This window comes from Channa argus, chromosome 16 (assembly GCF_033026475.1).
Source record: "Channa argus isolate prfri chromosome 16, Channa argus male v1.0, whole genome shotgun sequence".
Lineage (NCBI taxonomy): Eukaryota > Metazoa > Chordata > Actinopteri > Anabantiformes > Channidae > Channa > Channa argus.
In genome coordinates, this window is record NC_090212.1 from 7,228,567 (window position 1) to 7,743,915 (window position 515,349).

General features: G+C 39.8%; 17 protein-coding genes and 2 long non-coding RNA genes across 47 annotated transcripts; 11 read left to right on the forward strand and 8 right to left on the reverse strand.

The window, feature by feature from the left end:
- Positions 1 to 11,105: 11,105 nt before the first annotated feature.
- LOC137101763 (uncharacterized) lies at positions 11,106 to 27,165 on the reverse strand. The gene is made up of 3 exons (XR_010911105.1): positions 26,845 to 27,165; positions 15,095 to 15,286; positions 11,106 to 13,521 (listed from the first exon to the last, which is right to left on the reverse strand). It is a non-coding gene; the product is annotated as an uncharacterized lncRNA (long non-coding RNA).
- A 1,499-nt stretch (positions 27,166 to 28,664) lies between these two features.
- On the reverse strand, positions 28,665 to 31,189 carry foxa2 (forkhead box A2). The gene is made up of 2 exons (XM_067480645.1): positions 30,827 to 31,189; positions 28,665 to 30,290 (listed from the first exon to the last, which is right to left on the reverse strand). Exons 1-2 carry the CDS (start codon positions 30,896 to 30,898, stop codon positions 29,115 to 29,117), a joined length of 1,248 nt encoding a protein of 415 aa, XP_067336746.1. The 5' UTR covers positions 30,899 to 31,189; the 3' UTR covers positions 28,665 to 29,114.
- Positions 31,190 to 41,187: 9,998 nt separating this feature from the next.
- prkd3 (protein kinase D3) lies at positions 41,188 to 76,150 on the reverse strand. Of its 2 annotated transcripts, none has more exons than XM_067479112.1 (19): positions 75,671 to 76,150; positions 74,259 to 74,928; positions 57,654 to 57,792; positions 54,119 to 54,250; positions 53,624 to 53,781; positions 52,529 to 52,718; positions 52,350 to 52,427; positions 52,076 to 52,262; positions 51,414 to 51,537; positions 51,147 to 51,224; positions 48,160 to 48,436; positions 46,836 to 46,888; positions 46,335 to 46,407; positions 46,091 to 46,197; positions 45,785 to 45,946; positions 44,867 to 44,965; positions 44,516 to 44,783; positions 44,049 to 44,134; positions 41,188 to 42,803 (listed from the first exon to the last, which is right to left on the reverse strand). In XM_067479112.1, the coding sequence occupies exons 2-19, from the start codon at positions 74,550 to 74,552 to the stop codon at positions 42,630 to 42,632; spliced, it is 2,679 nt and encodes an 892-aa protein (XP_067335213.1). In that variant the 5' UTR covers positions 74,553 to 74,928; positions 75,671 to 76,150; the 3' UTR covers positions 41,188 to 42,629. The 2 variants fall into 2 exon arrangements, with proteins under 2 accessions (XP_067335213.1, XP_067335212.1); XM_067479111.1 differs by having other exon boundaries at positions 52,529 to 52,721.
- Positions 76,151 to 76,707: 557 nt separating this feature from the next.
- Positions 76,708 to 82,569, reverse strand: mocs3 (molybdenum cofactor synthesis 3). 3 transcript variants are annotated; one of them, XM_067479113.1, is made up of 13 exons: positions 82,329 to 82,569; positions 80,935 to 81,067; positions 80,762 to 80,854; positions 80,474 to 80,594; positions 79,750 to 79,824; positions 79,433 to 79,550; positions 79,239 to 79,347; positions 79,090 to 79,152; positions 78,478 to 78,641; positions 78,285 to 78,332; positions 77,637 to 77,733; positions 77,412 to 77,519; positions 76,708 to 76,909 (listed from the first exon to the last, which is right to left on the reverse strand). In XM_067479113.1, the coding sequence occupies exons 1-13, from the start codon at positions 82,419 to 82,421 to the stop codon at positions 76,752 to 76,754; spliced, it is 1,380 nt and encodes a 459-aa protein (XP_067335214.1). In that variant the 5' UTR covers positions 82,422 to 82,569; the 3' UTR covers positions 76,708 to 76,751. The 3 variants fall into 3 exon arrangements, with proteins under 3 accessions (XP_067335214.1, XP_067335217.1, XP_067335216.1); XM_067479116.1 differs by having other exon boundaries at positions 82,241 to 82,374; XM_067479115.1 differs by lacking the exon at positions 80,762 to 80,854.
- Positions 82,570 to 82,974: 405 nt separating this feature from the next.
- qpct (glutaminyl-peptide cyclotransferase) lies at positions 82,975 to 89,255 on the forward strand. Its single transcript, XM_067479117.1, has 7 exons — positions 82,975 to 83,255; positions 85,165 to 85,311; positions 85,717 to 85,998; positions 86,923 to 87,090; positions 87,508 to 87,607; positions 88,228 to 88,344; positions 88,438 to 89,255. The coding sequence occupies exons 1-7, from the start codon at positions 83,082 to 83,084 to the stop codon at positions 88,617 to 88,619; spliced, it is 1,170 nt and encodes a 389-aa protein (XP_067335218.1). The 5' UTR covers positions 82,975 to 83,081; the 3' UTR covers positions 88,620 to 89,255.
- Positions 89,256 to 91,626: 2,371 nt separating this feature from the next.
- Positions 91,627 to 122,008, forward strand: cnksr3 (cnksr family member 3). Its single transcript, XM_067479447.1, has 13 exons — positions 91,627 to 91,879; positions 105,956 to 106,119; positions 109,605 to 109,807; positions 111,016 to 111,103; positions 115,822 to 115,863; positions 116,650 to 116,769; positions 116,982 to 117,041; positions 117,736 to 117,804; positions 117,920 to 118,066; positions 119,331 to 119,455; positions 119,868 to 120,055; positions 120,148 to 120,234; positions 120,671 to 122,008. The coding sequence occupies exons 1-13, from the start codon at positions 91,828 to 91,830 to the stop codon at positions 120,958 to 120,960; spliced, it is 1,635 nt and encodes a 544-aa protein (XP_067335548.1). The 5' UTR covers positions 91,627 to 91,827; the 3' UTR covers positions 120,961 to 122,008.
- Positions 122,009 to 129,257: 7,249 nt separating this feature from the next.
- Positions 129,258 to 138,925, forward strand: ipcef1 (interaction protein for cytohesin exchange factors 1). 2 transcript variants are annotated; one of them, XM_067479448.1, is made up of 11 exons: positions 129,258 to 129,700; positions 130,567 to 130,620; positions 131,113 to 131,152; positions 131,692 to 131,861; positions 134,883 to 134,956; positions 135,284 to 135,355; positions 135,442 to 135,506; positions 136,040 to 136,164; positions 136,340 to 136,697; positions 137,063 to 137,253; positions 137,467 to 138,925. In XM_067479448.1, exons 2-11 carry the CDS (start codon positions 130,597 to 130,599, stop codon positions 137,665 to 137,667), a joined length of 1,320 nt encoding a protein of 439 aa, XP_067335549.1. In that variant the 5' UTR covers positions 129,258 to 129,700; positions 130,567 to 130,596; the 3' UTR covers positions 137,668 to 138,925. The 2 variants fall into 2 exon arrangements, with proteins under 2 accessions (XP_067335549.1, XP_067335550.1); XM_067479449.1 differs by lacking the exons at positions 129,258 to 129,700; positions 130,567 to 130,620; positions 131,113 to 131,152 and adding an exon at positions 131,289 to 131,407.
- Positions 138,926 to 140,492: 1,567 nt separating this feature from the next.
- On the forward strand, positions 140,493 to 165,609 carry scaf8 (SR-related CTD-associated factor 8). Of its 3 annotated transcripts, XM_067479472.1 has the most exons (21): positions 140,526 to 140,652; positions 141,521 to 141,604; positions 145,775 to 145,868; positions 155,128 to 155,172; positions 155,435 to 155,596; positions 155,954 to 156,110; positions 156,252 to 156,379; positions 156,574 to 156,750; positions 156,831 to 156,910; positions 157,056 to 157,176; positions 160,009 to 160,140; positions 160,340 to 160,449; positions 160,766 to 160,959; positions 161,067 to 161,167; positions 161,472 to 161,585; positions 161,772 to 161,928; positions 162,296 to 162,426; positions 162,684 to 162,825; positions 162,913 to 162,960; positions 163,099 to 163,329; positions 163,454 to 165,609. In XM_067479472.1, the coding sequence occupies exons 6-21, from the start codon at positions 156,032 to 156,034 to the stop codon at positions 165,349 to 165,351; spliced, it is 3,843 nt and encodes a 1,280-aa protein (XP_067335573.1). In that variant the 5' UTR covers positions 140,526 to 140,652; positions 141,521 to 141,604; positions 145,775 to 145,868; positions 155,128 to 155,172; positions 155,435 to 155,596; positions 155,954 to 156,031; the 3' UTR covers positions 165,352 to 165,609. The 3 variants fall into 3 exon arrangements, with proteins under 3 accessions (XP_067335572.1, XP_067335573.1, XP_067335574.1); XM_067479471.1 differs by lacking the exon at positions 145,775 to 145,868 and having other exon boundaries at positions 140,493 to 140,652; XM_067479473.1 differs by lacking the exon at positions 140,526 to 140,652 and having other exon boundaries at positions 141,533 to 141,604; positions 145,778 to 145,868.
- tiam2a (TIAM Rac1 associated GEF 2a) lies at positions 165,319 to 271,890 on the forward strand. 5 transcript variants are annotated; one of them, XM_067479467.1, is made up of 27 exons: positions 165,319 to 165,365; positions 205,961 to 206,055; positions 206,854 to 208,035; positions 211,058 to 211,514; positions 211,837 to 212,009; positions 212,942 to 213,166; positions 216,114 to 216,299; positions 216,585 to 216,728; positions 219,558 to 219,614; positions 224,071 to 224,247; positions 224,856 to 224,960; positions 225,062 to 225,140; positions 225,291 to 225,380; positions 225,473 to 225,691; positions 228,281 to 228,375; positions 260,734 to 260,964; positions 262,035 to 262,103; positions 262,868 to 262,993; positions 263,481 to 263,589; positions 265,708 to 265,887; positions 265,969 to 266,087; positions 267,191 to 267,299; positions 267,717 to 267,775; positions 267,868 to 267,970; positions 268,222 to 268,315; positions 269,237 to 269,391; positions 269,838 to 271,890. In XM_067479467.1, exons 3-27 carry the CDS (start codon positions 206,860 to 206,862, stop codon positions 270,527 to 270,529), a joined length of 5,229 nt encoding a protein of 1,742 aa, XP_067335568.1. In that variant the 5' UTR covers positions 165,319 to 165,365; positions 205,961 to 206,055; positions 206,854 to 206,859; the 3' UTR covers positions 270,530 to 271,890. The 5 variants fall into 5 exon arrangements, with proteins under 5 accessions (XP_067335568.1, XP_067335567.1, XP_067335570.1 ...); XM_067479466.1 differs by lacking the exon at positions 165,319 to 165,365 and adding an exon at positions 185,932 to 186,104; XM_067479468.1 differs by lacking the exon at positions 165,319 to 165,365 and adding an exon at positions 202,522 to 202,600.
- Positions 231,767 to 252,877, forward strand: LOC137101277 (uncharacterized). 13 transcript variants are annotated; one of them, XM_067479486.1, is made up of 23 exons: positions 231,767 to 232,421; positions 233,535 to 233,645; positions 234,458 to 234,599; positions 236,285 to 236,477; positions 237,010 to 237,078; positions 237,323 to 237,394; positions 237,768 to 237,836; positions 239,521 to 239,589; positions 241,824 to 241,892; positions 242,129 to 242,200; positions 242,574 to 242,642; positions 242,879 to 242,950; positions 245,551 to 245,653; positions 245,872 to 245,924; positions 246,030 to 248,103; positions 248,847 to 248,915; positions 249,990 to 250,046; positions 250,201 to 250,242; positions 250,695 to 250,736; positions 250,996 to 251,024; positions 251,178 to 251,219; positions 251,481 to 251,522; positions 251,897 to 252,096. In XM_067479486.1, the coding sequence occupies exons 2-23, from the start codon at positions 233,540 to 233,542 to the stop codon at positions 251,957 to 251,959; spliced, it is 3,618 nt and encodes a 1,205-aa protein (XP_067335587.1). In that variant the 5' UTR covers positions 231,767 to 232,421; positions 233,535 to 233,539; the 3' UTR covers positions 251,960 to 252,096. The 13 variants fall into 13 exon arrangements, with proteins under 13 accessions (XP_067335587.1, XP_067335576.1, XP_067335580.1 ...); XM_067479475.1 differs by having other exon boundaries at positions 231,831 to 232,421; positions 250,996 to 251,037; positions 251,897 to 252,877; XM_067479482.1 differs by lacking the exon at positions 231,767 to 232,421 and adding an exon at positions 234,277 to 234,320 and having other exon boundaries at positions 233,416 to 233,645; positions 250,996 to 251,037; positions 251,897 to 252,877.
- A 3,061-nt stretch (positions 271,891 to 274,951) lies between the features above and the next one.
- tfb1m (transcription factor B1, mitochondrial) lies at positions 274,952 to 298,498 on the reverse strand. The gene is made up of 8 exons (XM_067479489.1): positions 298,421 to 298,498; positions 297,396 to 297,542; positions 296,714 to 296,865; positions 296,390 to 296,498; positions 296,143 to 296,294; positions 295,834 to 295,953; positions 276,960 to 277,087; positions 274,952 to 276,016 (listed from the first exon to the last, which is right to left on the reverse strand). Exons 2-8 carry the CDS (start codon positions 297,526 to 297,528, stop codon positions 275,749 to 275,751), a joined length of 1,062 nt encoding a protein of 353 aa, XP_067335590.1. The 5' UTR covers positions 297,529 to 297,542; positions 298,421 to 298,498; the 3' UTR covers positions 274,952 to 275,748.
- On the forward strand, positions 283,933 to 286,088 carry cldn20 (claudin 20). 3 transcript variants are annotated; one of them, XM_067479491.1, is made up of 2 exons: positions 283,933 to 284,193; positions 284,826 to 286,088. In XM_067479491.1, exon 2 carries the CDS (start codon positions 285,008 to 285,010, stop codon positions 285,734 to 285,736), a length of 729 nt encoding a protein of 242 aa, XP_067335592.1. In that variant the 5' UTR covers positions 283,933 to 284,193; positions 284,826 to 285,007; the 3' UTR covers positions 285,737 to 286,088. The 3 variants fall into 3 exon arrangements, with proteins under 3 accessions (XP_067335592.1, XP_067335594.1, XP_067335593.1); XM_067479493.1 differs by having other exon boundaries at positions 284,831 to 286,088; XM_067479492.1 differs by lacking the exon at positions 283,933 to 284,193 and adding an exon at positions 284,200 to 284,371.
- A 5,314-nt stretch (positions 298,499 to 303,812) lies between the features above and the next one.
- LOC137101398 (filamin-A-interacting protein 1-like) lies at positions 303,813 to 325,271 on the forward strand. Its single transcript, XM_067479796.1, has 6 exons — positions 303,813 to 304,439; positions 314,033 to 314,327; positions 315,036 to 315,209; positions 315,326 to 315,504; positions 320,848 to 323,656; positions 324,636 to 325,271. The coding sequence occupies exons 2-6, from the start codon at positions 314,040 to 314,042 to the stop codon at positions 324,840 to 324,842; spliced, it is 3,657 nt and encodes a 1,218-aa protein (XP_067335897.1). The 5' UTR covers positions 303,813 to 304,439; positions 314,033 to 314,039; the 3' UTR covers positions 324,843 to 325,271.
- Positions 325,272 to 326,348: 1,077 nt separating this feature from the next.
- LOC137101399 (cell cycle control protein 50A-like) lies at positions 326,349 to 331,831 on the forward strand. Its single transcript, XM_067479797.1, has 7 exons — positions 326,349 to 326,827; positions 327,537 to 327,656; positions 327,862 to 327,969; positions 328,067 to 328,154; positions 328,300 to 328,440; positions 328,554 to 328,763; positions 330,452 to 331,831. The coding sequence occupies exons 1-7, from the start codon at positions 326,579 to 326,581 to the stop codon at positions 330,643 to 330,645; spliced, it is 1,110 nt and encodes a 369-aa protein (XP_067335898.1). The 5' UTR covers positions 326,349 to 326,578; the 3' UTR covers positions 330,646 to 331,831.
- A 2,335-nt stretch (positions 331,832 to 334,166) lies between these two features.
- Positions 334,167 to 385,896, forward strand: col12a1a (collagen, type XII, alpha 1a). Of its 3 annotated transcripts, none has more exons than XM_067479358.1 (66): positions 334,167 to 334,373; positions 335,612 to 335,717; positions 339,223 to 339,339; positions 339,431 to 339,574; positions 339,973 to 340,026; positions 340,777 to 341,040; positions 341,243 to 341,407; positions 341,611 to 341,784; positions 342,506 to 342,796; positions 342,943 to 343,545; positions 344,267 to 344,545; positions 344,637 to 344,909; positions 345,025 to 345,297; positions 350,374 to 350,643; positions 352,093 to 352,359; positions 352,583 to 352,775; positions 352,883 to 353,007; positions 354,600 to 354,749; positions 354,832 to 354,951; positions 355,098 to 355,262; positions 355,363 to 355,509; positions 355,698 to 355,837; positions 356,557 to 356,686; positions 356,970 to 357,115; positions 357,630 to 357,759; positions 357,921 to 358,057; positions 358,767 to 358,896; positions 359,010 to 359,149; positions 359,414 to 359,546; positions 359,745 to 359,768; positions 360,535 to 360,674; positions 362,945 to 363,074; positions 363,228 to 363,367; positions 363,493 to 363,622; positions 364,946 to 365,088; positions 366,120 to 366,249; positions 366,421 to 366,563; positions 366,703 to 366,832; positions 367,335 to 367,454; positions 367,549 to 367,695; positions 367,843 to 367,959; positions 368,089 to 368,241; positions 368,341 to 368,415; positions 368,521 to 368,660; positions 368,777 to 368,900; positions 369,065 to 369,208; positions 369,465 to 369,629; positions 369,884 to 369,922; positions 370,049 to 370,187; positions 370,912 to 371,054; positions 371,486 to 371,595; positions 375,734 to 375,889; positions 376,114 to 376,191; positions 376,965 to 377,051; positions 377,537 to 377,590; positions 378,006 to 378,101; positions 378,458 to 378,511; positions 379,439 to 379,492; positions 379,793 to 379,846; positions 380,391 to 380,462; positions 380,572 to 380,607; positions 380,722 to 380,788; positions 380,880 to 381,062; positions 381,407 to 381,484; positions 382,429 to 382,599; positions 384,184 to 384,368. In XM_067479358.1, the coding sequence occupies exons 2-66, from the start codon at positions 335,648 to 335,650 to the stop codon at positions 384,192 to 384,194; spliced, it is 9,207 nt and encodes a 3,068-aa protein (XP_067335459.1). In that variant the 5' UTR covers positions 334,167 to 334,373; positions 335,612 to 335,647; the 3' UTR covers positions 384,195 to 384,368. The 3 variants fall into 3 exon arrangements, with proteins under 3 accessions (XP_067335459.1, XP_067335457.1, XP_067335458.1); XM_067479356.1 differs by lacking the exon at positions 384,184 to 384,368 and adding an exon at positions 385,048 to 385,896 and having other exon boundaries at positions 334,169 to 334,373; XM_067479357.1 differs by lacking the exons at positions 359,745 to 359,768; positions 384,184 to 384,368 and adding an exon at positions 385,048 to 385,896 and having other exon boundaries at positions 334,169 to 334,373.
- A 58,408-nt stretch (positions 385,897 to 444,304) lies between these two features.
- cd109 (CD109 molecule) lies at positions 444,305 to 457,739 on the reverse strand. The gene is made up of 32 exons (XM_067480081.1): positions 456,778 to 457,739; positions 456,487 to 456,638; positions 456,366 to 456,394; positions 455,984 to 456,217; positions 455,785 to 455,907; positions 455,558 to 455,597; positions 455,031 to 455,112; positions 454,209 to 454,314; positions 453,972 to 454,092; positions 453,746 to 453,855; positions 453,466 to 453,654; positions 453,063 to 453,167; positions 452,862 to 452,924; positions 451,933 to 452,103; positions 451,688 to 451,840; positions 450,707 to 450,776; positions 450,440 to 450,527; positions 450,229 to 450,346; positions 449,987 to 450,100; positions 449,569 to 449,787; positions 449,223 to 449,364; positions 448,196 to 448,372; positions 447,933 to 448,014; positions 447,393 to 447,624; positions 447,067 to 447,238; positions 446,727 to 446,917; positions 446,417 to 446,572; positions 446,225 to 446,290; positions 445,768 to 445,901; positions 445,509 to 445,665; positions 444,799 to 444,901; positions 444,305 to 444,645 (listed from the first exon to the last, which is right to left on the reverse strand). Exons 1-32 carry the CDS (start codon positions 456,852 to 456,854, stop codon positions 444,458 to 444,460), a joined length of 4,164 nt encoding a protein of 1,387 aa, XP_067336182.1. The 5' UTR covers positions 456,855 to 457,739; the 3' UTR covers positions 444,305 to 444,457.
- A 1,234-nt stretch (positions 457,740 to 458,973) lies between these two features.
- Positions 458,974 to 471,333, reverse strand: si:ch211-195o20.7 (cytospin-A). 3 transcript variants are annotated; one of them, XM_067480083.1, is made up of 12 exons: positions 471,098 to 471,333; positions 470,419 to 470,547; positions 468,276 to 468,818; positions 467,880 to 467,932; positions 461,340 to 461,884; positions 460,900 to 460,996; positions 460,742 to 460,808; positions 460,483 to 460,546; positions 460,095 to 460,191; positions 459,658 to 459,774; positions 459,510 to 459,569; positions 458,974 to 459,383 (listed from the first exon to the last, which is right to left on the reverse strand). In XM_067480083.1, exons 2-12 carry the CDS (start codon positions 470,456 to 470,458, stop codon positions 459,294 to 459,296), a joined length of 1,773 nt encoding a protein of 590 aa, XP_067336184.1. In that variant the 5' UTR covers positions 470,459 to 470,547; positions 471,098 to 471,333; the 3' UTR covers positions 458,974 to 459,293. The 3 variants fall into 3 exon arrangements, with proteins under 3 accessions (XP_067336184.1, XP_067336185.1, XP_067336183.1); XM_067480084.1 differs by having other exon boundaries at positions 460,502 to 460,546; positions 468,192 to 468,818; XM_067480082.1 differs by having other exon boundaries at positions 468,192 to 468,818; positions 471,098 to 471,332.
- Positions 471,334 to 479,703: 8,370 nt separating this feature from the next.
- erich1 (glutamate rich 1) lies at positions 479,704 to 485,928 on the reverse strand. Its single transcript, XM_067479851.1, has 6 exons — positions 485,600 to 485,928; positions 484,943 to 485,083; positions 484,663 to 484,767; positions 482,159 to 482,551; positions 481,306 to 481,500; positions 479,704 to 479,943 (listed from the first exon to the last, which is right to left on the reverse strand). Exons 1-6 carry the CDS (start codon positions 485,616 to 485,618, stop codon positions 479,843 to 479,845), a joined length of 954 nt encoding a protein of 317 aa, XP_067335952.1. The 5' UTR covers positions 485,619 to 485,928; the 3' UTR covers positions 479,704 to 479,842.
- A 134-nt stretch (positions 485,929 to 486,062) lies between these two features.
- On the forward strand, positions 486,063 to 496,855 carry LOC137101425 (uncharacterized). The gene is made up of 3 exons (XR_010911054.1): positions 486,063 to 486,561; positions 495,671 to 495,725; positions 496,189 to 496,855. It is a non-coding gene; the product is annotated as an uncharacterized lncRNA (long non-coding RNA).
- Positions 496,856 to 515,349: the final 18,494 nt, after the last annotated feature.

The following is a 515,349-nucleotide window of genomic DNA, read 5'->3' on the forward strand; positions in this document are numbered from 1 at the left end:
AGAGGCCTAGTTATAGTAGACATAGTTTATCCAAATGCATGAGCTGTATTGAACTGTTTTGAAAGAACCATGGCCACCCAGATTTCTGAAGTTGCATGGGATGGCGCTGCAGGCAAGGCGTGGCTGATGCGCCTCACAGAGGAGTCCAACTACTTCCGAAATGCAAGTGGGTAATTGATTTGGTGCTTTGTTAATAGCTCATGACTAATTGGGCATACCATGAGCAGCAAAATCAACAAAAGTCAAAAAGGGGTTTGTGTCAATTAAAACTATCAAGAGGGCTATGTGAACATCCCTTTGCTAATTAGTAAAGTGTTCTTCATCTTATTGTGGTTAAAAATACAGCATGTTATACTACTATTCTGGATTCTTCATACGTCTATGTTGGCCTCTGAGGGAAAACAAAAGTAAAACATACAGTAGAACCTGTGAAAGGGGGCTCATCAAGTCAGTCAGTCAGCCACTTTATTTTTTAGTGATGAGTTTAAAGAAAATCCTGTATGCCTGAAATTTTTAGATCCTGAATAAATCAACTCTGTCTCATCTCATTTGCTGTTATTTGGCAGTATAGGCTTGAGCTAGGATTATGCCACAGTATTACATTCAGCCTTTTGTTCTTCTTCAGCATTTCAATGCCATCCTCTACTGTTTACAATGCTCTGGCATTTCACTTCAGTGGTACATAGGGTGTTCCTAATTAGACCATAATACTGATCTGTTGTCCTGATTAGCATTGAATAGACATTGATCAGCATGTATTATCAGATTACTGTGATAGACCACCTTTGGATTAAGACGAGGTCCACGCTCATTGTACTCTCTTGCTGGGAAGAAAGAAGGGGGTGTGGGTTGGCTGAGGATTAAGTCCAATGCCTCCTTTGTATGCGGGAAATACCACTTTATCAGGGAGGGCTGTGTCGAGCCGTGGGGTACAGCAATGAGCAGAGGGGAGTGAGCTGCTCTTTCAGGGGAAGCAGTCTTCTGTACCCTGGTCTCTCTTCCATGCACCAGCCTCCTTTGTGGAGGCCCAGTGAGCGGGGAAGGGCACACACCCGTCTTGCCTGTTTACCCAGGGAAATAATCACTAATTTTGGAATAATCATGCCTCCCGCTGACCAAGACTAATTGAATGGTGGCATGCCATGAAGGCGTTGGACCAGCTTTGCATTGCCTCCACTTGTCAATGTTGTTTGGTCAGGCAGCTCAAAGTGATTGATCCCCAGGGCCAGAACACACCATGGAGCTCTGAACACAGAAAGGCGGAGCAGAACGATATAGAAACATAGTTAGTCATGAATATGCCTCCAAACCCCTGGTGTGATGAGCCTGAGATTTTGGGATTGAGGAATGTGGGATTACCTATCAGTGTTATTTGGACAAGTTGGCTGAATTGTTGCTCACAGGGATAACTTGAAGAAATATGTGATCCAGCCTAACCCTGTCTAGAGATCCAAATTTCATATATAGAGATTGCCTATTCATAACCACTGAGAGCATTTGCATTTCATCATTATGACATGATGCTTCAACCTTATTGCCAGCTTTGGAAATGAAAGAACCATCTATTTCCAATAAATGGGTCATTCCTGTTGACATATTTCCCAGCATGAGGTATTTTGATCACCCAAGATATTTACGAGTTGAGGCTCCAAGAAAGAGGATTTAAGAACTTCATTCCTTAATTCTGCTGATAGCCCGGGCATCGTTTCATCTCCCCCTCAGTTATTTTACCATCTAGTTAATTCACTGAAACTGAAAAGGAAGCTTTGGGTGAAGTAATGGAAATTTTCAATCCACCTTTTCAAAATTCTTCCCTTTTTAAGATGAAGCTTAATGCAACAAAGGAAGCTGATGCATGCATTGCATGCTTTGTTTGGTGGGAAAAATACCCTTATGATTGGGTGTTTAAAGCAAGAGCATAGATTAATAAAAAAACTAAAAGCTGTCATATAAAATGAGAATGTAGGGTCTTCATTAGATGAGGTGAGGGCTGAAAAAATCTAAACATATTTAAGCGATGAACAGAGCAAATGTAAATCATATACTTTATTAGCCCATATGCATGGATATATTATTAATAGTACAACAAAACATTATATATTGAAACTGAATATAAATCAAAATATTCTAAATTATTTTCATGCAAAACTAACTTATAGGAGCTTTAAATGTTTTCCAAATTTTCCAAAACATACACACACACACAAAAGAATACACAGACAGAGGAAAACTGAATGGCTGATATCAAGGTTCTCATCTGTTCTTAGATCAATATTTTGTGCGAGCCTTGTAGGCCTGTCTGTTTACCCTAAGCATCTGTGCCTAGCATACCAACCCAGTGCAATGTTTGAGCATGTGACTGTGTAATAATGGCAGATAGGGGAACTAATAGCCACTGCAATATCTGTAGCTTGACCCAGTGTGCCTCTCCCTAATTGATCTATAGATTAACATCAGACACATCAGTCAGGGGTTAACCTTTTCTGTTAGCTGTACTGTCTTTGCTGTGGATTATGAAGCAATTGGATAGCTGACAGCAACTGGCAAGAAGGATGCTGCCTACAGTCTAATTTTAATGATTTTAAAAGAAGTGAACAAGATCAACAACTGCAGAAGCAAAATAACAATTTAAAATATTTCACCAAAAATAAAATAAATACATTTTGTCGGTTTTCCGATAGTTGGGCCACTTTCTTTCTGTTATTTCACCATGTGCAGACAGAAACTTCATCTTCAGTCAGTCTTCCTTCTTTTCCTATATCTTTGAGCAATGTTCCTCCTCTGTGGCTTCTCTCACAAAGTATCTGTTTCACCGGCGCAGACTCACTGAGGTCAGGCCAGTTCAGCCCCACTCGGCCCCACAGTTCCCCTGTCCTATATGTACACTTGGTCCGGCTATGTAAACTTTGACATGTGGGTGTCAATCTCTCCCATATTTACCATAGGCTTTATCAGACCATGATTAGTTTTCCGAGCAAATTTGGAGGAAAAAGAAAAACACCACTAGCAGTATGTAAGCCAACACTGCGTGTGCCACTGTTGGGCACTGCATATTTACAAGGGTCCTGCTTGTTTTGTTAAGGCTTTCTCTGTAGGTACATGTCAACTGAGGCACTTTTGGTGGAAGCAGGGGTTTATCAACAAGCAAGAAAAGCTGTGATCACGCATGCCGTCGACCCCTGCAGGTTCACTTGTACTGTAAATACTTCAAGCATGGTGGATGTCAACAGCTGGACTCCAGTGAAACCATCATAATAACGTCAACCATTTCTGTGCAGACCCACTCAAACAAACAGTAGAGGGACTTGAGGAAGTTCATAATTTACTCAAAAGAGGAGATAGTTCTATGTTAAAACAAGACAGATGGGATTATTTTGAGTCATTGCATTAGGGAAACAATGACATAGGACATCCTAAGATTGAACTTGATAGGATTATATTTGTGGACACTGGTCAATGACATATGAGGGCCCTAAGTGTTTGCCTCAAACAAATGGTCCCCACTAAACGTGTACTCAAGCCAGAGTAAATTTGATTGTGGTGAATAGAGAGAGGAGGGGTGGCTCGGCCATTCCTGTAAACACTGGAGAAAGTGAAACATTTGCTATGACACGGATAAAGCAAAGATGATAATAGCATGCAAATGTTGGCAGATGCAACAAAGTAGTTTGCTTTTACAGACCTTGAAGGGTCCTTATACAATAATGACACTGACATCAGTTTGTGCACTTCAATAGTATTGCTGTCTTCTGGCAATTACATCGGGAATTATATTTTTTACTTTTTGACAGCAAGGTCAGTCACATTGACCAAGAAGGAAGCAGGTGTGTTTGCAGCCCTTAAAAATGACATCTGATCATAGTATTTAGTAGTCTACATGTGATTTCTTAACCCAACTAATCCAGGGTCAGCTCTCCTTATCCATGTACAATCTCATAACAGTTGACACAGATCTTCTCCAAAGTTATTATTGTTGATGTTGATGTTTAACTTTCTCACCCACCATCTTCCCGTCTATCCTGGACCGAGTCTGTACCGAGCTGCGTGGTGCCATGGTAACCGAGGGAACGCTTGGCCTCTGTTTAATAAATGTGGTCAGACCAGAGTGTGGGTCCCATATTGACCACTCAGGAAGAGATTAAATGCTGGTGACATTTCCGAGGTGGAATTTGCAATTTCCACAAATATGAGGGCGTCCTCGAGCCCGGCATGACAGCACATAAAATCAATACAAATAACCTGAATCCCTAATACCTTGATCCCTGTTAGTGGAGGGATGCATTACAACTAAGACACTGGGAAGTGGGAGACACAGCCCTCTATAACCCCCCCACCGCCACCACCAGGCTCACTGTTGATTCCTATCGACTGTCTCCAGGCCAAACACAGACGCAATAACAATTAGGTGGGACACTGGCCCAATTCTCTCCGTCTCATACATACACAAACACACACATATTTTGGAAACACTCACACACCCATACAATAGGCATGGTCTAAAAAATGGGACAAACCTGTCAAATATGTTTGACTAATTTTTCTATAAAACACAAAGAGGTGGTCAGCAGCCATGTAGAAACTATTAAATGCCACACAACATGATTCACAAAGCCAACATAAACATTCTTATTGATATACAGACTGGGGAAAAGATATCTTTGCGAGCACATTGGCCACACCCGTTGTGAGTCATCACACCGAGCAGGATTAGCAGGCTTACCCCAGACTTAACCGAGGGGAGACACTGAAAAGAAACAGCTCTCTTTCTTTATATCCTCTTTTCTGTTCTGTTGCAAGAGCCAAAATTGGGGGGATTTTGAAGGTGTGCTGCACTTTACAGTAGCTACTGGGCAGGGTCTAGCTGACACTGGAACCTGGGAGTTTTTATTCTCTAAGCCTGCACAGAAGGGCAGGTGAGGCAAGGCAGGTGGCTTTTTTTACTACATGGAGAGCAGTTGGCTCCGCTTCAAAGCAGGCACCTGTAAATGTCACACTATTTTGAGTCTACATGGAGTGCTCATAAACAAAAGGCATACAACTGCAAGTCACACAAGCTGGGCAATATTCCCCTCTCAAGACTGTTAATGTAAGTCTTCTGTGATTGCTTCAAAGCACATCATCAGCTACAGTTACTGTGTTTTACTATCATTCAGGGTCCCGTATAGAAGATTAAAATGTTGCTCACTGTTGTATGTTATCAGACTCAGCTGTGCTGCTTCATTACCTTTCTGGGGAGGTGATAACTGTGCACCTGCTGTCTCTGCTTCCTGTGTCTGATCACAGCTAGTCGAGCCCCTCCCAGTCAGCACGGCCGTCAGCCTACAGGTGGTGGTCATGCTACTGACCCTGCTGCAGTGCCAGACACACACGCTTGTGGATGATAGCTCTCATATTGCCTGTGCTTTCAAGAATAAGAAGAAATACTGCAGTATTGCATGCATCAGCTTTACAAACAAAGTTCAGTTTATGTGTCATGGAAACTTCTCAGATTATGAAAGAGATGTGCCACAGTCTGAAAACTGATTACATCACATTAAAGACATGTATTTATTTGCATCATGGCAAATCTAAGAAATGGCATTTTTGGAGCTGAACTGTATACTGGAAATTCTTTGTTTTAACAAATTCTGAGTAATATAAACAGTACAGAAGAAGACATTTCTGGCCAGCTTGAGCTTGTCTTGCCCTCTACGCATAATTAGCTTGCTTGTTAATGCATGCCTTTGCATTAACAGGCAAGATGTAATTTTCCTGGTTGTTTTTATTTAATCTTTAATGGTCAACTTGGTTTAAATTATTAACTTGAGGTGAAAATTTGTAGAAAATTAACATACAGAGACATAGTAAAATAAAATAATAATAACAATAATAATAATCATCATAAACATCATAATGTAAAGGAACTTTCCTTTTTATTCAGTTAGGGCCTAGTTAATGTCTGAAACATGTCGTGTGTGTGTATTTATGTGAGTTGTTTCTTTTTCCAATTCACTGAGATGAGGAATCACTGACGGATGTGAGAATCTGAAGCCTGCCTCTTAAAGCTCACCTGTCAGGAGGCATTACTACTCTGCATTGTGCAGGAGGACAGTCGGAATCTATCAGCACCAATACGTTAATCTGCATCTTCTAGGAGTGTGACTTCTGATGAAGTGGTCACTAGAGAGGCGGGGAGGGGGTGGCAAGCAATCCAGGTGACCCATGACGTTCACCCGCAGGTAAATCTGAAGGAAATGACATGCCTGGGCACAGATACTCCTCACTCCTCCTTCAGCTTTTACCCCACCCCAGCCTATCACAGCAGAGTGTTTGCAGGAGAGGGGTTTTAAAAGGTGTGCCCCAGTTAAAGCTGCCATCATCATTACACTAAGAGGTTGAACTGTGGCGGCGTAATGTGTGTGCTGAGCAACTTCGTCTGTTTGAAGGGCCCTCAGTAGAAGTGTGTCTGCTGTTGACACTCCCCATTTAATATTGTTTGAATTTTTCATCAAGATCCCAAGCCCTGTTACAAGAGCCCTTTGTTTTCCGACTTGTTTGTACATTCTTTGTGTGTGTGTACCGGTGTGTGTTTGCAGAGACATTATAGACATTTATTTTGCTCGAAGTGCAGCAAATTCGGTGTGGCTTTACGCATTTCTGTACACATCCTTAAGTCAATTATCACAATAGTCAATACTGCACAGTTTTTTTAATGCATTGCCCATTTTGGCAGTTGAGGTGGTCTGTGGTGGTCTAAAGAACCCAGGGTCTAGGCTGGACATCCATCTGTAGACATCCCTTTACCCCTCTCCTCCAGCATCTTTTGTGCAGGGGACCCTGACACAGCCTTGAATGCAGGTCACCGCAGGTTACTGACAAAGCTCGGTGAAAGGGAGGTTTTGTGTGTGTGCCTGAAAGAAGTGCAGACGATTAAAAATAGCCTGCCCTCCTGTCAATACATTGCCATTAAAAACAGCTGGGCCTGGCTACTGCCTGCATTCAGCCACGTGAAAGTTGATTCTCTCTTTGTGCCGCTATCTTGTCACAACTCCCCCTTTACTGCCGCCCTTTGTTGGTTGCTTTGTGTGAGCGCCATCACAGAGGCAAAGTCAGCCTCATAAAAAGAGTTCATTTTGGATTCACTGGCCTCCGATGAACACTGGGAACTTTCTTTTTTGTGCCTTCATCGATAAATTGGTGCTCACTCACTGGGGCCTGTCAAGCTGTCTCAAAAGATTCTTTATGGAGCATTTCCTACTTCTTCCCTTAGACACGTTTTGTCAATTCACCCATGTAGGTAATCACCCTAACCACACTCGGCTGATTTGACAATCCCGCCACAATGCAGCATAGATGTGCCATAATTTAATTCATGCAAATGAGGGCGGGGGCGTCAATATCTTTCTTTCTCTCTGTGCTGACAGCAATAGATTTAGATTAATCAACTTCAATCTCACCAGGTTGTCAAATGCTCTGTGGGTCCATGAGAGTGTTTTCATTTTGCTGTCAGTTATGACACATTGGAGCTTTCATTAGCTTTGGGATGAGTCCTCTGAGTCTACAGGTAAAAGTAAACACACACTATCCCACCCATGGAGCAGCTGTGAGTGGCCTCAATGAATCAGCTCTAACTGGGCATCCAGGGGTTAATGGAAGAGGAGGATGATCTATTCTGTGTGGCACAGCCTCCTGTGTTAGATGTGGTGCTTTCAGGAAACCCTCCTTTACGAGGCTTGTCATTTTCCACCACCCCTTATTGTTCCACCCCCTCTCTCTTTTTCTTCGTCTTTCCTTCTCCCCTGGGCCCTCTCTTGACTCTGTCCAAGGCCTTTTCTGATGCCAAAGGAACACGCACAGGCAAGCAGAAACATGCACCCTCACACTGACACACACTCATAAAGACAGACAGAAGCAGACCAAAACACATACACACACAATCAGAAAGTCTCTTAAGAGCTTTCTTATCTTATCAGTATTGTCATCGCCCTATCAACCACAGCCAATCCTCTTGTCTGATTGCCCAGCGAGTGCACTATTAAAGAGTACAACTTATACTTAGAAGATTTTGAACAAGCCAATGCTTAGAAATCACATTTAAATCAAACATTGCCACACACAAATTGTAATTCTTTAGAAGACAATATTCCTTGTGTTCTTTAGTGCCTAGATATAAAAGCATTCCTAAAAATAGCATTTATCTGTAAAAGAAACATTAGTTTTGTGCTTCCTGTACATTGACCAGGGCTGTTACCTATTTAACAAAAATCTGTTAAAATTTAGTTTTCAATGGGGACATTTTTGTTTTAGTAAGACTAAAAATGTATATCTGTAACCTACTTTCAAAATGATCTCTTTTTGAATTTGTGTAACTGATTTGTCATTGACAATATTTTTTCACAATGTCAGCTACTTTGAATTTTACCTTTTGTTATTTATTGTTTTTAAAATATGATGTTTTAAAACACATTTTTTGAGAACTATCAGACACATTTTTAATTACATTTAGGCCCATATCATGCCTTACATTGATCTTTAACAAGTACTATAATTAATATTACGAATTAAAGCATTAAAGCATTGGAAAAATATTAGATTTTTTCAAAATAGACTGTGATATGTTTAAGTTCCCTTCAGATCTAAGGCCTTGTAAGTGCGGTTTTAGTAATAGGTATTAATAATAATAATAAATATCACAATTTCTTATAATAATTTTAACATTTTTGCATGACGGTTTTACATTTTGTACATTTTGTAAACGTATTTAGAAGATAATATCACAGAAGATATTATGACAACTGGGATTTAAATTTTGGTTTATTGAAATGAAAAGAAAAGTGAGCATAATTCAGTTGTCTTGTCTTGGTGCTATTACAAAGTCGCTTTTCATAATTTTTTATACACTACTCCTCATGATAATGCATTTTAAGGCTTACAGCAGCTGTTGTTTGGCGTGTATCTTTGCTGTAATATGGATATGGGTTTCATAGAAAGTGTAACTAACTCCTCCTTTCATCCTGCTCATTTTCTCCCTTACGTCTCTCCGCTCTTTTGTTCTGTTTTTCTGTCTGCTTTGGTCTGTGCTGCTGCGGTGCTGCTGATGGAAGGGATTGTCTGGTTTTATTAATATGACAGGTGAACCTGTCCCAGCTGCTACCTGAGTGTCTGCGTGTGCTATATGTGTGGGTGCATGTGTGAGCCAAAAAGCAGCAGCTGTCTCATACACGCAATGTACACATGGTCTCATATGAACCCATTCACACAGGCATTATTGTGGCATATAGGCTTTTATTTTACTGCATTATTTAAATTGTCTGTTTACAGGATGCTGGGATGATGTCAAGTACATCAACTTGGCTTCTTGTCAAACTGGTGGAAAGCAGCAACTGGCCAGACACTTTCCATACTGGAACCATATTTGCGTGTTATATCCCTCATATATTACCACTTTGATTACTTCCTGGACTGTGAATCACCAGTGTAATTTTCACTGCCCCTCTGAGATGGCCATAACAACCCTGCTCTTGTATATACACTTTATTATTTGACTCATATGTCGGGGTTCAATACATCCATATTGACTCTGGTAATTGAACACAAGGGACACAGGCTGTATTCATAAAAGAGAGACAATTCATTGAATAGAGGGTTATTAGAACAGCAGCTCCTGGCAGTTTGGTTGACATGGTTTGTGCTTTGACAGAGGCGTATATCTGTCTTTTTGACTGCAGTTCAGGCATGACGATGGCAGCACAGAGAGGTCTTCTACCAGACTGTGTTCCGAGGCGCTCCATTACTTGAGTCGACCACCCTTGCCGTACAACTCCATGTGGAAAATGAACACACACTACAACAGACCAAACCAGCGGGTGTTTGTATTGTGCTTTTGTGGAGGGGGAGTCGAGGCAAGGGTAGGGGATGGGGGGGTTGAGAATGTTGTTGAATGTGTCTAAAAAAGTTAAAGGCAAGTAACACCTCCTGTTTGGTTTCTTAAACATGATCATATCGCCCTGCTAACGTGAATTTTGATTGAGGGCGCTGCAAGCCGGCTATGCAAAACCTTTTTTTTTTAAAACCGTCATGACATTATTGAGTCAACCTAATGAAGTTAATAGATTAAATAAATCAGCCTCTCAAAATAGGAGACAGAGTATTTTTATTAGACTTTTCCAGACCCTTACAGATGGGTCTGGAAAGGGAGTGGTCTGAGTTTGCTGCTGGACAGTTTATCTGAAGCAGCATTCTCTTAAATCACTTAATGGGACAAATGTTAAAACCTTGACACATGCAGCATCTTAGTGTCCCACTACTTAAATAAGTATCAATTCCTTTACACTTGTATTATAGTAAGAAATAAATAAATATTGGAAAGAACGTGTAAACGCTTAGAATAGAGAGCAGGTCTGTTTCTTGATTCTCTAGAGTCATGTAGCACAAAGGTCCTCTGCCTTCAAGGAGGCCATTACTCATGAACTACATTTTCCATAGATCGGAATATTTCTTCTTTCTAGGTGTGGGCCTGTCAAAAGACAGGGGGTTAATGCAGTGCATTGCTGCTTAAAGCACACTTTGCTCTTTTCAAATTTTTACCATTGTGCCTGGCAACATCAAAAGGGCCCTTTCAACATGTCGCTGCGTTCAATGAGCTTTCATGTATTACCTCATTACTGGAAAACTTTTCTTTGATTGAGCCGAGGTCTGAGCAGAGTTTGGTCAGACAATGGGGCTGGACGACTTTCACCGTAACACAATGAGGAGGAAACAAAGATGTTGTCTCAAATCCCTCTTGAGATGCTGGGCCCCCACGCTTTACTGCGGCCAACAAGGCTGTGAATTACAGTAAGACCCCGAAAAGTGAGGATTTGTAACTCCTCTGATCAGACTCAGCTCACGACCAGTGGAGGCTAAATCCCTGCAGGGAACCAGCGGCAGAACAGGGGATGAGATGAGCTTTTCCGAATACATCTCTGCCCATTTTTAACCCTGACACTGGAAGAATGGTCAGATTTGTTTCAACTTTAAAATATGCAGATTTTGCAAAAAAACATAACTGTACATTCAAAGTGTTTTTAAATTGAAGTCGGTTTGGAAAGAAGTCTATTTTAAATAAAAGACAACACTTTTTTCTTTTTTAAAAAACAGATTATTTTATTTTATACATGCATGTTCAACACAGTTGCAAATATTATTTTTGTTATGACAGAGTTCTAACATTTCATGTGAGGGCACCAATATTTTTTCCAATCAATTTTTGGGAATAGAGCAAACAAAGCCTTGAGTGAATCCTTGAGCATACACACCCCTCTGACTCTGAGAATTGGGCTGCAAAAATCTGAAAACCCAGACAGAGGTGGCTTTTACTGATCAGTAGCAGGTCTCTGTGGAAACTACTTTTGACCTTCGTCTTTCTCCATCTTTCCACTTCTTTTTCTCACATACGCGCTATTTTTCTAACTGTCAATTTCCCTCTGTATTATATGTTTTACTAACTCCCTGTTAGCCACTTGTTTTATGTCTCTCCCACTTTTACAACTTCATTTCCTCTCCTGTTGATTTAAATTGTTTGTTTTAAAACATTTTTATCATCTTTCCAGTGATAACCGCTTTATAGGCTCAGGTAATTGCAGACTGTGAAACCAAAATGCCAACAAGAGACAATATAAATATTTGAGTGATTAAAAGAAACTGCTTCTGTGACCTGGGCTAAGTAGAAAATTGAAAATGAAATAAACTGCACCTATTGAGAATTTTCCACCCTGATAAATAATCCTTTCTTTGGAGGAGCCAGCCAATAAGAGCCAACCTTTTGTTCCTGTTATCACACATTCTTCATTTGTCTCCCAGCCGGAAAGCCATGTTAAGATAACGCCATCCTATCATCTGATTGTCTTATCAAAGTTGAGCGACACAGCGCCCCTAGTCTTTCAGAACAATCAGTCAGACTGGCTGAAAAGGTTAAGTGCTCAGCAGAAATAAACCATGTGTAGTGTTTATTACAGTTTAGGTAGCACTTTACTTTACAGCTTGGTACGCAAGGGTAATATGAAGGTAACATTTCACTAACACACTTAACCCGGCCATATAATACCGATCCAAAATTCATTAACATGGAGGGAGCGGGTTTATACCCTACACTGTAAATAGGGTTTTGGCTGGCTTCACTTCAGTGGAGCTGTTAATTTGTCCAACTTTAAACTACAAATATTACCATGTTGCATAGTTTATACTCAGAAACTATAAAAATCGTTTCTCTCGGCTCCGCACAGCCTTTCCTGTCCCTGCTCTGCTCTGCTCTTCTACTACCTTTTACACTCTGCCACACTCATTATTAAATTACAATAAATAATGTTGCAAGACTTACTAATTAGGCAGATATTATTAAAATTCTCTGTTTGCAAGAGTACAGCTAACATGCCTACTAAAACCATATCTTTAATAAGTTACATCCTGCAGCTTTAAGTAGACGCAGGCAAATTGGCTTTTTCAAGCTCTGTTTCAGGTGTGCTTCCAGGTAGCATAACATATATAATTTTAAATACCAAACTTCCTGGTTCTCATTTCAGTAATTGCCATGACATTACATAGCTATTACTATATTATCATGCTTCTATTTTCATAATACTACACTCCTGTTACCCTGTTATTACTTAGCTGAAGTGCCACCACAAGTTTTTTTGGCACATGCCACTTTGAGGTGTCCGTCCAGACCAGGTTCATATAGGCCAATCCTCAAGTCCTGTTTAATTTCTTACGACCTCCTCTCGGCATTTCAAGAGCAAGAGTGTGCAACCCTTATACAGCATTTGACACTAGGGTCAGTGGAATTGCCCCACTTGAACTAAAAGACATTTAGTTTGGTTTGGAAAGTGAAAACTCGAACACCATTAACTTGTTTGCTCACCCACTAGTCATGACCACAGCAAATGCCACCACCTCAAAGAAGTGGTCGGCCGTCCTCACTTTTATTTGTTTGTTTCCTTGGAGGGTGTGAGAAGTTGTAGAGCATGGCTGTAGCGGACATTGGACTTGTAGGGGGGAAGTGGGGACACTCCAGAAGACAGCCTTTGCTGGGGAAAATGCTATAGGGAGCTAGCAAACAAGTTAGCTAGTGACAGAGAATGGGGGGGGGGGTGAAGGTAGTGACGGTGTTGGGAGGGGTGGGGATTCATTTAGCCAGGCATAGCTGCTCTTGTTTGTGGTTGTCCCTGACAGCGTCGGCAACGCTGCTCCAAAGCACCTGTGTTTGCTCACTAGCTTTCCCCCAATCTGCTCGAAAAATGCTGTGAGCATGTCACATGGTGGCCAGATAGCCTGGGCACCATGGGAATACAAAAGCCGGGGCTTTTAGAACAGTTAATCATTAATGGAGGCCTCTCTTTTGTTCCCATTCAGAGCCACACTGACAGAGGCTTTGATATTACATATGGCAGACAGGTCAGACAGAAATATAACCAAATACATCGACAGGAAAGTGCTTTTCATGTCGTTTGATGCAGGCTGTTGAAAGTAGAGCGTGAGCAGCAAGAGAAAAGTGTCCTGGTACATCTGTAGAAAACAAGAAAAACACACAGGTCGGACTTGCATTTGTCCATTTCATTTTATGATTTTTTAATTTATGTTGTAAAAAACTGTAATGCTGCTATTGGCTAGTGGAATTGAGTTGTTAAGTAGCATCAGTACATACTGTTTATACAAAAAGCTGAATTGGCACACTGAATTACACAGAAACCAAATAAAATTTAGTCTAAAAAAGGAACAACAAATGATCACTGATTGGCAGGAAAGCAACCGACAAGATGAGTCTTTAATAGGTTTGGGGGCCACTTTACCAACCCCACAATTAATTAACATTCCCTAATCTCAGTTTGCTCTCCATCTTGAACTGTCAATGAAAAGTCCAGGATTCATTTCATGCCTGTCAAACTGGGCTTTGAACCAAGTGAAAAAAGCAATGCATAAACTTGCTTTCACAAAGCAGGGCCAAATCTATCTTGAGGGGAGATTACGTTTACACAGCCACATTCTTATAAAGCACTAAAAGGGTCACAGACAAACTCTTATCTTCCATTTACCACAGAATGCCAGTGGTTCTTTATTGAAAGTTAGTCTCGACCCCACCCTAACCCCCCAGTGCTAATAATACTGTATGGGACTTGGAGAGGATAGTGGGACCACAAACATTTACAGCTGAAAATGCAAGACAAGAGCAGGCAAAGTGGCCACTCAGCGCAGGATGCTTGGTGTGCCGAGAGTCAATCATTAATGTTTTAGTGATAACTGCTCTCTCACTCAGAGTAGAAGTCAAAAGATAAATGAAGGTTGTGTTTCAGGGAATGAAGAAAGGCTCCAACTTAGGTGCTTTGGCAAACATACCAGCCCACACATAGGTTTCTTTTGAGAGGTTTTTGGATGAGAGCCCCAGTCAGACAATATATTCTCAAGCCAACAATAATGAAATGACTCAGTTTGTGTTAACGTCAATACGAAACTTCCTGAAACCTAAACTACTTTGCCCCAAAGTCCTTCCAACTTTGAGTGGCACTTTTCCTTTATTGAGTAACTGGTGTGTGACTACAATCGTTTCTTTATGATAACATAAATAAATACAAAAATAACATAAACACAAAGCAATAATGTTAGCAAAAAAAATCACAATTATAAGCCCTATAAAAATGAAAGAATTATTTTTATATTAACACAACAAAACAAAGAAAATATAAACATTTCATATCCTCGTTGTCATGTGTGACTGCCATGCAGCCATAACTCTTTTCTTTCTTTATGTGGAGCTTGACTTTACTGCACTGTGTTTATTTGCTAACTCTGGTCACCAATGATAAGGACCATTGGTGTCCCTAAACTGCAGCTCACAATCTTTCATAGTGACAACATGCTCATGGTTTTACCAACATGTTTGCACTGCGCAGCCCACAATAAGAGGAAAATGAAGAACATGGCATAGGTGCTAATAAATCCTCTCTCTCAGCTACAGAGAAATAAATTAGGTTGAGCTGAGTCAAAGGATGGGCTTAACAAGTGCATGCTTCAAACAAAAGTTCCTGTTTCAGGAGGGAAGGTGCATGGGTGATGGATGGCTTGGCAAACATAGTTGACATACCTGGCCAATGCCATGGGCCGGTCACAACCCAGGACTGAGAGGGACATTGTGTTAGTGTTTGAGCGTGTGTGTGTGTGTGTGTGTGTGTGTGTGCATCAGGGCTCTTCTGCAGCCATCCCTCTTCCCGCTGAAGGCTTTCTCTCCCTCCTCTCCTCCACTCGGGCCGTGGGGATCACTTCAGTCAGCAGAGCCCTGTTTGACAGAGACACAGCCTCCATATAAATCCCATCCTCCTATTTATTTGATGTGCAGTTCTACTAGGACGCCTTCGATCCGTCCTCAGGGAGCCTGCATCTCAAAACACTCAAATAGTCTGGGTGCGGCGATAAGCACGGGGCTAGAATTATACTCCCAAATCATTATAGCACGTTTCTATTGCATTTTAAAACACACGAAGAAAAGTGTCAGATTGCAATTCCTGGTGGCTTACTGCAATTTCTGTTTGGTTAGGTTTTATGTGTAATTTATTTAAAATAAATAAATACACTACAATAATATGAAGGGGAAAATCCATCCAAGATGCTCTTTTTTCCATGAGTGCAGTTTGGAGCGTGGGAGATGGGTCAGTGCAGTCTGGTGGATGAGTGGTAGACCTTTATGGGGAACACCCAGGAATGTTTAGTTAACTCGCCCGTCGCATTCAAGCATGTGTGTCAAAGGTGTTTACAGGGTGTTGACATTCACACATTGGCAGAGAGGTAATGTGAATGGTATAGCCATGTCTGGCTGTTCACAGGCCTGGAAATGTTCAACACAACTAAAGCAAGCAAAGAAAATCTAAAGCAAAGAAATGTACCACAAATGGGGCCATTTCAACAAAGAAATTAAATAGGAATTCACACTTCTGCAATTCACCTCACCAATTAATTTTTATGCAATCCAATATAAGTACGAGAGCATTTCTATCTAAATAGCAATTCAATAAATATGTTCTTTTAATATTTATTATATTTACTAAATTATAAAAAATTTTTTCAAATCGAATCAAATTTTTAGTGTGTTTATTTAACTGTTTCTTTTGGATTATATTTTGTCAACAACTTATTTGATCTTTTCTTTTTTCAGATATATATTACACTTGAAATGTGGCTGTATAAACATATTTTAGTGCTTTTATTTTGTGGTTATTTAGTAAAATGTAATTGAATCATTATTGGTTATTTGTTTTACATGTATTTTGCATTTACTTCAAACCTTTCATGTAACTTGAATTTCAGTCTAAGATAATTGTTTTCAATTTTATAGAATAAAAAAATTATAATTTGTTGGATTACAAATATTAATAAAAAATAGTTTTGCTTAATTTTGTGACTGTATTATATTTCACAATTTAATTATACTACTTTTATACATATAATAGACTTTTATTTTAATAAATTTTTTAAATTCTATTTAATCGTCATGACTTTGTTTTTGTTTGGTTGTTTATTTTTCTGTGTTTTGTTTTGTTGGTTTTTTGTTTGTTTGTTTTGTTCCATGTTTGTGTTAGTGGTTTTAATCTATATAAGCATAATTACTCTGATTATAAATTTCATGATGCGGTAACATGTGGTACCACTGATAAAACCAACCTGATAATACGGACTTTAATTTCCCTTGCGATTTCCTATGCAATGGTTTGGCAATAAAGCACAATTATCCAATCATATATTCACTCGTTGTAACAAAGAGCAAACACAAGATATGCAAACATATATAGTAATAGTAATGTAGTAAACAATTTGTCCCAGCAAAACAGTGTCATTACAATTTACAACCATATTTTTTACAACACTATGTTTTTTGATTTGCTGTTGAAGTCCCTACATCTCACTGTAAGTACAACATAATTTCTACGTATTCTTTATTAATGCATAATTGCTACTGATTGGATTTGTTTTATTAAGTATGAAGGGAAAATTAATTTACAATGATTGTTTTAATGTAAGTGTGACATTGAAATATTACACAAGCTCATATCATGTAATACTTTTGTAACTATCTAAACAATGTGTATATTTACAACACATCAGTCAGATTTATTCCAACCTTACAGTATGGCAATATTTTAATTATATATGTTACTTCGTGTTACAAATGCCAAGAACCTCATTACAGTAATCCTCTGAGGATCTTTTCTTCTGCAGTGTGTTGCTTCAGAGGCATCTGGATCCAGAAAGCACAAGTCAGCACGTCTGTCTGTCTTTCTATGTATATGACCACCCACTGAGAGCTACAAGGCCTAAAGTATATGGATCCAACTGTGTCCTACCAACTTTTTACTGACCTGCAGGTGACAAAATACCAAACTGTTAATGTGCCTGTAAATCCAATTACTCTAGATCGCATCATATCCACATTTAGTAACTGAACTCGACCACACGCCGCAGCGCTACAGGTATTACTCAGACTGCCATTTTTTAAGGTAATTGGAGGAGTGTTGTAAGTTTCCTATGACTCACACAACTCTTTTCTCCACCCATGACTGCTGGAAGATTGTAGGTCGTAGTGAACTTAAAAATGAAGTCCTCTTAACTCATAAATTACACGGCCATGGACAACCTTAAGCGGTGTTGAAATGCCTCGAACAGAGCTTTATTTCAGCGTTGGTGGAGCGTGAAGCTGAGAGCACCACCCCACAAGGAGCCTAGCTCTCACAGGCACAAATAAGACAGCGATTTATCTTTCCATACCTGAGGTCTGACATGCTGGCAAAACGTTGGTGGCGCACCAAAGGTGGATGTGAAAACAAGCACTTACTGTTTCCTAATGATGTTGCTCTTTCAGGTATTGCTTCTGTAACAGGTCATATACCCTTTTTTATGCTCAGGGCCCCTGCGAATAAAGTCTGGTCTTAAATTTAAAATTTTCTGCCCTAAACAAACAGGTTTTCCTTCCTGGGACCTGTCTTGGCACGGCTACTGGCACTTTGAAATCTGATCTGACAGATTAAGAGCTTAGCCATTAGAATAAACCATTGTGGGATCATCATAGGTTGTGTTTTCACTGTGGAGCAAAAAGAACAGTTTTAATGCAGTGTCTGTGACTGTAAAAGGTGCTTGTAACACAAGACTGTCACTGTCTTCCAGCACAATACAGGCCTGAAGATAAAGTTTTCTTAATATAAAAATATATGGATAGAAATAGATATAAATATATAGATATATCCGTGTGACAGAGAAACAAATCCAGTTAATCACTTTCCTAAAAGGTTTTTCCTCACAGCATCATATTATGTAGAAATCATCCTCAGTCTGACCACCCAGGGGGTCTGTGACACCACAACCTTTACAGAGGGGGATGGGTGTGTGTCTGCACATGTGTGTGTGTGTGTGTGTGTGTGTGTGTGTGTGTGTGTGTGTGTGTGTGTGTGTGTGTGTGTGTGTGTGTGTGTGTGTGTGTGTGTGTGTGTGAGTATCCTGTCACATCCCACAATTTTTTTTTAGTTAGCTTTTATGTTTGTTTGTTTTTTTCAGGACACATTTCCTATTGTTATTTTATTCCCAGCAGACTTGTTCGTACTACTCCCATATCCTGCCACGAAGACAACGTCACATGAAATGAGTGTGAATACACATTTGGCAGAGAACTGGTCAATGTAAATGCAAACACAAACCAACAAACCAAAACAAAAGAGCACAATATGGATCTTTCTCTCAGCCAGAGCCACTACACTTGCTCTATTTGCCCTCTCTTCTGGCTGGAGTTGCTGTTAGGTCACGTAATGACCACATCTCATTTCTCCCTCAAGAGTCCTCGGTAGCTTTCTGCCTTTGTCGCGGTCTTGAAATGGGACTCCTCACCATTTATCCCTTTTATACACTTTGATCGTTTCCACTTTCCAAACCCAACTCTATCTCATTTCCTACCTGAGTGACAAAGCTGAAAACTGCCTGAAAACTAAAATTCTGCATCAGCTTATGCTTTGGCCACTTGGAGATCGTTATCTCACTCTGTGCTTGACTTGTGCTGCCTCCTCTAAGATGAGAAAAGGGGTCAGCAGTTTCCCCCCTACTCCCCATCCGCCACCCTGCCTTTTATGGCAAAGTGAGAGCATTCAACCCCTAAACGAGTACACATGCTAAGGTGAACAGAGATACACACGCGATAACCCATTCAATTAGACAACACCATCATGGCAGGCAGAATGTGGACAGATAAATGACCATACAGTATGGTGTACAATGGGAATTAAAAGTATAGGGCAGCTGGGCTCTTATCTGGCCAGAGAAGAAGAAACCAGGCAACAAAGGGAGGCCTAAGACTAAGAGGCTTGATGCATGGGAAAGCCATGGGCCGGCCATTGTGGCTGCCCTTCTGCTGAGCAAATAGTCCAAACTGTTCATTCCCCATCTCCCATTCTCTCGCCGGTACATTGTTTGTGTCCTTGCATTTCATTCTGACTGGGGAAGATTGCTCTCAGGGCCAGTGAGCAAACAGTCCAGAAAAGAGCCAGCTATCTCCTGCCGTTCCCAGGAGAACTAGCATTTTTATTTCAGCTCCAAGCTGTCAAAGGATTGGAGAGTTTATGTCAGGATCCTGAATTAATTGCTTTAAGCCTCAGGGCCGACGCCGGCGTTTTTATCACCAAATGTTCGGTAAAATGTTTCCTAGCAAATTATGCAGCGCCCCCACCCACTATAGCCACTTTCAGTAGCCAAACATTTGGTATTGGATACATACAAGATGAGTTTCTGCAACTCAAATGATGTGTTTAGTTGTTGTGACAGCACAATGGTGTGAATAGTGATGGGCTATAGCACGGCTGTCAAGGATTTGGTGGAATGAAGGCAAATAGCAAACTTTTTTGTGTGTGTGTGTGTCTGTGTGTGTGTGTGTGTGTGTGTGTGTGTTTTCCCCCTCTTCATGACGGTGGAAACATGAGCCAAGCTTGGCAATAAAATGAGTATGCTTACAGATGCCTCAATAAACCATAGCTGTTCAGACATTTGGTGGACCTAGCGTGAAAGGCTCCAAACTGTCCTCTGAACTGCCAAAGTGACTTCAGAACCGTCTGTCATCCTCATATACTGCCCATGCCACTACTTACTTAATAACTATACACAGTATATCATACTTTTGGATCAGAAGCAGTCCCATATATGGCTGAAAACCATATATCCATCAACAACTTCATAACCTGAAATGGCTACTTTTAAAACAAACTTTTCACCACATTTCCTTGCAGTGTGCACATTCATAGGCAATCTGTTGTTAATAATTAACATCATGCAATTGATACAGTTAATAACTTTTTTGGATCCTCGCACATCAATCCCAAATATCCCATTTATCCTACAAAGAGTTTGAAGAGTGCTTGTTTTTCTTTTGGAGCAAGAACATTGCTGCAGTCTTTGTAAAAAAAAAAAAAAATCATCATGTTGGCATTTCTGCATGTTGTGTTTTCATTCTCTGTTGGTTCTGATGTGAATGGGCCAAAAACAACACAGAGACTGGCGGTCCAACGGTTCCAGTCTTCAGTGCCACACATCGGTAAGTGAACCTGAAGCCACCATCTGGACTTTACTTGTCTTTACAAAAATACACGTAAAACCATCATATTTGCATGTAAAAAGCATTAGCAATATATCACCTGACCACACGAAGTCATTCTATTTGTATAAATAAGCCCTTAAACAATCTACGTGTCATTCAGGTGGCCCTAGAAAGGTGTTGTTCCTCAAAAAATGAAACTTCTCTTCACATAAAACATTTGCATATTAAGGGAAGTCAATATAAAATTTGCATCAATACATAAATGCAACTGTCACTGACACTTTGACCTCCAACAGTGGTTGGTTGTAACAAGCCTAAGGCCACAGCTAATACAACTGTAACCGAGACCCTCACAAACGCTTTATGACATGCAGTTCACCTTTTCATGCTTTATTTTCTTTTGGGCACTTTAAGATAAGGAAATCCCAGCTCTCACCAATAAATCTGCCAATTGACTTCTGAACCTGAGAGGATATTAAGTGACAAACACTGTGACGTCTGTCAGCGTCAAGCAGACGTGGGTTAAATTGTGTGTATCAGGGGACTACTCTGCAGTGGAAAAAGCATACAGGCCTCATCCTTCACCATAATCTGCTCAACAACCCTATAGACAACTCCCAGCTTTTCCTCAATCCTTCAGCTGAGCATCTGCCTTTTCCTCATAAATAACACAGCCATTTATATGTGATTAAATTGGGGATTAATTTGATTCAAGTCAGGGTATGGGAATTCATTAGTGGGCTGACAGTGGCACTATACATGGAGGGAATTTAATTTGAATCCCCCTAGGGAAGCCCTAAGGGGCACGGGGGCCGCGTTGAAATGGAGGTCTTAAAGACAATGGGGGATATTGTTTCACACTTTAGATCGGGACACTTGTAAGGTGGCACTTTATTGCTGTTGATGGGTTGTCATCAAATTGAGAGTGGGAATGGTATTAGGTGAGATTATCACAGACCACAGTGGACAGAGAGAGAGAGAGCGAGAGAGAGAGAGAGAGAGAGAGAGAAGGGTTTATCTGAGAAGAAAGAAGGCTAAGATTGGGTGTCGTCTATCTGCATGGATCAAGAATAGTTCTTGACACTTGCATGACCGCGAGGAATTAAACACAGGTTTTTTTACACAGATTTGGCCCTCACTCATACCGTATTAAAATCAGCACATTATTTGAATGTCAGTGATTCTCATGAATGTTGAAATGGCACATCTATCACGACCATTCCCAACAAGCTCTGTGGTGTAAAGTAAAGGCATTACATTCAAGCTGGATGCAGATTACAGAATTCACCCCTGCAGAACACCATTCTGGCATTCACTAAATTGGACAAGTCCCATTGTAAGATGGCCTATCACAGTGCACATGTCCGCATAGGAGAACATATGCAGGACAAAATATTCCGTACTTTGTTATTCTGAAGACGGCACTGGGGGCACATGGGCTTGTTTGCCTTTGCTGGAAGAGGAGATTGGATTGGGGGTTTAAATGAATCGCTGGCGCGCCACGTTTATAGGTTTCATTAACTTTTAATGAGTTGGGTGTCCTTCGCTGTGATTGGCTGGCAAAGCTCTGTCTTTACTTCCTGCAACTGGAGCTTAGGGTGAAGTGAGGAGATATTGCAGAGTGTTGGCTTCCATGATATAGCCATGTGCTCCTGAATGTGCCACAGCGGGTAGAAATTGGTTTAAAAAGGGGATATAATGTGGTACTGTTCCAAAAGCAGAAGCACTAGATATTCATCACCACTGGCAACTGCTGAATCTAAAACCTGGAGGTACTGAGCTTCAAGGTGAATAAAGAAACCTTGGCAGCTCAAACACAGCCAAGCAGGCGTCCCTTTGCCACAGCTGACTGACATATCGTTTTGTGGCAGCTTTGCTGCCAGGCATGAGACCCACTGGGAAATGCCTGTGGAATTACCAAAGAGGAGCTAGAAGCATGAGGGGCTGCATGCACACATATGTTTTCAGTAGTGAACCTAAGGAATAGCTAACTTCATGTTTCCAGCATCTATAATCTCCAGCCAATATAATATCTTTCTGCCCGGTTGATCACACGTCTATTATCTTTCATGGAGAGGGTTTTTCTGTACACTTTATGCTTCTCCTTCAGAAGCTAATCTCCGCTTCCACCACACAGCAGAGATTCACTTCAGCACTCCTGAGAAACAAAAGCTTTGACATTCATTTCCATTTTATCACCATCTTCTTCAGACATTTACATTATCTCCACCACTCTTCATTTTCAGTTATTGTATATAGAAACCTTAGTTTGCTCGGTAAGCTGCTATTTTTCATCCATTTGCATGATGACAGATCTGTGTTGCAATGCTTTACAAGGATAAACACTGACCATCCATCCACTTCCAGGCATATAAAAGCAGTAGGGTAGTGAGAGGCACCCTGTCCTGACCTGAATAGCTCGCCTTTAGGTCACTGCACGTCCCACCAGCTGCTGCCTCACAGCACTCAATGGGTATTGTTGATGGACCTCTCTCTCTTTCTCTCTCTCTCTCAGGACATGAAGGAGTCCTACACTGGAATGTCACATAGTCCTGTCAGAAGAGTCCGGACACATCACAGCCAATGGCTGCATTCTTACCCTGTCCGTCCTGCCATCCTCATTACTCTCTTTCTTAGTCTTTCTTTTTCGCAGAGACGCACACAGACACACACCCTCTCCTTTCCATCATAACAGAAACCCCAAGTTGACCTTCACACGTCTAGAGTCACAAAATAACGGCTGTAACTGTAGGTTATCTTAACCATGAAACTTTCCATCATTAAAAGCTCTAAGATTTGTTTTTAAAGTGATCTGTTAATGAGTCTAATGATCTGCTTGTTCTACTGAAATATACTTTTACTGTCAGAAAAAGGGGCCAATGCAAAAAAGGGTGAAAGAGTTGCATTCTTAGATAAACAGTATGAGGAGAAAAAAAAGATTTGATATCAGTGGATGTACGGTTTTAGTACACATTTATAAATACATACAAATATCCACACTGAAAAAAACAACATCCTTTGATAGTAACTGAAGGATATGCATGCTACCATATAAATGTTTTACATCTTTAATTTATGTTAAAAATTTCAAATTAAATAAATGCAGACAGAGTCAGACATTTCATTTAACATCAAAATCTCCATGAGAGCAAAACTCTTTATGTAGTGATTGTAGCTATTTTCCTTTTTAACTATTTTCTTTTTTAGAAATAGATGTCTCATTGAGAAGATTAGATAACTAAACATATGCACAAGAGGTATTTTAACCCATTGAAAACACAATACAACAATCTGACGTTCTAATACCGTTAGTATTTCTGTTTCTTTATAATGCCATTATGTGTTGGGCAAATTTACTTTGTTTCATATATTCAAATTAGTTTTTGGATGAAAATACTGAAATAATCTGTAAGTGGAGTGCAGAAATATGTGTGTATTTATGTACAGGTCAATTTATAATTATGGTTAGAGTTTAACTAAAATAATCAATGATGGGTTTTCATTTAGAAATTTGCAAGACTGTTTAATTAAATTCATTTTCATATAATATAATAATTGCATTTTTATATTGTGGAGCTTTGAATTCAAATTGACTTTGCGCGCATCATTAATTGCAAATTACCAACAAAAGAAAATGCAGACAGAATATAAAAATAAACTGCAATAGCTATATGGGTGCAAGATACAATTCAACAAATTAAGCTTAATATTTTATTAAAATAAACAGAATTTTAGTTTTTAATATTTAATTTTTATTGTTTTTCCCAATTTAGTTTTCAGAATATAACAATAATAAGAACCAATTGCAAAGATGAAAAAAAAATTAATCGGCAGTGAAAAAGAAGAAAGCAGCGGCACTGAAAAGTGGAGGCACATACGGTCGATGAAGGGCCGGGGCGACAGAGCATCACACCGGGACAGGCCGCCTGCTGAGAGACCATGGGTGGCTTTGAGTTTTGACATTGTGGTCCCTTTAATATACTGAGGGACGGCGGTATGCCTTGCTAAGATATGGGATTAGGAGTATTTCTGGTGAAAGAGGAGTTAAGTCGGGCTACTGTGGACGGTCCCTCCCCTGCAAAAGGCTGAGACAGAATTACAGCTTGTTGGACCGGTGTCCCGCCGTCGCCATGGAGACAGATCTACTTGGGTGTTCCAGTCCGCGGGCTGCAGTGCACGCAGAGCCTATGGCTAGGTGCAGCAGACTCCCTGCTGTATATAAGACCATCTGACTCCCTGAAATAAGGCCAGGCCTGATTTAATATGCAGATACACAACCTGATGAGCCGACAAAGTCTTGTTATTAAGCCAAGTGGAGGATTGATGCTTTGATGTTGCTGCTACTACTGTGGAAATTCTTTACATATCTTTTCCCTAATATTTTTATTTTAAATTTTTCTCTATCTTGTTTACAGAAGTGCTGCCCTGATCCTGCCATATTACGTTGACGCCCATGGGTGGATGCGCATATGGCTTACAGGCACTGAGTCACTCCTTGAAAATAAAGGCCCAAACTCGCCTGAGCATTAAAACACATCGCTGTGGGGAAATGTCTCACTTTGGAGGTCTGGTACAATTAGGCATGAAAGGGAAAATAACCTATTGTTCATTATATTACAATACACTTATTATTTTAAGGCTTATGTATAAAGAGCAGATATTTTCTGTTACGTTTTTTTTATATGTATGTCTTAACATAACTTCCTCAAAAAGTTAATCCATTTGTTATTAACTTCCTTCATTTGTCACCGGCCTGTAGCAATAGTCAGCTGCCAGCCAAAGATGCGTCGGAACGCTTTGTGTCTTTGTGAGAAAGTCGAACTGATTTCCAAGCCTTAATCGAGAATCATGCATATTTAACCACATAGAAATGCGAAGAAATCATGTTAGCGGCATTATAAAGGGATCAACAGGCTGGACCAGTCTTTATTCAGTTGCTATAACAACAGATGTGCTTGTCTGTGATGGTGCGGCCAAAAGCCGCAGAGGTGTCCTCCATGATGGAAGAGCCGGTCCAAAGTTAGGAGATGGGGAAGGTGCAGCGACGTGGCCTCGGTGCACTTTTTCCCATCTGTACAGATTGAGGTTCATTACCTCTGAAAAGCCAAAGCTCCGAGAGGCCATTCCCATCTCAGTGTAAGACAGAGAGGGCTTGACTGGGGTTGGAGGAGAGAGTATCGGTATACAGCTGTTTGATACTGGCTGATGAACATTTTGGAGGGTTCTCATCTGGTTAGGATTAAACTGACAGGCCTCTGACGTTATTCTGTAAAGGCGTTTAGAACAGACATATTTATGCACCGTTAGTGTCGTGGTAATATTGTAATGTTATTATTATTATTATTATTATTATTATTATTATTATTATTATTATTATTATTATTATTATTATTATTGTTGTTGTTGTTGTTGTTGTTGTTGTTGTTGTTGTTGTTGTTTTATAAATTAGTGATACATTACAACCAAATAAAAACTTTGATATAATGAAGAATGAATAGCCCACGTTGTAAAGAGCCCCGGTGTGACAAAAACAAAAACAGACAAAAAAACATGTATGAACATTAACTTCATGCATTAAAAGCTTGACATCACGGACCGTTTGTGACAATATTAATTAAAATGCGATCTAACTCGATTTGGATAGTGGTATAAAAGCAGCAGGAGGGTCAGTGTTGCATCAGTGATGTCAATCAATCGTACAGTGCAAGAAAAATCCAGCTCAGGAAGTCATTAGGTCCTTATCGAATCTGTGAGCAATTGATCAGATCCACTAGTTTCACCCGTTAGCTGTAAAAATTCAGCGGGGTTTTTTCTCATATCAGATTAGATTTCCATGACACTGATGGAGAGTCACTGCGTAGAGAGGCTGATTTCTTTCTTACAAAATCACTAGTAGCCTGAAAACAAACGAAATTAGCTTAATTATTGTAACAGTACTTTGATCCTTCTTTTATGTAAAATTACATTTTGTAAACGGATCAACCACTAAACAAAATCACTAGTCAGTTGTTGTTTTTTTGCAGTGCATCCCTCTCCACCACGCAGCTCAAAGACACAGAAACATGAAGCAACCTCTATCACACAACCTCCAGATCCTCACAGCGTTGCGTCGTCCAATGCAACGCGTCTCCTGTTCTCATGAATTTAGGAAAACATGGCCCTGGCCTCCCTCATTTATGTCCTGAAACGGCCATCAAACCACCTGAACCTCTGAGGACAAAATACATATTTTATTTTAAAAACGCCAGCGTTGTAGAAAAATAAAAGCTTCATACCTGTGTAAAATAGCCGGTGCCTGTTGTTGGCAAGCCACACAGAAGCCCATTGTAGAAGCTCGCCTTCTGCCTTCTGCAAAGGGCTCCAGACATCACGGCATTTATTTGAGCTCAAACTCTGTCACTGTTGACTTTAGCACAAAGCAAAGATTTCACTGCCCCGCTAGTTAAAAAAATGATTATTTTACAGAGATATCGATCAGTGTGCTATAAAAAATCAGCTTAGCATTATATGTCTAAAATGAATAGAACCGAATTTAATGTCTGTGTAAATTTACAGAGCTGCAGCGTCCTATTCAAAGTTTACACTTGTGCAATTTGGTTTGTGTGTGTACTCTTTCTATATGTGGGCATAGCCTCCACTCTATTGTTTACTGGCTTTGTTTATTCGCAGATCACGCTGTTTAAAGTACGATCTGTAAAGAGGGTCTGGAGAGTAGAAGCACACTTTAGGCCCTACGTGTTTAGAAGCCGAAGGGTGTCGTTCGGGTATAAGGGGAACAGAAATGTCCCTAAACTCCTCTGGCCTTGGATTTGAGCTCAGCAGGGAAGAACAGACAGGAGGAAGAGGGTGGGTGGGTAGGTGGGGGTGGGGGTCCCGATTCATTTGGACGACAAGGAGCCTATCTTATATAACAAGAGGGGAGGTTCCAACTACTTTAAAAATAGGGAGTAGACAATGGACCCCCAGATTGTAGGGAGAGAAGTTAGAGCAGCACATTCAGGCGTCTCTGTTCCCAAATCATCCCCATTTTCCAGCAACTATTCTCCTGCGCCACGGGACGCGGTTTTATGTGACAATGACACTTAATCTTATTCACTGATCTAAACTTTGCAGTGTGTATGTGAGAGAGGGAGACAGAAAGAGAGAAACGCTGTGTGTGTGCGCGCGCGCGCGTGTGTGTGTGTGTGTGTGTTTGTTGGGATCAACCTGGGTGACTGGCAGGCAGGCATGGTGTTTGAGTGGCAGTTTGAATCATAAGTGTCTCGGTGTATGTGTGGGAATTTTAATGGCTGATTTATTGTTATTTGAGCACGTCTTCCTGTGCGTGCAAGCTTTCAGCAGCAGAATCTTCATTCTCTGGTTTGAGAACGTGATGACAGTCTCAGCAGAAAAGCCTCTTTTTCTTTTGGTGTAGAATGTGCATTTTGTTCAGTGTGCCTTCTTATACTGCTTCCCAGCAGGGTTGTCTTCTTCATCACTGCAAGTCTAAAAAAAATTACAAAGTGGTTGAAGCGCTGGATAAACGTTTCCCCCATAAATATCCCAGTTTGTGTTTGGGATTAATAAGCGTGTGTTTGTTTTGTTTACATTTTCTGAATGACAAATTGAAAGCATTGTGCTCAGCGTTGTCCTGCAAAGCTAATAATCCCTGCCCCAAAAAATATGTGCCTTTTTGTATTTGCACATGAGCGAATTATTTACTAAAAAAAACGTAATATTTTTAAATATGTGTTATACATTAACATGGATTGTTAGTAAAATAGGTTAACAATAACCTTCTGCTCCTATTTAAAATGTTTTCGGTATTTGTATGTGTAAATAATGTCAACCAAATAAAAATAATAATATTAATGTGAATTCACAGAATAATCTGAAAGGACGAAAAAAATATTTGCCTACAACAAATGTATGTATGTGTTACAAATGTAATGTCCATGTATATTTCTTATTTAATTTTAATTTTTCTCATTTATTTTAAAGTCCACCTTCTGTAGAACAATACTGCTGTTAACATTTATACTATAGATGACATTAATCTAATCATAATAATAATAATAATAATTATAATAGTAATAATAATAATCAAACGCTGCCATTTTCAGAAAACGAAACCAATAACACTTTAATATAGATTCTGTTCTTGTCACTACAAGAATACACATATACAAGCCATAAATAGGAATTACACAAATGATTGAAGAAATCCTGCGAGGCATTTAAATTCATTTAGGAATCCAGTTACGCAGACAGGCTATTTTACAGCAGGTTGTTGTATGTCTTTGGGGTCCATTCCTGAAGCCGACTTCTGAACAGATCTCGTGTCACATTATCTTTACTTCTAATTATTATTATCATTATTATTATCAACATCCTTTCTCAAAATAATTAGGCTACTAACAAACTAGACAACTAAAACGGTGGGAAACGTCAAAAATATCTGAAATACATATTGTACACAAACTCTATATTTATTTATTTATTTTTTTTTACAAATGTACAAATTGAAGGGGAACAAAGTCCACGTCGGATGGAGGGGGGTAAGAATTTATGATGAGTTCATAATTGGCCTGGAATAGACGCCTTGGTAGTAACTTGTGTCGGGTATGGTTGAAGAATCCAGACCGGCTTTCCCCGCCATGGAGCCCATGGAAAGAGCCCCTGTCATGGGGGAGCCATAGCCGGAGTAATGCATCACCTGCTCGTAAGTCTTTAGGTCCATTTTGTGATGCTGCTGCTCCGACGACATGAGGTTATTGATGGAGAACGGGTGGTTGAAGGAGTAGTGGTGCTCCGGCTTCAAGTGAGCCTCGTGCGCCAGGACCGAGTGATGCTGAGACATGAGGTGCTGCCCCTGTGACACCGGAGAAGCTGCGGCGTGCTCCGGGCTCAGGGCCTGGCTCGTCTTCATGTCCGACAGAGACCTTTTGTGCTCGCCCGAGGAGGAGTTGGAGTGCGGGGACTCGTTGCCGTTGCAGCTCTCAGAGCTGCTGTTGGAGGAGCCGCCGTCTCCCGATTTGCGACCAGTGTCCTTCATGGTCATCTTCTTGTCGCACTTGAAGCGCTTCTGCCTCCTCAGGTAGCAGCCGTTCTCAAACATGTTCCCAGAGTCTGGATGGAGAGTCCAAAAGGAGCCTTTTCCGGGTTTATCCGGCGATCTGGGCACTTTGATGAAACAATCATTGAACGACAAAGAGTGGCGAATGGAGTTCTGCCAGCGCTGCTGGTTCTGTCGGTAAAAAGGGAAGAGGTCCATTATCCACTGGTAGATCTCGGCCAGTGTCAGCATCTTACTGGGAGACTGCTGGATGGCCATGGTGATGAGAGAAATGTAGGAATACGGAGGTTTGGCGTGCGTGTAGCTCCTGCGGTAAGTCTTAGGGTCCCTGGACCTGTTGATGTTAGACTGTCCGTAAATGGGGCTCATGGCGTTCATGTTGGTGTAAGATGTCAGTGCGTTCATAGACGCAGGCTGTGCGGTCATGGGACTCATGCTGGGGCTCAGGGCGGCGCTCATTGCCGTCATGCCCGCGCCCATTCCGTTCATGGCTCCGGTGCCTGGCGACATGCCGGTCATAGAGGGACTCATGCCCGTGTTGACGTATGACATGTTCATGGAGTTGGCCGTCATGTTGGCGGTGGTGCTCATGCCGGACATGCTCATGTAGGTATTCATAGAGTTCATTCCCAGGCCCGTGTTCATGTTGCCAACCGAGGTGTAACACTGTCAGAGAGGGAAAGAGGCACTCATCAGGTTCATCTGGCACAAACATTACAGCGGAAGAAATTCAGTCTAACTGTACCACATAGAGCTAGTTTTTCTTAAGCCCAATTAAAGCACAAAATTGTCTATTCAAAATCATATCAAACTAAAAGCTTCTTTTAAATGAGAGGCGGCTCGTAAAGCTTGAAATGTGTGTGTGTGAAATTTTGAAGTCAAAATCACAGCTTCATATGTGGAAGTCTACATGGCAGGTAAATTGAGTTGGATCATCAAAAAATTGTTGACACCTAATAGGACTGTGATCACACACAAAATAGCGATTGCAACACAAATATTTGAGTCAATCTCACCAAAATCAAACCCTACATGTCAAGCAACTTTGTTGGGATAGTGCGCTGCGTGGAGATGGGGGAGGATTTGGAGGCGCCTCAAGTCAATATTTGATCACAAAGTTAATATTATCTCAGGGCTAATATTGAGTTGTATAAAATGGGATCGGCTTTAGACGGAAAAAAATATATATTTAAGGTACCCACCTCAGGCTCTCCGTAGTAGGTGCTCCAGTCGGTGTGTTCGTGTCCTTCCATTTTAACTGCTCCAAGCATCATGGAGGACTTTAACAAAGCGTCTCCCAGTAGAGGAAAAGCCAAAAGTCTCTCTAATAGCAGGTAACTGGGGACCACTGAGTGTATTTGGGTCGTCGGTGTGTCCCTTCGTCAAGAGCTGGTGCATGTGTGTGTTATGGAGCCAGCCGTGAAATGCGTCTGTCAGTGAGTGGAGTTCAAATGACGCTCCGTGCTGCCTGTAAACGCTGTGATATAGCTCTGTGCGCTAGGCAAGCCTCCAATCCCTACTTCTATGGGCCCTATTTGAATAATCTCCTCGCACCTAGGCGTGAGACTCCTCAAGCTTCCAACCCCCACCCCAATTGTACACCTGCGCCGAATGAAAAGAACAGTTTCATATGAAAAGCTTCATTATAAACTAATCTTATTGTATTATGGCTGGAAAAAAAGAGCTATAAAAGGGATGTTTGGCGCTCTTCCTTGGTGTGCTTTTCATTGCGCACATCCTCCAACGTGCTCATCCCACTTCAACTAAGCTAAAATCATAATTCATTTTATTGCGTTGTGTTCAATGGATTTATAGCTTAAGACCATATATTACTGTTCACTTTTCCCCCCAATAACAACAACACAGTTTTATAACGTTAAACTGGTATATATAGAAATGCATCTGACAGATGAATCTATTAAATAATAACTGTGTTATACAGCCGGTGCTAGATCAAGACATATTCCACGCAAAAGGGTACTCAAAGAGCTGCTCTTAAAAAATATTAGGGCTCTAATATTATTTTTTTAAACGCCTGGAGTATTAACCTGCAGAGAATATTGATCTAATGGCTTATGTTTGCCTACAAGACTGCTTGTGGCTGTGCACACCACTACTGTGGTCGACCCAGATGTTCCAGAGGAGAATTACTAATATTCAAAAAAACCCTCTTAATATCATTACATTTTCCCAGATGTATTATCAAGTCGGATAGAAATAGCTGCTGCTTTCCAATACCACCATCAAAGTGTACTCAAGTGATTTAAACAATTTCACAAGTATTTTTAAATGGGGGGATTTTGTTCTGTTTCACCAACCTGGATTGATGGTCGAATTACAGTTTCTAAATGTATTAATTAGTGTTGAATATGCCAGGCATAGCTTCACAGCGCCATCTCTCGGTTACTCTCACCTACTAGTGTCGTTGTTTGGGGCACATGGAGCCGCAGTTCTGGGAAATCAAATGTCCGTGAAATGTTTCACAATCAGTGTAATGTGCGTAAAATGTTTTTTGATAATAAATTGATACGAATCAACTGAAGCCACGATGAATAATTAAGGTTTAGAAACAAACCTAATTACGCTCAAGTTTATTTGCTGAATAATAACGAATAAACAGTTTATATTGCTTGTGTCAATGTTTAGTGCGCACAGCACTACAGGTAGACAGATTTTTGCTCACTGTGGTTTTTGAAACGCCCTGACTTCGTTTAATGGTATGTTTTAATCCACCGTCACATATCACACTAGAAAGGTATGTTTCGTGGAGGGTCCTTAATTCTCTGTACAGTATTTGTATGACACAAACATCAAGGTGAGGCTGTAAGTCCGGTGCCAGCCACGTGTCAGTAGTTGTACATCTATTTGACTGCATATTTACGCAAGAGCATAACTATCAGTATAGAGCCCCATTAGTAAAGGCGAGTAAACCTGTCGTGTTGACGAGGGACTAACAGAGACTGCTTAACTTGGAAATGAGATCATGAGAAAAAGCTGTGTGTGTGTGTTTGAGGACTAGGGATTGCACCGGCGGGGCGCTGGAGATGGTCAAATCTGTGCTTCCCCGGCTCGACGCCGGCAATTTAGGACTTTTTCTTTCTAATAATTTAAAAACGACTGTATTCACATAATGATGACAAATATAAGCACAATTATCGTTTTGTGTTCACAGTTACTGAGATCATTTAAATGTTTTTATAGGCCTTTCAGTTGTGTAGGGCTGCACACTAGTTAACCTGATAAACTATTCATTTCTACATATGTGTGTAGCACATTCATGAATAATGACAGAAACTTTATATTTTTAATGCAAATCTTAAAAAGATATTAGGTTTTTGTGGTGCACAGAATTGTTTACACCTATATGTACATATCACAAAAACTTTGGTTGGTTACAGTGACCAAAATCTCTATTGACTGAAAATGTTTTAACTGCCTCTAAGCTATAACGTATAAATTTAGTTTATATGGCTTGAAATATTAAACATTTTATGTTAAAGGTACAGACAAAACCCCCAATTTTCTAAAATGTTCCCTGACCTGCATGACATTATGTTCCTCAATGAGACACATTGCTAAATCCAGAGTTAATAATCAACCTGCCAGAGTCGTCTCACATGGGTGAAGGTCACATTTTGGATTTAGTCAAAAACAAAATCTTCATCTGGCTCCATTTCCAATTGTTCTATCACACTGTTTTGCATGTTTTACGTATTTAAGCACTGGTGTAATGAGTGTGCACTACTACACTGAGTGTCCTCTTATCACAGGTACATCCAAAAACAACATTTGGCCTCACTGCCGTTTTACATTGGGTACAAGAAAGTTGGAATGTACTCTAAAGTACTGTTACTCAGCCCATTTCTGTTGGACTTGTCAATTTGATAAATTGTCATAGCAGAGTTGTTAGAGTGTTGTTCTTTTCACTATTTCATGTTCCAACTGAAATTGTTTTACACAATGCAACAGAACGTCACCTAATGAAACAGCCGAGTGTTAGCAGAGTACACACAAGATGGTGAAGCTATCAGTAGTGTGGCCTTCAAGAGACGATATTTAAATTTCCTTCATCTGTATTTGCAATTACAACATTCACATAAATTGTATAAACAATTGACCCACTAAGCCACAAATGTTCTGAAACAGTGATGATGGCATTGAAGTGAGAGTTGCTGAAATATTCAACTTTATTGTATTATACCCAAATCTACTGTAGCTGGGCTGATCAGTTGTTGGTGTATGATAAAATATTAAATTAGCATTTCTGCAACTGATACAAAGTTACAATAATAAAAAAAAATAAAAAAAACACATCTACAAACATGCCATTTTATTTTTTGCACTGGTGGTATATAGGTGATATTTTTTATATATATAAAACCTCTTATGAATTAGAATGAGTCCTCTTATGAATTTATTATGGTCATGTTATATGGAAAAAATGTTATTCCGCTTCTGGAAAGTTGTGTACAGGTGATGAATACAGTCCATTCTAATTAAAAATATTTAATTTGATTTGATTTTGTTAATCAGCATTTGAATACTAGCTTATCATGTTGTTTGGAGATCTGTGATTCTTACAGCTTTACAATCATTACATGTTCAACATTAACTTCCGTTTCACTTAGTTCTCAGTTCAGTTCTGTATTTTTCTGCTCCAATTTCATGTGATCATGACTCCGTGCAGACACTGGCAATGACAAAAGGATTCAATTTGCTTGCTCTTATGAGAACCATTCAAAAACAATAAATAGTACACAGAACACATTGTTCTTATTCAGTGTCTTGCCTTCCATCTTTTCTCACTCAAGGGTAATTTTGCCACTTTGTTGATCAATTAGCCTCCTTGGTGATCAGTGTTACATTTCACACATTCAGGCATCACTGCTTTATTGGTTATGACCAGGGCAAATACAAAGTGATAAATGTTTCATGAGCCAGTTAAAGAAGTGAAAGCACAGCACCTTCAAATGCCACCACAAAGTCTAGTTTTCTGGTAAAGATGTTGTTGAGTGGCTGGGACGTTGTGTCCGAGTGTAGTGCAGGTGGATGGAAAGAGGGAGCTCCCTTAGTCTTGAGAGGAAGGCGGAACCCTTGGGGCATTCCTTTAAACTCCAAGGAGTTATTGGCAGGAATGTGTTAACTTAAGTTTCACCTTTCAACGTAAGGATTTTTTTTTCCAAATTAAAAGATTCACTTAAGAATGTGCCGTTGTTTCCTTCTGAGCCCAGCGGGTCACACCAAACAGCGCTGTGCAAAGGGTTAAGCATGTAATTCATCAAAATAAAATTAATACCAAGGGAGAATTCTTCTTAGAAAGTGATGGAAAAAAATGTTTGCTGCCAACTTGCATGTGGTGACAATAAACATTCCAGAGCCGGGCTGACGTTTGGACTTGCCATTATCTGCCACAGCTGTGACAACGCCTGTTGGCTGCAGGTTTGTGGCTGGCCACACTGTGTTTACCTGGAAATGAATCTGAAAAGCGGCTGGACTGGGAAGGCACACAACCCAGCTAAATAAAAACTGAGAGTGGTCATTGCAGCGAGATGCAGTGGGAGGGAGTCCAACGTTATTGCACTGGCCCCAGTGGGTCAGGGCGCAAACACAGGCGTAAACGCACTAAGGATATCCTCAAATAAGCACCTTTTGATACTGACAGGAATGTGGGGTGGAATGCCATTCGATATGTTTTATGTTGACTGTATCCAGGGCATTGCAGATTCAATACTTGTCTCTTGTCATGTTAAAGCTCTAAATGTTGACCACTGCCCTTCATTTATCAAACAAGGTGACAGTTTATCTATTAGACCACAGGAGTAGAAAAGAGGAAGCTGGGATCCCAAGAGATGCACAGATCAGATGACACTAAAGAAGGTTTGTGCACTAACTCAGCAGCTTTAAGAGCTCATGTGATAATATTAAGCTTTGAATTCCTCCAATAAAGGTACCAATTTATATGTTTTTTTAAAATTAAAACTAATGGCTTTATTAATCACAAATAAATTATTTAATAATGCTTTATTGATTAGTCTTGCCCCATTAATGAGACCAACATTTGTATTGCCAGGTTGAGTAAATCCCTTGACTAGTCATTTTTAACTATTTATTGACATTAATAACAATAGTCATGGTGGGTCATTTAAAAATGAGACACACTAATAAGCACTTATTAATGAAATATGCACAATAGTAACTGCTCTGTTGCCAACAGAACCCATTAACCCATCTGTCAAAGTAGCAGGCAATCAAACATGTTGTTTTTTAACGGCTAAGATTTCTCTTTATTGATTTTTAAATTAGTCATTATCATTTTAATTATTACAAATATTCAAATATATATTTGAAATAAAATCATGCAGATGATTAATAAGATTTAAAACGAGATATATAAAAATGACATAAAAAAGACAAAGAAACTCAATAGTTCACATAGATTATTTATGTCCCATAGTGTATTTGCCCTCATTTTGACATGAAGCTGGTTACATAGTATGGGTTCTTGTATTATCTAACTGAAAGTTTTAGGAACCATGGATGTGTATTAGCAGCAAAAGATTTAATATCAGCAAATCAGCACATTGTTATTCATTAGTGGACCAACTGCAGAGTCAATACACATTTAATCACAGACTCAAGGCAATTAAAAGAGGAGGGGGGCCAGTAGTGCTATGTTAATTAAAGTGCCAGGCTCCCATGGGAAGCTCTGTGTCTAAATATCACTACAATCAAGCCCATGCCATAATCCATTATGAGCTGGTACTTTCCACAGTCAGCCACCACGCTGTCAGCTCCCTGTCAGCGTGGACAAGAGGGCAAACCTGAACGGATGATTAAAAAGTTGTGTAAATGTAATGGTCTTTCTAATTCTAACTGACTCGAGGGACATTGGCATAAAATGACAGCTAAATTAATAACTGACTATTTTGATCTAGTTTAGAATTGCTGCAGAGGTATAAAATATGGGCAGAATCAAGAGTTTTCCCACTCAGTATCTACTGATGATCACAATGCTCAATTTGTTCAAATCTGCTGGGTTCAACTCATCTCTGAGGCACCTCTTGCAAAACACACACACACACACACACACACACACACACACACACACACACACACACACACACACACACAGACAACCTTTCTCACACATCTCTACTCCACATCTGAGAGAGGCTTTTGGGCTATTTCCTTTTTCCATCAGTCCTTCACTCAGTCACTGAGTGAGGTTCATATCTGCTGCTGTCTTATCTGTATTCCAGGCTGATAGAGAAATTCAAGTTTGGGATTACCTCTGACTACTGACCCATCTCAGACAACTGGACAGCTCTGTGCTTTCATTATTATCATCACTTCGGTCCTTCGCTTTAAAGCACCATTCAACAAAATCTCACACTCTCTTGAGCAGAGACGTGCTGCTGGCATATCTAAAATCCCTGTGCCTGAATGTGCTGCCTTTGTTTCATATGCATGAGGACAGAAATTAAAAGGTGATGGTGGAGAATTTATATCAGGTCTAGTACAGCCTATATCTCCTTCACTCTACCAGGGAGTTGTCTCCTTCCTGTATGGACTGAGAGCCCATCCATATGCAGATGGCTAATTTGTAGTGTTTGCAGAGGAGCACAGAGGGGGCTGACATGAAGAGGGCTGAAAAAGGGCTGCCTACGTGTCACCCCAGGAGCCTGGTGGTAAAGCCTGTCCTACCAGAGCAACAACATAAGTGTCCAATCTGTGTTTGCTTACCCGTGGACACCAACGGCTGAGTCCTGGCCTGAGGCCCGTAAATTCTGCCTTTTTTACAGGCACTGACAGCTAACAGGCTATTGGGAACAGGGCCCCAATGACACGGCCACTCAACAGATTAGCACCTCATCAGCCTCCTGCAGTTTTGAACAAATACAGTCCCTGCCTCCTTTAAGACACAATAGTGTAGTCACCGCGAAACAGCCCCCCACCAAGACAGCCCCCACCCTTCTCCAGCCACAAAACTTCCTGGTCTGGTCTTTCTCCAGGCCACAGCTGCATCAAGGGGTCCTTCCCCAGACCCTGAGCCCACCCCAAACCCAATTGGCAACATGTGTGTATTTCAGGTGAGCAAATATTGCCACTTGCCTGAGAGTTCAATGGCCAGGCCTTTCGGGGGGAGAGGGGCTTGTGTATTGCACCCGCCTGCTTTGCAACAGGAGAACATGTGGCCTCACACAGCAACTGGTCCTCAGGATAGGCCAGGGGAATTCTCCGGGCACAGCTGGAGTCAGCTAATCAAACATACCTATATAGCTCATCTGCATTTTCCCAGACTAGAAACCCATCTCTAGCTTTCATTTCTTCTCTGCATGATGGCTTTTACAAGAAAATAATGAGTTGATATGCCAACCAGCAACCACACATGTCCGCCTTTTCTCTGCAATACACAATATTTTCACAAACAAATCCATTTTCAGATCACTTAAAATTCCCAGGAAAGGACTCACTTGGTTTATGCCACTGGGCAATTGGTTTACACGCAGGGCAACTGAAAGCTGATCCTGTCCAGCACTTCTTATGTTTTGAGACACTTCTGTCTGCAATACATATACGATTAAGGCATAAATGCCCTCTAATGTTGCATTCAGTTGTCACCCAGGTCTTAATCTGGAAAAACAGATAGGTAAAATATATTGTTTGCTATTAGAGATTGGTGATAGAGTGCTTCAGGGGATTAGTGCCCTTCTTCAAGGACACAGAAAGTGTAGTCACTTACACAGAGGGGGAAAAGCCCAAGTATACAATAACTGTAAATGTTTAGGTTTTTGTAGGACAGAAATTTGTGTTTTACATTCTTTGTCACAGTCAATATTTACTGACAGTGTAGTGTAGTATCATATATATATATATATATATATATATATATATATATATATGAGATGACTGCTTTAAGTAATTCAATGAATCGCTATTTACTGGTCATGACTGAAAGACAGCTATGTGAGGAGAAAAAGCCACCAGCTGAATGGCACAACACTACAAGTCCCTCACATAAAGGCCAGGACCGCAACTAACGGGTACAGGGTCGGCTTAGGTAAAGGCTACAGGCCCATGGATGCAGCCAGCTGTGTATTGGGTTGGAAGGTGACGTGTCAGTGCAGAATGAGGACCACCTTGGTCTCCCCCTGGAAGTCAAACAGAAGTGTGGGTAGTCGTGTCCTTGGAGGCCTTCTCTGCCATCACAGTGAAATAGAACTGGGCCAGAAAGCAAACAAGATCTCTCCCCATCTCTCCCCCAAGCCCAGGCCAACATTGTCTGGATGATGGGTTTTTCTGTTGTTCTGTTTGTTTGCTTGTTTGGTCTAGAGCCCATGGATACCCAGCATGGAGTAGAGAGGAGAAACGAAGGAATGGAGGATGCTGAGAAGAGGTGGTAGTCGTGCATGGGGAGTGGGGGGTAGACAAGGAAGCGTGACACACAGACTTCCCCTTGGAGTGATGAGAGACCTGTGGAGAAGCTACCAGGCAAAGCTGCTCGACTAATATACACAGACCCAAAGATCGGGGCAACAAGGATGGATCACTGTCTCTGATCCTTCAGCAGTTGTTATTTCTGACACACAACTGATAGCACAGCCTTTATTCATATAAATCCTACATGGACCTTAGAAATTGTTACTACAGTTGATTCAAAAGTCTTTGACAGTATCAGCTCATAATGCGTAAAACAGTCTTGAATTCAAGTATGTACATTTAAAAAAACATTGCAAAGTGCAACAAATGCACCGTGATGAAAGGGTAAACATTAACATTTAACCACCTTAGGATAACTTGATCCACCAAACATATTGTTTCATCTCCCACAGACTGTGACTTTTCCATTACAGTTTAAGTGGATTAACCTGCATATAGCGACACCTTCTGGCAGCAAAAATAATTTTTTTCAGCACATAAAGGTCAAGAACAGAGTGATACAGTAGGTACACTGCGCCTACATGACATTATGTAAATATATATTGTATAGACTTTTGCACGTGACACTTATCTACTTGCATTCTGACAGTGTAAGGTCATGGTATTATACGATTTTTCTCGTCATTATGAAGCTTCCATTGAAAGAGCACCAGTTGTGGCAGTAGTTGGAAAGTTTACTGTACACTAACCAGGTGTATTCACTAGTGAATAAAAACTATAGCAATAGCTTTAAAAATGCATTTAGAAATGTACTAAAATGCTTAGAAAAATGTCCTGTGTCCAAGTTTAAATAATCTAGCTAGGATCTTATAAAAGCATATCTAAGAAAATAATTGAATTTATTTTAAGTTTAACAACCGGACACAAGGGTGTCTTTTACTCCAATCGGAATGTATATTGGACCACAATTGCCTTCCAAATACATAACCTTACCTTGACAGTGATGACAAACTTTCTTCCTTTAGCACATTAATGTGAAAATTACCTTGTAGTTCTGCACATATATCAAGCTAAAAAAATTGTATTTATATTTATATTTATATTTTAGTATAGATATATTATGAATGTCCCTACTAAAGTAAAATGTTGTTAATATTAAATGATAAAGCACAAAACCTGTTTATCTGTTCTATTTTTTAATAAAGGCATCATTTTCTAAAACATTTACACTTGCATCCTACCAGAGGAGGGAGACATTGCACCTTATGTCTGTGATAGTTTTGCTTGTCCTTTCTTCTAAGGCACTGCAGATGAAGTTTGTTCCAAAATGATTCTTAAATCTGTCAATCACAAGTGGGAATAGCAACTCAGTGAACTCTAAACAGTACTGTTAAATTTGTCTCTGTTAGGTCTAAAAATCCTCCCACTCACCAAGAGGTTAATGGAATCATCTGGCCTGCAAACAGAGGCCACATCTTGAAATCATTCTAAGCAACAGATAGAGGACAGCCCTATTGAATATTTTGAAGGTAAAATGAGGGTTATCCTCAACTTCTCATTAGGGGCTATTAAAAGATGGTGCTGCAACAACGCAACCCTTGATTGCTATCAGTGGTCAGTCAGTTGCTGTAAAAGTCCATTGAATGCTGGTATAGGAATTAAGAAGGGTACACTATAAACACTGTGCTAAATTAATGACAGCTGCCTGTTCTCTGTATTGTACTTTATGGTAAACTGTGCTTTCAAACAATAGGCCCATTCAAAATTACAGTCCAGAAATAAGACATTTTATTCATATGGCTGGGGTTGAATGCACATTTGATATTTAAAGAGCTTCTGTGATAGCATATATCAAGAGCAATTTCAAAGTCTTCCACAAACCCCCACTTCCCCACCACCCTGTTTAACTATGTCAGTACTCCCTTGTGGTGAGCGAATGGCTGGCCAAACTGCTCAGTGTGGCGCAACAATCACATCCAGCTGCATGTCAGCTGGGATCTGACATGTAAAACCACAACACACATCCACACACAATGATGCAACATACACAAACTTCTAAGTGAGGGTTGCTTTTGCATAAGTACATGCTGGGGCACGCAAATACAAAATCTATTGTTTAAAGTCAGGAGCATGCCACAGAAAGACTTTCACAGCTTAAATAAAACTTGCTCAGGTGAGAAGCTGAGTTTTTATTCCATTTTATTCCAAGCTGGGGTTTTATTCCATTGGTACGTACTGAAATATACACAACACTGACACCTGCCAATCCAGCGGCAACAAAGACAGGAAAAGGACAACAGGAAACAGAAACATACTCCCGTAACACACCAACAGAACAACCAACAGAACTGTAATAAAATTAGCTCCCATGTGAACCAAATTGTATTTATACCTACTTACTACTTTTTCTGGGGGCTGTTCAAAGGTCCAGACAACAAAATAAACAAGGTAACTGACACAAATGTTTTGTTCTATATAAAACTTAATTTTGACACTGGCATTGCATGGCCTCAGATACCTACAGAGCATCAAAAACACATTTTTGAATTGGAGTGCTTTTAAAGTCACATTCAAAATTCTGTGAGTACATGACCCTCTGAAATAGAGTCCACTGCTGATTAAAACCTCATGCTGAACAGAAGTTTTGGCTCCATTATTGTATTTACCAAGAATTGAGGGTGATTGTCTCATAGGACTGAAGAAATCAACAATGCTAATTAGAAAAAACAGTTTGGAAACAGTAAAATAAACAGTTTTTGGTAACATATTTGGTCAGGTTCTGTTGGTCACTTTTTCCAGGGGAAAGTTGATCAAACATACACAACATTAGCTGCCACTCTAATGACATGTTGGATGAAAACACCTGGTGAGCCAATACTGTATAGGAGAATCAACTTTCAAATCTTTGCTCCTAGACTTGACGCTCAAAAGCTGTTTGCTCTCCGTAGCAGCGAATAGTCTTTCTATTCAATTGCTATGTTCAACGGAATTATAGTGCAAAAATATAACACAATTACTGAATACATTAAAACAAACATACAAATACATGATATACTGCAGTTTCCAGTTGCGTGCCAAAGGACAGTCTCACAAACAGTTCAGGAATGAGAACAAACTGAAGCGTGTTTAATTCTCAGACTGTAAATCCCTTGTGAAAAGTGCCCTTTACTCCTGGGGTAAGCTTCTTTTCTCTCTCTGCTCTCTTCTCTCACATGAGGAACACAGCCATATTATTATGCCAAATTAACCAAAATTGTGTTTACATTAACTAAAGTATTAAGTTGACTTTGCTTGCAATTGTTCTTGAGCAAATCCATGGAATGTTTTCACATCGTGCAAAAAGAAAGACTCTTCTCTCCTGACTTAAAATTTCTTAATGCATTTCAGTGGCACACATCTATGCCTGCCTGTTGCTTGCAGGAGTGCATCAAGCTACAAATTCTGTAGGGTTTTTCCCACTTTTAAAGTCTTCAGAGAGTAGTTCCCCATCTGATTGGCTTCTCTGTTTCCACAACAAACTTTTCTGGAGGGAAAATCCAATGGTCCCAAAGCCTCATGGGACAAAAAGCCCCTGCAACAATCCTTGTCCTTTCCCTTAACACTTGTAAGGGAGAAATGTTATCACTAGGGGTCCTCTTCCATGTCATCAAGGTTAGGAGCCATTATGAAGTGTTTGGGGTAAACGAGACTGTGCTCATCTGCGTATTCCTCCCATCGTGCATCATCACTCTCATGGGTGATGTAGCGCTCACCTCGCCGCGTTTCAAACTCCCTGAGGTCCAGCCATGTTTGATAGTCCTGAGGAAAACAGACATAAACTTTAAAATGAAGGCGGTAATTTTTGCTTCTTTGTAGGAGAGGTGTTTCCGACATCAAGTGATCCAGAATGAATGCTTTAGTTTAAATCCTTGGCTTTATCCTGCTCTCAGCCACTACATATAAGACAGCCAAGTATGCCATTTAAATTTGTACAAGACTACACTTTTTCAACACAAACCAAATATCTGTAGAAGAATGTTGAGGATGGAGTTGCCAGACAGGGGGGGGAAAGACAGAGAAGGCAATCTGTCCAGTGTGTACCACCCGTCTCGCCCTATGACAGCTAGAACAGGATCCAGCCCCCCTGTGACCCTAAATCATAGATTTTGGATAGAGGGATATAGATAAAGATATACTATGTTTAAAATATATTATACTATATTTATACTTTAAATGTTCTTGTGTGACTTCTTTGTAACTTTTTGCTGAGATACTTTGAGTATTGTCTCCATAGTGTAATTCTTGGTAGGGATACTGATTCACTAGTAACTGGACCTTCCAGATACTACAATTCACTGCTGTCCAGTGATCTCCATTTAACTGATTGTATGACTTTTAAAACCAGCTGGCTGCACTAGTGATGATTAGTGCAAGTTGCTTTAAAAGGGGTGATTACTTATGTAATCACTTTATGTTGTGAATTTATTGATTTATTGAATTTTAATTGAATTTAGTTTTTACTTGAAAATGGGGGTCTTTTTTATATTTTTAGTTAAAAAAGCCAAATGAATAAAAAAAAGAATGGTGAGAACCAGGGAGATGAATAATTTTTATAGGCACCATAAGAATCGTGTCAGAGTTTTAAATCTTAGTAGTGTCTTAAAATGAAGTCTGCCTTCTGTTGTTATTCTCTGTCTTATATTTGGGATACTTACTCTTTAAATCTGCATAATGCTGTGGGAGGTGCAAACGTGAAGTACAGTTTTGTTGTGGAGTAAGTTGATGGGGGAGGTCTACACCCCACCATGGTTTCTATTTGCTAATCTATATTTTTTAACATGTGTTGACAAATTGCACCGTGAAATGTCTTGCAGAATTAGCTATTAGCAGTTCCTGTTAGCAATTATGTCTGTGACCACATTACAAACAGGAACTAAAAGAGTTGCTCTGAATGTGACAGCACAATGTGTGTTCAGAGATATCACCGGGACAAAAAGTAATGCGAACGTTTGATTCAATTTGTATGAATTTGTTTAAAAATGTAAAGAAAATAAGATGTGTCACCTGTAACCATGGATGGCTGAGACACTTGTCCACACTGTACCTCTTCCTCATCTTGACTTGAAGAAGATTGTTGATCAGATCTGTGGCTGTGAGGGCAATAGACAAAATGCAGAATGTAGAGACAAGATTCTCTTAGTCCTTCAAAGCAAAAGATAAAGATCAGCAAAACTGCACCTGTGGTTTGTAGTTAGCTTACTAAACATTAGCATGAACACCTGCATTGGTTGTTTAACCTTTCAACATATTTCACACTATATGTGGGAGAAGCCACAATTCGAGCAGTAGGGGAGATATGAAAGTGATTCATTAAAGTAAAGTTCAGCCACCCAGACATGTAGGTGGGGAGGACATTGCAACAAAACAGCCACCAGACCATCGAGAGCTTATAAGGCCACACTAGCTGCCAGATTAAATCAAAAATTAGTGAATATTTGGATGTTTAAGGGAAAAAGCAAACAAACAAATACCCTCTGTAGAGATGTCCTTCCAGGGAGTAGGAGGGTACATGAAGGCAGCATTCTGGATCTGGTCATTAATGTCCTCATCTTCATTAAAAGGGAAGGTTCCACTCAGGCTGACGTACACAATGACTCCCACTGACCACATGTCTAAAGAACGGTTGTATCCTTTACTGCGCAGCACCTCTGGAGCCAGGTAAGCAGGGGTGCCCACCACTGAACGCCGAAATGACTTCTCACCGATGATACGGGCAAAGCCAAAATCACACAGCTTTACCTGTAGAAGATAGAAATAAATCCAATGTGGACACACTTTGGAGAAAGAAAAACATAGATGCACATATATTTACAAATGTATACCTGAGGAAAGGGTTCTGCAGAGGCCAGTAGTACATTCTCAGGCTTCAAGTCACAGTGAACAATGTTCTTGAAGTGCAGATGTCTCAAGGCCACCAGGATCTGTTGCAAAGCAAATTTCAAAGGCACGGATTTAGCTCCAGAAATGGAAATAACAATAGTCTAAACTCCAATCTCTAAATGTTTTAACATATGTATAATGTATAAGCTATGCTGTTGACATACAGAAAACTAACAGGCCTATGAGGATAATAATGCCCTTAAAGACTTCCATCTTGACCAGTACCTTCACATAAAGACATGATCTCATCTCGTCAGACCATCTATATTCACGAGGCTTGGCGTAAGCTAAGGCTGCACGCATGTCTGCCTATGGCTCTCTCCCAAAACCACAGAGCGCCTGGCTCCCCTGTCCTGACCCTGGCTTTGACAGAAGTCTTCCCGGCCACATTAAAGCCAGGCCTGCCACAGCTAATGGGGCTGTTGTTAATGGACCTGCTCCTGTTTGGGACCCGGGATTCACGGAGGCCCAAGGGTCTGCTGCTCTTCTAATCAGGCCACAAAGCCACTAGCACACTGCAGGCTGTAATCCACGGCCAGGGAGGAGGCTGTGATGCCATGCAGACCAATCCTGTAAACAATTCCCTCCTAATCAACTCACCACAAGAATAAACAGGCCATAGAGTTGGAACAAAGACTCATCCATAGTGGGCTAACGTGCCCCAAAAACAGAAGGGAGGCTATAGAGAGAGGGGAAGAATGCTATAATGGAAAATAAATGGAAAAGACACCAACATTGCTAGTGAAAAGTGAAGAAAGATGCTATTTAAAAGTAAGAACTCTGCAAAGGCAATGACACACGACACAAGCTGCTGCTTTCATACGGCAACCTTAGACTAAGGAGCACAAGAATACACTGACCTGAGTGACAAGGAATTTGGTGATGCGTTCGGGCAATTTGCTCTTTTCGCTGGACAGGATCATCTCCAGCATGTCCCCGTGCAACTTCTCCATGACAACAAAGACCCGCTCTGGAGTTTCAAACATACACTCCAAGTTCACGATACCTGGATGATGCAGGTTCTGAAGAAAAGCAGATAATGGCATAAATTCTTTACCGTTTGATGACTGATAGCACAGAAGTGAAAGTGCTGCACTTGGTGTTATTATTTGCTTTAGTTTCATGCAATAAATCATTTCAATTGTTTAGTAGATTTTGGTCATTACCTGTAATATGGCAACTTCGTTTCTTAACTGACTCTCTTGCTTGGTAGGAAATCTCATCTTGTCAATAACTTTAATAGCCACATCTCTGCCACTCTTTCTGTGTTTGCCTAAAATCATTTGGATTGGTAAAATAGAAATAAATAAAATACTAAACTTCATTAAGTCCATAAATTTAATACAATTCTCAGTGGAAATACAGCGTATATAAAATGTAAGCAGTAACATGTGAAAAAAAGAAACATACCTCCATACACAATGCCGAACTGGCCTGACCCCAGCACCTCATCAGAGAATATTTGGTACACCGAAGCAATGTCCTACACAGAAATAATTTACACTTTACTAATGTACTGTACTTTCCTTTTACTTGTGGAAACAATCAGTTAACTTTCCATGCTGACACTGGCAATCACTAAAAGGTTACATCATCTAAAGCTAGGCTAAACTCCCTTCCTCTTCAAAAATGTTTTCTGGTATTACCAAATATTTAACTTTCACTGAAAGCAGAAGTAAAACTGAGACAAAAATCCCTTGATTAAAAAAAAACCTGAGGCCGCAGCTTCCCCATTCGTGCAGCATTAAAGCCTCCATTGGAGGTTTCAGTAAAAGAAACAGTAGGATACAGTTTCTGATGTTACCACAACAGCTACTTAAATAGCACACGAATGCATGCATATGCGAGCAGGCTGTGTTGGGAAATTGTGCAATAGTGTGTCAAAGGAACGAGAAAAGAAGCCTCACTGACCACATTCTCCTGGATCTGGCAGTTGGACACAGATATGCTGATGGACAGCTCTTCTGGAAGAGAAAACACAGAATGTGTCCACCTCCAACAAGTGAAAAACATGACCTTATGCATAAACTGATTCTAGACAAAGGCACATTGCTCACATACTAGTATTTTTTTTAAAGTTTCCTTCTTATCACAGCTGCATGCAATAAGTCACAGCCCCAGATAATGAGGCATTTTATTACAAAATAAATTGGCTATAAATTTTATCTGGGAAGTTGTGTGTGACTGAATAGCTCAAGTATGCAATGCATTTCATAACTGGGAAATTAGCAGGCACAGGCGCTCATTCTAAATACTGGCCGATGAATAAAAGTATGTACAAAACATGATGTTGTGAACATTTATCTAATATTATACACAAAAATGTATTTTAATCTCAAAAAAAAATGCACAAATAACCACATACTGTATGTAAAATATCTGTAGATTAAATATTATTAATGCTTCTAATAAGCATGAGTTACATGTGGCTCTGTAATCAACAAATCAGTGTATAACTACAGAACTTCAAATGAATATGCACAGGCTTACATATAATACCTGTGTTTGTTGTCAAGGCTCAAGCATATGTTTGTTTTCTTTCAAAACCTGAGAAAATAACACATCTGACCCAGCTGTGAGTAAAGCTTAGACATGTCAGTTCATTTACTACTGTGAAGCACAGCGACAGGTCCTTTGGGGTAAAGACATTAGCACAGGGTTTTCCCTGCCTATTGAAACTTTAGTTGGGCCACCTTGTGGCTAGACTGACCACATTAGCCGAGGTGGTGCAAAGAACGCTCTCCTTTTTACTTGGGCAAACCTCAGACTTTCAAAACACATAATTGAGGTAAGCAACACATTTCAGCTGTTGTGGCTCTGTTAGCAACCAATTTATCTTTATGCTGAGACAGGAAAAACCCTCCTCCAGTAAAGGCCATCACTTAAAGGGCAAATGCAAACTCAACTACACAGTCATAAACTGACTCAGCTACTAACTGTTGTATATTAACAAATATGAGTCATAATAATCACTTTCTTCATTTTAGCCTGATCATCGAGGAGTTTTGTAGCCTTTAGGTGATAACCTGAAAATATCCATTAAATATGTGAAACTCTAAACTACTCTATTGGAAAGTCTAAAGCTAAACAGAAATATTCCATCAACTATGGGCTCCTAATGTGACAGGTAATGCACCATTTGTTGTCTTATTCACAGTTAAAAGAGCAACATGTTACTATATACTTTATCCACACCATTGCTTTTAAAACAAGAGAGCTTTCATGTTATACTTACTGTGATCCTTGCCCTGACATGCAGCACTGGCCACACTGGGCTGAGGGGTAACGGGCATCAGGGCCTGTCTGATGGCCTTCTCCCACCCCTGAGCCACCTCCATGCCAACTCCCGAAGCAGCCAGAGCAGGGCTGTGGTAGTGACTGCCGTTGTTTTCCCCTACATAGTAGACCATGGTGGCTGTGATGATCTCAAAGCAGTGAGGGTTGCTGCCCTGGGCCAGATTACTGTAATCTCTGGACTGTTCAACCTGCAGGATCTCAGACAAAGGGATTTCCTGTGGGAAGAGTGAAAGACATAAATCAAAAATAAAATGGTTGTGTAATGGTGTACTGGTTGTCTGCAACCATCACACCTGATACATACATAGTTTTCTGGTGTTTGGGACCAAAGCACCACTCACTTTACATATGTGCATACGTGTATTACACAGGCAGTATGGTAAGAGGGTGGCAATTCAAGAATACTGGGAAGATATCCGAATTCCTCAATGGATAATAGACATCAAGATACATCGAGTTTGTTGTAGCCTTCAAAAACAAGGTTAGCAATTTTCTATAATGTATAAGAGATTATTAACAGAGATTTTCTCATTTACAAACAAATAATAATCAAAGGAGAAAGCCAAAGCATGTAATGTTCCACTTATAAAATACCATCAAAGAAACAATGCTGATACAGGTAGTAAGACTCACTCACTCTAAAAGTCTTCACATTCACTCTTGTTTGGGAGTCGATTATATCATTCCAGCTCTAACTTTGTCCTTTTCCTCTTCTCTCTCTGATGAGCACATACAGAAAGCACAGCTGGAGCACACTTTAAAAGTTTCCCCTTCCCCTTCAAACTTATTGTCAAATCAAAGAGAGGAGGGAGGGTCAAAAATTAAAAAACACAGAATTTCCAGCCAATGGGGGCTCACACAGGCACACGCTGTCCCCTCCGCATGGCTCACCACAGAGTATCAGATGAAGTGGTTGTGGTTACCGGGGCCAGGTCACGTGAGTGGGGCCCTGTGGTGGCTGAAAGGCTCTGGTTCCCTGATTACAAGGCAGAGTCGGCCAAAGACTCCATCTGAGCACGAGCCGCTGGCGCTACCGCTAGCCACTGAGACGAAAGACACTGCAACTACCGTTCTTCTGCAAGCTAGTGTGTGAGTGGGTGGGTTTGTGTGTGTGGGGGTGCGACATTTCAGTGTGACAGGACTCAATCCGCCAGAGACAGAGAGAAGCCCCCTCACCCCATAAAAGGTTTTTTAGAGAAAGCCACAAGTACAGGGGTCTCATCTTCAAACGGGAAGCATGGCTTATGGATTCCAAATGGTGAAAATGGCTGCCATGCCTAGCAAGCAGACTACCACACGACCACCAATAATTAGATTGGAGGACAAAGAAAGGGGAAGGACATTGGCCACACTGATGAGCAGCAGGACTAGAAACCTGAGGGAAATTAAAGGGAAATGCCCAAAGCAGACAGTTACTCAGATACAAGCTAAACATATGGAGAGTTTGTGGCTTCTGAAATGAAATCCCTGAAGCAATGTTTTCTAATGTATGTATAGCAAAGGATCTCATGTTGTCTATCATTGATAAAAATCTGCTACGCTGAAGCACTAGGCATGGGACAGACCGAACTTTGAAAGCATTTACAGCTAGCCTTCAATTAGTCTCTTGAATGTCTTAAACAGAGCTCGGTGCCAAGTTGATAATAAAGAGCCACATAAAGCTGCCAGTAAACACACCCGTAGGAGTCAGTCCCCACTGAGGTTTCCTTTCCAAGGATATAGTGGCAAGGCATGCAGGGTGTGACAGAATAACTGGGAGAGAATTGTGAGGGAATTAAGCTTTTTTTTCAGGCCTGTATCAGAACCAGTGCAAAATGGAGATGTTAAAGAAAAAAAAATAAAAGCAGGACTATAGATCCAGCTGTGTGTAAAACCACCTGTTTGATACACACATACACAAGATGTGAATTTGCTTGCTCTCACCCTGGAAACTGCATCCTACACTTCATCCCACTGCAACACAGCTCTGACCACAACTTGAGGAGGCGTCACGATCTCAAAACACACAAAGCAACATGAACAATAAAATGATCACATCCCCCACTCTACATACACACACACAACCACCAACACACATGTGGAAGTCTTTACCTTGCAGGGTGTAGTACCCTCTCTCGGTCCTCAGTGTGTAATTACTATCCTATTAAGCCCCTGCGGCAGTGTAATGACTGACTAGGGTTCTGGCAATGAGCACAAGTGTCACACACTCACTACAACTGATTTGACACATCAAAATTCACTCACAGACCCACTGAATTGTAGAGTGGGTTGTGCGAAGTGAATTGTGAATAATTTAAAAAGCTTACATCAGGTAATTTTAACAATTGTGCATCAAGTACTTTTTTTTTAAATCCAATTCTTTTATTAACTGGGGATCCCTTTTGTCAAAACTTTTATTCTTTCTTCAAAACTCCTTCAAATGTCCCATCTGATCTGCTACATAATACCAAAACACAATGGCAACTGTTAGCAATTCCACCCTTTCACTTCATACAGGGAAGAAACCAGACTGCAGAGTGAAAAACCACAGGAGATATTTCAGTGGGCTGAACTGACATTAGGGTAGTTTACAGTTGCAACACGACAGCCCTTCAAACTGAGTCACACAGCTGTCACTGGTTAGATGTTATTTACATAGCTCTCAAAATTGTGACAGACAATAATCAAACATGGATATAAAGATGTAGCCTCTCCAAAATTACCTTAGTATCACTATTTTACAATTCACAATTCAGAATTCAGAGCAGTGGTAAATGTTCAATGCTGTGAAGCTTTTATGAGGAATTTCTAGAAATAAATCCCCAAGGATTCAACACAACTTATGAAGCTGCTTGATTTGTTTACATTTTAATACATTTTTGTTTAAATGTGGAGTACAAAACATTGTTTCTAAGAACGAGGCACAGATGATAGCTTTAAGCTTACTTTGTAGAACTTGGCTCCGGTGTCGTTCTGGAATAGACTCAGACTCTTGCTGTCCAGTCTCCAATAATGTCTCTTCCGCTGTGAAGGGGAAAATGAAAACCAACTTAGTCCAAAAGACAAAACATACATTACCTACCAATACTGTAGTAGTCTAAATATTTGTTTCTAGCGCAAAACACCTTCTTTTCTGGATTCAACACATTTTCCTCAGCATACAGGTGAAGCACAGGCCACTTCCCCCTAGGATTTTGAGGTTATCAGTCTTACCAGGTTGTCCCTGCTTGTATAATGAACCATCCAGCCCTCCTTCACCACAGTGGAGCTCCTCCTCTTGGTGTGTTTGATGGACTGGACCACCCGCATCAAAGGGATGTTGCTGCTAGTTGAGGGGCTAGACACACACACAGACACACACACACAAAAGATTTCTGTTATTGAAATCAGCAATACTTATTTAGAACTCAATATAATAAAACAGTAAATGGTTGCATTTTGATTCCCATGCAGCCAGTTCAGAATTCTTTTATATTTACTTTTTTAAGCAGCCAATGTCTGGTAGATCTTTGCTATAAAAATGTTGTACACATATTTTATGTTGTCAGCAGTGGTTACACTGGCAGAACTATAAAATTCTGCTGTTTGTGTAGAATAAACACCGGAATTAAGCAGTTAGATGATGTGGTTTAAAAAAGAATCGAATCAGTAAATTGAATCAGTGTGATGACCTTTACTGCAAGTGTTTACTTTTACCTTGTTTCTTCTCTCTCTTTACTTAACTGCCCTACAAAGGCAAAATGCCATTAAGTCAAAATCAGTCCTTCAGCTTTAGCCACCATAGCTGAAGTAACAAAGTAAACAGTAAACAGGCTCAGATCTACAGAAACACCATCAGAAAAGGGTGTAAGATGTCAAAATCACTGTCTTCATACCTAATAGTCTTGATGGGCTCTTCATCCTTTTCTCTGTCCAAGAAGGGAGAATCTAGGTCAAATATCCTCTCCTCTGGTGTGGAGGGCTCTTCTGGATCATCCAGTCCCCTGCCACCATCCATATCACTGCTGTCCACCTCCATTGTATCCATGGTAGTATCAGAATCTGGCCCGGGGCTGGCTGGCTCTGCACAGGCACATGAAACATTTAAATATTTAAAAAACTAAATGTTAGATATACAATTGTCACATTGAAACATTATATAAAACTTACCACCATTGAAGTCCACCTCGCCCAAACAGTCTCTTGGTACCTTTGAAGCACAACGCTTATGGCAATTGAATTTGCAATCTGCAAATAAAATTTATAGTAAAACAGTGTTACCGCACTGCTAAATTCTTCTAAAATCAATCACAGTGTGTTTGAAACACACTCTATTTATGCAGTCTTACCTTTACACTGCATGCCCTGGCGGAAGAGACCCTTCAGCAGACGCTTGCAGTACTGACAGATAGTGGGACGAGTGTAAGTGTGAATGGCAAAGGTGTGTGGCACCTTAACCCGCCCTAACACCATCTTCTCCATCCAGATAGGCCTGCCGCTCCAGGACAGGATCCGCTTCCCTGCCTCCTGATGGGACCTCTGCTGCAGAAGTTGGACGGACAGATGCAAGAGGAAAATGAAGGAAGGTTGGGAAGAATTACAAACCATATGTAGGAAGAAATAAGAACGGAAAGAAAAAGATGTAAGAACAGCAAGCTCAAAGGAAATATTTGAGCGATAGGGAAAGACAGAGTGAATAATGATATTGCAGCGACAGGAGAGACAGAAATCAAGGGAAAAAAGAAAAGAGACATATTTCATACTAGGATAGCATGAAGATAATAGTGATTGAAAAAAGGTTATTATATTTGTCATGTTTTACCACATATGAGCATTTACTTCAGATTTTTTATGAAACAAATTGAGCCATCTGGAAGCTCCTGAAAGAACTAGGGAAGGAAGCCGTCTTTGGTTTTGCCAACAAGTGATGAGATGCATAAACTTGGATTTCAATGGACTTTTAATGTCATTAGCATAATTACATTTCCTGATGACCTTTCATGGGGACAGAGACAAGAGGAGAATATTTCAAGGCTTATGCAAAAACTGTTTCATAAGACCTCACTAAGGATCTCTCCACGGTGCTCCATGGAGCTCAATTCAATTTTCTGCATCAGTGGTGTTCTACAACAGGGCCCAGGAGATTCAACCAGGGAAAAAGTGCCAAATTTGATGAGTTTAGAAACATTTAACAGCATGCAGAGTGACTGCCTCACATTCTTGGCCAACTCACCTGGCTTCCAGTCTGATTTAGGATTATGTCAAAACTCCAGCCATCTTATGTTATGCACGAGGATAAAAAAATATCACCCTCCTTCATTAAGAGAAAAAGCACATAATGATCCTTCTACCTTTTCTGCTGTGCCATTTGCATAATTTTTTGGCTTGTTCCACTATATCCAAGCAAATGTATACAAGTCAAACTTCCACCAATAAGAACTCACCTCATCCTGGAGAACCACAGGATGTTCAGGAGGCACCGGGCGGGGGACAGAGATAGAAGGTGCAGGCAGTGAGACATTGGACAATCGCCTCTTCCTGACACCAGTACAATTATTTGGGATTTTAAAGGCGCAGCGCTTGTGGTAGTTTAGCCCACATCCTAAAACATGAAAACACAGAGGAACTTAGTCACCAAAACTAGATAAAAGGTACATCAATCTGTGAAATTAAAACACATTCTTGTGCAATCAGTTACGTGTGGCCCCAATAATGAGTAGATTCATATATGAGAATTTGTCACTATCAATGTAGATACATCACTGGCAGATAATCCAGGTGAACACAGGTGAAAAAAGTGATGTTTTTGTGTGGATACAGCAATAGACAAGCTGAAGTTCTAAGAGTTATCCCTGTGATACAACAGATGGCCATGAAGCAGTCAAAGCCTTGTTCCGTCATATTTTGCCAAGTGTAAGTGTTGTGTTTGTGCTTCCAACCTTCACATTTGAGCCCCTGTCGGACCAGACCCCACAGCATCTCCCCACAGTAGTCGCAGAAGGTGGGGGCCTTGTAGGAGTGGACAAAAAGGGCATGGGGTCGAATCTGGAAGTCTTCAACTGTGGCTTGAGCTGGAAAAATACACAAGATGAAGAACTAAAACTAAATTATGAAATTCAATTCAGTGTAAAAAAATAAATGAAACTGACAAAGTGAGGGGAGCCAATTATCACATCTATTTGGTAACTGTATTTCTGAATTGCTAATTAACTCAAATGAGTGCCATATCCACACTGCTGCAGTAGAGGGCGTCACATCTGCAGTAAAGCAACTACAATTCCTTTTATCAAAGTTACAGGGCACACCCATAACACACCAGTGAAGTGATCCTCTAGATGTGATCGTGTAAGGCCAGATCTGATCTGTGTTAACATACTTCAGTCTCAAATCGTGCCGAGCTGTGGGTATGTCTCTCCTTCTGTTTTGCCCTGATTCTCTCTAAATTTTTGGTGTTCTGTGTCAAACAGACACACCGTGTTCATTGTTAGAAACAAGACGTTGGTTCATCATGAATCATCAAATACGTGAAGATGAATAAGATGGAGGTCTGCCTGACCTGCAGCTCAACCTGTATTTGTGTGTGAGTGAAGTCTCTGCTTTCAAAGCCTGCATTAACAACCTGGTTATATGCAATCAATTTATGTGGGTGCAGTGACAGACAAGGTAATGGTCAATCTTTACACTTGGTTTAAGCAGCTTACCCTATGCGGTGGCAATGCTGATGTCATCTAGTGTGTGTGTGTGTGTGTGTGTGTGTCAGTTAATTCCTTTGGTTGGGATTCAACCAAACACATTTTTTTCTTTGGACAATTGAGGAAATTTTCAGCTGTTGTTGCTGTGATGACATGCAGACTTTAACAACAAATACTACATGTGGCCAGTAAAAAAATACTTCTGCACTTGCTCCATACAAAGAGAAGAGAACACATGCCTGAGTTAAAAAAAAACTACCAAAGACGTAACAGAAAGTCATATTCAATCACTCTTGTCTGTTAATTTGACAAAAGAATGCAGCATTTCATCAGGCAAGTCAGATCAAAGTTCAAATGTAGGGTCAACAAAAAATAACCAAAATAAAGAAACAGTCACAGGCTTGGCTCACTGCAGTGAAAATTGTCTGAGAAATGTATTAACACTTAAAATTGAAAAGGTCATCTGCAACAATGTACAACACATAATTTTCTCCATTTCAGAGAAACAACAGCTGGTGGGGAGATGTTCACTGTTTTTGTTTGATTTGAAACAGAAGAAAGAGCTCAGTCAGGTCACATGTCATGAGGCGAACACAGCTCCAGTGCACACACACGAAAAGCAGCATTCATGAGTTATTTCACACACATCCACAAAACAATTGGCTGCTTCTTAGCAGTCACAGTGTAAGTGTATTGCATGTCATGCTAATTAATATCAAACAACACCAAACATAAACTCAACACATTGATTTTTCAGCTCTTGTAGGCACACATGAATGCACCATCAGTTTTCTTTGAGTCACACAGTTTCCATTTGGATGCCACAAGGTTCCCTCTGACAAAAACAAGTTTGCCATATTTATGGCAAACAGTAGGTACTGTAGAATATCAATTTCACACGGCCAGTGGTGGGGAATAAGCTTGACAAAGTGGGTGGGAATTTAAGTGAGTGAAAAGCAGTACAAAGGGACAATCGGTCAGGCCAAACCTCAAATCTCATGGGCCGAGACGGCCTGTGCAGTGTCTGCTGTGACTAGGACCGCCCCGCACATCAGAGCATGTTTACACTCAGCGGGTCTACTACAATCACTTACTGCAGGAAAAACAAGCTCTCTTCTTTGAGCCCACAGCCAAGAAAAAGTCAGTTCTGCCTCCTCCTCGCAGCAAGACAGATATTCAGACCATCTCCCTCCCACAGCCACAGAATTCAACAACAGGTTGGTTAAGAAAAAGTGAACAGAAGATGAGAGGAGACAAATTGTGGGGCGGGAAAGGTTCATATTTTCTCTGAGCCAAATGAAAGGTCTGGGAATGTGGATCTCTCAGCTCATGTTTCTCAAACAAAAATGAAGCATCTGACATAGCAAAGCCCCTCTCATGAGGAAGGCCAAGATTGTTGAGTGCTAGATTAAATTTAAAAAAAGCATTTATTGCTTATGTAGCAAATCCAAGATCCTCTCTGATGGTTTTCATCAAGTGTATCTCAGTCTATAAACTGCATTGTTGCACTGGAGCTTACACCTGCAGATGGATTTGTTGAGGTAGAAGGGATTAAAATGAGAGAAAGCTGAGTAAGAAAAGAGAGCAACAGACACTGACACAAAAGAGAGCATAAGACAAACACAGACAGTCAGAAACAAAAAGAAAGGAAGTTCTCCAGTCCTTAGTCTACATTCCTCAGCCCTAATGCTTCAAGTATCTTCACATCCTAAACCTATACAATCATCCCCTGTCTAAATCCCTGCAAACAATAGTCTCAGTCCAAGAGCGAGGGAGAGATAATCAGCACAGGTGGTGTCAGGTGCTTCCCAGTGGAGACAGATGGGACAGGAGAACAGATTAGAGGAGAACAGATACTCTAAGCCATTTGGTGGTCTCAGCACTGCACAGGAAGCTGATTCATTCATCACAGGAAATGACAAAGAAAAACCAAACACCTGTGCAGCTGCTACAAAGGTGTAGGAAGAAAGAATACAACATGCAAATGTATCAAAGAATAAAAAAACAAAAACAAAAACTGGTGGTGACGAATTAACTTGAATAAACAAAAATGAACAGGAATAATATCTGGGATGTTTAACTGACAATAGGAGGCTCTTACAACAAGTATCTTACCCACTAAAGTGCCCCTAAGCAAGACACAACAGGTGTATTTACTGGAAGGTGTGTCAAGTATCAAGTGGGCCTTCTTGCAGTTGCAGACACCATTGTTTGGACTTTAAGACATGTGGTTTTTGCCTGCTGCTTGGTAGAATTCTCTGTTCATTTCTCCCGTTTTGGAAGTCGAAAGAAGCATGACCTTAAGTCTGTTTGTTCTATACTTAAAGAGAGTCAAACAAAGCTGTGTGACAAACTCACCGCTTTGCGATTTGTACACAGTCTTTATTGGTATTTCAGCTGACATCAGTGAGTAATCATTGCAATACCATTCCCTTTCCCCTTTTCTAAATAAATGGGTCAAATATGCTGAAGGTCTGCTGCTGGTTTTCTCTCACATAGATCAATATTCTTGCTTTATGTTTGGATATCGTCTTTGGATATTAAATTTGAAAGTAAAAACACCAAAGACACCCAAAGCCATGAGGTATAAACTCTGTGACAGAATGATTAAAACTTTGTTCATTCTGTTCCTTTGGATCTGCCAACAGCAACAGTTTATGAAGGCCTGTTGAGTCAATGTTTTTTTTCCCTTCACAAAGATGTTAGTTAGTAATTCATTATAAAACTGCTTTATTCATAAAATGATCAACACATTTAAGGTAAGACACTGCAGTATACATACCAGAGAGCACCACCTCAATAAGGTCTCCTTCGTGGATTTCTTCTGCCGAGGTAAGCCTCTGTAGGATGTTCTCATCATTTAGGTTGTGGCGGAACAGTAGGATCTTGTCATACATGCCAAAGAAGCCACACTCAGGGAACTGCAGAGAGGTTGAAATGAAAATGTAAGTATAGTAAAGAAGGAAACAATACAAAATATAATAATAATAGAGTTCCACGACAGTCAGAAAATATACACATGGAATAAGAACGAAGTAATGATCAACCTCATTTGTCTGACTCACAATCTGTTCTATAGTAAAACCTGTGTAAATGCACACAAGCACGTACTTGCTCATATTACATCATTTCCAATGGCTTACATCACCATGGCTATCAAGGAGTATTTTGAACACAGTGGCTCAGGAAGAGGGCACCTGCTCAGGTCTCTTTTCCTGTCATCACAGGACTCAAAGTAATGAGCTCAGAGAAAATACCATAAAAAAGACCTGTGAGTGAGTGAGAAACTGACTGCAATCAAAATTTTTCGTTTGCATATATTTTACCGTGCATGCTTTATAACCACACCTTAAGTCTTTTTTTCCCCACACAGTTTCCAACTGATATGTTCATGTAAATCCGAATTAATTATGAAACATTACTCAAAAAATGCTGTAGCAGTAGTAACTGTACAAAAGCAACCAACTTAGAACAAACAACTTAGAAGTCACTAGCAATTCCTGGACAAAACATTACCAAGCCAGGTCATGAACTGCAGCTGAAGGCACCGTTGTGAAGTCACATAATGAGGGGACAGGGGGACAGAGAGGAGGGTGCGAGAGGGAGATGTGGTGGAGGAGGACGACTAGGAGGTAAACATCCTGAGAGCAGGAGAGGAGAATCAGCGCACAGGAAGTGCAGCGCCAGTCAAAACTGAGTCACTTCCTGTACTCAGGGTAACTCAGAGCCTCTTGGTGAGCAATGTTCTTGACACAAGGAAAGGGCTACAATGAAATAATATGCACACATACACAAAAAGCTACTGTCCACGGATCATAAGTACAAAATAAACCTTGCACAAGAAAGAATCTTACACTGTCCCTGCAACATCACTTTTGCAAACGCAACACAGTCAATGGATGGTCAGAGCTGTCGTCCATAGTTTGTATCAAAGTGGGAATCAGGGCAGTCTGTATGCCAAGAAGGCTGGTACTGGAAGATCCACCAGCTGCTTCCCCTTCAACCAGGGTCACACACAATAGGCCACACAGAACAATGCCACTATGCCCCAGGAGCACTAGAGTTGGCACAATGTCTGGGCACGGGACACATAAGGCACCTGGAGACTTCTAACTGCCAAGAAACACAGATACAGAGACAGCGAGACAGATTGATGGCTCAAAAAAACATGAGTGCATCAGATGACTCATGTCAACAAAGCCAGGAGGACGAACTGTCAGAACGCAAAAAAGCAATTCTGCACAGAAAATGACTACTATGGAGCCCAGCACAGTTTACTACAAATTGGACAGAGAGACAACTCCAACAACTCCCAACCTGCAGTCTGATCCCCCTTTCTAAGCCAATCCCCTCTCAGTGTTTATTGAAACATAACATCATAAAACAACAAAAAACATTCGTTTTGTCCATGAAAAGCACCAGGCACTTCGTGCTTAAAATGGTATTAGTTTCACTTTATGGCATATCATATCTGTGTGTGTGTGTACATATTTAAGTCACACTGGACCAGTCATAACAGTAGGGAGGACACTGCCTCTGGATACATAACATACATACATAAGATACACAGCTGCAGATTTTTTTTTCAACCTGATTTCTAAATATCTGCAAGAGTTGATACTTTGTACTTGTAAATGAAGGTACTGAAGCAAAATGAGGTTATAACCTGAATATATACATAAGGTGAAATTCTATACCCGTTTTGTTTCAGTTTAATTACAAGATATACGTGCTGCTTGCTTCTTTTAATTTTTCCCTGATTTCAAAAAGGACCTGGGTTTAAATCCTTTGCTTTCCTTTCCATGAGGACTTTGAATGTTTTATTAATGCTGCAGATTGTTTTAGGTGTTTCAGTTTGTTCTCTCAGTGAATGGTCATACCGTTCCAAGTTTAGCTGACCTCTTGCCATTTGATTGTTGGAAAAATCTGTAGTATCTATCAGGATAAGTTAATTGAATGCTTATTCTGCCACTGGTAAAACAAAAGCCAACTTTCCATCATAAAGGAGGGACTAAAAAAAAGCTTGTGCAAAATGTATTTGGTCTTTAACCAGATTTACATTTACATTCACATTTACATTTAGTCATTTAGCAGACGTTTTTATCCAAAGCGTCTGTGTCTGCTGCTAACCAGATAATAGAGGAACCGGTGGTCTGACACAAAAATTTTAATCACACCTACACAGACACTTTACCATGCATGCACAATACTGATGACTTCATAAAACTGTGGTGCAAAATCGAGGTAAGCCTTCACAAATACAGGTACTCGATTCGTTAAATTACAATAAGTTTTGATAATAATTCACCAAAAAGAGACAGTCAGACTTTTCCTTATGGTATTAAAACTTCCACTGGAGCCTACTAGCATCAATGTGGTAATGAAATTGTATTTCCACTACATCACGCAGTTGCGAACACAACTATGAGAAGCTAGTAGTTAGGGAGACAGTTGAGAGGCAAAAGTTTTGTTCAGCTTTAAGTGTACACAAGGCATGTGCCTGTGTACTGGAACATTTCCAACTCGCCCCCACCTTCTAACATAACTACATCCGAACCGTGTCATCCCCTGAGGTGATTAATGCTATGTGGCCCAAACCATGTGGGGGGAGGCATCCTTCCTGAGCCAGCTGTAGTGTCACAGTGGGGTTTCCCTCCACTCGCCTGATGTACCTGCTCTGAAACACACATACACAGGTTGTGGTGGATGCCCACATCTAGCCAGCTGGATTCACCTCCTCTGCTTGTGCAACACTTTCCACTGCACAAAAAGGGATCCATTCCAGAGCAGGAGCATCTGCACAGAACGACTGAAAGGGCAGAGGACACTACTTTTTTCCAAGCTCCATTAAGGCAAGAGGAAGCCAGAGGTACAAGAACAATAGATTGGCAGGTTAGGGCACATTTTGACATTGTGCTGTTCTGATCATACAGATAAAGTGATAATTAATGGCTAACCTGTGCGGGCATGCATGCATAAAATCACTGTCTTCATATATGTTGCCTCTACCCAGCAAACATGCATGTGTTTAAAAAAAACAACACACACTATAAACCACACACCCTACTGCACAGATTTCCAAAGCCTGCATGTAGTGACTAAACATGTCTTTTGTCATCTTCAAACACAAATCCATTCAGCCGAGCAGCAACGACCACACACGCACACCAAAGACCCCGGTGCAAAGGAGCTGTGTGTGAGGTCCACAAAGTCATGCTGGAAAGACGAGTGGAAAGGGGCTTTGCAGTAGTAAGCTTTTGTTAAACGAATTAATCCGCTATTGATATGCTAAATCCTGTTATAAGGAAAGAGAATGAGAACCAGCAAAGATGAGGAAAGAAGGGAGATGACCGGGTGGAAGAGGGCCAAGAAGCGGGACAGATCTGAAATATGGTTGTATTTCATTGGTAACCAATAACAGAAGTATCTCCACACAAGCACCATAAAATAACCAATTGTGCCATTCTGGCACTGTAGGATCATTGTGTAAAGATGAAAATGATTGATTATACAAATAATGAACAACTCATCCGTGTACAGCTAACTGTAAATGTGACATTAAAGTTGAGGGGAAATGTAGCATGTGTTGAATGTTGTGCATAAACTTATTCGCTGTCACCGTAAATAAAACAAAAACCCAACATGTGAAGTCACATTTGACAATGAGAGCTCTTGTCAAAACAGGATCGTTTGCAAATGATTATGCGGTTAGACAGTTTCTGTGCATGTGTTATGTGTGCCAGAGGTGGGTTGCAAAAAGGGAAGCAGTGTGGAGAGTGGCGCAAAAGCTCTGACAGATGACCATGTGATTACAGTAAGGAAAAGTATGCTGCTTGACCTCAGGCTGTCTCATACCTTTATTAGTCTGGCACAAGTCCAGGCTAAACGTCCTGCTCCAGATCAGTCTGCATGAGCGAAAAGGGATGTGTAGCTTAGGAAAGAGCCAGCTGTAGTACTGCCCTATAAGATATTATAGCTAGCAGGCCATCAAAATGGCTGATACATATCACACACATCAAGTCCACACAAATGTTGAACTAATGACTAATGACTTTAGTTATTAGTAATAGTTATTTTCGTTCCCCAAACCTAGAGAAATTCTATGTATTCTGTGTATGCATTCTCACATTTGAGAAATAGGGAATACTAAGAAGCACTGAATAGTGTTGCTTAAAAATAAATTACTCAACAGATTGCCATAACTGTTGCAGATTGTTTTTCAGCTTTGACTACTTGGTTAGTCAGTGAATCATTTCAATGCTCTTTAAAATGCATCTTTTTCATCTTAGTTTTCCTGGCATAGTTAAAGCCTTCCACTCACATTAGCACAGTGTTTCACCAACAATGGATCTTTTCAAAAACACTCCTCCAAGAAGATGCATTTGAAAATGCCAGTTTTGTAAACCGGGCACGGAAAGAGAGTTTTTATTTAAAATTTTGCATGATTGTCATGTGATTTGTTTTTCATAATCTTACTGTAAGTGACTAATCTGACACAGCCAGAACTTGAATAAACTTAAGGTGCTCTAGAGAAATTGTTGCACAAAAGCTTGTACAGAAAACGGAAGAAACACAACAAGTTGTCACTTTATGTATAAACATTAGGAGGAAATTTACAGCTTGTCACCATCTGTGGCTGTGTGAGGTTAAACTTTATCCTAGTGCCCAATATAACAGATTTTAGCATTTTTATATTGTGTTGGCATTTCAATAAAGACAATACACAAGGTAAAACAAACCCCAAATTTAAAAAATGGAAAACTTTTGATAAGTTCAGTTTAGCTTGGAAAATGTGGTTCTCAGTTTAATTGCATGATTACTTTGTGCTGCCCATGAGCAGACACCCCAGGCTAAAGAAGAATAAGCAGCTACTCATTGCTAACGGATTATCTAACCTCCCTGAAGAGGACAAAACCTAAATATTTTCATCAAGGTACTGGCTTCTTGTAAAACATTTAACCAGAGTCAGGAGGTAGGGGGACTTTCTTCATTTAGCTTGAGGTGGCAAGATAAAGACTGTCACAAGATCAGTATCGTACAAGGTGCTTTTATTCACCAGATACATTCATTGACTAACAGCACTATTAAATAATTGCTGAGTTAAGCAAAATGACACTGCCTCAAAAATCCTACACCACACAGAAAATGCTAGTTTCTATTTGTTTGTCTGTTATATTTTTAAGAGTGACTTCAACAATACTTTAAAATCAGACTAATAAAAATGCAGTCGGACAAAGTGGAATATATTTAAAAATTTGGTTAATAACTCCAAGTTACATAAGGTCTGATGCAATGATTTAATTGTAAATACATGCATCAACATGCTCCACAGCAAGTAATGAAACCATAAGTTCCACTGAGCCGTAGTGAGGGTTTCACAAATAGAAAAACAGTTTGTCAGAACAATGAGGAAACCATTGTTTGACTTTGAGGTGCATGTTAATGGCCACAACAGAGGAAAATATACTTCAATAACTTGTCAACCGAATGCACTGGAAAATCCAATTATGGGCTCATACAAACCTTGGGGGAAAGCTGTGTAATTACTTTGTTCAAGTCCCATCAAACACTGTGTGGAAAACTGTGTTAATTTATTAAAGTCAACAGCGGAATTGTATTTGTTTTCATTATATATTATTAATGTAATACCAAGCAAAAGTTTTCCACGCAGGGTGGTACAAGAAACACATGCGCAGCAAATTCCATGATCACTAGATGTGGGCATCAACAGCAGCCAAATAATTCATTTGTCACTTGGAGTGAGGTATCAAAAGGGGCACACTGGAAACAGTTTGGCTTTCCACTGTCTTGTTCTTGTGAATGGTTTTTGGTACTCACTTAATAGTTTCCATATAATTTGGTTGCATGACTTCCAAGTAATTCACTTTGATGATGTGCATGTCCTCATCTGCACTGTAGGAATTCAGCAAATTCAACATTAAAATACATAGAATTAGTTGTAACATATCATTGGTTATGGGCAAAAATACCCAGTTTAATTAAAAGAAAAAAGCATTCTTATGATTAAAAGTAATATGATTTTTTTTAACTACCCAGATGCTGCCTGGACTCAGTAATGATAAGGAAATGTTAGATGTTGTCTTGTTATCAATTACTACAACAGTAGCAATTATATGTTCAGCACACCACAACAAATAAATATATTTCTGCTTAACCCAGAAATATTTTATCTACAGTGTCCTGTAGATAATGTATCAAGAATGTTGCTCTCTACCCACTGTGCAATTAAGAAATGACAAATAATTAAATGAAGTTAAAGCTTTAAATGCACATCGAAAGCACACAATAACTGTGGTGTTTTAATTAAAACACACTAGAGAAAGATTTAAGATTGAAAAGCACGTCACGACTACAAGAAAGGGGGCAAGAAACTTTTCAAAATATGGATTCAAAATATTAGGAATCATTTGACATCCTGGAAAAAGCACTTGTTTTACAGCACATAAAGTATTGATACCACTCTAATGTCTGTGGGTTCAATATCAAGTTACAGAGAGGAGCCAGGTCGCTGGTTACTCAACTGCAGTTGGTTCCTAAAGTCCAGAAAATGAATAAGTGTGTTTCACCAAATCCTAAACTATTTCTTTAATATTTCTCTCAGATCTAGTACACTTCAGTGAAAGCCAAACCAGTACTGACTTAATATTTAATATTCTTCCCTACAAAATGGATTTTTAAAAGAATCCTTTAAATGTAGTTATTACAGGGTTGGGACCAAAATATGTACTGATGGTTTTGGCCTCAGAGATTAGTGGCTACCAAAAGCAAATAATTGCCATGTATGTACTTTAACTTCTTGTTACATTTGTATCTTTATAAATACAGTATATTAGGATCAATTGGTGTGGCAGAGTTTTTTTTTGTCAAGCTCCAATAATAATGAAGCCACTCTTGGAAAACCTAAAGAAAATATCTCAGCTTTACTGAAGTGCAACTAGTAAAACTTGCATCATATTCCTTTATATTAAAATGTTTTAAGATGAAAGGTTACAGCATCAACTAAGGCAGTTGGCACTTTTTATTTAGCAAGGCACTAAAGATCATTTTGTCAGAATTTACAATATACTGAGAATCTGCTGGCTACAGTTCATAATGAACAACTCTATAGACCATGCTTCCTTTCTGCCCTGCAGAAATTGGATGGAACGAGGCTGGGAAGCATGCTTCATTTTATTGGTGCATTACATAAAAACTATATGCTCTTTCATTTGCAGACAAAGGCCAAGACAAACATGCTGCAGCTGGAGGGAAAAACAGTTAGAGAGGGGCCACAGTACTTTCCTCATATGGTTTACATTCAAGCAAGCATCTTTGTAGGATCAAACAAACACATCCCATCACTCTTCACAACACATTCATGTCCTTGTCCTGATGTCAAGTCAGCTTCTTTTCCACTGCAAAAGCAAGACTCCACTCAGGTTAAACCACCTAGTGGAGCAGCATAAAGCGGAAAGGAAACTTGTGTGGTGGGAGAGCCACAAGAGAAGCTGTGACTTTCTCACTTGTAGGCTGACTAACTTGTTTCCTGCCATGTGGCAGATTAGGGCTCACAGTCCATTCATGGGTTTTACTGTATAGAGGTGTATCTCCAAATCCAGTGTTAATGATAACACTATACAGCCCGGAAGGAACCAAAGTTTTATTTAAAACAAATGTTTTGGTGCATATCATCATAGCAATCCACCTTTAACATAAACTGCTCAAGCTGCAAATCTTTACCGACTACTGTAACTCTCCCCACTTTATACAGCCATCGATTTTCTGCTTTTTGACATACTGACAAAGCAACTTTTTATTTATTTGATCCACATCTTAACCCTCGCACTTTTCATCTTGCATGTTTCAAAGAAGCGTGAGCAGTGCAGCCTGGGTGAGGCATGTAACTGACTGGTGAGATGAGAAAGGCGGAAAATTTGACATAGCTCCAATCCTTTCTTGTTTAATTTATTCATGTCTTACTGTGAGCTATGAGCTGTATATGTATGTGTGATTGCAGCCAATGACCATGTGTGCCTCTCTAAATTTCTGAGGCAGACAAGGTGGAAACAACTCTAACCACTGAGCTCAGGCCCACGGCCTTGTCCAGACCACAGCATACAGTAGGAGACTCTACACCTGTCATCCTAGACCACTTTTAATAACAATGCTATATCGCTTGCACAATTTGCATCAACCACAACAGCTGATTCCTTCAAACCAGTATTTCTCTTTTTTTACAAACCGTTGTGCTAAAGCTCTGAAGAAAAGCCCTCAATTATTTCACCAGGCTTGTGATTATTTGGATCCAGAAAAACAATACTCTTCTGTGGTAATTTGGCCTCAAGTAAAAACGCACTGAAGTGGATCAGAGATAATGATGGTGAGGTCACTGTTTGGTTATTAGCCAATGTAGCGCCAATAAGAGCCAGGTGGCTCGATCTAAGAGCCCCAGTGTTTTTTTTTTACATGCATGGCATAAACTGTCAATGATGGTGTCCTGATCATAAGTAGGATTGCTTGCATGAATGTGAGTATAAATGAGTGTGCATGACTTGTATGTATTAACAGTGTCCAGAGGCCAGCAGAGAAGAGGAAGGTTGAGTCACAGGGTGTTAAGGCTTCTCAGGAAGAGAGCAGTGTGATCTAAGACATGCTTGGCCAGGCCCCCGCAAACTGCTGATGAGTTATAGCCACACTGCAATCCGCTGCCAGCACCTCAAACTCAGAGATATATTGCAATACAAACTCCAGCTCCCCCCTACTCCAGCCTGGAGTAGCAGCCAGATTAACCACCACAGGGGGCACATAAACAGGTGAAGCTGGGATGAATTTATGTGAGATTAATGGTGACAGTGCTTTCGCTTGTTCTGGTAAAGCAGGAGGTCAGAAGGTGTGCAGTAATATCAGAATGTAGGAACATGCTGCTGTTGCTCAACAGAAACATTATTAATTGCCATTGCTTCTATGTTGCAGAATGTGGACAGCTGCTTGGAGTTTTCTCTTTCTATAAGATTAACAATGAGGAATTACTTTTACAGGCATTCTTCTGTTGATTTTGCAGTTTCACAGAAATACAAATCTTACCTCAAGTATGTACAAGAACAAAACATTCAGCTCAGCCGAATTCCAAAGCCCAAGCTGTCAACTTGTTCAAAACAGACACCAAGAGGCAATTTCTTTGAACGTTTACACACACGGACATGAGTAATAGCAAGTGCACTGTAGAGGGAAGCCATTTGAACACAGGCACAGATACTGAGCAGGCTGTGCTGCTCCGTCGACCACAGCAGATTGCAAAGCAGGAGCAGAGAGAATGTGGAAACAGGGAGCGGCTCTGAGGGTAACTAACTGAGTATGGTTGATCACAAACACAGTGACAAAAGGAATCAAAACTGGAGTTGTAGTACAACTTATTTTTCTTTCTTTACATTTAGCTTATTATTAATTATTACACTAAATCATTTCTTAAGATCTCTTCCCTTCTCATCGTGAAGGGGTTCTTTTGGTATCAACTTGTAATTGCACTTCCCCTGCCACCTTCCTATCACTCTGTCACATCACTCTTTTGGCTGAAAGACAGGAAAAGCAAACTGAGCTGAGAAAACAACACAAGAGTCAGACATTCTGCAGCCTGCTAGTTGTGCAGGGATCAATATTGCCACGCTGATGTGACAGTGCGGCTACACCTCAGATCATGTGGTCTTCATTGTAGGACAGCGTAAACATTTTTGGTATGCTAGATCAGCTAAGGGTATTAGTAGAACATCTGTTGGTACTGGAAGGTTCTACAGGTCAGAAAAGCAACATTAGTGATTAACTCGGTCAAATAAGCAAGTGTTAATATCCTGAAAAGAGCAGTGTCTTTGTCATTGTGCCAAGTTTAACCCCCTTTCATTCAGCATTTGTCACGGTTGAGACCCTGTAATTGTGCTGAGTTTGTCAGCAAATGCAGTCAATGTGGAACTTCTGTCTCAGGAGAGGACAACTCAGGCCGTTAATGATTAAATTAATAAAGGAAATAAGATATCCTCTTTCAGTGGACCATGATATGCTAAAGTTAAAAATTTATGAATGGAAATTTGTAGAGCCTCTCAAGCAGGACTTGCCACACCCATGGCTGGCTTCACAAGGACAAAGTCACCAGGATTCCTCACTATTAAATGGTTCTAAATTGCTGCTGCTCACCACTTCCATATAATCACAATCAAAGCCCAGTCAGCCAGCATTAGCAGAGATTGGAGTGACGCGAGATTATCAACCATCGCTGGCTAAAGTCAAATATGGTGAAGGGCATTTGGGCAAAGTGGAGGGGCAGGAGCAGCCCTGTACTGATGGTTTTGGCATCAGACATCAGTTGCACATTGGTCACAGCCTCTTTTCTGTCCCAGTGTGAGGCCTGCCAACCAGGCCGTCCCAGCGTCCCCTGCTTCCAGTGCTTGGACAGGACCACTCTTCGCCACTCTGTCATTCTCTGACTCTTGTGGCTGGGCCCTGTGTTCTGTCTTGCCACTTTACATTTTAAGCAGAGTGAGGCGGCAGAAATGTGCACTGCAGATGGTAGAAATTACCTAGCTCACTTAACTTCAGAGATTTTTTTCCCTTTTCCTTCTCTCTCTCCCTTTTCCACAAATTACTCCAAGACTGGGGAAATTGATAGATTCCTTGTGCAACTCAAATAGGCTTTTGAATTGTACGTGAAAGACATTTTTTTTTTCTGTGGTCCCAATTGTGATATCAATTTAGGCAACTCAGTGCCTTTGGAAAACATCGACGTGCATGCAAATGAACACCGAAAACCATCTAAGTTGGGAGAAGGCTAACGCCATAACTGTTGTGTATTCAGAACCAATACCAACGGTGAATATTTTGAGTTAAGTTTGACCTGTGTCCTTTCCAGGAAATGCCCGGCCCTATGTATATCACACATAAAACACTAATTTTTGGGACAACATTTGGAGTGAATACCGGCTGCTAGATCCATTGGAACATGCAGATGCAGGCTTACACTGTTGACAAGCACAGAGGACGGAGATGGATGTGACTTCTTTTACACGTGTTTCATTTAGTTTTGGACAATATGAAATGTACGCATCTAACCATTTTCTCTCTTTTAATTTTGAATTTCTTTGCACCTTTATAGAGGTACTTTTCAGACCAGGTCTTAAAGGCAAACCTTAACAATCAAGATCTTGGATGGGGAGTCTTTCTGAGATCACAGTCACATATTAATTATTTATTCTCAAGCTTAATAAACTAAGTTGAATCTTCTGATCAGAACTGGACAGTTACTTTCAGCTGAAACAGATACAGCATCATCACAAAAGTATGAAAATGCAAACCAAAGAAATCTTTCTCTACTGTTGCAATTTAGTGAAATTAATCTTGGAAAGGAATGTTGAGCCAATCTTGTTTTCTCTGCCAATTTTTACCTTGCATCATGCAAGGGATAATGTTCAAAGTTTTAGAGCAATCAAAGCCTTCTGTTTTTAAAATACTCTACCATTTTACTGTATGTTATCCAACGTGGCCTGTTTCTAACTCAAAAAGGTCTTTGTCTCTCTAATTACAGCCCTCAACCAGAGACTGGGAGTTACAGTACTGACAAAACCAGTTGGGAAATCTGTGGCTAGGGCAGCTGCCCGTCACAGCATTTCCAGCTGTAGTGAAAATGCAACAACATCCTAAGGACAAGTGCTAAAATTAAAGTATTCATAAAACGAAAGTGTAATGATTTTTCCATTACCTGTGCCAAAAGAACTTCAAATCCCCCCTCCCCCCCCGCTAACCTTTATCATCCCCTCTGATACCAAAAGAAACTTTTAACTGAATCCAAGCTAAACTGTAAATTCATACTAAACATGTTTGATGCCTACATTCACAAGAAAGCATTTCAATTGAAAACGTATTTTCATTTGCTTGAATACACAACTAGGTTTTCAGCTTTCAACAACTATGTCAGATGTTTAGTAGACTACCTGTGGCAACCTTTGCTTTCAGCCATTGAGTGCTAAAAGCTTATGACCTGGTTGCCTGTTTGATAAAATGTTTTAAAACCAATTATTTGCCCCTTGGCCCAGTGTTTCAGCATATTATATCAGGAAGATCTCTGCCTCTTGCAAGACCCCACGTGTTAGGTTTCTGCTTTAGACCTTTGCAATTGGTTTCACTTTATTTCATGGGTCATACAACAAATGTTTAGCCCCACACACACCTTACTATACTGGTCCAATACTGCAATACTGGTCCTACTGATTGTCACGCCTGATGAGATCATTTTTATTGTATTGACCTATCTATTTTTAAAATACATTAATTTATTTAATTAATCAAATAGTGTATCTCACGTTTTGTCACAGCCTTTTGAGCCAGGTTGTGATATACCAAAGATAGTGTTTAGCTTCAAACGTTTCAGTTTCCTAGCAGTCTGATTCCACCCATCCCCAGCAACATCACATCATCCTCCAAAAATGTCTTGGTGAAGAGGAATGTTCTGTAGCTGGCTGTCTGTCCAAGCTGACCAGCTGGCTAACTAGGAGTCATTCTCAGGGAGTCGTGAACTTTTGTCCAGCCAATGCTCCCTCACTGACTGCACGAGAAAACTTGGGCGACACCAAACAGGAAGCGCTCAACAAGTGGAAGCTATGGATGTTTATCTCACACCATGCTCACATCATGCTCTGAAAACTAGACAAGAGGAGTCAGGACCTGGCTAGTGAAACAAGTCTGTTCTGACTTTGAGTTGCATGTAGCCACTGGGAGTGCCCTGAATCGGCCATCGTGGGTTAGATCAGGGCTGGATGGTACCCAACTGGGAGGGACTCAAGCACCCACTGGTTGGCTCCTTTTATCCTTTCTCACAGCCTTCAATGGGCAAAGCTACACTTTAACAGGCCTATTTTAAAATATTCAGTAGAAATCAGAAGTTTTCACCACAATAGCTTCTTTAAAAGACTCAGAATGGATCATGATCGGGTTGCCCCAGACTAAGGTTGACCTTAACCACAAAAGTTAGTGAATATGGATCAAACCACTACTGTCAAAACCAATTTCAGATCAGTACAGGGAAGGGCAAAAAAGAATTCTGTGGAATCTTGCCAAGTTATGTGGTAAAGTCTTTAACAGGAAGAGGAATGAGCCGTACAAAATCTATACAATACACAGATATTATAACAGGCTGCATTACTCTATGTCAAACAATAAGAGTGATTCAAAACTAAAGGGTTCAGGAAAACTATGAAATGAGGCCATGACAAACTATACATAGTAAATGAGAGCAGATGCAGATCTTGATATTTTACAGCTTCACAGTTGCCTCCAGAGTGCCTCTGTTATAGCATAAATACTTGTATGTCTATTTTGTAAAGTGACTTTGCTCTCACTGACAATTGGACATGTGGTAGTTTGTCATGATGTCTAGAAAAAAAGAACTCACACATCTACGAAGTAGAAGACAATGTACCAAATAAGGCAACAGTGCAACAAAGTAAAGCACTCACTTCACCCATAAATAAATAAATACATAAATAAAACACATCTTTCCGCATTTAATGTATTGTCAAAAGTTTAAAGATGATACTGAGAGATTAGCAGCTCAATATAATCTGCATACTGTATAAACAAAAAAATGGAACTGTAAGTACATGCACGAATTCTCCTATTCAGTAATGAGACAATGCTAAATAACATAACAAGTGACTTGATCTGTGTCTGCGGTGTTTGTGTAGCCCAATGTCTCTGTGAATCAGAAACCTATTTACTGTGCGGAATACAGGCTACTCTCTTGTATGTCCTGAACATGTACAATACACAGTACTCACATTGCAGTGGTGTATATGACTATAAATCCATACCATCACCATGGTTATGTATAGAGGGACTCCTGTTAACCCATTGGGTCAACTTTAATCCTGCTTTACTAATTCAGTAATGACAAGTTGAAACAGTTTAGATCTCTTGGAAAAGACCTAGATTGGAGACACAGTGGAGAGATTACGTCTTCCAGTAGAGCTGAAAGTATGAAAAGACTTACATCTGGGCTGCTTCTCACCCCGCTGGAAAAGTGACCCGGACAATCAAAATTACCATAGAAAACTTGCTCAGTCGCTGTAATACAAGATTGAAGGCTACCAAGGTATACACATGATAAATATCATAGTTCAGATACAACTAAATCCCACTCTGAATGTTCACAACAGCTGAAACAGCAGAAAACTCATCACTGAATGGACAGATTTAAGTCGGTCTAAGCATCCATGTTTGTTGCATGGCTGAGTGGTGAGTCATTTAGTGAAGCAGGCCAGCTCTCAGCGGAGGAAATAGCACCATGAAGGGGGGAATATACTTCCATCCAGGGTCTATCTCCATGCAGTTATTACCAGATGAAAACTAATGCTTTTTCCTGTCTTGCCTACAACAGACACCTGAGGTTCTACTGAGAGGAGGCATCGTCAGATGTCAACGGATAAACTGGGGTCAGACATCCACAGCTGCAAAAGTTGGCCAGGATGAGCAGACTTTGTAAAAGGCTCACCACTGTCATGCATATTTTAGAGCAAGAAGTGAGGCAGAGATGGACTGGGGAGTGCAGAAGGCCTACAGTCATATTTTCCATTGATATCAAAGCCACATGCCTGGATTTCATAAAATACTGTAGTTGCAGCAGTACACTGCACTAGAAGCTCAGAAATGTATCCACATCACCACAGATGTACAATAAGTTGTTGTACATTACATTACCTTATAAAACTTTCTCATGATATTTGGCCATAGATTAATTACTTTTCTAGAATTAATTAATATTAGACTCCAAGTCAGATGAATTAGATGACTGCATGTAATACAAAGCAGTAAATAGTGATTAATACCTATTAACATTGATAGGTTTTATTATGAATGGACTACACTGATTTTCATTTTCAAGAGTTGTCTCCAAAGCACCATATTTACCTGTTACGTTTTGTTGCAACTATGCCAATATGTTACAGGATCCATGTAAATATGCACAGTGCTGAGATTTTCTGCTCTGCAGACCAGAACTGTTCATAACTAGCTAGTGAGAATCAGCAGACCTCGTAAAGAACAACAACATTACCCTGCTCCTCTGGAATTTCAACTTGGAACAACATGGAACTTAAGGACACAGGCTCAATACAGATAGCTTCTTCACTATCTTCCTCTTGTTGTTTAACATGAGCTTGTCCTTCATTCATTTTTCCTTATTTCCATTATCATAAATATAGCTCTGACCTACCTAAATGTTCAGATGCTAGTGGCTGATGAAAGTGCCTTGCTTAATCACTCGCTTTTTGATTCAGTAAATGATAATTACAGACACAAAAGGAGTAATCAACATTATTCATAGAAGGTTAAAAACCAGTATGTGTGGATGCACAAAGGAGCCATTTCATTATTTTGACAGGCTTTGCACAACATTAATCCCACACATTTATGAAGGACAGGACACATTGATGGGCTCAAAGAAAATAATAAACAGTGAGGTCTGGAGCACCTACACTGCCTGTGTTGAGAAACACTGTGCATTTAGTGGCTTCATAATAACAGGTGTAATTGACTTTCTAATTTGCTTTGCAATAATGTGCAAATTTACTGTTAGTTTAATGCTCGACAAAAGGAGCATTAAACTAGCATTTTGTGACATCTGGCATTTTGCAGTGATGAAATAGTGAACATCTGTGGTGTTACTTTAATATAATAATGTGTATTTTTACATGGGTCACTTCGTATTAAACAGAAATTATTTTTTTTTTTGCATATTTTAAAGTCACACAGACGTGACAAAGACTTCTTTTCTATTCAGACAAAAAAAAACAAGTAAAAACAGGCAAATTAAAGCTGGCACCACTGATTTACACTTTGGATATTCTCACACAACCAAATGTAAGACTTGTTATGCTGAGTCTACCCTCCAGCATCATTACAACACACGACCGCTGTCATGGAAGATAAAGTAGGTCCGACATCACACAGGGAGGGCAAAACCACAGAGTAGATCTGTATATATGTGTGCATATGAGCTTGTATGTGTGCACCCGTGTCATGTAAGTCCAGTAACATTAGACCACAATGTGAATAACTGAGGCTACTAGACTGTGTCCTGTAACTGGAGGAGCATCGGTACTGTTGTGTGCATGCTTCTGCGGTGCTTGACTCATTTTGGGGCACGAGGCCCAGATGTCTGCTTTGGAAACAAAACTTAAACAGATGAATATGGTAGAAGAAGGCAAAACACATGTCAGTGCATGATCATGTCAGTACTCTACTGCCTTGAGTTTACTCTACTGCTAAAGTTTAAAATGAGTTAATTTTAATGGGTATGTAGGGGTATGTAGTGTAAAACCTTTGACTCCAGAGGAGACAAGATCTTTACCTTCTGGTCCACTATGGAGCACACCAGGTCCTTGACAGCAGACAGTGAAAGGTCACTAGCCTCCAGATTCACTGTTTCTCTGGTCAGTCCGATCTGCAGCAGGAAGGACACTCCATGGAAAGAGCTGCGAGAGTTTGTGGGGCTGGGGGCGCTGTGACTGCCGTTGGATAGCCGCATGTAAAGCACTCCGGGCGGGCTCGGTGATGGAGACGGGGCGGACAGCAAGGACGGGTGTTGTGGATGGAGAAGGTGGAGGTAGGTTCGAGGTAAGGATTGGGGAGAGGAGGTAGACATTGGGTTTTTTCCGATGGCGACGTGAAGTGCTGAAGAGTGGAGGATTCAGAGAGGGGTGATAGACAAAAGCACAGCTGGATCCCTGTGGACAGACTCGTCATAGGGGGAATCTCTGGTCCTCATCAGCTGTAGTGACTCATCACTGTATGTTTTTATCAAAGTGGCATTGCTTTTCAGAATTCAGGAGAGTAATAATCTATCCACCCACCTGAGCTCACACACCACACACTCATTTACTAAAAGGGCAGGTGGTAGAGAAAATTACTTTGAACAATCCACGGACCTCTGCAGTAAAATCACTGCAACGAACTTCATATCCTGGAGTGGCTTTCCTTCTCCTTACTGAAGTCAGTAATCCATTCTGACCACAGGAAGCCTGTTACCACAAAGATACACATAAACAAACACAGTGATATTTTTTTTAATAATGAAAAAAGTATTGATCTATCTTAGTAACATAGAGAAAGCATAGTACTGGTGCATATTAACCACCACCACTGTGTTGTCGGATGGGGCAAAGCAGAATCATTAAACTAGTTTTCAAAACAAGTTGTTTTGGATTATGCTTTCTCACCCAACATGCTCAGAAATGGGTTTCACCATATCACTGCCAGATTCATCATTTTGTAAGTAATGACCGCAAATCTTACTTAATGTTTTGTTTGTGTGCTACTTCCCAGAGTTAGCTTTAAGCTAAGTGGCGTTGCCTTTTTGCTAGTGGACCGAGCTGAAGAAACCGCATCTCAAAGTTTAAGGTAGAATGTCATTAGAGTTACCATTGCTCTCGCCCTCTCCTTTAACAAAATGACTACCTATACCAGCACAGCAATATCCCACAAGTCACGCTAAAGTTGGCATTCTGCTATTTGTTCTGCTTTTACAAGAAGTCAAACACTTGAAACATCTGGAACCAAGACGTTTGAACATCTGCACCCCTCCCACTTTCGATTGGCTTGCTGGCAAAAGACAACCCGGGTCGAGAATGCCAGCAAAACAAGTTATACAAGCCCTGAATTTGCACATTCTGAGGACACTTTGTTGCACTTGAATTAACTGTCCCCCTGAGGTGCGTTCAACAAGCGAACGTCGAACTAAGTCCATCTGTGGTCATACTTTACCTTCACAGTCAGCGAACGGCGCTTTCCTTTCCATTCTGAGTGGACTGAAGGAACTTTGTAACTCCATCAACTGAGGACAGCGGAGCCTCAACCTTATTATTCTGCACTTTTTGGAGGCCGGACAAAAACGGGCGGCGTCGTAGCTCACATACTTCAAAGTCCAACTTTAGTTTGACATAGTTCGCGCACGCTGAGACAAACCGAGATGTCCATTTATTATCTCTTATCTTTTATTCCTGATTGTGAATTCATGCGCATCTTATTATCCTTCCAGCTGTGACTACTCCCCCTGCTTGACGAAACAAGAGCAGCGGCCGTCGCTGGGGCTTGGAGTCCTTTTATTCTCTCCTCGTAACTGACTTTCCATGTGTGGAGTGGAAAAGGCGAACTACAGTCGCGGTGAGGCGATGGCGCCTCCGATGGAGCTGAAAGCAACGCGCATGTGCCTTTCTTTTCCGTTATTTCAACTTAAGACCATGCCAAGAAGAAACTTTATGTTGCACGAACCGGATCAGTTCAGCGTGCCGGTGGGGGCCACTAGGAGTCCTCATGGACTTTAGGAAGGGGCGCGTATGTGCCCAGCATAGATAAATGAGTCATTTTCTTTATCAAATAAACAAAAAACTACTTTTAGTTTTCATTCTGTAACGTACGGTGTTGTTCCTCAATTTGTGAACTGGTAAACTGTGGTTTCAAAATCCATCTTGTATCTTATTGGCCATTAACTGAACTTACAGACTAACATAAAAAAGCATACATCTAATTTATTAGACATGGGAAGGATATCTATTCAATTAACTGCACTTCTAAAGGTTTACCAAAAAAATGCAAAAAAAAAAAAACAGGAAGAGGGACTTGATTTTGCAAGGATGCTTACTTGTTATCTGACTGCCAGCTCATATTTTTGCAAAGTGATACACAACTGAGTAGATTACACAACAAAGTTTCAGAAAGCCTTCGCTCTAGGTTTGTGACATTTTGCAGTTGACTAAAAATATTTAAGATATCTTACCTAAAATAAGAAACCAACAAACATGGCACATGCAATGCATAGTTTATTTACAGAGGACCCTAAAATGCATTAATACTGTGGAAATGTGGGGTCTACTCTCTTTGCCCACGCCAGGAGGCCTCCACAGATGTCTTTTACTGTGATACTATCTATGTCCGATTCACTCATCTTCTCCAGGAGCTGCACAGCCTTCTGCGAGTCATTACCCAACTTACAGATCACATACACTGGAAGAAACCACAGAAAGGAAAAAGGCTGATAAATACATTGACACAAGCAGACTAAGGTTCCCTGAAGATCAAATCATAGATTTTAACACACCTGACTACTACTACAATGTAAAGTTTACATAAAAAATATTTTTTTAAAAAGTATATGAATATAAGTAAATTAATAATCAATAGGTAAGAGTGTACAAAGTGTTAAGATAAAATTCTAAACGCTAAATTTAGCTCATTGACAAAGAAAGTGAATACCCAGAGCACCACCAAAATAACATTTTGAATATTAAATTCTCTAAAGCAGGCCAGCTGCTCACATTGACCATACTTGTTTTGGAAAAGGGGTCACCTAGCAACTCCATTGCAACCTGTTACTAACTAAAATACGCCTTCGGTCCAGCAGTATGGGACTACACAATGGACTGTGAATATGTATAAGTAGCTCTACTTTGGTTCTGTTCATCTCAAATAAAAGGTACAGACCCTACAAGGTGTTTTGACATGTTACCTGGAGGTCGGCAGTCACCTGCCATCTGCTGTTTCAATTGGCTGATTCTTTCCCGAAGTAACTGGAGATGTTCGCTCTTCTTCTCCTCTAAGCTTGAGAGAGGAATGTCTTGGAGCAATATAAGGAGTATAATCACACAGGAAAGGGGAAAAGAACAAACAGAACAGAGACAGAGAGATTTATGACACAGTTAAGATGGTGTTGCATCTCCATCTTCAAGGATACTGAGAGAAAATGGTAAGTGGCATATATCCACCTCCACAAGAGGGCGGACATCCAACAAAAGATGTGGCTCTGCATTATCCAGTACCGATTTATATTCCTGGAATGACAATGAAACAGAACAGAAACATCATGGTCATACTTGGAGAGAAGTGTTGCTTTATTTTTTGGTAAAAAAAAAAAAAACAGATTCTGAAACCAAACTTACTCACAGCAAATAGTCAAATGCTGCTTCGATTTGTATTTGTGGCGTAATAAATATTTTAGCTTCTTTTCTTTAAATCACAGGAAACAAAGCTGTTTCTAATTGGAGCCCCTTACACAATGTCAAGTACAGCCCTCTGTACTCGACAGACATAATCTCTGTGCTTAATGAATCAGTGGCCTTAAAAGCACCAATTCTTCAGAAATATAAACAGATGCAATCCACTACAACTGCTTTCAGTGCCAAATACCACATTATTGTTTTCCATAGAAAATCTACAGGCACATTTTAAAGTCATTTCCCATTTGGGGCTGGTTCAGCATTGAGATGTAATCAGTTTATGAATGCACATGAAACTGAGAAAATTGCGAGTAATCATACAATAAACAGTACTAAATGCACAGAGGCACGCAATGCCCAACTGTTCTGGACTATACATTCCCTACCTGTACCGTGATCCTCTGATCCTTGGAGAGGAGGTTGAGTTTGCGGCACTGAAACAGACGTAAAAACCAGGCAATAAAACAACTTTCCTATGATAAGGACATAATAATAATTATGATCACTTCAAAAAGCAACAATGTGTATGAACTGGTAATTGAGTTAGAACATCTTTTTTTTTTTTTTTTAATTTCCAACCTTATCTGTGGCAGCAGAGCCACAGAAGCTTTCATAGTCCACCAGTTGGGTCACGCTGGGGTTCTCTCCACACACTGCACAGCCAGCCTGCTTGGGCCTCAACTTAATGGACCGGAATCTGGCATCTTGAGCATCAAACATCACCAGCTGCTGGCCACAGGAAGCTACAGCAGCAGGTCAAGGAACAGCTATTTTCTTAAAAGTGTTGCCGGGAGCATGATTCAGAGGATGAGAAGTAATTTGTATATGAACAACGTGCCAACATTGAGGCCTTTTGTTAGGACATTACTCCACCATGCATCAGGTCCAGGTGTTATCATGTGTACCACAATCCATAACGGTATTAGTGGAAGCCATTGAGCATGAGAACACTGTAACCCCGACATCTTCACAGGATAATATCAATTGTTACACCATCCAAATACAGTAAATGAAGAAAAAAAAGTATGTTTTTGCTTTCTCTTTCACCAGAAAGGCACATGACATCCTTCCCATTCCCGTATTTGCTACAATGAAATTCCTTTGCACAATGAAAATGATGCAAGCAACAAGGCCAATGTAGATACCATAAGTATGTAAATAGTGAGTCAAGAATGGAAAACCAAAGGATACAGCCGTGTCCTGAGGCAATCTTGAGAACTTCCAAAGCTTGGTAGCACCCCATTATCCCTGGAACTTAGAAAAAAGTGAAAAATGTCATTAAGAGCTATCATTTACACAGACTGTACTCTGTAAAATGTTAATGGCTTTTCAAGACTTACCAACTCCTAACACCCCTCCATCGGAACAGTTAGTCACGGTCTCTGGTGGAGGGGGTACTGGGTACAGACATCTATAGCACGGTCCGCCACAGTAGTTATAAACTGTCAACTACAGACACACAGAAAAATAAAATCACAAATGTTGAAGTGCCTGGCGTCACTAAGGGCATACAAAGAGCTGCTCTCTTCAGTACCTGTCCTTCCATTCTTAAGGCACTTGCTGACACGAGTGGCTTGCCACTGAGGACACAGGCATCATTCACCAGATAACGAGTAGGTACGTTGTCTGAACAATCCGCTACAATGTCATATTTGAGGTTAGCAAAGTTAAGGAGTGATCAAAGGCAGACATGATCAAAAGCAGACATTGTTTTCTAACGCATTTCAAAATGCTTTTTGTGCATTATAATAAGCAATCATAAGCTTGAATAAGACTTTGTGGAAGGCAGCTTTAAGATGTTTCGTCATAAAGGATCAGCCAGTTGCAGGTCTGTGTAACAAAAGAGGATACTGTTGAATGAGTTGCAAGGCATTCTCAGAAGAGAGCTGAAGGTGGTAGGGAATACACTCCACTGTTGAGTTTAACCTGCAGACAAGAAGTCGGGCTCAAAATAAAACTCTTATTTTTCCTAGTTGCCTGGATTAGTCTTCCATAATTAGCAGCTTCATCACAAACAGACTAGTATTTAGACTAGTAAGTGTCTTTAAAAAAAACATCAGGGTGTAATGTTGGTGGTTTTAGTAACGTGAGTTCTCCTTATCTCTGCTGTCTATCGCTTGACTATCAAAAAGGTTTAAAACAAGCAGTAAACAATTTTAAATTATGCATGCAGTAAATATCATTAATGCAAATAAGTAAAGTAAATTACAATTAATAAAAGAGAAAAAGAGAGAGGCAGTGTGGCACAGCATCAAAACATTGTATCTGTTATTTGCTTTTCATAGAAATGACGCCCCCATGTGGCAACAGATATACAATGTGAGAGCTAACCACAGCAGGCCCAGTGTGAGGGAGAAAGACACAAAATCCAGCTGTCTCCAAAATAAAATGTTTACACAACACTTGGAAACCGGGCAGAAATACAAAACCAAATAGAACTTGCGGTGAAATCGGAGAGTACCTGCATAGTTTTCACAGCAACCACTGAGTTACAAAAAGCATCAAAAACACACCACTTAGCAAAATGTCCTGAACATTTACTATTAATATCACGTGTACACAGGTCAGTCAGTACCTCCTGACTGCATAGGCAGCAGACAGAGCCTTGGCCTGGCCCTGGTTCTCCTCCCCATGCAGCACTTGTCTGTGTAGGTTACTGAGCTCAACTTCATCATAGTCCAATAGGCCCAGGCGCCCTGAGAAGACACAAAGTCAGAAAGGGTTTGGAATAAATGTCAACCTTCAAAAGAGACACAAACACATATATCTCATTTATTATTATGGAAGAGTTTAATTATGGAGGAGTTAAAGACATGATTAATCTGGTACAGTACAAATCCCTGCCATGCATCAGATTACCCACCGATGCCTGCTGCTCCAAGGTACTGAGCCACGGGGCATCCCAGTCCTCCACAGCCCACAATCAACACAGAGGTCTTGGATAAGTTTAGCTGACCTGTGGACAATCAAGACTCATTCTGTTTTGAAGAATGCCTACTGCACTGTACATCAAAATAAGACTGCTGCCATCTGTACCTTGTACACCAAGCTGAGCCAGAAGAAGCTGCCTGCTGTACCGCATGATGTCCTCATTGCTGAGGGCTGGTTTGGCTTTCAGTGGGGTTAGGGGAGTCACTTTGTCGTGCAGCTGCTGTGTTAAATCATGACTCTAATAAGACACCAAGATGAAAATTATTATTTCCCAGAATAAAAAAAAAGCTTGTTTGTACAGGGACAGCCGTGTGACATTACAGCCTTCGACAATCTGCCTCCTTATTTTATAATAAGCTAGGATTAACTTATCTCTCTGTCATAACTCTCTCACAGATCTACAGCCAATATGATTGACATAAGGATATGTTCAATTTTAAAGATTTCCTTTATACTTTAGGACATAATGAGTTAAATGAGTTCTACTGCTTTTGAAGTCTCCAGATTCATATGGGGGAACTCTAAAATCCCTGTTTGTATATGAATTTAATGCTGCACATTCAGTATTTCACAAAATATTGATACTCTTGATGAATCTAAAAATTGCCTTTAGGTGTGAATGTGAGTGCAAATGGTTGTCTGTCTTTGCATGTCTCTTTGTGTTGGCCTTTAGATAGACTGGTGATCTTTGCAGGGTGTACCCCACCTTTCGCACTGTGACAGCTGGGATAGTTTCCCCCCCACCCGCGACCCAAAAAGGATAAGATGTTACAGATATTTGGTGGATGTATGATACTCTTGATATTCATATATCAAGTGTTAAGTGTTCAAGCCTCAGAGGTTTTCCCAGTTCAGAGGTGATCATGTCTTACAGGTGTACTTACCATGAACATTAACTGAAACAAACACTTGACAGAGACACTGGGGATCAGTATGTCCTTTTGAGCCATTTATTGACTCACACTCACACACTCAGTGTGTCTTTTTGAGCTGACTTTATGGATGTGTGAGTGCTTTCCACAGACTACGGCCAATTATGATGACTGATTAAGGGCTACAGTTATGTCTATGGACCCTTTCCAAGGCAGGCCAATGCAGTTTAATGCCATTCAATACAATGGTTATGCCATAAACTCTACAAATATAAAATGTCATTTAAATATGTCCCTTAAAAGTGTTCCTTAGGATAATAAATATTTAACAATTCTATAACTATGTTTTGTTAATTATTTACAGTCTTTTAAAAATCTGGTTTGACAAGTCTGGGTGTTGTGGGATGGACATGGACCTGCTCTAAAGAGGTCTAAGTGCGACAACAGCAACTGCAAAACCCCTTTTTTACATTTCAAAGTAAAATAACTCCTATTCTCAATAATAACAGTTAATGGTCTCGCTGTAGCGTTAGACTTGCCTTAATTTTCCCCTTAACCGCCGAATAGAGAGCTGTGAATCGTATTCTAACTTCATTCGTCAAAGGCTGTACAAAGAACTGTTCATACCCTTTCAAGCTGACTCAATTTATTCTTCAGAGCAGCAATTTCTTTTTCTTTCTCCTTGAGCTGCTTCTTTAAGCTGCACACTTCCTGAGACATCGCCGCTGATACGCGCAACGAAGAATAAAATAAAACCAAAAATGTTTGTCACAAAACAAGAAATAAGAAGTTTGCTTAAGCTCCTATGTAACCGTGTGACAAAAATGTTGACATGTGAGGTCCGCGGCGCATTCTTCCGGGTTGAACACGTGGTACGTGACGTTCAAGGCGCCGGTTATGTTTTTCTTGCGAAATAAAAAACTAAATAATAAAGAAAAATAATTAAATACAATTTAACGTGATTTTTTTGTTTCATATTTTTCTCTTATTAAATGGCAAAACAATGGGCTACTATCATTCTAATGTTCAAAAGAAACCACACAATTATTGAAGTACGGTCATAATATGGTTTACACCGAGAACTTTTACGTCTCAGGATTTGTTTTTTTATGAACATGTGGGAAGAGCAACAGTTAAGCAGGTCAAATATTCAGTCTTATGATTTACAATAATAAAAACCATTAGGTTAATGTTGAACATCGACCCCTTTCTTGACTACATCCCTGTTGTCCAATATAATGCTTACCATTATAATCTTTAACCATCACAAGACTAGACTCTGTGGGTCATAAGTCACCCATTCACCCCGTCACAGGAAGCTCCGGCGCGCGCGTAACAGCGGTGCGGTACGAGCCTCTGGTTCTGCCTCCTGCCTTTCACATGATCTGTGAGAGCTTTCACAGTGGACGGATAGAGACACGAATCCGCACAGGAGAGAAAACAGCGATGGCTGAGCGCAGCAACAGTGTCTGTTTGTTGCGTTTATTTTACACTGTAGCCATCTGCGTAACATTTTTCCACAACTCCAATGGAATCCGCTGGACACAAGAAAAGGTAAATATCTTCACGTAATCTCGTCATATAATCTGTCAGAATATTGAGATATGTTTAGAAAACCGCCATTCAAAGTAAAAAAAAAACTGTTATTATTTTCACGTAACTGACATTTGACCAGGCTCAAAAGATACCTTCCAATAGCCTCTTATATATTAGCCATATATGCTTTATCTGTTGAATGGGTTGGAGAAATGTTTGAATTGCAGGAAAATAATTGGACTAATTTCTGCATTTTAATATTTACATCAGTGCTTTTATTTTGGTTTGGATTAGCAGTACTTATTCGTTAAGTGAAGCCCCTTAATTAAGCTTTATACTTATGATATATATTCAGAATAATTGTTTATAATTTTGCAGCAATCCTTTGCACTATGTAATTCTCCTGAGGTTTACCAAGGTGTGCCCAACTATTCACGTTCCCCATCAAGGTTCTTCTTCTCTTTCCTTTGCCCAGTTGCTATGGTAGCACAGTCATCATCACTGATCCTCCAATTGCACGTCTTGGTATTTATAGGCCTTAAGTGGACCCCTATTTAACCCTCTCTGAGCACAGTGTGCCCCAGCTCTTTAGATCACTATGTTCAGTCTGTGTGACCACATAATTATATCTTCTGTACTGCAAATATGCCACTCTGTACTTACAGCAAGGATAGTATGTGAGTTAAGAGTTCAACCCATATTGTGAACAGGTTTGGTGAGTAAATCCGCTCTAATGAACCAACTTAAGGAATGTGCCCTCCCTTATTGTCTGAGACAAGGAGAAAGAACAACATACATAGAAACTTTGTAAATAAGAATTTAATTGGCTTACATATTCTCAGCAGTGGTGAGAATATGTGGTAATTAATATATGGTAATTAAACCGTCAGTCAGTTTTTAGCAATTTTTAGCAGTATAAAGGTTTTTGAATGTGATCATTTGCTGTTTATCTCCGCTTAATTACTGTAAATAAATCATCTTTGTTGGACTGCAGAGACAAGCCTGACAAACATGTTTCAATTATACTACGATTTCTACCATCAGCCCTACTCTCTGTTCGCATTGTCAGTTCAGCTTGTTACCAGGACGACCGCAGTTCTCTGCAGGTGAACTTTGAGACCAAATCAAAAAGAGCCATGGGATCAGAGAATCAATACCACACAGTAAATTGACACTTGCAGCCTGAAAACTGAAACTAAATCCATATTATGTTTCCTCAATTGCACAAACCAGCTGATTAACAGTTTTTACATGTTTGTGAAAGTCCTAGAGCAAGACAAGAGACAGTGATGGCATGATTACAAGAGCCATTCACTGTACTGGCCCTTTATTCAGGAGATCCCTGCCGTTGTTCAGTTAATCTTTGCGTGTATTTGAAGCCGTTCAGTAAACCTCTATTCACACATATGTACAGTTTAGGTGATTGTGTCTGAAATGGGGTTAGAGTGAACTTCATAGCTGGTGTTAAATATGTTTGATGCAACCAACTCACAAATCAAATTGTTGCTTTTTATGTTAACATGCTTTAGACTTATTTAGAAGTTGTTATGTTGCCAATGTAAACAAATATTCATGTTTAAGATGGAAACTGTTGAAATAGGAAAAAAAATCTACAGTTGTTGGATTGTTTACAGTAATACAATAGTAACATGAATGTTGTGATTCATCAGCGTTTTTGTTTTTTATGTGTCATCCATCTTATTGCTCAAATTAAATGGATCATAGTGACATGTCACTGACACCAACTGAAAGTTGTGGTATAAATTGCCTAATATATCCAACCATCTATTATCTTAACCAACTACCCTGTTAAGTGTTGTTGACCTGATTGCATTACTGATTTTTTACATTTATGATTTCCTTGTCCCTCTTACACTTTTCATTTCCTGTGTAACTATAAATTGTCCTTTTTTCTGCTTCTGTTTAGCTGAATCACAGAGCTCTTACACTAACGCAAAATGAGATTGAAGCTGCCTTGAATCAGACTGATCTGGAGCAGATGTGGCAGAGAGACTTGAGGCCACTGCTGGTTATCAGGTACCCGGGCTCTGCAGGAAGCCAGGCTGCAAAGGAGGTGAGTTTATCATTTGCAGGACAACATATCATTGCTAAACTACTTAAAATGAAGTGATACACAGAAAATGCATAGCTTCCCCATTACCACGCGTGAAACGTTGTACCATGATACAACAAGCTCTATGATAAAGAATGGTTAAAAAAAAGGCCTAAATCTTCTTCTTTTAGCTGCAGAAAAAAGTACTTTATTATTGACATCATGGCATCTAATACAAAGACAACTGCTTAGATATCAAACTAGTACACACTTGTATGTCTTCTACATTTTATGTCTTGCCACAGCATTTTGTTTTAGTAGTAAATGCATCCAATCCATCACAAAATGCAGTTTAATTCTTGAAACCCAGAAAGCAACCCATCTAAAAGATGGTAATAAAGTGTGTTTGTGTGTGTGTGTGTGTAGCATATCAAAACAACCCTCAGTTCACTCGGAGCAGGCTGGGAGGTGACAGAGGATTCGTTTATGTCACAAACACCCTATGGCCCTCTTCCCTTCACCAACCTAATCTTCACCCTCGACCCATCAGCCAAGCGTCGCTTGGTTCTAGCCTGTCACTACGACTCCAAGTATTATCCACCACAGTGGCATGGGAGGGAGTTCCAAGGTGCCACTGATTCTGCTGTTCCCTGTGCCATGATGTTGGAGCTGGCACGAGCACTGGATGAAGAACTAAAAGCTCAGAAGGTAGAGGAATGACATGTGAATTCAACTCACAGGAAGTTATGTTTACATACAGAATGTGGAGATACCTAAATCCATCCCCTGTGCATTGTAGTCTATTCAGTGCTGCTATTCACTGCTGAGACCAGTGGATATTTATGCATCCGGATGGCTACACGAGTAATAGTAACATCTGGTACTTTTAATGGCATTTTAACAACAAAATTTTAACATTTAGGCATCAATATGAGTTGGGATATTGGTTTCACATATAAAATCTATCATCGTTGGTTTTTGCTTTACGTGAAGTAACACAACTTTAATTTTGCACCCACAAGTGATGCATAAAGAATTAAGTTAGTATGCATGTAGCCCGCTCCTCTTCCCTTTTCCTCTTGATCACAGACCCTTCTTTACTGGGTGGAATGACAGAGAGGGACAGGGAGGGATCAGCCTTTGACAGGGATGGATCAGTCATGCAGCAAGTTTATCAGACTCAGCTGTCTGTCACGTCACTGCAGGATTTAGGAACCACGATGAATACAAACATAGTCGCTGCCAGGAAGAGGGGACATATGACCAGTATTGTAACTGATAAATCGCATAAAAGAAAATTTACATGTCTTGTGAGGGAAACATCTTTTTTGGCAATGTGTGACAAAATATTTAGTATGAAAGCGGAGTTGCACTAATTGCCGAGTCATTGGTTCACTCCTTTAGTCTACTTGTCTTGGGTAAGACACTGAAACCCAAGTTGCTCCTGCTGTGTGTGTTTGTGTGTTACTCATTTCTTTAAGTCAGTTTGGACAAAAGCGTCTTTATTTGAAAGCTTTGGGCTGTTTTTGTGTCACTGTGATCTCATAAGCACTAGAGGGCAGCAAAGCTCTTAGGATAAAATCTAAAGCAGCATATTAATTTAGAATCTGTTTTTTTTTACCTCTCATATAGAGCTCCAGTCCTGACTTGACCCTGCAGTTAATTTTCTTTGATGGAGAGGAGGCTTTTTTCCAATGGACCTCTACAGATTCATTGTACGGGTCTCGACACCTGGCCAAAAAGATGGAGAGCACCCCACATCCTGCTGGGGCCACAGACACCAACCAACTACATGGCATAGTAAATATAATTCTGCTCATCCTTCTTCTAAACCACCTGTGACTGGCATAATCACTTAATCAGACTCAAAATCATCCATTTGTTAGTGCACACATCAATTTCAATACAATGTGCTCAGACCTGATCTCCTCACACAGCCCACACAGTAACCCGAATAAGACACAGACAAAGATAAGGAAGACAGTGGTGTGTGAATGCATGTGCACAGAGAGGTGTGTTCTGTGTGTCAGATTGTGTGATGTCAGTGTGAGGCACAGTGGAACATGTGATGTCATAAAGGCACAGAGCCTCTGCTTTGAGGTGTGATTATCATGAATATGGGCTTCTTGACAGGGACTTATCTTCAGGATTTTCAGAGAAAGTTTCTCACGAGAACTCATCACCACCATTTCCTCCTCGTTGTCTCTTTCCCTTTAGGATCTGTTTGTGCTGTTAGACCTGATCGGTGCACCCAGCCCACACTTTGGGAGCCAGTTCCCCAACACAGTGCACTGGCTCTCCAGACTACAGAACATTGGTGAATCATCCATTATTATAATGTTCCTGCGTGTCTTTTATACACGCAATAAGTTTGATCTCTGAGAACTCACAACAGATTACAAAGTAGGGGGATGTTCTGAAACAAGTAAAGGCAAAGGTGTGTGTGTGTGTGTGTGTGTGTGTGTGTGTGTGTATATATATATATATATATATATATATATATGTGTTTGTGTGTGTGTGTGTGTGTGTGTGTTAGACTTACATAAATCGATTTTTGTCTGGAATAATTTAACTTCAAATTCAGGTAAATTTCTCTCAGTCTGATCATTTTCCCAAACTTTCTAGTCGAACAATAAAGGCCCATAAATGGAAGTCTCTCAATTATCTTCTATCTGTGTGTAAATCTGTGCTACATTTATGCACTATTTGAGTTTTAGTTCAATGTTGGCTGGAATCACTTTGAATAGGGTGTTGCCATGTAACGTATACACCAATCAGAATTTAGCAACATTTTGAGATATAAGATGGTGTTGCGTTAGTTGAGAACATTGTCTGTGAAACAAGTCAAATGACACCAACACGGTCCTTATAAATCAGCTAGCTTTTAAAATAATCAAGAATAATACCCATGTGTGATTTTCCCTCATGTTTCCTCAGAAAAGCGTCTGCACTCTATGAACCTGCTTGTGGATCATCCAAACAATGTAGAATATTTCTGGCCTGATCAACCTGTTGGCCGCATAGAAGATGATCATATACCGTTCCTAGACAGAGGTATTCTAACCAACCAACACAGGTCTTGCCCAAACTGACAACATGCACTGTGTAGGTCTGTTGTGTGATCCACATCCTGTCTTTCTCTATCAGGTGTCCGTGTCCTCCACATGATCCCCTCCCCGTTCCCATCTGTGTGGCACACGTTTGATGACAATGAAGAGAACCTGGATCGCTCAACCATTCAGAACCTCAACAAGATCCTGCAGGTCTTTGTTCTTGAGTACCTCAACGCCAGACCCGCCGTCCCTTCGAACCCACAGAATGCTCCATAAAACTTCCAACAAATCCTTCAGCAACTCAGTTTCTTTTAATGTTTCATCATAGTAAAGATCTTTAGCTGCTATTTCACAGACTGAAAGAATCCAATGCATTAGCTACAGGATCTTCTCTGTGGTTTTGTGTTTCACTGCTCTTTTTATATCAGCCTAAGCCCCTCATTTAAACTGTGGGGACATGTGTCACATGTACTCCACTTGAATCAAGAAGAGAAGAAAAAAATCATGTGGCAAATGAACCCTTAAAACATTCAAATGTATGAATACACTGCATTTATGCATAAATTGCTACAGGAACAACCTGACAGCACTTGTTAATGACTTTCACAGCCCCTGATCTGTCTCACTTTAGACTTTTATAAATCTGTGTGTCATTTCCTTTCTACAAAAATGTGCTCTTAGAGAGCAGACCTGCTGGAAGTGGGTTTATTTTTATCACAACAGTATATCTCATCATCTCCGATACTGAAGTAGACAACTTGTGCTGATGTTTCACACGCCTGCCTTTGTTTTTAGAACATTACTAGCAAATTGTAATGTAGACAGCAGAATTATATACAGTGTCAAAAGTACACTTGGCTGAAATAAATGTTGACTCTGAATATAACAGAGAACATGTGAGAACATGCTTAACTTTATGAGTCTTTGTTTTATTGCTAATCTTTTGGGAGAAGTTGATCCTCTTCAGACCCTAGGTAATTACAAAGAAGAAAGGTCACCGTTTGTATCATAAACATTTCCTGTACAATTCTGAACTAATAGCCAATAGTGTCTTTTCAGTTGTGCATCTACTCCACAGTTTTTTCCTCCTTTCTTCTTCCCAGACAGACCAAAAACTCCTCTATTCTTCACCTCACCTCAGCAACAATTCCCTTGATTCACTTAACCCTATCAGGGAGGACCTCCCCTGAATTTCACACCAACCAAATCAATTTCAATCCAGCCCACTCCCATGGGAACTAAACATGGGTCTGACTCCCCCATTTGTGCTGTTTACAATGCCTGGCAACTGTATACCAAAATACAGCGTATAGAAGAAGATTGAAAGTATAACGGCTCCAAAGAGCATTAGTTGGGCAAGACTCCAACATGTTCAGAGAAAGACTAAACTCATATTTTTTCCTTTTTTCACTTGTAAACAGCAGTACGAATTTCAGTTACTTGACTTATAGGAGCACCTTTGCCTGATTTCTACAGTGAATACTCTGCTGATCCCATTCATCCTCAGGCATTGTGTTTTCTTTAAAAGATCTACATTCGTCAGTCATCAAGAAAATTACTCAGCTCAGAGCGAGTGAAGAAAATATCAGTTTGTCTAATTTCAGTCATTAAAAAAATAGTGCAATTAACCTTAATCCAAAGAAAGGATTCATATTCAAAATACATATAAGATCAGACCCACCAAACCAGCATGTTTAAACACAGAAAAAAGAGGAAAGGCAGAACAAACTGTTGAATAACACTGTACTGTGGCTTTCAGTCCTTTTTTGCCTGACAGCAAATTGATGCATGCCCACGTTTAATAACAGCTAAGCTTTAATCTGCAGCTGAAATGGAGTGATGGGTAAGCTTTTCTCATGAAAGGTGTAATTCAGACTGCTTGAAAACACTAAGCCAAGAAAGGTTAATCTATAATGTGGCATATACATTAGTTAAAAGGTTCAGGAGTTCCGAGTATACTGCCCATGTGTTAAGTTTATAAGAACTTTAACTTTTCCAAGCAAAGTCTTTTAAACTTTTATTATCATTTGAATACCTCTTTAGTACAGATTTGACCTTATGTGCTTTCTCATGTTTTGCATTGACCACTTGTTGCCACTCAGTGATTCCGCTGTACACTAGATTCTCTGTCCAATTCCAGCATCATCTCACCTACAGTTTAGGCTAAATATATCACTGTATTAGCCCAGAGAAAAGAAATAATATTTCGTTATGTCCATTGAATAATAAGCATCTATGTATATGTTTTTCACCACTGTACATTTCATATTATTGCTGTAAAGAAAAATTCACTACGCAATTCACAAAATTCCCAAAAATGAAAAAACTAACTGTAAGCCGTGAGTTCTTGTGAATTAATTTGTCACTGTATGAAACAGATGTTCATTAAAGTCCAATTTCATTATGCTGTTGAGTTTGGGAGATGGGTTTAAACAATGTGACTCTTTGAGGGAACCCTACCAACAGATGGCAGCGGTGAGTCACATTCAGCGTCGTAGATACTTACTATGGCAGCTGTTTTTGTTCTTAGATTATGGGAGCCCCCCTTACATTGATTGTTACAAATATGACTGAGTAAAACCTAATAAAAACTAATATCAAACTACAACTTTAGTGTTTTATCAGTTTGAAGGAACCAGTTACTTGATCAACGAAGCTCGGAAACTAAATGTATAATAACTTGCATAAAAATGCTTTCATTTATTTTTAGCTGTGAACTTAATTTATGTTGTCATAATTACACTAAAATGTGTGTGTGTGTGTGTGTGTGTGTGTGTGTGTGTGTGTGTGTGTGTGTATGTATGTGTGTGTGTGTGTGTGTTCCCGCAGCCTATTTTCAGGGGAGCCCCGCCTCCACTTTCAGAGCTACATTCGAGTGATGCCCGAAACTGAAGTGTCAGTTTGGATTAGGAGGTAAATCCCACTGAGCGTGTTTGTTAACTGGATTCGATTTTTTTTAGAGCAAAATATAGAACAAACATACTAAGATAATTAGAGATTGTGCCTTAATAAATCGTTTGAAAAAGAGTTGTGGAGAAATGCAAAAATATCACACATTAGTTTCGAAACGCATACACAAGAGCGGAAACATTCTAACGATATTAGTTTAGTTCAAATGTTAATCATTGGCGAAAACAATATGAAATGTTGGGAGATGCTGAATTATCCCTGATAATCTATACGTGAAAATAACCATTGTTTTGCAATAACACTGTGATCTTTCCCGGTGTTCCCGGCAGGACGTGAATGTAGCACAGTTCCCAGGCCGGTGTCCGGGCGATGAGGCGCCGTGGGGGAGTTCACTCCCGCCTCTGCTGAAGTGTGGACGGAGTTGTTCAGTGCGTGAACACAAACAGGCAGGGAGCACCGAGCTCATATAAAGAATGTGGCAGATTTTTTTCCCATTTAAACTCTAGACTCTCGTCGCCAAAGTTTGGCCGAGTTTTTCTTAAATCTCTTAAGTTATACTGCGTTGAGAGACGCTATGGAGCCGATAACGAAGTGGACGCCGATGCAGGTTGTCGACTGGATGAAAGGTAAGTTTGGGATACTTTGTGTGAGGCGGTAATTATATTATTAGCATTGAATTTGTTTGTTTCTTTTGACAGAAACAGTAGCTGGTTAACAACAAGACTACTGTTCATAGACTTCAGTGTGCCAGGGCTTTAGCTGCGCCTCACTTATCTCCGCTTAGTTTCGTAGAAACCGCTCCTGTGTGACAACATACCTCCACCGAGCCGTTTAACAATGGCCCCGCATTTTCATCCCACTCTCACTCACTGATGCTAATTAGTGGAGTATTGCCACACAGTTGCGATACATTAAATTTAGTAATGTTTCTAAAATCGTGCTCATTTCTACGATTGACGTATTCATGCGTTGCTCTGTTTTTTTTATTCTCCAAGTGACTTGTAGCAGTAAAGAGGTAAGTTAGGCTCGAAAAATGTTTCCAAACCTTTTATCAGAAATTACGTACAACTTGAGACCAGTTTCTTATAGGGCAAAGGTTTGCCCCCAGGGTCTCCGTTTCAAATGCGTTTTTCTTCTGACAGTATACACAGCCTGCACACTCACTTATTGCAATCCTAGTTTTCAGTTACTAAAATATTGATGGGAACCAGTATTCATTTTAATGTTGGCCTTACTTGTAATATCAGTGTCCTGGTGTTTCAAACTTGCTCCCTGTAAAGAAGTCAAAATGATGAAATGTCAATCAATCATTTGTCCCTCTTTAAATGCTTTAAATCATAACACAATATAAAGCCCATACAAGTTTCAGGGGCTGACAGGAATGCTTGCTATGTTAATCGCACAATCATTCATTAAGTCTGACTTCAGTGACATCACAGTTATGTCCAGTGAGGAACACCAAATGCTATGTGAAGTATGAATAAGTGGGTGCTTTCCTTATAAACACATAAACACTGAAGTAAGTTTATATTACATTGCAAAGGAGTGATGGACTGTTTCTGTGACCACTGTTGGATGAAGCTGTCTTTGCTCTAGTATCAGGGATGTTTGGCAACTTCCCAAATCAAATCACAGGTGATTTCCTTTCAAATGTTATCATTTAGATTGTTCGCTCTTTTGTCATTATTTGGTAAGCACAAACTATAGCCGATTAAGGCATCCCTGGCAATGCTCAAATGTGTTTAGGAGCTGAAGGGGATTGTGTAGGGGTTAGTTTGTGTCCAATGAATGGAGCCTGGACAGAGCATGCATGAATGGAGGATTAGTTGTCTACACAGGCCCCATTGGTGTCAAACTCCTGAAACTTAGACTCAGCAGTTGTCTCTGCAGGTATTAACCACTGGATTTTCAGATGCATGCAAGCATAGAAGTGAACTAACTGAAATGACAGCAGCCCATTCATGGGAACATTTCATATGTCCCATTAGCCCATAGACCTAATGCACGACCACAGGGCTGTTGAACACAGGGTTAACTTCCATTTGGCCATTCACATGAAAGGATGGGTCATAGGGAAACTCCAGGTCATCTTGAGAAGTGTTGTTTTACATTGGTGATTTTAAAAAGTGGATGATGAAGCCTTGTACAGTCTTCCCTGAAATTTAACTTTTCTCGTTGTGGTCTATCAAGCCTGAACAGTCATTTGCTCGGGTTAGAGGCGTCGTCTATGGGTGTACACTACAATTACGTTGCAAGCATTTGGATGTGCTTCAATTCAAAGCTGCATTCAGAGTAACAATAGAAATGCAGCTCTGAAGAGAAATTGTGGAACTTATGCAGCTTGAATAGTATCTTAACTTGGCAACTGACATACCTAAATCTCCTTTATTTTTTTATTGTACTTTCTTGTAGGAGGTTAAAGGGGACTTCACAGATTTTAACTTGCTTCATATGGTAGACCTTAAGTTGTCTTTAGAAATTGCTGTATAATACACACCCACACCATAGCACATAACCACTTAATGTTGTTTGACTGAGTAGACATTTGTATAATAATTTTCATGTCGAAGGCAAGCGGCATTAAACTAAAGTAAAACCCTTGAAAGCATGGTCATGGCCCTGTGTTGACCTGTGCACACCAATGAAAAACATGAGTGTTTCCGTTGATGTGATTGTGTGAAAGAAGTTGAAATAAACTCCAATAAAGCACCATATGTAGACCATCGCTCTAACTTGCCTTAGGTTATTTTCCCTGAGTAGGACAGGAACTGTTTTGTGTATCGAGTCACTTGTTAATCACTTGCATTGTTTGAAGGCATAAAGTGGTGGTAGGAAGATGTTTGTTGCCAGTGAAAGGGTGTTTGGCTCATTCAATTGAAACACTGTTGTTTTTTGTTTGGGTAGTGGAGATGCCCTGAAGTGCTTCTTCTTCACCACAAGCTCTGATCTGCCACCTGGAGCTGTGGTGTTGTGTGATTGGTTTGCCATATGTCATGTGTAGGACTACATGCCCTGGGGGCACTTTTCTAATGACATTATAATTGAAATAAGAGAATATGTTTTAGTTAAGGAATTAATGTTTGTGATACTTGAAAATCAATTAATGCTACAATATATAACTTAAGTTATCACTCTGCTGTGCTCTTTTTCTGTGTGGCACACTGTCACACTATGCACTTCCCCTTGGGTTTTATTCATTATCATATATATTTTAAGGAATAAGAATGCTGCAGACTTATAATCGAGCAGAAATTCTCTAAAGGGTTAGAAAAGTGAGCCTGGCTCAAAAATCACTCGCATCACTTTTTGAACAAAGTAACATTCTGTAGGTTTAAGTGCAGCTTCTGGCTTTGTATTCGAAGAGCTGTATCTAGTGACCTTATTTGCTCACCGACATGCCCATGCCCAAGTCAATAGTTTAAGTCATATGCTGCCTGTCATTTTCTAAATATAGTTCTGAATACAAATGGTCCTCAGCTAAGAATGGCTTGCACTGCACAAGCAGTGTTTAGCTTTAACTCAGCTGAATAGTTTGTTATTTACCAAACCTCCCCAGTTGTCCACCTTGTAGTTGCTGGGAGTTGGACTACCAAGTTGTAACAAGGCATCCCAGACATGCAAACCTGCACAACTACTGTCTGACTGTGTGGCTTTTATCCAGTTTTTTTAACAAGTCCAGACTTTGCAGTTGTGTACGCACTGGATGTCCTCCAGCAATTCTATACTTAAATATAGGCTAATCAAATTGCAAAGCCCTGTGACTGAAAATGGATTAGGCATGTGATTTGTTTGTGCATGTGATGAGTTTATTTTAAGGATGAAGTCATAAAGTCCTATCTAGCGACCAGTGTGTATCTGCTATCCTTATCCTACCTATGTATCTGACTATCTCTTTACAGGGCCTGGCTCTGTTAGTCTGTCACATGTTTGTGGAATTACAGTTGCTGATGTGTGTGAACTGTCCCCATAATTAACAATCTGAGTCTAAAATGCATTTAATCCTATGTCAGCTAGTGGGTTTATTTCATATGGATGGAAACTACAAGTAGTAGCTTGTGTGTTTGTGTCTGGCTGCATCCTGCTTCTCAAGTAGCACCAAGGTGCTAAGAAGGTAATTAGCTTGTCAGAGACGTGTCAAACGTGCTGAATGTGCTTTTGTCTTTGACCAAGTGTGTTGTACTTGGAAAAATAACAGGATTGTGTCTCAGTCTGCACATAGTAGATGATCCCACTGATAGGTGCCTTCAGCAGCCTTATCTTTAGAGATGATAGGGAGGTGTGGGCAATGATGGCACATGATCCTTATCTGGCTAAAGGACAGGCTGCCTAAACTGGGGTGTGAGCAGACATTCTGCACTGCCTCTGTTTTAGTGCTGGCTCTATCAGAAGAGATCCATCTTTGGATACCCTCCACAGGCAGCATTAGTCCATTTTAGCTGCCCTTTCTCTGTATGCTGCATATATACACAACATGGAGGAGTAATGCATGATGTTTAGGAACAGTGGAAATCTGTATACCCTTTCTAATGGGCTCATGCATAAGAGGAAGTAACATGGGGAAATAAATAATTCCGCTGAAATTTATATTTTCCTCAAAGTTAAAACCTGTATCATTTTACAGTTTAGTTCTCCATCCACTCAGCTTTAAAATAATCCTCAGTGTGTTACATTGATGGTCACGTAATCATGTTACCTTTCCATAGATAAAACTTTAGCGTTCAGGGTTCAGAGAAAGGGTTGTAAGAGAATTCCCCTTTGGGAGAGGGCACTGAAAGAGATTGCTGTAGTTTTGTTTCTGTTGGCACCTCCATGGTCTGTTTCTCATGCGGCCTGGTGCCCCCGCCCAACCCCTCAGGAGCTCCACCTTATGGGGACCTATAGAGAAATCATCAATAGTTAATGTCACTTTGTAATCTAGTGATGAGACAAAGACAAACAAAAGACAGTCTTGTTTTAATCAGAAAAGCTGATTTCTAAACTGGTTTCCCCAGTTAGATTTCTGTCGGAGAATGACGATTTCTTTGGCATGTATTCTTACAACCACGTTTCTAATTGGCTTTCACCAACTGTGCATGTGCATATCAAAAAGCTGCATACAGGAACACGCTGCCGAATGAAGGAATTGAAGAAAGAAGACATAATTTACGGGGTTATGTTGCCAATTTTTACAACAGTGTCTGCTTAAGGTCTGACAGAAAATCTAAGAGACACAAAGTGCCTCAGACAAATCAAAATACACCACTTTCACCTGTAGATTAAAAAAAATAAATAAAAAAGTCAGTTTCCATTGTGGATAAGCTATGTGTGTCTCCCCTATTTTACTTAGTTTCACCCTGTGCTTTCATTCTGCTGTGACACTAACACAAAGAAAAGTCAGAAAGTGGAATTTTCACTATACAGTTAAAATCAGTGAACCAGGCTTTTGAAATAAAGCCCCTTTCAGACATGCAATGGAATTCTGACATTATCCTGACTTTTTTAGGAGGGGATGTATATGTAAACGCAAATGTGTGAGTTAAACATTGCTGACATTATCCGGACTTTATCCTTTGAGCCCGCTAGTGCAATGTCCACATTATGTCAGAAATGGAGGAGAAATCAGGTTACTCTTCTGCTGCATGTATAGGCAGATTTCCAGTAACCAGTTTTTTTTTTAAGTACATTCAGAATAAGGCTCCCAATTGTCAGTAGCTCTGTTGGTCGAGTGGCTACCTACCGACCACAGGGTCAGAGGTTCGTGTCCCACTCCTCCCGACCACATTCCTAAGTGGCCCTGAGCAAGACACTGACCCCCCAACAGCCCATCCCCAGCCGTACAGCAGCGGTCTCAAGCCCGGTAGAAATCAGGGAGAGTTGCGTCAAGAAGAGCATCCGGCGTTAAAAAAGACTAGTCCCGATTCCCAGAGAGAGGAGATTTCTGTGCCCTGGTTACTTAAATTCATGTAAACTCAGTCTATTTGAACTTTAAGGAAGTGTGTTTAGCTTTGATCTTGTGTTTGAACATTACACAGTAATGATCCTCCATGTTTACAACACTTTATAGGGGTTGAGATTTTTATCAGTAAAGCATCTGTTTGCATTTGCATCTAAATCCAACGGTTCATACCTCAGTGCCAGGAGGAGAGGGAAAGTGTCACCTTGTGTTCCTGCCAATCCAGTTCACTTTTCATTCAAATCGGAAATGTGCATTGCAAATCTCCCAGATGATCTCAGCTTAGCGCGACCTGCAGGCTCTTTAGCTTCTATCTGCCCTAAGAGCATTGGCCTGTGAAGTGGCATACTCGAGCCATGGAAATAAAAGCTCCGGCCTGAGGTGGCACAGTGGGTGTAAGTGGAAATAACGGGTTACATGCTGACTGACCTCTTGTGTAGAGAGGTCAAGTGCATCTACATGCTCACCCGCCTGTGTGGGGTTTTCTGTCTCGAAATACAAGATTGGATTATTAATTTATCTATTTTTCAAATTAAATAAGGCCGCTTTAGTTTGTGGTCATAGATCTGATTTGTATCTGATTTGTATCAGATACAAAGATACAAAGATATGTCACAAACCTTCAGAATGGTCAGCTTCTCACTCTTTTGTCTTTAGTCAGTGTCTGTATCTCCCGCCAAGTAAAAATAAAGCCTCAATAACATATAACATAACAAAACACTTGTTAAGGAAAACTGTGCACATATGATGTTATTGGTCATGCGTAGATCACATTTTATTTATTTGTGCACATATCTGTCAGTCTGTCAGCCATCGGTCTTGTCATCAGAGCTGGATACATATCACTTATAAATCATCAATAAGGCAGTGGTAATGCACCAAATCTGTGCTGAGAATCAGGTAAACTGGAAAAAAAGAATCAAATGGCTGTGTTGGTATCGCTGTAAAAGCACGCTAATGCGTTTATGCTCAAATAAGCACAGAACATGGTAGGAATGCATTCAACTGCTCTGTTCTTTTTTCTTTTATCAAACCAGGAGCACTGTGAACGAACAGTCAAAACAGGTCACACATTTCTGTTGTGTTTGGGGCCACCAGTTGCTTATAATGGATTTGCACCCGGTCCAGTTGATGGTCCCCCCGCTTGGTGACCAAATATACATAGTCTGTTCATCCTGGCACCAGCCTACACTGTTATGCAGTGTAATGTCATTAAGATTAGGAAGTCATGTGTAGTTTTGTGATGTGTAGAACTGTTACCTACTTTTTGGTTTAGCTGACTGGTTGGATGGATGCCAAATCAAAGCTTGTCTAGAACATGTCCAGACTAGTCCATATTTTCCTAGTCCTTCACAGGCTGACTGAATTCCTGTCTAGCTATTCCCAGAATTCAGAATAGGTTTCCTTATAGGGCATAATCATGTGGTGAAACTTTAAAACAGTCCACTGACTTACATTGTGCAATCCATTGTTTTTATATTTATGAATGAACATGTTGTTATCAAATTAAGGCTCCATGAAGGGTATTGTTTGTGGATCTACATGCTTGTGTTTTGGCTTGCTGTGACATGTCATTTTAGTCTTTACAATCTATTGTTGACTGGTTACATTAGAGTGTTGATTTTTCATCATTCAGCAGCTGTGATGGGCCAGTCTGTGTTTTCGGAGCATTGACCGTTTAGGCTCACAACAATTTGGCCTCATGTATCCTGTCTATGGATGGATGAGAGAAAGTGTTTGTTTTAACCAGGAAACTAAAAACACCTGTAGGAATAAAGGGAAGCCCCATGATGACTGCGGGTTTCCACGTTACACAAACACACATAATATTATAAAAATGTTATACTGTAAAGCTGATGGGGGGGATACCGGAGTTTTAATTTGAAACATCACCTAGGGAATCCTCAGAAAATTCCACAAGTGCTTTGCAGTGGAGTCATACTTCTCATTTGAGACGGATTCGTTACTGTGCCTCTGGACTTCCCCATCACAGGTCCCTACCTTCAAGAAAAACAACCATTTGTTGCTTATGCTCCTCCAACATATTAGTCATATGTCATGTCTGAACGAATCTTGATTCAAGGCTAAAATACCAGCAAGTTTCAAACAAAACATTTTTCCCTTGATCTCATTTTAATAGGTTGCACAAAGGACATTACACTAAAATGTGCATTTTGAATTTGTTCAAGCAGGGAGTGCTGGCTTCTCTTTGGGAAAATTCTAGACCTGAAGTAACAATCGTGGGAAATGCTGTTGATCGTCTTTTGTTCTCATGAGGTTAAACACCTGGGAAAAGCTTTTCACCTGCTCTTTATTTGTGTTTGTATTTCGAGTTTCCAGTCAACAGCACAGTTGTCATTTTTAGGGAGACAGACAGACAACCACAGCACAAAATGCAGTGTGCGAGTGAGTGAGTGTTTGCCTGCGTCATGTGTGCCTTGTCCTGGCCTGTGGGTGACACACATTCACTCACCACCACCTTTCACATTGAAAGTGATTCTCACTCGACCCACCCAAACCCCTCATAGCTGCGAGAACAGGATCAGCTGCCCAAGTCCAATAGGCTGCCTAGTGATATCTGTAGTGCATAATTCATTCAAGTGTTTTTTTTATATTTGCTGTTCTCTGTTAGCAGATGACACATTAAGAAATTTCAGGAAAAGGTAATGACTGAATCAATGGTTTGTGTTTGTTTTGGAGTCTATGTGCTTTGGTGAGGCATGTGTATTAATCCTCTACAGAGAGAATGAACAGACTAATGATGCTCTCAGGCTTTTTCATTCCTGTCGCATGCCAGCTATTAATCGTTGATTTATGGTCACAGGCTCCTCTCCTTTCCCTTTCACCACTTCATCCTCCTCCAACTTCAATTTAATTAAACAGTTGGTTTTGTCTTTTATATCTCATTTCATAGTGCTATGATAAGTTAAGTTTAGCTTTAGTTGCTAGAAAATATGCCCACATGCAATGGTTGTAGAAGTGCAAGCACACTATTCCCAGTGGCAAACTAAATGAGTGCCGCTTATTTCTTTCCCCAAGCCTTGTTCATCCTTGTTGTGGTTTTCATAGGCAGCTATTATGGTGTTGGTAAATGGGTCTGTAATCTGTAAACAGGGCCACCCTGATCATATACCATATATGTAATGGGATAAAACCAACAGAGTGAGATGCTTTTTTTTTTTTGTACAACCTGTTTTAGAGTTAACAGAGTATATCATTTGTTTAAAGGGGTGATTTTCTCTTTTTCTGTCTGACCTTTGTTTGCCAAATTTTCTTTCATCTCTGTGTCTTTGAAAAGACTCTGTAATTGTAGTTTTTTTCTTAGGCAAATGAGTATAGGTTGTAGCAAACTCAGTGTCTCATATCCCGTTGACACACTAAGAGCACTGTCTTATGCAACACCCCATCAACTGTCAGGCCACACAGAAACATTCCTTATTTCGTGTATAAAAAATAAACAAAACAACAAAAAACTGAAAATACAGGACCATTCACAAATCTCAAAAGTGACAATCACTGTATTGTGCACATTCAAGATTCTTATCTCGAGGTGCTTGGAGGGACCCAGACAAATCAGAGTATAGTGGGTGGAGCAACAGGAACAGAGCTGAGAGGAGAAGGAAGGGGAGTTTGAGACATTTTTTGAGGTCTTTGTTGCTTTCTTTAGTGAGTGTTTATGCTAGTGGCAACGAGCTGCACTGTGGCCAGGCGGCCGACTGGCGAGAAAGTGAGAGGTTGCCCCCTTTCTTTGTCCAATGTTTGCCACTAGCTATGCTTTTTGTACCTGCACATGCTGTTACTGACAATGGTTGATGTCTTTTACAGAAATTAGAGGTGGCTTATATAAATTTAATTGATTACATTTAAAACAAAATGTTCTACACCCTGCTTTTAAGCAAAATTGCTTTGTCTCTTTTTCCAGTGCACATCTTGTCTTTCTTGTATCCTCTGTGTGATTTATCATGCAAGAGCCAAAAGAACCTCTTGTGCCCTGACTTGCATTACCTCCACATGTCACCTCTAACCTCCCCAGTCAATGTTAACCGAGCTGTCCACCCCCTAAACCTGACACTGCAAAATGTAACAGGGTACCAGCAATGAGTCTGAGTTTTCTGTTCTGCTTGAGGTGAGGAATAACTGAGCCCAGTGTCTGTAGTCCAAACTTGGTGATGTGCTTTATCCATGACAGCCCTGAAATCTTTAGACCCCCTCTTTTCTCATCAGTCATCATCCATCACTTAGTAAAAGACAGAGGTGCTTTTGTCTGCCTGTGGACAGACTAGCCCAAGCTGCTTTTTCTCACTTAGGCAGCCCACTCGGGACATGTCTTTGCCATGTTGTAGTTGTCTATGTTTAAGAGTTTGGTACATGAGCTGAAACACTCCATTAACTGGAGAAAGCAATGATAAGATTATAACATGGGTCCCACGGGGTCATATGCAGTTAAGTCATACATTGAAAAGGCTGTCCTTGGACTAAACTAGGTGGAATGTTTAGCACTGCAAAAAAAATATTTTAATCTGATCTTTATGGTTATTATCCAGACTTATTACCAGTGCAGTTTCAGTTGCTGCAGGTGTGTACCGTAGTAATAGTAAGTAATAGAGCTCTTGATTAGAGAACAACCTTAAAACAGGATAATTTACAGCAAAAAGCAACATTCTTAAGAGTAAAGACTCACACATAGGGCTCTAGCTTCTATAATGACCACACAGATGACAACATAACATGCTCATTGCAGAGATGTAGAGCCCCATTGTGTAACTCTTATCCACAGTTCCTTTTGGAAGGGCCTACCCAGCATATGTACAGTCTTTGTTGTTGTCCTGTGAAGTCATGCATTAGAGGATAGCTTAACAGTCACCGAGAGGAGCATTTTCTTTCTTTTAATTACAGATCAGCTTGGTCCAGCCAGAAACCATTGTACCAGAGTGCTGTGAAATCCCACAATGGTGCTGCTCAGCAGAGAACAATGAGTCAAATTCCTGAGCCTTCCCCACAGGTTCAGAGACTGAGCTGACAAATAAAGACAGCAGAGTTACAGTGCCTTAGCCATTCTACACCCAGTAGCTGTTCCACTGGCAACCCCAGTGGGGATACTGGTTTGTGTATGTGTGTGTCCCTGTTTATGTGCACATTGCAGGTTGGCTAGAGATCCCACTGGGAGCACATGGAGAGGTTGAAATATGGGGGATGGGAAGAGAGGAGGGAGCTTGATTCTTTTTTTCTCTCTCTCTTTTTTTTTTTTAGGAGGTGAAAGACTGCTTGCTTTTTCTAGTGTAATCAAACCCCTGAGAACGAAGAGTTACAAAGCAAAAGCTGCACTAAATGGAGTGATGATTAGCACTGATCAACATTTTTTGAGAACAGAGCACTGACTTTCTGTGGGAAGTTATGTCCAATTGTCCTGTTGTTCTTTAAAAGGTTTTTCCTCACACTAACAGTATGGGTCTTTTGCTGTCCTGTACCACATTAAACTCGGCCTTACAGTGCTTTTCTATGGGTGCAAATAAGATTGAGAGAATAGCATGAGTGTCACTTAGCTAACACGTACATACACTGTTGTGTTGATAACCTGTTCTACGCATAATTCGGGTTTTCCATGAATGGTGAGTTGTTGGGTGGAGAGAAGCACCTAAGAAAGAACAACAAATTCCATATTTAGACACACATACTGGCATTTGCCAATCACCTGCTCACTTCTTCCTCATATTGTAAGTCTGTCTTTTTTGTAACCATACATTAGACGTGCTTTACTTTGATTCCTCACATTATTTTAATGTAATGAGATGTTCGTAACATTGCTTTTCTTTATATTTATCAACCACAAAATATGAATAGTCCATTGCAAATCTTTCAGTGTCCAAGTGGATGTCTTCAGACAGAATTTCATCCGAAGATGTTGATCTTACAGTAACTGAAACTAAAAAAGTCCCATTCTCACATGGGAGCATCTAGAATCAAAGAGTCATTCTTATTTGTGCCTGATAAATGAGTTGAACAATTAATTAATTTAAAAAAAAAATAACTTGACAGTCAATATTCTGTCAATTGCCTTGGTTCTGAATCTAAATACAATAAAATTTACAGTGTATTTGGAGGATCATTTAACCCATATTGCTTTCCAGCTTATCTTTGCACAGTCAGTTAGTTACCAAAATGAATTCTGGGGGCAATTAATGTTTTTCCAGCCTTTTGGCTATGTGATTGCAGTTTACATTGGTGATGTGAGTCTGTGCCTCTATTACACAGTTACACCCACTTGCTCTGGTTTGAGGACAATTGCCAAGTGGTTCAGAGGCCATAAAACTCCTCCAAAACGTTTCATCCTGTGCAGGCATTTGAAAGCCATTCACACAGCCTTCCCTGCTGCCCCCCTTCACTCAAGTCACAGTTCTGTGTCACCTTATCTCCTTTGCTGGTTTCTGTAACTTAATGAAAATGAATAGCCACACACACTATGGGAGTTGCTGATCTGACCAATTTAGCACTCATTTAGTCCTCTTCTCCGTCACTGGTATTGTTAAAAGTGGTGGATCTTTTTCTCTGGTTTACGTAAATGCATTTCATTTTGGAATGACTTAATTTCTAAGGTCTCTAAGTCTGACTTACATCTACATTACATTTACATTTAGTCATTTAGCAGACGCTTTTATCCAAAGCGACTTACAAGTGAGGTACAAGGCAAGGATAAGGTGTGGGATAACGCAATAATAAATGAATATATCTGAAAAGCCTTAAGAGGATGGGCTTTCAGTCAACTATCAGCATCTGCAGGTTAATTCCTCCTTTTGCATGCTGGTATCCTATTCCAGTGTGTGTGTGGTTTAAGGCCAAAAACTATCTCGATGTAGGCCTCTGCATGTTTACTTGTAAGTTGAACCACAAGTTTCCACTCTGTCCTTTCTTCTTTTGATTGGTGGTGGCACTGTCCCCAAGGAAATCTTTTTTCCTTTTCTTTCTTTCTTTTTTTTTTTTAAACACAGCAGGAATCTGAAAATTGCCCCCCTCTGGATCTAGAGTCTATATTATTTCCATCCAATCACATTAGGTGACAATCCAAGTGTTTGTGTTAGGCTTGTGTTAATTTCTGTTAATGTATGTGAGCTCAGTCCCTCTCTTACAATTCAAAGTGGATTCCTGTGCAGATGGCTGACCAGTTAGTCTTAAAATTCTTCCCTATGAATTAGCATGCCAAGGAATGAGAAAGGTCTGATGAGGCTAACTGGACTTGACTTGTGTGGTGGCTAATGGTTAATGAGTCAAGATTAATTTTCCTTTTGATTCAGTGGCAGTGCAGTGCCTTTTGCTCACACGTAAAATGCCATCAAAGTGAACTTTGATGCTAAAATGGAATTGCAATGTCTTTTAATATAGTCTTTGGTAGGTAGGGTGAGTCCTAGAATGCAGAAGGCATAATGTGATGTGTAGTGACTACACCACAAAAGTAGGCAATGCCATTATATTAGGAATATTAGGTAAAAGTTGGCTGCTTAACTCCTGCTTGTTTTTATTACAAGTTACCACTGCACAGAATCCTATTTATCCTGGGAAATTTGCCTTAGCTTTAGGTTAGCTATAGTGCAAATTTTTAAAACAAGTGACTACAGGTGATTCACTGCAACAGAAGACGTTTTTGTTTTGCAGCAGCCGCATATATGTTAATTGAGGTAATCCTGAATATAATACTCAGGAAAAATACTGAAATCTCTAATAAAATAAACTGTTATGTCAAAATTTTATAAGAAATAGCATTTAATCTTGTCTACAGCCCATACATAAACTGTCACTGAGGTGTAAATAGCAGCATTTTAGAAAAGTAGCTGAGTGGGCACAGAACACATGCAGTACTTTCACTTGTAACTACACACACATTTTACGTAGATGCACTTATCTGCTGTTAAGTTACATGTGCCTAAAACGTAAAGCGTTTTGCAACTTGGATGTCAAATGGAATATGGATGTCCGAAAACCTGTCTGAAGAAGTGTGTGTGTGCGTGGTATGGTTGTAGTGAGTGAGTGTTTCTTGCAGCTGACAGGTCTTTCAGAGGCAGGGCGCAGGGCCATGTAGCTGCAGCTGCCCCCTCTCTGTACACTCTTTGATGGGGAGAAAGATGGCGTTTACTTCTACAGCACACACATATAAACACACACAAAGGCTCCTTCTTCACTTTGTTGTCTCAACACTACTTGAAGGTCCACTAAGGGGTGCATTGCATGCATAGGGAGCTCATGTTTGTGCGTTTGTTTATTCTTTCTAACAGCAGCGGTACACTGAAGTACACAGAATATTTTTGTTTTCCTATTATTCTTGTTTTCCTAATATTCCTATTTTCGATACAGCAGTTGGTAATGCAGCTTATATGTCGATGGAGCTCCAAATAGTAAAAAGGGGACGCCCCTGACAATGGCATTTCACAGAAACACACACGCACACAAATATAGTCACTCATTGTTGAACCAGCCAACGGACTTAAAGGTTCCAACTGTTACTCTGTTGATGCTGTGTTTGGCTAGCAAATATAGCAGTCCCACCTGTTCCTTATTGGCACTTTGCCTACACCTGCTCACACTGTTATGATGCATCCTAATAAAACTGACGGATACTGTACAGTAGTTCATCTTAAGTTAGCACAATTTCTTTTTTCTTTTTTTGTACTGTGACAATGTTTTTGCCAATTACAGCTGAAATGAACTTTTTCTAATAGACTGTTGTGACATTATTTGACATTAAGACTCCCTCTTTTGGGCTTTTATCTTGTGTGACCAGGTTTGGATGACAGCCTGCAGCAATATGTGAGCAACTTTGAGCGGGAAAAGATCAGTGGGGAACAGCTACTAAAGATCACACATCAAGACCTGGAGGATCTTGGTGTTGCCAGAATTGGACACCAGGAACTTGTACTGGAGGCTGTCGACTTACTCTGCGCTCTGGTCAGTATACCTTTGCGGCTGTTTGTGTGGTTGATTTTATTGAAGAACATCAATGTATCTTTAGGAAAATTTTGCAACAAAGCTTGGTCACCAGTGTTCTCATTTTCCACACTAAATTAAAAACTCAGCAAGCAGTTGTGGTTTGGCAGCAAAAGGAAGCAGTGATGCAGAAGGGCTAATCATTTACAACACAGCTCAGTGGGGTGTGAGGGCATCACAACATATGATGCATCCCAAAGATGCTGGTGAGCGGTAATGTCACACAGAAGAGGACAATTCAGGTCAGCAGTGCCTTGGGCTTAATTTGAATGTGTGATGCTGAGGGAAACTATTAGAGACGGTTAACGATGACAGTGTGATCTGTTTGATAGATGACAGCTCTTAAACCCTCCCCACAAGACACACCAAATACATGCTGTATGTACTGAATAAAACGTCAGCCAGGTCGTCCATTTCACTCTTACTGCTCTTAACATCAAACTTATCTGAGGCATAAGTTAAAGATCCTCTGTTTGGCTCATTAATCACTCTGGCATTAAGTTGCTGTCTAGGAACTGCCATCAGAAGGTCTTTCCCTTCAAGTAGTGAGGGTGAAAAAAGCAATGCAATCAATTCATGCTCCAACTGAAAGTAAACCAGGTTTTCAAGCAGATGGGATCGATTAGGAGTTTTATCACTTCCTTTGACATAAAACTCTCAGATTGTGCTCCCTGTGTTTTGATCAGTGTCAGCATTTCTGTCTTTATGCTCTCTTAAAATGCTTTAAAATAACCGTTTGGGGCACAGTTATTTTTAGCCTGACAAACTTTAAAGTTTAGCCTTTTCTCTCCTGCTCAAATGGGCTTTGATCAACTTATTTAATGTCTCAGATATGCCTGTCTGCCATCCCGGTACACTGAAGCTAAGAGTGACTTAGTGGTGATTCTTTTCTTGTAGCACACATCTCAGTTTCAATTACTGGCTCCTTCATGCAGGGTTGAAGTTATGTATATTGAGCTATGATATACAGTCTATGGCAGCTATTACATGATTGAACCCTATTTTGACTGATGACGTTGTTCTTACCAATCTAAATTTAAGCCCAATTAAAGATTAAGCATCCTGTCCCATGACTTATTACAGTATCTGTAACCTGTACCCATTGCAGGGAACACATGGAAACTCTTGGCACATACAGTATACTGTATGGTTGCCTTTTTTATTTTGATGGATTTACTTATCATAGAACATGTACCATATGGTACATCCTGTGGGCCATAACCTCTTTCACAATCAGAATAAACAGAACCAGATTTTTTTTTGTTCACATCTAGAACCTTTGAATCAAGAAATTCAAATCTCTTCTCAATCTGCTTCATAAATTTGGCCTCCAAAGTGCTTCCTCAGCCTAATTTTGTTATTATAAGCAAGTCCTTTTACTTTCATGTGAACTTTATTCTCCCTCCAAATGTGCTGCTAATTTGGTATACTGTGTCTGCATGTATTTGTGCAGTATTGTCTTATGCAATTCCGTAAGAAAGTGAGGGGCACATCACCCTTCCTCTCTTTTTCTTGGCACTTTAATCTGGAATGCTGGACTCTCAGCAACCCTTCACCTCTGACTGAAGCAGTGCAGCTAAATGTTTTTTCTTTTTTGTTGTTGTTGTTTTTTTGTTGCTGTTCTTTAGGGGTTTCCTTATCAAGAATTAGGCCTTGGTCTCTCGCAGGCCCCATGGGAGGAAGTGGGGCCCCTCAATAAGCATAAACTGAGACATGGTCAATACTACAGATAGAAACAGAGGCTACCCGTACCCATATTCTAACTATTTTGTTAATCTTCATTTAGTTTTCATATACAAAATGATTTCATCTAATCATATCACCTTTATGTCCCATTAGCAGTTTCAAGCTTAAATTAGATAAATGCCAATTTGGAAACTTTGAAACATAACCTTCTCTTCCAAAAAGCTTTCAAGACCCAACCACTGTCTGGGGACACAGAAGGAACATTTCAGTTAACTTTCCTGGACTTCAGTGAGTTGTGATGTCTTCTCCAGATTCAGTGTTGAAACCCAACTATTCCTTATTTGTTTTCAGACCCTACTGGTACATTCAAAGACCAGCATCATGTGATACTCACATTGTGTCTAACAGCTTTTAAAAATAGAGTATGGGACGGATTAAACACCAGTATATAGTTTCTTCAAAGAGCCCCAACTAAAGTCTCTACAAAAAAGCTACTGTGATCTTGATTCTCTATTAGCTAAAGGTCTGTAAAAATGCATTGTAATAATTAAAATGTGCTTAAAGTGCTGTTGTGAAAAAAAAAAGCAAATTCTGTGATTTGAACTACAGACATGGTTTTTCGCTCATCCGGCAGTGTCAGACAAAGGCTTGCTGGACATCTGTGGACCAGTCAGAGCTGCTGTGACTGTGTGATTAGCCTGCTAATGAAAAAGCCAGAAGCAACATTCGATCTGGAAAATGCTCACACTGCCTTTGTGCTAAGCCTCCACTTTGACCATGTGAATAGCTGAAAGAGAACCAAAACCACCAGATAATTTTTTCCCTGGTCATGTTTGCTCATCTTTTACAACAATCCATTTTAAGTCAAGTATACCATGCGAGTAGCTGCCTGCAGCTACTGTTTGACTAGCAAAATTATTCCAGTGGTTTCTTTGAGACTGGGATGAGTGAAATGATTTTTTAGTTTTTTGGGGTTTTTTTATGTTTAAGTTCATGTTGGAAAGAGACAGTGGAATAAAAGCAGACACTAACCACTTGCAGATCTCCTTTGCTATTTGCAAAACACGTGCTGTTTTATTCGTTGCAAAGCATATTTATCTACTGGCACATTGCACATACAGCAGTGTTGCTGGCAGCGATGCAACACCATGTAAGCTGATATTTACCAAGACAGGAGCAAGCGTACCCTTTCCCTGCTTAACTTTAATAAACCCATTACACACAGCAGACCCTACTATTCAATCAAAACATTGTGCAGACTTTAAAACAAGTTCTTTGAAATATTTCCTCAGTCTCAGACACAAACTTCAGTCTGAGAAAAAAGCCTGCAGCCGAGCGTAGCTCAGTACCCTGCAGTCATTCAGTTCATAGGTGGTTTGTTGTGCATTTATTGACCCTTGAAGACAAAGAACTTGGCTTCTTTGTGCATGTGATTAACGTGTAAATTTGAGGAATGCGAACAAGAATCAAAAATTCAGACTTTGATCTGCTTGATAGAAATCATGTGACTGCATGTGCACATCCTTACCCTACAACAAATCTGTAGAAGAAAGGGAAAATTTTATGCATGTGATGTCCTCACGCACAGGTGCACTTAAATCATATCTGTCAAAGTGATCCCAGCCTTTTACTGTAGTGGAAACAACGTGTCTTCCTGGGGAAAAAGACTCCACAGCTTTAAAACAAACAATTTTCTTTCTGGTTGTGCTCTTATATATTGTTTTACACAATTTAAATTGTGAATTAATTCACTCTTTCAGAACTATGGGGTAGAGACTGACAACTTGAAACATTTGGTTGTGAGAATGAGAGCTGCCACCAACAGCTTACACATGGCCACATCTGATCGGAGGAAAAGCCCTGCATATGATGGCAGCACCCCGTGCAAACCCCCCAACGACTTCCTTACCTCTGTGGTGGAATTGATTGGAGCTGCAAAAAGCCTCTTGGCCTGGCTTGACAGGTAAAATCACTACCACCACCAACATCTGTGCGTTCTTAACCAGACAAATCTTAATTTGAAACTTTTGAGGTATTGCTCTTTGTGAACATACAATATATCATCTATAATGGGAGCAGAAAATAAATCACCCCTTATGTGAATATAATAGAGCAGGTTTAAAAACAGTTGGTCCTAGCCATTGCATGTCTCCATGCTGTTGGGCAAGTTTACAGGAAAGAGGTTTAAAGCAGAAATGCATCCCACAGTGAGCTCAGATTGGCCAGGAGTCCCTTCTGCTCTCCTGCTGACCTGCTCCAAAACCTATTACATCATAAAGTCATAGCACATTAAGCAGATTCACAGTTTCAAGTGTTAGCTGTTTGAAATTAAGCTTCCCTTTTTTGTGCTGTTCCTTTTGTGGCTGGCGCAGTGATGTAATGGTTGTTGTGATGATAATTCTGCTAAATGGTGCTAGTTCTGCAAATTAGCATCCAAGTGACAAAATGAATTCATATTTTTGCATGGTTAGTAAATAAATGTTACAGAAAAATGCTGTTCTTAGGTCGTTATCTGTTTATTGATTTTTCTATTATTGTAGTAGCTGTTAATGTAGCTGTTAATCTGAATAGCTGACATTTTTACAGCACATACTGGTTAAGAAATGCAAGTGTTATGCCAAATAAATGTACGTGTGCACATAAGAGTATTTGGTAAAATTTTAATGAATTTGCACGTAGTTTTTGTATGTCCTTTTTTTTTTTTTTTCCCCCAGCTGCCAAGAAAGCAGCAAATTAGGAAAGTTGTTGGCTCCCAACCAGGGGGGGTCGTGCTTAAAATTGGCTTCAGATCCAATCTTTTATAATGAGCCTCACTAAAACATTTCAAGGACTGCATAGTTGTTTTTGGAGACATTTTTGAGATTATATGTAGACAAGGGAGAAAAACAGTCAGAAAGGGAAAGAAAATGGCACCAGTGCATTGACATTTAGACCTTGTGTGTCTGTGGCCAGTCACTAAAATACAGTAATTAGCAAACTTGTAGCTCACCCTATGTCAGTAAGCTACTTAAGTTATATATATATTCACTATTTCTGTCTATAACATGTATTACTTCACACTGAAGAAAAATTTTAAAATTGTGCATTTATACAATTTTAGTTTTCTTAACAACTCCACATTCCATCACTGTTTCCTAATGTTCTCCCTTTCCTTTTTTTGTGTGCTCGCAGGACGCCTCTTACAGGGATCAGTGACTTCACAGCCACTAAGAACAAGATCATTCAGCTGTGCCTGGAGCTCACTACCACAGTTCAGCAGGTCTTCACACTACTTAGTTCAACAGCCCTTGGAAAACATATACACACAACAGCTTTTTCCACAGAGCACAAACCAGCCCAGGGGCACAGATATGCAGGATAAAGTGTAGGAGAAGAGAGTTATGTGAAATGTGGTCTGGCAGCCATGGCAGAAGCCTGAAGCCAGCAGTCTGAGCACATTATTGCAAAAACTGATGTTTTTCTTGGTATCTTTTCCTTCTCATGCTGGCTAATGAGGAGAACCCCTTAGTGCGGGGATGTTAAATGGTAAACGTCGTTTTTGTGTTTCCAGTTTCATAAAAGCCACTGGTGCTCTATTAAAAGATGCCTGCCAACATTCCCTAGGTTGCTGTAGCCTCTCAGCCATGTGGTTGCCTGTTTTTGCTTCTTCCTCAAGGCTCTCGCAGTGGGAGACCAAACTGTCTGAAAGCACTTCCTGTGTGTAGGTTTAATGCACGGATGAGGAGGTAGACCATCTCAGCGCCAGCAAATTTTCTAATGGTTAAAACATGGCATCAGCTAACATTCACTGTACCTTCTGCCTTTTGAAACATAGGATCATGGTGAATTTTGGGGTCTACTGTCAATTTCATTCAACTGGTAGAGGTCGCTCATACATACAGTTGAAACCAGATGTCTACATACACTGTTTAAAAAGACACACAACATTTTTTTTTTCTCACTGTCTGAAGTTAAATCCGACTAGACATTTCCTGTTTTAAGTTAGAATTTTTAAATTTTTTTCTATTTGAGAGAGAGATATATATTTTTTTTGCTTTCTTCAAATTCAGAAGTTTGCACACACTTCCTTAGTATTGAGTAGCATTGCCTTTGAACTGTATGATTTGGGTCAAATGTTGGATATCCCTCCACAAGCTTCTTACAATAGTTCTGTCCTCCTGACAGAACTGGTGTATCTGAGTCAGGTTTGAAGTCTTGCTCGCACACGCCTTTTCAGCTTTGCCAACAAATCAGGGCAATGTGAAGGCCATCACAACACATTGAGTTTGTTGTCCTTAAGCCACTGTGTGACTAATTTCACAGTATGTTTAGGGTCATTGTCCATTTGGAAGACCCAATTGTGCCCAAGCCTGAACTTCCGGCTGAGATGAGAGTCTTGAGATGTTTCTTCAATATTTCTACATAGTGTTCTTTTCTCATGATGCCATCTATTTGAAGAAGTGGAAGTGAAGTGCACCAGTCCCTCCTGCAGCAAAACACCCCCACTCAGTTGGGATGGTGTTCTCTGGCTTGCAAGCTTCCCCGTCTTTCCTCCAAATGTAATGATGGTCATTATGGCCAAACAGTTCAATTGTAGCTTCATCAGACCATAGGTCTTTATTCCTTTGTCCTTTCTGTATTTCCAAGCTGTAATCTGGCTTTTTTATGTTGCTTTTGGAGTAATGGCATCTTCCTCGCTGAGTGGCCTTTCAGCCCATGTCGGTACAGGACTCGTTTCAATGTGGATAAGGACACTCTCTTACCAGCTTCACCCAGCATCTTCACAAGTGCTTTTGTTCTGGGGTTGATCCACACATTTTGCACCAAAGCACGCTCATCTCTGGGACACAGAACCCATCTCTCTCCTATGTTTATACTTGCTTATAATAGTTTGAACAGATAAACGTGTCACCTTCAGGCATCTGTAAATTATACACAAGGTTGAACCAGATTTGTGGAGGTCCGCAATTCTCTTCCTGATATTTTGGCTGATGTCTTTTGATTTTCCCATTATGCCACAAAAGGAAGCGGTGTGTTTGACGTGTGCCCTAAACATACATCCATGGATGTGCCTCCAGTTAACTCAAATGTTGTCAATTAACCTATCGGATCCTTCCAAAGCTATGACATCATCATCTGGGCATTTCCAAATTGTTTAAAGGCATAGTAATCTAATGATCGAAAAAAAAGTTTATTCTGAGTTAATGTCAGACGTTGAAAAAATTTGCCTTTTTAAACAGTGTATGTTAACAACTGGTTTAAACGGTATATGTTAAACAGGGTGTTACTGAGTGCAATTAGTTTGATGTGATAAGCAACTCTTTTTACACCGCTAGTGAACGTGATTGCTGAGACTGGGGGTGTCATTTTTAGAGGGTTATAGTATCAAAATAAATCTTTCCCACAGTGACTATTTCCTTACTAGAGTTTGGGATTTCAGCACCTCTAGTGATTTTCTGTGGGTGTCTCAGTCATGGTCATTCAGGAGAATTGAGGGTATAAATTTCCCACACTGCCATCTGACATAAAGAGAATGTAGAATAAACTCCTGATACGTGCTGAAAGAATCTTGTGACTAGAGTAGATTAGTTTGATGGAGGCTACATGTAGTTTGGTCTCCTGTTAGTTTTAAATCAACTCACAGAAATGTAAACGTGCAGAAACAACGAACAAGGTTTATTTACAACAAATTCCATCATTTTAGTACATCCCATTTCTTTGGTCCATTTGGGCTCACTTTGTTTTTACAACATGCAGCCCAGAACAGTATAAAACAGGTTGCACAGGAGAGTACCACAATGATTAGTTATGAGGGGGGGGGGGGGGGGCAGCGTGAGGATGAACCAGCTCGTTCATGAACTTAAGCCAAGAATTACTGCTTTTCAGATCACACAATTTATGTGTTCTGCCTGAATGAAGCCTGTGTGTACACGCACAATGGGACACAGTCGTAAAACTGAACGCATCACCCCTCTTGGCTGACCCAGTGTGGAGGTTGTTCCCTTTCAAACGACACATTTTTCATTGATCCCCAAATTGTTTTGTCCATTCATCCCACTGCTGAATTGTTGAATCAGATATGGAGTCTATTTCTCTCTATTTTAGTAGAAAATCCTATTATGTAGGTCTAAAGCAATTTCACTTCAGTGTAGGCAGCTACACTCACACAGTTCCTGTGCCAACACTTCTCTCTTAAGGCCACTTCATTGCTCGACCATGCAAATCCACTGTGGTGGTAGATCAAAGGCCTAGAGAGCAGCATACAGAGAGTCATCCGATCCACAGCGGCTGTGGGATCAAGTCCATAACGGGCAGGATCAGTACACTCAGGGAATTGTCCCTAGTCCTTTCCCAGAGCTCAGTTTTGATCTGGCTTCTGTCTGCTAGAGGGGCTATGGTTTTGACATAGATATAACATTGTGGATATCATGAAGACAGATATTTATCTGCTGTATTATTTTCACAGGCTTCGGTGGTATTATGAAACAAGAGAAATTTTCTGTAAACATTAAATCTTGATGTGGTGTGTGGAAAGCAATGTCTGCAACACCTACTGATACTGTTTTGTGTCATGACCTCTAAACATCAAAATATGCATTTTTTTGCTCCCCCCCGTTGGCTCAGTCAACAGTGTAGTCATCCGAACCTGGGCCATTTGCTAAAAGAAATATGCAGTTTTCTGTTTATGCAAACACAGCAAAATTCTTTCTGAAACCACTGTGTTCTTGGCTGACTGGAGAAAATATATTGTATGTATGTATATGTAAAATGAAACTTTATGACTGTATTTTTATTAGTTCTACTTGTGTTGTGTTTTGTACAGTATATTATTTGACCAAAAAAGTTTAGTCATACAAGCAGACACTTAAACGCACATTGGAAATTATATTTAGGAATCCTAGGATTTACTCTGGTTTGATCACCTACAGCCATAGACTATCATGTAAATTTTGTCAGCCCAAATAAACCAATCAAATGCAAGCAAACTGCATTTGAAAACAGGCGCTTTCCTTTAGCCCAGGGGAACGGAGAGCTATGGAAATATGGAAAAACTTGTTCGACCCCCATTTGCTCACTGCACAATGGATTTACAAAGGGCAACAAAGCTGGCTTTGTACATTGCACATGTCTATACATGCCACTAATGCAGCGAGGGCCATAACACCCTTTCTTTTTGCTTTGACAAAAGCTGGTGGCTTGAGAAGGCTCTCAAGAAACAAGAGAGAAGTTTCTGTGCCCTTTAGTTTTCAAAGAAGCTTTTCACCTGTGTTTTGATGGATGGCTTCCCTTTAGGCATTCCCAGCAGCACAGAGCCAATTCCATAAACAGCCATGAACCCCCCCCCCCCCCCCGCAAACTTGCCCCCGTGAACCCACAATTTCCCAGTCAGGGGCCCTTTCACTGCCAACAACACAGTTGTCAGGAGAAGCTGTTGCCTCAGCTGTGTCCAGTCCAGCTGCGGTGTATGTGTGCAGTACAAGGGATGGTGACTCTGAGCTGATTTTGTAGTTTGGATCATTGTTTCTTTCTAAACAACAAGATCACAGCTACTGTCTACTCTTTGACTTTAAGACACCCCTGCCTCGCCTATTCCACCCACTGTTGGAAGCGGTGACAAATTCAAATGTTTCCAAAACCGAAGCATTGTATGTATGAGAGATCTCTGAGCATCGTTACATGTTTTGCCCCTCCACGCCTTCTGCACTTTATGACTATTTAGTTTGTATGATATTTGCGATTCAATACAGTTTATTGAACCACACCATCCATTATGCAATTACAGAGGCCCTAGAATTTAGTCAAAGAGGTAATTTTAATCTAAAAGCTGTTTTTTTGTGGCTGTTCTCCATTTTTCTCAGTTCTATAACTGGAACGTTGATTATATCGTATTTACCAAACCCCTACTTTTTCTCTCACTAGCCACGAATAAACCCTTCCTCTTCCCTGTTGTTTACTGCTCACTAGTTTAATCTGTCATTACTGTCTTCTGTGTAATAGGACTGCAGTGTTTACGAGATGGAAGAGAAGATCCTTGAAGTTGTAAGTATACTGTATCTCTAGTCTTTTTTTGGCATAATATAAACTAAAAGGGGACCATGAGGCTTCAATTTGGGGGTGAAAATCTGTCTTATTGTTTTAGGTAAATGTCCGTTTATGTAGACATTGTGAGACATGCTTTCAGCAGCAGGCTCGGTTTTCTGAGTAAATGAGCAGATTGGTCTTTAGGATTGTCAATGGAGGAGGTAGCTTTAATACGCCCCAGACTTGTTGTAAGACTTGTTGGACCAACACAGACCTTTTTTTGTGCTGTGTATCTCTCCCTCTCTCTTTCAGACAACTGTGAAGTCCACAGTAGAGCCAAGACTTTCTTCTAAGTTTTTACATTGTCCTGCTCCTGTTTTTATTTCCACGTTTTTTCAGTTCCGTTTGCTTATTCTGCTTATTCTCCTCTTTCAAATAAAGCATACGCTATCTGCTCAAAAACGAATTGTACCAAAGAAAAGATGACAGATTTCAGTTTTTGTCCTTAAGCAAGGGGTGAAGCAGAAAGGATGGTATGCTCTGGACGTTGAGTTAATAACACACTAATGCCTCCTTTCAGACCATTAAGCCTGTCACTAAAGATGAACATACACATATGGGTATACAGCGAGCGAGACACCTAACTGCTGAAAGATAAGGTCTTTGCGCCAAGTGTCACAGGTGGATGTGCTACCTGGCATGCTTGAACTTGTAAAGCACACAATGTAATTTTGTCAAATGTCTGAACTGCCTTTTTTATTAATTTTATTATTGCTGTATTTTAATTTGCCTTTTTCTCTGCAGTCTAAGATTTTGAACAGCATCTGTGATCAGACGGTGAGAACGACCTCTGACCCCCTGATGAGCCAGTCTGCCTGCTTGGAAGAAGTCCAGCTGACCAATATCCAACCAGGCGAGGGTCTGGTAAGGAATGCTTGGAGACTTTTCATCCTTTTTAGTGTCTCTGACTTCTTGGGTTTGTAGACGAAGATGCCTGCAATGTGTATCAGATTGTTATGCTTCCATTTCTTTCATATATTAGTCTCCTTTTGGCAATATTTCTTCCTTTTTTTGTCTTATTTTTGGTTGTTGTTTTTTAAACCATAAATAAGATTGTCTTGTGGGTTTTTGCCTAGGGAATGTACATTAAGTCTACCTATGATGGGTTACATGTCATCACAGGAACCACAGAACATGTAAGTATGAAAAAAGGGCCACCAACATTACATTCAGCCCCTTTCCGTACCTGAATAATTAAATTATTGAAAGTATATTTCATTGTATGACACATGGCCAACTCTTCCTTTTTACACCTCACCCTAAAGAACAATATTGTTATGAAAATAATTATAACTCACTCTTATCCTCCTCCTCCTGTTCTTCCTCTACATCCTTCCCCTTTACTGAGGACACACTAAGCTACAGCATATGAAAGAGTTAAGAAGTGCTAATCTGTTAGGGCAGTTGTTTGTTTCTGCACTCCAGTAACCAGTAAATGTCACAAACACAATGAAAGAAGTCCTACCGTTTTCACACACTGAGACAACCAGTCGGTGACTAATACACTAGCATCACTGCCACAGTCAGATCCTAATGCCTCCGGTCTTTCATTGTGAATTATGACCTGAATCATCAGCAATAATGAATAGTTAATCTAGTTTGACATCTGTGTGGCATGAAAAACAAATTGACTGATATTCATATGAGTGTTTTCTCACGATTTGAATTAATATTTGCTTTGCGAATGCGATTCAAAAGAACAGCTGTATTTAAGCAGAAGTCACACTAAAGTACAGGTTTATCAGAAGTTGTGTGTTAGGAGCAAGGGTCTGTATTTAGTAGTTGTTCACCTTTTTATGATGTTTGTTTGTTTTTTTGTTTTCTTTTTAGTCACCAGCAGACCTGTCCAGAAAGATCCATGCCGGTGATGAGGTGATCCAGGTTAACCACCAGACAATGGTGAGAGTCTTAATTCATTGTCCATTTTAAAAAAACTGGTAGATTTATGACATACTATAATAATAATAATCCCATCGAGTGGTGCTTATTTGTTTGTTCTCATCGGTGTAACCAGGTGGGCTGGCAGCTGAAGAACCTAGTTATCAAACTGAGGGAGGACCCCAAAGGTGTGGTTCTTCTTCTCAAGAAGAGGCCCACAGGCACAACAAGTTTTGCCCCTGCCCCCCTCAAGAACATGCGCTGGAAACCACCAGTACCTCAGGTATACACATACGCATGCACACTACCGTACACACTTCCTTCTTTCATCATGGGATGCTAACAAAAGCCTGTGTCATTGTGAACCAATTATCAGCTTTTTAGGGAGTTGGTTCTGAAACAGCAAGTTCAGACAGGTGTCACAGAGCCACCCTGAGAGTGCTGCTGGCTGAATTGGCTAAAGTGGAGTTTTTCTTCATCGAAAAGTCTCATGATGTTGTTCAGTGTAGGAGAAAATCTGCCAGCTTATACTGTTTGGTTAGATTGTATCAGATTTTTTAGAAATATCAAGTCAAGAAACATCGAGTTTTGATAATCTGTTTGGCTTTTCCTTCTTTTCTTTCAACACCAATGCCACCAAGTTGTAGTTGAAATTTTGCAAATAAGGTTTTGTTTGACTGTAATCCAATTTGTTAAAGGGGACTCAGGTGGTTGAAAGCCTTGTGTGTTTACATTAGGGAGAATAGCAGAGAGCCAGACAATAAGCCTGCAGTAAGCTAAGGCTACCAAACTCAAGCTCTGGCATTGTCTTATCATGCACAGTCTGTTTTCGTAGACTGAGAAGGCAAGATGTGACAAAACCAGATAACAGTAGGTTTCTTAAAACAGCAAAGTACTTTTCAACTCAAAGGTGGGTAATATCAACATGTCCACCAGCATCTTGTTTTAACAAGTAGTCAGAAGGATCAGAGTTAGCCATCTTAGTTTATCTGTGATAACAAGGCTCCATGTGGGAGAGACAAATTTCTCCCTGTCTTACAGGAATGAATACCACTGGCTTTGTAATACTGTATAATTTGCACACAGAGGATAATGATTCATGAGATGTTTAGTTTGTCATTAATGTATTACATCTACTCTACTGTATCATCAGACATATCATTTAGGGCTGATGAGAATGGCAGCAAATAAGAGATGGACTTTTAGTCAAGGGCACAATGTTGTTGAGCGTCAGGAAAAATTGCTGTGCTAAATAAGCAGTATATAACAGTAAATAACAATTTTATGGTTATGACACACTGGCTATTTTAGGCTTGACATAAAAAGTTACCTCCAACAAGACAGTTTATACTAAAAAAGATCCACCTAAATGTCTCATAATTTCTGATGAACTCCTCCCAGGCATTAGCAAGTCAAATTCAGTCCTAATTAGAGAGAGAGAGATAAATTTAGCTTGAAAATAAGCAGATAAGAGAAGGCACGTGATCACTGCTCATCAATATATGTGAAATTAGTACTAATAATCCAATTGCTGTTTTATTTTTCAGAACAATTCCTCCTTGATCAGGACAACGTCTCCTTGCAGTTCAGCTAATGGATCCACCAAAAAGGAGAAGCCACCTATCCTGGACTTGTACATCCCCCCTCCTCCTCCAGTGCCATACACCCCACGGTGAGCTTTCACATATTATATGCCAAGATTTTTAAGAATGAAGGAGGCAGCTGACACACTGAGTGATTCAGCCAGCCCTCCTGAGACGACGTTTGCACATTTCCTCACCCAGACCTTTAAATTTGGTCGACAATGAGCGTGTCCTGGGCCCATGACAGTTTCCTTCCTACTACACATTCAGCTTTTTTGAGCCCACTCTGCCTCCATCCGTCTCACTACATTCCTTATGCAAAGGCTGGTTCATCTTCCATCTTCCACCTCCAAGAAGACCGAACATGATCAATTTACTAAAAATGCTTGTGGGACTTCCTGTAACATTATTTATTTCCAAATCATCCCATGTGTAGTTCACAGCTTCATATTTTGGCATGTTGTGCTGTGATAAATAAATGAGCATTTGGTTTTTCTGCAGAGAGGGCAGAACAGACTCCTTTACCAGCATTAGTAAAAGACCAAAAGGTTCTGAGTCACCCAACTCCTTCCTGGATCAGGAGAGCAGGAGACGCTGCACCATTGCAGATTACGACAAATTCAACGTTGGCTTTCCCATCGAAGCCAATGTGATACAGCCCAGAATGAGAGAGCACAAACTTTCGCGTGGTCAGTATTTTGTAATGAGAAAATACTATGGACAGTGAGTAATTGTGTTCTTAAAATAATCCAATTCAACAAAACTGAAATGCTGCTTCCAGGTAAGCCCCGGCCACTGTCCATGCCAGTGGATACTTGTGTTGGAGTGGTAGATCCGTTTGCTAAGCCCTGGGCACAAGGAAGGAAAGGTATGTGCACAAATGGCTTTGATTTTAGGTTACAATCTAAGTGACACTCTCCTTCATTAATTTTGGCTGAGAGACTGCACTACTATATACACCTATCGGCCATAACTTTAACTATAGTGGACAGGGGTAAATTGCAAAAAATGTAATGCTGGCCTTTATTAACAAGTGTTGGAATAAAGTGCATCCCAATACAGTGCTTGTCCGTGTTGTCATGATGTTTTCTAGAAGAGAAAAAGAAATCACATTTGTTTGAATTTTATTTTGTTTTTATTCTGTCTGTGCTAATGCATCACTGCACAGTTGATTCCTTGTTATATTATAAAAGTTAGGTGTCATCTGTTGTATAGCAGCCAAACATTCTGCATTATTAAACGCTTTTCGGTGAGCACTTCTGTGTTACTCCTGTTTATGAATTCATAATTTTCTCTGCATTAAGGCGACGACCTCCTGTACAGATACCTGAGCAATGAGAGGATCCCCACCATAGCAGAAGAGGTTCCATCAGTGTCTCCACCCTACAGGCCTGCAGGGGAACGCCACCTCGTCCGAGTGGACCACATTCGGGGCAGTCGCTACTACTCCAACACAGACCTCCACAACAGTGCCACCATTCCCTACCAGGAGGATATGAAAAAGGCCCCTGTAGGCCCCATCTCCAAACGCACAACGGCTGAACGCTCACTACTGGTCAGTTGGATCATGCGGCTTAAGCTATTGACTCACTGATGATGCGCTTCCTGTCCAGGGCTTCCTGTTCCTGTCTTGTGTCCTTCCTCAGTGCCTTTAAGTTTTAATGTCCAGCTGTTTTTCTATTTTTTATTTTTTATTTTTGGCAGCTTTGGGCTCTCTCACACTCCTCTGTCCCCAACCTCCATATTTCCCTGGTGTTACTACTACTACCAACTACTACTCCTCACCCCCAACTTGCTTTTTTTATTACTTACTACATTAAGTGCCCACCCCTTTAACACTGCCCACAATCTTAATCTTCTTTGACGACAAGTCCCATTTTTGCCTCAAGAAGCTACAGTTTGTTCAGGTTCATGACACTTTGGCCTTGTATGCTGTTTGTAGACACCTCTGTACATATTAAATTATAGCAAGTTTCTGTCAAACTGTTCTCTCATACTATTATTTAATACTTCGAAAACGTGTTCATTATCAACTCAAAGCCCTGTCACTTCAGCTATTTGCTTATTTTGAATTTCTTTGCATAAATAAGTTGTAAAACTGTCAAACAAGCAGCATATTTTGTTAGTAAAATTGCTTTTATTTTCATGTTACTTTTTAAAATGATACTTTTTGTGATCACTTGGATAATTGTCTGCCAATGGTTGCCTCTTGTAAGCTATGCATATACTTCAGAAAAATTTCCAAACTCACTGTAGTTGACATTGCTGCATTGGTTGATGAAAGAATATTTATATCTTGTCAAAAGCAAAAGTCTGTGCTGGTTTTAAAGCTATGCACTCAGATTAGTAAACATTTATATCCTGTGTTTTAGTTTACTTGGCAATTATCCACCTAAAGGGTCCTATACATACAGCTGGTCGACAGTAATAACTGGTCTTATAAAGCCAGTGCTTTAAAATGTTTTTGACACGCAGGTCAAATGGCCTTATATAAGCTCATGCTATGGAAAGACCACACATCACTAGAGACAGAATGACAGTATTATTTAAGAACATGCAGGGAAGAAGTGTATATTGTTGCTTTATTTGCCTTTTGTAAAATTTGCATAGCATTTTATTAAAAATTGCGGTTATTTCAGTGATCTTTTGTATTGTCTTTATTTTACCATTGGGTGTAAAATTACTGCTCAAAGTGAAGTTCTAATTTTGCACATTGGGTAATGATTTTGAAATTTCTCATGAAAACTATATTGTTGAACTGTGTTATTGTATATTCCCTTGACATGCTCTAAATAGGATTTTAATATTATAAAAGTCTGCCAGTGAGGGGCAACTTTTAGCGATTAGTGACTTTCACTCGGGCTAAATGCAGGATCGAACTGTTGAACCCTTTCTGGCTTTCTGACATGTTTTGACCTTTAATGGGAACCATGCTTTTGTTTTTATTAAGCATGGGATGTAACAAGATAGCTAAAGTCAAGTTACCTTCTCTCTGTGTCTCAGATGGTGATGGTTATGTAACTACTTCCCTCTATGATGAACTTTAAATTCCAGCTGGTGGGGCCATATGGTCAAGCAGGTCTTCCATCTGGGGATCTTATTCCTGCACATATGTTTTCTTTAAAACATTTAAATGCAAGGTTAGGATTTCTTTGCCTGACAGCCTTTGTCATGTTTTTAATTATTTGTAGTCTTGGTGCTTAGGATCAATACCTTTCACTGTGGAAATCAAGAGTTGACAGCTATAATAAATGACCCACCACTCTCACCTCCTTCCACTTCACCTGTGTTTCCTTGTGCATGAATGTACTGGTCAGGACTGACGTCTTTTCCTAAATGTCCTTCACTTCCTGCCCTTCTCTGTCTTGTTTTGCCCAAGCTTGCCAAATTATAGTTGCCTGCGGTTCACACTAATTTGCACTTTCTGAAAACCAGTGGTCTGCTTAAGTACTACCCACACTTTGTTTAACCTGCTGCTAAGTTTGCTAACCACTTACATGGTATGTCTGCACATCACAAATGGTTACACAGGAATAAGATGTTGAATGTGCATGTGAATGACTCAAATTCAAATGATTTCTTTATTGCTCATATTTCACAATCTGGAATATATTTCAATATGATCAATATTTAGTGCTCCATGTATTTTCTTTTTCTTGAAACTACTCATTATTTCCATTATGCTACAGTACAGAATTATCACTAATTGTTTGCAAGTGACATCAGAGGCCACATGCTTGTACTGTAAATGTATAATTTACTTGCCCATAACCTGAAGATGCCTTCTGGTTCAAATTAAAAGCCGTTTAAAATACAAAGGGCCAAAAATCTGATCAACAGTAACTTTGATCATAGCTTTCTATATCTCAATCCAACACAGGTTTTAAGAAAGACTATAAAATAGTAGTTGACTCCATCTCCTTTGTGTGTTAACACGTAAATCTTTATGTATCACAGGGAGCTGATCGGCACTCTAGCAGTGACTTCCTGAACCGGTGAGTTCCTCTACTTGTCCATCCTACACACACACACACACACATTGTTTTGTAGTCTATAGGTCAAATGAGACCCATAAGAGCAGGGTGGGTCTAATTTTTCAAGAGGGAGTGACACTAAGCACGTTGTAGCCTTTAAAACAAATAGCTGTGTAGGGTCAGTGTGTGGGCTGCTTTTCCTATTTCAGAAAACCAGGCAGAGGCTTATACAGACCATAGAAACACTCAGACCCATGGTAAAAAAGGTGTGGTAAAAACAAAATTTTCTATCCCAAAGAGACTGTATTTTAATTGATTAAAAGTAGGATAGTAACGGTTTGTGTTAGAAATAATTTCCTCCTGCACACAATGTATATCACGCCTCTCCTTCAGTCTGACAAGAAACAACCAAGTGAATGCTTTCGTTAATTTACAACGGATAAATACATTTCGGGTTTTTTTGACACATTGTCTCATTGGGGCTCCAGTGTGCAAGATGCTCCAACATGTTCAAGTCATCAGTGCGTCTGCCCTTTGCTGAACACCCCGGAGACACCTTAATATGCCTGAGAATCTTTGGAAATGTCACTGTAATGACAAATCCTGATTCTTCTGCACTTCATACTATAAATAACTCCATCCCACTGTGAAACATGACTACACTCAATGACTGCTGTTCCTCCTTCTCCTGTTCCATGGCCCCTGTAGCTCCTACAATCTTGGATGTAGGACCTGAGGAAGTGTGACTCTCCACATTAAGACTGTGATCGATGACTAAATGCCTTGCACAATGCCACCCCCTGCCCCTCATTGCTGTTCTATTCTAAGAGGCACGCACAAATGCATCATCTCCGGATTGATGCACACTTTATCAAAACTCATTACTCACATTTAGAATATGTAGGAAATGCTATAGCACATCTTGCAGATAAACAGGTGACTCATTGTCGGTAGAGCATTTTTAAACATGTGACACTGATGTAGGGAATGGAACTTGATTGACTGTGGATTTAATCAGGTGTCAAAATAATTTGGGCTTGTTAATCTGTAAAGAACAAACAAGTTTTTCTTCTTGACAAAGCATAAAATGTGATGGTACATCACTTACAGTTACATGTCACTTGTCCAAACAGAACTACGAAAAAAGCGCGGACCCCTTTGTGTGGGTGGGAGGAAGAACATACAGTCTGTACAGAAGTTGCAACACCTGCAAAATATATCATCGGTATCTCCTTTAGCAAAGTAGCTTAAGAGGAGACAAAGGCATGAAAATTTATGGATGACAGGAGGAGGATACCACAAAAAATGTTAGTAATCAAAAGGCAGGAAAAACAACCAGAGACAATTTCATACCCTGAAATTGCAGGGTGAGGCCCAGATGAGGTAAATTGAGTATTTTGAGCATTGGGAACAAGCTTTCTTGTCTGCCCATGCTGCTGTGGCTGGTTGCCAAACATATTATCAGAAAAACTGGCACACCAACTAAATGCCAAACTCTAATAGTCTCCATAGGATCTGTTTTGTTGAGGCCAAATCAAAGGGAACTGAATTGGAACATATATAAAGATAATGAATGGTTACAAATATTTGGGGAAACATTAAGTATGTGTTAGAACTTTTCAAAAGACACTATGTCTAATCTAAAGTATGAAAGTTGGCAATAACTTTTTTTATACAAGACAACATTACCATAAAATACAGTGTGACATGAGGTTAAACAGCTTTTTCAAATTGTGCTTATTGTCCCTACTTTGTTTTTGCAGGTATTATCAGCCACACGTACAATCCTGGTCCTTCTCCCAAGCAGTAAGTAACCTAACTATCAATCCTGTTGCGTAAAGGTAGAAGTGTCTGCAGCCATACAGTCTGTGGCAACATCTGCATACGTTAGTGTGACTTTCCTACATCATCTGTGCAATGTTAGGAATGCCACTGGCCTCAGCCTTGGCAAAGGGGAGTGAGTGGAAGTGAGAGCCTACACCGCATTACAACTCACACGGCGCTAAGACAAAATACACACATGCTGTCTCACACAAAAAGGACCACACTACAGAAATGCAACCTGCATGTTATACTGTAGGTAGGTTTCTGCCAGCCGGAATCTTCAACCTGAAACAAAAAAACAGGAGCGGAATGTGGTGTTGTTGAAGTTTTACACAAACAGTCATGGTCCCCAGTAGATGAATCCTTTTCCTCTAGGGTCACCATGAGGTTACTACATAAGGTACTGATACCAACAGGCCCCGCTTTGCTTGTGGCAGGTGGTCTTTAGCAAATGTTACATGGAGAACATGGAAAACATTAAATATGCTAAACATCAGCGTGTTGCATTTTGACAGTGACCATGTTAGCACTTGGTAAATGTTAAATGGCCACTTATAGATCGCTTTTATCCAAAGCGCTTTACAATGTCGATTCCCATTCACACACATACACCGATGGTGGTGGATGCCATGCAAGGTGCTTATCTGACAATCCGGGAGCAACTTGGATACTTCGACAAGTAGCCGGGACCAGGGACCGAAACACTGACCCTGTGGTCCGTGGTGACCCTGCCTTACCAACTTATCCATTTTGTCGTATGTGCTGCCTGAGCAAGCACTTAACTCAAACACACACAATTGGTTAACGCAGCTAACTCTAGACTCTCATCCATGTTTCTCTTTGAATGTGGATCTAGGAGAGAACTTATCCTGGATCTATTAACTACGGCAGTAATAAACCGATCACAGGGGTGAACTAAGCATTGATTTCCTGTGTTTAAACACACACGGACACACACACACACACTCACAGAGTTTGGAACACAGTCAGCAGTGTCATGCAAACAAGTCAAAATGATATAGATTTATAGTCCAATGGTGACTTGTTCTTGTTGCAACAAACAAAATAACCTTGACACCGTTATCAATCTGTACTTTATATAGAATGGAGGGGGAGGGAATTGATATTTTATTGTTTTTTTCCTTTCACTAGCTTCTTTCTTTTTGGATTATTTATGTGTACAGCTGAACAGACACACCTGCTGCACAGAAGGATGTGGTTTAATTTCAAACCAAATCCTCAATAGCAGTTCAACACTTCATGTAGACTAGAGCCATGACAGCTCAGTGCCAAGCAGTGACAGGAGCTTTCATTACCAACAGCAGCAGGTGGGGGACACACAGTGCCACCAAGCAAGATAGAATCTGATATCATTCTCAGCCTTGCACTCTTCCCCCTTTAAGCTGCGTGACACTCCCCTTGCTGAATAATAGCCACACTGTTTACCCCCTCTCTACCTTCCTCTTACAGTTTCTGGGTGGGGGGGGGGTGGGGCATTAGCTAAGTGCCGAGGCAATTCTCAGCATGGATCACGATGGGAGATTGAGCGCCACAATGGTGTGACCAATCAGCATTCCCATGAATTCTCTTGCCTTTTGACATAAGTTGCAGGCAAGATTATCTCAATTGTACCCAAACACAATTTCTGCAAAAGTCACAGTAAAGTGGGTTTGTAAGGGTTTTTCCTCCCATCACAAATACCAGAAGAGTGACTTGTGTTTAAATCATTACATTCATTTGATTCATTACATTTAATTGAAATGTACTGTGTCTATGGGTAGCACAAGTAATTTGATACTAATTAGAAAGCTAGGATGAAATAACATACAGGAATCTATGGTGTGAGAATGTGAAAGACATGGTCACTGCAGACCACAGTACAATAATAAGATGGAAAGAGAGAAGGGGCCCCTGCCTTTTTAAAGTGGTTTCAGCAAATATTCAGATCTTTTTTTACTTAAATAGACAGAATTTCCATGTTGTCAATCAATCTACACTCAGTAACCACAATGATGTAGTGAATTCATACTGGGAGAGTGGGTATGTGAAAGCCACAGTTCAGTAAAAAGACACATGACAGCCCAGTTAGAGCTGGTCAAACAGCATAAGGAAAATTAATCTCTTCTCTCTTTATGCACACTGTGTCTGGTAACATCATGCACTGGTCATCACCTGGCTAATACCATTCCTACTGCTTAAAGTACAACATGCTGGTGGCAACATTATGCTTTATGAGGTGCTTCTCAGAGAGTGGTCAGAGTTGAGAAAAGATGACTAAAGCAAAAAACAGACAAGTCTTTGAAGAAACCCTGGCCCAGGGTGCATGTTTCCTGGGACTGGGTTCATCTTACAGTGCACCAACTCAAAGCATACAGTCATTGTGATGAAGTTTGGGCTGAGGGAATGGGATAAACTGTGCCAAGAGGCCGTTTAAGTGTTGGCAAGGGGTTTATCATCATAGTGAATTATTTGTCTGATTACTTTAATAAATGAGAGATTTCACATTATTTAAAACACATTTATGACAAAGAGCATGTTTTCATTTGTTATTATCAGTAAAGTGTAGATCAGGTGGAAAAATAGCATTTAAGATAAAATCCACATCATACAAAACATGTGCAAAAAGAGGTCTGAATACTTTATGAAGCCACTGCAAGTAGAAACGAAATGGAGACTATAATAGCACAGGACTCAGGAATGCGTCCGCTGGTTTACCGCCATCAGACAGAACTAGGCAAGATCATCTAGGCCTCTTCACAGATAGAGCTCGAGCAGCAGTGATGTTATGGCTACAAAACCCATCTCCCCAATGAGACTGAAGAGTGTTGATAGGCAGGCCACAGCTTCCTGAAAACATGAGCAAACTCTGTAACATGAAACACTTCTTTTTCTTTTCCTCTTTGAAGGAAATCATGTAAGTGGGTTAAAAACTCTGGACATCTAATTTAGCTGGGTTATGACCGTAACAACCCTTAAATGTCAGTGGTTTGTGATATTAAACTCAGTAGGTGCAGGCATTGTTATTTTTGTTCTTTGTATGGCAGGTATTTGAAGTTCAGATATATTATTTTACAGGTCTTTTATTTGTAGTACCGTAGAAGAAGGAGATTGAAGCCAGTCTAAACTGTACCTGTGTAGCTTCATAACATTTAGTATGACATGTAGTATCAACCTAATGAAAGTTGTTAACTTCACTTTTTGGTATCTGTCTTTAGTGTCTCACAGTGCTGTTACAAAGCAGGGACTTAGTGACGCCTAGCGGACATAGATTTAAACTACAAATACTTCTTCGAATAAAGAAATTTTCTCCTAAATGTAAAACACTAAATACGCAATTATTGCTTAACACATCTTTTTTTTCTCTTTTCATCGCATTAAACAATTGTATGTTACTAGTTTGACGTAGAATTTGGGCGTTTCCCTCTTTGGTTTCGGGGGTAACACCCACAGGTCCTGAACTCACCAGAAACCAGGTCACTCCTCTTTGAACCTCTGCAGGTGTTCGCCGTCATGCTCACCAAGCTCTGGTCAGACTTTGAGAGGAGTTTTCGTGCCAAAGTACGTGCGTTGAGGTTATGGTGGCAGGTACAGAAACACATTTTGTTGAAAGTATTTAAAACAACTCAGTGCGACCTGTTTTTAGCTTTCCGAAGCACTACACAAAACGAGAGCCTTCTGACCAGACTACAGGTGTTTCTTGTTTGTTGGTTTTCAGTTTGAACCTTTATAGGCTCTGGCAAAATTGAGACCGGGATGGTGACATTCGTTTGAAGTGTAGTGAGTTTTTGTTATTAAAATATACTTTATCAATATTAGTATTGATTTAAAAAAACAGGGGGGGAATATCTGTGTCATTTAACATTGGAAAAAATGCGTTTTAGGTTTTGGAAATCTAATTTTGCTATAAGGAAGTTTTCTTTTTGCTTTTTGTAAATATTCTTATGTATATATAAGAATTATTTAGTTAAATTTTTAAATTGCAATAGTAGCGCTGTAAAATTTGCAAACCTTTCTGAAAAGCTATAGTCACTGCAAATAGAAATTGTAAAAATTAATGTAGATGCTTTTTTCAGGGGGGCACATAACCGTTAACTGAACTGTCTGAAACTGAAAATGTTTTGATCATTTTTCATCTCTTATGCTCACCTTAGTCAAAGACAATGCTACACATCAATCTTTAGATGCTGTGGTTCAATATGGATCTCAAAATGTGACATTTTACCGCTCACACCTGCCAAAAAAAAAAAAAAAGTCCAACAGGAAGCCAGTTTCTAAACACATGCGCCGTCGGCTCACAGCTTGTGCTGTGGGTTATGTGGTGATCATCATCAAGCTCCCACAGGCAGAGAGTTGACTCAGACACCCGGAAAATTAGATATTATGCGTTTTTGTTTTGCAAGCTAGAGACACACATGCATGTAGACTGCTCCACTGAAGCTCAGTCGAGATCAGAGGTGGAAGGTGTGGTTTGCTTTCACTGTGTGAGCGTGAAGAGTCACAGAGGATACCTGCATTTGGAAAGTTGTCACAAACCAGGTATGAGTCTTTTATATGCTTTTCTGCTTTCCCCATCCTCACTGGGGATATTAGTACCTTGAGTTTGTGGTAAGAGACTAAGTGTGATCAACTGCAGAAGGACTAGACCTCAGGACCCTGTGACCACACATGTTTAAGGGTTGGTTTTGTGTGGATGTGCCTAAAAACACCTGTTTGCGGGAGACATTTCTAATAGAAATGGGTGTAAATAGTTGAGATTGCTTGTCTGTGAAATCCTGCGCACGTCTTTGCTGTATTGTATCATGACAAGCTTATCAACTCTGGTGAGTTATTGTGTGTATGTGGACAGACAGCTTTGTCACTTTACAAATGAGGAACTCAAGTTTGCAGAGGAAGTTGGTCAATAATGGTCAATTTGGATTTCCCAATATCTTTGGTGTTCCATTAGGCTGTCAGAGAGCAATGTGTAAAATGTTGTTCTGTTATTTTTGAATTTTTTTGTGCTGCCTAAAAAAAGTCTGTTTAAGGTGCGATACCAGGAGCAGATTCCCGTTAGTCATGTAGCCTGTGTCACAGGTTACATGAAACTGCTGACATTGATCATTGTGGACACTTGTGCTGTTAGTCAGTCAGTGCTGTCCATGAGCTTTAATCTTTGAAGTTTTCGACCTTTTATATTTTTCTGACTCAGCTTCCACTTGCACAGAAGGACAGTTTCTTGTAGCTTTCATTATTTTGCGCACAGTACCAAGAAAGACAATTGTGAAAACTTGTATGTAACCATGACATCACTTCCTCTTGTCACACTGGAGCAACTATTTGCTCATTTTCTGCCCATTTATCTCTGGGTTGAATATTGTCAGCCCACATCTGATTAAGTTGAACCTTCTGGTTTCTTCCAACAGGCTGCCTTTCCGATATCTGTATACCCTTCTATGGCTGCTGATGACTACAATCCTGTAAGTGTATCGTGTGTGTGTGTACAACTAATGAAATAGAAAAGTAGCTCTGTCTCTTTTAAATTTTGTATCCACTTCTGCTTCTCCTGTTTTGTGATGACAAGGTATAATTTTTTTCTGACAACCCTAGGTGGATTGTTTCGTTTCTGTTCCTTTTTTTTTAGCTTATTACTCGAGGTAGTATTAACATAAAAAGGAGGCAACAGTTAAAAACACACAAAGAGACTAAATGACAACCCAAAAAAAGTCACAGTCTAGTCACAGAGGAGGATGTTGGAGAGGCAGCACGGGTGTAGGGTGGTGGGGGTTAATGTGTGTGTGTGTGGAGAGACAGAAAGAGAGAAAGATAAAGCAGCAGTGAGAAAATGCATGTGACACTCAATGTGAGAAACAGGATGTTCCAGGCAGCCTCTTCTTCTCAGCTACTAATGTTTTGTTCTTCTCTGCTGACACTCTGAACTCACATTGTCCCCCGCTGTTGTCCTCCCAAAGGTCTCCCTCCGACACAAATCCAAGAAGAAGAGCAAAGGAGGTAAGTTGTCACCGTAGGGCTCTCATCATTTTGTCTGTGTGGGCACCCTTAACTGTAATTTCAACCCTCTGTGGGCGTATGTAAAGTGGCAGGGCAATTAGTGTGTGCAGCAGGCTTTTAGACAATGCTTGGCTAGTTTCACTTCAGTTTGCATTTTTTTTAGCTCAGGCTGGAAGTGTCTGGTATCCTTCTGAGAAGCAGACTTAAATTCTCATGTTTTTGTTATTACTGGCTGATTCATAAGAACAATAACAGGTAGGCTACATGTAGCATCACATGTCGAAACTGAACTGTTCCTGGATGTTGTGTGGGTTTTTCTCTTGTTTTATTTTTGCACTTGGTTTTTGACCAAACACCATGACCTGTTTCCACTTGAATGAAAATGATTTTTTTTTTTAGTTATGATTTCATACCACTTGCTTCCTCTAATGCTATGTTTGAACTTTACTGGACTGTGTCTTAGCTTCTCTGGGAACAGAGGAGACAAGGTCTTTTTGCATTTATGTATACCGTTGTTTTTGGTGTTTTTTTGTGCATAGGCAATGGTACAATGAGCAGAAGACGAGTCTCAGTCAAAGACCTCGGTCAGCCAGACCACCAGGGCTGGCTGTACAGGAAGAAAGAAAGTACAGGCTTCCTGGGTATCAAATGGAAGAAGTTCTGGTTTGTGCTGAAGAAGACAGCTCTCTACTGGTACAGCAACCAGCTGGTGAGTATCATTTCTAAACCACCTTTTCATCAGGAAGCCCTCGTATGACAGACGGGCTCTGCCAGTGTCTGATATAAGACACTTCTGTCATAGCTCACCATTTTTAACAGAAGTTACAATTCAAGTTCCACAACTGCCTAGTTGCACAGAATTGCACACAGTATGTCACACAGGGATGGGTTTCTCTCTTGCTCTTCTCCCCATTGTCCTCGTGTCGCTCTCAAGCTCTTTTCAGCTTTGAAGCTATTACTGTCATTAGGTTATTAAAGGCTACAGTGGTATTTTAATGAGTACGATTGGTTTTCAGTTAATATTGGTGGAGTTGTTGGAATTTCTCCCCTTCCTAATTTGTTTGAGAGCATCGGTTGTGTTGTGTTTAGGTTGTGTAAAGCAAATGGCACCATTTAACTACCGTACACGTCCTTGTTATGGCAATAATTGCTCAACAAAGTGAAGAAAAATAAACATCATTACTTTGACACATTACTTAAAAATCAGTCAATTCAGACCAAAAGTTACCTTTGCTGCAGAGGCTACGTAAGTTACCATTACCATTAGAGTCCACGTCAATGCTTCCCAGAGTTCAAGTAGCAGGTGCGTCTCAATACCAACTGTATGGAGGAGAATGATTGAATTTCTGCAGTTAACTGAGACCAATGACATTTGACAAATAGATCAGTAGAAATCGGTACTTCAAACTGATGAGTCAAAGTTTATGATTCTTCCAGCTCCTGTTTCTTTGTGTGCTGCAGAGAATGTGAACTGATGGTGTTTGTGTGTGTGGTTTACACTGTGAAGCACTGAGAAGGAGGTATGTTGTTCTGGCGGTGCTAAGATGATTATTCAAAATTAAAGACAAGCCTAACCAACGTGGCCACCACAGCAATGTGACAGACGGTCTGACATTTTTATGTCTCTGTTTGTGGTTCTCTGTCCCGAACCAGTTTGTTCATTCAAAGTTACACATTTACATCTTGAAAATTGTTATTAAATTTTCCTTGTGCGGCTATTTTCAGCAGTGGATGTATACAGATTTGGTGCACGTGCTTGAAAGTTCGTGAATCCTACAGAATTTTCTAAAATGCAACCAGTTCTAAATCAACAGGAAAAGAATGCAATTAAACAAATGACCCAAGAACTGTGCATGTGAAGCCAGGAATTCAGTAACCGCTGTGATCCCCTTTTGCAGCAATAATTTCTACTAAACATCTTCAGTAACTGTTTATGAGCCCTCCACATCGGCTTGGAGAGCTTTTAGCCCATTACTCTTTACAGAACATCAATAAAGGAGTGTTGCTTTGTTTTCTTGCATGAACTGCCTGCTTCAGGTCCCTGCGCTGCAGTATTATGGCTTTATAATCAGCACAGCCATTGCAAAACATTACCCTCTGCTTTCATTTTTGGTAGAATGAGTTGTCTGCAAAAACGTTTGTTGTGGTGCTGCAAGATCCAGTTTCTGTTCAACTTCAGTTCATGACTCCATACCATGCAAGCTGTCTTAGTCCAGAGGCAGTAAATCAGGACCAATCCTTGCACTGCCACCACAATTTTTCACATAAGGTTCTACTGCTGCAGTGTTTTGTTTTCCCCAAACATAATACTTCTTATACAAGCCATTGTCATTCAAAAGTTCTACATTCCACAAAGTTTCTTTTATCACCCTTCTGTGTTATCCACATAGCGTTTTGTAGAGTAATGGCTTTCTCCTTGCAACTGCCATTTACACCATTGTTGTTCTCCTGGTGATGGACTCATTTGTATTTCATTTGTACTTGATCCACCTGACAGTCAGCTGGTGGGGTGTAAACTCTTCTGTAACCTTTTTTAGCCTGTTGAGCATCAACAACTCTTCTACAAGACTGTGTTTTCATGATCAGACTTTGATAGTGAAGACCCAGATTTCTTACCTTTAAATAGGACAGGGCCTCTGACTCACACCTGATTGTCGTCTCACTGATCGAAACACCTGATTCTAATTTCCCCCTAAAAAAAATAAATATTCATAGAGATTCAGGTATTTTTGCAACTCACAAATATAAGAATGAAGGATTTCCCACAATAAATTTGTTATTAAGGTATATATGAGTGTTATTTATGTTATTGGGTTTTCTTTTATCTAGTTCAAGAATTAGTGTGAACATCTGATTATAGTGTAGGTCATATTAAGGGTTCACTTATTTTCTAGCACCCTTGTTAATGTTCATAAATTTAAACATGATTAAATGGCAGTAACTCTTATGAAAAATTGCATTCTATTTAAAAAAAGCCAGATATTATGTTATACTATGTATGTCAAATATTAATTGTTATTTAATAAATGAATGCAAAACTTATTGTAAGGGTTGAGATTATTTGTAGAGGAAATCATTTTTCTCCTCTACAATGTTTTTGGGGGAAAAAGAGAGAAAAAATAAACTTTCATCATATTCTCTGAAAATCAGCACAGTTTGCCACAAAAAATTATTTCATATTTTGAAGTATTATGGTAGTGAATTTGCAACATTCAGAAGAAAAAAATTATCTGCAGCACTAAATCCATCCATTGCAATCAGATGAAATTTTATTTCAGCTCTAGTGCTTATCAGAAAATTGTTTTTGCTCAAGATTTCTTTGCAGTCTAGAGCAAAAGCCAAATCCTGTATACAGCGTCAGGTTATTTTAAGACACTGTACATGTAATATAGATTGTGCTACAGATGCACTATGAGGCACTGGGGGCTGCAGATGATTCATACTCAATATTGCCACAGTTGTCTTCTCACCAGTCTGTCACTGCAGGAATGGCTAAACAGTGTCACCATCTTTGCTGAATGTGACAGTTACATAACTGATGCATTTGATCATATTTACTGACATGACTACGTCAATCATATGCATGCCACCATCATGTAATGAGAAAATATATACCACTATAAATAGAGGTAGCATTTTGCAAGGTAACAGAAGATGTCATTGTCGGGAAGTGGTTTGAAAACATCAGTTTGATTTAACAACCACATGTTGTTCAATCTGTGTATTGCAGGCTGACAAGGCAGAGGGCTACATTGACCTCACCAACTTCATGATTGACAGAGCCCTAGAGTGCAAGAAGAAACAGTAAGCTCACAGTTATTCTCTCTTTTGTTCACGTTTTATGACAGTAAGACTTTAAAAGCCACTACCAAGTAATAGTTAAGATTTTTTAAAAAACTATATCCATATCTATTGTTGGATCTGAATTACACAAGAGGTTTCCACACACACAGTGACAGGAAATGTTGAAAATCTTCAAAATTATCAGGGAAGTAGAGTTGTCATAGAATTTAAGTTAAGTTTAAATTTCATGAAAAACGATTACACAGGAAACATTTCATTTTGTTGAACGTATCCTTTTTTTGTACTGATCTTATCTTATCTCATCCCCATTTACTTTTCTTCATGCAGTGCCTTCAAAGCTTGTCACCCTCAAGTCATGATGTTTTATTTTGCTGCTGAGAGCCAGGACGAGATGAACATGTACGTATAAAAGTACATCTATTTATTTATTTAACATGTTGTCTAAATGAGTCAGACATTTTAAGTTTAATAACTTGTTTTTGCAGATGGCTGAATAAGCTTGGACTAGCCTCCATTCAGTATGAGCAAGCAGAACGAAACACTGCGGCTGGTAAGCATCCATATTGCCTGTTACTGTTGTTCATGGGCAGGGCTAGAGGAGTGGCCTGGTGTGGCACTGGCTAGGGATGGATGTTAATCCTTAAACATTTCTTATTTGTTTATGACTGTTTGGAGTTAAAAAATATCACATAAGTTACATATTTGACAATTCTTACAATGTACAAACACTTTATAAAGACATTATTACCTATTAACATACTATTAATATTAACTTTATTATTTCCAAAAAGGGTTTTTAAATTACAATTTAAAACTTTAAATAAATCTCCCAATGTAGCCCACCTGTTTTGAGCATGTGCCCCAGGCTGGCCATCCCAATAAAAACTTTCTAGATCTGTCCATGCTGTTGTTGAATGAAACATTGATTGACGTTGCTTCAAACAATTTTTTAAAGAAAAGTAGCTTTGTTTTTTACCTCGATAAAAAGGCTTTATTAATTTCTTCTGGATTCTGGTTGTACAGTATGTGGCATGTTTTTAACTTTAGCGTTTTGCATCTCTTCACAAAAATGTGAATATTCAGAGTGTTATAGTGAAGCCAGTGACCATGACGAGGCTGAAACCACAGACATCCCCCCTCCACCGTACACAGAACAGACAGCGCAGGACTCTGTGGATGCAGACGATCCACTTGGTAGCACACATCAGGTTGGTTCTCGGTCAGAGTGATAAACAGCCTACACCGCACCATTAATCACAACTATACAGAAGGTTGAATGATGAAGTAACTTTAATTTAAAATCCACATGATGTTTAACTGAACAAATGCCCGTTTAATTTATAGTATATTATGACATCTGACTAAGTTGCATTTGTCTTTCAGGGAACTCTCCCTCCCCCTTACTCTCACGCAGTGGCTAGTGAAGCCAACGGTTCGTTCTCGTCACCTGTCAGTACAATGACATCACAGAGCTCCGCCTCCTCGCTTGCCAAGCAACGGCAGTCCTGGTTGGACCTGGTCTCACAGGCATTTCCTCCAGTTGGAGAAACAGTGGTGGTTTGCTCAGCTCAGGTACACTCACAGCAGCCTCCACACGAAGAGACAGAAGAAGAAAACGTGCAAGGCTTCCAGATGTTGGAGAACTTAGCTGCCCTGGACTCTTCAGATATGGGGTCTAATGAGGGAAGCCCCACTGCAGAGGTGGAGGCACAAAAAGATGATTTACATGTTCAAGATGAGGGTAAGTTCTAATTTTATTCCTTTTAATTTGTCACTGTTTAGTGACTTTTATATCCTAAAAACGTACAGGACTGTATTTTAATAAACCATGTTGATTTTTATTTTTTGTATTTTTTTTGGGTGGGTGGGGGACTTAACTTCCTCTGGTTTTAGGAAATCGTTCGTACAGATTAGTGGAGTATTTTTTGTGTTTATAGGAGAATAATTTACTACAAAGCCTTCTGTTTCACATAACTTCGGTTAACGTCCATGATCAAAGGAAAATATTTATCAGACGTATCTCTGTTCCTTTAAGGAGTTTTAATGTATGTACAATCCCTCTGATGTGCGGGATCTTGATACAGTGTTATTGTTATTTTATTGCAGAGCATCGTGGGAACAGCTCAGATGAAATGGAGAAGCTGTATATTCATCTAAAGGAGGCCAGCCTCTCACCAATAGGAGATCGTAAACCATCTACAAAAAGGGAATTCAGGGCCTCCTTTGTTAAACGCTGTAAAAATCAGATTGTCAATGATAAACTGCACCATATCAGGACACTCAACAGCTCATTAAAGGTAATTTTTTTCCCCTTAGTCTGCCTTTCCTTGACTTCTCTGCCTTTTCCTCCCAGTTTGTTGTACATCATTCTGTGTAGAGCTAGCAAAAAAAAGGGGAGGGGCTTTCATAATAAATTAATTGCAATTGAATTGTAATTTTGAGAAATAAGCGGAGCTGTGTGCAATTATTGAATTTTTTCCTAATTTTCCTTGTTGTCTTCTCTGACCTAGTCAAAAGAAGCGGACCTTTCAGCGATAGAACAGGTGTTGTCAGACCCACAGCTTACTTCAGACAAGTTTAGAAAATGGAAGGAGGCCAATGTCCACTTGGTGCAAGAGATTTCTGTTAAACACAACCAGCAGGCGGCATTAGAGGCCAAGAAAGCTGCAGCACCAGTTACTGCTGCTCCTGTGGTGGAGACCAGTCTATAAACACTCCTCATGACTGTTTTTTACTGTGTCTATAATAAACGGACTTCACACCTGCATGATGTGGATGTGCACCCATACTGCTGTTCCATAATAGTGGACTAAAGAGCTGTACAACAACTAACAGAATCAATGAAGGAGCACGTTTTTAGTTCCTAAATGGAGGTGGTGCAGATACTAAACAATTTTCAGGTCACATTAAAATGTGAAATGTGTCTTTGTATTACTTGGTATTAATGTTACATTGATTAATATTAGCGAAGTTTGCTGATAGTAGTTTTTATGTTGTAATTTTTGAACCTATGGATAAACTGTTTTATTATATGGAATGATGGACTATGTTGAAATAATGGTTCGGTTGCTCTCTGCAAGGAAACACTTGTTTTGTTTTTACAGTTTTATCCATTTTGATTTTATAAGTAGTACACACATTTTTAACTGTCTCTGGCCTTTTATTGGTGCTGTGCACCATCACTGCCTTTTACATTGTTGTTATAACTAGTCTGAATGATTGGTGTGTGTTGTTCATCATAGAAACTGTATACTTTTTAAGACTTTCCAGAATGAACACCGGAACCATAACAGGAACAATAGCAAATAAATAATTTTTACATCAGATTGGAATAGGACCAGAAGTTCAAAACATTGTTACTGCAAAGTATTTATAAAACAAAGACATTAAGATATGTAATCCTCTCATTGTAAAAACAAAGTATTCTACTAAACCAAAACAAACCATTGACCACAAAGTTTGACGTTAAAGCACTATTTGTTTATTGCAACTGTGATAAAGATTTTACTACTAACTAATATAAAACATGTATAGACTATAATACAGTGATTAGACAAGATGACAGGGTAGTATTACTCCTGTCCATTTACAGAGAGGATGCGCTGAGAATAATTCTCCAGGAAAAAACTTTTGTTATTGAACCAAAACCCTAAATAGGTTATTGGGAGGCCATTAGATGTAAAGTCATTAGGTAACTGTCCATTCAGCCACAGCTCCGGAGAGCAACATATAGAGGCAGCTTAGGCCAAGCAGGTGCCTCTTGACATGGTAGCAGTATCTACTGGTAGGACTACGACTAAGCTCCAGCAACAAAGATATTTTTTTATTCCTGAATTATGTTTCAGTTTTTTCTTGTTAAATATTAACTGTAAATAATTTGTGTGTTTACATGTGATGTTAATTCTGGTACAAAAACCAGTGAGCTTGTTTGTATACTTGGAAATAAAGTATTATCACAAAAGTGAATAATTTCCACTCGTGCGCACTACGGCGGCGCATTGCACTCACCTAAGAAAAGCTCCTACTTACGAGATACGGTAAATACAATCTCGTAATTACGAGTTATTTTCCTCGTAATTACAAGATTCGGATCTCGTCTTTACGAGATATGTTTCTCGTTTTAATCATGTAATAACATAAATGTTTTAATCAATAATTATGACATGGATTTCCGAACATGCCTTAGAATAATCGTTTTTAGAATTTTTTCAGTATCACAGTATTTCAGTGACAGTTTTCAATACTTCCAAGTTCAATTTGCGGCCGACAAGGTGACTATCCGTGTCCATGGCAACACGATACTTCCTGTTTCTTGTAGCAGTTGGTCACACGAGTTAATTATTTACCGTTTAATTTGACACTTTTCTAAAATACTATGTCGAAAAGAAAACACACAAATTGATATTTAAGATCATATTCAGTAAGTCTTTAAATAGCCTAATTAAAATTGAGAATTAAGAATAATACTAGACAAAGCATTTCCAAAAAAGAAAATGCACTGTGAATGTTTCGGCGCTGGAAGAATTTTACAAACAGCTGAATAAAAGCTGAACTGTCTTTGTATTTTGAGCTGAATAGCTGAAACAAGATGTCGGCTCTTTATATAACCTTCAAAGCCAGTAAGAAAAACTTCAAAGCATTGTCCCTGTTGATCTAATCGATGACATCATCGATTTTTAAAAATTCTAAAAATTATAAAAGATATTTAAGAGCCGTATACAAGCAATAATGGCAAGCAATAATGGCCATTATAAGCTGAACGTTTTGAAATTTGAACCGTATCATATTATTACTGCGAATGCTGCAGCATTTTACACTTTTCTACACGTTTTGATCTGCTGATCTTAGGAAATTATTAAACATTAGATTTTAAAAGTTTTCCATTGCGAGGAAGTATTGTGTTGCCATGGATACAGAAAGTTGAATCGTGGGCTTTAACTTTGCCTCGTTTTTAGCCCATATGTTTACATTTAGCAACACTAAATGTGCCGAATTGGCTATTAACAGTTCATTTTAGCTTTTTATCATTGGACTTAAAGATAACTCACTAATATTCTCGTTTCAATGCAGGAAACTTAATAACGTGACGATTCTCAAGCAAGTTCCTAAGCGTAGCTTTCAAATTCCTGACTCAGAAGAAACATACAGCGTCATATGCTGCAAATAGAACCTCGCTTTATAGACTATTTGTTGGCATTTTGGAAAGCGAAGTCCACCGAATTAACTATCGACATTTTATTACTGTAAAGTTTGGAAAGTGTTGTAAACTGTCACTTAACTACTGTGATAATGAAGACATCTTAAAAAACCTGATTATTCTGTCAGGTTCGGAAACGTTATGGTATTTATAAGATCCCTAAGTCATAATCTCGTCATTACGAGAAACATAACTCGTAATTACCAGGTCCTTAGCTCTGTAACTCGTAAAAACTAGATCAATTTCTCGTAATGACGATATCCCCAAAGTCTCAAATTTGGAAAACATGTTGTGCTCAGAAGTGAACGCTAGGAGTCGCCGGTCTCTGTAGATTTCCCCATTGAGTTTATGCGCCATATTGGCAGTCTCCTCCATCTCGCCAGATGTCGAGAGCATGCATGTCTCAAACCGGTTAATGAAGAGACACCTGTAAATATTTACAGCCACCTGCGAGCCGAAGTACAGCATCATGGAGGCCGTAAAAGCCTTTAACAATGAGGTTTGTATGAAACAGTTGCAGATCTGTGAACATATTGATAGTATTCATATTTGCTGTCGCTAGCTAGCCGGCTAACGTTAGCAGAAAAAGAGAGGAGAGCAGTTTTACACAAGGCCGCAGTCTGTGTACAATAACATAGTGAAAACGTTAGACCGCTCTGCGCCTTATTTATGTAGACAGTCCATACTATATGTGAGGGAAATGTTTTAGATCACACCGTGTGATATCACCAATTTAGGAGCAAATGATTTTCTATAAGCTAGTGATAATGGTGACTCGTTAACTAGCTAGCTACAAGTTAGCAAAACCGCCTCAGTTGCGTGACATAACTTGGTGAGAGAATTAACTGCACACGGATGAGGGAAAAACGCCCGTTGTTGTTAATGTGACCTATGTCGGACTGCATTTGCGTTAGCTTCATTTTATTACTAAGTACCTAACTAAGATGCACACACCGCAACAGATTAGAAATAATCAAATGTTAGCATACACAAAATGCTAGATATGCTAGCCACCAAAGGGCTGAAAGCTAGTACTGCAACCACGATTTGTCTGCATTCAGACTGAAGTCTGTACGTTGGCACAATCATTGTAAATGTTGACCTCACTGTCCCTCACAGCTGACAGCAGTGATCTATAAGGCATATTTCAAAGCTGACAGCAAACAAAACGTACATTTTTAACTTTTAATGATTGCACCAAAACGTGCATGTTTTTCTAGTGATGAGCAGTACATACAGGCAAGCAGGGATGATGCTTTAGGTTAAGTTACCACTTATTCAGTCGTTAAAGGTCTATTAGTTAGTATTGTGATTTATTAGCTCTGTGTAACAACATTTGTTGTGTGTTGTGTCCTTTCATTTTGCAGCTGTACTCACTGAATGAGTACAAGCCTCCCATCTCCAAGGCCAAGATGACTCAGATCACCAAGTCAGGAATCAAAGCTATAAAAGTAAGTATGTAGTGTTAAAGGATGAGGTGGGGAATAAAGAAATGGCCATCACAGTGAATTGTCCAATTGTTATGGTTATGACTAATATTTAAGTATATTAGTGCAGTTAAATTTCACATGAGAAGGGCCTTTGTCCTCAGCAGATTCTTTTTAGGTTTTAAACAAACAAATCTATTGTAGCCAGCAATACAGTATGTCTCAAATTAAATTTTCAGTCTTTTGTCTAAATGCTACCTTATTACACAGTGTTTAGTGAAATACAAAAGATTTAAATGGAAATCACTTGGCGCGGATTTTTTTAGCTGAAAACAAAATGTTGCTTTGTTATATACTGGGTCGGCAAACGTAAAGGCCAGTTAGCCTTAGGCAAAAACTTTTAGGCAATTGTGTTTTGTTATTGATGATTTATAAAAGATATAAAATAGCCGTATACAGGGGGCAGCTATAGCTCAGTTGGTAAAGGCAGTTGCTTAAGGACCAAAGGGTGAGTGGTTCAATCTCCGGCCCTGGCAAGACACTGAACACCTAACATCCCTCCCCAGCTGTGTAGTGCCTAGTCCGGTAGAAATTGAGGAGGGTTGAATCAGGCAGGGCATCCAGTGTAAAAACTGTGCCAAAGCAGACAATGATCCGCTGTGGCGACCCTGAACTCACAGGATAAGCCGAAAGGAGAGTAGATAAAATAGCTGTATGCAAGCAAAATGTCCTTTATAAGCTGAACATTTTGAAGTTTGAACTGTGTTTCTAGCTCAAACTATGCCGAAGTAATTAGTAATTAGGCACCAAATAACGTATAGAGAATGGAAGTCACAATACTAAGAAGAAGAAGGGTTAGGATATCATTACTGTGAACATCGGTAATGTCTCTTATGCAGTAATACTAAAATCTAGATGTGAGTGGCAGGGTACCCAAATTCTTTTTGCAAACTGCTGATATCCTTCTTATGTCAGTTAATGAGTCCATTACTCACCAACCTCTCATCAGATAACTGAGTCTCATATCCTATATAAATATAAGAATAACTAATTTATTTTCAGTGTACTTATTTTGTGTTGTAACACTTTGTTTTGGATGGTTTTATGTAAACATGTCAATTTCTCGTGTTTGTATCTTTTATATATTTAAAATCAGACCTTAAAAAGTTCAATCAGATGTTACTGTCCAGTTCCCGCTTTGTCTTCTTTAAAGTTTTGAAACTTGAAACTCCTGTTAAACAACAATATGTAATAAAATTTGTTAGGCTTGTGAATAAATCAGGCAGTCAAAAGGGGGGAGGGATTTCGCTAGGAAGAGTGAAACAACATGCTAGCATGATGCATATGATTCTATGTACATGTGAATTTAGCTCACAAGCAATTTCCATAGGGGATACATATGCTATTTCATACCATGAGCAGAGTCCATCGTGTGATGATTACTATTTGTTTTAGGTTTTAGGGCTAAGGACCTTCAGCAGGCCTGAGATCCTATGGGGCTACAATATCCCCTATTAGGAATAGTGGATAGAAAATGCAGGGGGGGTTGACAGTTATATGCAGATTCCACTGTGTATAAGTTATAGCAATGGTATATTTAAAATTTTTTAAATATACAACAGTATTTAAAACAGATATATGTAACATGTAAAGAGCCTTTTCCACTGTGTAGTGTCAGATTGAGTGCTCTACTACTTTATTTACCAAGTGCTTTTCTTTCCATTGTAAATATGATGCTACCTGGACACAGTGATGTCACCTTATTGGTATCCAGAGAAATTTAAATTTGATTCGTTATAACCCATTGACAAGCCAATGGCAATAGCTGCTATGAACCCAACTTGACATTTAGTGTGTTGCCAAAGGCGAGACATATGGACAGGAACAGGCAGGGATTGAACCACCAAGACCGGGACTGGTGGGCAACCTCTCTACCTCCTGAGCCACAGCAATATGAGAAAGGGCTGAAGGCAGTGAGACATTAGGCTGCTTAAAAGAATCATACAGGAGAGTTTTGGACCCCATTCACTGGAGTTTGGTTTAGACAAGACAACTGTGGAGAGAATGGTGCTGAAACCTCCCTCTGACTAAGTAGTAGTCTACAGTATTTTTACGTTACCATTTGGTATAATCTCAGCTGACTTGTAACCTAAAAGTACTAGGCGCCACCTGTAACCTTTTGTCTGATTTAAAAGCAAAAAAGTAGAGTCCAGTTGAGCTGGTACTATGCAGTGGGATATTGTTATAAACTAAATAGTATGTATTAAACATGCAGGGTTTTCTTTTTTGAAGACATTATTCAATTGATTATTAATTGGTGGTGATCCGTTCAAATATAGCGTATTCACATGCTGCTGCCGTTAATAAATAATTTTGATCTATTTAGAAGCATACAAATGTATCTTTCTAATATCTTAGTTATAAATTGAGTAGATGTAGTTACAGTAATAGGTCCTTTTCACAGAGCTTTTGACTTACAATTGTAGGGAAAGCCCAGATACTGTATTTCTGATGAAGTTAAAGCCTGTTGTTTTTAACTGTTCCATTAAAGTTAGGAAAGTTTGACCAGGAGACAGCAAGCACAGTACCAAGACCCTGCAACAGCAGCAAAAAGAAATGTAACCATTGTTAATTGTAATGTTTAGACTTGTGCCTTTGCTGTTGTGACATGTCAAATCTCAATGCATCTTTCTAGCATTAGAGTACTCGGCTGCTATTTTTGCCCTGGTTGGAAGCCAAGCTAAAGGTTTACTGTTAAGTTATTGCTGACCATTTCATTTAACTTATAATCAATCTTATTTCTCTAGACAAACAGAGTAATTGCTTCTGCATGCCATAGTAGTTAAAATGTTTGAAACTAAAACAGTTGCAGTTACTTAGCAAGTATTATGGTGTGTACAAAGCAACTAAAGCCACACTCAGCCACAGTGCTGCTATGTGGTCAACTATGTTTTGGTAGCACTTAGTTACTAATTGTCATTGTAATTGTGGTTGGCAAATGAAATTGACTTAAGCTTATGAAGATGTTTTGGGTTTGCAGTTTAGTATTATGTAAACCTGGAGCAAAATAAGACGTGAAGCAGCCTGTGCAGAAAGTCAGTCAGAGGTCTACCTGGTTAGTCAGAGAGGCATGATGGATCAGATTGAAAAACACAGATTAAACTCTTGACAGAAAAAGGCATCAGTTTATATTTCAATGTTGTGTTTAGGTTTAGGTCACAAGTCGTGCCGTTGTGATGTCAGCTTTATAGATGTGTGATCACGTGTCATTGATGTTCACAAATCAGATGGGAATTAAACATTTATTAATTGGAAGACTGAACCAACTAGTGGTGGAAGCATCATACTTTATTGTGATCATTTTTATATAAACTTTTCAATGTTACACTTTTAAGTTTGAAACTTATCTTAAAGATCCTGTGGTCACATAATGTTTTACCCTTTCAGGTCTTGCAAGTGGCCTTATTGGAAATTATATCCGTGATAAATCTCTTCTTCTAACAATGCCAACCAAAAGCTGCTATTTTATCTAACAGTAGCAAACCCAGAATCACATGTTAAAGATGGATCGTTATAATTTGATGCTTTTACTTTTTGGTCAAATTCTCACAAGGATAAAGTAATGTGAATAACACTTGCACAAAATAATTAGTAAACACACAAGAGACATTGTTTTGTTCACAATCTTTAATATGGACTCAGCTCTTTATTTTTATTTTTATTTATTTATTTTTTTTAAAGAAATTAAGGCCATATTGCTAAACTCTAAATTGCCAATTATTTCAGTTTTTTCGGGGGGGAAACTTGCAATCAATCACTTGTCATCAGTACTTATTATAAATTATGCAAACGGCTGGTTTCCTGCAACATGGGCTTATTAAAAACCTCTCAAAACCAAAAAGGCTAACCAACAATCACATACCAAGTCCCAGTTAACATCTTTTATATTTTTTCCAAAGCTGCTCCAGCATCATTTTCTGAGATGTTTAGGCTAAAAGTGAGAGAAATTACTTTTTAAAACACATGGCTCAGTTGAAAATGTTAAGTTCAGGATACCAGCCATTTAATTACAAAGCTTCTGATAATGCATTTCCTTTTTCTGTTTGTACTCTTATTTCTAGAGGAACTGCTGTGCTTATGGTGTTACTGTGCCTAATGTTGCCTGTGAATAACACCTGTTTCCCCTTCCCTCAGCAGCTCTCCCAGCTCCCCCAAAGCACTGAAAGTGAAGCAGGAGGATGGGGTGGAGAGAGTTACAAAGAGATAAGAGAATCCCTAACCAGCTTAGGTAGGAGTATGGGTTGTTTCACAAGGAAGATGGAAGAAGACTAAAATAATTTAAATTTAATTTGCTCCCACACACCCAGAGAAGTTGAGCTTCTGCTGTTGTTAATTGTAGGCCATAGTTCGTCTCTGGTTGTCATGCGTTGGTCGATGTTGGCTTTGAGGTTTAGATTGTATTTGAAATTGGAGGAGCAATCTTAAATTGTTTGGTGAGTGTATTGCTGTTTGGTGTAGATAATGCAGTTATCTTTTCACCATTCTTGAAAGTTAGGTCAGAATATTTTCCCTGTTGCTTCACAGAGCATATATGGCTTCGGTTTATGTTCAGAACTTTTCAGGAAACCTTTCGTTTTATTCATGTGCATATTCTGCTTCTTTAACGTAAAACAGATTTAAGTAATTCAGAATTCATTCACCACCCTCAACACAATGAATAAACGCAACATAGATGGGTAAAGTTGGATTGTTCTGAGATAATATATTTTAGTGTCTTTTTCATAAAATCACTTTGTGCAGACTCTTAGATGTTAGTTAGTTAGATGATTTATTAATTTGTTAATTTCATTTGTCCCTCAAGGTTGTCTGTTTCACAGTGTGGAAACCCTGAATGTTTTGAAAGAACAGTAGTGATTCTCATACTCATGTAGTAGATATATATGTTGGCACATAGAGAGACAATGTCATTCAATGTCATTTGTTTCTACGTCTTGTTTTAAAGGGTTGATGATAAGTGGTGCTCTTTATTATACAGCACTATTAATATCCATTAAGTTGGGGCTCTGTGCAAACTACACTACAGCTACCAGCAAGGTTATAAATATACTGTAATAACAGTTAAACAGTTAAGAACAGTTAAGTTAAAAAAAATTGTTTAGGAATGGTGGATGTCTTTAATATATTCAATATATTGCTGCTTGTTCTCTGCGATGGAGTAAATTACTTAATCGCAAACATTGATTACAAACTGGCACCAAGTGTTTAGCTGCAAGCATGAAACTTGCTTTGGTCTTTCCCCCCTCTCTTTCTTGCAGGCTTCTGTTCTCAAACTTGGGAGTGCTTGTTCTTGGAACCTTACACAGAAAAATCACCAATAATAAATTAATTCTGCAATATTAAAAATGTAGTTAATTAACAACTTAATTATTAAAGCTAAAGATTTTTTAGAGATTTTGCGATTTGGCAATTCCCAGTTCAGGACCTCTGCTGTTCATAGGTTACCACTATCAATCTACCTCTTACTTGAGTTATGTGACATTTAAAACCAATGCACCCTTTATGCTATGCTAACAAGTTGTAGACAGTGAAGAAACTGCTGTCATAGTGGTGATATTTAAAAAGTTCTAACCGCCGGCAACACTTGCAGATTATTGAATAACTTTATTGTTATATGTCTGTTGCATTTTGGTCTGTAGTCTTCATCAGGGTCTTTACAGACTGTTCAACAATCTGCAAGTGTTGCTGCTGATTTGATCTGTTTTACATAATCTGTCCGAGAATGATGATATCCACAATCTTTTCAGAGTATTCTCCTCACTTAATATCCATTAAGTTAGGGCTCTGTGCAAACTACACTACAGCTACCAGCAAGGTTATAAATATACTGTAATAACAGTAATGTAACCATAGATGCCTGCAAGTTAAAAAAAATTGTTTAGGAATGGTGGATGTTTTTAATATATTCAATATATTGCTGCTTGTTCTCTGCGATGGAGTAAATTACTATATCGCAAACATCGTATTCTCCTCACTTTCATTTGCCTATAGACTATTTATATGCTAGTATTTTATAGACTCAGAACTAAATAAGCAAATACAAACCAATTATTTATAGACCTTATTGCCCAGCCCTAACATGTTTGTGGGCGAATCTGTCAGGTGCTGCAAAGTTTATTAACCCAAAAGAGTTTGTTACTGTTGTTGGTCTAGCATCTACCATATGCATGTTGGGAAAAATGCAGTGGATTAGTTGGTCAGATTCCTAACACCACTTGGAAAATTTTAAATGTTTGAGTCGCATTTGATTTGTTGAACCATTTCCAGGTAAAACAAATAAATCCACAATTAAATCTTCAATTAAAGAGGTGTGAGCTTGGCCCTCATCTATGCTTATTCTGTTTGCAGCCTAATGTGAGATGTTATTGGCATTAATGCAAACAAGTCGTGACACTAATATAGTCAATGACTGTCTTTAAACGCACTTAAGTAACGGGTGTACTCAGAGAAATCAGCTTTCTCTGGTGATCCACATACACACATAACTGAAGAGTAATCTGATTTCTCCTCTGACTTATTTTAGAAGCCTGGCACAGAGATTTTAACGATATAATGACCAAAAAAACACAGGTTTTTGACTTTTCTTTCTCTACGTTTGCGTGTCTCTGTTTGTGTTGGAGCAGAGTGACAGTGCATGGGGAGAAAAGAAAAGGCGCGTGCAGCTGATCAACAGCAGTCTGAATTTTAAAAATCCAAGGGGGAAAGTGATTTATTTAGACTTCTATGAGACACTTTCTGTAAATTAAATATTCTGTTGGACCTCAGCAGAGTTTGTTTTGAAAAATTAGGTGGCACTACTTTCATTCATTCTTTATGTACATGCGTAGTTGGAGAAACCTGATTAGAAACCTGGTTACTCATATACAAAGCAGAGTAATCAGCGTTCACTGGCAGAAATCTACATGGGAAAACCAGGTTACCATAATCCCTTACCCAGATTTTGGAAACCAGCTTTCATGTATAAATGAAATCAGCTTTTCTGACAAAGCCGACTGTAACCTGGTTACTTAAATCCATGTAAACCTGTTCCATATTAAGACATGACACATTTTTTATCATAGAGGCAGCATATTGATGATATTCTCCAATAAATGTAATAATTTTGTAGTTATTTTCACAGTCAGAGATTTGTTTTAACTAGTTGGTGGACTGTACATTATGCAAGTGTCTTACAAAATCGCTGTGCTTTAGGTGTATGTCTTAAATTGTCGTCTTTAATATACACAATGTGCAAAGGCTACTGAAATCCTTTGTGTAGTATATCGTGATTTGTGCAGTCTCCACACACCTTTAGAACTAAGGATTACCTTTTACCAATTGTCGTAAAGTTTGAGAGAATAAATGCTGATTAATGTACACCTCAGGCGAGAAGAGTCTGATAACATAAATGGACTATTTGAATAGTATCAATGCGTTACCTTTCTATCTTGGCCTCTGATTGAACTGTAACTTCTTAGGAAACTACTTACACTGATTGCAACCATGTTATCAGCAATAATTAGTGACCGTTTTGTGTGACTCTTAATTTGATTTTCTCCTAATGGTGGTTTACAGGGTAAATTAAATAAAAATGGGGTAAAAATTTTAATTCCTGTGTTAAAGTCCATCCATAGATGTCCATGCATATATATGCATATAGGTATGTATATTTGAGTTAGTAAGCCTTTATTCCCTTGTTTACCATGAATTTAGGAATTTGCTCCATAATTAATAAAGTCCAAACATCGACAGCATCAGTGTTATGACAACTGCTGTCTGCAGGGATGCTTGGGTTTAATTTGTCTTATGCTGTTTATTAGTAAAAATGTGTAACTCTTACTGCTATGCTGCTTATTAAGTGGGGTTCTTGAGACACACTTAATAGCTGTATAATTTACAACTTTGCAGACTGCTGTTAGTGTACCTGTGTAAGTACCTTTTAGAGTATATGCTCAAAATTCTTTACACCAATACAGCAATATGGTCATTGTGCTTCTTTTATAAAAGGCACATTTATTTACACATTTATTACACAAGTATTTAGTAGCAGAAAGTGTAAAACTTCCCAACATATCTCCCTCTAAACTGAGCATCCTTCATATGTTATTTTGTTTTATCCTAAAGTCTACCTCTCTCTGTCCGTCATAGATACATATAACAGAGGTGTTCCCAAAGTCTTTTAACATCCTCCCTTGCAAAAAGAAATGTACTTATATGGTCACAAGTAATATATAACTGTATAACTTACATGCCGACCATTTTCACCAGGTTGCCAGAGAATACTGAGAGAACTTAAACTGTACGACCTGTGTTGCTTGTCATAAAAAGCTTGACATAAAAAAGTTTTACAGAAAAAAATTATAATCATCAGAAATTTGAACATGTTTGATCTAGACACACATAAACAGTAGCTTATCAATGTAGATTAGTTTCTTTTTTTTAAGAATCTGTTAGACTACCACCCAGCAGTTTTAGAAATGGAAGTGGCTCAAGAAAAACCCCAGAGTTACCACCTTGTCAACAGGAATGTTAAACTGTTACTGGCTGTATAGATCTCTAGTTTGAAGTTGCACTAAGACTTCCATTAGTGAACTGATAGGTAATATTTTATTTTACTTTTGGGTTTTTTTGTTTTTTGTATGCGTGTGTTTGTTTTTTCATCTTATTAAAAATGGCTACCATTCCAATAAAGAAAACTCAGATTGAAATGGAGATAAATTGCACAATGCTAACACCTAAAATATGTGGTGCTGTTGTTGGTGTTGTTGGTGTTGATTATCTAGTTATGTTGTTTAAAGCTGGTCAATATCCTAATGTCCTAAAGTCCATTTTAAAACCCCACACCTTTTAGAAAACAAAACATAGTAACCACATGTTGCTGTTTTTCATAATCACTTGTTGAAAAAAATTATAATGCAAAATAAATGTTGCGATGTTCTTTTCCTTTGCACACTTCTGCTTTGTGCTGGATCAGTTGCCCAGAGACAGGTCCACTAGTTTTTTCGTGTGTGTAAGACGCTAGAGTTCAGAAGGTCTGAGCCTATGGTCTGTGTGTAGAGGTGAAGAACCTTATTATAATATGATTATAGTTTGAGAAAAATGATGCTGTTTATATTTAAAAAAAAAAAGAAAAAAAAAAGTTTTCCTAAAAGTATTTACAATTTGTAACCTTTAATCAATCAAGTCAGTGCAGATGTCTTCCTTCAGTTTCTGTCCTCCATTAAGTATTTTCCTTATCAGCATTCACTGCTTATCCAAATTGAGTAATTGTATTTACATCAATTTAAAACAAGGTTTACTGACGTATATTTATTATCTTAAAATACACTCTCGCAAGTCCTTATTTTATTTTTATCTTCTTTTTTTTTTTTTTTTTATTTATTTTTTCCATTATAGCACAATCCTCCAATTTTTATCTTATTTTATACTGGTCTTGACAGTGCTTGTCTCACTGCCCACAACCTGCTAACTATTCTCTTAGCCCTCAAGGACATGTTCACAAAATAAACAGACAAATTATAGACAAAATAATAAGATTAATGTAATGATATGTGAAAAGAAACATTCTATATAACATGAGCTATCAAACAGGATGTTAGTTTAGGCTACATAGGAATGGTTTGAATACCTTTTACCGCTAAATCAACAATTGTGTGAATTATACCCGTTACCCTTTTAAACTTCTATTTTCTTTGTCAAGCTCTTTTCCTGGTATTACTGGTCAGTGAGAAAGATCATGTTCCATTTATCTTCCTGGTACTGCTAATACACTTCAACTTTATTTACTTTCTTCTGCTTAGATCTGTTTTCTTTCTACTTTAAAGCTTGTATTTATATATGTATATACCTAAAGGTAATGTCATAAAGTTGGTCTTCAAAGAGATCATCACCTTTCTCATCAAGTTATTGGCCACAGTGATCATTTTAGATTTGACAACTAGACTGATGTTGACACTTTTATTCTCAAATTTGTGACTTTGCCATCGCTGCTAATCTTTCTGGACACAGCTGACTCTGAGTTACTTAAATGGCAGGTTAAATGTTTTGTAACTGTAACCTGGAAATAATGTAGAGCTAAATCACAATCTTGTCTGATGGACTTTGCAGTTCACAATCTTTATATAGATCATTATTAATTTTAGATTCAAAGAGTTGTGTATGGCCAATGTCACTGTCTGGTCTTTGTAGGTTTTCAGACTTAGATCAGCTCAGTGGCAGCAAGTGTACTTAACTATTGGGTATTTTTATTTGACATTAGCATGCAGCATTATCTCTAAATGAAGGAGAACTTTGATTTTGACAGCACCTAATGTGACTTGCAATTTGTTCAATTTATTGAAAGAATTTCATTTTTTACTCTAACTTTTGCACCAAATTTCTCTATGTGGTCCCAGTGATGGTCATACACCAGTCACTCTCCTACTACTTTGACTCCATCTACTGGCTATTTGTAGAGTAATAGATCAGCTTTTATTAATCAAAAACTACAGACACATTGTGGTTTAAGACACATTTTATTAATACAAATCCATAGTGTCTCAATCACCTTGGCCACAGCTCTTTAGACTATAATTTTAGGGAAAAGGGTAAAATCCTTATATGCATTGAGGAATATATTTATGTACTTTTGCACTGTACTTGTTTTGACCTCAAGGTCTAAAGATGCCTGAAGTAGTGTTGGGCTCAAATTAATTTAAATAAGTCAAATATTGGATTTTGAATAATGGGGAAAATGCCTAAATCAGAATTTAGAATTGGTGCTTCCTCTGCTGTCCCTCAAAAGGCAGCACGAGAGGCTTGAGTTACGGCAATGATGTCAGCTCTCTGTGTTTTCCTGTAGATGTCTAAGCATTTTTTTACTTTGCAGCAGGTGAAGACCATGAAATAAACCTAAGAAAGGTCATGTTACATCAGTGATATGGAAATGTCAGGTGTCCCAGATCCTCTCTCTTTTGCTCCCCTTTGTTTGCAGGCTTTACATTAAAAGAAGGTGTCATTATGTCTCTAGAAATGCTAGTATTAGCTGCATGCTGCTGCTTGAAACCATTACTGTGTGATTGTGTGCTGTTGAGACATTCAGGGACAAAAAAACGTGTTTGTCAGGATTTTTCTAAAATGCATTTACTATGAGTAGGCCTTATTATTTTGGTATTATTTCACATTTGGTCTTGGGGTTAACGTCTTGCTTTTAACGTTTATATCAATGAGATACATATGGACCTGTGTTATGTTACTGTGGAACAACATGTAGTTTTTATAGTTATCCTTGGCTTGAGTTCATGAAGATTGAAAAAGTCAATCAAAATTGTGAACCATCCAGATCAACGGCTTTCGGTTTGTTCCTTCAGGGGTCACCTCAGCAGAACGTGTTGCGCAAGTTTATTATTTATCATAGTTGCATGCAGCAGATCAGCCATTAGATATCTCCTGTACTGTGGACTGAGTTTGGAAGCTTGGCTTCAAGATTTAACTTAATTGCAATAGAAAATGCAGTTTCCTTACTCCACTCACTTTTTGATCTCGCTCTCTGCAGCCATTTGTCATGTGTAAAAAGCCAAATAGAAACCCAATTTTGCATATGCATGGCAGAGAAATGTGTGTCCCCCTTAGCCTGGGTTTTGTTAAGTTGTTGACTCCTTGAGGGTCATTGAGATCACTTGTGAATTATTGTCCCACTTGATCATCAAGTGCGTTGTTAGGCTCACATTTCAGTGACAGTGTACACCTAAAAAGTTTGACCCAGAGTGTACACTATCACTGAGTGTCAAGTGCGTTGGAACTGAAGGCGCCCTATGGAGGTGAAATGTCTTGAATAACTTAAAGCAAGATCAGTTACCTGTGAGTGGCTCCTTTGGAATGAGGCTCAAGACTGCAATTTCAGAATTGTGATCACACAATATTAAACCCCTTAAATCTCATGTATATTATTCCTGCTGTAACTGTGGTTTGTTGTGTGGTAGTTCTTCAGAGTTGGCACATTTATAAATTAAAAGCAGAGATTCCAAACTGCAGGCTGTGAAGTAACATGGTTTTGCAAAAAGGTCTGGAGTTAAAGTTTAACTTGGTCTTCTGTATTTTTACTTCGTACTCCCCTGTCATTTTCCAGCAGCTATATAGCAAACACAATATGCTACCTTTTAGTAATTCCTCAGCATGCTGTATTATTATTAATAATTGAGCCAAACTGTCAAAAATTGATGCCTTGAACAAGCACAGCCAGTATTACCAGTTAATCTGGAGAGTTTCCAAAGTGCCAGTTGTCAGTTCTTGTTAGTTCAGTCCACTCAGTTCTTGTTAATTTGTTAACTTTTAATTTGTAGTAGTCTTATTCAACCAGAGTAGGCTGAATTAAGCTTTTAGATGGATTAAGGATTTTAGATGACCAGGATAATATAAGTGATAGTATTGGTCTTCAGATTTGTTTAGTTGAATTGAGGTACGTGGGACTGTTGTAGAGAAACCTTTTTGTTACCTAATCTAAAACCAACAATTTACCTTTGCATTGTTAGACCGGCTGGAAAAAGGTTATAGCAAAACAGAGGAAATGTTAATCATTACACAATGCAGTTTTGTATTTTTTACTTCTTTTCTCTCAGGTTTCAAACACTTCAGACTTTTTTGCCTTCTATTTGACATGCACTTGCATCATCAGGTGCATCATCAACAGACTCTGTTGGAGATTCCACTGGAATCAAAATAATACCCTAATAATACTCTGTCATATCAGTAATATTTCACCTGAGCTGGGCTCTCTTATCTGGTGTCAAGAAAGCCCCTCCCCACCAACACAAACAGCAGAGAGGAGCAAAAAAGAGACAACAGTAACAGCAGCACAAGTGTACTTTCAGATCCATTAATCATGGTCCCTGCATCAATCAATTGCCCATAAAATCTTGGAGAATCTCTTTGCACGCACACTCTCGTCACTTGCACTGGTTTAAACACCCAAGTGTTTACATTTTAAGCTTTTGTTTTCAGTTGCATATGTGACGATTTCATAGAGCAAATGTTTGCATGCCAATTGCCAATGCATGGCACATAAATAAAGATTTTTCTTATTCATCACAATTTAAGTACTCTTGCAATCTGTTGCAGTGATGTGGAAAATAGATTTTTTTTTTTGTATTTTTTGTTAGCACCAATATGTACTAATGGCAATTCTTGACAGCAACTGGCAGTAAGAAGAGGAGCTCCTTTGGAAAAAAATTACATGTGTAACCCACATCACAAGAACATTGTCAGGGATGTTGAAATAAACAGTTTATACCTTTTAATGTATGAAATGAGTCTGTACTTGTCTGGGACATGCAAAGTCAGCCTTTTGGCAGCATGGACACAGATGTTTGGGATACGTGCGTCTGTAAAGAGTCCACTCCAACCCTCATGGATAGATGCAATTTATATTAGATATACCAAGTCAAACATGTTGGTGTGGAAATCATGAATCAGTGTAGATTAAATTACTGCTTTTGATTTCACTTAATTTGTTTGTTTTCTTTCTTCTCATTTAGTTCTACAAGCATGTTGTGCAGAGTGTGGAGAAATTCATTCAAAAGGTCAGTTATATTTAAAAAGGGTCACATCTTAATCTGTGCATTACAGTTTGAGAACTAAACCATAAAAGAATGTACAAAGTCATTTTCCGTATTCTCTCTTGCCTGTTCCACAAATTACTTTTGTGCAGTTTGAAGTGTTAGTTCAGTTGTATAAAATTGTACATTCATTTCTTAAGTAATGCATTAAAGCTCACAGACAGTAAATTCATAGATTGTTCAACTGTTTTTCAATACCCTAACACCAGCTATCTGTTTATTACAGTGCAAACCAGAATACAAGGTTCCAGGGCTGTATGTGATTGACTCAATTGTCAGACAGTCACGACACCAGTTTGGCACAGAAAAGGATGTTTTTGCCCCACGTTTCACCAAGAATATCATTGCAACGTTCCAGCACCTCTATCGCTGCCCTCCAGATGATAAGGTCAGCCAGTTTTTAATAGTTTCTATCCCGGCTCTATCATAATCTGATGAAAAAAGAGTGGAAAATAACACTTAAAATGTGTTTTTAATAAATAGCTTAGGCAATTTACATTTAGGTCATACAGCACATCTCTCTCTCTTTTACCCCAAATTGTCTTGGACCCCACTGGGTTTGGATGTCAGTGCAAAATGTGTCTTATATGAGTGAGGCTGAAATAGTAAAACATCATGGTTTTTGTTGTTTTAGGTAAATAGTTTGGCTTTGTCCGTCTTTATCCTACACCTTTCCTAAGGCACAGTGCCTTCAGCTGTTATGGTTATGTCACACTTGCTTCTGTCGTGTGTTATGTGTTTCCAGAGTAAAATAGTGCGAGTCCTGAACCTGTGGCAGAAGAATGCAGTCTTCAAGAGTGACATCATCCAGCCTCTGTTGGACATGGCTGCAGGAATTCCCCCTCCCAGTGTCACACCTGTGATGCCTACCAGTGCTGCCCCAGTCAATAACACTACACCTGGTCAGTCAGTGTACACAGAAAGTATAAGGGATTACACATACCCATCGTCTCTGTTAATATGGCCAGATAACTTGTTTAATCCCACCAGATAATGTGGTTACCTTATGCTTTATATTGCAATCTCTATTTCTCTCTATCCAGGCACGCCAGCCACGCCAGCTACACCGGCTAACATCGTCCACAGTCTGCCTGACTGGGCTTCCCAGATTACTAATACAGACACTGTGGCTGCGGTGGCACAAATTTTACAAAGTCCTCAGGGACAGCAGGTTAGTAAACATGTCCACCCACCATCCAAGTTAATGAGTTGTTGAAATGAAAAGGTTTTGTTTTGACTAAATAGCAATCCTTAACAATCTAAGATGATTCAAGAAAAAGCATTTTGCAGTTTGTGTAGGTATGGAAAATAAGTAATAAGTGGAAAATCTGTCTTATTATTGTACTTTTTTATACCTTTTTGTAGCTGCAGCAACTGGTACAAAGTCTGCAGATGCAGCAACAGAAGCCCCAGCCATCTCTGCTGCAGGCCTTAGATGCCGGCCTAGTGGTGCAGTTACAAGCTTTGACCGCTCAACTCACTGCTGCTGCCACTGCCAATAGTCTCAACCCCCTGGAGCAGAGGGTCTCCTCTTTTAATAAGGTAATAATACAGCCATCGGTTTTTAGTTACTTATGTCTTGGCTTCACCTAACCCCCCAAATTCGTGTTTGTATGTCACAGAAACTTTTGGGTCCTTTTGACTTCGGAAATGATAGAGAACGTGGTGAAGACTCTAAAAAGGATACCCCATCATCTCAGCTGTGAGTACACTTATTCACTTTATTATAACCTTTTTTCCTCCTACTACAAAACTAACTTGTCAATAGTGATTCAGATTTCTTATCCTGTCACTATCAGCTATATTCGATGTGTTATTTTTATCTAATTTTGTTGCACTTCCTCCAGGCCCATGGTGTCTGAACCCATCAACAGTTCCCTCTTTCATCAGTTGGCTGAGCAGCTACAACAGCAAAATCTGGAGCAGTTTCAAAAGCAGCTGCTGGAGCACCAGCAGCATCAACAGAAGGTAGCTGGCTCTCACACATACACATACACACACAACACTGCTTGGGTTAGAATGTTTGCCATGACTTGTGATGTGCTGGAGCTTGGCCTGGTTTAACAGATTTCTCACGATGTTGTACTTTATTGTACGTAGGTAGGAAGATATCATTCATTGCAATTATTCAATTGAATTGGATATATGTGCAAATATGTGGATGTCATCTACATATTTATGTTTTAATATCCACTAGTGGTCAAATGCGCATCTAGAGAGAGTGTGACCAGTCAAACATTTGACAAAAATAAAGCTGCTTATAATAATAATAATAATAATAATAATAATAATAATAATAATAATAGCTGCATATTTAAAAAAAGCGAGTAAAGCTCAAAATGCTTTATAATAGCTTTTATTTCCATACACGCAAATGCATTGGGAACACTGCACATTCTATTCCAAATCATACATGAAGAAAAATGTATCAAATTTGTTATTACTTTAAAGAAAGTGTCTGTATTATTCTTTACAAATTCAAACATTTACTATATAAACTGAAAACTACTTGAAGGTTTAACTTTCCTGTGAATCACTGAACTAATATTTAGTTGTATAACCACTTTCTGAGAACTGCTGCGCATCTATGATGCACAGAGATCAACTTCTGGCATCTGTGAACAAGCAATTGCACTACATTTTACAATTCCTCTGCATTTCTTGGTTTTGCCTCAGAAACAGCATTTTTGTTGTCATCCCACAAGTTTTCTGTTGGATTAAGGTCTGGGGATTGGGCTGGACTCTCATAACATTAATCTTGTTAATCTGGAACCAAGTTGCTGCTCGGTTACTGGTGTGTTTAGGGTTGTTGTCTCGTTGAAACACCCTTTCAAGGGCATTTCCTCTTTGGCATAAGGCAATATAGTGTTTCAGTGCTACATGGGTACAAGCATGGCGGCCCGTCATGCCAACAAGACATCCCGCCATGCTTGCATGACAGGTAAAAAATATTTTTATATCTAGTGATGTTGCGTTGAAGACCAGTTTGCTTCTTTTTAACGTCTCACAGGTAGGTACAAAGGAATCCGAGAGACATTCTTTTTTAACGTGCACAAGTTTCACTGTCTGTCCTACATCCGCTCTACTCCCCTTTTTACTTGCAGAGTGAGAACCAGCTGTTGCAAACAGATGTTGTTGACTTACTAAGGGCTGTACGATTTGTGCGTTGAAGGACTTTGTACACAACTGAAGTGCACATTTCTCTTGTCTGTTCGTCTATGGCCTCTTTGCTCTGCAGATGTGTGCACGCGCAAGCTGAAATTACTTATTTAATGTTTACAATGCAGAGCAGTGATATTAGCTCTAATAATATGATTTTGTACTGTTAAACCAAGTCCATACATAGGCAAAAATAAATTATATTTATGGGATGTTGAATCTGATATATTGGACTACCCCCTGGCAAGTTCCAGTTTGTTGGCCTCATAAATTTAAAATGAATTGTTTAAAAAAAAAAATTTAAAATTAAAAGTAACATTTATTTAAAAAGAATTGCACAGTTAAACATTTTCTTTCATAACTGGCATGTTTGGCAGGAATATTCTGTCATATATACAATCAGCGTAAACAGACTGTTAGAAAAGAAACATCCCAGAGGGCTTTAATTAAGGCCCCTAGTCAGACATACAGGAGAAATTATTTGTGTGCAATAAATACATCTTATTAGTATTCACTTTGTTTTACTTGACCATAACATGGAATTTGCCAACCAAACATGCTACAGGAGAAATATATATCCCAAATGTTTTTGTGTGTGCGTGCAAAACCTATATTATCCTCTTACCACCATGTGGAAAAACTGATTTAGATGTATTCAATCACTAGTTTGCTAGTATGCAATAAATAGGCCCAACACTATAGTATAAGAAACATCCCCATATCATGATGCTTGTGCCACCAAGCTTCACGGTCTTCACAGTGTACTTGAATGCAGATTTTGGGGGCAGTCAAACTGTCTGTGGCCCCTAGACCCCCAAAAGGACAATTTTGCTTTCATTGGTCCACAAAATGTTGCGCCATTTCTCTTTAGGCCAGTCAATGTAATTTTTTTCAGTAATGGGACCCCCAGCAAGTTCTTGCCAATAGCTTGGCTTCACATAGGTTTTTTCTACTTGTTACAGTACTCACAGGTAAGTTCAATGAGTTTAATGATCACCCTGGGGCTGATCATTGGCTAAGTCTTGGCCATTTTGGTTAGTCTGTGATTCATTTGAGGGGTATCATTTGCTGAATTCTTCTATATCTTTTGGTTTTGGTCTACAGTTTAAAGCAATTGCGATCATTATAGCTGAGCAGACTATCCGTTTCTGCACTCCTTTATGTTTTCCCCTCTCCAATAAACTTTTGAATCAAAGTACACTACAGTACTTGTGAGCAATGTCTGGAATGATCCATTTTAAAATGTATTATAACCAGCATTTACAACATTTGCTGTCTTCGTCCTTATATAAGGAAACCCGTTTATGCACAGAATGAATGACCTCACTAACTGAACTCCAAACTGCTATTATTTTGAACATGCTGCTTTTAGCTAATTATTCTATTACACAGACTCAACATCATGCATGCCATGACTGTTTGGTATGTTGGTTTCTATTACTCTACTACACTTACTAGTAAATTATTTGCCATGTATGAATATAATTTCTACCAAAAGCGGTAATTGATCTGGTTAGTGATGTGGTCAAAATAATAGAAGTCCAACAACTGTATCTACAATTTGAAATGCCTACAGCTACCTCGTTAGATGTTTTAAATAATCTACATTTAAAACATATACCACTCTTGTCATTCTTCCAGGTTATGGGCATAGAAGGGCAGGACTCAATCTTTGGCCAAGAGAATGCCGTTGCCACTGCTCAGAACAGCAGCCAGCCACAGCTTCCTGAGCCAGATAACAAGATAGATGACTCCATAGACAATCAGCAGCAGGTATGCTTGCAATGAGACATTAGACAATCCATACTTTTGGGTGGGTGGGTTATACTTTTGCATTAATTTGCTTTGAGAATAAAGGACTTAGGACAAGGACTAAAGTAACTTTTACTTTATGCCTGATAGTAATTGATGCATTGCTGTACTTTTACCTTGTAATACTGCATAGAGTGGAATGACCATGTATTTTTTTCAGGACATGGACCTGGATGAAGGCCCAGATGGAATGGAGGAAGAAATCTTTGAGGCGGAGGAGAAGAAAACTGTTAGTACGCGCTCCAGAACAAGCTCACGGTCACGCTCTAGGTCAGCCTCGAATATTTCTAAGATCTTTCATTTCATTTCTGAAAAAAATTTGTTAAATGTGCCTGAAACATTTTTAAATTGTCTATGTTCTGTAACTTTATTAAGTTAAGTGTTGCCCTCAAGGTTCTTGAATGCTTTTTACAAGAGTAATTATACGAGTTTGTGATATTAGATTTCTGTAGTCTTTTAATTTTAAACCTTGGCTAGTACCTAACGATAGTGCGTATGGTAAACAAATGCTAAGTACTGTCAACACTGTTGAGAAAAAGTCAGTCTGAAGAATTTTTTCTTGCATTTTGGTGTTTTCTCACTGTAGGTCTCCTAAGAGGAGAAGGTCCAGATCTCGATCTGGCTCTCGGAAACGTAAACACCGCAAGCGATCGCGCTCCCGTTCCAGAGATCGCAAGAGAAAGTCATCACGGTCTTACTCAAGTGAAAGACGTGCACGGGAGCGAGAGAAAGAGCGGCAGAAAAAAGGATTGCCTCCCATACGATCCAAGACTCTAAGTGGTAAATGGAAGTCGTTGTTGAAAATTGTATTGTTTTTTTTGTTTTGTTTTTTTGCCACTGTCCATATATATCTATATATATATATTTGTTTCTCTACCCTTACTTAGTGTGCAGCACAACTCTGTGGGTGGGCCAGGTGGACAAGAAGGCTACTCAGCAAGATCTCACTAATTTGTTTGAAGAATATGGCCAGATTGAGTCTATCAATGTACGTAGAACCTAAACCTTTATTTTAGTCAATGCATGTTAACCAGTTCTTGTGTCTACCAAATGTACAAATGAAAATAATTTGGTGAGCCCCAGTTATTCTATATTGCAAACTCAAGATGTTTCTGATGGGCTGTTATTTTCCACTGTATTTGTTTGTTAGATTAGATTTATACACCAGAGCCTATTTAATTACACACTGGGGCTTTAGTAATTAGACTCTCTCATGTTCCCTCTACATCTAAAACTTAGTAACCTTCCCTTGTTCTGTAAAGTAATTTAAATGTTTGTATGTGGCTTGGCAGATGATCCCTCCCAGAGGCTGTGCTTACATCTGTATGGTGCACAGGCAGGATGCCTACCGTGCCCGCCAGAAGCTTAGCACTGGCTCCTTCAAGATTGGTTCTAAGGTTATCAAGGTATACATTATTTTCATAATCTGATTCATTGTATTTTTATTCTGCTTGTGATTTCACATAATAGAATTTTCTTTGCCCTCCAGTCATATAACCTTAGTTTACTTTTCCGTTTACAACGTTCTGTGTATGCTCCCGCAAATTACTTTGAAAAATTCAGTTTCTTGACCTTGTGTGTCTTTAAACCAGATTGCATGGGCCCTGAACAAGGGTGTAAAGCAGGAGTATAAACAATTTTGGGATGTGGACCTGGGTGTCACCTACATACCATGGGAGAAGGTGAAGCTCGATGACCTGGATGACTTTGCTGAAGGAGGAATCATTGATCAGGAAACTGTCAATGATGGTAAAACACAACACACAATAAAACATTAAGTTCTTTTTTTGGCAATGACCTGCTGACTTAATCAAAATGCTTGTTCAATGTAAAATACACAGAGTTTGAACACTCAGATTAAAGAATAACAGATCTTCAAACACAGATGCTTCTTGGCACTTGATCAGCTGTTTTGTTTTCGACCCTATTCCCTCAGTTGGTTATTTGGTTATGATAATGATAATGCACAAAATCCCTAAAGAAATCCCATCCCTCCCACCCTCCTGGAAAACTTGAGACAAAGATTGAAATGGAAAAACACATTTAAACTTCCAAATCCAAACAAAGCATTGGGTGATAGTTTTGAAATTTGTTTTGAATTTCTTTTTCTCTGCAGAGTGGGAAGCAGCCAAGAATGCTGAGCAGACAAAGGAAGTTACGAGTCAACCAGTAAGCACAGAGACTACAGCAGTATCTAACTCCCAAACTGAGACATACAACCAGCAGGTTACTATGATGCCTGTACAGGTACTGTAGAGCATCTATTACACACAGATAAAAATGTAAATAGGCTGTGGTGTCCACTTAAAAAAAATTATGTAACTGGAGCAAATCAAAGTGACCTTAAATTCAGTTTTGTAATGTATATTTACTGGTGAGAATTACATTTTTTGCAGGATGTAGGACTATCTTGATCTTTTTAACCGAAGGCTTTTTAGAAAACGCTAGGGCGACCTTGCTTTTAAATTACCTTAATAACATGTGCACACTCTTATCTTTCCCAGCTACCAGTGGCACAGGCTGTTCCCAGTGCCGTAGGTCTGGTGCCACCTACCTTCCCTGTCTCCATGGGCATACCCCCACCAGGTTATGTGCCGCCGCCACTCTTCATAAGGGCTGGCTTTAATACCTCACAGCCTCCACCAGGTAAATATTGCTGGCCTCATAACCTCATATAAGTGTTATACATATTGAAATTCATAATCTTAAAAAAAAACATTTTCCTTTGTCAAGGTTTCATGCAGGCAGCACAAACAGCAGCCATGGCCCCAGTAACCATTTGTAAGTGTTTATAACATGCTATTCCTGTTACTAATACATGCATATTGTTTTGAGAATTTGCAATGTGTCTTTCGAAGGCATTTTGCTGAGATTTATTAGGGCTGGTTTATATTTACATTCTCCTATATGACTCTATAGCTCTAGTGCAGCCCACAGTGACCTCAAGCCAAGAATCTGTCAAGAAATCACCATTCAGTGCTATGATCCCTCCGACCAGCACCATCCCCGGCAGCTTCATGTCTTCAGCCATCCCTGGAACCAGTGTGTTCAACCCAGTGGGAGTTCAAACTCAGCAACCCAGTAATGAAAAAACAGCCCAGGCTGCAGAGGGAATGGATGCTGCTGCTGCAGCAGAGCTCACACTGCAAGGTGAAGCACTGTTTTCCATGAGAGAGAGATTTTTTTCTGATCTAAGCGTCTTTGATTTATATGCATTTATGTTTGTAATATAGAATTTAAAATAATTCTTTCTGTTATTATGTTTTGTTCTCAGGAATGCAGAATGCAGTCCGCAGTGGGATGGGTCTCCTAGGCATGCACCCTACAGCTTCCCTAACCCATTCGCTACATCAGTCAGGTCTAACTGGGCAGAGAATGCCTGGTCTACTGCCTCTAGAAGTGCGGCCTAATCTCCTTCAGCCTGGGGCTGCTGCCCGCTTTCCACTCCTCATGCAGCAGGGCTCTGCTCAGCAGGCTGCCGGTCTCCTTGACAGTTCCCTCCAGGCTCAAGCCCGTGCTAGAGCCCCCTTCTCTCAGATGGACCCCTTTCACAGGGCTCCAAACCTTACAAATGAAAATGTATCTAAAACAGAAGATGAGTCTTCCTCTGGTGCTGATGAGGGCAAAGACCAGGACTACCGCTTCCCCCCTATGGAAAAGCAAAGCACAGGCCTGCTGAGGACCCCTCCACCAGAGCATAGGGAGCCTCTTGGAGGTGGTGGTGGTGGTGGAGCAGCAGGAGGAGGTGGAGGAGGCAGGCCTCCCTTGCTACAGACTCCAGGGACGCAGCCAGCCAGGACCAGCCTAGTGGGACGTCTGCAGGCCCTTGCAGGCTTCACTCCTGATAACCGTTGGAACCAGACCAGAGGGGACTTTGATGAACGAGGAGGGCAGCAGCCTCCTGGTGGTCCAAAAGGGTTCCAGGAGGAGCGTTCCACACCTGTGCAGAACTTCCCCAACCGTTTTGACAGCCGTCCTGGGACAGCGGGGGTAGTATCTGGGGTTCCTGCCAATGCTGGAGCAGTTGGAGGGCCTCAGTCATGGAACCGAAATAGTGGTTCCACAGCTCCCTTTGACAGTGAGTTGCATCAAGACTTGGATGACCGAAGACGACCGTGGGACAGGCAAAGAGACAGAGATGAAAGAGATTTTGACTTCAGAAGGGAGATGAATGGTAACCGCCACAGCAGAGAGAGAGAGCGTGAAAGGGACAGAGAAAGGGATAGAGACAGGGAGCGATGCCGAGACCGCACCAGAGAACATGAACGTGACAGGGACCGTGACAAAGAGAGAGACCGTGAGAGGGAACGTGAACGTGGAAGCTGGACACCTCTGCTTCCTCTACCTACACCGCTACTCCCAACTCCACCTCTTAATCCCAACTTGACCTTGAACCAAGGCAAACTGCTTGCACCACTAAAATTAAACCCCCAGATACAGTCGCGATTCCAGTCCCCAGTCCTGCCACAAGCCCAAGCCAAACCTCTCTTGGGTCTAAATCAGTCACTGCTTCCTGTTCAGCTCAAAACTCCACTTCCATCACAGAACCAAGCAGCTGCTCCTGAACCCCAATCACAAACCCCAGGTCCGTCTGAGACACCTCAGTTGCGGTCACCAACATTGGCTCACTCACCTGACAGGAAGATCCACAGCCCATTAGCTGAGTCTCTCACCCAGGCCAAGTCACCACTGGAGCTGGAGACATCACCACAAACCGCATCACCAACCCAGCTCACAGCCCAATCCCCTTCCATGACCTCGGCCTCTCCAGACACTAAGACCCCAAGCCAAGCCTCACCACTGATTGAGGGCTCATGCCGGGACTCACCTATGGCCTTCGGACAAGCTACCACCCCCCCTGAAGAGCAGACTTACTCTCTGGAGAAGCAGGATGAGGAGAAGTCACAAGACAGCGTCTCCTCGCCCCAACCTCTGTGGGTCAGTAGATCAAGCATGGACGATAGCAGTGTGGCTGAACCCACACCTGACGCCTCTTCTGAGCTTTCTCAAGGCCCATCCTCCAGCTATGTGCTCCCTGAAAGTGAACTGGAGCAGATGCAGCAGGAGCAACTTGTCTCTCTTAAGGAGACAGACAGTGAACAGAGTGAGCCCATGGAGGAAGCTGCGAGTCAGCCAGTGGTAGACACTGTCACAGACACTGAGGGGACATAATCATCACTCAGTAGGTAAAAGATCATTTTGTAAAGTTGTCTCTTCTTCTCTGTACTCATGTCAGCAAATCACCACCACAGGGGACACGATGAATACTGAGTCAAATCAGTAATTCTCCGATAACATATAACAAACGATTTTATCTCCTCCAAATACAGTGTACTTAAATAGAAGGCTCGTTAGCTGTTTTATTGACAGAACATTTTGTTTGTATTTTATTTTCTTTTTTAAGTTGTAATGCCACCCCACCAATTTTAATTAATCTAAGTCTGATGGATTTTATCGTATTGCCTGCCAAAATGTTTTAAATATGTATGCGGAAATTGGGCTTTGAACTTCCTATGGAAGAGAGTAAGAAATCCTGGCTGTTTAACAAGGGATGAATATAGATATACATGATACTTGAAAACAGCAGTTGCTGGCCCAGTTTTATGTCTTTTTTAAAATGCTGCTGCAAAGTTTTCAATGAATGCTTTTGTGGTGCTCCACAGTGCTTTCTACTTCTAAGCAGAACAAATAGCCTGCGTACAGCGAGACCAGTACCTCTGCTTGTAATTGAAAAGAATGAACGAACATCTTTTAAAAATGAAAACATGAAAAATGTTGTATCCCCAAAATAAATGTGTGTAACTTGTTTCCAATTATAAAGTGAACACAAACAGCAAATGACATGCCAGGGGTAAGAAAACGCAAAATGAACAGCGAGATGTTTTCATGTTGGGTGGATATTGTTTTAGTTTGAAATAAACATGCTTTGTCTGTTTAAAACACATGGTTTAGGACTGTTTTCTGACCCAGGACCAGTGGAAACTAAGACTACTTTACAGACTCATACACACTGTGTGCTGTCACTTCAGTCGATTTGATGTTCTCGTAACTCAAGTTGCTGCTATACCATCCATCCACAGAGCACTTTGCTGGATGCAACAGTGGGACTTGTAGTTTTAGTTTTAAGTTTCTGATTACTTCAGCCTGTATGTTTCTTTAAGATTTTGCTGGGTGACTGTTGAGGATGGGATTGTGCCTTTTTAAATGGATTTGTTGTTGATGCTACCCACCACTACTGTGAGATGTACACTAGACTGTGCGTGTAACTCGGTTTCAGACAGATCTATGAACAGAAAGCTACCTGCACAGAATCGACTGGCCAAGCATTTGAATGGCATCTGCGCGATTTGTACAGCACTCACCTAGAGAACAATATTTACTTCATCATTCTGTGCATGCAGGCTTGTAGCCATGTTTTAATCTTCCTGTTATTCTTGTTCATTTCATACCTGTAGTGCTTTTCTGTTGAGACATACTACTAGAAGTCCATAGTCTGCTGTTCTCTCAGACCAAATGTCTACTACAGGAGTTGTAATGTTGAATAAAGGTTGAAGGTGCATCAGATTTTCCCGCTCCTATTGTCATGAATCCAGGTTTAGGTTTATCAGTTGAATTTCTGCAAATGCACCAACACTGTAGCTTCAAACTCGAGAGAAAAATCCAACCGAGATCAATACCCAGCCCTAAAACTTAAGCAAATTAAGCCAATGAATTTGTGATTGATTATTATTGTGTCATATATTTGCCTACAAGACACCAGAAATATCCAGATCCTGCCTCCTACAACATTACAGTCCCAAAACTAAACAAAACAATACATCCTGTCTTCTTTTCCAGGGTTCAGACCTAAATGTTGAAAAAGCTACCCGTGACTCCTTCCACTCTGCACTGCCAGGGCGATTCGGCTGCTACAGCTGGAAAAGTGCTTACTGAGCACATCGTAGCACCAATCCCCTCACTATTCTCATTTATGTCAGAAAACACAAACTGGAAGATTTATTTTAACCACACGCAACATAGTGTTTTTTTATTGATGCCATTTTAGTAGCTATAAAGACACGATGGGGAAACAAGCACAATGCATCTACCTCCAATTACACCTCCAGACTTATACACTGTATATATACACTGTATATAATACACTGTAAAGTACAAATTTCATAGTTTGGCTCTACATTAAGCTTTGAGACACTCATTCAGGGAGGCTAGCAAAAAAAACCCTTTGAGTTGTGTGTCCTCAATTATGATTCAGTCCATACATTTGTAGCTCTCACTTTGTTCCCAAAGGCCTGGGCAGTCCCCAGGTATGACCTCCTGCTGACTTCCGCACAGAAAGACTTGACGGGCTGATATTTTGGATCAACCACTATCTGCCCTGAAACAAAAATGTCCACAAAAGATTGACAACAATAAAAAACAATCCGCACTCCACAGTGGTTCGGCTTCCTTCAGGCAATTTATGTTTAGCAGGATAACGGGCATGTTAGGCTTGAATTGGGAGACATCAGAATGAAATATCTATATTTGGCTTTCAAATAGGATGAAGCAAAGGATTATGTCAAATTTTGTGCATTTACTATTTTCAAGCTGTGCATGTAAAGCCAGCATAGCCACAGTACTGATCCAGTCTAATGTTGCTCTTGTGCCAAGCTATTTGCACATTACTGCCAATTTATACCCTGTGGTAACAGTGGATGAAGAGGCAAGGATTACCCCAGCTAGAGCTACAAATGTCCTAAATAATAAGGACATGCTATCATGTAATAATGCATTAATACATTGCTAGTTCACACAGGTGGTAGTGCTAATGTCTGGTCTTGATTTTACGATAAATACAGAGTCAAGATGCCAGCTGTGAGGAAGTGAGTTAGACAGTGCTGAAGGTTGGCTTGTAAACCAACTTTACTATGACGTGGGAAAATCATAAAATCTTTTCCTCATAAACAGTATTCACACACCAGGTATTGTTTTCCTGTTGCAATTAAAAGGCCTACAGGCTGCAGCAGTGTGTCATTACTATGTCTCACCATGTGAGGTCAGTGTGGTACTGCATCACTCACCATTTTAGCAGACAGGCGTGTGGTCTGTGCACACTGGGTTCTTGGAGTGCAACGGCTTAAAATCTGCAATGCTCACCTCACTTACCTTCTGTGCTTCAGTCTCACTGAGACAAACAAAAGCCTGCCAAGGTCCATGGCGAAGCTCATGAAATCCCCTTTGAAAAAACTACAGGTCTCGACGTAAGGATTAAAGAATACAAAATTGCTACCAGGCAGGCTCTTCACAGAAATTAATATGTCAGATACCTCTTTCCGTACCCCCTTTTTTTTTTTTGGATCGATTTAGAAGCAGTGTGAAAAATGGAATGATCTCCTTTTAGTGTGAGTCTCATTTCTCCAGCTTCTCGGTTGCTGCATTCTTAATTGATTAAAGCTATTGATTAGGCCTCCCAAAACCTCCAGACTATAATCAGCTTGTGTCTGCCATGGCCAGATATCCAGATATCATATAAGCACACACTTGAGTCTTTGCCAAGTGGAGAGAGATGGAGTGTCTGCATTGCAAAACTTCTCCACAGATTCATGAGGATGAGATATAGAGCAGATTTTAAAAACAACAACAAAAAAACTTCTGCAGGAGAGGAATCCTCTATCTCGGCTCACACTGAGCAGCCACAGTAATTACGTACCACTGTGGGAGATGGCATGTTAGTTTCCTCTGCTTTCAAGAAGTCACTCACTGCCTGCTTTTATCAGAGCCAGCAGACTCATGTGCACACAGAGGTGTCCAGAGTTCTCTTCACCAAATCACAATGAAGTGTGAATATAGGTAATTCGAGCAGAAACCCTGGAGCAGGTACTGTAGTTCAGTGGGATTCAGTGGCTTGCTCAAGGGCACTTTACAGCATGGTTACCTGCCAACCCTCAGGTTAGGAACTGCTGCTCTTTTAGAATGAATTCTAAATTCATGCCGCCAGAAGGGTTTCACTTTATACATTTTCAAATAAGGAAAGAAGGCACAAAATGCAAAATGTGAAGATGAGGTTGTGACCATAATAGTCCCCAGGGTTAATGGCCATTTATGTGATGCTGTAACCTATGGTGCTTTTTGCAGATTGCCATTTGCAGTGAATAGATACGACTATCTATCCTATTACACATTAATCATCATCTATCTATCTATTATTATATATAGATGGATAGATTAGCACTAGTTGTGGGGCCAGAGGGGTGACCAGGAATTGTAGTGGCCACCCGATAACCTGATTGGCTACCCAGGTCCCTGTAGGTAGACACCCCCTACCTAGGTAGAGCTTTTTAGAAATGTCAGCACAAGAAGAACTGAACCAATCTAAGACTAGATTTAAATAAATAAAGATAATAATTCTAAGCAATAAATAAATATTTAATTATATGTACACTGTAGCAGTTGCAGTCAGACATAATATCCCTCCAAGGGTTGGATTCTTATGTCTGTTTACTGTTTACTATTATATTTATCTAGAAGTTAAAAATGGTGGAGTACTTAAAATACTTAAGTTCTGTACCTGGCATTTATTACGCTAAAAACACACAACATACATTTTATTCTATCTGAAAAAATGTTTTTAAATGGGAGTTTAAAACCCTTTAAATCATTTTCCAAATGTGACAAATGTTCCTATTATGAGCATGCGCCCCACGCTAAAAGGGAACAATTACCTGCCGACCTTTTTAGTCTGTGTGTGAAGTTTGGTGAATATTTGACTTTTACTGTAAAATCATCAGTAAATGTCAGTTTGTCCAAATTTTATAGCCAAATGGCTTGAAAATAAATGACATTTCCATTAACTGTATTTTTGTTTGGTTCAGTTCTAGTTGATTGACTGATGAAAGCAATTAAAACTGTATGAAATGTGAGCTAAATGCTAATGTTTAATCTTAATCATTTTCTCTACTTTGGTTTGTGGTAGCATTGTGAAAATACTGACACACAGATTAGAGATACAGAACAGATTACATTCTAACCTTTTGAGAAAAGAGCCCCGCATTTATTCCGTATCACCTTGAAGTAAACTGAAATGTATGTATTTAGTTTGTTTTGTTTGTTTTTTTGCCCTTGACATCTTAGTAAAGCACATATTTCAGCCTCATGACAAACATGGTCAAGTAAAGTCATTAGAATATATGTTTTGGTGTCTGTACAAAAAATGAGAAAAGTGAGAAAAGTAGCTAGTGCCTAAAGCTGCAAAACTATTTTATTGGAATACAATTATAATGTTTTCCTCTAAATTGTATTGAGTGTAAGTCAAAGTAGACTGCAATAGAAATACTCTAGGAAAGTACATGTACCACAAACTTGTACTTATACTTGTACTTGTACTTAATATAATACTGAAAAAAATAATTGCTAGCGACCTTGTGTTTAAAGTATAATAAGGTTGCCAAAGTCTCTCAATACATCATCATTTAACATCATCATTACTTGGACTGGTAAAAAGATAATACATTTTAGACCTCTCTTAACAAAATATATAAATACGAAATACAGTACATGTATATTTTTCTTTCTGAGCTTCATTAAACCCAGACTTTGTAGTTGTGCTTTAGTGACCATCACTCTACTTTTGTTTCTGGCTTTAGCAACTAGTGTCATTTTTACTCAGTTTTAATCAGAGAAATTTATTTCATCCTTTCTGGGCCAAATAAAAATTTGGTGGCCAGTGTTTGCTTTTTCTTCCATGCCAGCAGCAGGAGGAGGCTGAATTTGCCAAGTCAGTATTTAGGAGGTGTATGTGTTTGTTATCAGTGGTCTACATGCCTGTCACTGAATACCTTTTCCCACACACACACACACACACTGTGTGTGTATTGGCAACATGTCAGCGGTGCCACAGTGTGACCAGAATTAAACCCATTAGTGCAAATGTAGTTTACACAAGCTGAGACAGAACATTCACGTTGCAGGATTGATGTCTACAAATGTTGCCTCTGTTAACATTGTTAGTTAGTCCCTAATCTGCCCTTTTCAAAACACAAATATCTGTAAACACACATGAATTGTTTACATGTGACTATCTGCCCCAAAGTGCCTGCTTTCAGAATTAGACGTGTTTTGCTGGTGCTTCTGCTTCTCGTCTGAAGCTGTCTGCACTTATTTCAGGGTGAGCGTTGGGTCATAAGGGCACAGAAGAATAAAGGTCACCGCTGTTGGAGACACACGGAGGAGTTGGTACAAATGAAGGAGTAGTCAAGGAGACACTGATAAGCACCTTTTTTGAAAAAGAGGACCACGGTCACAGCATGAGGAGTGTTGTGTGTGATCTGGGTGACTGGGGAGCTTTTTAAATCTGCCAACACAATTGAGGAATATGTGTGTGTTTGTAAAAAGAGGGGCAGGGACGAAGATGTATTGAGATGCTGAGCAGGCAGGGCAAGCATTGAAAGCATAGCGCACCGTGCCCAGAAATGAGGGAAATTTGGAAACATAAAATGCAAAGCCAGGCAGGTACTGGCCGCAGCCTTCTCGCTGTCAGTCTTAACACTAATGGTGCTGCCATTATAGCAGGTGTAGGCATACTGTTCTCATACACACTCATTTAACATAACGGACCCCCACAGCATGCACAGCAGTTTTCTGATTACATAGGCTCTTCTCATTCTTGCACTCGTGCAGCCACAGAGGGATGTGTGATGAAGTACCAGCACACACACTCAAATAGCCTTGATGCACTGCAGTGGTTTTATATCCACTCTGTTCTCCTGCAGTCTGTGTCACCTCCATTCACGTGTCTGTCATCGTGTCTAAAAGAAGATTTTAGAAAAGCTGCCTATTATAAAGGCTGACTCAGTGTCTTCCTGCAGATGTGACACCTGGTTCATCAACAGTCAAAACAGGCCTCACTGTTTCCACTGAGGCCCATAGTGTGTGTGTGTGTGTGTGTGTGTGTGTGTGTGTGTGTGTGTGTGTGTGTGTCTGCCTGTCCACACACGTGAATCTGTTTGTTCACCCTATAGTCTCTCCTTTTGCTCGCCCCGTGCTGTTTGTTAGCGGCAGCAGCTAGCTGGTAATTAGCCCTGAAGGCCTCCTCGTTGTCTGCAGGTTTGTTTACGATTGCAAGAATCCAATTCCCTCCTGAGAGTCGGAGGCGTCACTAAGAAGTGTGCGCTAGAGATGGAGCAGATGGTGTCAAATGGAAAAGTTGGGAAATTCCTGACTCACCAGAATCTTGCAGGAAGGGGGGGAATAGAAAAGGAAGGTGACTGAGTTGTAAGGATCAAGGTCCTGCAATCAAACCTGGGGGTTTTAACTGATCATAATGACCTGTGTTTTACAACTAAAAGGAAAATAAAGCAGGTGATGTAGTACTGTGTGCTTTTTTAATAAAATGGCTACACTTCACGCTAATTATATACAAAACGACAGATCAGAAAGTTAAATTTTCACAGAGTTTAAAATGTGTTTGGGCTTGGACATGAATAAAGTTTCATTTGTGTCACTAAATAATGAAACATCGTCTGTTTTGGAGATGGTATGTCCCAATCATTTTGGATGGTCTACAGAGCACACAGTTAGCTTTTCTGTGCGGGGTAGTTACAAGAGTAAGTGACAATGGTGACACTTTGAATTTGGACGATTCTAATCAAAAACCCAAAATATCTGTAGTTTAATCTTAACATCAAATTAATATGTTTTTTGCTATTTTCAACATTATTGAAAATAGCTTTTTCTTACGCAGGAATATCCAGCTTGTCAGTGGCCAATCAGCATTTTTGGGTCTGTCAATAGCAGTGGTACTTTATTTTAATAAGTGTGATTTTAAAGGTTTATCTGTTCATGAATCCTAGAAATCAGATTTTCCTGGAGCTAATAGCAAGTGGTTAGAATTTAATTGGACAGGTTTCCATTACAAATATACTTGTTTACTAATGTTTCTTTAATCAACTGTTATTTTCTAAATTGTAGTGCTGATATGTGTTTTATTCTCTCTTGTTTGAAGAGGATCCTCAGAAAAATCCTGAAATCAGGGAAACTCTTCTCTGACTGACTAGAATTGTTCAATCCCAGTCATATATACATGAAATATTCTGGGTTCCTCCGTCACCAGAGGTGGTAGAAGTACACAAACTCATGTGACTCAAGTTAAATTAAAATATACTCCACTGCTGGTAGAAGTACCCCTTCAGTTTTCTTAAATTAAGTTGAAGTACTTGCTCTAATGTACTTAACATACTAAAGTACAAGTGCTCTACGAAGAAAACAATGTATTTTATTAAGTCTATCAAGTCTAGACCAGATTTGATTCGACAAACTCGAGGGTGAAAATAACAAAAAAGTAACTTAAACTAAAAAGAACAATATTTTTGTAGTGCAGTAAAAGTAGCCTGAAAAGAAGGTACACAAGTAAAGTAGCAGTACTTGAAGAAATGTACTTAGGTACCTAGTAAGTACCTTTGTCTCATACATACATTTTATGAATTTGTTCTTTAGAGTTGGACTTGCTTTTATAAACACACGAAAACCTTTATGCCTAGACTCATTTGAGGATTTCCAATTCAAAGTGGTTGCAGAGAGCTGGTGTCCTGCTCACTAGTAGTTAACCCTGTGTTGAGAGCGTTGAACCATCTTTCTGCTGCTCCTCCAATCTGTTAAGTGTGTGTGAGTGTGAGTCCGACTTTGTCAGTATCACCCATGAGGGGTCCCCTGCCACCCCACTGATGGGGATTAAACATTCATGATTTGTGATGTTTATTAATGAGCAGCAGGCATCAGGGATCTTCAGGCTGTCACACACACACACACACACACGCACACGCGAACTATAATCAAATACTTGTTTTTTTCTTTAAAACTCACAAAAATTTGCACTTTTTCTCATACACTTACACAACCTTCACCTCCTTCACACACTCCTCCTAAATTATACACACACTTTCACAAACATGATAGTATTGATTTGATAGTAAGGTCTGGTGTGTGTGTGTGTATAGATCTGCTATTGAACTATAGATCCACTGGTGTGTTAAATAGAAAGAGAACAGATTTCCTGTGTCAGTGTGTCTCTCTGGACCACCAGTCTGAACTCTCCCAGGGGGTGGAGGGATCGACTGAGGACCTCGCTGAGCACATCTGTGATGGCCGGCCCCTGCAGAGGTTGCAGTGTGACATGGCCTATCTGCAGCAGATGTCACACCAGTGTGTGAGGGAGCGAGTGTGTATGTGTGGGCAATCAGGGTTGAGAAGCCCATGACCTAGAGAAGTTGTAGAGGAAGTGCTTTGTGTGCAGTCACAGATTAGTCGTTTGTGTCACTTCTTTCCTTCTCCCCTGTTCCGTCTTATGAAGATATAGCGGTAAACAAAGAGGAACTGTAAACATAACCAACAAAATCATCCTATAAATACTGTAATAAATTAAAACTCGTTATGCTAAACTGTCTCTTGTTTGCGTCTCTAAATTTTCAAGCTTTGTTTTTCTATTTTCATCCATGTTTTTTCCTCCTCTGATATGACAAAAAACTGAACATGCTTTGTCCTGCAGCCTCTGCAAATGGAATGACAAACGAGTAATGAACAGAGCTGCGCTGATGCTGCACTACTCCCATCCTCCCCGTGTGATTCTACATTTATTCTCTCTAACCTCTTTCTCTCCCCGTGAGTGAACTTACCCCTTTCTCCCCATTTTCTTTCCTCCCTCGTGCTTTACCTTCATTGTTCTTTCTCTACACATCCATCTCTCATTCTTTTTTATTTCACTGTGCACTTCACCTCTCACCTCTCTCGTTCCTTATTCCTTGTTCTCTGCTCTTTGTCCTCTCCTAGCTTCACCTTTTCTTTTTTTTTTTACTTCCCAATGAAGCGTGTTATAGTCTGGTCAGATTCCCTGGCAAGTGAGCCTCTCAGTGGGAGCCACTGCCTGGATCATAAATCTAACAAAAAACATAGTTTGAAAAAAAAAAAAAACACTCAAATCATGCTATTTTTAGCTTGAATTTCCATCATGTACAAAGAGGATAGAAAGAGAAGTAGAGTACCCTTCAAACCGAGGTAATTAATCTTAAAATGCCATTCTCTCTAGGGTTTTGCAGACCTTTTTGTGATTGTTGTGGCCTAAAATGCCAGACTTCTTAGATGCTTTTCTAAAAAAAAAAACTGTTATACTTCTCAATGTTCTTGTGATGTTTTAAATTGCGAGATTGTTCAGAAGTCACAGGGTATTGGGTTTTCTGCAATTGTTCCAATTGTGATATAAGTTCAACTGAATTTACACTTTTAGAAGGACGTAACTGCTTGGTTTACTGACTTACTACTGACTTTAAAATTGGTATGCATCCCTGAGGGAGCCGTTTTGGCAACATAGTATTTTTATGTTCAAAGTAAAATTAGTAATAAGGTAATAAAAGTTTTAGTGACTTTAAACACAAATACTAAGTCAATAATATCAAGAATCATCTTTTAAAGAGCCTCACATTTGATCATCTCACAGCAATCTTTCTTTTTCTAGTTTAATGCTACATAGCACAGCCCTCCAGTACACACACAGTGCTGCTGGTGATTTATTGAGACGTTATAATGGGTATGAGTTATTAACCTCTGAATAAAGCGTACAAACTAAACATTTTGTAGTATGAATAAGGACCATATGGCCTATTCCTTTGATTATTTGTTAAAGTGTATGGTAAAAACAAAGTCTGCAGTGATGTCAAGCTACAGAAACAAGGTCAATGCCTGTGTAATTTATTGCAATATTCCTACAAATGCTACTTTTATGAAGCTGTTAAGATTGAGTCAGATAGGTAAAGCTCCCACTAATACCTCAACTTAGTACTTCACTAAATTAAACAGAAATTAAAGTGCTAAAAAGAAGTTAAATTCAGGACACGAACCAGTAATGACCTTAGGTTGAAAAGTGGAGGAGATTCATGAAGTTGTTGCAGAGGGTTTGGGTGATGGAGGGAGTGGTATTGAGTTAGTGGAGATTCTGCCTCCACCACCCTTTACCTCTTTCTCTGTCCTTTCTTTCTACCCGACCTTATTACCCTCCCCCCTTGTCCTGAAAGTCATGTGGACCACCTGGGAGAAAAGGAGAAACATGAATATAGCACTTATCTCGAGTGTAAGAGTTACTGTGTTAGGATCCGCGTGGGCCGAGAGCTATCTGAGAGAGGAGAAGAGACTGCATCTATCTGGCAAGATGCCAGGGGGTGGGCAGACCTAGAAAGGAAGAAGGGGAAAGAAGATGTGGTTGTTCTGGTGAGCTAGGCCTTTACATCCACCAGTTAATAGCTAATTGCACTTTATCGCTATATATTTTTGCAGAAATGTTTTGTATGAAGCGAAAAGCTTCCATCACAATATCGTCACCTCATCATAATTACAAGCTCAGCTGCACAGCAAAAAAACCTATGTAGCAATTAGTGGTGTGTGTGTGTGTTAGCTATAAAAGAGGCCTGACAATTACTTTCTAATATGTGCTTTGTGGTTTTCATTATATGTAATTTGGATGCATACGATTTTATACTTTTATATTACTCAGTGCAACATTTATATCTTGAGCTGATTCCATTCCAACTTCAAACTCATCTGCTGTTCAGTTAAACTTCTATGAAAACAGTAGAAAGGAGTTGCATACGTTTGGCTACTATATTTCCATATATGCAAAGCAGCCAGATTCCATTTAGTATTACAGCTGTGCAAATTTAGACGGCACATTGTCATCTATACTAAAATGTTAGGATGTCACTCTGAAACCATATACCTTGACCTAGTATATACCTAGTAAATTAACCATTGGCTAAACTGCCAAAAGCCTTACTGAATGAAGCTGCCAACAAATACACCCAGAATATGCAAAATGTTACAAAATGCCCTTACACACGTGACTAAACAAATTTAAGCTTGAACTCAGCACTGTGGTGAACTCCAATGAACCTCACACAATCGGCACATCTAAAGCTGTGAGGCTATGTTCTGTTATTTTGTCTGATACCTGTATCGTACATGCAAACCGCATTCCCATGTTGTCTGTCCTTTTCACTGGGACTTCACATTCACACATTCACACACTTTGCTGTCAAATCAAGCGTTCATGCACAGACACGAACACAGACACATACCCACACCCACATCACAGAACACATGAGAACTAATAGGATTTCACAGGCTCAATGAAAAGAGCCTCACAAGTATACATCTATTACCTATTATTAGCTAACTATGCTGATAGGTAAACAATACACACACACACACACACACACACACATAGCTGTGAAGAACACAAACACCAAAGAAGACTTGCTGCTACAAAGAGAAAATGTTTTGACAGCTTTTCTTTTGTTCACAGGTTCCATACAAATATTACACCTTTATTATTAGTCTCATCTTATCTCAAAGCTTTTAAAGGTATAAAACAATAGATCTGTTAATTCAGACAAGGATGATTAAAAACCAAATGTCTCATCTCTGAGTTTAATATTTCCAGCTAACAAAAACAGACCCCTAGAAAAATTAAGGGGGTCTTAAAATGCAATAAATAGTGTTCTAAAATATTGAGACTAAAGCTAAGTATTCGCACACTCATGGCAGCTGATGATGCAAATATAACACACTGTTTCTGTTTTGCACAGTAGAGTAAAACTATTAGTCTTACAATGCAAAATATATTACAAATTATTATCAATTAGAATTTTTTTGGCAATTTATATTTATGTTTATATATCTCAGGTAAGACTGTTTGAAAAGTGTAAACTTCCCCAACTCCAGTAAAAAACAGAGTGCTCTAACACCAGCCTAGAATGTGATGCTGTATGTGCTTCCACAGACAGGAAGTGCTTGTCATCCATCTGTAAACTTACAAACTAATGTAGTTAGCTACTGCTGTCTAATTGGCCTTAGTTACTTCTAAGAAGCTAGTAACGAGTTACACAGGTGGTCACCCCCCTGTCTCTTTAGGCAGTATAATTATGACCTAATTGTATTGAACACGATGGCTTTTAAAGACTGCCAAGCACTGACCAAACAAAGATAGAACGTAGCAACTTTTATTTGACATTCTTACAATTTATAATCACTGTGGCCATGGTGTGTTTATGCATGCGGTTCAGCTGCGCACATAATATGCAGTAATATACAGTGTCTTGTTGTCTGCCATGTCCAAAGAGTGAGAGCTTTTCTTTATGTGATGTTGTATTACAATTAATTTTTAAGAATCATTTGTCATTGACCTTTGTCATTGTTATTATTTATCATGTGGGGGAAAAATGCTGTGGTTAACTGTAAGGCTACCGACCTGAATGTGCTGCAGACTTTCATTAAATTATTACACAAGCAGCTACATAATTGATCAGTCATGTTTCAGGTGACCAGGGCGGAGATGCCCACCTATGTTTTAAATAACCAATGACAGAACATTTGATTTTAATTTAACCTTCAATCCTTGTTTTCCTTTTTCTCTTTCCTTTTTTCCTTTTTATCAGGAAAAAAGTGGCAGTTCAACAGAAGATTAAATAATTGGTAGTCAACTGGAATAAAGAGAAATCCTAAATTTAACATGGTGAAGTGTATTTTTAGTCCAGATTTTTTGGCAGTTTTTAGTGTTTCCTAGAGAATAACTGAAGGTTATTTCTTAGCCAACACTAAAAACTGCTTATGAGTCTAAAACACAGACCCAAACTTGGAATTATAATCTTACAAGCACACAAGCTTACCCACTGTTGCCATGCACGCCTTCACGTGGCCTGCAGACAAACCAGTCCAGACAGATTAGTGTGTTTCCGGGGGGTATCAGCTTTCCATTACCAGCTTCAGGTCCTTCATATCCTACATTGTTTAAAACTGGAACTGCCAGACAGACAACCACCTCGCTTGGCTTTGGTGCTTTCTATTGCTCTATGTCGTACTGGTAGGTGATGATTCTGTGAGAAAGACCCAGAGCAGCGTGAATGTTTCTAAATGCGAAAGTGAAATGAGAAGTTTTTAACAAGGTAATCTTAACAGCTCTGTGCTCTACTCGTTTCACATGGGTGTGAAAGTGATTCTCACAGGGAGAGAGGAGGTAAAGGGCATGGGAACGTCACATGAGTGGGCTTGGCAGACAGACAATCACAATCCTAATGAAGCAATAAGAGTTCACTTGTTTGGATATTATTCTGGGAATCCATAAAGGCCAGCAATATTACAGTCAAAGCTAGTTGGTGAAAAACAAATTGTGTGGTTAAATATTGCAGCAATTAAAGTGTGTAATTAACACATCTGTCATTCCCAGCATTCAACTTTGTGCTCCAAGTTGTTTGTGTGTGAGTGCCCTGGCTGGTTTTCGGTTTGTCTGTTTCCTTATTGAATTAGAATGAGCAGAATTTAGCTCAGCTCAATACAAATCACATTACACTTCAGAGTGAATCATTGCATTTGGCTCATTGAAATCACCCTTTACCATTTTTCCTCAATAGAGCCTCTGAGTTTCAGTGTATGTTTATTGGCTAGCAATATGTTAGTCTCATTTGACTCCTCTTATGCTTATGATAAATCAATCAAATGTCCTTGTGTTTGGTCTTGACTCCTCTCTTCTGTGGTTGGAGTCATTTGACCAGAAGTAAAGAGATTTGGAGCAGCTTAAACTGTCACGCCAGCCCAGAGCCAAAGGCCGCCGTCTTATTCTCTTTCAGTGAGTGTATAAAGGACAAGGCTTGCCCAGTCCTGATCTTTCTTTCATAAAGTTATCTCCCCACACTTTCTCAATCATTTATATCCTCTCCTCTCTTATGTGGGATACAGTTGGCTACTTTGGCAACTTTGTCATTGTCAAATCTGCCCTACATTCAGTTGAAGAAAATTTAATAATGGGCACTTGTGTTTTCTTGGGTGAATTTTTAAATTAAGATCTGATGTCATGCTGCCAGCTAGTAGAGCTGTCTGACACCAGTCCATCAGTCATATTTTCTCTCTCCATGTTTGGACATAACACAGTGCAACTGTGTGCCAGACTTGCCACGGCGAGATGGGAAGACAAACATGGATTTTTTTTTCTTTGTCAGACAATTTTCCTCTTTGTCAGTGTCACCAGAGAGAAAATGTAGTCAGTAGAATGTTTCTGAGCTAATGTTGGTGGGCAGTGCTGCGTGGGAGAATTGGTACAAGCTAGAAACTCAGCGCAGATAAAACGTAGGGGCTTAAGTAAGATAAAGTCAAGACTGCTCACAGACTGTGGTTTGTGTAGCCCTGTAGCCTTCAGGGATCTGATAAAACTATAGAACAGATTCACCATTTCACACAACAACTCATATGTGTACACCACACTGTAAATACTGTGTTTTATCTGAACATGTTACGATGCAGGCTTTATGGGGTGACTGTGGCGCAGGAAGGTAGAGCAGTTCTGCATCAATCTCACAGTTGTTGGTTCAATCCCCCAGCTCCTCCAGTCACATGTTGAAGTGTCCTTGAGCAAGACACTGAACCCCAACTTAGTTGCTCCTGGTGAGTGTTGGCCCCCGTCGGTGAATAAGTGTGTGTATGATTGTGAGTGTGAATGGGTGAATAAGAAGCAGTCTAAAGCGCTTTGAGTGCCAATAGGTAGAAAAGCACTATATAAGTGCAGAACATTTACATATACTGTAAAATTAATATGAAACGTGTTTACAGATTCAGTACATTATGCTTCAATTTAAACCTGCTTTGTCAACACTGGTACAGTGAATTCTTCTAGCACTACATGGTTTTTATGTCCTACAGTATATTGAGTATTGGAACATCTAGTTCTTGCGTGATTATGGACATGGTGGTTTGTACACCTAATGATGTCATTTTGATAAATGACATCAGTCAGGCGTCATTTGCCATAAAAAAAAGCACAGCCAGGCTTGTGTCCTCTTCAAGATTAAAAAAATGCAGCCAGAGCTAAAAGTGTGCAAACACATATTTATCCGAGAGCTGGTGAATGAGTGAGTGAATCTGTCATTAAAAAAATCGTGAAATCTGACATGCAAAAATAGCCTGCAGGAGAATGGGAAGTACTAGCATAACTAGGCCAGCAATCACTTTCACCTGTCACACCTACATAGTATTCTCACCTACAGTAACATGACACTACACTGTATTTATAGTGTACGGCAGTGTTTCCCAGCCTTCTGGAGGTTCCAGGCTCTCGACCTGAGAGCTAACTTCTGAATTGTTATTACAATTTAGATTGATTATCTTGAGAGTTTCTCACCCACAAACTGCCATGATCAACATGTGATCTTTGTGGTTGGCCTGAGAGGTGCAGATATGATTCATTTGGTAGAGAACAAGTGTTGCAATTTGATGCAAATAGGCCATCAGCCAGAGACAGATAATAAAATAATTTTTGTTTGGCTAATAAAATGCCTTTCAAAACATTTTGCAGGTATGAAAATGGCTTTAGGTACAACAGAAATGTATTATCCACAGTTGCAGCCTCACTTGTCAGCTGGTCAGCTCAACCTTTGCCTTACCCTCACTTCCTCGTGTTTATTAAATCGCCACCTCAATCTTTTCTCCACATGCTGAAACCAAAAAACTAATTCAGCTGCTCAGTCTGTCACACCTTTGTGATAGTTTCTTCACAGAGAGCTCAAGCAATCAACAGCTCAGGCATATCCAGCCCACCTTCCTCTGTTCTGTGTTGCTCTCCTTCTCCTCTCAGTAATGACATATCTGTGTGGCAGACAAGCAGCCAGACAGACAGATGATGCAACATGTGGGGGACAGATCCGTCATATATATGCTTTTGCACTCCAACACATCCATACAGGTTTATTTATCCTCTCATTGGAGGCGCAGAGCCCTCTGTAAGGCATCTACCTGCTCCATAAGCAGTCACCTTTGGCTCCTTCTGCTGTGTATTTATTGCTGTATTTCTTTGTGTTCAAAATGAAACTGGAGCACACTTCAAAGAATTCATTCAAAGAAAAACATTTTTTTTTACAGAATTACAGTTAAAGGACTAAGACTTTTCTCTAATATTGCTAGAATTAAATGTGTATGACAGTAAATCAGGAGTGTTAAAGGCTGTGTACTTTCTTTGAAAGCCAAATGACATTGGTGTGGGAATTTGGCTGCTGTGACACACAGTTCACTTGTTGTTGTCATTGATTTCTCATTAGCTAAGCACTCATGAGTCTGCAAGCTATCAGTTGGATCAGATTTGTTGTGTTCAATTAAAAGCAATTCCAAAAATGCCTGGCTTTTTCATACATCATCTTCACCCATGCCCTTCTTTCACCTTTTGTCTATTGTGTGAAATGCTGCTTTTGGCTTTTTTGTGACAGCTGCTTTAATGTCTGCTGCCGTTCTTAAAAACAAGTAAGGAGTTGTCTCAGGGTGTGGTGTGAGAGTGTCTGATTATAGCCCTCCCTCTGTCTGTCTGTCTCTCTCTCTTACACACACACCTTATGACAACACCTTTTTTGTGTTTTTTTTAACCTTTTCTTCCACCAAAATCATCTCCACCTTCAGACAACAACAGAGCACCTTCCACACCACCTTGTTAGCCTTTGGAACCACTGTATGAGACACTTTTCTCCAGACACAATGAACCAATAAGGGCTGCATGACAAATGACTCGAGTAATTACATGTGGAAACTGAACAGGCCCACCCTCACAGCTCAGCACCTCATATAGTGCTAATAATGGCCGGATCACACTGTACAATAGGCAGCTGTGAGAAGAGTGAGAAAGTCACTAGCAGGGGATCAGCTGCCCATCCCTCCCCTTCTCACGCATATAGTAACACGCTCACACATAGGCAATGGCTATGATGGCCCTATTAGTGTAGCCATGAGTGCAGAACAAAGTGGTGAGGGTCAGGATGGTTGGACCTGGCATGTTGAGAAGCCTCATTTGAGAAACCTCATTTGGTAAAAGTACATGAGGTGTTGATGAGTGTTTGTTCACATGTGGAAGCCAATTCCTGCCTCTGTATTTGTAGGGTTTTCACTTTGCATCAGCGGGAAAAGGCAAAAATGCTGGCAGAGCTCGACGTTTTCCTGCACTTCTTTTATGTTTCAAAGCAATATTAACATTTCAGCTGGTTCTCCACCAGTTCACTGTTTGACTTTTTATCTTGTCAGGATTGTCATGTGTGAGACAGGCAGGCAGACAGACAGAAAATGTTGCTGGGTGGCAGGATGTCCATCAGAGCCAATTATGTTTAATGAGATGCGGAGTGACCTGAAATCTTGATAGGTGCCAGATGATACGTAGACCCTCTATTTGGCAGGAATATATCCAGAATACTATTTGGGGATGTATAGCATCTCATCAGTAAGACTGATGACATTTGCCCAGTGAATCATTGCTGTCTTCGTGACAAACAAAAAAGATGAAAATCTTGGCTTACTGTTACTGTTTGAGTGGGTTAAAAAACATCATCCTTTATAGTAATTCCGTTCCTCTGATAAGTTAAACCGTTTCCATAATCCGGACATGCCCAAAGATGCATAGGAACATATGTTGATTTCATAACAATATGCTGGGGCTGAATACCCCATGGCTAAATGAGAAGGTGCTTGTTGTTTAGACGGATCTTTATAAGTCTGTGATGAAAGGAGCAGAGCATTACAGTACCTCCTGCTATATGGGCAGCCGGGAGACAGGCATCATCAACTGGGCCCCTACAAAGCTGTAAAGAGCCTGATATGTGGATTGGATGGGTCTGGCCAGGTCGACAAGTCGACAAGCCTGGTCGAATAGCTAGGTTACAAAGCACAGGGTTTACGAGCGTTGCAAAAGAGATTGCAGGAAGGAAGGCCTGGTCATCCCATCTCTGTTTGGAGGGTGTGGACACATTTGGATGTAGATGACTGAGAAAAGAGAGAGGAAATGAACTGAAGGTATGAATACCTGAATATTCTAAGAATAACACTGATGATTCTCTCCACTTGCATGCCATTTTACACTGAACCTGTTTCCTATCATGCTCCTTATCAGTTTATTAGTCCATGTGACAGACAGGGTTGCTAAGTGTTATGCTAAATACCCTCACCTTTTTCCCCTTTTCACAGCAAGCTGGCTGAGAACCTAAGGGCAGAAAATATTTCAGGTCTAGAGCTGGCAAACAGATCCTCATAGGAGGACAGATTCATCTTCATTGAGAGCTGGTCCAAATTTGTCCCGTGCACAGTGGGCAAAGACTTAGAAGGAGAAAAACAGATTCAAATATCAGAGTTTTAACCTCATTTTATGATGTGAACACCACTGCTCGTTTAGTGCAGTAAAACCTGTAGTTAAACAAACACAGAAAGCATCACTAAATGCTTAATTTACAGCTTTTGCATCTGTTTGGCTGCAAGGCGTTTGTTGTGTAAAGGCACCATTGTCCCAGGTCTGTAAGGGTTCATTAGGACAAACAAGCATGTGCAAACATCTGTGTATGCGTGTGCAACTGACGACCAATGTAGTACACAAGCTAATCTATTACATTATCTTTCATGGTCTAGCTCTAAAAACACTGGATCCTACATTTCCCGTAAGGCAGTTTCAAAGTACACCAACCACTCCACGTCCTTTATGCTGGAACATGCTTCCTGCAGAAGATTGATGTGCCTGATTACACATCATGTGGAAAAGTCAATGTGTTCACACTCACACAAGCCTTTCCCTCTTTCCATTGTTGCAGCACTGTAGCTGGTGCTGTGAAGGTGACTCCAAAACACTCTTTGTCCACACTTTACACTGTCATATGTAAATATTGTACAGTGTGTGTTCTACATTTTGCTTGCACCAACAAGATGGCATGTGCTAGCATTTCAAAATCCCGAGGGTCAGGCCTGCTCAGTTTTTTCAAACCCACACCTGGAATGAATGATGCACGCTTTCCTTTAAGTCCAAAGCCCAAGTTAAATAACCCATGGTGACTTAGAAAGAATTATGTTTTTTATCTATGGAAAACTTTAGAGGCTAAGACTGTGGGTCAGGGTTTGACATTGACAACCATGAAACCACCAAATGTGGGTAGATTTCAGCAGTGGGATGTAACAAAAACACTTCCACTGGCCACTTTGACGAGTTGAATTTTTTTAATCTTCTTTTACTTTTAGGTTTCTCAACAGATATCTGAAACAATAAATGACACATTTACAAATGTCATGAGCACTACCTGCACACAGTGTTTGCTCATTGGTCCATTTGTGAAGCCCTGTGCCTCCACACTAGTGACTACTAACAAATGACACTGTTAATAAGAAAAGCCCCTTATCGCTTTCCACCGTGGACAGTTTTTGCCATGAGCTGCGTCTCTGTAACTGTGCAGCAACACAAACACAGCGAATGAGAATGGGATAAGCGCAGCTTTGCACACAACCTTTTCGGAGCTTAATATTTAGTTTGAAAGGCTAGTTTTGATCAATTTGAGCACGCTATAGTCAAGTTAAATCACATAAAATGTCCAAAATTGTGGCCAGTAAAATGTTGAGTGGGTAGTATCTTTGGAAACCACTAGCCACAGTGGCTGCCCTGATCACTTCCCAAGGTTAAAAAAAAGCAGAACTCGCTCTGTAAAATAAGTAGAGTGTCTCTTAAATTTAAATGAAATGGTTTTGGAATTCAAATGTAATTTGATTTCATTAAGGGCCAATGTATTTCCACCAGGAAGCCACAACGGTCTTCGAACCACGGTTTGGGAAACCCCGATTTACTGCGTTATAGTCATGAATAGGGACACGGATCCCTCGGTGTGAAACACACACCACCCCCACCCCCCCTCTCAGTGGCAGTGAGAAGGAGGAGTTTAACCCCACATTGTCTGGGAGGAGTCCGCAATCTCTTGGCGCTCCGTCCCAGGAACATTTGCACTGGAAACCGAGGAATGGTCGAAGTACGCTCCAAGAAAATACGATTTTTCTGTGTCTGCTAAATGCAACGGCGTTGTATTTGGGAGGAGGGAACAGGTGATTGCTATGAGAAGCGTGTCTGTCAGGCGACACACGAGCCGGTGAGTTGTGTGCGAACTTATTTAGCTCTCACGTTGGTTTAAAGCGCGTTCGTTGAGTTGTGTGTGCGCGCGCTGCGTCCGCCTCAGTGCACAAGTGCTTCACACCAAGTTGGTGATAAGGAAAAGTTTGGGGATGTTTATGTATTATTCTGAATTAAAATCACTGGCTGTTGTGGTCATGTGGTTAAAGTCGCTGCAGCAGCTTTAACTGAAGTGCAGAAACGCGACCGGCTCGTCTCATGGTGAAAGGCTTTTTGTTGTAGGAGTACAGCGTGGACCAACCGTGTATTTTTATTTATTTGTCCCGAGAGACATGCATGGCATTTTTCTTTCTTTTTGTTTCAAATTCAACTGCCATTTATAATAGTTATATCTTAATCAGCAAACAACATCTTTTGTTAATTTTTTTTATATGGTGTGAAAATATTTTATATGATGAATAAATTGTTTCCCGCCTGCTTGTTCAGCCTTGTAAAGGAATTAAAACTCCAAAGCAGATGTTTTGTGGTTTTTCTTCCACTAACACGATAGGTCACTGTGTGTGGAGATGATTAACATGTAGCAGTGTGTTATTGCATCTCCTTCTTCCCTCTGATTTATGAACTAAGAAATTAGGACCACTGGTCATTTCGCAAGATGCTGGAGAATTTTTGGCTGTTATGTTTGGATGTGATTTACCTTTGTGTATTGTTGTTTGCCGTGTGCTGGGGTGGAAGGGCTCTCTAGCCACATACAGAGGCCACAAAAGGGCCCCTGGACCCCTGGAGTGAAGCGCCTGACCAGAGCAAACAGAGCCATGGAGCAGGAGGAAGGGGCCGGGCATGCCTTTTGGCACTGTGAGCCCTCTGTCATGGAATCCCACACAAGAAGGTGTCAAGTCTGACCTGCTACCTTTAGATGCTGCTGAGGAGGGTCACAATAATGAATACACTAGCTAATGTTTGACTTAAAAAGGGCTGGCTGGTCTGGTCATCCTGAAGGCTGGACTCTCCAATATTCCTGCAGAGGTGTCTTGAGGAAATGTGATATGGCAATCAGTAAATGATAGATAAGATAACCAAATGCCCTTTAAATATTTAATGATCATTTACTGTTTAACCAGCGTGAACATATGACTGAGAAGACTAAAAATCACTGTTTATGTTTGTGGAGGGGGAACATGCTGTGTGATGGGTTTAGATTTTGCCAGGCCTTTCCGTCCTCCTGCCTGTTTAATGGACTAAACACAAATGTTTTTTTTTTACATCTAAAATTGCTGTTTTTGTCTTGCGAGACCACTGGTTCTTCTTTCAGAGCTGCCTAACAAAATCACTGGGGCAGATGCTGTGGCCCCATATGCATATTTTGGCCCTTGCGGTTCACATTTTTGCGGTGAAGAAATCCTCAACCATTAGAAACATTATATTTTACTATTCTGTTTTTCCCCAGGTTGGGACGGGGTCTTGAACCAGAGTGATGTTGATTGTGTTTGGCTCACATTATCCTTTTTAGTGGAAAACATGTGATCATGTTGCTTGTTTTCTTTCTTTTTGTTACACAAGTTGCACATTATGCCTTTCTGCTGCTGGGTCTGTCAGTTGTCAGAGTTGTTTACCAGTGACTAAAAGGAGATGTAATGCTACTCCTCTCTGGGTGGCACAGAGTTGCTTCACAGGCATCTACAGCTCATTGTCTGCCTGATTTAAGTTGAAGGTCTTCGTAACATCACAAAACAGTGACATGATAATCAGAGGAACTTCCTTCCTGATCTGTTTTGAAGTCAGTTGGTTTGCTTTGTGTAACTTTGGGGAGTTATGTGAAGAACAGTGTAACTGATAGGGAAATTGTACTCGTCTCGTCTTTGATGATTGTATGCTATGTATGAACAGCAACCTTCTGTGAGTGGTGAAGGGGAAAAAAACGTTTTCTCTGCAGGCTGTGTGCGAGTGCCCGTCGTCATTAATTCTAAAGCGCTAGCACACTGGCTGAGAAACACCAATGTTTCATGTCTTCTTCCCGGCACATTTTTCTCCATATATGGTGGCGTCCATGTGACTTATCAGGCATGGGTAACATCTGTGCTTATTGTCACAGGGGGATAAAGGTCTTTTTATTGTCTCTAGGTAGAGAGGTGCAGCAGGGGAAAACCACAGGGGCTTGTGCACCTTCCAGACAAAAGGATTTGAAATAAATCAAACTGAAATCAACAATAACTTCTCTTTTTTTCCATTTCACAGCATTTTCACTCCCTCGATTACAGTAAAAGGCCCTTTTAAGGCTTCTGTCTCTGTACAGACAGTCCAGTCAGGCAGGCATAATGACGGCCTGTATGGTTCTATTTCTTCCTGCGGTGGTTGGGATTATATTTTGCTTTCAAAGTGTTTGTCGGTAGCGTGTGACCAGCAGTGTCTAAAGTGTTTGCTATAAAAAGCAGGTGAACTAAAAGCTGGTGCTGACAGCATCTTGGCCAAGAGTTGTTATTTGCTACCGCACTAACAAAGACGCCAACCAAAAGACACATGGCTGGCTCAGACCCCTTCCGGAAGCACACGCCAACATAACCAACAACATAATATTTACATTCCCCACCCAGTCTTAGCTGAACCGTATGAGGGGAAAAGAAAAACTAGCCTTAGATGAGGTACTTTGTACCTTCTGAGCTGCATAATTTAGTTATTATGAATTTAACTTTGCTCTGACTACAAGACACAAACACCTGTGTCCACATTGAGGGCTTTGTTCAGTAAGCTACACATGTGTATCATGCTCCAACAGGAGATCCTCTGCTCTGCTGCGCAAACAGGAACCTTCTGTCCAGTTCAGGAAAGTGACCGGGTCTCATTCAGCTTAACCAATGCACCCATTCATGTTCCTCTTAACAACTGCAGCTTGTGGACCATGAGGAGATTAATGCAGGCTTAAATTGAATTTTAATTCTGGGTCACTTGCTAAAGAATGGCATGTGAGGTTTGTAAAGAAAATGAAGATTAAATGGTGGCAGGAGCTGCAACAAAGTGTTAAATGACGTATTGCATTAGGAGGCAACCTAGTACATAATTGGGGTATAGGTAAAGAAGAGAGTGGGGGGGCTCTTATACAGTGCCAGACAATTTCACCTGTGATTCAGATTTTTATTAACCTCTGAGAAAATAACTGCAAGACATGCCATTAGCATTTTTTATCGATGGTCATATAAATCATACGGCAATTGGTACACTTGAGGCAAAAAGCCCCCATGGCAGCAGTTGAGTAGCGGTGCATGTAATTCCTATAAGCTTACCAGACGACATACGATATTTCAGTCTGGAAAAGGTGCCGTTTCAGCATGGTGAACTCGACTGTGATTCACACTGTACATGTACAATATACAGGGTAAACAAGCTGTAGATATTGTTACAGGACCTAATAATGTGTTTGCTTTGGAGAATCCACTGTGGGATCTTCTATGAACACGTTTCTGTTCTGTTAAAATTCTACTTGAGGTTTTGATTATGGATTAAAGCTCCAAAACGTCAAGTTGCATCATGTCTCTGACATGTGCAACAAAGTGTGTCCGATACCTCCTTCAAATGACAGCATGTGTTGGCACATTCTTCAGACTGTAAGCAGCCCTGTTTGTATGGAAATACCTCATTCTTCACCCCCCACTCTTAAGCTCTAAGCCTGTCTGCTGGCCAATCCTTATAACAAAAGAAATTGTGATTGATCTGCCCAACCCAGTGCAGTAGCCATAAGGTCTCACTTACTATCCATTCCCTATTGGAAAGGCAAACACAGCTGGTGCTACAGGCCAAAGTGCTCATGATGGCATGTTCAGTTGGTGCCATGTGTAATGTATTGTTCCCCAGGATGGATAGTGCAAATTTTATATATATATATATAGAAATACAAAGATCTTTACCAACTTATGAGCAGGTGGGATATATATATATATATATATATATATATAGAGGTCCCACCTGCTCATAAGTTGGTAAAGATCTTTTTATTTCTGATGGAACCCAAAACTCTTAAACAAAATGCATCTGATCTTAATTGATGTAGCCCAATTCTCAAATAAGAACTTTTCCTCAAGGGGCACAATCTGCACATCGTCGTCATCTTCGGTTCTTAGATTTTAATATCTCTAAATGACAGTCAAACTTATTTTTTACAGCACCCAAAACTAGATCATTTTGCTAGTACTACTAATTGTCTCAAATCTTTATCTGTGAAGTAAGAACTTGCTCTTTATGGTTAAATTACTTAAATTTGATCATTGTCCATGTACATGCTTCTTCTACTTAGTGCTGCAAAGTTGTAAAGAGCAGATGGGAAAGATTGTAATGTGCACAGATCCATCACTGACCACATGCAGATCCAATTGTATCGAAGAGAACATTTATCACAGTCTACCTTTAGGAGCCAGTTATCAGTCACCACAACTCAAAAAACTCTGGATTAATGCAAAAATATTGATGTTTCCCAGCTTTTGCTTAGTCAGTAGATCGCTCCGCTCAACTGTTTGGAGTGTGATGCGCTCTTATCTGCACAGTTTCCTGGGCTTTGTGACAGAAATGAAGGGCTTTGAATGGTCTTTGGCAGCCACTTTTATTCATGTTAAGTTGAGGAACATTTTCAGGCTCATTAGCACTCCTTTGCCTGTCCAGCCCACTCCCTGCTTTTGCAGTTTGTGGTTTGATCTCTGAACAAGATAAGCTCTTTTCTCCACATTTTAGTCTCCAGGCTTTGTCCTGTTGGTTCAGTTATTTGGTGTTTGTCCAGGGTAAACAGAAACAGGTTCCTGATTGGCTTAGGTCACCGACAATCCTCGCATCCACTCAGCATACACGCTCAATTAAAGCTTTCTTTGGAAATCCCTTTGTCCAAAGAGGTAAATGTATCGAAATAACCTTTTTCCTGGGGTGATATCACTGCTGAGCCGTATTTGGCTGACAGGTCTCAACTGTCAGAGGGAAAAGGATATGAGGGAAAGAACGCACTGTAAAGCATGTCAAGATAACACAAACAATAGTTATGTGAACATTGTATCATTTTAATCGGTTTTTGCAGTCTTTACAACTGGGAAAATAAGAGCAAAACGATGTAAAATATGCAACACACCCTTAATGTAATGGAAGCCAAGTGGCAGGCTGGCATCAGAAGGAAAACCTGTGTGTGGTCAATCTTAGGCCCTCTGGATACCCAAACACCTACTAGTCAGCCTCTGCCTTTCACTACACTTAACTTAGTTTTGGCCATTACACCAACACTTGTTGCTCCACTTTTTCGCTGCTCTGGTAACACTAAGACATCTCTACAGCAGATTATGTAGTCTGCAAGTTACTAGTCAGCTTGTTGTAACCTGTGACACATCTTCAATATTGATACAGCTCCTTCCTCAATTGTGTTATTGCAGATTCCACCTGGTTTTGGCAGCTAACCCAAGCAAGTTCACAGTTGTGTCAAGTGCGTATTAAAGCTTGCAAACCTCACGGAAGCTCAATGTCACAAAAAGAAGTAATCTCTCAATTTTATGTTATGTTATTAGAGAAGAGAGAGAGAGAGGGCAATTGGTTCACCGTGTAAACATCTGTGCTTGTGGCTATTAATGAAAAGTTATTATTAGTTAGTATTAAAAGTTATTGAGCCAAGAAAGTGAACTTTTTGGCTTATAGACTCCTGCTGATCAGGCCCCACTGCCTCTGTCCAAGCGCTACTATTTTGATCCAAAGAAGGTTATCAGATATCAGGATTTAAGCAACACTGGTGTGAAGAAGTTGCTGCAGAGACCCCCAGCCGTGAGACGTGAGCCTTAGCTGGGGCAGTAGCTAGTGTGTGTCCTCTTGCTCAAGCCCTTAAACCTCTTGGTGGTTTGACCCACTCAACAGGATCTTTTGTTGACTTTTCCAGATGGATCTCCCTGGATATGGATGATGTGTGAGCGTGTAGTGTTTTAATGTTTAGGCTGTCTCTCTGTGGTAAAAGCGGAATGACTGACTCCCAACTACATGGTATGTGCATATGGTGTGTGTATAACACACTTGCGTGTTTGTGTGTGCGCACGTGCATATGAGAAAGTCACTGCTGAAGTATGCAGGGCCACTCTGGCACACATGTTGCACATCAGCTCTTCTGTTTGCATTCTTTCTTGTTGATTAACATGATGTTAGTGTTCAGTGGCATCATTCTCAAAGCCTTCAGGATCCTTGCTAATGGGAGTAGGTGTGTGTGTGAACTGCCTGTTGGCGTTGACAGGGTGAATGTTTTGATCTCCATCTCATGTGCTCATAGGAGCCCTTCTGTGAGCATATCAAAGAAAAATAAAACACCTCTTTCAGAGATGTTGCATCTCCTACATCCAGTAACCGGCCTTTTATATCCTCATTGATATTCCTCCTGCATGTGTCAAGAGCTGGTGTAAAGTGAATGTGTACAGCAGTGAAGTCATTCATTATAAATCATTTCCCCTTTGGAGGGTGAAATCATTTATTCACAGTCTCATGAGGTTAGTGATCCAAGGAGCACGCCCATGACTGGTGACTAATAGGTGGCTGATGTTGTGTCACTCATCCCACTGACACAGATTGGATACACTTTAATGTCTAGGTTACCGCACTCCATCTTGTCTGTCGACTCAAACAACTCTCAGAAAGCTTAATTTCACTTATTTTTCCTAGTTGCAGCTTGACAGTTTTCATCTGTTTCTGCCTGGCAGAGAGTAACAGAAAGAATGTAATAACTCTGATACTTTCTTCAGGTTATTTTGAACTCTCTCTTTAGGCGCTCGTCCTACTCCTCAGTAGTAATGTGTGTGTGTGTGTGTGTGTGTGTGTAAGCGGGTGTTTTTTTGTTTTTTTTTTCTCCAGCAGCAGGCCCTGTGGTCTGCTCGCGTGGTGAATTCAGCCTCACTGGAAACTTGTGGTTGCCTTTTTTTATACTAATAACAACATCGTACAGAGCATAGGTCCAAACTGGTATGTCTGAGCTCAGACTAGTACTAATAATGTTGAAAGAAATCAGGAACTGGGGTTTTCAGATGGTAAAAATGATTGTCACAGTATAAAGAGCTGAGTGAAATGCTGTACATAGACAAAATGGTGTATTATTCTCCTCATGTTCTCTATATTTGTGCCTCTCCCTCTGGGATTTATGTTCTTTTGTCCTGTAGCTGATGAGATTTTGAATTAAGAAACACATTTCAACCTTTGCTGATGTGCATGCACATCACTTAATTGGCCATTAAGTGTGACCCAAGTGAACGTAGGCCATTAGTTAGTGGTAGCTTGTCTGAAATGATTGTGTTGTAGGGGTGTTAGGGTGGGTTTTGGGGGGCTCTGTAAGTGTTCATATTTGGTCCCAGACATGCCGGCTGCTTATGCTAATCATGCTATCATACAGTGCCACAGGCATTTTTCCAGGCCAACAAGTATTTTAACAAGACTGCACTTAGTCTTTCAGGGAGTTTAACAGCATCCATCTCATTGTGCTAAATTTCTGGACAGCTTTGGCTTTTTGGCAAGCCATGTTATCACTTTGGTTTGCCACAGGAGTCAAGCCCAAGAAATCTTTAAAAGGATCAGTATCGTCTTCTATATGTTGTGTTCAGGGGCACTGTACATCAGAGCCACTTTGATGTAGTCTGAGACAAAACAGACTCTGCAGACAAGTTGGATCAGGTTAAACCACTATGCGTGTCTGTGGTCATCACTGTTTAGAGTGGGTTGCAGTGTATGAGTCTTGACTGTATGTTTTATTAGAACCCCATCCCCTGTCCTTTTCTGTGTTTATCCAATCTGGGATGGCAGCACTTTCTCTAGCTCATTCAGGAGTCACACAATTTCTGCAGCAGATTTCTCTGTTTTTGTTTTATACCTATACTTGCTGCATCTCAACCAGTAATGAGATAAACAGTGGATGGCTTATAGTCAGACAATTTCCTCAAGAGTTAATTATCCATCTCCATTCTGTCTAAGCCCACCCCTGCTTGGAAGGAGAAGCCAGTGAATAAATACCACCCTTGTCCTCTCATAATGGAAGAGCTTGACCCTCTGTGACCTTTTGCTGGTCAGAACATCTGTCTGATCCTTCCTCCAGTCCGTCCGAGGGGACCAGGCTGTCACTTTTGCCTATATACACTAATTCAATTTGTCCGGGAATTTATTTTTATACAATTTAAAATCACCAACTGGTCTATGAAGGAAAGTTTGTGAGCTGGAATAAGTTGCTGATTTACTGTGAGTAAATGTGCAAATGTGCTTGTTTCTTTTTGGCCGCTTGCACATGATGACTACATAGTGAGCATAGTCCTCATGACATTCTTAAGCCTCCAAATATGGATCGGATAATAATGAGATGGACAGGGGCCGTAATGTCATCACATAGGTAAAAGTGGTGCACATGTGGCACAGCTGCTGGTGCTGAATCTCTTCATGCCCTCAGTGCCACTCGTTGCCTGCGTTGGCTTGTTGCTTTGTTTCAGCCTTTATGAAGGACATTCTTTAGTGAAAAGGTTTTGAAGAACAGGACAAAGGAGTTTGTTTTTCAAAGATTTGTCTGACTTTTCTGCAACAATCGAATTGGCTCACGTGATCCAGCGTCTCTGTGACTAGAGAAACTGGTTTAGGTGTTTTCCTGCAGCCAGTTCAGCTTTGTCTTTGTTGCATTTATTTAACTTTGCTAGTTAAACACAATGCCACTCCAGTGCTTTGTTGAACACCTGTTCTGGATTATAGGTTGATAACAGCACCCAGTTAATTTTTCATGATATTTCACGTGTGAAATCTAATTTTGCCTTTGCCATTCGGACTCCTTTCAGAGTGAGTGTTGTAGAATTTCGTCTAGTCAAAATCTGTTTCTACTTAAAATAAAACGGACACATGCTCACATACACACTTCAACAAATATGCCTATATGCATCTGCTGAAATTAACGTATTTCATATTTACCCTGTGGGAGTTAAGGGGACAGAATCTGGTTCATGGTCACTGTGCACCAGGCAGTGCAAAGAAAAGCTGTGTTCATACACAGAGACACACTTACTAAGTCCAACCTGTTTGTCAGTTTGAATTGTCCTCTGCAGGACAATGTCTGCATAGTCTTTGCTCTAACACTTCCCCTAATGGAAACACTTCACTGCTTGCCACAGATTGAAGTTGACACTCGTGTTTTGTTTTTTGTAGTAGTCACCCAGGTATGTAAAAAGCTGTTGAAACAAAGTCTTTCATGATTGTCGTGAGTGTGCAGTCTGATGTGTAAAGCTGATTAGCTTTAATCAAATGACACAGATGTACAAATAAAAATGTGGCTTGTGATTATGTTCACAAGCATTTATCTCTGTGAAGCTCACGTATGCACTTTGCTGCTTGTCAGGAAATTGTTTGCAGATCATTTAGACTGCAGCATGGAAGGAGTGACCTTCCTTGCAGATTATTAGAGCTAGTGGTTATGAGTACAGTTTCTGTTGTCTTATCTACAGTAAACTGTAAGTCTTCTTGGTTACTTATACTATACTGTATATTTTGGCCACTGGGCTTCAAGCAACATTACAACCAGTTGTTTTGGGAATGATAAAAGAAGCAATAATATTGCTTGGGGAATTTAACCACCTTTGATCAACAGCCAGCTGAGCAGAAAATATTAGTTTATTCTTCTCTCGTCTGTTAAGAGCCAGTAGCAGTGAGCAACCTTATGGCAGAGCATGGTTACTTTATGAGAAGATTTACAGAACAGATCTCACAACTGTGTTTGCTAAAGCTGTGTAAGTGGGATGTGCCCTTATGTGGATAAACATGCTTGTATATAGGCTGTAGAAACAGCCAGACATGTCTAAACAGCATTGATTTCAGCTGATGGATGGTTTATTTAGCCGTCCAGACTGCGGTTCTGTGTTTACAGGGCTCTGATGTAGGTCCACGACCTGATGCTGACAACCCCACCACTCTATTGTACCATCTACAGCCGGCTGCCCAGCACCGCTCAGCTCAGCTAGACACAAGGATGTATGCTTGTCTCAGACAGGCTCAACAGTGCGGTGAATACTAAAGTCTATCTGGTGAATCATCACATTTTCATTTTAAAGAGAAATTATAAAATGAAGAGACAACTTCTAATGCATTTGAGATTTATTCTGCTTTCGCTTATACAAAAAAAGGAAAAAAGGTCAACCCTATTAGGCGATGCAGTCCTGAAATTTGTTTAAGTTAATCATACCATTATGGTGGGGATTATCTTGCGTGTTTGTGGTTCACTTTCTCTTGTTTCAGGCATTTCTTTAAGTGTCAGGATTTCAAATAAGGCTAAGTATAATGGATCAGTGCCAGCATATTAACAGAAAATTGGTGCATGTACGAACTGACATGCTATAATGGACACCTTTGTGCCATTGACTGATCAGCCATGTTTAGATGACGACAGTAGACGTCATGCAGTAATTTTTAAGCACTTAACAGAAGCAATCTTTCAGACCTGCCGATGTGATAGGAGAGAGGCTTCCATTGAGAGTGCCCCAGGTAATGGCATCGGATGGTTAGCTGAGCATCTATCTTAACTTGATCAGAATGAGCAAAGCCAACCACAAAGATGCAGGCTAATCTTAACACCTCTAATATAATTAAATCATCATCTTGGCTTTACCTGTCACTTTTTTAGGCTTTAGCAGACATAAGTATAATGTGCTGAGCTGGCACCAATAACAGCATTAATTCCCAGATTAAATTTTTTTAATTTTTTATCATTATCATTGGTTGGTTTTTCAGATCACTTACTTGTGTCATCAGTCAGATGGTTTTGTAACCTGCACGGTCAAGAGACTGATGCTAATGAATTTGATCAGAGTGAGCTGAATGATTTATGTTCTCTTATGCTTGACTGTGATCTACACTTTCTCAATATCCCATAAATGATGAGGCAATGTCAGTTAGAGCATTAGGTTCCAATGAACATATGGCTCAACTGGGATAAAAAGATAATGTTTGAAATAACATTTCCATTAGTATCAAACTGTCCTCTGGCTTTCTAAACTTAAATCTCCCATTAGTGTTATGTCAGCTCCCACAATGCGCACACATTTCTAGACACAGTTTTAGTCTTGCAGCAGGCAAATATGGCTGTGGCTGTGATTGGTGCTCCATACCCAGGGTAGGGGGAGGCCACAAGGGCAAACTCCCTTCGGCGTCAGAGCTCCTCAAGAATGCAGAGAGGGATTAATGCATGTCATGCATGTTTGTGGCAATGATGGATGGGACAAGGAGTTATTTCTATACCCACAGAGCATCTGGATGCAGACTGTTTTGCCCTCCCCTACAGCAGTTATGTGCCAGCTTAGCAGGTGTGTGTGTGTTTGCTGGTATGAAGCCAGACTTAGTTGTTTGCCCTACTACCCCAGATAGAGCTGTATTCACCAGCCGCATATCATTTTGTTTGGAAGGCACAGCTTTTATCATGCTAGTTCATGTCTAGGACACTTTGAGTCTTTGGTGTTTTCCAATCGCAGATGAATTGCCACCTCCCTAAGTTTTTTTGTCCTTTGATGCATTATGTGTGTGCTTATAGTTTTGAATGAGCATGTGTACTACCTGCTCACAACCACCCTGTACCTCATTGTTTTTTCACCAAACCTCTGGTCGTTCTGTATGACCTCTAGCAGCTGGCTCTGTGTGACTGATATTGTACGGTGGTGGTCAATGAGGTCTGATGGATCACCTATGGGAGTCGGGAGTGTGTCTCACATGACTGCTGAGATACACCACAGTGGCTTTTGCTATGGTAATGAGTGAGCGAGTCGCAGGCTGATCTTATTAATCACTAGAGCTCACACCACGTAGTGTGTGACAGATTATGCTGCAGTGCTCAAAGGACAGCTGCAGTCAGTACCAGTGGAGATAATAGAGTTTGTGAATGGGTTTAATGCATGTGTATTTTACAGACATTACCACCACAAAAGATACAAAGTCACTGTGGCTAAAACTTGAGAATGGAAAATATTTTGTCAATAATAATGTTGCTCAAGATTCAAATTGACCTCCCTGAAGGTTTGCAATTAACATATTATTCTTTTTCCTTTTCTTTGCCTCAAAGGTGCTTTGCTTTTCCTATCTCTTCTTGTGTTGAGATAATTGGGTATTTTCCTTTTCCCTTTTTGTATGAGGAAGGTGTCATGCTGTTAATCCCCCATCTTCCTGGGCAGGGCTGGGTGTGCCCTTTTTTGTCCTAGGAGCCGCAGGGTCATTTATCTGATCCTGTGGCTGTTAAAGACTCTGGTTCCGTATTTCGTATGCATAGCATGTAAGTCGGTCTGTTTTTTTACCAACATCGCCTTCAGGCATTTTGTCTGAAGCTTGACGACAGGGGATCTTTAGCCTTTAGAAGACTATATGTCAGTTGGAATAAGCTGAACAAACGATTTTATGGGATGTTTTTGACTTCGGCGCCTACGTTGTGTATTGAAGAGCATTTGATGGTGTACAAAGTTTTGGAGGGTATCAGTTCAGTTGGTCTATAAGCCAGATACTGCAGCTCAGGAAGCATCTTATGTGCATGTCGTGCGTTTGCATCGTTCTACACAGATTTAACCCTCAAAATGACCTTCCTCTGTCCATTAAGCTGCTTAATTAGCAGAGAAGGTGATGGAAAGCTGATTTGCACCTGCAGTCTTTCCAGCTGTTTGCTGGATCACTGAGACACACACTAATTCACTCACTCACACACACACACACACACACACACACACGCACACACATCTAAACACACACTATCAAGCAGCAGGTACTGACATCTCCTTGAAGGCATTCTGAGTCTAAATGTATCAGAAGATGTTTACACCACATTTCTCTTTTTGGATTTCTGTGCTGCCACTGTCAGCACACAACCCTCTGGTGTTATCCTCTTTTGTACACACACACACATACAGGCACGCAACAAACCTTTATTGTTAGCAGAGACCCTGTATGTGGTGATATATCCTGGTTAATTTAAAGCTGTTGTGGACTGTCTTGTCTGACAGGAGCCCCAATCTCTGAGCTGCAGCAGGGGAGGCGAGAGGTTTCACTGTATGGGACAGAGGGGAGGAATAAAGGATCCATGGATGTGAGGGAACAACCTTTAAGTGACCTTTAAGAATTTATACTTTTCACATAATAGAAGTGTCATTTTTTTGAGGGGAAGGGACAGATTACTTGGTGTTTCTCTTAAGCAAGTCTTTCTTATCATTTGTCTGGATTCCTCCACGAGATCAACATCAATAGCTGACTTGTTAAAGAGGTGAAGTGGGTTAAGATAAAGAACTGAGTATAAAACAAAAGATTTGACCTTTCACCCTGACTTAAAGCACCCCAGCTAGAATAAATTCCTTCAGTCTACTCCCTCAATTCCTCTGACCCCTCTTGACACTATCTCGGATGCATTTTCCACACACAAGATATGTAAATCCATGATTCTGGTTGAGGCAGTGTACTAATCTCTGCTAAAATGAGCAATTAATATCAATGTATTTTCTCCCAACTGCGTTTTTGCTCAATAATTGCCACAGACTGTTGTCCCCAGTGAACAGGATGATTAGAGGCCTCACACATAAACTCCCTCCAGCCACAAGAGTGGCTCCATCATGCTGTTTAGGAGGGAGACAAGAAATATTAGCATGCTGAATGAAAATGCATATTTCCCCCTCTGACTCTTCCCCTGAATCTCTTCGCCCAGCCAATTTGTCATTGTAGCCTCATGAGCTTTACTTTTTCATTAGAGATGAATAATTGCAAGTGATCTTTCTCAGATAAAAAGTTTTTGTTTTTCATGAAAATAGTATGTTAGAATGCAGTTTAGGACATTAGTCAATTTTACATATAAATGGAATGCACTCATGTGGTTGAGTTACCGATTACATATGGTCTTGTGCAGTAGATGTGCTGAAAACAATTTTACTCTAATGATGCTTTCTAGTTAATGCTGTGCCTTTTTAGAAATGGACAATGAAAAGTTAAACACTGAATTGGAGCTCGTTTCCATTTCTGTGCATTGTGATAAGGCTACTCTTAATAGTTAATTTTAATGCCAAAACTTCTTGGAGGGTATTTGATTAGTTTATTTAATGCTCACTTTTGGTTTGTCCAACCAAAAGTCACGTGGTTTAAATTTACAGTTATGTTACAGAGAATATCTACAAATCCCCTTATTAACAGAGTCAATAAACACACTCTGCAGCTGACACTGATGGAATTATCACTAGTTTTCCAAACCAAAGTTAGATCTGAGGACTCATAAAAGTTAATGTGAATTTATAACTTGAATGCATGAATGCCTTCACCAAATTTGCTTATCAGTCCAGCGGTTGTTGAGACTTTTTGATGAAAATCAAATGACAGCCTGGTGTTTGTAAAATTTATCCCTTAGGGATCATGAATGCTGCTCTTGGCCTGACAAACCCTTGAGTAAAGCTTATTTTCTATCGTTGGCTCTTTTATAAAGGTAGTTTTATGACCTAATGTTGGATTAACAGTTGTATTGTCATAAATTGCAGGTGAGGATTTCTGGGAGGTATTAGTCTCACAGCCATTATTGAGCAGAGTGACAATAAGGCCATCAGAGGTTATGTAGACCTCAGCATCCGTGGGGATCCTGCTCTTTTAAAGCATTATCCAAAGCAAAGCTGTGCTGATAAAATCTTAAAAACCGAGTAGTAGCACTCCAAATTTCCACCATGTGAAATCCTGATACATGTTTTAATTGTATTTTTCCTGTACTCTGCTTGGTTACTCCTTAGTAAACATGGGCAAACTATGACTATTTTCTTTTGAATTACGTAATTATGATGTAGTGCATAGAACTTTGAGCTTCCACCACCAGGTACAGCGGGAATTCAGCAGCTGAAGGCATGTGAATGGAAATTACTTTGAGATGTGGGCACAAGTCAGTTGACCATAGCGTGGCTAAAGAGGGATTTAATTTGACTCTAGAGAGCTTGTTGGAGCCTTAATTGGTCTTAATTAGAGGTCAGACCATTTAGCCCGGTGGAATTAGACCCAGCACCTGCTCTGTATGAATATGCATCACAGCAGTTCTCCCTGGTTTCTCACTCTTTCTCATTGCCTCACTCTCTTCATGCCTCTCTGTCTCCCCGAGCATCTTGTTCGGCAGCCTTTTAGCTGCCTCCATCTATAGCTGGACAAAGGGCTTTGAGAGCAGCCCAGACTAGGCCACGAGGACCATTGTGCTGCTAACAATGTTGTTTAGTTCTGCTGAATGCGGCTGATATTGTATTCTGGAGCTGATGTCCTTGTGTCAAGCGGTGGGCTGATGGAAGTCTATTCCACAGCTGCTCATACAGCACGGCATGGACTTGACTTTGAAATGCCACTCAGAGCCAGATGAATTAGTAGAGGAGAACCAAATGGAGCGTTCTGCTTACACAGCCTCGGTTGTTTTCCATTTGTTGAGTACTATTACATGTTGCTAAACATGAATATTATTCGCTCATTTGCTCTGAAATAAACAATTGGCTCACAGCAGAGTTGGGATCAGCTTTAAATCTGTCACCGTTCATCTAGTTCTCTTACTGTGTTGTGTTCTGGTGTGGCTTTGTGAATGGGTCCAGTTTGACTGCGCGACCACAGTTATGTGAACCATAGACAAATGGAGGCATGTGTGTTTTTAGACCGACGGCGGTCTCAAGTGTGTCTCCGCTGGGATAAGGCTTAGTCACAACACTCCGAGTGGATATCAGAAATTCTAATACGGGGGAAGGGTTTGATTAATTTTCTTGTGTTTTGATTAGCTTCTCCTTAAAACATGATGCACATAAGGCCCTTTGAAACTTTTAGCTGCTGCTAACTCTGTATTGCTTCTGTGTGTTGTTCTTTTTAGACTTGCTCATTTTTACACCAAACCTCTGTCTGTGCTCACTGGACTTTTTTGCTATTCACTCATAAACTCACACTTTTTTTTCTGTTTCCCCAAAAGCTGACTGCCTCTGTGGCTTCCTAGGATCATTGTGGTATTTGGGGTCAGACAAGAGCTCCAGTCATTGCGCTTTCCCCAGTGCCTCCCAGGCAGTGCTGCAGCCATTACACACCAGCTTGCTTCACCCAATCGCCTCAAAGAGCTATAGAAAACCGCCTTGGCTCTAACAAGCCCTGCATCCTCCTCCTAGTCAATGGAAAAACAGAATATAGGAAAAACAACTGTGTGGAGCAGTTGAGCCTTTTTTGCTTTGGACACTCTAAATGGATGAGAGCTATAAAACATCCTTCTCTTAGTCAGAGAGCTCTCCTTTTTGAAACATTTTCACTTTTTCCTCCCTGCTCTCTGGCTTTTCCTCTTGGCGCTCTGTTACCCAGCGTTACCTCAGGAGGATTGTGATTTGCTGCTGCTGCTGCTGCTTCGGAGCCGGGAGGGAGTTTCCACGTGTCGTCCAGTGTTTCTGGGTGTGTAAGACAGATGAGGTGTGTGCATGTTGCTTTCAGACTCAACGATCTTTCACAGGGAGAACCCAGATTTCTTTTGCAAGCTCTTCAAAGAGCTTTCAGATTAAAGCTGGGGCAAGCGAGGTAAGGGATGTTATGGGCTCTGTGTTTTATCTGTCTGTTCCTTTGTTTCTCTTATTTACTAGATTAGGATGAGGGTGGGGTGAAGAGATACCATTGTGTTTCCTATTGTCCAAGTGCACAGATGTTGGTTTCACTCTGCTTGCATGTGAGTGCTGCTTAGGTTCCACCTGTATTTTTTTAGGTGTGTGTGTGTGTGTGTGTGTGCTTTAGTTGTTATCTCTTGTATATGCTGCCATGCTGTGTAATGCCTTTACCAGGCCACATGCTGAAGGCACAACAAAGTGAACTTTCACAACTCAGACTTTATCACTTCTGCTGCTGTATGTCGGCATTTAATGCCTGACTCATGTTCACCTCTGAGAATAATGTGATCATGATTCATGATTAAAATTTTAGGATACATTGTGTGAAAGTGTTTTGTGTTTAGTTTCTTGGCATCACCCTGGAATGGCAGTGGCATACGTGTATAAATCTTTCAGATGGCCGCCATGTCATTTTTGGTCAGTAGCCAGGCGTAGAACCTCAAAATGTATAATGAAAAAGTCTGAAAGACACTTAACAAGCACTTTGATTGATGTTTGGTGGCTTTGGCAGAATCCACCACATAGTATTATGGGCTTTCAATGAGTGATTCAAAGAAAGACATTTCTCTTCATAAGCAAACAACCGCAGAATACTTTAAATCTGGTTGACCTGACAAAACGTCAGGGGAAGACATCCTAAGCTTTGGCTCTTGTGTCTTCACTTCCTGTTGTTGTTTTTAATTCCACAAGAACATATGTGTTCTGCATAAGAATTTGAATTTAGGTTGCATATAAAAAGACTGGAGGTCTAGGCACACTGCTCCTTTAAGAACTCAGTTGTCACCGCGCCAGAGGAAAGTGATAAGAGACAAGTCCCATGGGCCGTGATTCGACAGGAGGAAGGCAGTGTGTTGTGTTAACAGTCTCTACCAATAACAAATGAACTCATAGTTCTCGGTTCACAGTCTAATAATTCAGAAAGCATGAAACCTTGTTGTTACTTTATTTTGTATGAGATTTATTATTTATTTCCAATTTTCATTGTTCATTAGATTTCTTCCTATCCAGACCACATGTTAACTAAAGACAGTGTGACATGGTTAGCCCATATGTGTTATTGCTCCTTTGAATGTACTCCATCTCCAATGTTTTGTGGCAAAGGAGCTAAAACAAACTGCAACAACATCATAATGTTACTGTGAGGCTTAGTTCTCTGGGGAATCTTCTTGTGTTTCATAGTCCTGTCAATAATTTATTGCCTCCACTTTTCACCCAATGGTCAGAATTTAAAGTGTAGTTTTCCAAGCTGCTCGGTTATAGCTCCTTTTCCACAGAGGCTCAGCAGTTGTCTTCCTTAAAACTTTACGTACCTGCTGTGTTTGGACCATGTTAAGGTGTGACCTGTTCCTCAGTTATCCCAAGCTCCAAATCCAAGACACACACCGTGCCAGACTAAACGCGTAGCTTGCGTGGGAGTCGCCCAAGGGCAGTGCGAGAAGAATGCCAGGTCACGGGGTGTGTTGAGGAGCGATGGGTGGCAGTGGTCTCTTGCCCCCTGAACAGATGGCCTGTAGGAAGCCTATTGACAAGAACACAGAACTAAAGGGGAAAAGGGAGGGTTCGGAACTGGGCGCGGTGGTTTGCAGCTAAAAGAAAGACTTGTCTTGTTGTTCTCCCCAAACCGTCGCACAATACTCTAGTTCAAGTTGCAGCAGAAGGCAAACGTGTGTGTTTTAAGGTTTGTGTGTTTGCACGTCTTTGAGCGTTTCATACTCACAGCACTGCATTGAGGGAATAAACTTTGCTAGAAAAGCATCAGTAGTAGTGTTAACACAAAGCAGTCATAGTGACAAGTTTGACAACCAGCTTTATGCTGACTCTGTGTTGTTACCAGCTGCTTTCTTCGCTTTCACCCCAGAAAGGACATTGTTTAGAAACTCTCCATTCATGTAGAAGGACATCAAATTGTTGGGCCTTTTACTTTCTAGCTCATGGAAGCAAGACAAACATCTATTAACTCTTATTGCATCAGTGTGTCTTTTAATGTCTTCTCCCTCTGGTTGAACCTTAAATCATTCCAAATTAAGCCAATATTAGTAGCACAGGTTAAGCCTCTGATCAGCTCAGTGTTATAGATCAAGTTCATTACCGGACCTGTACCTCCAAGTACTACATTTTCTAATTCTGAACAGTTTAAAAAAAGGAAAGCAATTTTCCTATTGTGGTGCCTTGTCATGTTAGTTTTTTCTTTTGGTAAAATAATCCTGGATTTTCACGCCCCCTCTTTGAACTTCAGCATCCGGGACCCCATGTGCCCCAAAATCCCCTGGAAATTCTTCTAACCCTCTAACCTCACATTCAAGGTGCATCAAAACATGAGCAGATATACTCTTAATGCTGTGGATCCCTTAATCCTGAAAGTTAATGCTTTTTGGCACCAGGCTGTTTATGCTGTAGCTGTACACATGCTGTACGTGTGCTGGGAGGTTTACTGGAGTTAGCGGTATTTGGAAACCTCCTTTAAGTGGGTTATATTACACATGACACATGACACAGAGTCATGCTGTTTCTTAGAGGACAATTGCTGCTTCCTCAAAGAGCGCTCCTCAGCCCTTTCTGGTTTTGGATCCTGGCACTAGATAAATTTAGCAATGACGAATTTAAAATAAAAAAAAGGAACAAGCTAGGATTCCATGATTTAAAAATAAACGGAGGGTAAATTGTAGCCGGCATTCAAAAACGTTCCCAACTCCGATCAGTGACGACATCATTTACTTGTGGGGAGGTGGAAAAATGCGACTAATGTTTGGTTTGGATGCCTGAATGAGGAGAGTTGCCTTTCAGGGGTGGAGTAGATTTTTTTTAACCAGTCATACACTAATGCCAGGGTGGCACTGCCTTAGTGGGCTGTACCCTAAAGTACAAAGCCTTTTTGATATGATACTACTTGGAACTTTGTTAAAGCGAAGACATGTTAATAGTTTGAGGCTGCAGAGGGTTTGCTGAAAAATATTTTTGTCTCTGGATATTGGCTGAAATATGTTTCTGCATATCTTCCAGCTTTATACTGCTTTTATTATCAGACAGAAAATAGCTGTCTAAAAGTACTGAAAGTAAGACATCTCAGATGTGGTTGGAGTTCTACAGTGGCTTTGTTTATCTCAGCCAGAAACAAGTGGTGTTGCTTACTAAATACCCTCCTTTCCCATATGCTGGGGATTAGGTCTGCTCTTTAACTGGCCCACCTGTTATCAAACGTGGAGCTTATTGTACCGAGTAAATTACAGAGCTGTGGAAAGAGTCCAAAGCACTTAGTCAGCTTCTCTCTCTGTTTCAGATGAGCCTGATGATGGAGGAATGACTTTATGTTGAGAAATGAAGCGAAGAGAACTGTGCAAAGGAGCTCCAAACTGAGACGAGACGTTCAGACAGGTAAACCTAATCTCTGGCTTTTGTATATAGATTGTGAAGATATTTTGTCTGATTTGTTAAGAAATTCCACCACAGAATACAGACAAATATGAATGACTGTTACTTCCTCTTTTAATAAAGTTTTCTTTTCTTTGTTTAAAATGGACATTATGTTGTACAGGCTTTTTTGAAAAAAAAAATAGATTAGTAATCTACTTTGTGTTCTAATTTAAAGTCATGGAAACTGTTAAAGGTAGACCTATTATGTAATCCAACCACAGACAGAAGCACATAGTGTCATATCAGTTTATGTGCTATAACATCCACTGTGTTATGAAATACGTGTCTGGTCACAGCTCTCCGTTTCTAATCTAAGTGTGTTTTGGACAGTCTGGAAGTGGTTTTACATTAGCCTGATCTCTGTCACACATAACGACCATGACAGCCTAAAGCCTATAAAGCCTGTTCATCTGACTTGACTTTCCTATCAAGGGAATGGAAGAATTTAGTAAAATGGGGGAGGGACCATACAGGTTAATGACCAGATGTGACTTATAGCTCTTGTCTTTGAAAGGCATAAGGAAGAGATTAGACCAGCTGCTGTTTTACTCTGGAAACAGCCGCTGCAAATTAAATGATGTTTGTGTGGCATTGTTTTAGGAGAAATTAGCCATTATTGTTTATGAAAAATATGTTAATTTTATATCTTTGATGAGCTGGCATTATATCATACAATGTCATATATTATGCTGCACTATTTTTTAAGCATGCATTAGTATGTGCAGCATTAATTTTAACAGTGACATTGTTTTCTTCCAGACAGGAATGGGGAATTCAGAAAGCCAGTACAGCATTCAGGGCCCCAAAGGCACCAGTTTTGTCTTCCCTGGGAAACAGAAACCATATTCCCTGAAGGTCCACTCAGCCAAAGACAGCGCTTTGTCACCACATACGTGGTGGAAAAGTGCCCCAGTGGGCTCAGGGTACAAGGCTAGATGTGTTGGCCGTGGGTGTTTCTCCCCTCCCAGGAGCAGACAGCCTCACTCCACTCCGCGCTATGACTACATCTCCAAAGGAGCAAGAGGAAGCCCAAGTGAGAATGGTTGGCGTCGGTCTTCGGGATGTGCTATACGAAGGCGGCATATGTCCGATGAATTCGAAGATAATCCCTATGGGGCTGAGCTTAATGGCCATACCCTGAATAGACAAAGTGATGGACATAAGATTTTAGAGGAACAGAGCAGTCCAAGGGTGGTGATCAAAAAGGATGGCAGTCTCAGGGTGGAGTTCACCAACACCTCAGGGAATCCTCTTCTCCTGGATGAGGCCTCTGGCCCCGTACAACTCCTTAAGTTTTCTTCAAACCCAGAATCTGCCTCCACTCCCAGTCTGCCTGGCTCCAGTGGTAGTGGGCAGGATGGCCAACACAGTGGTCCTCCACCAGCCTCTACCTCCTCCACAGCCAGAACTAGCAAGGGAAGCTCACTGAGTTCTGATGGCTCCTGGTATGACTCTCCCTGGGGGCCTGGCACAGAGCTGTGTGAGCAGGACCAACCCTGCTCTGCTAGCAGGACTCTAGTCCACTCTCCCATCCACCCACTCGACTCCTTCACTGAACAGTGTCCACATGTGTCTGTCACAGGCCTCTACAGGGACTCCCCTATGGCAGCTACCTTTAACACAGCAAGGGAACTGTCCTCCCAGTTAAAGGTGCTTCCACCTGACCAGAGGCCTCACCGAGCCTCCTTTGCATCTGTCCTTGATGTGCCCTTGGAGGAAGATGGCCACGAGATCCGGCAGTACTCTTCATACACCCTGCCCTGTCGCAGAACCAAAGCTCACACTAGGAGCGAGGGCCTGGACCAGTACCCTGACCATGAACACCACCAGGAACAAGGTGTGCCAGATTTCATCTTCCATAAAAAAGACTCCATCAAAAACCGCATGCGGCGCATTAGTGACTGGACAGGCAGCCTCAGCCGCAAGAAGAGGAAGTCTCAGGTAAGCTGGTCATAAGGGATCACCTTGAATAAAGTTTGCGCCTAGCATTTTTTAAAATTATTTCCTTACCCATTATCAAGGTTAGCACAGGGATCTTACCTACAAGGCGTGTTAAATATTATGCCTTATGGTTCTGTATTTGTATAGTTAAAGCACTCAGTAGATACAGTTATCACGGTCTCAATGTGGTTATCAGTAGTTACTTCATAGCTAATTCCTAGAGCAAGTGCTTATTAGACAGCAGAAGGCATCGGTAACATCCTTGAGCAGACAGTTTTCAGTCTCGCATGGTTTATGAGATCATGAGCCGCTGTAGTTGTCCTGGCATAGTTAGCAACCAACCACCGTCCTCCGGTCCTCAGCACCACAACACCAGCTGTCTGAAGACAAGGCACAGTGGGCAGCACAAAATAAAATTTGTAAGGCAGCCAGCGCTGGGTCATGTTGTTTTTTGTGAGGATGGAACAGAGATGAGAGGTACTACCTTTACAATGTAAGGCATGGATGATCCTCAGAGGAAGAGATGTCAGCGTCGACTGTGCAGATGGCGTGTTGACTATATATTGGTGGGTACATCCGATATGTTATGGCAGGCTAGCTACTTGATTTATTTGTTTATTTGTTGAATGGGCAGAACTTGTTGCATGTTAATGTCTATGAGGAGTTTGATAACTGATTTGTGTTAAGTAAGACTTTAGCTTTAGTGGTCAGTAGCCCAAGAATTACATCTTATTTCAAAAGGTTTTGAAGCTTTCAAGCCTGCAGATGTCTGATGCAAGTGTATGTGGAGCTGCATGAAACACAGAGCAGACAGCTGATCTCTACATACATACAGGCATGGGTCAGAGGACAGGTTGGAAATAACAAATAATTCTCTGGAACATTGTTTTTTTTTAAACCTTGTGTTTTGTTTTCCTTTTTCTACATTCACTACATTCTTAATAGCTTTAATTTGACATAAATCGCTTGCTTTAACCAAACCTGAACTCTTGTCCCTGACTGTCTTTGAGGCTTAAAAGTAATTGTTTCTGCATTAATTTGTTTAGCTTTGCCTTGTAAAAGTTTTAAGAACAGTATTTGGGCACTACCATGGGAAAAGCTCTAAGCCTTTGAGAGGCTCCGTTAGAGTGAAACTAAATCCTAGCTGAAGATTTAACCCCAGCCTTCCTTTATGTTGATGTTAATGAATTATGGTTGTTCTGTTTGTTGTGTTGTGCAGATGTTTTTGGGTTTTCCCTTCACAGTCCCAGGAGAGTAAAACGACTAATGGAGATTCAGTACTCATTCAGTAGTCATTGTATTCAGCTGACATTTTATTCGTAGCTTACATAAGGATTTGTAGGTTTCTCCTTGTGCTTAGACAACAGATAATGCTGGGAGAAATATATGATATACTTTGCCTTGACACTGTCACTCAACCCTGTGATGATACACACCTGTTAGACAGGCAGTATTCTCTTCGAGTGTTGCACAGCTTTCACTTTGCATTACTAATGCCTGCCTCTAAATCTGTGGCTTGCCATAACACCACACTAATCTACGCCCATGTGTAGGCGCTTAACTGGTTTTGGGGACAAGCTACAGCAGCACCAGAGGTGTACTTCAGACTTGGTTTCCTTATGGTTTTTTTTCCCCCCGCAGATATACTCAAGGAATATTTAAATAGGTGTAGTTACTTGAAGGAAATAAAGTGTGTTGCTAAAATTAGGAGCTGGTAACAAGTTGTAAAAGCTGGACTTTCAGTGGAAAAATGCCCATGAAGACTAAATATTGAAGGTTTTTTATTTTAATTAGGAGCCATACAAACAAATATTGGTAATGTTATTACTGAGATGCTTAAAGCTGGCTTTTAAACTAAATGTTCTGTGTCCTTTGGGGGCAATTTTTTTGATATGCAAACCTCCATGGCCATATATCCCCAGCAGCTAGTCAAAGTGCCTCCTTTCAGCAAGTCAATCACATCTGGGAGCACCTCCAGCTCTGGTTCTTCTCCACCTGTGCTCCTGGGCTCTGTTGTGGGCTTAAAGGTCAAACCGCGACCCTCATGCCAAAGACCAGGAAACTGCCTTTAATTCAAAACAGCTGTAATGGGTTCAGATATAAAATTGGGCACTGCCCACTAATGTAAATTATGTATAGCTGAACAGGACCCACCGTTTGCTTAGTACAGAATTTCTTTGACTTTACTACACAAATACTGTGTATATTAAGGTACCAGATGCACATAATGCTTAAACGAAGGATGTCCCTAAGTGACCACTGCAGAGTCCTGGGGTTCACTGCTGCCATGAAGCCAAACCAAATTTCTCAGCTGTCATGTTACATGATAGAAGAAAGCACACCACTGCAGGACTCACTGAAGGATCACATTATTTTCCTATGCAAGCAGAGAATTTGTATACACATTTGAGTTGAGTGAGAAATGGGAACAAACGAAGACAGAGAATGAGCTCTAGCACGACGGCACAAACACTGTCTGCATGTTGAGAGCACTCCACTGTGTTGCCGGGGGCAAAATCGATGCTGCAATCTAGTCAAGTGTACGTAGGCTGTCATTAGGCATGAAAGAGTGCAGTTCCATCAAGTGTTCATTTGGGGAATTGGGAAGCCATAGCAGACCTCAAATGACGTGAAATTGTCTGAGCCTGGAGGGTTCCAACCTCCCAGGTGCCATCACAGGAAATTTGTCCCACTTTCTCAGCCTAGTGAAAGATTTAGTGACTGTAATCCAGACTTTGAAGGTTCAAGTGGTTTAACTAGACTTTTTCAAAAGTTTCTTCTCCAATTTTGCAGTGCCTCAAGGTTAATTGAAAGATGCACCGTTAGGTTGCGAATGAAAGCTCACAGGACTTTTGTATGCTGTATTTTCAGTGGAATATACAGCTGTTTATTTATTATTATTATTATTTTTTACCCTTAATGTACCTTGGAAGAACATTATTTTGAGATAAATCCAAAGCAGATCAATATCACAGCTCACAACTAATCCATGCCCTCCCTTCATCTTATTTTGCCCTATCAGGAAACCAGGTACAAGGATCTAAATGATGCCTTTGACAGTGGAGTTGATGGCCTTACTGCAGACACCAGCTCCCCCTCCCAGGTCTCTGGCAGCCTCCCCTGGTTCACAGGAGCCTCCAGAGCTCAATCATCTGGAGCCATTCATCAAACAACCAGCGATGCCCTACGTCAGAACATTTATGAGAACTTCATGCGTGAGCTGGAGATAGGCACTGGACAGGGAGGAGCAGGAGGAGTTGAGAGAAGAGACCAGTCTACTGGCACAGAGGAGGGGGAGAGCAGCAGCGAGTCTGTTGAAGGCTCGCTGGAACAGCTAGACCTCCTGTTTGAAAAGGAGCAGGGGGTGGTCAGGCGGGCTGGATGGCTTTCTTTTAAACCACTCATCACCCTGCACAAGGACAGGAAGCTGGAGCTAGTGACCCGACGCAGGTGGAAACAGTACTGGGTAACTCTGAAAGGTGAGTTTGAGGATGTGTGGGGACCAGGGAAGCCTCATTCTCCTTGAAACTGAATTAAAGATTGTGCTGACTTGTGATTTTAAATGGTTCAAGGTCAAGCAGATTATCCAAATCCCACATCCAGGCAGGTTCCTCTTCGTTCTCAGGGTTTTTCTTATTACAAAAGTCATGTGCTTGGCCACAGCATCACACATAAAGTGAAACTTACAAACTAGAAAAATGCTATTTGATTACATGCACTTTTTTCTGCTTCACTTACTCATCACTTACAGATTTGCATGTTTTTGTCTTTGTGTCTTCACTTCTGCTGCTGCTTTTCCAGGATGCACATTGCTGTTCTATGAGACTTACAGTAAAGGCTCCCCGGAGCAGGAGCTGTCGCCTCGCTACGCTCTGTTAGCTGAAGACAGCGTCGTCCAGGCTGTACCAGAGCACCCAAAAAAGGAGAATGTTTTCTGTCTCAGCAACTCATATGGGGACGTCTACCTCTTTCAGGTGAAACACATGAGCTGATTCAATGCTCTGGATAGATGATTGTCCTGAAATCTACTGCACATTATTTAAGAAGGTATCCTAGGTTTAAAGTACCTTTGATAAATCAAATGCAACAATATCTTGGTTTTCAGACACACAGATAAGCGTGTCTGGGTTCAACTAGATAGACAGCAGCATCTACCCACAGGGCACAGGATGTGGTAAAATTGTGCCTAACGTTCACTTTCCCCTTCCCTTGAGTAGAGCATATGAAATGACCCATTTTGGCCTGTGAGGTACCTTAAAGAAAAGTGCCCAAACTTCTCCGCTGTAAGAGCACATTTTATTTGGCCATTGTGCTGACTGACCTACATATCACTACCAAATTCACTCCAAGTCTCAGCTCTTCACGTATAGCCACCTTCACTAAACATTAAAAGGTTTCAAAACTGCACTTTGTTGCAGTATCCATACAGTACATCTAACAAAATAGTTCAGCAAGGAGCTGACATGGCCCCAAAGACTAGAAAGAAGACAATCGCCCCTGTAACATGAAGATGACCTGGGTTTTGTGCTTTTGTTTCCACTCACATGGCCTGTTGAGCAAGTGTCATAATCGTTCTAAGGGGAGCTCATATCCCACGTGCTTCTCTCAGCTGAATCACTGCAGAAAGTCATAGAAAAAAAATCTGAAACAGATTAACAGGAAATGTATGTCTAATTTCAGCCAATGTTTACACCCTCTGCTTTGTCATGCAGGCACTGTTTCAAGTTTTTTTTTTTTTTTTTTTTAAACCAGCACAGCCCAGTTTGACGCCCAATGATCTAAGCGTAATACATGATAGGAGAACACAATAACAGTGTATTGGCAATCCTGTTAGATTTAGCAGACCTCCTGTCTCTGAATATCAGCCTTAGTATTTCATCAAATCACACTCACTATGCCCTTCCAGGCCAGCAACCAGACTGACCTAGAGAACTGGGTGACGGCCATCCACTCTGCTAGTGCCTCACTGCTGGCCAAGCGCCAGGGCAAGGAGGACACAGTGCGTCTTTTGAAGAGTCAAGTCCGGGGCCTGCTGCAGAAGATCGACATGGACGGGAAGATGAAGAAGATGGCTGAGCTGCAGCTGACTGTGGTCAGCGACCCCAAGAACCGCAAGGCCATTGAAAACCAGGTGGGAACAAAAAGTTTTAAATGAAAGAATTGACAGAGGAAGGCTTGTGATGCATTAAGATTTTTAAACTCCTCTGTGTCATTATTCAGTGTGATACATTCAGTAACCACATGATTTGCCCTACTTAATTTTCTGGATTTTGTAACTGTAGTGACAAGCCTTTAGTGCTTTATTTTTATCTGTGGGTGGGTGAAGTGGCCTAAATGCATCAGTCCCCAAGCGCATTGCAAGGGGCCCAGGGGAGCAGCTTACTTCCCCAAGCATCAGACTGGGGTTCCAGATGTTTTCTGGTAATGGGCTCTCAACATGCATTATCCTCTACCTCCACCTCCTCTTCACAGCCTTGGGGAGAATTCAAAGCACCCGGCTGTGCGCTTTAGCCTACATACAGAAGATTACTGATGTGCATAAAAGGCCTAAAATCTATAGCTTAGCAAGAGTACAAATACTTTTGCAAGAAATGACTGTTTGTCGAAGAATGAGGGAAGTCTGGCTACAGTTTTCTACCTGTGACTGAGATAGTGCCTCTGGACATCTCACTGCAGTAATGACCAACAGAGGTGTCACTGCCTGACTTCTAGACTAACTGACTGTGAGCTTGTATCTGTTTCCACTTAACCAGCATGCCACCTCAGAGTAGACAAAGAGACAGGCGGAGTTGGAGTCAATGATAGGGTCAGAGGGGTTTGGGACAAGACTTTAATACAGGCGCCCCAAGGCTGATGATAGATTTAAGGTTCCCTCGTGTTGTCTAGCGCCAACCGGCCACCACTTTGATGTCTCTGCCCACCCCCACCCATGTCTAGAGAAATTAGTGCCAGTAGACCCCTTGTGAAGTTTGCCTTTGCCTCCTTTTTACACACACACAAGCACATGTACACACAGTGTTATCAGTTAGCATTGAAAGGCTTTTTATGCATTAGAGCATTTACAAAAAGCTGCTGGCAGTTGCTAAAAACAAAAGATGAGAATCTGTTAAAATAAAGGTTTATTTCAGCCCTGTGGAATAACTCTGAAATAGATAAGTGAATATGTGATGCATGCAGGTCAAATGGGCCCAAACATGCCTTGTCTTTCACTGATGCTGGTAAATTGTCTGTGCACTGATTGAAGCCGCCTGCTAGATGCATAAAGCGACAGACTGCAAATAGGCCTTGGTGAATCATCAAAATCGAATTTTATGCACAAGACTATTTTAGAACATCCCTGAATGAAGACACACATATTTGACTGTTGACAAACGCATCCAGATGCCGTGGAAATCAGAAGCAGGATAGGATCTTGTGCGGTAGTTATACATAGACTGGAGTTGTTTTCTTTTTCTTTTTTCTTTAACAAAGCAGCGACTCTCCTAAATTTGTCATGGCTTTTGAGGAAAAGGCTTATCTGATATACCTTAAATCATAGTCCCTCCTCTGTAATAACAACAAGAAAAGCTTTCCTATTAATTAATTGACATGCAGGTTCTGATGCTAACCACATGTTTGTTGTAAACTATTCACTTTGGTGCTACTAGCTAATGTCATCTATGACTACTCTTATCAAAATAAGAAAAACCACCTTGAAGTTGTTAATAACTGAAGTTATTTTGTCATTTTATATTTCTACATATAAAATTTAGACGAGGGTAGTAACCAGAGCTTTAATTGTGATTACGGTACATAATGAACAAACTTGCTACTTTTGTTGACCTGCTATAAATGTTGTAGCATAATGCTAAATGCTGAAACGCAACAGATGCACGAGTCGTAAACTCACTCAGTAATGACTATATAAAGCTGTATCTTAATATAGTTTGCTACCATTAGCTACTAAAAGCAACTGATCACATCGAAACGAGTAAGGCTGAAGAAGTACAACCTCTGAATTGGTAGAAGACTTGTTTTATTGCTTATAACTGGGAAAATGTGTCTTTCTTTCGGCTTAAAAAGTGAAAATGTTCAACTAAAGGAAGGCCCTCTCAAAAACCTTGTAATCAGTGTATCTCCGTTTAAGCATAGTCCTTTCCCAACTCGACATGAATGCCATAAATGCTTCATTCTAGAGTTTGATCATTCTTCCAAATATTTAAATATCTCACATGCTAAATGAAAGGTCATTTTTAACCAAAACACACGGATTCCAGGCAGCTGGCCTCACAGGCCAACTGTGGAGTGGGAATAATGGGTGAATGTCATTGACTCGAGGTTGTTAAATGAGGCCACCTGGACAGTTATGAACATAAGCATTATCATGGCCCAGTGTGGTCCTGGGGTAATTCCTGAGCAAGCTCTGTTGTTTAAGATGTTTGAAAAGTCAAAGGTTCATAAAAGACCACAGTCTCATCCCCCCTGAGTTTGCTCCTAATCCTAAAGAATGGCATCAATTTGAACCAGATCTAATGGGACGACGCCATAGGGTGTGTTATTTGAAATGAACTTGCAGGGCGGACGAGACCTATAAAAGTTAGTTGTAATAGAGGGTTGTTTAACTTAAGGGTTCTCATTAAAGACAGTCTCCAGCCGACAAAATAAGCACTTTCTCATAGCTTACATAGTGCAAACAGGAATGGGGGGAGGCATCTTTAAATTGTGTGTATCTAAGAATGTGTGTCTATGCACACGCAGAGTTGGGTTTTAATGAGGGGTATGTGCAACCTCACCTCTCTCTCGAGACTTGCATCATAAATGTGTATTAGAATTTACTGCACATGTATACACTCCCCGATTAGATGTGCATTCATTCCTCACTATCAGAACTCACCAGTGTGTGCCCTCATCCTCCACTAACATCTGCCAGCAATTGTAGCGTGATGGAAAGCACTGAACTCACCCACTTAGACTCTGTCTTTTCAACCCCCCGCTCCCCTTTACGTCCCATGAACACTTTTGTTCTTCTTTAAACATGCACTATAATTACATTTAGACCCTAAAAATTACGTATAGTGAGGCTCTTTCCTTTCTTTCAGATCCAGCAGTGGGAGCAGAACCTGGAGAAGTTTAACATGGATCTGTTCAGGATGCGCTGCTACTTGGCCAGTCTACAGGGTGGAGAGTTGCCCAACCCAAAGAGCCTCCTCGCTATAGCCAGCCGCCCCACCAAGACTACCCTCGGGCGTCTGGGCATTTTCTCTGTCTCCTCCTTCCATGCATTGGTGAGAAACTCCAAAACAGGCATAAAGAAGGGACAAACTATGTACTACATGTAGATTAAGAATTAGAGGACCAAGAGTGTGTCCCTGTCTGCTTTTTGTGTTTTTTTCAATTTTAATGAACATGATGTCCAACAGTAACCTTGGAAATCATTCAGAATAAAAACCCTTCCTGCAAAGCCTCCCTGTATGTACTGAAGGAAAATGAACCCAATTAAGATGGTTTGATTAGATAGTATACTTTTTGTTGAGCTAAATGATTTAATTCCTGATAGAGTATCTGTTCAGATCTGTTCCAGAGATGAGGCTACACTCAGGAGGCGTTCGTTGTCCCTGACTTGCCGACAGCGGAAGAAAGGCCTTTTCTCTTCACTCAAAGGCCTTGACAACCTCACGAAGAGAAGCCGGGAAAAGAGGCCCTCTGCATCACAGGTACCACTGAGCACATGCACATACACAGATGGAGGTGTGTGCCAATGCTGTGAAAAAAAGACAGATACCAAAAGATTATTAAGATAGAAGTTCTCCTTATGTAAGATGTAGCAAAGTACTTCTAAATGCAGTTTTACTGTTGAGAATTGAATGTTAAAATGTAATATCTTGCCAATCTTAAAATTTAAAGTTATTCAGTGTTTTCTATGCATATGTCACCATCAGTGTCACCATGTTTTTTTTTTTTTTTTAAATTTGTGAACTGCAGTAGATCTCTTGTGCCTCTCCCCTCCTCTCTTTTGTGACTTTTAGTGAGCCCCTGAGTCTTTCCTCAAATAAAAAAAAAGATATGGTAACATGATGATATAATACATAACCAACATTCACCCACCTTTTGAGGTATACAGTGCATGTTTGTGAATCTCTTGTGTAGTGCACATTGTGCATACACTGTAATGAAACAAGCTGCACACATATTTCCTTTTTATTCACATATACAATGCCTGTGCTGTCAATAAAGAGAGCAGGAGATCATGCAGTGCTTTTGGCACTCCCCAGGAGAATTTATTAATTAGAAGCACATAAGCTCATGTTCCCCTCTGCTTCCTGGTAAGTTTTAAGTGCAAACCTCCCATCAACATAAACACAGGGGAGCATTCCTCACCCAGGTGCAGAGAGGGAAGTCTAAATCCTCTCAGGTTAGTAATTAGACTCATGCCGGCTGGTTATTTATTGATAGAGAAATCCACCACTCTCCATCTTGAAGGTAGAGCCCTGGAGAATACTCTCGTCTTGGTGGTCTATTTTAGGAATCACCCAAGGAAACAGTCATTTTCTTAAGCCTTTTATGAACATGTGTTCATTAGTTGTGACTGCATGATAGAAGAGGAGTGTGGCTTTGATTAATAACACTCCCTTGGTTTTTAATCTATACTTGAAGTCAATACGGTGTCGTCATTTTGGAGTCGGTACATAACCAGTGATGTCCTTCAGTAGATGAGTCCTGACTGCTTACAAAATATTCTCCGTCCTGTTTCACTTGCTCTAACCCAGCTCATTCATCCCACCACCTGCTCTGTGATAGTCATGTTTGTGCATTTGCACACATCTGTCAGCAACTAGGTGTGAATATGTGAGTTGTTATTTTTCTTGGGAACTCCAGCCAGCTGGCCTAATGAGGCCCCGTTACATTTCGCAGCGCAGAAGGCCGAGGTGGCGCTGCAGCACATGCATGAATTATTAAAAGCCATATGTGGTAGATGGCATTCTCCACTCTTTCGTCAGCCCCGCAGTCACCAGCAGATGGTTGGTGTAAAGACGCTAAATATTAAACAGCCCCCCCCCCCCCTTTTTTTTTTTACCCCAGGTCCCACTTCTTTTATAAGATCTTTTTAGTGCTTTTCTGATAATTTCTTTGCAAAATTCATCTTTAGTCTTTTTAAATTACATCATCACTCCTTGAACTTTCATGCATGGGCTTGGAACTGTACTAATCTGTTGTTACTCTCTCAGGTTCTCGGAACATCCTTTCTTCAAGATTTTTTTTTTGTGGCTTTGTCTCCTTCCTTTTTGCTTTCCTTTATTCCCCTACCTTTAATTTAAACACACTCTCCCTTGTTTCTCAGAGGCTAAACACCAGACCGTTGCCTGGTGGTCTTTCTCCCACAGTTTCCAAACTGACTCATGTGTTGACTAAGCCGAAATCCCTTTTACCACCGTAACGCTGCGCTTGACAACCTTGACCCAAAGTCACGGTCCCACCTTCTCATTCCCTCTCGTGTTTTCAGCTTTTGTTCATCCCAGCAGAGCTATGTATACAGTAAGAAGCTGGCTGCCCGTCGGCTGTGGGAAATAGGCCAGCAAGCTCTGAGGATTTGTGGGAGAGTTGCTAAAGCTTTCTAAAATTAGTCCGTTTACGGCAAAGCAGCACTGTTTACAGCCTCTTTATAAGTGTACTTGTGCAGGGGAGGAAGAGTTACTGTAGTTTGCTCGTCAGAAGGGAAGATGGGAGTTCTTACTAGTATAAAAAGGAGCAAGGGAGTTTTTCCAAATGCAACTAAAATGGTTTAGTATTGCGTATGTATAAAAGTGATCCTAAACTTTAGAAAAAGTGATTGTCCCAACAGGTCTCTTAGTTTAAGTGTCTTGTAAATTCTGTCAAAGGGAACTGCAGGAAATTCAGCTTCAAGTCATTTGACTTTGTGTCAGATACATTTTGAGAACAAAATGCTCCATTTCTGTCACCAGCCATGCCAACTATTAGATCTCTCCTAACCTGTGACAAAGTCTCAAAGCAAATCCTGATAACTGTCTGAGCGAGGGATGGAGTCACACCCTCTAACGAATGGCTCTCTGTCACCACTGTATTATAAAATTGTTTAAGCCCTCTGAGGCTGCACAGTCACCTCAAGTGCCGGGCTAAGCCACACACACAGAACGCCTTACAATCACAAGCCAGGGACAGAAGAGGACAGAGTGGATCAAGAAGAGAAAGATTTCGAGACTGAAGGGTGAATGTAGAGATGGACAGAAGGGAAATGTCTTCTTCTGTAACTGCACCGTTTCATCTCCCTGCTATGCAGAAACCGCACTGTTCATAGAAACACACACAGGATATTTCCACTATTGCACCTTCAAAGGCTACAGACCCCGTGTGGAAGCAGCATCAAAGTGGTGCACTCGCCCTGTGTAGTTTTTAATTAACTGCTTAATGGCACTGTGTGTGTCTAATATTGTGTTGTCGAAGTGGCTGGACACTTAATCGCTTATGAGTCAATCAGTGTGGTGCCACTCCGTCTGTAGTTCTGACGCTATGTTTCTTGATTTCAGATCTTTGAAAGCGACGCTGGAGGTCAAGCTTGTGCCCTACCTCCCAGAATCAGTGATGTGAGTCACAGCATTCAGTAACTTTGTCCATCCATTACGGTTTGAGGTTCTTTGATACATCTCTTAAAAATTCCATTGCCATCTGTCATATCCATCCCGTGGTATCATTTTATGTGCTGAAATAGAAGTTTCAGCATGATGTAGTAGCAGCAGTGACAGGTCCACTGGTGCTTTGACCTTAGCTGTCTTTCATGGCTTTGATAGTGGACTGTGTAAAGTTACAGTCCATGTGTCAAAAAGTGTGTGTGCCTGTCTGTGTGTATTGCTTGTCCAGGATCAAAGAAGAGATCCTTTCATGATGATCTGCAGGTGTCTGCATGATAAGTAGACACAGCATATCTAACAATTTTATTTCTTACATTATTACAACCTTGTAAAAGTCCAGCGTCCTTAGAGGTTCAATTTACTACTTGACTTAATGGAGTTTGCTGAGTTGAAATGCTGATGGATTGTGTAGGAAAAATGTGTTAGATGTAAAAGTGATAAACAAGTTGAAACTAAAGCCATTTGACCAGCAAGACATCAGAACCGCAGAATTTTTAGGTTATTGAATAGTTACATGCTTTGACCAAGACAGTATGAAGTATTGCTCTCAGCTACACCTCCAAACATCACTGTCCCCAATCTTCTACACCTCTTTATCCTTATGCCCAGGTCCTTCCAGTTTGACAGTAGGGAGAATGTGAACTTGTAGAAAATGACACTGTCCTTTTTGTAGGATCATTTTGCTGTATTACGAGTGCCGTCTTATTGTTCTAATTTTACACGATGAAAACAGTGTACTTGCCACTTTTTTACCACAGTTTCATAATGTAACAACGTTGCTCAGCATTGCAACTTTGTTTCACTTTGCAAAAACAGAAGCGGTCAGACAGATCTTACATAAGTTAGTGTTTCATTTTTCTTATTATTTTCCACCGGTTAGAAGATAGTTTTATTATTGTTATCTTTACTTATCTTTACTTATCTGATACTGATATAAATAATGGACACAGGTTGCAATGAACTATAATCCTCTTCAGGAATAGCTACACACTTATGAAATCTTCAGCCTGGCCGTCATTTAACCCTTGTTAAAAATTCTTCTTACCTTACTTTCAGACAAAGCCAGGCTAGTTGTTTCCCCGTTTTAAGCCTTTATGCTAAGTTAAGCTTATCACCAGCTCGACATGGCTTCAAATTTTCCCAGCAGATAGGAGAGTGGGTATGAATTTTCTCAAAATTCTTGGCAAGGAAATGGAGAAAAATATTTTCTAAAATATTGAGCTTTTCTTTTAAAAAGATTTGAAAAAATTGATTTTCCTTTTCATGTTGCTTGTGTACTTTTAAGTAATTAACAAAATCCCTAATACCTTCAAATGAAGCGATTACGTCTGTGTTCTGCTGTCTATGTGAAATGGAGGGAACAAAAATATGGTTTCTTTACAAGTATGCCCTAATAATATATATTTTATAGACATATACACATATGCTGTTTGTCTCCTCAAATAAAATGTGAGCAAAGCCTTCCAGAGGGAACAGATGAAGCATGATGCTGACAGAAGAGTACAATGAACACTTTTAGACTGAGCAGGATGGATGTTCCACAGGATGCAGTTATTCATAGTGTGAGCATGTGGTAAATGTGGAAAGTGTTTAAACTGCCTTCATTAAGGGTCTAGAAATGGACTCAGATCAACAAGTGGTTTGGGGAAACAATAATGGCCTTCATTGGGTCAACACATTAATGTTGCTTTGAATGAGGCATCTTCCCCTCAATTGAGTTTTTGGGTCTTTCCTTTGGCTCTGACAATGGAAAATGGCTCATCGGCAGGATTTTTATTTTTTATTTTTTAAGTTTAGATTAAGGGAGGGAAATGAGTAAAGATAGACAATACTACTGCTGTGATGATTTTTGTCAACGCTTCTGTCTTGATGACTTTTTGCCCATTGGACTCAAACCTCATTGCATCATTTTCTATTAATCACCCTTTCATTGGAATTCAAGTAAACTCTTTTGTAATAAGTGAGTGGCTTTGTCGTAGCTACGCTGTATGAGTCATGCAGTGTCATGCTCATGCTATAGAGTGTGTTTCTGCATGTGGTTAATGTGCTTCATGCACATGTGAACCCGCCAGCTACATTAACAGGCTGAGGATGTCCTAACCGTGTCTCGCTCTAGGTTGTAACTGTTGCATGAAGCACAGCAAACTAAATATCTCTGGGTTGAGTCTGATAGTACAGCAGCTGCCCTGGCCTGTAAAGGTTAAAGGTTTGCTTTCTGTTTCTCCATCTACCCACTCCTTACTGATTCTCTTCAACCTGTGGAGAACATGAATATGTTTTGACTGCTAGGAAAAAAATGACAGCAATACTTAAGTTGCTTAACAAGTGATTTTTCTTACTTAACGCTGCATGCTCACTCAGTTTAAGCTGTGCACATATTTCAAATATACACCAACAGCTGCTTCCATAGAGTAAATTGCAGAGCAGGGTTTTAGTAATATTTTACTGCCTCGTGATCCCCACCCTACTGCACTCAGCCATGGCATCTCAATGCTTTCGTTCTGTTCCGCCACGTCTCGCCACACTCCACTTCCCCAGATAAACTTCTGCTTTAACCTCTAAAGTAATTTCTGAAGAAGATGCACAAGTTTTGAGGTGTGTGTGTGTATGTGTGAGAGAGGGAGAGAGAGAGGTTAAGATAGAGATTTAAGAACGTAAAGGCATACTCTTTTACAAAGTGTGATATTGGCTGAAATTGTCTTTTACTACTCTTCTGTTCATTGTTTGTAGCCATTAACTCTATTGTTGACACTGTACAATAATGTTACCCAGAACAGAGAGAGTGTATTTGTTCTGTGGCCACTACACATTCCAAATTTAGAAGCTCCCAGGTGGAGTCCAAGCTTGCTTGGAAATAATTTCCACACTTGAGAGGAAAGGCTGAAGGATAGGTTTGAATTATTTAGCTGAATGCAGACCTAAATAGAGTACACAGAGCATTTGTCCCAGCGTGTGCCAGGACTGTACTCTTGGCAGCTGTTTGTGGAAGGTCGACCAGGCAACTGTCTGTTGGTTACAGCCCTCTCTGACCATGAATGAGTGTACAGTGTTAGTCAGCCGCTGGTTAAGTCGGTGCAGACAACCAAATCTTAGTTTTCTGGTCACAGCAGTTTGCTGGGATACAAATGAGGCAGTTATGCAACAAGTTGCCATGACGCCTTGTTTTTTCCTCCTGTGTTTGTTAGCATGATCTCAGATCCCAAAAGAGGCAGGCAGAGAGGTGGGTGTTGAAGTGGCACCTTGTGTTTCTCCATCCCTATAGGTTAGGGAAACCTTTTGGTAAGAGCACTGGTGGCCTTTACTTTGGCGCTGATTCCTTGAGTAGACTCATCAAAGGGATGTTTAGATGGAAAATTAGACAAATGCTTGACTGTGTGCCTGTGTTTTTCTGAGCTGCATTGCTATATGTGTTTTTATGTGTGTGTGGACCTAAGTGCTCTGAATCAGAGGCCTTAGCTTGTCCCTTTTAGGCTTGTGTCTGGCAAAGAAAAAGGTCTTTTTCCTCTTGAGGTGATTCATCAGTAGCAAAGTGCCAGCTTCTGAAATGCTCACACACATGCAGACCAGACAGAGAGGCTCAAAAACAACACTCTTAATTTTAGGATCCCATAATGCATCTAAGACCCCTCTTGGTCCCATGTTGCAGTTTAAATGAGAAATAATTTCTTTGTTAGAAGGGCTGAATCACTGGCTTCTTCAACCCACAAGTCTCAGTACATTTGGTGTGATTGAGCAGTTTCTTAAGATCTAGGGCCCTGATAATTGCAGTCTTCAGCTGCACTGTGGCATCTCCCTCAGGCCCACACTGTAGCAGTGGAGCGTTTTCCCCTAGAGACACACAGTCGCAACCAAAACCCTCAAATGGCTCCTTGTGAGGCCGAGTGGTGGGCTAACCACTCAGACCTCTCTGTTAATGCCACCAACAAATAATTACCTACTGAAGGTTTGACTGATTTTTGAATTAAATTGGTCCCATACATCATTTAAGTCAAAATTACTTATGTGTTTTTTGTTGTTGTTGTTGTTTGTTTTTTTTAAACCAAATAAGTCAGCGAGAACTGCCCAGATTATCATCTGGACTTCTAGACCTGCCAGGCGACCCTTGGCAAATCCCTTGTGTATACGATCATTAAAATGTCTATGATGTGGAGCAACTGCCGTCTGTGTTCTCAAATGAATTTCTGAAAGGCTAATTGTATGACATCTTTGCTCCAGTGCTTGATCCAGAGCCAAGTATTTAGACTAATGGAACTCTATTGATTTGTGTGCTGTTACTGAAACTCCACTGCCCTTTCTCTCTGTTATCCACTCCCTCCATCTCTATGTTTACCTTCTTCTTCTCCTTTTTCTGTTTGCTCTCTCCTCCCTCTTATCACTGCTCACCAGTTTGCCTTCTTATCCCTCTCCCCAGAGGTTAGATGTGCTGTCCAGTATCTACTCCATGTCGCCCCCCGAGGGCAGCGCGTGGGACAGCCCCACCTGTGACACAGACGTGCTGACGTGTGTCTACATGCCAGACGGCCTGACAGTCCAAGTACCCGTCAGAAGAGAGCAGACAGCTGCTGACCTTCTCTCTGCAGCCTGCAAGGTTGGCTTGGTAGTCGGTTTCAGAGAAATACTTGTCACCAGAATGAGAGTTGTTACTGACAGTTGAGCTACAAAACCTCAAACAAAAGCTGCTAAGTCATTAGAATTTAGTTGACTAGTAGAATTTTATTTTTTTTGTTTTTTTTTTTTACATAACTCTGCCATTCATACTTCATGTTTGTTTGGGATGTGTATTTTCCTGTAATGTGGGGTTTGAGTTAATTTAAAAACAAAATATATTTTAGCTACTTCAAATGTAATTTTGTTAATAATTAAATGATTTTTGTTGAAGCATCTTAAGCAACAAATCAGCTTTTTTTATGAACCCAGAGGGCTTGAAATAACACATAAGTAATCATCCAGTGTTATCCCCCTGAGAATGACTGCAGAAACATGGACACCCACCCACATGTGCACACAAACATCCCTTACATGCAATCTCTGGGGCACAGCTTTTGTTGTTTACTGCAACTTTCTCATCATTTAGTGTAAAGTAGTTGAATAATTCACAACTCTACACAAGCAGCTTTCGTTCTGTCAGTGCGTGAAATGTGTCCCATGATTTTGTGCATACAGTCAGCAGAACATTTAAAGCTCTTGTGTAAACAGGTGAAGCAGCTAGACCCGGGCCTGCACAGCCTCCGACTGCACAGGCAAGAGGGACAGGGCATCGACGTTCGATATGTGGCACCCGGCGAGCTCCTCAACAATGTGGTGAGGAGGCAAAGCATGCTTAGACAAACATGGATACATAGAGTTCTTAATTATCTGCTCTTTATTTAATGTGTATTGATTAGTTTTGTGTCACCTTGTAGGTCAATGATCAGCTGGAGGTAGTCCCAGTTAATGTGTTTACGTTGCACATGAGCCGTCCAAGCGGAACTGGAGATTTTGGTGATTCCAACTTGATGTGGATTGATTTTAAGTGTAGCTGTGTCTGTAATTTCCTCTAGACCTCATAGTCCTTTATAATTTTTCAGTCAATGTAACTTCCCTAACCTCTGTCTACGGAATAACTGCATCTGTGTCTCTCTTTGTCATCAGGTTTTGCAGTAACTGGACACATTGACAACCAGAAAAACAGCCGGATCTTTGTCAGTGAGGTGCTCCCTGATGGAATAGCCTTTTATGAAGGTGCCTAAAAATATGTCCCTGAAATCGCCCATAACGTTACCACGTGATCCATGTGGCATTTTTCTGAAGCGTGTGGGTTTGTGTATTCCTAGGTTTGCGTCCAGGAGATGAGATCCTGGTATTGAATGGTCAGTGCGTTTCGGGTTTGGACCTGGCACTCATCCAAACACTGTTTGCTGAACAACCCCTAACCATGAACCTGAGGCGGGACGGCCCTTTGCCACCTATTGCAATGTCGAACCCCCCGGCCTCTCTAACTAGACAGAACCAAGAGGTTCGCAGCAAACACCAACGAGCCAAGTCCTCCTCAGGTGCTTACATTCATATTGCATGACAACACACACACGTCCTTAAACAAGTAACGTGTAGATCTAGTCATTAGTGGGACTGTTTTTGTCCTGAGCGGCTATAGATTTTTTGCCTAATGGAGCCACTTCACAGCAAATTGATAGTGATACCCTTAAGTTCCAGGTTGTTAACTTCTCTCGTGTGTGGCCAATTGTAAGAGCGAGAAAGAAACATGGAGGGGGACACTGTTTTCTCTATAAACAAGTAAGCTGTGTCTCACACCCTGGATCTCTCAAAGTTTAAGCCCAATTAGCAATTCTGTTTGTTTATTTAGTTTATTTGTCCTCTTTACACTACTTTATGATGGGTTTTGCTAACACCTATTTATACAGCTTCGGCTTTGGGACGACCATAAAAATATTTTGTCAACTTAGAAGTAGCCTGACGGTCAGCAGCTCACTTTGGCATTAATTGCTGCGAGAATAGCTTTTTTTCCCCACCTTAACCACAAAACAAGTGCTACATTTTCTTTTTAGTTCAGACCTCTACTTCCTCAAAACAGAGGGTTTGTCTCTTTCACTGTCAAAAGTTGAAAGAAACAGAAAGTAAAGCTTCAGATGAAGCTTCACAGCGCTGTGTCTCCTTGGAGAAAGATGAGGCCTTTTGACCGCAGAGGGTTTATTATTGCTGCGAATGTGTAGTAGCTTGTCAACTTGGTTCAATCTCACCGTGCACACACGTGTCAGAACTGAACAATAAGGTCACTTTTGTCACCGGACAAACACAGCTGATACCCAGCTGGTGGAGAAACATTTGTTCTTAATCTTGCTCCTAAGGTAAGCAAAATTCAACTCAACCAAAGGGCTTAAAAAGTTTATGGTTTGGTATAGATTTTATTCATGGTATGTTTATGTTTATTATTATTATTATTATTATTATTATTATTATTATATTTTTTTTCTTCCCATATGTCTTTGTTGTAATAGGGAACGTCAAAAATAAAAACTGTAATGAGTGTAAAACTAATTGCAAAGAGCAAACATGTTCAAATTTAAGATTCAAGGTTAACCTTTTTTAAACATTTGTTTTTGTGTTTATGACAGCAGGATGCAGATATTAATCAGTGACTGGTATGACTTGCAAACTTGAACACAGGATGTTCAACTTAATTATATTCACATATGAACTCACTGGATGACCAGTAAAAACATTTTTGAATAAGTATAGGCAAATATAAATTTAGTATATTCTTCTTCAAAATGTGCTGAATTTCTTGTCATTATGCCATTTTGTTGTCATTGTTTGATATTCAAACACACCCAGAACAGGGTCTATTTCAAAGAAAAATGTTATCTTAATAGGAGTAATTCGTGATTGTTTCCTTCAGTGCCACCATAATTGAACACAAAGGGATTAATGACTTGAAGGCCTCATTACTGTAAGTGGTGTGATCAAAGTGCCTGCAGTTTTTTTCTCTGTCTCTAGAGGGTGTATGATGCCAGGGACGCTGATGAAGACATAGAGGCAAATGCAGACACTGGATGAATTATCACTTGTCTAACAAAATTACAAAAAAATTATAGGATTCCAAAAAGGAAGCTGTCTGTCATCAGATTAGCCTGATGTAAATGTATAGGACGAGACAATCACAGTCAGATGACTAGATATGTTTAGTAATTCAGCTCTAGCAGTCAGACATTTGACTGCCAGCTTAAAAAGCAGATCAGCTCCACAGGAGGTCCAAAAGTTTTCCTGTGTTTCCTGCTGTCACATTGGCCTGCCTCCCAGGTTACAATCAAGAATAAAGTCTTTTCATGTGCCAGCTGCTAGAGAGTTTGTCCTCAGGACCTTGAATTTAATGAGAAGTAGGCAAAATTAGGAAAATGTTTTCAAAAACTGTTAATGTGATACTTTCATCCTGTTAGGGAGTTTCAAATGCAAATATAAATTTCATTAAGAAGAAGACGAAGAACAGCCTTTGTCATTGAGCACAAATACATATTGCACATACTTCCTACAATGAAATTCTTCCTCTGCATTTAACCCTTCCCCCTGGGGGGAGCTGTGGGAAGCCATTGGGGGAGCTAGTGCTGAGTGCCTTGCTCAGGGACACACCTGGTGGGTAGGATGGGATTTGACTTTTACATCCCATACTGCTGCTCTACTCATTGAGCTCCCAGGCTGCCACAGGGGTATTTTTAGGCAACCTAGCAGTGACCCTTATCTACAAAGCTATTTTCTATGTCAAACAAAGAAACGGATAAGTGTCTTTAATTAGGATTGCTAAGTGGGCTTTTTTTCTTTATGGAAAAAACTAAATACCATAGTCATTTTTAGTTTGAAGACATATTTTTTGTTTTGTGGGACTGGCAGGCCCCCGTGATGCTTTTAGACTCCAACTGCAAGCAAACATTGTTTGTGTTTTGTGGTCGGAGAAATTATGCACTTTAGAAAAAGGAAAAAAAGCACAATAGGAAAGATCCAGTGATGGGTGGCATAAGCATAAAACACTGCCCCCCCCCCCCCCCCCCCCCCCGACACACACACACACACACACACACACACACACACACTAAACCTAATTTTCAAACTGCTCCCTCTCTGTTTTCCAGACGTGTGTCCTGTGGCTGACGATGGTGAGTCCCTCTGTGTAGGACTGGGGAATGGTCACTCTCACTACTTACACAGGGCTGTTCAGCACAGTAAGGTAGGAGGGGTGTTACAAAGTATTTCCTTTTATATTTGTTGGTGTGTGAATTAAAGTATGCACATTGGTGTGTGTTTGTGCCCACTCTCAGTGGCAGCTGCAGGGCTGTCAGAAACCAGACTGGCACCAATTCTTAGCATTACTATAATTAGGATATTCCATCATAGCCACCGGTATAAACACAGCTTATTACTGTCATGCAGACGGGATGCAGACTGAGAGAAGAGGCTGTGTAACACGTCCACAGCCTCCGACACATACACACCCACATGTATATACTTGCTCATGAAGACATGCAGACCCGGGGGACGCCAAATCCCTTTGAAGAAACAATAGGAGACAGTAAACAGTAGAAACAGTCATCATCCTTACATATCCTCTTATCATCCTTGCTTTCAATCAAACACGTATCCATCATAAACAGCAAGAGCTACATTTGCTTCTGTAATGAGTATATTTTAGACCAGAAGGTTGGGTTTTTTTTTTTTTTTTTTTTTTTTTTTTAATCTTTTCTGAAGAGTTTAGTCTTTGGTGTAGCTTCCCTGCAGTTAATACAACTCTTCTCTTTTAAACCACTTTAGGGGAATATCTTGTCTATGTCTATGCCATATTGTGGTCCCTAGTGATTTATGGTGGACCGCATGGCTGTTACTGTCCTCTAGGTTGTTGAATATCTGGTCATGTTTAGATATGTAAAATAATGTTATTTAAGTCATTAAACTGAGTGTTGGCATGTCCCGTTGGGAATTACGCCTCAGTGCTGTTGTAATGTAATACTGGACAATATGAATGCTCGTGTTTATTGAGAGCACTAATGAGTGTGTGTGGCCATCTCATAAAATCCTGTGTTAATGATGTAGACATGGCTGAAAGCCTGAGAGCACGTGAGTTCATGCATAATCACCTTCTCTTCCATCAATCAGCTAATATTTCATGTCCTTTAAAACCCTGTGGTCCTAACTACAAAATGAATGCATGTTTTGCACACTTTTACCAACCTGATCATTATATAATATGAGATAAATGAAAAATGCACTAGGCATTAGTGTTGTGTTCATTTCATCAGTGATTTCATGATAGTAAATCCAGGCCAAGTATCCATAAACCATCGCTAATTGCTGTAGCTACTGAGGCTTCATTCTAATTGCCTGTGTCAGATAATGCCATGCAGTATTTGACCTGAGGTCAGCCGGGGGCTGGATTAGAGAGGACGACTTGCCCTCGTGTTCTGGTCTCTTTATTCATCTCTATTTTTGTTTGCTTGGTGACATGAGTAAGTCCCACTGCACTGAGATCTGCACTGCATCACCACCGCTGCTGCTGCTGCTGCTGCTGCTGCTGCTGCTGCTGCCGCACAGCTCCCTGGAGTTTGTATTTGACTGAGGAATAAATGGGAGATGTGTTTGTGTGAGGGAGGTAAGGTTCACATACATACATCTTAGTGGCACAAAACGAGTAAAAGCCCTTTTGTGATGGCCGTTTAAAAAAGACAACGTGACATATTGGTGCCGGTACATCAGATTTTTGCTGTCACCCAAGAGTGGAATTAATCGCAGCACGGCTGTCAGTTTGTTGTCTTGGGCGGGGACAAAGAAATTGAGTCACTGGGTAGAAAATCAGCCATGTATCAGCATGTACAGTAGGTGCACACATGCGTGCACATGGTGCCCTGTAAGTCAATAGAGATGGATGGTAGGAAAGGACTAATTTCAAGCCTGTTGTCACATCTTGTAATCGGGCGCCTCACTAGACTGACTACCTTTGATTAATTGGTCCATTGCATTCCAATTTGCACTTATTACATGAGAGATATTTCTGTGTGTGTGTGTGTGTGTGTGTGTGTGTGTGTGTGTGTGTGTGTGTGTGTGTGTGTGTGTGCGTGTGTTTGAGGTTAAGTGCTTACCAACAGTTAACGCTGTTGTTCACCACCAGCAGTAAACTGATTGTGATTCCGGTGTCTGTGAATTACTTATTGATACATTTTGCTATACAGCCCAATAACAATTGCTTTAAAGTAATGCTGTGGTTTATTGTGAGCTTAAACAATCAATTCCAGAAGTCAAGCTTAATTGGTTGCAGATAACTCCCACAAGGCACCTCAAATTAAATTGATTAGACATGGATGCATTAGTTTAGTGAGGCAGGACAGTCGTGAAGACGTTCGTCTGCAGCGTCCAAATTACGGTATTCAGTTTGTTCATGCCTCCAGTAATGTCTGCTAGTTTATCAACTACAAGGGCTGGAGTGGAGACGTGATGAGGAGTAGATGGTTGGCAGGTTGAAACATTCTTATGCATACACACATCTTTACCAAACCTGAGGATCTCGATGGGCAGATGGAATGATATGGGAAGTCATCCGGTGCATTCTGGTTCCACCACATGGTGCCCGTTCACTGTAGGGAAGCTGCACACGTAGATGAACATACCAGGAGGTATTGTAATCTTCACTTAAATTCTATTGTCTTATGTAGAGCTGATATAATGAATCAGTGGACTAACTGTTCATTAGGCTTTCAAATAGATTAGCTTTTTCACGTGTTCCAAACTATGCAATGGGAATATTTGCCGATTTTCTGGTGATAACTGATTAAGTAAACTGAAAACCTTTGGGTATTTGGTTAAAAATGTTTAATGTGAAGCTGAAAATTTATAGTAATTTTTAAGTTAAATAAAATTCTACTTGTTTATCTGTTATACTTTTTTGTCCTTGTTGGTATCTTTGGGTTTTGGAGTGGTGTCTGGTTGGACCCACAGATACTGTAGATACTGTACGTATAGTACGATCACATTGTCACTCTAATGTCACGTTAGTTTACTTTCAAATTCCATCACATAGTAAATACTGTTATATTCTGTCAGGCAAGACTTGTTTCAACACAAAGGTTAAGCAGTGGGCAGACATATTAAGCCTCTTTGTCCAGACCAGGCATATCAATAAGAGCATTTAAATGGTCTTATGAAGAGACTTATGACTGGAGCCATCCTCTGTCTGGCTGTCAGAACAGAGAAATTTGTCCCGTAGTAATGCTATTAGGCTTCTCTGAATTAGAAGAAGGCTTATACATTTAGTGGACCGCAGCATTGTCCTGTTCTCAGAGTCCTTACCTCTTCCTTGCTTTTCAGGTCTCGATCTTTCTTGTTTTACTTGTCTCGGTGGACAAGAGGAGTCTGGGAGGTGTTTTAGCAGTTCTTAAAACTGTGTTACGAAGAGAAAGTTAAATTATTCAGTTTTGATTCTCCGTTTTTACCATGGGTCCTAGACTTCAAAAAGATACAGTAGAAGCCTACGGATATTAGGCTGTATCATCTTCAAACATGATCCTGTCTTCCTTGGAGCTGCAACCATTCCCCTCACTAAACATGAGAGAATCTCCTTTACTCATCGTGTGTGTGTGTGTGTGTGTGTGTGTGTGTGTGTGTGTGTGTGTGTGTGTGTGTGTGTGTGTGTGTGTGTGTGTGTGTGTGTGTGTGTGTGTGTGTGTGTGTGTGTGTGTGTGTGTGTGTGTGTGTGTGTGTGCGTTGGTGCACGTAACTATGAGTACAATTTACCTGTTTACATACCGACATTATGAAGGCAGTTTGTGTGTGACCGTACCTATTAGGACAGGGCTGCTGTCCTAACAAGTCGAGCAGTGCAGAAATGTTTATAAGTATGATATGAGTCATTTCCCGCTTTTTCTCCAAATGTCCTAATAGTGCCATTCACCGGATGTTTTCGTGTGTGTCAGTGTGTGCTCGTTGTGTATCATGCGGCTCCTATCGGTGAGTCGATGCTATTGCCGCTCTTTACACATTTTTGGCGTATTATACACAAAATTGGCGCCACTCATTGGTGGACAATCCTGCTCAGCGATTGGCTGCATTAGATGTCATCAATGTCAGAGAGCTCGAATCGGCTGCTGTGATTGGTCCGAGACCGACGACGATGGGCATGCGCAATGAGCCGTATTGAGGGACTTTCAACAGGTAAAGGGAGTGATCGATTTACGTACATGGGCTTTATTTTACGTGGAGGTGAAGTACATCGTTAAACTCGTGTTGAAGGTAAGTTTATTTGAAATATACTTTCTTTAGCTCATTTTGTTTACAGTCGGACACTTTTTAAGCTAGTTGGCTGTTAATCAGCAACAGCACTTCAGGTTAAGACTAATGAGAGAAAGTTAAGCAATTAAAGGGCTTCGTTCGGAAGTGGCTGCATGTGCGCTTCGACTATTTTGGGAGTAGAGCTGCGTTCCTAAAACCACCGTTCTGGAAGCAGTCGGATACTTTTTAAGTTTGAATGTTTTATTACGTTTTACTCGGTGCACGGTTTAACTTTGCGTAACCAACACACGTTGAATATTAGGATTAGGAGTAACGACGAAGCTCCGTTCGTTTGGTAAAATTCAGAAATTCTGAAAAAAAAATTCAGCGAGGCACGTTTCTCACATTTTTGGTGTATGGGCATTCTATAGTAATCCTCAGTGGTCTCTAAATCAATCAGATATGTCCCTAAACTATAACACGTGTATACGCACAGGTACTGTATCTTTCTGAAAGTGGCCTTTAAATTCGGTTCCAGCTGTAGGCTTACCGCACGGAACTCAAAGAAAAACATTAAGCACGACCGAGTTGCTATTACAGACGATGAATTCGACTTATCAATAATGTATCTAAAGTTTCTTTGAAGGCCAGTATTTGAGAATCTGCCAAATATGTAGACTTAGAGGGAAAAAAAAAAGTAATTCAGGTGCACTCTAGCAGTACATCACCTGTCCCTACAACTTACTCAAAGCCAACTCATGTTATATACTATGAAGGTGAACTTTGGACAGGAGCAACAAAAGTTAAGGTATATGCTGCACATGCACATTTGCAGAGTGTGTGTGTGTGTATATATATATATATATATATATATATATATATATATATATATATATATATATATATATATATATATATATATATATATATATATATATATATATATATATATATATATATATCAATATATATCAAAGCTTAATCATAAGTAGGCATTTCCCTGCGGTAGTTTCTTTGGATTTAGTGAAAATATGCTGTGTGCATACTGAGATGTGATTGCCAGGATGAAATTACCTATATTCGTATATGAGATTTTAGTCATTTAACCGTTATGTTCTCTGGAAATCTTTTTAGTCAACATGGAGAGAAGGAAGAGAAAGAAGCCCGAACAGGATGCAATAGAACACATTCTGTCAGGCAAAGACAAAGCTTTCATTGAGCAACGAAATATAAATGCATTTAAAGGTAAGTTGTGCATCACATTTACAAATCTTCCCACATGTCATTAAAATATAGAAACTTAAATAAATATGGGATTAGAAATGCAAGGAGATGTAACAAAATAATGTTAATGAACAAAATTAAGCAAACTACTCAATTTTAATGTACAGGTTACAGAGAATAATGTAACAGGAATCATACAGTGTAACATAGTGGTGAATATCTATGCTCTGTTGGGTTGAGATCCGGTGACTAACTTGGCCATTGAAGAATATTTAATTTCTTTGCCTTCAAAAAGCCTTGACTTGCTTTCAAAATATGTGGATCATTATCAATCTGCACTGTGAACAGTTTTCGAAGCATTTGGGTGAATGTGTTCAAATACCTCTGAATCCCTGAAATTGGAAGTTCTCTTCTTCAAATGGCTATAATTCCTAAATGGTAGATGCCAGAATTTTGGGAAAAGTCTAAATAAGCTAAAAGTGTCCAAGTCACTTTGTCCATATGCTTCTGGGCCTAACGGTAATTTTTCAGCATGAAAAATATAATATATTCCACTCTACAGCAAATGTTGAAGTGCTGAAACCATTGCACTGATTCACTACTTCTGTACACAATACACTAATGATCCTTCCTTCTACTGCAACAACCGTAGGGCTACTACAAATTCAGTTGCATGTATGGTATTAATGCACCATGGTTAGTAGACCTCATTACATTCAAGATTTTTACAAGATTGTTATCTTTGAAAGAATAAGTAAGGAGTGGATTAATTAATTAAAGAAACATTTGGACTTGGACATGTTTGTATTTACTTTATTCCTGCCCTTTTTTAGGGAGAGGTGTGTTTGCAGTGGAACATATTGAAGCATCAACCTTTGTTGTGGAATACCGTGGCTTTCTTTGTAGAAGTAAAGATGTTAATGACACCCAAGGGAAGTACTTGTTCGACTTCAAGTGGAATGGAACGTCTTATTGGTAAATTTGCTACTTTTTGAGAAGAATTTGAGCAAAGAAGTTGAGTTTTACATGTTATTCTGATAACACATGAAGTAGCAATGACATTTTCCATATAAACTTTACGTGCCTAATAAAATGAAGATAAAGATGATAAATAAAATGAGAAATATGATATATAGTATAACCCAAATTCCAAAACATATGTTTAAAGGTAAATTAAATCAACATGTCAAATGTTGAAACTGGGACATTCTACCATTTAATGGAAAATATTAGTTAAAATTTGGCTTCAAAACATCTAAAAAGATAGAGGGTGATGTTTTCCATTATTTAGCATCCCATCCTCTTTTAACTACTGTCTCCGAAATGAGGAGACCATTTGCTGGAGTTTTAGGAGAGGAATGTTGACCTATTTTTGTCTTCTGCATGATTCTTGCTGCTAAAAAGTCCTGGGCCTTTGTTGCTGGATTTTTTTGTTTGATGATGCACCAAATGTTTTCTTTTAGTGAAAGGTCTGGACTGCAGGCAGGCCAGTTCAGCACCCACATATTTTTTCCCGTGAAGCCATGCTGTTGGGATGGATGCATGATGTGGTTTAGCATTTTCTTGGTGAAATATGCAAGGCCTTCCCTGAAAGAGGCATTGTTTGGATGGGATAAATGTTGCTCTAAAACCTCTGTACTTTTCAGTATGGATGGTGTCTTTCCAGATGTATAAGCTGCCCATGCTATAGGCACTAATGCACGCCCAAACCAACAGAGATGCAGGCTTTTGAACAGTTTTAACCGCTGATAACAAGGTGGATGCTCCCTCTCCTCTTTAGTCCGCAGAACAGGGCATCTTTGGTTTCCTAATCCAATTTCAAATTTGGATTCATCTGACAAAGCAGGTTTCCATTTTGCCTCAGACCATTTTAAATGAGCTTTGGCCCAGAGAACATGGCTGTGGTTTTTGGATTTTGTTCCCCTACAGCCTCTTCTTTGCATGATACAGCTTCAACTTGCATATGTGGATTACACGGCGAACCATGTTCACAGACAGTAATTTATGTAAGTTGTCATGAGCCCCTGCAGTGAAGTCCAGCTCAGAATCATGCTTATTTTTTTTTTATGCAGTGCCGGCTGAGGGGCCGAAGATCACATAGATACAGTTTTGACCTCCGGCCTTGTCCCTTGCTCACAGTGATTGGTGAACCTCTACCCATCCCTACATTTTAGCAGCTCTGCCTCTGAAATTTTCCTTTTAATCACAGTCATGCTGCTGACATGTTGCAAATTAACTAGATTAGTTGTCAAATGCTCCTGCATTTGTTTTTCATTTGCAGCAATTACTTTTCCAGCCTTTTATTGCCCCTCTTCCAAATTTGAGATATGTTGTTGTTCAAAATGAGCCAGTAATTTCCACGAAAGGATAAAATGTCTCAGTTTTGAAATCTGACATTTTGTTTAGATTTTGTTGTGCATAAAGTATGGGTTTATTAAATTTGCAAATCATTGTTTCTGCTTTAATTTATCTTTCACACATTCTCAATTTCTCAACAATTTTTTTTGGAATTGGGGTTGTAATGGTTAGTAAAGAGAGAGTTTGACTCAGTAGCTCAAAATGCAAAATTTTGCATACCCACAAAGTTGCTAACAAGCTCATCTTTGTTTAAACCCACAAAAATGTTTGTACTGTAAATTTATTGCTTATATGTTTTGCAGCATGGATGCTTCAAAAGAGGATGGAATGCTAGGACGATTAGTAAACGACGAGCACAGAAATCCCAACTGCAGAGTGAAGACAATTGTTGTGGAAGGAAAGCCACATCTTTGCCTGTTTAGTGTTAGACAAATTTTACCAAATGAGGAGATAACCTACAACTACGGGGATTCTCCATGGCCTTGGCGCTCAATGGTATGTATTTGTTCTTTTAAAACAATGTTTTTGTTGACTAAAACAGAAGCTAAATTGTATTGTGATGTACATTTATTTTTTAAACGTTTGGCAATGCAAATAATTTATCATGCTATAAAAATATTTGTGTGTGCAATGTCCTACAGCTCAGGGAAGGAGAAAGTGAGTAAGGACATTTTTCTTGACACTGAATTGGGGTTTTGTGTTGAAATGTCAAAGATCTTCCAAGTTTTTATACCAGGACTGTTGTCTTCACGAGGGTGTTGTGGTGTCTGAATGCCATGACAACAGAAACTGGTGGAGGGATTAGAGTCCATGATAACGAAATGTATTTAGTCACAGGATCCTTTTGTAAGGGCGAGAGGTAAAACCCTTAATAGATAATGTCAGAATGTGTTTGAAAATCTTGATTACACATCGAGTGGGGGATGGGCATGACGTGAAGCTTAAATGCAAGGACATTTTGCCACTGGGAGGACCATCGAATGTTCACACCATTAATGCAGATTTCAATTCGTCTGTCCTATTTCAGATGCCTTGTGATGAAAATTCCAAGCCCGATACCAAGCAGCCAGATTCAGCTTTGGCTGAAAATCAAACTGTAAGTTACATTAATTAGTGCATGAGATGTGTAATGGTTGACTGTATGTGGGGAAATTTGGAAAAACCTGCTTTTATTCATGCTTTTCATGGCATGATGATTCATGTCTGCTGTGCACACGTTAGTAGTGAAAGTCGCAGAAGATGCTGAATCATCAATAGTTCTTGGATAGACTACATATTGTTGCGGTTTCTATTTAGCAGATATCATGCCTCAAAGTGTTGCCTCTTTCACACATTTACAGGACTTGTGTGATGAGACTTTAGTGGTTGTGCCAGAATGCAGTGCAGCTTCCTCCTCGTCAGATAAAGACAAGGTAAGTGAGAAAGTATTCTTTGTGGACACTGAATTGGGGTTTTGTGTTGATACGTCAAAGATCATCCTAGTTTCTGTACCAAGACTGTTGTCTTCACGAGGGTGTTGTGGTGTCTGAATGCCATAACAACAGAAACTGGTGGAGGGATTAGAGTCCACGATAACGAAATGTATTTAGTCACAGGATCCTTTTGTAAGGGCGAGAGGTAAAACCCTTAATAGATGATGTCAGAATGTGTTTGAAAATCTTGATTACACATCGAGTGGGGGATGGGCATGACGTGAAGCTTAAATACAAGGACATTTTGCCACTGGGAGGACCATCGAATGTTCACACCATTAATGCAGATTTCAATTCATCTGTCCTATTTCAGATGCCTTGTGATGAAAATTCCAAGCCCGATACCAAGCAGCCAGATTCAGCTTTGGCTGAAAATCAAACTGTAAGTTACATTAATTAGTGCAAGAGATGTGTAATGGTTTACTTCTTCTTTTCCTTTGGGCTGTTCCCTTTCAGGGGTCTCCGCAGTGAATCATGTGTCTCCATCTAACCCTGTCCTCTGCATCCTCTTCTCTCACAGCAACTAACTTCATGTCCTCTCTCACTACATCCATAAACCTCCTCTTTGGTCTTCCTCTAGACCTCCTGCCTGGCAACTCTAACTTCAGCATCCTTCTACCAATATATTTACTGTCTCTCCTCTGAACATGTCCAAACCGCCTCAATCTGGCCTCTCTTATTTTATCTTCAACACATCTAACATGAGCTGTCCCTCTGATGTCCTCATTCCTGATCCTGTCCATCCTCGTCCCTCCCAAAGTGAACCTCAACATCTTAAGCTCTGCTTCCTCCAGCTGTTCCTCCTGTCTTTTCTTCAGTGACACTTCTTCTAAGCCGAACAACATCTCTGGTCTCACCACCGTCTTGAACACCTTTCCTTTCATTCTTGCTGATGCTCTTTTATCAATAACACACCTGACACTTTCCTCCACCCGTTCCAACCTGCCTGCACTCGCCTCTTCACCTCTTTTCCACACTCTCCATTGCTCTGAACCGTTGACCCTACTTACTTAAAGTCCTGCACCTTCTTCACCTCTGCTCCCTGTAACCTCACCGTTCCACCTGGGTCCCTCTCATTGGCACAAATGTATTCTGTCTTGCTGCGGCTAAGCTTCATTCCTCTGTTTTCCAGAGCAGACCTCCACCTCTCTAGATTTTCCTCCACCTGCTCCCTGCTCTCACTACAAATCACGTCATCCGCAAACATCTTGTTAAACAAACTAGTCAGAAACTCTACTGCCACCTCTCCTAGACACTTCCATACCTCCACAGGTTTGTCATCAGGACCAACTGCCTTTCCACTCTTCATCCTCATTAACGTCGTCCTCACTTCACTCCAACTAAACTTTGCTACTTCCTCCTCCACACCAGTCACCTCTTCTACTCTTCGTTCTCTTAAATTTTCCTCATTCATCAATTCTTCAAAGTTCTCCTTCCATCTTCCCATAACACTCCTGGCACCTGTCAATACATTTCCATCCTTATCTTTGATCACCCTAACCTGCTGCACATCCTTCCCATCTGTATCTCTCTGTCTGGCCAACCTGTACAAATCCACTTCTCCCTCTTTAGTGTCCAACCTAGCATACAAGTCCTCATATGCTCTTTGTTTGGCATTTGCCACCTCTACCTTCACCTTACGCCGCATCTCCATGTACTCCTGTCTACTTTCTTCAGCCCTCTGTGTCCCACTTCTTCTTAGCTAACCTCTTTCTCTGAATACACTCCTGAACTTCCTTGTTCCACCACCAAGATTTTCCTAGTTTCTGTACCAAGACTGTTGTCTTCACGAGGGTGTTGTGGTGTCTGAATGCCATAACAACAGAAACTGGTGGAGGGATTAGAGTCCATGATAACGAAATGTATTTAGTCACAGGATCCTTTTGTAAGGGCGAGAGGTAAAACCCTTAATAGATAATGTCAGAATGTGTTTGAAAATCTTGATTACACATCGAGTGGGGGATGGGCATGACGTGAAGCTTAAATGCAAGGACATTTTGCAACTGGGAGGACCATCGAATGTTCACACCATTAATGCAGATTTCAATTCGTCTGTCCTATTTCAGATGCCTTGTGATGAAAATTCCAAGCCCGATACCAAGCAGCCAGATTCAGCTTTGGCTGAAAATCAAACTGTAAGTTACATTAATTAGTGCAAGAGATGTGTAATGGTTTACTTCTTCTTTTCCTTTGGGCTGTTCCCTTTCAGGGGTCTTAGCAGTGAATCATGTGTCTCCATCTAACCCTGTCCTCTGCATCCTCTTCTCTCACAGCAACTAACTTCATGTCCTCTCTCACTACATCCATAAATCTCCTCTTTGGTCTTCCTCTAGACCTCCTGCCTGGCAACTCCAACCTCAGCATCCTTCTACCAATATATTCAGTTTCTCCTCAGAACATGTCCAAACCACCTCAATCTGGCCTCTCTTATTTTATCTCCAACACATCTAACATGAGCTGTCCCTCTGATGTACTCATTCCTGATCCTGCCCATCCTCGTCCCTCCCAAAGTGAACCTCAACATCTTAAGCTCTGCTTCCTCCAGCTGTTCCTCCTGTCTTTTCTTCAGTGCCACTGTCTCTAAGCCGAACAACATCTCTGGTCTCACCACCGTCTTGAACACCTTTCCTTTCATTCTTGCTGATGCTCTTTTATCAATAACACACCTGACACTTTCCTCCACCTGTTCCAACCTGCCTGCACTCGCCTCTTCACCTCTTTTCCACACTCTCCATTGCTCTGAACTGTTGACCCTAAGTACTTAAAGTCCTGCACCTTCTTCACTTCTGTTCCCTGTAACCTCACCGTTCCACCTGGCTCCCTCTCACTGACACAAATGTATTCTGTCTTGCTGCGGCTAAGCTTCATTCCTCTGTTTTCCAGAGCAGACCTCCACCTCTCTAGATTTTCCTCCACCTGCTCCCTGCTCTCACTACAAATCACGTCATCCGCAAACATCATAGTCCATGGAGATTCTTGTCTAACCTCATCTGTCAGCCTGTCCATCACCAGAGCAAACAAGAAGGGGGTCAGAGCCGATCCTTGATGCAGACCCACCTCCACCTTGAACTCCTCGGTCACACCTACAGCACCTCACCACTGTCTTACAGCTCTCATACATGTCCTGCACCACTCTAACAAACTTCTCTGCCACTCCAGACGTCCTCATACAATACCACAGCTCCTCTCTCTGCACCCTGTCATACGCTTTCTCTAAATCTACAAAGACACAATGCAGCTCCCTATGACCTTCTCTGTACTTCTCCATCAGCATCCTCAAAGCAAATACTGCATCTGTTGTACTCTTTCTAGGCATGAAACCATACTGCTGCTCACAAATGTTCACCTCTGACCTTAGCCTAGCTTCCACTACTCTTCCCACAACTTCATTATTGGCTCATCAGCTTTATTCCTCTGCAGTTGTCACAGCTCTGCACATCTCCCTTGTCTTAAAAACAGTCAGCAGTACACTTCTCCTTCATTCCTCGGGCATCCTCTCACTCTCCAAGATCTTGTTAAACAAACTAGTCAGAAACTCTACTGCCACCTCTCCTAGACACTTCCATACCTCCACAGGTTTGTCATCAGGACCAACTGCCTTCCACTCTTCATCCTCATTAACGTCGTCCTCACTTCACTCCAACTAAACTTTGCTACTTCCTCCTCCACACCAGTCACCTCTTCTACTCTTCGTTCTCTTAAATTTTCCTCATTCATCAATTCTTCAAAGTTCTCCTTCCATCTTCCCATAACACTCCTGGCACCTGTCAATACATTTCCATCCTTATCTTTGATCACCCTAACCTGCTGCACATCCTTCCCATCTGTATCTCTCTGTCTGGCCAACCTGTACAAATCCACTTCTCCCTCTTTAGTGTCCAACCTAGCATACAAGTCCTCATATGCTCTTTGTTTGGCATTTGCCACCTCTACCTTCACCTTACGCCGCATCTCCATGTACTCCTGTCTACTTTCTTCAGCCCTCTGTGTCCCACTTCTTCTTAGCTAACCTCTTTCTCTGAATACACTCCTGAACTTCCTTGTTCCACCACCAAGATTTTCCTAGTTTCTGTACCAAGACTGTTGTCTTCATGAGGGTGTTGTGGTGTCTGAATGCCATGACAACAGAAACTGGTGGAGGGATTAGAGTCCATGATAACGAAATGTATTTAGTCACAGGATCCTTTTGTAAGGGCGAGAGGTAAAACCCTTAATAGATAATGTCAGAATGTGTTTGAAAATCTTGATTACACATCGAGTGGGGGATGGGCATGACGTGAAGCTTAAATGCAAGGACATTTTGCCACTGGGAGGACCATCGAATGTTCACACCATTAATGCAGATTTCAATTCGTCTGTCCTATTTCAGATGCCTTGTGATGAAAATTCCAAGCCCGATACCAAGCAGCCAGATTCAGCTTTGGATGAAAATCAAACTGTAAGTTATATTAATTAGTGCATGAGATGTGTAATGGTTGACTGTATGTGGGGAAATTTGGAAAAACCTGCTTTTATTCATGCTTTTCATGGCATGATGATTCATGTCTGCTGTTAGTAGTGAAAGTCGCAGAAGATGCTGAATCATCAATAGTTCTTGGATAGACTACATATTGTTGCGGTTTCTATTTAGTAGATATCATGCCTCAAAGTGTTGCCTCTTTCACACATTTACAGGACTTGTGTGATGAGACTTTAGTGGTTGTGCCAGAATGCAGTGCAGCTTCCTCCTCGTCAGATAAAGACAAGGTAAGTGAGAAAGTATTCTTTGTGGACACTGAATTGGGGTTTTGTGTTGAAACGTCAAAGATCATCCTAGTTTCTGTACCAAGACTGTTGTCTTCACGAGGGTGTTGTGGTGTCTGAATGCCATAACAACAGAAACTGGTGGAGGGATTAGAGTCCATGATAACGAAATGTATTTAGTCACAGGATCCTTTTGTAAGGGCGAGAGGTAAAACCCTTAATAGATAATGTCAGAATGTGTTTGAAAATCTTGATTACACATCGAGTGGGGGATGGGCATGACGTGAAGCTTAAATGCAAGGACATTTTGCCACTGGGAGGACCATCGAATGTTCACACCATTAATGCAGATTTCAATTCGTCTGTCCTATTTCAGATGCCTTGTGATGAAAATTCCAAGCCCGATACCAAGCAGCCAGATTCAGCTTTGGATGAAAATCAAACTGTAAGTTATATTAATTAGTGCATGAGATGTGTAATGGTTGACTGTATGTGGGGAAATTTGGAAAAACCTGCTTTTATTCATGCTTTTCATGGCATGATGATTCATGTCTGCTGTTAGTAGTGAAAGTCGCAGAAGATGCTGAATCATCAATAGTTCTTGGATAGACTACATATTGTTGCGGTTTCTATTTAGTAGATATCATGCCTCAAAGTGTTGCCTCTTTCACACATTTACAGGACTTGTGTGATGAGACTTTAGTGGTTGTGCCAGAATGCAGTGCAGCTTCCTCCTCGTCAGATAAAGACAAGGTAAGTGAGAAAGTATTCTTTGTGGACACTGAATTGGGGTTTTGTGTTGAAACGTCAAAGATCATCCTAGTTTCTGTACCAAGACTGTTGTCTTCACGAGGGTGTTGTGGTGTCTGAATGCCATAACAACAGAAACTGGTGGAGGGATTAGAGTCCATGATAACGAAATGTATTTAGTCACAGGATCCTTTTGTAAGGGCGAGAGGTAAAACCCTTAATAGATAATGTCAGAATGTGTTTGAAAATCTTGATTACACATCAAGTGGGGGATGGGCATGACGTGAAGCTTAAATGCAAGGACATTTTGCCACTATGACCTTCAAATATTTACACCATTATAAGAGTTGTTTGTTGTATTGAGTTTAAGTGTGGATAGGGCACGGACTTGATATGCACAGTTTAATGATAGCAAATCGCATCACCTTCTATTAGACTGGTCATAAAAATTTCGAAATTTTATCTATTTTTCGCGAGGGAAAAATGTTTTATTTTATTTTTATTATCAATAAGTCCCAATCCAAGACTGAAAGCTCAATATAAACTTTATTTCAGTCAGAGGGAAAAGCATTCCTTTTAACCAATTTTGGAGCATATGCAGAAATATGTTGCTCTTTTTTTGAAAAATGTAGAAACCTACAATTTTATGATAATTAGTTGCATACTTGATGTGATGTAACTATGCTAGTGGCAAATTGTGGAGATCCAGAACTGTTTTTTAAAATATGAGGATTAATGATGGCTATAGTCAGTGATTTTTACATCCTAGTTCTACTATAAGAAAGCAGCAATTTCTTGTCTACGTGGCTCAGAGCTTTGTTCAACCATTATGGCTTTAAGTGAAATAAGATGTGAGTAGGGGTGCATATTTGATGCATACTATAGAGTTTGTCAGCTGGAAAAGTGTTTAGGATTTTGTGTAACACCTTTTATTGCCTACTCATTTCCTTACTGATCAAAAATAGAGAAAAAACAATGAGCTGGTATTATCTGTAGATATGCAGTAATAGACAGCTGAGATCCAGAGGTGCTCCTTGCTAGCAGGCAAGGCAGGCAACTCTTTGGGGGCCCCAGGCCAGTCGGGGCCCCCGAGGTTGACAAAAGTTAAATTATGTACAGCACTGGCTGTGTGCAGAATTTACAATGAAATTACCAGTCACAGACCTTCCAAAGAGCGCCCCAGTTGTGCATGATTCAGTGTAAACAAATGGGTTTAATGAAATAATTAAAACCAGCTAACAAAAATCAAGAGGCATTATCAATTTAAATTTAATAATCATAATAAATAATAATAATAATAAAAATAAAGTGTTAGGTAACAGCTGCCAATATATTTGTAATTGTTGTGAAGAGAGAGTTGAGTAACAGAACTTTGTATCACATTGTTTTTTTTTTTGTTTTTTTTTGTTTACTGTGACGTTTAACATTAGTTAACTAAGTTAGCAGAGCAGCCTAATGTGTCCAGCTTTGCTGAAGTCAGATTTAGGATACCAGAATTTACCTTGTTAGCTTAGCTGGTTATAGCTAACTTGGACAATACTTTTTTTTTAGTAAATTGATGGAAGCTGTATCTGAACTAAGCTAACTGTGAAGCTATGAAAGGAAAGAATGGTATGAAATTTAGATGCAAAGAAATATAGACAAGTGTACTATAAATAATACGTTGTATAAATCTAAATTATGCTATGTGTGGTTTTAAAAAGTGGTTTTATGACAAATACATTTTTGCCTAGGGGCCCAAAAAGTCTAGGATTGCCATTGCTGAGACCTGGTTCTTATGAGCTGCAACCTTATCCACACTGGTTTCTGGTTATCTGTACGTTGCATTGAGATCACATAATGTATTCTGTTCAGTAAAAGTGAGTGTTGGACCGAAGGTAAAGTAGTATTTTATTACCTTGATGTGTTTATAGGGCAACATCACCAATTTTCAACTTGCTCTCCATATCTTTAGTTTAGGGTGTAAATGTACAATAACATTACCCAGAGAAGGTTTACGTCATTAGGAGTTGAGATAATATCATCTGGAGGGGCTCTGGAAAAGCAGGTTGATCACGATCACAACCTCCATAGTGTGGACGAGATGACATAATCTGAACTGAAGTTTGAAGTTAAAAACCATAATTGTATATTTACACCCTTAACTAAAGCCATAGGGACCAAGTTGAAAATTGGTATTATAAGTATTAATTCCTATCCACTAACTTTAATACAGTTGTTTTTGCTGCAATGTATAATTGAGTGCACAAGTTTGCATCTGAAATGATCTGAAAAGATTTTTTTCCCCATGAACAGAATATTTAATCCATTCAGCTGGTACAGATGTTCCAATATTATGTTGTTAAAATATACTAGTACTTTTGTCATTTAACAGTAAGGGCTTTGAAATTGACAGAATTCATTACTTTTAAATGAAGGGAGTTTTGTACAAGCTAAATGGGCATTAAATTATATACTTTTGCTTTTGTTTTGTTTGCTTTAGTATTTATTTTGCTTAGTTTTTGTCTTCTAGTGATGTCAACATTAGGGATGCAAACTTTTACGCTCAATTGAAAAATATGAAATATTGAGTAAAAACAAAAATTATATTTTTCCATGTGCAGTGCCGCCATGTCGTTTACAGTGCTGTTATCTCCAGCTTGGATTCTTGTGGAGATTGCAGAGGACCTTTGGCTAGCATAAAATGGCTTGGGTTAAAATGCAAATGTGAGTATACTGTACTGGATGTGCTTGTACTTTTCATTAATGTAGGTGTTTTATTGGTTTGTGACCCTCTTCCAAAAAAAGATGTTTTTAATTATTTTTATTTTTTTTTCTTTTCAAGTCATTATTTCTTAAACATGTTTAATACCTTCAGCAGTTTTCTTAAGTGTGTGGTGTTTTAGTGTACTGAGCTGATGACAAAAATAAATTCTTATTTTCAGTATGTTCAAGGTCATGGCACAAAAGCTGCTTTATAAAGAGACAAGAGTTACTGGTATGTTTAATTTTTTTTACGCACTTTTGAGGGTTGTTGTGTGAAGGTATTGTACTGTAAACACTGTACAGTATTTCTGATTGTGCAAAACATTTTTTTTTTAAGCTGGACGAAAGAAACGACTCTGAAGAGTCAGAACCTCATATTGAAGAATCCTCAGATGAACAGTACATGCCGGACTCTACTCAAAGTAGCGATGACGGTAGCGATTATAGCCTTAACATCAGTCCTCACAAATCACCACGCAAGATAACACCAGTTGTTTCAGGGACTTCTAAGAAAACAAAGAACAGTTTGTCACAATCCACTTACTGTTCTTTTAATGAACAGGACATGCTTAGTGACAAAACAAGCTCAGGTCAACCTCTCCTATGTGACTCTGCACCCTTTGAGAATGACACCACCAAGAACAAAAATGAGATGCTTCACAGTTCTCAAAAAATACAAACAGAGATTTCTGATGAAAGAGGGACAAGTGAAATTGTGCCAAAACCCAAAGACGCCTCTTCCACCCAGAAAAACTATTGCTATGTGTGCAAAAAACCCCAGTCTAAAATTTCTCGTCATCTTAAAAACCATGAAGGGACTGAGCCAGATATTGCAGCTGCATTCTTGCTCCCTAAACACTCCCAGGAGAGAAAAAGGTTGTTAGAGAAGCTTCGAAACAAAGGTAACTATCAGCATAACCAAGAGGTTATGGACAATCGGAGTGGACCACTAAAACTCAAACGACGACCAAGAAAATTTGACATTGAGATTAGCACCAAAGCGTATGTGCATTGTGCATATTGTAAAGGAATGTTTATTCGCAAAGAGTTGTGGCGTCACACAAAAAGATGCCCTTCAAAGACTGCATCAGACTCTGAAGCAACTGGTAAGGCCAAAGTCTTGGTTATGGCTGATATTGCTGAGACAACATTCTCCCAAACCCTGTCTCCTGGATTGTGGAAGATCTTAGCAAACATGAAGGAAGATGATATTTCATCTTCAGTTCGAAATGACTTCCTCATACTGCAAATGGGTCAATGTCTTTACAACAAGCACGGAAGTGATCCAACAAAAGCTGAGTACATCAGACAGAAGCTTCGCGAAGTAGGCAGACTTTTGCTAACCTTGAGAAGAAAATTCTCCATTTATAATTTGGAAGAAGCATTGAAGCCAAACTTGTTTTTTAAAGTCATTGAGGCTGTGAAAGATGTCGCTGGTTATGATGAAGAGAGCCACACATACAAGACACCAAGTCTTGCACTGAAATTAGGACATTCACTTCATAAGATTGGTGACATTATTCTCAGCAGGGCCATTGCAGCAGAGGATGATGGCATGATAAAAGCAGCAGAGCGATTCAAAAGGCTGTGCTCAAGTGAATGGACACAACTTGTTTCCCATTCTGCTCTTTCTACCTTGAGCAAATCTAAGTTCAACAAACCATCCACCATACCATTCACAAAAGATGTGCAGCTTCTAAACAAATGCCTGGAGAAAAAATTGCATGATGCTTTTGAAAGCCTGAAAATTTCGGAGTCTTCCCAAATATATGCCGATCTTGCTAAAGTTACACTGACACAAATAATAGTCTTCAACAGACGTCGTGCAGGAGAGGTCTCAAAAATGACCCTTGAGTGTTTCAAGAAAAGAGACCAGACTGAGCTCCATCCCGACATAGCCGTTGGCCTGTCACCATTTGAGCAAAAAATGTCCAAGCTTTACAGCAGAGTGGAAATCATGGGCAAGAGAGGGAGAAAAGTTGCTGTTTTGTTAAACTGTGAACACCTCAACTCATTAACTCTACTGGTGGACAAGAGAGATGCATGTGGAGTTGATAAGGACAACCCCTTTCTATTTGCCAGGCCAAAATGTGGACCCACTAGCTATTACAGGGGGCAAGACTGCATCAGGGTTTTTGCAAGTCAGTGTGGTGCACAGAACCCTGAATATCTCAGGTCTACACATCTCCGGAAACATGTTGCAACTTTGTCCCAGATTCTGAACCTAAAAGATAATGAACTGGATCAACTCGCAAACTTCTTGGGCCACGACATACGGGTCCACAGAAGCTATTATCGGTTGCCAGAAGCAACAATAGAGATTGCAAAAATCTCAAAGCTGTTAATGGCTATGGAGAAAGGAACTCTTGCAAGATTCCAAGGAAAAGGTCTGGATGACATAGATTTTGAAGGTATGTGTACTAGTTTATAAATAAACTGATAATGGCACTTCATAAAGTATTTTGCATGAACAATATAAATCCAACAATATTTGAGCAGTGAAAGTAGTGTAAAGATAAGATAAGTGATAAAGGGTCATTTGGCCACATTTGCAATAATAAAAACAGCTTTTAGACACCCATTTAGGGCCTGAATGAATCATAGTATGCTGAACAGCAAATTTACAGATGTGGCAAAATTATTGGTACCCTTTCAATAAAAGAGAACAACCCACAATGGCCACTGAGATAATTTGGAACTGAAAAAAGTGTATCAGAATTTACTGAAAATTAACTAATGAAAATCAGACGTTGTTTAGAATTGTGGTCTAAATAGCCAACTATTGAAACTAGCCTGGACAAAAATGATAGTACCCTTAACTTAATTTCTCCAGATGTGTCAGGTGTGAAGGGTGCCTTTTCTCAGACTGCATGTTTTAGCTTTCCGCAGGTGTTCAATCAGATATAGATCAGGGATTGTAGAAGGCCACTTCACAATACTCCAATGTCCTTATCCATTCTTTGGTGTTTTAGCTGCATGTTATGTGTCTGCATATCTGTACACTCAGAGTATATTTATGAAAAAAAATTGTAAAAAGGATGGCTACTTAAACACACTTCAATTAATGGTAGATAAGAGATTGAATCTATTTTGTGTTTGGTATTCATTGCACATATATATGTCCAATATTTTATTTTTATTTTTTTATATATAGCTGAATTGGATTTAGAACTTGACAACATAAGTGAAGATGAAGAGTCAGATTCTGCCGTTGAACAAAGGGGTATGTATTCAATGTTGTTGTTGTTGTTGCACAGCTACATCTTAACACATTGTTAACATCTAATGTTTAGTTAAAATGTAAATCATTCGACACAGCGTGTAATATATCAAAAGTAACCCTTCCCATTTGGGGGTTATCACTAAGCTTTTTGATTAAGTCTCTACATATCAGGAAGTTGAGTAAGGGCAACTAGACTTTTCCTTGTTAGGTCAAAACATTTCATTTTGTACATTCATCAGTGTGAAAGACTGACTAAAGCTACTTTGCATGAGAAGTGAAACGTTTTGATTGAACAAAGTCCAGTTGCCATGACTCAATTTCCAGATAACTTCATCTGCATGACTGAGAATCTTCACTGATGTAAATCTTCTCACACCTGGATTTAAACGCTTTTGTGCTCGATCCTGTGAAGCTCCATCAGATTGGATGGAAAGTGTTTTCATTTTTATTGCATTGGTTTCATCAGATAGTGCTTTGGTTTTTGCCCAAAGTCTTTTTTTTTTCTTATTTAATTTTGCTGCATCAGGCCACAGACTCATTGTTCTCATGTTTCCAGAGGCTTTTAAATGCTGATTGGCTGACTCCAAGGTCACGGTCATTGTTGGATTAGTCAGTTTAGTTAGACAGACAGCTTTAGAAAAAGTCCTGGTAGTTTCAGACATCTTACTATTTGCAATTACTGAACTGCTATGCTCCTGGGAACATTCAATGCTTTAGAAATTGTTTTGTACCCTTGTGTCCTGATAGTTTCACAACAAAATACTATAGTTGAGTTTCTTGGACTTTATGGTTTGGTTTTTGTCCTGATATGCACTGTGAAATGTGGGACCTTTTTATATGTACATTTTCTATCTGTCTTAACTATGGCCAGTCAGTTAAATTTCCTACAGGTTTTTAAGAAAACCTTTGCTGAAATACCTTTATTTGTTTTTTTTTAGTCAATTTGCTGGGGGTTATTTTTGTTTTTTTTATTCTAATTCAACTTTAATGTTGTCATGTTCATGTTACTGGCTTGTGAAAGATGGTATTTTGCTTTCTATGAAAATATTTACTTTTAATTTTATTTCTCCATAGAACAACAGACAACTTCTAAGACAACTATGCCCCATGATAAGACCGTGAGGTCTACAGGTCTGTGTCCTATGTTACTCTTGGCATGAAATAATCTTTCTTCTTGAGATTTCATAAGGTCAAACTATTTGGATTGAGTTAAAATGGATTTTGTTTTAATTCTTGCATATGAGTCTACACATAGTTTGATTTGGTTTTTTTTCTCTCTCTATAGGACAAAAAACAATACCCCATGATGAGACCGTTAGCATCAGAGGTGTGTGTTTGATGAGGTGTAAGACCATGCAATAACACAATATTTTTTTGTGTGTATTAAAGTGATCATTTTGGACCTCATGTGTTCGTAATTTTATGCACTCTCCCTTATGTATATACATAGGGTGCCTCAATTAATGCTGTCTTGCCAAAGATCACTAACAAATGCTGACATCATGTCTTCGTGACATCTCTGTCATAACTAAGTTACCAATAGTTAAGATTATATGTATTTACATATGTATCTTTAACTGATTTTTCACATTGCCACACCATTTGGATTTTAGTTTTCTTTTTCTGTCAGGAAAAATAGAGAAGCACCAGGTTGTTGCTGAGAGCTAAGACAGTCCAGCTTTTGTTTGTTTTAAACAAATATTTAACTATACTGTATTAATGTTCTTGTTACTCTTGTTTTAATTTTTAAATCATTGTTTTATTTATTGTTTTCTATAGAACAAAGAACAGCGCCACTTGATGAGACCGTGAGCTCCACAGGTGTGTATGACAAACTTTCTCCTACATACTTTGTTAGGATTTCTCATGGTTAAATTGTGTATATGTTTGTTTTAAAAAATTTTTAAATCAAGACTAAAATCAGACAGTTATTTTTAAAAACATTGTAAAAGCCATTTTTGCAGTTATTACAGCTTTGAATCTTTTTTGGCTTGGTCACTTCACACTTCTCACAACTAGATTAAATGGGACACCATCAAGGGGCTTATTTTTATTCATATAATTTATATTTTTTCCATAGGAAAAACAACAATGCCTCCTGATACCACGGTCAGTGCCAAAGGTATGTGTGCCTGTGTATAATATGTGTATGTTAAAAACAATCTTCAGTGGCAGATTATGTAAACATATCTAAGATTTCACATGGTCAAACTTTGGATTCTAGACTTCAAATTGATTTTAAGTATGTCTTTTATCCTTCAGGAAAAAGAACGAAACCCCATAATGATGTTGAGAGCTCTGCAGGTATTTAAGAAATTGACAGATATGTTATTCAGTTTTTAAAGGGACTTTATCCAGTAAGGTGTCAATTCAGATTTAAGATTCAAAAACAGATAAATGATAGGATACATTTTAAGAATTTATTTCTTGTCAGTAATCCATTGTAAATGTTATTCAAGGCATGGGATAAAATTTCTCATATGCTATCTGTTAAGACATACCACGGCCAAACTTTTTCAGTTGTAGAGTTGAAATTAGATTTTAACTGTTCTTTTTCCCTCTCAGGAAAAAGAAAAAAGCTCAAGGATGATGCAAAGAGCTCTGGAGGTAAGTAGATAAACATTTTTTTTAAAACATTATTCAATATTAATGTAGTCATGTTCATGCAGGTCCGTAACATTTTTAAAATGGTCTTAAATCATTTTTGTGAAATCCTAATTGTCAAACATTTAAAATTGCCTTATTGTGGTTTTAGTATCATGTTTATTTCATGCATTTTTCCCCAACATTTAAATTTTACAAGTCATCAATCACTATTTAAGGAAGAAATTCGACACTTTTGCTTTATGAAAAGACCACTTGCAACTAATTCAAGCCAAATTTTTACTACATTTGGAATATAAAAACTCAGTTTTAGCAAGCTAGTTAAGAAATTATTATATTGGTCATTTTATGTGCCAAAGTTAAGTGTTGTTTTTCAGAGACCCCCGGAAGGAGAGTTGTCAAGAGACCATGGAGCTCAGCAGAAGTCAGTGCCGTCATGAAGCATTTCAAAACGCACATTTCGAAAGGACATCTTGCAACCAAAGCTGAGTGTGAACAGTGCAGGCTTGCTGAGGACCCAGTATTAAGGGAAAGAACTGTACAAAATATCAGAGATTTTGTTAGGAACCGAGGTTTGACATTCAAAAAAATGCCTTGAAAGTTTATTGTAAGGATTGGTGGCCTTTTGTTTAGTTTAAAATGGAGGTTCTCAAGTCTTGTTCATCTGAGTACAAGTTTCCTGAAAAGGCAATGGCCTTTGTTAAAATAAAGCATACCAGAAAATGAACATTGTTTAGCTGGTCCTTTCTTATTGGTTGGTAAGACTTAATCGCTATAGAGTCACTCATCCAGAATTTAAATGACTATAGAGCTCCATGGAATAAATTTGCTTCTGATTATTGGTATCTTTCAAGGACGGTACATGTTCAACTATAAGAAAAGGACAAAACAAAATTTCAAGTTGCAAGTCTGCTTCCCTTGAGGTTCATGTTGGGTTTCAAGGGTCTACCTGAAGTTTTTATTCTTTAAAGGTAATGAGTGTTATGGTATGTATACAGTGTGTCCAGTTATGCCAGGTTTGTTCTCATAACTACGGATTGGTTCTAATTCTTTGTCTGTGTGTGTGTGTGTGTGTATGTATATTGTCCAGACAATTTAGGTTTGTCCTCATAACTAGGGATGTGTTCAGAGTTTTTTAGGTGTATGAGCAGTGTCCATTTAAAGCATGTATGCCCTTATAACTAGGGGCTAGTTCTAATTCTTTGTGCGTGTGTATAGTGTTCAGGTAATGCAGGTTTGTCCTCATAGCTAGGGATGTGTTCTGATTCTGTATGTGTATGTGTAGCTGTATAGGAAATGTCTATTTAAAGCACATATGTCCTTATAATCAAGGGTTCGTTCTGATTCTGTGTGTGTGTGTAAAAGTTGTGTCAAGTTAAGTCAGGTTTGTCCTCTTAACCCCTGATTAATTCCGGAAACTCCCCCTTCCCGCCCACTTCCCTCCCCCGTCCTCACACTCCAGTACAGAATCAGGTTTTTATATCTTATAAATGGTTAGTCAGAATTGAATCTTGAGTAGACAGCTTTGCTCCTAAAGTTAAGATGAGCAATCAGATGTTAAGTTTGTGTCTCTAAAACAAAGGGAAAGGTGGGTCCCCATAGTCCTGTTGTGTACTGGTTTCGGAAAACTGTCCTAATAAACCACCCGTACCTGTATGTGTGTGTGTGTGTGTGTGTGTGTGTGTGTGTGTGTGTGTGTGTGTGTGTGTGTGAGCAATGGAAGATGGGGAGGGGTAATTTGGAGAGGTGTGTGCGTTATGACTAAGCTCATCAGCCACCATCTGGCCATGAGCAGGCTAATAATCTGGGTTTACTGCACTCAGTGCAGCTTAAACTAGCCTGCACTTCTCAGTCCATCCTATTGTAAACAAGTTGGAAAAGCAGAGCTGGAGATAAAAACTTTCAAGGAAGAAGCAACGAAGAGACAGTCAGAGATCCAGATCCAACATGATCCAGATCTGCCTAGGATGACCATAATTGGGGTGCCTGGTGCTACCGTGGCAGTGTCCATGCCAATCGTAGCCCCAACAGGGAACGATGAAGCTCCTCGGTCGTGCCTCTATCTCACCACCTTGATCGAGCTCTTCCTGCGTGATCGCTCGCCGGCCCAGGCCCTGTGCTCTCTCCTGGCCATATGCTGGTTCTGGCCGTCTGACTGTGGTGCTGAGGAGAAGGACTTGTTTCTGGGCTCTGCACTGCTCAGTTTGGGACGGCTTCTCAAAGGCAAGCTGGCCTGTCTTGCTCAGGATGTGGCTGCATGCCTGTCCTGTCAGAGAAATGCCAAAGGAGACAAACAACCGGTAACTGTGGGCTGTGGGAAGTTTTTAATGACATAACTGATACTATTGACTTTTTACAGTTAAGCTGCAGACTTTCACACTACTCCCACAACCTTCTGTGTATATGTGTTAAAAATACCTCCGCAAATGCAAGACTGGACTAGTATTACAGTCACAAAACGATTTGCTTTTGCTATAATTTGCACAGTATCATTTTTCCCAGCGCCATTGTGCTGGAGACACTCAACTGAGATAAACAAATTTCGGAAGCATGACAGAAATTAACTGCTAAACATCAGCATTGTAAAATTGCTATTGTGGTCACATTAGCCTGGTGGTTTTATTATTTACTGTCTTTCATAGAGCTCCCTGAGTATCTGTGCTTCGTGAACTCAATTACCTGTTTGTATTGTGTCATTATTGGTAGATGTATAGTGTGGAGAGTCCAGGATGCATCCTTTTCCTTTTAATCACAGGAATGACTGTTCTCCAGGTCAGGAAGGTGGATGAGGGCAGCACAGAGAGTGCCATTAATTATTCCACTGAATTGTTTGTCATCAAGCCATGTTTAATGTTGGCCACAACAAGCATTTCCACTTCCATTTAATCTGCGGCATCTTTGTGGACTAAGAATAGCGGATAGTTCTAGCATTACTTTGGCTTTGTACTAGCAGTTATGCATTGGAGTGGATTTGAATGGCCTAGGGGACTCAGTGGAATGGATGCTTTAATCTCAAGTTGGCTTCATTATTAAAACACACTCCTCTACCAAAGTCCTCTGAGACTTGGTGGAATAATATTTGTTTAGAATGAATAATAAAAGGCATAAATGGGCTTGAGTGGAGCGCGACGGGACCAGCCCTCCCTCTCATCTTCCTCTCTCCACCCCTCTACTCTGTATGATTCATGAGCCTGCGTCTTCTTTTATCAAGCTTTGAAAGAAGATGGCATTGCGACACTATAGGCCATTAACATGGCTAATGAATTACTGGCCTACCGGCCACCAGGCCTGCTCGCTCTCTCTTTCTCTCGCTTTCTTAGTGTCATGACAAGGCTGTGTTTGGTAAGGGATGGGCCCCCACCCCCACACCCCCATGTTTGTTTCTTATTTATTTCTGCCAAGATGTGGCCTCACTGCTGGTAAAGCGTGAAGCTTCTTTTTTGATTTGAGCAGCATTTCATCTGCAAAGCAGGCTGAGCTTTGTACATAATGACTCCATCAGAGCGTTAAAGGGAGATGGAGACAGTGTTTAGTGTTTATCTTGCAAGCTCGCAGTCTGACAGAGCTGAGCTGTGTTCCTTTCCTATTTTTTTTTAAATTTGTGTTTGCACACAAAATTTTGGTTACAGAACAAGAATTAAAAATAGCCTTCAAATGAGAAACCCTTTTCTGACGCAGGACTAGGAAAAAGACATTTGAACATTATGGTGCCCACTTTGTCCAGCAGCTGGATTTGTCTATAGATGTGTAAAAGTTGGTTGGATTTGAACTTCTCTTTTTTACCATTGGTCACATAAACATTAATGTCACATTTCACGTGCACAGCTAAATACAAAACTGCCAATCTTTTGAACAAAGAAGGAACCAAAAAAGATTGGTGTGAATTTCAGCAGGGGCTGATGGCTGCACTTTTGTCCAGATCTTTCTTGCTTAATAAATATAACTGCCTTAGTATCGTTACACGACATAACATACACGAAAAAATCCTGTTAGCCAGAGTTTGAGGTGCCAACCATGAACCACAACATCCCTGGTTTGCAACCATGTTGGAACTCTTGTTGCATACTGGTCCCTTTTTTTTTTCTGTCTCTCTCCTCCTCCTTTTGTCTTTCTCCCATTTTTGCATCTCTCTAGCCAAGAAATCCTCTATAAAAAAGAAAAAAGTCCTCTCCTTGAATTTGATAGGGACAGTAGACGAACTAAAGAAGGAGCCTTCACTCACTGTTAGAATGTATTGTCTCAGTCAAACACATGCATCTCAAATTCTAATTCTTTCTATTACTTGTCTACCTTCATAAAGAATGCACACTCTGTCTGATTTGTTTTGTTTTATTCTGGTATGAAGCCATAGTTAACATTCGTGCCTTGTCACACCAACCAGTGTAGAGCCTCCCATTTTTGAGTCAGCCATTCCTCTGTGTGTGGAGGTAACAAGCCAGAACAGTCTACATTGTACTCTTGCTATTGAGAGACTGGACACTGATACAGCCCCCGGTCTTTCCATTCAGCTCTCTGGAAATCACACCAGCGAGAGGTCACGTGGAAGCAAAAAAGAACAAGAGAAAGAAGGAGCAGGAATGGGAATGTCTGGAAGTAAATGGACACGAAAGCATGATGTAAGGCAGGGTGTGGAGTTAGAGACATAGGAAGTGCAGCCCTGACGTGAAAAGACAGATTGAGAGGGCGTGTAATGTGAGTGGAAGAAGTCCCTCTCTATTAGCACAAGCCAAATGGTCAGACTGTCCACTGCTGATTGATATGCAAAATAAGCCAGCAGCAAACACGATTTCTCTGCCTACGCTCACACAACTGGAGGATCAGGGGCTCTATCCCCATCAAAGCCCACTCTTCCTCAGAGGCAGAGGTGCACTCAAGACTTCTGACCTGGGCCTAACACAGACAGGCAGCTGCAAACTGGAGCGAGAGAAGGCAAAGAGGAGAAGGATGAGATAACTTGATGGGGAGATCGACAGACCATCAGATGGAAATCAGGTGGTCCGTTTGAGATTTCTTAGACGGTCAAGATAAATTACAGATGTGTTGTGGATATCTTCTTTAGTTTGGTCACGTTGGATAACTACGCTTCACTTCTGGAGCCGACATGCCAGCATCCAGGGGAAGCAGGTTGCGTAGGAAGGGCTGCTCGCTGGCCCGGAGGACCCAGCGACAGGCCACATCAGCATGGAGGCTGCTCTACAGACTGCTGTTCATGGTAGGCAGGAGATTGTGAGAGCAAGTGAAAGATTAACACTAGAGTATGTAATGCAGTTTTTGAAGGGGCCTTATTAAGACAAAGTGTCAGTCATCAGCTCTAAACTGTGTTTAACTATCACTGTTCCTGTGTGAAGAGGTTTAGTAAGGGTTTTCTGTGCTGAGTAGATGTGGTTTAATTTCCAAAAATTGCTAAAGTTTATTTTATTCAGCCTGGGTTAGGTTATGGGAATGGTTTTGGGCAGTAAGTGGATTATTTCTTGACAGTACTTGACAAGGATTGTTTCATAGTGTGGACTGAAACTCTTGGCTCTGGGGGAACCAGCTAGTGAACATTATGTACATGTGTATGACAGTTGATTGAAATGAAACGGCTGCTGGACGCTGTCGGAAGGAAATGAGCAGACAAAGACAAAATTACTCAAAAGCAATATTACAGTTGTAATTTGTAAATTGATGTGAGCATATGAACAGTGAGACGAGGTAGAAACATGATGCAGTGCTGACAGCTGTCAGTTAGGAAACCTGAACAGGAATTCACAGCAGCACTGATTCCACTCGTCTTTCCTGGCACTCCCAGTCATTTCTCCCACTTTGCTGGCTTCCAACCTCAGCTCTTAATTGGTTACTTGGGCTAGCTGTCAGGCTGTGTTGGTAGGTTTGTTGTGAGGCAGTTCCTGAGGCATGACCCCCACCATCTGCCTCTTTCCCTCTCATTCTTTCTGCTCACCTCATCTTTACATGCTCCAGTGCAGCCATTTACCATTGATGATGAAAAGTTGGAAGATGTGTGAAGGGGTTTAAAGTGTGTTTTCATGTGCACACATTCCTGAGCATCCCATCAAGCATACACACTCCTTTATTTCTCAGCTTTGCGGCTCCTCCGTCATCCTATTTGTGTGTGTGTGTGTGTGTGTGTGTGTGTGTGTGTGTGTGTGTGTGTGTGGGGACATCATCAGCCCATATCCTGCCAGTGTGTGGGTGTGAGGAGAATTAACGCTGCACTTGAGCAAGAGTGTGTGTATGTGTGTGAGAGACCAGATACACACACACGTTTATAAAGACCCAGGCAAGCCTCCCCTTTTCTCTGGGTGCCTGTAGCTGAAATAAATGGCAGACAGGACTGTTATCTGCCTTCACAAGGCTGCTCTCCCCTGTCTGGAGCTACCAGTGGGCTATTTGATGAATATGTTGTTCTGATATCCTTCAACCTCCGTGTTTCCTTCAGGCAGTCCCCCACTGTCTGCCACCCTGGTGCAATATGGAGCTTTCCCAGAGCGCGTTTCATTGAATGAAAGCTGTCTGGCGCTGTGTGTGGCACCATCATCCGTGTGTGAAACACATTTTGTAATCTGGGATGGTGTGAGTCAGCAGCTGTAGCTACATGGATGATATTTTCAGTCTTGCTTCAGATGAATTATGCCTGTGTAAATGTATATTATGTTAATGTTTTTATGCAAGCACCCAGAATAAATGTCGAATAAACTTTCATCTCAGTTGCTGAAGTACAGTACAATGTTTTATATCAGAAAAATTGTTGTTTAAATAAGTGTAGGAGGACTGCTTTAACTAAGCTTGCAGCTTGGCTAGCATGGATAGTTTTCTTGGAACTGTTGAAGTACAGCCCCACGACTAAATTCTGATCTAGCTTCCTCTTGTTCAAATACAAGTAGAGGAACTAGGCTCCTGAAAAGGTTCCTAGTCCTTGGGAACAGTTCCTTTGTTGGAAATGAGCAATTGCTCTCTCCACTCTGAACATTGGCCCTCTGCACAGGGAGACCTGAAATCCCCTCATAATTATCAGCCCACATTAAAAGAGCTCCAGAGTGGTGCACTGCCGTGGGTGGTGGATCACTTGAAAGAGACTTGGTCTAGACATGGGGAGCAATTTTCCCCTTCTGTATCTTTCTTTTTTTTAATTCTATTTCAGTCTGTCACTTTCGCTCAGCCTATTTCATGGCACCGTAGGGACGTCTCTGAAGTGACCATGCTATAATGAGCTGATGAGCAGGCAGGCTTAATGAAAAGCTTGATTATGAGCTCCCTAGGAGTTGATGGGTTGGGTGGAGTGGGGGTGAGGGTGGGTTATGGGTGGTAGCTTACACCTGTATCGGATCGGATCGGAAGTAGTGAGACCAGCTTCTAAACCATGTTTGGAAAGTTTGCATGTGGAGTGGAGGGTGTCTCAGTCCACAAGCTGCTGTACAGTCAGCTACAATTGAAAGCTTGCTCATGCAATATTTTAAATACAGTCTCACACACACACACACACACACACACACACACACACACACACACACACACACACACACACACACACACACAGTGCTGAGCAGCTGTTTTGTCTGGCATCCACGCCATCCCACCGTGCTGTAATGCTGTGCAGCAAGTTGGAACCTGCTATTACTGGCACTTATCAGCCTCTGCTGATTCCAGTGACTGGCCACAGATTATAATGCTACATCATGCCATTGCTTGGTATAAGGAGAGCTGGTCATCACGAGGCTATCTTTAGGATAGAAATCACATCATAATTGCTGGCTTGTGCACGACTGCCTAGAACAGCTTGGTGCAGTTGAATGTTCAAAAGCTTGTCAGGTAAGAAATTATGCTGCATCTCGAATAAGTGTACATACATATGCAGTATTACTTAAAGAGTGGCAACCACGGTGTAATTTAGAGAGAAGCGATACATTTTTTTTCTTTATCATGTTTTTCATGTCCCAGGCTACAGAACAGAGAGGCTGATAATGGTTCATTTTGTAAGTTGCTCACACACTACAAAATATTAAACCCCCACATGCAAGATTTCTTTATTAGGTGCCTACAGCTGAAGTTGCTTTCACAGGCAGCACAGTCCAGTGTTAAAGAATATGAATGATCTGTTTCTGTTGAACACCTCTTTAAACTGAATGCCACTTAGTTTTTCATGTGCTTTCACCTATGACTGAAGAACAAAACAGGCTGGGAGAAATTACCAGAGGAATTACCAGCTAAATATAGAATACAAAATGCTGCTCCCTCCTACACTCCCTCTAGTACAAACTGTTACAAACTAATGCATAACCTCTTGGGATCTCCTAGCTTGTCAGATTTTCTAGAATTGATGTGACACAAAGCTGCATAACTGTCCATTATGGATGTAGAACTGTATTGGCTACAATGGTTTCTGCTGGGATATCCACTTAGCCTTGCAGGTGACCTGTCAAGTCTTTGATGCAAAGCCAATTAGCATAAAGTGCATAACTAAACCTCCATAATGCCCTCAGTAAACTCAGGGGAATAACTACTCACGCACAGTGTTGAAGTATATATGACCCCAATTCAAAAAAGGTCGGGATGATGTGTAAATAAAAACAAAATGCAGTGATTTGCATCTCATCAACCGATATTTTATTCACAATAAAACAGAAACAATCAGATGTTGAAACTAAGACATTTTAACATTTCATGGAAAATAGCTCATTTTGAATTTGAGTACAGCAACAGCGTGATGTTTACCATTGTGTAGCATCCCCTTTAGGAGATGTTTAGGAGAGGACTGTTGTCCCATTCTTGTCTGATGCAGGATTCTAGCTCAACAGTCCTGGGCCTTTGTTGCTGGATTTTTTTGTTTTATGATGCGCCAAATGTTTTCTATTGGTGAAAAGTCTGGACTGCAGTCAGGCCAGTTCAGCACCTGGATACTTCTCCTGTAAAGCCATGCTGTTGTGGATGCAGTATGTGGCTTAGCATTGTCTTGCCGAGATATGCATGACCTTCCCTGAAACACGTGTGGAGGTTGCTCTAAAACTTTTCAGCATTGATGGTGCTGTTCCATATTTGCAGTCAGGCCACTTCAGAATTTTTCATTTTAATTGATTCCAGTGAATATGTTTGCAGGCAGAAGCATGTAGTACAATTTCTTAGAGCAAACGTGATGTCCATTTTATCCAGCTGGCTGTTATAATCCCTAAGCTGCCTGACCTAATACCAACCCTCTTTTCTCTGTTGCCCCCTACAGAGCGTGGACACTGTGTGGACTCTCTACCAGTCTTTTCAGGAAGAGACAGGCTTAGACACTGACGGTCTGACGGAGGACACCAAAGAAGCTCGTATGAGGGAGGGAGGAGAGACCCACAGTCCTGTGGGAGAGGCAGCAATGCTCAGACCTTGCTCCAAGCACATGAGTGCCACAGAGAGGTTACGCAAGGTCATCCAGGAGCTGGTGGACACAGAAAAGTCATATGTTAAGGTGTGATCAGCAAGCTGTGCTGTCGAGTTAGAATTTATTCTCAGAAACCAGCATGAATATTTAATTTTTTTTACTGCTCTGTTATAAAAATGTAATTTTGCAAGACTAAATATATAGCAGCAACTGGTGGCTGGTTAGCTTAGCATGACGAGTGGCATTGGGGGAAACATCTGGCCTGATTCTGTCCAAATAGAGAAAAAAATAATCTGTCCCTGAAGCTCACTAATTTAGAAGTGACATCTTGGTTTGTTTACACCTTAATTCTTGAACAGAATAAACACAGTGACTTAACCCCCTTAAAAAATAAAGAAAAAAATGTATGTGCTTGACTTTTTCTTGGCCAGAAACAGTAAATTCCTGTAGTCTTAATTTATTTTTGGACTGCGGGGTCCAGATACATATTTACTATACAGACATGATCTAGTCAAACTTATCTCACTAAGAAAGTAATTAAGTTTTTTGGGTAAATATTAGTTCATGTGATAAATAGTGTCATAGGACAAATGGAGTGAGGCTTTTGTTTCTTCTGCCACTGTTAGCTCCCCCTTCTCTCCTCCTCCTGTCAAGCCTTATTCATTTTCCTCCCACCCAATCATTCTGCTGCTTTCATCTTGTTCAATTTGACCTTTTTTTAATTTGCATTACATAGCCAACATTTAACATGCCAGACATTTTTTTCCCTCTGCCTTCATGTTTTTTTTTCATTAAGTCTTGTTCCCTTTGCATCTTTCTTCAACCTGCTGTTTATATGTAATTGAGGGAGGAGATTTTGCCCAGTTTGTATATATGTGCGCCCACACACACACACACCCCAACCAGGAGAGGGGACAGAGCATAGAGAAGCACAGGAAAAGGTGAAAGCTCATAAATCAACTTAATGAGAATATCCCCTGATAGCAAGGCATGCTACAGCCACATTAAAGGAGGGGGTAGACAGAAAAGGAGGGGAGATGTGGGAATGAGGTATGGGAATGTGGGAGGGGGAACGTACCTTTGAACAGTGAGGATCAAGGAATAATGTTTACTTTTGCTGTTTGATTCCTAGTCACCAACCTTCCTTTTTTTTGTAGGATCTGGCCTGTTTGTTTGAGATCTACCTGAAGCCCCTGCAGAATGAAACCTTCCTCTCCCTGGATGAGGTAGGGTTCATGCAAGAAGACTGGAACATTTATTCCGAGGTGTAAAATCCAGAGACATGTCTTGGGAAGTCAGGAGACTATATAGAACTTGGAGTTCATTGAATGTTGATTACCTAGAGGTGATGAACTCTGCTTGGCCATATACCCTCAATTTCACTGTGACAGGCTGGAGGACAAATTAGCATTCCTCTACTCTGACCTCCTATTGTCCTAGAGGACCGAGCTAATAAAGGCTGGCTTAAGGGTAAACTCACCCTGTAACATTCATCTCAGTTTCACACACCAGTGTAAAGTTACCAACTCATCTTTTTCTGTTTAACACACACACCAATGGTGTTTTTAATGTGATAACACACGTGTTGCACAACTACAGCGTGCTTGTGAACTTGCACTGCTGTTTCTGGCCCTTTTCACAGAACTGTGCTGGGTGTGACCACCCCCCACTGGATGTGTCTCCCAAGACACAGTATCTGGTAGGCCACTGAACAGTGGGGTAAATTAGAAGGCCATTATGGGACAGTGGGATGTGTCCAGACACAAAATGGACGAGGACATGCAAGCTTCTGAAAGGCTTTTCATGAAGGGAAGTGATGACATTGGGTGTGGGTAAATGTGTGCAGTGTCTTAGACACATATACACGCATGTATGCTGTATATATCGGGACCATAGCTTAGCCCTTTGTTGGAGATGGAGCCATCTGAGTGCAGGTTTTATAAGTTTCTTTTTCCTCTTTTAATTGTCCTACCTTTTTTCTCTTTCTCAGATGGAGAGTCTGTTTGGCAGCCTGCCGGAGATGTTGGACTTCCAGAAGGTCTTTCTACAGACTCTAGAGGAGAGAATTGCCTCCTCACCTGATTTCAGCACGCTGGAGACCCCCTCACAGTTCAAGGTACGTACACACACACTGTTGTTTCACATTGCTGAATAAATATCCCAAGATTTATGAATAAATATCCCAAGATTTAGTGCAGATTCTTATGTGTATATCATAATTCTTGAAACAGGAGATTACAGCAACTGTTGCAATGAAAAAATGTCTCAAAGATCTTGAGGTTAATAAATAATTGAGGTGGTCTGACATTGCAGACTGATTTATAGGCTTGACATGACAAGGTGTGGGGTGTATTGATCGAGGTGACGGTTGACTGGACTGTGAGCTGCTGAAAGCTAGTGTACTCCAGGTTAGGTGAGAAAGAAGAACAAGGACAGAGGGGCCATTTGATTACTCTGTAAAATAGCGAGAGGACAGAGTGGTCTGGTCACAACTTCATATGTTCACACTCTTTCATCCTCTTGCTTTGTGTAGCATCACACTCTCCATCTGTGTGGAAAACCCAGTCAGTGCCTTTTCCTCTCACATAATCTCTTGTTTACAGAAACTGCTGTTTTCTCTGGGGGGTTCGTTCCTCTACTACGCCGACCACTTCAAGCTCTACAGTGGCTTCTGTGCAAACCATATCAAGGTCCAGAAGGTCCTGGAGAGAGGTATTTGACAAACTTTAAATGCATCTGCAGAAACCTGCTAATCCTAAAATGCTAAATTCAGTTCCCTTACACCCCTGTTGCATCAGACACCTTGGCCTTTTCTTTTGGGAAACAAATCAACTATGTACTAAAGTAAATGTCCAAGAGTGAGAGGTTAGATCAAAGTGAGGTGAGTGATGCCTCTAGTTTACTGCAAGTCCTGTTCTAGCACCATGCACAGACACACAAAGTATTAGAATTGGGAGGAGAGATTTTTTTTTTTCACCTTTCAGTTTATGATCTACAGTTTCTAAACATCTACAGCTATTACCTGTTTTACAACCAGGCCGTGTTTAAACAAATGCATACATAAATTATTACACAGCCTTTGAATAACCTTGTCCAATAACAGCAGATGTGACCAGGATAATCTGAAAGCCCTAGTAACTCCTTGCAATTCCCTCAGCATGTGACAGAGTACAAATTTAAAGTTAATTTATGACCTCTAACATGCCAGCCTTTCTGCCACTATTTGGGAATGCTGCCCAGTACACAAATGAATGTAAGAAGATTGGCATCTTTGCTGACATGACGGGTGGTGGGGAGGACAAATTTCCCCCCTTGTGTTGCTTAATTCTGCCCCATTACCAGAATTGCGTGGGACATCCCTCAAAGTAAGCTGCAGGATGGCTGTTTAATAGGATTTGATGGGACAAAAACACAAAAAAAAACGTTACCTAGAGGAGAATGATGTGTGGTAAATATGGTTATCAAAGCAACGTTGGAGCATGAATTTTCTGCCGTATTAAATATTCTGAAAGATGATGAAAGTTTAAGCTTAATTATATAATCTCACAAACAGACTGATAAGATCTATTGCTACAATCTTTTGGTGTAAACCCTCCTGCTGCCTTCATAGATGAACTGTTGAAAACCTAAATCTGTAATCCAAATGTAAACAGTGACCCCACACCCAAAAATCAAAGATCAGAACTATCACAATTACTAACCGTAATATAAAAAATTAAACACTTCACATTAATTTATTATTCTCTCTTAGGTGTCAGTATAATGATTGTTTTTCATTTCTAGGGTGTGTGGGCAGTGGAAGCTTGAAGCAAAATGGCCTCAAATGTTAGAGGCAAAAGGTGCCAGATTCAAAGGCCCAGTATTCACATGGCGTATACAGCACACCCTACTCTTTAACTAAAGCTTTAAATGTTATAGGAGGTGCCATGTGCTTATATTGGGCCAACGTGTAGCACAATAATTACAGTACACATAAGAACTGCCAAGTATAACAAGGCGATAGTTATACTTTTTACACACTCAGTATATAATTGTCTCAGCGTGATACAGAAAACCCAGTACAGCCTGATCACAACCAGCTGATCCAAGGACACAGAAGAAATCTGTGGGTGTATGTCAGCCCTTTAAGTAATTATATACCCGTCTCTGCCATCTTCATCACCCCCTCTTCAATCCCTCCCTCATTTCCCATGATGCCAAGGGCTCTGGGTTGCCTTAGTTTCTGTTTATTTGTCGACTCGTTAATTGCCTGCCAATTACTCTTGGAGGTGTCGATGCGGCTGCATGTCTGTGGCAGGGAGTGCTATAATTAATACTTTAATTGCCCCCCTCAGTAAGTGTTGTGGATGCATACTGTTCAGGGAAAATGTCATCACCTTTACAAAAGGCTTGTTCTGTATACCTGCCGTTTCACACTATGCAGCATACACTCCCCTTCCCAACACGATCATTTTTAATCAGCTTGCGAATAAACAAAGTAATAACTCCTCACAGTTGGGCTAGATATGTTTAGTTTTGATATATGAAAACACTGTAGCTTTATTTTAGTCTGATATTTAGGTAATGGATTCATCAATAGGCCTTTAAACTCTAATACTGTTGAGGGGACAACTATACTACCCCCTGCTGGAGACACATTATTGCACCATGATTCTGAATTTGCATATAAAGGACTAGTAATATACTCTAGGAAGCCAACCTATGGCAACAAGTGAAGCCACATTCGTATTGTATGCGCTTTAGCCCATTGATGTGCTTCAGGATACATAAAAAAAAAAAAAAAAAGACTGCTCAAAGTTTTATATTAATTCACAATGTCTTCCATTTCAGTTAAAACTGATCAGGCCTTCAAAGAATTCTTGGATGCAAAGAACCCCACCAAGCAGCACTCATCCACCCTGGAGTCCTACCTGATTAAGCCAGTGCAGAGGGTGCTCAAGTACCCCCTGCTGCTCAGAGAGCTGGTCTCTCTAACTGATGTTGACAGTGAGGAGCATTACCACCTTACTGGTAGGGAGAGAAACACGTATACATGTACTGCACCGCCACACATTAGGAAGTTGTGCTACTAAACATGTGCGCTCTCTGCAGAGGCTTTGAAAGCCATGGAGAAGGTGGCCAGCCACATCAATGAGATGCAGAAGATCTACGAGGATTACGGCTCTGTCTTTGATCAGCTAGTGGCTGAGCAGACGGGCCACGATAAGGAGGTAGATACACTTAATTATTTAATTATCAAGGATAATAAATGCATAAATTGCCAACAGTTGTTAATATATAATTGCTTTACAGGACGCCAGCGATAAAAACGTTCACAGGAAATGTAATTTTAAACACTGAGCTCAGTTTAAACTTCTTCAAACATCAGAGTTGAGCTGTTAAGCTTAACTCTGACGTATGGTGTTTACACCGTTGTCTGTGCAGTGCCTCTAGGGACTGAATAAATTCTCAATTTGATTGAATATTTATATTCCAGTTGCAACCAACTAAATATTCCAAGTGAATGCTGAATTATGTCATTTAGGGTACTGTATATTTCCAACCTACTGTATTTACACAGCTCTTGCTAAGGACCAGACAAATGTATGTTTTTCATCCCACATACAAACAGGTTTGTAGTGCCTGTGGAACTCAATCTGCCAACATTGTTCATCTCAATTCCCTCCACATTGCTGCCCCCCCTGCATCTTAGTCCCACTGACAAAGCAAGAAGACAGCAAATTAGGTTAGAAGATGGAAAAGCAAGGAATTGTTTAGAGAATAAAAAAGGGAAATGCATGTGAGCCGACCATCCTCAGAAGCAGACGTCCCCTCAGAGGATCAGCTGCATCCACTATCGGCCAGCTCCCCCCCAAAAAAATAATTTATATTAGACATCTGCATTTGATATTCTGCTTGTGACAATTTATTATTCAATAGTTTATGATTAGAACGTTTTGTTTGTAGCAGTTGTTCGCTTTAACTGTCTGATTGGTATAAAATAGCAGGGATGATGTGATGGAGTTTTAGATCTGTATAATTCAATGCAGCATAGACTCACTACAAAACACATTTGTAATAAATGGGGGTGTTGGCCTGTTAAGACTTAGTGAAGCATGGTCTCATATCCTTGCTCTTGGCCCCTGAGAGATCTCCTCAGAGCCTTCAAAATGGAGGACTGAACAACTACTTGGTTGTGAGAGAAATGATCAAATAGGGGAATTAGGATGTACTTACAGTTAATTAGTAAGTACATCACACAGCAGTGAAAAGCCAAATGGCTGGCTTTGTTATTCTTCTGCTTTCACTCGTCATCTTGATGTGTCTCTTTCAGGTCACAGAGATTTCGATGGGAGAGTTTCTCATGCATTCCTCAGTGGTCTGGCTCAACCCACATACATCGTTGGGTCGCATGAGAAAAGACCCTGAAATGACCGTGTTTGGTGAGTCTGCACATAGATCCCTCTACTGTTGCTGTGACATTCTGAGAAATAAACAAATTTCCATTCCCAGGTTTTTGTCATTGGATATTTGGCTGGTATTCCTCCAGACAAACAATTTCTTGGCATGAAATACTACAGACTGTTTCAAATGTTTCACTTTTTGCCCCACCTATAAGTATTTAATGTTAAGTTTGGTCAGTGGAAACCAGACATATTGAGCTTTCCTGTAGATCTGCCCACAATCGCCTGCAAAGCACTTACAGATCTCAGTAAATTTCAATATCTGTAGCAGTGATATATACTTCAGAGCTTTCAGACTGCCATCTAAAATGCTTCTGTAGATTGCACTCCTTTAGTCTGCTCTCCCCAAGAGGCATTTGCAGTCAAAACTAAGATGCTGATGTGTTCTCTCACCAGTGTTCAAGAAAGCAGTGATACTGGTCTACAGGGAAAACAACAAGCTAAAGAAGAAGATGGTTAGTATTGTCTCTTGCACTCATATTTGCTCTTATATGCCACAAAAAGCACTTTCGGTATGAAACGTTTAATTTTTCTATGTGATGAACAGGCCAATTCTCGTTTGGCAATTTCCCATGGGGAATCGGACCCCTTTAAGTTTCGTTGGCTCATCCCGCTCTCTGCGCTGCAGGTCAGATTTGGAAATACTGCAGGTAAGAAGACCACACACTGCCACATGACCCCCCCCCCCCAAATCACAAAGTACAGCCGCTAAATCTTTGTTCTTTCTCCCCATTCGTATTTCATCAAACCACCCCAAGCTCATTCTCCTTGCCCTTAAACACACACACACACACTACTTTTCTGGCATTTAAATTCAGCTCCCTCCATCTCCATTTGAAGCCATAAACCATATTTGGAGTGCGTAATTAAAAGCCTCTCCTTTATTTATTTGCTCTCTCAGGAACAGGTACAGAAAGCAGCTGCATCTGGGAACTAATTCACTCCAGGTCCGAAGTGGAAGGGAGACCAGAGACAGTCTTCCAGCTGTGCAGCAGGTCAGAGATTAAACAAGAGTGATGATGATGATTACCTCTGGTATGCAGTCATAGCTTTGATAGTCAGAATCAGGGCATTTTTAAGGTCTAGTATTGGTCTCTTCCCCCCCCCCATTTTTTTGATTTAAACATTTCATTCAAAGCATTGCAGCATTTTTGGATTATGGAGACCTGACTAAAACAATGAATTTGATCAGGCTGTAAATACGTTCACAGAACAGCCAGTCAGTCTCAATCTTAGTGCTAGTCACTGAATCACAAAGTTATTCTGTAAACTGACAGACGTTGTTAAATCTTGATCCAAATTTAGTGCTTGAAATGGTGCTTGAATATTTTACAGTTTGGTTAAAGTATAAAAGGCCTCAGTGCAACAGATTTTTGGATACCATTCTGTGCCAAGTCTGTTTTCAGGCTTTGTGCACAGGTAGACTAATCAGCTGCTGGCTGAATCTTCAAATAAGTTTAGTATCCATGTCTATCTTGTCAAACCCATGTGTTTCCCCAAATCACAAGCTGATGCTGTCAATGACAACTTAATAGTTATAAAACTGATACAAATGACCCATTATGTCCCTTTCAATGCAGTTCAGTAAAATATTACTGCAAAGCCTTTTTAGTTTTTATGGTCCCCCAAAAATCCACCCTTAGATGAAAACAACCATTTCATCATGTTATTGTTTTAGCATTCAACAGTACAAACTGTTTAAGGAAATAGTGGTGAGAGTGAAGCCTGTGACCAGATTGGAAATTCTCATTACATTCCATGAAATTGGGATCACTACTAATGAATCAAATAACCCCTTACACTGGGGACACAAAGGATCTCCCTCACCAATCCTCTTAATCTATATTTAGCTTCTGAAATCAAAGTTTAACATACCCAGTGCTCATGTTACTGTGGTACCTCTGCTGCATTCACAGTGTGCCTGAGAGTAAGGTCAACATCATCAAGGTGATCCGCTCCATCCTCAGGGAGAACGTGAGGAGGAACATGAAGTGTGAAGGCACGCTGGAGAAGAGCAGTAAGGAGCGCTTGGCCCCCTTGCACAGAACCTTGCCCTCCTCTGCCAGACTAGGTCAGTATTCATAAGCGTACTTACATAAAACTTAATTTTTTTCATATATATATATATGTATGTATGTCATATTTTTTTCATATATATATATATGTATGTATGTCATATTTTTTTCATATATATATATATATATATATATATATATATATATATATATATATATATATATATATATATATATATATATATATATATATATATATATATATATATTCCCCCCCCCAATGGAAGATCTATGAAACCACTAGCATTTCTTTCCGACACAGTTTCCTAGAAAGTTTACTATTAAAACATAGACTATTGCCGACTGTATTTAGCCTTTTATGGTCCATTTTAAGATCATAAAATGCTGGGGACCCCCCCCCCCAGAATTTTATGGTATGGTCCAAATGTTTTGCTCAGATAGGAACAGTATTTGTAACATCCTTCTCCACCTTCATTATCAGGTTCCTCCAGGGCTTCTTGGATGTGTAAAGTACCACTTGGAGATTTCTCTGCCCAGGCTGGGAATCCCAAGTTGGGGCCAGACTCAGATGAGGGAAGTCTGAGCAGTGGGACCTACAGTTTATCTGGGCCTCCTCCACCCTGCTCCTCCTCTGACTTCCCCCAGCAGAACTGTTCTGACACACCTGGGTCCAGTTCACAAACTCCTTCTACCTCTGCCAAAGAGTCTGATATTTTAAGCGATGAGGATGATGGCTTTAGCGAGGGGGGGGCAAGGAGGAACAGTGGAGACAGCAGTTCTCCAACTAGTGCCATTGAGGCTCAGTTCCTCCATCTTAAACTGTCAGAGGAAGGGGTGTCAAAATGTGCACCGGCACCGTGTGTTCAACCTGAGAAAGTCGGGGACACTCCAGAGATCCAACCCAAACTCGTGCGAGGCCACTTGAGTACCACCAAGGTGAAAACCAATAGTTTTAGGAGGAGCCAGGGTGCACTGTTGAACATGAAGGAGCACAGCAGGTCATTGGACAGCCAGACAGATGCAGCAGCAGCAGCATCCGGGGTGGCAGACCTTAACGCATTGCTGGAGAGAGAGTTTAGTGTTCAGAGTCTGACTTCTGTAGTCAATGAAGACTGTTTCTATGACCAAGCTGAAAGCTCTGTCACGATTTCTGGAAATGCTACTTCTTCTTAGGTGGTGGGACAGAAGAGACTCTGCTGTACCTGGGCCACAGGTTAATCAGGGGTTGACCCAAGCCCGTACAAGTAAATGGAAACTCCTGGTTCACTGCACCACCAAACTGTGCCTGAACTCTGTTTAGTAAGCCATACAGCTGCCTGTGAAGGTTGGGTGTGGGTGTTGTATTCTGATGGAAGCTTATTGGCTGAGCTAGAGAGGAGAGGTAAGGTAATTTGTCCCAGTGATGAGTGAAATTAATCTGCCAAGCACTGATGCCATACCTGCGAACTCCTCAGCTCTCTGGGCTTTACCTCCTTTCAAACCATCTACATGACATATTCCATCCAAGTTCCTCCTCAGCTCATGCTGATTGGCAGCTTAGTTTTTAGCCTTTTCAATGATGGAATGGGGAGAATGTCCTTGGTTTGTCAGGTTGGCCTGTTAGTTTCAAAAGAATAAGGGGGGGATACAAAGATAAAATTAAGTTTGTTTCCTTAGCACAGGAGGCTTTTAAATGGGCTCAGTAGTGCTGAAGAACTAATTAGTATTTAGTTTGTTAGATCTGAATATTGTCAGCTCTTAATGGAAACTACATTTTTGATGAATATGAAATTAAAAAGGAGGCAAAGCTATCACGAACATCACAACATCCAAAGAGCTGTGGCAGTCAAGTCACACTTCCTGGGAAGAAATGACATTGGCTTAAGTGAACAAGAAGTGGACTGACTTTCGCAACCAAGCCTTTTTGCTGTATTTTGTGCACTAAAGTACACTGTTTGCCTATTTTAAATATTTTTTTATCTGTACAGGTTTTAATGTTTATAATGCTGTTCTATTTATTAATAGGTTTGCTCATGTATATCTTAGCAAAGTAACTTGAAATCAGAAGATTTGGTCTACACACAATATGCATTAAAAAAATCTTTGCTGCAATTTAAATGTAGCTTTTTGGATTTTGCTGTCTTATTAAAGATTGTAATTTCTATCATATGCATTGGAATGTGTGAATGTTTTAGACATGGCTGCTTAATTTAATGATTTACACTGCATTGGCTTTTTAAAATCTAATTCTTTTGGTTTGTGACCTGTATGTATATATATATAATCTTTTATATATTAACAATTTTTATTCTCTTATACATAACTTGATACTGTACAGATAAGCAAGGCAGGAATTTGCAGTAAGTGCAGCTGATATTTTTATAAAACATTGTTTGCCATAAAGTACATGTTGAGGTACTACCAAAAGGCAAACCACTACTACTTAATTTCGCTTTTCAGCTCAACTGTCACATGCCTTTAACGCTAGCATACCAATGAATGTGAATGCCCCATTCTTATGGAATTGTTTTATAAATAAAAGTTTTATCTGTGAACGACGTCTGGAGAACAGTGCTTTCAGCTTGCGCTTCAAAGTCTGTCACTTTATGAATATCCTTTATGTTCTTCTGACAGGTAAAGCAGTGCTGGGAAAAAAGTGTGTTAGTCCCAGGACTAAACTTGCCATCAGCCCCTGATTAGCTGTCATCAGAAACACAATTCTGTAGCCTGCTATTGTGAAAAAAGGTATATCCTCAATAGAAAACGTACTAATCTGACAGAAGTGGGCCACAGTTACACAAGCCAGACTTTAGTGCAATGCTTTTATACACGATGTCCACATAACCGCACATAACCTATTGTTTGACCACATTTAGTATCTCCACAAAGACAGTATTCCTAATTCTCTTTCATATTAACATCATTGGACTGAAAACACCATAATTACTTAAAGATTGTTCTGTCATTTGTTTTCCTACTCATAGAATTAATAATATGAGCTACATATTTTCAGCTTTTTGATACACTCCAATTAAAGGAATGAAATTATATTGGAGTGCTGGAAGTGTAACATTGCACCTGTGGCCACAGGTGACAATGCCTAACCCGAGCATCTAGTAGCAGAACAACAGGCGTGTGATGACAGCTCATACCAGGCCCAGTGTGGCTGCAGCAGCAAGACCCTGTGTATCAAACATACCTTTATTGCTGGTAAATTCAATGATTATTTGTAAAATTAATTTCATATCTAAAGATTAAATTCTAATGTAAAAAATGTAAAGCTCAATTCAAGACTCGTGACATTTTGTATTTGGTGACATGACTTTTACAGTTCAGGTTCCAAAAAAAAAAAAAACAGAATATTTTACACTGATTTCTAAGATTATCATTCAGTGACAGATTGCTGTGGCAGCTGCATGGTGTGAAAACACAACTAGTCATAAATATTAGGATTGATTATAAAGATTAGGCCTAACTTTTAAACAAATTTTGGAATGGAATTACATGAAAATGTTAAATGCCAATCATTAACCCAACAGGGTTTTCTTGACTAGAATAGCAAAAATACTAGCATGCATTCTTCACTGCTCAAGAAACAAATTGCAACCTAAAGATATGAACAAAAGTGTTAGCAGGATTCCACAAAAAGGATACATATTTCTATAATACCTTGAAACTGACAAAATTAAAAATAGTGACCCTATTCAACAGAATATTTAAAATACTACAAAGGCCAAACAGACTACTTTTCTCCAATTCAAATAGGCTAAATGACATTTGAAATAATATTCTAATGAAAATAACTTATGATCTCCACAATTTTGTTCAATTATTAATAGTCTGTTGAATCAAAAGTCAAAAAATGTATACAACACTTTTAAAATTACTTTTGTCAGTTTCACATTGTTTTGGAGAAAACAGTTTGTTCTTATTCTAGCGATTTCATCTACTGTACAGGGGGAGTAGAGGTTGTTAGGTTGTTTTGGAGGTTGTTATATTTATAAAAAAAAAAAAAAAAAAAAAAAAAAAAAAGTGTAATTCTGGTTGTAATTATACATTTGCAAAAACTGTCTTGTTAAAGCGAAAATTTAAAAAAAGCTCTAAATGACAAGTGATGTTATTACAGCCCAGGTTCCCTGGAAACTGACTGATTTAGAAGCCAAACTTAATTTTCCTCAAGGTACAGTTGGTAATCATAAACTAAATTGTATGAGAACAAGCATTTGTAGTGATTTGCTACAGAAAACTAAGTTTTAGATAGATAGATTTTTTTCTGTACTAAAGGGGTGATTAGGTTTTTAAGAAGGGGCTTAGAATCTTTATTGTTGTCACGGAGCCCATATACATACTGCGCGCATACACATTGAAATTCTTTCTCTGCATTTGACCCGTTGGGGAAGCAGTGGGCAGCCAACGGCCATTAAGCTACCAGGCCGGTGGCAGGGTCAAATCCCAGCCTATCCAACCAAGTGTGTCCCTGAGCGAGACACTCTCAGCTAGCACCCCGGGGGCCGCCCAATGCTCCCCCCAGGGGGGCGGGTCAAATGCAGAGACAAGATTCCAGTGTAAGTTCACCTAAGAAAATGTTTACGGTTAAAGATTGATACTGGATACTTTGACCACTTGTACTTAAGGCTGCTTTAACTTTAGCGTCCTTTTCTAATCAGGGCATTTTAAAAAATTATTTTATAAAAAGGTAGTAGCTTTTACTTAAAATTGTTTTTATACATCTTCCAACAATCCTAGACACCGGCAGCATTACCTCAACACCGTGTACCCTAATATTCATTGGATTGTGTAGGTTCCATTACTTTTTGGGCTAACGAGTACTTCTCACCTCTCCCATTTCGAAAACACGTCAGATACCCATGTGGCAGACGATACATTCGAAAAAGTTTGAAGTGTAGTGCGTAAATCTCTTTGTTAAACGGCTCTAAAATAGATATCTCATACCTGACTTGCTGGTGTGTGACTCACCTCACTTGGCCTGCAGAGAGCTGACATGTTAAGTGGTAAATTGTAATTAAACTGTCCAAACAAGCAGAATACAGTCGTAGCCATCGCTGCACTAATCACTGCTTATTATCTTGATCAGGTGTGTTCAGACAATCGCATGTTGGAAGATACCAATTAGTTTGTTCTTTCTTTTACCCACCCTTCTCTAAAATGGTATCTTCCAACATGTGATATTCAGCAGTGGGTAGGTTGGGAAACAAGGGGCGCAGGGTGCGTTAAGGACCAGGATTGGAGACCCCTGACCCAAACCTAGGCCTCAGTAATCCCCCCCCCCCCAACCCACATGACTTAATTTCACACAGTCTAATCTCTTCTCACAACTCAAAATCTTTCAAAAATAAAAGCTAATCATAACACAAAACCCGCATCATGTATCTTCTATCTGCTCTGTAGATCCGATGAAGTCCTGATTGTGTTCGTGTGGATTAACACCCACCAATCATCAAAACGGAGAGAATTCTTCCTCTGGCAAGTCAGCCCTAGCCTACCATCTGCCACGCTGGCAGGAAACAGCTCTGCCATGTTCTGCTGGTGATAATCTGTTCTAGACATTCAAATATCAAACATGTCACAGCACTTTTGTTGATATAAAACCTGAAATCATAACACCAGCGTGAGATTTATTTAGACTATGTCAGATATGCATTATTCTACATATGAAATGTAACAAATGTTTATGACATCTGCCCCTTCATTAATACCATACAAATTTCCAATTTAATTTAAAGTCACTAGTTGAACATGTAATATTTCATCTGGCAGTTGTGCAGCCAAAAGTTTTTAGTTCTGACTGTTTACACATATACAGTAGAAGGCAGACATACAAAATTACATAATCTTACTCAAATATCAACATATAAAAAGACACATTTTCTTTGAGCTGACAGATTCCTACCATTGTCCTCCTCCCTTTAAGTTCTGTTTCTTTCCTGCACATAGTACAAAACAAATATGGCGCTGCCATGTTATTCCCATTCCTTAAATCACCCTGAAAACAGAGACATTTCTTTCAGGTCCCAGAGGACAAGCTGTTATATGAATTGCATCTGAAGTAAGAAGTGGGACAAAGAGCAACCCTTAAAGAGCTGTTCTAGGTAACTAAGACATGTTATTGTCAGAAAAACATAGGACTCTGCTCTGAGTTGTTCCATCCCAGAACAGGGTTTTGGAGTTGCTCCACAATGTCCAGGCTCTTTACATGCCTTATGGTTTTCGTTTCTGTCCCAGGATTTCATGTATCCCAAGCTACCTATTGCTCCCAGGGTGCAGGGAAAAACGTTTTAAAAGATGAAAAATGCATGTGTATGCCAGGTGGAAATGTCAAGGCTAAGAGCTGTCTGTTGTCTCCCTGTGCTGACAGAGGCTATTAGTTATCTCCTCTTGGTTTCTTTCTTTTTTCAGCACGGTTGTTCAGGACTTGGTGGCATGCCGGTTGCTGTGTCCATTGGTGCATTTCTTTTCCTGGCGAGTTGCTTCACTCCGAGTTCCTCTCTAAACTCGTAGCTAAGGAGACTGGGTTCATGGGTGCAGAGATGAGCGTAGGCATCAACTAAAGCTCTGATATGGGGTATGGTCAGCTCTGCAGGCCGTAGAGTGGGGTCCACATCAGCCTTCTGCATCATCTCCTGTGTCAGCTCAATACGGCACGCCTCAGGGAACAACTTTCTGAGGAAGCAAATATAGAAAAGTGAAGGCGTGATAGCACAGATTTCCATATTCAGGTCATTTTAATATCTTAATGATCATGCAAGTTTAATGGCATTATAAAGTTCAAACAAAAAGAAATTATCCTTCAGCAATTATTTCAAATCTGTGCAGTTAATTGAAATCACACAAAGGGCGGGGACTGCTCATGAATTGTTAATTTGTTCCACTGCCATGCTATGCAGTTACTGAGAACTGAAAAAAATCATGGAGACACAAAAATCTTCAACAAAAAGGCAGCTACAATTTAAATTTCCGATTTTCATTTATTTTGCTGGATCTCACCCTAAAAAGCTCTCCAGAAATTCAATAAAGTGATGTTGCCATTTGTTTTTAAAGACTGTGCCTAAGATCCTCTATGTTCCTGCTCTGCAGGTGAGTGAGCAATAGCCAATTCCACACACTTCGCTGTACAGATGCTTTTTATGCGCTTCAGCGCTGGTGCCTCCTCTTCAATTTGGTACAGTCTATCCACAGCAGTTACATAAAATACGCTGCCTCGTCTTCCTATGCCACCTCAGTGACTCATAATAGCTGCTCTCTTTCAAGCAGCAGTGTTCTTTTGTTATCCAGGCCTACATACACTTCTCTAACAGGCATGGGGGCGATGGGCAGCATGCACATGTGTGGGTGTGAGGGTTAGTTGCTTGTGGTATTCATCTGAGCTCTGAGGGTGCTCTGCTGTTTTAGAGCCTGGAAAGTTGTCTTGATTTGTCACAGTGGCACGCTCAAAAAAGGACAAGCAAATCAGGAACCATTCTAATTAATGATGACATAAAGACGCTGCTGTCAGAAAACAGAATAAAAAATTTATAAGAGAGAATGATAGATGAGCATAAGACAAGATTAAAAACTAAAAAGGGGAGAGGAAAAGGGGAAATACGTCAACTTTAATAGTGCTTACTCTATTCCTCTATGGCAGTGCTTCCTGCGGAATTGGAATATGTTCCTGACGACTTTTTCCACCAGCTTAAACGGATGCTGGATCTGGGGCTGAACCAGAGGGGTGAAGTGAACTACTCCCACATCCACCTACACTCTCACACACACACACACACACACACACACACAAATACATACACACACAGAGCAAGAAAAAAACAGCCAGGACAGGGTTAGCACAGACCTCAAACCTCTACTGCAATGAGAATCCTCATGGGAATGAAGGGAAAAGTGGCAAGGAAGACCAGGCAGGTGTGAGGAGAAAAAGAGAGTGCAGAAATGCTGGAGAGACAGACCGTATGACAAATAGCAGAAGAGATACAAAGCTGGAAAGAGAGAGAACGAGAGAGAAAGAAAGGTTGAGGACACACTGGGATAAAAGAAAAGAGGGAAGGCAGAAAATAAGATGACGCAGCATGGCTGGCTGGCTAGCCAATTCCAGTTGCCACAGTAACACCTGTGCGATGGACCATAGAAACTGAGCCTCTCTCTTTCTTTCCTGCCTCTCTTCCTGCCACTGCACCAGCACTGAGTTTTTTAGTACCTACAACCTGACTCACTGTAGCACTCTTCACTCTACTGTCTGTCTCTATGCAGCTCTACCATTTTCACTGATGGTGACACCAAAGGAGCATAAACATATGTGGATGGTACGTCGGGCAGCCAGAGCCCACATCCCTTTTTTATAGGCGATTGCAGTGGTCAGAGGTACAATGACTAACTTGCTTTCAGCTCCTTCAGGAAAAAAATCATTAAAGAAAGTAATGGAAAAACTACACGGCTACAACCCTGTCATTGTAATGTAGCTTTGTAAAGGTCACCTCAGCAGAAATTGTCTTCACAGGTGTCTCCTTAACTTTACTGTCTGGAGTGATGAATTTAAGGTGCCCTAATACTGTTCCAAATGTATTACTAATTATATAAAGCAATAATGTTTGCTTTATAAATGTAAATGTACTACTAATCTTTGGAAGGGCAGAGAATGGACATGTCAACCCTTCATCCATTACAATCAGTTGAGCCATTCCAGCTGTATATAATCCTTACTTACCTAGAAGTTTATTTATTTCAACTATTAATTTCTTTAACTACTCGTTTATCTGATTTATTTTGTATACGGCTAAATCTAACTTAGTTCCTTTCTGTTGCATTCCTCTCTGTACTGGTATCCCCGGCTTCAGAGTTATATTTTTCTAATGTGCAGTTGCTGGCTCCACCAACCAAGTTTTTGTCTGTTGCTCTTCTTTTCTTTTCTCTCTTCACTTTCCACTCACCCCAACCAGTCGAGGCAGATGGCCGCTCACCCAGAGTCGGGTTCTATCAGAGTTTCTACCTTTAAAGAGGGAGTCTTTGCTCTCCACTGTCACATTAGTGCTTGCTCAAGGTGCATGCTGGGATTTTCTTATAAATCTCTTAAATTTAGTATGTATAGTGCCTTAAGATGGTTTCTATTGTAAATTGTCACTACACAAATTAAGCTAACTCAACTAAGTTCTTAAACTCTTGTCTTCTTATAGCTTACTATTTGAACTGTCTAGTCATGACTTTCAGGTTTCTAGTGCTGCCGTATATCCATTACGTAAACCCAACTATGTTACGTACTAGATGCTCCAGCTCACTTGCTAGTTTCTCTTTCTCAAAACACTGTGTTCAATATTGCACTTGACTCAGTAATCTGACTTTTACAGTTTTTTAAATTAGTTGACCTACTCTATAATAATTCCATCTAACACCCTGGCCCTTTTTGGGAATCACTGAACTACAATAGAGCGCTGGTGGACTGCAGAGACCTTGGCTCCAGTGCTCCACTAGCTCCTGATCCTTTCTATGTCAGCTCTAAGCTGACATGACACACTGTTGAAGTAATCATGGCAGATTCAGCAGAGCCTAGCTCTCTCGCTCCCAGATTACTTTTGCTTTAACTTCTAGGCACATTCAGCCCTTCTCTTCTTACTCTATTGCTTGTTCTCTCATAAAGGATCATCTACTCTCATCATCTTCTGAACCCCATGATAAAATCAAAAGAAACACTATATATTAAAATAATATCTCTGAATCTCTGGATTTGTGAAGCTGCAGCGTAAAAAGAGGTGATTTTCTTTTTGAAATGATGTTCAATCCTGCAAGTTATAGCTCAAGGGGTTACAGAGCAAGAGTGAAATACCACTGTGTGTGGACTAATCGTACAGTCAGACAGTGGGCAGCAGAGCAGAGCAGAGCAGAGCAGCTCCTTGTTTGTCTTTCCATAGTTGGTAATAGTGGTCCTTCTGAAGTGAGGGAGCCCTGAGAGGCACTGTACTCTTACTGGATGAGCGGACTGACGATGGGACTCAGAGGGGAAAAAGCAGCAGCAGCATTAGTCGTAATGACAATATATTTCATTGTCCTTAAGTGCTTTTTGACTTTGAGTGCTTTTCAAAATACTAAAAACACCCATAATATACTGAGAGAAACACATCTGTATTGCAAATAATTTGAGATTTTAAATATTTACAAGTCAAGGCAAACATGCAAAAAACACATACCTGCAGCTATGCAGGTATGCATCCTGTCTTAGTCAAGCTCACACATAGACATAATATGAGGAATATATAGTTTAACTCAAAAGCCCTCCCATTGAGGCTACATGCCCAGCGGAGCTCCTTTTGCATCCTTGAGGTTTGTATTCCTGGATTGTGTGACTCACTCTCATTCACAGCTGCCTTTTACTTTTTCTAGGCTAGGGGCTGGCGTTGATAATTTGGGGGTGGAAAATTAGAGTGGTCCAAAAGGCGCACAAAAGATTTCTAATGAGCTGTTTAGATTCTCCTTTTCTGTGAACAACTGAAGTGGTGTTCAGGAGCAATTGTAAAGCACAGCATTATCTCTTATCAGATCTATCGATCCCGATGTAGCCTGGAGGTGCCCGGCTGCTGCTGAGCCTACTGCCGCAGTAGTGTTTAATGGGACGGCAGTGGTGAAGACTGTTTTTCTCATCAGCCCTGTAGGCTATGCACCATAATGGCACAGGGAAAACTTCTGGGTTCACCATTAGATTGGTCAACAGGGAGGAAGGACTTAAAGCTGTAAGTGCATCTACTGTGCACTCACATCTAACAGAAGCTATGGCTGCATTATTTAGTTTCGAACAGTGGCAGAAATGTCTCCACGTCACATCAGCATATAAAGATTTTGTATTTGGATCTGAAAACTGCTTTTATCAGTGATTTGATGATGCAAGATAAGACCACCATCTGTTAGGAAGAAGCAATACAAAGGGAATGCCTTTAATTTCACTCTCTGCTGCAATAATTAGGCCATTTATATTCAGCGCTTCGTGATTTAAGAGAGGAGCAAAAGAAAACGTCGATACTAGAACTATACATGCAGAAGCATTTCAGAGATCAGCTTGTCCATGTTACTTTGCTGTTATGATTTATGTATGGCCTTGCTGCACGGCTTTACTAGGTAACAATGCTGTAATATATCCCACTCCTTGTCGTTAATCCTTCCCCTGATAACCTCAACATGCAAGTAAAAGTCCATTTTAAATCACACGTTGTCACCTGGGTGCTCCTCTGGGGTGCTATGAACATAGTTTCACACCCCCTGCCCTCCCTCCAAACGCCCTAAAACATTTTGCATTTGCTTGGGGAGATCCTGATCAGGTGTAGCAGTCAGACTTATCAGCCCTATCTGACAAGATTAATATCTCTGCCCGAGTCTGACTCCTATCCCTCACCCCCCTGCCCTTTTCTTTAGAGGAGACAGAAGGAATCATACACACAAAGCATACAGAGACCGCACATGCTCAAATGGTAATCATTCCTCGTAGACTTGAGCAAACCGTGGTATTTAGCAGTGAAAACAAGTGAATCATTACCACTAATTTGGACTAAATTAGATTGTTATGTAAGGATCTATACTCAAGCTCATGAAAATTCCTCTTGCTCTGATTCTTTCAATCCAGCTAATGTGATCAGAGTTTCTGAACAAAGACTTCAAACATTTACATAGACTTTGAACCTGCCTCTCCCCCTAAAATGGTATACTAAATCAAATCTGACAAACCTATACCTGCATTATACTACTACTGTATCAGTGAAGCATTTAAAAATCAACTCATACAATTCTGTTCACATTGAGAGTATTTCTGACCCGCTCTTACACAAATACAAATTTCTATTTATAAGCATTTTACATTAAATGTGTGCCTTATCATATTTTATGTGTTGGGGCTTCCCAAAGCTGTTGTTCTTTAGCTCCCCTCTCTGTGCTTCCACATCTGATGCGTCTTTCTTGGTAAGTCCTTGCCCAGTGCCATGTGAGCAGTAATTTGTCATGTCCCTCTAAGCGTAACCAAGACGAGATGGAGGGGGGCCCTTGGGCAACATCCACTGAGCTACCTGAACCACCAACACTTGCGCTTACATAATGGCAGGTTCTGAGAAAGAGCAAGGAGTCAGAAGGAAGCTATATTCAGCCAGGGAATACGAGAGAGAAAAGCTCACAGAGATCCTGCAACCAAAGGGGTAGAACTGTATTAATCATGACAATACCTTAAAAAAAGACAACCTCAATCACATCAGAGGAGGGAGACAGCCTCTCAGAGAGGAGAAGGCACCACTTAAAGCCACTGAATACACTAGGCTGATGTTGCTTGAAGGGTTTGGGAAGGAAGGGCTTTGGTTTCCTGAGCTTGTAGCCCAGCATACCTACTATGAAACAGATCAGCTCCCTAGGAAAACTTTTTTCGTCATACACATGCTTGAACTTTATCCTGAGCAAATGAAGACAATATCAGGAAAATGAAGACAATATTAAGAAAACGGTAAGTCACTCCCAATGGAGCAGACACAAGAGACTTTTTGAATGAGGTCAATGCAATTCACTTTGCAACATTTCACAAATAATGTTGGAAGCAGGTTAACACATTTTATGTATAGTGAAACTGGATCTGGACCTGCCCCACAACAGGACTGCCATCACAGGGAAATCATGGCCATTACACAACTCCTTGCATCTCCAGTGCGAACAAACCATCTCTGCAAGACGATGGACATGAAAACCAATTACGCAAAGGAGGACACAAGAGAGAAAAATGCAAATTAAACAATAAAAGCCCCTCATGTGGGTAAAAAGGAAAAGGGGAGCATGGCTGGTCCAGCCCTGCCTCAGAGCGGCTCAGCAGAAAGGCTAGGAGCTCTGTCGTGAAGTGATAAAATAGAGGGAGTTTAGCTTACAGTAGCCCGCAATAACTTTACACATCACAGCAACACACATCGGGACTCACCGGGCATATGATAACTGCATTTTGCTTTTTTTGACGACCACATTTTTATCTCTTTTTATCCATTTCTTCTATCATCTATTTTTATATTTATCTTGCCTCCCACAGTACAACACCCGCTTTAGCCTTTAGGAACTCATTGCTTGGAAAGGAGAAAGGTCACACATGCCACAATGTAGTGAGTTTCAAAAAATTATCTTTCTGTTTAAGGACCTGAATCCAATATGATGTATACCATCTTTGCATGCTGGCAAGATTCTCATTTTGAGAAAAAAGGTCTCTTAAGGGTAGTTCACAGGCAGACCAGTGGGGGGCTGGATAGAGGACTAGGCTATTATAAACAGATCAATAGCTAAACAAAGGATTTGCTACCAACCTGCTTGTATCCAAATAATTTCACACAGCTGGGTGTTATTTCTAATTTGCCCATGCAGCAAAATAACAGCAACACTCATCTGTGTTTCCAAGGTTATCAGGTCTGTTAGTCTAATTTTCTCCTTGCTCTCATTTTGTCCCCTTTGTCATTCATGAATCAAGGCCGGCCTAGCCACTCCCTCCCTGGTTGTATGTCCTCTACAAGAACAGAGACGTAAGACAGGCAAAGACAAGATAACAGCTGTAAGTTTTAGACTCCTGCTAATGACCCAGGGTCAGTTTTTTCATGGTGGAATACATGTGCGCCTCTGGTGTGTGGAACAACACATAAATAAAGCAGCTCATCTGGTTGGAATGATAGCAGATTTTCTCCTTCTGTCTTAATTAGATTACCCTTCCCGATTGTATACTGGGGCTGTTTGTAAATCTTATCTAGACTTTGCACCTTGGTTTTCTCATCTTTTAACATCAGCAGTATTGCATAGTGTTGCGTTAGCAACACAAAAAGGGGGTGCATCCAGTTAGTTTTTCATTAGTTTACACTGCACAGAAAAAAAAAAAAAAAAGTTATTTCATCCTGAATAATATCTGAAAAGTAAAATTTCTCTACAAGCTGGCAGCAAAACACCATGAACAGGTGAAAAAGCTTGGATAAGCTTTTGATTATTGCTTTAATTTAATCAATTTGACTAAATCTTAGATTTTTTTTTTTCATACAAAAAGTAATGTCAGGGCAAGTAGGGTTTTAGTAATATAATAATAGAAATGAATGAATTAAAATAGCAAAATTTGGCATTTCCACCTTTTGAAATAATGTGAAACCAACTGGGATTTAGTTTGATAATGGAGCCTAATTCAGATATTTCTGAGGGATAAGGATAAGTTACAGTGAATTAGACGTTCGTAAAAATGTTAAGTCCTGTTAAATTTGTATGAATATATTAAATTTGGGGTCTATCTGTTTAGAAATAGAAATGAGTCTTTCTCAAAAAGTGTATTTTGATGTGACACCTAGCTACTTTGGCTCGTCCACAAAGTTATTGTTTTGCCGAGTGATTATTATCCGCTGTAATAGAATTTGATTTTATGAGGTAAATCCTGTTATATTGTCTGCTAACAACAAGACAAGTCACAACAAGTAATTCAATGTAACACGCAATTCATTATAAGTGCAAACTATAGTAGCGACTCAAACGATGCGGGTGATATACGTTGATGTTAGCCGTGTTTGAACTTGGTTGGGAGGCAGATTGTGCTTGCGCTGCTCTCTCTCTCACACACACACCCACACCCACACACACACACACACCGGTTATACATAAGGCTATAGTGAGGGAGAGAGAGACAGAGCTACGCTTTCTTTTTCTCCGGCTCTGGCTCCGGCCGTGTCTTTGAGGTCTGTAACGTTAGAGCCGGAATGTCTCCTCGTACACTGCTGTTAAGGGAATGGACGGCATGAATGGATCCGTGGTCCGACTGTCTTTCAGTGTGTCACTGTGTGTTTACAGGAACCACTGCGAACAGCGTGACGCGTCAGCTCTGCACCAGCGGGGTAAGAGATTATTTCAATATCGCGTCTTCTCACTGAACCACAAAACAACGGAAAAAATAATAAGACCGAGCTTTGAAAGGATTAATTCAACGCTGGAAAGAGCCATTTACTTTAACGAGATAGACCACCGACAAGAAAGTCCGACAAAATAATAAGAAAAAGAACTGCACATTCACAGGTTTGATTTCAGCGGCTGTCTAAATTATAACCACTTTTTTTTTTTTTTTGCCTAAATACAATGATACACAGGCTGTTAAAATGTAGCTTCAGTTTATTAGGTGACCAGCGCAAAAATCAAAGTGGGAAATATTGGAGTGGGGTGAGGGCACTGCAGCTCACATAGCTCCTGAGCATTGCACATATCACAAACTCATTTTACTCTCCAATAACATCTCTATGGAGCTCTGTTTAAGAATAAGGAGAACGCAGCTCACAGATAATGCACACATGCACAACCACCACCAGTGTTTTGCTTACCTATATTCGCCTGAGCTAGCTCTTAACGCTCGTGCTTCACCCTGTCCCTTTGTTTTCAGACAGAAAAGTCTGTGGTTGTGAGGTTACCGAAGGGAGAAAGGAGGAGGGAGCAGACCCACTCACTTCTAAATCTCATTTCTGTCTCTTTCATCCAGTCCAGTTGTGGTGCAGCTGAAGAGCTGAAGAACCGAGGTTTTGACTGGCAGCTGGTACACCACAAAAGGAGGAAAGAGGGGCGGCTGGGCAGCAGGGTCGACAAGCCTGCCTGGCTCTGGGTGAATGCTGCCAGGTGAGGACAAGGGCTGAGGTGGCAGAATCATCGACTTTAAACAGGAGCATGGCATCCACGGGCATGCAGATATTTGGATTTGTCCTAGCCCTGCTGGGCATCATGGGTGCAATGGTGGCAACTCTGCTGCCAAACTGGAAGGTCAGTGCAGACGTGGGTTCCAACATCATTACAGCAATCTCACAGATGCAGGGACTGTGGATGGACTGCACATGGTACAGCACAGGCATGTTCAGCTGCACACTCAAGTATTCAGTGCTTTCACTACCTGCGTACTTGCAGACTGCTCGCACCACCATGGTGTTGTGCTGCGTACTCGCTGCCATGGGCCTCTGTCTTGCATCCCTGGGACTAAAATGCACGCGCTGGGGAGGTGGACGACGCTCAAAGCGGCACGCATCAATAGCCAGTGGTGGCTGCTTTGTCGCCGCAGGCTTTCTGTGTCTGGTGCCTGCTTCCTGGTTTACCAATGAGGTCATCACTAACTTTCTGGACTCCAGTGTGCCCGAAAGCAATAAGTTTGAGCCTGGGGGTGCTGTATACGTGGCCTTTGTTTCGGCAGGATTCCTCTTCGTTGGGGGGTCCATTTTCTGTATGTCTTGCTCTGGGAAAAGACATGGACCCCAGGACCTTGTCCTGCTCCCTCCTCCTGACAAACTGCTTCTCCAGCAGCAGCAGCAACAGCTGCTCCAGCAGCAGCAAGAGCTCCAGCACCAGTACTGCTCTCTCTCCCCACTAGACAATAAGACTGGCTACAGCCTACAGGACTATGTGTAATAAAGCAACACTGTATATGCTACAGCTAAAGGGAGACAAGCCTGAAGGGAAACCATCGCAGCTTATGCTACACACTACTGCAGGTGGGGGTGGGAGAAAAATGAAGGAGGAGGGCAACAATGTTGAATTCATTTCTCCCTACTCCTCTATCTTGCTCTTCTCCTTTTTTTTCTGTTTTGCAAGCACAAGCAGTGGAGGTATTCCCTAAGCAGCGCCTTGGAACAAGCAGCGAGAATGTGTAAGGAGCCAGGATAAGGTGCTGCAGAATGGAAGGCACTCGCTAACCAAATGCAGACATCCCTATCAGTAAATCACAGAAAGCGTTCCCTGGGGAATGGATTAAGCAAATAAGGTCGGATTCTGTGTAGATTTTTTTTTCGTTGCCAAAGGTTTGAATTGAAAGAAAAAATGCAATCATTTAGCTGCTGTTTACAATCATTTGGTAGACTCCCATTTGACAAAACTGGCAATATAATGCCGGAGAGCAGTAGGTGGAAGCCCTTTTATTGCAAGCCATTGTAGTTTTTCGTAAATTTAGCCACTAGAATGCTAGTTGGAATTGAATAATTAGTTGATTATTAAATGGTTATATTTTTGTTAGCTACTAGAATGATATTTTGCCTCTAAAGCATGCTGTGTGGAGCCTGTCTGTGTAATAATACAGTGGAATGCCTGGTAGAAGACTGAGACATAGCCACACAATGCCTGTGCCTGAAAAGCTGTAGAACCATTACCCTGCTGTAACTGTTCAAAGAGGACTGTCAGGAGTAGTAGATGTGGGCTGCTGAGCTGGATTTGAGACAGAAAATGCAGACAAACAGATGCCTGCTTCTCTCTGCAGGGGGACATTTGAGAGAGATGGAGAGAAATTGATAGAAAGAGATTCAATCCTCAGCAGAGTGGACTATCTGATATGCTGTTTTCATATTTCCACAGAAAAAAATGCCTGCTTGCCTGTAAGTACCAGCTACCCATCCCAATCCATTCCTGCACGCCCTCAGATATGCACACCCACACATGCTTGGGTGTCTTTGTGTATACAGTAAATACTCAGAAATACCGGCTTTTTGCATGTGCTTTTCACTCCTGTCATCCTTCACCACACTGCCATGGAAACAGTATTCAGCATTCAAATGTTTTTTTGTTTTTTGTTTTTGTCAGGGGGTATGTGCATGTCACTCATTGATTTGAAGTTCTTTCACCACGGCTCCATAAGCTTAATCAGAGAGTCTGCTCACATGACTTTCTCGAATCTCTTTTCTTAGCCAGTGAGATGAGGCAGCATCCCTGTTACATAGCTATGGTGTCTATACCATGCAAGCAGTCTCACAGGGATGAGCAGATGCTTAATGGTGCAGTGGTGAACGGGCAAAAACACAGCAGAAAGAGAGAAGCCTCTTGAATTAGGGTTAAATAGGTAGCCTAGGCAGCTAAAAAAGGTTTGAGTCATTCTCCATATGTGACTTGTTTTCTAAGTGCGTCAGCAGTACGCGTATGCTACCAGTCTGCACCTGCAGAAGGTCTCAGTGTCTTAAATTGCAGCCACTTGACTGTGCCACCATTCCTCTGTTCCTACTTGTCAGTCTAATCTTTTTTTACCCACTTTCTCTGTCCTGCTTGTGTCACATGTCAAATGGATATGATTGCTGACAGGAGAATGCTGATGCATGTTGAAAGCATTGCTGCCCAACACACATACACACTACTGGCACACATAAACAATACTCCCACCTACTCATGCCAGTAGCACTGTTACGCTTTAAACAGTCATGTACTGGGAGTGTGAGTTCTCTTTTCTGAGGAAACCATATCAGAGGAATATTGTTTTCCTGCCTGAAACAGGCCATGGCATGATGTATAGAAGCACAAATTCCCTCCTTCTCTCTCAAAAACATGTAGCTTCCTGGGGGAGAGCAGATGGCCAAGCCCAGCTCGCCACCTGCAGGCAGCTGCTGGCATGCCACAGGCATCTCTGTGGGCACCACTGTTGGCTCTGGCAGCCCTCTAGGGCCAGGTTTCTACCACACCCTGTCTTAGTCATCTTGCCCAGCAGACTTCAGCTGACAAAACTGGCCTCCTGACAATAACTTACTGCCCAGGCACCAATACCAATGCAATAAACAATATAAAGAATGTGCCATGTCATCAACTAATACTGACACAGTATGTGTTTTGAGAATGTGCCAAACTGTCCCATGATGACACGTTTTAATACTATCTGGAGTTCTTTCTGTTTATTTTTTTATTGTGTTGTTTGTACATGAATTATACATTAGCAGATGTTTTATGGATTTGTAATTTTTTTCTGCCAGACTAGGTCTCAAGTCAGCTAGATGCTTGTGTATAGTCCAGTGCAGATTTTGAGGGTTATTTTAAATCCTCTTTATTCTGCATTTCCTAAAGCACAGTAAGACTGCACTGGGCATGAGAGTTTCATTGGGAAAACATGCGTGGGGTAATTTCTAAAAGAACAAAAATGTGTTTGTTACAGAAATTCTGGTTCACTATAGTTCTATGACAACAGTACACAAGTATCTAAGCTTTTAAGTTGTTCGTTTCTACTGAGGAATCAGAATTCTCTCAGATTCTTTCAAGAGAAAATACAATAACATGTTCATAACGTATCTTCTTTATAAGAAGACTACTCAATGCACCTTTACTTGTGTTACTTTATTTGACAGCAGTTTGTTTCAAATGGCTGAGCGTCCCAAGCTTTCTGGGCCATTACAAATAAATAAATAAATAACACAACAGGTACTCTGGGAAAAAAAAGGCTTTCGTCTGATAGGAGTCAGCAGGGAATCAGAAGCTGGAAATTTCTTTTATGTGGCTTGACAGCTTGATCATCAGCGAGCAATTTCATTAGCTTATAAGTGGCCAGAGTGCAAAGTGACTAGGTCCTAAAAGTTTAAAGAGTTATAACTCTCCTGCATACACTGTACCAAGACACTGAATTATCATTTTGATAACTGCAGCTTATTTTTGTGGATGCTTTAGCACTTCTTACTTTGCCAGAGCATATTTGTGATGATGAACAGTTCACAAGTTCTGATACAGTTGTCTCAATGTGCTTGTATGAGTAGTTCTATTTTTTACGAATAAAACTATTTTGTGAAAACAACGAGCCTACTCTATGTCATCTGTTGTGTGCTTTTATGTGCGTTTGGCTGATAAGGATGGAAGATAGTGTTACATCTTCCTGCCAAATCTACAGATTGTTGGATGGTACAGCCTGTGCTTAGTGTAGGCAGGCAGGCTGTTCATATGCAGCACCCAGCAGTATCAGTCCAACTGAGATACACATACATAAAACATTACTATGTGCAAATGCATTTTGAAAAAAGGGATTCTTCTTTTAATACCACACCCAGTCATTCTTTTCTGAGATGGCAGCATTAAGAAATATATGAATTAAATCATAAAATTATAACAGTTCCCCAGGGATCTTTAGGGGAATGGAAGTTACCTCAGCTGTGCCATTTATTTGACACAAAGGTATGAGTTTAATGACAGCCTCTAGAGTAGTTGATATTGGGAACATAAACAGCTAATGGATGCCATTTGCCTAGTTTAGTTTAAACATTTAAATCTAATTGGTGTGGACTACAAAGGAAAGGTAACATACTGTATATTAAAAGGCTGTGCGCGAGAGACATTAATATACCTGGCAAACAGATGGCAGCTGTAATTTATGACTACCATGAATCCACACTGATAAATCAGCTAATGTATAGGCACATACAGTGATTGTTGTATAGTCCACTATGTGCTGATTAAGTAACAATAAACTGCTGAGAGGTAATGTGGAAACACTGTCCCCCTTAAACAGATTGTCCAGCAGAGAGCACTGACTGCTGAAACAACTAGCTTCTTAATTGCTCAGCTGATCAACAGAAAAATAAAATAGCAAGTACTTCCAACAATTAAGTCAAATTCTAAAAAGCAAATCTGCCAACAATTCACTGCTTCCAGCTACTTAATTGGGATTATTTGCAGATTTCCATTTGTCATATGTGATAATATGAAGATCTTTAGATTCTGGATGGTTAGAAGGAGAAGCAAAACGATGGTAGCACTTTGGTTTTAGGAAATGGGCATATTTTAACCATGTTGATAATGAAAGTAATAAAAAAGAGGTTAGACTGTAACTTATTAAATTCAGAAATTGGTCACATTTAAAGCATAAACAAGAAAATAATAATACTCTAGAAATATGTTAAATTCAGCTTTTCCTTTGTCAGAAATTCTTAAATGCTTCCACACAAACCTAACAAAAACAAGAGGCACTTCAAAATGTAAGAAAAGAGGCTACTGCAACCTCGACTTCTGCTCTGAGTTATCAAAGTGTGCACAACTTTCTGCATAACGATGTATTTAGCTTTAGCAGAGCTTGTTTCAAATCCCAGTACTGCACGGTATGTTCTTCAACTTTGATATCTGTGACATATAGACCAAGAGATTTTGAATAGAATCTGGTCTCTCTTATGGCTGACTGGAGCCTCTGCAAAACCGACTGAGCGAGAATGTGCTTTTTTAAAACAAACATGGATTATTCAAAGCTCGCTCTCTCTTATTCAACTGCCCCTTCTTGGTTACGCAACATGGGCACAGATCAAATAACTACTCTTCATGTGGGGAAACGCTAATAGGATGTGCTCCTCTGATTCAACCTGCATTCTCCAACAAAGGCTTTCACCCTGAGTTAATGCTATGACAGTGATCGTCAACTTCAGGCAAGGGTTAATCATGATTCAAAAATCACAAATTTTATTGAACCTTCCTGACCGCAAGGTAACCTTTCCAAAAATCAACCACAGGGGGGGAAAAAAAAAAGGGAGGATGTGAGAGACAATGAGCCGATGACTGCTCCCAGAAGCAGTAATGCACTCCTCCAGTGGTGCTGGCAGACACAAAGAGCGTGACACATCCGAGCGTGTTAATCACCAAAACTCCATTAACAATCACCACATTACTCAAAATGCGAGAGCCCAAATTGCTCTAGTATGTCAACATACTTAATGTCTGGCTCTGTGTTTTTGACAGCCGTTATGCTCATGAACGTTCATACTGGAGATATAATGCAGTCATCAGCACTGAGGAAGAATGACCTTCCTTTGTTGGAGCTGTTCTCCTCTGGTCCCGGTGCCCATGTGGGGCTGGGGAATAACATCAACGACCTTGGCTGCACGGTAAACTGCTGAGAAAGGCAGTAAAAGCTATAGAGATGACAAAAGGAGAGCTTGTAGAAAAACAATACACTCTGACAGTTCAAAAGAGGCGCTTTAATATTTCAGCCTTGAGCATGGTGCAGTGGCATAGCTGCAAAAACTCGGTGAGCTGGAGGTTAAGGAAGCTAATATTCAAAGGGTGTGGATACATCTGTTTAATGCAATCTTTATCTTTTAAGGAAACCCATTACTGTCCAGTGTTACAGAGTACTAAAATATAGTAATGGGAGCACAGAAATATTATGCTGAGGCAGGCAACTGTCTTGACTATTCCTGCAGCTGATGATCATGATCCCATCCTTATTTTTCGGTCCCGCACAAAATCTAATCAAAACACCAACCTAAATCCAACACCTCCAACAGCTCTGAAAGCCTGAAATGAAGTCATGAAATCACTGTGCATGAAGTTTAATTTAGAGCCTTCAAATCATCCTTCAAACCAATAGCCTTTAGGCTGATGCCTCCCATAGGGTGTGTCAGTGTATCATAGCACCACTTCTTTATTTAAAGCTGACCTTCTGTAATATTGAGCATTATTCCTTAAAATACCAGCCTATCTCTTGGCACGCTCACTAACTAAACACAGCTAAATTTGCTAAACTCAGAACCCTGACTTTGTCTGAACCCGGCACAGCGTTTTGTTAGGAGGAGCAATAGATCTCTAGAGATGTTCATAAGTCAACTTTGCCAACCTCGGCATTTTGTTTAAGGGTAAAGGAGGAGGAAGGTGGGGGAAAAGAGTATTTTTAGTTGTTCTTTACCTTGGGACTGTGATGTGTTGAGACCAAGCGTTCAGGTGTTGCTGGCACGAGTCATTGAAATAACTTTCTCCAATACTCCTGATACCATGTTTGACCCCATTTATAAGATAGGAATATGCCAAGATGAATTGCCTGTAGGAAGTGCCGCAGGAGGTGAGAAAACTATGCAGCCCATTTGACTGTTGAGCTCACAGTGAACATATCTATTAATGAGGTTGCCAATGGATTTTGGATTTGACTAACGTGGGTCAGTTTCTCCACTGAAACGGCCTCTAAATTACACAGCTTAAATTATTTTGACACACAAGCTGGAATCTTAGCTTTAGGGAAAACCAAAGTGTTACTAAACCCAAGCTTAAAACTCCAGTTCAGGTGTATATTTGAGCGAACGTTTTACTGCACAAGTCCAAACTCTGCCTGACAAGTGCCAGCCATAATGGATGTTCAATGCAGCATTAACAAATTTAATTTAGGCTCCGCTCATCTGGCCTGTGCTGTGGGTGGCCGGCTGCGTACAAGGAGAACATCTGTAGGGCTCTCCTCCTGTGAGGCTCAGTTAGTTGGTGGCTGCTGGCTGATGTAGCCATCACTCAGAGCGTCCTGATGACTGGCCTAGACAACCATCTGCTGGACATATGCCTCACTCTCCTTTAAAATCAATCTCTGTCATGAATCTATCTTCAGGTGCCTCGTACTCGTACGGAGGAAGCTTTGCTGTGTTTACTTCCTCTTTAAGCTTTTGTTTCGTTTTGTTTTCGTTACATAACCTCCCCAGTCTGACTACAATTACATTTTACTTTAATTCTCCAAAATTCAATTCCCATCTTTTCTTGCCTTTTTTGTCTTATCGCACTGCAATTTAAGTCAGTTTCCAATGTTTCCTCTCGATAGTCATCATTCAATTTTTCCTCTCACATTGTCTTTGTTTAACTCATTTTCTCTAACTATTTCAGCTCTATTATTAAGTGTTTGCATCTCCCTGGACATCATTTTTAGTCCCTACATTCCTTCCTTACCTTTTTTATTATTGTTTATTATTATGGAGCCCTGTTGAATCTCTACACAAGAGGCACCAGTTTGCCCCTGACAAAGCATGTATTGCATTGTATATTCTTTCGGTTTAAACCTTTCTGACCCGAGCAGAATCTAAATTACAAATGTGTATATTGGACAATAAATGCACTTGCTGTGCCCAGTTTATTTTCTTAAGGAGGACAGTGAATGACAGAAGCAGTTTAAGAATCAGTCAATCTGTCTATCTACGTGTGAATTAGCAGTAGGATAGTGACTAATAAGAAGAGGAAGGCAGGTGTGATCAGCAGCAGGACAGACCTAGGGCTTTCCAGGCCTGGGGGAACACCATCAAAGCAGCCATTTGCTGCTCTCAGAAACCTTCAAGGACAATCTCAGCCACTCAATGTGACACAAGAGAGATGTGGGTGAGAAGAACAAGACAGATTAAATAGCAAGGAAGAGAGCGCCTCTCCGCCCACCCCATGTCAATATGACTCCATGCAGCTGTTAATGTGAAATGGTTTCAATGTTTCTCCTTACGTTATCCTATTAGCCCGGCCAGCTCCTACATTTTAAAATCAACCTGCACTATCCCTTCCTTCTGCCTTTTATTGATGCCATTTCCTCAGCATGGTTATTTGGCAAAGGTTCAGTATTTTAATCGCTTTTTCTGTGGCTCTTTCTAGTTCGCTGTTTGATTGAACAGCATTAAACCACTTCAAATGTTTTTATACACTCCACTAATTTCCATGTGTTATATAACACCTGTTTTATTCAGTTGAGTGTGGGACAGTTGCGATTGGTGATGAGGGGGTAGAGGACATCTGAAGCCATTAAATGGTTGGTCAATGGCTTCAGATGTTTTTCAACTTATATTTTAGTTTCATTAAAATATGACAGAATTGACACAGTCAGTTTAAAAGGGGCATGAGTAGCTCACACCAAAAACAGAGAGATCAAACGTGACATGGACATGCCAAGGGCAAACAAAAAGGAAGCCAAGTCACAGTATGCTCTTCATTAACATAATCAGTGATCCACAAATTTCAGAGAGAACAAGATAATACTAACAATTATACCACTGGGCTGATTTATTGGCTATAGGTAAGAGACATAGTCATATACAGCCCTTGGAAAATACACACACACACGAGACAGAATGTGGAAGGCCAGATAAGTGGCTTCTGTCTGTTCACTGGAGCACTATTAGCAGTCTCACACCCATAGTATCAAAACCGAATTACCAATAATGGATTTATGCTATGACAATATTTTTTTATTTATCAATTTATGAATTCTATATGGACAAACCACTAGCTAGAAGTCCATATTCCTGTGTGGCACCACCTCAATCACCCCACCTCCAATCAGCTTTTGATGTTGTCCCATAAATCAGGAGGGGAGTTTTTATTGTTCATGCAGTTGTGCGTAATTGCTCTGGTGTGCACCATTAAAACAATGCTGACCCATCAAGGTTTTTATGAATATTACTACGTGACATACTAGTAAAAAAGGGCCTGAACAATGCAGAGGGTCTGAAGGCAATAACATACTCCATGTGCTGTGTGATCTTTTCATCGGACACTAGCAGCAAGAGACCTGTTCATCAAACAGCCATCATCTCTCCTAATGATATCAATTTGACCAAATGGCCATTAAAACATTTAGTGAGAATAGTTGCCCGTTTGGGCACGTGGGAGGCACCGACTCATCTGCAGTGCAGCAAAAATGCATGTATGTGTAGTATGAGTCTAGTCTCTTTATGTATGCTACTGTGACACACATGCAGATTGAAAGCACAGATGAGCATGCTGAAATCCATTAAGCTATAGTCTGATATAGACACAAAGAGAAGACATTCAAGAGGAAAAGAAAATGCAGAGAAAGGGAGCTGAGAGTGATGAAATAATAATTGAGAGCCATATTTTCTAAGAGAATGAACAATCAGCTATGGTCCCATTCACTCTGCTGCATTTTACTCCACAGTGAAGATTAAATATTTACCAACAGCTGGTCTTCTAAAGAGCTACTACATCTTCAAGGGACCAACAGTCCATCTTTGACATCCACCTAACACCTATCCTTTAATTCAGGAAAAGAAAAACATGGTTTCATTTGTACAAAGATGCAAGAGACCTCCTGAGTTGTTCAAAAGAGTTGTGAGTCAATCCCATGTACATCTCAGCGGAGCTGTCTTTTAACCAATGCTAATATTTCAAATTTGGCAGCAGCACGTTTTTATGTGGCTCCTAGTCCTACTACAAATCCTTACCAATAATTATTTCAGAAATCCTGATGATTCTCATGTCACACACACACACACACACACACACACACACACGAGTGTATGCGTTTCTTTCATCACTGACACACACACAAACACACACACACACACACACACACACACACTGTAGGCTGAAAAGTGCAAAGAGAGATGTTGGTCCTAAAAAAGAAGTAAACCCTCATTATAAGGCACAGTGTGATCGTGCCACATCTCAAATACCCACCAGGCATCATTACAACCTAAAAAGGGTCCAAAGACAGAACAGAGACAACACTGATTCAACACAGGCCTAATGAGGCCTTAAAGCAAGAGGAGCGAGGGAGGGATGAGTGGTGGTGAAATGATGAGGGACTGACAGGAGCATGGGACCAGATGAAGAGCAGAAATTAGGAGATGTGAGGACATTCCACTCATCACAGGTTATCTTAGGGTAGGAACTGTAAAATAGTAATGGGTCCATCTGCTGCTTCCCCAATACTAGTTTAGAGGACCGAAATCAACATTAAACTTTCTCATTGCCTAATTTCACTTAATGCGTCCAAAAAGTGAAAATTCAGTTTCAGTGCAAGCCCAGAAGTAATTTCCTGCATATGTAGATTTTTCAATGTGTAGGCAAACAACAGGGAAAAGGAAGAAGAGAAAGATTTCAAATGAGCAAGAGAACAGCTCATGTCAGCACAAATCAATTCAAGTCCCCCACATATTTACCCAATACCATGAAAACAGTTTGTTTGTTTTCCATTAGAACAGAATTGGATTTAACTAAAGAAGAATTGAATTAAACATTACAATTCAGCTAAGTCATATTACCTCTGGTTTGGGGACGAAGGCACGTCCAGGGATGGTGAAGCAGTTTCGGACTGTGGATAAATACTGAGCCATGATGGACAGGCGACTCCTCTGTTTGCTGCCTGTGCTGGCTGTCAACCTCTGGATAGAGAGGACAAGAAAGTAGGACCAAGTGTAATCTAGCTAGAAAAACAAACCACACACACACGCAGTGCTTGACTGGCCTAAACATCTAAGAGTAATTTATATTCATGCTTAGATTCTTGGCACCTCAACAAGACAGCACAATGCAAACAAATTTATGGAAATGTGAAAGCAGCATTCACTCACCTCTGCCACCTCTTTCTGGAAAGTAAGTGTGAGTTGCGTGCGTCCATATACAAAAGGGCCTGTTCTGTTGGCCATGTTCTCTAGCCACTTTATAATCAGAGGGGTTGAGACGCTGAATGGGAGATTCCCTATAATATGAAAGTTGGGTGGATCTGTGGAGCCACACACATATTGAGACACACTTTATTCAAAAATGTGTTTTGTCTTTCTGACCACAGTCATAGCTCTAATAATTTAATCTTTTCACCTTCCTCCCATCGCTTAGATATATGTGCTGGGAACCCCCTGTCTATTCTGTAGGTGAGTATGTCACCATGCACAATCCTCAGCCTCCCTGGTGCAGCCTCAGACAGCAGCTGTGGAATTGGATGTGATGCAACATTAAATGAGAAATATGGGCAAAATAACTGCATAGTCATCAGTTACTTTACAGGAGGCTAACAATGCTGCAGCTAAAAATGGTTTAACCGCTTTCATGCCAAAAATATGTCAGATGTCAGAGATTTATATGCTGAATAACCTACTGAATGTGATAACATTTAGCAAATTGCTATATGATTGCTTAGTTTACCTTTAGCCCAGGAATGAAGCGTGCATCTTTCTCCACCACCAGCAGATCTGCTGCACCAGCATTTAGAATGGAGCGGGTGAGACCCCCAGGACCAGGACCCACCTCACACACATGGGCCTGCCTCAAATTGCCTGACTGACGAACTATTTTGTCTGCAAATATGGAGATGGATGAACTTAGCTCCCCTCAGGTATTTCACTTACATTTTGTGTATAATCTGTGAAATATATAGTTCTTTGAATTATTTATACAATACTCTCTAAACAAAAGTCTTTATCAAAGTTGAAGTCATCTAAATTAAGATTAATAGTGCTGCAGCAATACCTGCCTCTGTGTGATGAAAATATTATGCATTAATATAACAGTCACCTTGTCCAAGGACAAGAGAGCAGATCAGTCCTGCACTGCATCACCGATAATTATATTAAGGCTCAAGCTCTGCAAAGGTGGCAAACAACTGACTCGGCTCATTTACATTAGCAGGAGATCTGCTCGACCTTTCCCACGCAGAAAAGCCTGTCGGTTTCGATGCTTCCGAACAAGACTGCGTGGAGTTGTGACATCAAGTGCGCTACAAAAAAACACACTTCTGTGTCCCCAGTGTAAACAGAGTAACAAAGAATGGCAGGTATTGGTGCATTGCAGACAGAAGAGAAAGAAAGAGTGAAGCAGAAAGACTAACCTGTGAGCTTCAAGTCCAAAAGAAAGTTCTGGGATAGCTGTTTCTCAGCTCGCAGGTTGTACAACTTTATCAGCTCACCTACAGTAGGCAATGGAGGCAGACGGAAAGATGCCAGATTCCTTGAGGCAGCCATTGTTCAGGTGAACACTGTTTTAAAAAAAACAACAACAAAAAAAAGCACACACACACACACACACACACACTCACACAGTGAGGTGAAGAACTGAATTGATCAGCTTCCTCAAAATGCAAATACAAGACCAAAATCTAGGCAGTGGGTACATGATTATGAATTTTGTAATTTCCTTTAAGAATTGTCCCTCAAACACACATGATTCAAACACACTTTGCCATTAATGTGTTGGAAAACAAATAGTATCTAGAACAAAAACGGCAATAGATCACTGTTAATCTGTTCTAAAGACTTCTTCATCTGGTCACGGTATTGATTTATGAAGTGTAAACGGTGCCGTTAAGGTTGGCAGGTCTGTGTGTTATTGGTGTCTAATATTACACCCGTGTGCACCATCTAGTGGTGTTACAACAGAAAAGTAAACGACCAACATTAGAACCTACATTTCAAGACAACTGTTCATTTGGAGGACAAGCGTGATATTTCACATTTTACCAGGAGGTTTCAGTCAGTGTAATTTAGCAGTAAGTAAATGTATTTCGTGCCGAATGGTGGCCAGTTATACACGTGTAAAACTCTCTTCAAAACACATCAACAATGTATCAACTTCCGTGACATTATCAGGGGCATATCACGCTGTATTGTAACAGGGAACAAGCTTAGTTTGAGTTCATGTTGACATTACACTGAGGTGTGACACTGACACAGGTATTAGCATTTCAAGCTCACGTTAGCTTGTAGTGCAAATGTATTTAGCAGAGTGCGCTGTGGAATGCCCTGCATTTAGCCAAAACACTGTTTCTAAAATCCGAAAGAGACTGCGAAGAAACTACAAACAACACAATGCAGACACAAAGTTTAAAATACACAAGCAGTAAACCACGTTTCTCACCGGTAGCGTTGGTTATAATCCCCCTTGCATTTCCTTACTCGTCATTGAACTGACATCTAGGTATCCAATGAGGCTGCGGGGATGGGAGCATCCACCAATCAAAGCAGGATCCGCTTTAACCTTGACTAGACAAAGTTTTGTTGATGTAATGACGAATCATGGACAGGAGATGGCGACATTTCAACAAGGTTGTAAAATGTATTCACATTTCAACCGCTAAAAAAACACTTTTGGTTGATGTGGAATCCTTTATGGCCAAATCATATCGTCATTATGTGTGTTCCATAGGTTTCTCTTAATATAAGGGACCTTTGAGGAAATCTGAGTTGAGTATGCAACATTGTACTTTCTGTTAAAATACTAAACTAACTAAGTGAACACTGCTACTATTTAATAATAATAATTTTTACAGTTATCAAGCTATTAATTCAGCAGCCTGCATGTCTCCAGTCCATTGCAGGGCACATATTCATTGTTTGTGTTTTGTCATTCTGTAAGATGCCCAGCTGTTGTTTGAAATGAACCCATTTGGGTTTGGCTGCAGGTTTTGTCACAGGTGTCTGAGCTTGAGATGGAAATACCCTTCTCCTTCAGGTTTTAGCACATAAGTGGGAGTTCTATCTCCTGCTGTGGCTGACCTTGGGAGAACGCTTTAGATCCAAAGGAAAGGATAGAGGAAAAAACAGTGGTTCTGTTGGACTTTTTGCACTAGACCATAGAACTATTGATAGATCATCACAATTACAAAAGGGGGCTACAGGCACATGTGTGTGGGGGAGGGGGGACTCTCGGGGATCAACCTGCCCTATCGCCAGTTTAGAAATTGGTGCTCCTTTCAACACTAATCAGCCCTCGGGGTCTTACCATTTTTCCTATTCCTGATGCCTCAACTCTTTTGGTCAGTTTTTTAATTCAACATAAGATATTTGAATACATTTGGTTCACATGGTTTGGCAATACGATACAAAACTACAATAGAAAAGTACATAAGTTAAAATTAAGCTTACACTAAGGCAAAAGCAAATTTGTTTGGCATTGTGTTACATAATAAGGCAACTTAAACATACAATACAAGATAATAAATGTAATATTCTAAAACAATTCAAATGTTCTTTTTAGATAATCATTAAGGTAAGAATTGTGTGGACAGACGATGTCACCAAAACACAAACTGAAAACACATCTTATTACAGCTCAGATGGTTTAGCTGAGCTTTGTATTTGCTGCAATTATTATAATATTATAACATTAAATTAAACCAAGGAGTAAGTTTAAATATAAATTGCTCACAACAATTTCGACAATTTCCATAAATTGAGGACACTTCATATAGCATATGAGGGTAAAACAGAATTATTATGTGTGTGTGTGTGTGTGTGTGTGTGTGTTCGTTTGTGTGTGTGTGTGTGTGTGTGTGTGTGTGTGTGTGTGTGTGTGTGTGTGTGTGTGTGTGTGTGTGTGATCAGCAAAAACAGGAAATGAAGCATAAGTAATTAACATTTCTGTGACGGTAAGTCATCACTATAACTGAAACATCAGAAGAAAAACAAAGGCTGAAACTTAGGAGTATATAATTTCCAAGCCAATTTAGACTTTAGAAACAGGCTTACATCAATAAACATGGAAACCACAAGAAATGTCTACAGTATGTTCAACAATAACTTCAGTTACGATGATAATTCAGAGTTGAGTCAGTATTATGTTTGGGTGTTTTTGGATGCATTATTGATGGTGTAATAAGTTCAAGAGGTTTAATAGCTCCAAAAAGTGAAACCAGATGTATTGGGAACAACCACTAGGATTAGCTGGTTGAAGTATTTACTCAGTCAATATTGTATTCTAGTGAACACAAAATAATCACAAAACTATTAAAAAATGAACTGTAAAATAAACTAATCAGACGCAAGAGTAGTTTGGAGGGGTGTGGCAGTCCCAGCATTTTTGCCGGGTTCAGCAGAGTGGATTAAATAGAAATATTCTATTTAACATGGAATCCATTATTTTTATGAATAGGAATTTGACAATGCAGTAAAACTGTGTTTGTGTTTGAGTGTGTGTTAAATCTGGCTTAAGAAGTCTTGGGATGAATATGAGCATTGCTTGTTTTGGATCAAACTGATAATGTCATTTTGATTCTTTTTTTTATAAAATACCAAAATATATACATTTTGGACAGGATACTATTATAATTAGACATACAAAAAAAATAAAACCTGGCATAGCACCACATAAAAGAAGTGGCGGTATTTAAGCGTTTAAATTGCTTTGGTAATCGTTGTCTTCCTGTAATACATGTGTTGTGGCTTTTTTTGTGGGACTGTGAAATTTTCTGGCGTTTTTAGCAACATTTACTGTGTTTTGTTGGTGTGCAGCACTAGTGTCGTATGAGCCTGACGTGTAAGCTGGTGCGTTTCATGACAGCCACACAATAAAGTCCTATTAATTGTATCTCAGGGAATACCATCAATAAGCTGCGAGGTTTGGTTCAGGTTATTCTGATGATACCACTTGGTGGCAGTAAAGGTAAAAGGGTAGTTCAACAGTGTGAAAACAGTGAGAAATAATATTATTCAGATTTAGCATAAACTTTCCTATAAAGATCTACTAATGCCCTGTAACTCAATGGCTTTTCTACATCCGTTTTCTTTAGCCTTCACACAGTATCAAGATCTCGACCTTCCTCTCCATGTTGTCTGGGCCTGGTCTAATCTCCACTCTGCTTGGACAGCTCATTAGCATCTGTCAGCACGCCCCAAACTGAAAACGACCCTGGAGAGCTGAGGTGATCTCTGAGCAGGAGAAGTGGAAGTGAACAGAGGGTTTCCAGTGTTGCAGGAGTGTTTTGATGAATGAAACAACTGTCGGATGGGGTCTTGGTCATTACTTTATCGTGTGTGTGTGTCTGTGTGTGTGTGTGTGTGTGTGTGTGTGTGTGCATTCTTGCAAACAGAGCGCAAAGGTGTTGCTTGTTACATTATCAGTTACTAGACTGGTTTATGAGATTATAAATACATTAAGCACATTTTATTTATTCTCTTTAAGCTTCTTCACAACTGTATTTCATCAGCCATTTTCCATTTATTAAATGTTAGTTATATCTACTGTGATCCCATCACAATCCTAGCAGCTACATCAAGCAGCTTCCATTGCTACTATGAGTCATATGAACCACAGCCCCAGTGGGCCAAGACAGGACCACTGTCCTATGGGAAATATACATACAGAGTGAAAGCATAACAAACCTCTTCCGCATCGATCCCACCACATGACCTCATTTTGGGTGTGGGAATCATGGCATTCAATCAAAATACACTTCTCATGACCTCAGTTTGGATAGATATTCTTCTTCTATACCACATGTACAGGGATGATTTCATGTGTGGGGAGGACGGTGTCTGTCTAACAAATTGGCTTTGTTTTCTGAGCGTTTGCTCTTATTCACTTTGTGTCATGTACAGCACAGGAGAAATGCAACAATACCTTTGAGGCCATTTCAGGGCTGGTGAACTCTTGGATGACCTTATAGTTCCAGGTATCACCAGCCACTTGGGAAAGGCTTTTGACAACCAAAGTAAAGGAATGTGAGGGATTATCAAGCAGAAAGCATGCCCAACGGGTGCTTTTATACCATACATCTGTCTGTGAATTTCTGTCCACTGAACTGTTTCAGTAAAAAAAAGAATAAAAAGAAAACATTACATCAGCCCCGCACCCACATAATTCAGTGAAGGCGATGTGTGAACAAAGCTGTTCCTGGGTCAGATCTGCATTGCAGCCTAGTAGACCTTCCAGAGAGAGAGTGAGTGTGTTCATGTTCATAACTCCTCGGTGAGTTTATCTGTTGGTTAGCTGCAGTGTCTTTTGTTTGCTTTGGTTTCCACCTAGAGATAAGAGTCTTATTATGTTCACCAGGCGTTTCCCTCCACTGACCAGGCACGACTTAAAAAAAAGACATAGGCTGTGGTGAATTCCCACCATTGTCCCGCTTCATACAAACTGTCATCTGGCAAAAACATCACAAAACATAATAAAAAATCCAGCAACATTAAACAAGTTAGCAAATATAATGTGCTATAAACAAGATGAACATTAACTAGGAACAGATAGCAGGGTCACGCTGAAAACAAAGACATTTGACCTGTAAACTATTGTTGAACCATTTATTTATTCTTGTCAGTGACTGGTTAATTAAACATTCAAATCGCCAAACAAACAAATCACATTGCAGCATTGTGCAGTAAATGTTTGCAAAATGTTCTATTGGGTCTTTTGTCTATTATATCAAAGAAGTGGGGAAAACATTTTATCCTTAACTTATCAGTTATGACATTTCTGATAAACTGCATATTTCAATCATGTAATATTGATAAGAACAGGGGTCAGTCCTTGGGCTGGTCTGCAGTTACACGTAGCTGTGATGCTCTGTGTGGTTGGACATCTGTTATTGACTTGTTGGTTTGCAATGGCAGTTAATGCAGGGAGATAATATATTATGGTGCGATGTATTCAAAAAGGAAACACAGACATTACCATTAGCTTTTCTTGGATCTCATCACATAGTTAAGGCCCAGTGACACCAGAAACTGGCATGTTTTTATAAAATATGTGGTCTGAAGTCTGATGACCCAGGGACAACTCTCAGGGCAGCGTTGATAAAATACTGTAGCAGGCAACCAACCTTCAACATGTGGTTAAGCTCGTCAGCTACAGTTACAACCTCTGTCAGAGCTGGTTTCTCTCACCACTGTATTGGGTTGTTTACTCACCGCTAACAGATCTGTTCTCAGCAATGTATTTTTTGAGAACAGACATGTTTTTTTTACTGTTTTAAAAGCGGGTGTGACTTGGCCTTTGTGTTTACTAGTGTGGGATGAGGTCACAAGTTAACATAACTGTTTTCCAGGAAGCCCCTATTTATTGGGATTTGCATTTATGAGACAGCGCCTAACCTGCATTGTCTAAAAGGCCATTTAACCTGGTGCCACACACGATTAAATATAAAATTTAGATGCGCCTCGAAAAGTGGGAAAGCATTATCCCCCACAAATAAAACTGTAGGTAAACCAAGATTCTTAATTTTACCCACTGATGCAGATCCCAATTACTGCACCTTATAGTTATCTCGCTGGCCTAATTTAGATTGTTTTTTACAAGCAGGGCCAAAAAGACAGTGTAGCTGCCAAAAGAGTTTGGCAACACTCATTCCTCCTAAGTCAGCAGTTGGTGGTTCCTTGGACCATTGTTAGGGCTTGGGTGGCTGCTGTCAATGGACTTTCCCAGCATGAGAGAACTGCATGGCAGAATTCAGCTGTCACCAAGGGTCAGTGGGTAGAGTCTGACCAGCCAAAACATCTAGCATTCAGCTAGCCTCAGCTGCTAACAGTGCCCGTGCTGGCAGGAGTAGAGGAGTTAAATATAGATGTATGCTTTTTGGCCCCTGTGGCTCTGGTGAAAGAGAATAGAAAGGCACAATTGGGGAATGTAGCTAAGTGAAAGATCTGGACCTATGACAGAGGACATCACACGGCACCTCTGTCTTTCTCTTCACTGGGCAACGGACTCTTTTAACCGTTGAGAAGGAGTTGAACTGCACCAGCCCAGAGTCCCTCCTTCAGCCCCCTTCTACCTTTTATTCTCATACATTCTTTAACTGGCTTCTCGAATGGGTTGGGGAGAAAGAAAAGGAGAGGTGTGTTTTAGAGTGCTGTGCAGAGCAGGACTGGATAGGCTGTGGGAGCGAAAGAGGGAGGGAGGGTGAGAGAGACAGGGGGAAGTTACAGTGGTGATATTGCTCTCTACCATACTCTCCCTGGCCTAAAGAACTAAAGAGAGAGAGAGAGAGAGAGAGGGAGAGAGAGCAGAGCTTGAGATGGCTCTTGGCACCACTCAGTAGCAGTCACCACAAGTGGACCACACAAGCCAGAGGATATTAGTGGATACTTCACTCCTTTCGAGCGGTTTTCTAGGATTTCTTGGTGTGGCTACTAATTGCTTAAACCTGGGGACACCTTAAGAGGAGGTAAGTTAGCTTCTCCTATAACTTTCCAATAATGAGAGTATTCCTGTTCTCCTTGTCCTTGTGGAGGAAACAGCTGGGAACCAAGCGCTTCTGGCAAAGCAGGATCAGCTGCTGAGAGTGAAATACATGAAAAGACTCAGGTACAGGTGCCACTGAGTAGCTGTCAACCTATGAACTTATAAAGAGCAGTGGCTTAAAGCAAAGGACCCTCATCCTCTGAGTTGGGTTTGAGCCATCTGAATGAAACAGCTCTTTCACTAAGACACGTCATTAATTCAGCCCACTTTTTATACATTCAAATAATACGGATTTCTACATTTGACATATATTACTCACCCACAAGAAGACAAGTGACTACTCTTAGTGCTGTTAATGGAAATACAGATCTGCCATTGTGATAATGCTGTATGAATAAGACCATTTAGTGTGATGGCTTTTGCATGTGGGAAGAGAAGCCCACAAGTCCACAACAGCAACGATGGTGGACAGATTTATTAATAATGTAGGTGAAAGAGCAATAATCAGACTCAGTTTTCAGTTTATGTTTAAAAAGTTAAGCTTTCATATTCTACACAAACAAGCTTTGGCTTCTCCCACAGCCACCAACTCCTGCTCCTCTGCAGCAGCATGTTGCTCTCACTAGCACACTTGTACACATACCAAATACGGTACACAAAGTGCAAATACACATACCGCTGCTTAACATTAACAAACTTAGGAGGCTTTCTCAGGCTACAGCAGGATGACATCTTTCATCCTGAATATTTATGGATTGTAATGACGCCAAAGTGAATTCCATTGCATCCTCATGAAGTCATTGGCCTTTTGGAGGACAGACATGGCTCTGGCTAGCTGCTGTCCATTAGTCAAGGCACACATCACCTTTTCTTAATGAAAAGAAAGCAAGAAATGTACATCGATCACAGTGGGGAAATCTAGTGGAGGTGTGACTCAGGTTGCTGTCAGTGCCCAGCGACTCAGTGCAACCCCATCCTTCCACTTCCCCTGTTTCCCACCCTCTCTAGGCGGATGTGGTCCCTGTGCACTCAGTGATATCACCACTGAGACAGGACAAAGAGAAATGTAGAGATATTGCACATTAACATTTTTGTGTGCCTTCCAGCTATGCAACTTCATCCACTCTTGCTCGGCACATGCTCCGGAAGGTCTGTTGAGCTCTATCAGTGAAATAGCCACTTGAAAAAGACTGATTTGTGAATGTTGACTGGGCTGTTATCAGTCCCAGCTTGTAAACGAATCAGTCTTACTGTAAATCAATAACTGTATATCTGTTTATACTGAAACCATGCTGGCTGAGCTTGGTTGTTTGCCAGTGCAGCATTGATTTGAGATGCACTGTCTTACCTCATGACATTACTATAGCTCTATGTCACTGGAGTTGTTGCCCATGCAGTGTGACATAGTTTACAGATGAGGTGTATCATTATCTTCCTGCCATGAGCTGTCTCTTTATGCAATATTTAGTTGTCCCGATATTCAACTGACCATGTAGCACATTGACTTAATATAGGACTTATCATAGTGTACTTTAACCCTGCACTGTGCTAGTGGCATTGGTGGCAAAGAATTGTTTACTAATTTACACAAACTGCTTTGGAGGAATGCCTCATAAAATAATTAAAATTTGAAGATGATAAGTAAAACAAGACAAACAAAAGTCTGTCTCTCATTATTTTTTTGACACCTTAAAGGTCTCCTGTCCTTCATCAACTAGGTGACCGTGTCCTATTCGCATTGCTGTATGCATTTGTGTCTGTGTTACATGTTTATGTCTGTGTGTGCACACACTGTATGTGCATGCACATAAACACAGTATAGCGGGCAGTGGAGCTTGATCACTACCAGTAGTAGTCGGTGCCTTCCCCATACGTCTGGTGGGCCTCAACATCAGCTGTCACAGACACATGCTCAGCTCCCATCGTATACAGGCCTCTAGTCTTGAATTCCAAAAATGCAGGTTAGACACATTTGGATGATTTGCAGAGCAGTGGCACTTATAACGCATGCACCCTGGGTTTAAAAATAAGCCTTTAAACTCCATAGCAACCCAAGATCTTCTCAAGACCATTTGATATGGAGGGCATAAGATGGTAAAGCCTACATGCTATAAACAGTAGATTGGTTGTTATTGGTTCCCGACATAATATTAGAACAAGTGTGGTCATTCTAGAAGTTCACATACAGTAGGGACATTTTTAGCTTTACCAGTACTTCATGTTAATCACACCTTAATGTTTTCCATGTACAGTCTGGCTGTCTCTCAGAATAAGAATCTTGTGTTGCACCGCTGCATCTTACTCAACAGGCAAATACTTTTTTGTTTGAAGTGAGAGGCATTTGTAATTCCTCAGAAGAGAACCTCCCTCTCCGTCTATCCTATGCTTTTCTCGTCTCTTCTACATTTTTGTGGGGAAGTGACTTACAGTAATCATGACTCCTCAGCGGACTGGTTGCATAATGAGGACAGGCACTCAAAGGCCTCATTTGTCCAGCGATGTTACCAAGCTGGAATACAAAGCCATGTTCACTGAAAGCACAGAGATAAGGATGATTTGTCTTTGTGGTTGACTGTCCCATAAACGTGAAGACCAAATATCACGCTGTCATTTCACACGAATGTCAGAGACTGAAATCTTCAACGCTGTGCAATTTTACTTTTCATGTTATTTTTGCCCTGCTTACAAAATTGTGCTTCATTGTTTTATGATAACTACTTTTTGTCCTCCTTGACAAAAGGTATACAAAAGACAAAAGAGCTCAGTGACAATACCAACACAAAACAATACAAACTCTCACTTACTAAACTTAAAATGGGCAGTGGTGGTGAAGACTTGGAATAGTGTGGTTAACCAAATTTTTGGTTTCAATTATCATTCCAAGCACCTCAGCTCCTTGGTGGAAGGTAACTAAGTACATTTACTCGAATACTGTACTTAGGTAAACGTTTGAGGTACAGTATTTGTCCATAAATTGAGTTCTATTTACTTTTTCTGATTATATATGAGTGATATGCAGTGTATATTTTAATACTCATGCTTTTTGATAATTATTTTCTTTCACTACTTAAATACTAAACAGTAAATCGGACCATAAAATCGCTAAAAAGCCTCATAGAGCATCAGTCGTAGCATCCCATTGGTTGGTGGGAGAGCTGTGCAACAGCTTTCATTGCTCTGGGCTCAACGAGAGTGTGTGGCATCCCTCACACTGTAACTTCTCAGCTTTAGCTCTATTTTGTCTACTTTCTTTATCTCCTCAGATCAAAACATTGTTATTCTCAAACTTAATCAGGAAATGTGACGTAGAGTTTTTGGTGGATGTGGCCAACAGTTGAGGCAGTACAGTAAAAGCCCCATTAGGGACCATTATAAACAAACATTTAGAAATTCTCTCCCACATCACAGATGAGAGCTCTTCTAAGTCACCACCTCACCATCATGTATTTGCATATCTTTAAATAAAAGATATCTCTGTGCTGGGTGATACCACCAGACGCTCATAGTTTAGAAAATGTATATTGTCATTTTTTATTGTTTTTGTGTTTTTGCATATTTTGCGAGACAAGGTTTTAGGCAGTTTGCTCAGTTCACCCTGTGCTTCTCTGACACAGACGAAGGAGAAACACCTGCAGTGTCTTAATCACCCATGCCCCCCACCCCCCTTTATTAACACATGAATTGTTTATGTTACTGAGCTACTGCTCAGCTGTTTATTGTAAAACATTTCTATGTATCTGTCCCTAACACTCCCCCTCTCCTCTATTTATCTCTCCCTCCCTTCTCTTCTTGCTCCATCTTTATCCATCTGTTCCTTCATCAATCCATTTAATAAAATGTTACCTGAACTCTGTTAAATAAAATCAACCTTAACAGCTTTTTTCTTTTTCTTTACATCTATGCTTTCTGCTTTCTTTTGTCCTTCCTTTCTTTCTCCTTTCCTTCTGATCTCCATCCTCCCTTTTCACCATTCTTTTCTTAAAGGACTTAAAATGCAACATTTTTTCAAAATAAAATTTCTTTCAAACTTTTTAAACTTTGCCTTTAGTTTGCCTGTTTAGGTGTCCTGATATTGGTGGCTAAATCGATGACCTAACTGAAATGAAAATAAAATTTGACATAGACAAGTGACTAGTTGTCTGCCCTATAGTATGCAAATTCGTCACTAAGGGAGTAATACAAAACATGTGATCACTACTTATTTTGTATCCAGACTTGTTTTATTTTATCCCAACGAATTTCCAGTCAAATGTGAAACCTGAACATTAGCTATAAAGACTGTTTTTATACTAACAAAAGATATTATTGTGATGTCTATCTTTACCAGCCACTAAGATTAGAGGTGCCTGTATACTATATATAGTCTATGGGCATGACCTGAGCATCACATGAGCATGTGACAGTTAAACACTCAAACATTCATCAAAATCTCATGGGTGCAAAACATCTTCTAATGTGTTACCTACAAATGTAATCAAAAAAGCTCTAAGCAATATTCTTTTTACCTAGTCAGCAACTACTCCAATACTATACTAAAATAGACAAAAGGAATCTGCCAATGAATAAGAGATCCTGGTCCTGACCTGCTATGAAACAAAACTTTTAACCAAGACATAAGGCTTAGTCAGTAGAATTCTGTAAAAGTTGATATATATGCATTTAGATATGAGACAAACGAGTGACATTGTATCATTATCCATATGTTGTCTTGCTGTGTCTATTCATAGAGCAGCTAGAACTGATCTCCATACCATAAAGATGACACCAGCTGAAGCAAGTTGTTTAGAAGGATCTTGATAAGTCAGTTTTGGTTTAGTGATATTCCCAGCACGTGATAAATAATAGCGGCAACTGCTCCTGTTTTAATGCTACAATGCACTTAACTCTTAGCAATAATGGCTCTGTTAATGTTCCCCATTATGGGTGGTGAACTTATTGGAGATGGTATTGGAGAAGAAGTTAAGTTATATCCTCCAGCAGCTGCTCAATCTATATGCTTGGTGACAGTTTGAGTGAATTTCTTGCACACAATTAGAGCATGTTTTTACTTGAAATTGTTCCTGTGGATTTAAACAGGGAATAACTGAGTTTTAACAAGCTGACTGATTCAGAAACTAACTGTGTCATATTGTTCATGATGCAGCCACTGTGTGTGCACCCTACTACCCTAAGTCATTGAGAGGGGCAATCATCTGTACTGTAGAGAAGCATTGACAATCTTCTTAGTTTGCTCATTAGTGAAACTTTAGCTGCTGAAGCTACAGTTCCAGTGAGAGGCTCAGATTAATGTGCCATCAGGATTATACTACAACATGAAATCCACTACCTGTGCTGACATTTTGCCCCTGTATGGTTAGCCAATGCTGGAGTTAATATTATTAATAGAAGCTAGCTATGTTTACAGTGAGACAAGCTGTAAATGGTTGAGTTTTGTCCACGAAGGATCCTTGATGCTTCAATTTAGATCAACGGTTCCTTAAAAGTTGAATACTAAAGGAATTGTCATCCTTCTCTGGTGACATCTTTATTTTCCTAGAACATGTGACATTATGTGCACTCTGACCCCAGAGGTCACTGGCCATTGAGGTTGGAGGATGCTGTCCATCAAAATCCTGTAACACACTGCAGCTTTGCACCCGTCCATGACAAATAGGTGCTCAGAAAACTTTCAATTTTGGAGAGATTTACTTGTTGCTTTCAATCTCTAAAGACCTGATTGGAATTCCTATTTATTTGCCTTTGCATTTCTCTTGTCAGGACGGAGAGCTTTTCAAGTGTACCACATTTTATCAGTCTCCTCTGGTAGAACAATTTAAATGCAAAGAACATTTCTCCCTCCTTGTTTGATCAGATTAGGTTTGTTGTGTGATTTTATCAACACAACATTTTTTTTCGGCAGCTGCTGTTCTCATCCCTCAACTCTGGCAAATTAATTTGGATGCATAGATTTCTATCTTGTGACTTCTCCACTTTTCACTTTTTTCTCTACATTTAGACCACAGACAAACCCACTGCTCACAAGTATAGCCACATATTTGATGAAATGAAGTGGGTAGACAGAGACATGACATAAGACTGGTGACACTATGGTGGGACCACATGTAAACAGTTTCATCTCTGTTCATCTTATTACTGTGAATGTTCTTGCTAGTATTTTAAATCTTCATAAATTGAATCTGCATATGGACACAGAGAGTTTAAATGCAAAATTATAACCTTTAATGGATTTTACATTCTACCATCTTTTACACAACTGAAGCTTCATATGACAAACCTCATTTGGGTGTAACTAACAATTATTTATTAGTCTTGTTTAGCATACCAATTAATTAGTTTAGTCTGTGAAATGAATGTTAAAACTAATTTAAAAACTGCCTCACAAGAAACTGCCTCTTAAGATTTTGTTTGGGTCACAAAACCCAAACCAACAATGGAAGCAACAATCTGATGCCCAAAAGTAGAAAATAATAAAGCTTTTGAATGTTTATATGTATTAGATGCTGACACCAAAGTTAAAAGCCATACAGTGACCATCACTCACTGTATATCCACAGTGAGGCTTACAAAATGTTGTAGTCCCTTTTTCACTTTGGAATGGAGGCATATGTTTAGTGGGGACTATAAATACTCTTATATGTGACAGCTGGACAGATCGATTTGGGCGGCTGCTTTAAATTTAGGCTTTGACTGGGATCTTAAAGGGTATTAGGCGGTCTTTTCATATTAGAAGGTAAAGAGGTATGTGATGCCAGGCAATCAATAGCATTGTGTCAATAGTTCATATGCCATGGATGTGTGTTGGCAGTTTTGGCGCAGACTTCAGAATAAATGCTTATTGTCTGCCAGCTCTCTCTCTTATTTTCCATAAAGACAACTGGGAATGTTGTATACCAGACTGGAATGTAGACCACTTGTCTCCATTTGGTGGTCTGGACAATTCAATCAAGACTGTGGTGACCAGTCAAAGTGGATTAAACAGGGAGGCCACCGTATTGATGACAAAGGCCCGTCATCAACAGGCTTCGATCACAAAAAGACTTTCATGAAGACATCTTGTCAAACTACATCACCAAAAAAATCTGTTCAATCCTACATCAGATTTTTTTGTATAACATGTTTTGTAATCTGAATATTGGGAAAGTGTTTGAGTTATTTTAAAGCTGCCATATTAGATATTTCTATACTAAACAGTTACTAACTAACTTGTACTAAAAATGGATTAAATAACCCACTTAACAATAAGCTTCCTTTTACTATCATTCAGCCCATTGTTTTGGTTTTATGGCTAACAACATTACTGTTTTTAATTGATTTATTTGCTCTCGGCCACGCTTTACAGCACAAACATTTACAGCATAAAAAGCAAACAGAGAAAGTTAGCAACTAGCTAATAAACATAGTATAGCACGTATTTGCTAAAGAGGCCAAAATCAATAAAGCTCTGTTAGGCAACAGAGATATATAAACCTATTTATTGTATAATGACAATGTAAAATGTCAAAATGTGATATTTGCAGTTTTCCAATTTTACTCTTGGCCAGTTTATTACATTTAGATATTGCATGAGTGATCCTTCTTCTTTAATAAGTGCTTATAATAACTTTTTATACTTGTGTAGCTCTCAACTATAACTACAAACACACCCACACTCTGCTGCTCGCTCATTTGATTCGGGAGTGACACCAAGAAATGAAGTGACCTGTTACAGTAGCTGCTCTGGTTATTTGTGGCATGAGCCCAGAATTTAAAAATAAATCTTTGAATGCCAAACTCTGTGTCAACCATTTTCTTGCCGGTACTCAGGAACTCTGCCAGAGTCATTTAGAGTACTGCACATGTTAGTATGTTTCATCACCCTCATGCTCCAGTGGTGCCCGTTTTAATGCCCTCAACCCCTGGGCATCATTCAAACTACCTGGCACTGTTTGAATGGTGGCACGGCCACTTTAAGCATTTGCTTCTGTACTACAACATTAGACTCAGTGATACAGTAGTGGGCCCACAGCTGAAACTAATAGTTATGGGTAGAAAGAAGGCACTGCAATTAATCTCCATTTACGAACCAGATCTCCTCTGAGCCAGTATGCACTCTCTGAACTCCCAAAACTAAGATAAATAATGGATTTAATGTGTTGGTTTGTCAGATTTTTCCCTTTTTGTTTGAACTGTGAGATGCAGATTGTGTTATCTTGCATCCCTCTCATGCTTGGATAGTTTTCCTGGAAACAGGTAGGACTCAAACAGACTGGTTTTAAGCATCATTAGATAGCACTGTAGCATTACATGTAGCTTCACTGAGCAGTACTATAAAGGAAGATAATAAAATCCTTCATATGACTTTTAAGACTCTAAACATTATACGGCATATATAGAAAGTGTAATTCCACCAAGCTGTTCACTTGTATTTAATTGTTTTGTTATGGTTAGACTAAATAAAAAAGTTATTGATAATCCTGTCATTATGGTCGACCAGAGTGCCGATTGTCTCTTTGAGATTATTAGACATATGCTTTGTGTTTGCTATTATCCAATCATGTGCTTAAGAGAAAATTCATGATATTTTGGCAAACTTACTCCGGATGTCTCAATGCATGATTCAGAAGTAAGGGTGCTATGACATCACCAGGGTGCTATGAAGGGGATTTTGGGGGCCAGGGGCGTTTGCCTGTTTGTAATTAGAAAGTACTGTTGTGAAATTGATTTGAAAGATTGCACTTGCACACTGTCAAGGCTGTTGTTACAAGACTTAAACACACACCAACATCCACCTTGACAAGTTCACAAAGATAGCAAAAACACTTGTATCCTAGAGACCTACACATCATCACTGAGCATTTACCATTGATTCCCAGCCTTGGCCGCTTATTCAGCTTACTAAAAAAAAGTTACCTACATATTTGTGCTAATGATTTTTCACTAACACACTTCTTTCCAAAGTTTATTTGGAACTAGCCATACATAAATGGACTTCTGCAACTCCCTAGTGTTATTCTTCCTGCTCACGGTGTGTTTAAGTAATCAAGGTTATAATTTTTTATTCACTTTTGTAATGTCAGCAGAGAAGGTTAGAGCACCCAGGAGTGCCACAAATGTGCTTCCAGCTCATCAACACTCAGCACGAGATGCACAACTCTTGTGAGAGGATGGGACCTGTCAGGTTTACACAAACCCTTCATATTACACACAAACACATGCATAGTGCTACATAATGATTCCAGATTAGGAATTTCACAAAGAAGAACATGATTAGCAGTAATATTGTGAGTATGTACAGTGTGTGTACAAGGCATCAGAGAAAAGTGGGTCAGTGAAGCAGCACATGGGGACCTGTGATATGAGGAAAGGTAGTCAAAGCAAAAATCATAAAACTCATTGTAAATTGTGAACATGGACTAATACAATCAAAATTGCTACAGAATGATATTTAGAGAACATCTTTCAACTAAACCATAAAGGAAAATGGTAATGGCATGAAATGAAATGTAACTCGGCAAGTTGAACTGTGCCAAAAAGAGAATGGTAGTAACTTATTTTCAATTTATTTCTCATTTTAACTATTTTCTGTCCTTGGTCCAGGAAGAAGATGAGGTCCAAAACCAGCGGGGTGGAGAGCCCGGCTAACGGTGTTCTCGTGGTCTCACAGGGTGACCGTGATATCAGCCAAGAACAAGAAGTGGGTCTACCTGTGAAGAGCCTGATGGCCAAAGTTCAGCAGAAGGAAGGAGAGGATAAGATGGACGTTACGGTGATCTCTGACAAAGAGAAGCTACTGCTGGATTCCCCTGAGGCAGGAAAAAAAAGAGGGGACATCATGGATCTTTCCAAAGAGGGTCTGCTGAAACTGCTGGGTATCATGGAAGGAGAAGTTCAGGTAGGGTTAGGGTTAGCCCCCATTCTTCACACACACACACACACACACACACACACACACACACACACACACACACACACACACACACACACACACACACACACACACACACACACACACACACACACACATGCATTCCATTTCTTGAATCCTCTATAGATCAAAGAGGGAAAGTAGTAATACCTGTGAATGGCAGCATGGAATGAGTTAGTCTGATACTTTTTGCGCAATAGCTCTATCTGCTGGTTGAAAAGGGTAATTTCATATGGAAGAGAAACCAAGCAAATAGGTACACTACATGTTAGATCCCAAAACTTGGGAGTAGGCAGAAGTAACTGGTTAGAATGTAGACAAAGGTTATGTTCAGATATAGGCAAAAGCATCCAGACTTCATATTCTCAAAAAAAAAAAAATGACACACTGCTTCTCATTTACCCATTCACACTCACAATCACACACACGGAAGGGAACCTGGCCAACACTCACTGGGAGCAACTAAGTTGAAGTTCAGTGTCTTGCTCAAGGACACTTTTGACATGTGACCGGAGGAGCCAGGGATTAAACAAACAACTGTGGGATTGGTGGATGACCACTCTACCTCCCGCACCAAAGTCGTCATTGTAAATTTGTCAAAAACCAACCAACCAACTTCATCAACCTGTACAATTCTTCTCATTTGTATGTCTTCATACATGTATGTAATTTCAGGCCAGAGAGGATGTTATTTGCATGTTAAAGTCAAAACAGATGCTCCCGGAGGCCCTTGAATCACGTTATGGCTCTGTGGTTCCTGCCTCGGCCCTCCAGGCCCTGCAGAGGGACGGCATTGTCACTGGTACCAAGCAGCACAACCACAGTGTCTACCAAAAGCCTATGGCTGAGGTCAGTGGACAACTGTTCACCACTTACAGCAATGAGGACGTTTTCTGAGTCCTTTAGTCACAATAACCCATGTGTTTGTGTTTTTTTCTGCTTTTGTGTGGTTTTGGCTTTGACAGCTGCAGCGTCTGCAGGAGAAACACAGGGAGACATACCGGAGGATGCTTGGCCAATTGCTTCTCGCTGAAAAGTGTCATCGCCGCACTGTCCATGAGTTGGACACAGAGAAGCGGAAGCACGCCGATTACATGAACAAGAGTGATGACTTCACTAACCTCTTAGAGCAGGAGAGAGAAAGGTGAGGAGGAGTGAGAATAAATACAGGAACTGGGGCACTAGACTGCTAGACTTCTAAGACAATAATTACTAAACACATTTAATTCCTAATAACTTTCAAACCTACTACCTAGTGATGTGAATAATGTTGTGAACTATCATAAATTATGAAAGAAATTAGCAAATAAATTGTTTTTTAGATAAAGACATACAAAGGCAGACAATCATTCACACTTAAATTCCTAACATGCATGTCTTTAGACTATGGGAGAAAACCCACAGGGAGAAAAATGCGGAGAACGTGCAAACTCCACACAGAAAGGACGACAGGGGGATTTAAACCACGGATCATCTAATTGTGAGCTGACAGTGCTAACCCCTCTATCACTGGGCTGCCCACTTACATTATAAGGACTTTTAAAACAAATTGTTTTGTTTTCAAACTAAGTAGAGTTTTAATGATGTCTACTAATAGCTCAAAAAGAGAAGTGCACTTAGAAAACTTAAATTTGATCCTAACATAAACGTTGTACCTACATATTTTAGAAAGAGCTATTTTTCAGAAATACAGAAAAAATTGCAATTTTTGCAAGACTAAAATACATTGTCATCACAGCTTGTACTTACACGAAGTTTACAGCGATTTACATATATTTCAATAATATAAATAATTGCTTGTGTATGGAAACTTTGCAGAAACAAGGGAAAACATTGGGTGGAAAGAGAGAGCTTGAGAGACAAAGAGTGGTGACAAACACTTTTTCAAACCAATGTGGAACCTATAGGGTGTAAGAGGTGACAGGATCCAGGAAGAATGTGCTAAGCTAAGGAACATCAGGGCATGTGTGAAAGATGGCCTTACTGACTGGGAGAAGTAAGAGAGAGGAGAGGGGGAGCTGCTTGCTAAAGTGATAACCTCACATACCTCTGTTTGACAGGGAGAGGTATGGAGCTTGGGCAGAATGGAAATTGCAGGTGAGGAAGGGGTCAGGCTCTTTGCTGTGGGATAGACGGAGGTCAGGGACAGACGGGCAGAAGATGAGGCCGCTGCATGGAGAAACGGGACATTTCATAGAAACACTCAGGCATCTGTGAAGTCGATTCTGAGGGTGAGACCTTGCCTGTTGGTTAAGAGGATATGGTGGATGAAAACTAAATAGAGAAACAACAACAAAGAGGGATGATTGCATCACGTGTGTAGAGGGCCTCATAGAAGTCAAACAAGCTTGCTTGTGTGCGAAGACATGCACTGAATGCGCATGAGAAAGAGGCCCTAGTAATTAAAATACTCACAGATGACAGAGTTTAATTGACTGTTGCTCGATGGGGAATGTATTTTGTTGCAATTGCCCTCGTGCTCTCACACACCAATACTGAGACAGAAAATAATTTATCTATGCATATTTGTATTAATAGTTTATCAAATGTGCATGATATATGCAGTAATAGAGCAAAAGAGAACAAGGGATAGAGCATTGTTAATGTATTGCACATTTACAGTATGGCCAGTCATCTGTAGCACAGACTAGAGATTACTTATAGGCTGCAATTCATGAACTGTCAAGACTTCAAACATTTCATCCTAAGCACTGACCCACTGGAGGCACACACTACCTTTATTTCTCAAGCTTTTACTGCAGGACACAGGAAACAGGACGGGGAAGCTAAATCACAGTCCTGACAGCAGAGCTGCCATCACACACTGAAGGAGAGGGCTGGGAAACCAGCATCAGACTCCGTTTTATAGCTGCTCCTCAGACTGGTTTCATGAGACAGAGAATGATGTTTGTTTTATGTTGATGTTGTTTTATGAAAAACATTTCTACAAAGATTTAGTAAAATGACTTTTAAAGTCGAGCTCAACTTCAGCTCGCTACAATGCTAATGTTTAACATGTTTATTTATTACGCTTACTAAGTTGACCCTTTGCAGTTTAGCATGTTAGCGTGCTTAATGACATTTACTTATTAGTACTAAGCACAGTACAGCTGAGGATCTACCGACTGACACCGTCAACCTTTAAATGTTAGGGCAGCAAGTCTAAACTTCTCTTTGACACACAAACCATGCAACTTGTAAACTACCACTTTATTTCCACCTGATCCTTAGTTTGCATGAAAGAAGGAGGTGACACCGTGTTCTTGTGCCAGGTAGTTTCCAACAGGTTCCTTGGCTCATGCACAGTTCGACCTTATTCACCTCACAGACAGGGTAAGGAAGGGTGATCTCTGCTAGATTTTGGGTTTGTCAGCACGAGCTGAGCCGAGATTATTTTATCTGTTACCATAAATGAGCACAAAATTGGATACACAGTCAGGACAATAGCTGGAGAAATTTTAACTTATCCATAAAAGGACTGACACCAGTATGCAAAACTACTTCACACACTGTGAAAAAACACACGAACACACACAGTGGTGCCAACACCTACAAAGAAGCATGCATGTATCTGCCATGTCTGGAATAGCTGTGTTTTCACACTCACTCTCTCAGGTCACTCAGAAGCATGTCATTATCTCATCGTCATTAATGTGATCTCCTCCAGCCACCTGGGTGAGAGTGAAGAGAGAAAAGTCAAAGGACCTATGCCAAACATCTGCAGGAATGCAGAGGAAGGGCACTGGGGAAACTGTTTGTGATTGGTAACATCAGCCGTTAACACCCTCTCAGACAACAGAACAATTTATATGTCAAGAAGTTAAAATATTTAAGTGGCATGGTGGTTGGGGTAATGATTAAGAAACTGCTCCCATTCCTGGATGGAGTTTAAAGAGTGTGAAGTCACGCACACAAAGTAAACATGTAGACTGGAAGCTGCAAAAATGAATAGTTTTATTGTTATTTTGAAGCTCTACAAAAAAACCTTGTAAATTATTTAACCATACGTTAGGAGATTCAACCTTTTGTGTTTTCCTTTAAATATCCACTTTACTTCTGATTTTGATCTTCTACGCCTCTCTTTACTGCGCACTATCACGGACTGTCTTACTTAACACTTTTTCTCTGTCAAGAAAGGACAACGTGGTTTTTTGACAGTTTCCTGGCAGTTCATGTGTGCTTCAATCCTCAGCTCCTGACACAAGAGGTCTGCAGTGCCTCTGAGCAAATTCCCCAGTAAACATGGGATGAAACGTTGTTAAGTGATGGAAAAAAGTCTTCTCTTGTTGATGTTGGCTTATGGATTGCAACTGTGTATTTTTATTAAGAAATGTGTTCTTATTTTTTTACACACATGTTGTAGTAGCCTAATATGTTGAAACTCTCTTTACATTTATTTCTCTAAGCATGTAGATTCAAAGCTTGTAGCCAAGCATTGGTGCAGCCTTCCAGCACTTAGTACTGGATATACGTTACAAAGCCCAATTGACTATAGTTATGTCTTCCTAGTAACAGAGCACAGCCTTGCAAGACTCGTCTAAAGTCCTTAAATTACTTGGCATGAATTTCAATAATCACTGACATCATTACTTTGACCTTTGCATCAAAGTAATTTTAGAGTCCCACTTTCTACGGTGTCAATGACATCTGGTTGTGTTAGTGTGAATTTTAAGAGCTGCTCTCTGAGATCTGGATGGATACTTTGTACAGTAGCTAGGCACACTAATTCCACTTGGCAAAGAAGGCTCCTTGTAATATGAAGCAGTGTCGATCTTTACTGCCATTTACAAACTGAGAAACAACATTTAAGAGTTGGAAACTGAATTCATTTGCAGAGACTGGGGGTTGTGAAAACAATTTGATTAACTGCATCTATACAGTTCCATCCAAAAGTCTGGACATTTAAACCCATTGTCATGGTTACTCTTAATTCTCCCAGATCTACTTCTCCTCAAGGGAGACATTCAACTCATCCATACCTGTTTTCCTCATTATATCTCCTGTATATTTTGCAGGGGAACCCTGTTTTAGTAATACAACACACAATTTGCACTTGCAATTTGCCTCTTCTACAAGATTATGGCTTCCAGTTTGATCATATGCTCTTCACTTTGAAAACGTTAGATGTGATTTAATTTGGACAAACTCTCCACTGAATCTTTTTTGTCTAAGAAAATGTTAACATTTATTCATTCATTATTTATTCATATTTAAATTCTCATCTCATATATAATTATATCTATAGACATTCCACTACGATAGTGCAACATGTTCCATTAAAGCATTGTGCACAAAACCGTCCTCCTGTGGCAACAGTCCCACCCCCTTCACAGTGTCCAAAGCAGAGCAGCACACACACTCTCATACACAAATTACTGCCTTATATGGATGACGTGACATCACTACGAGAGGTCCGGTCTAGTTCCACTGTATTTATTCATTGCTCTGATAATGTTTGGAATATGATGATGGAAGATCTATAAGAAAGCTGCTTTCTGCTGCTTTTTTAAATTCTTTTCAGATTTTGTATAATGTCAAACATGTTTATGCACCTGTTTGTAGAGCATCCATAGTGGGTAAGTTGAGGTTTGTTTTACAGTTTTTGAGGTGTTGTGATTGCATTCATATTGGAGATATGTTTTGAATCTCATTCATTTTGAACAATTTATAAATTCTTTAAGCTGTACAAGCATCCTTGTTGTCTCAGTACCTATTAATTTGTTTGTTTTTTTTGCAATGCAAAAATGTTGAATAATGTATTGGTATGTTCCTGGGAGTGTACAAGGAGAAGATGGAGCTTTGCATTTAACCTGATTTGCATGCATTTTGTTGAAACCGGAGATGAGAATGTGCATGAGCAGCATAGAAAGAAGCTCAGAGAAAAGAAGACCACTTGGTGAGGGGGTGTTAGACTTTCACAAGCACTTTGTGTTCATGGTTTTTATCTCATCAACCGGGGTGATAGTGGGAGTTGTAGCGTAGAATTTTCTAGTTTTTCTTTCTGATGTCATTGCTTGTTCTTCATTGCAGCAAAGCACGTGTGATATTTTGCAGTTTATACTGTAAAAAAATATTTACTGTAACCTTCCTTATGCATTGGATAAAAATTACTTCTAGTATTGGTTTTAGTTATGGAGTCACTGGACACTTCATTAGCTACACCTGTACAATGCAATTCAATACAGCAGCTCTCTCGTGAATTCTGCTTTCACAAGATATAATTTATCTGTTTTTAAGTTGAAACTTTTAGAAAGGTGATTATTCTACCATGTGTTAATCATTGAGGTCATAGGTGGTGGTGGTGTCTTACAGGATTGAGATGATTCAAATGTTTTGGTCACCCTATTTAAAATAATTAAGATGGCCAAAATCACCTCTTAATGTAATGCAATCCAGCACGACTCAAGCCCGGATAGTTGCTGACTTTGAAATCTTTAAAACTGTAATATAACATTAATGCTCTTTGTTTTTCTCCTCACATTTGTAGACTGAAAAGGTTGCTTGAGAACGAGAAAGCCTACCAGGTTAAAAAAGAGAACGAGCACTCTAAACGTCTGGCCAAGGTAAGAGAGGAGCTGGTCAAGCTGAAGTCCTTTGCCCTGATGTTGGTCAATGAGCGACAGGAGAACTTAGAACAAATGGACCAACAAAGCCAACGGATTCAGGAACTCAGCCAGCAGTTGCAGCAGCGAGACCAGGCACTTAGTGAAGCCAGGGAGCATGCTCAGGAGGACGGCCAGAGAGTGCTGAGCCTGGAGGCTGAACTTAAAGAGAAATCTGCCAAACTTACCCAACAACATGAAGAGATGAGTGCCAAACTGGCCAGTCTAGAGCTCCACAACCGTCAACTTAATGCCAAACTTTTGGGACTAACACATAAAGTGGAAGAGCTAGAGGAAAACAACAGAGCCTTGGGAAAATCAGAGGAGGAACTGCAGGAGCTCAGGAAGAAGATCAGCAAAGGGGAGTGTGGGAATTCCAATTTGATCGCTGAATTGGAGAACTTGCGGAAGCAGGTGCTGGAGATGGAAGGAAAGGATGAAGAAATTACCAAGACTGAAAATCAGTGTAAGGAGCTAAGAAAGAGACTACAAGAGGAAGATAATAAAAGTAAAGACCTCAGGCTGGAGGTGGAAAAGCTCCAAAACAGAATGGTTGAGTTAGAAAAACTTGAGGATGAGTTCAGTGTCAGCACATCTGAGTGTGCAAAGTTGCTAACTGCTTTAGAGAGAGAGAGGGGCCTGACCAAAGAGCTCTCAGATGAACTTATAGCTCTCAGGATCCATATGAAAGAGCTTGATTCTTCTGAACTGAGGTTAGAAAAGTCTGAGTTGAGCCTTAAGGATGACTTAAGTAAGCTGAAGTCATTGACTGTAGCTTTGATGGAAGAACGAAAGACCCTGATGGAAAGAATAAAGTCAGATGAGAAGAAAAAGGAGGATTTGAGTAGGATTGTCAAAGTTGAACAGGGTAAAGTTATGGAGGTGACTGAGAAACTGATAGAAGAAAGCAAAAAGCTCCTGAAGTTGAAATCAGAAATGGAAACCAAAGTAGAAAGTCTTACCATAGAAAAGGGGGAGCTGAACACAAAGCTAGCCTATGAAATGGATAAATCTAATGATCTTAATTTCAAAGTTAGTCAAATGAAAAAGAGGTTAGAAGGGTTAGAGCAAGCAGAAAAGCTATCAGTGAAGAATTCAATTAAATGTGAACTGGTAACAGTGCCTGACGCCATTAGACGAGAAGACAACAGAGTAAAAGAACTGACTTTCGAAATTGAACGCCTGAAACTTCGCCTTAAACAACTAGAAGTGGTAGAGGGGGATTTAATTAAGACAGAAGATCAGTACGACATGCTGGAGAAAAGGTTTATTACTGAACAAGACAAAGCCAACTTTCTTTCCCAGCATGTGGAGGAAATGAGGAGCCAGATAGCATGGAAAAAAGCAATTGAGAAAGGGGAGGAGGAAAGCCAGGAAGAAGACCTCAGACAACTTTGTAAGAGAGAGGAGGCCAAAACTAGGGAACTGCAAGCTGATGTGGTAGCCCTAAAGGAGAAGATCCATGAACTGATGCACAAAGAAGACCAGCTTTCCCAGCTGCAGGTGGACTACTCTGTCCTACAGCAGAGATTTTTGGAAGAGGAGGAGAAAGCCAAGAATATGAGCACAGAGGTCTTTCATCTTACCCATGAGCTGGAGATAGCAAAGCGCCAAAGTCGAGCACTAAGACCCAGCTTAAATGGGCGGAGAATGGTGGATGTTGCTGTGACATCTACAGGAGTACAAACAGAGGCACTGTCAGCCTTGCCAGCAGAAGAGGAAACTCCAGCTGTGTTTATCAGAAAATCTGTTCAAGAAGAAAATCACATCATGAATAACCTAAGACAGAAGTGCCTTAAAAAACCAGTGGATAAGATTGGTGCCATTGAGCGTTGTCCTTCATCTAGTAGTGATCCTGGTATGAAGAAATCCTGGATTCCCTGGATGAGGAAAAAAGACCATGCTCCTCAAGAGACTAACTTAGAAAAGCCTTTGCACATTAATGGAGATCATTTGCCTTCTGAACTTACCATGTCCCAAAAGCATGGGCAACCTTTACACATCAGAGTAACCCCAGACCATCAAAACAACATGGCCACCCTTGAGATCAGCAGCCCTACTACCGAGGATGTTTTCTCCAGTTCAGCTCCACTCAGTCCTAACCCACCTCAACCTAAATCCAGAATCACAATCATTCCCACCTACTCTGCTCCAACTCCCAGAAGAAAACCCACCACTGGACCTCATGGCCCTGCAAGAGCCAAGTCTCCAGTGACTATCACTACTATATCCAGAGCCAAGTCTCCAGAAAGTACGCGAACTCACTTCTCTGCCTCAGGACGGCCAATGTCCCCAGTCTCTATTATGACAGTCGGTACTGCTGTAGTGCCTGAAGCATCTCCCTCTCCAGAGCCCCAGGAGATGACCATGGGTCGAGCTGTGTTCAAGGTTACCCCGGAGAAGCAGATGGTCCCAATGCCTATACGTAAGGGCAACAACAATGCTAGCATCATTACCACTACTGATGACAACAAAATCCATATTCATCTAGGCAACAGCATCACTCCAAAGATGGTAGTTAGGCCAGTGGCTGCTGCAACAGAGAGCAAGGAAATGACCCTATCGACTGGCACAGTTCTGCGGTCCCCTCGCCAAATAACTTCCACAGCTACCAGGAGCATACAGAGCAAAGTTATGAGTAGTATCACAATATCCCCAGTTTCATCCACCACATCCAGACCTACACAAAGCATGGTAGGTTTTGGTTAAAGGTTCCTTTAAGTCATAAAATTGCATGCTTTCTTATAGACAGCTCAGCTTTGGTTAACAAATTCTTTGAGATTTCAGGCTCCACCCCAAATGAATTTCGTGTGAGCAACACGTGTAAATGAAAACCAAATTATTCTGTTTACTAGCTCTCATGTTGTGTTCTTCCTGGTAGGATGATGTTAGTACCTTTGGACACAAGATAACCAAGCTAAGCTAAGCTGAAATGGCTACACTCATATATTCTATAATAATAATAATAATAATAATAATAATAATAATAATAATAATAATAATAATAATAATAATAATAATAATAATAATAATAATAATAAATATTTAATTTATACTGTATATTATAGACATGAGAGTTAATAATATTGGAATCTCATCTAAATCTCAGACAGTAGAGATAAGCTTATTTGTTTAGTTTTTGGTCTGAAGATGCATTAAGTCTATTTTTAACTGTGTTCTTTTGAAATATATTTACCAATACCTTGATTTCACACTCATAGTAATTGGTGAAGAAGCAACACTCTGTTGGTGTTTCAGTGGACCTTATAATATGTTCTTTGTGGCTCAAATGCGTAGCGTGACAGAAATGGCTCTATGGGCAGGCCTAAGAATAGCAGAACTAATGATGTGGCATTTTGCCACCCTGCTACAGTCATGCTGTAATTTATAGTTGTTACACAGTGTTTACATTCACAAACAGCCATGCAGGACTCAGTGCCCTCTGGCTGACACAGTTCAAACATATGCTAACCCACTTGGATAGAAGTGAAAGAATGGATAAATACAGTCGGTACTTTCTACATGAACATTCTGCAAACACACAGTTCTTGTAGTTTTCATTGCCAGCTGCACAGTTTTATATATATAAATATATATGTTTTTTTCTTTTTTTCTGTAATTGATTTTGCCCCTACACCATTATTTAGCCAACTCTCTATCTATTGTCAAACAGACCGGGCATGATGCCCAGCCACCTCGCTCAGGGCTGACCCGCATCCCAATGTCCAAGAGTCTAAAGGCGGGTAAAGCTGTGTTGGGATCCCTGGGCATCTCAGCTGGAGTGAAGCTGGAGTCACGAACTGAAAGTCAGTCTATGAGGATAGATGTCAAGAAATCCACCGTGAATAGCAATAGTTCACAAAATGGAGGAAAAGTATGACTGTAGTTAATATTTAGAAATAACGAAAAAATAAGAATAAAAAATAAGAAAAAATATGTCCCTGTACAACTCAGCTAGACATTACAAACAGTGACATTTTGTATTGAAATAAGCCATTATTTTTTATGTTTAGTGAGTTTTTGTACTTACTTGTCTGTGTCATATATATTCCTGCTATTTAGAATAAATCATATTCTTTGTACTTACAGTGTGTATTATAATGGGCATTTGCCTTAAATATCGCAAGAGACTTTGCTGCTGTTAACTGCTTTGTGCTTTAAGTGGGTGTCTTGCATAGGTTTTCAAGAGTTTGTTGACATATTTTAAATGGACACACTATAGGTCAAATCATTTGTTATCATGTAAATTATGTTTTTTTTCTGCAAAGGATTTGTACTGAGAAGAATTTTAATTAAATGTCATTTTCAATTATAGTGTCACATGTTCATTTATGGAGTAAAATTAAATTACACATTAAATTACTAGCAAATCAGAGGGAAAATTATGCTAATTTATGCAAAAAGGTCAGATTGATTTTTATGTTTAGTTATAGTAAGAAATGTCTTAGAACATTACATGGATCTACACTCAAATGGAACACAGAGCAATACAATAATGGGCCACGGAAATTTAAGTATTCTGTTATTATAACTTTCAAAGTGTTTTTTTCTTGTAATCAGTCGATATTTTAAAATAAGCAAATTTTATAGAAATACTTTTCTGTCAGAATATAACTCTGCCCTCCTCCCTTCTTTTTACTCACAATAAACACCTGAAAAAGCCCTAAGCGTATAGTATCTTGTGACCCCTTGGCGGGACCTATCTTGTCATCCGGGCATAGAGTAAACCAAAAAACTAAAGTAGTTACCATATCTCCAACTTTACCAACTACGACAGTAAAATGCTATGTACTTTGCAATGTAATCTATAATAATATGGAAATGAAATCTACAATATGCAAATTTTGGCAATCAAGTCAGCAGTAGGATGAAACTCAAAATCACTCCTTTCTGCACATCCACAACCCACTCTGTACAGTCGTTCAGATATTACTCTTATTAAATTAGTCAAGCAGAAATATTAAAATTCATCAATTGGTTAGAATAATCAGCCTTGCTCAAAAACCTTTAGAAGGGCATATGTCTGTAATGCTGCCAGGCTGTTCAATGAGTTTGAGTCATCAAAGTCTTTAAAAACACGTTTATGTATAAACGTTCATATATATAAACGTGTTGATTTCGACCATACGTCTTCAAAAAATATGTATATCTATCTGTCTATGGTTATTCTTCTGCTGATGTGGAGATGCAGTAACCTGCTTTTATTCCTTCAAGTGCCTTTATACTTATGAATACATTTTACAAGGATGACTTTTATTTGTAATATATTATTTTACACCACAGTAAAAAAAAATATACTCAGCTTACTCCACATCAGACAGAATGACAGAGGTGTGTCTTCATTTGCTTGGATGATGTAACTACTACCTACCTCAATCCCATTGGCTCAACAGCTTCCGGGTTCTTCCTCGGAGATGATATTACCAGGAAAAATATAATCAGTAGTGAAACCTGCAGTAAGTTACGGAATTGGATTCACCGAGAGGGTATATTTCTTTCCGTATCCAGTTTTGCCATTTGTCCTGACGCTTTATATCTTCTTTACGGCGTGGGATTAACAAGGAAGTTCCGGTTGTCGACTAAAGTGGATTATTTTGCTCGAAGGACAGGGCAGCTATGATGGCGTCAAGCTACAACGCTAAGGAAGAAGACGGCCACCACTCGGGCGCTTCGACTCACGGCGGAGCCGGGGTTGTAAAAAGTAAAAAACCGGACAACACAGCGTTCAAACAGCAGCGACTACCAGCCTGGCAGCCCATCCTGACTGCAGGCACCGTGTTGCCAGCTTTCTTCGTTATTGGTCTCATCTTCATCCCCATCGGCATCGGCCTGTATGTCACATCAAATAACATCAAAGAGTTTGAGGTACAGTAACAGTCTTCATATGTCTTCATGTCTTTAAAGTGACTACTATTAACGTGAACTAAATAATAATTAGAGGCGAAGCTAATTCTCGTAGCTAACAGTTACACTAAACCTGTTGAAATAAGTAAGTTACGAGACTTGGATTAATTGGATGCTAACTTCGCGAAAGGCTGTTTTCATTGTTATATTTTCCGAAATCGATTTCTGTTAGGCTTTGTCCTGATGAAATTATCCCATCAAGGACTTCATCAAATCCTGAAACTTAGCTTTCAGTTAATGCAGCTAACTTAGCTAAAACCAATGCAGACTACTATAACACTAGCGTAAACAAATGTTTATTGTAAACGTTTTTTCTTAAAGAAGATTGGAATTTAACTTAATTTGCAGAGGCTGTGGTCAGTGGGGGTGTTGAAGTGTATTGCCTTTAACTGACAAGTGTTTCTGGTATTTTTTACAATAATCCGGTTAGACGATTGTTTGAAATAAAAAAAACCTAATCAACACCAATGACTTGCAGCAAAACCAGAATATAATATTTTCCATGAAAGGTGTATCACATTAAATCACTTTTATTTACTTGTACTAAATAAACTTCAATTGTGTCTGTATGAGAATGGAAGAGTATTAAACCAGATGTATGCATGTATTTTGCCTAGATTAACTTAACATAATTTGCTTTTTTTAATACTAACTGACCCCTCATTTTCAGATTGATTACACTGGGGTAGAAAGTAACAGTCCATGCTACGGCTGTGCCAAGAACGTTAGCTGGAACAGCACAACACCATGTCTCTGCTCTGTAGAATTTACACTGGAGCAGCCATTCGAGGTGAGTTGATGACCTGCACCAGCTTACAGTATGCAGGCCCTATTAATAATGCATGCCTTCAGCTCAAATATTGATAGTGTTGCTTGTGCGGTAAAAAGTCAAGCACTACCCTCCATTAAGATCTATTTTGAGGCCAAAGAAAGGCCCAGGTTTGTTTGAAACCTTTATCACCATTGATTCACATATGATCTCTCTTCTCTTGCAGGGGAATGTCTTTATGTACTATGGCTTATCAAACTTCTATCAGAACCATAGACGCTATGTGAAGTCCAGGGATGACAGCCAGTTGAATGGAGATCAATCTTCTTTGACGGTATAATCTTCTAAGTTTTGGACTGTTTTGAAATGCAGAGATTTCATTAAAATTCCCATCTGTATCAGTTTTAACACTGCTATACTGCTATATACAGAACCCCAGTAAGGAATGTGAACCATACCGTACAGCTGATGGCCTGCCAATAGCTCCATGTGGGGCCATAGCTAACAGCCTTTTTAATGGTAATGTATCTGTTCATTCCCCAGAATGTTCAGTTTATAGCAGAAGTCTGTCACTGCTGAGGTCCATCTCATTTGCAGCTTTTACTCCATGTGAAAAATGTTATAGTATTAAGGAATATTTTAACAACATTTTTCTCGGTTCCAGACACTTTGGAGCTGTATTATATTGATATCAATGGCACCAGAACTATTCCTCTTGTTAAGAGGGGCATCGCTTGGTGGACAGACAAGCACGTGAAGTTCAGAAATCCTAGTGGAAGCACCAACCTTAGTGTGGCCTTCCAAGGTGAATTATGTCTGCTGTGAACATGATATTTTAAATGCATAAACATATAACTTTCAAGGACTAGCTTGGTTTTGTCTACTTTTTTATGAAATTTTCTTTTGTCTTTTCCTCAGGAACAACAAAGCCACTGAACTGGAGGATGCCAGTGTATGAGTTGGACCCCTCAGATTCTGAGAACAATGGCTTTATTAATGAGGACTTCATTGTGTGGATGCGCACGGCTGCGTTGCCCACCTTTCGCAAGCTCTACCGCATCATCCAGAAGAAGTCTAGCACAACTCCAACTCTACCCAGTGGCAACTATGTCTTGAATATCACTTACAGTATCCTTTTTAAAGCTATTTCTGAGTGGAAATTCTACTGTACAATCAATACTAAGTTACTTTCAGAATGTAGAGCTGTCTAGAATGACTTTTCACTTTAATCACTTTAAGCTTCTTAAGATCATTAGTGGGATAGATTGATTATAATGTCAGAAATCCTGTCTATTGAGACGTGCAAAACTTAATTATCACCTCTATAAATTTCTGTGTTGTTTCGTGTAAAAACATAGTACTAATCATCTGATTGTAGCTGCTTTTAGTCTTCGGAAAATACTACCTCAGACAAACGGGAACGTAAAACTCTTTTCAACGTGCCATTATGTATTGAAAATAATTCCACAAAGGAAAAAAAAATGTGTGCAATAGTAAGTACTCCCTCACTGCTTCTATAGAATGTAAGAGGGAATATTACAGCCAAGTGCTGCTAATCTTCATCTCTTGATTAATTGATCATTGGCTGGTCTGCGGACTTTTATAAAAGCAGAGGTTTTGGCAGTTTATTGGTCTGGAGCATTGGTTTATTGGTCTGGAGCATTCAGATGTTTGTCAAGGTTAAGAGGGAAAGACATACACAATGTAGAAGCAATTGTTGCTGCACATTAATCTGATAAGCATTGAAGACCATTTCCAAATGATTTTGGAGTTCAGCATTCTATCACTGAGCACGTAAAAGTCTATGACAGCACAATTAGAAGAAGACTGACAAAAACAAGTAGGTTTGTTTGAAGGGGTTCTCAGGATAAAGCCTCCTCTGTCTAAAAAGAACATGAAAGCATTACAGATGTTCACAAAAATGAATCTGAACAAACCACAAGAACTCTGGTATAATGTCCTATGGACAGAATTCCTCTCTGAGTATTTTATAGGCAAATGTAAGTCGATCCAGCCAAAAGCTAAAGCTTGGTCATGCAACAAGACAATGATCTGAAACACTTGTAAATATACATCAGAATGGCTGAAAAATAAAATTTAAGGTTTTGAAATGGCCTACTCAAAGCCCAGAACTCAATCCAATGAAAATCATGTGGCAGGACCTTAAGAGAGCTGTGCAAGCGAATGCCCCTAAACCTCAATTAACTGAGGCAATGTTGTAAAGAAGAATGGGCCAAACTTCCTCCACAACAATTTGAGAGACTGGTACATGGAATGATTTAAGTTACTGCTGCTAATGGTGAATCTAAAGTATAAACTATTGAACCATGGGAGGTACTTATAGTAAGGCCCACATGTTTTCGTTCTTTTTGGCTTCATTTTTGTTTATTAATGGCCGATGAAAAAAAGTTATGATGTTGTTCCTCTGATTTATTTTCATAATACTAAAGGCTGCTACGATCAGAGGATTTCTATTTAGTTTTTACGCAAAGAAATCATGGACTTATAAGATGGCGCACTAACTTAGCACAACTTAACACAAAGATTTGATCGTTACTGTGAAACACTGCTTATTGTATTTGATTTCAACCTGATGCTTATCCAGACCAAACCAAGTTTTTATTTATACTTACTGTGGTCATACACTACCACTGGGGGAAAAAACTGGTTTATTTAAGTTTTCATTATTAAAAATCATTCAGATTATATTATTCAGGTTATATTAATACTGTGTAGATGACTCGTGCATTATTGTAAACAGTACTTTTCTCTCTGTCTAGAAGCTCCAGTCATTTTCCTTAACCATATGTAATCAGATTACCCTGTGCTGAGCTTTGATGGTCGCAAGCGGATGATTCTGAGTACTATCTCCTGGATGGGTGGGAAGAACCCCTTCCTGGGCATCGCGTACATCACCGTGGGCTCCATCTGCTTCTTCCTGGGTGTAGTCCTGCTCATCATCCACCATAAATATGACACACGCAACAACAGCGCAGACATTCCAAGTTAAACAGCTTTTGTTTTGCATTTGCCAGTCTTTGCATGCATGGGTGATCCTACAGGGTCCATACTGGACTCCTTACTGCATTTACCATGAATACACTGGGCTCTGTAAACATCTCCTTTGTTTGTGTTAAAGCAGCGTCTTTTAAGTGTTCTATCAACAGCTGTGTGTGTGTTTGACACATACATGTTACTGTGTCAACTTATAGCTTCAGGTCAGCTATTCAAAATTTGTTTTATTTCTATTTATCTATACATTATCAACGTATCTGTGTTTGTTTTAGCATTTCTTAATTGTTGAAGGATGTATGTATTTTGAAGTTTTGGTCTATATTATTAATGTTATATGTCCTGCTGATGAAAGTAATATAGACTCCATTGACTTACCTCTTAAGGTTGTTGAGCTTAACTTGAATGTGAGATAATCCTCGCTTCTGTGCTGGCAGTTATGAAATACATTAAGGTTCAACAAAGTATTTTATGCTTGAAGAAGTAATACCAAAACTGTTTGAGCTGTGACTGGGTGTATAAACGGATGGAGCCAGTCAAAAGGCATCTTTTTTAAATGATTGAAAATAGTCTTATAATCGAATGCTTATTAATGATACAAACATTATCCTATATAATTATATCCAGAATGCTTGATTACAAAACGCTGGATACTGTCTGAGGCTTAGTAAAGTTTCAGAGTTTAAATGTTTATTTATGTTGTGTTCTTTAATGTTGACCAAAGGATATGCACTTCAAAAGTGTGACAATTGTTTTTTTCCCCCCTTGCTTCACTTCATCTTCTGTTATAAAGTGGTGTTATGGATTTATTTAGTAGCAAATTGCTTTAATTTGAAATTTGATGGGTTTTTATAAGGTTTGCAGGGTGCAATTAAAGAATTAGCTCACTATAATGATGTCATTTGTTACCATTGGTACAACCTGAGCTGCTACTGTACCACTACCACAAATTGCGAGGCAAGTTTCCCATACTGTAAAATATTACAACAATAATAATAGTAATAAAAATGCTATGCTATCACACCTCACCTGTTCGGGGTGGGGTAACCAGAAGGGTTGCTACTGTCTGCACATTATGGGTAAGTAACGTTATTTTAAAATGTACTACAAAAGGACAAAAATCACTAAAAATGATTTAGTTTAAGATGCTCCTGTTTTGTCATTAAACTGGTGTTGATATGTTATTATGTATTGTGCAATACTTACACACATTTGCGAGATTAGTTAGCAAGTTAATGTTTAGATGGAGGCACATGATTTGCTGTGGCGACCCCTGAAAGGGAACAGCCGAAAGGAAAAGAAGAAGAAGAAGTTAGCGAGTTAATGGTTAGTGTTTTTGAGGAAACTGATATATAAACTTCAGAGATAAAGCCATTAAAGTTTGCGTCAGAGAAGTTGAATTGTAGCTAAACAAGGTCATTTGTACATGTGACTCTGACAGCAAACGCAGACTGTATAACAGCTAGGTTTTGGTCATGCATGCATTGACGGTTAATCCAATATAATTATCACAGTCTGCAGTGAGTTAGCCTTTATTTAAACTTTTTCTGCGTTTGACTCATCCTTGCAATACGCAGATACACAGCAGATATCGCTATTTGCATTGCATCAATCGTTTTGAAACAAGGAAAGACTTCCAAGTGTTTGTTGCTTTTTGTTTTTTTCCATACTTAAAACTTTGGCAGATTTTCACAGGCAGCATGACCGGCAGAGTCTGTCATCAAATTGTTAATACTATGAAGGAAAAACAATGTTTCAGGTGGAGTTTTAATCTGTGAGGAGAGAGCGGTGGACACATCAAATGTTCAACATCTGAAAACATAAAAAGTCAAATAAGTTTTACAGAAGCTGAGATGTGATAGTTAAAGTAGCTTAGTTTGAAAATTAACCACTTTACATTATATATCTATATACCACAGGATTTGTGAGACTTGTGGGTGCCGGACCTCAAACCCTCTATGGTTTTTCATACTCCCTCATAAGGAAATGTAATACATTTTGAAATTAATCAGTTAATCTTCAATCAGGTGAACTATGAGAACAAACTTGAGAGGCAAGATCTATGAACAACTGTGTCCTTTTGTAAATAGATTTGTGCCCTAGTAAAAATTCTAAAAGTCTCTATACTTATATTTATTTTCGTGTCCCTAAAGAAAAAAAAAATTATTTATCCAACCTGAATCCACCTGGAAATATGTTAATTTATGGTAATTATTATTTTTAATCAAAATAAAATTTTATTTAATGCAGAAATAGAAACACAGTCCTAAATATCAGTGTATTATTTAAATAATTATATGTCTTCAGTCTTTGCTCTTTAGAAAGGAGAATAATAGAATACCCATCCATCTAATGGGTGTGTCAAAGGACTCTACTCTACAGAGACACACTGTGTTTGGTGTGTCAGCATTTGTCTGAGATTTGATGAGTCAGGCTGACTTATTGGATAGAACACGTTTCATACCAGGGACTTGACCCTAGTGTTCTCCTGAAAGTGACTGAAAATAACTGTAATTTGACAGTGAGTCATCAAATATTGTTTGAAGTCAGGGTAATTACCCTGTACTGTACGACAGTCAAATCAGTAATACATGTCTGATCTCTGTATGGGGAGTGGATGTGTTGTGCATGAGCTGTTTGATGCTGCAGTGCTCATTTTGCCTTCTGAAAAACTCATGCAGAAGCTGCACGTAATTCATTAACTCTCTGTTGTGCAGATTTCTAATCTAGGAAAGTTTGTGTTTAATATTTAAAAGGACTATTTATTCATTGTACAAATCATGAGCTGCAAATATGAATGTGCATCTTTCTTCACCTGACTCCATCTGTACTATAGATGTTGGTAAAGTCTGCTACAAGGTTTATATCGAATTTTCATATTTCAGGAAAATATAAAGACCCCTGTCTCATGTATTACTCAAAACGAGAGTGTAGTAGGAAGCTGCAATTTTCTAAATCAAAATTATTTTTCTACATACAGTATGGATAGTGTGGATTTTTATTTAGAACACTAGAGGGCACCAAAACCCAATTAGTCAGGACGACCACCACAGTTGTAGTAAGGGAAAGAAATGCTGAAATACTTCACCATTAGTAACAGATCAGATGTGCTTAATACCCTTGTTATAAATAAATTAATAGCGACTTGCAAATTTGATTACGCACGTTTCGTATAAAGAAAAAATCATGAGGTAATTGCCACTGTAAAAGATAGAGAAATTTACAAAGCTACAATTGTAATTTTTATTTCATTTGACATGTATGTAAATAAGTTGGTTAAGGTTGTCTTTTGCCCATATAAACCACTCCCCCACAGTGATGTCTGGCCAACGAGGCCCCTGCTGTGAAGTCATATTAGTACTGGAAACTCATTAAATCCCCAGACCAAAGGAATGCGTGAAAAAAAGTAATTTCCAAGCATTGGATCGCTCTTGGCGGGGGACATACATCAACTGACAAGGCAGGGGTTTCGTAAGACGCGCAAATGATGGTAAATTGAGAGTTTGGAACTGCCCCCCTATTAAGTAGCCGATGGTGGAAAGATTCTTCCCACTTGGAAAGAGGCTTTTCCTTCTTGGACATCTGCTGGCGGAGCTTCCAGCAGCCACAAAGAGGAGAGAGGGGTCTGCCCGCAGCTTCTGAAAGTTCTCACTTTCTACAGGGGGAGACTTAAAGCAGGCTGCTCTGCTCTGACTTTGCTCGGTTAATTTTGGGGGGCTTTTATAGGTGAGTAAGCTAAAATATTTTATTCATTCATTATTTTTGTTTTGTTTTTGCAAATGACTTACTTTTGCATTTTAGGAATATAAATATATATTGCTATTCCGCAAAATGTGTAGAATATCAATTTCCCATTCGTTTTGCAGTGTTGTGATGTAGAGCTGATTGACTTTATTACATGTTTGTATCGCATGCGTACTTTAAGATAAATAAAGTTAAACTATTATTAAAAACATACTAACGTTGGTCTCAGCTAGATTTAAGCACAGTGATCGTGAGGCACAGTCACGCATTGTTCAGTAGCGGCCCAGGACAAGGATTTGTGCTTTGGGCCCGATTCTAATTTCGTGAATTTGATTAACTAAGCTTCTTGTGTCCGAAGGGCCAGAAGAGTAATTGTGGCCGCTGAAGCTGTAGTTTTCTTGCTTGTGCACCAGGAGGGGCGCACAGTCTGTAGTAAAAGTATCAGCTGAGTTTATAAGGTAAATGGGGTTTGTTGATACTACGGTGAAAGATAAAACCCCGCACACGAAATTATCAGAACTAATGATTGTGGAATTATCAATGTGTTTGAATGAGTCTATGTAAAAGCCATTGCGTCCTATTCATTCATGTACACAAGTGTCCAGAAATAAATAATCGGAGTTGTTAGAGGTACAATTTCAAGTTTTGAGATACCTATGTTATCCCCGACCAAATTTTTGATTACATTACATTATATATTTTGATTATATTCCATGTAGGAATAGACTGAGGGAATTATAGACTCCAGTAAACTGCAGAGCAAGCCAGCAAAAAGATCAAGGCAACCAGAAAGCATGGCTTTCCAGATTATTCATATGATAATCAAACCACAGGAGCGTGTTTAAAATGGGTTTTCAGTCTTTTATTACTGAATACCCGCAGTATGTCAGTCAATACTATAAGTGCCTACCTCAGGGTGTGGGCGTCACCTGGAGGCAGCTGTGTGTGCCAAGGTGTGGCACTTGGAAGTCTAGATGGAGCTTTTTTCAACATTATGGAAAGCAGTTATTAAATAATGAGAGCTATCCGTTTGGATTTTAAAACAATTCAGTTGAAGATTCAGACAGGCAGACAGGGGGTTGCATTGTGTATAAAGACAAACTAACATCTGTAATGTATTTTGTGAAATTTATTTCTGTGGTGCCTTGTCACACCACACTGGCAAAGTGAGTAGTGTTATTGATCTGCAGATTAAACACATTTTCTCCCTTTGTCTTCAGACTGATTGATGTGTTGCTGACCCTTTAGGGGCAAACATGAAGCTAGGGCTGTCACTGGCCACGGCTGCCTTCCTTGCAGCCCTGTTATCCTCCATAGATGCTCAAGGTAAATGAAACCACCTGGCCTCAGTCCACTCACATATCCTATCCTTTCTGCCTTTTTAACTCCTCCTTCTCCTCTCACATAGTATCTCCAGTTGCTACTCATATTTTAGGGATTAGTCTTTCATGTCTTACAGCCATTGTATGGAAAAACTGCACTTTGTATTGAAAAAAAAATGAATAAAGAGATTCTTATTTCATGTGTATGCTATTTGACTTTTAGAATTACTGATTCCTGAATGACTGTCATACTTTCATGCCCTCATCTGTAGTGTGTTTTGTCAGATTTGTCTTTCAAGACTCATTATAGGCTTTGATCTCAATTTCAAATCCAGATCCCCTTTACTTGCATTAAGGCTGTAATTTAGATGGTTTAAACCAATACTTAACGACCAATTTTCTCATTGGGATTTGGCAAATAGGACCAAGCAGCCAAACCAAAGTTTATTTAATTTACAATTTCTAATTAATTCATTAAACAGCAGGACACATAGAACATAGAGTCATTTCATGGTTCAATGTCTTCCTATAAAGGCTTTGGCAGGGCTGTTGCAGTTTCTCCAAATCAAAAAATGAAAGACTTTCAAATGCTTGGGATTGACATCACCCATTGAAACCTAGTTATTGTGATTATGCTAAAATTGTACTAAACCTGTAAATCTCTGCATTGATTTTTGCAGTGGTTGCAGCAGTAAGTAAATAGCCTTTTAAACCAATGGTGCAAATATGTGTTAAATCAAATATTAAACATCAAGAAGTAGAAGTGGTGTTATTTAATAATTAAAAAAATATAAATAAATTGTACCGGTTCCCGTGTTGCATTATACAGAGTAATCAATCAAGAAAAATGCTTAAATGTTTCAAAAGGATATTTAAGTGCTATACTTAAATAACTTTGTGTATATTTCAGTTGTAGCAGCGATTACATGTCGTTAACAATCTGTCACAACTATTGATGGAGGAGTAATTACATATGAAAATATGGTATGGAAACCTTCAGATTTTTTCCCTTTCAAAGTTCTCTGGCTGGGTGAGGGGGTTCTAATGTCTACTCTCACATATCTCCACTAACGGAATGGAAAGATGAAATACGAGAACAGCAAATTAATCCTCAGACAGCACAAAGACAAAGAGCCTTTCTCAGGCTTCTTTGCGGGCATTCGCAAAAATGCTGAGTTGCAATACATATGGAAAGTTAATATGCAGTAATGTTTAATGTCAGCACATGTTGTGGAATTACATTGGCATCTGTCCTGCCTCTTTGGGAGAGTCAGTGTTCTTTCCTCCTCTTCTTGGTCTCTCATCCTGGCTGTAGCTCAGGCCAGGATAGCTGGTGGGCTGGAGACCGGGGTTACCGACAGAACAGTAGCCAGACTCTGGCCCCTGGGAGCCAGAAATGTCCTTTAGGAGGAATTGACGAGATATATAACAAGAGCAGCCACAAGATCCAAATAACACACCAGAGATGTTTATCCTTTTTATTAATTAATTTTTTTTTTTTTTGAGAAACCAACTTCATTTCTTAAGTAAAATTTCATACCAGAATGCCATTGAGTATGGTCAAAGTAACTGTAACAAATTGAAATAACATACTAACGCAACATTTTGCCGTGGACAAATGTGGGAGTGGAGGGAATTGCAGGGAAAGACCTGCCTCTTTCTTCAGATTTTGCCATTCCACCATTCCTTTGTTACATACTACCCCCTCTCCACTCATCTATGCCTACACATACACAAACCTCCTACATACACACACACTTCCATAGACCTTACCATTTGTTGTTGGAGATGAGTTCTCACGGAGAAATCAGGGGGAACACGGTCCATCGGGACTCCTTGGGTTGATATGCCAGGTTGGTGATCCTCCAATCCCAGTTTTAAAATATTTGATGGGTTCCTTTTTGTCATCTGCCTGTGCATTCAGTGTGTCCCAAGCTATGGCTTCCTCCTCCAAAGTGTATTTTACAATGATATTCTTGCCTCCCATGTTACTCTACTTCTAATTCACAGCATGCACCCATGTGTCAAAGATCTTTAACGATAACTTACAGTCTTCTGCACGGACTGCTACAATAGCACTGTGGTCATTAGTGGCCAACCACTTCAAGCCACTAAGCCAAATAACATCCTGCTAATGTCATTAACATCCGTAATTTACTCACATATTTCTTTAATTGTTTCTTCTCTACCAATATTCACTTCTTCTTTTTGTCACTGAAGCATCTTTGGAAATGCTATTTTAGTATTTATAACCTAACATTTTGAGCACAGTTGCATGTGATATTAAGAATTTTGTTTAATTACTAATTATGAAATGAAGAGAACTTAAAGTTTACTATATAGTTCTGGGATGATAAAAATGGAAATTTTGCACTTTTCACATTCAATTTTTGAAATGCTTGCATTTTGTTTTTTTTTAGCTGCTGATGAAACTTTAATGCATGTAAATTACAAACTTTATGCACTAAATGTTAGCACACCTCCTTCTGTACCTACTATCTGGCTTAAAAGCTGTAAAAAGAATATCATTTTAAAATATGTTTGTCATTTCTGTCTGTGTGGTCCCAACTGTACATGGAAACTACCGTTCAGTCAATCAAAGTTGTTGAGCCAAACAACTTTCTCATGTACATGATGCATGACACTGTGATCAAGTCAGCTCAGTGTAAAAATGTGTGGTCTTGTCAAATTGTATATGTTTTCCTGTATTTTTTAATGTACACACTTCTTCTTTCACAGTACATCTGAAGTCTTTTGAGTGTCTGAAGTAATCTTGTGCTCTCATGCCTTCTTATGCATTTTGCTGTCAATGAAAAAGTACACAAGAGTCTCTAGTGACAAATTGTGTATTCTTTTTAAAGGTTTGCAATGGATGTGTGCCACTTGCTTGTGTAGACAGGCTTAACCAAATACACAAATGAAGCACTTATCGTCTTTAAAATATGTTTATATACAATGTATATAGAACATATGGTGTTCAGTTTTGTCAAGAGTTATGTCAGCAACTATATGGCAACCTTGATTCCATTGTATAATCAGTAACTAGAAAATGAAACCATTGTTGTGTTTTTGTAATGCTGAGATCAGCTCCACCATAAAAGCCATTTAGTATGTGGTTGAGGCATGCGTTGTAATGACTGCACACAGCATGTTGTGGATGGTTCACTCAGTGTTTGCACTTTGGTAGAGTGCATATGTTGCGTATGCCAGTGCTTGAGTTGTTGGCCATCTTGGTTGTGCAACTCAAACAAATGCCATTTTGCTCCGAAATGGCTTCTCACACTTTTTCAATGTTGTCACATTGTTACTTGTCAACCTCACAAATAGATGTCAGTGCTCTGTCTTTGTCCCCAACAAACAAACAAAGCCACTTCACTCATGAAGTGTTTGTTGTTGGGATTATTGTGAATGCCTAAAACATTTCATACTTTGGTTTGATCATAAATATTATATACATACAAACCCTTGTAATTCTTAAAATTTAACACTATTGCATCTCTTGTTTGCAGTGGAACCTCCCTCTGACTTGAAATTTAAAATTCTAAATGAGAACACAGTGGAAATGTCATGGACAAGACCCTCTTCAGCAATAGAGGGCTTCAGAATACAAGTTATATCAGATGCAGGTCAGTATGAAGTCAGCTTTTATGTCCGTGACCAAACCCAGCAGTATAGTTCACCTCATCAGTTGTTTTACTCCTTCATTTCCACTCCTAGATGAACCTTCTCGAGATTTTACCCTCAATGCACAATCCACTACGACCTCAATCACTAACCTGACCCCTGACACGGACTACTCAGTGTCCATAAACTCCTATTATGGGTCGGAAGAGAGCATTCCCATCTTTGGCCAACTGACCAGTAAGGGTTCTTTTACACTGTTTTTAAAAATCATTTGAAATCATTTTTATTATAGTGTATAGTGTTAATACTACTAGAGTGTAAGCCCAAAAGCTGCTATTCCGAGATAGTTCTGGAAAAACTGCCATTGCTAGGGACCTTTGGTAAAAGTATAACTTTTTTTCCATACAGCATTTTCACATGAGATGCAGGAAAGAAGGGAAAAATCACATCTGTTTAATGAATATTCTCTTTCTCGCTCTTCATAGCTAATGCACCATAAAGATATGTGTTTGTGTACCTGTGGTATTTATCCTTTAGACAAGCTTTTATGGTTTGCTCGCCTTTTTCCGCTGTGAAAAGTGGACAGAGACAGGCAATGTTTGGTGCTAACTCACCAAGTGTTTGCTGTCTTTCAGTCCAGTCCAGTAACACCAGTGGACCAGTCAGGAGGCCACAGTCAGATGCAATCAGTGAGTATATTTACTACAGACTCAACCAAAACCTGAATGGGGCAGAGTTTCCACTTTTTAAAGATACTTTTTCCCCTCATGACTGTCATATTTTTTTCCCCATGGAATAATTGAATCAGGCATACATTTTGTCTTCTCTTGGGGTTGTCAAAAGGAAAGCAGTCAGGATTCTGACAGTGACTAGGAAGGCAAATAGTGGTTCTTTTAATTGAAACCAGTTGGCATTTTAACAGGAACAGAAAGGAAGGCTGGAAGCTAGGACACAATGGTTATGTTATGTGTCATGGACTAGAAGGAGAGCAGGGGGTTGTGCCTCCTAGAAGTAAGTGATGTCCTTTAGCAGTTAAGAGCTCTTAATGAAATGTCATCTCCTTACTGAACACCCAGAGAATGTGTTCCAGAGAATTTCATCTTTGACTGAAATTTCCACAGGATTTGGAAATATAAAACTGAACATTGCTAGTGGAACTACTTCTGCTGAAGGTTTAGTCTAAAAAGCCAAATATTTTTTTCTCTGTCTGCTTCAATACCTTTACCAGGCTGCTGTTTGGCACTGGTTGATATTTTTTTTTGACGTTAGGATGCATGTCTTTTAATCATAGAAAAATATTATAAAAATATTCCTACATGACTAAACCTTTTTTCTGCCATACTTTATTGGCTATTTCTGGCTTGAAAATGTAAGCCATAAAGTTTTTACACCTTTTAATAACCACTATGTAAAATCCAAACTGTTTTTTTTTTTTCCAGAATGTTCGATCAGTGCATTAGCAGATCTGGTTTTTCTCGTGGATGGCTCTTGGAGTGTGGGCAGAGAGAACTTTAAACACATCCGTAGTTTCATTGGAGCCCTAGCAGGAGCCTTTGACATTGGTGAAGACAAAACTCGGGTGGCTGTGGTTCAGTACAGTACAGATACCCGCACAGAGTTCCCCCTTACCCGGTACACCAAAAGAGGTGACCTGCTCCAAGCCATCAACTCCCTGCCGTACAAAGGAGGGAATACTATGACAGGTAAAGTCTTATTCAAGACAGAGGTACACAGATGAAAAGATGCAAACTCTTCTGTAATGGCTTTGCATGGTTGTTTGTAATGCTTTAAATCTGGAAATCCCTGCAAGTCTGAACATTACTTTAAAGTTGTTTAATGCGATGGTACATGGTGTAAGAAAAAACAAATTTAAAATACATTTAGACATATTTTTCTATTTTAAAGGTGATGCCATAGATTACCTGCTGAAAAATATCTTCACGGAAGCAGCTGGATCCAGGAAAGCTTTTCCAAAAGTAGCCATGATTATCACTGATGGAAAATCCCAGGACCCAGTGGAGGAGTATGCTAAAAGACTTAGGAACATCGGAGTGGAAATATTTGTCCTGGGTATGGTTTACTATTCAGTGTTTTGCTCTCCTGTCTGAAAGTCTGCCTGCTCTTGGAATCCATTTAATTTCCATCGGATTGTTCATTTTGATAGATATTTGACTTAGTAAAATTTAAGAGTTGTTTTCTAAAAGACACAATGCTCTGAAAATGGCAGGAGTCGAATAAATGTGCTGATGTTGTTGGAACATTTTTTCTTTTAGGTATCAAGGGAGCAGATGAGGATGAGCTTAAGGAAATGGCCTCCCCACCTTACAACAAACATGTGTACAATGTTCCCAATTTTGACCTGATCCAAGAGGTACAGAAAAAGATCATCAAAGAGGTGTGCTCTGGTGTTGACGACCAGCTCATCTATCTGGTCAGCGGCGAGGAAAGTAAGTCAAATGATGGTTTTTCAGTGTGTTTAAAATACATGTACATAGAGTGTCAGGGTTTTGACACGAACAGGAAGCGTTGTTAGTGTTAACTCACAGCTCAGCAAACATTGTGATTTTTGGTAGTCGGTACCAAACGAATTTCAGCCTTAAATTTTTTATTCTATTTCAGCAACAATAGTGGGACGTACTAAGACGTCATTAGTGTTATTGAAAAGAAAATATACTGTGCCAAAAAAACAATAACCTTTTTTTTTTGTGATGATGTATGTGATTATTCACGACGATGTTTATTGTTCCTGACAACCTCAGTAGTCTAATTACTTGTTAGCAACCATCCTTTATACCACATATAAAAGCTCAAAAATAAAGTGAGTTTGGTATTTACTAATGACCTTTGTGACGAAGAAAAATTTTAAAATCTCTTGAACTTGTTATAATTACAGACCTAATTTGAGGCACTTCAGAAAAAAACAAAATAAAATCCATGGACTTCAGGATGAGGGAACTGGAAGTTCAAAACTTCTAACTGATTTACGGGTTTTAGGACATTCCTCCATCACTGTATTTTGCTGCCTTAGAAAAGAAATTCTGTCCCGTTTTCAAAATTTTAGTATCGACTTGATACCAAAGTATTGGTTCTAGAGATATTCTTAGTAATAATACATCTAAAGGTTTTCCAACCTAACATGTTTTTGATTTCCTGTGATTGTTTTCTCAGTGGTGGAGCCAGCCTCTAACCTGCAAGTAACAGAAATTGCATCAAAGTCAATGAGAGTTACATGGGATGCCTCCCTGGGTGATATCACAGGCTACAAGCTCACCCTCATTCCAATGCTAGCTGGAATGAAACGCCAAGAACTGTACATAGGGTCCACACAAACATCCATCAATGTCCGTGACCTTTCCCCTGAGACTGAGTATGAGATCAGCTTGTATGCTCTCAAAGGTCTTAGCCCCAGTGAACCGATCATGGCAATGGAAAAGACCCAGCCTGTCAAGGTGTCAACAGGTAAGGTGATGGGTCATGTGTCTTTGTCTATTTACTGTATATGGTAAATATACTGATAATCTCTCACTTGTTACCTGCTTTTGTATAATGGAAGACATCCTGTATAAGGCCTTTAAGTAACCAAGGACTTTCTTTGTTTTTCTAAGAGTGCTCTCTGGGAGTTGATGTGCAAGCTGATGTGGTCCTGCTGGTTGATGGCTCATACAGTATTGGATTACAAAACTTTGCTAAAGTCCGTGCCTTCTTGGAGGTTCTGGTCAATTCCTTTGATATTGGACCCAACAAAGTTCAGATTAGCTTGGTCCAGTACAGTCGTGATCCACACACTGAGTTTGCCCTCAACACTCACCATGACATTAATGCTGTTGTCAAAGCAGTCCGCACCTTCCCCTACCGTGGAGGCTCCACTAATACTGGCAAGGCCATGACTTATGTCAAGGAGAAGATCTTTATTCCTACCCGTGGAGCAAGACAAAATGTTCCCCGCGTTATGGTCCTAATCACAGATGGAAAGTCATCAGATTCTTTTAGGGATGCAGCAACTGCCCTTAGGAATATTGATGTGGAGATATTTGCTGTTGGTGTAAAGGATGCAGTGAGGTCTGAGCTGGAGGCCATTGCAAATCCCCCAGCAGACACTCATGTTTATGAGGTGGAGGACTTTGATGCCTTCCAAAGAATCTCCAAGGAACTGACTCAGTCCATCTGTCTGAGAATTGAACAGGAGCTGCTCAACATCAAAAAGAGAAGTAAGTAGGAGGATAGAATATGTTCAAAATGATAACCTGGAGTGTTATTACATAATACACAGCGTATGAGTACCTTCACGTTGGTCCATGCTGTCCATAATAAACACAGTCAGTTACCCGGCTCAATGAATAATTTCAGGACAATTTTTACTTTGGACAACAAAGCCAAAGAATTCCAGAAAAAGCAAAACCAGACATTATACTCTATAGATTGCTACCAGGCAATGCACAGGCAAAAATGTATCAACTCACTTAACTGTGGCTTGCCAGTAAACATATCACAAAACCACACATATGTTTCTAGAGCTCTATGACACCATTTGTTATCATTTGCTGTTTGAAAACGTGCCAGCGACTGAAACAACAGTGCTATTTTGACTTGATTATAATAAATCCACACCATAGTTGTGATAGGATAGATATTGTTTCACACAGCGGTAAATTGTTATCACATTGCGCAACGTACTGATTGGTGGGTGTAGCATTCCATGCTTGGAAAATTAAATTTTTTAACACAGTTAGCCTAGCAAATTACAATCATTTATGAATGGCCTGGGCAATGCACAGAGATAAAAAAGGAATTGCTACAGCTACATTAGCTCCATAAACAGCACATATTTATAGTAAAATATAATCATGGTAATCGTGACTATATATGATGAGCACTCGTGCATTGTCCTCAATTGAGAGACATTCTAAACAAGTCATCTCTTATTTTCAGATCTTCTACCACCCACTGACTTGACATTCTCAGAGATTACCTCCAGAAGCTTCCGTACGACCTGGAAAGCCCCCGCTGCCAATGTCATGTCTTACTTGGTACGATTCCGCAAGGCTGAAGATGTCACTGGAGACTACATTACCCTTGCAGTCCCTGGTGATACCACCACAACCATTCTGCCCCACCTACACCCCCTCACCACCTATGAAGTCAATGTTTTTGCTCAGTATGACAAAGGAGACAGTTTCCCTTTGACTGGTGAAGAAACCACTCTTGAAGGCAAGATAGATTTACTCGGACTTGACCCATTGATGCTAAAATAATCAAAATAAGCATATTTAGGATCTATAATAACTTTTTTTTTTTTCAGAGCAAGGCACTGTGCGAAACCTACATGTTACAGAGGAGACAACAAGCAGTTTTAGGGTCTCATGGGAAGCTGCACCAGGTCCAGTGGTCAGGTATCGCCTGTCCTATGTTCCACTGAGTGGTGGGGAAATACTGGAGGAACAAACCATTGGAACAGAGACTACATTAGTTCTCCAAGAGCTTTTCCCCATCACTACCTACCGTGTGTCTGTGTCGGCTGAGTATGCAACAGGTGTGGGGGATGAGATGCAAGTGGATGGTACTACTAAGGAGGGTGAGTTAGAAAAGCTACTGGCCATTAGGAAGTAATCTGTTTACACCAAGTCAAACTTGGCTATAAACATTTGATGAATATAAACATGTATTTAATCCATTTCTATTTCCCTTAGTTCGTGGCTCTCCTCGTGACCTTCGTGTCTTTGATGAGACCATATCCACAATGAAATTGGCATGGGAGGCTGCTCCAGGAAATGTCCTTCAGTACCGCATAGCCTTCAAACCTGCAGAGGGTGGAGAAAGAAAGGAGATATCCGTCAAGGGAGACACTACCCAAGCTGTGCTGAAGAACCTCCAGCCAGCTACTGAATATGAGTTGTTTGTTAGTGCTCGCTATTCCTCTGGTCTTGGTGATCCTCTTCTGGGCACAGGAACCACCTTAGAAGGTAGGGGACTATGTCACACTGTTAATTTAAGAACTCTGAAGCATGGTGGAACTTTTTCTGCAGTGAGTGTGTGAAAGAATGTCGAGCATGCTTTTATTTCCCTGTGGAATAAAAAAACACATTTCTATGTTCACATTCTCTTCTAGGGGCAAGAAACCTCAGAGATTTAGGGATGCACATTTAGGCATATCTTATTAGTGTTTATAGCTTTTCGAAGTGTGAAACTGCTACAGTTAATAATGCAGCGTCTAGTATTTCTCACAGGCTACTAGTGAGCATACGGGCCGTGTTTAAGGAGAAAACAACAGGAATGTGTCACCTAATTCCTTTAGCACAGTCCATAGGTTAGGGTGGCAATGCATCCTGTGAAAATGGGTGGCAGTGTAACAAATTGGTAGCTATGCATTAGTAGCTATGCAGCCATCCACAGACAGCAGGGTTAGTGGTTTGACTCTTGGTTGCTTATGGTGGGGCAGGTGAGCACCTCGCATGAAGCACTATAGATAAAAGAGCTGAATAAACAAACCATTTACCATTTACATTAAGTTAAGAAGCCAACAGAGTTTGCCTGTATGGGTTTTAAATTCTAGTGGGAAATGTATCACAATATGCTGCCCTGGATAAAAAAAAGTCTTCAGTTGCATCTGAACTGGACTGTCCATTACAATGATTTTGATAATCTTTTGGGTTTTAGGGCACAAGATTATTGTTAATGTGCGTTGTTGCTGATAATGATAAGGCTAAGAAGAAATTAGACTTTGCTAATTTAAGTTATGACTCGTCTTCCATTTTTCTAATATGACTGCATGTCTTTAATAGTAACAGTAAACTGACTGTTCAAGTATGATTAGCACTCATTGCTGTCAGCAATTTGAACCCACAAACAGAGGGCTTAAAATTACAGTATTCAATTACTCAAAGAGAGAGAGTTGAATTCTCACTTTTCTTTACATTTCTTGCATCCACTTACTGCACACCACATGGTCTTGTGCTCAAGCCTTCATAAGAAGGCTTTTGCTCATGCTGTGTTCTTTGGAATCAATAAATTTTTACTTTGAATTCCTGACCAGAAAAATATATCTTTGTTTTGATAAGTGAAAGAATTTGGAAGAACGAGATATTTTACTGTTTTATAAACTTTTTCTCAGTCAACACATTGACCAGAGAGCTTGGGTAAATTATGGAGTGGCCACAGGTCAAACCTGTGCTGTCATCAGTTAAACACCCCCGCAGGAAAAAGCTCCATGACAAAGCACTTTGTTCAGCCATCTGTAATAAACTGTTATGACGTCAGCGTGCCTCAACAATGATCACATTGTTTTGAGTGCCACTGACTTTGAGTTACCCTCTCTGTGAAGCCCATGTAGGAGAGAACTGGAAGAGAGTGGCTTGCACAAAGCAGTCCCTTGTGCTCCACAGTAAATTGAAGCCAATACAGAAGCCCTGAGTGGGACAGAATTATAACAATTATAACTGAAATGAGTCAGAAGGGAGACAGGGAAGGTGTCTTAGGGTAAGGAATGCTTATATGAACACCCCAATGTGTATATTGTACACTAACATTGGCAAAATAATTTACTTAAGAAGTGGAAGGTTTATTCAGCATGTGGAAGATGTTACCTAAGAGGACCTTGGAAGCTGTGTGAGCTGTCTGTCTGGTCTCAGGGAAAACCGTCTGTGTGTCTTCCTTCAGGGTGGGGCAAGGGACAAGCACAGGCAGAGTGAGGGCAGGGATGAGTTGAAAAAAAATTGCACATAAATGTGAACCAGAATGCCTTAGGGTGTTCTGGTGGATTAAGCGTTCAGCTCATAACGGAAAGGTCATATGCTAAATTCCTAAAGCAGCCATTATGCCTGTCTCTAAAACAATTAACTACTTGCATGACACTGCAATTTTTTTTCACCAGAGGGAAGTGCCAGAGGGATTCCTTTTTACAATCTTTAACTTGAAGAGCAAGATAACACAAGTGAAATTGTAGCATCTTGGGTTGATTTCCTCTTAAACTTATGCCTTTCAGAACATCTAGGCAGTGCCTGGCTTTTTCAGGTAGTTTTAGACTTTTTATCCACCAGTCAACAGGTCTTTAGAGGTAAAAGGACAAAGGCAGACAGCTTGGCACAGGCATTGAAGGCTTCATCGTTTTGGCTCAGAAGTACCATATGGTTTAGTTAACCAAGAGCAATAAAGTAAATGGATTTCGAAAGGGGGTGCCAGTGCTGCAATGGTAATTTGACAGAATGATGTCTTTCCTTCAGTAATTTTGGAGAAGTTTACAGAATGAGCACAACTGAGTAAAACAGAGCTTAGTTGGTTCCTTTAACTAAGTGTCTGTCATCCTTTATTGATTGCAACCTAAATAACCACTTTCCAACTTCAAAGTTGTGCCCCACAGCTATATAAAATCATTAGGATAATTGTCAGGGAATGAGGTGTTAGTATTTCCTATGTATTTTGCACTGCCTGCTGGCATGGATTTTTTTTTTCACCAGCACAGTCATTAATATTTTCAAGTTTTAGACATCCTTGGCTGCAGATGAGAAGGTTATGTCAGCACATGCCCTGCAAAGGAATCTTTTAGATGATGTTCAGTTGTGTCACATGTGGTTTTAAAGCAATGTGGGTGAGGCTCTAATGTGAACTTGTGTACAAGGTCTTAATTTGAGAGTCTCTTCTTTGATGGATGGGATGCGGTGGCCTTGACAAAGAAATTAAGATAAGGAGATCCAAAATGTTTTTATAACATGAAATTTTATTAACACATTTTATTAATATGAATTGTGTGTATGTTCTTTATGCTCTGTATCTTTTTCTTTGTGTGTGTGTGTGTGTGTGTGTGTGTGTGTGGGAGACAAGGCTATAATAGTTTTCTGTTTTATTCTGATCACACCTTTGGATCTGATTCCAACGAAGCGTTACTGACATTACTGATAAAGTGCAACATTAAATTCTTAAAAAGCTTGCATGTCACATGTTACAATTTTCAAAGTAGCTTTGAATAATAATTTTATTATTGTATGAAATCAACTCCTTTGGAATAGCGTGCCATATCCTCCTACTTGTTTATGTTACCCATGTTGGTCAAACTCTTTCTCCCAGCATATTTATTCTTGAAAACTATCCGTTTACTTCCATGCTAGATAAAACATACAAAAATGTTAACAAACACACTTAAGACAAAAACATCTATACAACTATTAATGTTGGATATTAACTGTAAATTATTCTATGAATAATAAATAAAAGTGGGCTACAGTCTGCAGAAGTCATTATGTATTTGATCCTTTTACCCTTGCTTTGCACACAACTGGAAAAGTCAGTTAAGTTCAAGTTTATGTTCGGCCAAAAGCAAAGGATTGATGATATTTATAAACGGCCCACGCTGTTTTTATGGCCCTCCAAAATTTAGGACCTTTGCTGAGTTTGTGGTCAGTGCCATTATTCTTCCTGTCTGGCCTCTCAGCTCCCAAGGTGCAGATCATTGTGCCTGGCAAGTATGTTTGTGTTATTTCTAGTTCAGATCAGTTTCCATTTCATCCGAAATCGATTGATGCTGAGAAGGAGTCGTAGGGTGGCAGTCAGTAACTAGCATTTTTTGTCGTATGGTTGCTTGAGATTTTTTAATTATTACGTGTTGCACTTGTGGTAAATTTATGGTGCATCTGATTCTCAACTCACGATTGGCTTTTTTAAAATTTAATCTCATCTTGTGAGGTTTGACAAATGAGCCTTGAGATAGACCACCCAGCTGTTCTGCTCTGCTCTTCCCTGCCTTTGATTATTTTTTCATCACGGGGCTGGCATATAGCTGTTTAGTGGTTATAGCTTAAATGAGAATCAGGATCCAGTAAGTTGTTGAGATGGTTCTGTGCCCATTCTCCTGTGGAAGATAGAGCGCCTCTATAACAGCAGCCAGACCAGAGTGTTGGGAATTTCTCTCAACATGAGCATCCCTCTAGGCCAAGCGTGTAATGGCCACTTATCAGGAAACACCCTTACAAAATTCAGTCCACTGTATTTCTGTGGCTCCTTCCTTTCATGATTGTCTCCCAGGAAAAGCCAGTAAATGAGAGACAGAGAGATCTGGTTTTGTCTATTTTGATATTTTTACCAGTCTCAGATTATAAAGACTTGGTCAAACCTGAGCCACTTTCAGACTTGCACCTGAATTCAGACATTTTCCAGACATTCTCTGGGGTGGGTGTATGTGTGAACATAAACACACAACGTACCCGGAATTTACCCAGCCAGGTCCCTAGTGCAAAGTCCAGATTACCTGCACCCAAGCTCATTTGTGAATAGAGGAGGTAATACTGCTTAGAATTCACCATGAGTTAGTCGGCATGTTGATGACGTCCATTTTCTGCAACTGCCCCGAAACAGGGCAAATACATTCTGTTTTCATCCGTCCCGTATACTGTTTTTCATTCCTTGATTAATACTGCGGATACGTCTGAATACATTTACTACTGATATCAACGTAACAACAGCCAACATTACTGGTGAGTGGGTAGTCTCGTCCTCCATCTCTCATGTGCTGGAAGTAAAACATTCTCACTTCCGTAGCTTTGTTTTTGCGTCATGTTCTGCCCCTACTCGAAGTGGCCAAGCACCACCATTTTCCCAGTTAGCCGGTGTATTTCTTCACAAGTGAGAAGGCATCTCACAAGGACTATCTCCCGATGTTGGTTAAGTGTCTGCAAGGAAAACTCCAGACAATGTCAGGACCGGATCCTCCTGACACTCTCTAGAGTTGATGTCTGAAAAGGGCTCTGAGGTGTTAAAGCAGGGACAGATAGATGAGGGTTTGGGATGTGCATTTTATCAATTTTGTATCTCATTCACTTTCTCTAACCACCTGGACAAACTGTTACTGGACTGACGTTCCCTAAGAATTTATATGCCCTAACATGAAAGTTTCCAATCTTAGTTGAAGGACTATACATTGAGGTAATTCAAAACTAGTAAAATAATTGTTTGTTTAATAAAGGTCTAACTTTAGCTCTTGTTACTCTTCTATTTTCAAATCTATTGTGCTAAGGTTGTTACTCAAGGTGTTCTTTTTGATTTCTCCTCAGAGCTTGGTTCACCCAGAGACTTGGTGACCTCAGATGTCACTGACACCAGTTTTGTCGCATCTTGGACTGCCGCCCCGGGTAATGTTCGTCTGTACCGTATTAGGTGGAAATCTCTGATCACTCAAGAGGCTGGGGAAATGACAATACCTGGGGACACTACATCCACAGTTCTGGAGGGTCTCACCCCAGAAACACGTTATCAAGTCTCTGTGTTTGCTGGTTATGACCATGGAGCAGGCCAGCCATTGGTTGGAGAGGAAACCACAGATAGTACGTTACTTCAGCTGCTCTAACCATCCATCATAAACATACTTCCCTAACTTTCAATTCTCTGCCTGTTTTGTTGTCTGATTCTGTACACTGTGTTCTTTTTCTTTCATCCTCTTGATATTTTGGTGAAGATTTCCTCATCTCTTCCTTTGCTTGTCCGGACTGTTTTTTGAAGTGTGAACCTAGGTATATGTGATGTAACTGTGACTACAATGCACAGAAGCCATAAAAGATATATGAGCACAAAAGAAGGACTAAGTAGGTATTATGTGTATTTGTTAAGGTGATGATTTCAGTAGCCAAGAATACAGGTCACGGTGACAGCGTAGCATTTAAGAGATCATCATGTTGTCTGGGCCAGTGACACAGGTATAAAAATTATCCAGCAAATAGTGTTTAGCTGTAATTTTTAGGTGTCGTAGATATCAAAATTAATCAGCATCACCTACTGTTCTATTCATTCTGTTAGGGTAACATAATAGCTGGTGGCTTTTCACAGAGCAATTAAGACTATAGCGTCATTATGGCTGTTATTTATCAACAGAGATGTATGTCCAGCACAACTGCACAGGGTTTTTACTGGATGTGCAGGACAGATAGATGCCAGTCTCTCCATTGTTGAAGACTACAATTATGCCTGGTTAAGAAAAGCAGATTCAATGGAAACTCGCATGCAGTTAGTGAAATGAAATGTGCTTTAGCAAAAATATTTCCATCCATTAGTAGTGTTTGTTGACTCTGGCAAGGATGAACAGTGGCATACACACCATGCACAACCAAGAAGCAGTTTTTTGTAAACTTCAATTTTGACGTTGCTCATTCCTTTTTTCTTGCACTTGCTATCTGTTGCTCACTTTTCTCATGCTGTGCACAAATGTGGTGTCATTGGGCTGAGCCACATATGGCAAACTTGAATGTGCTGCTTTTTCCATTAATAAAAGTCCTCCCTAGGAAACAGAACATTTTGAATATTTTCCTTTGACAATTCACACTTGTCCTTCCTGGTATGAAAATAAGAAACAGTCTATGAACACACAATGGAAAATGAAGAACTATGGCTCTCCTCAAATTCACAAGATATCTTAAGCTTGGCTTCCAAACCCACCAACTAAACACGATCAATCGTGTAAATGTGGGCCTGTTTAATGTATACTTCTGGAAATCAAAAATATCTGGCTAAGTTTATGTTTACATGTAGAATATGTGGAAACAGCAGATTGACACGAAAGACTGTAAGGTAGCCAAGTGTGTGTGTTACTGTTTAGTTTAATTACCAGCAGGAAACCCATATTGTTTATATTTCCAAAGGTATATTGGAAACATAGGTGGTTAAGAACAGATTTAGCACATAGTCCTATCTTAAAAAGAATCATATTGTCCTTTTTTTTCAAACCAACCTTTCATAATTTTTTACTTTTTAACCTTTGTTCTTTCATTTCATCCTTTCAGTCTCAGCCATTGGCAGAGCAATTGCTGTCTCAGAAGAGACTGAGAAGAGCATGAAGGTAACATGGCAAAGAGCACCTGGAAATGTGATCAACTACAGGGTTACCTACAAACCTCAGGTGGGAGGGCGTCAGCTAGCAACCAAGGTGCCTGGTGACTCAACCTCAACTGTGCTGAGACGCCTTACTCCCCTCACCACCTACGACATCACTGTTGTGCCAGTCTACCGCTTGGGAGAAGGCAAAGCAAGGCAAGGACTAGGAACAACATGTACGTTGATTGATCATTCAACACATCACAATTGTAGCCCTGCATGTTGTCAAGTTAAAGAAATTATCCTTTACAAATGTAAACATAATTTTGTTACAATCAATAAACAACTGAAGCAATTTTATAAACATTGTACAATTTATTTTCTCCATATTCATCGGGTTTCTTTTAACTACACAGTAGTGTCCTATTTTGTCAATCTATGCATTCCTCTCCTTTCCAGTGACACCTTACAAAGGTCCTAGGAACCTCAAAACTTCCGAGCCTTCCATGACCAGTTTCCGTGTAACCTGGGATCACGCTCCTGGCGATGTTAAGGGCTACAAAGTCACTTTCCATCCTGTGGGGTATGACACTGACCTGGGAGAACTTCAGGTTGGCCCCTATGACAATACTGTTGTGCTGGAGGAGCTCAGGTGTGTCTTCAGGCTTATTTCCCTTTGTCATAGTCCGACTTTGAACAATAATTCTCTCATATAGGATGCAGAAAATTATTAAAAATAATTTGTTTTTCTATCTACAGAGCTGGTACAAAATACACAGTGAATGTATTTGGTATGTTTGATGGAGGAGAAAGTATGCCACTAGCTGGAGAGGAGCATACCACTCTCAATGAAGAACCTGATCCCCCACCATTTAAGGAACCAAGTAAAGTGATCAAATATTTTTCTACATGTTATTTAATCCAAAGAATTAGAATGTTAGAATGTTAAAACTAATGGTTGTAGTAATTTTTTACTGTGCTTTGGAGACTCACAATTAAGGTAGTGTTTCCAGGATGTTATGTCCCTGAAACCATCAGACATGAGAGACTCTGTATCACAGTATACATTTGTGCTTAAGAAAATACACTTTAAAGTCACGCTCCATAAAAGCTAAAGAGTTTTTTTTTTTAATGCCTTTCCTCTAATTCTCACAAAATAACAGATGTAATGGCAATTCCATCCATCTGCCCTTTCTTTCCTTTCTTCATTGTGTCACTTTGGGCTGCCACTTTTTATTTCCAGTCCAAGTACAGCCATTGTAGATTTGAGCCATGGGCATATAATCTGTTTGTCTTTAAAAATGTTTTACTACCTCGTGAGTCAGAGCAATGCAGGCAGTAACTATGAGAAGGGGAAAATTGTTGTGGTTACTCAAATACTCTGGAAAGGTCAGCCCAACCATTCAGCTGCAGGGTTGGCCCTAATAAGGAGGCAGATGCAGAGTCAGTGACAACTCACAGCCTCAAAACATAGAAGAGTAGAAGACCTGAGAGAATTCAGCTCCACCTTATACTATTTACTACATACAAGTTAATTCTCAACAACTGCAGCTTGGGAGCAAAAAGGGTTCGAGACGTAACTTTCCTTGTCCACACTTTCCTTTTACATAAATTTTCCTTTTTTTGCATTCATTTTAACTATTAGTCGGTATTCATTCCTTTTTTGGTGACCTCCCCTTAACAAATCAAACTATTAGAAGTGCTTAACATTAACAGACATGTTTTTGTACCTATGCAGTCTTTCTCTGTATTCCCTTCTTTGTAGTCAATGTAAGCTTACAGCTTTTTTACAGCTTTTGGTTTTCTGTTTTGTGTGGGTGTTTAAGAAAACAATGTGTAAATCAAATATATAACCTGTTTTCAGTTGCAGACAGCGGCAGTTAGTGCAACATCTGCCATTCCATGTTGCACATCTGTCACCTTTTTTAGGTGCCAAGGATCAGATCCCTTCCCTATCATCACACAGCTATTTGGAAAACAGGACCTGAATATTACCTTGCTGCTCTGCATGACAGTAATGTCTCCAGTGAAAGCCTTTGATATCTCATGGGTCATTAAGGCTGTGTTCTCCTGATTTATTACCTGGGACCAACTCATGGATTCAAAAAGATCAACTGAAAGAAATACTGCCTCAACATGCCTTGGCACAAGAAGATATTAATTATAATACCTGCAAAATCTAACCTGTGATAAAAATACTCTATATATAGTATAGTATATACTAAAGACAGAATGCGTTTCTACTTGCTTGCTGGATGTTTGTTTAGCATTCTGGAAACTGTTTTGATTTGACAAATTGAATTTTTTTCTGTCATGAACTTTTCTTTCTTTCTTTACTTTTACTCACATTTCACATTCCTTTGAACACATTCTATATGATTCAGCGCATACACCATTTTGTGTACATGGCAGTTCAATTACATTTAAAAATGTTCACCTTTGTCCAATTATGACACATTAACTTCTGCTCTCTCAGATGCGATGTGTAAGACCACTGCACAGGCTGACATTGTGTTGCTAGTGGATGGCTCCTGGAGTATCGGACGTCTCAACTTCAAGACCATTCGTGCCTTCATCGCTCGTATGGTGGGAGTCTTCGACATTGGCCCCGAAAGAGTCCAAATTGGTGAGTCGGCAGGTCAAACGGGCCTTATAAATAGAACAAAAAATGTCTCTTTAAGTTTTTCTAAAAGCTGTGGTGTCTTCAGGTCTTGCTCAGTACAGTGGAGACCCCAAGACAGAATGGCACTTGGATGCCCATAGAACCCGGAAATCCCTCTTGGATGCTGTGTCTAACCTGCCCTACAAAGGAGGAAACACTATGACTGGTACTTCAGTCTATTTCTTAATGTTTTTTTAGTGATGGTGTTGGCTCTATTCTTTTTCTTAACAAAAATATTTAGACTGAGTGCCTAAATTTTTTTAACCAGTCTAGTTTTTGCAGATACACCATGAAATTATGTTTTCATTGCAGGTCTGGCTTTGAACTATATTCTCCAGAACAATTTCAAAGAGAATGTTGGGATGAGACCCAACTCTCGAAAGATTGGCGTTCTGATCACTGATGGAAAATCACAGGACGATGTAATCGTAAATTCCCAAAAGTTACGAGCTGAAGGCATTGAACTCTATGCCATTGGTAGGCAAAGTTGTCTTCTGTTGACTTGCACTATATGATTTATTAGAAGTAAAATTCTTATATGTATCAAACTGCTAATAATCTAATCATTGTTGTTAAGGTGTGAAGAATGCTGATGAGAATGAGTTAAGATCCATTGCGACTGATCCGGATGAAATTCATATGTACAACGTGGCTGACTTCTCATTCCTGTTGGACATTGTAGACAATCTCACTGACAACCTCTGTAGCAGTGTGAAAGGACCAGGTATGGACGGCATACGTTTACACCAGTGAATTCACATCTCTGACAATCCAAAGTTAGAGAAACATGGAAGAACACCGTTCTGATTTGCCATGCCAGCTCAATTTCTGGCATGGAAATAATGGGTATAATGTTCAATGTGATGGCACATGCTACAGATTTTTTAACTCTCTATGCTTACACTTAAATAGGGGGTGCACCTGATGCTCCCACTGATCTGGTGACATCTGAGGTCACTCACCACTCCTTCAGAGCCACCTGGACTGCCCCTGATGGCCCGGTGGAGAACTACCGCGTGGAGTACCAGACTGTTTCTGGACGGCCACAACAGGTATACTTGCAATAATGCACTACAACACCGAAACATATTAACTGGCACTAATCCATTCACATAAATAATTGCAGTAAGTGTAGCACATCTTCATTTCCCTCTCCCTCCCTGAGTGAATTTTGGCCTAATGGTTTCCTGGCCCAGTTTTTCTGATACTAATGCGAAACTCCACTCTAATAACCACACTCTCTAATTTCTAGCTTTCTGATTGTTTGGGCTTCTTATTTTTTGGTTGTCTAATTTCATTAGGATCAGGCACAGGGCAAGGAAGATAAAACCCATAACTCTCACTTTAGAGGATTAAAAAGCAAATAATGAATTCGTGAAGGCTTTGGCTCCACAATGTGTGAAATAGAAGGTATTTTTGTCTTTGTCCAGCTCTCATGGTTTTGTTTAACAGTGAACATAGTGGATAAGGTTTAATTATTGTTTATGTATATCAAATGAAAGCACATTTAAGGCCAGTAAAAGTGTGTTTGTTGTTAATTTTCCAATTTCCCATGGAGCTGCTGAGCATTGTGAAGTGTAATTGATTATTATCCTCAAACAAAACCTTTGGCTTATGCACAGTTATCACTGTACAAGTATATATAAGGTAGTGTAGCAATACCAAATATTTCAAGAAGGTATCTACACACATTTAAGCTTCATCAAATGTGACCAAATCCTACCGGTTGCTACTTCAGATGAGATCATCTAACTATTCCCTCTGTTATTAGGTGATTGTGGATGGTACTGAGAACACTGTAGTTCTCAAGAACCTCAACCCTCTGACAAAGTACCTGGTCAATGTCTACTCCGTGGTGGGAGAGGAGAGCAGCGAACCTCTTAAAGGAACCGAGACCACACGTAGGTCTACTCCTTCTGATGGTTTGGTTTACTTTTATGTTTATGTCATTTGATTTATAGGGATACACTTCAAGTGTTATTGGTGCTTTCTCGAATTGTATTTACCAGACTGTAACAGGCATATATAGCATATACAAAAGCTATAAAAAAAGCACTGATTGTTGAGTATGTGCAGTGTAAATAATATACAAAAAAACTGAGATTGCAGTCAAAGAAGCATATAAAGAAAAATTGGAATGTCTTTGCAAATGTTTGCCGATAACGCTATTGTCCTTTTATTCAGTGCCCCTGAGTTCTGTAAGAAGGATGAACATTTACGATGAGCAGACCACCACCATGAGGGTGAGATGGGAGGAGGCAGAGGGTGCTACCGGGTACATGCTGCTCTACAGTAGCATCAATGCCACGCAGCCTACCTCTGAGGAGGAGGTAAGAGTTATTCTGACCGAGAACACAGTGTGACTGAATGAAAAGGCACAGAGTGAATCAGCTGTGGGTATGACAGATTTGGAAAATTAAAAAATACCACAAATGGTTGTGTTTATGGGTGGGGAAAAAACAAACATTCTCGTATGCATTTATATGTACCAAACACATGCATAAATACTGGAAGTCACCAAACATGTACTGTCAGCGATTTTTAAAAAAAATGCAGATGTCATACAGTGAAATAACACTCAGTCAACACAAAGCCACCAGTGTCTGCCTCATCATTCAGCAGACAAGGCAAAAGGGGAAAATACAGAGGAACATTGTTAGCCACAGAGGGGTGGGTGAAGCATGAGCTCACTCTGCCAAGGGAACATCATCATTATTTCATGAGGTGTCAAACCCAGTGGGTCAAAACCGGATTCAGCAGATGTGCCACAAAATAACATTCTTATCCAAATGTCATCTACTTCCTCTCTGATTTGTTTGTTTGTTTGGGCTGGTCTCCTTGCAGATCAGGGTGGGAAGAGATACAACTGATGTCAAGCTGGTGAAGTTACTTCCTAACACGGCCTATACACTTTCCCTCTTTGCCCTGCATGGAGAATCAGCTAGTCAACCACTGACCCAGCAGGGAGTTACATGTATGTACTTACTTAATTCACATTTAATTTTACCAAATCAGTATATATTTGGTGAAACTAACAATGATCGTTGGTTGCTGTGACATAGTGAAAACTATCTTCATTAATGCCGAAAATAATAAGCTCCAGAAACTAACACTGGCCTCCTGTCTCCTGTTCAGTGCCCTTACCACCTGCAGGTGAACTGAGGGTCCGTGATGTCACCCACAGCACCATGTGGCTTAACTGGGATGCTGCTCCTGGTCCTGTTCGCAAGTACCTTATCACATACAAGCCCGAGGATGGAGAAGCTAAAGAAGTAAGTTTAGGTTCAACTACTTTAGGTTTTCGTCCCTCACATGTATAAAATACAAAACAAGTAGCAGTAAGGCAGCTCATAAGTGTTTTTGAGTGCAGTGAAATGATTAGGATACAAATAAAATGTGGTTTAGCAGGAGTTAAAGTGTGGTCAAGGTGGGGGACATTAGATGATTCCTTAAGGTTGCATGGCCCTTTTTGGGAGTTCTGCAGCAGCAAACTCTGTGGTCTGCCTTTTGCTACTTTCTTAACCATAAATCAGGTGGAGGTGATCTTCAAAGCTCCTCTGGAGGAAACACATGTAAAAGTGACTTGTGGGCTGAAGTCGTGATAGTTGGAAATGTTTGGGCAGGAACAGCTCATTGCCCAATAATGGAATCGAGAGCAGCAATACTAGCAGTGTTTTTATATGTATTCCAGGTGTTGGAATGTTGTAGGTTTTTGGTTGTTTATTGTTGTTGGTTGAGTGTTTTTTTCTAATTTTCCTCTGGAAACACAGTTTAAAACATTTTGAGCAAGTTTCCAACCAGTCTTATTAGGGGTTCCGGGCAATGCTGTCCAAGAACAAAATTAAGATTTTAAATCCTTAGCGCAGGGGGAAATGTTTTTATTTGCTTTAAAATATCACTTGCAAATTTATTTTCAGAAGTATATTTGCATTAGTTGTTCTGTGTAGTAATATCAACAAATCATGTTTGATTGCTTTACAGCTAGAGGTGGGAGCAGATGTTACCACTAGACAACTGGACAACCTGATTTCTCAGACAGAATACAGCCTGGGTGTTACTCCAATTTATGATGAGGGAAGTGGACAGCCAATGCTGGGATCGGCCATCACCGGTAATTTTGAAAATTATTATAACAATGACAATGTGGATAATGGCACTTTCGCTGCTTGTCGGCTACTGACCGAGACTGATATCACAACTAAACACCTCCTTGCACTCTTGTAGATGTGGTTCCTGCCCCAAAGAACCTCCGATTCTCAGAAGTTACTCAGACCAGCTTTAGAGCCCATTGGGACCATGGAGCCCCTGATGTTGCTCTGTACCGCATTGGCTGGAGTAAGAAGGGAGAATCCGACTTCACATATGTAAGACAAAAACAGCTGTGTGAGATGTTTACATTTCTCATAAATCATGCAAGTATTTCATGATGAGTCCCACAGAAAGCTCTTTGGTGATGCTTTGGAAAAGATTTTTCTGGGGGATGTCAGAACATCTAAAAAACAGACTTTTGCACAAATGCAGTTATTATTACTTTTATATAGATCTTGTGTTCCTTGTCTTTGGTTTGCATTGGCTCCAGTTTTAGTCAATCACCTTCCCACATGCTGTGTTTGTGTTTTCCTCATCAGGCCATTCTAAACAGCGATGATACAACCCACTTACTGGAGAACTTAGAGCCAGACACACCCTATGATGTGTCTGTCACTGCAATCTACCCAGATGAGTCAGAGAGCGAGGACCTGTTGGGCACCGAGAGGACATGTAAGGCAACTTGCTGATGACAGTACCATAACATCTAATACTGTCAATACTGTTTGACTTGCTTGACAGAATCTCTGTGTTCGATCTTGACCAAAGGCAAAACGAATGATTAACCTTTTTGATTTGATTTTACCATTTGGAAGCAAAATGTTGTTTGAAGGGTTCGCCCATTATACCTTTCTGTTTCTGCTTCTATAGTGTCAAAGCAAGGTGGTAGCGGAAGTAAGTACTGTGTATTGTGGTAAAGCAGGGGGATTGTTTTTTTCTCTGATGACAGCATGTTTCATTATTTCTTCATTGGACAATGATCGTTCCATCATCAAGCAAGGCCTTAACCCCATTCATTGCTACAATGGTGCTGCAGCTGACACAGCTGGTTTTATTACATGTTTGTCTGTCCTTCTCTGTGTCTGTCTCAATGTCCATGCCATTCATCTGAAGGCTGTTTATGATCATCCTACTCAGTCAAATGAAATGGCTGAAGATGGATTTCAACTATGCATGCTCATGAAAACAGGCATTGAATTCATGTTTATGAGGCCCATTCCATCATTTTTCATCTATTCATCCATCCATCTATTCATTGCATTCATCCATGCATTTATCAGTCCATCCATCATCATCTTTCCATCAATTCATTGCTGTTTTAGAGAGAATCCATTCAGAAAAGACTAAATCCAAAGCGAGGGTTGTCTTTTCTTCTTTAAAGCTACAGTCCTTGATATAAATCAGTGTCACATTTTGTTTTCTCTACAATATAGTTAAGAAAGAGCATTACCTAAAAGTAAATTAACAGCTATAGCAATGACAAGAGTGAAAAGACTGAAAATTGACAGCTTGTTGTAAGCTGTGCAAAGTATCAAGGACAGTGTCTTTAAAAGACATTTTTAAGGATATTGATGGGAAAAGTGCCCTAACTAAATATAACGCATGGACATATATGAGTGGTTGTAGTTATTAACTGTTTTTGTCTGCATGCGTTTTCCAGTACCTAACGCACCACCCACTGACTTGGTTGTGTACAACGAAACCACCATCAGTCTGAATGCCAGGTGGAATCCAGCTCCAGGTCGTGTTCAGAACTATAGGATCACTTATGTCCCCACATCTGGAGGCAGGATTCAGACAGTAAGTAACACAACAGAACTACACACAGTCCACAATGTGTCTAATTCACTTTGTGTAGCTCTCAGCTCTTTAACCACAAAAATCAATGAGAGAAGGTAAAACAATAGAAGAACTGCTCTGCTAGTTGAAATAATCTCATTGGCTTAAAGAGTTGTTAGACTGCAAATTAATTGACAATCTTGAATAACGAGGTAATTGGCATGTCATATTTTTACCTAAACATTGTAATGGGGGTACTATTTCTTTAATTATGTCAGAAAAGGGTTATTTTTTTATTTTTATTCTAAACTGTATCTGCAGCGGTGAAGATGGATTACATGGCAACTCCCCAGAGGTAAAGCAACCATGAGCTTACAGCCCTGGTTGGAGTAAAAGTCATTAACCTCAGCCCCTCCATATCAGTAGATGGACTGTTTGTTGTTGTTGTTGTTATTGTTTTAAAGTTATTTAAGGATATAAAAAGAGTGTTTCTTGGTATAATTAGCTGTTTTGATAGACAGGCAATATGAGAGGTGCAACAAGAGCAAACATATCAAACCAATATTTTTCCCTTTTCTGCCTTTTAACCTGAGCTGATGTTGGTATAAGATATAACATGAATGACCTTTATATCCTTTACAGAAACTACTGGCTTTTGTTGTTTAGGTTGCACATAATTACCCATGTGATTAAACCTTCTATAGTTATTGCTTTAGGTATTACCAATATCATCCAACATTTGTTAGCCTAGTGAAGACAGCTAAAAGGTCAAGACAATTTTCTTTCTGCATAATTACTCTGTCAGACCTTTTGTATAGAATTCCTCTTAAGCTCAGCTGGCGTTACGTAGATCCTTTGTTGACCATTAGTTTCCTTTTTAACACAAAATGTTTTCCTCTTTAGTACTTGATGAAATGTAGCTGTGCTGATTGCCTGAGTGATATCACACTGAAAGGCTAATGGAAAACTGGAAGCTGATGAACTCAAATCAGCCAAGTTGTCTTGGTTCACTGTCAGGAAGCATCACTAGCCCAGGGAGGTTTGCATTATTTTGTCTGGGACCGCCTGTCTGTTTTCGGAAAGGTCTGACACACATTTTGCATTTCTGTACAAGCAAACTAGATCCAGGCCAAATGATAAAACCTGTGTAGCTCTGCTATGTTTTCTTTTTATTGCTCATAAAAGTTTCCGGCATTTGTTGACAAAGCTTTACAGTATAGTGATCAAACAAAGCCACAGAGAATTAAAGAGGATGTATGTGAACAGGCACGTACATAATCATATACAAATCCTTCCGCAAACACCCCTTTAAATCTCTAAAGGCCCTTTCAGACATGTAGTGGAATTCTGTCATTGTCCTGACTTTTTAGGAGGGGTACATGTGTAAATGAAATAGGCTGAGTGAAATGCTGCCGACATTATCCGGACTTTATCCTTCATATCCTTTCCTTTCCAGTCGAGTGACTAAACCTGACTAATCCGATGTGCTGTAGACAAAACACTGTTTCCCAAATGTTTAATTTCATCTCATGAGTTGCCTCCTGGGAGTGCTGATCGGGCATGGAAATTGAGCAGATTTTCACTTGTGAGGATGCTTCTCACTCAGGAGACCTCCCGCTGTGTGTTACACGTATGAAAGCCCAACCTGGACAATGTCCGAGGCTGAATTCTTCTAGCATGGCCCAGAATTCATATGTGAAACAGGCTTAAGAAAGATGTCCCTACTCCCTGCAGCTTAAACCAAAAACAATGAAGAAAATTCATCACCAGTTGTGACCATTAGGACAACACATCCGACTGTTTCAGCCATCAGTGTACAGATTTATGTTGCCCAGAGAGCTGTGTACTAACTATAGCCAAAAACATTCCTCCTTTGAAATGTTGACAGTCTGGTAGGTAGAATTCTTTCCATTAGCTTAGTGACATCAACTTAGGGACCCATAGAGAATTGTTAAACTCTTTAAACAGATCACATGTCTTTTTACTGAGAAGAGTAGCAGACTATACTTGCAAATGATTGTGTTTAAATTATAGAAAAATGTATTTTGTAGACAATTGATCGAGAAAATACATTAGTTTTTTTTTGAATGAATAACTATGTTACATTTAAACCAAACTGTTGTTAGAGTAGCAGATCATATCACATCATATATATTTGCTCATATTTACATTCAGCATGATCAACTGTTCACTTAACATTTATAGCATCAGTGACTGGTTTAAGATTTATAATAAGAGATTTTTAAATAAGATGAAGCCAGGGAAGTTAATATGTATTATCGTCTATCTAGACCCAGGTCGGAGGGAAGAAGACAAATGTCCTGCTACCTAAACTCACCCCTGATACTGAATACTCTATCTCTGTGGTGGCAGTCTATCCTAAAGGAGTCAGCAGAGAGCTTAATGGCGTTGGAAAGACCAGTAAGTTCCCTAAATGACATGATCATGGTGTAAATATCTACAACTCTGGTAATTTTAGTGTTATACTAAGTATTAGTAAGGTATAACTGTAATAATGTTGCTTTTATAGTATATGTGCAATATTAGGATTATCATTCCTTTATCTTACTCTAGAGCCTTTGGGTGGTGTTAGAAACTTGCGGGTCACTGACCCCACAACCAGCACCCTGAATGTCCAGTGGGAGCCTGCTGAGGGAAATGTGCGTCAGTACAGGATCTTCTATATCCCTGCAGCTGGAGGAGTTGAAGAAATGGTAAACTGAAAAATAGCTCCATACCATGACTACTTGTACAAACAGCATGCTTAAATGTTCCCTCATACATCTACTTATCATAGCACATTTTAATGTACTGTATCCTTTGCTGTATTTGAATGTAGGTGCAGGTTTCAGGCAGCACCTTTAACACTGTGCTGAAGAACCTGCAGTCTGACACTATCTACACTGTAAGTGTGGTTCCTGTTTTGTCTGCTGGAGAAGGTCAGCGCATGTCTGAGAACGGCAAAACACGTAAGCACTGCTTGCATATGATGATACTGTATGATATAATTAATGCACAGATCTTTAGAGGCAATCAGCTCTCAGCATTCCTCAAAGCCCATGTAAAGTAGAAAGGGGACATCTGAGAATTACACATTGTGTGAAGTGTGTCCAGAATGAACTTACTGGCCTTAGTTGTTGGTTTTGTGTGGTCATATCTGATTTATTTTTATATCATCCAGGCCTTTTAAATTCTGTAAACCAAGCCATGCTGATTAATGGTTTTTCATGAGGTGAATGAATGTTTACCTCATATGAAATAATAAGATAAAACATAACAAGACTTGACACTATTAAGCTCAGTCAGCTTAATCTAAACTTAATTTTCCAGTGTCTCCCACAGTTTCAAACCACATACCTCTGCTGGGAGTCAGGCATGTGGGGTGACTCCATAGGAAGGAATTCCTTCTTGAGTTGGCAGAATAATAATGGTGTCTCCTCTCTCTTTACCGTAATATTGTCCATTCATAGGTTGGAATGAAGTGTAGCGGTCAGGGTAATGATGGGTCTAGGGAATGGGGGAGGGGATATATTGAGTAACTGTCTTTCCTTTGGAAATGAATATTAGAAATGAATAGAGAGCATTATATGTTTAATGGTTTTCAGCTCTCATGGTGAAGGTTAGGCTCCTTGCCTTAATACTATTTTCCTAGTTTAGCAATGATCCTTCATGTTTAGTGACTTTTTCATAGACATGTAATGTAACCTTTATACTGTATGTACAGTATATCAGATCAAACTGCCACAAAGCCCTTTACTTCTAACCTTGTTGCCTTTGTACTAGATTGCAATGTCCATTCAATTTCAATAGCTTTATTTATTCTTCCTCTTTTTTTCACTTTAAGAAAGGTCTGGTTTTCACTGTTTAAGCTAACTTTTCTTGGCGTAGCTTAGAATCAGTTGGTCTGTGAAATGGAAGCTCACTCCCAGTGTTTTCATTCTTGCATTTATGGGCTTATAGTGGCAAGCAACAAAAAGCCTCCAAACATCTGCTTTGGGTTTTTAGAAGGCAAACTTCACTGAGCTGTGCCTATGCCTTGTATATTATTTTCATTAACCTTTAGGGCAATGTCAGGAAGTGTCCTGCTGATAGCAGTATTGTTAAGTAATGTCTTAAACCTGTCTTTGCTAGTTGCTGGAGGAGTATCGTTCCCCTTTATTGAAATGTTTTCATGTATACATTGTACTGGCAAAAAAGAAAAAAACAATCTAGGCCACATTTTAGGCCTAACCTCCCTCTTTATTATCTCTTTCTCTACCTCTAATCACCCCCAAACACTTCTGACTCGGTAGTGGAACGTAGCCCTGTCAGGAACATTCAGGTTTTCAACCCCACACCCAACAGTCTGAATGTTCGCTGGGAGGCTGCCACAGGCCCAGTCCAGCAGTACCGGGTGGTCTACGCTCCTCTGACTGGTGCCAGGCCATCTGAGTCGGTGAGTTTCAAGTTCATTAAAACAAAACTTTAATTGCAACTTCCTTTCTTTATATAGACATTCTATGGCATCTGGCACCAGTGTGCCCACATCTTCATATGTAAAGGATTTCTTGGTTGCTTAAAAAATCCACAAACAGCCTTTGAAATGTTACTTAACATTGCGCCATTAGCTTTTTTCAGCATCTGTCAGCAAAACTGCACCGTTAAGAACTTTCTGCCATGATGTTTGAAGGTTCAAGCATGTTATAGTTTATTGATAGAGATCTGCCTTTATCCATATTTCTTAGCACATTTATGGCCAGCTCAAGCCTTTTCCGTGGCTGGAGCCAATGATATGCGTCAGCGGCAATGTGGCAAATTTAACACCAGCTGGAATTGTGCAGCACCAGATTTACCAGCCTATGATATTGTGCTTTTAGTGAGACTCTGACGTACCTCAAGTTTTTTTACAGGGGAAATGGAGCAGACTGCAAGAGATGCAATCAAAAGAATACACAACACAACATTGTTATATTTATAATATGAACGCATGGTGAACAGATCAACTCTAAAACAAAGTCCCTCTTTCCCTTCCCCCTCCTTACACTCTCACTAAGGTTATTACTAGGCCAGAGCTCACAAAGAGCTGACCTAACTCTGTCCAACGAACAACCACATAAACAGAAAGGGAGTGAGGCAGAGGTGGCCCCTGTGTAATCAAATGCCTTTGCTGTCAGACTGTGTTAAACAGTGGTGCCTGCTGTCAAACCCCCTACTACCACCACTATACACCCCAAAACATCAAAGTAATATTTAGCTCTTCCTTTCACTCAGTGCTGTTGATAATAAAAGAAAGGCATCAGAGTGTGTGTCTACATCATCAGCTATTTGTTTATGTTTTCAGTGGGGGATTGCTGTTATGTCCATGCATGCCTATACTCTTTCTTAAGGATTTTTAGAGAATGATCTGAGAGTAAGTTTACAGTAAACAAGCAGCACACTAGCTCTCCAAAATTGTTGATCCCTGACATACTGTTTGCCTCTGTGCAGATTGTGGTACCAGGGACCACCACCACAGCCCTGTTGCAACAGCTGCTCCCAGATACTGCATACAGTGTCGGGGTGGTTGCCCTGTACAGTGATGGTGAAGGACCCGCTATCAGTGACAATGGAAAGACATGTAAGAACCTGGGGGGCGGGTGTTTAAACACTATTCTTGAGGGTAAAAAAAAAAACACTCCAAAGACCCTCTTTAAATACAGATTTAATATCACCAAACAATATTTAGCCATCCCCTTGATATTAAATTCAGCACAAACAAACTGTTCTTTCTTATTGTTCATATGCTCAGTGCCCCGCAGTGGCCCAAGGAACATGCGCGTATATGACCCCACAACTACTACTCTCTCTGTGAGCTGGGAACATGCAGAAGGTCCTGTCATACAGTACCGCATCACCTATGCTCCAACCACAGGAGATCCCATTGAGGAATATGTAAGAATATGCATAATTCTACATAATATAGTTTACAACTCTGTTTGCTCCTTTTAGGACTACAAAAATCCACTTTTTGACAATAGTCTTCAACAGTGTTCAATTTTTTGAATTATGTGATATGACCTTTCTCTTGCAGACTACAGTTCCAGGAAACAGAAACAATGTAGTCCTGCAGAGCCTTGATCCAGACACTCCGTATAATATCAAAGTGACAGCTATATATGCAGATGGACCAGGAGGAGAGCTGGAAGGAGATGGTCGCACAGGTATACGCTATTTGCAAACAACCCATCAGAGTGTTGCATTCACAGCAGAAAATCCGAATAAACTGATCCATTGATTGGGATCCTAATTCAGTTTAGTAAAAAGTGGAATAAATGAAATTTCCAAATATGTGAAAGCCAAAAGAACAAACAGCCTTTGCCAGACAATTAAGAAATGGCTGTACTCCAGTAAGGGAGAGCTAATGCTTGGAGGGTTTGCCAATGTCTTGCCCAATTTTGCCTTTCAAACAAAATCCTTTTACATATCGTAATGCCAGTCCACTCCTTGACGCAGCTTTTTTCAAACCAGTATTACTCTGATGTGGTGGAATTGATCACATTGAGATGTTTCACTCATAACTCAAAAGCCATAATAGCAGTAATACAATAACTAATTTGCTGACAGTTCCATCACAATGAATAAACTAAAATTCCAAGCATCTGCATCTCATTACTCTCAACTGAAACCTGTGTTAACTGTGTTGTTCTGTCTCAATTCCTACAGTGGGTATGCTTGGCCCCAGGAATCTCCGTGTTTCTGATGAGTGGTACACCCGTTTCAGGGTGTCCTGGGACCCTGCCCCCTCTAGGGTTAATGGATACAAGCTCATCTACCAGCCTGAGGGTATGGACATGTTTAAATATATATAAACAATACTTCTTTCACCTTTTTTCTTTGTAAATTGCTGCTACAAAGATTTATTTCTACCCCCTTTTAGGTTCTGATGAGTCTTTGGAGACCTTTGTTGGAGATGTGACCTCTTACCAACTTCATAACTTGAAACCTGGGACCATCTATGACGTAAAGGTGCTAGCACAGTATGACTCTGGCCTCAGCGCACCCCTGATTGGACAAGGCACCACATGTAAGTTGATAATTGATGTTATCTATTGTTGACGGGCCCGAATGCTTAAAATCTAACTAAATGATTCCTATGTTGAGTTTTAGAAATGTTTGTGTTGACAAGGGAAATACTGTGTGTACTAATAGTATACTGTATGCTCATTTTTAGTGGATCTGAATGTGGCAGACCTCACCACCTATAATGTTGGCTATGACACTTTCTGCATCCGATGGGCCCCTCACAGAGCTGCCACCTCCTATAGACTCAAAGTCAATCCTTTTGACAGTAAGCCTTTCAATCAAGTACAACATAAAGAAGACTTGGTGAAATGGACTGAATTGGAAATGTTAAGTTACTGCCAAGTTAATATGTCTCATCTGGATTTTCTTCTCTTTTTACTTTGTTCTCCTTTAGCCTCCAGGGGTGGTGCTCAAGAGATCACGGTCAGAGGCTCGGAGAGCAATTACTGCTTTGACAACTTAACTCCTGACACACTTTACAGCGCCACTGTATTCACCCAAACCCCGAACCTGGAGGGACCTGGCGTCACTGTCAAAGAGAAGACATGTAAGTCGCAAATGCTCCTGGAACTATAAAATCTTCTTACAACCACAAAATCTTACGACACTTTATATCTTCTGCATGTTTCTCTGTTTTGCCTTGTAGTGGTCAAACCCACTGAGGTGCCAACTGAGCCTCCCACTCCTCCAGCTCCAGTAACAGTTCCCCCTGCACTAGATGGTGAGAAGAGCTTTGACATTTGCATAAGTGTACAACAGAGAATAAAACTTCTTTGGTTTAGCTGACATAATTCATTACACTGATGTCACTGTATCTGCACCACAGTGTGTAAAGGTGCCAAGGCAGATCTGGTCTTCCTAATTGATGGCTCCTGGAGTATTGGAGATGATAGCTTCCACAAGGTCCTACAGTTTGTAACAAGTATGACTGCAGCCTTTGAAGTCATCAGCCCCAGTGGAATGCAGGTCTGCACAAACCTTTTGAGTGATGGTTGTAAAGTTTTGCTTCATCATTTGTCATTTATGTTTTATTATTAGTGGCCATCATATTCATATTTTTGTTCATTTGTTTTTTTAAACAGGTCTCATTTGTGCAGTACAGTGATGACGCCAAGACAGAATTCAAACTTAACACCTACCATGACAAGGGCATAGTGTTGTCAGCTTTGAAAAATGTCCGCTACAGAGGAGGGAACACAAAGACAGGTGCAAAAAAATTGTTTGCTTGTACTTATGCAGTGTGCTTTAAAATGAACCGTTCTATGTTGATTGGCTTAAAAAACCAGAATCCATCTGAGAAAAATAATTTTTTGACATATTGCAATAGTCCTCTGTTCTCTGACTGATTCAGTTTCTTCCTTCTCCTTCAGGTGTTGCTCTGAAGCATGTCTATGAGAAGGTGTTCACCTCAGATGGTGGCATGAGGAGGAACATCCCGAAGGTGCTGGTGGTGGTCACAGATGGACGCTCCCAGGATGATGTCAAGAAGAGTGCTGAAAAACTGCAGCATTCTGGTCTGTGTTGAATCATTAAGCATTTTCATGTGTGTTTTGGTTGGGGATGTGTTTACAGTACATACAACAATAAAATTGTGGAACTGTTTGGAATTATATAAATTCTTTCATAAGAGCCACAATTTGTGGTTAACTTAATAAACTCTAATAATCCCTACAGTAATGAAACTGCCAGTGAGCATTGGAAGCTTAACAATGGCCTTTGTCTTTTGTGTGTGTGTGTCTGTGTTTCTGTGTGCATGTTTTGTGTCCACAGGCTACAGTGTTTTAGCAGTTGGTGTGGCTGATGTGGACATGACAGAATTGAGAAATATCGCCAGTAAGCCCAGTGAGAGACATGTGTATGTGGTGGACAGCTATGATGCATTTTCCAAGATCCAGGACAACCTGATCACTGTCATCTGTGAAACAGTCACTTCTAGTAAGGCAGAGTTTGATTTCTTTTTTAAAAGACAATTATAGTTTAGGATAACCACATTCAAAAAGGAAAACCCTATTTTCACTTTAATTAGTAAGTACAGAGTTTGGTTAGTGTATTTGAAGAGATAACAGAGCTCCTTCATTAATGTACATTTATCTGATCTACTGCCAGAAGAAGTCTACTAAGAGATAAATCACATTGTTTAAGCCCTAATATGTTTTCCAAGCTACTAATAACTTGTTGTCATGTTTTAGCTTGCCCTCTGATGTACAAAGATGGATACACCACACCTGGTAAGCATTCAATATCACCACACAACATTACCTAATCCCTACAGAGCTTCTTGGCATTACTAAAATGCCATTGTGCTGTTTTATAGAAAGTTTTACTATTTGCTTTCTGTTGGTAATCCCCACTAGGCTTCAGGATGTTGGAGGCTTTCAACATCACAGACCGGACGTTTGCTGGTTTAAATGGTGTGTCCATGGAGCCGGGCTCATTCAACAGCTACATTGCTTACAGGCTGCACAAGGATTCTTTCCTGAACCAACCCACCAAGTAAGCACTGCTTCTAAATAGTATGTGGGCGTGTGAGTCTCACTTTGTGCATATTCCCAGCCTATTGACCTTATATCCTGTGCCCTATAATCCTGCCTAGCCCACAGTCATTATTCATAATGATGATCAATGGAATAGAAGGGTTTCCCCAGCGTCTTTTGGCACTGAGCCTATAGCTGTATTTGTTCTTGCAGCTTGTGGAATATGAGGTGCTAGAAACAGAAAAAAAAACAAAATGTTAGTTGAATTAAATAGTCCCTGGACATGGCCCTCCTCCCACCTATGTCATACTTGGAGCAAAGAAATCACCATCGGCTCAAGGACTTTGTCTTTTTATTGGGCTCCATTTAAGTGGTGTTAGCAGAATAGCTGGAGGATTCAAACCACTTCAGCATACAGTGTTAATATGTTTATAATGATGCACTTTTTTATGTGTGTTTTGACTTGATGTGCACAAATGGAAACACTCTGAACTGTAGCCGAAAAGAGGGGACAGAAAATACTTTCAATATGTGGGCAATTTCTGTGAGGCCAAAGGGAAAACTGGCAGTGATTTACAAATTCTGCAGATTGTATGACATACTGGATGCTGTATCGTTTGAACAAGATGTAAAAGTCTTGGTACTTGGTATTTCTAATGTGATATTTTGACTGCTGAGTGTAACTATGGCAGAGGTCTTACTCATGACTCATCACAATGTCTGTATGTTTTTAACACTAACAGGGAGATCCATCCGGATGGTCTTCCCCCGTCTTACACCATTATCCTTCTGTTCCGTCTGTTGTCCGACACAGCCTCTGAGCCTTTTGACATCTGGCAGATTGCCGACAGAAACAACAACCCTGAGGTTGGGGTCACCATCAACCGTAAGCCCTCTACCATGTTTTGGCTCTCAGCTCTTGGTAGTACTTTTTTTAGCCATCCCAATATATATACCCAGCCATTTACTGTTTATTTTATATATTAGATATTTTACTGTACATTTTCTTTCTCCCTCGTACTTTATTTACAGAGGGTTACAGTTATTTTATCTTTGCCAGATAAGCCAGAAGCAGCACAATGAAGGCAGTGGGAACGCTTTACACTAAAATAAACCTTTTATATATTATCTTTTACGGGTGTGCATATACGCACATGGTAACTACTACTACAGGCATGGACCTGATTTCTCCTAGACTTCTCTTTATCCATCTCCTCTCTCTACAGCCATGTGGTCTCTATAGTACTGTCTGTGCTTTGCATGCCACTGCATTGTAACACACTGTCCGGGATTCATCAAAGGCTCTTCTCTTTTCAGCTTCCAGCAAAACAATCACATTTTATAACAAGGACACCCGAGGAGAGATCCAGAAAGTCACGTTTAATGAGGAGCAAGTAAAGCGGGTTTTCCACGGAAGCTTCCATAAGGTAAATGCATGGTAAAGAAAGGGGTACTGCTATATTGTTATATTATTAAAGTTTTGTTTTACTACAACCGATTAAGAAGCCTTTACTTCGAATATGAACTCATTATCCTTTTTCGAGCATCTGACAGTCAATGCCATGTAACTGTATCATATTACTTGTGAAAGGCACCCTGCTATCCATCTTAAAATATCTGCTGTTTTTATGATATCATATTAACTTATGTTTTAAGACCATGGGAAGTAAATTTGATAAATAGGTTGTGGAGACTCTAAAAAGGTTCAGAGAGGTTGGTGGGAAAATCCGTTTTCTCCCTAGGGGAAGCTGTGAGTTAACCATGTCTCACCACAAGAAGACCTGAGACTATCCTGGTGGAGCAATGGACCAGTTTATATTTGGGTTCAGCTTAAGATTGATTCCAAAATGGCAAAAGATATTTCAGGAATAGATCCCAAGTTCTTTTAAATAGCCTGACTTTTATTCCCTAGTAAGTCCTCTAAAGTACTACATCCTAAACTTTTCCCACAGTTCAGCTGAACTATTGTCGTTAGACTAGTAAATACTGCACATGCCTTAACTTTGTGGCTTTCCATTACATTATAACTTGGTCTCTAGCCAAGTCTAAGATTGCCCCGATGACATCATCAGGGTTACTTTACTACAAAACCACAGGAGACTTTTCACAGTCTGACTAGTACTCCTCACTTATAAACTGACCTTTCAGTCTACTTCAAGCTTGCTCAAACAACCCATTAATAATAGCAGGTACTGTATAAGATTCAAGGATGCATTAAGAACATTTAGTAAATATCAGAGCAATGATACACATTACTTGCTGACAAATTTAGGCATCGCAAGCAATTGATATATGTTTCCAGGTGTCTCAGTGAAACATTTTCTTTTCTCTGACAATGATACACGCCATTATCCAGCCTTCCTTTCATGCAACATGCAAGAAATTAGCAGTGAACTATCTTAGGGAAGTGCCTATTAAGGAATTCATTACCATCCACTATTCATCAAATTGACAAAACCTCCTATTTGACTTAACGTAATAACCCACAGTGAGATTGATGTTTTCAGAGTCTCTGCTTGTCTTCAGTGGTTTAACCACTACATTAGACCCACATGGCAAATTGACAACTATTATAAATAGCCTATGAATAGTATGGACTCTTGGGGCCACACCTAGAGGTAAAAAGAATCATTTAATGCCATTACGTTCAACTCAAAGCAATAGGCTACAGTGGGGTGTAGAGTTGAACAATGGTAAACAATATCTTTTCATACCAACCTGGAAAAACTGCTAGCTTCATCACTGTAGGAAAAACGTCTGGTTCCAATGTACTCCAAGTCACGTTCAATTGCATTTAGGTTCTCTCCCAAGGACAGTGTGACCCACATTTACTACATATGTTTCTTTCCTCCTCCTAATCCTAATGTAATCTTCAACAATGAAACATTTTAGTGTAGCAAGGCCTCACCCAACATCCAGTTTGTCCACTTCATGGTGTTACAGATTACAGTTTAATGAACAGAGGAACTAATGAGAGCAATAAATTAGGACCTAGATAAGAGTGTACTGTAAATTGATTTTCAGCCTGGTCATTTAGCATCTACAGAACTAAAAGTTGGGTAACTTCACGAATGAATGGGACCCTGAAAAATGTTGGGTTACGACTGGATGTACATGACATCACTGCTGGTCTACTGGGTCAGCAGCACGATCTGTGTGTGTGTATGTGTGTGCGTTCATTCTCTCAGCTGGAGACTGAAGTCTGAATGTACACTGGGTGGCAAGTTTGTGGTGCAGTAGTTGCTGTTCCATGAGATGTTGAGTCGGCAGCGGTCTACCTAGCTGCTTATTTGCTGGTCTGCTGGGAAAGTGCCACTGATGTTGGCTGTAGTGGTGTGTGTTTTTATGTCATCAGATGTTTCCCAACACTTTGTCTGTGGCTTTTTAAAGAGTGACCACGATGATTATGTGTGCGTTTGTGATGAAACCAGGGTGACCAATGATGTCTCTAGTACTTGGTCAGAAATGGGACACCATGTGTGAAGAAAAAATGGTTTGTAAGGTAAACATCTTGGTCTTCAACTAATGATTACTTTTACAGTCTATCAATCTACGTCTCATTTAGTCAGTTAGTTGTGTTCATACAATGTGAGCAAATAGGGTAAATATCCATCACATCTTCTTATTACTGCAAATCATGTTTTATCCTGGCAGTTTATTTTGAGTATACTGTATTATAATCTTAAACTAAAATTTGAACCACAGTTTGTATGTGATAAGTGTTAAATACACTTGATGTGCTTTAGAATCACTCTACTGGGTCAGAGAGTGTTTGCAGATTCTTCTCAGGCTGGTTAACAAAGAGTAGCCCGAGCTGAAGAGGTTGTGGTGTACCGCTAGTTGAACATGTGGGAAAGCTTTCAATGATGACTTAAGCAGACGCTAGCCACTCACTACCCCACTGGGGAATCCCCTCCCACACTTGAAGGGTGGGAGGCCTTCTTAACTTCCTGTTAACTGAAGTGAAGAAGACATTTTCCATAAGTCATAGTGACTAGTCATGTTACATTAGCACGAGTTTGAGCGTGTAAGTTGCTGTAGTCATTGAGCACAACTCTGTAGTTTCCTTCCAAACTCCAAAATACACAAATCTTAATGTCCCTTGAGAGGCTTTGAACTATTTAAGACATGGGGATCAGCAAATCCAAAGCACTCCATGATCCTGGCTCTCACTTCAGTGTTAGCCAGAATGTCCATTGACTACACTGTTTGTGCTTCCTATTTAAGACATGAAGACATCTTCTTTCTGACCAAAAACTCCACATTAGAAATAAAGGAAATTGTTAATGTTCTTAATAACATAATAACTTCTTCATCTGAAGAAATCTGGCTTGTCTGTTTAGGTGTGTACATGCATGTAGTTAATCATATGAGGCCTTCAAGTTTCAGGATAATTAAATTGAGAATTGAGCCTGGACAGAGCCAAGTGCAATAAAATCTAATCTGATAAGACCATTGGAGCTGACTCTGAGTGTACTGACACAGTGAAGCACAGCAAAACTCTCTTCTTAGCAACTGATGGATTAACCCTGTCAGTCGATACTTCACTGCAGTTGGACCAGATAACTTAAATATAACTACCCTCTGTTAAGGGAGGTGGTGGTCACTAAAAAGCTAGTTTTCCTGAAATCTTCTTTTCCAGTGACTCAAGAGTTTTAATTGTATGTACAGGACTGTGAGGTAATATATACAAATGTATTATTTGGCATCCCAAAGTTGTTTTGGTAAGCCCTCAAGAGCATCATGGTATAGTATATCCATGCAGAGATGCTGGGATAAACAACACCCCTCTCTATTTGCGGTACACCCGATATTTTGTTCTGTTGCCAAGGAAGTCAACTGTAATTTTGTGATTGGTTGCCAAGAACCATGGCCTAGTCCGTGGTTGGTATGGCTTTGTTGAAAGAGATGGTAGCTTGCTTTTTCTGACATAAAGAAAGCTTGACTGTTTAGCAAGGGAAAATTTGCAACTGTAATGGGAAAGTATGGAAAGTGTAGGACTTTGATGTTGCACCACAAATGATATCATTGCAAAATGTGGTGCAGGGCTCTCTATACAGGAAACTACAAAATCTGTAATATTGCCATTTTATTCAAGCACTGACTACAAAGTATTTCTGCACTCAAGTTTTAAAAGTTATACATTTTGTTTTGTTATGGTTCAATTATCTGCTGAGGCATCAGACAACAATTCCATGCCAAATCAGTAACCACTCAATAATCAACAGACTTCTGCAAAAACTAAACAATTCCCTGAGTCTACTAATTATGTGGAATGCACTATCAGCATCTTTATAAGCTACATAGAGAATCATTTTAAAAGGTTCACTGAGGTTGTTCCTCTCTTTATAGTTACACTTTTTTGAAAGATTTTAAAGAGCAATCATGTCCCTTCCAACTAGTAATGAATGCCAAACCCAGCTTTTCAAAAGCTCCAGTGTTCTTAGTTCTCTTTGACAAGTAATTGTGCTGCAACAAAGTTGGCAGCTATGAAGTACAGAACTGAGAACACAAGGATGTTTTGTTAATAATGCCCTCTCTCTATTCTCTTTTTCTCTCCTGCAGCTCCACATTAGCATCTCTCCGGAGAAAGTTAAGCTTAATGTGGATTGTCAAGAGGTAGCAGAGAAGCCTATCAAAGAGGCCAACAACATCACATTGGATGGCTACGAAGTGCTTGGCAAGATGGTCAAGTCTGGAGGCGGAAGGAAGTCTGCGACAGTAAGTGAAAAAACTAAACCAAATCTAAAACTAACTACCTCACAGCTTTCTAAAGCAAGAATGTCCAAAACCTCTTGTGCATTGATGCACGATTAAACTTTAACTGCTGCCCGTGACTGCTAGAAGTCCCACTGTTGTCTGTTTTCAACAATGTGCATTTTTTAATCTTGAATGAGAGCCATTTGTAACATCCCTTGATGTTTTGCCTTCTTTCTGTTGTGTAGTTCCAGCTCCAGATGTTCGATATCATCTGCAGCTTGAGCTGGCTCAGCCGAGACAGATGCTGCGACCTGCCTGCCACAGTAAGAACAAGTGTCATTGCAGTTATTTTGACTGATTTCCTTCACGTGTTCCCAGTGAAAGACAGACTGCTATACATTTTTGGTTTTTAACTATTAAGGTTATGTTAGCACAGAAATTAGACCATAGCATTGTGTACAGAGGATCAGAGAGGTTTAAGGTCTAGGTTTTATGCCTGCTAGTAGTACAGAATGTGGTCATTAGGCAAAATGCAAGGTTGATGACTAGACTGCTGTTTAAAGTAACACAAAAGAAGCTGCACTGAATAGAACCTTGTATCCTGTGTAATTGTGCTAATCGGACCACTGCCAGTATGACCTCTCAATTACGTGAGAACAAGTGCTCCTTCACTTCGCACAGCAGTCAGTGAGTCACATTTATTTTTCATACAGTATGATGAATAGCAGAGGCTAGTAGATTCACCCGAGTATAAGTAATTAATCTAAAATTTCCATCAGATATTAATAGATCATGTCAATTTCAGTGTCATATAACTTATTTTGTCGAAGACTAATTTCCAGAAATGGACAGCTGTAACAGACAATCCGGTCCTAAAGCCCCACAGTGACTTTGCTGATTCCAGTCCCATTACATTATAAGCCACTGGCCCATCATGACTTTAGGGGGTTTCTAAAGTTTACAACCACAGTCAAGGCCAAAGATAGTTAGCAAGCTGTTACAAAATCTCTACACTGAGGATTTTCAATTTTCCACCATGTGTGTGTGTGTGTTTATTCTGATTTCTGATCTCTGTCTCCTCTGGTTTCCTTTTCAGAGAGTTGAAGCCAAGTGCCCAGCCCTTCCTCATTCTTGCACATGCACACAGGACAGCATTGGCCCTCAGGGGCCTCCTGGACCATCGGTAAAGAAACTATCCAGACACATCTCACCCTAATCCTTTCTTGTTCATCTTCACTTTCTCCCTCACCTCCACCAAATAAAATGCTTTTCTTAGAAATCTTTTAATGATAATGTCGACTTCTCTCTTTCAATTCCATGCAGTAGAATAAGTTATATTTGCCTACTGTTCAGTTTTAACTTAAGTAGACTGAGTTTGTCGCTCATGTCAGAAGCTGTATTTTCTTTTCCTGTGGAAAGAGCAGTTGAGGATGTAACCAGTGGCATGCAATGAAATGTGGGCTTTAGAAGAAGTGTCAAAAGATAAATGCCTTTTGGAAAAACAACAGCAAAAAAAATCTTGAGGAGAAGTCTGGAATATGTGTGCTTGGTATGTGTGTGTGGTAACCTCACTAAGCCCCAGTGAGGATTTAGTAGGACTCAGGTTTTTAATGCTTTGGGAATCTGCTCCTGATGTTACACTCTGTTTCTGAATGTGTGCTTTTCCAGGGAAGCCCAGGTTCTAAAGGACCTCGAGGAGACAGAGGAGACCCTGGCAGCACTGTGAGTTTAACTGCATCATTTTTAAGTGCAATGCAAAGAGTTTTTTAAGCATGTTTTTAAAGAATTGCTTAAGTTTTAAATTAAATTTAGGCCAATAATTTGGCTTAGATCAATGCCACTGAAGCTTGATACTAATATAAACAAACGACAGATACAGTTTTAAAGGTGGAATTCTCAATGCCATGGTATTTTGGAAGCAATTACTTGTGAACTAGCAAATCACACACAACTCATTTTAGTTATTCAATTAATGTTTTTCCTCATTTTGATTTCAAGGTGGTTTACTGCATATGAAGCAGTGTTATTGTTAACAATGTCCATTGTCTGTATCAGTGCAGAAACAAGTCTGATTGGGGCCCTTTTCTAAGAGAGTGGTTATGTAACAGCTTTGTTTTATATGTGGGGTTTGCTGTAGGGTTCAATGGGTCCACGCGGTGAGCCAGGACTCCCAGGCTCAATGGGACCACCAGGTCCACAAGGCCCTAATGGACTGTCTCTTCCTGGAGAACCTGTAAGTTTAGCTACTATATACCCCAAACAATTATCCAAAAAAACTATTTTCTATTGATAATTGTAGATGGATTTTAATATTACAGACAGCATGCCTAATTATTGCCCATATGTGTTGATATGAATGTACAAGTTGTGGGACAGTCCAAATATTACCTGAATGAGTTGGATTTTCAGCTAAAATCAAAACCCTATATACTTCCCTCTAATTCAAGCCAAGCTACTAGAACTTCTTTATTTTCTTACCTGCAGATGTTCTTGTCAAAACATGATATCAATCACAATCACAGAGTAAAAGAAAAAAACACAGAATAAAGCTTCTTGCAAACTTCTCTTTTCCACCTCCTCCACCTTTAGGGTCGCCAGGGACCAAAGGGAGATCCTGGAGACCCGGGCCTGCCTGGCCTGCAAGTAAGTATTCCCCACTCATTCTGTGGTTTATGAGCAGGCAACGAGACACTATCCTTATAGAGCAGCTTTGCTACTGGAGCCTTGATTTAATCCACATGGTGAAATTGAAACCACACTCAAAGTGGGAGGTTTACTATGCCATCCTTAGGGAGACCCATACTCTCAAATCAGCCTGTTGATTGGCAGTAGACTAGGACTACTGCCTTTGGTAGAAGGCCAGTGATGCAGTTAAGTTATTATGATGTGTAGTTTCATGTTACCAGAAGGGAAACAGTGAATGGAATATGATCAAGATTAGTTGAAGACTCAAAGTCTGTCTGAAGTTTGAAAATCTTTGACTTGTATTCAGTGTTGTAATGTATGCTAGACTTCTTTCATTAAAATGAAAGATGAACTTACCAAACTTACCATTCCTGTAACATGCAGAAACAAATTTGAGTCAAAATCCGTTTGGACTGTTTTAGTCAAAGGGCAGTCCTGAATGGGCTGGCATTGCATAGTTGTCTCTTGGCCGAGCAAGTGTTCATTCAGCCAGCTGAGGTCATCCAGCCAACTCCCACCATTCAATTCAGGAGGACATCACAACTGGTTATTCTGGCCTCTGAATAGGCAAATTCAATCATAAAAGATAATCCCACTGTATGGTAGAGAGCTTACAGACAGAATTATTATTTTTTTCTTTAATACCATAAGGCTTAATGGAGCAATCTGTCTGTGCATATTTATATTTGACACAAAGTGTAAACAGACAAGAGTGAATTTGTTACACTTTTTAGTAACAAGACAATAAATTATCTTTGGCTAAATAATGGGAAACTGCAGGATTTCTTTCTGTAAACTGTAGTTCAATAAAAGCATTAGGAAGCTGTATGTATGTGCCATTCAAAACCATTAGCATTTGACTAAGTGTGTCTGCTGTTTTCCCAGGGTCCTCCTGGGCCACGTGGTCCTCTGGGCCCTGTTGGACCAAGCGGAGCACGGGTAAGATCTACCTCCAAACCTGCTAAGTGAACACACACTGTTAAAAATCTACACCTGAATATAACACTTACTTAAGCAAGTGATCATGCATTTACTGTAACTCAGAGAATAGCGAAGAACTGTTGTTATACTGCTGCATATTCTCACTTTCGTCAGCCAAAATAATTATGCCACTATTTGTAATGTAAAAAGAGAGAGTCAAAATTGAAACCATTATAAAATCATGACAGTGATGTACTGCATGAAAAGAGTCCCAAGTGTGTTGTAACCTAGGTGCAATTGTATGTTGTTTCTACGTAGGGGCCACCAGGAAAGGAAGGACCATCTGGACCTAGAGGCCCATCAGGGCCTATGGTGGGTGTTAGTGTGTGTGTTTGTTGTGCAGAAAAGAGCCAAGATAATAATCGTAAAGCGTGCTTAACTTCCTGATACATCTATAACAATTACTTCTCTGGCTCCACAGTTGCACTCTGTTGGGACGGCACATGAAAAAGCAGACTATAGTCTCTAGGTCCCCTCCACTGTTGCAAACAGCATGCAGTGCGTTTTCTTCTCCTGTGGTTTGTGGATGTCTGAAGCTATTTAATCCAATCATCATGCCAACAGGCAACATGCCAGTATAGAATTCACATGTTCTATACCTTGCCACATGCTACCATAAGCCCTTAGTGGTGCCTGGTGCCTCATGTGTATGGATATGTTTCCATCTCCCCTTTTGTGTTCTTTGGCAGCTTGTTCTACACTCCTCCATGCCTCCTCGAATGATATCAAAGCAATCAAAGCATAGAACCAAACGTAAAGGTTATTACACAACTGTTAACAAGGAGCAGGGGTTAAACGCTGCAACTGTGTAGTAATTTAATTGAAGACTCCATTTTCTGTTTTTCTCTTTTATCAGGGAAGCCCTGGAAATCCAGGTGTACCAGGAATTACTGGAAAACCTGGAAAACCAGGAGACCCAGGAAACCCAGTATGTATTCAGTGACACAAATGAAACTAGTTCTCACATTACAGAGTTTAGAGGACATTATAAGTCAAGGACATTATCTTGACTTGTACTAACCTTTTCTTGTGAACAGGGACCTCTTGGCCTTAAAGGAGAGAAAGGAGAGAGAGTACGTACTGTTTCTATTGTTGTAATTTACTGTACTGTAAAGTTCTTGCATCACCTTTTATCCAACCTTTAAAGAGAAAACCATTGTCATTTCATCACTGTTTTTATTTTTCAGGGAGACTTTGCATCCCAGAACATGATGCGCTCTATTGCCAGACAAGTTTGTGAACAGCTTGTGAGCAGTGAGTGTAACCTTCGTAATTTATACTGAGTGTTAAAGTTGTTAAAGGATCAGTTCTTTCAAATTTAATTGATGATGTTTTTCTGTTGCAGGTCAGATGAGCAGAATTGAGATACTTCTCAATCAGATTCCTTCTGGATACCGTAGCAACAATCCAGGACCACCTGGCCCTCCTGGCCCCCCTGGGAATGAGGGATCCCGTGGAGAACCTGGACAACCAGGTAGATCTGGTTTCCCTGGAAGCCCCGGTTTACCTGGAAGTCAAGGAGAAAGAGGTAGTTTATCCTTTTTTGTTTGGTAGAGCTACAAAACAGCAGGCTGAGAAAGTAAATGGTTACTGGATTATTTTTATAAATATTAATGTCACAGGGATATTAACTCTGTCTGAGTTTGTCCAACATAGATTGAAAAACAAAATAAATGTATTGCCTCATGGAGTGTACACATGATTTAAGTATGGATTACAAACTATTATTAAATTATAAAACACTCATCTAATGTTTCACATATGATGGTTAGATTTGTACTAGTTTAGTGATTTTTCGAAAAACCTGCTGTTTTATGGTGATTTTTATATTATTGTTAAATGATTTCTCCTGTTTTTCTCTGCTTTATAAAGGTTTACCAGGAGAGAAGGGAGAGAGAGGGTCTCCTGGAAATGGGATTAGAGGACAAAGAGGCCCAAGTGGACCACCAGGTAACATGGTTTTTACTTTTTTTGATTGAACCATATTTTAATTTAATCGCAGTGAGGCAAGAACATGAGACCTTTTTAGAACAGAGTACAATTAGTCAAATGAAATGACACAGTCCAGCCAAAATGTAAAATGTTTATCTACAATATGATTCTGGTCCCTTGTTTTAGGCAGCTGTATTGCATCGTAAACACATTCCCACTTCTTTTATCTCTTAAAGATTTATGTCATGTGTGGATTGAGCTTCTGTGAACACTATGCAAATTTAAAATATAAATTTGATTATTAGGGAGAGAGTTTAGTTAATCTCCATTTAATCTTGTATCAAGGTCATATTACAGTTTTAGAAACAATTTTTAGAAACAATAATTTTGAAAATTACTTCTTTGCAAAAGATATCCAATAATTTTTTTTTTTTGTAAAAAAAAAAAAAAAACCTCGTCAGAGGATTTCTTTTCCCTGGTGAAGCTATTGCCAAAGAACAGAAACCTTCATTGATGTCTAGAAAACAACATTAGTGACAGTGACATGTCTGTCTCCGTGACTGAAGTGAGAAACAACTTAGGACCAGTGGGAGGAAATCCACTCTTGATGACTCACTTTTGTGTGTGCACTCTGTGTGTGGAGGTCCAGATTGTTGTACAATGAGCTTTCTTCATTGACAACACATGGGCTCACTTAAGGGAAAGAAAAAGAGAGAGGGGAAAAAGAATTCCATCCCGAGTTTTAACCGTCTAGACAGACGGGGCCAGGGGGGTTACTTCACAGTCTTTTTTTTTTTTAAATGAGCCACTGAAACTTTTAAATTATAGTGCTACAGCCCTGTGTTACCCCCAACATTTCCACTGAAGATTTACATGTGATGTAAGAGAGTTTTTTTATGTTGAACTCCAGGAAATCTCCTCAAATTAACCTTACCTACCTTCCTTCTGTCTCCCTCTTGCAGGGCCACAGGGAGAGTCAAGAACAGGACCCCCAGGTCCATCTGGAACCCCTGGGCCTAGTGGCCCTCCAGGTCGCCAGGGTATTCCTGGGGTTAGGGGACCACCAGGCCCCCCTGGATACTGCGACTCCTCTCAGTGTGTTGGCATTCCTTACAACGGACAAGGATACACAGGTACAACTAATACTATCTAGGTTCTTCCTGGTACTACATTAAATAGAAGAGAGTATGCAGACTAAAATACATTTGCGCTGTGCACTACTTCTTTCTTTGACAATGTGTGTTCCAGAGGAGCAGTTTATGAACAGAAGGCAAATACACTGTTTCCGTAAGAACAGTGTTTTCTTAGATTTAAACCCAAAAATTACCGCTTCTTTTTCTCACGTGACAGATATGCAGGTGGCATATTAACCATTAAAATTGGCTGATCAATCTTGATTAATCAAAAAGAGAACAGACACAGTGTCTATTATAATGCACTTGACTGCTAGGTTGCATGAAACTAAGATTTAGGATAATCCCATAGTTCGAGGTAGATAACTAGCATCTCTAAAAGCTGAAGTAGATGATGTGGAAATAATAACAGCATGCTTTATAAAAACAAAAACGTCGGTCACTCTCTAAATAAAGGGTAGTGTTCACAATTGCCATACAGATGCTAAAACCAACATTCAGTCTTCTCCGCTCAATGTTTTATTGCTTGTCAATGTGTCTGCAGCCTGGATTAGATTGTTTGTCTGTGCCATAGATCTCCATTGTTGTCTAAAGGTAATAAAAAAACATAAGCCAGACAAACCGCTCCGTTGGGTGACATGTTTCTTCATGTAAGAAAATTGTGATTCTTATAAATATTTTCAAAGTGTAACAAGTTACTGTGTAACTCCACATGTGAATACCTCAGGTAGAAGGAAATGCCAATTCAGATCATGCAGGGCAATGTTATAATTTCATAAACACAAGAATCACAAGTTTTGCAATGAAGCAACTGTGACCCTGTCCAGCAGTGTTTCTGGCTGATGTGTTCAGTTTTTGGATAACAACAGAGATCTATGGTATTGTTATGAGTGTGCATATACTGGTTGTGGACAATACAATTTATTTAGAAAATTATTCAAATGATTCTTTAACAGAATTTTACAAAGTAAATGTTAGATGCTTTAACTCACATTACTGAACTGGTATTGCAGGAATGTTATTTATTGTTCATAAACATTTTGAATGTTTTTTTCTACTTTTAATGTTACGATAGTAACAGCAAGCATAGTGCTGTAGTGTAAAACACGTTTTGGGGTTGTTGGAGTGTACTTCCCCAGCTTCCCCAAATCCGATAAAAAGCTTGACATTAGCCTACGCCTACTGTGAACATTCAGGTCTAATGGTCCCACAATGAAAAAATACTAAACAACAGATATAGCTTATATGATAGTCTAAACATGGCTAAGCAGTAACCCATAAGAACATGCTCGGTAAATAGTGAGGTAAGCCATTTAGCCAGACATGCTAACCATTGCAACTTATGTTAGAGCGAATGAGTTATTCAGTTTATTAGAATTTTCTTTACCTTTACTCTAGTAAAAAAGACACTGACCAAAAGCCTCTTAACGTTTTAATCATTCTTACCACAGTTCAATGGAAAAAGGTTCATGATGTGAATACATTTTAGTTCTAGTGGTTTATGATGGCTCGTATTTTATCAAATAAAATGCTAATAACATTGTTCCACAGAGAAGACTTACACCCTATTTGAACTATTTTCAGGTTTGGCATAGTAAACGCTCTAGGTCACCTGTGCTGCTTACACTTTGAAGTCCTGTTTCTGAGATGTTTGCCCATTTGCTATGGGGCATGTAAAGATACTCACCATGGACATAATTACTGAACATTAAAACATTACGAAAGCCAAAAAAAAAAAAAAAAACAGAACGGAGCGGAACTGGCACTAACATCAACTCACAGCTACAAGCTACAATGATGGCAACCTGCTGGCCTGTTTGCATCTTGAACCACAAGAAAATGGGAAATAAAAAACAGAGACTGAGTATTTCTACGAAGGAAGAAGCATGTACAAATACCCAAAACACCCAAAACAACTACTAACACAGAGGACTTCATAACTGAAAGCAATGTTAATGTAGAGGTCATATGTGTACATAAAACTAATTTTTACCTTGTAAATGATTGTATGAACCAGGTCATTTCACTAAAAACCAAGTTAACATTTGTATTGAGCTTGTGCCTCATAACTCTCTGCTTACTTAACACCAGCATAACCTCTGTTTACAATGCCTTAAGTGACCTAAACAACTCTTATCCAGACTGAAGCATGTTTCACTTTTAATCATCATGTTTTTTGTGTACATTGGCCAAATCATTGCTAAATGTTGCTTTCCTACCATTTCCATGTGTCTCTTGTAGTATCAGCTGGTTACTTTACTACATTTTATTATGTTGGATGTTATTGTAAATGATTATATAGCTTTTTTTTTTTTTTTTGGTATTTTAGGAAGCAATAGTTTGACCCAGGGCATTTTAGAAAGTCCATAGTGCAATATAATTTAAATTGTGCATGTAAGTTGAAGAAGAAATCCTCTTTTTGATTGGCCATCCCGAATACTTTTCTAGCCAACCGCTACCCACCTGAACCCGAAGTAGTGCCTATACCCGTGGAGCCAGCTGAAGAGTTTGAGACAATACAATCACCAGGTTACTCACGAATCCTTCGAGGAAAGAGATCACTACCACAAGACAATACAGAAACACTAGCATTATAGCTACAATAATGAGTTCTCCAAAAGTGTAATATTGAAATATTTTCCGTGGTGGTATTCAGAACAAAACTAGACTTCATATGGGTTTGATACCCCTATCTATATTGAACAAGTTTAGCAAGATTAATACAAACTTTGTATTATTACGTTTGTTCATTACCAACGTGTGCTTGCTAATTGTTTCCCTTTAAGTGTCTGCTTGTAATATAACTGCAAGTGTTTTTCAGACTCTAATGTCTAATGCACTAATCACCTAAAAACCAGCAGAAAGTTTGTCAAAAGAAGTACAGTGTGTATGTTTGTAGACACTTTCAGACTGCTCATGTTGTTTTTGTTAAATTTCAGTTTGTAAAGCTGTTTCAGATACTCCATTTGTTAAAAAAAAAAAAAAAGATTCATTTTATTCCCAAAGATTTGTTCATTGTGATGTTTTGTATGGCTTGTAAACCGAATAATAATATGACTGATTGTAACAAACCAAATTTTTCTTTTCTGTTTTGGTGGAATTGCATGTTTGTGCTGTATATTTACTGAGGATTTGTAAGTCAGAAAATAATTGTTGTTTTCTTTAGCTGCAGTTTGGATTTGGTTGCAAGACTATGGACATAAAATTGCATTTATTTTGTGAATTCCACACAGCTGTATTTTCTTATTTATTTCTGAAACAGAAGAGGCATTTTTCAATAAAACTACTGAAAATGTAGCATTAGTTTCAGCTTAACAGTCATTTTTGTCTTTTAATGATAACGTTATAACTTCTTACAGTGCCTGTACAACACACGGTGCATGCAGCCAAAACCACTTCTTGGACATTTAATAGGAAAAAGCTGAAGGTCATATGCATAACTGCTGTCCAATGACACCTTCATATTCAGCTGTCTTAATTTTTATGCTAAATTCCACTAGATAAAACAGATTTTATTTGATCTTGAGTGACCAAGCCTGTTCTTACTAGGGTTAGGCCTTGAAAAAGTATGCTTTGAAGTTTAACCTTTATTTATTTTGACAGACCAAGACAGTTTGCACCATCCGGAATGTCAGTTCGTGTTAGGGTAACAAGAAAGGAGGGACTATGAAAACAAACAGCCTTCATGGTCTTTTATATAAATCCACTCGGCTTTTATCTTATCAGGTTGCAATGACTATGAAAAGATTTCCATACGGGAATGATGCAGATGTGATTGGGCAGCATTAAAATTAAACATGTATATGGTAAGTAACAACTGATGCAATTTCTGTTTATTGTGATGAAGTAAAAGCAAGTCTATGAAGGAGTTCTAAGACATGGGAAACTTCCTTTATGGAAATGACATGCACTAAATGCTCCAATTGAGAAGCACCTTAAGACAATCTGGGAACCCAAAGAGATTTCATAGGCGTTTATATTCAAGGAGAGTTGGGAATTCTTGCACGTACAATAAAGTATAGTATGAGTGTCTGAACAGCTGGTACATGTTAGGTGTAAAGGAGGCAGATGTGAGTCTGTAAAAGCACTTCACATACAGAAAAGAGCCTCAATAAGAACAGAGGTAAAATTGATTGGCTGCTATGTAAATCTTCCTTTAGCGGCAAATTGATATACAGCCTATGGAAGAACATAAACCCCACAGCTAAGGTCTCACTGCACCCTTCACCTTTATGATGTGGCTTTTCTCTACAGCTACTCTTACGTAGTACTGGTATGTACATTGGAAAAATGTTCACCTGTAAGCAAAACACTGTTCACAATACTTCTCAAACATCAGGCTCTGATTTTTTTTAAGCCTCACTATGACCCTGTCTGGTTTCTGTCTGCTGATTACTTTAAGCTTGTTGACAATCCAGCTTGCATCTGTGTTCACTTTGGGGCAATAGTTTCAAGTGGGCTGTTCTAAAGTCTGTGCTTGTTCCAGATTTTAACAAACTTCTGTTTTGTCTCCAGTCGTCCCATCTTAAAGAGTGTCTTTTCCACACTAGCATGTAGGTCTATTGGTGGTCTTAATGCCCGAATTAAGAATCATTTTCTAAATAAATCATAGTGTCAACAACCCCTACACAGACATTAAAACTAACAAGGAATTCCCTGCTCACGCTAAGTGTCTGTCCGGCTGCTTCCTGCTTTATTCCACTCTTCTGCGTCATAGACCTATAATTGAATAATCCATGCTCTGCTACATGTGTACTGCCTAATTTCTAAAAATGGTTAAAAAAGTCACACATTCTCTAACTTTCAAAACTTGCAAAGACTTTTCACACTGTTTCATTATGATGAGCAAATTCTTTAAATACAACAAATTTCAACACAGCAAATAAACACTGCAGGGCATTTGTGTACTATTGTTATATAAAGTTATACGCCCTAAAATCCAAGTCACACAAGGGTACTTTGGCTCACTTCTTAGCTCAAAAGTACACTGTTAGTGGCTCCAATCTACCACATGTTAACTAGCACCAGAAATCACAAGTTAACCATATTTCTGTTATCGAGAAGTCTGAGGCATTATAATGTTTTTCCAAGCTACCATACCCTTCAAATCATAAAGGTTCCTAAACACAAGCTCTTCATATAACAATAATCATGTAGGCTCAAATCATTTTATCACTTAAATGTAGGCTATATGTACGACAAACAGAACAATGATACTTTTATCGTTAATATTAACATATTAAGTGCATTTTAACAAAAAGCAAGTACAGGTCAGTGTTGTAAAATCATTTAGGTTTAAGTACAAATTTGGTGATTAATTAGCCAAGGTTTTGTTATACGAGTAACATGTTGTATAATTTAAGGGAAACTTGCAGTTTTCCCATAATAGTTCATGGTTAACGTTCAGGAAGTTAGTTACCTCAAAACTGTGTCAAGACAAAAACTGCTTCATGTGACATAAATGGAAAAAGGACCACCTTGGTAATCAAAATTACAAAACTTTAAATATCTGTGAACACATCCACCACTTTCACCATGTCGACATCTTTGGCATCATTATTTAGCATGAGTTACAAAACCCCAACTATTGTTGTACTTGTACAACCATCCCCCCTGTACTTTCCTACCGGATACCCCCCAGATGAAATAATTGATGGAAACTACTGCCAGCTGTAAAGTAAATTTAGCTCCATGTGGGGAAACAGCCTGGGGTAAGCTGTTATCTTGCTGTTTTTTCAATCAACACAAAAGCGAAGTGTAAAAACAACAAGTGGCACTAATCAAACAAGGCATCCCGTGTTAATTGGCGAGCTTTAAAGCTGCTGGTAGGCAAATTTTTTTCTCTGCACAGATCCAGAGTAATAATTATGCTGCTTGGTTGTTGGTATTTCCCACCTTCTGTCCAACATACAGTGCTGTCCACTCTCCAGTGAGCACACTGCATGCAAAGCATTAGCATTTTTCAAAGCTGATATGGAAAAGCTGATTGAAAAAGTAGTTTTCTAACAGTGTTCATACTTTAGCAGCACAGCCGCACTTAATTAAAGATGTCAACACTCAATTCAAAAAGCAGATTTGAAACAGGAGTCAGATTTGATTAAATATAAGCCAAACAAAAGCTTAAGGACACCTCAGTAGGATGCACAGTGTTGTCCCATGAGCTTCACCTTCATTTATCCTTTTATCCATCTTTGCTTGATAACTTGGCGCCATGAGATGCAAAACATCCAGACACATTTTGTCTGCTCTTTTCATGAGTCAGGCTGCGGTTTTGTACCTACAAGGGAATAAGAGGCTGACCAGTATAGGTTTAGAAGACCAGTAAAAATAAAACTTCTGATTGAATGGCCTGTGCTACCAGCCAACTGTCTGTTCAGAATTACTGTTTTGTTTCTATTTTTTATTACCCCAAATTTTCCATATAAATTTATTTTTGGAAATGTGGACAAGTATCTGAAAAAGCATTCAGATTATGTGGCACTCCAATTCTCCACTAAAATGCACTAGAGTAAGTTATTATTACAGATATGAATTCCATAAAAACATTGCAAAGTCATCTGCAGTAAGTAATAGCCTTTCTGTAAATAGCAGTATCAAATAATTCTTCACATAACCTGCATTTGTCTTTAATGTCTGTAATGTGTTTTAGAACCACTGGACTAAAAACTAACCAGACACAAATGTATATGAATTTCTTCATATAGAGCAGCCACCCATTCAAAGGAAATAGCTTTGATTCTCAGCTTGCCAACAAAAAAGAATGAGCAACTCCTTTTGAACTTAAAGGGGGGGATTAAATCCCTAAAGGGCAAATATTCAGTCAGCATACAGACAGTAGGTTCCACTGATGGAGATGCCAAAAACAACAGTGGAGCAGCACTTCCCTTTGGATCCTGGAAGAGAAGAGCCAACAGTTCTCTGGCTGACCTAGTAAAAAGGCGCTTTGGTTGTGAATTATTCCTCGTAAAAAAAAAAAATCTTATGTCCTCGTTTGCCCCATTACCTGTTACCAAATGTCCCCCAGATGGGAAACAAAACAAGGAACTATGCAGTGCACTGCATAAAAAAATATTCCTGATCCCTTCAAGTGCACACTTTGCTCCCTATAGTGTCATAGCTTTAACTCATAAATGTCAAACACATTGATCTCTCAAAAGGAAAGTTTAAAATTTCAGGCCAAAGGATTGAGCACCGTGGGTACATTTCAGTCCTGGTTGATTCTGGTAGTAACTGCATAACTCACTGAGCAGCCACTTTGTCAGAGAAACATCAGGTGTATCAGTTAACACAGCATGCATTCAACAATAATTTCCACTCTGACCAGATTGTATGCAGCACATGACACAAATAGCAAATGAGCAAATGCTAATGTAACTTCTATTTCCACCTCTTGTGCTCCTTTGATCCACTGATTAGAATAATACTTGTTGTCTAGACTCATTTATGAAAAAGCTCAGCTAATGTTTTGATGCTCTGGTGGCTATTACTGAAAAAAAAAAACACATGACACCTATAACTATCATCAAGAACATGACATGATGAAAACCATAAGGAATGTCAAATCAAGTTCCCTTGTAAGTCTTCAGTCTTTTCCAATACAGAAGGGTCTCTGAAAAACCCTCCACCGGTTCAGAGGTGTGACCTGTGCTGCAGGAAGCAGCACCTGGTGAGCGCAGCTGTGCAGATCACTGTTAAAAGTCCGTGCCAGTGTTTGTGAAACATCTGACCTTTTTCTGCAGAGTAAGAGGTGGGGGTGTATTTATCAAGAGATGGGGGTGGTCTCAGATGCTTTGTTGTTGAGACCTAGGGGATCTTTGTGAATTGGAGATGGTGGTTGAATGTTGCAAGGAGGGTACATTGTAGCTGAAAAAGTATCTGTCAACATTACCTGTTATATGTCTTTATATTATTATTGATGGATTAACCTGATTATACAGTACTTTCATTAACATTTTCCTCTGTCCTTTTCCTTCCAGTGTTAATCAATTTACATGTTTATTCTTCCCTTTCTTCTCAGTTTAAATGCTCCCAGGCAGCTGTGGAATATTTTATTGCAATAAGTCATTCCAACTTTCGACATGGCCCATCTGCTTCTATTAGAGCTCACTTATTTCTGCCATTTTTTTTCCAGTGCTTTCCGCCCAGCGAGGTTTTAAAGTGTTACCAGCCAAGTGATACGAAATTTAGGAGCGTTGTGGCCGCCACAAGGCCTCTGGTTAGCGTCTCTTACTTAAAACATCAGACCTCCTCTGTGGCTTCTTGTAAGCAATATTGAGCTGGGGTCCAAAATTAAATGTGACAAACATGTAGGAAAGATGTCATCTTGTATTCATTAAGTTACAATCACTAGGGAATATAGAAAGGATTTATTTCATCGGGAGGACTAAGGAAATGTTTAGTTGTTTCTAAAGTTTGTGTCACGCTAACTAGATCTCCTCTGAAGTGGTGTGGAGCGTGTTCATGCACACAGGATCAGGTGAGATGCATTATGGTCCCGGAGCATGGAGTAGGTTCTGGGAGGATGAGACAGCCATAGCAATATTCATTTGGTACAGGATCCTACTGTCTGCAATCTGTCTTTTAAATATTTTTTTTAACCTTCTTTCCTTTTAAATGACGTCATGTTTACTTGTGATTGTTTCTCATTCTTGTGGTCCTCTGACAAGCTGAAACTGTCCAGTTTTGCTAATGTGGGAACCTGTGAAAGATGGTTGTTTAACATACCTACCACTCATACTGTCCGTATGCAACATACAGCAAAAAGTTTTACTGATGGTAGCTTGCAGACTGCAAGCGAAGGGAAACTGTCTGTGTCCAAATATAACTGAATCTGCTGACCCAAACTTTCACTTATTGACATGTGGTTTACAGGAGTTTATTTTCAGAAATGTTTCTTGGATTAATGTTAGCACCAAGAGCTGTCCGTCCAGCACCATAGAGTGGGCTTTAGAGGTCTCGGTAGCTGGACTTGTTGACTTTTGGGCAGAGCCATGATTATGGTCTTGGTATAGCTGTCACATGGCTGTGGATTCATAATTACAGGGCGGATGTCAGAGTGGTATTCATCTTCTCCTTTAATTCTCAGCAAGAAAGCAAATGGGTCCTTAAGAGGTGAACAATGAAATTGAATAGTCGATACTCTTGAAAGGATTCGTAGAGGCCATGTAAGATGAGTTTCTGGAAGTCCAAAGAAGTAGAAGTATGTCCTTGTATTTTGAGAACCTCTTGGAGTCAAATTATCTAGTAAAAAAATCAAAAGTGAATGAAAAGTAAGTAAAAATAAATGATCCTCTGTTCTAGATTTCCTCTTTCCTTTTAGTCATCAGATGACCTCTCAGAATTTTCCTGGGTCTCATTTGGAGTTCAGTTGGAAATGTTAATTAAAATCAATCAACAAAATAAATATCAAATAAATATCAAATAAAGCTGTCATTACAGCTGACCTGGAAAAAACCCCTAAAATACTCAGCAACAAACGTTCAGCTAACTTATGGAGTAGCTGGACTTTGTGACTAGACCAAACATTGAGTTCATTCAGACATTTGTGTGGTTTATGGTGTGTGTGTTTGTGTTTTGGGAGAGGGCTGAGTGTGTGGGCCTGAACAGGCTGTGCCTTGCTCCCCAGAGGACAGTGAAGAAAAATGCTTACTGAGGGGTCAACATGTTGCTGTGTCACTCTTTCCTTTCAGAGAAACTTTGGGAAAAATTCTCTCCTGTTTCCCCTTCAGGCTGTAGCAGCTGGCAGGGCAGCTGTCATGTTGACCTATGAACCCCCAACGGAGGAAGAGTCTCACTGACTCAGCTCCCAGAGGTGTATGTGAATGTGAGGGAGAGGGCCTACAGTTCTGGGAAAGAGAAATATGTGAAAGCATGGATCAGGTTTCTATTCTCTTATTTTCTTGCAGAGAGGACGTTAGCATATAGAATACATCATTCCTTAGATTTAAAGATAACGCTCAAAAGCTGAGGGAGAGACCTCACAGCAGTCAGAACACATGGAGGGAATATATGGCCCATCCTATGTGGCACTGGGATCACCCGGGCATGTGGCTCAGAAGACGAACATCTGAGCTGCTGTACCATGCTGCTTCCATCGCTACCTGAAACATAATCTTTCAAGGGGAAATAGAAACTTCATTGTGGTATTGGAAGAAAGTGGGAGTATAAAAATTATCAGAAAGTATCTTCTGGAGCCAATTAGTCACAGCTACTTTAGTGCAAGTGGAACTAAATGCTAAATGGAACTGTCACCCACTTCCTGTCACATCAGGAGTGCGAGTCTTGACATTATGAATCTACATATTTGAGAACTTGTTTTCTGGGATTCTAGTTAGGAAAGCAGCAGTTCCCAGCAACAAAAATTACACAAAAATACTTCACTAAAGCTTTCACATTGTTTTAACAGGACAAAGAAAGCAGTACTAATTCAGATCAGACTGCTGCAGTTAACAAGTAGAGCACGGCCAGCAACATAAAACTACACACACAGCAGCCGCTCCATGTTTCCACCACTGGTCATTTGGAGCCTTTTTACAGCTTCACACTGAAGTCATTGTGAAATTTCAAGTTCACGGAACATGTTAATGTTACAGAACATAAAGTATAGCATGGCTCTGTGTGTTTACTTGGTGTTTCCATCACAGCTATTAAGGTTTTCACCATCATGAAATGTGACTCCTGCAGCCCATATTTGGTAAAGAAAATGTGCTTGGAAGATATTTATCTTCATCTCCATCAATATCAAAGTAAAAGCAAGTAAAATTATAGCATGAATCATTACGTTGATGTGTGTTCCCTCTTTTGAACTATTCCACAGGAAGCCATGAGTAATTTCCTCTTCAGACTCTAAATAAAAGAAGGGTGTAGGTGGGGGTGGGGGGCTACATGAGGTGCTGTAATGCCTAATGGTTTTCTTCCGTGTAGGAGGGACATTCCTAGTGGATGATAGTGGAGGTTTCATAATTCTGCCTCTATCAGTGATGGATATCACAGAGCATCACTGTCTGCTGTGGATGACAGCTGGAGGAGTTGTGGTCTTCCCTTTTCCACACTTCTGTTTCTCCCATGAACAAACGTGGACATAGAAGAAAAACATGACAATAGAAAATATACTTAATATACCTAATACACTGCCCCCTGAGGCCTAGCTTTCCTTATTTAGCCTATTGTTGCCACTCCTGCAAAGCTTTTTACTCTGACATAGGGTTACGGTCTGTAGAAGAGTTAAAAACAGTGGCTGATGTGCACAGAGCAGATAAAAGCCGTCATTTAAGTAGCTGGCAAGTGTTACTGCTAATTAGGCTCCATGATACAATTAAAACTTTCATAAAATTCCAAATTACTTCCTTCAACTACTCATCTTGGTAGAATGATCTAAATATGCACATTACAGCTAAAAGTCTGAGGTTCAAGCTGCCCAGGACTGAGCCAGTGAGTGTTAGCAGATGTGCTAAAGATCATCAAAATCATCATCAATGTTTTTGCTAGAGTTTATTTTTAGGGCACTCAATAAATCACACATTAAAAATATGGACACTTCAAACTCAGTGCTTATCTGCTTATCTGGAAAATGTGGAGCCTGACAGATTTGCAAAGTTGGACAATCACTCTTCAAGAGAAAGACGTACTCATTATCAAATCCTACTTGATAGTTATTAATTGATAGTTAACAAGGCCCATGAAAAAAATAAATCAAATAAAAAGTGCTATATAAGCAGTCCATTTAAGTCCAGCCACATTTGATTCATGATGCTCTTCGCTAGTCTTGTTTCTATATGAGGTGAGTTATACAACAATACCAAAAGCACAATATGCCTGTTATTTAGTCTAAGTGCTGCAATTAGGGCCAGGTCTTTCTGAAACGAGATTTATCGTTATTCTTTAATGGTGTAATAAATCTTCATCTGAATAACAAGGGTCTTTTCTTCCCACATTTTTAGTGAAAAGACTACCATGTTCTGGAGAAGCACACACCAGATGTAGCACTGCAAGTCTATTAAAATAGCAACAAAAGATTATTCAGAACCAGTCTGATTAATAAGACGTAGTTTATGATGAGACTAACATTTTGTCTTTTTACAGCATATTATAACAAAGCCAGCCACATACTGACATTTTTTTTTGTCTGATTCTGGGAAACACCCTGGCTAGAAAACTTTGAATTTAACAGTGACTTCATCTGATTAGGACCAAAATACAATGTCCTTTTACTGCCAACTGGACCATTTCGTCAAGGTTAATCAAGTTTTCTGTTAAATGTGTCTTGAATAAAGCGGTCGATTCATAGTGTGATCTCATGCTGCTTTTTGAATGAATCATGAATGGAACGTTTTGATGTCAGATGAAACCTATAATTTGGACCCCATCCTTTACCCTAGATGTCAACAGACTTGTGATTAAGAGGCTGTTTTGGTGGCTCTGGTTTTGGCCCTCGAATGTATTTAAATGGCACTGCTCAACAAAATATTACACTGTAAAATGAATGACTTGGATTTTCTGTCAGATTTCAAAATCTGCGTAATGGATATGAGCATATTACCATTAGTACTGATGTGTTTGTAATAAAATAGTAAATTGTATGATGCTTTAACTATATTTTTTAATTATTGTTGAACATGGTAGAGGCAACTCAACTTTGTCCTCCAAAAAAGGACTACCTGTGCAACTAAAGAGGAGCTCTACTGTCATACAAAAAACAAAAAACACAAAAACTTTTTGAAACAACATGTAGCTGGTTCATCCAACTCTAACAATGATTATCAGTTTCCATCAGGTTTGCTCTTACTGATGCCCAGTGAAAGGTAAGATGGTTATTGGAATGTCTCCATCTCCGAAGCTCTCAGGCTCAACAGTTGATGTGTCAAAATCCATCTTTTCTTTCTTTTTTTGCTGAAGTGTGCTGTAGCTTGGGGTTTATTTGGTTTTATGGTGATTATTTTGTACTTTGTATATATTTTACATTTTCACACTTTAGTAATTTCAAGGACCAAACTTACCTATAGTTACGTGCAAGTCTCCCATTTTTCCTTTGTTTGGCTTACGTTTTTAACACTTCCTTTTGTTCTGTCTTTAGTGCAGCTCCATCTCAAAGGCTTGGTACTGTACACAACCTGCCCACAGACACGGATTCATTTCACTTTGTGGTTTAAGGTGTGACCTAAGAAAAATCTGGCTATGAGCCTCAAGTGTATCATGTGTCCTTCCAGCCTTTCAGGTTCCCTCTACTTCAATCTGTGTAGGCTAATCAGTACATTGTGAAAAAAAACAGAGCCTATTCTCTGTGGTTGGATAACTTGGACTGAGTTTCTTCACTGGTCGGAGTTTCTTCCTCCACTGTTTATTTTGTGGTTTAGTTTAGCTGCTGCTTGTAGTGCAATAATCTGCAGCCACCACCTTCTGCTTAAGTGCTTTAATGAGCCAAAGAAACCAAAGACGCAAAGCAGTAATCAGGACAGTCGCATGCTCGTCCTGTAGCAGGATTTTAAATCTGTCTTTCCTAATTCATGTTATTCATCCATCCAGTATCTGAAACTACTTGTGCCGAGCTTATCCGAGTTATAATGAGGTTAGAGGTGGTGTTAAACATTGGACAGGTTGCCCGTCTATCTCAAGACCAACGCAGAGAGACACACACAGACATTCACACCTACAAGCAATTTAGAGTCAGCAATTAACCTAATATGCATGTCTTTGCACTGTGGGAGAAAACAGAGGCATGTACGGACAGAGCATGCAAACTCTACACAGAAAGCCTTCGAGGCGGCAGCGCTAACCACTCCACCATTTTATTGCCCTATTAATAACGTCTACATAATAAATAATAAACCTAACTTTAATTTCTTTAAATTACACATTGTATATGTAATTAAGTGCCCTAACCAGCTCATGACCAGCTGGTCTGAGCAGTTAGACATGCTGCTTTTACACTGGCAGCATCTTTTAACTGACCAGGTGTGTCCTTAAAATCTTTGCTTTGGCACACATGAGTCAGACTTGGGCTTATAGTGGGTTATAGTGTGACAGCCAAAACATTACATTGACCCATTCAGCTGAAGCTCCAGTCTTGGTCACATCACAGACAGTGCTTTGGTACTGCACTAAATATAAGGCAGTGTACCTCGACTCATGATTCATGTACTGAACCCACTGTCATATTTACCTTACCTATAAAAGCACGCCACTCCCCATGTGTTATCAATTATCCAGTGCTAGTGGTATGGTCTTATTTCAAAGATATGACTGAAGGCCCAGCCAGGTTTCAACAGATGTCTTTGGTTGGATTTCTTGGTTTCACTGACCCCACAACTGCGCATAATGCTTGGATTAGGTTGGAAAAAGCGCAGTAGAGGCATACGTCATTCCCCTTCCGCCTGTGGCTTAGGTCTCTGTACAGTCAGATGATAATCGCTTTTCTTCCAGACACTTGCGTGATTTAAGGGTAGTTCCGGGCTTATCCTGGGGATTCCTCCAAGGTAACCTGTTATTTTACATGAACACCTGCACACAGACTCCACTTCAGGGCAAGGTGATTTCATATCCTGTCTGCACACTTAAGTTATCATTATAAAATTTCCAATTTCCACTTGCACTTTCTACATCATCATACCTCATAAAGCTGACAATATAAAGATGGTCTTTGCTTGAGAGATAATCCTGACAGACCATCAGCAGCATCCTTTCTTAGTCTACTGGAAACAATGATGGGATGCATTGTGATGTGATAACTGTGTTCAAAGTAGTTTCATAACTCAAGTGATCTTATAGGGATTCACAGAGGAGTCTCTGTTCTTTTTAGTGGGAACCAAATGTCCCCTCTGTTTCGGTGGGATGACAATGAATTCCTTCAGGTTTTAAAAAGAGGGCTTTGTTTGCTCTGAGCCTTTGTAAAATTAGTGTTTGACACAAAGGTAATTGGTTACAAAGGTCTTCCTGTAATACCAAAGTTACAGTTACAGTTACTCTAAGTTACTCTAAGAGCATATTATAGATAAACTCTTAAAAATGACGCTGGAAGCACAGATTGAGTTGCAAAGTAACAAAAACAATAAAATTATTCAGATTGATGTCACTCACACTGGTCTTGTGAGCATTTACACAAAGTGTACTGTTAATTGGAAAATTATCATAAGTTGAAACCTTAAATGCACCACACCACACAGACAACTTTAGCCTGTGTTATTATTAAATTGTGCAGCTGCTTTCTTTGAAAGCAATTGTGGGTGTGGAGAAACCCCTTGGTTGGTGTGTATCAAGAGCTAAGGCTGAGGGTTCAGTGGAGTGTACCTCTGCAGTGAGTCAGCTGGCATACTCCCACCAGAGCATGAAACCGTCTGGCTGTGAGCCACACCGTTTGGGCCACAAACGCAAAGCTTTTCATGATGGCCACTGAGGGGCTACTTGTTAGAGGAACAGTGCTGCCTCCAAGTGACTGGGAAAATCCAGTCCGCCAGTTTGTGTTTGTGTGTGTGGGTGTGAGTTAAAGACAAGGTAATTAGTTACACATAAGGGTCATTGAGCCTGCCAGCTCTTTTGACCATCACAGCCACCCCAAAACCTCAGATTCTCAGCTGTGAATTGTATGACTAAAGGAAAACACACACTAGACTATATACTGTATGTAACATTTCATTACAAATATGAGTTTTAGACTACAAAATATTCCTAAAACATTACCGTATGTGTCTGTGAAGATTGTCAGTCATCCAGATGAGGTTATCTGTAAGGTGAGTAATGGACATCACTTCTTGCTTGTGAAGTGCAAGTGCAACGAGAAAGAATTTCACTTTCCATGAGTCAACTTCCATTTTAAACTGTCTCAGACAAAAACAGTTGTTGTTTAAATTTGTCCCCTGATTTGGTCAGTGTGATCAGATGTTTCAGCACTGAGGTTTTTGTCAAATTTCAATTTTTACATAAAACCCTGAACGAAAAAACTCTGCAAACTGAAGTGCAAAACCATTTTACAACCATGTAAAATCAAGGTTGTAATTCTTACATGATTCATACAAAACTAAATCTGAAAGTTGTAGTGTCTTGTATCTCTTTGGACTTGACTGTATTGACAGAACTATAACAGATGGAAACATGCAGTGATGCACGTTTAGTTTTTCAGACACTCCAGAAATTATTCATAAACTATTACCTATAATCAAACCATAAATAATATTCTGCAGAGTGTCTGTCCATTTGCAGTGTGAGGGATGAAGCATGGGGGTGTAGTGACAAGTTTTATTTTGGTGCAAGAAAGTGCTTAGTACAGCAAGGCATGTGCAACAGCAGTGAAAAAACACAGCATGAGTGTAATCTAGGCTTCACAGGTGTTTTACAAGGTAGCAAAAATGTGTTTTTTAAATTTCAAGAACACACTATACTTTTGTTAGAAACACCGAATGTCACGCTACCTTAACAATCACTTAATTTCTGCTGTGAAAACTGTGATGTATTTGTTAAACTTCACAAACCTATCTACAACAGCATAAGTTGTTGCTCTGCCAGTTCCTATGGGTCCATTGTACCCCATCTGTAATCTTTCATCACACACACACACAAAATCATTGCTTTATGAATGTGTGACACCTTTGAGAGTTAAGCTGCTCTGTTGATCAGCGGTTTTTGTTGGAAAAGCGAGTGTTTTTGGAAAGACGGGAAGAACTGAATTCTTGCCATGGTAAACAGCGATGCAGATTTGAACATCAGGTAACATCCATGCAGCAATAATAAAGTCAGCATTTCTGACGTGTTAATTCATCCAAATCAAATTAAATCATTTCCACAGGCACATTGAAAAGAATGAGTTGCACATTGTAATCCAACTGATGTTCAAGTTAATTATGCTTTACGGTCAAAATATAGCAGCCAAAATAACCCTTAAATCCATCTGAACTGAACACTTCCAAGAGAACAGTTCATGGCTTATTCTGAGTTGGGAAGGATGGAAGGTTTGGGTGAGTAAGGAATGCACAAGGAAACAAAGCTGACTAAGAGGTAATGAAGGGACTTGTGAAGAGTCGCAAAATTCATATTTAAATGTGCTTTTGCTCCCCATAAACCATTTTGTCTGCCAGGGCCAGAGGAACAGCAGAGATGTCTTCTAGGGACTCCTTTCCTTTAGGACTTCATAACATTGAATTCTTTGTCAAATTATATGTCTGCTTTCGGTTAAATTGAGGTGGCGTGAAAAGCCTTGGCGCTCCACAGCGGTTTTACACCTTTTGTTGATTTATTTATTTATGGCCTAAAAGTCTGCCCTGCCTGCTGTGAAATATGTACAGAAAATGAGATCCTTGTCCTTGCTGTCAGGCACTGTCTGCTTCAATTAGAAATGTTCGAACCATTGCCGGAACTTTTTCCACTGTTTGCTCTTCATCCACTCACAGTTTCCATCTGCTATGAAAGTTTAAGTTACAGCATTTGGGAGTAGGGAATTCTTCCTTTTTGCTCTTTATTTTGGTAGAGAGAAAAAAGGCCAGGGAATCGGTTAGTTCACACACACTGATGACGCACTTCTCTCTTTTGCTTCTCACATATGAAATGTAAAAATCCATATCAAAATGCTGAGATTGGCCCACAGTGATTGATTTGATTAGCGTTTGAAGTGACTCTAATTTGTATTTGTTGGATTTTGTTGTGAAGTTGGGGTGCAGCTATGTGTGTCTGTAACTTGATGAAAAATTCTCTTTACCCAAATTTCTTTTTAGGGCACATCATCTGTATCTCACATGTTTATAGCTGTCTTTCCACCCTCCCAAAACATAACCAGCCATTTATAAAGGGCTTTGTAATTACCCCCAAATTATGCATCAGAAAAAAAATTCATGAATCATTGGAAAGATGTGCTTTTCCACAATCATTCCAGTAAAACCTTTTCTGTCTTTCTGTGTTTCTCTATTTCTCTCTTTCTTTCAATTCAGGGAAACCAGAAATAGCAGAACAGTGAATATTTCTTTGGCAGCCATCTGACATCATGATGTCAAACTGGGCCAAGGTGCTTGTATCATTTTTGAATTGGGTTTCAGTAAAGCATGGTACCAAATGAACCATGGGGAGAGTGTTCTTCATTCAGTCTGCTCCCTTTGATGTCTTTATCACTTGCATATGAAAATCACACACATGGCAGACAGCTTTTTATTTAATCCAGGTTTTGTTTAGTTGTGTTTTTGGCAAGTTTACGTTTGGCTTAAATGAGATGATTTCTGTCGGAGGTACTTACTTTATGTCAATGTATACAGGATTCCTGCTGCAGAAATGGTCAGATACTGTACTGTCATATACAGGTCATATACTGTTTGCTAGAATACTGGCTGAGTCTTGGTTCTTTCAGGACAGCACTGCCAAAAGAAATATAGGAGGTGTGGGGCAAAGTGGTTTTGTCTAGCTTTCCTGCTGTTACCATTTTATTGGTAAATGCTTCCATGTATTGTTTGACCTGTATAGTAGATGATTTATGCAGGACTCAGATGTCTGGGAACTGAGCAAGAAAGACTGTGAACTTCGTCTGTGGGTACAACATACAAGCCAGTTCCTGTTTCATGCAATGGCCCTGGACATTTGGGGTTTCTCTCAGATGGAAACTTTAAAAGCTTATCCCAGCATTACACCAACTAATATGGGGGTACACTATCCGCACTGAATCACTGCCAAGATTTGGATTATGTTGTTTTGTTTCAAACCATAATGTGCTTGCTATTCTTCTTCCCAAATTAGCTGAAGCAACATTTCACAGAGGGTGAAGGATCACATTCTTCCAGGCCGATTCAAATTTGGTGGCTGCACACAGAAGCAAGAGACAACCAGAATATTTTCCTAATTACCTTGAACCTCATTTTGAGAGGCGGTGTGGGTGGGGGATTGGGGTTTCTTTCTGAGAAGATGTGGTGCTCATAAGATGCTTTTGGGAGAGATAAAGGAAGGAAGAGCCTCCTCAGACAACATAAATTTTTTTTCCAAGGTTCAACTTTGTACTTTTTCTCTTCTTGTTCCCTCAATAAAACAGACAGCACGTATAAAACCGGTATAACTATATAATTCAAATGTTGTAAAACTATTATTTACTTAGCATGAAAGCTGCTGAGTTTAAATATGTTAGCTCATGACAAGAAGTAACACTAAACATCTTTAAAATGCCTGTGCAAATGCTGTGATAATGCAGTATATGCAAGCTGGAATGACAGTGTTTACATTGCATGTTGTTTCATACCTGTTGTATGTGAAAATGTAACCTGGACCGTCCCACAAAGCTGGTCAGTTCAGCTTTAATCTGGCACTGTGTTGGTGATTACGTGCACAAAACTCCTGTGTGCCAGGAACATTATTTAGTGCTACCTCTTGAAGAGTGCCAAAACTTATACAGCTCCCAGAACTTTTCTCCACAGCCAGGACACTGGAGGACCTAAAACAAAAGCAGAATGTTGGACAATGGGTACCGGTAAGTTATGAGTCGGTAAGTTCCTGTAATGCAAAAGGTCACGATGTCTGAGTGATCTGTTTCATTTAATACAGTATCATGTCCAGCTATGCATCTTTTTTCTATGAATCCCATGTGCATGTGCAATTTAATCCCGTGGGAAAGGCGAACTCTGCCAGTAACAATGAGAACAACTTTATAGGGAGCAATTAAGGGATGCAATTACACTCAGTGGCTATTGTGAAAAGTAATGCCAGCAATAAATAGCGTCAAAGTCAGGCGTTCTTTCAATGCAATCCTTAAGGAGCCGCTTTAAAAACAAACTTAATATGTATGTATGCATATATGTCTAACAGTTAAAACAGATAAAAACTAGGTCTCATCCTCTGTCAAATGACTAATTTTCACAAGTTTTACTGCAGTGTATGATTATTGAAACTGTTGTACAGGCTCGAAAATACTGGACTCATGTGTAACATGATTTGTAGCTTGAGAAGAGTCAACTAAGTGAACCTACACAGCTCTCATATTTTTGGAAGGAGAACACATTTGCCTTAGGTTACTCTCATTAGTTTTTGTTGAGTCTGTCCAGGCAGTTCAGTCACTCCATTCAGTTAAACATTTGAGGCGAAATCTGTCACAAATGTAATTATAGGCCATAGAGCAGTAGTTAACAATGAGAGTAGGATCACTAACAGCACAGGACAGACGAATCCCCTGGTGTTCTGGCTCCAACACAGAATTAAAAGCAAGACCAATTTTTTTCTTGCAGACATGCCACTTAGCAAACTCAGGTCAGTTGTAGCTCATATTGACCGTTTAATGTTTTGGGGGTCACGGAGGTTACTCAACTGAACAAAAGCCACCACTTGGTTGGTGGTCTGAGCCTAAACCTTCTTTGACCTTTTGACTCTCTTTCTCCATGTTGCATAGTTTGAGATCTTCTTTCAATACTAACAGGGGCCCTTCTCCTCCAAAGAATTTCTAGAGGTCTTGAAAATGTGCTTTACTGTACAATAATAATGGGAAATTTGGATGAAACATACTGTTACGGAGTCAACTTGATCAAGTGACATCTGATCTTTCTACAATACAACAACCATGTGATTATAGGTTTTGCAAAAATCAGCAAATCATTGCACTTGCATTCTGTGACAGGACAAGGAGTTTGCACTCTCTGCCATGATCTTTGGTGCTGGAGAGATCTCTGCAGTATTGAATTTGCTTAAATGCCACACACAGTAAAATCGAATACTTTCCCCTATTATCACTATTATGGAGGATTACTGCATGTTGTAATTGTGGTTTACATGCTTGACTGACCTAAATGACCAAATGTTTCATCTGTTCTGAAGCTGAAGGAGCTGTGTTCACAGGCTGATTCTTGTATCCCTTCGTACATTACATCACGTGTACATTCAGAGTGTGGTTAGCAGTCTCCTGGCTTTCAGTCAGCTACAGTGTCAGGGAATGCTTCTCATTACGCCGTGTAAATAGCACATCCTGACTCACCCTTTAATTTAACATTAGGAAGGAGGCTGTAATGCTGAAAATAGCACAGATTGGTTTAATGTGTTCTTAAGTCAAGGGCAAATACCATCAGCTTCCTTGCCACTGTGGTTTCAAGGAATGTGTAGTCTTGATTTCTTTCACCCAGACTGGCCTTTGAAGGTTATCTTAGCATGTGGGTTGCCAGTACTAAAGGTTTTGTTGTGTGGGTGTTGAGATGCTAGCTGTATAGTGATTTGGTCTGTGCTACATATTATTGCTATTACAAAATGTTGCTGTAAAAACTACATACTCAGTTTTCCAGAACTGCAGTTGAAGTGATTCACACTTCTACTAAATGACATTGCCAGTTCTTGTTATTATATGTGTTGTTATTACTAATTACTGCAAGCTGCAAGGTAGACGTATAGGTACACTGTAGCTCAGGTTCCATTGGCAGTGTAGTGTTATTATTGATTACAAAGTAATAGTCCATTTATTTTTTTGTAGAGCAATAAACTAGCAGCATTAGTCTGTAAGCCCTTTAGATGTTGTGTTGTTTCATAGTATACTGTACTGTGTTATGAACATACATAAAGTTGGCACTACAAAGTGATACTACACACAGTGTAAGCATAATTTGCCTGTGAAATGTTGTATAAGATGTAATATTACACATGGATGTAAAAATTGGCCATTCCTATTCACTAATGTTAGTTCCACTTTCATCTTTCCATGTCTGTGCACAGCCCTGTAAAAACTCAAATTCCAGTGATTCATTGACTCCACACAATGCTTTAGTTTCCTGGAACTTGATTTTAGAGATGGAAATGTATTCATATAAAAAAAAATTTGAGCGGGTGCGCAATGGCTTATTTCTGGTGTTAACTTTATGATTGCAACCATGACCGCTTTCCCTGCTTCATCCAGAGTGCGATTATATAAACATTTTCCTTCATGCGTTAAACTGAAAACACCAAAGCTCTTTAAAAAGCAACTTAATTGATGGTGAAGTACATACATTGCCTGCAATTGTTAATTAGTGTAGAATCTAAAACTTTGATGTTACTGTTTTAAATACATTGTCATATTTTGTAAGGACTGTGGTTTTCCATAAACAAACACCGGTTGGTGCACTGATTATACCAAAAAGAGTGAAAAAAAATAATGTGAATTAAGAACTATGGTTAAATGATATTTGACTTTTGCACATTAATTTGTTTGTTTAGAGTCTTTCCCAAATAAAGATGCTTAGACTTCTTCCATATGTCCTGTTGCCAAATTGAGTGCACTAAAAGTGAGGGTGCATTTGTTAGCCTTGGACTGTTGTCCTTTCAGATGAACCATAAAACCACTCTGGTGCCGATCACCCAGACAGCCACTTCTGCCATTGCGGACCCCCACTACCTGTAGAGAAAAGAACTGCGTCTCATCTCATCCACAGCTACGATGCATTCCAAATACAGTCATAGCTGAAGCAGTAAATCATTATGCATATGGTTTACAGGACTTACACCTCCGTGTGCCTCTTTTTCTGGTATATTCAGATATTTTGTTGACACGGACAATTCCTACAGTATGTGAATACATCAACATGCAGTGTATGGCATCATTTAAACTGTACACAGCATCTAAATTCCACCACAGCATTACACCTTCAAATAATTAATCTTTTAGAAATTCGGAACTATAAGACTGGTGCTTATTGAAGTACAGTTGCACTTATCTACTAAATGACAAGTGTGTGAAAACAGAGACTGCAACTGACTGACAGACAAGAGGGGCTCTGCTAAGATGGCTCCTGAGTCCCCCAACAGTTAACAATATGGCATCAAAATTCTCTATACTGACAGGGAATCAGTGACAAAATATAATTTGTGGTGTACATGTATCTATCAAAATACTTTACACCTTCCATTCATGATAAAACACATTTTATCAGTTCACGCTACAAATAACTCATTGGTCCCCCTCTAAACAGAATTACACATTAAATTGATTTTGCTGAGTGATGGCTAAATATAGGTTACCTGTCCTATTTATAGTAATGTAATCTGTCCTGTTTGGACATATGGTTTGCCTGACTGTAAAGCAAGGCTAGAAATAAAGTGTCTATGTAAACAACGCATTCAAAATACACAGCTTTACATTGGTACACTTATGTTTAGTAAACCCCAGGGCCTCAAACCCAATGACAGAATCTTGCACCAGTGGAAAAGATCTCTAAGCGTTGCCACATGTTCATGTGGACATCAAGCAGCCATCGTGTAACTGGAGAAATGCAGACAAGCACAGATAGTTTCTGCTTTGCGGTTTGCCATAGGATTCAGAGATGAAATAACCACACTCCTCGCAGTGACTGCCAGGGTGGATGTTCTGTGTTATAGCCATCAGGGGAAGCGCTGATGGAGATGGAGCTGGTCACAGACTTCAGAGGTTACATTTTTATATGACTCTGTACATTGTGTAATGTACTTGTACCTTCTGCTGACTGAGCATTCGATCTGTTTGAGGTGTTTTTTCATGCAACACTTTCTGCGTTCTTTTTCCAATAAACTCAAAGGCAACTGTCTTATTGCCCAAGTAGTCTACATGAAATAGCTCCACCAAGCAGAGGGGTTAGGAGCCTTGCTAATAGCATCAATAGAGTTTCATTTACTTTGAGGAATGTAAGTGCTCACAACAAAATGACCTTTTTAACTTTGCTAGCCAAATACAGTAGTCACTGTTTATTATAACATTAATTACATTCTTGCAAGCAGCAAATCATAACTGCTGAATCATCATCGGCAAATGTCAGAAGGGTCCATAATCTACTCTAAACTGCAAAGATCCCCCAGGAGCCAAGTGGACTTGTCATTACTCAGTCACTTACCTACTTCTTTGTGCAACTCACAACATGGTCTTAAAGCTGTCACTGAATTTTCTAAGACACGCCATCATGCAGCTCGGTGGCAGATTAGTGGAATAATTGGAAACATATGTTACCATGATCTTTTACTAATGAGAAGCTCTGGCAAAATAATAAGGAAACAACACGGCTTTCCCTGGTGAGTTTATTGGGCTGTATGGGATGAGAATGTCTATGTAAATAAAAAAAATAAAATAAAGACTAAAGAGTTACCAGGACTGGTTTGGAGAGCTCGCTATGCTTCAGGTGATGTACCCTAACAGCGTTAATGATCGTGTCCTGGTGTCAAGATGGTATCATTGTCACTGACCTGTTTCTCTCTCTGCTCAGATTTGGACTTTCAGAGTTTTTTACAGGATAACTGGACACAGACGTTCCACTAAGATCTGTCAGCACGAGATGAGTTAAAGTTTGCTTGGGTCAACTCCATCGGTGGAAGACTCCAGATTAAGGAACAGTTGTTGCCAAGAAATTGCACTAATTCATAGCACATGTGGGTAAGAGTTGAGAGGAGGAAGCCTGTGAGCTGGACAGACAGTGACTAATGTGGTTATGGAATTTAATCCTGCTTTACTAAGTCACAATTAGACATTTGTAAAACTGTTACCTCAATGAGGCATCCTGGTGAAATGGCTCATGTGACGCTTTAAGTTCAAAGTAATCTGGTACAATCGATGTCACCACATTATCTTAATATATTTGAATAAATGGAAAACAAAATGCTTGTCACACTCACTTTATTCCCTTTTAAAACCTTTTTAAATTGGCAACTCTGCACAATATTAAAACCATAACTCTGTTGGTGGCAGGCATATGAAGTTTGCTTCATTTCAACAATGACATCATTGTGCAGACACCATGTTAACAGCTGTAACTATCAGCAATAGTATGTCAGTATCACAGATGAATTATGGAGCTGCAGAAGCAACTGTGATTTCTTTTCCCCCCTCTGTTTGTCTTTAAGCCACCGATAATTCTCCAGCATTAGCATAGAGATGCGCCCTGGCCGCAGCTGACAGTCTGAATTACAACCATGCTAATCTGCCCATCAGGGTGGTCACGCCGCCAGGCAGCTCTCCTCCACACAATAACTGAAGCCTCACAGCTATCCCAGAGCGGAGAGGAAGGAGAAATAATGCCTTTAAAGTAACAGCACTTAGTCTTCTAGTCTTGGCTGTGAGGCTGTCAAATGTATTGATCCAAACAATCCAAAATACTCCTCATTATGCAAGAGCAATTTCTTGTTGTGGTTAAAAACTTGCAACTTTGACATCTAATATATGTCAGACCATTAATGCACCATTTTAAGTCTTTGATAGGCTACATAAGGCAAAATACTGAATTAAAAAGATCAGGTTGTTGTTGCCTGAGTTGATGTGGTGCAAACTGCCAAAAAGAGAAACCATGAAAACATGTGCTCTATAATCTGAAAAACAAGGTGATAAAAACAAGACAGTATTATAAAGCTAGTGAAATTGTCATTTACAGCAGCATCCGTCCATTGTTTAGATGCACTGGTTGGTTCTTAGATAAATGGTTTATAGGAAGTTATTCACTTTCTGAAGAGATCATGTAGGAGAAATGTTTAAATTTACAAAGGGTTGGAGATCTGCCAGTGCCTTTTTTATAAGGGATGCCAAGCTCAAAACCCCCCAAATCTCTACTGTGTACAGACTGTGTACTGAACTGTCTCAATCTGCTGGAGGTGGCACCGCTATGAATTCTGTGACCTTATCTTCCACTATCAGCAATTAGCAGCTGTGACGCAGTACTGGAATGGTTTCGAGACTGCGCTGCTGCAGTGACAAGCCACGGGATCAAAACCATTTCATTTGCATCTCTCTTCAGACTGACTTAGGCTTTTATATTTTTTCCTGCACCACAGAGGATCAAGTTTTGTTATTTGGGAAAAGACTGACTTGGGCTAACTGTAAGACAAAAACATAACGTCTACCACAGTGTGGTAGATTTAATAATATTCTGTACTTCCTGTACTGAAGTTTTAGATTTCCTTTTCTGTCTGTCTCTAGTCTGTTATTGCAAGCAAACGCATAGACACACAGAAGTCTGTCATTTTGGATCTGATGTGTATACTGACTATGAAACTTTGTGATAAACTGAACTAACCACTAAACCCCTTTGGACAATCGTTTTTCTTTTAATGTAATCATCTTTGAGAATGATAAATGTAAGACTTTAAAATCTGCCCTGTACTAACAATATTCGTGGAGACAATACATTTATATAAAATGAGACAATTTTCTGTTTTCTGAATTTTGCTATTCCACAGCTCTCTATTTTTATTTATTTATTTCCTTTCGGCTCATCCCGTGAGTTCAGGGTCGCCACAGCAGATTATTGTCCGCATGTTGTTTGGCACAGTTTTTTACAAACCCGATTCCAAAAAATTGTCAATGAAAAAGCAATGCAATAATTTACAAATCTCATAAACTTATATTTTATTCACAATAGAATATAGATAACATATCAAATGTTGAAAGTCAGAAATTTTGAAATGCCTTGCCAAATATTGGCTCATTTTGGATTTCATGAGAGCTACACATTCCAAACAAGTTGGGACAGGTAGCAATAAGAGGCCGGAAAAGTTAAATGTGCCTATAAGGAACAGCTGGAGGACCAATTTGTACCTTATTATGTCAATTGGCAACATAACTGGGTATAAAAAGTGCCTCTCAGAGTGGCAGTGTTGGATGCATGGACCTGCAAAGCAATGGGAGTGGGCTGTTGGGGGTTCAATGTCTTGCCCAGAGACACTTCAACATGGACCATATTCCTGGTCCATCACCATATGAGAGGTTAACTTGTTTAGGCTGACTGAACCTAAGAACAAACCTGCTCCTGAGTAGGTTTGAAGTTGTGGATCTGTTGCCTAGACAACAAGCTCAACATGACTTTGGAAGATCCAACAGATCCCGGATCGTGTTAAACTGTCAACAAAACTATCCAGCTAACCTATTAGTCCAGTTATGATGCACAGGGCTCTGAATATGCATGATGATAAACAAACAGAAAACAATTTACATTTGAGGGACAAATCAAAACTGAGACCTCAGTAGCAGCAAATGAACAATACTTAAGAAACCATTTAATTATAACTATATATAATTTGATAAAACTGGGGGGTATTACAGAAAGCAGGTATACTAAACTTTGAAGTCAACCCTGAACTCAGGGCTGACTAGCCTTGAGATGGGGAAACCGAGTTTTTGGTTCCAAAAAAGCTGATTAGGGTCAGTTCAATCCACTCTGAATTTGTTAAGTATCCAAACAATGAGTTAAAAAAACCTCATCAGTTGAGCTATAAAACTACGATTCATTATGGCAAAGGTAAATAAAGAGAAGAGCTCCCATTTTAATCCACTGGAGATAGAAATCGATAGAAAGGTTGGAGAGAAGCATTAATAAATGAACACTATTGCATTTTATGCAATGTTGTCAATGTTTTCCTAGGATGTTGAAATGTTGGAATCACAATCTTTATTACAATCACTTACAATCATTTATTTATTGCTGAGAAAAGAGGAGATGAAATCAAGCAGAAGATATAAGTTTGTGCATTGACCACTATTTGCAAAATCGTGGCCTGACTAATGTTTGGAGACTTAATATTTAAAAAACAAAATTAAAAGCATGAATGTGGAAATAAAAGGCACAACAAGTCCTCCAATGCCCCAAATACATTGTTTGTACCCTCTGCTGATCAATGAACTGTTTGTCAAAACTCTGCCACCACAAAGGGGAGCAGGCATCTTTTGAAATTGCACCCCTTTTGTTACCCAATGTGGTGCCAGTTTCACATTAGTGTCTTGCTCTAAACACTCGAGTATGCAGGATTTAAAACTTCCTTATTTCCACATTATGTTATGTCACGTTAGGGAAGTAACCCTGGTTTCCTGTGTAAAAGTCCTGCCAAATTTTAAAGGCTCAAAATAGTATGTTATGGTGTCATTATTGACTTCAGTATCTGGATGTCGCCAGGCTGTAAGGCGTATCTCTTCATTGCATTTGGCAGATGGAACAAACAACATACTCATAAGAGAACAGTCTCGAAAGGCCTGTCAGATCACTTCTACAGACTGAGCAGGAGGGAGGAGACAGTCAAACTCAACTTTGTTGAAGAAAACCTTCCAGCAAGCAGGTAAGGATTTAGTTACCATGTTAAATGACTCATGACAAATAAAGGTGTTAAATATGAAAGAGGAGTGGAGGTGGGAAGGAGGTTTGCAATAATGAGCCAATAAATAATTGTCTACACCGTAAAGGATAATTTGGAATAGATGCAGTTTCCACATTAAATTATAACAGTGTATAATAGTGGCAAACCAATTCCACAAAGTGTGCAATAGAACATTAGACTGTGCTGCAATGTCACAAAGCAGAGTATGATCACGAAAACTACTAACACTGCTACTAATAGTTCCCTGAGCTTCATTCCATTGTTTGGAAGCATTGTGTAGCATTTAGTGCTTTTTTTGTTCTTTGAGGTTCTTTGAGGTCTTTGAGGTCAATTCTTTTTTTAAAGAACTAGTTTGGTCTGTGCTTCTGGCATGGATGATGAGTAGGATATAAACAGTATTGAACTATGTCGTGTGTGTGAGAGACATTATGTGTTTGTTTGCTGCTGTGATTTACTTTTTAATAAGTCATTGCTTTTGGAGCATTTTGGAGTAAATATTTTGCCCGAACAAATATCACAAATCAAAAAGATGCTGTCCAAAAGATAAAGAGACATATCTGCATGGCTCCTTTTTATCTCTTCGTCTTATATTTAAATTCTGTTGTCTTTATAATTGTGTTGATCAGTCCAGTTGTAGTTGGCTATGGGTACTTTCCTGTGTAATCAGAAAGACAACTCGAGTGAACGCACACCAAAGTCCAGATACTGACCATGACCACGAGCCACAACAATGAAAAACAGAAGGTTGCACACTAAGGTTCTAATATTTATTTCCCAAATGTTTCAACCACAATTGGTCTTCTTCAAAGCAAGCAACAAACTACAGTGTCAGACTGCTTTTTATGATTCAGCAATTTACCCACAAAGAATCCAACGCTTGTAAAAAAAAAAAAATACAACCTACAAAAACATGCATTGAAAACACTTCCTACGAAGACAAACAATTACACACCTCATTTCATACATCTATATATACATATTATCAGACTTCAGACTTCATTAAAGACTGTGTTGTCTTGTTCGCTGAGTGACCTGGATGTACATGGGTAATTTGCTGATGATGTCACTGATTGTGCATAACCTTGAAGAACACCAGTTATGGTATAACATTAGTGTGTTTCCATGTTTTTTCATTTTTAACACAGTTATTATCCTCATATCAGTCATTTGTTCTTTGTTGTTGTTTTTTTTTTCCCTAACTTTTTAGTAATGTTCCTTGTTTGTTAAAAGTTTGTTCTGAAAACATCCACTACACAGATTTACTGATTTTGGATTCTTTTTAAGCATGTAGCGGGACTGAGGAGTGATCAGGTTGGATAAGGTCAAATGTGATGCCAGCTAAATTAAGATCAAGTCGTAAGAAAAATTAACTTTTCTTCATAAGTACAAGCAGAAATATGACTGTTCCAACAGATACCATCACAACAATTGGACACATAAACTCACTAAATGGACCAGATCGTGTGATCTCTCTGAAATAGCAGCAGGCATTGGACCAGAAACCCTGCTCATTTTCTCCCACTCCATCCTGCATCTGGCCATATCATTACACTCCAAATGGATATTAATGAAGATAAAAGAGGCAAGAAGAATGATCTTATTTCAGTGGGATGTTCTAGCCATGAAGATTTCATAGTCAATTGATATTTAGGAGACTGGATGAGATGGAAAATGTTTTGGTTCATCTTGGTAAGGAGGTATCTTTCCCAGTGCTCTGACATAAAATCTTGGGTTTTAATTCGTTGTTGTTAGCAGATGTGTAATTTTTAAAATTTTAATTTCACTAGATTTTTGTTACTTTCTCATTGTAAAAGTAAAACTAAATACAGACTTGGATGTTTCTATTGCACTGTTACTAATTTTCTACTTTTACCTCATAATGATGTCAGGCACAAATTAATTGTCCTATTACAGTTAAACAGCTGAAATGACCATTATTAATACATAAGATTTATGTGTGTGCTAAAAAATAACTAGTGTTTTGACTAAAAACATTTCTGTTTTTACAACTTACGAAGCAGCAACCTCTTTGTCTAATGGCTAATAGCTTGCAAGCCATAGTGACTTGCATAGGCCACAAAGGACTGTCATGAAAACCCATTAAATCACCTCCATTTTGGGATCCCACACCCACTAACTACACCAAGAGGAAGAACTTCTGCAAGCTAGCAGATCAGAACAGAGTGGGCGCATGAGGGGAAGGGGCTAAAAGACACAGGAGCTGAAACAAAGCATTCACTCACTTAAGCAGATGAGCTGTTGCATAAAGAGCCATTCTGGTAAATATGCACGTATTTCACTTGAAAATCATCTAAACCCATTTCACTAAATCCCCTGAATAAAGTATAAACCCTAATTCATGCATCATTTAACCTCTTTAAATGGGCAAAGTAAATGTTATATTTGTGTTTAATATTCTAACATTAGGAGGACAATGAGCAATCAGCTTTGTTAAAACCCATATTTAGTTGAAAAACACACCTGTTAAATTAACACATGTCAATTATAGCCTCAGTTAAAGTTGCTACTGTTGTACCTCCTTACATGAACCACATAGAGGGGGTGGGGGAGTGTTGGAACATGTTACTCAGTAGCTTTCTACATAATATACACTTTTGTTGTTCAGTAGTTTTTGGCGTTGTGTCTGAGCCTCTCCCCATCTCAAGCCAGCCATATGCAAAAACATTTTCCTCCGTTTTCTGTCCTGCGGTTTGGGGGAAAGCTTGTATTTCCACGAGATTTGTTTGAGGCTTCAGACAAACACTGGAAACACCTCAACTGGATTTGGATTTAAGCTGGAGCCTAATCAGATACTGGTGGGTGAATGCACACAATCAACGGAAAGATCCACCAACCAGAGGCAAAAATGGTGGGGGAGGAAGACAATGAATGCCAAACGTTTACAGACTGATCCATTAACATTCTTGGTTTGTAGATGTTTTCGCCCTAACAAAAGCAAAACTTAACAAATTCTTGGCCTGCTTAAAACTTAACTTGTCCTTAAACCAACCACATAAAGCAACCAAGCACTGAAAAATTAATATAAATTTATCTTTTACCGGTGCTGTCTTCCTGAAGGTGCATTTGCCCTTTCTTAATTTCCACCCCGATGCTGCTGTAAACAAATTGGATAAAGTATGATCATATTATTTAAATGATTCGCTTTTATGGCAGGTCTGTTTATGTGTCCTGCCAGAATGGTAGGTAAGAGTTCCTCTGAGTCATCCAAGATAAACAGGACAGTTTAATGATCTTCCCAGGTGAATTTCTTGAGTAGCACTTCAGCTTAAAATCAAACAAATGTCAATGCTTTGCTGGCTTGAAGCCTCATCTTTTGAATAGTCTATTATTGCTTATGTGAGCATGGGGACTGGATCTTAAACTCAGCTTAGGGATCTATTTGTATATTCAGATTTCGAGCCAGTTATACATTCTGGAAACAGTCTGTGTTTGTCATGTATTTACAGCAATAGAAAAATAAATGAAAGTAGTAAGAAAAACTCACCATTACAGATGGTAGGCCTCTATCTAACTATCTGAGTTAGTGGATATTGTTTTTCACAAAATATTTATTATTCTAAATAAAATTTTATTTTTGGACCATATTTGACTGAATTTACATCATTAAGTAGAAAGAAATTCAACAAGGGAACCAAAATAGTAATAGACTTTAAATGCAGCAGACCACACGGCAATCACATGTTCACACTTGTTATTTTATACATGCGGTGTTTTTTACTTGCTAGTGGCTGCACCTTCCTTTTTCACAACCTGTTGAGAAAGATATTCTGATATTCTTTAAAGCTTCCACAGAAATATAGAAAGAATACTTGGGCTAGTAACTTTGGATTATATCTCATGTTGTAGCTGTAAATGTAATTTTAAAGAAATCTTCTTCAGTGGTGCGCTCGAAATCCCTGCTGAGGTGATCAGTTTGCACATAATACTCAAAGCAAGGGCACTACAACACAACTAGATGGCTCAGTTTGGCCCCAGTGCTTGGGAACTCTCGGGATTTCTAAAATGCTCAAACCGTGAGTCTCTTTAAGAGCTTCTACAGATGTGTGAGATATATAATCCGCAGTTGGCTTTGGGCACCATGTCATTTACCTCCTATCAAAACACCCCACACACCTCAACGCCGTTCAGCCAGCAGTCAAACCTGATCCTGACCAGAACAGAGCACACAAAACTCCCTTGACTGTTTTCACACATTTAATTCCGGGCTGAGATCACTACAGATGCTGAAAAGGCCATGGACAAAAGGAAAAGACTCCCTGTTGAGTTTTGTCACTGCTGTTAGCCTTTAGATGAATAGAGGATGCAGGCAGCTTTCTTCATGCTTATAGGAGACATTGACAACTGCTAAACTTCTGCTGTGCCAGAGTCTAATAATGTGCATGCAGTTATATAAAACTTTGTCAATAAGTCGGTTCTGTTAGTAGATGTTCTGTTTATAGATCCACAGACAGTGAACAGTCATTGGCTTGCAACAACAAATAAGAAGGCGAAAGATTTTTTCAACAGGTTTTCATGTGGACAGTTAAGAGTTGCAGATGTTCTAAAATCCTGTCTTTTCTTCTTTTCCTGTTTGGCTGTCTATCATCATTTTGTGTGTGTGTGTCTATGAAATAGTCTGTGTGTGTCTGTGTTGTGGTTGGGCAACAGGGAGCCGGGGGATCATGATGGGAAATGAAGAAGCGATTTGTCAGCTCTCTTGTTCATCTTTATTCACAGTTTTAACAGGTAACGGTTGACAGAACTTCCTGCATTTGTTTAACGTTCTCTGAACTGAATTGGACGTAGAGAAGTTACGCCTTTCAGCTTGCATCCTCACAAAAGCAGTTAGTGAGCAGAGAGTTTGGCGGCTGTTGCTCATTATCACTGAGGCCTCTGGAGCACCTAATGTCTGCAGAGTCTGTATTTTGTAAGTCGACATTCTGCAGGGATAGAAGACACTGCTATTTCATACCGAAGACAGCTTGATATATTTTCAGAATTCATAAAATCCAGACACACTTTTTATTTGAAATAAGTCATTGCTGAATACATCTTTGGTGTTTTTTTCCCTTTGGAATTCAAATAAATGAAACACAGGTTTAGTTTGAGCATTTCATTAAGGGTGAACTGCTACACACCAGGTAAGAATGAATTTACTTGTAACATTTTCAGGGTCTGTCATTGATGCCAGGTGACACCTCTGGGGCCAAATAATCTGCTAAAGTATTCCAGGGCAAAAACACGTGTGGAGCCTTTTTACAGTAGCTCACTCAAAAATATGTACACAACACATTTTGTGTCCCAGAGCCTAAACAGTATTTCTACTCCAGAATACTGCTTCAGGTTTTCTTTATTTTAGAACATAAACCATGTAAGAATAATACCACCTGAAATAAGTAACAATTTCTTAACTCAGGGTTCCTTCTATGGAAGATAGGAACTCAAGAGCTCGTTGTAGAGGCCGTTTCAGTTTGGATGTCAGCCTGTGACTGTTCATTTATGGTGTAAATTACACAACACATTTGAAATAATTAATTTACCACAAACTAATTAATATATCGGCAGTCCAGGGCCTGTTGCTGCCCTTAGGGCCTGTGGCCCTGGCATAGTTTCCAGCATATAGTTAATAATCTACCCCTAACATTAATGACTGTTATTATAAGTCTTTAAAAGCTAAACTGGAAAAGTGTGTGGGGCATACAGCTTACAGTTCATGGTATTTAAAACATTTCTTTTAAGCTTTTCTCAGTTTCTCAAGAGTCATCAAATTACAGTACATTGACTGTCATACGCAGAAATATACAGTAGCAGCAGCTACTGTAACACATAGAGAACTGTAGTTAAAGCAATGAGTTATTTTATGCATTACCTCTGAAAGCAGGACTCATATTCAACCTGATAAGCAGTTTTGTTTTTTATCAGGTTGGTCATTTCATCTCTGCTTTCCACCAATATAAAAAAACAAAACAGACATGTTTTCTTTCTTTCATGATTTAAAACATGCTCTGTATAATTTGTTGTGTTCATATAAGGCCTCTGCTACAAATAAAAGGAGCAGCATCTATACTGACAATGAGTAGCAGATCATATCCATCATATTGCTGACGTGCTAAACCAGTTGGCACTGGTGGCAGGTTGACAAATCAAAGATGGAGGAATGTGACAGTTTTATTATTAAGTCATGTGGATACACATGCACTGAATTTAATAGTCTCGTGAAAGTATTATTAAGTCTGAAAACAGTCTGGTGAGGGATTGCAAATATGCATTAAGAAAGAAATTCTTTGGTGGAAGGTACAGACGAGAACAAAATAATGCAGTGTTGTCATATGTGGAGGAGACTGGCTCTATTGCAGGTGCATGCTGTGTGTGCTGGTGAAACAAACACAACCGCCATTATTCTGGAAATAGAAGCAGATCAGTAGAAAAACTTTTTACTAGTCTGTTTACAGGTTTTGGATGTTACAGTGGAGTTAGGCTCTGTTGCACCTTTTTTGCTAACAGTAGAGCGAAGTAATAAAAGCAATTGGCCTTTGTCTAAAAATAAAATATTAAAATATTATCCCAAATACCAAATGGTACATTCATTGCTTTAAGGCTTAAATAAACATGAGCATCCACAGTCTGATCCTAAATAAACCTTTTTGTCTTAGTCTTTGGGGCATATGAATAGAGGTTGTCAATGTGCTGTTTTATGTAGAATAAAACAGAGATTTGAAGCAATAAAGCAACTCAAGCAACTGTGGTTACTTCTTTGCAATTGCTGGCATTTAGTTTTGTGTTGCTATAGTTAATTTCATCTTGTGTAAGATCTGGCAGTAAACCAATTTCAGCTTGTCATTAGAAGCGACATAGAGCTGTGACAGTTTGCAGATCTGCAGATTTCAAAGTCTTACTTCACTTCAGTCTATTCAGTTTGGACTGCACAACTCTAATTTGTGGTTCCAAAAAGGATCCTGGAAGTGGCGTCATAGCAACGAATAGCAGCAGACAGATCATGGCTTGGCCCCTAGATTTCGTTAAATCTGTCAAGTTGTACTATTATCAGAGATGTGTAAAGTCTGACACAGACAAAGTCTGACAGCAGCTGTTAATGAGGTTAACTCTTGCTTCATCTGTCAAACACTAACTAGTCTCAGAGTGACCTATCTTCTAGATGGTCCACACTTTTAACTAAACAAAAATTATTTCCTCATTTCTGACAGGCTCTTTATTATGCAAAATGATTCTCTTATGATATTTGACCAATACGCATGATCATAAATAACTTTGGATGGCCCTGTTATATCATCAAAAACTCCCTTATTCTCAGTCTGGTCTGCATTAACTCAAACTGTTATGCAATGAAATTGAGAAAAAAGGCTCCAAATTTCTGTAGAGGTTTCAGCAGAACACATGGAACATTTTCTTCTCTCCAGGCCACACAGATATATATACTGTAATATATGTGTTCTTCTTTAGAAGAAATAGAAACTTTCCTTGCAATCATATGTTTTCTTTGCTGTCATTAAAAATTAAAAAACACATCTTTACTTTACCTGTGAAGGCTAAGTAGTTCATTTTTACACATAAGGCTGATATTGTTCAACATTTTACTTAGAAAGGGAAAGACCTGTTTTCCTATCATGGCATGACTAGTTTGACCTATGTTGTGAAGCTACACATATATTGTTTCATTTTTAAAGCACAAATTAACAGTAAAAAGCAATTTCCTAAAGGAGCTGGACACTGTGGGTTGAACAGGTTTTCAATCTTACTTTCAGCTGTGGATTATTACCTATTCATTGGTGAATTTTTACAACAGGACTGGGTCAGAGAAACTATAGTGTGTGCTTGTGCTTGTCACCTAGTTAGGGACAGACAATTTAGTTTTTACTTTTTAGGACTAAGTTAGGACCTTTTGGAGAAGTGAGGACATTTTGCTGGTCCTAACAAGTTTGAAGGTTTGTTTGAAGACTTGGTGAGGTTGAAGGTTAAGAATGAAATTGGGTGTAATTTAGGGTTAGTGGAGGGGTTAAGGTTAGGCATTCAGTTGTGATGGTTGGGCTGAGGCTTAGGAATGCATTGTGTCAGTAAAAGTCCTGATAAGAATAGAACACAAATGTGTGAGTATGTGTGTGCGTGTGTTATGGAAAACATGTCATCCAATGCAGCAATGTGGCTGATTTATGTGTTTAATAGTTTTGGACAACTGAGGGCTGTGACATCAAGGAATAAAATAAAATATATCAGGCTTTGGCTATACAGGTCTTTGCTTTTCAGCAAAAATGAATAAAAAAAAAATACACAGAAAATTACTAGCTTTGCTATAAAAAACACAACCAGCTGAGGAGGTAATAATAGGTATGTATTCAAATTCATGCAAAGAGCACAGCAGTACACTCTGGGATCTTCCATTTGGAGAAATTCTCTTGGCATTAACGACTCCATAAATCTGCAGTCAGTGTGACTGCTCCACCAAGAAGATTCATGGCTGGACTTTGCATCTGTTTTTCTTTGGCATAGTTATGGATTAATTAATAACATGCCCACACTTTTTAAAGGGAAATACCACTGAATCTAAATGATACCAAAAGCCAAGAAGCAGGGCACACTCTGGACAGGACACCAGTATATCTTAGGCTCTACACAGTGAGACACACACAGATAGACAAATTTTCACACTCACATTCACACCTAGTCCACCACCTCACACCACCTAGTCACCAGTGAACCTAACATATCTTTGGACTGTGGGGGGAATCAGAGTACCTGGAGGAAACATTCAAACTCTACACAGAAAGGCCACAGCAGGCCAGGGAGAAATCTAAAATATGAAACCCTTATTCCCTTTATTTCTATAAAAAAGATTTTGATGCCTTACATCAACACCTGTACAAGTCTACTGAACAGATATGACAGAATTTGTGCATTAAGTGATCTTCATGCTGATAGAGAATTAAAAAAAAAGTTTTTTAGAGAACATTCTGAGAAAATGTTTCACCAACACTTGAATAACAATTGATGTTTTAATATTTATATACAAACGTAAGAAACATAGAAATAGTAAATAGATTAATTCAATAAAGATTTACAAGTGGAAAGCATTTTATTGTTTTGAAGCATTTCTAAATATAAGTTCCCCAGTGACAGAAATAAAATCTTGACAAAAATTGTTTTGGCATTTGAGGAGGGTGATACCGCCAAAGCAAAGACATACTATAGTCACGGTTTACTTCATAATTGTGTTATAAAAGTGTTTAATGGATTCAATATTTATGCATGTTTTTGCTGAATAACAAGTGAAGCAATGTGACATGTTCAATTTATGGGGTGTGTTTGAGCTCAGACAAGCACCTGGTGCACCTGTCGTCTGTGCATGCAGCAACAGATGTCACAACAGAGTCCTATACCGTGTCTTGTGTCTTCATAGACAAACAACACTGTTTAGTGGCTGGAAATCATAGCACATGTAGCCAACAGTCTATTGGTGAACTTGCTGTGGCTAATCTATGCATCATGTCTCACATTTCAAAAGTCTAATAATTCAATAAAACGCTTCATGCCGTGTTTTGCTGAATGGATTGTTCTGCATCTGTTACCGTGTACCACAGACCTCCATGGGTTTTATTTCAGCACGACAATGGACAGAATAATGTGAAAGGCTGCGCTTCCTGAACATAGTTACCTAATGGACAAACTGATGTAGACCTCAGTCCAGATGGCTTTAAACAGTCATGTCTGGAGGGTTAAAAATACACCATAAACTACATCCTTACAATTGTAGACAACAGAGGAAGGGAGACATACAACATCAATTAATACTGCAGCATTTGTTCAGTTGAAATGTGGAACTAATTACACACATGTACAGTTACAAAATTGCACTGCCAGTTATTAAATTGAAGAGCCATGGTGTTGTGCAAACTGTGGAATAAAGAATAAACTTCCCTGGTACAAATGTCTAAATCATACATATACAAATATACACTGATGATCAGTGCAGATAAATGCAAGAAAGATGTTGATGTTTTTAAATTTGCTCACTATTTTCCCTACGGAGGGGATTAGAATATTTGAAATATAAATGTCTCTCCAGTCGGTATAATTAGATGAAGATGTTTTTCTTCTGCTTTCATCATCTCAAGGCATTTGTTATCCTCGAACTTTGTATAACGACAGCTGACAGTCACGATCGCATCCAGCTGAAGCAAAACGTCGGTGGATCACAGAGTCTGTGTTTGCTCCTCCACAATCAAGAACAGCCTGATTTAAATTCATAACTCTGGAAAATCCAAGGTCTCACAAAGAGGCACAGTGGTGAAATGTGGACAAGTCAACTACAGTATTTCCAGTTTAGCATCAGATTCTGTGAAACCTGCAAGTGGTTGAATTATGACAAACATGTACATTAATGCAAGATGCCCTTTTGCAAGCAGCTTTTGGTCACATCAGGAAATAACCAAACAACAAGCAAATCAATATTTACTTGCAGCTTAAACAAGAAGATTCAGGTGTGTCAGCAAATAAGTCTCAGTGTGTGCAGTGGAGTCATGTTCCTCCTCTTGCAGGTCATTGAGAAGAGTCCTGATGAAAACAGATTAAAAGTTGTTAAACGATGAGGGATGGGGACATCTCAGAGCCCACCAACAAGGATGAAGTGGATCCGCGTTTTTCTTTTTACATTGTCACTTTTCTCCATCCAGCTGACAGTGGTATTGTGTTATACAACATCCAGTTGAGACTGATAGAAATCACATGATGGGTAAAAGGTCTGGCAAACCTATGGAGATCCTGATCTCACTGGTATTTTCTTTTCAGGGATGTAGAAGTCACTTGCTGTGCAGATTGCTCCTGTGGGGAATGTGGTATTTAGAGCATTTAAAGTGAGAATAAATGTACAGTCTCATCATTTCATGTTAAAGGGTGGGAAGGTTTACTCTTACTGCCTACAAACTTAGATAAATTATACTGATTTCCTATTTTTAGTTAGAAAACAACTCATTCACACATCATTAGTGAGACAATTGAGAGGTATATGTAAAACAACTGCCACTTTTTTACCTTTGGTTGATTTTTCTTCTGTACTTTGGTTCAACTCAGTTTAGTAAGAGTTTGACACTTGTAAGAAGTAAGAACCAAAGGTTATTGCACAACAAATGGAAAGACAGCTTTAGGAATAACTGTTGCAACCCAATCCACTTGTTTCCTTTTTGCCACAGCTCATTTCAACCTTCAGTGTTTAGAAAATGTCATTTTAATGAGTTAAAAAAACATAGTGTGACAAATACTGTAACACACTGTAACGGTATGAGTCAGGTTCTACTACCCCTACATGTCAAATAGAGGAAGGAGTGACAGTGGGCAAAGCAGTTAGAATGTTGATGGACTGAAGTGTTTTGACACACAACATTAAATGCATGTTAAACCAACTCCTGCCGCTGTGCTGTATATTTTTTTAAAGAAATGTCACACATGCCTTTGACAAATATCTAAAATTGGTGTTGGCTTGGAGCAAAGACATTTTCAGATTCACATAGAATCTGTTTCTTTGCTTGAGTCTGTACGTTCTCCTCTGCTGTCAACAGCTGTGAAAATCTAAAGGTAAGTCGGGGTGAAATAGCAGCAGAGAAATTTGATCTGACAAACACTGTGTTATCTTCCAACAAAGGCTTTCCTCAAGTGGCTCTTTGCACACCAAATGGCTTAAGGTCACACAATAAAAACTCTGCAAGTTCTTCACATCTGCTCTACAAAATGGCCTGTTACCGCTGAGGAGTGAATTCATTTCATATATGAGATTCAAAAATTGCTTATGTGTATTGAGCTTAAAAATACAGATGTTTAGGTTGTATATGCATATTTCCAAGTGTTTATCAAATACAATATTTGGTCACAATCTCTGTTGGTTTGTTTGCATGTCACCAGAGCTTAATGGACTAAAACCTTCTTTATAATCACACTTTAATCAACTGTACAGCTTTGACAACAGCTCCAAAGATTTGGTGCTTTTCAGTCAAAAGCAAACTTCACAATGTCTCATTCCTTTGTCGAGTAAGTCTACCTATCTGCATGTTTTGCTTTTATTCTTACAGCACATTACCATCACGTGCCCGTTTATGACCAATTACCATTGATGCTGTTTATTGTTGTTAGGAGAGAGCACTCAAATTAGTTTGTCCCTATAGCAAACCAGCTTTCATTATGTTTCTTTGCAGTAAACGAAGCCTTCCCTCGTCATTGTCCTCAGCTGCTACACTGGCAAAAGCCCCCACGGGTTTAATGTCTGATAATATTCATTAGAGCCACAACAATATGAGCAAATACAATATACTTTATTTATGAAAGGCCTGCTAGCTGTACAGACAGCTTTATATCTCAGCATTGTGAAACAGTAATTGACCTTGGAGGCACATGCTCGGATTATTTCCACAGAGAAACCCCACCACAACATAGCTTATTTTCTATAGCAAGTTATAAATCTTGCCTTTGTCGTATAAAATCACTTTGGGAGACCTTGAGAAACACTTGCCAATATGAGAACAATTGACATACTGTAGAAGTTAATGTAATGTCTGTGGGTATCAGGCCCTACAATCACTACAGTTTCATTGTCTGTGTGTAGTGTAAGTGTGTATACAGTATCAGAACATCTCATCACTTTAAGAAGGCAAGGAAATCGAGCTGAAAATCAGAAACTCAAAAATCTTAAATATTTACATCCCCACTGGTGAATAATTAGGCAAATACAAGTAACTGTTTGGATGATTGTTGCTTGATTAACTCCACTCAAATTGCTAACAGTGTTTCTAGATTGCACGTAAAAAAAAGCAGTGCAAAACTTCCTAACATGAAAGACCATCTGTTGATACAAGCCAGTCAATATTCCCATGGCTCCTGTGCATATGGTGACCAACATCATATTCTTCAAACTGCATTAAAAACGTTGTTCACTATACAATGGGTTTTAAAACTTTACTGCAGACAGCTGCCTGTTGTGACTGGAAATGACTCTAACAGGAATAGTGTGACTGAAAACAGAAAGTTGTTGGGCTGTAAAACCAAAACAATGAGCTAAAGGTGCTAAAACGCTTCACACAGCTACAAAACAACAGCAGTCAGGTTACAATTCACTGTGTCACTTACAAGTCATGTGATCTGGTTTAGATTTAGGGGTATTTAATAAAATCTTGTATCTTTATATTCTTTTTTCTAGATTAATTTGAATGTACAGCCTTAATCATTTGAACTCAGATAAAATAGGTAGGTTATAAGGGTAGGTTATAAGTGCACACAATTTTATTAAAGAGGTAATGGTCTTCAAATGGAGAGAGTAGCTAAATTTAGACCTTGGGGCTTTCATGGTGTTGTAAAATGACCCAACTAAAACATTTGATTGTGACTGTTAAACTCCAGGGGTTGCATGTTTGGTGAAAAGGAGCTCAGCTTTTATGTGACTAGGTGCTGCCTATGTGAAGCAGAGAAAGAGCAGCTGGACCTGCCATGTCCAGGGTTGGAAAATCTCTCTCGACAAGCCAGACCTCATATATGGCCTAAAACCCCTGACTCCGGTGTGAAACTGTCTTTCTCAGATATCAGAGATCAGCTTACGTGATCTGTTGGTCCAAACCAAGATCTGCATGAATGAGCTTGCAAAAACCTATAAAAGGACAGTTTAAAGAGGATCTTTGGATTCAATAAAATACCATAACGTAAAGAATTTGACTTTGCATCCATGTGACTGCAGGCCACATGGAATCTGGTTTCTTGGCCTCGGAGCATCTGCGTCAGTTAACAAAATAGCTGAGCAGACAGAAAAATAGAGGCATACTTTAGTGTACATGGTGCAAATTTCAGGGTTTGTCCTGGCTCTGTGGATAAGGGATAGAATCTAACCCCTTCTACCGCCACAACTGAGAGCTTGTAGGCCACAGATGGCTTTCGGTCGGTTTCTTGTATGGGATGACATCCCCAGTGTAAAATCCAGTATAAAAAAAGATTACAGAGAATAGGGGTTTCCCATTGGCCACTATGACAGAGTCTAGTAAACAGAGGACCGAATACTGTTGCACTGGTGTTCGGTCACAACTCAACACTGAGAATGACTGAACTTAATCAGTGTATACGGAGTTTTATTTTTCTGACACTCTTCAGAGAAAAAAAAAAGATTATGAAAACTATAGCTTGTCTCCTATAGTAGACTCCTGGAAAATGTTACAACATCAAACGAGAATGTATAATTACATGCTAACAGTGTTTTTGCCTCTTTTTCGCAGCCTCTGGCTCTATTTACCAGGGATTAATTAGATGCTTTTCTTTTTTTTTACCGCCCAAGAATAGTGAACAGATTTGAAACACGCACTATAGGAATTCAAGTCAGTGAAATGACCATTGTTCTTTGGTTCAATCATTAGCCAGCTCAGCAATTTCCATTCATGTTTAGGCATGCTATCCCAATATTTGACGACATGTTGGTCTGCCCCCTGGCGTACCCCCTGCTCGAAGACAATTAAGTGTTATTATATGTCTTTAAACTTATTGTAGCTTAGTTCAGACCAGTTTTGACAGTTGGAACCAAGCATTAGTCACAGTGAGCCTGTAGGTATGTTGAGAATCTGAAGGATTTCATTGATATAAGGCTGATTTATAGGTGATTCCATATTGAAATGTATGTTTTAAGTTTTATAAGTGTATATTTAAAAAAAGGCATCATGCATAGGATTCTGGGAAAATACCCATAATCCATTTAAAGGAAGATGACAAAATGTCCGTTTCACTGGGATGTCCCCAGAAATACATTAATTCACATTGTACATATGCAGATAATGAGTGAATGCACGTCTGTGACTGGGAGTGGGTTCCTGTTTTGTATGTACAAGCATCTGCACTTGTGGGTACAAAGCACTGTTTGTACATGTCTGTGTGTTAGTATCCTGCAGCGTCCAGATGCCCCAGATGTGTGTCAGGAGCACAGGGCTTCATGTGGCCTGTGGTTTTGGTTTCTGTAAAGTTGAAGATGAGAGAGAAACTCATCTGTCCACCCATGTCTACACAACACAGAAAGAGCATGCATGATGGCTTTACAAAGTGAAATCCTCAAAGACTATAAGTGATTAAGAAAATGCCTGCTTAAATTATGCCAGAAGAGATATGAGTGAGAACCATCAGTGATGGCACTACAACATTAAGAGAACAAAACTCTTTGTGTAACTGGATTTTTTTGCAAATAAACAGCTTCCCACCAGGGGTCCAAGTAGTGGTGAAAATGATTCATCCGAAATCCAGGTAATAACATCTGGAAGCAAGTCCACTTCAGAGCAACAGTTTTCCAGGATTAACTTCCAATCTTTACTTAGGATAATTTAATGCTTTCATAATGCTTAGAAAACGGATGATCTGTGAGAATTTATGTTAACTTTGTTTTACTAGTTAGATATAAAAGAGGGATCAGTGGTGTTTTACAAATAAATCTTTCCCCCATCACACACACACACACACACACACACACACACACACACACACACACACACACACACACACACACACACACACACACAGCTGCAGCACAGCAGCTAGTGGGGGGCCAAAAGTATTCAACTTAAACTCAAATGAAGGCAAATGATATGAACTACCTTAGAAATGCTAAAATGTGTTTACAATCCAGTATTTTCACAAATACTTTGGTTAAAACAGAAATAAAGGTGTAAATTAGCACTGTTTGCATCCTATGGATTTTCTCATGAGTTGTACATGTGCCTGCTTTCTAAGAACTGCATGGTTGCTCTCAATTATCATCCAAGTCATTAAAGAAGGGGCAAAACCAAATGATGTTGTTGCTCAGTGTGAATGAGTTCACTTTCATCTCCAAACACAGGTTTAGTTTGATTTATGTGCATTTGCCTTTGAGAAAAGGTCACAAAGGCTTTGTAACCGTGCCTTTTGTGTCATTCCACCCATGCTGTCAAATTTAAGATGATTTAAGATTCTTGCAGCAAGTTTAAGTATCCCTCTAAGAGGGGCATTTGAACAAGTAGCGCTGCATTTTTGAGCAGTTTTGTACCAGCCTGCATGTGTTGGAACCTAATTTTGATCTACTGATCCACAGATGATTTTCTTCTTTTAGTCTAGTTTTTGTCAACAAAAACTCAAAGCAAAATCTCTGAAATAACAGGAATCTTCACCAATGTTGATATTACCAACGTTATTATTTCAGAAAGCACATGTTCACATCGTTTGTTCTAACAGACTACATATGAGGAGCCTTGAGGCAGTTCTCAGAGGGGTCAGAATACAGTAAGATAGCTTCAGCATGTGGGTTTAAAGGATGGACTATTTCTCAGACTAGCTATATTTTCAGACAGAGGTTTACAGACATCTGATATGTTATCAGAAGCTTTAATCTTTTAGTTATCAGCCCTCAGCATTTTGTTTTTCTCTTTTAGAAACAAGCGGCTACAGATGAACAGTGACACCTGCTGGTTAGGATCTCCCAGGATCCCCCCCCCCCCCAAACCAGCCAAAATTTACACTAAACTGTTGACATGAAAACTGCACTTATCATAAGCATTGTGAGAATATGAGCAAATGTAGAAAAACTGCATTGACAATACAAGCAGTTGTATTGGTTGTACATCAGTGAGTGTAACATCTGGCCATGCACTTCTGTGAATAAATGTTTACTTAATACAAATTCCCGGTTATGCATAAGTGAAGTCATGTAATGAAATTCTGTTGAATATCGAAGGTTCTCCAGAGCTGGTGTTACATATGTGATTTATGTTTAGTTTTGTTGCTCCATGTACCATCTACACATCGGCTGCCTGCTTGTCTTTCGTCATGACATCATTCCTCACCATTGTGGATCCTATTACCAGATCCTGGTTCTGTCCTTCTTCCCCAAGGGCTCTGCAGTGTCTTTGCTTCTTTTCACACTCTCCAGCTAATACTACTACTTTGCTGTTTTCTTAGTCAGCCAGCTACATCTCTCCCCCGGCAGTCCCTTTGACCCATGACCCTTTTAAAGGTTTAAGAAGCAAAGGATAACAAATAAAAGGCCTGCTAAGAAATGCATCACTCACTGTGATGTCCTGCCATGCTTATTGGTATGTGTAACCCAAGGCTACATATAAGTTGCAGTCAGACAGCATCACGGCTCCTTTCTATTGCACAGTTTGGGGCCTAGTTCATATAAATTACTAAAGAGAAACAGAATGTATATTTTATAAAATACTATACATCCATGCTGATGTTTACAATAGGTGTAAGTTACATATTTACTATTGCTCCCCAAGAGTAATGTACTGTACATAAGATTCCATCTTCAGCTGCAGCTCTCTCTCCACCCTCAGAATATGTTCAGCATGTGTGTGTTGAACTTACGACATCCTCCATAAAATACCTCAGAGCAGTTCCTCTGTCTGGCTTGACCAAAAGCCTTGGTGAGTTTATTGACATCCTGCCTTAACAGTGAAGAAAAAGCTCAGTACTGTAGCTATAGTCTCTGCATGGAGGCGGGCAGACTGCAGACAGCCTTTGGTTACAGAAGTTACGAGTAATCATCCACAGCTGAAATTGTGGTGAAGACACATTCTGGCTCAGTGACACGGCTTTGTTTTCTGGTGACTTAAGACTTGACTTTGGTGACGAATTTGTTATGTGTCGTGAACAAATTACACACATTTTTTGTACAACCAAAGTGCAACCAAAATGTTAACATTTAAACTCTTTCATTAGAAAAATATCCATTCAAAAAGAACAGAGCAACATTGTCCAAACACAAATGAACAATCAAACATCATGGAGCAAAAATAAATGCATCACAATATCATTCAATATCAATATGCAGCAAAAAAAGAGTTTGGATTTGTACATTTTTAAATCAGTCTGTTGTAAAACTCTTCAACTAATAACTAATACCCTGTCACACCTAAAAAGTCAGACACAATATTTGCTAATGAACATGTATGTGTATAGGCACCTGTACAAAGAAAGTCTTAGGGTCACCTGGTGTTGCAGGCTAATCTACACAAGTTGTTTATGAGCTCCTAATGGCCTAGCTTTGTTCCAAGCAGGCAGTCCTACGCTGGTCATAGCTAAGTGAGGTCATGCTTTTAGGTAATGATCAGACCCAGATCAGTCAACTCCATTTCCTGCGAGAGGGGGTTTATTTCTGTATTTAAAATCCCTGCAGTCTGCACACTCATAAACATTACCCTCACATCCCTATTGCATTCACAACATGTCTTGCAGCAGTTGGAGTACCACTACAAAGACTGCCACAACTCAGAAATGAAGCTAATGGAGGGGAAACCTTGATGGCAGCTACAGCAGGTAACTCAACCCCACTTGTCAAGCGCATAAGCTCCCGGACCACGGTGATGTAATGTATATGTGAGCTAATGGATTTGTATGTGAATCACCACCTACAGCACACACACACATCTGAACCTTCTCTCCAACAGTCAATAAAACAGCCCATTCTGAGAACCAGGCGTCCTCGCTCAACAAACGTGGGAAGAGCTGTAAAGTGCTGAGTCGACAAAATGTTGTATTGTTTTAGCAGAGAAATGTAATGACCAGAGAGATTTGTCGTGTTGAACCAGAGTTTGAGTGCCTGTTTTTAATGAGCGGAAAATGAAGCCTGGGAGCAAAATTTGCATGAAAGCCTTGGAAACTAATCACAAAGCCCAGTGGGCGCTGGAAAAGACAGAATTCCCTGCCCTGCCAGGGGTTCGCAGGGGCTCAGATTCCCAAGATGACCTATTTTCAACACTTTTCTTTACACATGTATAAAAAAAAAAATGAAATGGTGACATGGCCTCATTTGGTGGCGTTATTTCATCGTTTTGCCTCAGAAAACATGCTTTGGACACTTTTCATCACTGACACTTTTGCCATCAGCACCTTCCATTTAGGCTTGTTCACCATGTGCTAAATTAAGTATGAGGTCACTCTGTAGGCAGACAGATTGTGTCAGAAGCAAAGACTGTTGGTTGAGATTGAGTTGAACTGATGTCATGACTGTATTTTTTCCCCTTTAAGCGCACCATTGGCAAGAAAGAGAAAATGACAGGCTGCTAACATAATTATCACATTAGAATAATCGCATCATCAAACAAATTAATCCCAGAAGCAGTCTGACCCTTAAATACAAGGTTTTATAGGATATTTTTATTTCGGAATCAACATTTTTCAGAGGCTTGATTGTGTTTTATGACAGCATATGACACTTTCACACCAAATGTCAGCAAATTCCATGCGCCCAGGCTTTCAAGCAAACAGCTGCCACCACATTTAGCTACTTATAGCCCTGTTAGCACCTGTTATCTCGGGCAAAAACAAGGTCAGCCTCTTTCTAAGTCAACTAACTTTACTTCTGAGTAATGTGGTCACACTCCCAGCAATATAGCATGAGCACCCTTGTTAAGGTAAAAAGGATTTTTAAAAATATATTTTTAAAATATTTATTAATCTCCTGATTTGTTTTTCCACATAAGGTGTAATGACTTGCCTGAATGGCAAACAGGCTTGTTTGTCTTTTGCCCATCATCACGTAGGCTTACGTGATGATGGGCAGATGTTAAGGTACACACAGAATTATTTAACTGTTCTGGAAAGTGAGATGTGGAAAATAAGTGGATTGTTTCCAGATCCTGAGGTTTGGAAGTTGCACAGCATGTCTGGAAAGTGCATTTAAAACACTCTTATCCCTTGCTGACATGCAGCACATGCAAAATTTTATTTTGTTTTATACCTGCTGTCATTTCATATAATATGATATTTCCTGTTGAGGAGAAGAATCTGTTTAGTTGATCGTAATAGTGTAATACTGCCCTGCAGCCACTAACAACAAGTACTCGGGAGTGAGAACTGTTCAAAAATCAGCACAAAGACATTTTGGTTTGGAGCATTTCAGGGATAATAAAAAAATAAGATTTACAGCAGTAAGGAATAATAAACCATCCCAAACAGGTAAGTTGTAACATTGGACATGGTTCCAGTAATACACAGTCTGGTGGTGCCTGCATGATGTCTCCAGCATTGAGATGCTTACAGTGTAATCATATGGTTCCTGGTTTGATTCCAGGCAGGAGCCTATTAACCTTCCCTCCTGACTCTGTGTGCTGTATAACTACGAGATCAAGCAACACAAACAGAGAGAAAGAGAGAGAGATGCATCTGAGGAAAGATCCCCTTTAACTGTGTATATTATTATTATTATGTAGTTTATGCCACTGAGCTTCTGACTCACCCCAGCATTTGAGTGTTTATGATCATAAAACTGGATGAAGGTAGACCTACAGTATATTCCCAACATCGCTGATAAACATGTCCAAAACACAAACTTTATACATGTCTTGAAGTTATTAGACGGACAGTATTTAAACTGAAACATATTTCTTAAAGTGCTGATTTGTTATTGACAAAGGTTAACAAACCAACAAAACTATACTTACTTACTGTACTAATTTTGTTCACAAAACTATTCACAAAGTGATTTTTACAGTCCAGAAGATGATTACAGGTATCACAGAAATGTATTTGTTTGGCAACCTTATTCTTTGTTATAATTATTATTAGTGTGTGAGCTGGGCTCACCTTCATTTCGCTGACAAATGAATGTTTTTCACAGTTTAATGTGGTTAAAAAGGATTATGTTAAAACCTGTGCATGCAAATGTCATAATGGTGTTAAAAAATATATTTATATATTATTTATATAAAAACAAAGCTATTCTGCATTAGTTATCCTTTCTTTCTTCATGTTTCCTGTGTGCAATGTCTGCGGGCCCACCCAATTCCAAGGAGTGAGCACAGTGCGTACCTCACACACACTTTGTTGAAGCTTCCTGTTTGTAACTGAAACCACTGAGCTGTTTCTGTTTAGTCTAACCTCCTTAAAAGGGCCTATAATGCTTACATAACATTTGAACCGAAACATCAGAATGCTGTTTAAATATAACTCAGTTTATAGCTGTATTAAAACTCAAATCTCTGTTTTCTAGAGTTTGGATTTTGCTGATGACTTCATGCGGTGAGTTTATTCCACAGACTTAGTCGATGCTGATAGGTTTATCACCTTGCTTCCCAGAAGAGATGTTAATTTGTCTGCAGTAAAAATGACCACTTTGTTTTATTATTATGGAAATGTTGGAAATGCATTGTGACACTTTTATACCAAGAAAAATGTTGTCCTGGCTTTACTGGGTAAAAAGGTTCTCAATTTCACAATCAGCAGCCTGATTGTCCTGTTGTTTAGCTTTCAGAGTAATGCTGATTTTATAGTTGAAGTTATTATCTCTCAATTAGTCACATCCAGCTGCTACAGAACACTGTGCTTTAAACAAAAATGGTCAATTGATAGAATGTGCCAGTGCATGCGGTGAAATGTTTAAACACATGCAAATCAAAACTAAAATATTGAGGTAAGATTGCTTTTTAAGCTGCAGTCAAGTAAAGACCACAGTGAAGGGGAATCAAAATATTTTTCTATGAAATTAAATGCTCGGGAAAGACCTACTCTCTGTCTCAGCAGGTATTTCAATCTGTTGCTTAAATCTTTACACAATAATGACATCAGCACGGGGGCATGTCATAAGTCTTCTGTGTACTCAGAGGGATGGCAGAAACCTATGACAGGAGGAAATCCTTTGACTTGGTGTCCATGTGTTGAACAGCTCAGAGCTGACTGGATGAATGAGTGTGTTGCTATGTTATCAGAGAGCCAAGGACTTCTGATAATCGCATGGGAGCAACTGAGAAAAGTCAGATCATTTGGGTTATTATCTGCATCAGAAATGAGAGCCAAAGCTGTAGTGTACTGCACCACTTTCTATAGACATGCTGAAATCCATCATTCCTTAGACATTAACACACACAGACAAGACTGATCTCACAGCCATTCCTCTTGGCAAGACTTTGTCTTTGAGAACAAGTAATCTTATAGACTGACATCGCACAGGACATTAAAGATGAATATTTCATCTGTCTGTTCTGCTGCTTTGCTGCGTTTCAGGGGACAGCCTTAGCTTCGGCGAGGTCTACTGACGTTCATAGCACTTTACCACTCAAGTGGCATAAGGACTTGGACAAGACGGAGATTCACCTTGGGTGTCCCTAGAGATAAACAAGTGCTGATGTTAAGTTTGCCGTAAAGGCATCAAAAGTGTGGCCCCCTGAGAGCTGTGAATAACACGTGTTCTGTAGTGCAAAGTACATACTGGGCTCTTAATGGGCCAAGCGTCTCTCTGTGGGTCTGTAAACTCAAATGCAGCTCACAGTTAATGGAATAGATCCTCTGGAATAGATGATAAAGAATCATATTATGATCAAATTATATAATATTTATAATGAATGACACTTGCTGGTTAACAAGACACCGTATGACAGATTCATTAGCCCTGACTGAAAAAACCCACTGCAGTCTCCTGATCAGTTTCTCATTAAAGCCCATGTTTTGTGTTTACAGTATGACAGCGGGTGGCGATGCTGACATTCTAATTCAGGAAGGAAAAGACACAAATCACCTCCCCCAACACACAAACACACACATCCACGCTCCTCCCAGCGGTATCATCCACGACCTGCACAGTGGCACGTGAGTCCTGTGGTTTGAAGTGGAAAGTATGGCTCTAAATCAGAGAACCACAAAGAAGAGACAGGCAATAATTCAGTTCCAACAAACCGGTGCGGTGTGTGCACGTGGAGGCACATGGATTCATGCACACCTTCCAGACAGAGCTCTCTGCTTTATGTTCTCATCAGCATGTGTGTAGTTATAGTATATAGGGAAAGAAAGACTAGAGAAATAGTTGAGGGAGTGAGGTCTATCTAATCAAGCAATTACAACGTTTGGGGCCCCGGATTTTCCATGACTTAATCTCAGCAGTTTCTGGTGTTCACCATGGAGGCTCCGCAGCGTCTCCTGGAAAGAGGCCTGTTATAGGGAGATGGCGGTTTCTGATACAGACTGATGTCCATCCCCATCTCCCTCGGGGCTTGGTGGTCCTGGCTTCCATCATCAGAAGAGATCTAGACCACATAACGGCTCATACTACGCTGCAGAAAAATGTAGGCCACTGTTTGCTCTTTACTCAATGAATCTTCCCAGTGTTTCGATCTTCAGTAGCCTGAAATTTTCATTTTTTTATTATCTTTTCAGTTCAGCTTTCTGTCATTGTCAGAGCTGTAATTTATCATCTCCTTCATGCAAAGAAAAATTTTCAGAGGTTACCTGGAAAAAGGGGCTGGGTTTAGGATTTGGGCGAGCTGAAAAACAGCCTGCCTGGATATGGTTATGTAAGACTTGGCACGACCGGCTTTCACAGCTCCTATCCATTCTCCACAGGCTGTGGCTCGCATGGCAGTGAGCTTAACCCAATAATATTTGATGGTAGACTGTGCAAAGAGCAAGATAATGTCTACTTCTGCTCACCTCTGCTTGATGTTTTCTGCATGTGTCAGCTTCCCCTACGACGAAGGAGCTGCTGTAAAATCTATTTGGGTCACAGCTATTATGTTTCAACCCTTGTTCCCTGTCTCAGCAGTTTAGGGGGCTCTGAGTGCCTCCACTCCATTTGTTTCCATAAATTAGACATTCCTGCCTCATGTATCGTTCAAAGTGTAGCTTACAAGAAACAAGGTGAATGACTTTGTAACAATGGAACGACACTGAGAAGAAAATCAAAACTCTTCCAAGGTTAAAATGTAGCAGGTTTTGCTCAGCACGTGTTCTCTTTAGTGACACTTTGGTGTCATTTGTCTAAACTGTCTTCTTATCTCCACTAAAACACCTTGACTTGAGAAATCTGGGTTAAAGTTTCTTATAGGTAAAGCTTGAATAAAGATTGATGGGGAAAAAAACATCTGACATCTCAGTTACTCCCTTTTTATACAAAGAATGGGATCAGAGGTGGTCTGAGAACACAAAATGGGCAATTTCACTGCAAGCGCTTGCCTAAAACAATACCCAACTAAAAGTAAAAGCACTACTTAATAAACCGTATACACACTATTTTTTCTTTATCAAAGAAGCAACATCATGTTTAATCAAGGCAGAATATTTCAGGCTGCATCTTCATCAGGGGCCGAAAAATGATGTTGCTTCATTGGAGAAAATAAGTCTGTGTGCGGCCCTCTTCCTGTTTTCATTTATTAAGAGCTCTAGAGCTGCTGGTAACAGCACTAGTTAATGGTGTTGTGGTGTTTCTTTGAATGATGCTTAAAAGTTCTACTTCAAATTCTTAACTTAAGATGAAGGATGTAAATTACAAAATTACCTCACAAAGAAAACCATGCATTTTTATTTGATAATATACGCACACTTGCAAGTTTAGTTTATATTTGTTCAACAAACTTTTAAAGGTGACAAAGTATTATTTCACCGTAAGAAATGGATGGTAATTAATAAAAATAGGGATTAAAGTCCTTAAAAAAATGCTAATAAATGTGCAGCTAATTTCAATCACTTTATGTACCAACAGGTTTTTAATCCATGATAAATTTTTTTTATTATTATTTGTTTTTTTTTTTATTTTGAAGAAACTACATCTGTACAAAGTACATAAGCTGTTCAAAAATGAGGGGGAATAAAAATGTACATTTTCTTTCCCAGTCCATGCTAAGGTAAGCTAACCAGCTAATAGCAGTAGCTTCATATTATGTGTAATATCATTTCTCAAGATGTTCATATCTGTTCATATCTTTTATGACCTTAGATCATCTTTGTATTTTTCTTTAATATTTTGATACTCAGCTGCTAAAAAAGTAAAAGTAAAGTCACACATTGCTATGCAACGTGCTGACCTGACCCAGCGGGATCAACTTAGTGTTCAGTGTCTTGCCCGAGGACACTTGGACAGTAGGAGTTGGGGACTGAACCACCAACCCTGACATTGGTGGGTGGCCTCTCAACCACCTGAGAATTAGCATCATGAGCAAAACACGTGTCTGCCACAATAAGTGAATGCCGTCATGGATACCCTGTGCCCAAGCACTGGACTGTAATGATTTCCATCTCACTTATTCCAAATGTCCTTTTAGTGTGTTCTGTTGTGTGTGCATGGGTACTGGACTCAATGTGTTTCCAGGTACATGGGCAGCTACGCCAAACCAATGTGGGAGAAAATCCATGGCAGCAGATGATGGACTATCCTCACGTGGACCTCAGATGTTTTCTAACAGCGAGCTGTTAGAAAAGGAAAAATTCCACGGAATACAAACAGCTTGACAATGCATGATACAGTATGAGCACATCAGAGAGAGTCACAGTAGGGAAGAAGATGAACGTGGCTGTGTTTAAGTGAAAACACCTGCAAAGTTGCCACTTCAGATGTAGAAAATAAGTGCGAAGAGAGGTTATAAACTTGATCAACTTAATACCATCCACCCTGGAAACAGAGAGATCGATGTTCTTCATTTAAGTGCAGGGGCTCCCTGTCAACGCCACAGGGCTTTAGATTAAGAGTCTGAGAGCAGCACGGCCCCCAGCTAACAAGCGATATGATGATGATGTCCAGATGTATGACAAGTCTCCATATCCCTTAATGGTTCTTTTATGCTCTAAAGGTAGAGACACAAACCAAAGCTCCATGAAATATTCACAGAAAGATGGTGCCCTTGCAGCATGTCAGTTAAATTCCTCTGTAACTTCACAATAACATATTTCACCATAACCCACATTCAAAGAGCACATTTATATTGACAGAGGACAAGAAACATGTCTAGCTTTCATACCAAAAATATCACATTTATGCGTTTAAATAGGAACTGGAGCCACTTGGCACTTAGCAAAGCTGCTTCTTGTCTATGGCACAGATATGACAGTGGTATCATTAACTCTCAGCATCATGAGATGTTGTGCTGTTCCTTTAAATAGATGTGAATTTGATTAGTTAGGCCATTAGTTTTCCTGAAATTTTCATATGAAATCATTTAATGTTGTGGAGCAAAGCAGTGCAAACAGTTCACATCAACCCACACTCAAACCACACCACTTAGAAATAAATAATGCTCAGAAATGCTGTGGACAGCATCAGGCATTCTCTAACTTTTCCATCCAAAGGCCCCTAAAATAACATTAGCTACTGCGTGGGACACTGTTTTTGCAAGATCTCTTAAAAACCATTGTTCATACAAACAATGGATAAAGACTGATGAGGTACTGTATGTGATGAGCAATGCTTTGACTGGCAGGCAGTTAGAAAGATGGGCAGGGCAAAAATAAATAAATAAATAAATTATATGAGTGTATTGTTTATGCAAAAATCGGGACTAAAAATGTTAAATACAAAGAATGTTTTGCATTTAAGGAGATAAAACACCTCAAAAACAAAAGCATAACAGTCCAATAATGACAAAAGGTCAACATGCCACAGACTTTTACAATGTTTTACAGGTTATATCACACAAGTCACAGTATGTGTCTTTGGAAGTGAACAGAGGTGTGTGGACAACAGCAGTGACAATATTAAGATTCAAATCTTATTATTTGGGTCCTGAAGCCCTGCTCGGTTTCACTCCAACCTGTCACATATGTTGTCCTGACAGACATTCCTGGTGAGTCTGTCTGCCAAAGCAAGAGCTCAGCTCGTCTCCAAGCACCACAAGATTGACAGGGAGATATTCAGTGAAGTGTGAAAATCAAAAGCACATTGTGTGTGTCTCCCTGAGGTGCTTGATGTGTCAGCAGCCTCCACGTTGGGTGGAGTGCTTGTTCACTCATTCATACAGTACATGTACATGCAGATGCTGTCTGCGGGATAGGCAAACAGGGGATGGGAAAAACAGTCCCAGCAGCACACCTTAAAAACAAATGAATAATGACTGATTCAGACGTGGGAATTTCTAATTGTTCTGTGTGTGCTTACTGAAGTGGACATACAAATACAATATGCAGCAAAAAAAAACATAAATGTTTTAGGACATTTATACAGTATATTTACAGTACCTAATATCAAACACTTCAATAGATTAAGTATTTATGCTAGCAAAAATAACTTCTTCAAGGAAAAGGTGAGTTAAAGCATTCAGGGATTCACAATTAACAAAGACTAAATGAGAAAAGCGCTCTACTGCTACTCGCAGTTCCAAAACTCAAGTACTGCACATCTGATTGTCATAACATCCGTGCTCCTGGAAAACTCCTTAAACCTTGACAGGAAATATTTAGACAACAAGATAAGCTATGTTGAAATCACAGGACAGATGGTAGCAGACAGAGCTGTGGACAGAGCGGAAACTGAGAGACAGACCATTGCACAGTAGTATGTGAACTGTCTCGTTTTGAAGTGGGACAATATTTTGCCTCTGTACTGGCCTAAGTCCACTAAGTATGACTCAGTGTTTTAATTGTTCAATAGAGTTTATGGGAACAGCGATCTGTTTCTGGTGGTCACTCACAGGGTAAGTACAGCAAACTTAACGTGTACTTAATAGTAACAACAGTGTACCTCCACCAGATCTCTGGATGCATTGTTGTTACTTGATATGACCAAACAGACCTTGGGGAATAATTGGGTAACAAGATGAGAATAATATTCCCCAAAGTTCGCTTATTGTTAAGTAAAAACAAATATTTATCCAGTGGTACTGTGGAGGTACAACGTTGTTACTAATAAGTACATAGTAAGTTTGCTATACCTACTCAGTAAATCGCGGGCTGTAATCTTAAAGAAAAAACTGTGTGTAATGTCACCTAAACCAGACACAACAAAGGTGGACCCAAAATTCCATATTTGAAATTTTAAAGGACTACAAATTATGAGATCTTCCCTATTAACAGTCTCACAATTTATCAGATTTGTCATGTGAACCAGTGGCGTAAATTACCTGTATATAAAGCAGCTAAAAATAGTTGCACTTTTATCAGCTACAAAAGTTTGACATGTTATGGTGCACTTGTACTTAGGTAAACATTCGGAGTACTTCTTATACCACTTCAGTGAATTAATATTTGTCAAAATGTATATGTAAATTAAACTGGAGTAAAATTACACGATTGTCTCTAAAATGTTTGTAAAGATGAAATTGTCCATCACTGCATATTCTCGCCCAAGTTAAGTGAAACCTGAGTGGGCAGTGAGCTGAAATTCCCTCAGGGTCCTCCGCAGAACAGCGCTCCATTAATATGGAAACCATTCAGAGTGTTATGCAAGGAAACTTCAGCAATGTCACTACCATCAGGTGGAGACAACAAACAATTTAAAAAACTACTTTGCATGTCTACTTATACCTTTTCCCTGTCATTTTGACCTCACACAACATGTGGAGTTGAATCGTGTAATAAGATGCAGTTAATAAACTGCTGCCAGAAGTTGAAACACAGAATTGATATAATATATGATTAAGTAAACATTATCTCAGCTCTGACAAAGTATTTCCATCAGCTTTTGACTAACCCATTGAAGTCTTCATTCTCATCAAGCCATACGTTAGTTGACTAAACACTGCTTTGTTATTCCAAGTTTCACATCAAAACGTGCAATAGCCACTCATTTCATGTGGCTGTCGTTTCTGGCAGCAGAAACAAAAGAAAATGGCTGACATTCTTTACATTTTTGGAGGAAAACGCAACATTTAATATGCTTTTGACATCAAATGTGTTTTAATGCTGAACATACTTTATTTTCATAAACTTTTAGTGACCATGACATTTTGTGTTGTGGGCCAGTGTAACTAGAGTATATTTTGAGACTGGGTTGGTTTATTTGCACAACTCCCTCCATTCATCAATCCCGTGGTCTCTGCTACTGCATGAACCCTCACGTCACAAGTGTTCAGCCTGTGTCTTTCCATTGGAGCAATCTAAGCACTTGATCACACAAATCCAGACGACTCAGACAGTGTTTGGGTCCTAATCAGACTGCAGGAACCTTCGCTCTTGCTGTGGTTTAGACACATAACAATCCCATGTCAGTCACACATATCTGTGCAAACACACATGCGTTTCTTTCAGAAGGCTGCCTTTTACAAACGTATATACAACCCTTCCTCTATTTCCTCTCTTCTTTTTTTGTCTCTCCAACTCTGTCTTACGTCCACATACAGCAGAAACACATTCGCACTTACACACACGGGATCTGTGGTGTAAACCTATTTCCACCTGTTTCTGATTACTCTAATTGGCCAGTGAGCTTGAGGAAATGTGTGACAGATGAATTTGGGATAGCAAAAGTGACCCTGGTGAAAAATTAGTGGAAAATTAGGCGAGTACATCAGTGAGAGACGGCATACTGGGATTTGGAGTCATGGTCTGGAGTTTTAGTGTGTGTGAAACACTGGTTACGTTTAGTCTGCTTTCTGCTGTGAATCATTCATTCTCTTACTCGTCAACCTGCGCAGCCACACACACACACACACACACACACACACACACACACACACACACAAAGATTTAACAGAAACTTAGACCCTGACTGAGTCACTGCCAAGTAAGGGGAATGGAGCACAGAGGCGATGAGTCGGGGAACCATCCTGAGCCAGACAGAATAAATCAATCACGCTCTAAGAGCTGGTACCATTAAAGACCGTCCAAACGATGCTTTTTCAACACAACGAAAGCAGCTTCTTTGTGTTGCACTGAAATGTCAGTCCAGCTACAGAAGAGTGGAAGTGGTCACACTTGACGACCAAGTACAGAGGGTGGGCTATTGAAGCAGCTGTTAAATCTCTTATGTTCAAATTTAGTGCAAACCAGGCCTATCAAAGCACTGTGCTAATAGTCCACAGCCACGTTAACACAACATTATCTGTGTTTTCCTTCACAAAGAGCATCACTGTAAAGACCTATTGAGGCTGTACTACAGCACAATGATGCTTTGTGACAATCATCATACAGATGCACAAATACATGTTATGTTTTGATGTTAAGCAAGTTCATGGTTAAGCATCATGTCATGGTGTGGTGGTACATGAACAAAGCATACACAACACGAGTTTATCTGGCGCCTTTGAGAGTAGTGGACAAACACTGACATCCTTAGAGCCATGCAACCAACATCGATCCATCTTTACGTACTGTACATTCTATTCTGCGATTGTAAATTCTTCATGATTGAGCAATTGATACTGTAACAAGGCACATCAAGCAATGGTTGACTCACGGTATGTCTTACTAAACATTAACACTGTAGTCATGATTCCGGCCTTCCGTGTGTGATTTGTGTCCCTGGGCTTGTAGCAGCTCATTCTTGTACAAACAACACTGTGCAGACACAAAAACATGGAGCTAATAGCACCTGACACACAACGAGACACTGACTCATATAAGCAGATAGCATTCATCTGTGCACGCACGGTTAACACTCCCCAAAACATGGTCTGTGGTGGTGATAACGGGTAAACCAGAGTGCTCAAGTTTAGTTTTTCTCTCCATCTGGGAAGCTCATACAAAGGTGATAACATGAGCGATGGCTTCCCTTAAGGAGGACACCTGAGTCAAGCCTAAACTCTGCTTTGTTCCTCTGGAGTCCCCTGTGAGCTTGTCTGCAGGGCCTGGCCCGTGCAGGGTTGTCTAGGGGTTGTCTAAACACACTCACTCTGGGTGGGATGGAAGCTCAAAAGGATTTTCCATGACTCGCCTTGGTGAATGGAGCATGCTTTGCCAAACAAACGCATCATCCTCCGATTCGCAGTTGTTTAGGTAGCATTGCATGGGAGCTGGTAGTTTTCTCTTTGATTCATCTTTGTTGTTACTTCTTTTGCCATTTTCTTTCCTGACACCAGCAGCAGTGGGTTTCCATATGATGAGCCCATTGGTTGCAACGGTGATTCTTTCCTACTGATGTCATCTGGAGCAGGGCCACAAAGAACAATTTAGCGTCTATGTTTTTGGAATAAATGTTTTACGGATATAAATCAAATCAAAGTGGCCACATCACCCTACATTAAATAGCTGTGGTTATGAACTATAAACTGTACGGTGTTTATTGTGCAATTTGTCATTATAATACTATAACTATATTATAATTGCCACTACTGGGTGTACAAAGCAACAGGAATACTGCACTTAAATACTGTATGTACAGCATTTTAAATTAACCTCATTGATTGATTGGTGTATTTGATAAAATCTAATCAACAAGACAGATTTCCCTCACTTATGCAATAAATCCCATTTTGAACATTTGTCTGCAAAACCTGTCGTCAATATGAGTTCATTAGCTGAACAGAGCACATTTTGCCTTCTGTAACACTGAGTCCAAAAACAATATTGCACGTCTATGTGAAAGCTCCCATTAGGAGATGTACCTCCATAAATAATCTCTGTTTATCCTAAGGGTGCATCTCCTTGGTGACAAGCTCATTGCCAACATGATTGCTCTCTCATCCACATTGACGGGAGTGAATATTATTAAGTGTCATTAGATTCAATGGACCTGATTTATGACGTTAGACTTCACTGTCATTCTGAGTACGATATGACCCAATCACAACCTCCGGAAACTTCTGCAGAAATGGAGATGAATGACTTTTGCAGATGCTAGAAGAGAGATTACATTTTGTTCCTTTCAATTTAATATTGCTCTTCGCAATGAGATGACAAGGCAACGAAAGATCGATGGTCTGCAAAGACATAAATCTCGCTCTCCCCCACATACACCTTTTTGCATAGAAAGCGCTTTTTCAACTCATGTTAAACTTTTAATACTTTCTCTGCATTCTCAGCATAGACAGCTCTCTAAGATAGAAGTTGTGTGACATCATGACCAATGGATGTCTCTGATTGATTGCCTGTTTATGTAGCCTGACCCAACAGGCCCTGGTTGGGCCCAGGGTCATTCACGATGCCCTTAGTGTGTGCTGTCATTCTCTGTGAAAACACATTCGGAACCTCAACACTATTAAAACATGATCATTTACAAAAAATGAAAACATACAGGAATCAATTGACCATTTTTAAATTCTTCTCTGCATAGCAAAAGGTAAAAGATTCTGCAACTCTCCTAAAATGCTCCAAGTAGTGGAATATTATGTGACATCACATCCTCTGACAAGAACAGCGCTTGTTTTTATTAAGAACAGCAGACTTATTATTACATAAATAACACGTTAGGTATACGAGCCTGAAGTATTTTCTGTTTGTGATGCCATGACTTTATATGGGCTTTAAATCTTACCTAAGCTGTGAAAGCATCACTATTATGATAACAAGCCTGCCATCTAGTGTGTCAATTGAGCACTGCACCATAAAACTTTGTGAAGGCAAGATTAATGCCAAGAACAATAAAAAAATGCAATAGATATTTTATATGGGAACTTTTCTCTATGATACTACTTTATCTTTGCAGCTGTAAATGGTCTGCACTTATATAGTGCTTTTTCTACCTATTGGCACTCAAAGCGTTTTACACTGCTTCTTATTCACCCATTCACACTCAAAATCACACACACACTCATACACCTATGGGGAAGCTACTATGCAGCTGTCCAACGCTCATCGGGGGCAACTAAGTTGGGGTTCAGTGTCTTGCTCAAGGACACTTCGACATTAGACCGGAGGAACCAGGGATCGAACAAACAACTGCGAGATTGGTTGGCGACCGCTCTACCTTTCTGCACTGTAGTTGTTTAATATCCATATTGTTTATGTATGAGAATGTGTTCCCTCTTTTCTCAAGCTCCTTAAACACTAATACTGTAGTGTGCAGAGAACATGCTTATGTAAGGTCCTAAACCAGCAACACGGGAGCAATGTGGAGTCTAGAAAAAAGAAAGAAAGTACAGTATGTGGTCATGTACAGTATGTTCAAAATTTTGGGATGAAAGAAAAAAGGCTTCACTGTAATTTTATAGCTGTTTTATGGAAATGTACTGCTGTGAACCAACTTTATTAAAGAACTCACTTCATTTGGAAGTAGGGAATAAAGAAAGGGAATCAATTTTGGCACATCTTCCCACAGGCTGTAACTATTTATTACGCTTCTCCCAAAACCGAACATTAAAAAGTGTAAATGTGAATAATAGTGCACGAAGTATGAATTTGCTTTTTGTGCAACAACTGGCATCCTCAGCTTCATTCCATCTGTGTTTTTTCTTATGAACAAAAAGCTTTATAGCCCCTACAGGGGAATTGCTTTGCCCAATGACTTATAAAAACATCTAACACATAAAAACCAGACATCCATTGCTATTAAATCACAAAACATCCAAGACAGTATTTCTTTTAAAGCCATACGAGTAGAATGTGGCTTACCTCCAAAGAGATCAAAGGTCACATTCAGCGCCGGGGGCTGGAAGAGATTCAGTAACTTAATGGACACTTCAACAGGGCAGATGTCTATACATAACCAGATTCACTGTTACGTAACAGTGTAACATTTATTTTTCTCTGGGGTAAGAGTAAGTCGTAGCCTTATTTACAGCCTATACTCTATGCAAAAGAGAAACCTTTGTAAAATATATGGAATTAAGGGCCAGTTATGGTAGTTCAGTGTTTCCTTCAAAGTAAAATGTTGCCAATATGAGATCAATTAGTAAAAAAATAAAAATTAAAAATTAAAAACATGTTCATGTGCATGGCGTCAAACCTGGATCCTCTGATTCACAGGTCAGGGACATGGCAAAGGGCTAAGGTATTATCTCACCCCAAACGATCCTAACAGGACAGTTTCTTTGTTGGTGCCATATGTCAAACTCTGAGGTCTGTATCATACAAACAGACATATATCAGAAGAACGTGAATCCAATGTGGCCTCAACTACACATGTGCAGCTGAAAAATGAATCTGGTTGATTTGTTGTGCTTAAAACTACACATTAAATATTTATTGAACATTTGATTCCAGTCAGAAAACAAAATAGATCCAGTGGATCTCAATGCAAATACACACTAAAACTATGTCTCTTAGATTTTTTGTTTCATTAGTTTGTTTTCCCATTTAACTAGACAACAATAAAAAAGGCAGAAATTCCAAGAAATAGGAAACTTAAGCTGTAGGTGGCACTGTTTGTGGAGTGAGATGATACGATGGCAATTCCCGGCCTACAGCGATCACAGTTTTCACCACAGAAGGAGCAGGAATCCATATTGCGCAGAACATCTAAGTTGTATGTCCTTGTTGCTCTCCTCACTGTGAGACAAAAGCATGAGTTTAAGATCATCTAAGTCACATTCAGTATAACAGCTATATATATTTTTTTATAGAACAATTACAGTGCATGACATAAACCTACATACTGTAAACTTAAAGCAGCATTAGAAGATTACTTAAAATTTTACTCACTAGGTTCATAGTAGTCATAAACCTGCACCACAGCATCCTCCACACGTGCAACTTTGTAATTTCTGATAACTGGAAAGTCGATGCAAACCTCTGACTTTTCAAGCTGCAAATAACACAACAAATGGGATCATGATAGTACGCACAGTACACCTAGATACTTATCTTTTTTCTCGTAAACTGATTCTAAGCCAAGAATCATCATATACTGATCATATGAATGTGTACAAATATCTGATGTAGGACATGATTCCCAATGAAATACATTATGTGCACTTTCAATTCACAATACTGTATCAGATGACAACGTCTGATAAAAAAAAAAACTTCTATTACAGCAGTAAGTTGCCACTGGATAATAGTATTTAAGATATAATATACATATATATATATAAATGCAGAAGCCAAGTACAGTACACTTGTACACTTGACACAAAGTTAGCCACCTGTGGGTGAATTGTAATTCACCAATACATCAGGTGAAAATGTATTTTCTTTTTGATCACCAGGATATTTACGAAGATAAAGTATAAACAGTATAGTTATATATTGTGTACTGGCTTGACATAAAGTAGCTAGTAGTACCCCTGGGGTCTCTGGACTTTCAAACTTAATTCTCTCATATGACAATTTAACACGCCCAGTAAGATCTAAAGTCACAGTGGATCCCAAATCATCTTTCATGTTTGACCCTGAAGTGATTAAATTCTTACTGAATCCAGATACAAGATGACTTTCTCAGGAAGTATTTCCACCTTCCGGATAAGTTCTGTTGGGGCAGCAGCGCTGGGAGAGAGACTGAATCCACTGAGCATGCCCACATCCAATATGACCATACCTGTATAAGGTATCCCTTTATTGTCCTTTAAACTAGAGAAGGCAAAAGCAAGAGGTCAGGACCCTGGTGTTACGTAGCATGTAGCAAAACGTCATAAAGATAAAAAATTCAATTAATAACTTGTTTAAATATACCTTGTGCAGACAGACAACATCATTTGATCGTGGTTCCCCTTATCAACAACACTAACATTTAATGCAAAGGTCTCTTTGTCTGTGTTGTGGTTCTGGGAAAATGCTCTGCTCTCCAAGTTGTAAAAGACATTCATCTACGTGGATTCATGCCGATGTTTGAGAACAGAAAAAAAGAGAATGGCTTGTAATACTGAACACAGTCAAAGGATTAACCTTATGCCAGAAACTTCCTGAGTGATTTTATCGGGACAGACTAAATGCAGATAGCAGTTGCAGCTACAGTATGCGTTCCAGATGTTCGTTGCTGACAGTCTATTATCATAACACTACTTATCATGCACAGCTGCTGCATTCATTTTATTCTGCTTATGCTCTGGTGGTCAAATTATACTTCATGGTGAGCTAATACATTGGAGGCTAACCAGCAAAACAAGAACAATAAAGTTGTGTGCAATACCTGAAACATGGCAAATCCTCTTCCCTCCATGTATATATTGACGTCTAGATCTTTGTCAGCATTGATCTTGAAACCATAAAGTCAAAGTAGAAAGAAAATCCAGATTTGCAATGTCACAGTGAATATAGCATCGAATAAAAATATTTAAAGATACACATTAAGCATCAATTATGGGATTCACAGATTTGTTACCTCTTGCCTTTGATACATCCGGTAAGTAGTGGAGTTTATACTGAACAGAGATACTAAATTAGATCCCGGAGAAGTTATATTAAGCCTGAGGTCAATGGCATTGGCGCCACTGAACGCAGCATAGTAAGCCAGAGCCTGGAGGGCAACCACTGTGTCCTGAGGATTAAAATGGATACAGGTAAAAATGTCTGTAGCTGTAAAATTTGACTAGCACAGCCGGGGAATGGTTGTACAATATGATATATTCTTACTTTATTTTCACTTAAATAAAAATCTGATATTCATAAAGTTGTCTGTCTGTTCGTCTAACCTGTGTTGTGGTGTAGCCTCCTAGATGATTTCTCTGATTGCTTAACCACTTCAAGAGTGCAATGCCTTCGACTAAGCTGCCACGCCTGAAAAGAACCAGCAGTACATAAGAGACCATCTCAATCTGTGCTGAGTGCACATCCCACTCATTTGACTCCAGGCCGGCAGAGGACCTCCACATCATTTCCCCATCTATGGAACAAAATGACAGACTCTGAAATAACAGAACATTTGGATTCTGTGTGAATTATAGTGGAAATACAAATCCTATCTTTCATTGAGGCATGATAATTGATGTGTGTCCTTGCACGTTACTCGACATCAGACCTGTACTGAATTACCTCTGTGGTCAGCTCTTCTGTTGAGCTCAGCGAGGGCAAATTCGGCCAAGGGACTATTGGCCAGAGTTAAAGCATATGTCACCAGACAGAGACTGTAGTTACTGACAACTCCACTGGACACTTTGCTCTCAAGGTAGCTCAGGGCCAGAGACACATTGCCTTGGTATGTGCCCTTCACACAGAGAAATCAAACGAAAAAAATCATTAGTGTCAATTGAATTTATATCCATTGTTTTTGCTGTTAACAGAGCATTGAAAGTTTTCTAAATGTAATAGGTAACCTTTCCCTCTCTACTGACACACGCGCACACATCCTCTTGACATACCACATAGGTCCCGTCCTCCAGCAGTGCAATCAGCACATAGGCAGTAAGTGCTACTGGGCCATTGTCCAGTCCTCCCTGCATCTCAGTGTGAATCAGCCTGCCCACTTCACTGAACTCACCCTGAGGCCCCTGACGTTTCAGGAGCCAGGTCATGGCCCCGGTCAGCACATTCTCGTCTACTTGAATGTAATTCTGAGCCTGGATGAAGCACCGCAGCACAAAGGCTGTCAGCCTGCAATCACAGAAAGAGCACAAGGAACATCAGCGTCAGACACTGCATTTTTGTAGATCATCGTGGATCAATGTAATACACAAGGACACATAATTGACGAAGACCAGTAGCCACTTTAAAATTAACTGCTACAATGAAAGGATAGTGTGAAATAAACCTTGCTATTCAGAAGTTTATTTCCCCTTTGTTCTAAAATGTTAACACTGTTCTTGGTATTACTCCTACTACTACTGATTATTAAAGCAATGTTTAATAGCAGGTCAACGCTTCTGTATGCAAGACCTTTTACTATTATGGTGATGACCTACCACGTGCTCCCAGAGGTGTCGCTGGCTCCAAAAGCACTGAAAGAACCATCGTCTCGTTGGTAGGACAGTTGCTTTACATATCCTAATGGCAGATAGACAGAACTTGACATGGTGACACATTCTTAAAATCGCTACATGCAACTTAGAAACTAGAAATCTAGAAATCATACTTTATACAGTATAAATAGTACAGTAGTTGTGTTTCACTTCTATAGTAAAAGTCATTATGGGATATTGCAGTGAGTCATGTAAAAGCTGTTTACCCTCCCTCATAAAGTTCAGAGCCCAGGTTCTGATCTCCTGATTGTCCAGGGTTGACTTGTCCAGGTACTGGAGAACATAAATACTTGGAGCAATGTGGATCATGTTCTGCTCCCCACAGCCAAGAGGCATTTCAACCAGAGATTCCAAGTTGTTGATAGACAACCCCAAAATATCACCTGTAAAGTGACACAGGAGGGAAAGAAGAAGGGTTTCACTGAACAATGTGTTCAGTAAACGTTCCAGACCAGACAGAAACTATGGACGACTGACTGGTTCATATGTGGCGATGCCAATTTGAATGATTAGAAAGACTTATACGTCTACAATGCATAGGACATTATGTAAATGTATAACTCAATTAGAGCACTAGAGCTGACAGAAGAGGAAAAAATGTTAGAAAACCACTCCACCCATGTACTGAGGCTCCATTCTCTTTTCTTCACTGTTTACAGTTCAGTTATAAATATTACTAAGGAACCTGAAATTACTGGGCTGGGGCTTCAAGAAGCAATAGTTTTAAATGACAATTAATTTCAAGAAAACTTGCTAATGTAGCACCTACTGATGCAGTTGCCAAAGAAAACCAACCAACTTACCAGATATGGAAGAATAGAGGAAACTATAAAACAGCATCACAAGCAGAAAAGCTAAATTAGAGACACAAACTCCATCCTACACATTTGCTTTGTGTGTAATAAAGCTGACTATCACAACAAACACAGAAACCGCACATTTGGCTCTGGCTGAGGAAAATCCTAAAGCTTGCCTCTCTACCGTGACAAATGCCCTGCACAGAAATGATGCCATGCCAAAAAGTCTGACAGCTGTTCATAATCTACCCACCACGAACCATAAACATTCCTAAATGTTTTCAGGAGTTTTATGCGCTTTTACCCAAGCTCATCATCTAAAGACAAAGGAAAATGTGAGCACAAAATACACATGCCTACTGTAACTGACTGAAAGGAAACACAAACTGCACTCAGATGGAACTGGCACAACAGGGAAGACAAATAGTAGACGTACCAACCAATGCTGCGTGGGCCCTCTGGCTACCCGGAACCAAATTTGGTGGAAATGAGAAGGAGATGGAAACGGAATTGCTGTGCTTCTCCATTTCCAGCTCCAGGAACATAGTCTTTGAGAAGAACTGTTCAACTCCCCCAGGCTTCAGGAACAGGAAGTGTTTCACTGTTACAGGATTAACTGCTGCCACATAGCATGTTGCTTTTTGTTCTGGATCTACAAGTCTAAATCCACTGGTTATACAACAAGTTAATGCAAAGTAGAAACCTCTTTGTCTCAAACACAGAGTACTCACTACTCTAAGTTAAATGTAAAGATATTTTTTTATATTTCTGAAACACCATACCTTCACGAGCACTCGCCAAACCAGGCGGTCTGAAGCCTCTGCAGATACAGCATCCACAGTTATTTCTATTTCGCCCAGAGCTACTGGCCTTATAGGGAACAGGGCTGAACCAGAGACGTGACTCCTCAGGTTAAGTTTTTGGGCATGTTTCACAGAGACATTCTCCCTGTTTTCCAGAACAAACTTAAAGGCCTTGTTCTGTGTGAGTAGCACAATGACCTATGGAGAGAAACATACAGGAAATAAATCTTTCTGTGTGCCTCACAAGACATCGACAGATGCATATTATTTCAAGATACTTTAACTGTAAATCTTCCAGGGAGGATTTATTTTGACTGAAATAATAGTGACAGGTCTAACAAGTTATCACTCACAATTTAGCCTGGATGTACCACAAATGAAATCCTGCATAGTGTACCTCTAGCTCCTGCTCTAGATGGTTGATAATGTTCACTTCAAGCACAATCTCCTCTCCTCTTATGAGGTATGATGGGACATTCAGAGACAAGGAGAAATCTTTGGACACAGTAAGCTGTGAATGAGAAGACAATAAAAAACCTGCCAATAGAAAAATATCCAATTGCATTTAATTATCTAAGAGACATATCAATGGCATAAAGTTCCACATACTGTACAGTATTAAGTAAAGTATTTTGTTACCTTTTGTGGCACCTGAGTGAAGCCCAAACCCAGGTTGTCTGACATTACTAGTGCAACAGCTCTTAAAGAAGTAACACCATCTGGTACTGTTATTTTACCACTCATCCATTTTGCATCACTAAACAAAGCAACATAAAATAAAACTATGCAATGGGCTAAGTACTGATCACTTATTTTAATATCATAATTCCGGTACATTTTAAGAACTCACCTAACATTAGTATCCAACCACAATAAAGAGTCATTAAAATTCATCCAGTGGCTCCAATATGTCTCTTTATTTTGGGTTTTTGAAAACCCTAAAATAGAAAAAAATAAGGACAAACAGGCTGTATATAAATATTAAAAAGGAAGGAATCAGGTATTGTTAAAAATGATGAGACAATAATGACTACAAGAGGGCACCATGAATAAAAAGTCGGTGCTGTATATAGAAGAACAACACTGCCTAACTGTCTCATCATCATCATCATCATACCATTTTTAGCTCCATCGGGCTGATTTTCTTTATACAGTCCGGCATTGGTCAGAGTCTTTAAACTACAGTGCTGTGGCATGAAAAATAAAAAAGAACAATAAGTGTGTTATTGTAGTTGCTAGAAGTACAGAGAGAAATGATGCATCATTATCCCACATATATGTCAGATCGTTTAAGTTAAATTATAGTATAACGTTAAAATCTCAAACGTGGAGAGGATATATTCTAGTAATACATGTCACAAGGGAGTCAATTTAAGACAAAACAGTGGTGAAGCTTTGTTTCCTCCATCTTGCATCCACCAATAACCCTCAGGTCATGCACCCAATACAATAGAGTCTTCCTAACAAAGCAGACGGATGTGTTACATCCAGAACAACCAGTTCAGTGGACACAGTCTTAATACAGTATCTAACAGGGAAACGTGTGTATCGAAAGATTTTCCAAAGGATTAAGGTTACAAGAACGTTGCAATGAAGTAATTCTGACACTGTCAGGTGACTTTGTGGATGAGGTTTAAGTTTCAGCAGATTATATTTTTCTCCTGTTGTCTGAGCACACAATACTCACTCAAAGCTGCAGAGCACAATGGGCGGATAATGAAATGGTCCTCTTGGTCCTCTTTGCTTTCATTCTAGTGGCTTTTGTTTTTGGAAGTTCTCTGTCTCCCATGTGTTTGTGTTTCATTTTATTTTTAAGAGTTTTAATGGTCATTGTGCATATGTTTGAGCCGAGCTCCTATAAACTATATGAACAGTAACTTCAGAGACTCTAACTCATACCCCCCTGACCTCCTGGGCCTGACCCCAACAGGTTATTCATTAATCCATATCTGCAGATCCTACAGTAAGCTTTCTTCATTCAAGTGACACTTAATCCCAATCAGACACAGAAAACTAATGAATGTATTTAGCTGAAAGAACAAAGATCTGAAAAAAAAAAAAAAAGTTTGCTTTAGTTTGTTTGTGGTCTTTGTCATACCTGTTCGACTTGTAAGTCCTGGTCATCCTCCAAAGTCTCATCATCCATCCCCATTATTACGATTCCAACCTGGGACCTAGGTTCAGGCATAGTGACACTGAGTGATACTTGCTCACCAGGCTGAGCCTCATTACTGCTCCAGCTTAGAGAAACCTGAGAAAACCAAACACACAGAGACAATTATAGGTGTATCCTGCAACGCTTTAACTGATATAATGGAGTGATAGAGCAAAAATTAAGAGTACATAGTTTGAATGGTTGATGAATATGCGCGCTGTGTCACTGGTAACCTCTCCGTTAGAAAGGATGCAGTAAACAGTGATGCAGCTCTCAGGAGACCATGACAATGATGGAGTCAGGGAAAAAGACAGGGAATTTTTGGTTCCAGTGTCCACCACTTCACCTCTAGAGCTCACCTGGAAGCACAACAACACAAAAAGAATCCTTTATTTCCATCTGACAACTAAGTATTTAAAGGAGCAATGAGAACAATGAGGCCCATCATTTTCTATTATGATCTGCAGTGTGCAATATTTTAGCATAGTTATAAGAAATTAAATCAAATTCATATCCAAAAGTTAAAAAATAGTTCTGCATCAGTCTCTGCAGGCTAGTGACTGATATCGTGGTTGAATCATGAGATAGATCAATTCTAATGCAACAATATTAGACATTTCAGATCCATTAAAGAATCAATTTTCAAAATATAGTAGGTTGATGTGAAAAAGCATTTAGATCCAAATGTAGAAATATCAAAAGAGAACCACTATTTTATGTACATAATTGTTTAGAGATTTTACAGACTTTGTGGACACATAAAGGCTCATTATTTCAATGTTTACCAAGTTAGAAACTATGTTTGATCTGACTATTTTAGACTGAAACAAGGAAAGCAAGATATTTTCTTATATTCATAGCTTTAAAAAAGTCCAATCTGTAGAAATGCACTTACTTGCAAATCAGAAATAGCTAAAAGTGAAACCAAACGGATGCAGTCAACTTTTGCTTTATTCATTTTTTTTAGGAAACTATATTGTCATGTGATTTCTACAAGATTTACAGTAATATTTCTCTAAGATTCTATGTGTAGAAATACAATTTGCCATTCATTCAGAAAAGAAAATGCCAGGTTATCTTATTTGCATACAGACTTTATTGACCAAACATACATTACCACAAAGTGAAGTGCAGTTGGTTGAAAGGTGCTCTCCACATTTATATGGACAGGAAATCCAATCTGAAAGTTAGAAATATATCACATATAATTAATATATTACATAAGAAACCGGTATAGCTAACATAATTAATGCAACAATTTAGACAAGGGGTCATATGCACACATTTTAATTTAGAACCGAGCGACAAAATACATTACCTGTCCATACAATGTATTGCTTGGGGAGATCTGAATGTATGAGCCACTGGGAGAGGAGTAGTTGTTGTAGACTGTCAGAGTCTCCTCACTGGACTGAAATCTGGCCTGAAAATGAACACGTAGACTACAATGATGTTTGCTCCATGACTGATATTGATTTTTACTTGGTGCTCACGTTTTTGTCAGACAATAAGAAACGCAAACCTCACAGGGTCACATTTGTTTCAGAATAATAGGATGTTTGCTTACACCTAAGTTTACAGATCCTTTGGTCGTTTCTGTTACTACCAAACATGTAATCGCACATTACTGAAACTACTCATCTTACACAAAATGAAACTGCTGAATGTCACTTTTGCTGGAGGACATAAATTCCAGCTGATGTAAACCAAATAAACCTCACCCGAATAAAAACTGTCTCTATTTGATCCCGTAATTTAAACTTAATGTGGACTTTCCCATCCTCAGGCACTTGAAGTGTCAGAGTTGTAGAGGAATTCAAGGTGGATGGTCTCTGAGTGACCTCAACCACAGCCGAATGCATTAGATCCCCTGAGGCCAGAGGCTTTCTGTCATACCTGGAGATCCTGAGCTGTGGAAAAGACACAAGAAAAGAAATTATGAACTGGAAAAAACTGCTTAAAATAACTGTAAAATAAATAGAATGATAGTAATTCACTTACTTTTGTAGAGAAGTATAAGGACGGTTTGAGCGTAGTCGGAAAGTCTTTGAATTTAAGCTGGAATATTTTTTGTCTAAGCTGAACTACAACCGTTTTGTTCACATTATAACCTTGACGAGAGAACAAAAAATAAATTGTATAAAGAAGCAACTGAAATGCATGTTATGCATGGATTTTGAATTTTACATTTATACATAAACAAATACTGTTTTAAAGATCATTTCACCTGTAGAGTTTTGCGTAACAGAGACTGCAACATTGAAATGGCCATTGCTGCTATTTCCCAATGAACTGTATAGAGGTTGAAGCTGATCTTTGCTGAAGAAAAACTGTGTTGACCCATAGATCTGGAAAATGGTGGTTAAAGGTTGAACACATATAATTAACTATGCAGATACATTAACTGTAAAAGCACCAACTGACTACTACTAGTGTCTAAACCACATGATTAGCGAAACCTCACCTCTTTGGTTTGTTTTAAAATGACTGAAGAGGCTGCATTATTATTATCAGGTGCCCGAGTGACCGAGACAGTTAAGGTTGCCAGTACAGGTTTTCCACTGGGGTAACTAAGGAAAAACCCCAAATCACTTTTTAAAAGCATTTAGCAAGTAGAGTGCTTATTTTAGATTTTTGACAATGAATCATGGTTGGTTTAGTTTGGATTTTTGAGCACTGATCAACAGTGAAAGTTATAACAAATCTCTACAAACTCATTTAAATTAATATGACATATAAAGAAAAAAGATGATTTTAAAAGTATGTGTAGATAGGTTTTGGACAGCACATCCCCACAGCATGATGCTGCTACACCCATGCTTTACAGTCAGGGTTGTGTCTTTCTTATGATGTACTGTGTTGTGCCAAACATCGATTATGGCGATTGGATTGTTCAGTAACATAGAAGTTTTTTTGAGTGCATCTGAATAAATGATTTTCAATAATCATTTTGGAGAGTTGTCTGAAACTTCTTTTGTCTTTGGCCAGAATACTGATTCAGCAGTAATTGCACCTTTTAGATACAGGTGTATTTATACGACGGCGACTTAAAACACACTACACACAGGTGATCTCAATTTACTGTACGTAACTATGAGACAAGTAAGTTAGCCACTTTAAAAGGGGTAAATACTATCTTTTTCATTTTTATATTTTCTGTTAACTTAAATAATGTAATCAACCATGATTTAATGTTGTTAGAATATTTGCAGGATATACTTTTTAATGGACACTGTACAGTATGTGTATGTAAATTTACTGATGTGAACTAGCCAGTTGAACTTACAGCGCTCTCACTGAGCCTGAAATGTCATGGCCAACAAGAACCTGTGAAGTTGTCTTGACCAGCACTACAAAGGGTAGATGCTCTGCAAAAAAATGTAGGAAAGGCAGGAATTAAAGAATGAGTTAACTTTTCCCCCCAAGTTTGTCTAAAATAATAAGGTGCCCATGTGAACACTGAAACAGATTTGTTTGCTGCAATCATTAGTCCTGTTTGTGCTGGCCATTAAAAGAGGTTTTCATAAAAAACTTTCCACAGTTTGTGCAAATATGTAATTAAGTGTTCACAGTCATAGTACTGTAAAACAAAGTAATCCTTCACATACAGTGCTTCTGTGCAGAGCTGCAGTACAAAATCCAGCAACAAAGTGAAAGATTTTGACATTGCTAAGGATTGATTTGTCTAACTCTGAAGCCTAATTTATCGAAAAATGAACTGGGCAGGTCAGTGTTAGTTTTAAGGTTAAAAAGTTAACTTATTAAAATTTAAAATTTCCCAGAACATCGCAAATAATAAGCTGGATATTTTACCATAATGATCCACAGTAAATGTTTTCTTTTCAGTCACACCCTGTTGTAAAGAGAACAAAAGGTCAAATACGTGCGCGCCATTAGTGAGAGCTACATATTGGTACTGTTGAGATGGATGGAGATAGATACGTAGCTACACTGTATCTATAATATATAATATATAATGTTCAATTAACATACTTGTTTATTATTTAACAGACATGCAAAAGCAAAAAAATCCACTTAACATTTACTGTTGTTGTAATGGCCCACAGTCCAAGAGGAGATGTTTGGGATAAATTGAATTCCAGCAACACAATCCCCAGAATCCCCGTGGACTCCTGTCTGTCAACAATGTTTCCTCCAGGATCCTGCGAGCGATAAAGTAACATCAACTTGACAAAGTTCCTGTAGCTTTGTCTTTTGACCCAGAAAACCGAAACCTACCTGTACAGAGACTTCCACTATTCCTTTATATGGATGCTTATCCAACTGGACAGACACAATTCTGATTCTGACGGTATCACCTGGTTGGTAGCATGATCTGTCTGTTTGGATGAGTGTGGAAATGTTTTTCAGGTTGACGCCGAGGGTGGTGGTGTTGGTAAAAATGAGACCGTTATTGCTGTAGCCTCTCACCGTCAAGTTGAAGAGGGAATCCTGGGCTACCGAGCCAGGAATCTGAATTGATTGTATAATTACAATCATAAGACTGGTGACACAACTGTTTCATTCTATTTGTGTGTGTGGGGGGGGGTGGGGGGTGGGGGTGGAAATGCAAGTTGAATAAAGAATAAAAGACAGAGGAAAAAAAGGATAAAATACTCACAGGAGGGAGTGTGAGGACCGTGGTCAAACCTTAAAAGCAAACAAAAAAATTTTCATTTAAGCATATCAAAAGCTAAAAAAGTCAATATGCAGATCAAACCTCTGAGTATTTGCAGTGTTACCTCTTTGGAAGTTCAGTGTTTGGGTTACTCTGATGTTGCCTTGTACCAGTTCAGCAGTCACTCTGCCGGGGGAGTCAGCAATGACAATGACAGACAGCAAAGTGGGAGTCCCAGCATGCAACTCTACTGGACCTGATATCAGAAACAGTGTCCTAACAGTATAGAGTGAACAAAGGGATATTTATTATTCCAAACAAGCCAGTTGGACTATGTCAATTGATTTAAATTAATTCATGGGTAGTTTTAAAAAAAATCATTGTGACTTCATTTACAAATGTTTGCACCACTTACCTTGATGAATCCTGAGTCAAACCGGGCACCGCAAAACACAATCCCAAATGCATAAGCAAGGTCCAGATCCCGTCCATTTTTCTACCACCCTCACTCCTTCAAATGTCCAACATTTGCTTCAGACTCTAAATGACGGCCACCAGTTCCACAAGCTCAATTGACCCGGACCATGTTACATAACTCCACCTACTGTCCTAACACAACACCCTTTGGTTGCTCATACACACACACACTAGCCTAAATGCCCATATTCTCACACACAGTGGATACACATTTTTAAACCTTTTGCCTAGGGGGACATGTCTCACCTGACTATTCAATTCATAGAGATGCTCCGCAGCCATACGGACAGGAAAATACATCTTTAATGTCAGACAGAATACCACACTGCATGTGATATGGGACATAAAACCTCCTGGGAATTTCATTCTTGGCCTGAAACAAAAAAAAAGAGGCTACTATTTCAATCTACATTGTTCTGTAAACATTTTGCTTCTTTATAGGTCCTTGCTTGGAAAGCAAATCCACAGTTAAGGGATCTGGTAAACAGGTTTGACATTTTAATTACTCTGTGATAACACAGTGACAGGACCACAGAGCAGCGGCATGTTAATGAGGTTTTGTCTCGGGAGAAAACAGGGATCAGTCACCCAAAATGCAGTTCATTTAACTGAAAAACATTCTATCCAAAAACAACTACTACTTGGTCACAAAGCACTCTATGGTATAACATCCAAATTTGACACAAAAATGGATGTCAAAACGTTTTTAGTAAACATAGCAGCATGGGAGGAGGATAGGTGCCAATGAGGGGCCATGATTGAACCACTATGCAACTTACACCAAGGAGCATGACACTGGCATTTCCTCATCTTTACCAGCAGGTGGTACTAGAATAAAAGGCAGCTTATCCATTTAAACCTAGACTTCTCATTTGGGTTGAATGCTTAACAAACACAGAAGATATGGGAATACTTGACTCCTTTTCAATTTACTACCGTACATTCATGCTCGTATACGACTGTGAGATGGGCTCAAAAGGACTCTAGAAATACATGAACAATTGAACGGCAAACGGTTACAAACAAGATCCATACATTACCACTCACACCATTATAAACATTTTATTTCTTTGGTTTGTTCACACTAGTTACATATAAACAAGTTTACAATAAAATATTTCTTCGGCATGGATGCCTTTGGCAGAAACATAATACATTTCCTTTCTCAGTATGGATGTACAGTTTGAGGGTGCAGCTGCAATAATGCAGTGGGTGATGTGACGTGAGGTCCTACGTCGCTACTTTAATGCACATCCCCTGAGCACCTAAAAAGCACAGTTGGTGTAACATGGAGGCACTTCAAAAGATTCTGATCACTGCCACACAGCGTCTCTATAACCTACTTACTGATCCGCAGTCTTACAATGAGTTCTTAAAAGGACTACAGCAGTCCTTTAAATCTTTACTGTACGTCATTACATTCAACAAAGTGCTGACAAAAGTGCATATTAATAGAGTGCTAAAAGGGCTGGGAAAAAAGAGGAACGTTTGCGAAGCATCTCAAACATTTTGGTAATACAGTACTTTCTGCCAGTGAAGTATCAGTGTGGAGACATTTACAGCAACTGTACCTGTACATACACTTTTCTCAGAGTACTGCTTAGACAAAAAAATCCAGATATTCTACATTTTTTTGTATTAAAAGGTCATTTTGTTAACACTGTTGTTTTGTTCGCTCCTCCTCAGGTGGTCAACTTCTCAGCTTGTGTACTACTCACTAAATCTTAGTATGTGGGAGACATGAAAATGTCAACAACAACAACAAAAAAAGGACTAAAATACTGGCATTGACAGCAAAACAATCAATAGGTGACCCTTCACTTCCTCATCACTTTCACAGCATCTACTTGATTAAACTAAATTCTCTGATGCCAAAACCTACGCAGAAGGAATGCCAAATTAGATAGCCTTAATTACATTTCTAATTGTATAATATTTCTAGTAGAGAGACAGACTTTGATCCATTATTACATACACATCTGCTTGGGTGAGTAAATCTGATCAAACCTAAACCTAACGAATTCTTCATACTAAATTTAGTGCAGTATCAGTGCTTATTCTTTACATATTTTACATTTTGCAATCCACTTAAGTTTCCACACCCCATTTCTTGCCTGAGCTAATATTAATAAAAATTAATGGAAATCAGCAGAGCATGTAATGTTGCTTATGCTCTTTAAATGTAGAAGCTTTGTGCCACCATTGTTTTTTTTCAAGACATCATGCACTTTAACATAAAGCAACATATCATTCAGTCAAACATTTACAACTTCTCTGTACCTTTGGATGCCATTTTTTGCAATAGAGGAACATCAGCTCAATTTTCCAATCACCCAACAAAGATAAAGCATAGTATTCAGCGAGCCATCATTATAAATAACTCAACTTCTGTCATTTCATTCGATGAGTCTGAAGGATTTCCACCACAGTATTGCCTTTCCACGCCTCCAGCAGTCACATTTCAAAGTGGCGATACATGCTCTCCACGTAGCTCAGGACCCGTTGCCAGTCAGGACCTCCTGCTCTTAACATCTCCTCAAGTGTCTGTCCAAAAAATAAATAAATAAATAAATTCTAATTTAGGAGCGCCAACACAAACAAAATCTAGTCTCTGAGTGGAGGTTTACCTGTGAAATGATATATTGAATTTGTTAAGACACTGAGGCTTACCAGCGTTTGAACGATCCCTACAGCCTCCCCTGTTTTGAATGCCAGACTGAGATTCTCCCTCTACAAACAACCAAAAATATCTCAATAAGCTGAAAACCATAAATCACTCTGTCCTATGCATTAGACAGTCAAAAGACACAGTTCCTACTTTGTTCTCTGGGGTAAGAGTGCTATAAGGGATGTGTGAGGGGAGGTAGCTGTGGTAGACAGCACAGAATGCGAGACCATCAGCCCAGCTGCTGCTGAAGTTGGTGATGTCAATGTTCTGAAAACCATAAAGAGGAACAGAAGGGTTTCAGTGCTATGAGATCTAATTGGACAATGTACAATGGTTTAAAATCAAGGCATAACATTTAATAACCACGATACACTTAAGACATTACTCAAGACAGTCAATAAAGCATTAATTAAACTTACTGTATTTTAACTAATGTATATGATCCATGTAATGCACTATACTGTCAATATTAAATGGACACAAATTCAAATTGTACTACAAAATAAAAAATACACTTCTTTGAGAACTTTGGGCTCACGATGAAAATGTCATTAAGTTCAGAAACCCATTAACATGTTCATGATCACCTTGTAGCCTTGGGTTTGGCTTTGACACCAGCGCAGCAGCGAGTTTCTCTTGGAGCCTCCATGGCGACGCAGCAGCAGGTTGAACCCATCCTGGGACCTGACAAAAACGAGACACAAACTGCTGATGGCCTCAATTAACACCATAGAAATTATCCCTGTGTGGTTACAAAAAGGTCCCCAGAGTTATTGAAAAGAAAATTTAATTAACATGTGGATTTTAATAAAAGATATGTTGTATTGCCTATAAAGTATTAAGCTCTATGAGTTCAGCAAGCAAATGTTCTTGGGTCAAAACAACTAATTAAATTGACATAAGTAGTAAATAGGTTGGTCTCTTGGTTGGACACAATTGTTTTGTGTGCGCAAGTGTGTGTGTGTGGAGGCTCACTTGGTGGGAGGCAACTCACTGAGCAGAGCAACGTTGTACTTGTTTAAAGACTCTTCACGTTTCCCTGCAAAGACAAGCAACAACACTGAATTATCTAACAGTAAGTCATGTTATACAACACAAAACAATGGGCAAAACAATGATCTCAAAGATTCTAATATGCTTCCTAGAGTTGGGAGGAGCTACAGAGGTTGATGCTAAACAAAAACACAGTGACAGTGTGCACAGAAGTATTTTGTTCACACATGCACAAACACACCTGTATCAATACTTGACTTGCTGTCTAGCCTATCCAGACTTCTCCGACCTTGTATTTGCCCCAAATTCTAAAAAACAAAAGATTAATTGAAATTTGATACAAACTATTAAATGCACAGTTGGTTACCCACCAAACACTTTGTACCCCATTTATCTCACCTTGCTTGCGGATCCAACTGTTGTTGGAGTATCCGTCGGGGAGATTCCATTCTGAACAGTGAGAGAGTCTGAGGAAGCAGGTAATCTTGACAGGCTTCTGTAACATTACACAATACATAGTTATGACTTGGATCACATTTTTTTCCTGGGAGAGCCTTTGCACTCCACTCAAGCTATAAATTAAACTGTTCAAGTGGCCATGTGGAGGCCTGTGGATTGGGAGCAACGCATTCAAGAGAAACAACAATCCTGGCTCTGACAAAATTTGGAAACTGTTATGCACTTTTGCATACTTTGTCAAAGACAAAAATGTTGAAGAAAGAAAAGCGGCTCTGTTTTGTATTTGACTGTCCGAACAGTCCACCTGGTGAAAGGATGCTTCGGAAATGTGCTGCAAAACTGTTATTTGTTATTAAACCCAAGGTCAAACTGTTTCTCACCTCGACCTCTCTGTTGCCACAGTCTTTAGTGTCTCACTGGATTGCACCTCATCTCCACTCCTATCCTCATAGGTCACATTTCTCAGGTAACGTTTAGTCACGCTCTTACAGTCTGTTCTTGCCTCCTCGCTGACAACATTCTGTGACACTTCATTTTGGCTCCTACTTTCAGGCTCTTCTCTTCCTAATCTGCACACCGCCCTCTCCCTTCCTCTGCGGATCACTTCTTTGCTGTCAGAGTTGTTCGCTGAGTCTCTGTTGGGCCTCTCCATCTCCTGACATGGAGCCTGGCCGTCAGATTTGCCTTGTGCATTGGTGAGAGTAACCAGTCTCTGCCTGCTCTCACTCAACTCCCCTCTCAGGGTTACCAGCTGTGCATCAGCTTCCTTCTGCCTCTGCTGGGAAACGACAAGTTCCCTCTCAAGGTTCTTGTGGGCCGTTCGGAGAGCTGCAAGTTCTTCTTCAGCCTCAGCTCTCAGGCGGTCTGCAACTGACACTGCCACCTGTAGGTCAGCCTGGAACTGCAGCCATTCATCCCGCTCCGTCTGGAAAAGTAACAAGGTTATTTATGCAAGGAAAATTGATACTTTAGATGAAAGTAAACTTGATATGTATTTAGAGCCCGATTCGTCTTTACATATAATGATAAGGCAGATGCTACATATCTTATTTTAATGTGTGCTTAGAATTCTACCAATTCAGGCAGCAGAATACATTTGAACTCATGTGTATAAAATAAAATGAAAATTTGTTGACCATATTTTGGGCACCCAAGAACAGTTTGTATGGCACAAAACCCAAACAGTCCAAATTACTAATATTAAACCTAGAAAAGCTTTAAATAATTGTGCACAGTACAGTAATGGCACAGACACTTCTGATGGTGTCCATCTGACAGCTTAGTGGGGTTGCAACATGTGAAACTTCACAAAGACAACGCTACCCTTATGATGTGAATTATATTTACTATGCTAAATTAACATATTAAGACTGAAAAAAAAATTACAACTTAGGCTCAATAGTACTTCAATATATGCTGCATATGTTTTCATCCCAGTGTAAACAGGTATGTCATGCTGCTGTATTACCTTCATATAAAAGCAGAAAGGACTCAAACTGGCATTGTTAAACCCTAATTTGATCTGACTGCCAAAAGCAAACATAACTGAACCCAGCAGCAGACAATGACTATGATTAAATGAACAATCAAATATCCATTTGGGTCTCATCAACTGGAGCTGAACTGAGCGGCAAGCCTCAAAAAGCAGAGGAATGGAGCTGGCCCCTCTACTTAGGAATTACTGAACTGTGAGCCAAAAAAGGTTTTGCTCATAGTGCTTTATGCATATCACCTAAAAACAAAAAGACCACATGTACTCCATTTTTACAGTAACAGGTATTCCTAACAAGTTTGGACATGCGCAGAAAAAAAAAAGAGGAAGATTTAAGCAACATTTGGGAGTTTTGCCAAGGATTTATTGTGAAACAGTTTTCTGTGTTGCACACAACAACACATGGCCAGTCAATGTAAGCAGAAACCATTAGCTGCAGCGGTTAGATAAGAAACTTTGCCTGAAACTGAGTGTGTCTCACATGAGGGTAAGAGACGGAGGTAGAAAGCTAGCAGTTTTTATTCTCTAAAAGTCTCATTGCCTCAGACCTGCACAAACACTGCACCAGACATCAAAGGACGCATTCATAACCAATGAAGCCAAAAGGTAAATGATACCTCAGCATAAAAAAAAGGTAAGCACTCATGGTAAGCAGGAATGTGTTAAAAAAAAAAAAAAAAGAAAAGAAAAGAGGACAGATAATAAAAGTGGGTGAAATCACCCACTTTTATAGTAATCTTAGCCACAGTGATATGAGGAAGTGCTGAGGAGTGGGGGAGTTGGGAAGGTCAGTAATTAGATGAAGAATGGACGGAGATGTGGAGGAGGAGACGACATATGAGCCAAGTCGCTCCCTCATCTGACCAGTGACTCAAGACCACAGCTGGACCTGATTACAGTGGATGCACACACATATCATATTTCTCACACACATACACATCCCTCATTTTTTTGCCTCACCACCAAACCACATTGTTAAGTTTTCTCACACAGGTCCACACATTCAGGGTAAGTTGGTGCACACTCTGGCAACACGTGTCAACTGGATAGTGGTCCATGTTTGGAGAATTCCCACATTAAATAATAGTAAAACACTGACTTGGACTTGAAGGCTCTTGCCTTCAGAGTCTGTGTTATCTGAATGTGAGCAGACCAACTGGAGCATGTCTCCCTAAGGAAACAGGAAGGGGCGCTCCTCAGTTCACACTGAGATAAGGGTGTGGACTGTCAGTCTTGAGACATACGCACACACTTGTTCAGTCCCGCATGACCTGACCTAGTGCCCCACTGCAAGACCAGATGTGGTATCCAGTTTAGAGGCTCACACATGCGCACACTTTTTATTTATATTCTTGACACACATTTGATTAGCTCACAAATACTGGAAAGGGCCCACACACTTGGAGATTGTGTACTCTGTGTGTGAGTGTGTGTGTGTTCATCTGTCCCTAGATCACCTCCACACCCAGACTTTCTAACACATACTTGGGGAAATATCTAAATTTTGTAATGGCTTCTCTCTCCAGCTTTACACAGTATGTGATGGGCATGTGTATTTTCATTACCTATGTGACAGTGACATATGCTGTACAGACATAGTGTGATAGTGTGAAAATGACTTGGGAAAGCCTATAGAAGTCACATATTTAAATGTCCATAAACATCAAAGAAAAGTGTCCAAAATCACTGCCATTTACTCTACAGAGCAAATTCAACAGTGTGGATAAACACTTAATCCTCATTCTACAGTATATGTGAATGGGAGCCTTTGTGTCCTCCAGATACAGGGCTTTATCTCTTAGTCTGGTTTGTTGCAGCAGCCTAACAAGGAGAAAAGAGGAGCAGAGGGAAACTGGAAATCATTCCTCAAAATCTCCAGCAGTGTTCACCGGGAACTGATTCCAGAGCTGGGCCTTGAGAGCGACTAAACCTCAAGGAGGGAGCACAAATCGGACGATCCACCCACACACCAACTACCCAGTCATGAATGTAGTGTTTGATTCCTTTTTGTTGCTTAGGACAACTGAAGACTGGTGGTGTACATAAGCATAGACAGATGGTGCATTGGATAACAGCCTTAGTATTTCACTATGCACTGGATAATCATTTCTTTCAGAATTCAGTTTAACTACAGTACATTGGAAATCAATTATGACAGTTGAATGGACAAAAACAGACAGAAGCATTTGGTAAGGTGGGAAAGAAGACAGATGTCTAGGTTCACAGGAGAAGCTTAGCTGGAAGGATGTGACTGAAAGAATAATGGCTGCTTAAATTACACAAAAAAACAAAAAAGTAAAAACAGGAGGCCAGAATTAAAGAAAACTCGCTTGATTGAGTTGGAGGTCAGAACTGAAGATGGATGGAAGTGGAAGGACATACTAGGAGGGCAGTAAGCATGATAGAGATAGGAGGAGGAGAAGACAGGGAAAGGAAGGGAAGAATGAGAGGAGTATTGCAGCAAAAGTTGGAGGCCAATTGTTTTGAGTTCTTGTGCACAGGGAGGAGCAGTCAGCTCTGATGGAGAAAGAGTGAGAGAATGAAGGAAAGGCAGAGGCACAGCACAGGAGGGAGGGGAAGAGAGGGGAGGCTAAAACCAATTGTGTTTAGAAAGATATTCAATGTATCCTAGATGTCTGAGAGCATTTTCTTTCTCACAAGCAGCAGACACACACAGCCAAACAGTCATTGCAAGCTGAAGCCCCCACCACCACAATCACCACCTCATCACAGAGCACAAAACAAAACAAGTTTTGTCTCCTGAACAGCCGAATGTTAACCCCATCCTCCGCAGTGCACTCCCCTTCTTCGGCTCTCCACAAAAAGGCTCCCAGGACAGCAGAGCAGACCGAGAGAGTTTAAAAAGTTGAGCTTTGCTAGCTTATATTGCCCAACTGAGGGACCATGTAAACAAAGTGTTGGATTGCACTGATTTCTAATACATGGCTACCCCTCAGTACTATACCACAGTCTGTCTGAGGTTTCACTGGCCTGTGCAATGCTTATATTACTAGGCCCCACACACAGGCCCCAAAACAGTAGAGAGGGGAAGGAAACAGCGATTGTATATCAAGCAGTGAAGAAGGCTGACACCATGGGAAATTCAGTATATGTGCGACAAATTATTACCCGTTTGAAATTTAAAACAATTTAAATAATTAAAACACCAGGCAAAATAATTGGATAACAAGTGAGGACCGTGACAGAATAAAGAAAAGAGGAGAAAGAGAAGAGATGGGGTTGAGGGAGAAATACTGTAGGTCACACTCCAGCTTTTGTAATCGGTGACAGATCTAGAGGAAACTGGGAGCCTCTGACTATAGTCCTCACAAGGGAGGGTCAGGAATCGGAACGAACGGCTGACAGGAAATTACCACAGAATATCACCATCTTCATAGGAGAGTGGAACGCCCGAGCACTGTGGAATGCTTGCAGATTTTTATTCTTATTGTGCTTGGTTTTTTTCAAGATTGCATTTGGGCCCTAGTTATGGATGCAACCAAATGTATTTGTACAGTGGAATCTTCACCCTCTCTTTTTAAATCCATAACTATGAAACCAATATGTGGCCCACTAATATTGAAAAATTATGTTTTTTTTTTCAATAAGATCCACCATTCAGTGTTTGGTGACCTCTGAACAACTATAAGCTGCAAGAAAAAAAAAAGAGGAGAGAAGGTGTAACTATTTTCCTATTTCGGTCTTCTCAGGACAAACATAAGGCAGGAAGAACTTCATTAGCAGTGCTGGAGCTCCCAAAGGGCAGCATAAGGGGCCTGCTCTGATGGTGGGGGGACTGGGTGTGTTATTTTGTTATCACCACGACGAAAAGGTCACCACTCTGATTTATCTAGTATCGAGTGTGACTTCCTGTTTACACGTCTATACTTATCTACTTGGCAAAAAACCTATTTTCATGTTTGGACACAAAACTAGATGGGAAAATGTACAATTAATTGGAAAATCAATGTAAACTTCAACATGAACAATAACTAACATTCTTTAGAAGGCTGAGAGAGTTTGTCCATCAACGTGGTCTCAAATTGTCTATTTGCCAAACCCAATTCCTCTTAGCTACATTTGTCAAACGTATTTTGTTATTATTACTTGAATTGTTAGTAATTTCTGAAACAAGTACTCATTCATTCCAGATAAGAGGTGACAAAAGTATGCTTCTCATTTCTGGAGAGTGGAAAGAAAAAAACAATCTGCTGCAGCATGCTCTTGTTCATGACTTCATTGACAACTTTGTTTCCAGTTCACTACTAATGTTTCTAACTTGTTTTAAAAAGACAACCCTGTGAAAGGGTTCCTAAATATAATGTACACTTAATGGGTATGTATGATACTCTATTGTGTTAAAAGACTGGGACTAAAGCAAGGTCTCAGGCCAAAAAAAAAAAAAAGCATCTTCACTACCTCTATTCTTGTAATGCAAGGCTTTCATCTAACACAATGCTTTCTTGTCTACATTTTCAAAAAGTTTTGCCTTTAGCTTTACAAAAGAAAAGGCTTTTAGGATGAGAACCAACCACGTTTTTGCCACATTTAGACTAATGGATATGATAAATAACTCCAAATGAACAGCAAAGCTGCTGTCTATAAGGCTGGGAAACCAGGGCCACACACAGCCGCCACATACTGTAAGGCTGCCGGTGTGCTTCTATAGAATGTCCATGGGGTGTATCGAGGATCACGTGTGGTGACACATTCTACAGTGCTCGCTATAAGACAACTGTGCTTGCTAGGCCATGTAATCAGTATGCATCATGAACAAGTCCTGTATGAACAAATTCATTTGGGCCACCGGTCCATAAGGAGTCAGGAAAAGCAGGTCAAAGACCAGCTAAACACATCACTAAGGAAACGTCTAATCTACCCCAACCAAATGGAAGAAGCTGCCATTAACACTTTAACCTCGTGTGCCACACAGGTACAGTATAGAGCAGCTGGAATCATGTTAACCCAGCGTTAACATGCCCAGCATGCAATGAAATCTGGGACTCAAGGGTTGGCCAATAAAGAACAAAGTGTAAAAGAGGAGGAATATCATCATTGGATCCAAGGGGATAGCAAGGAAAGGGATGGATATAATGGCACTGAGGACTGGCTTTTACACAGAGGGTATAGTAATATCACAGTGTGTGACCAACTGTGAACACAGCTTTATATACAGTAATTCACCAGGGATTCTAAGCTCGTTAGCTGGTCATGCTACTGAATGCAGTTTACATTAGATGCAGACTCTTAATTCCATAAGCATTTGCTACACACTGGAAACTGTGTTATACAGGGTATCACTCCTAATGCAGTTCTGTGCATACTGCTTTATCCTAGAAAACAAATCAAAACTGGCCAGGCATGGTGAGCCTGGATACAGTACAGCTGCTAACAGATGTTGTGCTGGGAAGTGTGTAGCACGTCTCACCTGTAAAGTACTCCTTAGATTTTTCACTTCTGTCAGTAAATGCTTCAGTATCTCTGAGGGAAGGATGTGGAAATATTAGAAGACTTTACATTCATGTAAAACAACATGTCAAGGAAAATATTATCCCCCCCCCCCCCCTTCTCAAAATGAGGAAATGTGAGAGAGAAAATGAAGAGAAATCTTGAGGCGTACAAATACCTTTTCGAAACCTGAAAATTATTTATCTGGAGTATTTAAGGAATTTATAGGAAAATGTGAATCGATTATTTTAAACTGAAAAATCAGTACTGTGAAAACTAATGTTACTCTTGCCTGTTGTGTTTATGGCCCCATCCTGACTGAAAGTGATACCCAGTGTTGTCCTACACTCCTCCAGTAGCTTCTCCAATTCCTCACCATGATTGTCCCCGGCTTCATGACCTGGCAGTAAAGACTGACACAGACCACTGTCCCTTTCTCTCCAGTTCGGCCCTGAAGAGCTGCCCACCACAGGTGAGGCGCTACACAGAGTAGAGGGGCACTTTGTGGGGCTAGCGGCCACAGTCTTCCCCTGGGAAACTGGAGTCTTTGGGGTAGAGGTTGGAGGACCCCCATTCCTCCCCAATGCTGGTTGTCCTTTAACCACAGCAGCTGCTGGTTTGCTTTGCACAACTCCAGTGCCCACGGTGGTACTGTTTGAACTGACTGTTGATTGAGACCTACAATCAGAAGTGGGAATGGAAGTGCTGGGGGTGGTCGGGGTGATGCTCGGCTGTGATTTCTTCCCAATAGATGTAATGGCTGGGACGGGGGGTGGGGATGCACCTTGGGCTCTACCTTGGGCTGTGTGGGAAGGTTGAGGCAAGGTATGATGAGGAAGCTGTTGGACACCTGGCAAGAAAACAGGTCCATCATTCTGTGGAGAAGCAGGAGGAGTGTGGAAACTCTCCCCATGGGACCCTAGAGTAAAAAAGTAAACAGACAGGTTAAATACAGAAAAAGACACCCTACTGACATGCTGGATACAAGTTCTCACACACACTTTATCATTACATTCAGTTTGCACCAGATGTTTAAAGCATTTAACTCAGACTTGTGTACGATTCATACTGGGCAGTGATTGGCTTTCAATGCTTGTCTTACAGTGAGGTGTCAGGTGAGCACAGAGCAATATTCCCCATTTAGCAGATGAAAATGAAAACAGCTTTCTAGTGTCAAATTCTGCACACACATTGGGTGCAAATCATCCAAATGAAATATCAATAAATTGTCTTTTCAGTGGAAGAGGAATTCAAAAGACACAAAGAGTAATAGAGTCATGGTGAGTCTAATGTGCACTAGTCTGGCATGGTGACACTAAAAGACACCATTCAGTGTTGTGACCAGAACAACAAGGCCCTCAATGGTCAGAAAACATCCACGTCGTGCCCCTGAAGATGATGCGTTTCAGTCAGTGGAGACATTCCTCCACTGACTGCTCATCCACACTGTTGCTACAATGTCCATTCTCCAAATTCAGGAACACACACATAGACAGAGGACAAATGGTTTCCCTACACAGAAGAATTTGCAGCAGTGGGCCACAAATAATCTTCCAAACTAGACAATAACAAAAACACCAGTGATTTTTACTTCATGGCTCACCATTCACTGCCCATCACAAGATGCCACCAGTGCTGAGTTAGGAAGCTATGGGAACCACCGGCCTTTGTGTCTCCTTCTCATTCCTCCGTTGCCTTGTTTGGACAAAAGCCTTGCTGCAGGCAAAATGAATGTTTTTTTTTTCTTAAGTGATGTAAGAGCAGCAGTCAAACATTTGCAGAGTTATGCACCACCTGCTGTAAAGCCAAATCACTGGCGAAGAATGACAAGATTGTCTAATAACTTTCTCATGCCACCCCTGCCTTTTATTTCTTCATTCCAAGCCCTAATATGCTTGTCCAACCATGGGTGGCAGATTGACTGAATGAGGGAGTGTGCATGTGCATGTGAGTGTGAGTGTGTGTGTGTGTGTGTGTCAGATAGCATTAGCCTTCCTATGATTAATCCGCTGCCCTTGTACTGAGCCGGGGAATTCTGTCGATTCATCACAGCTGGCCCGGCGGGGCCAGAACGAATCACACAGAGACGCGAGGAAAATGACCACTCACTGAGCAACACACAGGAAGCCTGCCAAGATCCCTCCTGCCACTCAGCGCGCACACACACACACACACACACACACACACACAATTTCCCTTGCTTCTCCTTTTGCTGCTTTCAGTTTCCTGATTACCCTTCATCCAGCCTCCCTTTTCAGGCAATCTACTCTAGTGTCTCTCTGCCTTTTCGGTCTACTTACTACCATCAGAATCAGAGCCTTGAGGTATGCTGGCTTTGTTCTCAATATTACAACACAGGGCTCACACCCAAAAAACACACACACCCAACCACGCAGGGTGTGCAGTGAAAAGAATTTTGGACCAGTTTCTGAAGGCAGAGACATTATATTCAAAAGAATTAATTAATCCAATTAAGCAGAACAGAGACCTTAACTACAGTCTTACGTGTATTGACCTACCTGTGGGTCCATGGTTGTCCTTGCTGGAAAAGTTGCCCATTGTGCAGTAAGTGGGTTTGGGCCACTGATGGCGGCCCTGCAGGTGCGTGCTGCTCTTTCACTCAGTCCGGACCAAACTGGCACCGTGACCTACACACACCCAAACAACCCAACACACACCATCACAAGGCATCCAAGGAAATGACAGGATGAAGTCATGCACTTTTGCCCTGTTACCCAGCAGAGAAATATGTCGGTGGCTGCTCCTTGACTCGATCCCTATGGTAAACTGCAGAATGCAAAGGAAGCTCCTAGGACTCATTTGAATGGTAGGAAAATCAGCCCAGACATGAGGCCATCAACAGAATCACACGGAGCTGTTGGCATGTCATCTTTAAAAGCTTCTGAATGAGTATTAACTGTACACAGGACGAATTCCACCCAACAAACAGAGAAGCAGTTCACTCTTCGCCATCGAAAAGACAAAACCTGTCCACTTCGACAACATGTCTTTGATAATATTTTGACGAGAACATAACAATTCGTTCTGAAACCACCAAACCTGGAGGCTTACGCAGATGGCGGAATTAATGTATCCAAGAGTTTGAATACACGATTAGAAAAGTTCCATACAGTTTCGTCCACTTTGTTAAAACCTAAAACAATTACTACGAATGTTAATGAAAACTTGGATACAAACCTTTTAAACAAACAAATGCCGCACTGCGCTGAACTCTACTCTTCACGCGTTGCTTCCTCCGGCGCTGCTTACTGCCCCAGTGGGTCTTCATTAGGTAGACAGAGGGGGATGGCTGCTACACGAATCCCATTGTGTTTCCTGTCTGCAAAGTTCAATCACGAGAAATTTCACACCTGGAAATAGCTTGACAAGTAGACTGCTTCAAATCCGCATAGCCAAACAATAAATAGCAATAATAAAAAAAAAAAAAAAAAAACTTTGGAGAATGACTGATCACATGGATAAGCACTGGATGTGTCCACAGGAGGGCACAGTGGGGCTGTATTAGGAAAAACCTGTTGCCTCTGGGAGAAACTGCCCCCTCTCCGTTTATCTCTGGTCTTTTCATGAAGCGGACTCTCCCAGGCTGATAAACTACTGATCTGATGTGCCAGAGAACACAGTCCCAGGCTGAAATTGTCTATTTCCCACTGGTTTTCTACCAGCCTTTAATGAATACCTTTTATTTTAACCCTTCATTTCCGTGTTTGAAACCACCATCAAAAAGATGAATTTTAACAAAACAACATCTGTACTGAAGTAGTATACTTGCAATTAAAATGTCTTATTATTGTGTCAAATAAATAATAAAAAAGATGGCAATCTAAAAAAAGGAAGAAAAAAACACTACAAATTGCATGTACAGTATTTTCAGCTTTCTATGTGATTTTAAACTTCCCTCTAACTTTCCTATATTAAAATATTTGTCTGCTTCTAGCTGAAAAACTCCTCCAGGTGAGTTTTTCATCATTATGAGTTCAGATGACGTCATCGACAGGAGCAGTGGAAAAGCAGGTTGACCATGATTACAAACTGCATAGTGTGAGCAACAAGATGACATAATCAGAACTGAGAGTTTCTTCAAGTGATGTCATCTGGAGGAATTCTTCAGGTAGAAGTAGATATTTTACCCAAACTAGAACTAAAAGAAGCAAATTCAAGATGTCCTTTAAGATATTGTGAAAAAATTGAAGCATCACACAGGATTAAAAGTGACTATACCTTATCTCCATAATGGTCCTGCCTTGCGTTTAAAAACGGTGAATGTTGTGAGGTATTTCATATTACTTATGAATGAAATGGTACATTTGTATTAACCCACATCTCCATTTGCTTTTGGAAATTATTTTTGCATCCTACTCTAATAAATAGCTCATGCCATCCTTTGATTTTAGGCAGCTACATTGAAAGGATGTTTGATCAAACAAAAATATGAATAAACATTTAGTTATAGTTCTGACAATGACAAGTACTTTGCAGGCCTCCGGTGTGGAGACAAAATGTAAAACAAAATGTAATGTTTGTATCATGTCTATTTCCTGTATGTGCACCAATGGTTTACTATTGCCTCAAACTGCAACATAGAGGTGAGATTCAGCAAGTTCCAAGTTTAATTAATATTATTAAATATATTCCATGCAATTATCAATTATATTTGTATTATCACCAGTAAACATTTGTTGCTTTTTGGGGGGGCTTAAAATTCTATAAATACTAGTTTCTACAATATCCTAAAATAGACATACTGCAAAGCAGGACTAGAGAAGAAATTTCTCATTTTAAGTTTAGTAGCAGCTTGTATTTGGTGATGCTATAGCCCCGCTCAAGATAAACATAATTATGAAAGAGAATAATCAGTGTCATGGCATATTGCTCTTCGATGCAGTTGTGCTTGATGATGTGGCATCGGACAGTGTAGGCTCTTTCATGCTACAGTCTACAAAATCTTACACACCACACCTTGAAAATATCTAGTTCTACATTTGTCGTAAAGTAGTGCATGTAGGCTGGGAATTTAATATTCCTTTTAGGTCCAGATGGCAATTTAGAAACTCAACAAGATGATCCCAACAAAGTGTGACTATATAGCTTTGTGAATGTGAATGTGAATATTAAATATGAACTACGTTCTTATGTTATTATTAACTTTCTTATTACCTAATTCAGAGTATCTGAATTCTGACATCTACACATGAAAAAATTAACACTTATAAACTTGTGAAACCAGCATCTATTTGAGAAAGACAGCGTAAAATCATAAATTTCACTTTAACTAAATACATATTTATTTCTTTGCACAAAAATGTCATCTTCATTGTGCAACACCGTACAAAAACGCTCTGAGCCACAGGTGTGACTAAAGTGCAACAGTAGAGCAGCATGTTTGCCAGATGCTTTTATTTAATACAGTAAATTTTTTCCAACATCTTTTCATTAAATATTAAATATATATTACTTACTAGACTAATCTCTCCTAATGGGCACAGCAATATTCAAACTTGTAGACCCTCACAGACTGAAATGGATAAGCACTGATTTTTGATGCAGTTAACAGACGACCACTGTGCTTTCAAACATTCCCTGTATTTATTCCAACATGTGTTTTAGATATTTATTTAATCAATGCACTGACTTGGCAGTCCCTCCTTCAGCAACTATACACTGCTGAGTGAAATTAGAAGTTTGCTGCAGTGAGAAGATGAGCCCTCCCCCACTCACTGATTGAGATCAATAGGTTTCCACAGTGCCCCATGCTCACCGTGCACCACTGCAGTATAGAGAGAATCCATCAAAATCAGCCAGGTGCAATGCACAACCTCCAGTCCCTGCACACTGATTTCACATTCATGGGAGTGCGATGCCTATAAAATGCAGTTTAGTGCCAGCGTATGAAATCCTAATTCTGTTCCCATGAGCAAAGTTTTTAGAAATGCACCAATTTCCGCCGTGTTTTCCCCTCAGGCGTACCAAACACACAGAGTATTCTGTTGTTTTGAGACCATCACAACCCCATTATAAAATTGTTTATGGGTGTCAGTCTCTGTCCAGAGTAAGGTGATCAATTATTTAGTGTCTGATGCCAGCTGGAGCCATTAGCCCCCTCTGCTGAGTGGATTACAACCATTTTGTGGGTGACCTACTGCACTAGCATTCTGAGGGGTGACCAACGGTGCTCTAAAAACTAGGTGCTGGTACAATTTGGCAAACAGACAAGGATGGCTCTTCAAGCAATGATAAAAATGTATTACAAGGTCTGGCTGACCTCTACGTGATGAAAGACTGAAAATATCTCACCATACTTCTTTTTCACATCTTTTCAGAACACTATTGTCCTTCCTCTACTTTGTGGAGAAATTAAAATCTCCTTTTTATTACTTAGTAAGCAGTAAATATAATACAAATATAAAGACAATATGACCCTGTGCTTTCCATAAGGCACAGCACGCACTCTCAACCATGCTCAGTGTCTCGCCAAGTCCTTTCTTACTGCCATATTTTTGGTGTAAACACAAACGGCAACACCAGTTCCATAATCTATAAATCCAGGTATGACAGTGGACCAAATGGTGGACACCGCAGGGGGAATGGTACAAAGATGGGATGCACAGGAACTGTTTACCTCTTACTAGTTCCTCTCGACTCTCTAATACCAGATTACAGTAGGTTAGTGCGTGTGTGTGTGTGTCAAGAATGATTTTCCACCTCGGTTAATCCCCACTGAGAACACAGGCTTTTCCCAGAGGAATCACCATATACCTTGTCTGCCTGCCACCCACACCTGTCTCCTCCCGGTAAATAAGGATTCCTAATCCGACAAGTTTATTTGTCCAAGTGTTTACATGACTAAGATCTTGATATCAAATGACCTGAACATGTTTTTTCTTTACACAAAGTTGCCCTGTGACTGCTATTCTTTCACCACAATGACCAAACTCAGAAACGAACTTTCCTGAATGACAGCTGATGCCAGACCACGCCAGCAAATGCCACTGCTTCTTGATGGATAGCACCTGCTCCTCCTGAGAGGAAATCAATTGAAGTCATGGGCGGAGATGGGGAGCTCAAGCACTTTCCCATGGCTGTCTGCCTGGGGAAGGGTGGGAGGGGCACAGAGAGAGAGGGTTGCCAACCATCTGTGTACAGAGGGGCACTGCCAAATGCCAGTTCTTTTTTAGGCCTAGGCCTCAAAAGAGGCATAATGTCTCCAAATGAAACATGTTAGCTCATTCAAACCACATTCAGTCTTTGGGCAGCTCCGGCCTCATTACGCACTCATCCGGTCATTCATATTGCTTATTGCCCTCTCAGTGCATTGACTCTAATATTAGTCACTAATTGGTACATTCCAGTACAACTGAATCTATTTTTATGTGTGTTACACTACTTAGAGCATTCCATATAACTACATGTTATCACTTCCAACTTCCTGCCAACGTACAGGTTCAGACAGATAGTCACACTGGCATATCTTCAGAGAGCACATGGGCCACATTTGTGCAATGGGCCAGCATAGCTACAATCTTAGACATGCATAAGTGTGGTAGCTAGAACTAAACCTATACTGTTTGCCAACCTAGATCCAATCTAATATCACAGGTTATTTTAAAGGAAGTTTCTCGCCCACAAAGGAGGGAGGTGGGATCTCCTGGCAGGCACCAGCCCGGCGAGTTACATCCAGGAGGGAGGTCCTGTGGACTACTGTGCCCACTGTGCTGGCGTCAGTGTATGTGCCAGCCCACTGCAGCACTCGGGCAGAGGGCCGGTGGTTGAGAGCCAACTGCCTGGAGCTGTAGCCACACATCCCTATGCCCACGGCCCCCAGCAGCATAGCCATACCAGGCATGGTCTTCTCAGCTGGAGGCACCACGGACACATTGTGGTAGGCCTGGGTCTGAAAGGAGGACAGTGGAGAGTGAAACGTGATAATGTGATGTGATATTTGTTTTTTTGTTTTTTGTTTTTAATATATGAGAGGATGAAAGACAAATAAACAGCAACAGACTACGAAAGCAGTTCTGAACACAGCGTCCTGGCAAACAATGATCACCATGTGCGTATATATATGGATAGAAGAGTATTTTAGTTCTGGTTAGGACCACGTGGCCGCATGTGTAGCCATTTCTTCAAACTGCATTAAATGAGTGAGCTACAATATGCTCACCTCAGCCCCTGCTCCAATAACATCACCCACCAATTCCCAAGAGATTAAAAACCCATCTTCTCTCATTTAGCAAATCACAGTCTCTTTTGAAAAACAAAAAGCCTGTCTATTTTGTGACATGGGCCATTTCCTCCATGGGCCCTTAACAATTATAAAGAGCACAGAGGAGCAAATAGTAGCAACTTCAGGGTTTCAAATGGAGCTGTGTCACGGGCAGTTAAGAAGCCAATCCTGAGGTTCACTCACTCAGTTCCCATTTCCATTTACAATGCAATGGACTGTCATAGGCTTGGATTATTCCATTGTTTGTGGTAACTACCACAAAAAAAAAAAAAATCATGATTGTGTTTTATGAGGTAAAACAAAATGCACCCTACAATTACTGAAACGGTAGCAAGGATGGTTTGTATATATTGTTTTTCATCATCCTGTCACAACTAAATCTGTTGAGATGCCTGACTGAACACAATGGTGCAGAACGGCTGCATAAAAATTAGTGAAAGCATCTTGCTGCATGCTACTGCATGTTTCTATCTATAAATCTCTGTACGCACCAATAAAACCAGCACCTTAAAAACACTTCATTACATTAGTGGCTGTTCTCAGAACTCTCAAACTTGTTTTAACTGCCACTTTCTTTTAGTCCTCAAAGACCAGTAAAGACAAGCGGATTGCAAGAACTGTGCAGTCTAGAATTCAAATCCAAGACATTAAAAGGGTTTTGTGCCTCTTTGTTTGAAGGGTCTTAAATCAAAGCAAGCTGCCTGGTGCAGATACATTGCAATAAAGTGCAATCCACTGCAGGCAACTTTAAATGGCTCAACATTTTATGTTGCTGATACCCAGTAGTATAGACAGCTTTAGTGTTACTGTACATCTGAGAGTAAAAATTACATCACATGAAAATATTTTGATATTCACAACTAAAAATCCTCAGCAACTTTGGAACAAGTTAGCATTTAAATATTCTAATCAGTGTCACTCTATTTTATGAATATTTAAACAGACTGAACAATCGATACCTTTAAATCTAAGTAACTGCTCACTCTCACCTGCAGCAACCTGATGTAGCCTGGAGTCAGTCTTGGGATCCTAAAAAACATTTTTAACACTCCCACACTAGTCTTCCCGATGGATAAGGATTGAGTTAAGTGCCAGAAAACACTTGACTCTCTTTTACAGACACCTATCCCTGGGCACCCAGGACAGGAAACCCACTGACAGTGGGTCTGTCCAGGTGTATGTGTGGACTCTTCAACCTGGGCTGTTGCAGGGCAGTCTGATCAGCCCTTATAATGTGCCCTTCCTGTCTTTACCGGACAGGCAATCTGCAGGTGGTGATTCTAATGGGATTACAGAAGCTGGCACACAGGGACAAACAAGTCTAAATAGAATGGCTGAATGGTGTAGAGATTAAACTTCACTATTAAGGTGGAAGTGGAGACATGTTGGATGAATACATCTGAATTTTGTTGATGAAATTACTATAATTCAAATGCAAAATGAATAGAAAATGTTGAGTTACTGGATGCAAAGCTTTGTCCTATATACATTGTGGGAGTGGCTGTAGCTCAGCTGGTAAGGCAGTCGTCCATGGACCACAGGGTCAGTGGTTCGATCCCCCATCCCAGCTATATGTCAAAGTGTCTCTGTGCCAAATCAACATGATATGCCGAAAGGACAAAAAAAAGTGCACGTTTTGGGAGTAGCTTACACTATGCATCGTCATTTTCAGCATCTTAAACTCTGTTAGGAACATTTTAAGAATTGTGATGCACATATTTACCTCTTTTAAAGGAAGTATGGCATCAGAACAAAGAGAAGTGAAAAAGCAAAATAACGAAGGAGAACTTGTTACTTATTCAGGTAAAGTTCATTAGAATAAAAATAGCATCAAGTACAAATGATTTCTGACCTCAGCTGTTTAGCCGCCAGAGGGCCAAGTTAATTTAAGTCAGAAACACAGAGCTAATCGGAATCTGGCAAGTGGGTTTATTTGGATATTATTCTGTTGGTGTTAAGAAGAGCTTCTCCAGCCATGTCAGCAAATTTCTTTAAGCTTTAATATCCTTCCTGACCTCAGGGTTCTCAACTCAAAGTGAGTTCCTATAATGAGGTATCTGTGCTGATAATGCCTCTCAGTGGAGGAGACAAACTCTCTCCAGTGAGAGCAGCCAACAATGACCTTCTTCTCATCTCTGGTAATAGGTCCCAGTTCTGCCACTCAATGCATGCATCAACAAATAATCTCAGTTTCTGGCAATATTGCTGCAAAGTTATGATGCCACTCTGAAGATTACTGGGCTCTATGCACAAAAAGATAGCACTCAGCATTTAAAGTAGTACAAAAGAAAAGTATGCATTTACTAAGATACTACACTCTTAGCATGACAGGCAATGTGGTTTATGCCCTTATTTCCTCATCTAGCTAATGTCTGCTGAATGAGCCAACGAACTTCCATCAGACATAGATCAAGTGTGTCCATCCATGAATAGAGGCCACAGATGGCAGCCCCTCTTGTTAGCCGTTCATCACTTTAATAATACACTGCTCACATATAATAACCTGCTGCTCTCTACTGATGCATCCCAGGTCTGAAGCCACAACAGTCCTCGTGGAGCTGCTAAATGGTGGACAGTGCTTACTCAGGTCATCACAATGGCACTGCCAGGCCAGACTAATTCTCTGCCCTCTTGAACTCATTCCTGGCACTGAGTTATGAGCAACAGTATTAGAATAGATTACCTGAGGTGTAGACAGGTATGTTAATTCCAAAGGTTAAGCCAGTGAGTCCCTGCCTTGTACTAGTTTTCAAGGCGCATCCACAATCTATTGTGTTATTATTATATTTGCCATACAGCTAAATAACGCCATACGTAGTTATATGAAAGATGTTATGGAACTGCTGTAGTTGGTTAGTAGCCATATAGTCCCACAATGAATACCTGCTGAGACACCATTAGTGTCAGAAAAATCCATTATTATGAACTGCAAATTTTAAAAAGGCTCATTGAATAGCAGAATGGTCAGAACTAGATATGTGGGGAGTGTACTGAGGAGCTATTAGGTTAACTGTCTGGGTATAAATGTCATAACTTCTGCAAACAATAGTGAGGCTCCAGAGGAGCTGACATTTGCTTCTCTGGCAATTAGGGGTAAGATGAGGAGGACAAATGTGATGTAAATGGAAATTACATATTAACTAATTTGAACTATAAGAACAACTGCAGCAAACACGGAGGTTAGTAAACGCTCGATCGATAATGAGATCTTCAAGTTTCCCAGTGGTGGGTGGAAGGATTTGTTCAGCTCAGGATCAACTGGCTTTGTTTCTTTCTTCTGCAATATAGTTCACAAAAATGGATAGTGGTCAGCACTGCCACCTCACAGCCCCACAGTTCAAAGACATGCATGTTAGCTTAATTGGTTAATTGCCCGTAGGTGTGAATCTGGGCATAAATGGTTGACTCTCTGTGTTGGCCCTGATAGACTGGCAACCTGTCCAGTGTGTCCCTCACCAAGTGATAGCTCGGATGGGCTCCAGCACTCTCACAACCCTGAACACGATAAGCGGTTAATATAATAGAAAAATGGATTGACAAAGGCATAGATCAAAAGACAACATATTTAATAAAAATATTTATTAATCTATATATCTATTTAATAGCATCATGCTCAATACTTTAAATTGCAGCATATAGGAAGAACACTTCAAAAGCGACTGGCAGAAACAATCCCTTAGCAGCATCTGTTTCAGTGTGACTCATGAGTGTGTTGTAGAAAGTCCTGTGGTCTTGTCTTCCTGCATGGGAAAAATGTCTGTGATCCAGTATTGGAACAGTGAACTGACTGCAGTGGTTTCTTCTAAAACACAAAGAAACAGAGAGAAATCTTTCAGTTACAGCCAAGACTGGGCTAACAACACAATACCAGAGGAACAGCCACTGTTTTCAACAAAGAAACGTGTGTTTTCAGCATATTAAAGCAAAATCTTCTGCCATTGTGCAACTATACTTCCTACCTTCTCTGTATGTACACATTCAACCTAAAATGTATATCCTTCAAGAGACAGAATCTTGCTTTTATTTTTTTTAAAGTCATAATTAGCTTTAGTACAGACAAACATAAAGTGGACAATAGAATGGGAAACAGTTACGCCACTGTCATTCATGAGAGGAAGTGAAGGGAAAACTGATGAAAGGAAACCTGCGTCAGACAGAGTGAGGAGAGCTTGACTAAACTCGCTTGAAGGAGTTTTAAAGCACATGGATATAGTGAATATTAATTAAAAGCAATACTGTGCAGTGATTAATAAATGTGCAATAAATACAGCAAGAATTCTTAACATACTAAAGAAAAGTTAAGTGGAAAAAATGTTTTTTTAGAATAAATAAAAAATAAATTAGTTGACAAGAATTCTATGAGTTAGACAGGTATTTTTCTGTCTTAATAATATGTGCTCTCTGGTAAGAAGCACTGAATTGAAGAATGACTCATACAACACCTGACAGGTTTTTATTGGGTGGGCGGTTAAGAAAACAAACACAAAGATAACAAACTGCTTTTTACGCGTAGCTGTCTTGGCTACAGGGACGGGCAGAGACAAGTGTCACTTTGTGGACACCGATATGGCAGTGGCCCGAATCTCCTGGCTAGCCTACCCCACTTTCGTTCTCACACACAAACACAGGTGCGTGTGACAGCAGAAAAGTCCCTGCTGATCCTATTATGCAGCAAGCCAGCGAACCACGCAGATTCACAAACACACTCACAGGTCAAAACGTGTCTGGGGATGCAAGAGATGTTTTGGCTGTTGACAGAGTTAAGGCAAGATGAACAAGCTTAAACATGTTGGCTAACTCATGCTGGAGGTCACCTGTGTGTGTGACTGTAACATGGAGGTAAAATGCAGGTATGTACAGGTAAAGGCTGATGAAGGCAAGTACAGGCAGGTACAGTATACACAGACGAACACTTAAGATCAGCACAACGAACAATGAGAATGAAAGGCAAGCACCGACAGACAAAGGCAAGAATGAACCTGCAGGGACAGGTCAAAGCAGTGTCTGGGGATTAATCTTGCAAGTGCAGACCAGACTGGACAGAGACAGACATGTATGCATGTAATAAACATGTAGCAGCCTTTAACACAAGGTTCTCACTATTTCTCATTCTATAAACTCTGGGTCTACTTGAAAAGTTCAACTTTCTGATGTTGGGACTGACCTGCAGACATAAACGAGTTGTTGTAGAGCTCCTTCAGTGCCTTTTCCAGTTTGTCTGTATCTTTCTGCTGAACAAAGGTCTTTAGACTGTAGAGCAGCTTCAGGACAGAGTTTGGCTTATATCCACTGGATATACGTCTCAGAAGGTCATCCACGTTCCTTGTGAGGAAAGGAAGCTTGTCTCCATGCACAGAGGCTGCGGGAGCACAGAAAAATTTTGATTCATTTAAGAACAAGGCAATTTAAAAACAGCAGCTAATTAACTGCTATGACAATTCCTAGTACGTTTTTACATTTACACAATGGACAGTCTCATTAGTCACATTTGTTATCAATGCTTTTTTCCATATATAGCGACCTATTTGATTTGGCTTCCCTTAAAATAGCTCTATTAAAGTTATTGCAGATGATCTCCAGGCTGCAGATATAGATAGTGTTTATGCACTTTAGTTTCTTCACTTAGTATAGTCTAATAGCACTGTAATTAAAGCTGTTACACTTTCATCCAATTGCTGACATGTTTGTAACCACTTTTGTGTTCAGCTTATACTGACTCTGCAACATCGTGTTTCAAAAAAGCACAGACTTGGTAGAAGGAGAAGAAGTGGAATACATTTTAGACACATATTTTCGGCGCCTGGCAAAATATAACTACGTAAATGTTTGTGAAATACATCTATGAGTAGCAACAGTTTGGTTCATGATTACATCCCAAATGAATCTAAAACAAACTTTCTATATGGCAGGGAGTTCATTTTGAAAATCAGTAATACAGAAGCACTACTCCAGCGTTAGCAGTGACTGAAGGTTTAGTGCAAAGAGCAGAAGAATCTTGTTCTCTGCTCAGTACTTACAATCTGACATACAGATGTCTAGTGTTGTCCTGAGGAAATCTGACACCTCAGTAGCTCTCCTCTCATTATCCTCCTCCTCTTCCTCTGTCTCCTCATCTTTTTGGAACGTGAACTCCAGGGCAGAGGCTCGGGACATCAGACCCATGGAGAGCAGCTTCTCTTTGTGCCTTTTTTTCTTTAGCTTTCTCTTCTTGTTCCTGCTAATACGCTCTCCCCCCTCAACTACAGGTGCGTGACTCTGACCTGTAGTGGAGTCACACATCGGAGCTGCTCCATCTTGCCCAGAGTCCTGACTAAGAGTTGGCTTCCTTTTCCGTCTTCTTTTTTTTCTTTTGTTTTCTTCTTTCTCTTTTTCTTGGTTTAGTTCTTCATCACTCTCATGAACACTATCCTCTGTGGGCAATAAGACGGAAAAGTTTTAACATAAAAAAAGTGTAGAAATAAATCCCATACAGTCTCCATATACACGTGTACTTCTTGTGTTCACATTGTTAATGGAACAAACTGAAGTGAGTCACCAACAGTGTGGAAAAGGCCAAAAAGATTCTTAAAAGATAAGTTAAAAGCAGGGAACAGCGGTTCAAGTTCCAGTAACATGTGCATTAATGTGCCACTGAGGGCTAAGAGACTGCAGGTTTTCTTCTAGCCAATCATTACAGCAGCTGATTCCACAAATTGCACACCCCATCTTGTTCACTGATTGCATTCTCATCAGCAAAATCAGCTGGTGTGGTCTCATTTAAAACAAACCTGCTGAATGGAACAAACTTGGGATCACGGGTGGTCAACCAAAGTACAATAGAATGAGTACACTGTGGTGCCTTACAGAACAGCAGCCAAAATTCTCTATTCAGTCTTTTAATTTATTCTGTAATGAATATGTACAATTAATTCTGATTTAAGGTGGAATTCTGCAATACCGCCTATAATTTTTTTTGCATCCGATGGAAGATGAAATAAAAAGGGATTTAATGCTCAGGATTCAGGTGCATACATACACACAAAATTACCACATTCCGCCCACCTTATAGTAATCAACATTTGGGCTGTAGCAGTTCTGTTGTAGCTTTGCTATTGTTTGATGCAGTTTATTATTAGGTATTACCATTACAGTTTCATTTTTTTTACATTTATTTACCATTAAGTTAGACTAGAGCTGTTTTTAACTGAAGTGCTCCCTCTCAACCTTGTCAAAGCTGGCTTGCGATAAGAGTTCAAAGCAATTAGCTCCATCAAATTCTCAGTGACCCATTCTTAAAAGTGAGCAGCAGAAGGGCGAGCAGTCAGGGCATAATGCAGATGAGAAAGTGGGAGTGCATAGACGAGAATAGCTTAATTTGCCTAACATGAATAAGAGTAATGACAAACAGGTTTGACCATCAGTTTAGCAAAAGGTGAAGAGAACACCGTGTCATTTTGATCCTCATGTGTTCTTGTTACCGTCTGGGTAGTTCACTGAGTTTTATCAGGTACAAGTATGCAATATTTATGGTGATTTTTTGATTTCCCCTTGGTGGCAGACCCTAAATGAAGCAAAATATCTTGCATCAGTTCGTTGCTCAGCATAGTAAAAAGGAGACCTCATCCAAAACTAAATGCACTTCATAAAAAGCCACATCTGTCTCACAGTAGGTGCCAGGGCACTGAGAAACACACACTAATAACAGGGAGGAAAATATAATTTCTTGTTATGGAAGCTTAGAGACAATGGTGCACTTGTTTTTGATCCAGAAAATGTACTTTTACCCAGTGTCCAAAAATACCCACTACAACCTACAGCAGAGCGAGCAAATTTAAACAGAAGCAGCAAAAAAGAGAAAATTGCTTCTAGAAATAATCCTTGAATTTGTGTAATTAATCAAACTTAACCTCATTGTTTGCTCTAATGGGAAGTTTTAAATGCTAATGATATTTGTTAAACTAACAACTATCCTGTGTTTCACTTAGGTAAAGTGGAAGCTCATCAGGTGGATGGAAGTCGTCATTTGGGAAGACGATGAGTACAAAGATGTGTGTAATGAGCCAGAACTCTTATTATGGCCTCATCAGTCTAGCAGTTAATGACAGGAGAAAGTGCAGAAAAAAATAAAGTGTGTTTAAAAGATGCATGTGAACTGCCAGGAGTGTGACTTATCCCTGAATCAAACTGCCAGCCAACTCTACTCATTACAGGTCGAGAATATTTTAACTTGGCATCAACATCAGCTCCCAATTAGCCCCAAAGTTGCAAACAAAAAATATCTCCTAGCAAAGATATACAAGTTCTGACAAACAACACATTTAATAGATATAGATCAAAGTTCAAACACAATCACTCATGGCTCAAACACCATCTGCACTGCATTTCAGCTTTCTTCAATTCAAAAATACAATTGATTACCACTGTCTGACATTACCACTAATCTGACAGCAACTACAGACACGCCATACTACAGAGGGCAAACCCTGCGCTACCGCATGCCATAGTTCTCTTCTAACTTTACAGTGCACTGTGGTGGACTTACCAGCTGAGTCCTTGGCACTGTGTGTCATGTAACCTGCAGGAGGAGGTAGGACTGTGTATATCCGCATGCTGGGATAAGCTGCACTCTGTGTCTGTGCTGCACCCCCTGAAACAGACACGACATAAGCAAAGGAAGACAATGAACCTCAATGTTAAAAGCAGAACAGTGGCAGCAAATCTGTTTTGGGGGTAATATGTGTATTTAGACAAATGAAAATTAAACTGAGGGAAATATTTCCCCCACTTTTGCTAACAAAACGTTTTATGAATTCAGATCTTACCACCAGCAGAGTTTTCTTGACAGGCATTTCTTTTCACATAGGTCTTCTTGGCTAGGGCATCCACAGTGCGTGGTGGACTAGGTTCCTTCCCCTGTATGGGAACTGCAGGGTAAAGCTTCTGGAGTACTTTTGATTGAAATACTAAGAGACATAAAACAAAGGGCAGAACAAAACACTATAATGTGACACCATGGCATTGCAAGACACTGGAGCTTCTAAACTCCTTTCTAAACTCTGCAAGCTTGACAATCCAATCCAATGTCTTGCCTAGGCTTCATTTTCAGAGCAAGTTATCAACTTCAGAATGAAATACGACGTTAAAGAAATGCTATTTTACCAGTAACATCTACACATATCATCAAGACGCCTCGCTACTGCAGAGGTCTGCACGAAGTTTTTTTTTACAGGGCCTGGTCAGCGTAACCTGCTTCTGACATAGACTTATGACTTGGTGTTGAGTAAAGTAATCGGAGCACGATAAGAAGATTCAGACGGTACAACCAATTTGACAGTGGAGCACGTGCGTTTGTTTACAACCAGGGGACTAACTTACCTCACGCGAGACTTAGCCGATCTAGCTACGTTAGCTGATAGCAAACACAACCAGAGTTTTTGTACAAATGTTCTAATGCTGAGGGCGACCATGATAATGCTCACCTTCTTTCCTATGTGCCATATTGACAGATCGTGTTGACAACAGACGGAAAAAAGAAGCAAACGTGAATTGTGCAGATAGCTAGGAAGCTAGGTTATAGCTAATTTGCTACTAAGCTAACGTTAGCTGAGTTAGCTAGCCACTACGCTCGCTTTTAAATAGAATAGCTTCATAGCGGCGAGGTCTCTACATCACATGTGCGGGTGAAACTACAACGTTTTGCAAGTGTAAATGTAATGTTAAGAACTAACCAGAACTTCCTAAAAGCAAGTAAACTACGCTAGCTATAAAGTGCAGCAATTTTGCCGACGTCGCCAGTTACCAGTTACTCCACCAGCTACCGCACACAGTGCACTAAAGCTAAAACAGGGAAATTCTCAAGTCTGGATACGCTGCGCCATATTCCATTCAATGTTATAGTGATTCAAGGTTGTCTAACTGTCAGAGAAGATATGTGTACTTTAAATCACTAATTAATATATTTTCTGAATTAGTCAAATCTATTCTTAAAATCGGCATATAAAGCAGAAGTGTTCAATCTGTAGGAAAAGAAATAAGTGCAGGTTCTTCTGCTTGTGTGACATTAAATGCAGTTACGGATTACACTGTCACTCCAACGATCTAAATCTAAATCCACATGTCTTGCTGCTAAAATATTTAAGGCAAATTTACTGTTAACCTCAACTGCCAACTTTCTTTCATAAAGTATAACAGATTATGCATCAGACTACTAGAGCTCCCCATGTGTTTGGATCCTGTAACAACAGTGGTTTTGGGCGTGCGCACACCAAGCCAGCTGTAGGATGGGGTGGGAGCGAGATGAGAATACTAAACGGGCGCCTCATGGCTCAGCATCAGCACCGGATTGAGTTAGGATTTGCACACCCTCCAAACTTGGCTTGGGACCTCAGCATGTGAAGCTTTGCAGGAGGAGGATCCACCTAGAATGTCAGCTCTGAAGAAGGTAACCTTCCCTGTTTCTTTATGAATCTTTCAGCTGATGTTTAACCTCAATGTAACATGTAGGATCCAGAGATTGCATTTATCACCCTACTGTGAAGGAGAAGATGTTTGCAGTAGTGCAAAAATGGGTGTGTGTATAACCTGTTAGGTTGCAGGATTGTCCTAGTTGTATAAGGTAATCATACTTTGGGACTATTGGCTTTTGATAATAAAAGTGTAAAACCATTAATTATTTAAGGAAACAAAATCTTTCATCACTTTTGCATGCACATTAATTTTGCTCACTCCTCTCCCTCTGGATTTAATTCCTGCACTTACATTTACCTCTGAAGCAGAGACTTGGGTGAAGAGCTTTTCAGGCAGAAAAAAACCCTCTTAACACATGGTTAACTTCTCAAATAGACGTTATGTCTTGGTCTGATCTTCCCGAAACTCCTTTGGTGCTGCACTGTCACACAATACTGTATGTACCACGTCGACTGTAGTCTCTGTGGGTGGATGAGCTTCACTGACTGTGTCTGACAAAGCCTAAGCCCAGCTCTGGCAATCCTGAATGAGAGCAGAGATCCATGCAGCTTATACAAAGAAGAGTTGTTGGTTTTATAAGAATAAAAAAACTATGCAGTGGACAAGATATTAAAGAGCAAATGCACAATTCACACAAGCATGCTGTATCAAGTATTAGGACTAGTACTCAAGTGCATGGATAATTATTGCAGGTTTGGGAATTAAACCTCTTTTGTTGTTAGGCATGTTGTTAGGAATGTTGTAAGATTAGAAATGGTTAACCGCCTGTTTGTGAAAATGGCTCATCATCACTTTCAGTTAAACACTGACACATTGTGTTGTTTAAGATTCAGTGCAGTTGCAAGTATTGATATCTCATCTCCAATAGATTCCCATGATTGAGCGACACAAAAGAGATAGGAAGTTATACAGAATGTCTGCTTCAGCACTGCTGTCGAATTCGCAGCAAATACCCCATACTCAGTGCACACTGTGAGTGATAAAGTGCTGGCTGCCAGCACTCACATCGTCAGACATCATAATCACAGAGGTTCTAAAAATAGGGAACCATATTCATTGCAAAGCTTTAGAAGCGCAATTGTCATATTGCTGTTCACTCTCATCGCTAAAAGTTTTACCAAGATACTCCATGATGCTGTATTCATGTCTTGTTCAGTAATACAAAAAGTCCTTATTTTTAGACAGAAGTGGTCAGGCAGCCTTTCTTCAGTGGATGAGAATTGAATTTAAAAGAGTGCGCATTGCACAGCAGTTCAAACATAGGAGCTGCATTTTCTGCCCTAGTAACAAACATGTTTTGTTTTTTTGTCCTGATAAAGTCTCCCATCTTTATTCATTGTGCAGGCTGCTACTGTAAAGACTGTGACAACGGCAGTAACCAGTCAGGAACAAATGGGCTTACTTTAAACCAATTAGAAGCTATTGTTATCTTGGTGTGTGTGTAGCTCTGTGTGTATATTTTAGGTCTTATTGTGTTTTCTGTGCTTAATGTCAAGAGAAGAGAAATGTGGATTGACAGATGTAAAGTGATAAATATCTCACCTCAATAAGTCTCTTGGTATGTGACTGAAAAATATATAATCACTTAGCAGCTTTAGAAGGCTCCACCCTTTACCTGACCCACGTGGCAATGAAAGCCTGATGATTTATACATGATTTATACACCTAGTACCAGGCAATTTCATTACTTAAAAAATGGTAGGCTATGTTTACTTTCAAAGAACGAAAAACACAAATGTGTTGGAAACTGACACTATTTCCTCTCAGAAATACTTTGGCATTGAAAGTAGCTTAAGGTTTTTAAATTGCTTGCTTACACACACATGCATGAACACACAGAGCTGACAGAGGGAAGCTTCTGTGGACTTTGCCTACTCAGGGGTGACATTGAAAAGGGTCTCATAATCTGTCTAAAGATGCATAGCAAACTTGAAATGGTACATTAATGTCTGTGGTGATGTAAGTTTTAGTCCACAGGGTAAGAGGGGCAGTGGTGTATGTTAGTCTGACTGAAAGTAAATGTTGAAACATTCAGCAGGCTCTTTTCTTATTCATCCACTCACTGTGACAGATGTGTTTCTGTTTTCTCATTGCATGTTCCATTCTTCTTCTACTCCTACTCTGTCATTTCAGTACTTTCTATTACTTTACCTACTACTCATGCACTCTTTTTCACCTTCTTTCTTGGTCCCATCTTTCTTCCTCTGCCAATGCGTTCCTCCCATTTTATGTCTCTATTCATCCCCTGATGAATGTCCCACTGCATATGTAATACTTTGGCTCAAGTACAGGGAATGGGAATGGGTATGGAGGGGGGAGCAGAGCTTTATGAATCTAATCATGCAAGAGTGCTACAGTAGGTGTGTGCGTATACACTAGAATATGTTGTGTGTCTGTGTATACCTACACAGTACTACTTAAATAATTTCTGTTGTACTATGGCGAGCACAGATTTTCTAGACAGGTAAGAGTAATTGCACTGTCCTAGGGTTACTCTTAGTAAAGTTAGCCAGATGTAATTAATTACAAGATTCACTAGCGAACTGGCATACTGCAGTATATGTAATCCTTTCTATGCTATTTACAATATACATGTCCAGGTTGATGCCACTTTGTAATATCATCATTTATTGAGATTTTACCAGACTGTCTTTCACAGCCGGACTGGTTCATTTTTATCTTAACACTAGCTGTCTTTTAAATGTTTGCTCAGCAGAGAGATGACTGTCTCACACTTGTCAGCTGTAGGCCTTTGAAGCTCTCTGACTGGAAACAAAGGTGAAGGATGTCATGGTTTGACGGGGATTATAAATTTGTCATAAAGCCCATTGTGTTAATACTGTCAAAAATTAAACCCCCTTGTATTTTGCAGTGTACTTTCTTTTCCATTGTTGAGAATACAGTGGTGTTTGAACCATTGTAAATTTGAAACTTTCTCTATTTTGAATATATGTAACCTAAAATGTGATTTTTACTCAAGCCCTAGTATTAGATAAAGGGCACCCTAATACACATATGTTATGTATTGTTGTTGGGAATATTTGTGTGTGGCAAGAGTATGTAAGCTGTCTATAAGCCCTATTAGCCCTCAACATTGGCTTAGGGGGAATTTAAACCCATTGGTTACCATGTTACAGCTTTAAATTAGGTTTGTTATTGGACTTCTTTGCATTAAAACGTTGCTTTGGGTTTTTGGATTAAGTTCAAGGCTTTGACTTGGCTAACACTTTTGTTTGCTTTAGTATTCCTTTAGTATTGCTGCATGATGCACTTTTTGCTTAGGTTTAGTTCACAGATTGGTAGAATTTGCTTTTTAGCTCAGAATTGCACATACATCATTGATGGCAAGATGACCTGATCCAGAGGCAGAAAAACAGGCACAAAGCATGATACTGCCATTACCATGTTTCACATATGGTTCTTGTGATGGAATTTAATGGTCATTGCAATTGAAGCATGTAAGTTCTATATTGGTCTCGTTTGCAGAACATTTTTTATTGACTTATACACATGGCCATCACCAAACTGTAGATAGCTTTTTGGAGAAGAGCGGCTTCCTCCTTACATTTCTGCCATGTACAACATTGTGTTTCAATGTTCTCCTGATGGTGGACTCAAGAACCTTTATATCAACATCTAAAAAAGAGGCCTTTAGTTTTAAAAATATTGCTCATGTCTCTAGTCTTTGTCTGATCTTTGTTAATTGACCGCTACTGGGGAGATTAACAATGGTCTTAAATACACAACATGTACACAATCTGCCTGACAGTCAAATGCTGTGTCCACATTATAGAATGGAGGAGTTTTTCAGGTCAGAAGATGTCATCTGGAGGAGTTCTTAAAGAGAAAGTTAATCGCCATACCTCCTTAGTTTCTTTGTAAGAACAACCAGATGACATCTAAACTGACATGGAGAGTTTCAGCTAGAAACAGAGGGTAATTTTATTTGATGGAATACATTCTAGTTGTAACTTAACTGTTGGAATAATTGATGCCTATGCTAAACAATGCCCAAGTTCCAAAATGTGACATTAACATATGTAAATAATTCTAAACACAAACAGATCTGAGTCTCTGTCTGCTCTCTCAGTCTGTTGTATGACTTTTCTAATGCTCTCAGAGACTTTTCTGATCCGTCAGTCCATAAACAGACCTACCTTTGGGCTCTGCATGTCTACAGAATACACATTTGTGCCTGCCTGTCCTTATAGTACATCCAAGGCCCACCGACAGGTTTCCGCAAACTGACTAATCATAACAAACGTTATGGTGTGAGGGGGGCTTAAAGAGACAGAATCTAAAAAGGCGTTTCATACAGAAATGAAACATATAAAGGCCCATCATAGAAAAATAAGCGTCAGCAATTGTAAATTGTCTAGAACAATTATTGTGCAGCCCCAGAATGCGAATATCTGTGAAAAATGGTAAAGAGCATTGTTTGCTCTGACATCTGTCTACCTTACTGTATATGTCTTAAACTATGGGTCATTCTCCATTGTTTTTATATCAAAATATTAGTGTGAGTATTATAAGTTGGCTTTGTGGGTATTTTGAGAGATCTCAGTTTCACAATTCATCATCACCTACATCCATACTCATTTCTCTGGTGGTAGAGTAAGTACATATACCAAATATAGTACATTAAGTTTGCTGCTTCACCTTGTCACTGTGTCATACATGAGCGTGGATTGAAAAAATTTAGTTTGTTACTGGCACAGCTTTAGAGAGGTTTAAGTGTAAGTCTGGTAATTTTCAAGGCCCTATTATGTGGTATTTTACTATTCGAGTGTTGTGTTGAATGCAGTTTATGATATTTTGCCCAGTTGTTTCTGTTCTATTTCCTACATATTACTAAGGCAATTGCTTACATTACAAACCTTGCAACATAATCTTCTGCTCAATTTGTATGTGACTACATTTCATAGCTTGATTGTTTAAGAAGCTAGCAGACAGCACTTGAGACACACAGGAAGAACTTTGATATGCACTGTAGTGACTCCACTTCTCACCCGTCCCCTCAGATCTCCATTAGCTCACTATGAATTGCACTGTAGCTCTCAGCAGCAGGCACCAAGATATCCTATTATACATTGCAACTTGTGATAATTGCCTGTACCCAGCAGTAATAGTGTGTGAAGACTGGCAGCAAGTCAGTATGTTTATGTGTATTTGCCTGTGTGTTTATGTGCCCAGTTTGTAGACAGGCATTTGCTATATGAGTGTTCAGTAACAGGACAACATGGTGGTGGAGAGGTGAGCACTGCTGCCTCACAGCTGAAAACACCTTTTGTTAAAATCCACCTTTCTGTGTGGAATTTGCATGTTCTTCCTTTGCTTGCGTCCTTCCACAGAGGTTGTGTTAATTGATTACTCTAAATTGCTTGTAGGTCTAAATGTGACAATGAAATATTGTCTGTGTGTCAGTGTCTGATAGACTGTTGACCTTTCCAGAGTGTACCCAACCTCTCGCCCAAAGACAGCTGGAATAAGCTCCAGCACCCATTCGATCCTCAACAAGCAGTTGAGATAATGGATAGCATGAATTTGCTGATGTTATAAATTTACTTTTGCAGGTCAGCTTTTGCATGAGTTACATTATGGAGGCTATTTCTGATCCTCACTCTCCAGTCTCATGAGGCAGGCTCCATCAAACACCAGACAAAACAATCTCCCAAAAAAATGGACTTTCATGAGGAAACTAATCAGTACTTTTAAATGTGGGGTCGTTTTCAGAGAGCTGATTTCACACGGAAAACCTTCTTCGTGGACTCAAATGGTGTGTGACTCACCTGAGTTGGTCCATTTGATTGTGCATCTCAGTTAATGAGCATGCATTTAGTTGTTTCTTCTTCCATGACTACCTCAACAGGCTTTGTAATTGTCTCTCTTTAGTGCTCTTATACTGTAAAGTACGTCTGTCTGAGAGAGGCACACACCTCAACAAATGCTTTGTTCAAGACTTGTAACTATATTACAACCAACAAACAAAAGAATTCAAAAAATGTCTGTAGGCCTGTTTTTTGTTCTGATTATTCTCAGAAAAAAATCACCGGAACCATCTGAATTACTAAAATATTTGCACTATAGTGCATGCCATGTGCTATTAACTGCTCTAACCTAAAAGCTCTGCTGTCTAATTTTTATTTGATGATTGTGGATAAATCATATGTATTAGCATTCTCAAAATATAACAGCTTGAAATACGGAAAATAAAAAGTAAATAAAAAGAAATTGCTACGAAATAAAACAGAAGAAGAAATATCTACTTTCAAGTCATTTCATATCTATACAGATTCCTTTTATTGACTGCCTCAGGGATCCCAACTAGATGCATTGGAGCAGCATGATAGTAAACTGCAGCAACATTGCCAAATGGAGCCTTTTATGAACTCACACACTCAATAGGGTTTGAAGACTCATTCACAAGACTGGGCTTTTAGTCCTAAGGGCATTGCTTTGAATTTTCATTGATGGTCTTTTTTAAATTAATTAATCAATTAATTAATTATATTTATTTAAGTCAACCTACAGTAGACATACAGTAAATCCATATACCCTAAATGTCTAACCAGATATATTACTGTTTTTGTATACAGTATCTCCTAGTTATATTTCTTTATATCTTGTTAATCTCTTTTTGTGTTCATCCCAAGAAAAGGACAAACAAATGGATAAACGGCTGCCTAATGCATTTTTGTATGAGCAATTAGACACCTTGATGGCAGACTCCAATCCTTTTAAAGCGTAAATGAGAGGCGAGTGACACCTCTGTGTCTGAAACGCTCGAGTGTGTCCCTGACAGTTCATTTTCCACACTCCTCCAGCACAAGCCTCCTGCCAGCCAGCCAGTCAGCCAGCTATCCAGCATTACTTACAACTTTACATCATGCAGGTGTTTGAGTCTTTAGACTAATCACTGCATCTCTCATCTCCACAGATTCATCTATTTCAACTTTCTTGTCAAGTTGTTTACTGACAGGGGCATGCATATAGACAGTACTTTCATGCCAGTAAAATGAGAAGACAGGATGTAAGTATTCTAGCTGATTGTTCTCACATCAAATATCTACAATAACAAATAAATTTACTCTTTTGTCTTAGAGAAACAACTCTAAAGATCTCTAAAAAGATAATTTTGTATGAAGAAGTAGAATTTTTTTCAGTTCATAAAGAAACACCTCAAAAAGATCAACGGGTTTCGGTTTGTCCTTTAATAGGTCGCCACGGCAGAACGTGTTCTGCATATGGATTTGTCCTGAGTTTTTATGTTGCACCCTCCCATTTTTTTTTTATCCGAGTTTCGGACCCGCACCAAGGTGGCCTTTGGTGGCTGGGTGGGACCACACCTGGTGAGGTGGGATTCCATCTCACAGCCTTCAGCATCCCAACCCACTGCAGTAAATCTATAGATACATGGATTTCATTGGATGGTAATGTATATGCTTGTACCTTGTTACTGTTGCATTGACATCATAATGCTATAGGCATATAACTAGGAGATACTGTATACAAAAACAGTAATATATATATTTTTTAGCCTAATATCTGGTGAATAATCACTTCCTCGTGAATAGAGGCTGTTCTTCAGGTTGAAATAAAGTATTTATCGCATGATTGGTTACTTAAGAGGAAGCTAAGGTGTCTTAAGCACTTATATGAGCAAATGGATGAGGTACCGTAAGAGAGGTTAAGGATAGGAATATACAATATTCTTGTAGCTCAAAAACTCTAAGCAATCTAAAAAATCTACTATGCAGAACAAAATATTTAATGTATTAAGAATATTAAAAATAACTCTCATTACAAACTGAGTTTGAGGATTTGGCATTAACTAAGTTGACTGAATTATGGACCAATGCAGTGTTTTCATACAGACTAGTAAGTGTCTATTGTCCTATTGTGCTCCTCCTGTATGAATAATGTAGAGGATTGATAGCTTAGTGAAAATCCCCAGAGAAAAGCCATTAGGGTCCATTTCTATTTTTTTATCCCCAGTTTTCTCTTTCTTTTCAAGAGGTCCCTTTTTATATGCACCTCTCTTTAATTAAAACAGACACTTATCTGATGGGTCTTGTTCAGTGGCAGAGAGGAGTAAAATAACTGAGAGGCAGTGGTGGTAATCACCAAGAGCAAATGTAAAGGACTGTTAACACCAGAGAGAAAGTAGAGGAGATCTGACTATCTTATGAAAGTCATTCTGGATAAAAAAGGGCCTGCCAGTCAGATGCAAGGGCAGAAAGCCACTGATAGCAACTGCTGAGCCACCGCTACTTTTTAGTAGAAATCCTTTTGTGCGCTGTGAACACCAATAACGCTATTCAGTGGGATTATACATCTGCAAACAAATGATTCAGCAGTATTTCCCAACAACAAGACATAAACTGTTTACTTACAGATGACAGAAGATTGTAGCAAAATCCTTGCAGCTAAGATATTAAACGTTAGATTAATTACATTTTAGAAAACTTCTCACAGAATAGATTGTGTGCATTTGTTATTGATTAGTATGACCAGGCTTATGAGGATTGCAATAACTGGCTGTTGTGTTTGCTGGTCCAACGACATAGCAAAGCAGCTGATGAAACAGAGAAAACTTCCCAAATTGGGCCCATTGATGTGACCACACCAGATTGAGTGATTACATTGCCACCCTTCCCCACACATCAGTTGAGCAATATTTTATCTCTAAGCAGCTCCATCCCAATGGTTTGTTAATACAGTATATCATATTTTCTTTCACACACCATTTAACTTCCCTTTGACTCTTTGAAGATTGAATCAAAGATATAAGTTTTAAAAATGAGCCTTCCACACTCATATTTACACTGGGGCCATTTATGGCTCTGCTGCTCAGATCACAGTGCAGAAGAAAGGTCTTACATAAATACAGGAGCAACTTCTTTTGATGCAAATGTTGTGATAGATATGTGTTTGTTGCTACTGTGCAACTGTGGGTCACAGCATGGCTTAGTGTCTTCCCTCTGAGCTCCACCTTGTTTATCTGCTTCGAGCTGCAGTTGATATTAACATCTTTCCCTTTCCCACTCTCTTTCTTCCCCCACCCTTTTGTTGTTTCTTGGAAGGTATTGCCAGGCATACTGCAGAAACATTGCTGTATCTTACCAGACAGGAACACAGGTAAGGACCAAACAGATGCACCCGTCCCACCCCCCACCCCTTTACTAAACACATCAGTAACACACAGAGCTGAGACAGAAGAAGAGAGACAGTGGGCGTAATGAGTGGGTAGTGATTCTTGGAAATGGATGCTCAGTGAGTGGGTCACATTTGTCTGTTCATTATGTGTGTGTATTCTGTACATCTGTGAGTTCACACCTCATCTGCTGGCTATATATGTTCTTAAGGACATGTTTTTGCCAAACAGCTTTTATTTATATTGACTCTCTATACTCTTCTATTTGACCCCAAACTGACCACTTTGGGATACTTACAAAACAGTGTTATTTTTTTACCGCTAGCAAAATGGGGTTATCCATGTGGTCTAAACTATTTAAAATTATTTACTTGTCAGAGCGATAGTAAAAATTGAGATAGCTGTTACGAACTTCTAATGATTACAGGCTTCTTCACATTATTGCAGGTGTGAAGAGGTTGCTGATGAAATTGAAGAGCAGCGAGATATACTCAGGTACCTGGCTGCAGTCCTCACAGTAACAACGTGTTCTTCCCCTCTAGCCGTTTACTTTTGGGCGACTAAACCTCTCTAACCTCTTGACTGCAATTCGAATGCATGCGCATGTGCTCCACACTATCCATCTCACTAACAAACCTCACTAATGCTGCTCCGTCCTCTAATAAACACTTTGTTCTGCAAACAGTGGGAAGACTGATGTCTACCTTAGATAGTTCTGTTTCTCAGACACATGGTTAGAAAGCTAACCCCATACCCTTCCCGGGGTGAGACACATGCTCAGGAGTACAACAAGAGCACAGCAACCTTGGCAATAAAGAAAGAGTGGGAAAGTTTTCCGTGTTAGAGCTCGGAACTCCAAGGCATAAATGACAAACATAAGACATATCACAGCATAGAATGGATGTTTGATGGGGGATATAGGTAAGATTACCTGCACGTAGGCAGATAAGAAATTTGACAAACCTGTAAATGGACAGGATTGATGGTTATTAGACTATAAATGTTCCGTACACCAGACCTGGGCCAAATTTCAATCCCATCCTGTTTGTTCCTCTTTCCGTTAAAAGAGGTGGAGGATAGGTGGGGTGTGCTGTTATGTATAATCCTCTTTTTATGCCAGGGATGTTCAGTCAGTTGAAGAAAAGAGCTTTCAAAATGTTAGCTCAAGTTTATGTGGAATATTTTATAAAGCGTTTAATGCAGGATGAGTGGCCGTGTGTTTGGTTGAGGTGCCTGGCAGTTGCTGCATGAATATGGAGGACCCAGAGGTGCAGCTGTCCACTGGACTAGGAACAAGGTGTTCTGACAGAGTGGACACGTAGAAATAACCTTATCATAATCTCATGAATATGGATGTCTGATCCTCTGAAACTTTCATCTCTGATATTAGTCGGTTCGAATCTGGCAAGGGTAGCTAATCTGTATCTTTACTTGATGATGTCAGTTTGTATGTTATGGTACAAGTATGAGTGTTAACTTGAGAGCCCCATTAGTGTGAATGCACCTGCAATACATTGCTCTACTACTGAAAGTGTCTTTAGTTTCCTATGTTGCACTGTCAGTAATCCACAGTACTACCTGGCACTTGAATACTCAGCAGTAGTACATTCAGTATCACTTTATCAAACTATTTCCATCAAGGTTCACAGGCTCAGAATCATTCAGCCGCACGTTCCATCTCTGAAAGCATGAGCTTTTGCTGAGTAACTTTAGCAAGACACAGCCATTGACAACCTCAGTGCCCTCAGTAGTTTCTGTGTATTTCTGTCTACCTTGGCATCCTGTTTCCATGACAACACTGCTTGTGGCATCAGTAGATTCATGTGTCCATTTTTACTAAACAACACTTCTCTTCACTGATTGGATGATGTAGGACTCACATATTTGGATTTTTTTTAAATGGACAGCATAAATGGGATGAGGATGTACATAAGTGAGTACAGTAGTGTTGAGTGACGCTCTAAAGTGAGACGTGAGTTGAAAAATTTAGCGTGGGACTTGAGGATGGAAGAGGGGTGGAGTATCTGGAAAATGATGAAAAGCAAGTACGAATAGAGGAGACTTTGAAAGCAGTGGCCATGAAAAGATTGGTATCTCCTGCTGGTGAATATGATTAAGAATCTGCAGTGTGTGTGTATGTGTGTACATGTTCTTTGCTATACTGTACTCTGTCTAGCAAGGGGCGCCCTCTTCTGGGCAGTCTCACAGCACTCAAAAATACCCATGTCCTCCACAGAAACGCCTCACTGAGCTGCTCGCTGCTTCTGAATGTCTGGTTTGAAATTTTGTGCAAAGAAGATAGAGGGATGAGCTTTATCATAATCTTACACACTCTGTCTTACTTATCAATTTGTTCCTCTCCTAATGTTCTCTATAAACAGAAGCCTTTGTGCTGATGAGCTCTCAGTATTCAAACGCTACAAATTCATTATTTCTATTAATAGAAAATAATTCATGTGGGAATATTTCACCATTCTGTTGCCATTTTTCTTGTACATTTTGCATTTCTGGCATCTTTTATGAGATTTACAGTGTATGGTTACTCCTGAAAGACATGCTGACTGTTGCTTTCTGGAAAGCCTTCTGTCATCCTTTGCGGTGTGTGAACACTTCTGCTTTGCATTCGTGGCCTTATATCCTCATCGATTTTTTTTCTCCCTTGAGTCTCACAACCCACCTTTAACTGAATTGCATTCATACAAAAATACACACATAAACACACACATTCCCATTACCCATTGCCCCTATTAACAATTCCCAAGTGATGAGCTCTGTGTGCAGGTAAGTGTACCTAGTATTGTTATTTGTCCTGCATTTCTTTACTATTATCAGAGTGTTAGTTTTATTAGTAACATTTTAATCTCATGCAGTACTATAAAATACAAATTCTCCAGTTGCCCATTTGGTTTGCTTTAATTTAATGTGTGGAAAAACAAGCATTCAAGGATTCAGGAAAGAACAATACAATACTGCAAAGTATTTGAGTAGAATATAAAATAAACGCCTTCAGTATCATCTCAAAGTGACATTTGGGATGGTTTCAAGCTCAATAATAAATATATTTTCATAAATGTCAGTCAGGGGTTTCTATCATTAAATGTAGCTTTGTGACTCAAATGCTAGTAAACTTGTTAGGTTAAAAATACAAAATTAACTTTAATTATCTAAATCCACTATTTTGTGTCAGGGCTTGTCTGAAGACTTGTTGCTGTGGAAACACATTGGCCATGAGGACTCGGGCAATATTGGGTAGACATTAGTCTATTACAGAGCAGTGGAAATTTTTAGGAGATGAAAATCTTAACATATTAGGGAATTTATGCTTTAAAATAGTCTTAATAACCTAATAGTGTTTAAAAATGGGAGCCTTTAAGGAACATTTTCTATCTATTTGTATTTGCCATCTGAAAGGTGTGTTCTCATCCACACACAACTAAAGTCTTTGAACTATTCAGGCTCTTCCCTTTACCTTACTTAGCCTCGATTTAGAGACACAGCCTGTCCATCTTAATCCTTCACATGTCCTGCCTGAGCCTCCCAGTCCCGCTGTGAATCTCACTGACACAGGAGTGAATCAGCAGCTGTTCTATTAGCTTGCGTAATTACCAGGCGAGCTGTTGCTTTCCCTCCGAGTGTGTCCAACTTGCTTTTGTACGCATAAACTGTGCACAGACACATATTCTTTATGAACACAGCCAGTCAGTGCACAACGTGTCCTCAAGCACACATGATACCAATCTCTAGCAAAGTGAGTCAACTAGGGAGAGCCTGACTCTTTCTGATAGCTCTCAGAGTCCTTGATGCCAACTCTGTATGCTCTTCATAGCCACTCACCAAAAGAGAAAGACCCCAAGAGAAAAACTGTATCAGAAAGTTAAAAAGAATAAAACATATATAAAGAAATATATAAAGAGTATTTGCAAAAGGATTAATGAGGATGGTTAAAAACAACACAAAGATGAGAGAATGAATGAGAACTGAAGGAGTATAGTAAGTAGAACTGTGGATCGTGTGTGTGTGTGTGTGTGTGTGTGTGTGTGTGTGTGTGTGTGTGTGTGTGTGTGTGTGCGCGCGCGCCAGCAGCCCTCAGGAGCTCTCCTCATGTCTGCTAAACTCTCGACTGCTGTAGTTGGTAATGAGTCCTCTACTATCTCTCCTCCTCAGCCTTCCCTACTTTCCCTACCTTTTACTGTTAGTCTGTACCCTCGGCTCTCACCTCCCCTGCCCCCTCGCCCTCTCTCTCCTCCTCTGCACTCCCTCCAGCTCCGCCAAGGTGTACCCACTGAACTGTTACAAGAGTGGGTAGCTCTGAAACATGGCCTCCACCTCCAGGCCTGTCTCTCTGTGCAATTGGACTGCCACAGCACCAAATTGATTGTAAGCAAATATGACACAGCATAATGGATTAGAGGGCAGCTCAGCAATTCTTTCTGAACATCTCCCACATGGTATCAGAGATCTCTAAAATAGGACATGCTGGTCAAGATGTAGTGTAGCTGAATATTCATGATGCAATGCCTGTGGACTTGAACATTGAATTTAAGTTTAGATGAGCTGTAGAACATGGCAGGATTTTGTGTCTAACCAGACATTGCTTTGGTCACTGTTTTTAGAATGCAGTAGGGGAGGTGGTGAGAAGTATAAGATTGTTCTGAAGTGCTGATTCACGTGATCTTAGCTGGTTGTTGGTTACTCGATTGTTGTTAGCTCATGGTGTTGGTTTTGTATGTAAGCAAATAGAATTTAATTGTAAGCCCTGATTAAGCAGCAAACAATTTGCTCTTTGTGGGGGCAAATGTACAGTAGAAGTTCAACACAGTGTTAGATCAAGGGACAGTGGATTCATACCCACTGTGAAGGCAAAGCCTTTTTAGACAGTAATGTTATCATACAATAGTACAATAATCCTTCCATGTGGAATTTACTCATTGAAAATTCGTATTGATGTGTATTAATGTGAATTGTAGGGGGAAAAAATCCATTTATGTAGTAATCTAAAAACAGTGTGTGTAGTACACTTACCTGTGTGTGTGCTTCATCTCTCTGTAGGGGCTTCTGTCAGTTAACTACTCACTATCTGACTGGAGGACAGCTGGTCTCTGTAGTCTGTCTATCTCAGCTTGTCCCTGACTTAATGAGTGAGCTGGGAGTAAGCTTTGATTTAACGCTGAGTCACTCTGTTCCAAGCTGCTCATTAATGGATGCATTACGGTGGCAGGAAATGAGAGAAATAGGAGGTGGTCCTCTTATTGTTGCTGTGTTGACAAACCTATAATTCCCTCTAATTCTTTCTGCCTGCCTCCTCACTCTTCCTCTTCTTACTTCAGCAGTCACACTCCCACACATTATGTACACACACTTTATGATGGTGCATTCATTAGCAGACATTCAGTTCACAAGCTAAGCTGTATGTCTCCACTGATGCCAGATATAGATGGTCCAGCTGTGGAGCTGTGGACCCCATCCAGACACTCTGAATTATTGTTTCCATCCTCCATTAAGAATGATTTCTTTGTGGGCATAAGCAGGGATGAGCATCTTTCAGGAGGAGAATGGCAGTAAATTTTGAGTATTAAAGGTGGTGCTACAGGAAGCATTTTTAAACATGTTATTGTTAGACCGCTCTAGATCAGTTTACAGGCATTTTTACAAACCATGAAAGCTGCCTGAATGTTTTGCACCACATGAAAATGTGGCCCATATAGCATATTGACCGTATTTACTGTAAGTGATTATGTGTTTATTTTACATGTATTTGGATGAGTGATAGAAAGTGAGATGACTGGGCATTTTTTCCTTGAGGAACTTGAGGCTAAAACTGCTCTGCGGCCCATTACCTGAATGTTAATACTATAACACTTAATACTACCCTCCATGGAATAGCCAGATAAAATTGGGGTTGTAAGGTGATAGAAAGGAATGATTGTAAAAGCTTATCTGAAATCTGTAGAGTGGTTGACCAGTTAGATAGTCCAAACAAAGTTGGCTAGTATTTGTCTGTGTCTGTGTGTGTGTGCGTGCACACCTCCACGAGTGTGTGCATGGAGGTGGTGATAGTGAGAAATAGCGAGTTGTCTGCTATGGTTGAATGGTCTCAAGTGTCAGACTTTAAGTTGAAACACACTGCAGACTTTGTTTCACAGTTTGTCTGGGTAAAGTGTCATCCACAACTATTGTACATGTCAGAAATTGTTTCTGTCAAAATGACGAAGGTAGAGACTTTCCTCTCCAGTTTTAAAGACCAACTTTTATGTGCTCTACCTAGCTCAGTGAACACAACGTACCTACTGCACCACACATGTTGAAATGAAATCAGTGAATATACAAAACTTTCTCCGTGTGTGAGTGTGCGCGTATGTGTATAAGTGACAGGTAGTAATTCATTGTGAAGGTCCATTTAGCAGCAGTTAATGGCAAGAGAGAATCTATCACCCATATATTTTTTCAGTTAGACCCTTCTCATGTAAGTACATTATCTTGTACTTCTCTCTTTCACCTTAATTGCATGCCTTTCCACACTTTTTAAAGTTGACCAGTAGAGTACAGTGTATTGATTTTCCATAGGTTGCCATTTTGAAGCGCCGAGTGCAGTACTTGCTCTCCCTATCTGTCAGTTAGGAGGGCATAATTTTCACTTTACCTTTCACCCTCACTTTTAAAAATACTATTTCTGTCCTTTGTACAATTCCATCAGATTCATTTAAAAGACTGAACTGTGACCTCTCACTGCCCAACCACAAAAAGCTCTGAGTTAATCAAAGTGTTGAAAACTGAAGACTCAGCTCAGGGATAAAAAAAAAAACGAAAAACAGCATTTTTAGATATAAAATCAGGTGCTGTATTTATTAGAACTGATTATTGATTGAGGTCAGTACCATGGTAGCTTGATTATTTTATGCAGAGTGACAATAATCAGAAAGGAAACTATACTGTAGGTAATTACTGGCTTAATTTAACATATGGCTTTATAATATGGAACAGATAAAACTAATGTAATCAGAATGTGTTATGTAAATGGTTTATAACTTAATTTTGTCTCACCCGCAAAAAACCCAAATCCAAGTCATTGGTTAGTTGAATGTTTAGTTGAGTTTTTTCCTACTACAATATACTGTACAGGTTTGCAATAAATAAGATTTCTCATCTGACCTTAGGAATCATAATGTAGGGCTGTAACAAACTCTTTAAAACTCTACGCTGCGTAGTCACATTTTTAGTAGTAAATATCCCTGAGTAAAGAACTCATAAGTTCATCTATCTCTCGACAGTGCAATGTCATCTCTAGCCAAGACAGTTATGGAAAACAACATCTAACCCTTTCTGGGGATAAGTCAGATGACAGAGGGACTGTATCAGTTTCTTAGCTGAGTTAAGCCTTAAGTAGAGTTTAGATGACTTACCTAAGATTTACTGTTTTTCTCTAACATCATCCCTTTCTTCCTCCTTTTTTCCTTGTAGACCATCTAGGTACCCAGTGTTCTCAACATGTTTCTAAAGTGACTCCATTTATTTTGCCCCTCATTATTAGTGCAGCAGCTATGCTGAGTTGATAGAACCCATTTGGCAGCATGCCTCTGACACCTGACAAATACAATCAAACTGAGCTCTACCTGTTTGTCTGAATATGCTGTAGGCAAAATGTTGTATGTCTTTTTGTCTTGTACGCACAGCATTTATTTGTCTTATCTCTTCCCTTCACATGTGCACACACAAACAGACATGTCCACTGTCGTTGCTATATAATATTAAGTAAAATGAAACGCGCAGAGGCCAAATCTCAATGCAAGCATTTGTCCTATTGTTTGAACTGTCAGATATTCGGTTTCTCTAAGGTAGGTGATAACTCACCCTCTCACCTCTTACCTAAAGAAAAATGTTTCTGCCTGTCAGCGAGCATTGTTGTCTTTGTAGTTTTTATTGCAGTTCAAATGTACAGTAGTTTTTTTACAATTACTGTGATAGATAACAGTGACCGTGTCTGGTAACAAAATCAGCTTGTTTTTAGAGGAAGTGACATTATCTGTGGGGCTGTTGAAGTCGGTGGGCCAGCGGCGGGCTGTCTGGAGAGGGTAGCTGTAATTTGATTAGGCAGGATCACAGCCACAACAAATGCAAGACAGTGCAGTAAGTCGAATATCAAAGACCTGCGTTTGGCTGTTCGTGAATTTTAATTTCTTCGGTGGAAGGACAAAGAACAATGAATTTAGGGCTGCAACTAAGAAATATTTTTCTTCATTTTCTTTATTACCTGATAAATTGGCTTTAAATTGGTTTTGGCTGACATGTCAGCAAGTGACCAAAACATTTTGCTGACATGTCAGCCTTTGTCTGACCAATGGTCCAAAACTCAAAGATATTGAGTTTACGTTAAAAGAATAATTCACATGGTAGCTTCTGAATCAAGCAAAGAAACAACAACAAATGGAAACATACTGGAGCTACAGAAGCATAATACTATAGTCGTACCTATTATATTTATTTATACTGTGTGTTGCACAGCCTATAAGTTTTACCACATTTATATTACCATATATGACTAAAGTACTTACAGTATACCTAAGGGTTTCTTATTAAAACCAAGAGCTCATGTAGTCTTTTTCAGAGAAATGCGAGATATACCGTATACTGTAATTCTAAATGGGTTTTTTAATTCATAAATATATAACAAGAGTGGATAACTTTTTTTAGGCCAACACTTTTTACAATCACATGTACTTGAGTACTGCATATGTTTACTTCTCCCATCTCTGCACACAGTGTATCCCATTTTGCTGTTTATGAGTCTGTGTGGCTGCAGACCTCTCAGAATATATTTTTAAGACCACCATTAGTAATGTTGTGGCTGGTCAGCTTATACTGTGTTTATGTCACATGAATACAAAATTACATGAAAGGTCCCTTGTTCGAAATATTTGGATTACAATTCCAAACATTTTAGCTTTACACATTTCTCTCATGCTTGATTCATTAGTGTGTCCATCTGGCTTTACCAGTTTTGTGTGACATCTTTAGGAAGTCGACCTTACTGTTTGTGGACAGATTTTGCTGTTTTTACAGTACAGGGTAAACGGTATGGGTCACCGGTGCCTAATACCCATTAAAAAGCATTGCTATCCTACTTTAGATTTTTCTTAGAAAAATGTAAAACTTGTTTGACTTCCATTTGCCATTGACCTTTCATTTCAGTCTAAACAATATTCCACTCTGAAAGCTGCCATCTGTACTCGCCACTCTTTATCCCCTATCTGATCTCTCTGCCCATAAGAATTTCTTTGGGTTAGTGAATCAGGGGACCCTTCTACACAAGGCAGCTAAACCACATGGTCTTACAATGCTTCTGTCCAGCCAAGCACCAGTTGTTGAATATAATTGAATGTGTTTATGCCTAGAGGGATGAGCACATTAAGGCAATTCCTCCACTGCTCATCCTTCAAAAATATAATCATCTAAGCAGCATGGAAATTATCTCTCACACTGTTTATTAAGAATGCTTTGGCTGGTGGTGATAGTTCACTAATAAGTAACATGCATGGACAGATTTGCCAACAACTTCCTTTCAAGGACACAGAAAATGAGGCATCAGCTGGAACTCTCTTTGAAGTTGAAACTGATTCAGGTCTTTTCTCAGTTTAGTTTTTTTCTTTACAGTGAGTCTATATTTTTATAAATTTCTTGATGTGTCAACATTTAATCGTTTTTGTCGTGGGGAGTCATTACTCCCGGAGTCACCTCATCTTCAGCTTTTTTCCTCTACATTGGTGCAGCTTAACATATTTTTTTATTCTTTAGTGCAGTTCTCTGTAAATGCCTTTGTTACAGTTGCAGGGACAGTGGGTAGTAAATTGTGTGTGACATGTTTCTCCTTCTGTAGTATCTAATTTTATTTGAAATAATCAACTGATTTACTCATTGTTTAAGCTTCATGTAGGGAATAACTAATAAACTAAATAATTATCTTTTCAGACATTCTGTGGTAATGTCCCGTATGCCCGATTGCTTCTTGTACGGCTAAAGTGAACCCACCAGCATTATTTTGCAGCTCATCAGGATGATTTGTTGCTCATGGTTAATGTTTAGTGTGTGTGTGTTTGTGTGTAAAAATGACAACTAGAGCAGTGAGAGAGAAACAAATCCCTCATGACAAACCCTAATTTAATCATTAAACTCAGTTCTCAATTGTTATGTACAAAAGCAAAAGTCCTGGTTTGTGTTTTTGATCTTTTTTGATGCCTTGTCTTCAAAGCTTGGACATTCTTATTTAGTCATGGAAAATTGCGTAAAAAATCTATGGTTTTATGACAAGCAGCAGCATTATCCTTTGAAGGTATCAAAGTAGTGTTGACATTTCCCATTAGCATTGATACTCTGTAATCTCATCTGAGCACAGGAGATTAAAGAAATGAAACTGACATGAAGAGGTAGAATAAAATCTCCGAAGCCATTTAAATAATATTAATAATAAGACAGTCTTTCAAAGGGTTATATTAGATTTTAGTATTAGCAGAGACCGTGGTACTGTATATATAAAATAGTGCAACACCACCACTTGTCGACATCCTTGATAACTTTGACCTCAATAGGAAGTTTGGAATTTAGTTAGAATTCAGCAGGAGATTTAGGAGTACTAGAGGAAATGAAATTACATTTGATGCAAACTGTTAATGTTTAATGAGACCAAAGTTTACATTAAAAGTGGACCGTCTAAATGTCAGCATTAAGATGTGTCACATTTTCATAGTGTTGTGGACAACAAAGAGACAACTGACACCAGATGCTCTGTTATAGCAGATCCAAAAACCCTCAGCAGTTCAGAGGCCACATTAAACTTAATCAAATTGTATTAGATAGTAAATCTTCTAGAGTACTGGCCTGATGGTTTATTCATGCACTGGGAGAAAGGACTGGAAGAATATTATTGAGCAGAAATTCAATTGCTTTGCTGCTTTCTTACAACAGATGTTTGACAACAGGCTTTCACTCCCCTCGTCTTAACCTCTGTCAGACTTACTGTTAGGGAACCCATGACAAGCAACTGATCGAGCTAAACATGTACTTAATAGTTTAGAGATTACACAGACTCATGAAAATGACACAGGCAGTTTAATAATAAGCTGGCAACTTGGATATCTGATGAACTCAGAAAAACAGAAAAGACAAACCACTGTCTGTTTTGTTTTATTTCAGCTCTCCATTGACTTCTTTTAGTGCATACTTTTTGGGGGTTATCATAAACTAAAAGACCTGACTTTGTTATAACCATTCCAAAACATTAACCAAAATAGTTTAACTGTTTTTGTATATGTATTAAAAAATTCAATGCAACTTGTTCCACTAAGAATAAATCTCACTGTTTTGAGTCCTTTCAGCAAAACACACACACAGACACACACAGTTCACAAAGCAAACAGGATTTGGATTTATAGCACATGGACATTATGGCTGTAGCTTAGTTGGCAGAGCAGTTTTCCATGAACCATTTATTTCCGGTTCCTCCTTGCTTGTGTGAGAAGACATTGTAAAGCACTTTGCATAAAAGCACTATATAAGCAGACCATTTACCATTTAACATTCACATCTAACTCACCTTCATTCTTTCAGTACTTGCAATAGATTTCGATTTAACAGCCTCTGTCACAGTGATTTATCTTTTATCCCTGCCATTCAGCCATTCCTTTGGTGTGTTTTGCAGTAGAACAGTGTTTGTCAGTTGATGACTTTTATTTGTGTTCTATCAGAGCATTGTATTCTATATGTGGAGCAGAGGTTGTGGGAGTCTCCGGCATTGACACCCCGAAATATATACAATGAATATTTCTTCTTTTCTCATCACAAGTGGTCCTATCATTTTCCTCAGTAGTACCACAAAGCGGTAGTAAGCTGTACATGCATATTGTTCTGGGACAGTGCATAGTGTCTATGATCAAACAAAATTGCAAGGTCGCAAATAATTAATTTCTGCTTTAGTACTTTAGTTTATAACCAGGTACCTGCAAAATTAACGTCACTTCTCAGCTGTACTTGATGCCAATTAGCAAATATTGCATGCTGACATACATAAACTAAGATGGTGGGCATGGCAAATATATCCTCTATAAATAGCAGGCATTGTCACTGGGAGCATGTTAGCATGCTGACAAAACATTTAGCTCAAAGTGCTAACATGGCAGTGAATCTTGTATATTTGTTACTAAACTTCAAGTTTTCCTAAAGTTTAGTAACAAATAATTCTTTTTTTTTTGTTTAAATAAAGATAATGTTCACAGGCCACTATACATGTACAATCTAGTGCTTTGTGATGAAACTTCAAACATGGGGCTAAATTTAAAGCCATTCTGTTATAAATCATGCAGGACTAAAACACAAAAACAAATATTGGTTGCCCTGGTTGAGCAGAGAAAGCGCTTGTGAAAGCAACACTTCTTCTAAAGCAATAAAAGCCAGACAGTCATGAAGACAGATGGAGGTTATCTTGCCCATCTTGCGTGTCTGACGGTGCAGGCCTAGATAAGGCCCTGCTGGGACCACCACAGGGGGAAACACACACAGGGCTCTCATTAAGACAGCAGTAATGTTGTTTCACCATCACACACCTGCCTCAGCAAAATGTGATGTGGATTGGAGAGAGACACAGTGCCTTTCTATTGTTTGCCTGCTGCGCTGCATCATGGCTAATCATTGTATTACACTCAGTAGCTATATACAGCACACTGTCATATGTTTAAGATTATTGACAGATGAAGCTTGTGCATCAGTGTGTCACTTTGTACCGAAGCCATGGGTTGACATCTTGAAGAAGCTCCTGCATAAAGAATGCTAATAACACTGCCTTGTTAATGGTAACAGGTAAATGGCTCATGCATCGTGGTGCATGGAAAGTCGGCTGTGTTTAGCGTCACCAGGTATCACATCCAGCCTAGGGGACTGATGGTTTTCTGTACAGACTATGTAGACAGGAGACTGTCTGGCATATGGTTTTCATCATAATCAAAAGCTATAGTTGTGAGAGATGGAGGTGATTGAGACCAGAGGAATGAATGCAAAAATGGATTACACGCCGAGCACTCCATTTAAATTCAAGTTCAGACACCCATAAGCTCACTCTACCACAAAATTATCATTTACAGATAGTGTAGAGCTACTTTCATAATTAGGTTTTGTTTTTGTTTTTTTGAAGAACATAAATATTCAATTTCTGTAGTCCGTGAGCACTTATGATGCTGCATCAACATCTACTTAATTTTCTGCACCACCAACCCATACATTATTATGCTATTACAAGTTCAGCTCAAGCTTTCTTTCATCAAAAGGTGACATCTTATTTCCTCGTCTATTTCCAGCCCGTGTCAGCTAGATTATATACCTCCACAGCCTGCCACATCCTCAGCTCTGAGACAGTTCAAAGTTGCTGCTGTTAAGTAACTTTGCAGCTTCACTTCAAGCAGAAGTGAGAACAGTTAATAATTCATCAGGCCGTGTAGCTTGTGCCTTTACTGTATCTGGAGTAACATTGGCATAGTCAGCTTTGATATGTCTTTAAAGTGTTTAGGATGGTAGAAGACTATATTAAAACAGTATGCTAAATATTGCTAAGCTTTTATAAAAGTGTTGCCCAATTCCAGTGTTGGAATTAGTATGTGAAATCCTTCATAGCTGTTTCACTATTCAGATGAAAAAGAAGTCTTTGTGCTGTAACTGATGTACTGTAACCCCCCCCCCCAGTGCTATCAAATTAACAAATGACTTAATGTGCTTTAGGGGGTGCACACAACTTCATAGATGCACGTTGTGTGTGAATGATATGACTCAGTAAAAAAGAGCCCAGCTTTAGTAGGGTTTTCTTATCCTTTGAACAGGTTTATGTAGTTCTTGGTGTGAATTACTGATTTGTTTCAAATTCAGACATATTGTTTACTTTGCCTTAGGAGAGCACATTATTAGTCACTTTAGGAATGCATTTTTAGAAGTGCTTTGAGTGCTTTTCCACTGTTTTCTCAGTGGTTATAACTGAATTTCTGAGGGAGACCATGAGATGGTGCTATGTGCCTAAATTAGGATCTTTAATACAGAAAGAACAAATTATGCCACACCACATAAAGTCAGTGATCTCTAACGGATGTTTAATAAAACTTACAAATGCTCTCAGATTTGTGTTTTACATGCTTTTTGTCCAACTAATGAAGCTGCAGGTGCTGCTGCTGCAGGTGAAGGACTCTCCAAGGACAAAGAAAACTGCAGCTTTGAAAAACTCTTTTACCCACTTCTTTCCTCTTCAGCACCATAATAAGATTCATCCATACTGCTTAGCATTCACCCGTTGTGCACTGTGAGTCATCTTATCTTTAGTCTGCACGACTGCGACTGAGACATTGAATCTCCGGCTGCTGCAAATAGGCCTTTGCAAGAGATTTACATCACTTTCTCACAGCACAGAGCACTGGGGAGGAAACTGCACTGGGATATGGGCTACTGGAGCGGACAAGAGACCCGTGAAGCATTCTATCTATGTGCCATCACAACGCATCAGCTCAGTGCTTAAGCCCTGATAGCACAGAGACGACTATTTGGTGAGGTTTTTAGCAGCCTGTCTAAAAACTGCAAGGCCAACACTAGCAGAGTAGGATGCGGAATTTAAACAGGCTGCCAAATCAGTGTGATGGCTTGGAGGAATGACTGAACCAAGGCAGCAAGTGTGACAAGTGGGCAGGAATGTACCTCAGATCAGGTTGTTTTCAGTGGATTATTTGTATGCGGCTCGTTGGTAGATCAATTCTTAGGGTCATAAACTTTTCACAGATAGCCTGAAAACTCATGTAGATCCACAGCAGTTCATGCTGTAAGCCTACATAATATTCATCCTGCCCTATTCATTATTCATAGTGTTTTGACTGCACATTAGAATTTTCAGTAGTACTGTAACTGAACCACTTGCAAAATTGTGGCAATTAATCATAGTAGGGACATGCTTTGTTACCATCAAGCGGTGCCAAAAATTGACCCGAGTCAGCATGTATTGATAAAAAGTCTATTGAAATCTGTACAAAATCCTTTTAATTATTAATAAACTGTATTACACGTAAACTCTGTAGCAAGGGATTTCCTCCCAGAAAAGAACAGAGCCCCAAGTGTAACAGTTTTGGAGCTCCAGGTAAATAACTAGAGGACAAAGGCTGAGTGTCTGCAGCTTTTCTGTTTTTTTTTTTTTTACCTCAGATTTAACTTAGGCAAAAAAATACATTTTGTTTTCTCACTGATAAGAGAATCATAGATATTTTGTGATTTAATCCCATAGGCTCATCTAGCTATACTAATCAGCTGCTGAGTTGTGCCTGTCTCTGGTGTAGGAATTTGAGAAACTGCTGAGGTGTGAAGAGTTATTCTAGGAGGAATAGTTTGCAGACACACATTCACACATCATCTCCAGCCAGTTTTTGTAATGGAACAAGCCTCCATGCAGGGGGAACATGAGGATGCTTGAGACGAATGTAGCTGTTTTTCATCCATGCTGGCCAGAGGCCGAGAGAGAAGGGGGGTCAAGGGATAAAAAGTGCTGGCTTGGCTGCGTGGGATTTTTTTTAAACGAGAGAGATGAAGAAGAACTGTTCACCTAGGTATTTTTGCAAGGAATGGTTAAAAAAAAACAACACCTTTTACAGCACGATACAACTGGGTAACATGCCAGAGCCAAAACCCATTTCCAGATCATTGCTTTTTTCCACTACCACTACTTCTCTTTATCTTATCTACCACTTCCCATTTCCTTGTCTCCCATTTTTTCCATCCCTGAATGATTTACACATCTAGTGCCACTCAAGTGTCCCTTTTTTCTATTTGGATAGTTTTGCTGTGTTTCGATACACACACTGGTGCAAAGATAGGTGAAATTGATCCCAAACTTTGTCACACAAGATTGTTTGTAAAATGTATCCATAATATCTTGACGGTACCTAAAGATATATACCCCTTTTTAGCTTTTATACCTTTTTATGCCAAAGCTTTTCCTCATGGGGGAGCTGTGATCTCTTATTCCAAACCAAGTTAGAATAAAATACTACTTAAAAGCTGCTGTATTTGTACCTTACAGCCTGACACACAGTACACGCTCAAACACATATTTTACATTTGACCCCTGAAAGAAAATCTTAATTGCAGGAGAGTGATCTTTTGGCCCTCTGTCTTTGTTTTTCACACAGTGCCAGCAGTATGTGGCAGATAGAGCAGCCCCATTATCACACCAAGCTAAAATATGAAATTGAAGGATTATAGTAAGTCCTAGCAGAGCCGTTGTCTTCTCCAGTACCTTTTTTATGGATTTGAACAGCCCTCTGACTTCGGTTGGGCTGTGGGAAATGTGCCTCCACTTGAGGTAAAAGCTGGAAATCACTGATTTTTTTTATTTAATTTTTTTTGGAGCTGGACAATATGTATGTACCCATGTTTGTACATTACCTTATGCTTACTGGTTTACAATATATTGCTCCCTCAAGATCTCAGCTCAACCTTTTTGCCTCAGTTCCTTAGACCTCTTTAAAGATTAATCATTCACTTAAAACCAGACTCTCAGCCAGAACTCTGACAAAAATGGTCAGTTGTGTCATAATATTGTCAGAGTCATGCTGTCTGGTTTGCCAGTTGCCATTTGGGCTGTGAGATGAACAGGCGGATCTGCATGAGTGAACAGGAGGAGGGAGAGACAGATAGAGAGGGACAGAGTTTGCAGGAGGGAGAGGAGAACGAGAAAAGACAGACTGTGTGGAGGAAGGCAGGTCTATCAGGCAGAGCCCAGTGTGTTGGACGGCAGAATAGTGAACAGGCTGATACAGACACTGAGCAGCAAAGAAGAACATGTATGAACACATTTTCAGCTACCATGAGAACTGGCAGTAGGGACTTAACTGGAAAACGGTCATATTCATTATTTAAGTAACCAAGAGGACCACTGCCACTGCCCCTAATTAAAACGTAGGGGAAGCGGCAGTGGTGCAGTTTGTTTTTACTTGACAAACATGATCATGGGAGTAGGTCTTTATTATTTTAAAAATAAACTTGGGTGGAGATGGGACAAAAAAAGACACAAAAATCAGCCTATAATGACAATTTAAATCAAATTTATATGCTAATGCTCTTCTCCTCTCTTTCTATGATACAAACAACAGAGAAGCTTTTACATTCCTTATGTATGTCAACCAGTTGAATTCCACACAAAACCACAATTTCCCAACCTATGTACTGCATTCTGTAGAGCCAATATAGGTTCTATTATTTTCTAATTATTTTCCATGCAGTGTTGGAATAGAACTGTGAAACTGTGGATCAAAGCAAACCACTTCACTCCTCAAAAAAAAAAACAGATACTAGTAGATGTATTTTGTAGATGGAGGAACTTTGATGAGAGTCAGCATTCCTCCTTTCTGTCCTGTTTCACCCCTAAGAAGCTCTGAATTATTTATAAAACAGAGGACAAATTTATGGGGCTTCCCCCATTCTCATGGCTGACTTCTCTCGCAGCTGAGTTTTTGGAATGAGAGAGAGAATTCACTGATATCAAGTCAGAGCATGGAGGAGGTTTTCCATCTGTCCAACATCTGAATCATTTAGTGGGCACAGAGTATTGTTTATTTTTTAGTAGGAAAAAAAGCTGGAACGCTGTTGCGTATATATTTTTTGCATGTGCATAGTCTAACACATTGGCCTTGTTTGGCCTTATTTTCCTGTGAATTTAGAAAGGGAATATTAATGGTAATATTCGTTTTGAGAAATGTTTTGAACTTCAAAGAAAAGCAGTCACAAGCTCTCTGTCAGCCTGCCATTGAATAAAGCGGGAACATAGTGATATTCAATTTCTGGTCATTGTTTCTTTTCTCTTGAGATTCCAGGCTGTCTAGAATACAATAAGGAACAACCATACATTGCTAATGTAGTTGATAGAGGGTAATTTCTACTTGTAATATTGTGCCTATTTGTTCTTCCTTTAGTGACTCTATCAGCCTGTGAAGTTACTTTGACTTTTTCCTGCTGTTTTTTTTCATCCCGCAGGACCTGACACAACCACACATGCACACCTGTACATTCAAAATTCACACCTGTCATCTTTATTACCCATCCAAACAAAATTTCTGTCTGTTTTTCTCCTTACTTTATCTTTTCCCATCTCTATGAAATCCTCTGAGTCTTCCTCTGTCTGACAGCAGTTTGAGGTTGTCTTTAGTCAGGCAGGTTGGGGGAAGTCTTTCTTTGAGAAAGCATGCACAGATTTGTGGAACAATAAAATATATCTACATATATGCGACTGTTGTTGGTTCAATCCCCGGCTCATGTCGAAGTGTCCTTGAGCAAGACACTGAACCCCAACTTAGTTGCTCCTGGTGAGTGTTGGTCAAATATATACTCACTGAGTCCCCCATCCATGTATGAATGTGAGTGTGAATGGGTAATGTAGAAGCAGTGTAAAGTGCTTTATGTGCCAATAGGTAGAAAAGCGCTATATAAGTGCAGACCATATATGATAAAGCACACTGTCGTGAAAGGTTGAGGATATTACTGTAAATGTTAATTCCTACAGTGTCATGAGTAATCCACGACCAAATGAACACCTCTATATACACTGTATATATTAAATGTAACGTATATTAGTAATGTATATTAGAAACCATATTGTGATCTCTTTTAAACATACTGTGTAACTCCTATATGTTAACTCTCAAATGTCTTATCCGGTTTCTGCTCCACTCTCATGTTACATTCACTGAGTCAGACTCTGTAGAAAGGCTTCTTCATGCAGCAAAAAGGTGCAACTAAAAAAAAAAAACTACAGTGGCCTGTAGTAGAGTATTTGATGGAGGTTGTGCGGACAATACCAAGAATGTGTCTGCAGGATCATTAGCCAAATTCAGAGTTGATTCAGTTAAAGTTGATGTTGATTTTACTGTAATAGTAGTATGTGTAAGTATAATGTATTATTTCAATTAGCTGGAAAAGTTGGAAAAGGGGCAACAACAGGCTGGAATTGTAATGTCCATGCAGTGATGGACAAGCGTTTGACAACTAATCAGGTTAATTGACAACAGGTCAGTATCTTGACGGTTTATAAAAGGAGCATTTCAGGGAGGCAGAACCTGCCAAATGTATAGATGGACAGAGTTTCACCAATCTACAACAAACTGTGTCTATACATAAACTAAACAATTTCATAAAAATGTTCCTCAAGATAAAATTGTGAAGACTTTGAAGATCCCACCATCTACAGGATATAATATCATCAAAAGATTCAGAGAATCAAGAGGAATCCGAAGGTCAAAAATGGGTGCATGTGATCTTTGGGCCCCCAGGCGGCACTGCATTAAAAACAGGCCTGATTCTCTACTGGACATCACTGCATTGGCTCAGGAAAATGTCCAGAAGTCACTGGCTGTAAACAGTAAAAGCCACAAATGTAAGTTAAAGCTGTATTATGCAAAGTGCAAGTGAACATGATGCAAGAACGCCACCGTGTTCTCTGGGCCAAAGCTAATTTGAAATGGCCAAAATAGAAAATTCCTCTATGGTCAGATGAAATTCTTTCTGGAAACTATAGAATCTTATGTCCTGTGGACTAAAGAGGAGAGGGACTAC

Coding starts and splice junctions, on each gene's coding strand:
- foxa2 (XM_067480645.1), bottom strand. CDS start 30,898: ATGATGCTTGGAGCAGTTAAAATGGAAGGACACGAACACACCGACTGG. Junction 30,291..30,826: donor CCTACTACGGAGAGCCTGAG/GTGGGTACCTTA, acceptor CCTCTCTGACAG/TGTTACACCTCGGTTGGCAA.
- prkd3 (XM_067479111.1), bottom strand. CDS start 74,552: ATGTCTACCTCCTCTCCCCAATCCTTACCTCGAACCTACCTCCACCTT. Junction 48,437..51,146: donor CCGGAGCCAAGTTCTACAAA/GTAAGCTTAAAG, acceptor CTCTTCCCACAG/GAAATCCCTTTGTCTGAGAT. Junction 46,408..46,835: donor GCCAGATCCAGGAGAATGTG/GTCAGTGAGGCT, acceptor ATTTCTGTGTAG/GACATTGCTTCGGTGTACCA.
- mocs3 (XM_067479113.1), bottom strand. CDS start 82,421: ATGTCTCAGGAAGTGTGCAGCTTAAAGAAGCAGCTCAAGGAGAAAGAA. Junction 78,333..78,477: donor GCTCTGCTGCCACAGATAAG/GTTGGAAATTAA, acceptor CGTCTGTTTCAG/TGCCGCAAACTCAACCTCCT. Junction 77,520..77,636: donor CCACTTACCATTTTCTCTCA/GTATCCTTGAAG, acceptor TATTGCTCCAAG/ACATTCCTCTCTCAAGCTTA.
- qpct (XM_067479117.1), top strand. CDS start 83,082: ATGATCTGTGAGAGCTTTCACAGTGGACGGATAGAGACACGAATCCGC. Junction 85,999..86,922: donor AAGAACTAAAAGCTCAGAAG/GTAGAGGAATGA, acceptor CCTCTCATATAG/AGCTCCAGTCCTGACTTGAC. Junction 87,608..88,227: donor CTCCAGACTACAGAACATTG/GTGAATCATCCA, acceptor ATGTTTCCTCAG/AAAAGCGTCTGCACTCTATG.
- cnksr3 (XM_067479447.1), top strand. CDS start 91,828: ATGGAGCCGATAACGAAGTGGACGCCGATGCAGGTTGTCGACTGGATG. Junction 116,770..116,981: donor TCCAACCAGGCGAGGGTCTG/GTAAGGAATGCT, acceptor GTTTTTGCCTAG/GGAATGTACATTAAGTCTAC. Junction 117,042..117,735: donor TCACAGGAACCACAGAACAT/GTAAGTATGAAA, acceptor TTTTCTTTTTAG/TCACCAGCAGACCTGTCCAG.
- ipcef1 (XM_067479448.1), top strand. CDS start 130,597: ATGGCTGCTGATGACTACAATCCT. Junction 131,862..134,882: donor ACTGGTACAGCAACCAGCTG/GTGAGTATCATT, acceptor TGTGTATTGCAG/GCTGACAAGGCAGAGGGCTA. Junction 134,957..135,283: donor CTAGAGTGCAAGAAGAAACA/GTAAGCTCACAG, acceptor TTCTTCATGCAG/TGCCTTCAAAGCTTGTCACC.
- scaf8 (XM_067479471.1), top strand. CDS start 140,623: ATGGAGGCCGTAAAAGCCTTTAACAATGAG. Junction 160,450..160,765: donor AGCTCACGGTCACGCTCTAG/GTCAGCCTCGAA, acceptor TTCTCACTGTAG/GTCTCCTAAGAGGAGAAGGT. Junction 161,929..162,295: donor TCAGGAAACTGTCAATGATG/GTAAAACACAAC, acceptor TTTTCTCTGCAG/AGTGGGAAGCAGCCAAGAAT.
- tiam2a (XM_067479467.1), top strand. CDS start 206,860: ATGGGGAATTCAGAAAGCCAGTACAGCATTCAGGGCCCCAAAGGCACC. Junction 208,036..211,057: donor GCAAGAAGAGGAAGTCTCAG/GTAAGCTGGTCA, acceptor TTGCCCTATCAG/GAAACCAGGTACAAGGATCT. Junction 265,888..265,968: donor GGAGCATTACCACCTTACTG/GTAGGGAGAGAA, acceptor CGCTCTCTGCAG/AGGCTTTGAAAGCCATGGAG.
- LOC137101277 (XM_067479475.1), top strand. CDS start 233,540: ATGGAGAGAAGGAAGAGAAAGAAGCCCGAACAGGATGCAATAGAACAC. Junction 242,951..245,550: donor CCTCGTCAGATAAAGACAAG/GTAAGTGAGAAA, acceptor TTCCATGTGCAG/TGCCGCCATGTCGTTTACAG. Junction 251,523..251,896: donor TGATGCAAAGAGCTCTGGAG/GTAAGTAGATAA, acceptor GTTGTTTTTCAG/AGACCCCCGGAAGGAGAGTT.
- cldn20 (XM_067479491.1), top strand. CDS start 285,008: ATGGCATCCACGGGCATGCAGATATTTGGATTTGTCCTAGCCCTGCTG.
- tfb1m (XM_067479489.1), bottom strand. CDS start 297,528: ATGGCTGCCTCAAGGAATCTGGCATCTTTCCGTCTGCCTCCATTGCCT. Junction 296,866..297,395: donor TTTGGACTTGAAGCTCACAG/GTTAGTCTTTCT, acceptor CCATATTTGCAG/ACAAAATAGTTCGTCAGTCA. Junction 296,295..296,389: donor ATCTAAGCGATGGGAGGAAG/GTGAAAAGATTA, acceptor GTGGCTCCACAG/ATCCACCCAACTTTCATATT.
- LOC137101398 (XM_067479796.1), top strand. CDS start 314,040: ATGAGGTCCAAAACCAGCGGGGTGGAGAGCCCGGCTAACGGTGTTCTC. Junction 314,328..315,035: donor TCATGGAAGGAGAAGTTCAG/GTAGGGTTAGGG, acceptor ATGTAATTTCAG/GCCAGAGAGGATGTTATTTG. Junction 323,657..324,635: donor CCAGACCTACACAAAGCATG/GTAGGTTTTGGT, acceptor ATTGTCAAACAG/ACCGGGCATGATGCCCAGCC.
- LOC137101399 (XM_067479797.1), top strand. CDS start 326,579: ATGATGGCGTCAAGCTACAACGCTAAGGAAGAAGACGGCCACCACTCG. Junction 327,970..328,066: donor GAGATCAATCTTCTTTGACG/GTATAATCTTCT, acceptor TGCTATATACAG/AACCCCAGTAAGGAATGTGA. Junction 328,764..330,451: donor TGTCTTGAATATCACTTACA/GTATCCTTTTTA, acceptor ATATGTAATCAG/ATTACCCTGTGCTGAGCTTT.
- col12a1a (XM_067479356.1), top strand. CDS start 335,648: ATGAAGCTAGGGCTGTCACTGGCCACGGCTGCCTTCCTTGCAGCCCTG. Junction 335,718..339,222: donor ATCCTCCATAGATGCTCAAG/GTAAATGAAACC, acceptor TCTTGTTTGCAG/TGGAACCTCCCTCTGACTTG. Junction 381,485..382,428: donor AGGCCCAAGTGGACCACCAG/GTAACATGGTTT, acceptor TCCCTCTTGCAG/GGCCACAGGGAGAGTCAAGA.
- cd109 (XM_067480081.1), bottom strand. CDS start 456,854: ATGGACGGGATCTGGACCTTGCTTATGCATTTGGGATTGTGTTTTGCG. Junction 453,168..453,465: donor TAGAGACAGTTTTTATTCGG/GTGAGGTTTATT, acceptor GTTCATTTTCAG/GCCAGATTTCAGTCCAGTGA. Junction 447,239..447,392: donor TGGAGGACGGGACCTATGTG/GTATGTCAAGAG, acceptor CTCTGTGTGAAG/GGCACATACCAAGGCAATGT.
- si:ch211-195o20.7 (XM_067480082.1), bottom strand. CDS start 470,458: ATGGGCAACTTTTCCAGCAAGGACAACCATGGACCCACAG. Junction 460,809..460,899: donor CAGTTGGATCCGCAAGCAAG/GTGAGATAAATG, acceptor TTTGTTTTTTAG/AATTTGGGGCAAATACAAGG. Junction 459,384..459,509: donor TAGGGATCGTTCAAACGCTG/GTAAGCCTCAGT, acceptor TTTTTTGGACAG/ACACTTGAGGAGATGTTAAG.
- erich1 (XM_067479851.1), bottom strand. Junction 484,768..484,942: donor TCAAGAAAACTCTGCTGGTG/GTAAGATCTGAA, acceptor TGTCTGTTTCAG/GGGGTGCAGCACAGACACAG. Junction 481,501..482,158: donor AGACATCTGTATGTCAGATT/GTAAGTACTGAG, acceptor GTGCTCCCGCAG/CCTCTGTGCATGGAGACAAG.